Below are 576,716 nucleotides of genomic sequence, written 5' to 3' on the forward strand. Positions count from 1 at the left end.
ACTAGAAAGCTTTCTCTTAAGACAGGGTTTCTCAACCTCGGCACTCTTGGTATTTGGGGCTGAATGATTTTTTTATCTTGGGCTGTTTAGACAGAATAGTAGCCCCCACAAATTTGTCCCTGGAATCTGTGAATGTCACATCACATGGCGACAGAAATTCAAGTTTGCAGATGGAACTAAGGAGGCTAATCCTTAAAATAGGGAAGTTATCCTGGATTACCTGGGTTGGCCCAATGTAATCACAGTGGCTCTTAGACATGCAAGAAGGAGGCATAACAGATGGTCAGAGAAATGTGATCATGGAAGAGGCAGGAGAGATTTGAAGCATGAAAGGGACTGGACTCAGGATTGCTCGTTTTGAATATGGGGACGGGGGCCCCAAGGCAAGGAACACGGGCAGTCTCTAGAAGCTGGAAATGGCAAGGGAATGAATCCTCCCCTAGAGCCTCCAAAAAAAGGGAGTCCTGCTGACACCTTGATTTTAGCCTGGTGAGCCCCATGTCAGACTTCTGACCAATAGAAGTAGAAGATAACAAACCTGTTTTGTTCTAAGCCACTAAGTGTGTGGTAATTTGTTATGGCAGCAATCATTAAAGACATCCTTGTGTTTAAAAACGAATCGGGGCTCTCCTGTGCATTGTAGAGTGTTTAGAAGCATCCATAGACTCTACTTACTAGATGCCAGTAGCACCCTCCCCCTGGTTATGACAATCAAAAAAATGTCACAGACATTGCCAAGTGCCCCCTGGGAGGTGGGGTTTACAGGGGCAATCACCCCCAGAGAACCACTCCCTACGACTACCAGCCTTATTTATTTTCAGGATTATATTCTCTTCTAACCATTAGGACATAAATACATACTCAACCTCAAACTTTTGGGTCAAATCATTTTAATATTCAAATATAGTGCAAAAAAAGTTATTTACATTTTGAAAAATATTAAAGAATTAGTTAAACAGAAAAAATATTATATCATTCATGATTACACTAGAAAAAAATGAGCCTTGCTCTACAGGAAGGCAAGAGAGAAGGTGTGAAAGATACATGGTTAAGGTCAGCTCCAAGTAGGCAGTTGTCCCATTACCAATAATGATAAAAATAATAACTTTAATAAAAATAACTAAGGGCTTAATATCTATTACTTCATTTAATCTCCAAAACTATTAATATCCCCATTGTGAACCATAACTCAGGGGTGCTGAGACATTCTAGTCGTTTGCAAGTTACTATAGCCTTTACTTCAGAGGTGGAGATGGGGTGATCTTGCTATCTAGGGTCAGAAAAGATGGAGTGGTCATTCTAGGAAAGGAGGTCCACCTCGCCCCTGTGTGTACTGAATGTTCTATAAATATTTGGAGGTTGATGGGACAGTGATGAGACCCACACACACAAATGTCAGAAAGCAGCTGTTTGTCTCAGTCTATTCAAATACTAAGACTCTCCCTATTTAACTGGGGATTCTAACAAAAACATACACACAGAGAGACCTTGGGAAATTCTTTAAATGAGAATTAACTATGAAAACTCATGATGATTCCTTAAAGTCAAGGTTATTCCCTTCTCCCCCACTAAACCCATGTTATTGTTATCCCTGGATCAGCCCCAGGAGCTTTAAAAAATTGTGTCATGGCTGAGGGCAGTGGCTCACACCTGTAATCCCAACACTTCGGGAGGCCAAGGTGAGAGGATTGCTTGAGCCCAGCAGTTACCAGACCAGCCTGTACAGCATGGTAAGACCCCATCTCTACAAAAAAAAAAAAAAAATTTTAATTAGCCAGATGTGGTGGCAAATGCCTATAGTCCCAGCTACTCAGGATGCTGAGGCAGGAGGATCACTTGAACCCAGCAGGTCAGGGCTGCAGTGAGTCATGATCATGCCACTGCACTCTAGCCTGAGCAATAGAGCAAGACCCTGTGTCAAAAAAAAAAAAAATTAATGTGTCGCAGGGACATGCAAGCAAGATATCTAGAGGAAATCTCCATCATCATCTGTTCCCTGACACTGAACAGTCCTTAACTTCACAGACTACATGTTCCTTTGGTCTTCCATCATCACTCTCTTAATATTGAACAAATGGTTTACCACAGACCCAGCTTGGAACTTGTTCATGGTCCCACTTATGCCGAGAGCTTTCCAAATGACCCATCGGCCTTTCCCATCCCTAGACACCCTTTTGAATGGCCAAAGAGTCAAGCTCAGATATGGACCAGTTCTTTCTTCGGCTCTCTTGGAGCATGGCCCGTCTCTGTAGAGCCACCTCAATAAAGAATTATTCACTGGATGAACTGCAAATCCCAAGTCTTCCTGATGTTGCCTTATAGGAACAGCTGTTTTGATATGTGTTTCTTTCATTTGTGGGAGATTCAGAAAGGGACATGGATGACCTGGGGAAGGTGGAGAGAGAAAGCAACTGCAAGGACAGCCAGTAATCCTGTCTGCAGTGGACAGTAACTACATCACATCCACATTATCCATAAAGGACCATTCTGCTAACGCAGATTATTTTCTTTTCCAGCTTTGCAATATCTGGTTCACTTTAGTATCATATTAAATGTAAGAAATCAATGCTAGACCCTTTGCCTTTGCAGAGTCCAATGTCAGGAATATTTCTTGCTGCTTTACCTGAATTTCCCTTTCCTCTGCTTTTTAATTTTTTTTAAATCTTGCTCCAGGAGGTAATAAGCCCCAGGGTAAGGAGACAGAAAGGCAACACTGCATCAGAAAACATTTGGATTATATTTTATCGACATCATACTAACAGCACCCGCAAAATGAAAGGTAATTAATTAAATGGATTGTATGATGAAGCGGTTTATTGCCTTACACGGAGCTAAAGAATTGAATGCCAAACCATTTCTAACATCCAGTCAGTAATTAGGGAAAATAAAATGCAACTTCACATTGAGCAAAAGCACCTAAACTGCTGCTGGGATGACAGGCCCCACCGGAAACTCGTTTCAGTGGCTGGAAAGCCAGTCTGCCACCCAGTCTCGATGCGTTTTCAGCAGGACCAGCACTGATTGTTCAGCAGTAAGTTCTGCTATAGGCATCAAAATGACAGGAAGGAAATGCAGGGCAAGAGGGGCATAAGACCTCACTAAGAACTAGAACACTGCCAAATTGGGAGGTTCCATAGCCTTCACCTTTGGATCTTTTCAAGCTAAGCTAACAGGTCCTGGGTGGGCCCTGCAGGGGCCATTGCTATAGTTCACTGGGGCTAACGGGAAGAGAAAAGGAAAGAGCTAGAGGCAACCTTTCTGTCCCCATTTTACAGACAGAAACTCAAACCTATGCTAAAGATGGATTGTTGATTATTTTTATTCCTGGAAAAAGGAAAAAATTTAAAAGTAGGGTCAATTGTTTGGGGGAAGTTCATTCAACAAACATTTATTTAGTACTTCCCATGTGAAAATGAGGCCAAAAAATTGACAACAACGTGTAGAACATGATCCCTTTGTTGAAGTAAATAGATATTTACACAAGTAACTACAATACAACTCAGAATTAAATGCTTGCTACAAGAGAGGTACAACCAAGTGCTCCCATGCCACCCACAATGATTTAGGGATCAGGAAAGGTTTCTGGAAAGCCACAGAAATTGAGCTGAGCCTTTTAGTCTGACAAGGATTATAACTGAGAAAGAGGACATAGAAGGGCACCCCAAGCTGGGAGCACAGCTGGAAGCAAAGACTCAGCAATGCAGGTGGACACAGCACATCTGGGAAGCAGATAATGCTCCCTCTGGACTAGAAGGAAAAGTGAAAAAGGAAAATGATGCTCCCTGATGTATATTTCAAGCAAGCAACTAAAGCTATGCTGGCACATAGTGGGCACCCAATCAATAGTTTTTGAGCATATAGTGTGCACTCAATAGTGGGCAACACACCCAAGGTGACCTCCAATGAGTCACACCCCCGCAAAATTCTCTCTCCTTGTGTTTGAGTGGAACCTGTGACTTGTTTCTGATCCATAGAATATGCTACAGGTGACAGGATGTAACTCCCTTTATTAGGTTACATTATAAGTCTCAGGCTATTATGCCTATGATCATCCTATAACCCTATGCCTTAGGCTATTATGCCTATGATAGGCTATCATAGGCTATTATGCCTATGATCATCCTATATGCCTATGATCATCTGATGCCTATGATTATCAGACAGGAGACAGAGGTTCCTTTGCTGGCTTTGAAGAAGTAAGCTGCCATGTTATAAAAGGGCTGTAGCACAAGGAACTGCCTCCAGGCAACAGAAAAGAAGAAAAGAAGATGAATTCTGCCCACAACAAGAAAAGAAGATGAATTCTGCCCACAATCTTAAGTGGAGCACGTAAGCAGTTATTTCCCCAACAAAACCTTGGATGAGACCATGGCCCCAGCCAACACCTGTATTAACGTCTGGTGAGCCCCTAACACAAAACCCAGATAAGCCTTGCCTGCACTCCCAGCCCGCAGAAACTGTGACATAATAAAGGGGTGTTTTTTCAAGCCACTAAATTCGTGGTAATGTTTTATGCTGCATAGAAAACTAATACATTGGGTAAATAAACATTGAAGATTTTGACATTCAAAATCAGAGCAGAGAAGGCATTGGAATCATGCTAGAGAAATGGAATTCCTTCAAGGAAGAGTAGTTATAAAGTATGGCACAATACTCTGTTTTCTTTTTGACAACTACAGATGCCTTATTAAACAAGCTAACATCTGTAAAGTGCTCAGATGATGCCTGGAACATCATGAATGCCATAAGTATTAACTTATTATTGTTGTTACTGCTGTTATCATTATTTCTTGCCATGAAGACATTTCCTCAAGAGAAATAATTTGCTCTCCTTAGAAACACCACTCTCCTAGGATGTGGAGAAATAGGAATGCTTTTACACCGTTGGCGGGAGTGTAAATTAGTTCAACCATTGTGGAAGACAGAGTGGCGATTCCTCAAAGATCTAGAACTAGAAATACCATTTGACCCAGCAATCCCATTACTGGGTATATACCCAAAGGATTATAAATTATTCTACTAGAAAGACACATGCACACATATGTTTATTGCAGCACTGTTCACAACAGCAAAGACTTGGAACCAACCCAAATGCCCATCAATGATAGACTAAAGAAAATGTGGTACATATACACCATGGAATACTATGCAGTCATAAAAAAGGATAAGTTCATGTCCTTTGCAGGGACATGGATGAAGCTGGAAACCATCATTCTCAGCAAACTAACACAGGAACAGAAAACCAAACACTGCATGTTCTCATTCATAAGTGGGAGTTGAACAATGAGAACATATGGGCACAAGGAGGGGAACATCACACAACAGGGCCTGTCAGGGGCTGGGGGGCTGGGGGAGGGATAGCATTAGGAGAAATATCTAATGTAGATGATGGGTTGATGGGTGCAGCAACAATACACATAGTATACACATAGGCACATGTATACGTATGTAACAAACCTGTACATTCTGCACATGTATCCCAGAACTTAAAGTATAATAAATAAAAAAAAAGAAACACTGCTCTCCTTAGGTCTTAAGCTTTTGAGAACTTTGAGAATCCAAAGAAAATTACGTACTAACCACCATTGAGAAAAATGTGCAATTCAATGTGTGTGTGTAGATATATATATATAAGAGTGTGTGTGTGTGTGTGTGTGTACACAACATTTTGCCTACAGTTTCAAGGGGCCCTCAGATGAGAACAAATGTCCTAAAAGAATATGGAGAATGTGACACATTAAGGTAGGAGGGAGAACCCCCTGAAAACCTCAAGAGACAGTATGTTTCAGACCTCTGATTTTGCCCTCCTCTCTGATGCCAAAACGTTTTGACTGTCTTCCTTGGCCAGTACCAGTTTTAAGTTTAAATACCATGGAACACTGTCCAATCAGGTGTTGTTTCCAAGGTAGAGATTATCCTCACTTTCAGCTCTTTTAAGTAATGAATGATGGATGCCTCATGCCTCCAGACTCATCACTGATAAGACCTTCAACACACCTGGTCTTCCAAAGCCAACCACAGCAAATTCTCCCCAGGCTTCCTACATATCCTATGGGCCATCTACAGAGTCTAGCAAGGCCGTGTCAATAGACCCGTGAGTTCCACCCTTCTCATGAGGCACTGCTATGTCTCAGCTCTGGTGAAGATGGCAAAAGAAAACTAAGGAGTTAGCTCAATCTCATAAGAGTCCACAGCACACAGTTGTGGTCAAAGTCTCCCATGCTACAATGAATGTATTCATGTTAGTCCAGTTATAAATGCAAGTGTCAGAGGTCACCTGATTCAATTTATCTGTTTCAGTTGACAAAGTTGTATTCCTGGGATTGCAAGGCATTTCCAATTAAACTAGAATTTTAGCTTCCTGCCTGGGAAAGTTTTTTTAATGGACATGGAAATATGATGAACAATCATGTGGACCAATGAACAAAATATAAAGTGCATGGAATTAGTGAAAAGTGAAACTCATGCTTCCATTAACACATTCCATTCAGTCGTTCTGAAATACATATTATATATGTGTATATATGTATGTATGTATGTATGTTACATTCACACAGTGGCTTGAAATTAATAATCAAATTTGCACGTCATTTTTAATTAAATCCACATCTTTCCTGTCTCCCAGCTGTTGGCCCAGTGTTTATGTGGACCACATCTGGCAGCCCTCAGCATTCTCCACAGTCACCCGTCCTCTCTGTCCCCAGATACACCTGCTTTCTGCAGCTGGTCCACCAACAGGTGCAGCGGAAAGCCTGGTTGATGGGCATTATAAACACTCCTGCTGTTGAGCATATGCGAGGTTACAAAGGGCCCAATTCTAACTTCAGTGTTCCTTCCTCCAGGAGAAGTAAAAAACACCCTGTGTGATCTGAACATGCTGGAGTCTCCATCAGTCACTTTCCCACCCTGGGAAGAAATGCTTTGGGTCAACTTGGTATTAACAGCTAGCTGTGCCACCTTCCAGGTTATTAGCAAAGGAAGAGAGAGCTGGGCCTTGGTCATTCTTAGTTTGTCTGAGATTCTAGGCCCTCAGCCAGTGGCCTGGACACTCCATCTCCATTTGCCCTAATGAACAAGGTACAGTTCCCCTCATGGTCCCCCAGTTTGTGACCATTAACCACCTGGATTTGATTGGGGAGCCAGCCAACCAAAGTGTCCCACAGCACTGCCAAATGAAAAACATGTGGGAGCAACACATATTGTGAGAATTACTACTTTGCAATTCCTTGTTGATAGAGTGGTAGGTATTTCAAAGTAAGAAAAGTTCAGAATAATCTTCAGGGTCTTTTGGATTTGGTTTGGTTATTTCCTAGACCCTGAAGTTTGGAAAGGGGTTCAGATGATTTTTCCTGTGATTATCTGAAAAATATCTCACCCTATAAGGAAGCATCCATGCAATTAGTCCAGATATAAATACAGGCTCTAAAACTATGCTCCGTGGCACCCAGGTTAATGGACTAATGCAATAAAGCAATAGGTTACAATAAGAAATTCCAATACAATTAAAACCATAAAGCTAATGATGATCTGTTTCAAATGAAGCTCTAGGTAAAAATAAAGCACTAAAAGTCACTTATTCATTAAACAGTTTTGGTTCCACTCACAGAAGTTCACAGAGGGCATTAGTCATCTAAAGCGCAAGATGCACTGGAAGTTAAAAATACATAAAAATGGCCTCCATCCCGCTTTTTATTTCTACGTTCTCACCTTCATGCCAATGGACTACTCCCCACGTGCCTGTAAGGCAGAGTTCAAGCACCACTTCATTAGAATCTTCTTGTAGTTTTGTGTATCCGCATTCCAAGCCACTATACACAGCCCAGGAATTAAGTTCGTCACCTGAGATGCAGAGGCTAAGTCAAGATCCAGATTACTGTTAGCTGCAGTGATGCCCCCACTTGCTTGAAAACACTATTGCATCACACTGTGATCTTTAAAGGACCTTAGGCTTCATGCGGGGGCTCATGCCTGTAATCTCAGCACTTTGGAAGGCCGAGGCAGGCAGATTCCTTAAGACTAGGAGTTTAAGACCAGCCTGGGCAACATGGCAAAACCCCATCTGCATAAAAAATACAAAAACACTAGCCAGGAGTGGTGGTGTGCACCTGTGGTCCCAGCTACCCAGGAGGCTGAGGTGGGAGGATCACTGAGTTCAGGGAGGTTGAAGCTGCAGTGAGCCATGATCATACCACTGTACTCCAGCCTGGGCAACAGAGTGAGACCCCACCCCACCCCACCCCCCCAAAAAAGGACTTGAGTTTTCCCCCAAGTAGTTCTGATTACCCTGGGTGAATCTAGTCCCCGCATGAAATGACAATTCCATTTCAGCTTCTGTCATTTGTGTAAAAACCGTGAGTGAGTGGCTTTCTTCCACTCAGAACTTCTTTCTACTATTGCTGCAAATTGAAAGAGGTAGACTCTGGAGACGAAGGGACCTACTCATCATCAAAACACTTGAGAGTTATGTTCAAAGAGCAAGAGATAGAAGTTCAAGAATGAATCTATATTTCCAAAGGCAATATGCTCATGAAGGAGGAAAATGACGTTCTACGTTCTTAGTGTCTGTTGCCTGTGTCTCTGGGTATAAAAGACCAAAAAAAGACAACCACATCCAATTGGAGCTTTCAGCAGAACATATCCATTGGCAAGTGAAAACTCCATATGTGGTTTTCCTTTGATAAAGTGGTTTGTAATTCTTGTCTTTTATAGATATTATCCACCTAAAACCTTAATGCTTTGACAAGAAACTCATGGGGGGAAAAATGCTGCTTGCTCTCTTCTCCTTGTCTGTGTTGTGAGTCAAAAACAAAGATAAAGATGTTACCAGAAACTGGATTCATACATTTAGCCAATGTGTTGAGACTAGGAAGACCAGAAAGCAAGAGCTGCTTCCATGTTATTCTCGCTGTCATGGGTCCATTGCTGCTACGCTGGGTTTTGTCTCTTATGGCTCCAGATGCACTCGCCACCTTTCCCCTCCCTCCTCTGTGCCCCAAGAGCCTGACGTACATGGGCTACACTTGGGGTTCCCTGACCCACTAGCTTCCGATTGGCTTGGCTTGCCGAGACACTAACAGGAGGTGGAGAGGGAAAGCAAAGTGGTTATTCTCTTCCACTTCTTTCTGCCACGTGCCTCTGGATTGGCTGTGTGTTCTAATCAGGTACCCGTGATTTATTTTAATCAGGTGCGGTTAAGGCATGCAGGCACGGAAATAATTGTTGTGACAGAAGTGTTTATACTCACAGCTCCCTAGAAACCACAGATGTGGCAGGCCATAAAGGAGAGTTATATGAGAAAGCACCAGGGTCACTCAGGAGCCAGAGAGAGCTGGGGACACATGGGCAAGAGTTTTCATTGTGGTTTCCACTGGAAGGCTCAGGAGAGGCAAGGTGAGCAAGTTTAGAATGGGCTCATTTGAATAATTTCAGTGGGCTCTGGGGCATAGGAGCCATTCCTAGTTGTCTGGTATCTGGCCCTAGAGTAATCATGTGAGGGGGATGGTGGCCTGGAGTGTAAAAGCCCAGTAAATGGGGTGGTTGGAGTTTGGGCTCTGGATGGGTTGGTTTGCATAGAGAAGATGTACTCCCTGTTGAATTGCTTGCCAACTCCAGGAATTGCTAACCCTGGGAGAGGGAATCTCTCGAGGGTCAACAAGGCCTCATGCTGTCAATGCATCAGAATACAGAAAATAAATGCCTGCTTAATGCATTGCATTTCTTTACTAGGCTTCAGCTTATATGAGACAGCCCTCTCCAAGGGACATTACCCATCTCCCCACCCTGCTTTTACCCCTTACCTCGACCTCAGGGTGGCAGCCACCCCCACTGTTTCTTCCCTGTGGTTGGTTTCCTTTAACTCTGCCTGGCACCTTTGTAAATAGTGCCTTTATTAAACTCAACTCGAATTCCTAATTTAACTTTGCCATTTATTTTCTGCCAGCATCCTCATCAATACAATCAAAATCATACCTGACAACAAATTTCTAAGCCAGTAAAGCCTGGATTTAGGGAACCTAAAAAATATTTCTTACCTAACAACAAACAGTATAGAAACAGAATGTCAGAGTGTAGGTGTGCAAGCCATAGGAGTTCCTGCCTACTTTCTCATTCCTTCAACAATATTCAACAAGCTTCACGTGCCAGGTATTGCTCTTAGAGGAAGTAATGCTATTCTGGCTCTTAGGCAATATCTAGAAAGTACCCTCAGTGGCCTCCGTATTGCAAATGCTATATGTGGTCTTTGGTATGATTGTTCAATGTAAGACATAAGGTAATTCATTAAATTAACTTGTGCTGTGGAAGGCAGTAGAAAGAGAGGTTAGCAGATTTAACAGTAGCATCACATTATATATCTGTTGTTCTCATGTTTGGCTGTAAATCAGAATTGCCTGTGAGCTTCCTAAAACTACAGATAATCTGCCTCTACCATCAGAGAGTCTGTGTGCCCCGACTGAGAATGTTTTCTGTTTAAAAAAAAAAAAAGAAAAAATACCCTATAATGAATATCAGCTGGGAACTGCTTTCTCCTATACCTGAACAAGTCTTCTCAAACTTCAATGTGCACAGGAATCACCAGGGAGACTTGTTAAAATGCAGGTTCTTATTCATTATGTCTCGGATGGGGCAATGCGTCTGGTCTTTGAATCACACTCCAGGTAGCAAGGTATCTATACCATAGTGTACTCAACCAATTTCCTAATGTTGGATATTTAGGTTCTTTGCAATAGTTTGCTATTATAAATAACAATGCAATGAACATCTTTGGATATACCTATTTGTAGAGATTTTTGAATAATTTACAGTAGCCCCATAAAAGAAAAATTATTGAGTAAAAAAGGATGTGAACTCTTTTTAAGTTAATACATATTGCTAAATTGATTTTTATAATGCTGATGTGAATTTACATCCCAAACAGCGATGTCTGCAAATGTGTTTCACTGTATCCTTATCAACATTGAAGAATATCTTAATTTTTGCCAATTTGGTAGGTGGAAATTGTACTTCATTTCAATCTGCATGTCATTATTAGTGAAGCTGACCTTTTTATATTATATTAGCCATTTACATTTCTTCTTCTGCAATCTATGCCCTTTGTTGAACCAGTCTTAAATTATTTCCTTGTCAAATGTTTTCAACTCAGTCTATCATTGATTTTTTCCTCTCTTTATGAGGCTACATCTCCAATTTTATAATTGAAGTAGGAGGGAAAAATAAAAGCTCCCTTAAAGAATTTCAGTGTATTGCTAAGTTGTGAAAACATATTTCTATACTGACTTCAAGGAAGAGCTTTTTCTGGTCCTTCAGACAAAGAGATTTAACCATAAAATTGGAACCATATACTTTTCCTTTGCTATAACATTTTTGTGTTTCAACTTGTAACAGGAAAAGGCAAATTAATTTATCTCATTCATTGAGGGATGGTTGTTTGCTTGGCAGTTTCCAAATTTTTTTTAAAAAAAGGAATAAAGGAAAGAAAAAGAAATAGAGATAAAACTCTCATCCACAGTTCTCCACACAAGAATAAAATAGCCACACAAAACCAGAGATATCACAAACATTAATACCACTGTATATATGTATGAAATGCCACAGCCACAAAAAAACTAAATTTAAAATACAGTAAGGATTTTATACTATAAACGCAGAAGAGTGTATTTTCAACATTATAAAACAGATATTTAAACTTTCTGTAACAAATGTGAACTGTGAACACTGAATTCAATAAGGAACAATATTGAAAGTTAAATTAGCAAGAGCTTATTAAAAAATTACTATGTTCTCTTTTTATATATCTCATCTATTCCAAGAAATACATAACTTGATCTCACCATTGACTATCTTAAAATCATATTACCCAGCTCATGATTTTTAAGATTAACTTTTGAGGGCAATTTCATACATTGTCAGTGAGAATGTAAATTGAAATAATCTCTTGCTAAAGCAATTTTCAGTATATATCAAAAGCTTTAAATTACATATAGTTTAAAACCAATTATTTCACTTCTGAGATTTTTTAACCCTAAATAAAGAGGAGTTTTATGCACAAAGATGTCCGTGGCAGTAACACATACACAATGAAAGAATGCCAATTTATAAGCAGTCTGCAAGTTTATCCATTCTATATGATCACAACTATGCAAAGTAAAAAACCAAGCATAGGAAGAAAAAAAAAGTTGAAAGGAAATAAAGCAAAATATTAAGAATTATTTATGCCTTCAACTTTTATATATTTTTCCAAATTTCCCATAATGAACATTATAATAATAATAATGGAGTGAAGGCTTTGTTTTTAAAATGAATAAAGAGGTTTTCTTCCCAGTTTGAGCCTCCAGGAAAGGAGGCTCAATACAGGGCTCTGTATCTTCATTTGGCTCTGTGGCCCCCTCCACTTTATTTAATAGTTACTCTGCCCATGTGGATTTGTTGTAAGTGTTGTCTAAAGGAAAGTAGTTAGGTCCAAAAATTCAGAGAGCATTCATCAGGGGTACTGATGTTCTTGGGGGCACTTATCACAGTGTATCAAGAGTAATCCTCCACCACCTCCTCCCCCGCTGCCCTGGAATGGGAACTCTTTGCAAGCAAAAAAAAAAAAAGTTTCACTTATCTGTACATCCTCTATATCAGGGTTTCTCAGCCTCAGAACTATTGACTTTTAGGGCCAGATAATTGCTGGGGGCTGTCTTGAGCATTATAGGATGTTTAGCAGTATCCCTGGCACCTACCCATTAGATACTGGTAGTACCCACCCAGTTGTGACAAATACATCATTAGACATTTCCAACTGTCTCCTGGATAACTTACCCTCCAATTGAGAACCACTGTTCTATATCTGACTCCAATAATGTGTTAGATACTCAATAAAAACTTGTTGAATCCAGTGGGAAGAGAGGTTGAAGGAGAAGTTGACCAGGAAATGAATGGGCAAACAATAGAGTGAATCCAACTGTCGACAGAGAAGCTCAAATTCCAAGTCTCTGTCAATCAGATCCTAACTTGGTAGCCTTGAGCAAAACATTTCACCATTTGGGGCCTCAGTTTCCTCAGCTGTAAAATGAGAGGATTAAACTAGAATTGTAATGATCACCTCACAGTCTGACAACTCTAAGAGTTTTGCAAAAAGCCTGAAGCTAGTAGACGCTCAATAAGTATTTAATAATAGAGTTTGCTGGGTACCTATTATGAGCCTTGCTTTGGGCTATGTCTTTTATTTTTTGATTTTTAAAAATTTTTAATTTCTGTGGATACATAGTAAGTGTATATATTTATGGCTTACATGAGATATTTTGATACAGGCATGCAATGTGTAATAATCACATCAGGGTAAATGGGGCATTCATCCCCTCAAGCATTCATCCATTGTGTTATAAACAATCCAATTATGTACTCTTTTAGTTACTTTTAAATGTATAATTAAATTATTTTTGACTATACAATTATTTTGAAGATAAAATATAAACATTATTTGACTATAGTCACCCTGTTGTGCTAGCAAATACTAGGTCTTGTTCATTCTATTTTTTTGTACCCATTAACCATCCCCACATCCTCATCCCCACTACCCTGCCTATGAGCTAGGTTTTTTAAATACATTATTTCATTTAATAATCACAGCAACTCTCTGGGGGAGGCACTAAAATGTTTAAATCAATTTTACAGATGGTAATAACAAGGCCCACAGAGGTCATATAGTAACTGTCTGGTGTTGGGATTGGAACTAAGATAAAGTTAACTTCAAAGCCTGCATTCAAAGCCACCATCCATACCATAGCATGCATGACCTCAGAACAGGCTGGTAGAGGAAAGATCCTAGAGTAAATGAGAGCTTCCGTTCTGGAAGTATCGGTCAAGAAAATAAAAAATCTCAATTTTAGCAATAAAAATCCTGACTTTCTTGTCCAGTTCCCAGAGACAATTAGAATATCCTCTGTGACATTCCTAAAAAGTCTAGGAGTCATAAACTCAATGCCTACAGGGTCAAGAGAATGAATGGGACCAGGCAAGAACAGAGGAAAACCGAAGAAGGTTTTTCTCCCCGACAGGGCACGGACGCTTCTCACAGCTGACCAACGGGTACAGTGCAGAAAGGTGGTCTGAAGCCGTCAGACCTTCCCTCTTGCTCAACAGAAAAAAGAATCCCAGAATTCTTAAGCTAAGGTTTTGAAAGGCTGACAGTTTGTTGAATAATTAAGGAGGGGGGGAAATGTGAAAGTCAAAGAAAACGATTGATGAGCCAGATGTAGCTCACAGACCTCTAGTTGGTGGCCTCTAATCTGGTTCTTGTTTGAATGCCTCCTGTGACATAGAGCTCACCCCAGGAGTCAGCCCAATCATATTTGAACAATAGGGAAAAAGACCAAATCTGCCTTCCTACTCCTTCTTCCTTTGGGTTCTCACCAAAAATGAAATGCAGAGCCCCACATGCATCCTTCAGTATGCACTCCCTTGGTTAATATGTCTTCTTTAGCTATTGCTCCTATGAATGACATGAAGTCCCCAACCCTGGGGAAGGGTAACCCTACCAGAACAGCATCAGATCACATTGGCCTTTGGAGTTGAGTGGCTTTTCTTTGTTTCTGGCAATGACACCACACTCTGAGGAATGCTGCATTTGCACCTGATTCCTTCATTCCCCGCACACCAAATCAAACCTTCAATAAAGCTCAGTGCCCCTATCTCCCAAAACACTGAGTCCTTGGGTTCTTTCCAACTTCATTAATGTCATCCTACTCCAGGTCACCATCACTTCTTGCCTAAATTACTGGCACCCTTGCTTTTACTTTTTCCGCTTTAAACAGAATAATCTTATAAAAATTTACATTTGATCCTGTCACTCACCTGATTTATAGCCTCCAGTGACTTCACATTGCCTTAAAATAAAAGCCAAACTCCTTGCTACAGCTTGTAATGCCCCCATACTACTGGACCTGTCACTGTTCCTACCTTAGGACCTTTGTACTTGGTGTTTCCTGTGAGTGTAAGGCTCTCACCCCAGTTTTCTTAATGTGTGGCTCCTTGGTGACTCAGGTCTCGGCTGAAATGGCACCTTTAACAGTGAGACTTTCCCCAACCTCACAATATAAATGACTGTCCCTCCCCACAACCACTCTGTTGTATTTTTATCACTTCACTGCATACTAAATGAAAAGATCTTTTTTATTTATTTGGCTACTTTTTATGATTTATCTTCCTCCTGTTGGAATATATCACCCTAAAAGAATGGTGCCTGGCACATAATAGGTGCTCAGTAAATATTAGCTGAATGAATGAAAGAAGACAGAAACCTTGTCTGTTTTATTCAATTATGTGTACTCAGAGTCTAGAGGAGCACTGCTCAATAGAAATAGAATGTGAGTTACATATGCAATTTTAAATTTCCTAGTAGGCACATTAAAGAAAAAGAGAAACATTAAATATATTTCACTATTTTATTATAGCCAAAATATTCAAAATATTATTTCAACATGTAATTATTAAAAAATGATATATTCTATGTTCTCTTCATATCAAGCCTCAGAAATGCAATGTGTATTTTATACTTATAGCACCTACAATTTGAACTAGCCACATTTTAAATGTTCTATAGCATTTCAAATGTGTGACAGTGACTCCCTTATTGGAGAATGCACCTCTAGAATAGTGTCTGACACATAGGAAGTGGTGAATAAGTATTGGCTGAATGAATGAGTGAATTAAATCCTTTCCTTTCTAAATCCTTTCCAAAAGAAATTCTGTTAAGCCACTCCTCCACACTCCATGCTCATATCATTTGTTGATCGGTTGGTTGGCTGGTTGGTTGGTTGGCTTTGATAATGTAAATGTAGGACTTTCCCTTTATTACTATCAGTGTGATTTTTTTTTAACATTCAACTCCTGGATCCAGCCTGTTAAGAGCATTTGTCCCAGATTCTATCATCTTAAATATTTGCTAGTCTTTCCAGTTTTGTTTCATGCTTAAATATGGAATTCATACAAAAACATGGGAAGGTCTGGTCAAATTTCTGCAGTATGCCTCTGGAGGCTTCATTTATTGTATTGATCGATCTGCCATCTATCTTTCAGATTCTTCTACCTTCTATACATCTGCCTAGCTGAACAATCCCACACTTCCAATTTCTCCAGTTTTTTTCACAAGAATATCATTTACAGATTGGAAATCAGTTAATGCCTCAAAGAAGCTGTTGGCTCAGTGTAGTACCTAGTATTATTCTCATCTACTTGTTCTACTCTGTAATCATATTGTCATCTCTATACAACTCAATAGATCCATATTTTTTAAAAAAAGAAACTGGCAGAACATATAACTAAATAATGATACAAATATTTGGCATTTGTGGATTTAACAATCTTAGTTTCAACTATTCCTTATCAACCTATTTGTAATTCTCAAGGATGCTGTTCATGAAGGTGAATTTTGGGTATTAAAAGACCAGTAGTGAATAGAACTTATTTAGCTAATAAGGAAACCTAGCTGACACTTTAGCATGCCCATTTCAATTTATTTTATAGTTTCTAGTCTTCAACTACATAGTAACTCTATAACTTTAAATAAAGTTGTATATAGTAAAAAATGATCTCAAAAAGGAAACTAGAACATTGTGATAATGAAGAAAAAGTAAAAATGTATATGAATTGATATGATTTGGATCTGTGTCCCCACCAAATCTCATGTCAAATTGCAATCCCCAATATTGCAGGTGAGGCCTGGTGGGAGATGATTGGATCATGGGGTGGATCCTCAATGAATGGTTTAGTACTGTCCCCTTGATGCTGTTCTTGTGATAGCGTTTTCACAAGATCTGGTTGTTTAAAAGTGTGTAACACCTTCCCCTTGCTCTCTCTTGCTCCCGCTCCCCAATATGAAATGCCTTTCTCCTCCTTTGCCTTCCACCATGATTGTAAGTTTCTGGAGGGCTCCTCAGAAGCCAAGTAGATGCCAACATTATGTGTCCGGTACAGCCTGTGGAACTCTGAGCCAATTAAACCTTTCTTATACAGTACTCAGTCTTAGGTATTTCTTAATAGAAATGCAAGAATGGAATAATACAGAAAATTGGTACCAAGGAGTGGGGCATTGCCATAAACATACCTGAAAATGTGGAAGTGACTTTGGAAATGGGTAACAGGTGGAGGTTGGAAGAGTTTGGAGGACTCAGAAGAAGACAGGAAGATAAGGGAGAGTTTGGAATTTCCTACAGACTGGTTAAGTGATTGTGACAAAAATGCTGATAGTGATATGGACAGAAAAGGCCAGTCTGATGAGGTCACAGATGGAGATGAGAAACTTATTGGGAACTGAAGCAAAGGTCACTTTTGTTACGCCTTAGCAAAGAACTTGGCAGCATTGTGCCCCTGCTCTCTGGATTTGTGGAACTTTGAACTTGAGAGTGATGATTTAGGGTAGCTGGCAAAAGAAATTTCTAAGCAGCAAAGCATTCAAGACGTAGCCTGACTGCTTCTAACAACCTAGGCTCATATGCATGAGCAAGGAAATGACCTAAAGTTGGAACTTATATTTAAAGAGGAAGCAGAGCATAAAAGTTTGGAATATTTGCAGCCTGGCCATGTGGTAAAAAAGAAAAGGCCAATTTCAGGGGAGAAATTCAAGCAGACTGCAGAAATTTGCATAAGTAAAAAACAGCCAGGTGCTAATAGCCAAGACAGTGAGGAAAAGGCATTTCAGGGAAATTTTCAACAGCCCCTTTCACCACAGGCCCAGAAGCTTAGGAGGACTGACTGATTTCATGGGCCAGGCCCAAGGCCCTGCTGCCTTGCATAGCCTTGGGACACTGGTCCCTGCATCCCAGCTGCTCCAGCTCCAGCCATGGCTCAAAGGGACCCAAATACAGTTCAGGCTGCTGTTTCAGAGAGTCTAAGCCATAAGCCTTGGCAGCTTCCACATGATGTTACATCTGCAGGTGCACAGAGTATAAGAGTTGAGGCTTGGAAGCTTCCACCTCGATTTCAGAAGATGTATAGAAAAGCCTGGGTGTCTAGGCAGAAGCCTGTGGCAGGGGTGGAGCCCTCATGGAGGACATCTACTAGGGCAGTGTGCAGGGGTAATATGGGGTTGGAGCCCCCACACAGAGTCCCCACTGGGGCACAGCCTAGTAGAACTTGAGAAGAGGGTCACTGTCCTCCAGACCCTGGAATAATAGATCCATCACCAGCTTGTACCTTCAGCCTGGAAAAGCCACAGGCACTCAACACCAGCCCATGAGAGCAGCCATAGGGGCTGAACCCTGAAAAGCTCACAGGGACGGAGCTGCCCAAGGCTTTGGGAGCTCACTCCTTGCACCAGTGTGCCCTGGATGTAAGACATAGAGTCAAAAGAAACTATTTTGGACTGTGCACAGTGGCTTATACCTGTAATCCCTGCACTTTGGGAGGCCAAGGCAGGTGGATCACTTGAGGTCAGGAGTTTGAGACCAGCCTAGCCAACATGGAGAAACCCTGTCTCTACAAAAAAAAAAATAGAAAAATTAATCAGGCATGGTGGTGGGTGCCTGTAATCCCAGCTACTCAAGAGGCTGAGGCAAGAAAATCTCTTGAACCTGGGAGGTGGAGGTTGCAGTGACCCAAGATCACAACAATGCACTCCAGCCTGGGTGACAGAGCAAGACTCCATCTCAAAAAAAAAAAAAAGAAAAGAAAAGAAAAGAAACTATTTTGAAGCTTTAGATTTCATAATAGCCCTGCTGTGGGGTGGCCAGCCCCCCTTTTGTGGGGCCTGTCGCCCCTTTCTTTTGGCTAATTTCTCCCTTTTGGGAGGGGAATATTTATCCAATGTTTATGCCCCCATTATATCTTAGAACTAACTAACTTGGTTCTGATTTTACAGGCTCATAGGTGGAAGGAACTAACCTTGTCTCAGATGAGACTTAGACATTTAGGACTTTTGAGTTAATGCTCTAAATGAGTTATGACTTCAGGGGACTGTGGGGAAGGCATGACTATTTTGCAATGTGAGAAGGACAGGAAATTTGAGGGGCCAGGGGCAGAATGATACGGTTTGTATCTGTTTCCCCATCAAATCTCCTGTCAAATTGTAATCCTCAGTGTTGGAAGTGGGGCCTGATGGGAGATGACTGGATCATGGGGGCGGATCCTTCATGAATGGTTTAGTACTGTATTAGTATGTTCTCATGCTGCTATAAAGAACTGCCTGAGACTGGGTAATTTATAAAGGAAAGAGGTTTAATTGACTCACAGTTCCACATGGCTGGGGAGGCCTCAGGAAACTTACACTCATGGTAGAAGGGGAAGCAAACACATCCTTCTTCACATGGCAGCAAAAAAGAGAAGTGCATGGGAATCATCCCCATGATCTAATCACCTCCCACAGGGTCCTTCCCCCAACATGTAGGGATTACAATTTGGATTACAATTCAGGATGAAATTTTGGGTGGGGACACAGCAAAACCATATCAAGCACCACTCCCTTGGTGCTGTTTTCGTGATAGAGCCCTCTCAAGATCTGGTTGTTTAGAAGTGTGTAGCACCTCCTGCTTCTCTCTTGCTCCCCTTAGGTGGGACACTTCACTCCCCCTTTGTCTTCTGCCATGATTGGAAGCTTCCTGAGGCCTCCCCAGAAGCAGAAGCTGTTACAGTTCCTGTACAGCCTGCAGAAGTGTGAGTCAATTAAACCTCTTTTTTTATATAAATTACCCAGCCTCAGGTATTTCTTCACAGCAATGCAAGAACATACTACAACATGAATTAAACAATTTTCACCAAAACAAGCAAGTACAGAACACTTCAGAATCACATGAAGGGCATCTTTCAAATAAAAACTCCTAAGTCACACCTCTGATGATACAAATTAGGATATCTTGGAATCACACCTAGCAATACATTATTTTAACACAAATGTTCCTGTCTCTTAAGAAGCAGCAAGCAAGGCCCTGGTTAACTGGTGAACGCTCAGTAATCATTGGTGTAAGTACCCATCTGGCTCATGTAGTCAAACTTCTGCAAATTTTATTCTAATATCAGTAGGTCATAATTCTTGGTCGCACAATTTTACAGAAAAGAAAACAGGGAAATACAAAATGTAGAAACTTGCTCTTGAGATGCTTATTTACCTTTATGGAAGGAAATATTTACTCAACTCAGCAATCTGAAAAAGAAACAATATGCAGTTATAAGGAGACGAGTAAGTATAAATAATATAACTCTAAATAATCAGTAACTCTGGAGTTGTTCAGTTGATTCCCTGAATTCCAACTGAAGACTAAAGACCTTTTATAATGCAACACCTAAACCTTACACAGGTGTTGGCATTTTTGGAATTTGTATTCACAGTTTCCATTGATCAAACCCAAGATATTTTCTCTCATGCAAGAGCCATTCCTCTTAGAATTCCTAGTAAGATTCTGTTTATGAAGCCCCATGTGATCCAATTCAGTGGGTCATCCAAGTGATAACAAAGAAAATGTGTGAATTTGGCAGTGAGGAACTGATCAGCTGCCAACTGACTCATAAACTGGTCCACAAAATGTAATCACAGTGCTGGTTTTGAAGAGGTCAACAACCCAGCTGGCAGAAAGATATAAAGTGCCAAGAAGTCTGGAATAAATAATAATAATAATAATGCATAAACAACTAATTAAAACATTAAGAAAGGGATTTTATTCCACGATCATCAGTGGAACTGCATGTCACTCTGGAAATATCCCAGATATACCATAGTCTATCAGTATTTATTGAAGGCCTATTATGTAGTATCCTATGTAGAAAACCCAGACTCAAAGGCAAACCCAGGCAAAACAAGGCTGCATGAGGCCATGAGATAGCAGCAGGGATCAGGCAGGAATGGCTGCATCCAGCACCTAAATGCAGGGTCCTTAACATTGGCTGCTGGGAAAAAGTCAGTAGGATCAAGAGTAATAGGCCTTAAAAACCCAAAGTCTGAGTCTATCCAAACAAGCTCATCCTTTGTCGTACTCCTTATTTTAGCTTCAGGAGTATGGCTGCCATGAGATCCTCTACATACTGGGAGAGGAGACCCTCGTGCATTAGAAATGAGCCTGAGGGTATCAGTTCCCCAAACTGCAGAGTCAGGTCACCTAGGGAGGGTGGCAGATCTGAGCAGAAGTGGAGGATATGGTGAAGGCAATGTGGTAGAAAATATATGTGGTAGACAATGAGATACCATCTCATACCAGTTAGAATGGTGATCACTAAAAAGTCAGAAAATAACAGGTGCTGGAAAGGATGTGGAGAAATAGGAACACTTTTACACTGTTGGTGGGACTGTAAACTAGTTCAACCATTGTGGAAGACAGTGTGGCAATTCCTCAAGGATCTAGAACTAGAAATACCATTTGACCCAGCCATCCCATTACTGGGTATATACCCAAAGGATTATAAATCATGCTGCTATAAAGACACATGCACACATATGTTTATTGTGGCAACATTCACAATAGCAAAGACTTGGAACCAGCCCAAGTGTCCATCAATGATAGACTGGATTAAGAAAATGTGGCACATATACACCATGGAATACTATGCAGCCATAAAAAAGGATGAGTTTGCAGCCATAAAAAAGGATGAGTTCATGTCCTTCGTAGGGACATGGATGAAGCTGGAAACCACCATTCTCAGCAAACTATCACAAGGACAAAAAACCAAACACCGCATGTTCTCACTCATAGGTGGGAATTGAACAATGAGAACACTTGGACACAGGAAGGGGAACATCACACACCAGGGCCTGTCATGGGGTGGGGGGAGGAGGGAGGGATAGCATTAGGAGATATACCTAATATAAATGACGAGTTAATGGGTGCAGCACACCAACATGGCACATGTATACATATGTAACAAACCTGCACATTGTGCACATGTACCCTAGAACTTAAAGTATAATAATAATAAAAAAAGAGAAAATATATGTGGTAGAAATTCTCTCAACTGACTGTCATTTAACCAACTCAGTAGGTCAATAAATGCTCCCCATTCCCTCTCTGAAAACTACAGATGAATGCCAGGACACACTGAATGCCTATAGCTAGTAGGCTGCTCTTATCATTCCTGAGCACCTCCACTTCTACCAGTTTTACTCACAAAGGGCCCAAATTGTCTATGCCAAGTGTACCTGCTATTATAAGTATGCAATTTGCTTGATGCATAAAAATGATGAAATAGGAGAACCAAAACAGTGTTGTTTCTATGAAAACTAAATTGCATTGAGATGATACAGTCAAATGAGTTGCTTTAAGTAGTTTCTGTGGAATTAGGGGTAGGCTAAACTGTTAAAAATTAAAAATGTTGTAAAAGTCTTAAAAAAAGGATACTTAACATCCTCGTTCTACTTTAAAGGACCCAAAAGTAGAAAATGAAGAAAATGCTTGATGGGTTTGGTTTAAAAAAGAAAGATGATTCCCAACTCTGATGAGCAGACCCACACCCAGAGGAAAGGCCCAAAGTCTGCAAGAGCAAGAAATGAACTCAGTCAGCAAAAAGAAAATGAAAACCAACCGTGATCCCACTACCCAGGGCCAATCAATGTTAATATTTTCATGTATATCTTATTTTGAATTATATGTATATATTTTAATTAAAGCTACTTATTAAAACAAATATATAACAACTTAAAAACCCACATATAGACATATGCTTTACAATCGATTTTTCTTTCTTAATAAATCACATCCATCTTCTGATGTGGACAAATATTTATCTATGATGCCTTTTCAATAGCCTTGTAGCATTCCATGTTATAGACACAGCATAAATGATTCAAAGAATCTCCTTTTGTTGGACTTTTGATTCCAGTTTTTATCTGAAATAAGCAATACTGCCACCGTAGTGCACAGCCTCCACTATTTCCTTAGGACACATTGTGCTGGGTGTAATTTGATACACACATAGGAGGTCTCAGTTCTGTCAAATTCACAGAGACAGAAAATAGAATGGTGGTTTCCAGGGACTGGGGAAAGGAGAAATAGAGAATTATTATTTAATGGATGCAGAGTCTTAGGCAACATGAAAAGAGTTCTGGAGATGGATGGTGGTGATGGATACACAGCAAAGTAAATGTATGTAATGTCACTAAACTGCACACTTAAAAATGGTTAAGATGGTAAATTTTTGTTACATGTATTTTACCATAATAAACTATATATATGTATAGAATTATTAGTTCAGGAATCAAACAACACCAGGCCTCAGACCTGATTTAGCCTGCTGGCTGCAATTAGCCAACCCTGATCTAGTCCAGTGATCTCCAAATAGCGTTCCAGGAGACCTGGAAAGAAACTATATCTCTGCAGCTGCCAGGCAGCTCTTGGGAAAGGCCTGCAGGGAAGGCTCTGGGCCTTAGCCCTTCTTCAAACACTATAGCTCCACTCTGACCTGGAATTCTATAGGCTTGACTTGAAGAAAGGCCCCTGGTGCTTAAAAAGCTTTGGAAAACCACTGCCTAATCTACATTCCTCATGCTATAGAAGATTACACGAGGGACCAGAGATAGCAAGTGAGATGTGCAGCAGAGTTGGGACAAGAGCCCAAGTCCTTAGCCTGTGAGCTCAGTGCTTGTCCTACACCACTCAGCCTCCCTTCCCCAAGGAAGGCCATGCCCTCCTCATGCAGCAGACTGGGGCTTCTCCTCAACAGCTCCCCTTAGCCTAGGGGCTTAGATCCCAGTAAATGCAAGTAATTTATTCAGTACCTCTATGTGCCCAGAAAGTATCTATGAGAAAAACACAAGGCAGGATCCTGCTCTGTGGTGGGCAAAATAATGGTGCCCCAAAGATCTCCTTGTCTTAATCCCTGGAAGCTGTGAATATGTTATATTACATGACAAAAGAGACTTTACAGATGGGATTAAGGTTAAGGATGCTGAGATAGCGAGATTATCCTGGATTATTCAAGCGAGCCCAATCTAATCATCTGAATCTTTGAAAACTTTCCCAGCTGTAGTCCAGAGAGAGACAGGACTATTGAAAGAATGGTCAGAGAGACACAATGTTCCTGGCTCTGAAGATGGAGGTGGAGGCTATGAACCAAGGAATGTAGGCAGCCTCTAGAAGCCAGAAAAGGCAAAGAAATGGATCCTCTCCTACAGCCTCTGGAAAGAATCACAGCCTTACCAACATCTTGATTTTAGCTCCATAAAACCTATGCCAGACTTCTATCTTCCAGCACTGTAAGATAATATATTTGCCTTGTTTCAACCCACTAAGTGTGTGGTAATGTGTTATGGCAACCATAGAAAATTACTATATGCTCTCAAATAGAGGCGGAATGCCTTACTTGTCCTGCAGTTTGTGGTCAGTTAGGAGCATCTGCTCACTTGGCCCTTTTGTCTTCCCTACTCATCAGCATATTGACCTCTTGAGCATCCAGCCCTGCCCAGAAAGCCTGGAAATCAAAATGTGAGCCAATCTGGAAATTTCCCAGGGGCAAAAGATAACAATACAATAAAAAAAATTTAAACTACCTCTGTAAATAACAGTCATTAAGCTTGACAAGTGTTTTAAAAAAAAAAAATTCAGGACCTCTGTTTCTCCATCCTGGAGACTTGATGAGTGAAGCCAAAGGCTGGGTCACAATAATGTTAAAAACCTGGTCTGGTCTGTATGTGCAATTGGAGGAAGATGTGCATGGGGTGGTGGGGGGAATGGGACGTAGGGAGGGGATCAAACAGGTAGACACAGGATAGAGGAGTCAGTTCAGGCAGTTCTTTCTCTACATTGACCTAGCACTTTATTCCAGATTAAGAATCAGTAAACTACCACCCTCAGGCCAAATCTGGCCCACTGCCTGGTTTTCTAAATAAAGTTTTATTGAAACTCCAGCCCACTTTCCCATTATATATTATCTATGTCTGCCTTCTCATCATAGTGGCAGAGGTGAATAGTTGTGACATACACCCCATAGCATGAAAGGTCAAAAATATTTATCATCTGGCTCTTTACAGAAAGTTTGCTGACCCCTGAAGACTCATGGGGTAGCCCCATGTAAACCAGAAGAAAAGGATTTCTGAGCAAGAAGAATTCACAAGCTCACAGGAGCTTCTGTTGCCCCTCTGTGCTGCCATGAGATGAGAGGCCATGTTTGTCTTTCCTGCTGCAGTTGGTTTTGTGACTCACGTCTTCTGACCCTGCTCAGTGAGGCTGAGAAAGGCAACCACATAACCCAAGGATATCCAGCTGTGGCGATCCAGCTACATTTTCCTTTGACTCAGCCACCCCAACATGTAAGCAGCCTCATTTGATCCATTTCTTCTAATCCAGAAGTTCCCAACTCTTTCTACCATATTTTTGAAATTATTACACTAATGTATTTTTCATTACCCATAAATCATGTTGCCCTGCAGCTCTCTGCCCACTGAATCAATGGCCTTTGTTGTTTCAGGGAAAGAAGAGGCACAACCCTGAACCAAGAACTCTTTTTTTTTTTACCTTGTGTTTTATATTGGATTTCTCAAGTCAGAGAGAAACTATTGTCTTAGAAGTGAGTTTTGTTGAAAGAGAAAAATATGTTATTTCTATTCAAAAATTATCTTTGCACATATTAAGAACAAAGCCCAGGGGACTAAGCACAGAGTTTTACTATGAGTTACTGTGTAGAGAGGACAGAGGATGGGATGTGGGGGCAACTCCTGTTGAACAGAAGAAGGGGCAAGACTTTCTACCCATCTATCTCCTCACCTACCGGGGGATGGCCCTGGAAGAAAGAGAGCAAGAAGACAAAAATTCCAGATAGGTTGAGGAAGAATACAAAACTACTTAGGCTGGTGCTTTAATGTGTCCTACCCTCCTGTGCTCCACATGCACACACGCATGGCCCCTGGAGTTCAGGAGCCCTAGAACATCATTTGCAGAGAGAAATGCCAAGCAGATGGGCCAAAAATAACCTTCTCTTGTTCCCAGAGATATACCTGGCCTGGGGACATCTAGAAGCTCCCAAATAGCCCTGTGGTAGACATGGAAGAAGGGAGCTGAAAAGTAAGAGTATTTGCTAAGAAGTTGCCTGGTGTGTGGCAAGAGAATCCTATAGCAGAAGCTGGGAAGTAGGCCACATAAAGCCAGTTTCCAGTAGAAGTTCCTGGCTAAGCCCCAGAGGGTCTACGGCAGCAAGAGGCAAAGCAGAGGATGCTAAACCTAGGGGCAGCCACACCCAGCTGACAATCACAAGACACACCAACCAAAGACACCTTGGTAGCTGAAGCTAACTCCCAAAGAGGAGACAAAATCAGCTGCACCTCAAAAAGAAGTCAACAGAAGCCAGAAGAGAAGGACAACACAAGCAGAAAATATCCCGCAGGGTGCAGTGGCTCATGCCTGTAATCCCGGCACTTTGGGAGGGGATTATTTGAGGCAGGTGGATCATTTGAGGCCAGGGGTTCAAGACCAGACTGGCCAACATGCTGAAACCCTGTCTCTACTAAAAACACAAAACTTAGTCGGGCATGGTGGCACATGCCTGTAATCCCAGCTACTCTGGTGGCCGAGGCAGGAGATCCTTTGAACCGGGGAGGCGGAGGTTGCAGTGAGCTGAGATTGTGCCACCGCACTCCAGCCTGGGTGATAGAGTGAGACTCTGTCTCAAGATGAAAGAAAGAAAGAAAGAAAAAGAAAGAAAGAAAGAAAGAAAGAAAGAAAGAAAGAAAGAAAGAAAGAGAGAGAGAGAGAGAGAAAGAGAGAAAGAGAGAAAGAGAGAAAGGAAAGAAAGAAGGAAGGAAGGAAGGAAGGAAGGAAGGAAGGAAGGAAGGAAGGAAGGAAGGAAAGAAAGAAAATATCCTGCCCCAACCATGACAATGTTACGTAAGCCTTTTCCTGTGCCCAGATGTCACCCAGGGAGAAGGAGAAGAGGGGTTGAGAGAAGGAGAAAAGGCTTAAGCCTACAGAATCTGAGCTTGCCTGAAAAATATTGCTTCAAACCAGAATAGATCAATTTATTTAAACGGGCAAGTTTAACTTCTTTTGGGTTACTCTGTAAACAGCAACCCCACAGCAAGATCATGTCAATTACTAAATAAATAAATAAAGTCTCCATTTTGGAGACTATGGATTCCATATTTACAAATCCCCAAACAGGCACTCTTGAGGTCATTTGCAGATATAAGCAGAACAGCAAAAACTTTGAAGACTATTTGGGTACGATGGGTATGATTCCAGAGGTCCCACCCTTCCTTCCTCCCTCCCCTGCCCTACACATATGCTTAAATCCGTTTTTTAACACCCGGAAGGAAAGACCCTCTTTTCCACCACCCCTCCAACCCCAGGCTGAGAGGAGAAAGGGAACACTGATGAATTAAGGCCAGGGTGAAGAGTAAGCAGACCCCCCACTGCTTGGATCTGACTGTCCTAGAAGCAGGGAAGTGGGTCAAAGGCTCTGGGCAGCATTCCTGCCTGTGCTAGCCAGCAGCAAAGCAAGGGGGAGTGGGACGGTCCTATTTCCTCTCACTGAGGCTTGCTCCTACGGAGGGTTTTCCAAACCCAGTGGCCAATTCTGTGAGTCCCATGATTTCAGATCAAACCAACACTCCCTATCTCCACAGGACCCACTTTCAGGCCTCACTGCATAACCACGTCATGTGCAGTGCCCACCTGAGAAGCATAGATTGGGACGTTAAGCCCCCCTCCCTGAGAGACACACAGCGCAGAGGGCAGGACAGAGGCATGTGGCTGCAGAGTTACAGTATTTCCCTGAAACTGGAACTAATTATCACTACTTGCTCCTCTGTCCTTCTTAGATCTGCAAAGTGTGGGTCAGAGTGACTTTGTTTTTATTGGCCTACCACATATTGAAACCATTCCTGCATATTGATACTGAATATCTCGGCCAGATCCTTGTGAAAATGACTTACTGTGCAGCATAACAGCATGACTTTCTAAAGTTAAACGTCTTGGGATATTTTATCTTTTCAAGTACATACCAAATGCAATTAAGTTCAAACTATGGAATACAGTCTTTGCCAGTTTCCATTCTTGACACATATGTGTCTGGGTTTACAAGTTCAAAGACCTCTTAAAGGATCAAATCTCTAGCATTAATTTTCTCTTTGTGAGTGAAAAACAGTTCTGCATCCTTCTTTAAATCATCCACAAGTAACTCTGTGGCATGAGGCTTCCACCCAAGCCATCTCTAATGTGGTCAGCAAAGGCGGAACCAGAACCCATGGCTGTCCCTCCCTCTCCAGCAGTCCACAGCGGGTACCACAATTGGTTGAAAAGTAAAAAAACTCAGTCACAGAGCTCCAAGCAAAGGATAAGTACGGCGGCCCTATGCCAAAAAACCAATCTGACTTACTGAGCTTTCGCTACACTGACCCAAATCACAGTGTGGTTCTAGCATTCATGGTGGTCTCCTTCTTCCTGCTCCTTCTGCTCTCCCCTGTCCAAGCTTTTTGTACTCAGTTGTCCTGATTCCAGAGACTTCCTCCATTACTCTTATGCCCCCACTTCCTGGATTCCTAAGCCCTCACACAACTCCTTCAGTTTCTCCTTACTTCTCTGAAGGCCACACCTCCTCTCTTCCTCTTCTTCCCTCTCCAACAAAAAGGCCTTTATCAATAGGATTTGGACGCCTAGCTGAGTGATACAACCTGATTGTACTGGAGAAGCCCAGAAAACCTGTTGCAATTCTCCACCCCACCCCCAACCCGAGTTTATCTTTCAATACCGGTTTTCAAATTATAGTTGAGTCTCATGGATTCCATATTTACAAATCCACCAACTCACTAAACTTTATTTGTAATCCCCAAGTGGGCACTCTTGAGGTTACTTGCAGACATGGGCAGAACAGCAAAAAATTTAACCTGGCCCACGCACATATGCCCAGCTGAGGTTTGAACAAGACAGTGCTCTACCTTCTTATTTCAGCTCTCATATTGTAAACAAATGTGCTTTTTGCAGTCTATTTAGTACCACAGTTTGGTTTTTTTTTTTTTTTTTTTGCATTTTTGTGCTTTTCATTAGTGATTTTGCTCTTTACAATGCCCCTCAAGGGTAGGGCTGAAGTTCTGCCCAGTGTTCCTAAGTTCAGGACGGCTCTGAGGTGCCTTATAGAGAACAGAAGTGTGTCAGATAAGTTTCACTCAGGCATGAGTTATAGTTCTGTTGACCATCATTCAATGTTAATGAATCAACAATATATATTAAATGTTTTTAAACAGAAACACACATAAAGCAAGGTTACGTATTGATCAGTTGACAAAATTGTGACCAGAGGCTAGCAGAAACCTAACCCTATATTTTGCCTAGGAGCAATAGCTCAGTATTTGCTATTGCAGTGTTCTTCTGACTTTATAGAACAAAACTACCATGAATAACAAGAATTGACAGTAAATCTAATGGAGAAATCAAATCAATAATTTCAACATTATGTAATTCTGAGGGGAAAAGCACCCTCTTTCCTCTTCCACAGAAGTATAATTTTTGTAAATATAATTCAGAAATGTGTTTTCATCTATGGATGGAGTGGGTGCTTCTTCCCTCTCTGACGTCAGGAGCATCCCAACTCCAGACTATCTCAGGTGTTCCTTCTCCTCCCTCACACAGGCTCCGGGTTCTCCTGTCTGGGGAGCTTCCACACCTGCCTCAATTCCTACAAGAATTCTACCAACCTCCCTCAATTCTTTTGTTCTTACCCTTCTGAAAGCCCTGCTCTAGCCATGAGGTACAATAGAGCAGATGGTGTTTACACCCATTTATGTTTCTGCCACTGTTGTCTTGAGGTATATTTCATCGGCCCCATCCCCTCCTTGGTTCGTGAGTTTTCTATTTCCTTCATGAGGCTCACAATGCCTGCTAGAGTGCTTTGTAATTTTGTGACTGCAAAATAAATTATGTGGATTACCCGGAGACGCTCACTGACTTCAAACTGTCCTGCTCTTGGTGCAATGCCTTCTATTATTTCATCATGCTTTAGGCACACTAAAACATCATCACTTGTGTTCTCTCTGTCCCTCTGACAGACAGACTTGTAGATTTCAAGGGAAAAATATTATTCAAGCACAGCACACTAAAATGTAAATAATCAACATGTGTTTTGGGGTTACGCCATGATATGATCACTGTGATTGATGTATGATACTCCACAATTCTAACCAGGTTATATGTTTGTGACTAGCTAATTTGTGGGTATTAACAACCCTGACAACCTTCTTTTTCAGGGTATACTTCTGTACTGTCTCAATTGCTTTGAAATTGTCCTCCCTTCTCCTGCTTTCCACCCCTGGCATGACACTTCCTCTCAAATAGCAGTGGCACCTTCTTGAGTCAGACAGGCTTTTAAATCTCAGCTCTTCTGGCAAATCCATAAAGAAGAAACTATTGATGATGAAATCGCCATTGTGTAGCCTCTAGTAAATTAAGGGATCCAGGCATTGAGCATCAGTGGCTGCTACATCACCAAGAGAAAGAGAACCTCATAATGGAAGAAGATGGCACCACTTATGAAGTATCCTTGCAAAAAAATTCAACCTGAATCTGACCAAACCTGTCACTCCAACTCCAATTTATAGGAAATATAGAGGACAGACGAATATGTCAAACTACATCATGGGGATACAACCAGCAAAATCCAGACTGTAAGAAACTCTCCAGTCAAATAATTTGATTTCTTCCAAAGATTAATTATAAAAAAGAAAGAGGGAGAGAGAGAGAGAGAGACAGGAAGACATGGAGGAAGAATTTATAGATTGAGAATTAAAACATTATTAATCAATTGCAATGTGTGGAACTTACTTGGATCTTAATTCAAATAAACTGTAAAAAAAGATGATATTTATGAGATAATTTGAAAATTAAATACTACCTAAAAATTTAATATTAAAAAAGTGTTGTTAAATATTTTGGGTATAATGGTTGTCATTATCTTTAAAAGAAACAAGACCTTATCTTGTAGAGATTCATGCTGAAATAATTAGTGATGAAATGATACAATGGTGGGGAATTTGCTCCAAAATAATAACAGAGGGAAGGGAGGAGGGGGGTGACTAGAAGATTAGCAAAGAGCTGTTGTTGATTGGAACTAAGTACAGATACATGGGACACTCATCATGCCATTCTGTCTACTTCTGTGTATGTTCAAAATTCTCCATAATTAGATGGAAGTGAGCATATCCATTGCCAGCTTTGCCATCTACTAACTGTGTGACCATCCCCAGGTCCTCAACCTCTCTGAGCTTCATTTTCCTCAGTGAAAATGGCCTGACTGTCAGTGTCCTGATGAGGTTCCATGAATTAAGATGTAAGAAGCACAAAACTTATGTCAGGTTAGTTTTTTTAAAAAAAATTAAAAAACAAACAAAAACACTCTATCTCTTTTCCAGTATATTTCAAATCTATCTCTCTAATCCCAAACTGCTTATCTGCAACAAATGCTCTATTTCCAAATGCAAAGAAATTCTTTCCCACATCCAGCAAATTTCAGCAGAAGGAATGTTTGCCTACTCAAAAGCCATTTTCACTTTCTTCTCTGCTAATAGCCATAATTTTGTTTCCAGTGTTTCCTGCCTCCCCCTTTCTTTTGCCAGTGATAGGTTCAAGGGTGGGCCTCCAACCCAGTTCTGGCTACTGAGATATGAGAAGTCTGCTGGGGATTCTGGGATAGGATTCTTTGCTCATAAGAAAACAAAAAGATGCACAAGGAAGAAAGAGGCCTCTTTCTTCTGCTAGACATAGTCACCTCTGCCTGTGATGCCTGGAACTGCAGCAGCCGTCTTATAACCATGAGAGGAAATAGGCCGAGAGGAACATGCTAAGGATGGCAGATTGGAAAGGCATAAGGAATCTGGTTTCTCAGTGACATTACTGAGCAACTGAGATGGCCATCCATGAATTTCTTGTTATATATCATAATAAGTGCCATTATTGATTAAGCCATTTTGAGTAGGGTATTCTATTACTGAAAGCTGAAAGTAATATCCCCCTGGGGAAGGGGGATATCTGCACATCATGCTGCCCCACATTCTGCTATTTCTTCATTAAGGACATACTCCCTCCTCCATATTCTTACTCCTTTCCTATCCCCTTCTCATCCCCTGCCATCCTACTCCCAAAATTGAGTGTCAAGTCTCTTAAGAGTGTTGGCACAGAAAAAAAAGTGAGAATCACTGCAAATGAGCTGAAGGAGGTCACGGTAGTGATCTATTTATCTTCTTACCCTCAGTACCTGGCAAAGTTAATAAAGATTTGAGCACAAGGGAAAAAATGAATCTATAAATGAATGCCCTGCCACCTCTTAAAACATAGTTTCAAAATTGAACTCAACTTTCCCCATATACCTTCCCAAGTAACCCATTTATGCATTGTCTTTTGCCTGAATTCTAATAATCTCTTATTGGCCTCCTTGTCTCCAACCTCTTCCCATTGTAGTCCACCCTCTTCAGGGTCATCAGAGTTAATTCCTAAGACACAAGTTGGATCATTTACTACTGTCCTTAAAGATCTCTACTAACTCATAATCAGCAAGAAGATGAGGTCCAAATTCCTTTCATGGAATGAGGTCCTCTTTCATTTGACCACAATCTAACTCTGCTAACAAATCTCCCATTTCCCTCCTCCCTTCCTCTCTCACTTCAATCCACCCTAGGTTCCAGCCAGACAAGTCACCAGTAGGGTCCTGCACATCAGTCTCATTCATGCTTCTCCCATTATGTTTTTTCTTTGCCCCCGACCCCCATATATAGCCTAACAAACCCTTAATCAACCTTGTCAACTTGTCTCCACTTTTCCAGGCAGAGTTGGTTGTGCTTCCTTCCTTGGTTTTCTCCTAGTCCTTTGACTATAACTCCACAATAGTACCCATCATACCAAATTACAGTTATCTGTTTAAATGTCCATAGCTCCTCCTAAACTGAAAAGTGTTCCATAGACAGGTCTATATCCTTACTCCCTACAATATCTGGTACTGAATAAAAGGGTTTAAGTGATGGAAAAGAGGTAGGAAGTAAGGTATTGGCATTTTTCCAGTACCTAAGTCTAGAAACCTGGAAGTTATGAATTCCCAGTACAGAAAGGAATGTTACAGATCATCTTGAAAAACCTTTACTTTAAAGATAAGTAAATTGACTCTTCTTTCATCCCCTTGACTCAATTTGTCCATAAATCCACTTGTCACATCCTCCTTCAAAATGTCTACCACATTTCCTCCTGCCTCTCCATCCAGATGAACCCCACACCCAGTGCATGCTCACTTACTCATTCTGGGATTGCTGAAAGAACCTTTGAAGAAGGTTCTCCCCCTCCCACATTTTGAGCCATCTTGTGCACAACTGACAGAAGAATCTCTAAGCAAGTACTTTTAACAAGTCATCCCAACCGTCCCAAAGAAGTCTTTACAATTTCCTATTGGCTTCATTTCTTTAAAGCCAAGCTCCCATACTACCACTGTGGCCTTCTAGAGCTCAGTCATCTGGGCCATCCTCTTAGCCCAACTCTTCCCATACTCCCAGACACACGTACCATGCCCCAGGCACCTCCTGGTGTCAGAAAATATGGCGGTGCTTACTCCTTCCTCTGGCCTTCCGCTTACATTCCAAGACTCTACCTGGGTGTCCCCCAGCTTGCCTCTGCTCACTAAAAACCTAGTCCTTTTTCACAGCACCACCCACCACTACATCTTTCCTCTCTACCTGACACAGATCAACGTTTTCCTTTCCCTGAACTCCCATGGCTCTACTGTTCACTGTTCCATCTCCCACTTAGAACGTAAGTGATTTGAGAGCAGGGACCCCCCCAAATCTTAAGCAATTTGCATGCCCCAAAAACCTGCTTTCCCTAATCTTTGCCCATCACCACCCTCTTCAAGACTCAATACAAATATCACCCACCTGTGAACTAAATAAATGAAAACCCTAATGACTATGAACTCCTATAGCACTTTGTTGGTATCTTTCTTAGGGCATTTATCACATTCTTTCTGCTGATGTAACTGTTTGTCAGTGTGTTTTATTTTTCTTAATATAAGACAAACTCAGCCTGGTGCGGTGGCTCACACCTGTAATCCCAGCACTTTGGGAGGCCAAGCGGGTGTATCACGAGGTCAGGAGATCACTACCATCCTGGCTAACACAGTGAAACCCCGCCTCTACTAAAAATACAAAAAAAAAAAAAAATTAGCCGGGCGTGGTGGTGGTCATCTGTAATCCCAGCTACTCGGGAGGCTGAGGCAGGAGAATGGCTTGAACCCGGGAGGTGGAGCTTGCAGTGAGCCGAGATCACACCACTGCACTCCAGCCTGGGCAACAGAGTGAGACTCCGTCTCAAAAAAAAAAAAAAAAAAAAAAAAAAATATATATATATATATATATATATATATATATATGACAAACTCCTTGAGGGTAGGCTTAGTCTCTTAATCTCCTTATTACATCATCCCATGTGCCCTCAGAAGCCATTGGAGTGCCTTATACAGAGCAAGCCCTTATTGTAAGAATCTTTCTTGAGTCTCTGTTTTTCTGTGATTCCTAACATGGATGTTGAAGGCGGAGCCTGAGGCAAACAATCAAAGACAGAGAGAGAGAGAGGTGGGCATGTTTTTTGTGTGCAGACACATGCATGTACCTGCCTCCCACGGTGATATCCAGATGAAGTTATGTTTAAATGGGTCTCAGTGGCATTTTAGAAGGGGAAACAGGTATTAAAAGAAACAGAGAGGTGGGTCCATTCCCACAAAGTCACAGTCTTGATGACCCACAGAGCGATTATTGTTGCACTGACCTGTTTCTAGCACTGGAAGTTGTGCATCCTAGGAAACCCTCCACCCCCAATCCCATGCAAACCTGGATGGTTGATCACCCTAGCACCAGGGTTAATTTTAGCACTAAGGCCACCTCCTTGTCTCCCTTTCCTGGCTCCTTAAGTCACTGTACATTCACCAGCACAGTCACAGGGTAAACACATCAATTTATCATAGCCTAAGCCACAGCAAACTTGGATAATTCCTTAAATTTCTCAGTGTCAAATTGAGCTCTGCTTTGCAAAGTGGATGTTTTAGATCTCAGTAGAAATTATTTCAGCAGATTAGGAATACTTCTTAAAAAGATGTTTGCTTCAGCAAAACATAAGGCAGGTGGGTAACTACACCGAGATTCTGTAAATACCCTGAAAATATCATTGAATGGCAACTTATTTTCTCAATTCTTCCTTAAATCACATACAAACACAGTTGAGGTGAAGAACCTTCTAGAGTATTATCAATAGTTCACATCTGCCTTTAAGAGCCCCTCTTACTCATAAAATACTTAAACCTTTTCTGTCTTCTTGACTTCATCTCATTTTGATGGTTTCAGTATCCATATTCTGAACTGTGGCATTTCCAGGTCAAATTTTTCTGCAGACAAGTTAATCTAAAAAGGAGCCTCCATGATAATTCTTTGGATGTCTTTGTCATTGGTCTGGTGTTTACACCAAAATCTCCAATGTGGGAATATGTTCTCCTGAGTTTCCATTAGTTCCCACAAGGGAATGACAAAGCCCTTTTAATCCTTTTCAGGGCCCTCTTTGTAGCCTTCCACCATGTCTAATGCCTCAGAACCAACATCTGAAACAATCCTGTATGCACTGGTGTGATGTGATACCTGAGGACTTACGAAATGTGCTTAATTTGGTAAAACATTCAGTTAAGATTCAGGGAGTTTCTACATGGCTTGCAGCATGCAAATTGTTCTAAGTGGATACCACAGACTCAAATTTTTGTGGGATTAACTGGAGGTTCAGACATCTTCTAAATCTACCATTGCAACACTCAAAATATGTGACTAACACTACCCATAAAGTTGATAGAATCAATTATTTTTTAACAGGAAGAAAACCTTAAATTGTTCCTTCACATTGGCTGTGCCATCAGTTGAACATGCTACATAACTTTTCATAGAAATATGATTTGATATGAGAACATCTGTAACCGTCTGGAACATATTTTTCCCAGGACTTTACTTCAAGCTCTCTATAGATATCAGATGTTCTCCATGGAATCTGTGATATGTCTTAGGATTCTTGAATAAACATCAGCTATGCCTCTGTCTTGAATAGTGTCAATCTGAATTGAAAATCTGCCAACCTTTTTAATATCACCACCAGCAGACTTCTTAATCAATCTGCTGATACTGTGTATAGACTTATTTCAAAATCAGAATTGTATAAGCAGATCTTCCACTTATTTTAGAAACTCACTTTTGTTTCCAAAAATTCAAGATGCATTTCAGCAAGCAGCAATCTGAAAAACATACATTAGAGTCTTATCTCACTGCTTACATTTGCTGGAGTGTATTTGTCCCATGATAACTGACAAGGTCCTTTACCAATGGCCTTAAGTCCATTAATTATGTAAAATAAAAATACTTCAGCACAATTTGTTCTATCTTCGTGTACTTTTGATTATAAAATGGAAGACTGGCATCGTGATTAATAGTACTTATTAAAGGGGAAGTCTTCATCTCTTAAATGAGTCTCTCTGACACAAATGTTCTGCAAATTACATCTGAAGTACACATTACAGAAAAGAACCTACTTAATTTTAATGGAATTATTTCAAATATGCACAAAGATGTATGTGCATGGATATTCTTCTGAAAGTTGTTTAGAGATTCTAAAAATGTGGAAAGACTTGTACCATAGGGAATAGCTAAATGATTTATAATATGTCCATACAAGGAAATACCACACTGTTATTAAAATTAAGGTGGCAAACATAACTTTACTTACATGGAAAGACAGTCCGCCGTAGTGTTAATTGCGGTAAAAAGAAATTCAAAAAGCAGTATTGTGATATAATAGAATTTTGTTTCTATGTTGTTTTTCATTATGTATACCTACATTGCATGGAAATAAGTCTGAAAAGGTATACACTAAATAGTGAGAGCGGTTATCTCTGGATGACAGAATTACAGGTCATTCATTTTCTCTTCATGTCATCACCAGCAAGCTGTGACCTGTCAGTGCCCAAGACAGAAAGGGGCAACCTGAGGTATAAGCAAAGGATGGAGGGTGTTCACAGGTTAACTTGACTTCCATAGGCAAAAGGCTCTGGGGTGGGACCTAAGAATTTCCATTTCTAACTAGCTTCTAGGTAATGCTGCTGCTGTCAGTGCAGGAACCACACTTAGAGTAACACCGCCCTAGGGTTCTTCTTCACACTTCCCGTCTCAGCTGCCTCCTATTGGTAATTATTAGAGTGTGTTGTAAATGTGTGTCCTGATTCCTCCACTAGAGTACAGGATTGGCTCCTGGCCCCAAGCCTACAGCCTTCCACGTAGCAAGTATGAAGTTCATATTTTTTGAAGGCATTAATAGGGAGATTTCCAGGCATGGTGGGAGGGGTATTGAGAAAGATCTGCATAGTTCACTGCTTACTTCTCATGTGATACCGTGGCATGCTTCAACGGCTTCACCTATGTTTGGGCTAGTGTCTCTGGGGCTGGCCTAGCAATCTGCCAAGGCTGCTCTGCTGCTCACTAAAGTTTGAGAATCTGCCCAGGGAATCAGAGGAAAGGGAGGATTCCATGGCTTGGTTGGAGAAAGCTTTACATTGAGACAATAAAAGTCCCTGGAAAAATGTGAGGATATTTTTAGCGTATTGACATAGCATCACACTTTAACCTACTAACAGTTCAGTATGAATTAGTGCATCTGATTAGCGTAGAGAAGAAAGAATGGACATAAGATTAGCATGATTTGATCAAAGAGACTTGAAAGGTCCAAAGCAGAGCTTAGAATTCACCCGAGGACTGAATACCTTTTTCCAAGGGAATTGGGGAAGAAACGTATCACATGCTGCCCAGAGGCCTTCTTCCTTTCAAGCAGTACAATCCCAGAATAAAGACATTTTTTTAAGAGGTAAAGAAAAGAAGGGGGAACAAACAACTGTTTCTACTCCCCAAGAGACCTTTAAGCAATCTCCAAGTCAGAAACCAAGAGGGGGCTGGACTGCGAACGCTTGGGGGATCATCCCTTCCCACGTGCTACTGCTCCCAGCTGTATCTGCCAAGCCCTAGAGTGTCAGGATCCTATAAAAAGGCATTTTGAGAGGCCACAACACTTCCTTCTCTCACCCCAACATGAGGCCCTCAATTAAGCCAGAACTAATTCTTATGACAAGTTACAAACCACAGTCAAAAATAATGAAAACATTGACACCACTCACACTGGGGGAAGATTTCAGGGTGCTCCTATGACAAAGCCCCCATTATTCACCCATCTCTCCTGAGAGTTCCCAGGGATGGGCACAGCAGCCTCCCTAAGTTCTACAGAATGAAGCAAAAAGCAGAGTTTCCACTGTGGCACTGGTTCAAGCTTCTAGCAGATAATTCTGCATATCTGAGCAACTTTTTTATAGAACGTTTTTTCTTTAAATCAGGATAGGCAAAGGGAAGAACATTAGATTTGGAGTAAGAAGTCCTGGGTTCTATATCCAGTTTATGAAAAAAAAATGGGATGGCCTAGAATGTGTTAGTCATGTCTCTGAGTCTCAGACTGTGTGCATTTATGTGTGTGTGTGTGTGTGTGTGTGTGTGTGTGTGTGTATTATGTGTACATACAAGGGTAAACTAGTACCCTCAAAACTAAGGCTTGACACATCTGGTGTGGGGGTGACACCCATGCCTCCAGACATCTATTCGCAGGTGTCGATAGATGTTCCTTCGCTAGAAAAGTAGGAGTTGGCGAACATGGGTCTGACAGAAGGAACAGAAGAGTAGAAGGTTCCTTTAATCTCACTGGGAGCAGCCCCATCATCAGCCTGAATATGAGTGGAAAACTATTTGCCAGCACAATGTGACAGAATATGTGAGTCCTGGCTCCTGAGCCCAAGTGAGGCATCCCTGGGGGACCCCAGAAACAATAGAGGAATCCCAAAGAGCGCTCAAGAGGTCCCACAGTTAGGTGAAGAATGGGCTGAGTGCCTTCAGAATTGAGCCATTAGGTCATATTAAATATTTCCCCTACTTGACGGTGGCCAAGACCTGGGGACATTCAGTGGGAAAGGGAACTCCCCTGTCAACACCACAGGGTGAATATGAGATTCAAACTAAGTAATGTTCAAGAAAGTAATGTGTAAACTACAAAAAGGATCTAGAGATACATTTCTTTCTCAATATGAAGTCAGTGGCCAAGAGATCTTCAGAGCACAAATCCCACTGGTGGAGTGAGCCCTAATAGGGTACGGTGCAGCTGCATCTAAAAGCATCTTTATCATACAAACAAATGGAAAAACATTCCATGCTCATGGACAGGAAGAATCAATATCGTTAAAATGGCCATACTGCCCAAAGCAATTTATAGATTCAATGTTATTCCCATTAAACTGCCACTGACATTCTTCACATAACAAGATAAAACTATTTTTAAAGTTCACATGGAACCAAAACAGAGCCTAAATAGCCAAGGCAATCCTAAGCAAAAAGAACAAAGCTGCAGACATCACACTACCCGATTTCAAACTATACTACAGGTCTCCAGTAACCAAAACAGCATGGTACTGATAAAAGAACAGACATATAGACCAATGGAACAGAATAGAGAACCTGGAAATAAGACTGCCCACCTACAACTATCTGATCTTTGACAGCTTGACAAAAACAAGCAATGGGGAAAGGATTCCCTATTCAATAGATGGTGCTGGAATACTTACCTGGCTAGCCATATGCAGAAGATTAAAACTGGACCTCTTCCCTACACCATATACAAAAACTAACACAAGATGAGTTAAAGACTTAAATGTAAAACCCAAAACTATAAAAACCCTGGAAGACAACCTAGGCAATACCATTCAGGACACAGGCACAGGCAAAGATTTCATGACAAACACAACAAAAGCAATTGCAACAAAAGCAAAAATTGATCAATGGGATCTAATTAAACTAAAGAGCTTCTGCACAGCAAAAGAAACTATCAACAGAGTAAACAGACAACCTACAGAAAGGGAGAAAATTTTTGCAAACTATGCATCTGACAAAGGTCTAATATCCAGCATCTGTAAGGAACTTAAACAAATTTACAAGAAAAAAACAAACAACCCCTTTAAAAAGTGGACAAAGGACATGAACACTTTTCAAAAGAAGACATACATGCAGCCAACAATCATAAGAAAAAAAGCTCAACAGCAATTATCATTTGAGAAATGCAAATCAAAACCACAATGAGATCCCATCTAACACCAGTCAGAATAGCTATTATTAAAAAAAAAAAATTTAAAAACACAGACATTGGTGTGGTTGTGGAGAAAAAGGAATGTTTATGTCCCGTAGTAGTAGGGGTGTAAATTAGTTCAACTATTTGGGAGACAGCATGGCAAGTCCTCAAAGACCTAAAGACAGAAATGCCATTCAACCCAGCAATCCCATTACTGGGTATACACTCAAAGGAATATAAATCATTCTACCATAAAGACACATGCCCACATGTTCATCGCAGCACTATTCACAATCGCAAAGACATGGAATCAACCTAAATGCCCATCAGTGATAGACTGGATAAAGAAAATGTGGTAAACGCACACCACAGAATACTAGGCAGCCATTAAAAATGTGGTAAACACACACCACAGCATACTAGGCAGCCATTAAAAAGAATGAGATCATGTTTTTTTTGCAGGACATGGATGGAGCTGGAGGCGATTATCCTTAGCAAACTAACACAGGAACAGAAAACCAAATACCGCATGTTTTCACTTATAAGTGGGAACTAAATGATGAGAACACATGTACACATAGAGGGAAACAACACACACTGGGGCCTATCGGAGGGTGGAGGGGGGGAGAAGGAAGAGGATCAGGAGAAATAACTAATGGGTACTAGGCTTAATACCTGGGTGATAAAATAATCTGCACAACAAACCCCATGACACAGGTTTACCTATGTAACGAACCTGCACATGTACCCCAAACTTAAAAGTTTAAAAAAACAATAAAGTAAGAAAAAACATTTTTAAATAAAAATAAATTAAAAATCCTTAGGAGTGTGGAGGGAAGTTTTCTTACTTTCCAAGGAGTCCTCAAATTCTTTCTAAGGGACTGACATAAGCCTCTGCAATTGTGAATTCAGCAAATCTTTGATACCAGACCTCTCTTCTTGGCTTGGGCTCCCTCTATCTACATAGAAGACAGTGCCATTTGAATATGCTGCAGACAACTCAAATCAGCATTCAAAATTCATCTCCTTTTATTCAGAACTTTTAATTACCATAACATATATACATCTGTACTTCCCCCAGACTCTAAGCTTCTTGAGGACAGTGACCAGATCTTACATGTCTTTGTATTCCCAATGGAAAGATAGTAGATTCTCAGTAGGGGTTGGATGTATTGAATTAAAGTATTCAGTATTAGCTATGGTAATGTTTGCTGCTATAACAAATGTGACAACCTAAGAGGCTTAATATATTTTAATTTTGTGTGCCCTAAAGACTGCAATATGGATGTTTCTGACCAGCGGGCAGCCTTTCACATGGTCATTTGGGACCCGGAATCATTCTATCTTGTAGGTCTTCCCTCCATTAGGGTCCTGGAGACGTCTACATTCAGCCTACAGATGGAGATAGAGATGAGTGGAGGGGAAGGTGAGGAAGGTGGAGGCATACCTGTTTTTTCAGTTCCTTGGTTCCAAAGTCAAACATCTCACTTCCAAAACATTTCTTTGGCATGATCCAGTCTCATGGTACTACTTAGATGTAAAAGGACTAGAAGATGTTGTCCCTGGTGGGAAAACTGCTTCCCAGCACAACTCCATACTATGGAAGGGGAAGTATGAATCTTTGGTGGAGCTGGCCATCTTGGCCACATGCTCTTATGGGACCTAATATCTAACCTATAAAAGACACATATTTCTCATAAGTAGAATGACCATATGTCTAAGTTGCTTAGAAAAGTCCCATTTTTGCTTATTTCCTTGACATAATGATTAATAACTCCCCTTTTTACTCTCAAAAGTGTCCAAACTTGGAGGATAAATTATGTTGTTACCCTATAAGACAGATGGCCATAAACCATCTTATAGATAACCTATGAGCTCACCAAAAAGTTTTTCAAGGCTTACATGTTTCACCATGAGTAACTGAAGACCTATCAGGGCATAGATCTGTAACACAAAGAAGAAAACATCAAGAGTGGCATATTTCCATTTTACATGACCACCATATACTTTCCTATGTGTAAGTAAAATCTATTCATTGAACTTTAAAGTTCACTTCAGAGAAACATGTCATTCCAGAATATGCCTCCTCTGTGCTATAGCACAAGCAGTGCCCTAAACATAAAGGAGCAATGTCTGACACTGAAAAGCACAAGTTTTGCCTTATAGATATCTCTGACTTCGCTTTCCAGGGAAGAACTGATATCTTCAGAAGTGCCAGTTTTCCTTTCCAAAGCCACACCAACAAATCAAAAACACCTATCATTCAATCCAAAAATCCCTTAGTTATAACACTAAAAACATGATCGACTAGGCCAGACGCACTGGCTCACGCCTGTAATCCCAGCACTTTGGGAGGCTGAGGCAGGAGGATCACTTGAAGTCAGGAGTTTGATACCAGCCTGGCCAACATGGCAAAACCCCGTCTCTACCAAAAAATACAAAACTTAGACAGGCATGGTGGTGTGCGCCTATAGTCCCAGCTACTCAGGAGGCTAAGGTGGGAGAATTGCTTGAACCCAGGAGGCAGAGGCTGCAGTGAGCTGAGATCGCATGGCTGCACTCCAGCCTGGGCGGCAGAGTGAGACCCTGTCTCAAAAAAAAAAAAAAAAACTCATGATCAATTAGTCAACAAATTTCTTTCCAAGCATGAATTGTCACCCGACTTTAAATATAAAAGCCTATAATTCACAAATTACAATTATACAGACAGGGACTTCCTTTTGCTAATAGTCTTTCTTCATAATTTAGTAAACGAAAGTACAAGAGGAATGTTTAAAGGACTTGAGAGCAAAGAGTTTTCAAGAACCCAAGAGAATTTTGTAAGATATATATAGGTACAGATATAGATTCTAACTACTAGTGATAAAGGAGTTAAGAAGAAATTACTTAGGCAGATAGTCCAGAAGTCCTTGGTAACGTTTTTCTTTTAATGAAAAGCTGCCCCAAATCATTTTCTAACAAAGAGCAGCCTGTGAAGTTGAGCTGCAGACATAGACAAGCACGCTGGGAGCTTTCACTGTGAATGCCGGCAGGAAAGAACTACCTGGGACTAGACATGGCAGCTAGAAAATGGCGGCTCCATCTTCCCTTCTTTGCCAGCCACGTGTACATTAAGGAGCAGACAAAATGAAACCGCCAGCCAAGGGGAATGTTCATTTGCATAATAAGATTAGGGTGGGGTGACCAGCCTTACCCACATGCTTTGTAAACGTCACACCTGATTGAACCAATGTGTGAGCCCCACATAAATCAGACGACGCCTCCTCAAGCCGGACTATAAAATCTGGCTCATCTGCTGCCAGCTGGCCTTTTCCTCTCAGAAGTCTCCTCTCTCTCTCTAGAGAGCGAGCTGTTTTCCTTTCCTTTTCTTTCGCCTATTAAATCTCCGTTCCTAAACTCCTCATGTGGGTCCGTGTCCTAAATTTTCTTGGCATGAGATGACGAACCCCAGCTATTTACCCAGACAATGTAGCCTCTTCACTAGGAAGCTGGATGGAGATAACTTAAAAAGCTTTGTTAGTGTGCCCTTTTCTAAGTTTAGTTTGAGCAACTTGAAATCACACAGGAATCTCCTTGAAAAATAGTTTGCAATTCAATTTCACCAATTCAGACTGATTTTCCATTTCAATTAGTCCAGAGGAAAGAGGCTTTGCCCAAATGTAGAGGATTTCCCCCATCTAACACCTTCTCCGGTTGAACCTTGTAAAGATATTGCTAAGAGGAATGCTTGATCAAATGCTTAAGCATTAACCATGTGCAAGGAAAGCCACTAAATGAATGAACCTTCTGTGAATTAAATTGATTTTCTAGAAAATGAAAACAAAATTGAATCCAAGAATAAGCTATCTTAAAATCACATTGAGTAAAAACATAAAATATTTTTTCACCAGAGCTGTAAAAATTAAATTAGCTAAAAGAGGAAATAAATGCTTTTGTGTTCCAAGGAATTCCATTTATTAGGACAATAGGTACCTATGAAGGAACCAGAACTCTAAAAAGAACTGTAATTGTTTCTCAGGATGATGCTTTGTGATGTGAAAGCAAAGCCTGCTGGAAGAGGGGCATCATAGTTGGTGGCTGCTCACAACTGGACAGAAAGAAGGGGGAAGCTACCTAGATGTTCAGAGAGACTGCTGAATGGGAGCTGGCTCCTTGCTGGGACAGGGATGGACAGTGTGTTTCCCCTTCCTCTGTCATCCCTCCCAAAGTATCACCAATCTTTCCTTGGGTTCAGTTTGCTTCTATACATTTCTGCTTCTCATAGGGGCTGGTCCAATAAGCTGTTCTGGGCTCAGCAGCCTTTGTCTGTGGATTGAGCCATATCATGCCATGAAACCTGCAGAAAAAAATGTTGTGTCCAGATTCTTGTTGTATTAGCCAGGTAAATACACTCACTGCTATAACAAACAGGTTCAGATTTCAAAAGCTTGACACAATTTTAAAGTCTAGGTCCCTCTCTTCCAAGTGGTGACTCAGAGATTTGGGCTCGTTCTATCTTAAACTGCTACCATATCCAGCCAATTGAATGAAAGGGAGAGAAGGAGCTCATGGAAGGTTGTGCATTGAGTTTATGACAAGCCTGAAAAGTGGCACACATCATTTCTGCTCACATTCCAGAACTCAGTTATGTGGTTCATCTAGATGCATAGGGAGCTGGGAAACATAGCTTTGCTTTGTGCACAGGAAGGACCAAAGAACTGTATATTGGTGAATTGTAGCAATTTCTACCACCCTGGCTCTGCCCATCAATTCAGAAAACATTTGGTAATGTATTTTCTATGTCAGACACTCTGTCAAGGACTAGAGTAAATGGTGAGCAGTACATTGCCCTTGAGTAATCACAGTCTAACGAGAGAGAAGAATGGGTAAATTAATAATTATTATATACCATGATAAATGTTATATCAGAGACATTTGCAGAGTGCTGAAGGCACCCAGAAAAGAAGCAAGTTTAGGGAAGTTTCAGTTACATTTGAACTGAGTCTTGAAGAAGAGTGATCATAGCTGATGTTTTTTAATCACTTTCCACTCACCAGGCACTATTCTAAGCACTTTTCGTGTATTAACTCACTTAATCATCACAACAACTCTAACAGGAAGGTGTTATTATTATATCCACAGATGAGCAAACTGAGGCATAGTGAAGTTAAGTCCCTTGCTCAGGGTCTCATTCTTTGCTAATGACAGAGATGAGATTTGGACCTAGACAGTCTATCTCCTAAAACCACTCTTTCAACCAACAACACTATAGAGAGAAGCAATAGACGTTCACCAGAGAGGAAGGTGGGGGCCCTCTCTGCTCATGTAGGGCCTGTGTCAGCATGTCTAGAACAATGACATCAGAAAAGTACTTCCTGGTGTTGAGAAGCATGCCCTGGTAAGGTCTCACCACACCCTTACCGCCTGTGCCATGCAGCTATGGGTTTCACAAACAGAGTGAGGGATGACCCTTGCAAGGCAGGGAGGATGCCAGGACGTTAGGCAGATGGGCCAGACTGGAATAAGGAACCCGGATGTTAATAGTAGATAATCCTACTAAGGCATGGCCAGTGGCCAAGGAAGGTAACCAAAGAGGCTGATTTATTTTTACAAATGTATTAAGATATTATTAGGTTCAATATAAATTAATCCCATGCTGAATATTAATAACATCAGACTCTGGCCATTCCCGATTCCATGCTGACCATACACACTCGCTTCCTATGTGTGGTAAAGGCTTCTAGTGCTCACCTATACCCTTCTCTCCTCCTGTCACTCAGGAAGTCTCCACTCCCCAGGTCTCTTACAGTTAGGTATGACCATGTGACTAGTCATAGCCGGTGAAATGTATGCAGAAGTCATATGAGTTTCTCCTGGGCCACAGCATAAGGAAGTGACCTCTAGTCCTTTGCCTTGGCAACCCTGGAGGCCACCTGTTGAGATGGCAGCATAACAAGAAAGAGGGAGTGCTGCCCAGAGAATTGCCTAACCCATATAGGACTTTATGCAAGCAAGAAATAAGCCTTTGTTGCCTTCACCCCCTAAGATTTCTGAGTTTATTTATTAATGCAGCACTACCTGGTGAGTGTATTAATATATTATATTTCAAGCCTATGCCCATCACTGGTTTTGCTTTTACTTCTGCTTTGACACTGGAACTCATGCCAAACTCCTTTCATTATTCAGCCAAGATTGCATCTGTTAAATCTAATCCAGTAGTATGCAGATACAGTGACTTCTTAAGTTGTTTATTAATGTTCACATTTCTTTTTTTTTTCTTTCTTTTTTTGAGAAGAAGTCTCACTCCACTGCCCAGGCTGGAGTACAGTGGTGCGATCTCAGCTCACTTCAACCTCCACCTTCCAGGTTCAAGCAATTCTCCTGCCTCAGCCTCCCAAGTAGCTGGGATACAGGCATGTACCACCATGCCCAGCTAAATTGTTTTTGTTATTTTTAGTGGAAACAGGGTTTTACCATGTTGGCCAGGCTGGTCTCAAACTCCTGACCTCAAATGATCCAGCCACCTCGGCCTCCCAAAGTGCTGGGATTGCAGGTGTGAGCCACCGTGCCCAGCCAATGTTCACATTTTTCAATGAAGCTAGAAACAAAACTCCTTGACTACCACTTGGAATGTCACTGTCTGAGTTTGATGTCACAATGGCCACAGAGTCTGAACTATCTTCTAACACATCCCCTGCTCTAAGTGGAAATTTAACAAGATGAACTTTCCAGTAATGAGGCTTGACAGCGTTGCCACCACCAGAAGCGGAAGCAGTCAGGTCAGAAGGAAGGCTGCTAACTTCCTCACAGAAGTGTTGATTAGGCTTTGCGCTACTAGCCTGCTCGTGGAGGGAGCCTCATCAGTCCTCTTCTGAACACTGTGAATCCTTCCTTACCCTCCCTTCCCCCCAACCCCCACACACACACACAAATTCACACTTAAGATATTACCAAATTGCAACATCTAACATTTCTCAAAGAAGCTATTTCCAATGCAGGTGTGCCCCCACATTATGAGAAAAGTACATTCAAGAAGTGTCATATATAAATCCAGTCAGTGGAGAATGATATCATTTGGTAAATTCCCATTTGTTTTGTGTGTTTCCTTAAAGAGAGATGTACACACATCTATAATTCCAGCTTCAACTTAACGACTTTCAGACAAAACACAGGGGAAAATGTTAATTACAGGAAAGTGTCTTTTAATCTCTAGTACCAGTAGGGTAGTCAGACACCAGTCATAGGCATACAGAAAAATATGCTTCCTGTCATCATGGTTACTTTCAGAAACACACACTGAAGATTAGCACCAAAACAGGAACTCAGAGACAACCAGGCTCAAAAACAAACAAAATGCAGAAATTATGTAATTGCCTAAAAGCCATGAAGTCACTTAGCTAAATATTTTAAGGAATAGCATTACCTAAAATAATAATCATCCTCACTTGACTAATAACATTTCATTTTCAGGGCATAAACAAACCCCAGTTTCAAATGATTAGTAGTCCAAGTCAGATGCCTTGAAATCCACCCCAGCCCTCATTTCCACTCATACTGTTTCCACCCATTCCTTCACCCCACCCATTCCCAGAGCTTCCATCTTAGATTTTGATGATACTAGCTGGAGGTATAGATTCAGATTACCACATAATTATTATTGTACTATATTATCTTCTAGGTGATATTTTTATATTTGCTTTTATTTTAATAAAGAGAAATATAATTAAAGCATTTATATATAGTCTCTAATATTTATAATTATCTAGATATATAAATAAATATACATTAACTGGCTTCAGTGTTTACTCCCAACCTTTTTTATACTCTAGCTTTCCTATTTTAATCCTTCACTCTAGCATCTATCATCCTTGGTCACCTGGAATTTATCTTCAAGCATTTTTTCAACAGAGATTCATGTTAAATCTTGCCCAGGAAAATTGCCTATCATGTAATTTTTTTGAAACGTGGTCTACAGAGAATATATTTCTGTCACTTTCACACATAAAAGACAACCTGGCTGGGTATAAAATTCTTGAATCACAGCCTTTTATAAACAAAACTCTACAGATATTGCTTTTATATAACTATCACAGAGTGGTGTGATTACAGGAGGTTTTATCTTTCTTTTTGTTGGCATTTTGGCATTATTTTATTTGTTCCACACTGAACGCAGGTTGTTGTAATTTTTTAAATTAATAAAAACAAATAAAATCAAAAGATTTGTGCTGAGTAACTTACATTCCCACATTCTGCTGGATGTTGAGAGGCACACCAATAATCACTGTTGTCAAGGAGGCACTAACTCAACTGTAAGTCACATATTAATGATATAAATGAATGATGTGGCTACAGAAGTAATTTTACAATTTATAAAAATACAATATGGACACAATTTAATATTCTCTAGGGGAAAAAAACAGTAGTGCATTTGGAATACCTAATAAAATAAAAACATCAGAGTCCTCAAACTGAACCATGATCTTCCACAAGGCAAGATTCTGAAATCTGAAGTCCACAGGGTCTCACAACAGTTAAGCTGTAGTTCTGGCCTCCTTCAGGCTGCACAAACATATTACCTCTTTATTCAGAAATATTAGAACCCTCACTACCACCGGAAGAAAAAAGATACGTCAAAACTGAATACACTTTGAAGGAGGTCAGATAGAGGACTACAGCAGTTATTAGAAACATACTGTGTTCAGACAGCCTGGGTTTTAGTCTGGCTGTACCATGTTACTACCATCTGTTTATACTCACAACACTTCTGACGCCAAGTGTGTGGGTTTTTCCACACCAACAACTAATTTTCAACTCTCCAGACACCAACTACAATTTAATTCAATCCTACAATTTAATTCCATTTTCTAATGCTATCTATGTGGAGTTAGCATCAGATCCCACAAGGCCTCAGTCCCATAAGACAGCCCCCATATCAGATGCTAATCACAAGTCCCAAGCTTCCCATACTTCTGACCAACCAGCTATAAGCTGGGGGTTTTTTTGAACCCTTCTCAGGTTTGATAAATTGAAAGAACAGCTCATAGGATTCAGGAAAACAGTTTAGTGACTAATACTGGTTTTTTACAAAAGGATACAACTCAGGAGGAGCCAAATGGAAGAGATGCAGAGAGCAAGGTATATGGGAAGGGACACAAAGCTTCCATGTCTTCCCATGTCATCTCCTGAACTCTAGCCTTCTACCACCTCAATGTGTTCACCAATCCAGAAGCTCACCAAACCCTGTTGTTAAGGATTTTTATGTTGTTTAGGTTTCCTGTGTTCCATTACACAGGCATGGTTGATTAAATCATTGGCCATTGGTGATTGAATTCAATCTCCAACCCTCTCCCTCTCCAGAAGTCAGGGTGAGGGACCGAAAATTCCAATTCTCTAATCAAGTGATTGGTTCCTCTAGCAACCAGCCCCCATTCCGAGATTATCTTGAGGCTCACCAAGAGTTACCTTATTAGCATTATTAGCATTATATAACTCAGGTATGTTTGAAAATGGCTTATGATGAATAACAAAAGATGCTCCTTTCACCCCTATCACTCAGGAAAGCACAAGAGTTTCAGGAGCTCTCTTTCAGGAACTAGAGACAAAGACTAAAAATATATTTCTCATTGTATTACAATATCACACAATGTGCTATTTGTAAGTGACCCTGAGCAAATTGCTTCCTATGTGCCTTCATCTTCTCATCTGCAAAATCCAGATAAAAGTAATATCTCCTTGTGGGACTCTTGTAAGAATTAAATGAGTTAAAATAAAGCACAGTACCTGGCATCTAGAAAGTGTGGGTCAAGTATTTACAATGAGCAAAATGAGTCACACAATATACAAGTTGCATGTGGACCTTCATTATTTGACATGTTCTCCAGGAACGCCTATGATCAGCAAGGTGGGAGGGCAGGTGTTCTTCTTCCCATCCCAAGCCAGTGAAGCAAGCTGAGGGAAGGTGATGGGGGCTAGTTCAAGTCATGGGATGGATTGGTGTCACAGCCAGAGCCAGATTTTCCACACTACTGTGCTGTTTCCTACATCACCTTTCAAACTGCCCTGCCATCAAGTCTGGTCATTCAGCGATGGTGCCGCTGAGGACCTTGTTGCCCAAGTCCCAGGTGAACATGCCCATAATTTTCAAGGTAAGTAGAGAAACAGTCCTTAAAATATTCCCCTACAAAATGAGAAAACCCTACTGCAGTTTTGTTGGTTTTGTAAATGATTGTTTGTTTGTCAGAGTACAGGGGATATTTTGTTTGTTCATCTACCTAGGAATTGTAGATTTCTCAACTTACTTTCAAGAGGAAGTTGGTCCAAAGCCATGACTGAAAAGTCCCACGTGAAGATTCAACATTGCTATTTAAAGCAACTACAGTGAAGTCAAGGAGTTGTTCATTTCACCTAGCACATTTTAAGAGTTGGAGTCTCTCAGCCTCATGGTCTCACAATTAATTTGTTGGCACAGTTAATCTAAATGAAAGGGAGGATTTTATTCTCACATCCATTAACCTGTAGTAGGAAAATCCATGAGGCTCAACACCTTGGAACATCCCCTCCACCCCCACAGTAGTAGCAAAGAACCTCTAAAGGGGAGAACAGTAAGAATATGAGCTCTGGAGGCTCCTCCACCTTCCATCCAGCCAAGACTGCACACATGACTTAACCTCTCTGAGCAAAGTGTTTTCTGCATAATAGAGTTGTAATAGTACCTACTTCATAAGGTTGTTACGAGGATTAAATGGGAAAATATACCTAAGGCACTTAGCACTGTGCCTTGCATATTTATCATGGGCTCCGTTATCACTCCATGCTCAAGGATGGAATCGCTATAAATCCTGCCATACCAAGTGATGGACAAAGACACTGTGCCAACCGTACTGGCTTCCGTCTGTTTACCTGAAGAACTTTCTGTTTCATAATATATAATGGGTTATTTATGTATAACCTGTGTTCCCAGGACAAGCTCTTGTTTCATGGTTTTTGTACAGCCCCTAACAGTTTGTCATGGAAGTCCTGAATCTCACCCCTATGATGAAGCACTTTCTTATAAGTCTGGTTTCAGTTGACTTTTGACCTTTATTAGTCAAAGTTATGGAGCCCAAATTTGTTTGCTTCCATGTCTCCCTAGGGATTCATTGAAGAAACAGCTGGGGTGGTGGCTTACTGACTTTTAGGTTAAATTCAGATAGCACATGATTAGAAATCTCCATTTTGCCCCAGAGAGGTCAGGACCCCTCAGAATCCCAAAAGCAAGAGAGATACCAGATCACCCCTAGGACCAAAGGGGCACCCTCTAGCCTGGGGTGTAAGAAGCTCCCAAGAGCACCTAGAAAGGACACATCTTGGTTGGCACACCTGGCACTGGCTGGTTCTAATCTTCAGAGGGAGGGACAGCAGAGGAGATAGGCAAGCTTGTGTGCTGGGTCCAATCTGGCCATGAGCCTCGAATTGTCAGGATCTGGATGCATCTCAGAAACTCTGGAAATCCACCTCAGATGCAGGACAGTAAAAATGGCAGTGAGGGGTCCTTATCTACTCCTGCTTTTAGGGAGAAGCTGAAGCTTCCAGTGGGATCTGTTTGTTCTCCCATCTGACAACTCCTCCTACTCTCCTCCCAAAGTTGGGTTTATTCTCAGCAAAGGATTGATGACTGCAATGAAATTGAGCAAATGTTGTCATTAGATAATACCTGGAAAAGGGTGTTACCTGAGAGGTAGTTCACAGCTAGCCAAAAAATCAAGTTACAAGGCTTACACTTCAACTCCTGCTTCCCTATGACCTTGGCAAATTGGAGGAGAATCCTCTAGTCATCTCATTCTTCTCCCTTTCCTGTGTCTCTTCCCAACTGCTCCCTTGACTTTTACCCCCAGAGCTCCCTGTATATCCTTTCTTCTCTCCCTTTCTAAGTAAATCTTAAAAGCCTGAAAAAGTAAAGAGGGCCAAAAATGTGGATACAATGCTAATCACACAGTCACAGACATGTCATAATAATACTGCAAAATACTACTTTATATATGGTCTTCTTTGATGTGAGAAGTGTGCATGGTAAAGGGTCTAATTCAAAGACCTAGAACAAGCATAACATTGCAAAGTTCATACAGTTGCTTACAAGAACTAGACTGAAAAGGCCTTAGTCATTTGTTCTTCTGTTTGACTTTTGTCAGAAGAGCTTACAACCTGGAAACAGTCACAGGGTGAAATATCATCACATCAGGCTGATGGGAGCCTCTCTCTCTCTCTCTTTCTCTGTCCTTCCCCCTCTCCCCACACCTCTTTCTATTGTCAGTGAGATAAAGGGAGATACCATTGTCTCCCATTCAGGAGCCTGTTATGATCAATGGACCCATCATAAGCAGGAAATCTTCTTTTCCACAAACTTCATACTATCATATCACAGAACAAAGATGGGAGGCTCTATCCTTTCATTTTATTTGCTGGGACAAGGATTCTGCCCAATTCTTACCTGCTGTCTGATTTCTCACCAAAGGAGCATTTGCAAGATGAAAGATTTATATTCTGTGAAATATTTCACTTGTCATCAGGCAGGGGCTCCAGGCTCCCTGGCTGTGCCGGTCAGTTCCAGGAAGGTTCCCTGAGCCTCCCTCATAGGCAAGGCCACACTGCTCCCAAGTGGCTTCTGTGGAGAAGTAGGAAGCCAGACTTGGCTGGAGCTGGAATGCTCTCCAGACCCAGGGTCCTGTCTCGCTGCAGCCTCACTGCTAAAGAGCCCACCTGCAGACCTCGCCCCAGAGGCCCTTCCTAGCACCCACCACACTGGGGGAGCTCAACCGCTCACACCTCCAAGAAGACTTTTTGTTGTAACAAAGAAGGCAGCCCTTTTAAATAATTCTAAAAAGCTACAGGGCTAGTCTAACCAAAGAAAATTCAGAATTCAACTTGGACATCATCATAGTGACAGTCTGTTAAGACAGAAGTATAGGGAGCCCTCTTCACTCCCACCCTCTTTTTAAAAAGGCAAAAAGAAAAGACAAAAATAACCGGAGGCTAAAAACAACTATTAGTACCTATTGCATAGGCTTGTTTGTAGCTCAAGGCAGCTCCCAATTCTTGATGAATCTACTTACAGTCGTTTATAAAGGTAAAGCATTCTTAATAAGCAAAATCTCCTTCAAGCTCATCATTTTCTCAACAATTAAAAACACAACCTATCTTCATAATTGGTGTCCCTGTAACATTGTTATTTCACCCTGAGGAGGAGGGACTATTGTTTCTAGCATTATGATCAGTTGTGCTCAAGGTTTAGAGCAATCCCACCTTATTAACTCTAATTTAACAGAAAGCAGGGGCAGGTTGGTACACCTCCTTAGTAAGACAGCAACATTAAGAACTCCCCCGAAAAACTCTTCAGAGATACTACCCAGCCCTTCCATTTCAGAATCACCTGGGGAAATCTTAACACTCCCAAAACCCAGTCAGCACCCCCAGACCAATTAAATCAGAGCCTCTATGGTGGTCCCAGGCACAGGTGTTCTGAAGTTCTTTGGGACATTGCAATATGCAGACAAGTTTGAGAACTGCTCTCTGAGACAGGAGTTTTTAATTCTAGCCACACATAAGAATCAGCTGGGAAGTCACTAAACGCTACCCATCCCCACGCCCCCACCCCACCCCCAAGCCAACTCAATCAGAGTCTCTGGAGATGGTACCCAAGCGATTTGTTAAGCTCCCAAGAGATTATGGTGCACGGAATGTTGAGAATAAAATTATATTATTTGATTACATGGCTTCATTTTATTACAAAAATGTGTTCACAGGAAAAAAAAAACAGAGAGAAGAAGTTAAAAAAAATACATTTTAGCCATGCATGATCCCAAATCCTACCTTCCAGAAATAACCAGTTAATTACTTTCCTGGGGTTAAGATGAGAGGTATTCAGGGAACATGTAAATGAAGAAAGGTGGACTCACAGGTCTTTAATTCAAAATCTCCATCACCTTCCTAAACTCTGTCCAAGCAGCTGGGGGCTTGGACACACAGACACACACACACACACACACACACACACACTGCACTAGAGAAGGCCTGGGGAGACTCTGACGTTCTTTTCATCGCCAAGAAGCCCCTTTATAATTTCATTTTGTGGGTCCTTAAATTAGAAACATTTTGCTCGCCAAACTAGATTTATGAAGTAACACTTACCTCATTTGCCCATTTTTTAAATTAACCAAAGATTTATATAACTTCCAATCAGAGGTGCTGATCAGCACAAAACAAACCAGGCCTAGCAACAAGTTGCAACAATGCCATCCTAGAGCAAAGAAAAGTGATGCTTATTAGGCTATGCAATTTAGCTTAAGCAGACTTGGCTTCTGTTTTTTAGTCAAGAAATTTGAAATACTAAAATACAGAAAACAACTACTGTTGAGAGCCTAGGGATATTTGAGGAGGGAAAGGAAACAAGAAGAATAACTAATGTCCCTAGGGCAGTAGGTTAAAAGGGAGAGAGTTGGAGAATAAGGGCAGGGTTCCACTATAATGTTACAATTGTTAGAAATTTTATTCTGCTGATAATTACACATGAATCCTTGAGCAAATCAAGCTATCATCTCCGGACCACATTTTCCCACTTGTTAAATGAGAGTGGCTAAGCTAAGGCAGTGCTTCTCAACCTCAGTGCTATTGACATTTGCGGTAGAATGCTTCCTTGTTGTAGGGGTTATCCTATATGTTGTAGGATATTTAGCGGCATCCCTGGCCCCTACCCACTAGATGCCAGTAGCACACCCCTGGCTGGTGCAATCAAAAATGTCTCCAGACACTGCCAAATGTCCTTGAAGGGGCAAAATCACCCCTAGTTGAGAACCACTACTCAAGGGTTATTCTGAAGTTCTATTTGTGAAAATTCACAAATTATGCAGAAGAGGTTGGAGGGATGAGTTTGACGTATCAGAGAACAATGTATATAAAAAACCAAAGATGAGAGCATGTGAAATCACCCTGTAAAGCAGAAGTTCTCAATCTTGGCTGAGTTTTAGAATCACCTGAGGAGACTTTCAAAGTCCCATTCTCAAAGTGAACCCCCTGACCAATTGAATCAGAACCTTAGGGTTTGAGCAGAGTTCTCCAGGTGATTCCAGTATGCAGCAGTTTGCGGGCCACTGCAGGAGAGCTTAGTGTGAGAGAGAAGTAACAATAAGTCTGTTTATCTCTTATGATTCTGATAATACTTTAGCATTTCAATCAATAAGAAAACCAAAAGCCCAGACTGTGCTATGATTTTGCAAAGCATTGGGAAACACACCATGTTAAATCAGGCAAATCTCAAGCTTTAGGTTGAGGTGAAACCTAGATGCACTTCCCGGAGAATTATATGAGCATATGGACACCTAAACAAAATCGAAACGCTAAGTGTCTCCGGAGGAGGCACCACCGTTCCAAGAATCGTCTGTTCTCTGCAGTTATTGACCTGAGACCATGCCAGCCATGGTCTCCTAACCATGACTGTCAATTGCATTAATGCTTTCCAGCAAGAGATCATCTTGTTGGAGAGGATTATCAAGTAAATGACAGTTTATCAAGTAAATGACAATCACATCAAAAGAAAATGTGTGCACTCCTGGGAAGAGGAAGATACACTTTCCTGGACTCATTTCTGAGTAAAATCAGTCTATGTTCTGAGGCGTGGAAGAGGCTTATACATCTAACCAATGAAGCAAAGCCACTACCAACCGGACTTAACACAAAAATGGCATAAGCAGTTCAAAGGGGACAGTGTAAAGTAACTACAGAATCCTGGACTGTTTCCTAGGGATTCCGTGCTGATTAACTTGGGACTCTGTAAAGTGCTCACAGTTACCTAAGAAGAAAGTTGTGCAATGAAAGGATACACTCTTATTTACTATAATTTTTTATTCCTATTACAAACTAATAGCAGTGTCAGCCAAAGTTTACTGAGCACTTACTCTGTGTCAGGTCCTGCGCTAAGCATTTGATATAAATTATTTCATTTAGTCCTCACAACAGCCTGATTAGATTGTTGTTATTATCCTGATTTTACAGCTGAGGAAACTGAGGCTTAGAGAGGTTAAGTGACTTACCCAAGGCCATGCTTCCAGCAAGCACAGGAATGGGAAATAAAATGCGTGACAGCAGAGCCTAAATTCTTGAACATTATGTAAGATAGCCTCATGGGTCTTCTATTCATTTGTCAGATTGTGAAATGAATAAATTTGCATAACATTCTTTCAATCAAGAATTTTAAAATGCTTTTATTCTCACTCATATGTGGGAATTGAACAGTGAGAACACTTGGACACAAGAAGGGGAACATCACACACCGGGGCCTGTCGTGGGGTTGGGGGCGGGCGGAGGGATAGCATTAGGAGATACACCTAATGTAAATGACGAGTTAATGGGTGCAGCACACCAACATGGCACATGTATACATATGTAACAAACCTGCACTTTGCGTACATGTACCCTAGAACTTAAAGTATAATAATAATAAATAAATAAATTTTTTTAAAAAAAGAACTTTAAAATGCTTTTTAAAGTATATCATATACAGGCTTATGCCTAGCTGTGATTCAAATGAAGAAATTCCATGCCAGTGTTCTCAAAGTGTGTCTTCTGCCCTGCTAAATCAGAAACACTTGAGGGAAGCTTTTCTAAATGCAGGTTCCTGGGTCCCATCTCCTACCTACCATGTCAGAATTTGGGGTGTGAAGAAGCAGCCAGGGGGCTCATCTGAACTGTGAATAAGTTCCCTGGGTGATTTTTTTCCCCACCAAGGCTTGAGAACTACTTCCTTAGAATTGGCACACTTTTGTATCCACAAAGCATAGCCTTATGCCTGCAAAATTTGACAAGAGAAAATTTGCCACCCCAAATTACAACACAGAGAAACTACAAAGATCGACTTTAAGAGCCAGAAGTTTCCCAGGAAGATCCCTAAAAGATCCCTGGATATATAACATATTCAATTTTAGACATAAACTCACTTACCAGAATATGTCATACTTTGCCTTGAGAATTTGCCTTCCTCGGGAGACGGGAAATCTGCTTTATTAATGTCACTTAAGCTGTTACTCAAAGCCCTCAACACACATGCTCCTGCACACACACATCCCTACAAGAATTTGAGTAAACACTGTGTAACCAGAAAATGAAATTGCTCTCAAATAACCATTATGACTTTTCTTATATGCTCACATTACAGTAACATTTGGAGTGAGAGCTATCAGTGGAGACAGAAATTATAGACTACACATTCCTTGGCTAGATCTGAGCCTTTAAGGGCTGGGATGATATCTTTTTTCCTCTCTGCATCTCTAGTTTTGAACCTATTGTAGGTAATAAATCCAGTTTTGTGTTAAGAAAGAAGAAAATAGGAAAGGAAACTTTGAAGGAATTAGTGAGCAAATCATTTGCCCAAGGAGAAGGAGCTTCCCAGGTCATCTCTTCCCCCCACAGCCCTTGAACAGGATTGCTTTCCAAATATAAGAGAACAGAAAAGGCTTTTCTTTAACTGCCTAACTTCTCTCAGTAGCACTTCTTTAAATCTTGAAACCATGCCTATTTGCATCAAAAAATAATCACCTTAACATTTTCAGTACACACATACAACCCAAAGTGAACCTTCAAATGAAAACCAGAATAAAACACACTGAGGAAGAAAAAGAAAGAAATAAAAGACAGATTGTGGTTTTAAAAAAAAAACAATAACAGCATACAACACACCAGGGGTTGGAAAAATTTCAAATATTCATTTATAGCAAAGAGTGTGTTGAGTTTTGCTTCATTCTGCTATTCATGAGTTTCATATTCTTCCTTACATTAAAACCTATTTATGCTGCTGCTTCATTCTCTCCAGTCCCTGTGTAGCATGAATAAAAACTTAGACTATAGGCAACAAATGTGCATTCATGCACATGCCTGCATCACACCCAAAGATCAGCTTCTTGATCCCTGGGAACTCATGTGATGAGCTAATTTCCAAACTGCTGTAAAATGAATACTAGGGATGATACTAGTCAAACAGCATCAGGAGAACCTATGTGTGGGGTTGGTTTCCAGACACTGGAATAGCTGTGAGTCGATGTATTCAGAATGTCTTGCTCAGACTTCCACATAGTCACATCAAATTATAAACATTCAGCTCTTGAGGAGACCCTAGAATCATCTGCTTCCAAATTCCTCATTTAACAAACAGGGGAATCAAGCTCAAAGTGAAACTGCTTGCCTGTAATCAGATGATGAGTTGGTGCTTGAGTATTCAATCCAGTTTTCTCTCTACTATACCACAAGGAGACCAATAGTTTGCACTTAATAGATAGCAAGCTGGCAGTTCAACATGAAAATTCACCTAGAGTCATCTTGATAATGACTTCAAGATCTAAATTCAATTTCTATAAATAATTGCCAATTTTTGTTACAGTTCCTAAAGAATGCTGTGCTCCAATAATCAATATTATAATGAATGAGTTCTAGCTCTTTTTTGTTATCCTTTTTTAAAGTGCTAGTGGCTAACGGGAATAAAATATGAAAAAGAAAAGATGGCTTGAGGTTTAGAAAATCTACAAAGTGGATATTCCCACTGGCTACATGCTTTTACTTCATAACTCCAACCCCAGCCACAGTCAAAGTCTAACACAGTGCTTCTCAAACTTGATTATTATATGAATGTGACTGCATTAGTCTGTTCTCATGCTGCTATTAAGAAATGCCTGAGACTGGGTAATTTATAAAGAAAAGAGGTTTAATTGACTCACAGTTCCACACGGCTGCGGAGGCCTCAGGAAACTTACAATCATGGCAGAAAGCACCTCTTTCCAGTGCGGCAGGAGAGAGAATGAGTGCAAGTAGGGGAAATGCCAGACGCTTATAAAACCATCAGATCTCACGAGACTCACTCATTATCGCAAGAACAGCATGGAGGAAACCACCCCCATGATTCAATTACCTCCACCTGGTCTGGCTCTTGACCCATAGGGATTATGGGAATTACAGTTTAAGGTGAGATTTGGGTGGGGACAGAGCCAAATCATATCACTGACAAAATGCATGCAATCATTAAATAGGTCAGAGTGGAGCAGAGATTCTGCATTTCCAATTAGCTCCCAGGTGATTCTAATGCTGCTTGTCACAGGACCACACTTTGAGTAGAAAGACTCTAAAGGACCATTCACAGTGACCAAAATATCAAAGCCACGCAAACCAAAGCAGGTGGCTAGGAGTAAAAGCCCAGTCAACAGCCCCTAAAAGCAATGCTTATAATGAAAATAGCAGGGCAGAGCCAGCCAACAAAAATTAGTCACCAGCTAATTAAATAATGTCCTCTGAGACTTAAGTCTACCTTATCTAGATGTCAACGTCAGAAAAGCTCATGTCAACATGCAATGGCAGTATGTTGTACTTGTCCAGGAAACTCACCTCAGAGAAATAAATCTGGAAGCAGAAAGGCAACAGAAATTCTAATTCTCTGTATTAATATGCAGGAGCAAGGAATAAATGAAACCAGAGCACTTTCAGTTGCTTATAAATAACTTCAATGCCAAGTACAAGGAAATGAAAAGATCTTTAACGAAGCCAGCAGCATGCAGCACTGAGTCCAGCTTTATCCTTAGTTTACTAAACAAACCAAACCACCATGTCTAACAACTTTGCCTGGAAAATACATTTTGTGCCAGATGGACATTATTTCAGAAAATCAAATGGGCAACTTAATTTCAACCTTTCTGATTAAGTAGATTCTAGCCTCTCCATGAGCATGCATCCAATCTTTCCCCAAGGGAATTGAGTGGTAACATGGAGAGCGTGACCGTTTATTTGGCTTAAGGAACACATTAATTTATCTGGTTTATAGAATTTAAACATCTGACAAATGACAGTGGGGTTGATTTTATTCATCAGCTAATTGCTTTGCCACCTGGAGCTGAAGCTTTATATATGCAGCTTATAAAAGACCTGAAAAGGATCTCAATTATTCTTTAATTTGTTCCTTGAATATAAAGTAGGAAAATCTGGCTTAATCAAACATTGTCTCAATTCTGCTGGGATATGTCTAGTTACCTTATAACAAGGTAAGCTTTCATTTAATCATATGATATGATAATTCCCCACTTTCAAGCCAAGTATCCTCTTAGTTACAATCAATTTTCCACTGAAAAAATAAACATTGTCTCTTTACTGAAATCCCGGTAGAGAAAAATAGCCCTTTTTAATGAAACTTGCTGCTAATACAACCACACTAGGAATTTTTGTGCAGGAATCCATTAAACCCCGTAATTTGACATTGCTGGTAAATTGCAGAATAAAGCGAGTTCCATGAACAATTCTCTATGCACATGGCCATTCTTGGCACACGTGGAAGAAATGGATAATGAGGGCACACACACACACACACACACACACAGAGCATTACTGGAATCTATTAAATCTCACTTAATAAATGTTTTAATCAAGTTGAATTCTACAATTTATCTTGAGGGGAGAAAAAAAAGAGGAGAAACTAGCAGTCATGCAATTTCTTTAATTGCACCAAGTGAATCTGAAATGCCAGCATGTACTTGAAGGCTGCTGGAAATCCCAAGACATAAAAATGGTAACTGGCAGGCAACTGGGACACCTCCTGAAATGTAATCCTGCAACAAGCTGAAAGTTAGATTATAATACCATTATTTTCATGACCCAGGGTATTGTGGGTTTAAAGCCAAGTATTTGGTCCCCATCTTACCAAGTGTCTCTTTCTCATTTCTTACAAGCCTCAGGAAGGGGCAATACAGCTGCCAAGAAGGGCTCAGGCCAGGAGAAATGGGGGTCAGGCATTGCATAGGCTTCCTGGAGCAAAGCAGGTCACCAACTAGTACCCCATCTGAGAAAGTGGGGTTCTGGAGCCTAAGGCAAGTGAATGGTAGAGGCACAGGCACACAGGTGGCAACAGAGACCCTGGAACTAGGACTAGGGACTTGGGTGCAAGGGCAGGTCCCCTGTTCCTGGAAACTCTGCTGAAAGCAACACAGAACTCGAATCCCTTAGAAACCATCGTATAAGGTGAGACAAGGAAACAAAACAAAACTCAGGCAAGGGGAATGTCACACCCAAACACAGACCAGGATCCAAGCAGGTGATTTGATCATAAGCAATAATGCAAGAGACCAAGCAAAGGGCGAGTCCTTGAAAATTTAGAACAAAACCAGTCCTGCTTCATCATCTTCTGAAACACCTAAAACTGGGCCTTCCTTCCAAGTAGCATGTTCAATAAGCAAGAAAAATGTAGTCAAATAAAGCCTTGAATGTTAGAACTGAAAAAGATTCTAAGCAATATCTATTCCATTGTACACACAGATAACATGAAGCCCCCAGATGTTTGGAGTTAGTATAGCTTAGGAGATAAGACCTGAGACTCTGGAGTCAAAATCCTAACCCTATAATTCACTGGATGTGTTTCTTCAGACAGCTTTTGTGCTCCTGTGAAAGATAATAATAGTAACTATTTCACAGGTTGCTTTCAGAATTAAGTGAGAAAATTCATAGACAGCAATTATGATAGTGTCTGAGCTAAGTAAGAACTCAATAAATGAAGCCTTCTGTCATTATATTATTATTACTAGTTATTAGTTATTATTAGTTATCATTTTTATGTCTTGGGATTTCCAGCAGCCTTCTATTAACATTATTATTATTACTATCAACATTATGGACTGAATTGTGTCCCCCAAAATTCATATGTTAAAGTCCTAGCCCCGAGTATACCTCAGAATGTGACTGTATTTAGAGATAGGGCCTTTAAAGAGGTAACTGAGGTTAAGTGAAGTCCTAAGGGTAGAGCCCCAATCCAAAATGACTGGTGTCCTTGCAAGAAGAGGAGGAGACACCAGGGAAGCTGGTGCACAGAGAAAAGGCCATGTGAGGACACAGCAAAAAGACAAGCCAAGGAGAAATGCTTCAGGAGAAACCAAATCTGCCAACACCTTGATCTTGGACTTGCAGCCTCCAGAACTGTGAGAAAATAAATTTCTGCTGTTTAAGCCATCTGGAATTTTATTATGGAAGTTCTAGAAAAATAGTATAGTCACTATTGTTATTATCTGGCTCAAGTCACACTGCCAACTGTGACAATGCAGAATGGGGACACAGCTTCCATGCTTGTTCCATCAGCTCTTCCTCCCACATTATTCCCCCAGATTCCCTGTTTGCTCTATTATACGAAAACATTGTTTCCTTTCCTGTTAAGAGAGTCCAAGCTATTATTCAAGAAAACATAGAAAGTCAAGGAAGGCGGATCACATGAGGTTAGGAGTTTGAGACCAGCCTGGTCAATATGGCAAAATGCTGTCTCTACTAAAAATACAAAAATTAGCCAGGCGTGGTGGTGCACACCTGTAATGCCAGCTATTCGGGAGGCTGAGACACAAGAATAGCTTGAACCTGGGAGGCAGAGGTTGCAGTGAGCCGAAACTCCACCACTGCTCTCCAGCCTGGGTGACAGGGTGAGGCTCTGAAAAAGAAGAAAAGAAAAGAGAAAAGAGAAAAGAAAAGAAAAGAAAAGAAAAGGGGACGGGAGGGGAGGGGAGGGAAGGGGAGGGGAGGGGAGGGGAGGGAAGGGAAGGGAAGGGAAGGGAAGGGAAGGGGAAAAGGGGAAAGGGAAAAAGGGGAAGGGAAAGAAGGAAGGAAGGAGGGAGGGAAGAGAAAAGAAAGAAAACATAGAAAGTATAAAAAACATAAATATCTGGGAGAATATCAAGTGTCTCTATCTCAGAGAGATATACTTGTTCTGAAATTTATTCCCTCTGTTCTCTATTCAGAAGTTCAGGCTAGAATCCAATGTTTTGTAGCTATTTCTCTCTCTCTTAGAATTTCGAGGGTTGTTGAGTCTGAGCAAAGGGCCTGGCACATGAAAAGAGACAAGCTGAAACCCAGGGGCAATAGAACCAATAAGATGAAATGTTTTCAACTCGACTTACAGTCGGAAACATTTTGAGAGCACATGTTTTTCTAGTGACTTCCTTCCCTCCAAGGTGGTTTTCTTGGGTGCTGGATGCTAGGCATGCTGTTGGTTGGTTGTACAGATACCCCAACCCAATCAGCTTCTCCAAGATGAAATTATGCCATACACTGGGATTCCTAACTAAATGCATCCTTGCTCCCCATCAGTGAGTGTCCCCCGTGAGGAGAAATGGGTGGGTTGCATTTGTCTCTCTGAAGGCAACTGACATTCATACCACACATTTTAATGTTTTGCCCTTCTTTCCCAGCACACCCATGTGCACACCCATGTGCAGGCCTGCACACACATCAATCCATAACCCCATTACCGTATTCATCTATGCCCTTAATAGCTCTTACTCTAATTGCACTCCAGCAAATACGGTTCCACTAACCTCTCCTGAGGTTAGCATTGGTAGGTTGAGCAGAGAAATCATTTTGATGCTCCCTAGTCTAGATTCCTTGAAAATATTTTCATCTATCTGCAAGCACTTTTTAAGATCTGTTTCATAATTAGGGATGTTTCTTGAGCTGTGCCTACAGGCATAGTGTGGTGTCTGCAGAAGGAACACAATAAAGCAAAAAATGCCCCCCTGCCTCTCGGGACTAGTTCTCCACTAGGTGGAGACAGGCATAGGTACTTAGAACAATTCCACAACAACTCAAAGCTGTTCATAGTTAAGAGCCAACATGAGTGTGACCAGCTGGCAGTAGAGCACAGGGCATTCAGTACAGGAGAGAGGAACATGGGGACCTAGAAGCTCTTCACAAGCTGTTTTTACAGTGGACCTCAAGGGCCTGAGACCTGAGAGCAATGAGTTTGATACAAATGCTGGCACCAATAGCTAAGGCTAGGCAATAAGTCAAGTTTGTAGAAGCAGGTAGATAAGTAGGTGAACTTTAGGTACCACATGCTAATGTTTCTCAGATTTCCATCTCCACCCCCATTCTTGGGCTCTGACTCACCTATCCAACTGCTGAAAGACTTCAATGTCTTATAGGCCTGGGGAGAATGCTTGATCTGCCGTGGGTTTGGCTGCATGCAAAAGAAACCCAAAATTGTAGTGGCTTAGCCGAGATTTATTTCTTGCTCACATAAAAGTCTAAGCTTGTTTGAGAGCTCAGCTCTGTAAAGTCAAGGGTCCAGGCTCCTTCTATGTTGCTGCATCGTCATCCCTAAGGTGTCTTCCTTGTCCACCTGTTGCAGATGGCTCATTACCATGGAGCAGCATTCCAGCCACCAGGAAGGGACAGCCATGCCCTTATCCTTTAAAGGCATGATCAAACAAGAATTTAGTCACATGCTCGTACCTAGCTGTAAGGAAGTCAGAGAAATGCTGTACAGTCCTCATTACCAGGGATGCCATGTGCTTCCCAGGACAGCAGGTGCTGGGAGCCAAGCAAGAGTCTGTGCTCCTCACCAGCAGCCTCCTTCCATTGCTGCCAGCATCGCGTCACATTGGACTCAGCACCTCTGTCTACCCACAATCCAGCAGTGGGTCTGTCAGCTCTACCTTTAAATTAAATCTCAAATCTGTCTACTTCTTTCCATTTCTAGTGCTGAAATGCTAGTTCACAATGTCATCCTCTCTTGCCTGAACTTCACAAAGGTCTCTAACTTTTCTTCATGCTATCACTCCTGACATGGCAGCAGAGTATCTTTTAAAAATGCAATCCAGCCACGTTCCTACTCTGCTGAAACCGTCCAATGAATTCCCATTGTACTTAGAGTGAAATCCCAAATTCTTGCCATGGCTTACAAGGTCCTACATAGTCTGGTGTCTGCCTAACCAATGACTTAAATGTTTTCTACTTTTTTTAATTGAAGAATAACATACATTTTTAAAATGCACAAGTCTTAAGTATACGGCGTGCTGAATTTTTATCTATATGTATACACTCATATAACCACCACCCAGATCAAGATATAAAACACTTTTAGTATGCCAAAAGGCTCTCTGGTGTCCTTTCCCAGGTAATACCTCCCCACAGATACCATGATTCTTTCTATCACTATAGAGTATTTTACCTGTCCTTGGACTTCGTATAAATGAAATTACACAGTATGTACTCTTTTATGTCTGACTCTTTTTTCTTAGTATTATACCCGTGGGATTCATCCATATCACTGCATACAGCATGAGTTCAGTCTTTTTCAGTACTAGATAGTATCCATCGTATGAATGTACCACATTAATTTTTTCATTCCATTGTTAATGGACATTTGGGTAGTTTCCAGCTTGGGGGTATTATAAATAAAATGATGTGAACATTTTTGTACAGGTCTTTCCATGGGCATATTCACTCATCTCTCTTAGATAAATACCTAAGAGTAAAATTGCTAGGTTGTAGGGTAGACAGTATGAACAACTACAGTCTTTGAATTAATCGTATGTTATTATCCCCCTTGCTCACTGTTCTCCAGCACACTGACATTCTTTCTGTTCCTTGAACACACAAAGTTCATTCCTGCCTCAAGAGCTTTGTACACACTGTTCCCTCTTCCTAGAACACTCTTCCCCTGGTCTTTTACAGCCTGGCTTTTTCTCAAGACTCAAGTTTCACCTAGTACTGTAATTTCTAATTTGCTCTCCATTCATTATGCTCTCTTTCCCCAAAGTGTCTGACATTCATCTGAAGGAACTCAGATTTATCACAATGCACTCAAAAATACCCCCATCCCAACAACCACAGGTATACCTCCCAAATCCAATGTGTCTATTCTACTCTCTCCCTCTTCCCATAGAGTGAGCACCTTCTGAAACTAGCATCATGCCTGGGGCATTAACAGGTGACCTTTGTTCTCCTGTGGACAAAGAGTCAGTGACAGACCTGGAAATGTGCCTCTTCAAGAAAGAATTCAGTTCTCCCTTCAAGAAAGAACTCTGTCTGACCCTCCAGGTCAAGCTCACATTGGCAACCTTGTGCCTTTGGTCTTTCAAATTCCCTGTATATGCACAGTTCTCCCTAACATTCCTCATTAAGACACATTTTATTTTCCAGAATTCCATCATTTTTCCGAGATCACTTTTTGGTATCTGATATGGTTTGGCTGTGTCCACACCCAAATCTCATCTTGAATTGTAGCTCTCATTATTCCCAGGTGTAGTGGGAGGGACCCAGTGGGAGGTAATTGAATCATGGGGATGGAACTTTCCCATGCTGGTCTCGTGATAGTGAATAAGTCTCATGAAATCTGATGGTTTTATAAAGGGGAGTTCCCCTGCACATGCTCTCTTACCTGCAGCCATGTAAGACATGACTTTGCTCCTTGCTCACCTTCCGCCATGATTGTGAGGCCTCCCCAGTCATGTGGACTGTGAATCAATTAAACCTCTTTGCTTTATAAATTACAGTATCTTAAGGATAGATAGCAACTCTGCTTCCAAAAGGGCCAGGATGAAAAGGTTAGAGATCAAACTTTCGTCTTACAACTTTTGTTCCAAGCAGAGAGATGTCCCAGCCGCAGATGGAATGTGTGTTGCACAAAGAATGTACAACACTCACTCTTACTTGATTTTCAGATACTAAAAGTTTATATTTCCAGGAATGTTTGGAATTCCAAATTCACTTAACTGTAATTAAAAAGTAATTACTGAAGTGGAAAATATCTAAATAGCCAGAAAGAAAACAGAAAAAAAGTAACCTCCCAGACTATACTCATAATGAATGATTTCCCGACTTTCTGGTGGTTAATCATTACTAAATACTACATTCATTCAAAATTATCTGTCTTTCCTGAGCCTCCAAACTCAGTTATTACCTGAGTTTTGTGCCATGGGCATCTGCTCCTTAGCAGTAAACCAGATCATCGTGGTGCCATAAAACATCCCCTTGAATACCGAGTGCAGTTAAAGAGCCCTTCAACACTTCAAGTAATTCAGCCTCCCTTGCTCAGGCAGAAAAGATCGACGTGAAGAAACAAAGTAAGAAGATGCAAGAAGTCTCTTTGGCTTTTGTTATCTCTTTCCTTCCTCCCATCTCTCTAGCCCATTTCCTTGCTTCTCACCGTAAAATATAACTTCCCTGGAAAAAACAACAGTGATTTTTCTTTAAAATGCAAACAGAAAAAAAAACAGAAGACTACAAACGAAGATGCCATCTGTTAACAATGGATCATTCTGGGTACTAAGAATACGAATAGGCTTTAATTTTCTTCATTTTACTCTCCTGTATTTTTCAGTTTTTCAAAAAATAGTTTTTTAGATAAATAAAAATTTAAAACATGCCCTATGCCTTTCAAAGCTCTGTTCCCACCCACCCCAACCCCAAAACTATTTCAGTATAACATCCTGGCAATCCCTGGCCCCCAAATAAATGGGAAATGTGATTTTTCTTTGAAACCCTTCTGCTCCCTTCTCCTTTTTCAATATTATCTCCCCTACCTACCATGACAGCCTTACTCTCCACCCAAGAATCAGTACTTTCCCATCTAGGGCTTAGAAGTCACTCCTTCAAGGATTATTGGATTTTCTTATGATTTTTTATTTTGAGATAATTATAGATTCACAGGAAGTTGTAGAGAAATGTACAAGCAGGTCTTGGGCACCCTTCACCTAGCCCCCCATGCCTCCATTCCAATGTTAACATTTTGCTGAACTATTGTACTACAGTGCAATATCAAAACCAGGAAATTGACACAACACAAATCACAGAGCTCATTCAGATTTCACCAGTTATACCTGCATTGTATGTGTCTGTGTCTGTGTCTGTGTTTGTGTGTGTGTGTGTGTGTGTGTGTGTGTGTAGCTCTGTGCAATTTTATCACGTGGTAGCTTTATATAACCACCAATGCAATGAAGATACAGAATTATTGCATCACCACAAGACTCCTTTGTGCTACCCCTTTATATCCATGTCTACTGCACCCCCCTGACCCTACTATATCTCTAATTCTTGGCAACCACTCCATCTCTATAATTATGTTATTTCGCAAATGTTTTATAAATGGAATTATGCAGTATGTATCCTATTGCAAATGGCTTTTTTCCTTGAGCATAATTTCCCTGAGATTCATCCAAGTTGTTGCATGTGTCAATAGCTCTTTCCTTTTTAAGTTGAATTCTATGGTATAATGTACCACAGTTTGTTTTACCAACCACCCATTGAAGGACATTTGTGTGGTTTCCCATTTGGGGCTATTAATAAAGCTGCTATGAACATTACTATACAAGTTTCCGAGTGAATATAAGTTTCCTTCCTCTGGGATAAATGCCCAAGGAGAAGAATTGCTGAGTTGCATGGTAGTTGCATGTTTAATTTCTTAAGCCACTGCCAAACTATTTTCCAGAATGATTGTATAATCTTACATTCCCATTAACAATGTATGAATGATTGCATTTCTCCACAACTTGGCCAGCATTTGAAGTTATTACTATTTTTTATTTTAGACATCTGAGAGATGTATCTCACTGTGGTTTAAAATTGCATTTCTCTAATGCCTAATGATGATGAACATTTTTCATGTGCTTATCATCTGTACATCCTCTTCAAAAATGTCTGTTCATGTCTTTTTCCCATTTTCTAAATAGATTGTTGGTTTTTTAATGTTCAATTTTGAGAGTTCTTTGTATATTCTAGATACAAGTCCTTTGTCAGATACATGATTTGCAAAGGTTTTCCCAGTCTGTAATTTGCCTTTTTATCCTCTTAAAATGGTCTTTTGCAAAGCAAAAAGTTTTAAATTTCAATGAGGTTCAATTTATCAATATTTTATTTTATGGACTATGCCTTTGGTGTCAAGTCTATAAACCTTTTGTCTACTCTGAGTTCACAAGGATTTCCTCTTATTTTTTTCTAGAAATTGTATAGTTCAGGGTTTCACATTTAAATCCATGATCCATTTTGAGTCAATTTTGCACAAGGTGTGAGATTTTGGTTGACATCCCGTTTTTTGCCTGTGGATATCCAATTGCCCCAGCACCATTTACTGAAAAGGCTATTTCTCCTCGATTAAATTGCTTCGGCTCCTTTGTCAGCAATTAACTGGGTATATTTGTGTGGATTTGTTTGTGAGTTCCCTATTCTGTTCCACTGATTCATGTGTCTATCCTTCTGTAAATACCACACTGCCTTGATTATTATAACTATATAATAAACCTTAACATTAAAATAATAATTTCTCCCACTTTCTTCTTCTTTCGCAAATTTATTCTGGCTATTACAGTGCCTCTCCTTTTTCATGTGAATTTTAGCAGGCTTTAATAGTAAAAACATTATACCTATAGATCAATTTAGAGAGAATTGACATCTTTACTATGTTGAGTCTTCTAATCTGTGACATGTCTGCAAATATTTAGGTCTTTCATTTCTTTCATCGGCATTTTGTCATTTTCAGCGTACAGATCTTGCCCATATTTTGTGCCTAAGTGTTTCTCTTTTTGCAGCATTTGTAAATAGCTTTTTAAAATTTTAGTTCATTGTTAGTATATAGCAATGCAACTGAGTTTTGTGTGTTGATCTTGTATCCTTCAACGTTGTTAAACTCATTTATTTCTAGAAGTTTTTTCATAGATTTGGGGGGACTTTTCTATATACACAATTACGTTATCTGAAAATAGAAGAAATGTACAAGCAGGTCTTGGGCACCCTTCACCTAGCCCCCATGCCACCATTCCAATGTTAACATCTTGCTGAACTGTTTTACTACAGTGCAATATCAAAACCAGGAAATTGACACAACACAAATCATAGAGCTTATTCAGATTTTGCCACTTATACCTGCATTGTGTGTGTGTGTGTGTGTGTGTGTGTGTGTATACAGTTTTCTCTCTTCTTTTCCAATCTGAATGCCTTTTCTTTCTTTTTCTTGCCTTGTTCCAGTGGCTAGAAGTACTAATACTATGTTAATAAGACCAGTGAGTGCAGACATTCTTGCTTTGTTCCCAGTCTCAGAGGGAAAGCATTTAGTTCTTCACCATTAAATACAATGTTAGCTGCATTTTTTCTAGATGCTGTGTATGAGCTTGAGGAAGTTCTCATCTATTCATAATGTACTGAGAGTCTTTGTTATAAATAGGAATAAAATTGTGTTAAATTTGTTTTCTGCCCCAAGTGACATTATCAATGATGTTGAAATGGTAAATTATGTTGATTCATTTTTAAATATTGAATCAACCTTGTATACCTGGAATAAATCCCACTTGGTCATAGTCTATTACTGTTTTTAATCATTGCTGGATTTGATTTGCTAAAATTATGTTGAATATTTTGAATATTTTTGCATTTAAGTTTCTGAGAGATATTAGTCTATAGTTTTCTTTTTCTCTGTTGTGTTTGCCTGGTTTTGGAACAACAGTAATTAATACTCACCTCACAAAATGAGTTGAATGATGTTCCCTCCTCTTCTATTTTCTGTGGGAAACTGTATAAAATTGGTATTAATTCTTCCTTGAACATTTGATAAAAATCCTCTAGTAAAATCCTTCCATCTAGGCCTGGAAATTTTTTTCAGTAGCTATTTAATTACAAATTTAATTTTTAAATAGTTATACAACAATTTATGTTACCCATTTAATCTTGGCTGAGTTTCAGTAACTTGTGGTTTTTAAGGAATTGGTCTATTTCTTCTAAGTTTCTCATTTCTGAGCATAAATTTATTCATAATATTCCCCTATTATCCCTTCAACAGCTACAGGATCTGTTGTGATAGCCTCTGTTTCATGCCTGATATTGGTTATTTGTATATTTTCTCTTTTATAATCTTTGTCAATCTTGCTTGAGATTTATCAATTTTATTAATTTCTCTTGAATAACTAGTTTTTTGTTTCATTACTTTTTTGTATTGTTTTCCAGTTTTCAGTGTTACTGATTTCTGTTCTTTATTATTTCATTCCTTCGATTTGCTTTGGGCTTGTTTTGCTCTTCTTTTTCCAGTTTCTTGGAATGAGAACTTAGGTTATTGATTCAAAATCTTTTATCTTTTTTACATAAATAGTTGGTGTTATAAATTTCCTGTCAACACTGCATCTCACAAATATTGATTATGTTGTTGTTGTTTTTCCTTTTTATTTGGTTGTATTTTTTATTTCCTTTAAGGTTTCTTCTCTGATCTATGGATTCCCATTGTCTTTCCACTATCAATTTCTAGTTTGATTTCATTATGCTCCAGGAATATATTCTGTACAATTTCAATCCTTTAAAACATTTTAGCTGGTTTTATGATCCAGGATATAGTCTATCTTGGTGACTGTTTTGTGGGTACTTAAAAAGAATGCAAATTCTACTCTTGTTGGGTGAGCTATTTTATAAATGTCAATTCGATCCTATTGTTTGATGATATTTTTCAGTTCTTCTGTATCCTTGCTGATCTTCTGTCTACTAGTTCTATCAATTGCTGAAAGTAAAATGTTGAAGTCCCCAACTATTCAATATCCTCTCCCCCATCTATCATCCCAGTCCCACTCTCTACCCAAGGATCTAATACTTTGCCTTTTGGAAGCCAATCCCTTTAAAGGGCTTAAAGTAGGGGAGCCACTCCCTTGAGGATTACTGGCACTTTACACCAAGGTCCTGAGCACAGGCAAGATGTGGCAAAACCCAAGGCTGAGACTTGCTGAAGGTAGGTGCCAGAAGAGACACAGCCACACATCAAAGTCAGTCCAGGAGACAGCAGATGAGTCAATCAAGCAAAGCCAAAATTAATTCCAACCAGTAGGCTGGGAGAGGTCAAAAGCCAAATGGAATAGCCAATAGTCAGAGTCTCAATCAACAATGAAGTCAGAAACTAGCCAAGAAGCTCAAGAAGTGTCAGGATCCAGGACTTGGAAGGACATGTGAGGGTCTTATTTAATTTTATCTGATCCTTGATGGCCTAGCACTCCTATGATAGGGTCAAGGAACACCTTCTGGGCCATACTGTTATTCATCTTAAAGGTGTTCATAACTTCTAACATAACCTAAAGGATTGCTACTGGGATGATTTCTGTCATAGCAACAAAGCATTGAGAAAGATATTTCTGAGGTGTATTCTCTGGATTTTCTAAAATCATTCTAAATGAGTCTCATCTGACATCTCATTAGCGCTGGTCAGGGGCAGAAATGCCTGTTGAAGAGTCATTAGGCAAGGTGATGTCTAGGGGCAGTGATTTTAGGAAAACAGGTAAGACATTCTACAACTTCAACTGATAAGCAGGATGTCTAAGAACCCACAAACTACTTATCCCAGACTTCTAAGAGGCAGAAGGCACCATTTAGATGCACCTTCATGATTAACCTACCCCTCCCTTATGGTATTCAATTGGGAATATCTCTGAAATGAAGCTGACAATATTCTTTCTTAATTTTAATTTTTTATTTTAGATGCAGGGAATACATATGCAGGTTTGTTGCATGGGTATCTTGCATGATGCTGAGATTTGGGGTATGAATGATCCTGTCACCTAAGTAGTGAGCATAGTACCTGATAGGTAGTTTTTAACCCTTGCCCCTCCTCTCTCCCTCCCTCCTTTTGGAGTCCCCAGTGACTATTGTTCCCATCATCTGTAAATGATGCTGACAATATTCTTAACCACATTAGCAAACTGCTAATGACTCTTGTTCTTTGATACCAACATTCCAACCTGCATGACAACCCAGTTCAAGGCCCTGCCTGTGTCCTGCAAGCATGAGGTTTGTCCTTAAATCCACAAAGGCACTCTGCCTGCGGTCTGGCCTGGAGCAGTGCCCTCAAAGCGATGTGACAGACCTGGAAGCAGAGGCCCTCAGGAGGTGCCGAGAGCTGTACCTCTTTGCTCAGAAATGAGAGACAAGAGCTTCATGTACTTCACAATCAACCAAAGTCAATCCCTTGCAGACCTCCACAGAGCACCACCCATTGTCCTATCCCAGGCAACGAGAAAGTTGCTAGCCTCACAAGATCTTTGTCTCCAAGGTTTCAAAATTCCCCAAGATCAGGCATACTGGTGTGCTGCCATAAAAGAAGTTCCAGGGTACCTTCGTAATCCTTCACATGCCACTGGTGCCAGTCTAATACGTAACCAGAAAAAGATGAAACAGAACGCACCCCTAGGAGATTACCGATTTATTTTATCACGTATTTTAAATGAGGCGCAAAGCCTACACAAAAATAAAGTGGAACCAGGGCAACTGCAGAAAGTCCTGATCCCATGGCAAGTGGAAGTCTTAAGTACACTGAGCTGGAGCACTGCCTCGTCAGACCAAGACACTATGTAATGGCAATGTGCTGCTACAATTCAGTACTGGACCCCAGCAATAAAGCCGGGACTGTAATTACTATAATGACCTCCCACTGCTATTGTGTCTTTAATTAAGTCTTTATCAGTAGGCATTTGCCACTTAAACGTAACTCACTGTAACTACGGCAGCGTATCATCTACATTTTCACAAAGAATTACTGAATCATATTTCTGTCACAAAGATGAAAGGGAATATTTTAGTTCAAGTGCCATTTGCAGACAAGCTGCATAAAGAAAAATCAAGCTGTCCTTTCGCGGCACTTTCTGACAAGCGAAACTCAACGGAGAGATGCCCGGGGGTTTTGTGTATGTGTGTTTTGGCTGCACCGGGTTTCTTTTTACCACAACTCCACTTCCTTTCTACACAAACTACGGGGAAAGAATGACACCAAATGAATAACACACTTGATTACATAAAATTTCTTGCGGTAGAAAGGGGCTGAGACCCTCCTGTGAGGCCCAGAGATGCTGAGGGTGCTGTCCCCTCACACCAAGGGTAACAGGCCAGGCCAGGCCCACAGCTCACACCTTGCAGCTACTGGCTCTTCCCGCTCCATGGCAAGGCCACCTGGGCAGCTGAGAAAGCCTGTTTTACCCAACGACGCACACTAGAAGTAGCCTGGACCTGGAGAGACCACATTCCAAGTTCAAGTTTCCAGTCATAATCACTTCCTTACTTTAGCATGAAAGTCAGGGCTCAGATGGCTTTTTGGCAGAGCCCAGCTCAGCAAGCCAGACAGCCCTCTGTCAGGAAAAGCCGCCCCAATTCCAGGCCTCCTAAAGGATGTCAGCTGGGAGCCTCTCCCTGCAGCGCTTGCCCCTTGAGGAAGGAAGCGTGAGCATCCACTCCGGTCCTCACTCCTCTGAGGTGACTTGGTCCACCTAGGATCCAGGGAAAGCCCCCACCCCACGCCCAACCCCCAACCTCTGTGGCCAGTGAGTCTGAACCTCACCAGCCTGCACCCAGTGGCCAGGCTGTGGTGCCATCCTTTGGGCTCTTGCATATCACCAAAAAGCCCTTTTGGCTTTAAAACCTGCTCCTCCAAAAGGCATAAATCCCTCCAGAGCTGGGGAAGGGCCTGTGCATTGCATGGGTAAGTGCTGGGGGTGGGGGGGCTGTGAGGCCCCCTCAAGGAGAGGAAGGGGTGGGGGAGTCGGGAGGAGAGTCTGGATCTGCTCTGGGCTCAGCGCGGCACCGGGTATCCCCATTGTGGGACCCAGTGACCGAGAGGCCTGCAGCTCGGCTTTCCTCCAACTTTCTGCCTGCTTATTTCAGGGGTGCAGACTCCAGCAGGGAAAGCCTGATGCTGCCACCAATTTCCACCTTTTCTCAGTGTCATCTTTGGCCACAACTGCTCCCTGCTTCCTTTCGGTTCTAATTTCATTTTTAACAACATAAAGGTTTTGCCTGAACACAGAGGAACTGAAAATGAGAGCCAAACCAAGTGGAGGAGGAAGCATGCTTCCTGGGGGGCACCCCAGGGGAAATTTTATTCAATTTTCTCCCACATATTTGCACCCACTGGGGAGCATCTCAGGTTTTCCCATCTTGGCAGGGACACCTGCCAGGAAGGCGCAACCCAGCTTAGGTGTGGCTGCTGCTGCTGGCTTGTTTCTACAACTGCACTGCTGAAGTCAAGGAGTCAAGCCTGCAAAATCCAGCAAACAATTCCAAGTTCAGAGAAGAAATCGAAGCTGCCCTCATCCCTGAATTCAGCAATAATTTCAGGATGCTTAATGAATTTTTGTTTCCACCTATTGAACAAAAGTAGCTCTCCAGCCTAGAATCTACACACTTCCGATGACATAGGTGAGACCAGGAAGCTGGACTTGATGTTTGAATATTTTCAGGCATGGCATCTTGCTGGCCATTTGTCCTTGTTCTATGATGAGCTCTTCTCAGTAGAGATATGTGTCTTCATATCTTCAGTCCTCTTTGCTTTGCTTTTCCCTCCTTGGCTGGCCACTGTGCCAGTGTTGCCACTATCGGGCAGTTCTCTCTGGGGTCTGCACACAGCCAGGATGCATCTTGGCCAATGTCAGTGGGAAAATGGGGCTCTGAGCACGGTGGGCCTGTGTTTATGAGGATCACTGCCACTGCTGCAAGTGGACTTCTCATGACAGCCCACGCCTGGGCTCCCAGCCCTCCTCGATTGAGTCTGCTGCTCTCACAGAGAGCTTAGCCCGTCAATTGTTTCTGCTAATGCTCTCAGCTGCTACCTTTTCATCTGACGAAGGACCCAGCCAAGTGATGAAAGATATAAGCCAGAATCCACTCCATGCTTCATCAGACAAATACTTGGCTTTCCGGGGGCCAACACACCTTCTACTGACTGTCATGTTTCTAGGTTCTTTACCACGCCCTGCCACGGTACACATTAGGATGTTTCTCTGGGTAAATGCCAAGGTTCTCCCTGGAGGGGAAAAGAAACGTCAGAAACACAGCTCCTATTAAACAATCTGAAATTATCATACACCTAAAAAACATATTCTCTAGAAAGAATCTCTCCTAGACATGATTTTCACCAGAGAGGTAATTCCCACCCCCATAACATGGAGCTGAGCCCACAGCATGTCATAAATATTTGTTGAATATAAATGAATGATGCATGCATAAATGAATAAATGATTTTTCCCCTAGTGACATACCTGATTTCCTTCTCTGTTCCCTTGCTTGCTTTATTCTCAAGCATCTGGTTGCCATTGACTTATAAGAAGCCATGTTTCATTTTCTACATGGAAGATGATGGGAACAGTGCAGGAGATAAGAGAACTAATATACATTACTATGAAAGAAAAATAAGAACAGGAAAAATGAGAAAAAGGAGGGGAATATTTAGCTTAGAATACCTGTTCTCAACCTTGTCTGTGCATTAGAATCTCCTGAGGAGCTTTAAAAAGTACTGATGCCAGCCGGGCACAATGGCTCACACCTGTAATCCCAGCACCTTGGGAGGCCAAGATGGGCGGATCACCTGCAGTCAGGAGTTTGAGACCAGCCTGGCCAACATGGTGAAACCCTGTCTCTACTAAAAATACAAAAATTAGCCAAGTGGTGGCAGGTGCCTGTAATTCCAGCTACTTGGGAGGCTGAGGCAGAAGAATCATTTGAACCCAGGAGGCAGAGGTTGCAGTGAGCCGACATCACACCATTGCACTCCAGCCTGGACGACAAGAGCAAAACTCGGTCTAAAAAAAAAAAAAAAAAAAAAGGACTGACACCTAAGTCCTACCCATAGAGGTCCTGACTTAATTAATATGGGGTGTGATCTAGCCATTGGAATTTTTCCAAGTGTCCCAGGTGATTGAGCAATGCAGCCAAGTTTGGGAAACACTGGTTTATAAAATGTCTGCCCTAAAAGACTGGATGCTGGCTAGAGTAGAACAGGAAACTTGGTTCTGAGCCTCTTAGCAGCCAAAGTGAAAAGAAAAAAACAGAATCCATTGCACGATCCACAGTGTTCATGGGATAAAATCAAATCCCAGTTGTTTAGAAGTACAGTCAACCCTGAGACAGACTAGTAAAAGATTGGCTGGGGTTCCTCATGAAGAAGACATGGAATAAACCAAGCAACAGCATCTTCAACAGTGTCCCTATGGTATTCAATCAAGGAATATTTATTAAGCACCCACTATGAGGGCAACTCTGTTCCAGATAAACAGACAGACTTAAAACCTGTGGTGGTGCGTCCAACATAGCACATCTGGTAGGTGGTGGAGCTAAGATTCAAAACACAGGACTATCTGATTCAAGTCCATGCTTACTCCATGATCAAGTAGCATGGTACTATCTGGGAGTACATACAATAAGTTTTGGATGACTTGTTGCTACAATATGCTTTAATATGAGATAATAGCATCATTCCAGCCACCATTCTTAAAGCAAATTCTTCAAGAAGTTAGAACCACATGATTCCAGCTCTACTTAAATTACAGATGCATTTATCCTTTCTCCCAGCAGAGGTATTCCTACAGGCACACCAGTAAACATAGGACATGCAACCCAGGATGTTCACTGTAGCATTGTTTCTAATAGCAAAAGACTAGAATCCATGCAATAGGGTACTGGTTGAATAAACTATGATATATCCATGCTATAGCATAATATGCATATATGAAACATAAAGAAGACAGTCTGGGTAACATGGCAAGATCTTCTCTCTACAAAAAAAATTTTTTTTTAATTAGCCAGTCATGGTGGTGCTCCCCTGTGGTCCCAGCTACTCCAGAGGCTGAGGCAGGAGGATCATTTGAGCCCAGGAGGTGGAGGCTGCAGACAGCCATGTTCGTTCACTGTCATGGGTGACAGAATGAGACCCTATCTCAAAAAATAATAATAATTTTTAAATTTTTAAAAATAAAGAACATCTTTGTGTTCTGATATTATGAATAAAAAAAAACAAGACAATATTCAGGACAGTATACATAATAGGATGCCTTTTGGGTAAGGAAGGAAGAAAAATAATAATATATACAATAAATTTGCTTTTGTTTGCATAAAAAACACCAGAAGAAACAATGAGAATCTAAGGACAATGGTCAGGGTATAGGTGAGCATGATGGATAAGGACAGGACAGAATAGATTCCGAGCACACATATCCTTATATTGTTTAAGTCTTCAAACATGTCAAAGTATTCCCCATTCAAGAAGAGAAAATAAATAATGAAAAAGAGAACTGGATTAGGGCTGAAGTCCCTCAACTAGTAAGTGGTAGAGCTGGAATTTGAACCCAAGTCTGTCTGTTCCCAGGTCCATAGTCTTGACACCATAGTGGTCACCTCCGCCAAAACCTAGGGAAGAAACTCACCAGCTATTAGCCAGCCTGGGAGGCTAACTTGGCTGCAGAAGGCCCTGCTCCCACTCTCAGATCTCTCCCAAAGGACTTCAGGATCTAGGGGTTCCAAAGCACCATTGCAATCAGGTTTGTTTGTTTGTTTGTTTGTTTGTTTATCTCCATCAAAGAATAGGGCAGCAGTAACCAACCAGTCCTGGTGGAAAGCCATGTGCTCTGGGTTCACTCTAACAAAGACAAGTTGGGTACGTTTAAATTCACAGCCATTTGTAATCCAAGCACTTAGAGCTCATCTGTTTAGGGTGAGTTGTGGGCTACAAGCCCTCCTGGTAACAAATAACAATACATGCCAAACACATTATACCTGTCAATCTGGTTTATGGCTATGTCTTGGCTTATATTAAGGAAAGGGCTGCTTCTGTCAATACAGAGTAAAGATGCTGTTCTACACTGAAGAGAAATTTCAAACAAAATCTAGAACTTTACAGCCTGTCTGCTCTGATTTGGAATGGTATGTAATTTTTTACCCTCAGCTTCTTTTCTCAAGTTTGAAATCATCCCAAAGCTGCCTGAGAAGAGACTTAGAAGAATTATTTTTGACATTTCAGGCACAGATGGTGGAGCTGCCCCTAGATGACACAGCTGATCAGAAAGTGTTTATGCAAAATTCCCCCATTGCCCACCATGTTGGAGAAGCAGATTACAGAGACAAAGGGTGGCACCATTGACCTGGACAGTGTAGAAACTCTTCCTAAGTTTTTGGTCTCTGCCTGACAGGGGATCTTGCCTAAGCTGAACTGGTCTCCTTTTTCTCTTGGAGGGTCGGAAAAAAAAGATGGATCAATTTCCCTCCTTTCTCTTGAACCCAAGCCAGCCATGCTTGCTTTGCTTCCAAGAAAGTAATGTGAACTGCCTGAGGTTTGTGGTTTTTCCAGGTCTGGATGGGTAATAAAGAATTACTCTATAAAAGGGGCCCAGATTGACAATACATTGGATTTTGAATTCAAATATGTAGAGCCAGGGTCTGTTTGATATAAGATGATGAAATGAGAGACTATTGTCAGCGGTCTTAGAGTCCTCCCTTTCTGTCTTCATTCCCCTTTCTCTTCTCTTGGTAACCTAGTCATATCTACTTCAGTTTGACTAGCTTGGGCACCTACTGTGTGCTAAGTCGATGGTGCTAGAAATAAGACAGGAGGGGAAATTAGAGGAAAAAATTTCTAAAAAGATCACTCCAACAAAATATGGTGAATACTACAATAGAGGTGTTCAGGTTGTGCTTTGAGAGCATAGATAAGGGGCTCTGGGAAGATCAGGGAAGGCTTCCTAGAGGAGGTGATGTTTGAGCCCAATTTTTAAGGTTATATAGGAGTTAGCCAAACACTGCCTTCAAGTTCGAGGCTCTGCACTTCAAAATGCCACCAGAACCAGCAGCTTTAGACTATTCTCAGTCTCAAGCAAAATGTCCTATCGTGTAAATTTACCTGCCGTTTCATCAGAACCATTTCAGAAACAATTGCTGTTTTCAAAGAACTAACTTTGTTTTAGTATTCTTGCATTCAAATGATTCTAGGTAAAGTGTTTCCAACTGTTGGCAGCTACCATACAGCGCTTCATTTTCAACAAGCCCTTAATTCCCTTAACCCACTTGGGATGGAAGTACTTCTGCTAGGGGAACTTAACTAGCATACCTGCATCCCCATCCCATTATTTGGCCTATCTACCAAATAATATGGTGGAATACATTTAAACAGACCCATGGAAGCCATTAAATATCCCTTTAAAATGGGATTCTATAAAAGTCAACCTACTGATGTTTGTTTCCTCACCTCACCACGCACCCGCCGCACACCATTCCAAAGCTCATACACACACAAGTCTCCTTTTTAACTTCCCTTTTGATGTCTTTTTGTCCTAATCCATGCCTAAAGAAGAACCAAAGTATAATGCAGAAGGGGGCAGACCCTAATCTGCAAGCTGTGTCCTGCTGTCCCAGTTGAGAGCGGCTGGGACCCCTCACTCTTCACAGGTCTCTGGGCATCATCTGCAGTAGCCCCTGCCCATATAGTAACAAAAGCTGCTATTTTGTGACTGTCTTTGTCATGTCAAGTGCTGCATTAAGCACCTGTTCTGCATTAGGCCATTTCATTTTCGCAACAACTCTATAACCTCATTGGAGAAACCTAGTAGTAATTTGTTCAAGGGCAAATTAACAGCAGGTAGGTATATGCTATTTGAACACAAAGAGTCTGGCTCTTGGACCCACACAGCAGATACATCTTAACCACTTGTCATGATGAATAATAGAGTCTTCAGGGCCCCAGACCAGAGTGTGAATCTCAGCTCTGCCACTTACTTAGGTGAAATGACACTAGGCAAGTTACTCATTCTCTCCAAGCTTCAGTGTCCTCATCTGCAAAATGGGATGAGTAACAGAACCACTTCATATGGTTATGGGGGGATAAATGTTGCTGTCTTGCGTGTATAGAACTTGGCATGGGGCCTAGTATTTTGTAGGTGTTCAAACATGTTAGCTATTGCTATTATTACATGTTTACAAATCTGTCTATCCCTCCACACACCATCTCATTAACCATGTCATCGAGGCCAGGGGTCAAGCTTATCAATATCTTTCTCCCCAGGTACCCAACTGAGTGCCTTGGAAATGTTTGTTGAATGGATGGTTTAACAGCACTGGTTTTCTCTGCTATTTCAAATGATCAAGTATGGCCCTCCTCTATTTTGACACACAATATCCTCTTCTTGATAAATTCTATTCCTTAACATTCGGAAATGAATTATCAAATGTTTAAAGAGATCATTCTCAAATTCTTAAATTAGAAGAGTTGTATGGTATTTTTTTTCTTGTCTCTAGAAAATGAGTGCAAGTCGGCCTCCCTTCCCTCTCCCAAATCCTCTTGGACTCTCAGAAGGAGAGACCGGCATTTCAGGAAGGCCTCACTTTCGCAAGTAGACGGATGGAACTCCCAAAATAAACAATACCCAGGTTGGGACAGGGGTGGGTTTTCACTTTACAAGGAGATTTCTACTTTCTTGAAATTTCAGTGATCTCTTCAAACTTCACTTTCTCCTAGAGAAGTTCAAGAAAAATTTAGCTCCCCTGAAATACTCCGGGAGTGCATTCCTTTTGTAAAATGAGGCACAATCCTGTTGAACCCAGTTTGTTTCCCACAGCACTTTCTGGGCTCTCAGAAACCCCTGTAACACTGTCCACCACAAAACCTACACATCTTTGCCCCACCTGAAGAGCACATTCCTTCTGCTATCCACGCCAAGCACAGTCCCAGCCAACATCAGCTACCTGCCACCAAAATCTCCCTTCTACCCCTCCCTGTGTGGCTGGGCCCACTAGGCCATCCAGCAAGCATCCTGCTTAGTCAAGTGTGTTAATTTCCAAGGACTGCTGGAAGAAAGCACCACAAACTAGGTCAGGCACGGTGGCTCATTCCTGTAATCCCAGCACTTTGGGAGGCTGAATTGGGCAGATCATTTGCAGTCAGGAGTTTGAGACCAGCCTGGCCAACATGGTAAAAACCTGTCTCTACTAAAAATACAAAGAATTAGCTGGGCATGGTGGCAGGAGCCTGTAATCCCAGCTACTTGGGAGGCTGAGGCAGGAGAATCACTTGAACCTGAGAGGTGGAAGTTGCAGTGAGCCCAGACCACACCACTGCACCAAGCCTGGGCAACAGAGCAAGACTCTGTCTCAAAAAAAAAAAAAGGACCACAAACTAGGTGGCTTAAAACAGCAGAAGTTTATTCTCTCCAAATCCTGGAGGCTAGAAGTTCAAAATCAAGGTGTTACCTGGGCCATGCCTCCTCTGAAGACTCTAGGAGAGAATCCTCCCTTGCCTCTTCCAGCTTCTGGTGATTGCCAGCAAACTTTGTCATTCCTTGGCTTATAGATGCTTCACTCCTAGTTCTGCTGCTGTCTTCAAATAGCCTGACTCCCTGTGAGTCTATGTCTGTGGCCTAATACCCTTCTTCTTATAAGGATATCAGTCATATTGAAGTTAAGGTTCATGCTATTCCAATATGATCTCATCATAACTTGATTATATCTGCAGTAGCCCTGTTTCCAAATAAGGTCACATTTACAGGTTCCAGCATGAATTTGGGGAAAACACTATTTCAACCCAGTGCAAAAAGAGATCAGTATGAGTAGAGAGACTCAGCAGCGACCTATGGGGTAGGACATAGAGGGTTTCAGGATGAAAATCCTTCTTCCCCTCCATAAAGAAATATGCTATAGTGCCTAAATCCCACCATTAAAGAGACTTTCCTTTGGCTCTCAATGCCTTTTTAGTGCCAAATAAAATAAAAGCAAAACCAGTAATAATCCAAATGCTGTCTGGAGGAATGACATTCATAAATCACTATCATATCATGCTTCAGTGGTCGTCAGTCCCTTTTTGAGCATGACAGCTAGCAGAAGTGAGGTTCTGTTTGAATGGAGCCTGAAATCTGCGATTAGAATGAAGCAGGTGGCACGGGAAACCTAGGTAATAAGGTACCAAGGGTAGACATGCCTTAGTGCCTGCTTTGGTAACCTGCCATATCCCAGAGAGCCCAGAGCCAGACCAGGCCCTATGAGGGGGCAGGAGGGAGCAGAGTGCATGTGTACTCCAGTTCATATTTATTGAGCACCTACTGCATGCCAAGGACCATGCTTGGTGCTTCCACACACATTATCTCATTCAGTCTTTATAGCAACCTCGTGATGAAGAACATACCATCTCGCAATTCACAGATAAGAAAACTAAGCCTTAGGGGAGTTACGTGGCTTGGAAAAGGTTGAGAAATGAGCAGTAATTACCAAGCTCAAGTTCAGATACTGACATGTTTTCCCACTTCACAGAGAAGAGACAATAGAATCCGAGGTTTCCAGTCCCACTTCTGCTGGAAGCCAGTCCAGCCTGAAGCTCTCTTGCTGTACATTCGAGTTTGCTCTTCTTAACTTCTGGTTTTAAATTGGCAGCCATTTTCTACTGCGTTTCCAATGTGCCTGTGTGTGTATCTTGGAGAGAGGAAAAAAGAGAATATATGGGTCAATATAAGCAGACTCTTAAAAGCGTATACTTTATCATTGTAATAATCATAATATATTTTACTTTACAGCCACTCATAACTGAAGCCTCTGGGCACCCTAACAAAAATAGCTAAAAGAAAAAAAAGAAATTATATTAAACAAAGGAAATACGACTATAAAACCCCAATAGCCAGGGAACTAAATGAACAACATAAAACCTCCAAACAACAAAACTACAGTGAAACCAAGAGGGGGAAAAAACCTTTTCACGAGCTTTACCCTGAAGAATTCTATGCTGTGAGATCACATCTGTTTAAAGCACCATAATTTATCGATATGACATCAAACCAGGAACCAGCCATTGTAAACCTTTCCCGCAGAAACTCTCAGAAAACTAACCAGGTGGTCGGTGGGGGGGTCTGTAGCACATAGCTGGGGCAACAATGGCTTTAAAATTTTATGTTCGAATACATCTATGTGAAGTTCCAAATCTTGGTACTGAGATGCAAAAATTAGTTCATTCCATGGGTAAGCAGAATTTACAAACAGGGCTTTTATTAACAATATTCTTTTTTTCTGAGTCAGTCCATCCATGAGTACTCGCTGATGACTTCTCAAACTGCTGCTAAATGGACCATTTTCAAGAATGGGTCCCCTTTAGAACTAGCCACTGAGTCTCAAATACTGTGAAAGGCTTTGGGGAGGATAAAAGCTCCTTCATTTATAAAGCAGCTGAGTTACTCAGCCTATCCTCCCATTCTGATGTTGCAGCCATTTCACAAACAGAAATTCCTGTTGACCCACAATACCGCCATAAACCTTTGTTTAGGAACCACTGTGACTGCCATATTCATGTTTGTGAGGGCAATATTTCCCCCAAGCAATTGGTTCCCACATCCCTCCTACATGCTTTCCTGTTAAATATGGGAAGCAGACCCTGCTGGGGGAAAAATCTTTAGAAGATTTGTAAGGTTACAATAGCACAGGCGTTTAGAAAACTACCTGGTTAGAAAAATGAAATAAAATGTTAAAAATGCTGAAAGACACCCCCTGCCTGTGTAAAATGTTGTTCAAAATGTTCATCCTCAAGTACTTTCTAGGTCAGTATAGATCTGGCCCCAGGAATTAGGACACTTGTGGCTGAAATGTGGACCTCAAGCCCAATGTAGCTTCAAGAGTAAAGCAGGCAAGAAAACAGTGCAGAGAGGAGAAAGAAGGCAGCATGGCAAGGAAACCTGATGATATGGGAGGAGCCAGGCATGCAGGAGAGTCAGCCCAGCCTGGGCTCTCGCCCACGCTCTAATGCTTAGTAGCTAGAACACCTTGGATAAGTCACTTAACCTTCCTGGCCCCCTGTTTTATTGTCTATGAAATGAAGAGAAAGTGCTAAGCAAACTCTGCTCTTTTTATTTTATGGAAGCCCGTGCAGTTCTTCAGAGAAATGACCCGTCTCTCCATAGAACAATATGGCCAGCTCTCAGACACAGCATTCAGTTCAAACAGCAAGCCATGGAATGACACACACTGGGTAATACCATTCACATTTGGGAAAAAGAACCCACCCTGACAACTCTGGATGGTTCCTACAGGCCCCTGGCTGTATGTGTAAGAGTACACAAAACTGTAGACTGAGGCACACAGGCCAAGGTACAAGGGTGGACTCTTCTGGAAGCAGGTTTGAACTAGGTCAGGGCAAGTGAAGAGAATATATTTATATATTGCTTATGCAAGAGAGAAGAAAACTTTTATGTGGTCAGTAAAAATATCATCTAGCTTGTTTCAGGAATAAATTTAGTAATTCTAGAAAAGTCTCTGTCAGTCAATAAATGAGAGCTGGGGTTACGATGAGGCCAAAACTTGGAGAACCCCCGGGTTCAGGATGATGTAAGTATGCTACCTTACTAAGCTGGGCTCAAAACCTACTTGAGATGGACCTTGTAAAGCAAGATATGTAAAATGGAGTTGCAGCTGAGACTGGGGGAGCCCTGGGTGGGAGGAAAGCTTGGGGGGTCCCCTCTGCCCCAGCATGTCAACCAGAGAGCCTCTTGGCGAGCCATCCACTATGTATCTGCCAGGCATGGGATACACACTCTCATCAACACCCCAAACCAGTTACTGGGAGCACTAATATGAATGATGGTACCCCCCACCCCCCCGCCATATTGACCAAGGCACAGAACTTTTGGTTCTTCTCACTTGGAACTGCCTAGGTGGAGACATGTTGATCTGGAAGAGTTCAGAGCCAGGACCCAGACTTCCCATTGCCCTCATTCATTTTGATGAGCTCTTTAGCATTGCTCAATTTAAGCGAAAAGAGCTTCCATGGGCCTTCCGGGAAATACCCCGAAGACATTTCTTTTTTATACACCAGAGGTAAAGGTATCACTAGCACACAAGCACAAGAGAAAATGAAATGACCTCTGGCAGCCTGAGATTGTCTAGTGCTCAGAATGTCCCTCCTTACTTTAGATATAGACTGGGAGTCAAAGCAAAAGTGTATTTAAAAGTAGGTTACCTATGTCTTTAACTGACTATTTTATTTAGATGGGCCAATCACAGCAGGAAGACTACAGAAGATGACTGGGGGCATCACTTGGAATGTGTACCAAAATGATTGTGATGTTTTCTTCAATGAGCAACTTGAAAAATATACGTTCAACCACATAAATAAAGTAGACATTAATCCAGAATCCATGCTCCATTTCTAGCAAAGGCTATCAAGCTCTGAAATGCAAGAATATCAGGAGGAAAGGCAAATTTCCCCTCCTTTGTTCATTCCATTTTGCATAAGTCAAATCCCAGATAAAGCCTCCTGCTGGGAGGAGGTGCAAATGGATGGGCAGAGAGGCTGATGGCCTGAGTGGCTATGATCTTACCCGCTCCAGAAGTCAGACTCCACCCACAAAGCTTATTTTAAAAGAAAAAAAAGTAGGTTTTAACCAATTTAAGTATCAGTTATGTTGCAATTTTTTCCATTTTGCCTGTATAATAAAATAGTCCCTGTTCAATCTGGTGCACATCTTTTTTAAAAGTTTGAGTTCAATGTATGAGTATGTGGGTGGCGGGTAGTGGGGGTGTTAAATCAACTTCAGGTTTAGCAAATTAATGCAGGTTTGCCTGATTCTGGTGTATGGATCAGTTCCAGATCTGTTTTTAAGCACCAAGCTACTGAAGGATTATTATTTTTTGAATTTGTATTCCTTCTTAATCCCCTAATCCTTTCTGGAGAAATGTCCAGATTGTCAGGCCAACACATGAAAAAACTTCAATGAAGCAGCAAGAAAAAAATATAAAACAATAGATAAATAACCACGGGATATATTGTTCAGCTTTTGTTGAGCTTGAAATGTGCCAAGTTGGAAATAGGAGAGAGAGGTTTGTGATATTCCACTGGAACATATTTTCACTGTTATAACCAGCCCACGTTCACCGGAGCTGCCAATTATTCCCCAGCCACCATTTTTTTCCTTTAGATTGATCTCCTGCTTGAGGCTGTTTCACACCCATGACTCTGAAGCTTCCCTAGTGGCATGTTGGCTAATTAAGAGCAAAATCCATCTCTTGATGAAATAATGCTGCCACTGAAAAGGAATTCTACATTTTTTTAAATTCTTAATCAGGCTGGAAGGAGTAGTATTCTAACACTTGTATTAAGCATAGGAAAAAAGGTCTATAGCTAGCAATTAGCAATGATGAAAAGGACAGCGATTTAAAGCGTGTTGCGGTGACATTTTTATCAAATTAAATGAGTTTGCTAGGCCCACCAGCTGCATATGCTTATTGTCATTTACTGTTTGGACAGCAACACATCAGCCACTGAGTATCAGGAGGTGCCGAATTTAATAAGTCATTTTGACACTGGTGTGAAACGAACAGATCAGCATTCTGAGGAATGTGTTCACACTCTGAACAGACAGGCAGACATTCTAAGCATGTGAGGTGACACCAATCAACAGGAAGAAACGATGAAAGCCAGGCTAGGGAGCAGGCAATGGTGGTGGCGGCGACAGCGGCAGGCGCGGAAACACACCACTGAGAAAAGAAAATGATACGCACATGCACACACCGAACCTACCGTTTCCTGGCTTAGCTATATAGAGCATCTGAAGAGGCAAAGACTTTTCAGAAACACTGGGACATGTATCCATTCTAGATCCCGGATGTTTTCATGTATAATTTAAAAACCTACCCAGTTTTCTTAAAACCGCCACTAGGAGAAGCTGATAAATCTTCAGATTCTGTTGTTGTTTTTCTCCCTCATGTTTGAAATATGGCAAAAGAAACCAAAAAAACAAATCTCTGCATGCTAGGAAAACATTTTCATTTACCCTTTCTACCTAATATGTTTGCCCTAAACTGATTGCCTAGCTAGGATAAGAGGAGCTAGTATTACTTGGTTTTGATTTACAATGAGGGAGGGTTATATGTTGCTTTCAAAACTCTTGCTTGGAACATGAGATGTGGAATGACATTCTGATAATCCCAGAAGCTATTTATGTCAAGGGTGAGATCTGATACCAATGTCTTAACCATGTACCTGGCATCAAAGTTAAAACACACCAGATAGTCGATTGCCAATTACCTCTTAAACCTGCAGGTGTAATTTACAGCCTAACAAATGTGACTAGTAATTAGTTCATGGCTTCAGAAGTTTCTAATGCCATCTAGTGGAAACGGTAAATCTGATCACTTCTGCATCAAAGGAGAGCCTCAGATTCCAGATAATATGTCATTACGGTGCTTCATATTGAGAAAAACTTCGTGCCAGAGTCCAGTCTCAAATACATCTCAAAAAAATTGCTGCAGTGCTCTCATAAGACTAGAATACGTTGCCTTGGGAAATAAGACTTGCCCAGAATACTCTTGGATGCCTGCCCACTGCAAATGAAATCATTATTAGCACCAGCCCACCACTGCCATGCCCATAAGATCATTTTGCTCATCATCATCACTCTTCTCTTTCTTGTCTTCCAGACTCTAGAATCTAGAGATGGGTTTTTTTGTTTTGTTTTGTTTTGTTTTGTTTTGTTTTGTTTTTTGAGATGGAGTTTTGCTGTTGTTGCCCAGGATGGAGTGCAATAGCGCGATCTCGGCTCACCACAACCTCCACCTCCCAGGTTCAAGCAATTCTCCTGCCTCAGCCTCGCGAGTAGCTGGGATTACAGGCACGCACCATCACACCCCGCTAATTTTTTGTATTTTTAGTAGAGAAGGGGTTTCTCCATGTTGAGGCTGGTCTCGAACTCCTGACCTCGGGTGATTCGCCTGCCTCGGCCTCCCAAAGTGCTGGGATTACAGGCGTGAGCCACCGCGCCCAGCCTAGAGATGGGTTCTTTGATCAATTTTTAAAAATCATTTTGCAAGCCTAGTGGGTTCAGTAAAACCTGAAATATCTTTTGAAGTAAATTTTGCACTGATTTTAATCTAGAAAGTAGTTAAGAAAAACTAAATACATGTTGATAGTTTAATACTGGAAGCTACTTAACTTTCAGCAGAATGTTCATAGATTTTCCTCCAGTGAAATTCTACAGTGATGTTCTGAGCAAGGACAGCATTGGAGACTTTCTGCCTCCTTTCAAGATGCTCACCAAGCAGCTTTAGCCATGGAGCTATGACATGAGAATCAAATGGTGCTTCACATAATTGCAAACACAAAAACAGTCCACATTTTATTTTGCATAGGAAGATGGGCAGGTGAACAGTCTCTGTTCACCTTTGCATATGTCACTCTCCTCTGTATCCACACTCAAAGGCAGTCCTCACTAGGAGCATGGTTATGGGAAGAGAAATTGCTGTGCAGGGAATCTGGAACCCTGAGTTCCAGTGCAAATTAATGTGAAACTCAGAGCTACTCATTTCGCCTCTCCCCACTCAGTTTCCTTATCCATCAAATAAGGAAGTTAAATATGATATCAACTCAGAAGTCTTTTCTTCTCTAAAACCCTATGGTTTCGAATTTCAAGTCCAAAATTGAGATCTTCTGTTTTATTGTAATACTTGTACTTAAAAGTATTAACTTCATTGTAGTTATTTCACTTAAAATATAATGTTTATTAAAATTTGCTTTATTATATATTTTATTTATATTATATTATCTTTATTATAATTATTTGTATTAAAAATATGTATTAGTCCACTGTTTGGATTGTCACTGATTTTAAAAGCAACTTATTGGCAAGAGGAGAGGGCTACAGTTTTTTGTTTTTTTTAGACAGAGTTTTGCCCTTGTTGCCCAGGCTGGAGTGCAATGGCACGATCTCGGCTCACTGCAACCTCCGTCTCCAGGGTTCAAGCGATTCTCCTGCCTCAGCCTCCCTAGTAGCTGAGACTACAGGTGACCGCCACCACTCCCAGCTAATTTTTTGTATTTTTAGTAGAGATGGGGTTTCACTATGTTGGCCAGGCTGGTCTCAAACTCCTGACCTCAGGAGATCCACCTGCCTCAGCCTCCCAAAGTGCTGGGATTACAGGCATAAGCCACCGTGCCCAGCTGGAGAGGGCTACAATTTTAAAGAGTTAAAAATAGAAAGTATAGTATACCTTTCCTATATATGCCCATTTAGCATTGCTATGTTGAATAAAATATATTTTATTTTAGTATATTTGTAAAATAAAGCACTTTTTCAGTTGGAAAGAAATATATAGTCTTGCCACACATAAAGTCTTTAAAAAAAAAAAAGAAGATAAATCATTTGTAGCTCTAACATCCAAAGACTTCAGACTGTCCATTTAACACAACAGTGTACCCCTCAATCTTCTCCTCACGTGTAATATTCACATCATTTTATCATATGGCATGGGTAAAACAGTATATGCTGATTTTCATAACAGCATTCATTTTTGTGACAAGAAATATAGTTTATTAAAAATATACAAATACACAAAGAAAATTAAAATCACCCAGAATCTCATGACTCAGATATCCTCATTTACTATTTTATTTCTTTAAAGTTCTTTTTCTATGCATAATTTAACATGGTTAAGATTATATTACATATTCTGATTTTAAGTACAATTAACCCAAGAAGAGTCATTCACAATTCCTAGTTGGAAGACGTTATAAACGAGGTTTTAATCACAGATTATATCTGCCACTGGTAGGTTATTCATTTTTCATAATTACAAAAAAAACCTATATACTCAGGTCATTCAAAATGAGCATAAAATTATTACTCAAGTTCTTTGTCAATGCAATGTTTTTGTATTGCTGAATAAAAATCAGTTTCAATGGAGGGATTAAAAAAATACTTTCTGGGTTTAGCAATTCTGCAAACACAATGCCCTGTCATTTAAATATTGCAGGCCCTTTTTTGGACTAGAAAAGAAGTAGGTTGTATTGTTTTAAGTAGAAGGTGATTCCATCTGACCCATGAGGTAAAGAATATTACCCCAAAAAAAAGTATTTCCTGATTTTGAAAAAATAGCAAAAACCAACAATAACAACTAATGGAAAATAGCAAAAACTAACAATAATTAATGGAAGTGTTATAGACCCTAGCTTTGCCCGTGGGTTATAATCCATTTGAAAATATCTAATATAATTAGATTTTGTATTATGGAATCTAAACGGAATAAGAAGCTATTTGTAAATCTTACTACATCATGGTTTCCAAGTCCTTAATCCTTCAATTGGCTGGAGTAAAACTTCGAGTAATTTTTCCAGTTGTGCACAACTTGGCATATTGCAGAATTTTTAATATTGTCTTCACAAATTAAGGCAATTCTGGGTTGTGACATCCCCAATTCTTAACCTTCAAAACTCTGGAGGTGGGCATCAGCTTCTTTAGTTCTCTAGGGAGAACTCTGAGTCCAGCCTGATTTTTGTTCCTTTGTAGACTAATTTTGAACTCGGATGCTTAAAGAGCTTTCTTTAGCCTCATAATTCAAAAGACACAGGAAGAGTCTAAGGGTAGACCTCTTTTCTTGGACCGTATCAGGACCTCTGTGAGTCCTTTCCGTCTACATTCAAGTCTTTCTTTGCCTCAGGAAACTTTCTGCTTATTACATCTCCGATGGCCACTTTTGTGCAACATGGAGGGTGAGCTCTTCCTCAACGGCACCAATTGTCGTTTTCACTCTTCTCATTCCTCTGGCCTCCATCTCTACCCTACCCCACATCGTTTTAATCTTTGTCTTTTTTCCCTCCATATCCTGAGAAAAGTTTTATTTTGTACTATCTGTGCACCACCCTGCATAACTTCACTACAGATTTTAACCTCTAACTCATTTCTAACTTCCTTACACTCAATTATTTCATCTTTTTTAAATTCATTCTACATTGTTTTGTTTTTACATCAACACTACTGCCTGTTTTTAGGTGGTACAAATGTAAACATCCCTAATTTAAAATTTTTTCTTATTTCCCCCAATTTTTCCTTTATAAGAAGAAAAATTTGATCCAAGTATGGTGGCTCACACATGTAATCCCAGCATTTTGGGAGGTAGAGGCAGGAGGATCACTTGAGCTCAGGAGTTCAAAACCAGCCTGGGCAACATAGCAAGACCCTGTCTCTATAATATTTTTAAAAATCATCATAAAAAAGAAAAAAAATAGTATGTAGAAGAGTCTTTATCCACACATAACAGATGTTAATAGTTTATCATATTTGATTCTGATCTTTCTTAGACACATAACTATCACAGATTAAGTTCAAACCTCTATAATCCCCCAGTGTATTTGTCTGTTTTCATGCTGCTGATAAAGACATACCCAAGGCTGGGCAATTCACAAAAGAAAGAGGTTTATTGGACTTTCAGTTCCACATGGCTGGAGAGTCCTCACAATCATGGCAGAAGGTTAAAGGCACATCTCACATGGTGGCAGACAAGAGAAGGGAGCTTGTGCAGGGAAACTCCCCTTTATAAAACCATCAGATCTCATGAGACATATTCAATTTCACGAGAATAGTACAGGAAAGGCCCACCCCCATAATTCAATCACCTCCCGTCAGGTTCCTCCCACAACACGTGGAAACTGTGGTAGTTACAATCCAAGATGAGATTTGGGTGGTGGCGACATACCCAAGCCATATCACCCAGATATAATTATTTTGAGATTATTGTGTATCTAGTCATATTTTCATACTTTTACTACTTATACATGGATTTATAAATAAATAACAGTGGGCTGTTTATTAAATTTCTATATGCAGTATCATATTGAAAATGGTACCATTTTGCCATGTTTGTTTTCTCTCAATATTATGTTCCGTGGAGAGGCCACATTTTGATGTTCCAGTTGACAGCCCCAGCTGAGGCATCACCCTATAGCCAGAATCCACCACCAGATATACGAGTGCGTGAGTCTCTTACACAACCCCACCCCTAGTCCTTGAGCCACTCCAGCTGATGCCAAGTAGAGCAGAGACAAGCTGTATACATGGATTTCTGCCCAAATTGCAGATTTGCAGGCAAAGTAAGTGATGCCATAGTTTTAAGCCATTAAGTTTTGGGATAATTTGTTATGCAGCCACAGCAACATGAATGGCTTCTTCCTGTTCCCTGTCCTGGTTCCTCCACTTCCTTACCTGTTCTCCTGAGAGCACTGCCTTGATAAATTATTTGCATATGAATTCAAGAGACCCAGGCAGAGTTACGGGATAGTCCACACCAACAGAGAAATGCACAACTTCTCTTAAAAGCTCTGTTTTCATTAAAACCCTATTCTTCTGTGGTATCAGTCATTGGGCAAAATAAGCAATTGAACTAAAACTAAAAGGTGATAAGGAAGAAATATGCTCTCTGAATTCTCCTCTGAGTAAGCACATTAATGGGGGAGTTGGAGAACCAAGAAGCACCCAGAACCATTGTTGCTAAAAGAACTATTTTGTAGAGTCCCATCTTGTAAAGGCAGTGCTTAAAACTTTCACCTTAATAATCCTGAAAGAATCCCTAGGAGATTTTTCATCTCCCTCTCTCTGGTGGGAAAAAAAAGAGCAAATCCCATTGCCCTCCTAATGTTAGCTCTCTAGAGAAATTGTTGAGGTTCCTGTGAACAGGTGCCCTGCCAAACAGCTGGATACCAAGAGCATGGAGGAGAGTGAACAATAGTTCTGAGTCTCTAGTCCCACCCCTTGGAGGAAAAGCCTCTGCCAACAAATAGTTTATGGGGCAATAGAATTCCATTTGCTGAGGAGTGTTGCTCTTCATAGTGATCTGAGTATTTCTTAGAAAATGACCTTCTCTTTACCCCTGGTGCTCGACTATAGCCCAGTGACCTCAAGACAGCAACAAACAGCTGATATGCTGTATGGTAGGGATTTCACATACTAGGTCTTTGGAATAGATGCCTCCTTCTGATGTCTATTCTGTAGCCACTCCAGCATGGTACATATTTCCAAGTGTTTTTGAGCTTGGCTAGCTCCAATTTTAGAGTTCCTCTCAATGGCATCACTATCCAAGACTGCAAGTTCATAGACAAACCAACATCCTATGGCAATAGTCACATAGTTACAGGCTTCTTTTAGTCTTCTACCAGGTCCCTTGGAAATAATTCAAAAATATGAGCATACTTGGAGCACTGTGAAATAAGCCTTAGAGAATTTTCTAGGATGGGATGTATTTAAATTATTCTCCATCTTGGAGCCTTATTTGCATTACAAAATTTCTCCCACCTCCACCATGGAGGGCATTTTGTCTTTCCCTGGCCTTATGTTTCCCCAACCATCTGGAAAATGAAGCTAACCTAGGAGACACTGGAGCCCTTCACAAAAGGCTGCTCTATTTCCCTCCTAAACTCACCTTGGCTACTGTCTCATGCCCAGGAGAAAGCCTCACACTGACAGTCTGTCAAGAAGCTGAGCATCTCCTGGTGTTCTTCCAATAGCAGTGTAACAGCATCCATGGAAAACAAGGTCTCAGGTCATCCCATCACAGGGTTGCAAACTCCTGTGGCTCAGGAAAGCCACCTCTCCTCTGCCTTCAATGGCAAAGAAAGAGAAGAAAATATTTGTACCACATGCAGTTGTGAGGTGCTCTGAAGAAGATTCCAGAAAGCTTTATGGAAGGTCATTCCCAGAATGGAACCACTTCATTTGGCCCAGCCCCATAAGATACCTTTAAATTCTAGCAAACCTGAAGTCTTCAGAGCTTTGGCATTTGGCTCTTGTTTTTATTTTAACCTTTTTTAAATCTTTGCTCAAATATATGTTTCCCAGGATCTACAGTTAATTTAATCTGAAATAAACTGAAGTACCATAAAATTCATGGCAGAGTTCAGCCTTAGGGGTCAAGCAACCTAGATTTTAAGCCCCAGCTGGTTCTGTATCTTAATTTCTATTTTTGTGACCTTGGAAAAGTTATGTCAACTCTCCAAGCTTCCATTTTCTTGTCTCAAAAAAAAAAAAAATAGTGTAATGAATACACCTCTCTATAGAGTAATTGTGAACATTTCAGGAAATACTGCATGTAAAATACTAAGTTTAATACCTGAGACCCAGTATGGATTCAGCTAATGTTATCTATGTGAAGAGAAACCCCATGAAACTCCATTTCATCCACTCATGCTCTGTCTGGAATATCCAGGACCAGGACTGTTCTATAAAGAAGGGGGATAATATTGTAGCATGTGGTGAAACCCCATTTCAAAGGCACTAAAGTGGCTATTAGGCGCCCCCTCCCCAACTACACACACACACAAATAGAATAATCTGGATGATCTCTTGCAAGCACTAAACCTAAAAGAGAATAGGCTCCAGGCCAACACACATTTTCTGCAAAATTGAAGATCCACCCCACAATATGTGCTATGTTCTTTAGACCTGGAAGCTTCTTTATGCTAGGGACCTCATTTGGGGACTATTATGCAAATGGGATGCACAGGGTTTTGAACTGTATTATTAGTTGTTTGGGATTCTTTCTACGAAGTTGTCCAGAAATACAGAGATTTTTTTTATTATGAAAAACTTCAAAGATATGCAAAAGTAGACAAAATAGTATAATAAACCCCTATGTTCTCTTTATTCAGATTCTACAACTATCAATTCATGGACACTTTCGTTTCATCTAGATCCCCACCCACTTTCCCCAATCCTATTATTTCAAAGCCCATCCCCAAAATTATTTCATTTCACCCATCAATATTTTCTATGTGTCTCTAAAAGAACTCACATTTGTAAGATATAACCATATATCACTCTCACACTTAAAAGCTTAATATCAATTCTTTAATATCAAATGTCCAGCTAATGTTTAAATTTCTAATTTGTCTAATAAACGTCATACTACTTTAACCATGTATTTGTTTTAATAAGAAACCAAATAATGCCTATACATTTCAACTGATTTATTTCTTTTCTGTCTTTTTTCCATCTATAGATCTTCCTCAATATTTTCCCTTGAAATTTATTTGTTAAAGAAACCAAACTGTTCTGTGAGTGTCCCAGAGTCTGGATTTTCCAAAAAGCCTGCTAAAGCGTTCTTAACTTTTCACAACTAACCTCTAAACAAGAGGAGGGATAGAGAAGCTGAAGAAGCTATTAATCTGCTGGTGAGAACATTTTTATACTTTTACTAAAGGCTGCTGATGCAATCGACAAGATCACTGTCGTGTCAGTTGCAGGCTGGAGTGAGGAAGCCCAAGATTTGTTATGCCCTCAGGTCTTCCCCTATGTTCTTTCTAATGAAGACATCACAGGCACAAGCGCTCTGTGTACCTCATTATTACTCACTACGTTTTTCTTGAGAACCTGCTCCCTTCTCTCTCCCTCACATAGGCATGGGTCTGTGCAGTGGAACTAAGGGGATGAAGATATGGATTTAGCAGCAAAAGGCAACAGGTGGGAGAATGAAAGGGTGAGGAAATAGGTAGATGCAGCCAAAAGCAGGGGAGTCCGGGATTATGGATGGGTAGGATGAGCAGACAGAGTGTGATGGGGTGTCACAGAGAAGGTGGTGGCTCTGCCATGATCACTGAGTCTCATGCCTGGTGATAAGGAATTAGGCCACTTGGGCTGGGAATACATATGACCTTTTCCTCTGCTGTGAACACAACCTCTGCTACCTCAAACTAAAATCCTCTAAACAACTCAGCCGTTGTAGGAGATGCATTGTGACTTGAGTTGTTATGACAGATCAGATCTGGCTATGCGGTTATGGCAGTCCGTACTAGGAAAGCTGTTAGCCTGATGGCTGCTTTATTCTTCCCACACGGGAGCCCTGCCATGAGAACTGGTCCCCTTTTATACACAATAATAAGATTCTAGAGCCTTCCCCCATGCTTAGTATTTTACATTGCTATAAAAACAGCAATACCTTGTTGACAGAAAAATAATATAAAGCAGAGGTATATTTTCATAAAATAAAATGTTGATGCTATTAGTGGACATTGAAGGTATACAGTCAGCCCTCCATATTCATGAGTTCTGCATCTGTGCATTCAACCAATCAAGGCTCTAAAATATTCCAGAAAAATAATTGTTTAAAATACAAACTGTAAAGTAATATAGTATAGCAACTATTTACACATCATTTACATTATACTAGGTATTCTAAATAACCTAGAGATGATTTAAAGTAAACAGAAAGATGTTTGTACGTAGGCTACATGCAAATAGTATGCCATTTTATGTAGGGGAGTTGAGCATCCACAGATTTTGGTATCTGCAGGGGTCCTGGAACCAATCCCCCAAGGATACCGAGGAACAACCATCCTGTGTCTTCTCCTTTTGATTCTCTTTTGTTCTCATAATAAGCTTTGAAAATTAACAAATTTTTTTTCTCATGTAAAAACCCCGCATGAGAAAAAAAAAATTTCCCTCCATGACACTAAACCCCTTGAGATAAAAAAAAAAAAAAAATGATGATCTCCACTTCTGGCAATGGTGGCAGTACTTGTTAAAGGCTTACCTTCCCACTGAAAACAACTAGAACACCTGGACAAGATACTTTTTAAAATGTATTTATTGGCTTCAGAGAACTACCAAGCCGAGGAAGACTTGAGGAGCCACATTCCTGGAGAGAAAACTGCAGAGAATTGAGTCCAATATTCATCACTGCTTTTGCCCTCTCAGTGTTCACAGGTTTCAAAGCAATAGCTAAAAGTTGAAAGCCTGAGCAGAAAGTGGCAGCTGAAAGACTAGACAGAGCATTGACAGTCTCGGGTGGGGAGGGAAGCAAAAATTGGAGTTCTGAGATCACCAAAGAGAAGGTGCCCTGGTAACCACATTATGCTTTCAGTTGGGACTCCCACTGGCATAATGGTGAACAAAAATTAATCCGACCTCACAAAATCTGAAGCCTACCTTCAAATCATCGCAATCCCAGGTCTGATCAAGGTGATCTGTCCCTGGGTTAACTTCATGCCAGACACAAAACAGGTCCTCTGGAAAAATGTAACATCATACAGAACTTCAAATTAGCTCTACAGCTCTTACATGCATGTCTAAGCATGCTAGGAGATGAGACCAAATAACCAAAAACCAACAGAAAAGAACAGACAATAGAAACAGACTCACACAAAATCAAGACATTTGAGTTTCACATATTATAAAGTAGTTGAGATTAATTTGTTCAAGATTATATGATGAAACAGAAAATTTCAAACGTAAGCTTTTTTAAAAGGATCAAGTATCAATGCTAGAACAGAAAAATACAATTGGAATTAAAAATTCAAGAGTGGGGCTTAGCAGCAGCTAAAAAGATAATGGTTATCTGGAAGATAGGCCAGAAGAAAATAGCCAGGCTGTGGGAAATCCAAATCTTGATAAACACAGTAAAATTTTGAAGGTCAAAGAAAAAGAGAAAATCCTAAAAGCAGATGGGACAGGGGTAGAAGGACACATTACTTTTAATAGAGTGACAATAAGACTGACAGCTGAATTCCCAACAGAAATAACTGAAGCCTGCTGGACATGTCCCCAGATGACCTTGGTGACCAATTCTTACTTTCTTTTCTCACTTACAATTCTCAAGAATAACTATAGAATGTGCTGGGAATGCAATAGCTTGAGATAAGGAGGAACTGGCCACAACAGCTTGGGCTCTGTTCCAGTCCCTCCTAGAATAAGATCTCCTACAACACTTTAGCACAGTGAGTCCAGTTTCCTCTGAAACAAAACCCAAAGTGGAACACACTTTCAGGGACCCTCAGCTGTGGTGAAAAGTGGGATAAATGCATAGGAGACTTCATCCTCCCTGGGCAGCTTTCCTGAGCCTTAGGGAACAAGCTCATCATGAATCCTAGGCTTCTATTGTCCTCTGCTGCCTATCTATGAGTTAAAAAGTTGCTTCACTTAATTTCTTGTGTTACCAGACTCATGCAAGTGAATTGAAACTAGTGCAGTGTTTAGAGTCTTTCCTTGAGATTGAAACAAGTACATAGTGAACATGCTTCACAAAGCCAGGAGACAATGGAATGATGCTTGCAAACTGCTGAAAAAAAAAACAACTGGGCTTCCACTTCCAATATGGTAAAGTAGCTGCTACCATACCCAGATTTCCCACATAACACAACTGTAAACTCTGGACAAAATTAGAAAAAATAAAAACCTGATGACACTGGAAAGTAAACAAAGACAGGTAAATTGTGAAAGAAAGTAGACACTTGGAAAAAAGGAACAGCACAGGGTGAGTTGCCCATTTTTACAGCATTTTGCCTGAGTGTAGGCCAAAGTCAGTGCTGCACACTGTGGTTCTGATAGAACTTCAACAGAAAATCTCTACCTCACCAGCTTGAAAAAAGCAGAAGACAGAGTTCATGATAATCAGGCACTGGAAGGGAGAGGGAAATCTCAGAAAGGATACAGTCAGAAAGAATGACCACAATTTCTGTATTTAAACTGCCCAAATCTCTGGCTAACACCCAAAGCACACAACCACGGGGCAGATTCTAGCAAAGAATATGAGCTTTGAATACCTGTGGGATGATATCAAAATGTCCAACATACATAACTGGATCCCAGAAGAAGAAGAAGAAGAAAGAGACAATAGGACATAAACAATAAAGAAATAATTTCCAATTATTTTCCAAGTTTAGCGAAATACATAAATTTACAGACTCAAGAAACTCAATGATTCATGAGCAGGACATACACACACAAAATGATTAATATCATCAGACTCAAACTGCTGAATACCAAAGATAAGGAGAAAATCTTGATAACAACAAGAGAAAAGAACACAAAACACACGGCTAAACAATGATTCAAAATATCACGAACTTCTCACTTGAAACTGACAGAGACGTCGGTAAAACACTGAAAGTGCTGGAACAGAAAGCTATCAACCAAGAATTCCACATGCAGAGAAAATAAACTTCAAGAATGGAGGCAATATAATGGCATTTTCAGAGGAAAGGAAATAATTGCCAGCCTGGAAGTCTATACCAGTGAAAATATCCCTAAAGAAAGAGTGAAATAAAGGTGTTTTAAGACAAAGAAATGTTGAAATAATGTATTGCCAGTAGATCTGTACCAAAGGAAATTCTAAAGAGGGTTCTTGGAGAAGATGAAAAGGATCTCAAATGGAGCTTAGAAATGCAGAAAGAATTAAGAGCCACAGAAAAGGTATGTGGGTAAACATAAATGAATATATAATGTAAAAACTGTAATAATCATGTCATGACAGTTAAAATATACACAGAATAAATATAAATGACAATAGTAATAAAAATCAGAAGTCAAATGAAGTTAAAGTGTTCTAAGGTCCTTGAATTGCTTGGGTGGAGGTAAAAGTACTGTTTTACATGTAGTGTAATCTAACCTCTGCCAGTCAGACCTCCCCTTCAAGACTTAGGGACTTACTCCCTCAGCTGTCACCTCTCTTTAGGAGTTGCCATCAGCTGAAAAGGGCCACCTTGCCCAGTGACAAGCCCCCTTCCCAAGGCAGCCTACATCCAATAACTGCTCAATGTGTGGATATAAAAGCCTGGCCCCTCACCCAAACTCAAGACTATGCTGAAAAGCCATCCCCACTTCCAAAGTTCCCTGGAGAGAGCTTTAGTCTTTCATTCTAATTGCAGCACAACCCAACTTCTCTCTTTAACAAACCTGCTTCCTTTCCTTCCCTTCCACTGGTGTTAAGCCAAGAACATTTCCCCTAGTAAACTTTCTGAACAATAACTACATCTCAAAGTCTGTCTCCTGGGAGATCCAACCTGAAACAGTATATTAGACTTTCATAAGTCTAGGAGATATGTTTAAATTCTAGGATAACCTCTAAAAGAGTACAAAAACAAAATGTAAAATTAGCAAACTAAAAGAGGGGAAAAGTGGAATAATAAAAAATAATCCAGGCCGGGCATGGTGGCTCACGCCTGTAATCCCAGCACTTTGGGAGACTGAGGTGGGTGGATCACTTGAGGCCAGGAGTTTGAGACCAGCCTAGCCAACACGGCAAAATCCCGTCTCTACTAAAAATACAAAAATTAGCAAGGCATGGGTGGTATATGCCTGTAATTCCAGCTACTCGAGAGGCTGAGGCACAAGAATTGCTTGAACCTGAGGGGAGGAGGTTTCAGTGAGCTGAGATTGTTCCACTGCACTCCAGCCTGGGCAACAGAACAGAGACTGTCTCAAAAATAACAATAATAATAATAATAATAATAATAATAATAATAATTCAAAAGAAGGCAAGAAAGGAGACAAAAGGGAACATAGAACAGGTAGGAAAGAAACAAATTAACCAGATGACTGTTAAACTTGTGAAAAGACACTTAACCAGTAATAATCAAGAAAATGCAAATTAAAGCAATACCATTATTCATCCATCAGATTTGGAAAGATTTAAAGAATGATACCATCCAGCACCAGCAAGAATTCCAGATTATGGACTCTTTCATATATTGCTAGTGGGAATGCAAACTGTTACCACCATTTGTAAAAGCAACTTGGTAATATATATTTAAATTAAATATTCATTGACCCTTTGTAGCAGAAACTAACTATTCAAAAAATTGTTTCCTCTTGTTCTGGGCACACCTACACTACATTTTCCAGATTCCTCTGTAGCAGACAACTGAGTCCTAGCTCAGGTATGACACTACATTCACTTGTTGAAGGTGGCAAAGCCCCTGTGGCCTGAACCTGGAGTGATTATGTGTAGCAGAGACCTCTGAGTACCTGAAACTAATGTGGACTATTTTACTTTTATTATGTTTGAAATATGATATATTCTAGGGTCTATTTGTTATAGCAGTTAGCTTACTCTAACTTATATCCTTTGACCCAACAATACTACTTACAGGCATCTGTCTTTAGAGGTAAAAGTATGGAATACATAAGACCCTTTGTGTAAGGAAACATATGACCAGAGCAACCTGAATGTTCATTAGTAAGAGAAAAGGGTTGCATCAGTTATAATACATCCATACTAAGGAATATTATGCAGCTATTAGGAGTTATCTCTGTGCCTACTGACCTGGAGAGACTACCATAATGGTTAAGGGGGAAAAAACCAACCTGATATAAATGCTTAATATAATTTCTTTTGTAAGAAAAGGGAAACTGACCCCAAAAAAATGGCATATACATGTGTGCATATATTTGCATGAGGATGGAGAAAGGTATGCAAAAATGTGAATCAAGTTTTTAACATTAATTATCTCAGGGATGTAAGAATTAGCAAATACAGGCTATGGGAAAGAAAAAATGAATAACAGAATTGAAGCCTATCTCAGTGTAATATTGAATGAAAGTGTAGAATATAAAATTGAATCATTAAATATTAAATCACATATGTAAAAATTAAATATATATGTATGTAGAGAAGGTAATATCAACTTATATAAAATTCACTTTTGTCTTAAATGTTAATATTTTAATGTTACTTTTATAATTTAAGAAAACTGAAAAAAAAAAGGAACAGGCTTAACCCCTACCTGGACTGGGCTTTTGATGCCACATAGTGACCATTTTTTAAAACTGACCAGCCTGGATTTGAGACTATGTACTGGTGTTGGGGTTGCACGAGTGTCTTGTTGAGCCCAAAAGTCCACAATCACTATGAGGATGCAGTTTTCCCTGAAAAAAAAAAAAAAGTGCTCATAGTCAGTCATCCCAGCTAGAGTTGAAATCTGCAATAGGAAATGAAGGTGTGAGAGGCAAGCCTTAGACTAGAATAACTTCTTAAACTTTAATGTTCTTAGAAATTGCCTAGAAGCCTTATTAAAATACAGATTATATTTCAGTGGGTCTAGGGCAGGGCCTATGATTCTGCATTTCTCATAACTTCCCAGGTGATGCTGATGCTGCCAGTCCTTGGACCACACTTTGCACAGCCCAAGGACTAGTGTGAGGGAAATCTTTCTACTCTCTCTGGGGGAAGAAGCAGGGTACAGGGAGCAGGGGGCAAGGGGTTAGCTAAGTTGCCCCAGACAAAGCAATAGTAAGACTGGGAGCTAGGCTGCCAAGACACCCTGAAGATGGCCTGAGCCATGCATGCCTCAGCTGCGAGCTACTGTGCGTATGCACTTCCCCTCCATCAACCTCGAACCTTCTGGGAAGTCTTGTTAAAAGTTACATCCCAGGCTCTGCTGCATTGTCAGGAATTACAAGTGATAATTCCTGGAAAGACTCATCCCATGCTTATAATGAAGTGTCAACAGTAACAGCTGGGTCTGTTTCCCCTGAGGTCAATATAGTGGTTGCAAAGGTCTCCCCAGCAGGAGGAGCCCTGGTGACGTCTGTTCAGGTGGTATGAGGAGCAGAAGCTGCCAAATAGCACCCTTGATGGGAGAAGAACTGAGGCTATTTCTGAACAGGGAGCCACACTCTGGCATATCCACCAAATAAAAATGAACCAAGCTAAAATGGCTTAAGCAATAAAAGGGGGTTATTTTTTCAGGTAACAAAGAGTCTGGAAGTCAAGCAATTTCAGAGTTGGGTGGTTCTCAATCCAATGACACCATTAAAGACCCAGGGACTTTCTGTCTTTCTGCTCTCCTCTCCCAGGCATGTTGGCTTTTGTCTCAGGCTGTCCCTTCTGTGGCCAGATGACTGTGGATATTTTAGGCATCACAAGCTCACACAACACGTAAGACAGAACACCCCTTCCTTGTATCCCTGGCAAAGATAACTTTCCCAGAAGCACCCTGTTTCTCCAGTCCTCCTTGCAACTCATGAGCCAGAATTGTACTACTTGCCAAGTTCCTCTACCAACAGGGAAACAAGAGTCCCTTGCTTGGCTTACAGGAATAAGATGCTCTCTCTTTATGTGAGTGGGGTCTAAGCTTCCTGAACAATGCAGCTGCCTGATACCCAAACAAAACTGTGGTCTGTGAGCAGGAAAATACCTGGACTGGGGACATGTACTGGTGTTGGGGTTGGATGGGGGAATGAATTTGGGAAAAGCAGACAGTGGTGTCTTCCATTCCTGAAAAACACCCATAAATACATGGAAGGTTCTTTGAGGGGTGTTACTTTCCATCAATAAAGGCAGTAGGTGGTCAAGACACCATCCTGCAGTCATAAATCAACCCTGAAAGACAAAGGAGAAGAAAAATCAAGGAAGTGGATAGAGATCAAGTTTTACCAAGAATTATAAAGATCCAAACAAAGGGCCCCATGTGAACTATGCACATTCCTACTTCAGTGCTTTTACCTGTGCAGTCTGAACTGCCTCACCCCTACACACACACACACACACACACATACACACACACACCTACCTGGCACACTCTCTTGTCTTTTATCACAGACCTTCATTCCCTCCATTTCAAGTCTGTCACACCTCAGAAACTTCTCTAACTGGTCCAGCCTACAATAATTTATCCATTCTCTGTATTCCTTGAGTATTTGTAGTTTATAACACACATGCTGTCATTTAACTATAGTGTGCATATTCTGGAACTATTTCATTTCTGTGGTTCTCAACCCTGTCTATCCATCTGGAATTCCTGGGAAGCTTTAAAAATACTGATGTCTGGGCTTCATCCTCAAAGATTTTTTTTTCCAATCACCAAAGATTCTTATTTCACTGGTCTTGGCGGTAGCCTGGGCATCAATATTTTTTAAGAGCTGCCCGGGCAATTCTGATGGGCCGCCTGGGTTGAAAACCACTGTGATAATATTGAATTATAAACATTTTTGCAAACAAAAGATCCTGGAGTAGCCAGAAAAGTGATGGAACTTTCTCTAGATCTGACCCAGGGAATGGAGAGCTAACCCCACAGCCCAGGCTTAGAAGGAAAGGATGACAACATTTTACAACTGCATCTGCAGGAGTCCTCACTTTCAATCTAACAGTTATATAAATCCTACTTCTGCAAAATCAGAAGCCTCTTCTGGGCAAAGGCCATGACAGGATTCTATGGAGTCTGCACACTGCACCGCACTTGCTACACCCATGGCAAGAGCTTAGTATATGCTTGTTGTCCTGTTGTTAACCTCTGACCTCCGTGCTGGGATAAATCAAAGTGTCCTTTCTGATGCACTAAAGGCAAACTAAGGTGACTCCAAGAGAGCCTTAAACTATATCTTGGAACTAATGAAGAAGATTAAAAAATGCATAAGATATAGTTATTATTATGAAGTGGCTAGAAATCTTCCATCAACCTATGACCAAATTCCATGGCCCAGATTATGACTTCTATATTGAAATTGTCCCACATTTAAGCAAATTGTTGTCTCATTAACCTAAGGAAAGGTCTTCCAGAAGGCTAAAATCACCAACATTGCATTGCAGATTTAAGGAGTAGGCTTTGGTGTCTGGGAATGCTTGAAACCTACCCGGTTTAGTGAAGCTGATCCAGTTGATTAAGTCAGAACATACCCCTCCATCTCTGTCTCATTCCCACATCTCCTAACCTGAGGTAGAGGGCAGTCTCACTGTTCACACCATCACCACAACCACCATCCTCAGTCATGGGGAATCCTGCCCCACTAAAAAAGTCAAGGCACAATGACAGAATGCAGGAAAAAGCCAAGAACTTGCAAAACCACCAGCTGACCTCCAGGAACAGCTTTAGTCAGCCAACCCAAAAATGTCACATCCCAAAGTAGAGGCCTCCAGCATCAGGATTCCACCAGAGATGCTTCTCGAAATGTTCCTGATTCCCCCAAGCCCATGTTTATTGTACAACTCCATCAAACAGGCAGGGGCTGATTGCCTAATGCATCGTACGCCAAGACTCGACACTTGAGAAATCACCTTTTCCTGTGGGTGGATCCTGAAGCTTGGTATCAAGAGAGCCTCCTTTCCATAACCTACCAAGAAAAAGCAAATACTGTGAAGCACGTGCTAGTATGAGAATGGGCCTTCTCCATCACTACCTGTTGTCTTTTGTCTGATTCAAGGACATTTTTTTTAATCTAGAAATAAAATGCATTCCACCATGAGCCCGAACCCAGAGAGAAGTCTGCTTAAACCACATTTGATGAAAAGAGGTTTTCAATCCCAATATATTTTTCTAGACTTTTTCCAGCAGAGAGAAGCCCCCACATGAAAGATAAGTTCAACCAGAGATGAAGTCCCTTGTTCATTCAGACACGAAAAGCTTCACCCTGTTGCCCTCCCCTGCAACATTATGTTGCAGGAAGGTCAGTTACCTTCCAGAGGCATCCATTTAAAAAGTTCCCCCCGATACTGGCAGTGCTGTTTGCAACGTCCATATTTTACCCTTTAGAAGCCCCACTTGCCATGCGTTCTATCCTGGGTAGTTCCAACAGCACCAAGCCATGAGCCCCCATCTTCAGTTTTAATCAGGTATTAAACACTGGAACATTAGACAAGCGAAGCATTTGATGATGACGATAACGAGTGGCCCATTAAAGGTAATTTTTTTTAAGTTAATGAGTTCTCCCCAAAGAACAGAGCCACGTACTGTACTGAAAAATGTCCGTAGGACGTACTACGCTTTCTCGTTATTTATTTAACTTTATGTGGATGCCATAAAACTTCTTTATTTGCTTTCAGTTAGCCCATAGGTTTTGACAAGATAAATTTTTATTTAGGTCTTTGCCCAGCTACAATCAGAAACAGGAGACTCACTTTCCAAAGCCAGGCTGATAGATGGATTAATCAAAGTACTCCCCACCCTCCTTTCCTTCCAGCAACCACAGGGATCCACAGACGAAGTTTTTCCTTAATTAAAGAAACTCAGCAACAAGATGATTTATCGATGATGAATCTGGCAGGCCTTTTCATTGTGCGGTTAATTTTGGCCACTGTTTGAAATTTACCAACATAAATAAAGCCTCTCCATGACTAAACAAAGTTAAAGTAGCAATAAATTGAGCCTCCCATGTACTCTGGGCTAGATCTGAAGTCAACATAAATACCAGAATGCCTTGGCTGTGACACGCTTGATACGATGACATCATGCACTTCCAAACAGATACAGCCCAGCCCAAGCCAAAATGAAAACCTAATACAATTCCCCTAAATGAATCAAATTGCAGCGGTCTAGACTCGGCTGCACTAAGTATTCAACTTCCTTGTTCTCCGCTGTCAAGCAGTCGCATTAAAAAATAATCTATACGCTGTTCTAAATTTTGCTTTTTCTGCATGATTAAATTTTGGCAGGAGTAAATCTCTGTTATTCTCACTCCCCAGGAATGTTTGGAAAGTTACTAAAAATTCAGGATTTATCAGCTTAAGGTCCACCTGCTGTGATGGGATCCTGCAGCCGGCCTGCCGCTACCCTCAGCGGGAGACAGGACACTGAGTGTTCATACAGGAAGCTGGGTGAAACTCTGCTCACTTCACAGAATGGCTCAATGCTGGCTTCTCTCCCAAGGGACTTGCTCTGCCCACATCTAGCAACAGGCTGTCATGAAAGCCTTCATGAAACAAGAAAGTCAGCTAAACAGGGGCTCAACACCCCCCCGCCCTGTTACTACTAAGAGATGAAAGGGGGAAGAAACCTTTCAGAACGCACACACAGGACAGCGAATTAAAAATGGAGAAAATCTAATAACTAATTGGTGAAACCATAAAAGCTGCCATAAAAGACATTTTCCTTAAACTACTTTACACAGGGCTGTATAATTTTATGTCACTTTTTATTTATGTTGCCGTAATGAAAGCTGCTCTGGGAGCTGAGGAGCTTGGGAAGAAAGAAATTGAACTACTTTTAAAAAGGAGGGGAGAAGTCCAATTATAGGGCTTCGAACAAGATTCCTTTTGAAATATAGCTGGACTGGGGAGGAGAACCTATTTACTTCCAAAAGCCTCTAAGCAAAAATGTTTGCAATGAATAACTTTCTTCCACCACTATTCTCTCTACCCCGAAGGACTTAATTACTTAACATTCATAAAGTGGGTTTGATAGTATTTCACAAAACAAGGGCTGGGCACAGCGGCTCATGCCTGTAATCTCAGCACTTTGGGAGGCCAAGGCAGGCAGATCACTTGAGGTCAGGAATTTGAAACCAGCCTGGCCAACATGGCCAAACCCCATCTCCATTAAAAATACAAAAATTAGCTGAGCGTGGTGGTGCACACCTGTAGTCCCAGATACTCAGGAGGCTGAGGCAGAAGAATTGCTTAAACCCGGGAGGTGGAGCCTGCAGTGAGCCAAGATCACGCCACTCTACTCCAGCATGGGTGACAGAGTGAGACCTTGTCTCAAAAAAATAAAATAAATTAAATTAAATAAAGATAGTATTTCACAAAACTAGGATGTGAGCTAGATAGACCAATGCTATTTAGACTCATCTGTGAAACCAGGCTTTTCTTGTGTCTAATAGATAAAGAAGCAAGCTTTGAGCACCTAGAGGGATTCTTATAAAAATGAACTCCATTTTGGCAAGATATTGATGAATTTACAAAGCTCCATAGGACATTACAATGCCATATTGAAGGATTCTAGATAGGTACTGTTTATTATGACCCAGCAGATCAGACAAGTTCTTTTCCCTTATTTGTATATGATGATTCAGGGAATGTTACACCATTGAGAAAAACAGAATAAGGTGCAATACAGAAAACCTTGAATAAATTATAAATAAGAGAAATTTAAAATAGTATATGTTCCCATAGAGAGGCATGAGGGGGCTTTTGGGGTGCTGATGATGTTCTATTTCTTAATCTGGGGCCAGTTGCTACAATGTATTGAGTTCGTTAAAATTCACTGTATGCTTATTATATGTGCTGTCTTATCTATGTACATTATATTTTAATAAAAAGCTTTTTAAAGTGGCATATGTCCAGATGAATCCCTTTAAAAAGCTGCAGAGTGAGTAACATGCATACGAAAACACAGAAGTGCTCTATGATTTTCCCAGAGAAAACATAGATCACCCGTTAAAATGCAGGGGCCCTCTGAACTCTGGCTAACTTTCAAAGCAAGATGAGGTTGTTTTTAGAAACAATTTCCCATCTATTAACAATGAAATCCAATTCAGCTTCGAATATTAGAAAGTGAAACATATATACAACTCTGAGGGACTGTTGAAGTATCAAACAGATAGGGCATTATTTAGGGAGGCTCAACAGTCAAGGCCACTTTACACCATTATGGACCAGACTAAACAAACCTGACCCGCAGGGTGACCCTCCCAGGATCCCAAAAGATTGGAAACTCCGAAAAGGCAGCCCTGACCAGACTTTACAGCCTGATAATGGCATGCAAACAACACTCCATCTCTGTCACGCAGCCAAAGGTTGGTGTTGTATATGAGAGCAATTTCCTCAAGAATTCAGAGAAAAATGTGATACTTTCCCTTTTATGTACGGGGCTCATAACAGCAAGTGTATTTACTCATCGGGGACACCCAAACCTCCTGATGAATGCCCCATCAAATCATTCAACCCAATCAGTGGGTGGTGGCAGGGATGTCAGATGCAGGAGGAGGGGAGAGCCCACTCGTGCAGAACAGGAAAAGCCTCATTTGCAGGATGTTTTAAATGCTGAAACCATGTACAGGGAAACACCATTGAGATTCACAGTCTTCCCTGGGAGGCAGGTTTCTCTCTCTCTCTGTGTGTGTGTGTGTGTGTGTGTGTGTGTGTGTGTGTGTGTGTTTGTGTGTGTGTGTGTGTGTCCCCCTCGCTGTCCTCAACACAGGCAATTCTTGCTGGTGTGGCTCCGAGCACCGAGGTCCAGCCTGCATTTGTAATTCACTCTTGTTCACCTAGAAAATGTTGGCAGTGGGTGGCCCTGAGTCCAGCTTCATCAGGGGCCTGTTTTCACATGTTCCTCTGTCTTGTGGGGAGCTAGTTCCCCCACACAGCCCTCAACAAGCACTTGGCTGGGAAAAAAAAATGTGTTTGCGGGGGGGAGGCGGGGAGGCTGCAGAGGGGGTGGGTGGTGAGGTGGGGAGGGAAACAAGGCAGGGGAAGAAAAGGAAAATACAGAAAAAACAGAAGCTATGATCATATGCTCTGATGAGGAGGATAAACTTTGGGGACAACTTCAAATTCAAGGATCACCATGATTTATCCAGAAACTCACTTTCCTCACTTTTTTCTCCCACAGAACAGATCCGGAGCCTGGATCCTCATTGCATGTCTATAACTGCTCCTCAGAGCCCTCTCGAACCTGTAGGGAAGGGAGTGTATCCCAGTCTCCAGACTTCCAGAACATCTTCTCTGACCTATTCAAACGCAGATCCCTTTCAGGACCATCAATAACATATCCCAGGCCATCAGTCCTCTCAAGAGCAAACTGTGTCTGGGGATCACAAGAAAGGGACATCAACCCCATACTGGGTATTTAAAGGCCACTCGCAACCTCTTTTAGAAACCCTCTTTACCCCTCTATGATAGAACACAGCATTTGGCTTTGAGCCATCATATTTTTCAGATGACTGCTGGCCCCATGAAAGTTCAAACAAGACATTCCTTCCAGTGTGGACCACAGCACATTGCTGTCATTCCACAGGACAAGCCCTCATTTTCAGGTGGATCACAAGCTCCGTGCTGGAGGTGGCAAATGCATATCATGTGTGTTGGGAAGCATGAACATCTTGACTTTTTCCCTCCTTAAAACAATGATCCTGCTTTCAAAAGATAAAAAGAAAGTCAGTGTGGCTACCGGATGAAGTGTAGACCTAGCCTGGCAGTGAAGAGGAAGCAGCCATCAGAAACGCCTGCAGAACAGTGGTATCCTCCCTGCCCTGGACAGAGAGGAGAGCACTGGCTCAAAGTAGCCCAGGCATTAAACACACAACCTAGGCTCAAGATGACCAAGGCCTCCCATGGGGAAAAGCCCTCAGGGAGCTGGGAGCTTCATTCACCTCCCAAAATGGAGAGCAAGTTCCTTCTTCCTAAGCACCAACAGGCTTGAGCAGTTCCCTGCACCAGTTTCTGTATCCATCCCACCAGAAACCAGACACGAGGCAGGGAGGCCCAACCACTGGCCCAGGGGCCCTATATCCTGCCGCCGCAGCCATCTCCCCTTTCATCCCTGTGAGAGTCACCTCCCAGGTGACCCCTGGCCCCACTCAAGTTTAAACAAGGCGAGGTGTTGCTTTCAGCCCATACCCACAGCACATTTCAGTCCTCCCATTCAAGGGGCCTCAGCCTCCACCCCCACCTTCCTCTGCCCTTTAATCCCCTCCTGGGGAATTCAGTTATGCATATAGCTTGAAATGGGGACCACAGGCTGGGCCTCTACAAGCTGCTAATTGAAAACCTTGTCAGAAGTGGGAGGAAGAGGCAGAGGGGGAAAAACAACAACCCTTGACAGGACCCCACTCTCATATTATGAACAGCAGCATGCCCTCCCAGAAGGGCTGCCCTTGCTCCACCTCGGCTGCGTGGGAGGCCTTCCTCCCGGCCTTGAGGACTGAGTCTCTGGGAGACGCTGCCCACCACATCAGAAAGGATGCAGCCAAGGGGTCCTCCAGCCCCTGCCTGACCCTGGGGCTGCCTTGCTCTCTGAGCATGCTGTTCCTGCTGCTTCTGGGGACAGGCTGCCTGGGTCAAGGCCTGGCTCCACTACTCTCAGCTGTGTGATCTTGGGCAAGCGACTCAACCTTTCTGAGCCTCAGTTTCTTCCCCTGTGAAATGTGGATGAGAATTGTACCTATTTCAGAGGGTCATTGTGAGGATTAAATGTGATTATACATATAAACACTTCATACAGTGCCTGATACAGTATTCATAACTTTTAATATTTTGCTCTTGTTTATAACAATGAGAATTCTTGATCTTGCCAAATTGGAGAACAGCCGAGGATAGGGGAGAAGAAGCTGAGGTTGTCATTCTATTCCCATTTCATAAGTAAATCTGGTACCAGATTTACTTGGTACCATAACTAAATCTGGAAGCCTTTAAATGAAAACAGACAGGGATGCATGCTTGTGTGAAGGTGGGGAGAGGAGGGTGGTAAGACTTCAGTGGAGGGAAGATACAAAGAGAATAGGGAAGGAAAGCAATGAAGCCAAAGTTTTTCAATCACCTATTGTATAACAGGCACATTTTCGGTGCTCTCATGACATGTCTGCACAATGCTATAAGGTAGTTATGATCACTCCCATTTTCCACTAAAAATCTGAGGCTCAGAAAATGCTTGGCTCCTAAATGTGGCATTGAATTGGCTTTGAATCCCAAAACCCCTGTCCAGGCTCTGCCTCCCACATGCTCTGCAGTGGGGGCTCCTTCCTGCTTTTTAAAAAGGACAAGAAATCCTCAGATGGTGGTATTCATCCAGTTTTCAGGAATTAGACACGTTTTTCTAATACTACATTCATAGAAGCTTCAGATTGGAATATGGGCATCTCTCGTGTGAAAGGTCTTGATCACCTTTTTTTTTTTTTTTTTTTTTTTGGAGATAGGGTCTCCCTCTGTTGCTCAGGCTGGAGTGGGCTCACTGCAACCTCCACGTCCCGGGTTCAGGTGATTCTCCTGCCTCAGCCTCCCCAATAGCTGGGATTACAGGCATGCACCACCACAGCCCAGCTAAGTTTTGTATTTTTAGTAGAGATGGGGTTTCATCACATTGGTCAGGCTGGTTTCAAACTCCCCACCTTAGATGATCCACCCACCTTGGCCTCCCAAAGTGCTGGGATTACAGGCTTGAACCACTGTGCCCAGTCTTGATCGCCTTCTTTATTCAGAATAGAAATTTCTAGTCCAGACTTTCAGGCCAAGGGTAAGTGGGAATGTGTCTGAAGCAGTAAGTGGGAATACTTTAATACTTCCCTGGGAAGAGCTCTGGCTGAGGTGTTAACATCCAGGTTAAGAATATAAAAAGCAAGCTAAATGAAAACACCATGACTACAATGGCAGTGACTTTATCCAAGGACCTCCAAAATCACTAGCAATTATGTGCTATGAAGCAACTACATTAGGAAAACTGCAATGATTTTGTGTCTACTGATGAGGATAATGACTAATATATTCTGTCAACAGACATGACAGCTGTCTGTACATATTTGGAGGCATGTATTTTTAGAGGCTGTTACTGTACCTCCAACTATTTTAACTACTAAATTTTGTTGACACCATGCAATCCAGTAACAAGGAGGTTTACAGGGAAAGGTTAAAATTCCTATTTCCAGCTGTTTCTCTTCCTTACATCATTTTTGTTTCATTATTCAATAGGACCCATAAATCTGCCACTCAGATCCCAGACTAAGTGACACGCTACAGAGAAATTGCTAATGTCACTAGGAAACAAAATAAAACTGAGCACTGGGTTCACAGCATTCAGCCCTCAAAAGCGTCATTCCTGGCCTAAGATTCGTTCTAACACTCACACACTGACCAGAGAACTTCCATCCGATGAAGAACCTGGGCTTCATTTCCTCTGCCCCCACTCCCCATTTTCCTAATTGGGGGCTGGGAAGAGAAGGGAGGTGGAAAGATTTGCAAGATGGGCTCTAATTTTAAGACAAAAGCCATCCCATTAAATCTTAACAGATGTTTCCCAAGTTTAGAAGATTAAGGAAGATTTCAGCATCAAAAATCAAAGAAAATACTCCATGACCTTAAAAAAGGATAAAACACAAAGCTCTAACAAACCCAAAGTCCACTTTGACAGCTGTCTCTGACGGAATTGACGAGGTGCTATTGATGTTTGGATTAAACCATGCCTCTGTGATCAAGTACTCAAACATGGGATAAAAGACGAATATATTCTTTAATCCTACCCACTAATTTTGTCTGGGCCCTGAAAAGCAATGAGTACTGAACAAATGTTGAAAGTGGTTTCGCTTCTGTTTATTGACAAAGCTATTTTTATTTCATTAATTTGCCACGTATCTTATCAGCATTTAAACTAACACAAGGAAATCCATACGAGGTACTGAACTCTCCACAAACAGATAGCTGCAACTTCTAAAGCCACTAAAGGTAAAATCAATAGACAATGATTCTAGAAAGTGAGGACGTTGTTACAGGAAAATGTAATAGAAAAATTGTGTTCCGATTTATTTTTCATTTGTCTTTTAAAAAAACAACCAAACTATAAAATAGCATTGGGAATTCTAGTTTCCAGCCTGGTGAGTTTTAAAGGAAAAGAAGAAAAACTTTTTTTTTTTTTTTTAAGGGAAGGGTGAAGAGGCAATTAAGTCATTAATTACTGTCTTTGTCTAGCGATGTCCAACCCATCAAACTTGGCCTCTTCTGTCTTCATCAAAGGTGCAGCTCACTCTACTTTACAATAAGTACCTCTTAATAAGACAATCTCATGTTTCAAAAGCTGCGCTACAAGGAATTTAGATGAAGATAAATTAAAATAACACTTAGCAGCAGACCCCAGAGTTTGACAGCCACACAGCGCCCACTATCACCCAAGGTTATCAAATGAGTAGTGAGAGGTTCAGGATACCAAGACACCATAGGGAAACAGGATGCTGTACGCCAAGGTCAAGGGGGATTGGGGTTAGGTGGAAGAGAGATGAAACTGACACTAATTCTAAGAATTAAGGACTGTGATCTACACCTCACTCTAAAGGAGACCAGGAGGGACACAAGTTCTTTGTAGAAGGACCCAGCAAAAACACCAGAATATCCTAAGAAAGTAACTGAGGAGACGGGGGTCCCAGAAGAATTAGATCAGCCTTAAGACCTCTTCAGTGGGAACACTATGGGCTGGCAGGTGGTGGCCCTGCCCTCCTAACTCCTCTGGGCAGCCACCTGCCTACTCTCCCCTGCATGCTCTTGAGTTACCCAGGCCCTGCACTGGCTCCTGCCTTGGAGAATCAGGCACAGGCTGGCTTCCTACAAGAGCAACATCTGACACCAGCGCTGACACCTGGTGTCTGCTGTACTGCCTCCCTGTACCCAACCCCGATCCTGCTCCATCCCTTCAGCAGCCATGCTCTTCTCCCTTTGTCCTCACTTTGACCCTGACATCCTGGCATCCATCTGCTCTGCCCCCACCTGTGTTACTAGCACGGCAGGTGTTGAGAATGGGGTCCCTGGTCTGCACCACCACAGCTGGGAGGTTTTGCCTTGCTAAGGAGGAGGGGGAACGACATGCAATGTGCAAGAGAAAGATCTGACATGTATGCTCATGAACTTCAAAAGAGCACAACGTAATTACTTTTATGGTTTCTAAAATAAAAGTTAAATTTCAAAAAAGAAAAAGAAAAAGGCCTCTCCAGTGGGTGGGAACGACTTCAGGGAGACTTGCTCAGAGGGGCTCTCCACCTCTACCCCTCCAGCATACTTTCAGCCTCCTGAAGGCCCCCTCTCCTAGACATATCTTCCAGGCATTGAGTGGCACCTCCATGAAAGGGCCCCTCTATTGTATATATGATTAAGTACACTATTTTAGGGAGCTTAATGAGCTTCCTTGAAAGAAAAAATTCTTTTAAAAAATTGACTCAGTATGGCATGCCCACAGTTTGTTTTCTCATGTCAAGTTTCCTGTTGCTGATCTGGATGGAAGCATTCATTTCACAAGACCTTGAACCAATTCTCCCCCATGGCAAGGAAACAAAGCCACAACATATAAGGCAGATGCACGTACATGCAAAGGATGAGCAGGAGCATACATTTTACAGCTATTTCAGAAGACTGGACCACGCTTACAAAGGATTCTCCCCTTTCGTACCAATTTCCAAACATCCAACCACATTACATTCTAAGAAATGAGAAGATTCCACTAAGAACTTGTTGATTTCATCCCCAGGTACTCTTCCTACAAGATACTGGAATTACGTAAGTACTAGTATAGTCACAACAGCTTTATTTTTGTGTATTGCTATGGAATTTCAAAAACAAAGAAAACCACTGATCAGTAATTGTGACAAAACTTTTTAGCCACAGCATTGAGAATAAGGCCTAATTATTCTATAAACACCCTTTGTTTGCTCCAATGTCAAATTAACTTGAAATATGTAACAGCACACCCTGATTTGATACGGTGTGCAGTGCTGCTCAGACTGTGTTCCACGTACCTGGCGTAAATCTCTCTCTTTCTAAAGAGATTCACTTGTACAAGTGTCTCCATGGTGTATGCCACACACAAAACTTGGAACCAGAGGTGCATTTTATTGAAAAGAAAGTTGTTTCCAAGGTGGGGGGTGTGTGTTTGTGATCGGATGGGTGGCTCACTCTCATTTGTCTCTTTACACAGTAGAAACAGGGACATATTTTTAGGAGAATTAGCAGCTGGTGACTACAGAGATAGTTAAAGATATAATGTGAGCCAAGGAAAATTAAGAACTACGAAGAAACTTTTTAAATTGTTGGCAAAAATTACCACATGCTGAGTGAGACAGGGCTGAACCCAGAGTGAGGCCTACACCCGTCATTTATCAACAAGCATGGATTAAATGCTTATTCCATTATCATTCCTTTATTTAACTCCTACATAGAGCTTAGTTCTCTAAGCAGCTTATGAATATTAGCCCGTGTATTCTTCCTAATAATGCTATGTGGTAGGTACTATTAATATCCTCATTTTACAGAAGAGCAAATAGAGGCACAGAGAGGTTAGTAATTTGTCCAAAGTCACACAGCTAGTAAGTAGCAGAGTCTTGGATTCAAATCTCAGCCCTCTGTCTCTTTAGTCCATACTATGCTATACTGCTTCTGACAATCATATATTCTGACCCTAATCTGGGCTCTGGGGTTACAAAACACGCTCCTTCTCTCAGGAAGCTTCTAGCCTAGAAGACAGTTATAATACGGTATAGTAGAACTGTGAAAGCTGTAAGCATAGGGTGGTCCTGGGAGGAGGCCCCAGGAGAGACACCAAACCAGTCTTAGAATAGCATATGGATCTATGTGGTTATAGCATATGTAATATGTGTATGTATACATAGTGGGGAGTGGATGGGAGGGTTGGTAAAGACCGTTAAGATCTAGACCAGGGTTCCTCAAACTCTCACTCCTGACATTTGGGGCCAGATAATTCTTTGTTGTGGAGGGCTGTCCTGGGGGCTGAGGAACATCCAGCACCATCCCTGGCCTCTACCAGCTGTTAGTAGCATAACTCCCCTCCAGCATGATGACCAAAAATGTCTCTGGACATTGCCAAATGTCCCCTGGGAACAAAAATCATCCCTGGTTGAGAAACACTGGTTTAAAGGAAGTGGTATCCAATCCAGACCTGAAGTATGAGTAGTCATTACAAGAAAGAAGAATTGGAAGAAAGTTCCAGGCAGAGGATACAGCACATGCTAAAGGCCCCAAAGAGAGAGCTTGGCACTTCCTGAAAACTGATAGTAATGCAGTATGAATGGCTCTTAGAATTAGATACAGGGGATTAGAAAACCGAGTCTGGAGAGTCAAGCAGGATCATCATAAAAGCTCCATACCCTCCTTTTGGGAGTTGCTCCTAAATGCAACTGGGAGCTATTAAAGGGAGAATGGCTTAATCAGACTTGCATTTTTTTTCTTCCACACAGACAGGGAGTTAGAGAAGAACAAGACTAGAGACCAGCCAAGACACTGTTGTTTCTACTTTCTTTGCATGTTAATCACGTTTCCTTTTAACTATAAACTTATTTAAAATTAAATGTGTGTTCTTCATATATAAAAAGTTCCTATGTGTCAATAAGAAAAAGATGATCACACTAATAGCAAAAGAACAAACTCCATTATGGCAATTCACAAAGAAGAAGTACACGAGCCCAATACACTGTGAAAAACATGCTGCTTTTCTGATGATCAAAGAATTGCTGTTTAAATCATGAAATCTCATTTTCCACCTATCATACTGGCAGTCAATTCTTAAAAATTGTAATTGCTGAGAAGCTGCATTTTCCTAGACTGCTGGTGGGAGTTGACACTGGTGCTGCTTCCCTAAAAGCAATTGAGGAAAGATAGTAATAAAACTAAGTTTTGTGAAGGACTAAATGACAAACTATTGAAATGATCTAAACATCTGATGAGAGAGTGGTTGACCCCATTTTAGAATATTGTGTTTCCATTAGGAATACTTTTGTGGACGTCTGTTAGTTGAGATGGGAAAATATTTGATAAAAGGCAAAAGTAAAAACATGGACAACATCCAGTATTAGTAGAAGACTGCATAAATGGCAATGTAGTGTTGGCTACAGTGTAAGAAGGCTGGCTACAACCCTGGGGTAAGTTTTTATTTTCTCATCTGTACAACGGCCAGAATAATTATATCTAATCACAGAGTGGTGGTAAGGATTACATAAAAGAATGCAAAATGCTTAGCACAAAATCCAACACATAGAAAGGTCTCTATAAGTACTAACCAACATTATTATTATCAAAGACAAAAAAGCTGTATGAATAATCATCTTCATCATAATATATAATAAAAAAAGAAAGGGATTTCAGTTTCCAGCTGCAGGAATATAATTAATTAAACAATAACATAGCTATTAAATGACATAGTATGTAACATTTAACTTTAGTGATTGTGTTTACACGATGGAACTTTAACATACATATATATTCATGAAAAGTATATAATGACATGGAAAAATGCCTCCATGACCAACATGACCTGTTTTCGAAGCTTCAGGTATAAAACAAGATCACATCACTTCCAACAGGAAATTAAGATGATTCAAGCCTCCACCTCTCTGAGAACATCTATTTCTTCTCTCTCTGGGCTCTTCCCTCCTATAAAAGACCCTCCAATACCCAAGGGGTCAGCCTGGGTTGTTCTCATCCTGTGGTCAGATCAGAGCTCAGATAGAGGACTCTGAACCCACTCAAAGCTGAAGAACTCTATGCTGAATGTCCCAAAATAATAGCATCAGACACTAATATGATTTGGGAAAAAAACAAAAATTGAGTGAAAAATATGATCTGTATTTCCATCATCCAAAGACAAATATAATTAACAGTTAGGGTATTTCATTCCAGAGTTCCCTTCTATGTATAAGCTCTTTTTGCCAAGTTGTTATTGTACTGTATTTTTAAAACTGTATCCTCCAATACTGGAAATGAGAGAAAACCCCATCTTGGCAAGGTAGGATTTGCCCAACTGACCGTCCCATCCTGAGCCTCCATGGATTCTCATGAGTCCCAGAACACCTGCAGCAATCATTTTCCCCTCAGTCCTAACAGGCCTCATGTGGCAAAATGTGCTAAAAAAAAAAAAAAAAAAAAAAAAAAAAAAAAAAAAAAAAAATATTTGAAGAGTCTCCCCCGTGGTCTTGGATTGATAGTAGCGCCGCCATGGTTACTGTGTTTTTGCACACTGCCTAGTGATCCCGCCTCTCTGGAAAGAAAGGTGCTTGTCACATGGACATCCATTTCATCTGTGGCCCCACTGCATTTTTAAAACTAAATTTAGGAGGTATGATGAGAGTAAGCAAAGACATTATTAAAGGTGTGGAGCTCTTATTGTTGTTTGCTTAGAAGATACTTTATTAGCCTCCCTTGCAAAATTGAGAAGGCTGGTCCTTGAATATCATAAAAATGGAACTAAGGTAATCTAATGGGTCAAAGCCCACTCTAAAAGAGGGAACTCAGCTACTCCATAATCTTGTGATTGTACCTAAGCCAATTTGGTACATAATAACTGTTAGCAATTATTATGTTCTTCCTAGTAAACATGGATGGCATCCAAGAGTTAGAAGTGGTTGGAGTCTACAGATCCCTCCCCTCACCATTTGATAACAATGAAATTAAGTCTAGGCTGAATTCTGCCACATATACATTTATTCATTTAGCAAGCAGGCCCCCAAACAATCATATAATCTAGTCTGCAAGTTTGAAGAATTTCCAGCTTTCTGCCCTTGTAGGAAGTCTGAAGTTCACCAAAGGCAAACCTAACAATCATCTAGCAGCAGGTTTCAGCTGACCTTACAATTAGATTTATGAGACCAAAATTATCTGATCAATGACTGGGCATAAGGTCATTTCAGAATGTAGTCTCAGGCACCATACCTGAAAGGTATAGACTACTAGACCAGATTTCTATGGCCCATATATACAAGAGTAGAGGACCTCTGCAATATTTCTGGCCAATCAATAGATTTGAACACCACTTTTTTCACCTGTGAAAAATAACAAAGCCTCTGGTATTGGTTAGATATAAAGATAGCTAAAGTCTATCTCTGAAGTGTGAGTTTCTGATTAGAAGCTTTCAAAACACTAAATACCTACCCCAAAAGTGTATGTTCCCTTTTATGGCAATAGACTTTCCCTAGGATATAGAGCAAAATAAATCTACACACAAACATACACACATCACATGTCCCAACATGAGTTGCATTTGTACATGCACAGAATTGCATATGTGTGTGTATATATATGTGTGTGTGTGTGTATATATGCATATGATATATATGCATATAAATATATATATGGCAATCTGTGTCAAAGTATTTTAAAGTAAATTATAGGCAATACAATATTCTCATATTAAAAAAAAAAGGTTTTAAAATCCAGATAAAAGAAGGAGGTAGGTAGGAACAACTTAAAGATCTCATTTCATTTTTAGGGATGGGTTTTAAACTCAATTCATTTGAAATAAGTCTGAATACATTAGACACGTTGGGAAATAATCCCACTATTAGTATAATCACTTACATCTGTCAAATGTGCCCTGATGTATCATATGCTTTCTTTTACTCCAGAGGACCCCAAGGAAACAAAACTTTAGATGAAATTGCAAAGGAAAGAGAGAGAATATCATTACCCAGTGTTGAATCCTGTCACAAAAAGAAATGATACCCTGAAACCACTCATAGGCCAAACAATTATGATCCCATAGGATGGATGCAATTGAGGAGAGACAAAGACGTTCTAAAGAAGAATGAAGGAGGAGCTGCCATCACTGTGGGGAAAATTAGGAGAGAGAATCTTAAGGAGTCACATTTGAGCTTGGTCTTGCAGGAGGGACAGTTCGCCTGATTGAGACAGGGATGTCTGCTTGACTCCCTCGTCTGTCGAGTGGGAAAGATAGAGCACCTATCTCTCAGAGAAGGGAGAATTGAGAGAGTATGTATTTAAATCCTGGCGCATGGTATGTATGTGCAGGAACCCACCTTATAAAACCTGAAACAGGCTGCAAAAATCTCTGGACCAAGAGTCAGAAGCCTGAATCCCAACCTGAGCTCTGTCCCCAGCTACCTGCAGGACTCTACGTTCGTCTCTTCCCCTCCCTGTGCCATCACTCCCACGTGTCTAACACGATGTCAACAAAACTGTCCTGCCACCTCTCATGACAGGCAAATGAAATCAAAGATTGGGAAGCACATTGAAGAGTTAAGTCCTTGGCAATGCAAGGCGTTATTTTTGTCACAAATACAGTACACTTTCCTGAGTCCAAATATGATAGGAAATTCAGGAAGGTAGGGCAGGAAGAAAAGGAATCAAAAATCTGTTCTACTGCAGAGAGTAAAGAAGGCTTCCAAGGATGTCTGAGCCAAGCCTCCACCTTCAAGTCCTCTCCTCCCTGCCTCCATATGGGATGGTGCTTTAGGCTCTTTCAACTGGACCATGAACATGTCCCTTCGAATCTAATGCTGAATGGAAGGTTTCTCTCTGCTAAAGTTCTGGCATTAGGGTCACTCATCTCCCTTTCCCAGATAAAAGGGAAAAAAAAACAGTTCTGGGACTGGAGTGGCTTCCCCATTCTTCTCACAGAGTCAAGGGTCCTGATGAGGGCTCTCCAGGGTACAGAGGCAAAGGTGGTGCTCCATGCCTAACTTAGTCCCTTAATCCTCACTTTAAGCCAAATTTAAAAGTCTTCAAAGTGGATCTCTGATCAGAAGGAAAATGTTTAATTGAAAAAGCTGCTTTTCAGGCACAGTTAGTTGATGCATGCCCAAGGGGTGGCCATTTTAAAGCATTCCCAGACATGAGAGTCTCTTGGGCATCAGCATCACCAGTACTAGTTCCGGGCTCTGGCAGGTACCAAGGGCCTGACTGGCCATGCAGCTCACTTAGAAGTAAAAAGATGCTTGAAAAGAGGAAGTTAAACCAAGTCTCAACAAAGGATCTAACACAGGTTCCTCCTTAAGCTGGTCATTGATGGTGCAAGAGTAAGAGACCACTGTTATTCTGATTGTTCACATGGGCAAGAAGCATTTATTGAGCACCTTCTGTATGCTAGCAATAGAATAGTCATTGAGTCACCAAAGATCAATTACTGATTTTCACAACAGACATTTATTGAACACCTACTGTATGCTAGCACTAGTATAGTCACTGAGTCACCAAAGTCAGTTACTGATTGTTCACACTGGCAATAGGCATTTATTGAGCACCTACTGTATGCTAGCACTAGAATAGTCACTGAGTCACCAAAGATAAATAAAATATGATCACAGCCCTCAGAATTCAGGACCTAGTAAGGAAGACAGGGAAGTAAACAGAAGATAACAATGCCTTCCCCTGAAGGTTTCAAGAGAGTACATGGGGCTCAACTACCTGACCTTGTGGGTGGTGCAGAGGAATAGACCAGCCTGCCCACAGCAGGGCTTCTGGATCATCACCTAAATCCCCTGGAGTTCTTGTTAAATGCAGATTCCTGGCTCAGTAAGTCTGAGGTAGGCCTGGGATTCTGCACATCTAACAAGCTCCCAGGAGATGCTAAGATGCTGCTGATACACAGGCCTCCCTTCGAGTAGGAAAGGTCTTAAAGGACCTGATACCTGAGCTGACTCTTGAAGGATGGCTAGAAGTCAGGGTAAGAGGAAGTTGGGGGTTGGGGAGCAGCCTCCTGACCCAGGTTCAAAGGGGAGGGTGTAGAGAGTTCAGGGAAGCACGGGTGCTTCCATTTGGTTAGAGAGGGAAGTTGGGGGCAATGCTGGAGAGGAGGACAAGGACAAAGGCACACAGGGCCTTGTATGTCCTGCGATGGCATTTGGACTCATTCAAAAGACAGCAGGGACCATTAAAAGACTTTTGCGCTGGGAACTGATATATTATGTTCAGACAGCGTTTTTTAAAGATCTGTCAGTCAAAAGTATAGGAAATGGATGAGCAGCGATTAAGATAGGAGAGAAAGAGGCCAATAAGGAGGCTATTGTTGCAGTACAAACAGCTAAGTAAATGGAATCCGGAGGTATCAAGTAGACGCCATCAACAGGTGTCATTTCACCATAGCTTCAAATTCACCTTCCCAAAAGTTCACTCACTTTGGTTAAGGGCTCTTCAGTGCCCTCAATACAATTTTGAAACTTTTAAATCTGGTTTTCAAAACATGCTCCAACCAGTATTAGCCCATCTCTCTACTGGATCCCCACTGTAACCCAATGTGACCACCCGGCTGCTGCCCTCCTGCTGATGTTACCTTCCAGGCCAGGCTCCACCTCCATGCTTAACTCTCACTGTTCAAGTCACCCAAGTGTCCCCAGTGCCTCTCTACCTGCCCATGTTCCACTGTGCTGCTAGGCCCCGCAGTTGACAACCTCATTGGCAAAGCTTCCCCAGACCATCCCAGCCCCATTGATCTGTGTAATGTACTGTCTGCTTCACTCCATTTGCACTTGGTCCCAGAGGGCCCCACGCTTTTAAATGCCTTTTTTATTTCCTTTTGCTTTTCATAAAATACTTCAACTTTCAGAAGCGTACCTATGGCATATATGTATAAATTAGGTATGAATAATAAAAGGAAGCCAGGCGCAGTGGCTCACCCCTGTAATCCCAGCACTTTGGGAGGCCGAGGCAGGACCATCGCTTAAGCCTAGGAGTTTGACACCAGCCTGAGCAACTAGCAAAACCCCATCTCTACAAAAAATACAAAAAAAAAAAAAAAATTAGCTGGGTGTGGTGACACGCACCTATAATCCCAGCTACTCAGGAGGCTGAGGCAGGAGGATCACTTGAACCCAAGAAGTCAAGGCTGCAGTGAGCCAAGATCATACCACTGAATTCCAGCCTGGGTGACAGAGCGAGACCTTGTCTCAAAAAATAAAAATAAAGAATAAAAGGAAACCCGAGCACCCTCCTCTTGGGTTCAGAAACAGGCATTACAAAGATATTTGAGGCTCCTGTGTGCCCCTTCTTGGAGGCCTCTCCTAACAACATAACCTAAAATAAGACCTGAGAAACAAGAGCAGTCTTCTACATCTTTTATCTCTTCCGAAGCTCTTGTCACAACACTTTTTTTTTTTGGAAGAGACAGAGTCTCACTCTGTCACCCAGGCTGGAGTGCGGTGGCTTGATCTCGGCTCACTGCAACCTCCACCTCCCAGGTTCAAGCCATTCTCCTGCCTCAGCCCCCCGAGTAGCTGGGATTACAAGCATGAGCCATCACACCTAGCTCATTTTTGTTTTTTTCAGTAGAGACAGGGTTTCACCATGTTGACCAGGCTGGTCTCAAACTCCTGACATCATGTGATCTGCCTGCCTTGGCCTCCCAAAGTGCTGGGATTACAGGCATGAGGCACTGCACCTGGCCAACATTTTCCATACTAAAAATCTGGGCATGCAACCAGCCAGTATGAGTGTACTTGTGGGCAAGTGGGAGAGAGTATTTTAAATCAAGTCTGCCTAGAATAATCCAGAGCATGGAGTCACTATCACCCTCAGCATCTAGCAGACTATCCACCACCAGGCAGGCCCTCAGTGAATATTTAAATTGAATCCTGCTCTCACTTCATCTAGTAGATGTAATGCAGATTCTAGCCAAAGTCAGACATAAAACCACTGCCCTCAGCAAGTGCTTTCCAAAGTAATGCCCAACTCCCACTCGGGTGTGCATTTATATCCATTGGGGTGTAGGAAAAAATATTAGAACTTGTTTACACTTAATTTTCTCATTCTTTTAAATGTTCCAATTTTTTGTATAGATCTCATGGTGGTTGCAGCATTTGTATGTGTATATGTAATATATACTCCACAGTATAACATACTACATAGTGTAGGAAGTGTAGTGGTAGCAGCACGGCAGTGATGGTACCAAGGCATCATACTGATGGCTAACTAGAGTGGACAGCAAGAAAGCAAAAGGAAAGATCCAAAGTGGGGTCTTACCTGTGAGCTCCCAGAACTCATTCATTCCTACTTCATTTGTCCATTCATTGATCCATCCAAAAAAATATTTTATTAATCTCCTTGTGTACACCAGCCTCTGTTGCCCAAACTACATCAGACAGAGGTGGTGAAGAAAGCATCTTTCAGAGGCTTGCCATGCTTGTCCTGTCTCACTACCCACAGGACTCAGGCAGCCAGTGTATAACACTAGCTACTTCTCCCATGCCCAGAGTGAGCAACATACATCCAAATACACACCCCCTCCTAAGAGGATGAAGATGAAAGCGGTCAGCCAGACCCAGGCTGCTAAGCCTGGTCACAAATGTGTGTTTGTTCACTATGAGTTCAGAGCAACTACTTAACATGGTTCTTTTATTCACACCTGGCTTTTTCCACCAACAAAGAAGGGAACTGCCTTCCAGATGTGATGCATAGGAAAAATCTCCTGCCCCTGAAAGATGCCTCTCCACCTGCTCCTAGATGTTTGGAACTGCTCTCAGAAGGAGGAAGTCCTGAAGATAAGAGATGTGATTTTAAGTGTCCTTGCCATGGGGCAAGGGAACCTATTGAGGAATTTACACTACATAATAAATGACTCCTATCCAATACTCTCTGGAGGACCAGTTTTGATAGGGGAGAGAGATGGAAAAGAATAGCATACTAGAGAATCAGCCTATGATACCTACAGGTGAAGTTAGCGGGTCTCCTGGATATAGAAACAGCCTTGGAAAGGAGACACCAGGCCATGGGCCAGGGTGGGAATGTTGAACTTTGCAATTTTGTCAAGTACATCACTATTTCCAGCCCTGCACTTACTGGCCTCAAAAACTTAGTTACTGTAGAGAAAGTTAGTGCTATAGGAAACTCAGAGAGGTGCCTACACATTACAGGAAGACTCTAAGATTCCAGAACGTTACCATGACTCAGGCTGGGCTAGACCTGAGCCTTCCTGGTCACGTCCCACTCCAGAGATGAACCTGGAAACAATAAACTGTTGTTTGGTTGGGAAAAATAAGACAAAGGAAGAGACTTCACTTACTATGCAAGACTTGGGGTTAAATGTCCTATGACAATTTTGGGGAACGATAGAAAAGAACAACATCTAAAAAGGTGTCTTCCTACTTCCAAAGGATGAGAAATTGAAACAGCCATGTAATTGTGTTGAATCCAGACACGCATACTAAGTTCACTGGCAACTTACAGGGGGGTGATCAGTTCAATCATATGAGTCTCTTTAAAGATTTTATTTCATTTTCAACAATTCTACTTAAAAATTACTGATATTAGGCCAGGCACAGTGGCTCATGCCTGTAATCCCAACACTTTGGGAGGCCGAGGTGGGTGGATCACTTGAGGCCAAGAGTTTGAGACCAGCCTGGCCAATATGGTGATGCCCTAAAAATACAAAAAATTAGCCAGGTGCGGTAGCACGTGACTGTAGTCCCAGCTACTCATGAGGCTGAGGCACAAGAATCACTCGAACCCGGGAGGCAGAGGTTGAAGTGAGCCAAGATGGCACCACTGCACTCCAGCCTGGGTGACAGAATGAGACCCTGTCTCAAAAAAAAAAAAAAATTATTGATATTAAAATTGTTACAACCAAATCACAAGCTCTATTTCAAACATGCCAATATATCATTTTAACACATTGACTTTTGAAAACAATGTTGTATTTGTTATTTTGAAAACAATTTCACATCAAACAGTTCTGGAGGCTGGAAGTCCAAGGTGTCAGCAGGGTTGGTTCCTTCTGAGGCTTTGCTTTTGGGCTTGTAATTGTAGAGGGTTGCCTGGTCCATGGGTCTCCATATGGTCTTCCCTCTGTGTATGTCTGGGGCATCGTTTCCTTTTAGGACACCAGTCACACTGGATTAGGGCCCACCCTAATGACCTCATTTTACCACTTTTTTTTTTTTTCCCTGAGACGGAGTCTCGCCCTGTCGCCCAGGCTTGAGTGCAGTGGCGCGAACTCAGCTCACTGCAAGCTCCACCTCCCGGGTTCACACCATTCTCCTGTCTCAGCCTCCCAAGCAGCTGGGACTACAGGTGCCCGCCACCAAGCCCGGCTAATTTTTTTTTTTTTTTTTTAGTAGAGACGGGGTTTCACCATGTTAGCCAGGATGGTCTCGATCTCCTGACCTCGTGATCCACCCGCCTCGGCCTCCCAAAGTGCTGGGATTACAAGCATGAGCCACCACACCCAGCTAGCCACTTTTTTTTTATTTTTTATTTTTTTTTTGAGATGGAGTCTCGCTCTGTTGCCCAGGCTGGAGTGCAGCGGTGCAATCACAGCGTACCACAGCATCAACCTCTGGGCTCAAGCAATCCTCCCCCTCAGCCTCCCAAATAGCTGGGACTACAGGCATACCACCACACTGAGCTAATTTTTTTTAGAGAGATGGGGTCTTGCTATGTTACCCAGGCTGGTCTCAAACTCCAGGGCTCAAGCAATCCTCCCGCCTTGGCCTCCCAAAGTGCTGGGATGGCAGGGATAAGCCACTAATTTTTACCTCTTTAAAGAGGCTCTAATCCCAGCCTCACTTTTGCCCCTTTAAAGACCCTATATCCAATTACAGTCATATTCTGAGATACTGAGGGTTACGGCCTCAACCTATGAATCTTGGGGAGGCTTACAATTCAATCCATAACTATATGTGTATATAAAGGTAGGCCTGCATATAGTATACTGTGCACAGATAACTGAGCATCTTTGCCCTCATTGCCTCAAGGTTTTTTTTTTATAAAACCTTGGTGTGATACATGTGGCTGTGCTTCTAATCGAATTTTTACATATTCTTAATAGAAATGATGAGTGTGTGTAAATTATAATCTAGAATTCGTATAAAGAAGAACACACACATACACACACGGCATTAGAATAACTTCCCTCAAAGGAACAGCTCCTCCTTAATTCTGAATATTTTAAGACATCCAGAATCACTTTCCCTAAGCAATTATGATTTTACAAAATGCTGTCAAGACCATCACAAAGTTTTACTGCCCAGACGGAGCTAAATGCCTGAAGCTTTCAGCAGTGATTTACTATTTACTCTGGAGGTCAGTTGCTAAGCAAGATTTATTCAGTAAGAACAGAGCTACCCATAACAGTACAATACGAATTTTACTGTCGGGGGGGCGGATTTTTTTTAACCATTCCTCAAGAGAATTTGTTCTTTATAATCAGAAAAAAATACATCTACATGTAAGTTTTCATCCTTTTGTGAAATCAAGGGCGCTGTTATGCATTTGACAAACCAGTTTGGTTTCAAACATTCTTTTTTTTTTTTTTTTTTTTTTTTGAGATGCAGTCTTGCTCTTTCGCCAGGCTGGAGTGCAGTGGCACAATCTCAGCTCACTGCAAGCTCCGCCTCCCAGGTTCACGCCATTCTCCTGCCTCAGCCTCCCGAGTAGCTGGGACTACAGGCACCCACCACCACGCCCGGCTAATTTTTTGTATTTTTAGTAGAGACGGGGTTTCACCGTGTTAGCCAGGATGGTCTCGATCTCCTGACCTCATGATCCACCCGCCTCGGCCTCCCAAAGTGCTGGGATTACAGGCGTGAGCCACCGAACCCGGCTGGTTTCAAACATTCTTATTTGAATTTTAGATCTGAGAAATTTTCAGTAAATTATCATAATAAAAACAGTAGAACAATTTCAAAGTCCATTGATAGAATCTGTCGGGTATCTGCTTTACCTACACAGGGCTTTTATTTTCTTGGGATTGGCTTCTTTACACTACAGTAGCCTAACTCTCACACTCATACCATCTCAGAGAGACTTGGGATTCTTAAGAAAAATAAAACACTAATAATGCAGATTTGCCAACTTTGGTTTTCAGACCAAACAAGTACCAGAGACCGATTGCTGGCCTACTTCCGCCCCCTAGTGACGATAACGTATTTTTGCTTTTTGCAAAAGGGAGGCTGGGGAGCTCGGACCAGCGATTTAAAGTGACTGCCCCGTCCTGTCCCCACTTCAACGACCTGTTCCCCAAGATACCTCAGGCCCTCTAGCTACCCGTTCACCAGATACAAACAAGGGATATGATAAATTCATTCACATTTCGGTGGTTTCAACTTCAAGAACTTTGCTTCTCCCCAGACGGCGTGCATTTGCACAAAAACATTGAAGCAAGAAAGTAATGTTGTGTAACTCAAAAAAGTAAGTCACAGGCTGGGCGCGGTGGCTCACGCCTGTAATCCCAGCACTTTGGGAGGCCGAGGCGGGTGGATCACGAGGTCAAGAGATCGAGACCATCCTGGCCAACATGGTGAAACCCCGTCTCTACTAAAAATACAAAAAGTAGCTGGGCGTGGTGCCGCGCGCCTGTAGTCCCAGCTACTCAGGAGGCTGAGGCAGGATAATCGCTTGAATCCGGGAGGTGGAGGTTGCAGTGAGCCGAGATCGCGCCACTGCACTCCAGCCTGGCGACAGAGCAAGACTGCGTCTCAAAAAAAAAAAAAAGGTAAGTCACAAATGGTGGAAATTTAGGCTTAAAGAGAAGGTCTTTTCCCTGGATGTTTGAGTTTTTTGGCTTTTAGGTTTTTTTGGGGGGGCAGTTGGTTTTGCTTTGGGGAGAATTTTTGCTTGTTTTTTTGGAAAGATGTCCTTAGAAAGTCATACAATGCCTCCTTTTGGTAAATCACTGCCCCTGCTATAATTAGTCAGAGGGGTGGAAATCAGCAGAAGACCTAAGAAAATGGTTCATTTCCCAGACTTCTCGCCTTCAATCCCAACCACTCCTATCCCTGTATCCAGCTAGAAGGTGCAGCTCTGGGGTGGCCACCGCATCCAATGGGGCATTTCACCCGGCAGACACGGAGTGGGTGGAAACATGAGCGAGGAATGTTCTGGTCAGACTCCAACCCTCCCACAGCTGCTAACAGGACTCCCTGCTGCAGTTCCTCAGCAGGTCAGGGAGTTTTTCAGGCAGGTAGCCAACCTCCAAGATGGCTTTAGATCAGGGGAGGCAGGGTTGAGTAAAGGGAGGTAGACAAGGAGGCAGGATCTGGGGAGTTTTACAGAGGCTCCAGGCAATGTTTCTGAACTCTGGTTTGGGCTGGTCATTAATCAAGCCCCTCTCAATGTTTGAAATTAGCCACACAACCCCATCAGGAGTCATGCCAGAAGGACACCCCTCCTGCCAGTGCCGAAATCCAATCTAGACAGAACCATGAAGAAAATGGAAAGAATGCACAGAGAGTGAGGGCTCCTTCATATTGCCAGTTAAACTTGCTGAGAAACCACAGGAGCTCTTCAGCTTCCAATCCACCATCACCAACTCCCACGGACACCGCATCTCTGGGGCAGCTGGTGGAGCACGGCTAGGGGCTGGGAGTCAAAGGTCTCCCTGTCAGGGCATAGTTTCAACTGTCTGTAGTAGTGCAATACGGAGAGAGTCTGGTGTCAGGCAGACCTGAGTTTGAATCCCAGCTCTGCTGTGGGCTCGCCGTGCAAGCTTTGACAGCTTCTATTCCATTCTTCAATCACCAGCGCAGAGGCTTATGCCCTCAGGGATGCCATCTCTGTCTCCACAAACTGGATCAGATCCCCTGTTTACAAATTTTGTGATCCCTTAAAATTTTCATTCATTACATATATCACTGTTTGTAATTTTATATTTTATATATTTGATGATTTGTCTACTTTATTTTTTTTTTCCTTCCTGCATCCTAAGCTCAGAGAAAGCCGGGACCCATCTCTTTCATTCACTGTTTTATCCCAGGGACTAGCACACAGAATACACTTGATAGAGATTTGAGAAATGAATGAATTACACTGAGTTTTTACTGTCTATAAAATAGAATGTAGGTTTGTTGTGAAATTAATGAAAGACTACAAATGTTAAAAAAAAAATCCTCCCTGTGTCTGACACAGAGTAGTTGCTCAAAAGGGGGTGGTTCCTTTGCCACTGTCTCTTTGGGGACACTCCATAGGAGAATAGCTGTCCCTGACCTCTGGAGGTGCCACTGAGCAGTGAAATTAGCCAAAACAGAAAACCAGGGACCTGAATAATCCACAAATTCCATCACAAGTCCCTGAATAATCAAAACTAGTTGGCACATTACAATTAATCGCCTCTCCTCTATAGATGTCCCTTGATGGCAGGAAAAGTTATCTCCAGCTTCACTTTCTTTTCCATCCCAGATAGAGAGTAGCCAGAGGGACTGTAAATCCATTCCTAACATTTTCAGTTGTTTGAGTTATGTTCTACCAGAATTAAGAAGGTGACTTTAAAAACATGAAGGAGAAATAAAGGTTGCACTTCCCAGAGCAGAGTACAGGTGGAAAATGGAACTGAACTTTTAATATGAGGCTGCAGTGGAGGAGAGAGTACTAAGAATATTTTTATAGAATACTTGCATTATGGGTAATTTTTTTAAATCCAAGGTTCAACTTGCATGACACTGAGGCATAAGTCTACCACTTAATGACATTTATAACTCTGTAACAATACATTTTGTATAAATTACTGCTGAGGCTTAACATTTCTGATTATGATATATAGAATGAAGTGATGTCATAAAGGCGAAGTTTGTAAGTTACGATCTGTCCTGTTGCTTTAAATAAGAGGATTTCGGAGACAATTGCCTTGATGAATATAAACTCAAATGAACCTTGAGTCTCTTCAATTATTCTTATTTAGAATTCATTTTCCTTTGAACTTTCATTTAACTCAAAGCACAATGGTTCCATTATAAATCAAATGCAAGCTTGTCTTTCCTGCAATAACAAGTATGCTTTAAATAATGAAGCAACACCTATGATCATAAAAGATAATGTTTCAATGCACCAAAATACAGAAGGTAAAGAGATTTATTATCCTGGTTCAGTGACAAGAAGTTGAATATTTTTGTAGCAACAGACATCTCTATTCCAGACAACACTTTTTGTTTGACTTTTTTTGTGTATTTCCTTTCCCAGAAGACTGGGCTGCCTTATTACCAATGACAGAAATCCAGGATTCAACATGCAATGCTTATGGTGGCCAAGAAGCTTAAATCTCTCCTTGCTTAGTTTCCCCAAGAGGCTAATGGGGATGAAATCTCTCAACTTCCCTGGGCCTCTTTTCTACTATGAAAGGGCTGGGTTAAATCATCCTAAATTCATCCCAAGCTCTAAAGACTATGACTCTGTATGCCTTTCCTTTTGCATAGAATTATGGAGAGGAACAACCAAGTTAATGGAAGCAAACATACTTTAAAAGGCATAAAAGTGCTAACCATAGCACTTGATGGTTTTCACTCTGCATTTTGTAAATACCTTTACACATCCATTATGTGAACTATGCTATCCAAACTATGCTAGAAAAACCCTGGAACATCTCCAAGTCATTACAGATAAAGGAGTATTATAAACAAGATCTTCTAGAGTTCCCATAATAAATTCTCTTGAAGGAGATCTAAATCCCGCATAATAGGTCAAGTAGCCAAACCACCCCAAACAAGAGCCTGCTTCCCCGTGGAAAATCTCATCAGCAGACAGGACACAGAACTAAACAGGTAGCCTGCGCAGCTGGAAGGCTCTCTTCCTGTTATCTCTTTATGCATTCCATCTTCAAAGAATTTTGACCTGTCTTCAATACACCCTCGGGTATAGGATTTACATTTTTAATATTGGCATCTATGACGTGGTGCTTTCTCCTGGTTAATTGGTATCAGAGCAAAATGTTTGCCTCTCTCCTAAAATAAATCTCTTCAAGAGCTTCAATCACACATTCTTTTGTTCTATCCCTCATTTGAAACGGGTTCTATAAAGCCGCCAGACCATGCTACATAATCTTTCGCCTCTCACGTTTTTAAATCTGGGGGTTTATGCTTTAATGGCTTTGATGTGCTTACTATTCAGCCTGTTACTTAAACCACGTTCTTCCCCATCCAACACTCAGCTCTCCCTCAGCCTTGCAGCCTGTACCCTCTGAGGCTGAAAGGATTTATTTATCATCCAGAACGTTTCCATAATTTTGGAAACATATGTTTCGAAATTACATTCCAATATCTCATACTATGTTCTTTGTCTTGCATCTGTTCTATAAAAACAAACAAAACACATATAATTATATTCCAATGGCTGCAAAGTCTACATTTTCCACAAGAGTTGGTTCTTCCATAAACAGTAAGAGACACAAAAAAGGCACTTACATACCCCTTCAATGTCATCTGAAATCACATTCTTGTGTTAATTAGCGCTAACCACTGATAATAACAAACTTCTACATCATAACTGTGTGAAACTGTAATTGACTCCTTTCCAAACTCATTTCAATTTTACAGCATAATCTCTTCATTGAAAATTAGCTATTGTTGAAAACTCAAAATCTCAACATAATACTCAACTTTGCATGGACAATGACTCAGTAATCCTTTATTCTCCTAGGGTATGACTTGCATTAAATAAATATACTTTTAAAAATCCACTTCTCTCTCGGTAATATCCTAGTGGAAAGACAATAAGTCAATGCACAATTATAAAAAAGACCAGAAAACAAAGAAAAACCTGAATGAAACAATTGACCAAAAAATATATATACATATTTCATATAACTATCTTAAAATATGTTATATTTCGTGCAACATATACTATGTTCTTTGTCTTGCATCTGCTCAAAACTCTTACCCACCCACCACACAAACATCCTTCCTCCCTCCGTCTCCTCCCTCTCTCTCACACACACACACACACACACACTCACACACACATACCGTTTAAACATAACCCAATCATTTTACATCCACCATGTTTTCCTAGAATGTCTGATGTCAAAATAGGACAAAATGAGATCAATTGGCATTGAAAAAGCCTCTCAAAACTAAGAACTGCTATTTATCCTGTTAAAAATAAAATGTTACCACTAAAATAAGTTTCTTTTCCTAGTGATTCTGCTCTTGTTACCATGCTCCTTTTATTCTTAGGATTTTGGAACTGATAAGAGAGGTAAGCCTGATGTCTGTGGTGGTGCACTGGTAAATATTTAACAACCAGCTCCAAGTGAGGGAACAAAACTCTGATGTGTAGCATTTGTCAATTTCTATAATGTAAATACCTTTATCGTGGCCAATTTCAAGCTACCAAATGGATGTTGCTGAACAATGGAGTTGGGAATATCTATGCACAATTGGCTCCTCCAAGGTGGTACAAGCCAGTTCCACCACCACCACCAGATGCCTGGGACTCATCTCAGAGATTTTTAAATGTTCCCAGCACCTTTGACCTATGGCAGCGATTCTAGAGGCACTCTAGTTCATAGAGCTCTTCTAGTTTGCTCTCAGCCATCTGTTTCTAGAATGTTTTCAGACATGCCTGTCAATTTCCTGGGCTAAAAATCACTTTCTAGGATCACGGGTGGACAGGCCAATACTAGTTCCTGTGTTCAGTCAATACACAACATAATCCATATAAATCCTGGCCTCTGAGTGATCCACTCTCAAAGATGTGTTCAAAGAAAACATGTATAACATTTCAGAAGCTTTGAGAAACAGTATCAGTCTTGGGGTTTTCTTATAAAGTTTTATGCAAGTGTTTTACCCCAAAACCTTCCCAATCAACAACCCTCCTTAGACATTCTCATTCTGTCTCCAAAGTTTTATACTTACGTTAATAGCTAAACACACAGACAGTTTCTCTCACATTCCCTCTCTCACTGTCCCCCCACATTCATATACACACGCACACATGCACACACGCGCACACACACACACATCCTACATCACCATTCTGCTCCCTCATTCAATTCACACACCTTTATGTCAACACCACACTCTCTATCCATGACTGCCCTCATCATGCACAGTGCGCTAGGAAACATAGTTCTCCCAATCTGACTGTTTTTCTCCAGTTCTAGTGAGTGATCTTCTCTATTCCATTATAATAACAGAAGCTATTTGTGAATGTGACTTTGCAGCACCCCAATAATACTAGGGAATACTTACCTAGTTCCCATGCCATACCAGGCACTAAGCTAAGCACTTTAAGTAGAGACTCATTTAAATCGTGGAGCCAGGACTGAAACTAGGCAGAGTGGCACAAGAGCCCATTGTTCTCAACCACCATGGCCGGCTGTGTCTCAAGTCCATCAGAAAGAAAGCCACTGTGGGACCTTAACCACATCAAATGTTCTGTATCTCAGTTTCCTCATTTATAAAATAAGACTAACAATAATGCCTATCTTTCAGGGTTTGGAGGAGAATTAAACGAGTTAACATATGTAAAGTCCTTAGAACAGTAGCTGGCACATTAAAAAAAATTGATTATGTTAGCTAAGTGTCAGCTAGTGTTAACTAGTGCAAATCCACTCCTCACAGCCTATGGAATCCCATGACTTCTCATAGTGTCCTCTGATAGTGTCCCCTGGGCTTGCAATTTTTTTCGGTAAAGGGTCAGATAAATATTTTAGGCTTTGCAAGCCACATACAGGTAGGTCTCTGTCACATAATTTTCTTAGTTTTTATTTGTTATGTCTTTAAAAATATAAAAACCATTCTTAATCTGTGGGCTAAAACAGATCACAGACTGGATTTGGCCCACAGGCCATAGTTTACTAACCCCCATGCTAGATAGAGAAAGAGAGCCCCATTTTAAATGCCATATGTTTTTAAAGAGGCAGCAGGTGCCATGTCTGGACACAAAGGTGGCAAGAAGCAGCCCCTGAAACAGCACAAGGAACAGGCCAAGGAGATGGACAAGGAAGATGTGGCTTTCAAGCAGAAACAACCAGAAGCTGAAGGGGCCCTGGATACAGGTGGAGTTAAGAAATCTGGCAAAAAAAATTAGTACACCCACCGTGGAAAACAGTATGGAAGTTCCTCAAAAAATTAAAACTAGAACTACCATATGAACCAGCAATTCCACTACTGGGTATATATCCAAAGGAAATGAAATCAGTATGTTGGAGAGATACCTGCACTCTCATTTTTATTGCAGAACTTCTCACAATAGGCAACATATAAAATCAACCAAGTATCCATCAATGGATGAATGGACAAGGAAAATGTGGCAAATATACACAACGAAATATTATTCAACCATAGAAAAGAATGAAATCCTGTCATTTTCCACAGAATGTTGAAATGGAAGACATCATGTTAGGTGAAATAAGCCAGGCACAGAAAGGCAAACACTGTATGATCTCACTCATATGTGGGCTCTAAAAAAAAAAAAAAGTTAATGTCATAGAAACAGAGAACAGAACAATGGTTATGACTGGGAAGAGAAGGGGAGAAGGGAGGATGGGGAGAGGTTGGTCAATGGGTACAAAGTTACAATTAGAAAGGTGGAATAAATTCTGTTGTTCTATTGCACACTAGGGTGATCATGGTTAACAGTAAGGTATTACGTATTAGAAAATAGCTAGAAGGCTGGTCACAGCAGCTCACACCTATAATCCCAGCACTTTGCAGCCCAAGGCAGGAGATCACTTAAGCCCAAGAATTTGAGACCAGCCTGGGCAACATAGAGAGGCTCCATCTCTACAAAGAAAAAATTAAAAATTAGCCAGGCACGGTGGTGCACACCTGTGGTCCCAGCTGCTTGGGAGGTTAAGGTAGGAGGATCGCTTGAGCCCAAGGGGTCGAGGCTGCAGTGAGCCATGATTGTGCCACTACACTCCAGCCTGAGCCACAGAATGAGACCCTGTCTCAAACAAAAAAGAAAAAGAAAAAAAATAGCTAGAAGCAAGGATTTTAAATGTTCTCACCACAAAGAAATTACAAATGCAGCTAGGCGGGGTGGCTCATGCATGTAATCTCAGCACTTTGGGAGGTCGAGGCCGGTGGATCATCTGAGGTCAGGAGTTCAAGACCAGCCTGGCTAACTTGGTGAAACCCCATTTCTACTAAAAATATAAAAAATTAGTCAGGCGTGGTGGCACGCACCTGTAATCCCAGCTACTTGGGAGGCTGAGGCAGGAGGATCACTTGAACCTGGGAGGCAGAGGTTGCAGTGAGCCAAGATGACACCATTGCACTCCAGCTTGGGCAACAAAAGCAAAACTCTGTCTCAAAAAAAAAAAAGAAAGAAATTACAAATATATGAGGTGATGAATATGCCAAATGCCCTAGTTTAATCATTATACAACATACACATGTATGGAAACATCAAACTGTTCCCATAAATATGTACAATGTGCCAATTTTTTTAGAAGTATTATAATGGGAAAAAAAGAAATCTGGCAAATAAGCTGCTCCTTGTGCCTGAGATGATGATGACCCTCAATTCCATTCCTATTTAAACATCTGGATTCTCTACCATAATATCTTTTACCACATATAACTAGAATAAAGAGTTGTCTTGGAGCCTATTGCACATTTAAGAATAAACTTGGCTGGGCATGGTGGCTTACGCCTGTAATCCCAGCACTTTGGGAGGCTGAGGCGGGTGGATCATGAGGTCAGGAGATTGAGATCATCCTGGCTAACACAGTGAAACCCTGTCTGTACTAAAAATACAAAAAAATTAGCCGGGTGTGGTGGCACACACCTGTAGTCCCAGCTACTCGGGAGGCTGAGGCAGGAGAATTGCCTAAACCTGGGAGGCAGAGATTGCAGTGAGCTAAGATTGGTGCCACTGCACTCCAGCCTAGGCAACAGAGTGAGACTCTGTCTCAAAAAATAAAATAAAAAATAAACTTTTGTAAAAAATAAAAATGAATAAATAAGTGTCATATGTTTTTATGCAAGTGAATACGGGAACTCAGAAAAACAAACATGTAGCAATTCACACAATGCCTTCGCAAATTAAGTGCCAGGCACTATGCTGGTTGCTGAGGCGACAAAGATGGAGAAGGGTGTGGCTGGTCTCTAGGATACTCATAGCTGGCTGGCAAGAAAGTCGCAGCACAGGGTGTGGTGAATGCTTTAATAAAGGAGCGGGGGATCAGCTCTAGGTAGGGGAAGGTGATGGATGAGGAGAGAGTCCAAAGAGGAAAAGATGCTGGAGCTAAAGCTTGAGGGAGATGAGGAATTCACTCAGCAGACAGAGGCACAAGAGAGTGAGGAGGTATTCATAAAATGGCAGTGCCTGGGATCTGAGGAAGTCCAAGAGGTCAGCGAGAGCCAGATTGGGAGGAGGGGAGGGCCCGGAAGACCCTGCTGCAGCACTAGGACTTTGTCCTGTAGATCTGTGGTTCTCAAACTTTTCAACATAGAAATCTGTCCTCAGGGAAAATCTTTTTTTTTTTTTTTTTTTTTTTTTGAGACAGGGTCTTACTCTGTCGCCCAGGATGGAGTGCAGTGGTGCAATCATGGCTCACTGCACCCTTGACCTCCCAGCCTCAAGTGATCTTCCCACCCCAGCTTCCCAACTAGCTGGCACTATAGGCGCACACCACCATGCCTAATTTTTGTATTTTTTGTAGAGGTGAGGTTACACCATGTTGCCCAAGCTGGTCTTGAATTCCTTGGCTCAGGGATCCACCTGCCTCAGCCTCCCAAAGTGTTAGGATTACAGGCATGAGCTACCGTACCTGGCCAAGGAAAATCTTAATCTGGAGCCCTAGGTATAAAAGTAATCTGATTGAAGCTGGGAGGTGAGCCCACCCTCCCGCAAAGCCTCTTCACCATCGGCAGGTCACAGCTCCCTCAGAGCTTCCTGGTAGAAACAGATGAAATTTGTGGTTTCTGGCAGTGGGCAGCAAGCTGAGGGCCTGGGGAGTCCTTTGTACTTAAGCAAATTCTTCTGAAGTCAATACATTCCATCTACCTATTTTTATCTTGAACAGACATCCTGCTCTTCCCCAGTCCCTCTCCCTTTGCTGAGCTGCGTGCTGACTTGCGTCATCACAGAATTGTTTCTTGAGCATGTTTTCTCCCCATTTAGATGAATCATCCTGAGGATGGGAAGTACATCTTGCTTCTCTTGTATCTCTCTCAACAAGCAGTGCAGGGCAAGACAGGGCTGTTGAAGGGAAGGTCTCTTCCAACCTTAAGATCTCTTTTTTTTCTTTTTTAATTCTTAATGTTGCAAAACTGATGTCCCATTCCACCAACCTTAAGATCTTAAAACTCTCACAGGATAAAAGTATTTTCAGGCCAGACATGGTGGCTCATGCCTGTAATCCCAGCACTTTGAGAGGCCAAGGCAGGTAGATCACTTGAAATCAGAAGTTTGAGACCAGCCTGGCCATCATGGTGAAACCCCATCTCTACTAAAAATACAAAAAAAAATTAGCCAGGCATGGTGGCAGCCACCTGTAATCCCAGATACTTGGGAGGCTGAGGTAAGAGAATCACTTGAACCTGGGAGGTGGAGGTTGCAGTGAGCCAAGATCGTGTCACTGCACTCCAGCCTAAGTGACAGAGCGAGACTCCATCTCAATCAATAAATCAATCAATGGAAGTGGAGTATTTCATGGGAAAGTGTTTGTGTGTTTCAGGACTCAGGGTTGATTTGAACAAATTCTTCTGTTCATGAGACATTACTGTTTGAAGTCAACACACAACCCCACATGCCCTGCTTTTTACTAATTCTCTTTCATCTCCATTCTACAGCCCAGTTTCTCTCCCCACAATTGACAAGCATTGTATTGTGCTTATCTGTATATGTGCTTTGACTATTGTCTTGTATGCATATATTTTAATGTATAGAAAGGTTATGTTCTCATGTTTTAGATATCATCCGGTCTCTTCCTTTTTTCACCTAGCATGATGTTTTTGAGATCTATCCATATTGCCACGCATGCATCTAGTCATTTCTCCTAGATGCTGCATACTGTTCCATAATCTGTACCCACCAGATTTAACATATCCAGCCCCCCAAGGATGGACAACTAGAATGTTTCCAACTCCTCACTACCACAAACAATGCTGTGATTATCTTCCCATATATGTCACTTATGAATCTGTATGGGAGGCTATGATGGGAGCGGTATACTCACAGCTGTAATCCCAGCACTTTGGGAGGCCAGGGCAAGCGGATCACTTGAGCTGAGGAGATTGAGACCAGCCTGGACAAACCCCATCTCTACTAAAAATACCAAAAAATGAAACAAAAAAAAAAACTATATGGGAAATTCTCCAGCATGTATTCCCAGGATCAGGAAAGCTGCGTCATGTGGTGTGAGTATACTTGGCTTCACTGAGTACTGCCAGGCTGCTCCCATTCTCCCTCCCACCAACATAGCCTGAGGGTTTCGAAGGCTCACATCCCCACCAACGTCACACAATACTCAGTGTTATGGATTGAAATATGTCCCCCAAGAAAGATACGTTAAAGTCATAACTCCCAGTAGCTCAGAATGTGATCATGTTTGAAAATGCAGTCAAGTTGAGGTCATTAGGGAGGGTCCTAATCCAACATGACTGGTGTCCTTGTAGAAAGGAAAATATTTGGATGCAAAGACAGTCACGTATAGAGGGAAGACTATATGGACAGACACAGGAGAATATCATGTGAAGATGAAGGCAGAGACTGGGGTGAGGCATCTACAAGCCAAGGAAGGCCAAAGATTGTCAGCAAACCACCATAAGCTAGGAGAGAAGCCTGGAACAGATTCTCTCCCACACCTCTTAAAAGACCCCAACCCTGCTGACACCTCGATTTTGAATTTCTAGCCTCCAAAACTGTAAGAAAATAAGTTCCTGTACTTTTAGCCACCTAGTGTTTGGTACTTTGCTATGGCAACCCTAGGAAACTAACATCCTCTACTCTCCAAGTTCTGCCACTCTGCTAGGTGTAACATAAAATCTTGATATTCTTATTTTTGTTTTTCTACTCATTTGTGAGTTTGCATACTCTCTTCATATGCTTTTTAGTCATATGAGCTTCCTTGTAAACTGAAAGTTTTTAGTCTTTGATTGCTTTTTCATAGGGGCTGCTGTTTTTTTCTTGTTGATTTGCAACAGTTCCTTGTAAATTCCAAATATTAGACTGTTGATATTTACAACTATAGTCTCCCAAACAATTATCTTTCTGTTCATTTTATAAATTTCTCATTGGGCAAAATTGCTTACCTCCTATTTAATCAAAGTCATCCATTTTGGGCACATGATTTGTGTATTTGCGATTTTGCTTAAGAAATCCTTCCCCACTTCTATGTTACAAAGATAGTCTATTATATAATATTCCACAAACTGTATGTATTATCTTTAACATTTAGAGCCAATATATATATATGGTGTGACATAGAGGCCTGTTTAACACACCAGTATAACAAAACACTCCAAAATATAGTGGCTTAAAACAACAAAAACATTTATTTTGCTCATGTATCTGCAGCACTGGCAAGGATCAGCAAGGATGGTTCATCTTTTTACCATGGTATGTCAGCTGAGATGGCTCCACTGGGACTGAAAGATCCACTCTCAAGTTGGCTCACTCCTGTGGCTGGCAAGTTGGTGATGGCTGTCAGCTGAGAGTTCAGCTGGGACTGAGGGCAGGGGCACCTGAGTTCCTTTCCACTAGCGCCTCTTCACAGGCTGCTTCGGCTTCTTCACATTATGATGGCTGAGTTCCAAGATAAAGAAAAATTCAAAGGCTGTATGACTTTATAAAACCTTAATAACACTTGCTCAGGCTATATTAGCTTTATATATAGCTTCAGAAATCATTTAGCATGACTTCCACTGTCATCACAAACCTGCCCAGAATCAGGGCGAGGAAACATACATTTCACCTCTAACAGGAAGGGCTCAAAGTCACTTTGTAAAGAAGCACACGTGGGAGGGAGATAATGCTGCAATCCTCTTTGGGAATGGAATCTGCCACAGGATCCAATTCCCTTAGTAGGTCATCTTTATCATTTGTTAAATTCCTTACACACATGGGTCTGTCAACTGAGTGCTCTACTCTGTTACTCTGTTCTATTTGTATTTTGCCACAATAAGGCTATGTCTTAATATCTTGACACAATATGTCTTAACATCTGATAGGGCAAGTTTCCTCTGTGTTTTCCTTTCTCAAAGTTGTTATTCATGAACCTCTTAATCTTCCATACAACTTCTAAAACACATCATCAAGCTCCTTAAAAAAATCCTACTGGAATTTTGTTAAGATTGCCTTGACATTATAAGTTAATTTGGGGAGAACTGTGGCCAGGCGCGGTGGCTCACACCTGTAATCCCAGCACTTTGGGAGGCCAAGGCAGGCAGATCACTTGAGGTCAGAAGTTTGAGACCAGCTTGGCCAACATGGTGATACCCCATCTCTGCTAAAAATAGAAAAATTAGCCAGGCGTGGTAGTGCACATCTGTAATCCCAGCTACTCAGGAGGCTGAGGCACAAGAATCACTTGAACCCAGGAGGAGGAGGTTGCAGTGAGCCAAGATCACGCCACTGGACTCCAGCCTGGGCAATAGAGCAAGACTCTGTCTCAAAAAAAAAATTGAGGGAGAATTAACACAACTTTATATTGTCATCTGATTAAAATATGTAAAAATTACTCCATTTATTCATGCTTTTTATAGCTTTTAATTTTTAATATTTTACCTATAGAGATCTTGTTTATTTCCTAAATATTTAATAGTTTTTGTTGTTTCCATGAATATTATTTTTTAATTATATTTTCTAATCAGTTTTTGCTGGTATTGAGAAATTCTGTTGCAATACATAAGCTGATCTTGCATCTGGCAACCTTGCTTAACTCTGATAGTATGATCTGTTGTTTTTGCTATGTAGATTATCACATTATCTGCAAATAATGATAGTTTCATTCCTTCCCCTTTAATTCCTCTCTCTTTTTGTTCTTCATTTACAGTTGTCTAGAAAGTCCAGTGTTATGCTAACAATAGTGGGGGGTAATGGGTATCCTTGTCTTACTACTAGTCTTAAAATGTAATACATCTTTCTCCATTAAGTATTATTTGTGCTCTAGGTTTTTCAATATAAATAGGTATTTAACTTTATTAAATATTTTCTACATTTACTGAGATAATTATGTGATTTTTTCTTTTTGTGTATTAATGTGGTGAATTATGTTAAACCATCCTTTTACTTCTGAACAAACTTATCAAATGACAATAAATTAATACTTTTAATATTAACATTTAATAAGCTGCAACAATTTTTTTAGGGTTTTTGTATCTGGAATCATAAGCAAAAGTGGTCAGTAATTTTCTATTCTTATCCTTATCTAATTGTGGAACAAATGTTATGTTCAGCTCAAAAATGAGTGGTAGTTTTTGTTATTTCTCTATTTTCTAACTTGAGATTGCTAGAATTTTACTGTAAAACTGTCTGGGCCAGGTGCCTTTTTGGAGTGGAGGTCTTTGTTCTGGTGCCTATTGGTTTATTTAAGTTTTCTATTTCTTCTTTTACCAATATAGGCATTTAATCATGTTCTCTAAATATTTTCATTTCATATAAGGTTTCCAAATTTAGCAGGATGAAGTTATTCATAATTTAGTTATCTTACCAGCTGTATCATATAGCTGTTTCTCCCTTTTCCATCAGTATCTTGTTTATTAATCTTTGTGCTGATTAGTCTTTATTGATTCACATATTCATTAACTATGAATTATTAATAAGATAGTTCCTGCTGTTTATATTTCCAAAAAGTTGTGTTTGTCTAGTTTGTCTATTGCTTGTATTTATTTGTTCATTCTTCACTGATTCTTGTCCTTATATTTATTATTTCTTTCCTTCTTGTGTACTTTGATTTGTTCTGTTATTCTTTTCAAACCTTTTGGGTAGAATTCTTAACTTACTTGATATTAACTTTTTTATTCCCAGAAAAGTAGATTTAAAGCAATAAATTCTTCTCTGACAACTGTTTTAGCTATGTCCTGCTTATTTGGATAGGAAGGATTCTTACTGTCATTTAGTGTTAATTATTATTTATTTTTACTAATTTCTCTTATACTCATTAGGAATTTAACAAGTAAGCCTCCCTTTTAATTGAAGAGTTTCTCAGTAATATTATTTGATTTCCAGACATATGAGATTTTTCATTTTTTAATTTTATTCAGATGGGATTTTTCTAGGTAACTTTTAGTCTTCTAGTGCTATGTTCAAAGAACATAATCTGCATAATTATCATTCCTTGGAATTTATTGAGGCTTCCTTTGCAGCCTGGTATGTGGCCACTTTTTACAAATGTTTTTTGCATGCTCCAAAAGAAAATGTATTCTCTATTGCTGTGCATAGTGTTCTGCATAATTCTAATAGCATGAGCTTGTTATTATATTAGTCAAATTATCTATGCCTCTGCTTACTTTTGTTTGAGTTATCAGTTTCTAACCCTGGTGTCTTAAAATAACTATAATTGTTGATTTATAAATGTCTTTTAAAAAGAATATTTTGTAGAGTAACAACAGAGATAACAGAGAACAGTTTGTCAGATCCCCTCAAATCACAGGGATTTCATGCTAAGAAATGAATGAAAATTCAAGGCCTATACTCAGTCTTGGCTTGGACTGAGGGCTCCAAAGAGGCAATGTAAGTCTTGGCTACTTCATCTGCCCAAGGGAAACCTGTAAGTCTATGTGAAGGTAGGGCTAACCTTGATGTGCCCTTCAGGAGCTTCTGCCTCCAAGGTCTGAATCTAAATGAGGATGGGCACAAGCCCCATCTTTTTACCAGTGGCAGATCTTACCAATCAATCACTCACTCTTTAGGTAGCCTCCCAGAAGCCAGAATGAGCTTTTTTGGCAACCTTTGTATCAACAGCAAATAAATGCCACCCTGACTTTTTTTTTTTTTTTTTTTGAGATGGAGTCTCACTGTGTCACCCAGGCTGGAGGGCAATGGCGTAATCTCGGCTCACTGCAACCTCCGCCTCCCGGGTTCAAGCAGTTCTCCTGCCTCAGCCTCCTGAGTAGCTGGGATTACAGGCACACCCCACCACACCCATCTAATTTTTGTATTTTTAATAGAGACAGGGATTCACCATATTGGTCAGGCTCGTCTCGAACCCCTGACCTCATGATCTGCCCGCCTCAGCTTCCCAAAGTGCTGGGATTACAGGCATGAGCCACCACGCCTGGCCAACCCTGACTTTTGAGACTGAAGCCATATCTAAGAAACTGAGGACTGTCTCTGAATTCTAGGTAGCAAAGTCAACCCAATGGCTCAATATTGATTGCTGAGTGGCTCCAAAGCTCTGGACACAAGGATCACTCTACACCCAAACTCCTCCAGTAACATGAAAACCCCTAGCATGTGAATAAGGTACCCACCTATTTTGTGAGATTTCTCAAAGTATTTCTGTTCTCCTCAGTCTGAATGAGGTTAATTTTCCTGAGCAACAAGAACAAGTGTGAATGCCCACTCCTCAACTTGGAGTCTTCTACATAACTTGGATGTTGAGAACTTAAATACACTATGGTGAGCTGCAGACTCTTCTTGCAGATATAACAATGCTCTTGGTTTAAGCAGGTGTACCAGTCAGGGTTGTTGGCCACAAACAATAGAAATGGCTCTGCCTGAACTGAGCAAAAAAAGACTTTACTAAAGGCAGCTCACAGACTCCAGAATGCCTGGAGAAAGAGGTTCAGGGAATGGGCAGGCACAAAAGAAAGCCGGGTCCTGGAACCACAGCCCCAGATTCCCTACAGGCACATTTTGAAGAGTTCACCTGAGCCTGTGTCACCACTGCAAGTGCCTTCATTGGTGGCACAGCCCCTGGAAACCCGATGTCACTGCCACTGCTGCCGCTGCCACCACCCTAGCGGGACCATCCCATTTCTTGGCCTCACCAGCTCTCAATTCAGAGCCTCAGGTAGGGTCGTGCAATTGCCAGAGCACCAGCGCTAACCTGCATCCTAGACACCTGGGGGTGCTCAGGAGGGCAGGTATTGATTGGCCTTCTAGGCTTCTCTGCTGAAAGGCTAGCTCTGCTCACCCTAAGAATCACATGGCAGGAAGTTTCTCAAATGTAGGAAGGGGATTCCCATGCAGCACGGACCTAAAAACACAAAACCCACTAAGCTGGTTAGGGTGGAGTGCAGAATGGGCTCCTCAGCATCCTTCTAGGGGGGCATGGGTCCCATAATAATTTGAACCCAACTTGGACCTTATTTTCATCTTAAAGATAGAGGATAATATCAACCAACACATGTGTTTGTAATAAGGTTTAAATGAAATGAAGTATGTGTGGGTGATTTGTAAATTATACAATGTTATGTGGATGTTAGTGATTCCACTCACTCCTTTGTTCTTTCGGCAAACTTCTCAGGCTTCATCTGGTGCTGGTCCATCACATAAATTTCATCTTCAGCCTCTCAGCAGACAATCTTGCCTCTTACTCCAGAGAGTCAACAGAACCCACATGAAAGAAACTCTACCAGCTTCCCACCACCAAACTGACAGACCCACCTGCATCTACTTCATCCTCTCCGCCTTCACTGCTGTTTCCATGGAGATACCCCTACTCTCTATCCACAGCCAATCTTGCCTTAGATAAGTGGCTCCCACCCTTTCCTGCCTTCTCCAGAACCTGTCATTATCAGTTACCCTCTCTGTGTCCTGTATCTATTTCTTTGTCTCCACTAAATCCTTCCATCCTACTCTCTCCCACATTATCCTCCCTACCTGACCCCCCAGACCCACATTTCCCATTAGCTACCACCCACTCTTCTTTCCTTCGCAAACATCTGATGAGTTGCCTGCATTGACTCTCTCCTCTTCCTCATCTCCCGTCCGCTCCTCAGCCTGTTCCAGCCTGACTCTCACACTTATGTATCCACCAAGCCTGACTTTGCCAAGTCCAAGTTGCCTCTCACTGATCTGTCTATGGCTTTTGACACAGTGACCCACTGATCCCTCCTTCTAGAGACAACCCCTTCCTTGGCATCCAGGACACTGTCCTCTCTCTCTCTCTGAATGCTCCTTGCAATTATCTTAGCCAGCTCCTGATTCTCAAGACAGCCTTTAAAGATTGACTCCTCCTTCCCTTCATGCCTCCCACATACACATCATCCATCCCTAAATTCTATCCATTCCACCTCCCAAATATTTCTCTAATCTTTGCACTCCTACCCACAAGCACAGGACTATAAAATCCTCCTATCTGGTCTTTCCACATCCACTTTGGCCTTCTGAACCATTCTTCAACCAGCAACCAGAGTAAGCTTTTTAACATATAAAAACGACCAACTTGTTTCTTTGCTTAAAACCCTTCAATGACTTAAAATCCTTCAAATCCTTAACAGGGATTTCCATGTGCTACATGTCTCAACCCCGGCCCACCTCTTCCCACTCCTCATTCTCTTTTCCCCTGGCTTGCCTGCATTCAGCTGGTTGCACAGAGTTTTCCTCTAATAGCCCGAGCTCCTGCTCAACCCAGGGCCATTCCTCTTCCTGAAGCCAGAGCCTCCCTTGCACTGCACCGGCCATGCACTGCATGACTCCAAGGGACACCGTTTGCCTCACTGGCATCACAGATGCAGAGTTGCTACCATGATTCAGCAATGAACTAGCTTAAAGAGGTGCACTCTTCTAATTACCAAAGAGTCTTTGCACTAGCTGGCATCAGGGCTGTCTGAACACCCTTCCCCTGCTCATCTTTTGGATCTCTTAAGTGTCTTGTGGAGGGAGAATCCTTTCCTGACCCTCCAAACTAGGTCAGGTCTCCCTGCAAGTCATGACCCCTCCACACTTTGCCTTTATGTTACTTACCATAATTATACTTATATACATTTGGGTAACTATTCATAATGTATCTGTCTTCCTGATGGACTATAAGTTCCCAAGGAATTGTGACAGTTTCTGGGATGCTCTACCCTATGTCACCCTGAGTCCACCAAGGAGGGCATACTCAACTAACTGAGAAGTGACTTATGGATAAACGAATGAGTCAACCACATGGGCTTCTGTTCTGGCTAAACAGCTCTCCTCTGCTGTCTGAATATATCTAAGGCCCTGTTCAGCAACTGTCTAAGTTTCCATGCTCTGAAGCCACAGGATAGAGGTCCAGTTGGTCGGTTTTCCACACACAAGAAATGAAGTTCCCCAGGACCATAACACCATGTTGTTCTGTTATCATGGGGTTGCCATTTCTTAACTTATTTTTTTTTTAAGAGATGGGATCTCACTATGTTGCCCATGCTGGATTTGAACTCCTGGGGCTAAAGCTATCCTCCCACCTCAGCCTCCCAAGTAGCTGGGACTACAGGTGCACGGCACCATGCACCAGCTGGAGGCATATTTCAAACAAGCTAACCCACAGAACCATAAGCCTGCCCAAACTCTCCTCTGCTGGCTAGGAAACAAGAATAACCCTCAGCCCAGAGCATGTGGATGACCAGGACCTCACCCACCACCCCATCCTGGAGACCAGCTCTCAACCCTATACTCTTTCAGACCAGGAGCCTGAGCCTGTGTCCCTTTGGGCCACTGCTCGAGTGTGCCCTCTGAGAGGTACTGCTCCACAGGCTGCAAGAGTATTTGTCCCATTTTTCTTATCACTTCCCAAAAAGTAGCACCACTGAGTAACAATTACAGATTGCCTACTGTGTACCTGCCTTTGTACAAAGTAATACAAACCATAATATTTGCCCTAAACAACTTTAGTCTCCAGCTGTGGAGACAAGAGTGCACATGAACAGAGAAGGAACTCTGAGCTGGGATTTGGAACATCCCAGCCTCGGCCTCAGCACTAAGCCCGTCTGAAAGCTGAAAAGGAAAGTGGTTCAATGCAAGGGCAGTGCATTGGGAAGCCGAGGTGGGAGGATCTCTTGAGCCCAGGAGTGCAAGATCAGCGTGGGCAATATACTGAGACCTGTTATCCACAAAAAAAAAAATTAAAAGTTAGCTGGGCATGCTGGCACATGCTTATAGTCCCAGCTACTTGGGAGACTGAGGCAGGAGGATCGCTTGAGCCCAGGAGTTGAAGGCTGCAGTGAGCTATGATTGTGCCACTCCAGCCCAGGTGACAAAGTGAGACCCTGTCTCTAAAGAAAAAAAAATTTGTGAAAGCAGAGGTCCTAGCCAGAAACCTGGAACTCTACTCCCCTCTGCTGTTTTCTTGTAGACTAAATAAAGATCTGCCATTGCAACCAAAGAGGGAAACAGAAATACAGGGCAAATAAATAGGAGGGGAAGAACAGGACAGAAGGACAAAGAAGGGGGAACAAGTAAGCTGCAATAGTGAAATAAAAGCTATTAATACAGAGTGTGTCTGATTATGATAACTAATATTTGTGTAGTTTTTCACACAGCACTTACACAGGGACTAGCTCTCTGGATTCCCCCAGCAACCCTGAGAAGTACATCATCCCAGCTTTACAGATGTCGAGACTGCAGCCCCAAAGATTGTGAGGTACCCAGTCTTACATAGCTGGCAAGTGACGGAACTAGGACCTGAAACCCTGGCCCAAATCTGACTCCAACACAGTCCTCATTCCTCTAAACTCCTTTCGTCCAGAAACAGCAAGTTTATAGGACAGACAAAGGAGAAGTGGCTCCCAGTTATTCTTCCCACTTCTGCAAAGCCTCATCTCTCCTGCCACACTCACCTCCTCCCACCCCCGCCCCAACCCTCTGCACAGAAAACTGCAGGTCACCTTATTGGCTTCCTAAAGAACATGGTAGTGTTTATTTGCCAACAACCTTGGCAGGACCTCTGTGCTGCCAAACATCCTGTCCTGGGAGCCGAAGGGTCAGCATGGGGAGGAGATGAAGCTTATGCCATCCTCATCCTCCCCTGGGACAGCTTATTACCTGTAGGCACAGGTCTGGTAGATACTGGGAGGATGTCAAAGACCCTACGATGGGACATGATGATCTATCAAAATAATTATAATAATAACAGCAATGACAGCAGCTAACACTTCTTGAGTGCTTACTACCCACCGCCACGAGAAGAGCTTTCAATGGCTTTGAACTGTGCTTAAGCCTCATCACTACGTAATGAGGTATGCTCTAGTCTTCCATGAGAAACTGAGGCTCAGGGGATGAACTGTCATGTCAGGGCCACACATCAGCAAGGGTTAGAGCCAGGACTCAAGTCAGGTGAAGACTCCAAGGGCCAAACTCTTAACCACCATGTATATTGCCTCTTTGTTTTATGAATACCCTAGGTGGGGCAGCAGGGTAGTATAAACCCCAAAAAACAGGTACAATTAATGTCTACCAACATCTGGAGTGGCGAGAAAGGTTTCAAAGACAAAATAAGACTGATGTGGACCTGTACGAAGGAAGAAGACAGATGAGGGGCCCAGGGTCACATACAAGAGAAAGGTCAGAGCAAAGGTGAGATGGATTCTGGCACGGCTTACACAGGGAAAGAGGGGAGATCAGAAGCAGCCCGAATGGTACCGTGGAAGTCGCCTTGATGGCTCATTCTTCAGACTAACAGATTTGACACCAGAAAGAAGAACAGGGAGCAAAGGAGAACAGAGGAAAGGAAATCGTAGACACCATGTGAGTTTCAAAAGTACCTAGTAGGAATGTGAGAATTTTTCCCATAATCTGATTATTTGGTCCTTTGGGGTGTCTGGGACAAAGTTTCCACCCTCAGAGTAGCTTCTTCCAAATAGTCCCAGTCGCCACCCTAGGAACCAAGCAGGTGTGTGCTCTTGAAACTTAGGAAGCCCTTTAGCTGTAAATAAAGGGAAAAGGATCCGGGAAAAGTGAGCCAATGGCAGGGGCAGGGAAGGCATTTGCAGTCAATTTGGGATGTCCCCACTGCATTGGATCCTCTCTGTCGTGGAAACAATCCATGCCCCTGTGTCATACAATGTTCAGTCTTATCTAATTCCAGCCATATCTACACATCACAAAGTAGCACAGCGAGCTACCCACAATCTGTCCAATTTGCTTACTTTGAACCTCCAAACAAAGTAGCCAGGCTCCCAGAGGACAGGGGACTTCCTGTCAAGCCAGTTGGGTGCTCTGTCCATCAGTCTCAAGCCTAGGAATGGAAATGCACTTGAAAATCCTTGTCAACGCAACCAGTGCATTCAGACTCTCCATTGTAGCCACATAACCTGTGTCCTCTGTCCTCTGTATCACTGACTATCACTAGAACACAGCTTCCTAACCTTCCCTGGGCCCCTGCAACCACTGAGAAACAAACAAAACAAAACCAGAATCTGTCTCCCAAAAGTTAACATTATTACTGGTCAGGAGAAAGGTTGGACATTTGGTCAAATTCCTCTAAGGTTTTGCATTTCCCCATTATTAAGAAGTCCTGCTTCAGGAGCACAATGTTAACTGGTTCAAAGCTTTCATATATATATATGTATGTGTGTGTGTGTGTGTGTGTGTGTGTGTGTGTGTGTGTATAATGATTTTACCATTTAAGCTATAGAAGACAGCAACCACAAAATTGAAATTCTGTCTTTCAAAGGGTTTTATGTACTCTCTAACTGAAAACAGCTTCACAATAAAATGATCCAGTTTTACAAGTAAGCGCTACCCAAAATAGTAACTATGGCCTTAAGGGCTATTATCTCATTGCTATATGAAGGATTTAGGGCATATAAATGTCCATTAACACAACTAAGCATAATAATCTGATTTATAAAGTACCCCTTGCCAGGGCCTTTGTGGCACCCTACAATTACACTGCCCCAATTAAAACATCCTAGAAGCCTAATAGGCTTACCCCGAAAGAAACAGCCCTGTAAAAGCATGACCCACCCCACCAAAAAATCTTGATGGAGGGGGTTCTACAGCAAGGTGGTGGCAGCAAAGAGGGTTTTTGGATGGAAAGGAGAGCATTTTAAATGTCTGATTCCCATGCTCAAAGCCTGCCAAAGTAAACAGGAGCGATAGTAACCCCAAAGCAAAGAGGCATTACCAGTATGATTGTCTGGTTGTCCATCTAAGGCCTTCCTAGTAAATTTGGCATTTGCTTCTCACAAAAGAACACTTCTGGGTCCTAAGCTTGGGAAATCCAAATGACATTTGCAGCTGGAAAGCAAGAAGAACTCTTCTGTTCCAGAGACCTATTTGGAGCATGAAATTTGAACACCTTCTCTCAACCTTGGCCCAAGTCAACCCCAAGTTGCTCAGCTGAAATTTGCAGAGTCTCAGCCACTTGTGTGTATGTGTGTTGGGGCAGATGGGGGTGGGGGGGTCTCATCTGTCTTGACTACTCTTAGATAAGTCTATCACAACAGAATGGAAAAATGCCTCTCAAAATTTACCCTTCATTCCTAGATATCAGTGGACAAATGAAATTTCCAAAAGACATAAGAAGTTACTAAAGTAAATGTCTTCAAAGTTGGCTCAAAGCTAATCTTAGTGAAGAGTGAAAACTGCCCCCTGACTATTCTGTAGAGAAAAGCATGTAGCGAAGGAGAACATTTCTAAAAATCTATTCACAGATAGGCAGAGGCAGCCATCCAATGCTGTGTCCCACCCACCACTTAACTCATTCACACCAACTGAGCAAAGATACTATTAATACTAATACTCAAAATGCTGGTGAGACTTCAGCCAGACAGGTACTCTGACACTACCAGTAGGAGGGTCAATTATTTGAGCCTCTCTAAAAAGCCATCTCTCAATAGCTACCAAGAGCCTTTAAAATGCCTAGATCCTTTGATCCACTGGAAATGTATTCTAAGGAAATTGGCAAAACGTGTTCAAAGAGCAAAGCATACTAATGCTCCCTGTCACATCGTTTAATGTAGAAAGAGATGGGAACTGATTCAGCAATAAGGGAAGAATCATGTAAATTATGGTAAATCCATAGGCAAAGTATTGTAAAGCCTTTAAAAGTTATGCTTACTGAGAAACACAAAATAAGATATGAATAAAATGAAATAAAAACTGTATTCTTGGATAGGAAGTCTCAGTAGTGTAAAGATGTCAATTCTCTCCATCTTAGTCTATAAATTCAACATAATCCCAATCAAAATCTCAAAAACAGTTTTGTTTGTTTTGTTGGGAAAGTAGAAATTTAACAAAATGATTCCACGGTCATCTGGGAAAATAGGCCATGTGAAAATAGCCAAGAAATGTGTTTTAAAAGGAAGATTAACAAGTATAGTCTTGACCTCACTGTTATAAAAATATGTTAAAACTATAGTAATTTAAACAATAAGGTACAAATGTAGGACTAGAAAGAGTAGAAGGTTCAAAGGAAGCCAAGTCATATGTAAGAATTTAGTGTATGATAAAGGTAGCATTTCAGATCAGGAGAGAAAATATAGATTACTCAACAAATGGTGTAAGATAACTAGCTAAATGTTTGGGGAAAAGTTTATGCCAGTGCCCTATATTACATTTTTGTTTAATTTAAACATGAAAATAACATGCTCTTATAACATGAAAACAATAACATTTTTTAAACTGGTAAAGGAAAGACAGGGGAATGGTCTAAATTATCTTGGAATAAATTAGACTCTTCTTAACATGAAATAAAATAATTGAGAAAAAAACTAACAAGCTTGAATACATAAACATTTTTAACTGCTGTAAAAACACCATAACAGTCAGAGAAAGACAAAAAAAAAATTGTGGAACTACTTCTATCACATACAACAAATAATTTTCTTAATATCTAAAGACATAAAATGTATTAATTAGAAACTTATAAATAACATGATACAAAAATATACAAAGTATGTGAACTGCAGTTTATAGAATAAAAAATATGAGTGGCTAAATGTGTGAATAAATGCACAGACTCACTTATAATGAATGACATGTAAATTTAAAAACAGTGAGATTATTGTTTGTTTGGTTTTATGTGTGTGGTTTTTCATTTTTTGTCCCCATTATTGATAAGAGTATGGGAAACCAGAAAGATTATGCATAGCTGATGAGAATGTAAATGCATAAACATTTTTGGAGAGCAACTTGTCCATATCTTTTAATACTTTACATGTGAACCCTCCCTTTAGCCCAGAATTTCCATTTCGGGCATTAATCCTACATAAACACTTGTACACTAAAACATATGTGCAAAGATGCGCACAGAAATATATGCACAGAGATGCCTGATGCAGCATTGTTTATAAGAGGGAAAAAAAAAAAAAGGCCTGGGCATGTGGTTTATGCCTATAATCTCAACACATTGTGGGGCCAAGGAAGTATTGCTTGAGGCCAGGAGCTTGAAACCAGCCTGGGCAGAATAGTGAAGCCTTGTCTCTACAAATATATATAGATATATAGATTTTTTTTTTAATTAGCCAGGCGTGAGCCTATAGTCCCAGCTACTCAGGAGGCTGAGGTGGAAGGATCACTTGGGCCCAGGAAGTTGAGACTGCAGTGAGCTGTGAGTACACCATTGCTCTCCAGCCTGGGCAACAAAGTGAGACCCTGTCTCAAAAAATATATATAAAAAAGGGAAATCACTTAAATAGCTATCAATAGAAGTTTGGTTAAAGATGAGATTTTCCTAGAATGGAATACCTAGCAGTAGTTTAAAAGAATAAGGTGGATTTGTATGTAGTAACATAAAAGATGTCCAAGATATAATACGTGCAAAAATGTTGCAAAACTGTATGAATAATATGAACCCATGTTTTCTGTGCCTGTACATGCAAAACTAATGTCTGAATAGAAATATAAGAAATTGCTAAAAAGGAGTTACATCAACTGAGTGAAAAAAAGGAGAGAAGAGGAGAGAGGATATTTACTTTTCATATCTTCAACTTTTTTTTTTACAATGGCATGCATTACTGTTGAAATCACAAACTAATAAAAAATAGTTGAAGTTTTAAAATTAAAATTCAAGTATTTTAATATTTTCCAAGACTCTTTTAAAGATCCAGAGAAGTACTTATAATGTAGCATAAAAGGAAAATCCAGATCATGTAATTATAAAGTATGCTCTAAATTATTTTAAAATTTATATGTAAATATGTACATGTAATAAAATGCTGGCAGGAAACTTACCAAAATGTTCATGGTAATTAATTCTAGTACTAATGTTTTAACATCTTTTTTTATTTACTCATTTATATTTTTTCAAGTTTTCCAAAATTAATATATAATCAGAAAAATAATTTACTGAGCAATTCAGAATTTGCTTAGCAAATTATTATATGTCCTACACTAGACTAGGAATCAAGGGGAGAGAAAATGTGGGACATAATCCCTTTCCTCAAGCAATTTACAGTTTCACAGATGAACCTGTACCTATGGCTAAAACATTTGTACATATAGAATCCGTACATGTTGCGATCAACAAAGAACAACAATGAGCCAAGTGCTAAGCTGAATCTTATCAAAGGTCAAAATGTATGAAAGAGACAGTGTGATTAATGGGACAACAGAAAGGGAAAAAGAAACACATGTCCCAATTATTAGCACCTCCGTAACCAGACAACCAGGGAAACAGCCTTGGGAAATAATATGAGAACTGTCTTCCAATGACAGAGTCAGAACTATACACAAGCTTGATTCTGGGCATTAAGAGGCTCACTTCCTCAAAACAATGCCTTTGCCACACACTGATATCTAAAATTTTACTGTTAAAGATTTATCTCCTTTTTTCATACTCTCTATCACTCTTAAAAAGCAAATGGATCTCGAAGTGCCAACACTTGACACTGGATAGGACCCTTCCAGGCTTCTGGTGCCCATGACAGACATCACTAGTCAATCTCCGCACTTCCTTGTGAAAGAATCTCAGAATCATTCTCAGCGCAACACTGCAAGCAGCTACAACCCACTGAGCAAAGCTGGGATCTGAGTAGAACGCTATTTGCCAACCCTTATTAAAGTGATTGTAATAATAAACTCACATTTGAATAGGAGCTGAGAATTTACAAAGCTCTGTCACATCCATTATCTCATTTGAGCTGGTGTTGTTTTCTTTATGCCAAAATTGAGGATTTAAGAGTATCTGCAAATTGTTCAATGGCCGCTCTTAAGAGGTATGCCCCAGATTCTAATGGGAAACACAATCTTTGTTCCAAGTCCACTTCTCTTCCTTCTCTTCCTCTTAAACATCAGTCTAAAAGAGTTGAGCCTATGCTATTCTGAGAGCCAGCTCGGGGAGGGGAGAGCATGAGGATCTTAGGAAGCCCTGGGTCTCAGGAAAGAGCATCCCTGAAAAATGCAGGACACCAGAACCCAGAGACTATGGGCACAGGACATCATAATTTTGCAAAAAACCAGTTCTTTCCCCTGAAGAGAGCAGCAAATATATTCAGGTTCCCACCTACAACTGTTATCTCACTGGAATTCAACCAAGAACCCCATTAAGTTCAAGAACAATTCCAACCATATGAAAATCTGACAGGTACTAAGATGCACAGATAAGTTTCCGTGCCTTGGGCTCTGCGGCCTCATTCTTGCCAGTTTCCCCACAGCCTCCTGTCTGTTCTCTAGGTTGGGGAAGACCAGAGCCAGCCTGATGGTCCTCCCAAGGTCTCCCCCAAGTTCCAAACACCCAGTGGAAAATGCACAATCTACCAAGTCATTTTCTCCTTTGGTGCTTCAAACGTGACTCTCAGATTCCCCTGGGCAGCTCCATGATCGTCTGAAGCTCCTCTCATCCAGCTCCATTTGGAGGCACATGAAGGTTAACTTCCATAAGCAAGAGGTCTGCCTTGCACAGACCTTGTGTGCACGCACGTTTTTTTTTGTGTGTGTGTGTGTGTGTGTGTGTGTGTGTGTGTCCAGGGACACCCATGAACTCACCCTCCAATCCAATCCAATATTAAAAGTGCAACAGTCCTAAAGGGGTTTTTTAAACACCAGAATTAGATAGCGTGTTGAATTCGAGGTTAACATATGGATTTTTGACTTTAAAAGGCTGGATTTTCACAACAAACACACGTTGCTATAGAGACGGCATAAGCCTATGTAAACTTCAGGCATTCATATTCATAGAAACTCCTGAAGCAAGACGAAATGTTGGCCCCAACATTCCTGCTCTTGCCAACTTCCAAAGAGTGCACAAATTATGCCAAAAATAAATGGGTGTGACTAATACAAGCTTAGAACATTTTTCAAAAATTTACCTTAAGGGCAACATTTGTTGATCTAGGAGCTGGGTGTGTAAAGCATACTTCCCCCTTCCATAAATCCATCTGTTTTATTTACACTTCCTAAAAGACCTGCATGCACATTTTTTCCATAAATTGTACAACTGCTAGTAATCACATATCATCTCAATCTGCGCCCCAGTTCTATTTTAACACTATGTCTCTTCCTTTTTGTTTGTGTTCCATTAAGCACATACTAGAGGCAAAGCAGTCAAGACTTAACCCTTCCATTCCCAAATACACACTCCAGGGCTGCCGAATTGGCCACAAGCTTTTACATAGGCGACAATTCCCAGGTCTACAAGCCTGGGGTAAATCCTATTACAAAAGCTCAGAGATGTCAAATTGGTTTCTGCTACTGACCTTCTTTCTCGTGACCCCTGCCCCAACCCTCCAGGCCCCAATCCCAAATACCTCATTTCTCCCACACCAAGGTCAACCTGTATGACGACTGAGCTCTGCCCTGAATCTGCTCTATCCTGTGGTGGATACTTGCTGCTAATTACTGTAGTCACACTTCTTAATTCAACAAGCGCCAGGCGGCTGCCCGCCATCTCCCCAGTGGGATGGGTCGCTAGCTATCTAACGCAGGTCACTAAGTCGGCATTTATTTCCTGATAGGAGATGGCGTTACAAGGTAGCTGTTCCAACATGAATGGTAATCAACAATAATTAAAAGTGATACACCTATTCTGACTCATATGATAGTGTTAAAAAAAAAAATCCAAAAAGGGTGGTGGAAGGAGGGGGGAGAAAGAAAGAGAAAATAAACTACTTAGCCAAAGCCAATAGGTTTTTCATTTCAACTTAGAATTTCTGGAAAATGCTTGCTTCTGTTTCCTTTTAATTCACGCAGAAGGAGTACTTCCACACTGCAACCACAGTGAAAAGCAGTGAATTGGGCTTTTCCATAAGGGAAAGAAAAGCCAAATGAATCCCTTTACCTTGGCACTGGGGAGAACAGCAGAGCAGGGCTCAGGCCACACTCAAAATCTCCCTGTCCTTGGAGGCCATCGTGACTCTCATGGGTGATGCCAACTTCCAATCTTAGAAACCGAAAAGATCAACTACAACCAACTCTCGAGCATCCAGAAGTGGTTTAGCCTGAGCTGCATAAATGACTGTGGCCCACTCAGATTCTCAGCCCCCATCTTAGTCCTCCTCTGGAGAACACAGGCAGCCCAGGCCCATGCTATTACTCACCAGGCCCTACTGGGTAAATGGGCACTCCAGTCATCCCATGGGCCTCTATGCAGGGATCCTGTGCACACAGGGCAGCTTTACTTCAGCTGTGATTAGGATTATCTACGATCTACACTCTCATGCCATCCCCCCACCTTCTGCCACCCCCATCTTAAAATGGGTCCCCCAGAATCAGATCTGGAGACTACAATTCACTTGCCAGTTATATATCAATAAAGTGCTCCCAGGAGAAAACGGAAAGGGGATGAGGGGAACAGAACAGAAATGGGGAAAAAGCCAAGCACAGGTGAGATTCCGGCCCAGCCTCTGCCAGATTCCAAAGCATAAACGGGCCCACATTGAAGCAAGGCCACTGACCTTTGTCACTCCCATATTCAGTTCTCCGCTACTGGCCACCTCAGGGCAAATGTAAACCCCCAGGCACTTCTGGCTCTCTGTACCTTTCCCCAAGCAGCTCCAGGGGCCCAAGGGCATCCTCCAAAGAAGGCCACTGGGGCCAGTGTGGAGGCAAAGGGAAGTGAGGCTGGATGATGGGCACTCAGAAGGAATCCCAGGAACACCGACCTGTCTATTGCACCCCCAGGGAAGAGAACACTGTAGTATTTTAACATTAATTTCATAAAACAATTCTTAATATTAAAATCTTAAAGAAGCAGGCATGAATGGGGGAGAGAAAAATAACCCCATCACTGATTGTACCTACTATGCAGGAAAACACCAAAATGTAAAGTCTGCTTATCGACTGTCACACCTGGACCAGGAAATAAGAATGTGAGACCTAGACACCTGTGTATTCCAGTGTTCTGTCTTGAAGCACCTATGGAACTTCAAAGTGCCACTTGATCACCTCCCCTCATGTCCAGCATGCAAACATGACTATCCAGCTCCCACAGCATGGCAGAATTTTAAGGGACTGCCTCCCATACCCAAGATACCCTCCTGCCTTCTGACTCCTGTGTGGACTACATCTTGCCTACTTTGGCCAGCTCAGGGAAGATAGACAAATGGAGGGTAGGAATTGCACAAGAGCCCACATGCCCCCCATGAATGCCTCAGAACAAGAGCCTGCTCTGATTGATTGATCTATAGTGGCTCTGATGGAAAGAGTCGTCAGACTGAGGAGAGTGTGATGATCTAGTTTTGATGCCTAATGCAGGAGAAGGAAGTAAAGGCACATCCCTGTGGTATAGACGAGGCTAGAACCTCATCTACTCCTGAGGCTACATCCTCCCTTCCAATGTCTGCCCTCCTCATTTCATATAAATTATACTCATACACAAAAAAAAACAAATGGGGGCCATGTACAGTGGCTCCCGTCTGTAATCCCAGCGCTTTGGGAGGCCAAAGTCAGGCCGATCACTTGAGGGCAGGAGTTCAAGACCAGCCTGGCCAACATGGTGAAACCCCGTCTCTACTACAAATACAAGAATTAGCCAGGCATGGTGGCATGCACCTATAATCCCAGCTACTCAGGAGGCTGAGGCAGGAGAATCACTTGAACCCAGGAGGCGGAGGTTGCAGTGATCCAAGATCGTGCCACTGCACTCCAGCCTGGGCAACAGAGCAAAACTCCATCTCAAAAAAAAAGAAAAAGAAAAAGAAAGAAAGAAATAAAAGAAAAAAAGTAATGGGTTTTAAAATGCTTACAAAGGGCCGGGCATGGTGGTGCGCACCAGTAGTCCCAGCTACTTAGGAAGCTGAGTGAGTCAGGAGGATCACTTGAGCCCAGGAGGTCGAGGCTGCAGTAAATTCTGATTGCACCATTGCACTTCAGCCTGGGCAACAGAGCCAGACTCTTGTCTCGAAAAAAAGAGAAAAAGAAAGAAAGAAAACGTTTACAAAGTTTAGAATTTAAAAGTATATCAAAGGACTAGGCTGTATTGTTTGTCCTAAAGAAGTTAATAACCTCAAGAAGAACATAAGACATACAGACAGAGAGCAAGTCTTAAGACATACATCATAAACTGGCAAGATAAATAAATTCCCAAGTGCCAACATATATGTAATTTCAGGTAATCAGGTGCCTGCTCCTGTGATGAGCATAAACGGGGTTCTGGGCGCTCATGCAGTGAAGAGATGACTGTTCTAGAAACAAAGAAGGAGGTGGGATTTGAACAGTCCCTGGAGTTTGAGTTGGATTTAGACAGGAGAGCGAGAGAGGAAGGAACAACAGGAGAGAAGCCATATTCTGGGAATGTTTGGTGAAGCTCTTGAAGATCCCAGAGTACAGAAAATCGTTTCTCCTATACCCCACACAGAAACAAAGCCCTGTTTCCTGGCCACATCCCGTGGGCTGCTTTCAGAGAGGCCCTTCACACTCAGGGCTGCTCTCAGGGAACAGAAGGGCTCGATTTGCCAGCCGTTGGTGAGGGCAGAGGATGGAATTTCAACTCCCCAGCTCACGGGTCTTCCTGTGCCGCCCAACCCAGTCGCGGGAACCCGGGCCAATCCGTGGCCTCTAGTTAATACTTGAGCACGTTCAAGCCTCCCCCAAGAAAAAAATGAAAATAGCCAGCAAGGAGGGAAAGGCAGCCAGGGACGTCCCCCTTCCACTTCAAAAGAGCAGTAGAAACCGTCACCTCCCTATAGGACAACAAATCACCCCCATAAACACCCACCAGCCACCTCTCGCCCCTTCGTGATTTATTTTCCAGCAGTTGGCCCGCATTTAGCAAAATTTGAACGGCAGTGAGAATAATAATCAGACCCAGGACCTGACCACCTCAAACCCTCCCTCCTGCCTTCCTACCCACTCTCACCACCCCCAGGACTGGCTGACAATGCTGTGAGCCCCACGCGGAAGCAGGCCTAGGAAGAGAGGGTGCAAACTTGGACTTCAGCCTCCCATCTCCTCCCAGCTCCCAGACTTCCCCCAGCGTGCACCCCTCTCCTCTTCCTGCAAAAGCAAGCCCTTCTCCCCTCACTCAGCCAAGCCAAATACACACAGAACCAATTCAGTTTCCAGAAGTTAAAGATCAGCTCCAAGCCGAGACTTGTTCTAAAATAATGGAAGGGGGATGGGAGGGTAGAGAGGCGATGTGGGAACAGAGAGAAAAATTAAGGCTATTGGCTTTCTGTCATTTGGCAGTGAACCTGCCAAAACAAAGTTTGCAGTTTTTAGAGGCTTTACAGTAGGATGGGAGGTGGGGGGTCAGAGGGAACCTTTATCCATTCTGATTTTAAGAATAACTCTTCATCCTGTTCACTCACGGTATACACTGGGGGGGATGTGTTTTGTTTTGTTTTGTTTTGTTTTAAAGCAAGAAACCCATAAATGCCACCTCTTTCCAAATTGCCCCGTCTCCTTAGAGATGGGACTCTTTTCGAGAGGAGCACCTCCCCGACGGCTGTGGATTACCAACAATAACAACTCGCGCTTGCGAGGAGCTTTTAACTTTTCAAAGTCCTCCTCCATCCATCATCCCGCTTTATCCCCGTGACAGCCTGGTGATGCAGGTGGGGCAGGGATTCCAGGGCCAGCCTTCAATGTAAGCAGAGCAGATTATGTACCCAGCAGACCCAGGGGCCCAGGAAGGGACCGACTGCCTCAGAGAACCTCTCCCAACAAACTGCACCTGAAAATCCTCTTCACAAAAAACTACCCTTCCACTTCACACGACAGATGAGGCTCAAGAAACAAATACCCTCTGGAAAGAGAACCCATCAACCAGTGTGTAATGTGGGGCAAAGCCGGCAGGAAGGCTTTTCAGACGGCAGTGTTTAGTAGGGAAGGGAAATGGTCCACCACCAGGGAAGACACGGGGAATGGAGGAAACCTGGCTTGGCTCGCAGAGTTGCCTGAGGTCACCCCCAGGAATTGCTAACCCTATTTTAAAGGAAGTAAGACACAAAGAGGTCAAGTCACCCCCGTGTTTACTCATTCCTTGATTCAAACACTTTTTTAGTAGCTGCTATTGTGCCAGCCTAGCCCTGGTGTATAAGATGAAGACATAGAGCCTGCCTGCGAGAAGCCTGCAATGGAGTGCAAGAGGCAATGTGAGCGTCAGGATGGCATCAGATCCTCCTCTCCCCTCCACCCTCCTCATCCCCTTCCCTCTCCCCTCACTTTGGGCAACAGACCATTGCCTTCTAAGCAGGCCTACATAGTCCAGGATGAAAAATGTAATTGATTTCAGAATGTGTACTGTAGACACATAGCAGAGACTTTTTTGAGAGATAAATTTTGGAATTCTAAAATCTCAGTTTTTATATCAAAAGGCAACTTCTGGAAGCCTCAGAACATAGTGTCATAATTGGTAGAGCAGGCAAAAATTTTCAGCAGTGATGGTTTCCCTTACCATAGGAGGGGACCCACCCCACCAGCTCTTTTTTTTTTTTTTTTTGAGACAGAATTTCGCTCTTGTTGCCCAGGCTGGAGTGCAGTGGCGCCATCTCTGCTCACCACAACCTCTGTCTCCCGGATTCAAGTGATTCTCCTGCCTCAGCCTCCCGAGTAGCTGGGATTACAGGCATGCACCACCACACCCGACTAATTTTGTATTTTGAGTAGCCACAGAGTTTCTCCATGTTGGTCAGGCTGGTCTCAAACTCCCGACCTCAGGTGATCCGCCCACCTCAGCCTCCCAAAAGTGCTGGGATCACAGGCGTGAGCCACCATGCCTGGCCCCACCTCACCAGCTCTTATCCCACCAGCTGTGAACCTTGGTGAGTCCTTAGTGATCTGATCACATAAGGACACTGAGCCCTAGGGGTGTAGGAGGATTGAAGCCCTGATGCAATGCTTATCATTTTAGTCACCTATCACTCAGTCACAGTTCTGGTGGTTTAGCTATTTCTCTCCTCAAATGCACGGAAAACTGTGATTTGGTTCTCTACAAATGACAATTTCTGTTTTTGTGTTTGTTTTTCAAAATACCTTGGCATAACTCATACAATGAGATTAGAATTTGTTGGTGAACTATTTTTCAGCTCAGTAACCTATTTTTTTAATTGTGGTAAAAATAAAACCACATAACATAAAGTGTACCATCTTAACCATTTTTAAGTGTACAGTTCAGTAGTACTAAATATATTCACATTGCTGTGAGATACATCTCCAGAACTTTCTCATCTTGCAGAACTGAAACTCTATAACTATAAATAACTGTCTTTTGCCCCTTCCCCCAGCTCTTGGCAACCACCCTTCTACTTCCTATTATCTACGATTTGACTAATTTAGATATCTCATGTGAGTAGAATTATACAATGCTTTTCCTTTTGTGTCTGGCTTGTTTCACAGAGCATAATGTCTTCAAGGTTCATCCACGCTGCACCAAGTGTCAGAATTCCTCCCCCTTTTAAGGCTGAATAATATTCCATTGTATGTAAATGCCACATTTTGTTTATCCATTCATCCACTGATGAATATGTAGGTTGCTTCTACCTCTTGGCTCTTGCAAATAACCCTGCTATGAACATGAGTGTGCAAATACCTTTTCAAGACCCTGCTTTTAATTCTTTTGGATATAGGCCCAGAAGTGAGATTCTGGATCATAAGGTAGTCCTAGTTTCAATTTTTTTGAGGAACAATGATACTGTTTCCCATAGTAGTGGCACCATTCTACACCCTCCAGCAATTCCCAGGGTTCCAACTTCTCCACATCCCTTTCAACACTTACTGTCTGTTATTGTTGTTGTTTATAGTAGCCACTGTAACGGTTGGGTAATGCCTCAGTTGTGGTCTTGATTTGCATTTCTCTGGTAGTTAGTGATGTCGAGCATCTTTTCATATGCTTTTTGGCCATTTGTAACTCAGCAACCATTTTTAAAAGTGTTGATTTTTGAAGCTCTGAAATTGAGTTTTCCTGTTTTGGGGCAGGCCCCAACTGCCACTTTTCACATAGGAGGTCCCAGTGAAAAAGAGGCAGTTTCTGTTTTTGACTTTAACATATGACTAAAGTAAGGTTTCTCAGCCTCATCACAATTGACATTTTGGTTGAGGAATGCCCTGTGCATTGTAGGGAGTTTAGCAGCACCCCTGGCCTCTAGATGCCAGTAGCATTCCGGCTCCCCTGGTGACAGCCAAAAATATCTCCAGACATTACCAAATGTCTCCAGGGGAACAAAACTGCCCCTGGTTGAGAGCCACTGGATTAGAGTTTTCAAACTAGCATGTTTGAGTTGGCCAACGTGACAATTTTAAATTTTTGAGTCAACATTAAAAATTTTGTAGATATCACCTAAAAATTCAGATTTCCAGCTTCTCTTGAGGAAGCAGAGGATACAGGCTATCTTGGGCCTGCATTGCCCCATGGCAATATTTGGCTGGGCTGAGTAGCTACTGCCCCACCCAAGTTTGAGTTGGTTCCCTCAATGTAGCCCATAAAATAAAACCATTGTGAATGCCAGATACATCTGCCTCTAGTTTATCCAGTGAAATAATTCTGATTTGTCTGAGTTTTCCTACTAGTATGCATGATAATGTAAAATCCCAGACCACTGGACCAAAACTACTAGAATTATTTGATAGTCCAAAGTTTACTCTCTGTCTTTGTCTGTCTGTCCCTCTCTCTCTCTCTCTCTCACACACACACACACACGCACACACACAGAGAGAGAGAGAGAGAGAGAGAGAGAGAGAGAGACAGCAAGGTTCACAGAACACTGGACTAGAAGCTGGGAGAGCAAGGTTCTAATCCTGAGTCTGTGTCCTTGATTAATTCAATTTAACAAGTATTCATTGAATGCCTACTACATGAAAGATTTCAAGTTGAGGTCCAGAACTCATCTGGACCCTGGCTTCCTTAACTAATGCTCGTATTGAACAGGTGAGTTCCAAGAGCTGATTGAGCTCTAACCACCTACAATCCATACATAAACATAATATAGTAAAACCCTGCTGCTCTGGAAAAATTGAGGCTGGGAATAGAGAAAGAGAGAGTTTGGACTAGTGGCCAGAAGAGACTATAAAATCCTTTTAAATAAATGCAGTTATATATTTTTCACACTCATGTAGTTATGCACACTGGGCTGTGACAGACACGGTTGGCATGACATACATGGGGGTATACCACCCTGATCCCCCAGCAGGGCAGGACCTTCTGCCCAGCTATGGGGAATGTAGCCTTCCAAATCTGCCTCAGCTGCAGAGAGCTGCCTCTCCCAGCAGCCCACATCTGATGAGTCATCTCCTAGGTATAAAGTCCTGGTCATTTCGACCCAATGCAGGATACAAGCAGGCAATACTTGCCCCGGAACCCTCCAAAGCCAAGAAATGGCCCAGACTTTTTCAGGCCTACCTTGCAGTTCAACTCCTCCCACTACCCAACCCCGCTTTCTCTCCCTTCCCTTCAAAGGAATTGAACCCTAATAACATTTTGTACCCCAAACTTGGCATCAGCATCTGCCTGTGGAGTACACACACTTCAGCAGTTGGCTATTGGATAGGCATGCATGTATGTACATGTGTGTGAGATTTTGGACAGGGATCCACCTCTTGCCCACTTGACCCAGGAGTTGATTCATCTATAGCTCTAAGTAGTCAGTGTGAGCCCATTCACCTCCCTACGGACTGATTTAGGAAGCGATTGTGATCCAGTGCTGGCCAATGAGATGTGACAGAAGGTCAGTGAAGGGGTTTCTGAGAAATCTTTCCATAATAATAAAAAGCAACACACAGGGATAATTTTCTTCTGCTGGACAAGGTCATATCTGTTTTGATGTCAGAAATCTGGCTGCTATCTTGGCACAAGGAGAAAGCACAAAGCTCATTGAGAAGGGCAAAATGGAAAGAATGGGAGACACTTGTATATCTTGGGATGTTGATTTTGGAACCAACCTGCAACTTACCCTATGCAAGATAACAAATTATCCAGAATGGCCTAAACCATTCTGACCTGTGCTTTCTGTAACTTGCATTCAAAGGCATCCTACCCAATGTACAGGCAAATCAAGCACAGCTTAGTAGAGACTCTTGTGGAGTCTTTTTTAATGACTACATTAAAAATCGTAAATACCATGCCAATCTTTTGTATGTGAGGTAATTAAAAGTTTGTCATCACTGAGCAATTCTTGCCTTTGAAATCCCATTTTGTATGTAGTATGTTAGAAGGATTTGCCAAGGAGAAACAAATCTTATCCCAATTCTCACTAATTGTTGATTGTCAAAGTATTTCAAGTCCAAGGTAGCAGCCTCATAGTTAAGGTTTCCTCCTGCAATCCACTCAATACGGCTGACCCAGCCTGCGTGTACAAGTTATGCCCTGCACGTCTGGTAGAATCTTGTGGTAGCATCTAACTCTTCCAGACTTCCAGGGGACCATTTCTAGGTATAAACCCAGAACTCATTGAATGATTTCCTAACAGCTACATTTCCAAAGGAAAACACAACAAAACTTGTTCATGACAGCCATTAAACTTCTTGTGGGCTAATAGAAAGCAAAATTCTAATTGGAAAGAAATGCAAATTTCGACACAGAGAGCACATGTGTAGGTCAGAGGGGCAATTCACTTGTGATCTGGCTGGGCCAGCAGGGCTCCACTCCCCAGCTGGACCTAGGCAATCTGTCTTCTGTCTCCATCAGCTTGTGGCTTCCAGAACTTGGGCTCAGAGACGGTTCCCTATGCCAATTCCCCTTGGCAGGAAAGACACCTTCTGGCAACACCGTTGCTATTCCCAGTCCTTCACCCCTGCCAACCTCCTCATGTTTTATCTATTTTTATTTGAATTGGTGATCAAGGGATTAACCCAGTTTATACAAATTCCATCTTCCAAAAGCCATTATGGTGCAGTTGCAATTGTGATATTTCACTCTCCAAATGAATCGAATTGGATTTTAATGACAGTAGACTCCATTAAGCAACACCTGATTGGGTTATTTCCCGGAAATTTCATCTTCATTGTTTTCTCCATCACTGCTACCAAAAAAAAACACATAGCAGGAGAGCTATCAGGGGCTGCCGCCAAGCTACATTGGATCATCCTTGAAATCATGGTCATGTTTCCTTCTAACAAGTCGAATGTTTCAGTTTTACTCATTCATTCCATAGGACACCCTCAACCCAGTGTCAATTTCTACTAAAAAAAAGCAGGGGTAAGGTAAATTGTTTTTTGTAAGGGACTTGGTAGTTGTAGGGGACTATAATTCCTCACAAGAAACTCTCATGTGGGGTATATAATTTGTATGTAAAATTTTTTTTTTCTTTTGAGACGGAGTTTCACTCTTGTTTTCCAGGCTGGAATGCAATGGCACAATCTCGGCTCACCACAACCTCCGCCTCCCGGGTTCAAGCGATTCTGCTGCCTCAGCCTCCTGAGTAGCTGGGATTACAGGCATGTGCCACCAGGCCCGGCTAATTTTGTATTTTTAGTAGAGATAGGGTTTCTCCATATTGGTCAGGCTGGTCTCGAACTCCCAACCTCAGGTGATCCGCATGCCTCAGCCTCCCAAAGTTCTGGGATTACAGGCATGAGCCACCGCACCCGGCCATTTGTATGTAATTTTCTATATTTATTGAAATGCATTTTAAGTAATATGAAAGCATTTTTCTCCTTACAATGGAAAAACCAACTTGATTTTACATTTATTTATATAACCTGACTTAATTCTATGTAAGTCAAGTGAAAAAGGAAACAACTGCTCTGTGGAATCAACCTGAAGATGTCTAATTTTTCCTCTGATACCACCAGACTTAAAGCAGTTCACGATCCTCTCTACAAAGAAGTATATTTAGGATTTACCAGAGTGCAATAATACAAGTCCCTGAGGGCAAGGTCATGTTTGTCTTGCCCTCACTGTATTTCTAGGGCTGTGCAATGCCTGCCATGGAATCGGTGATCAATACATCCTTGCTGAAAGAATGAATAGATGAAGGCCTGGGAATAACTGAGACGTGTCCACACTATGGAAAAACTACCCTAATGTTGTCTCCAACCAGTCTGCTTTCTATTTCACCTTCGTAAACAGTGCCCATCATCAGAAGAGGAGAAAATGGTAAAAACCATCCTGCATAGATGATTTTATGTGCATAAGATTATCAGAATAGGAGAGGTGAGAAAAGCATTTTTAAAGATAGCAACTTTGTCTTTCACCCCTCTCTCAAATCTAAATACTCTGATTTTGTTTCTTCTCCAAATAAAATCTTTATAAAATGAAATTCAACAAATTGCCACTTTTGATTATCCAGAACTTTTTATTCTTTCCTAAGAACTAGTCAAACCACAACTGAACCAGGAGATAGCAAAGATTTATATGACCCCTATCACCCACCAAAAGCAACATTTGGGCTTCATTCCTGGGTAGCAGATTTGAACTAATCTAATGCCAATTTGTGCTTATAAGGAAAAGTATTTACTGAGTATCTATAGTGTGTAATATCCTTCAAGTGATATAGAAGGCAAGAAATACAGGATAAAGACTTAGACTATTCAAGGAGCTTACAATTTAGCTGGGGAGCTAAGACACATGTGGAAATAACCATAAAACACCACAGTGATTGATTCAACAAAGCAAAGCATAAACACAGACAAGTTAATGGGCAGAAAATAAGTGTTACACTTTAGAAGATTGCATAATAAATCTCCCTCTTACTAAAGAGAGCAAACCAAAATGCAAAATATTTTAAGGAGAATTCTAAATAATAAATTACATATTTTAATGGGCAGTTACAAAATTATGTTATTTATCAAAAATGCTACATTAAGAATATTGGCCATGAAAAGATAGATTCCCAAATTTACAGGAAAGGAATTTTTGACCCCATGCTATTAGCTTTTTAAGAAGGTAATTTGCTTTTTTATATCAAGTAGCTCTTCATGGATTACTTCTATAACTTAAATAATTTTTTTAATATTTAGGGACAAAGCCTAATTTAGTTTTCTGATCTCCTCCTGAAGCCTATTTGGTATCCTTTCTCAACAGTCTTCATGTTAATAGGGCATATTAAACTGAATTTGGACAAATGTTAAGAATGGAATATTTGAATTGAATAAGAATGGAATATAAGAATAACGTTCTTATGCTTTGATAAGTGCCCATTCACATACCATAAGGCAAAGCACAACGAGTTGGAAAATAAATGAATTCTGACACATCAAAAGCATTTTATTTCCTCTGATATTTTATCTGTTTGTGGATTTTGAAATACTGTAGAATATTATCGTGAATTCCAAGTATAATTATGTGTTTCTAGAAAAGAGACATCATTATTTGATAGCATAAATGGCTTTGGTATGATATCCGATGTCATTTCCCCCACTCTGTTCTCGTAAGTCATCCTAATTGAACACTTGGAGGAAACTCAGGCCCTGTCCACATAGGCAAAATCAGAAATGGCATTAAAGCTATGATAGAACATCCTACTAAAGAATTACTTCTACATGATAATTAAATCAAAAACCAGACTTAAAGGTGGGGGACAAGCACTAATCTCATACTCTTTTCTCATAAAGAAAATGACATCACCCCAAAACACAAGGGGTTTGTCTTTCATAAGATGCAGAACAAAAGAAGGATCATGCTCACATCCTAATCTTCTTGATTTCACTCCAGATGGAAAATAGAGGCAGGAAACTCTGAGTATGACATCATATCAGGATAATACCAATTCACTCCTTCAACTAGAAGATTAATACACTCACACTGGGCAAAATATGGCATATATCATTATCCCTGGGCACTGATTTTTGTTTAAACAACTATTCTACTTGGTTACTTACTAAACAGAGTTTGTAGAATTTTCTACATCTATTCACATCCATGCTGGCCTCCATGGCAGTGGGGAGCATACAAACGGCTAGAAAACAGGTGCCTCAGAAAGTTGTCATTTGCCTAGGCCTGTGACCAGTGAGCTAAAGGCTCAGGAATAATAAAAAGGGAAATTCTTCCATACCTGCTTCCTCCTTCCTGAACAGAAATGCCTCCTTCCTTAGGGAGAGTACCCAATGGCAGAGCTACCAGTAAAGGCCAAAGAGGGAGTTGAAATGTTTCCTCTCGGAGTTTGTGACGGTGCCACACTTAGTTCTCTGTCACAATTCATGAGGACTCCTGGACTGAAGGAGACTGCTAATGGAGATCCAGTTGCTTATGGATGCAAACAATCACTCCACAGTAGAATATATTCAGAGTACCTCCATCCACCTGGATTCTAAAGCATCCACATCCTTTTTGCAATTAAAACTCCACACTCTCTGGAAAGATTAGGATCCACACACAAAGAGAGGTAGGCAAGGCAGACCAAAATGGTATTCTACAAGCAATGACAGTGCCAAAATATGACATAAAACACTATGTGATGCATTCCACAAAACTAGATATCAGAAGGTCATACTCTGGCCACTCTTGCCTACCCACCTCAAGAACTAGAAGGGTTTCAGAAAAGATCTCTAGTACCCTCTGAGTCCCTTTAGACCTAGATGATTTGGGAGTTTACTGTTAAGAGACCTAGCCATTGAGATCAAGGCACTGCATGCACGGGTGCGCATGCATATATACACATCTATAGTGGCTGCCTTAGACAGCCCAACAGGAAAAGAATCTGAGGACCTATGCACAGCTTTGAGTCACAGAGTCTGTGGAAGAAACACAGCAGAGAATTTTGTATAGCACAAAATTTACTGCCCAGGCCCAAGAGGAGTCAAACAAAGAGCTTTCTCAAAAAGGGAAGCTATGAAGAGAGGAGAAGAGGGGATGACACTGGAAAAGCCCAACCGTCTAAGGTAAATTAAAATAGCCATAACTTCAAAGGAGGAGCCCCTTTCTACTTGGATTAAAGAGAAGAAAGCAGAGGGAATGGATCATTAGATCAAAGAAGCATGGTGACTTCTAGTGCCAGCCAAGATGGAGTAAACTGCATCATAGCCTATCCTTCCCACTAATTACAATTCAAAATTCTCATGGAGCACAAAAAGCAACTACCTGAGGACACTGAAAGGTAAACAATGGCAGACAGCTCAAAGAGGAAAGTCAAAACTTGTAGAGTTTTTGGTACAACAATGAGTTTCCTTCTTTATCTTCCTGCATTAACCCAAAGGGGACCAAATTATGGAACTGTGAAGCAGGCATAAACAGCAAAACTCCAAGAGAAATCCCCATTTTCTGACCAGATGACTGGGATACTCTCTGGGCCTGAGAGTATGGAGGAAATAACCATTTATTTATTTGTTTGTTTATTTATTTATGTATTTTTCTCTCCAGCCTGACCTAAGGCCAGTCCCAGTTTTTGAGCTGCACTGCCACCACTACACAGACATCTAAAACCCCAAGAGAAAAGCCTGTCTCTCTGGCCACAGGAAAAGGGGGTCCCTGTGCTCCAAAAAGTGTGGAGGGAATCCCTGTTATTTGTTCTCTCTCTTTTCTCTCACTACTTTGAACTTGAGGGCAGCCCCAGTTGTGCAGAATTATGTGAGAGAATGGGGGGAATGGGTTAACACTGAGAGATACCCATCTTTCTGGCCAGAAAAATAGGGAAGAGAAGGCTCTGGAAAGCTGAAGAGTCTGGGGACAATCATAGAGAACAGAGAGTTGGAGGAAGGGATCCCCTAATTCTATGTCTGCACCAATACCAGTCTGAGGTGCACATATGTGAAACAGACTCAAAGAAGTATGTCAAAGACTTTGAGAGCCAGCCAAGCACCAGACTAATCCCTAAGTGGCACATGTTCAGAGAAGACCCAACAGCATAACAAATCTGTGGAAAACTGAACTGATATTGGATTCACTGCCCACAGAATGTGGGCCAGAACTCCCAGTCTGAACCTAATGGGGTTGGTTATCTGCCCAAAAGCAAAGAAAAGTAATCAACATTCTCCAGAGGATTTCAACAGGACTCACAGTCATGAAACATAATACTCAAAATATCCAGGATACAATCCAAAATTGCTCAACATGATAAAAACAGGAAAATCTGATCAAATCTCAAGGAAAAAGACAATCAACAGATGCCATTCCCAAGATGACTCAGGTGTTGGAACTACAACATAATGACTTTAAAACAGCTACTATAACCATGCTACATAATCATACCGTAAAAGTAAATACTATTGGAATGAATAAAAAGACATTCTTAGCAGAGAAATATAAACTTTTTTAAAAAGAACCAAGTGGAAATTTTTGATCTGAAAAATACAATACAGAAAGTTTAAAAATTCACTGAACCTTCCCCTTCAAAAAACAAAAATAAAAAATAAATTCAATAAATAAATAAATAATTCACTGAATGAGCTCAATAGAGAATGGAAATGACATAGAAAAGAGTCAGTTGGCCAGGTCAGTTGGCCTGTAATCCCAACACTTTGGGAAGCTAAAGCAGGAGGATCTCTTGAGGACAGGAGTTCAAGACCAGCCTGGCCAACATGGCAAAAGCCCGTCTCTACTAAAATTATAAAAATTAGCCAGACATGGTGGTGTGCCCCTGTAGTCCCAACTACTGGGCTGGCTGAGGCATGAGAATTGCTTGAACCTGGGAGGCAGAGGTTGCAGTGAGCCAAGATGGTGCCGCTGCACTCCAGCCTGGGCAAGAGAGCATGACTCTGTGTCAAAAAAAGAAAACAAAACAAAACAAAACAAAAAAACAGAAAAGAGTCAGTAAACTTTTAGATAAATCAATGGAAATTATCCAGTCTAAAGAATAGAGAGGGCCAGGCACGGTAGCTCACGCCTGTAATCCCAACATTTTGGGAGGGCTGAGGCAGGCGGAGCACCTGAGGTCGGGAGTTTGAGACCAGCCTGACCAACATGGAGAAACCCCGTCTCTACTAAAAATACAAAATTAGTTGGACGTGGTGGTGCATGCCTGTGATCCCAGCTACTTAGGAGGCTGAGGCAATAGAATTGCTTGAACCCGGGAGGCGGAGGTTGCAGTGAGCCAAGATCGCGCCATTGTACTCCAGCCTGGGCAACAAGAGCAAAACTCCATCTCAAAAAAAAAAAAAGAAAACAAGATTGAAAAAAAAGAACAAAGTCTCAGGAACCTACAAGACAATATAAAGAAGCTTAATATTCACTACATTTGGGTCCCAGAAGAGGAGAAAAAGATTAATACAGAAAAAAACTGAATAAATAATGGCTGAAATTTTTCCAAATTTGGTAAAAGACATAAATTACAAATTTATGCTTGGATGAATCCCAAACAGGATTAACTCAAATAAAAACACCCAACACATGCTGATCAAAGTGCTCGAAAAAATAAAAATAAAAATAAAGAAAATGTCTTGAAAGCAGCCAGAGAAAAATAACAGATTATATCTAGGGAACAAACATCTGCAGATTTCTCCCCAAAAGAAGTGGAACTTTTTTAAAGTACTGAAAGAAAAGAACTGTCAACAGATAATTCTATAGTCAGCAATAATATCCTTCAAGAATGGAAGAAAATAAAGACATTTTTGGATTAAGGAAAACTAATATAATTCATTGCCAGCAGACTTGCTCTGAAAGAAATGCTAGAGAAACACAAAAAGCTGAAGAAAAGTGATACCAGATGATATTGCTTTGCAAGTACCTGAGACTTTGTTCTTTTTTGTCAATCTTGTTTTCTCTCCATTCTTCAGACTGGATCATTTCCACGGATTTATCTAAAAGTATACTGACTCCTTTCTATGTCATCTCCATTCTCTATTGAGTTCATGTAGTGAATATTTTAACTCCATATATTGTATTTTTCAGATCAAAAATTTCCACTTGGTTCTTTTTAATAAAAATTTATGTTATTATTGACTACACAAATAAAAGCAATAAAATAATAAATGTCTGAGTAAACATAAGGACTACTTTTTCCTCTTAAATTCATTGAAATATTTATGACTATTTACAAAAATTAGAACAGTGTTTAGTAGGGTTTTCAATATGCACAGATACAATACCTATGGCAACTGTAATGTTAAGGTGGTGAGGGTAAAAGGAACAAATAGCTAAGATAAACAGAAAAAGAAAAGGCTAAACACTTAGTCAATCACATAAAATATAAATGGTTTAAATATGCCAATTCAGAGATAAAGATTTTCAGATTAGATTTTTAAAAAAAAAACAGCATATGCTATCTACAAAATAATATTTAAATATAACTATATAAATGGGTTAAGGATAAAATTATGAAAAATATATGCCATGCAATGCAACTATTAATTTTAAAAAGTTGAGGCCGGATATAGTGCCTCTTTCCTATAATTCCAGCTTTGGGAGGCCAAAACATGGGGATTGCTTGAGGCCAAGAGTTTGAGACCAGGCTGGGAAACATAGTGAGACCCTATCTTTACATTAAAAAAAAAAAAAAAAATTAGCCAGGCATAGTGGCATATGCCAGTAGTTCCAGATACTCAGGAGATTACTGAGGTGGAAGGATTGCTTGAGCTCAGGAGTTCAAGGTTACAGTGAGCTATGATTATGATACTGCACTCCAGCCTGAGTGACAGAGTAAGACCCTGTATCAACAAACAAACAAATATATAAATAAATAAACAGCTGGAGTGGCTACACTAGTATCAGAAAAATTCAACTTCAAAACAGGAAATTCACAGAGATAAAGAGACATGATATAATGATAAGAGGGCCAATTCACTGAGAAGACATAACAATTCTAAATGTGTATATACCTAACAACAGTCTCAAAATACATGAAACAAAACCTGATAGAAAAGCAAATATATACCAAAGAAGATAACTGGATACCAAATAAGCACATGAAAACGTGCTCAACATCAGTCAATAGGAAAATGCAAATATTAAAACCACAGTGAGGAATTACACACCTATTAGAATTCTCCTCCCACCAAAATATGAGAGTGCCTAGTACTGGGAAGGATATGGAGCAACTGGAACTCTCATACATTGCTGGCAGGAATGCAAAATGGCACAGCCACTTTGGAAGAGAGTTTGGCATTTCCTTATAAAATCAAATATATACTTACTATATGACTCAACAGTCCCATTCATAGGTGTTTATCCTAGAAAAATGAAGGCTTGTGGTGACACAAAAATCTTTACATGAATGTTCATAGAAGCTTATAATAACTGAAAACTATAAACAACCCAAATATCCTTTAGCTGGTATATTCAACAAATTGTGATACATGCACATGATGGAATACTACTCAACAATAAAAAAGAACAGACTATTGATGAATCTAAAATCCATTAACCTAAGCTAAAGAAGCCAGACTGAGCCAGGCGCAGTGGCTCACGCCTATGATCCCAGCACTTTGGGAGGCTGAGGCGGGTGGATCACCTGAGGTCAGGAGTTCGAGACCAGCCTGACCAACAAGGTGAAACTCCGTCTCTGCCAAAAATATAAAAATTAGCCAGGCGTGGTGGCAGGGGCCTGTAGTCCCAGCTACTCAGGAGGCTGAGACAGGAGAATAGCTTGTATCTGGGAGGCAGAGGTTGCAGGGAGTTGAGATCGCGCCACTGCACTCCAGCCTAGGTGACAGAGCAAGACCCCATCTCAAAAAAAAAAAAAAAAAGCCAGACCCAAAAGGCAATATACTGTATGATGTCATTTAGATTTCAACATCCTGGAAAAGGCAAAAATCATAGTGTCAAAGAACAGATCAGAGGTTGCCTTGGGTAAAGAATGGGAGAGGAATTGACTTCAAAGGGACAGCATGAGGTTTCGGGGGTGATAGAACCATCACCAGCATTCCCATTGTTAGCTATGACCCTGAACCTCAGCTCCTGGCCCATGTCATGATTATGATCAGGGTTATATGACTCTATGCATTTGTCAAAAACTCATTGAATTGAATACCAAAGGAATTAACTCTTACTATATGGAAATTTTAGAATAAATTTTGTTTTTTTTTTTTAAAAAAAAAAGCAGTGTGGTCAGAGTCTATCAGGATCTAAAGCAGTGGTTTTAAAGTCTGAAATCACCTGGGAACCTCAGACAAATTAAATAAGAATCTCTGAGGGGGCCAGGCACAGTGGCTCACACCTGTAATCCCAGCACTTTGGGAGGCCGAATCAGGTGGAGCCCAGGAGTTTGAAACCAGCCTGGGCAACATGGCAAAACCCCATCTCTACCAAAACTACAAAAATTAGCCAGTTTCATAACCCAGTCTCTAATAAATAAATAGAAATTTTAAAAAAGAATCTCTGAGGGTAGGACTCAGGCATCAGTAGTTTAAAAAAAAACACACAGGCTATTAAAATACACAATAAATATGGAGAAACACAGTCAAAGTGTGGGCTTGGCACCATAGCATCGGCATCACATGAAAACATGTTAGAGATGCAGATTCTTAGACCCCAGCCCAGCCCTGTTGTATCTAAAACTCTGGGGATGGGCCCCTGGGATCTGTGTTTTAACAAGCCTTCCGGGTGGTTCTGACTCTTACTTAAGTTTGAGATCTACACCTATGTTGCCTTCAATGTTATGAAAATCCACCACTTGGGTGACCCTGGCTACTGGCCTCTTCCTTCCCACTGGGGTCCTTGGTCTGCCATCTAATAGGCCAGCCCTGTCTCAGTACCCTAGTCTAAGCTTAATCTTGGACACGAGAAACTGAAGAGGCCAACGTAGTGGACACTCACCAGCATTCCTGTTATAGCTATGACCTTGAACCTCAGCTCCTGGCCCATGTCTTGTTTGCTCTTTCTGAACCTCTATTGGTAATGTAAATTCTCTCTAGGATTAAAACCTTGCCTTGTTTTTCCAGCCCAAAGACTAGAATTCCATTTCTAAACCCAGCCCAGCAGCCGGAAGTCATGAAGCAGTCAACCTGCCTGGACATCCAGCTATGCTCTGCTGTGCCATTCTATCCACCCATCAAGACTCCCCTCCCTTCTACTGTATGTCACCATAAGTTTTCGTGCCTGTTCTGCATGCTTAATTGAACTTCCCTCTATCAGGTCACTCAAGCCATTCTCCTGTTCCCACTCTAACCTGCTTTGGAATCTATGGCTGCCTAATGACACTTACAAACAAGTACATTCAAGGTCAAACATCCTCAGATCAAATCCGTGGCAAGAGGGATAATCTTTTAAACCTACATTTTTGGGCCGGGTGAGGTGGATCACACCTGTAATCCCAGCACTTTGGGAGACTGAGGGGGCAGATCACCTGAGATCAGGAGTTTGAGACCAGCCTGGCCCACATGGCAAAATCCCATCTCTACTAAAAATGTTTAAAAAAAAAAAAAATAGCCGGGCTTGGTGGCACACACCTGTAGTCCCAACTACTCAAGAGGCTGAGGCCAGAGAATCGCTTGAACCTGGAAGGCAGAGGTTGCAGTGGACCGAGATCGCACCACTGCACTCCAGCCTGGGCAACAGAGCAAGACTCCATCTCAGGGAGGGAAAAAAAACTTACATTCCCTCCACCTCTCCCTCTCTTTGTTTTAATGAAGCATCAGTAACTTCAGCTGTTATGATAAATTGAAATGGCTGCAAATCAACAAAACTCATGTTTGATGGGTTATCTTCTATCAAAGAGTGAGAGATGCCTTGCCCTGATCATTCCTATTCCTAACATAAATTCCATTGAGTTCTTAGGCCTAAGAGGAAAGAAAGTAAAGAGAAGAAGAATGGACTGCACAATGAAGCTATCAGATCAGCCCACGTTGGGATGGGGTCAATAGATGCAAAATGAACACCATTCTTCACAGTAATCATCTAACAGCATGGTAAACATCTACTGACCCCTTAGCAATAACAACTGATTTAACACATTCCGATGGTTCTATTTGGCAGGGAGGAATGGGAGACATTTATCTCTTCGGGATGGATAATTGCACTTGGCTGTTCTTTCCTTTCCATTCTCATTGTCACTAACCTGATCCAGAACCTTAGCACTACCCACGTAAGGAATGTTGCAGCAGCCCAGGATGACTGCTGGCTATGTGATTTCCCATTCTAATGCACCCTACTCTATCCTAGGATAACCCTCCTAAAAGCCAACTGGGATTGAATTACTCCTCTGCCAAGAACCCTCTGCTGCACCTTATTCAAGGCCCACCATAAAATGATGCCAGCCCACCTCACCCAAAACCTCTTCCAGAAAGTCCCAGCTCCACCCTGGCTCTCTCCTCCACAGATGTCAGACCTGTATGTGGTCTGATGGCTCTCTCAGCCTCCTTCATTCTCTCCCCATTTCTGCCACATTTTCCCCAATAAATCTTGTGTGTGTCTAATTCCATTTTGGTGTCTGCATCTCAGATGATCTGAACTAACACAAATGGGAGTGAAAAACAAAAAAAAAAGTCTGGCCACATTTATAAATTCATCCCAGGCTGCAAAGAGTTAGACAGCACTTCCCCAAAGAAAACTGTCACGTAAAACATTCGAAGATTCTCAGTTTAGCCATCATCTAGCCAGTTCTTCCCACTGATCACATTTTCCCAATTTATAGATAGGAATACTGAGCCTCAAGAGGTTAAGTAAATCGCCTGAAGATTATACAGCTAGTAAATGATGAAATCAGGGCTCTTGACTCAAAGTCCCAGTGTCATCCAACTACACTTGAGTGGGCTTGAAACGAATCCTAAGAGTTTTGTAAATGGTATATCATTATCTAACATAAGGTACTATGAACCACTGCCATCATCATCCTCATTTCTCTCTGAGGATCTTTGCAGTAAAGTGAAGGTAGTAGATCTGTCATACTGAATGTTGAAGTCAGAATAATGGCTCCCCAAAGATGCCCAAACCCTAACCCCAAACCCTGTGATTATATAACCTTACATAGCAAAATGGACTTTGCAGATGTGATTAAGTTTAGGATTCTGAGATAGAGAGATGACCCTGGATTATTCCAGGGTCCCAGTGTAGTCACAAGTGTCCTTATGAGAGGAAAGCAGGAGCACCAGAGTCAAAAGAGATACAAGGCTAGAGGGTGAGAGGGAGCCCTGAAGATGCCACTCTGCTGCTTTGAAGATAGAAGGGGCTACAAGCCAAGGAACACTGGCAGCCTCTAAAAGCTGGAAAAGTTGCTGGGCGTGGTGGCTCACGCCTGTAATCCCAGCACTTTGGGAGGCCAAGGTGGGTGGATCACGAGGTCAGGAGATGGAGACCATCCTGGCTAACAAGGTGAAACCCCGTCTCTACTAAAAATACAAAAATTAGCCAGGCATGGTGGCAGGCACCTGTAGTCCCAGCTACTTGGGAGGCTGAGGCAGAAGAATGGCGTGAACCCAGGAGGCGGAGCTTGCAGTGAGCTGAGATCGTGCCACTACACTCCAGCCTGGGCAACAGAGTGAGACTCCGTCCCTTACAAAAAAAAAAAGCTGGAAAAGTCTAGGAAGCAGATTCTTCCATAGAGCCTCTGGAAAACATGCAGCCCCACTGACACCTTAATTTTAGGATTTTTAACCTCTAGAATTGTAAGAGAATAAACTTGTGGCTGGGGCAGTGACTCATGTCTGAAGTCCCAGCACTTTAGATGGCCAAGGGAGGAGGATCCCTTGAGGCCAGGAGTTTGACACTAGCCTGGGCAACATGGCCAGACTCCATCCTACAAAAAAAATTTTTGTAATTAGCTTGACGTAGTTGTTCACACCTGTAGTACTGTCTACTTAGGAGGCTGCGATGGGAGGATCCCTTGAGCCCAGGAGTTTGAGGCTGTAGTGAGCTATGACTGCACCACTGTACTTCAGCCTGTGTGACAGAACAAGACCTTGTCTCTAAAAAAAAATAAATTAAAACTTTAATAAATTTGTGTTGCTTTAAGCCACTATGTTTATGGTCATTTGTTACAGCAGCAACAGGAACCTAATACACTGAATACTCTAGACACATACCTCTCACTCACCCAAAAGACACATGCACTCACACGCGCGCACACACACACACACACACACATATGCAGATAGCTGGAGACTGTCCATCTCAGCTCCCCAAACCCTGAGTCTTACTTTAGCCTCTACATGGACATCAAGCCTCACAGTTCTTGCAAGTGTCCACCCCACCTGCTCCTCTCAGAGCTGCCTCAGATCCCCTTAAAGACTCTCTCCCAGTCTTCAGTTTTTGTGGCTCTCATTCACTTACCAGTGGAGCTATTCTTTTTATTAAGCAATTAACAGAAAAAGTCCAGATTTCCCTAAGCCAAGCCTGGGAGTGACTATGCAAGAGAGGGGTCTTTTATGTAAGATGTAAAATACATTATATCAAGACCTGGAAAAAGCAGAACTCCCTTAAAAATAAATATACAAATAAACAGGGACTTCCTCCAAGGAAGCTTGCAGGAAGCTTAATATAAAAGTAGACCACCCACAGTAACTTTCTGAGCCAGTTATTTGGAGAACCCCCAAAAGAAAAAAAGGATTCCTTCCCAGTGCGGTGGCTCACGCCTGTAATCCCAGCACTTTGGGAGGCCGAGGCGGGTGGATCACAAGGTCAGGAGATCGAGACCATCCTGGCTAACACGGTGAAACCCCATCTCTACTAAAAATACAAAAAATTAGCCAGGCGTGGTGGCGGGCGTCTGTAGTCCCAGCTACTTAATAGGCTGAGGCAGGAGAATGGCGTGAACCCGGGAGGCAGAGCTTGCAGTGAGCTGAGATGGCGACACTGCACTCCAGCCTGGGCAACAGAGCAAGACTCCGTCTCAAAATAAATAAATAAATAAATAAATAAATAAATAAATAAAGGATTCCTGGCCTCTTGGAATCCATCCCCTGCCTTTGGGAAGCTTCAGGGTTCAAGTACACCAGGACTATGTCTGATGGCTTCTCTTGGACTTAATGAGGAGGACAGAGGCACTGATACAGGATATTCTGGATTTAGTAAATATCCCTGAAACCTGTAGACATAACAGAAACTAAAGGACAGCCCACAAAATCCCAAGGACATTTCAAAAAGCCTGGCTTGAAGGCCCCAGTGACAATGCAGTAACTAATTTGGAGGGTCACTGGAGTTAACAGTGACAGATCTGTGAAAACACAATCTCAACGAAGTGTCGACTGCCCTCTTTCCACTGCCTGGTGCCCATTAATCTCTGTGTGGTTAGTGCTGATAATTGTTAGGAAAAGGAGAAAATAGATTGATGATAGCCCTTGCAACTCCCAGCCTGGGATCTGACCACGGAATTCTCCCCTGAGCAGCAATCATGGAATCTACTGTTTTACGCAGTTGAACAAATGAACTTATAGACTGTCTGAGCACAGGATCTTTAGTTAATACCTCATTGGAGAATTAACATTTAAACTTCTTATCACATCCTAAGTGGATTATCAACTTTAAATCAGAGATATGGAGAATTACGCAAGTAGTGTTTGTATGTTCAGTGCTAGCTTAAAAATTTCAAGGATTCTTTTACACAGCCAAAGGAAAATAAAAATGTTTCTGAAACAGAAATTATTTGGGCCAGGCACCCTGGCTCACGCCTGTAATCCCAACACTTTGGGAGGCCAAGGCGGGCAGATCACCTGAGGTCAGGAGTTCGAGACCAGCCTGGCCAACATGGTGAAACCTCGTCTCTACTAAAAATACAAAAAAAAAAAAAAAAAAAATTAGCTGGGCATGGTAGCATGCACCTGTAATCCCAGCTACTCAGGAGGCTGAGACAGGAGAATCGCTTGAACCTGGGAGGCAGAGGTTGCAGTGAGCTGAGATCATGCCACTGCACTCCTGGGTGACAGAGTGAGACTGTGTCTCACACACACACAAAAAAAAATCATTCAGTGAGCAAAGGTACAGAGTATTTAGAAAAAGCATATTGCCCCACACTTAGACTTTTGCAGAGATCTGATAGTCTCTTTAAAAAAATGAAAGACCCTGGCCGGGCGCAGCGGCTTACGACTGTAATCCCAGCACTTTAGGAGGCCAAGGAGAGTGGATCACAAGGTCAGGAGATTGAGACCATCCTGGCTAACACGGTGAAACCCCATCTCTACTAAAAATACAAAAAATTAGCCAGGCGTGGTGGTGGGTGCCTGTAGTCCCAGCTGCTAGGGAGGCTGAGGCAGGAGAATGGCATGAACCCAGGAGGCGGAGCTTGCCATGAGCCGAGATTGCACCACTGTACTCCAGTCTGAGCGACAGAGCAAGACTCTGTCTCAAAAAAAAAATGAAAGACCCTGCAGACAAAATATCAAAGATAAGAACCATGAACGATAAAATTAATAGGAATGATCATTAAAATTTTTTTAATTTTGTATGTCAAAGATACTGAATAATATTAAAATATAAACCACAAATGAGATAAATAACTGCAACATATTTGACAAAAATAGGTTGATGTCCCAACAAAGACCTCTTTACTCAATAGGAAAAAGGCACACCACTAAAAACGTAAGCAAATAAGACAAAAGGAGGAAAATATATGATAAATATATGAATATAAAGTAATATCCAACCTTATTTAACCAAAAGGTACACATTAAAACAATAAGTTTTTCCCACCAAATAAGACTTTTTAAATTAGTAGAAATTTGGCCAGGCACGGTGGCTCACGTCTGTAATCCCAACACTTTGGGAGGCCGAGGTGGGCGGATCACTTGAGGTCAGGAGTTCGAGACCAGCCTGGCCAACATAGCAAAACCCCGTCTCTACTAAAAATACAAAAATTAGCCAGGCATGGTGGCGCACACCTGTAATCCCAGCTACTGGGGAGGCTGAGACATGGGAAATGTTTAAACCCAGAGGCAGAGATTGCAGTGAGCCAAGATCATGCCACGCTCATGCGTGGGCGACAGAGCCAGACTATGTCTCAAAAAAAATGAAATAAAATAAAATTAGCAGAAATTCCCTTTAGTTGCAATCTCTGCTTTCTGTAAAAAAAAAAAAAAAAAAAAAAAAAAAAAAAAAAAAAAAAAAGGAGGAACTACAAAACCTGTTCTTTGTATTGTTTAAGGAGCCCTTCCATACTTGTTTGGTTTTTTTTTTTTTTGAGACGTAGTCTTGCTCTGTTGCCCAGGTTGGAGTGCAGTGGCGCGATCTCGGCTCACTGCAAGCTCCACCTCCCGGATTCACGCCATTCTCCTGCCTCAGCCACCCGAGTAGCTGGGACTACAGGCGCCCACCACCACGCCCAGCTAATTTTTTGTATTTTTAGTAGAGACGGGGTTTCACTGTGTTAGCCAGGATGGTCTCGATCTCCTGACCTCGTGATCCGCCCACCTCAGCCTCCCAAAGTGCTGGGATTACAGGCTTGAGCCACCGCGCCCAGCCTACTTGTTTGGTTTTTATCCTGGGATGTTTTCATCATCCATTTTCTACCTAACTATGTAGGTTCAAATAGAAAGGGGTGGTTTTTCAGAAAAAAATAAACAAATAAAGTTAAATCAGATCAAGATAAATAAAATAAAAATAAAATGGGCAGAAACCTTCTCACACACCACCAGTAAAAATGTAATTTAGGCCGGGTGCAGTGGCTCACGCCTGTAATTCCAGCACTTTGGGAAGCCGAGACAGGTAGATCACCTGAGGTCAAGAGTTTGAGACCAGCCTGGGTAACATGGTGAAACCCTGTTTCTACTAAAAATACAAAAATTAGCCGGGCGTGGTGGCACACACCTATAATCCCAGCTACTCGGGCGGACGAGATGGGAGAATCGCTTGAACCCAGGAGGCGGAGGTTGCAGTGAGCTGAGATCATGCCACTGCACTCTAGCACTCCAGCCTGGGTGACAGAGCGAGACTCTGTCTCAAAAAAAAAAAAAAAAAATACACACACACACACACACACATAATTTAACACAATGCTTCTGCCACAAAAAAAAATGGAAAATACATCTTGAAACCTTAAAATTCCTTTTTGCTGAAGATTTCAAAAGGAAAATAAAAAAAAAATTCCTTTGACTCACTAATCACTTCTAGAGCTGGGTGCAATAGCTTACACCTGTAGTTCTAGCTACTCAGCAAGCTGAGGCAGGAGGATCACTTGAGGCCAGGAGTTCAAGGCCACAGTGAACTATGATTATGCCACTGCAATGCAGTCTGCCCAACGGAGGGAAACCCTGTTTCTAAAATTTTAAAAATAATAAAAAATAAAAATCACTTCTAGCACTAGTCATCTCACTGCTATGTATATTCTAAGGAAATCATTGGGAATGTGGGCAAAGAGAAGAACAGCATTTATAATGGTGAAAAACTGGGAAGTTCCTACATATTCAAAACTAGAGATTATTTAACAAATTATGAGCCAGCCACGGTGGCTCACGCCTGTAATCCCAGCACTTTGGGAAGCCAAGATGGGTAGATCTCTTGAGGTCAGCAATTGGAGACCAGCCTGGTCAATATGGTGAAACCCCGTCTCTACTAAAAACATCCTTTCTCACGGAAACGAGTGGTGAGGATGTTCCAAAAACTCTCCTGGTTTCTCTCCATCGCTTTTAACTCACTCCACATCGGGGAGGAGAAACGGCTTACCTGGTGGTAAATGTGGGAAGAATAAACAAGGCATCCCGGGCTCACTCCCCACTCCTTACTCCTGGGAGCGATCTGGCTGCTGTCCCTGCTGTTCCCTGCTGTTCCTCCGGGTGAGGATCACACCCAGTACGGTGCCATCTGTGCCTAACTGGCTACATCTGTCTCATTCTGGGGTTCGGTCTGCAGCCCTGTGTTGCTCCCACACTAAGTAAGACCTCCAGCTTTTCCTTCTTCGGTAATAAAGAAGGTGTCCTGGTCTCCATTTGTACGCTTGGCCAGATTTCCCTGCTTTGGACACAGATGGGGAAGTAGGATCTAACTTACTGTGTCTCCTCAGAAATCCAACATGCATCAGTCAGGGTTCTGGGTGAAAAGCAATACAACCTTACTTGGCAAACTGAGGCAAAGAAGAAATTATTAAAAGAAGTAGCAAGGGTGAGAAGGCTGTTTTTAGATTAGACAGACGAGAGAACCAGGCTTAGGGAAGGTCATAAAGCAGGATGTTCAACAAGGGAGAACCAGCAGAGAGCCTGGGTCAGTGGCCTCCTCTTCAACGCGCCTTCTAACTGTTCCTGCCATTCTTGCATGGATTGCTTAAAATAAAGTTTGAAAACAAGCTGTACAAATGGCCAAAGGATAACCTACCCACCATCCCTCCCCCACTCCCTTCTTCCTACGAAACCCAGATTAATATGTATCCATTGCCCCTCCACTTATTATTTATAGAAAGTGGATCCCACCAGAGTGATAACTGACCTAAGCCCATTGGCCTATTCTGTTCCCCTCATGACAGCCATTGGCTCATGAATGAGCAGGCCATCTGGGCCGGGCCAATCAGATGATGACTTGAAATTCTGGGGGAAACGTCTCTCTATATCCGTCTCCCTGGACCTGGGCAGGTAAGCGTGTGACTCTGTGGGGGTTGTTCGCCAATTTAAAATGCAACTGACACCACAGAAGGCTAAACAGAGAGACAGAAAGAGAGTCACTCAGTCAAACCAACAAGAAGCCAGAATGGAGGCTGGGCAAACCCAGATGATAAATGTGCACCAATCATTAAAAGGCGAAAGAGTGGACCCGATTCAGAAAGCTTGGGTGTGCATCCTGGATCTACCCTTTTCAACTGGGTCATCTGGGTAAACTTAGCCTTTCTGAACCACACTTTTCTAACGTCGAAAATGGGGATAATAACAGTATTCCTCCTAGGGTTACTGGAGTCTGAAATGAGAAAATCCATGTGAAGCACTTGGTACTGGGTCTAGCTTATAGTAACTGCTGGACATGTTGCTATTTTTGTATACCAAAATGTAACCTCTTGCACATCACTTTTTTCTTTGTTAAGGCAGGGTCTCACTCTGTTGCCCAGGCTGGAGTGCAGTGGCACAAAATGGTTCACTGCAGCCTCAAATTCCTGGCTCAAGCAATCCTCCAGCCTTAGCCTCCTAAGCAGCTGGGACTACAGGCATGCCCCACAATGCTTGGCTAAATTTGTTTAATTTTCTGTAGAGACAGAGTCTCCCTATGTTGCCCAGGTTAGGTTTGATCTCCTAGGCTCAAGCGATCCTTCCACTTCAGCCTCCCAAAATGCTGGGATTACAGGCATGAACCACTGTACCCAGCTGTTTGTTTTTGAGACAAGGTCTCGTTCTGTCACCTTGGCTGGAATGTACTGGTGGGATCATGGCTCACTGCAGCCTCGACCTCCCAGGCTCAAGCGATCCTCCTGCCTCAGCCTCCCACACAACTGGGATTACAAGTATGATCTACCATGCCCACTGTGCACCACCTCTGAATCTCACCTGTCTCTTAGTCCACTGAGACCAGTTCCTACAGCACCAAACTCAGGCCCACAGTGGTCTCCCCAGTCTGTTTTCTCTGTGACACACTCACTCAATGTTCATGCATGCATGACCCAAAAATGCAGATGAGGTGACCTCCCACAGGCAAATCTTTGAACGGAGGAATGAAAGTGAGTAAGTGCTGGCCGGGTGCCATGGCTCACACCTGTAATCCCAGCACTTTGGGAGGCCGAGGTAGGTGGATCACCTGAGGTCAGGAGTTCAAGACCAGCCTGACCAATATGGTGAAACCCTGTCTCTACTAAAAATACAAAAATTAGCTGGGTGTGGTGGCACGCACCTGTAGTCCCAGCTACTCTGGAGGCTGAGACAGGAGAATCGCTTGAACCTGGAAGCCAGAGGTTGCAGTGAACCCAGATTGCACCATTGCACTCCAGCCTGGGTGACAGAGTAAGACTCCATCTCAAAAAAAAGAAAGTGGATAAGTGCTTTCCCATCTCTTCTCCTCATGAAAGTTCCCAATATGTCTTTCAAGTGGCACAGGGCTCTTGAGAGGTCAACGAGTTGCCTACAGCGTTGGTCAAATGCCAAATCAAATATGCATCCTTCTTCTGAAACTCCCCTGCCCTGCCCCTGTCCCTCACCCCAGCTTCCTCTCGGGTTCTGCTTTCTGGTAAACCCAGGCGGCTGAGCTCAGATTATCTGAGGTGGCACATTTTAATGGTCGGTTCTTATTGCTCTTCCTTTCCCTTTTCTCTATTTTCTAATTATTCTTACAATAAACACATCTTAATCTCACAATTTTAAAACCTTTTTTTCCCCCTCAAGCCTATAATCACATCTCCAAGGCTAGTTTACCTAAGTTATAAAAGTAACATGAAATTAGGATTAGGGGAAAGTGCAGGCATGTGACATTAAACATTGCTAGCAAAACACATACCCAACACAGGTATGGGGAGTGGGGAGCAGGAAGTCGGAGAGAGGGAGACAGTTATTCTTCCTGATTGTTTCTGGATGTTCTACAGCCAGCTCTGAGGCTGTTTCTCAGAAGAGGAAAGAATCCTGTGGAGAAAGAAAAGGAGGAAGGGAGGCAGGGATGGAGGGGGAGAAGGAGGATGGGCATCCTGTCTTCCTTTGTTCTCCAGCCTGGTTCCCTGAGACAGTGGGGAGGAGGGCTCCTTCTGCTCCAGGCCTTTTGTTCAGCAGAGGTGCTAACTGGTTGGCAGGCCCAGGAAAAAGGCAGACTCAGAGGGGAGCGGAGAAGGCTGGAGGAGCCACAAACCAGGTGTGAAAACCCCTGCAGAGCTGGAGCGAGCCATTTGCCGGTGGCTCAGACCAGCAATTGGAAGAATGCACCAAGATACTCTGCGCGAAGGGGCAGGAGCACGCCTTGGGGTATCTCATAATTAAAAAGCAGGAGGCTCCGCTGCAGAGTGTGGAAAAGGCCACCTCGACTGTTTCCACCACTAGGGAGAATTTGAGCCCCTTCTGTTTAGGAGTCTCCTGCTGCCCTAGGACCACAGCTCTGGATCTAGTGTGACCCAGGGTCTGGGCATCCACCCCTCCTCCTGGGTCAGTGTGGCTGAGTGACAGAGAGAAGCACACACCATGGTCAGGGCTGGGGCGGAGGTTCAAACAGCATGAGAGACTCAGTGGGGTGTCCTGGAATTGGATATCAAGGTCACCTCTGAAACAAGTAGGTGAAACCTTATAAATCAGCACAAAACAATGAGAGAAGCCACCTGAGCCCTGCCTCCTAAATCCAATCAAGTCTCCCAAGGTATAGCCTCCATGGGTGATTTATTTTATTTTGTTTGTTTGTTTGTTTATTTGAGACAAAGTCTCACTCTGTCGTCCAGGCTGGAGTGCAGTGGCACGATCTCGGCTCACTGCAACCCCTGCCTCCTGGGTTCAAGCAATTCTCGTGCCTCAGCCTCCCGAGTAGCTGGGATTACAGGAGCCTGCCAACACGCCCAGCTAATTTTTGTATTTTTAGTAGAGAGGAGGTTTCACCATGTTAGTCAGGCTGGTCTCAAACTCCTGACCTCATGTGATCCACCTGCCTCAGCCTCCCAAAGTGCTGGGATTACAGGTGTGAGCCACCGCACCCGGCCAATTTATTTTTTATTGATGTATTGATTTCAAGAACAGGGTCTTGCTATATTGCCCAGGCAGGTAGTGAACTACTGGGCTCAGGCTATCCTCCTGCCTCTGCCTCCCTAAGAGCTGGGATTTCAGGTGTGAGCCACCTTTCCCAGGGGGTAATTTTTTTTTAATTCTCACCAAATACCTTTTATTAATTATGGTTTTAAAAAACACAGGACATAAGATTTACCATCTTAGGCCAGGTGGGCATGGTGGCTCACACACTTTGGGAGACTGAGGCATGTGGATCACTTGAGCTCAGGTGTTTGAGACCACCAGCATGGCCAACATGATGAAACCCCATCTCTACAAAAAATGCAAAAATTAGGTAGGTGTGGTGATGTGCCCGTAGTCCCAGTTACCCAGGAGGCTGAGCTGAGAGGATTGCTTGAGCCCAGGAGGCGGAGGTTGCAGTGAGCCATGATGATACCACTGCACTCTAGCCTGGCTGACACAGTGAGAGCTTGTCTCAAAAACACACACACACACCTGTAATCCCAGCACTTTGGGAGGCTGAGGAGGGTGGATCACGAGTTCAGGAGTTCAAGATCAGCCTGGCCAAGATAGTGAAACCCCGTCTCTACTGAAAATACAAAAAATTAGCCAGGCATGATGGTGGGCGCCTGTAATCCCAGCTACTCAGGAGGCTGAGGCAGAGAATTGCTTGAACCCGGGAGGCAGAGGTTGCAGTGAGCCGAGATTGCGCCACTGCACTCCAGCTTGGGCGACAGAGCGAGACTCCGTCTCAAAAAAAAAAAAAAAAAAAAAAAGATTTACCATCTTAAATTTTTTTTTTTTTTTTTTGAGATGGAGTCTCGCTCTGTCGCCCAGGCTAGAGTGCAGTGGTGCAATTTCAGCTCACAGCAACCTCTGCCTCCCGGGTTCAAGTGGTTCTCCTACCCCAGCCTCCTGAGTAGCTAGGATTACAGGCGCGCACCACGCCCAGCTAATTTTTCTATTTTTTAGTAGAGACGGGGTTTCTCCATGTTGGCCAGGCTGGTCTCGAACTCCTGACCTCAAGCAATCTGCCTGTCTCAACCTCTGAAAGTGCTGGGATTACAGGCATGAGCCACCACACCTAGCCCATTTAACCACTTTTAAGTATGCAGTACATTAATGTTAATTATGTACATTGCTGTGCGGCAGATCTCTAGAACTTTTTTATCTCGCAAAACTGAAATTTTATACCCACTGAACAACATCTCTTCTTTTCCTCCTCCCTTCAGCCCCAGGCAACCACCACTCTACCTCTACTTTCTGTTTCTAAGAGTCTGACCGTTTTGGATACCTCATATAAGAGGACTTATGCAGCATTTGTCTTGCTGCAACTAGCTGGTTCCACTTAGCATAGTGTCCTCCACATTCACCCATCTCTACTAAAATTACAAAAATTAGCTGGGCATTGTGGCAGGCGCCTGTAATCCCAGCTACTCAGGAGGCTGAGGTAGGAGAATCGCTTGAACCTACATCCTTGTAGCCTATGACAGGATTTCCTTAAGGCTGAATAATATTCCATTGTGTATATGATGGATGATCTTGCTACATCATTTTACTGCTGAAAGGTGAATGGACTTGTGAAAATACCACTGTGTTGGCTGGGCACGGTGGTTCACACCTGCTATCCCAGCACTCTGGAAGGCCGAGGTGGGTGGATCACCTGAGGTCAGGAATTTGAGACCAGCCTGGCCAACATGGTGAAACCCCATCTCTTCTAAAAATACAAAAATTAGCTGGGCATGGTGGTGGATGCCTGTAATGCCAGCTACTTGGGAGGCTGAGGCAGGAGAATCTCTTGAACCCGGAAGGCAGAGGTTGCCATGAGCTGAGATCGCACCATCGCACTCCAAGAGCGAAACTCTGTCTAAAAAAAAAAGAAAGAAAGAAAGAAAAAGAAAATTCCACTGTGTTGATTCAGTTCCTGCCCACAGAGAAAGAGACATTGCCTCTGACCAACTCAAATATCTGAGTTATGAGTCATTCATTTGTCATTGATTTATTTACATATCAGGATCTACCAGTCCCAGTGTCCTGAATGCACGAGAGAAGATAGACTGAGTCCCTGCCTTCCCAGCATCTCCAGCCCAGTGGGGGCCAAACACACACCAACGAGCCCCAAAATGCCCAGCAAATGCCATAGTGAGAAGAGCCAGGGTGTGGAGAGATTACAAGGAGAAGGCAGCCCACTGGGCTTCTGAGAGAGGCTAGGGAGGGGCTCACCAGGCAATGAGAGAGGGGAGCAATGGCAGGTACAGAAATCCAGAAAAGCCAAGAGAACAAGCCTGTTGTGACGTAAAAGCAAGTACACAGTGCCTACAAAGCATCCCTGGCCAAAAAAGAACTTAGATCTAATCAAATCTCTAGGTCAGAGTCTCTCAACCTCAGCAATACAGACATTTTGGGCCAGATAATTCTATGTTGCAAAGGAAAGAGTGCTCTCTTATATACTATAGGGGATTTAGCAGCATCCTTGGTCTCTATCCATTGGGTGCCAGGAGCACCCATCCAGTTGTAGCAACCAAAAATGTCTCCAGATATTGCCAAATATCCCTTCAGGAGCTAAATTGCCCCCAGTGGGAACCACTGCTGTACTTGGGAAGTTTAATGTAGTGATGGGTTCAGGAGTGGCTGGATCAGGGCTCTGGCTCTGCATTTCTTTCATCAATTGCCTTCTCTCCTGTGTCAGCATCATCTCAAATCTAGCTTTGTTCAAGATACCAAGTGGTTGCTACAGCTCCAGACCTCACAGCTATGTATACTGACCAGACAAAGAGTTTCTTCTCCCACAGTCACTGAGCAAAGGCCTGACTTCGTACTAATTGTGCTAACCTAAACCTGTCCCCTTTCCTATCTCAATCACTGTTGTCAGGGGAAAGCTCCTTACTTCCTGGCTTGAGTTCACATTAAGTGTCTATCCCTGAATTAGTTCATTTATTTCTAACTCATATTAGTCCAGGCGTGGTGGCTCACGCCTATAATCCCAACACTTTGGGAGGCTGAGGTGGGTGGATCACCTGAGGTCAGGAGTTCGAGACCAGCTTGGCCAACATGGTAAAACCCCGTCTCTACTAAAATTACAAAAATTAGCTGGGCATTGTGGCAGGTGCCTGTAATCCCAGCTACTCGAGAGGCTAAGGTAGGAGAATCGCTTGAACCCAGGAGGCGGATGTTGCAGTGAGCCGAGATTGCACCACTGCACTCCAGCCTGGACAACAGAGTGAGACTCCATCTAAAAAAAAAAAAAAACAAAGACAAAAAATTGAATGCCTACTCTTATAGCCACCTATGTAACCTTACAGTAAATTCTCTTTTCTGTTTAACCTGCTTTAAGGAGGGCTCTGTTATTTTCAACCATTCAACTATTCAACCATTCAACTATTAAGACAGACCACATCTAGAGCATTTGGAGAGGGAACCCTGATGATGAGAGGAGCCCTGAAAGCAGTCCTAATGCAATCAGTACATTGAATAAGCAAGACAGTTGATTATAGTGACCAAAACAGCTCATTTGCTCTATCTCTCAACCCTTTCATTTTTACTTACAAAGATATCAGCCTGTTCCTCAGAGGAAAATGTCATCAGTTTTTTTGTTTTTTTGTTTTTTTTGTTTTTTTTTTGCCCACTTCTAGGTCAGAGACAATTCTTAGGTCACTGTAAATCCCAAACACAGTCTTGACTTCAAAATAAGGATGTCCTGTCAATATAATATTTGGCACACACTTTTGTTTGTTTGTTTTGTTTTGTTTTGTTTGAGACGAAGTCTGTCTCACTCTGTCGCCCAAGCTGGCTGCTCCATGTCTTTCCTGTGGAAACCACTTTTTGAAATTCCCCCAGCGGTCTCAAGCCTGGAGTTAGAATGAGCACTTCCCACTCCTCCCTGAAAAGGGAAGTTGGGGGCCCAAGAGCACAGCAACAACTCTCTCCAAAGAAACCTCTTCACCAAGGCTTGTTCTTTTTCTTTCTCTCGTCTCTGTTTTTAAGGATGTCCAAAAGTCAGGGAGCAGTTCCCCAGAGATTTCCCTTGAGAGTCTGCAAGTGAGGAATTGTTTTCCACACACTTTGCCAGGAAAAGTCCCATTCTAACACCTCTCACATTAGTATATAAAAAGACTTACTGCGGGAAAAAGTGTGCATCACAAATGAGCAAAGTCATGGAGTACCCGCAAGTCACGTGGGGAAGATGGACTCTCAGGGTTAAGAAAAGAATAGAAAGTTCAATACTCACTATGCACCATACACAGAAAATTTAATCCCAGTTATTTTAGGCCATAAAATATAAAAAAGAAGTAGTTTTAAAACTAGAAATGTTGTAAGTGTGTATTTCACTGGTTTTGTAATAATATAGAACTTTCTAAGCCTCAAGACAATGGGGAGAAAAGCACAGAAGAAAAGCTAATAGTTTAACATTTCTTTTTAACTAGAACACTTAGTAGACATTGAGAACCTGCTGCTATATTGAAACTCAGAAAATCCTCTCCTAGGATCAGAGGCATAAAGATGCCAAGAAGTCAACCAAAGTTATATGACAGACCAAGAAATGTCTGTTTCAGACATTTGGAATCCTATAAGATTCCATAAGTTACTTTCAATTGAACCAAATATAACATGTCCTAAACTTCACAGTGAGACTGCTGTTTCACATGACAGTCATATTCCAGATTAATGCAACCTGACAGCATGCTCTATTTTTCTTTTTCTTTTTCTTTTTTTTTTTCTGAGACAGAGTTTTTAGCTCTTGTTGCCCAGGCTGGAGTGCAATGGCACGATCTCGGCTCACTACAACCTCTGCCTCCCGGGTTCAAGCGATTGTCCTGCCTCAGCCTCCCAAGTAGCTGGGATTATGGGCGCCCACCACCACACCCAACTAATTTTTGTATTTTTAGTAGAGACGGCGTTTAACCACATTGGCCAGGCTGGTCTTGAACTCCTGACCTCAGGTGATCCTCCCGCCCCGGCCTCCCAAAGTGCTGGGATTACAGGCGTGAGCCACCGGGCGCCTGGCCCCATGCTCTATTTTTCATTCATTCATTTCACAAAAGCTATTATGAGCCCAGACTGTGCAGCACTGTTCCAGGCTCTTGGCATCCAAAAGCTAACCAGACCGTGCTCCCTCCCTCATGTATTTTACCTTCTTTGGAGGCAGAGGGACAATAAATAAGTGCAGAAGTTAACAAACTTTTTCATATTGTGAGAAATGGCAACATAATATGAGCTCATATTTTTACAATCCAGAGTTGCTTTCATTAAGAATCTGTGCTTCTCAACCTTGGGTACACTTTGGACTAATGTAGAAAGCCCTTTTAAATACTGATGACTGGGTCCCATTCCCAGAGGTTCTGGCATAATTGGCTAGGTAAAGCCTAGGCATTGGACTTTTTTTTTCTGAGACGGCGTCTCCCTCTGTCACCCAGGCTGGAGTGCAGTGGCGCGATCCTGGCTCACTGCAACCTCCGCCTCCCTGGTTCAAGTGATTCTCCTGCCTCAGCCTCCCGAGCAGCTGGGATTACAGGCGCACGCCCGGCTAATTTTCTTTTTGTTTTTTGTTTGTTTTTTTTTTAGTAGAGTTGGGGTTTCACTGTGTTGCCCAGGCTAGTCTCAATCTCCTGAGCTCAGGCAATCCATCCGCCTCGGCCTCCCAAAGTGCTAGGATTACAGGCTTGAGCCACCGCGCAAGGCCTTTTGTTTTTTGTTTTGTTTTGTTTTTCCCATCCCCTCAAGTGATTCTAATGTACGGCCAGAAGAGAACTGAAAAGGGTATATAAAAGAAACTACCACTAGATGTCACTGTCCCCAAAGGTTTGAAGAGAAACAGTCCTCAAGTAGTCAATGGCTAAGTTCCCGCTAGATAAACAGACTTGATTTTGCCATATTTTGGATCCAAGCAAATGTCCAATACAAATATATATATATGTTCCTCAATTTATCTTTGGCCTGAATGAAGCAAGTCATACAAAACCCAAATGTGGCCGGGCGTGGTGGCTCACGCCTGTAATCCCAGCACTTTGGGAGGCCGAGGCGGGCGGATCACGAGGTCAGAAGATCGAGACCATCCTGGCTAACACGGTGAAACCCCGTCTCTACTAAAAATACAAAAAATTAGCCGGGCGTGGTGGCGGACGCATGTAGTCCCAGCTACTCGGGAGGCTGAGGCAGGAGAATGGCGTGAACCCGGGAGGCGGAGCTTGCAGTGAGCCAAGATAGCGCCACTGCACTCCAGCCTGGGCGACAGAGCAAGACTCCATCTCAAAAAGAAAAAAAAGAAAAAAAAAAACCAAATGTATTAGTTTGCTGGGGCTGCCATAACAAACTTGGGGGCTTAACAGAAGCCCATAGTGTTTTGTTGGAGAGTTATTTTCTCTTGAGGCCTCTCTTCTTGGTTTGCAAATGGCCATCTTTTTCTTTTCTCTTTTTTTTTTTTTTTTTTTTTTTTTGAGACAGTGTCTTCTCTGTTGCCCAGACTGGAGTGCAGTGGCTGGATCTCAGCTCACTGCAACCTCCACCTCCTGGATTCAAGCAATTCTCCTACCTCAGCCTCCCGAGTAGCTGAGATTACAGGTGCACGCCACCATGCCTGGCTAATTTTTTGTATTGTTTTGTAGAGACAGGGTTTCGCCACATTGCACAGGCTGGTCTTGAACTCCTGGGCTCAAGCAATCCTCCCACCTCGGCCTCCCAAAGTGCTGGGATTTCAGGTGTAAGCCACCATGCCCGGTCTTGCAGATAGCCACCTTTCCACTGTGTCCTCACATGGCTGTCCTTCAGCCCGTGTTGGCTGGGTCCTAATCCCCACTTCTTATAAAGATACCAGTAATACTGAATTAGGGCCCACCCTAAAGACTGTTTTAACTTAATGACTTCTTTAAAGGCCCTATCTCCAAATACAATCTACAGTCACATTCTGAAGTTCTGGGCCATTAAGGGCTTCAACATATGAATTTGCGGGGCGGGGCTGGGGGGAGGGCAGATACATTTTTCAAGAAATCACCAAGAAATCGAAAGCAAAACCAATCTACTTGATGAGTGGCAAATGAGTAGTTTCCCAGCCATCCACAATTCTAAAGATCTCTCACATAATAACTATGGAGCAAATTGGTTGCTTTAAAAAAAAAAAAAAAAAGACTTTTAAAAATTATTTTTATTCTTTATTTCTTTAGTTTTTTTTAGCCAGGACATGTTCTTATATGAATTTTTTTTTTTTTTTTTTTTTTTTGCAAAAATCTTACTTCTTGGCCAGGCACGGTGCCTCACACCTGTAATCCTAGCACTTTGGGAGGCCAAGGCAGGCGGATCACCTAAGGTCAGGAGTTCGAGACCAGCCTGACCAACATGAAGAAACCTCGTCTCTATTAAAAATACAAAAATTAGCCGGGCGTGGTGGCGGGTGCCTGTAATCCTAGCTACTCAGGAGGCTGAGACAAGACAATCGCTTGAACCCAGGAGGCGGAGGTTGCAGTGAGCCAAGATCGCACCACTGCACACCAGCCTGGGTAAGAGAGTGAGACTCTGTCTCCAAAAAAAAAAAAGGCCTAATCCAAATAGGAAAAGAGGAAGAAAAACTCTCTCTCTTTGCAGACAATATGATTTTTTTCTTTTCTTTTCTTTTTTTAAGAGACAGAGTTTTACTTTTGTTGCCCAGGCTGTGCAATGGTGTGATCTCGGCTCACCGCAACCTCCGCCTCCCGGGTTCAAGCAATTCTCCTGCCTCGGCCTCCCAAGTAGCTGGGATTATAGGTGCGCACCGCCACGCCCAGCTAATATTTTTCTATTTTTAGTAGAGATGGAGTTTCACCATGTTGGCCAGGCTGGTCTTGAACTGCTAACCTTAGGTGATCCACCTGCCTCAGCCTTCCAAAGTGCTGGGATTACAGGCATGAGCCACTGCACCTGGCCCAGACAATTCGATTCTATACCTTGAAAACCCCATAGTCTCTGTCCAAAGGTTCATTGATCTGATAAACAATTTCAGCAAAGTTTCAGGATACAAAATTAATGTACAAAAATCAGTAGCACTTCTATACACCAATAGCATCCAAGCTGACAGCCAAATCAAGACTGCAATCCCATTCACAATAGCCACACACAAAAATAAGGTACCTAGGAATATAGCTAACCAGAGAGGTGAGAGATCTCTACAGGGAGAATTATAAAACACTGCTGAAAAAACTCAGAGATAACACAAACAAATGGAAAAACATTCCATGTTCATGAATAGGAAGAATCAATATTGTTAAAATAGACATACTGTCCAAAGCTATCTACAGATTCAATGATATTCCTATCAAACTACCAATGACATTTTTCACAGAATTAGAAAAAGAAACATTCTAAAATTCATTTGGAACCAAAAAAGGGCCTGAATAGCCAAAACAATCCTAAGCAAAATGAACATAGCTGGAGGCATCACACTACCCAACTTTAAACTATGCTATAAGGATACAGTAACCAAAACCACATGGTACTGATACAAAAACACACATAGACCAATGGAACAGTTAGAGAACACAGAAATAAAGCCACACATCTACAGCTATCTGATCTTTGACAAAACTGACAAAAACAAGGAACAGGAAAAGGTCTCTCTATTCGATAAATAGTGCTGGGATAACTGGCTAGCCATATGCAGAAGATTGAAACGGGACCCTTTCCTTACACCATGTACAAAAATCAACTCAAGATGGATTAAAGACTTAAATGTAAAACTTAAAACTATAAAAACCCAGGAAGAAAATCTAGGAAATAACATTCTGGACATTGACCCAGGCAAAGACTTCATTATGAAGCCTCCAAAAGCAGTAACAAAAAAAAAAAAAAAATTGACAAGTGGGACCTAATTAAACTAAACAGTCTCTGAAAAGCAAAAGAAACTATCAGCCGGGCGCAGTGGTTCACGCCTATAATCCCAGCACTTTGGGAAGCCGAGGTGGGCGGATCACAGGGTCAGGAGTTCAAGACCAGCCTGATCAACATTGTGAAACCCCATCTCTACTAAAAATACAAAAATTGGCCAGACATGGGGTGCCTGCCTGTAATCCCAGCTACTCAGGAAGCTGAGGCAAGAGAATTGCTCGAACCCGGGAGTCGAAGGTTGCAGTGAGCAGAGATCGCACCACTGCACTCCAGCCTGGGCAACAGAGCGAGACTCCGTCTCAACAGGAGACAGTGAAAGAGAGAGAGAGAGAAAAGAAAGGAAAAAAGAAAGAAAAGAAAAGAAAAGAGGGAGGGAAGGAAGGAAGGAAGGAAGGAAGGAAGGAAGGAAGGAAGGAAGGAAAGAAGGAAGGAAGGAAAGGAAGGAAGAAAGAAAAGAAAAGAAAAGAAGAAAGAAAGAGAAAGAAAGGAAGGAAGAAAGAAAGAGAAAGAAAGAAAGAGGAAAAGAAAAGAAAAGAATAGAATGAATCACTGGGCACAATGGTTCACGCCTGTAATCCCAGCACTTTGGGAGGCCGAGGAGGGTGGATCACCTGAGGTCAGGAGTTTGAGACCAGCCTGGCCAACATGGTGTAACCCTGTCTCTACTAAAAATACAAAAATTAGCCAGGCATGGTGGCAGGTGCCTGTAATCCCAGCTACTCAGGAGGCTGAGGCAGGAGAATCGCTTGAACCCGGGAGGTGGAGGTTGCAGTGAGCAGATATCGCACCATTTCACTCCAGCCTGGGTGAAAGAGCAAAACTCTGTCTCAAAAAAATAAACAAATAAACTGTCAACAGAGTAAACAGACAACCTACAGAATGGGAGAAATATTTGCAAACTATACATTTGACAAAGGTCTAATATCAAGAATCTATAAGGAACTCAAATAAACAGGCGAAAATCAACCCCATTAAAAAATGGACATGAACAGATACTTCTCATAAAAAGACACGCAGCCAACAAGCATATAAGAAAAAATGCTCAATATCACTAATCATGAGAGAAACGCAAATCAAAACCACAACGAGATACTATCTCACACCAGTTGAATGGCTATTAGTAAAAAGTCAAAAAATAACAGATGCTGGCAAGGTTGTAGAGAAAAAGGAATGCTTATACACTGCTGGTGGGAATGTAAATTAGTTCAGCCACTGTGAAAAGCAGTCTGGAGATTTCTCAAAGAACTTAAAATAGAACTATAATTTGATCCAGCAATCTCATTACTGGGTATATACCCAAAGGAATATAAATGGTTCTACCATAAAGACACAAGTATATGTATGTTCATTACAGCACTATTCACAACAGCAAAGACATGAAATCAACATAAATGCCCATCAATGGTAGGCTGGATTAAAAGAATGTGGTACATACACACCATGGAATGCTATACAGGTATTTTTTTTAAAATGAGATCATGGCCTTTGCAGCACATGGGTGGAGCTGCAGGCCATTATCCTAAGCAAATTAACACAGGAACAGAAAACCAAATGCCACATGTTCTCACATACAAGTGGGAGCTAAACATCAAGTACACATGGACACAAAGAAAGGAGCAATAAGGCCAGGCACAGTGGCTCATGCCTGTAATCCCAGCACTTTGGGAGGCCGAGGCAGGCAGATCACCTGAGGTCGGAAGTTCGAGACCAGCCTGACCAACATGGAGAAACCCCATCTCCACTAAAAATACAAAATTGGCCAGGTGTGGTGGCACATGCCTGTAATCCCAGCTACTCGGGAGGCTGAGGCAGGAGAATCACTTGAACCCGGGAGGCAGAGGTTGTGGTGAGCCAAGATCGCACTATTGCACCCTTCAGCCTGGGAAACAAGAGTGAAACTCCGTCTCAAAAAAAAAAAAAAAGGGAGCAATAGACACAGGGGCCTATTTGAGGGTGGAGGGTGGAAGGATGGTGAGGACTGAAGAAGTACCTATCAAGTACTATACTGATTACCTGGGTGATAAAATTATCTGTGACCACGTAACTTACCCATGTAACAAACCCATGCATGTAACCCTTGAGTCTAAAATAAAAGCTGGGAAAAAAAAGAGAGAGAGAGAAAAGGCCTATAATAATTTTATGTACTTATGTATTTTTTAAGATAAAAGTTACACAGGTACGCAATCAAAATTTTAAGCCATAGTGGAGGCTATAAATGAAAAGGAAAACCCTTCTTATCTCCATTCCCACTCCCAACCCCCAAACTCTTCATTCTAAGACAAAACATATTGCACTAGGACTATCCCAGAATTCTGTAGAATATTGGATGACTCCATAGGAGTTATCCCCATATCCTAGGAACATGTCACCATGTGAGAGCTGTGGGCTGAAGAATCGTGACCTGGGGGTTGCCAAAAGTCCCCATCTACAACCAAAAGAAAGAAAAAAATGCCCATCAGGGTGTCTGCAAATCCCACCCCCAAAGCCACTCTTTAAGAGCCTTCTGGAGTCTCCCTCTCTCTTTGAGACGGAGTCTCCTCTGTCGCCCAGGCTGGAGTGCAGTGGGGCGACCCTGGCTCACTGCAAGCTCCAACTCCCGGGTTCACACCATTCTCCTGCCTCAGCTTCCCGAGTAGCTGGGACTACAGGCACCCGCCACCACGCCCGGCTAACTTTTTTTTGTATTTTTACTAGAGATGGGGTTTCACCGTGTTAGCCAGGATGGTCTCGATCTCCTGACCTCGTGATCCGCCCACCTCGGCCTTCCAAAGTGCTGGGATTACAGGCGTGAGCCACCGCGCCCAGCCGAGGCTCCCTCTCTCTGTAGGGTTAAGTTATGATGTTGCCTGGGAAGCATGACTCACAGTCAACAGGCTATCACACATTCGTGCTCATGGAACCCCACCTACAAGGAGCCTCTAGAACTGAGCTCTCTAATAGCCAATAGACACATATGGCTATTCAAATCTAAATTAGTTAACATTTAAAATTCAGCTAAACCATGAAGTCTAGCACCCCCTTTCCTGCACCCCCCTCACTATTCCTGGGCAACCACCGACCCTATGTACATGGGGTTGACCCCAGCTGTCCAGAGGCACAGATGGAAAGAAACTGGAAGGTACCACAGTGCCTAGCTAGAGTCAACTCAGCCCCCAGGACTCTCCTTTAAAATCTTTCTGCCACGTCTCAACTGGCATTTTTGTTGAAGATGAACCACTTAGGACCTCACCAGGAGTCCAGAGTGGTGTGAGTACAACCAAGCAAGCCGAGCGAGAAAGGAGCCCCTGTGAGGAAGAGCTCCCACCCACCAATCCCAAACCCACTTCTCTTCCACGTCTTGATCCATATACGGCTTTCAGGACCCTGTGCCAAGACCCCGACAAGCTCAGGATCTTCTTCCGAAGTCAGAGCTAAGACAGTCTCAGCCCCAAACCACAGCCGGAATCACATGTCCAGACCAGCACTGAACACGCCCATCTGCCAGCGGAACAAAAGAACACCTTCCCCGGGGTGCCCAAATCCATCTGAGCAAGCAGCCCGCAGGGATTCCAGCTTTATCAGAAAAGTCACGCTGAGCCCTTTGGTAAGGATTTGCTGAGAAGAGAGGGCGCCGCACCCCAAAAACAAACCAAAACAGCCCCAGGACACCCTAAGCAAAAGAGAAATTTCCCAGAGCTTCTCCTGGCAGGACTGTATCTAAATTGCCACCCAAAAAAATCCCACAGTAACAGTAATTCCCCCACTGGTTCAAAAACACCAACAACACAGCAAGCTAACTTGAACTTCAAGCTGCCACATGCTATAATGAGTGTGTGGCTAAATACCTTTCACGAAATCTAAAATATAAGCCACACAATATCTCCTCTCAGCAACTCAAGCACACACATGCACACACTCAACTGAGTGTTTTCACGGCAAATGAAATATACCCTGTGAAAAGTTCCTCTGAAAATTTTCTTCTGAATTTTCATACCAGCCAAGTGAGTTTCACAGAAGCTGAGAAATACAGAAGCAAGTTTTTGCCCTTTTTTGCCCTTCTTTCCCACTCTTTTCCTCCTTCATGCCCTGTCTACTGCCCTCCCACTCCAGCCAAGTGAGCTCTGCCAGAGACAGCAGCATGGGCATCTTTCACAGCGCAGAGTTCACTAGCTGCACAAGCCCGTGGCCACCTGGACCAGTGAGGAAAGAGACTGAGTTTAATCACGCTGACCAGCATCCCAGGGGCCTCCCCTCAGGGTGCGTGGAAGGAAGGAGCGGTTCCAGCAGTTCAACCAGATCTGAGAGCAGGCCTTGGTCGCCTCCCTAGCAAGGCGGCAGATTGTGAGCCTGGGTCCCCAGAGATGAGGTCTGCCCTCGGCTACCGTCCAGGGGGAGGGAGAAAGCCTGGCAAGGTTCAGGCCCTTCTATGCCAATGAAGCACACAGTGGACCAAGTGCAGTGCCTGTGGACAGCAGCTCCAGCCTGGCGCAGGCCCAGCCCAGAAAGCTGCACCCTAGCCATAAACTTCTTTAGTGATTTCTGGGCTTCAGAACCCTTCATTATAAAGCAAACAGCCAAGAAAGGGAAAATCTTCGGGTTTATCAGTTACCAACATCCAGTTGCCATGAGGAAGTAGGAAACAGGCTACATGAGGTCCAGCAGGAACTCAAAGCAAAGGCCAAGAAAATGGAGAGGACGGGCCAGGCACCGGTGGCTCACACCTGTAACTCCAGCACTTTGGGAGGCCAAGGCAGTGGATCACTTAAGCCCAAGAGCGGCCTCAAGACCAGCCTGGGCAACAGGGTGAAATCCTGTCTCTACTAAAAAAAAGAAAGAAAAAAAAATAATAAGCTGGGCATGGTACTGCTCACCTGTAGTCCCAGCTACTGGGGAGGCTGAGGTGGGAAGATCACCTGAACCCAGGAAGTCGAGGCTGCAGTGAGCCATGATCGTGGCACTGCACTCCAGCCTGGGGGACCAGAGTGAGATCCTGCCTCAAAAGAAAAGGAAGAGGGTGGTGGAGCAGAGGTGTCATTTTGGCCAACTTCCAATCTAGTCCAAGTTCAGGGACCCCGTATCTGGTCCACACACTAGTTCCCAAGGGTTTAGCCAGAGCCCTGGCTCAGGTCACATGGGGAACAACAACTTTCTGCTGGGCAACCAGGGGAAACAAGACCCAAAAGCATCTGTCAATCCGTGAGTCTGTCTGTCTGTCGACAAGAAGACAGCTCTTGGCTCGAGCAGCCCTTGCCAAGGAGGCTAGATACAGAGGCCCTCCAGCAAATGGGACTCACAGATGTGTTCAGTTTGTCTGATACAGTATTGGCCCATGCAGAGTTTCTAAAGTTTGAAATCATTGCCAGCATTTAAAGATCAAGAGAAGAATTCCACCTTCAAAAAAAAAAAAATCCAGATCATTGCTTCTCTTGAGAAATCAGCTCTCTGGCTCCATTGTGTTTACTTTCTGGCCAGAGCCAAGTCATGGCTGTCCCTTTGCAGCTGGGCATGTGCCCTCCACAGTCCCCCACTCTCCCTCCACAGTCCCCTACTCTCCACTGTCTCCCAACGCTGGAGCCCCTTTTACAGGCTATTCATCGCAGCTGTGGCTATAGCCTTAATACGCGCTCCCAGCCGGCTTCCCTTGTGTGTGATGCCTCTGGTCCCATAAGCAATGGGCTGGGGCCTTACCCTAATGCATCTGAGCAGAGGCTGTACCCTGGGGGCATAAAGAGGCCATGGCAGTCCCAGTGCCCCCCAGCTGGAGGGCACAGGCTACTGGGGAGTTCAGGGGAGTGTATAGGAGAGCATTTTGCCTGAGGACCCTATGTTCCGCCGCCCAGAAAGAGGAGGCTGCAGGTTGGTCTATCAACACCAATACTGGCCTTGGTGGAGGCTGGCAGGCCTGTATCCTCACCAATCTGGTCAGGAAGAGCACATGCAAACCCAAGGGAGGCTGCCATGGCCAGCTCTGCTGCAGGTGCTGCCCAGAGAACCTCCAGACACACGCTCAGTGCACCGAGGTTGCAGGAGAAGCAGGACCCCAGAGAAGCAGGGCCTGATGTTGATGACACTGATGGCCAGGCTCAGTGGTATTGGGATCCCAGGGACAGCAGAGGGGTCTCCCTTATGGGACGGGGTGTTCTCATCCTGAAGCCCCCCACTTTCTCAGTCAGGGTCTCTGAAAAGAAGTGAATGGAACCATCAGAGGGTGTAAGTGGGGAGCGGGTAATGGGGACTGGTTACCCAGGTATTTAAACTGCTCTTAGAGACCAGTTAAACCCATGAATGTAGCTCTTACTGTGTCCTCCGGTTTGGAGTGCTATTTGTAACTTGTGAGTGTCAGGACATTAGGCAGCATTCCTTTAGGTGTCATCAGGGCTTAGAGCAGGATGGGCCTTCAGCAATCATCTGATGGGTGTCTCTTCCATCAACAGAGAAATGAAGCCCAAGAGGTCAAAAAACGCATATGGGGGGCCAGAGCTAGTGACCAGCAGAACCAGAAGTAGAACCCAGGAGCCCTGACTTCCGACTCAGCCCTTCCCACTGCCCCACACTGCTGCCATCACCTGGAAAGGAAACGGAGCAATGTTGTAGGCAACTAAATTCTTACTTGATTGAGCCCAGATTTCTATTTTTGTTTCTTTTTTTTTTTTTTTTTTTTTTAACTCACTCTGTCGCCCAGGCTGGTGTACAGTGGCCTGATCTCGGCTCACTGCAACCTCTGCCTCCCGGGTTCAAGTGATTCTTCTGCCTCAGCCTCCCTAGCAGCTGGGACTACAGGCACCCGCCACCATGCTGGCTAATTTTTTGTATTTTTAGTAGAGACGGGGTTTCACCATGTTAGCCAGAATGGTCTTGATCTCCTGACCTTGTGATCCGCCTGCCTCGGCCTCCCAAAGTGCTGGGATTACAGGTGTGAGCCACCACGCCAAGCCTAGACGACATAATTCTTACAGAATATCCTTTCCAGTAGCTTTCGGGAAATGACCCAGCTATAACACCACCTTAGGTGTGAGCAAGGTGCCAGCTTGAACTACCTGTTCCCATCTAGTTACTCAATCTGGGAAGGGCAGTCACAATATCCATGCCTGGGTCACTGCTGCAGAGTGAGCTGGGTGGCTCCCAAAGATAGGTGTCAGAGGTGGAAGTCATACTCATGACTGCCTGCTCCTTTTTGAACTTACTCCCCAGCCACCAGGCAAATGCGCAGGAGCTCTGCAGAGCATCCCAGTCTGGCCTATTGCCCACACCTTGCCCAGGCATTGGCTGCCACCTTGGCCCAGTTACACCAGCGGGAAGAGAGCTGTGTGGGGACCACAGAAGGTCACCACAGTAACCCAGATAATCCACTCATGCTGCAAAAATAGAAAGCAGCCTCCAGGCCGGAGGCATTCTAGGGTGGAGGGAGCCCTTTGAATTTTTTAGTGAACTTGGGTAAAAGCTCCTGGGTAGTCACTCTGCAAGGATTTTAAGGATTATCTAGAACGTTCAATAAATGTTTGTTGATTGATGCTTTTAATGTTCTTTGATCTTTTAAGTGGAAACTGTCATTTCAAGGGAAGTCCTTTTGTTTTCAGTTTCTTGGGATTACTGTGTAGGGACTAGTGATTGACAAATTCTTACACATTTTCCTCTAATTTCAAAAGTGTTTGCTCTTCACATTATATGTGATATGGTTTGGATTTGTGCCCCCACCCAAATCTCATGTAGAATTATGATCTCCAGTGTTGGAGGTGAGGTCTGGTGGGAGGTGATTGGATCACGGAGGCGGACTTCCCCCTTGCTGTTCTCATGATAGTGAGTGAGTTCTCAAGAGATCTGGTTGTTTAAAAGTGTGTGGTACCTTACTCCTCTCTCTCTTCCTTCTGCTCCAGCCATGTAAGACGTACCTGCTTTCCCTTCACCTTCCACCATGATTGTAAATTTCCTGAGTCCTCCCCAGCCATGCTTCCTGTACAGCCTGCAAAACCATGAGCCAATTAAACCTCTTTTATTTATAAATTACCCAGTCTCAGGTAGTTCTTTATAGCAATGTGAGAATGGACTAATACAACGTGTGTGTGTGTATGTGTATGTGTATTCTCTTAAATTGCTCAGGCATATATGTCCTGAAAAGGCCGTATTTTCCACCATGGCTAAGCTGGCTGTGGCCCAGCCCTGGTGCTGGTGGGACCTCAGGCTCCTGCTCCCTGAGAAGGGAAGACCTAAGTAGGCAGGAGGAGCCAAGACAGCAGCTGCCTGAAAGCAGCGGCCGTTTTAAAGAGTCTTCAAGGTCCCAAATCCACAACAGGGAGGCAGAGAGGGAGGAGAGAGCAATAAAAAAGAAAGTAATCAAGTATGAAGATTATCCTCCATGGCTTTAATTCTATTTCCCCACTTCCAAAACAAACAGATGTACCAGTTTGCTTCTTAGGGCTAAGTGTGGTTAATACAACATTCCACAGCTCTCCACCCTCACCCCTGCCCTGTCAGGCCCACAGGTGGCGAAACCATACAATTTATTGTCATATATATAGAAAGTATATATACAATATATATGCAATATATACAATTCATTCTATATACACTATATATACACACACCATGTATATATACACACAATATATACACACACACACACTACATAGTATGAATTGTTACTATATATATATATATACATATACATTTAAAGCTTAAATGTCTCCTGGGCCTTGAGCAGGGGAGACTGATAGGTCTTCCCTTGCATTGATCTGAAATCCATTCCCCTGTTCCATAACATATATCCCCAGGAACTGAACATAACAAAGCACCAAGTTTTCTCTCTTCCACGGGATGAAACCTTGAGATAACTAAAAACTGCACTGACGCCTTCCCTGAGCTTCTGTTTTCTAACCCAAATGTCCCTGGTTCCATTGCTCATACGCCTCATCACCATCCAGTACAGTCGCAGCCATCTTTTCAAATGCGGTGCTTAAGGACTCGACACACTGCTCAATCCGTGAGTACTGTAGTTCTATCAACTCCCATTTGCCAGATGCTATAGTTCTGTATATAAAACCTAAGATTCTACTAACAGTTTGGGTAGCCTCATGGCATTCTTTTTTCTTTTAATCCATTTTACCAACCCTACTCTCTAGTATATGGAAGATGCTCAATAAATGATTCTGAAACGGAGTCTCACTCTGTCACCCAGGCTGGAGTGCATGATCTCTGCTCACTGCAACCTCCCCACCCCCGGGGTTCAAGCAATTCTCCTGCCTCAGGCTGCCAAGTAGCTGGAATTACAGGTGCCTGCCACCATGCCTGGCTAATTTTTGTATTTTTAGTAAAGACGGGGTTTCATCATCTTGGCCAGGCTGGTCTTGAACTCCTGACCTTGTGATCCACCCACCTCTGCCTCCCACCACTCCTAGCCAATAAATGATTCTTCACTAAATGAATAGGTAGAATGAGTGTTTGGTACACACTGAGCTTTCTGTAGACTCACTTTTTTTTCTTTTTTTGAGACGGAGTCTCAATCTGTCACCAGGCTAGAGTGCAGTGGCGCGATCTCGGCTCATTGTAACCTCCACCTGGCCAGGTTCAAGCGATTCTCCTGCCTCAGCATCCTGCCTCAGCCAGGATGGTCCCGATCTCTTGACCTCGTGATCCGCCTGCCTCAGCCTCCCAAGGTGCTGGGATTACAGGCATGAGCCACCACGCCTGGCCTAGACTCACTTTTAAAATACGTGCATTTCAGAATAGATAGTGTTGATGTTGCACAACAATGTCATGTAATTAATGCCATTGAATTGTACATTTAAAAATGGGAAATGGGGCCAGGTGTAATTCCAGCACTTTGGGAGGCCAAGGTGGGTGGATCATTTGAGGTCAGGAGTTCAAGACCAGCCTGGCCAACATGGCAAAACCCCACCTCTACTAAAAATACAAAAATTACTCAGGTGTAGTAGTAGGTGCCTGTAATCCCAGCTACTTGAGAGGCTGAGGCAGGAGAATCGCTTGAACACGGGAAGTGGAGGCTGCAGTGAGCCAAGATCGTGCCATTGCACTCCAGCCTGGGTGACAGAGTGGGACTGTGTCTCAAAAAATAAAAATAAACGGCTGGGCGTGGTGGCTCACACCTGTAATCTCAGCACTTTGGGAGGCCGAGGTGGGCGGATCACGAGGTCAGCAGATCGAGACCATCCTGGCTAACACGGTGAAACCCCGTCTCTACTAAAAATACAAAAACTTAGCTGGGCATGGTGGAGGGCACCTGTAGTCCCAGCTATTTGGGAGGCTGAGGCAGGAGAATAGCGTGAACCCGGGAGGTGGAGCTTGCAGTGAGCCGAGATCATGCCACTGCACTCCAGCCTGGGCAACAGAGTGAGACTCCATCTCAAAATAAGTAAATAAATAAATAAATAAATAAATAAATAGATAAATAAATAAATAAATAATAATTTAAAAAATATAAATACGAAATCGTAAATTTTATGGTATGTTTATCTAATCACAATAAAAACCCAAAAACATGTTGCACAAATATTTCTCTTGACACATCTCTTTCATCCCTTCCTGATATAGCTAGGTATTAGCAGAACTATGTATAGGACCTAACACTTATCCCAGTAAAATTCCATCTTGCTATGTTGAGCCTATAAATTAAACTTTTGTTTATTCTGATTTCTGTCATCCAGCATATTTCTGTCCCTTCCTCCCTGATTGTGTCATTCATAACTTGATGACGATGCTTTCTATAGTCAAGATGCCAATAAATACGTTGACTGTGTTGCTGGCTTTCAAGTTGTCATGCAGCTAGTTAGCTAAAGAGGCAGGACTAGAATGGGCCCAGCAAACGCCACCCAGTGCTTTGCACCATTCCACACTATCTCTGAGATGCCTGAACCCCCCACCCCAAGCCAAGAGCCAGCATACATCCTGGCACAGCCACACAGCTACAAAGGCACTACAGAGGACTGACCATCCCTATATAGGATCAAAAGGAACCGTTCTTACTCAGAGGCCCAGGAAGCACTCACAACGTTAGGTTCATGATGTTCCAGTGAACAAGATGAGATTTATGAATGAAATTTATAAATGCTTAAATGCTTGTACTCAAAGGGGGTGGGGAGAGTATCATATATATAATGTGGCGCTTCTCAAACCTTAGCATGAGCTTTTTCAAACACATAGCCAAGCCCTATACCCAGTTTTCTGGTTCAGCAAGTGTCTTAGTCCATTTTGTGCTGCTTTAACTAAAATACCTGAAACTAAGTGATTTGCAAAGAACTGAAACTTACTTTCTCTTACTTTCATCCCAGTTCCGGAAGCTGAGAAGTCCAAGATTAAGGCACCAACAGGTTCAATTGCCAGATGACAGATGCTGTCTGTTTCCAAGATGGTGCCTTGTTGCTGCATCCTCCAGAGGGGAGGAATGTTACCTCCTCACACGGTGGAAGGCGGAAGGGCGAACCAGCATGAAGTCCTGTACGAGGGAGGGCCCTCATGGCCTAATCACCTCTTAAAGGCTCCACCTCTTAACACCATCACATTGTCCGTTAAGTTTCAACACCTGATTTTTGGAGAAGATCCATTCAAACCATAACACGAGGTCTGAGGTAGAGCCGAAGAATTTTTATTTCCAACAACTCCACCGGTGATGCTGATGTTGCTGATTCAAGGACTACATTTTTGAGAACAATTAGTATAAGGAATGTATATCAACCTGATTCAAGGGACTCCATTTGAGAACAATCAGTATAAGGAATTCCTATCAATCTGCAGGAAGATTCTGGGCTTCCTAGGTTTCCAAAACCCTTTTCCAGAGGGTTCACAGCACTACAGAAGTCGCCTCCAGATACCGCCAAGAGAATCTGCCTTTCTCACAAATTCTGAAATCACGCCAGACCTCTGGTTTGGGGTGGGTTACATAATACCTCCTGGAGGCACAGGTAGTAAGACAATGGTTCAGAGGGACAAGACAAAAGAAACAACCTTCCCCACCAGCAGTACCTAAAGCTCTGTGATTTACATGCAGATAACAAAGCCAACACTCCCTCTTTTCTCCTCCCCCCATAAAAAGTAAAAGAAAGTGTTAGGATTGCCCCTCTCCTTTTTGCTACCCACTCAGGCAGTATATTGTCCTTTTGTGATTTCAAGCTGAACCTGATGCTCATTTTAAAGCTAATTTCATCTGCATGAGAATGATGGAGAAAATTAGCTTTGCCTGCAGCTATTCCCTATAGACCTGACCTGGGTCTGTCTGTGAGCTCCCAACCTGAGATGATGAGCTCAGGAGGATGATAGAGAAGCTCACTGCCTTTGCTGTTCACTAGTCTCCAAACCCAGGGAGAAGGTCCAGATGGTGATGATGATGATGATGATAATGATGATGATGATGATGATGATGATGAGCATTGGTATCAAACACTTAAAATGTGCCAGGCACTGTTCTTACTTCATCCTTACAACACTGCAGTGGATTAAGGCTGCTATGATCACCAGTTAATAGCCAGGGCAGCTGGAGCTAAGAATGATTATGTATCTTGCCCAAGGACACCTGCCATGGGCTGAATTGTGCACCCCTCCCCCAAAATTCATATGTTGAAATCCTACCTCCAGCAGCTCAGAATGTACTGTTATTCAGAGAGATAGGGTCTTTACAGAGGTAATTAAGTTAAAATGAGGTCACTAGGGTGAGCCCGAATCTAATCTGACTGGTGTCCTTATAAAAGCGGGAAATTGGGAGACAGACATGTATTAATATAAAGGGGAAATGATATGAAAAGACATAGTAGGGCCCAGGCACAGTGGCTCATGTCTGTAATCCCAGCACTGTGGGAAGCCAAGGCTTGAGCCCAGGAGCTGGAGACTAGCCTGGGCAACATGGCAAAACTGCATCTCTATAAAAATTACAAAAATTAGCCTGGCATGGTGACAAGTGCCTGTAGTCCCACCTACTAGGGAGGCTGAAGAGGGAGGATCAACTGAGCCCAGGGAGGTTGAGGGTGCAGTGAACCGTGATTGCACCACTGCACTCCAGCCTGGGGGGCAGAGTGAGACTCTGTCTAGAAAAGAAGATAAAAGAGAAGAGGAGGAGAGGAAAGAAGCAGAGGGAAAAGGAGGGGAAGGGAGGAGAGAGGAGACATAGAGAGAAGAAGATGGCCATCTATGAGCCAAGAAGAGAGGCCTGGAACAGATCTGTCCCTCATGGTCCTCAAAAGGAACCGACCTGACAAGCACCTTGATTTGACTCCGAGCTCCAGAACTGTGAGACAACAAATTTCTCCTGCTGAAGCCCCTCGGTCTGTGGTACCTTGTTATTGGCAGCCCTAGCAAACGAAGGCAACACCCAACCCTTATTCAAACCAGATACAACTGCTTCCACCCATGGGCTCTGGGGTGACTGTCATGCCACCTGGCCGAGAGAGCTCAGCAGTTGCCAAAACTATAGGCATCAAAGATGGGAGCACTGAGGCCCATTACTTCATCCATAGTCCTCCCACACATCCTATCCACCCCATCCCACGTTTTCTCCTTCCTGCTGGCTGCCTCCCCCAGCTGGTTCCTTGGGCCACTGATAGCCACCCCACTTCCCCAAGGCCCTTTCCCCACCTGGAACACCCTGGAGACCTTGTTCCCGTGAAGACAACCCCCTCTGCTTCTCAGCCTTTCTGCTGAATGCACCATCCACCTCCTGCTTCCGCAAGGAGAGGCTGCTTATTGTCCCACATGCCCAGGACCCAAGGCAAGAAGACAGAGAAGATATGCTTCCTGCTCCCAGTTGCTTCCTGCTCCCAGTTGCTTCCAGGACGTTAGCTTCCACCCTTGGCTTTTTCTCTTCTGACATTCCTCTTTCCAGACTATGCTTTACCTCCATTGAGAACTTTGGCACCCACCATCATCTTAAAAGATTTTAATATCCGCGTGAAGAACTCATCCAACATCCCAGGCTCAACGATCCCCAACCACCATGACTTTCACCTCCACTCCATCCACCCATGTTCATGGCCTCTGCCACACCTACACCATCTTCCTGAATCACCCCACCGCTGACATCATAAATCATGGTTTTGCACACTTTGACCTCACTTCCACCATCCCTGCTCCCTGCCCTTCCCTCCAGTCCCAGCAAAAACCTGCATTTCCACCACCAAGCCAGGCCTCTTCTCTCCCCTCCCCTGGGTTCCTTCCCCACCCCCGGGAGTGAGCTGGCTACCAGTTCTCTCCCATCAGCCTTCCGTCTGTCTTCACCGTTTTCTCTATATAGCTCTTTTCCATCAGTATTTAAAGTCAGCCAAATCTCTCTCATCTTTAAAGAGAATTCCATATGTATAAAATTTTTTCTGGATGAATATATAAGAAATTGATCATAACTGTTACCTTTGGACAAGAGAGACGAGGGAGTCTGAAAAGTACAGAATTTTACTTTTCATTTTATACATTTGCTGTAGTGTTTGATTTTTTTTACCACGTACATTAATATTTTTATTAAAAATAGCAAATAAGACCTGGCATGGTGACTCACGCCTGTAATCCCAGCACTTTGGGGGGCCAAGGCAGGTGGGTCACTTAAGGTCAAGAGTTCAAGACCAGCCTGGCCAACATGGTGAAACCCTGTCTGTACTAAAACTACAAAAATTAGCTGGGCGTGGTGGTGCATGCTTTTAATCCCAGCTACTTGGGAGGCTGAGGAGGGAGGCAGAGGTTGCAGTGAGCTGAGATCACGCCACTACACTCCAGCCTGGGCAACAGAGCAAGACTCCGTCTCAAAAAAAAAAAGCGAATAAATAAATAAAAGGCAATGATGTAACCACCTCCTCTTCTCCCTTAGATGAAGCCCTCCCTTGGGTCAGCTTTGGCTCAAGTGGTTACTTCCTCATGCCAGACTTTCCGTCTCTCTAACTCCCTGTGCTGGGGTTTGAATCCTGCAGGTGCTTTCTGATCTTTAAAAAAAAAAAAAAAAAGCCCTCCCTCAACCCATCCTTCTGCTGCTCAGAGTCATGCCCTTTGCAGTCGACTGCACTCTCTGCCTCCACTTCCTGGCCTCACACTTGTTCCTTGCCCACTGAGACCCGGCTGTTTCATGCAACATCCCGCTGAAATGTACCAGCTGGCAAAAGGCACTCATCATCATCACTGTCACTAAATCCAGGGCTTGTACCTCCTGATTCTCCTTGATGGTCTTATGGCATCTGGTGCCACTGACCACGCCCTTCTTAGACCACTCTGCGGCAGGCTGGCTCTCCCACTTCTTGCTCTAGATGACACTGGTGTTTCCCAAGGGACCAACCTCATCCTTCCCCTCAAGCACCACGAGAGTTCATCTTCACCCAACCTGTGGTTGAGTAGGATATGATGAAGACTCCACACCCCAGCCTCCGGGCTTGACCTCTTCTTATCTAACACCCACTGGTCATTTTCTCAGTCAGCAGGTCCTCTCCCTCCACATGCCCCAAGCCTGCCCACTTTTGCCACCACTACCCACAATGACGAGTCACCCTTGACTCTTCCCCCACCTTCTCTTCCACACACTCCACCACTATCCCCATGCCTCTGAGTTTATGGCTAAGCATTTCCATGACCTGCCCTCTCCTCTGCCTTATTTCTACTGTCACTGCCTTAGGGTTCAGGCCTAGCACACCTCTCTCCTAGATGAATGCAACAGCCGACTGCCCTCGATGACTCCAGAACGGTCCCTCTCAGATCTGTCCTCCCCACCAGCTGCTAGAGTGGAAAGTAAAAAGGTATGGCTGTTTATTTGAAAATGCAAAATCAGCCAGGCGTGGTGGCTTACGTCTGTAATCCCAGCACTTTGGGAGGCCGAGGCGGGCAGATCACGAGGTCAGGAGTTCAAGACCAGCCTGGCTTAATATGGTGAAACCCCGACTCTACTAAAATTACAAAAATTAGCCAGCTGTGGTGGCACGCACCTGTAGTCCCAGCTACTCAGGAGGGTGAGGCAGAAGAATCACTTGAACCTGGGAGGCAGAAGTTGCAGTGAGCCAAAATCACACCACTGCACTCCAGCCTGGGTGACAGAGTGAGACTGCATCTCAAAAAAAAAAAAAATCTGGCTTAAGATTCCTCACTGCCAACCTACAACTAAGACCTGTCCATCCCACTCACCTCCAATAAAGGCTGAGTTCATCTCACAGTTCATAAGCCCTCCAGGACCTGGCCTTGTCTATGATCCAGCCTTATTTCCTACCACTCTCCACCTCAACTGCTAAGCTCCAGGTTCCTTGAAAATCTGAGTTGACAAAGCACCCACTGCCATTTCACACCTCGATGTGCAGACTCCTTGGTGACATTTGCAGGACCCCAGGGGCAAGAGTACAAATGAGGCCCACGTGTTGTACCATGTGTCTGAATACAATTTTTAAATCAAGTTAACAACCGGCTCAATAAAATATTTCCTTTCTAAAATTGAGACGTAATTTGCATACCATAAAATCCATCACTTTAAAGCATACAATTCAGTTGGTTTTTGGTATTTGGTGTCCACACGCAGGACCCTGGAGGCCTGCCCGGACTGTGGTTGGGTGAGCCAAGGCGCCCGTGCCTTGTCCCTGCCAGGAACATACACCTTAGCCGCGGCACCCCTTTGGGTAATTCTGTTCCTCCTCCCACCACGAGAAGGGAAAGACGGGGGGAAAGAGATCCCCAGGCCAGTTTGTTCCTTATGAATTGCCCTGGGAGAGAGGTTTACTCTGGGCCAACAAAAAAATGATGGGCTAAAATTTTTTTAATCTTCTGCGTATTCTAGTTATTCAATTTATACTCCCCCACCCAGTGACTTCCAATCCCTTTTGCAATACACAGCAAAATACAACTCTGTCTCAGACCATATTTTTCAGATCACATTTCCCGGGGGTTGTTTCAGTAAAATAGTATTCGCCGATATGCAGAGCCCCTTTTCTTCCCGCATGTTTTCTCCCTATTCTCCACAAGAGGGAGCCAGCAGGTCCTGTTTGGGCCACTGCTTCTCCGCTCCTCACATCCCTTCTCCAACCAGGGCAAAGAAGACGTGGGATCAGAACCTGCGGGCGGTAAACCAAGCCCACAGCTCTCACACTGTTTGGTGAGCAGGGCTGTGTAGAACAACAGGATTTTTCAACAACTTATTTCAAGGGAATAAGAGGTGAACACCTGTTTTTGTTGTTGTTGTTGTTGTTTGTTTGTTTTTTGTTGTTGTTTTGAGACAGAGTCTCGCTCTGTCGCCCAGGCTGGAGTGCAGTGGCGCGATCTCGGCTCACTGCAACCTCTGCCTCCCGGGTTCAAGTGATTCTCCTGCCTCAGCCTCCTGAGTAGCTGGGATTACAGACACATGCCACCACGCCCGGCTAATTTTCATTTTTTTAGTAGAGACGGGGTTTCACCATGTTGGCCAGGCTGGTTTCGAACTCCTGACCTCGTGATCCGCCCGCCTTGGCCTCCCAAAGTCCTGGGATTACAGGCGTGAGCCACCGTGCCTGGCGAACACCTGTTCTTTAAAAAAAAGAGAGAGGCTGGGCGCGGTGGCTCACACCTGTAATCCCAGCACTTTGGGAGGCCGAGGTGGGCAAATCATGAGGTCAGGAGATTAAGACCATCCTGGCTAACACAGTGAAACCTCGTCTCTACTAAAAATACAAAAAAAATTAGCCAGGCGTGGTGGCAGGAGCCTGTAGTCCCAGCTACTCTGGAGGCTGAGGCAGGAGAATGGCGTGAACCCGGGAGGCGGAGCTTGCAGTGAGCCGAGATGGCGCCACTGCACTCCAGCCTGGGCTACAGAGCCAGACCCCGTCTCAAAAAAAAAAAAAAAAAAAAAAAAAAAAAAAGAGAAAGAGTGATCTGGAAACAATGGAAAAAGCTTTCTGTTCATTGAAGTCCATAATAGCGTTGTATGTACATGTTTAGTGAGCACAAAATTATTCCACAAATATAAATTAACTGGTTTTAGAAAAAATACATGGAAGACATTTTTATTAAGTCTCAGTTGCTGTCCTATTTTTTTTTTTTTTTTTTTGAGACAGGGTCTCGCTATGTTGTCCAGGCTGGTCTCCAACTCCTGGCCTCAAGGGATCCTCCTGCCTCAGCCTCCTAAAGTGCTGGGATTACAGACACATGCTACCACACCTGACTTAATGTATTTTAATGGAACACAAAACTGATTTTTTTTTTTTTGAGACAGAGTCTCACTCTGCTGCCGGAGCTGGAGTTCAGTGGTGCAATCTTGGCTAACTGCAACATCTGCCTCCTGGGTTCAAGCAATTCCCTGCCTCAGCCTCCCTAGTAGCTGGGATTACAGGCATCCGCCACCATGCCCAGCTAATTTTTGTATTTTTAGAAGAAACGCGGTTTCGATATGTTGGCCAGGCTGGTCTCAAACTCCTGACCTCATGACACGCCTTGGCCTCCCAAAGCGCTGGGATTACAGGCGTGAGCCACCATGCCTGGCCACAAAACTGGTTTTTAAAAGTTGTTTTTTAAATATTAGATAATGTAAATGATAAGGTGACTTGTTTTGTGTTCAAGAGATAGTTCTTCATGCCACACTGTAAAGCAGGTGGGATATCAGGTTAAGGAGACTGGAAGCCCTAAATATTTTGACACCAAGGACTTGTGTGGGCCAGTAGGAAGATGTACTTGGTGGCAGTGGGAGGGATGCTCTGGATTCAGGCCTCAGGACCACGTGGGCAGCCCTGGTCCCCGTGAGTGGAGGAGTGATAAGGGCTAGCGTTGGGTGACAAAGGCTGAAGAAAGGACACATATGTGAGACTGTGAAGGAGTAACTGACAAGGCCTGGTTCCTGACTGAAGAGGTGGAAGTAGGAAGAAATCGGAAGCAAGCTAGGCGACTGATTTGACATTGGTTGTGGTTTGAGGCAAGAGTAGCAGAGGAATGACAATTCACTCTGAATTCCACACTTTTTAATCAATCCCTTTATTGTAATCACAGTAGTATTTATATATATTTGAAAAACAGTAGAACATAGAAGTGTGAAATATGCGTTTGAAAAATAGTAGAACATACATGCGTAAGGCAAGATATATTTGCTCTACAGGCAGGGCTTGTTGCACGGGTCACAGACCCCCTTGCAATAACTCTGCAGCATCTTCCACTCCACCCTGGGCTCTTTGGTGTAGACTATGAGGAATATAAATCTGTGATAGTAAAGAGATATATTATGCTAGAAGCCCATCAGCAAAGAAACTGTCCTGGCATTCTTGTTCCAATGAAGCAGAAATGGGGACATATCCATAAATGGGCTGGGGTGGAGTTACGGCAGGCCCAGGCAGCCTTCAAATTTTATGCTTTGAGTAGAGTTCGTACCTTCTGGCTTTTCCATCACCCTCCAGCCCAAATTTCCTTTTTTTTTTTTTTTTTTTTTTTGAGACAGAGTCTTGCTCTGTTGCCCAGGCTGGAGCACGATCTCGGCTCACTGCAAGCTCTGCCTCCCGGGTTCATGCCATTCTCCTGCCTCAGCCTCCCGAGTAGCTGGGAGTACAGGCGCCCACCGCCACGCCAGGCTAATTTTTTTTTTTTTTGTATTTTTTAGGGGGTTTCACCATGTTAGCCAGGATGGTCTCAATCTCCTGACCTCATGATCGGCCCGCCTCGGCCTCCCAAAGTGCTGGGATTACAGGCATGAGCCACCGCGCCTGGCCCCAAATTCTTCTATGAAACAAACCTTCACAGTCCACTGAGCTGGTGTGGTTCAAAGTGCCATCAAGGGTGGTAAGAATGATTGAACTCTGATGACCAGATGATTTTCCTGCTCCAAAGCTCCCTTGCCAGGACACCCTCAAGCAAGAATTGCCCTCCTGAGCAGGGCTTCCTGAGGCCAGATGTGGAGGCCTTTCTTCAGAAATCTCCTGGTCAGCCATGAATAATCACTACTGTGCAAGAGGATGAGCTCCGGCCTCTCTTAGTCACCTTTGAGTCCATCTCAGCTACTGAAATGTCTGTCCTATGGAGTGGGAGGCTACCCGGATGAGAAGAGGAACAGAAACAGCACAAGGACCACATGAACTCTCCCGTACTGAACCATAGTACAGGTCCTACAGGGAAGTTTGCCTTGTTTCCGACCCCACTCCTGAATGGATGACAGGCATTTGCTGAGAACAAAGGCTACCATTAGGCATCGCGGCTGATGCTGTGAGAGTCTAAAGGATACACTTTCTACCTGGGGGCTTTCCGCCTAGGAAAGGAGAGACATGAATCTAAATGCACTAGATGAGAGAGCTGTGTAGACGCGCGTCTTCCTCACTGGTCTCAGTCATTTTTTAACCTCCCGCTTACCCACAGTACTGCACCTGGCATGCAGATGATGCTCCCATAATGTTTGGTAAGCATTACATGCAAAATACAAAAGACAGTTCATAGGAGGAAGAGAATGTGTACATGTAATTGCGGTGCATTGGGGCCCATTTATAACAGGGTTTCTCAAGAGTGGCACTGTCAACATCTGGGGACAGCTAATTCTTTATTGTGGGGGCCGTCCTGGCTCTTGTAGGATCTTTAGCAGTATCCCTGGCCTCTCTGCACTGGATACCAGGAGCGCTCAGCCATGATAATCGAAAGTGTCTGCAGCCATTGCCAGATATTCCCAGAGATAACGTCACCCCCAGTGAGAATCACTAGGTTATAGCTTTTGTGTCATCCCACTGTCCAATCCTCCTGCCAGGGTCCTGTGTTCTGAGGTTTCTCTATTCCATTTCTAAGAAAATTATGCTTCCTAAAATCTGTGACCTCAGAACTTTATTCTCTGTTTTTCAAAATGTTGATCAAGTCATGCAATAGTGAATTCAAATGAAACTGGTTAACGGAAAAAGATACTAGTAGTTCCCTCACCCACATTCATCTCCAGAATCCATTTGTCACTGGAACATCTGAATAGGGCCACTTGGAAGCAGCCCCATGACATATTAACATCTTACGACATAAACACCCAGATGGCACAAGGGAGGCCCCCACACCAACACTTCACAAGAGCTGCCCCAACCAGCCACTGAGCACAGGAGCTTCGGCTTACAAAAGGCAGCTTACTCCCACCTACCAGGATCACAGAGCATGGCAGAGTGGTCTAGTCACCTTTGAAAGACTGCCTACTCTGTCCAAGACCTAAAAGCCATGGCTTAGAATGGTGACAGTTTTACGTTACATCCAAATCTGGATCTGAAACCACTTTCCAAGTGTCTGTGTGTCCCCACCTCCTGCTGCAAGGGCTGCCTCAAGATGGGATGCAGGGTACATGACCTAAACGCCCAAAACCCCAGTAAGCATTTCTCATTGAGATCCACCTGCTGGCCCTTCTTAAGGGACAGAGCAAGCGAGTGGAGAGAAAGCCCAGGGACTCGGGTCATCTGCAGAAATGACAATCAGGAAAGCCGTGAGCCGGTTCCCCCACTGGGGCATATTCTGCTTTCTCCTCTTGCCTGAGTTGACTGTGACACGAAGACATTCCTCAGACCCAGTCCCATTTACCAGAGGTGAGTCAGCTCAGCCCAACAACTCCAATTCAATGCTTATTCACAAATTGTAATTTTAGTACAATAGGGCACAGCTTTAAATAAGAGCTATGAGAAACCCACCCACCTATGACATGGCAGTGGGCTGCTCATCTCCCCACTCTGGGTGGACATTCTGTTAGTCATAGAGGAGCATCTGGGCCCAGCTCACTTGTCTCCCCACTTTCTTGTATCTCTAGACATTTTACCAAACAGACACTGAGTCAGAATAAGTAGGTTTAGCAATTAAAATCTGCGTGGAGGCTGCCTTCAGAAGCATTTGGAGGATTTGGAAATAAATATTCCTCCACTGCAAATCAAACACTCATTGTAAAAACCTGAATGTAATATGCATGAAGACAAACTCGAGCTGAAATCTCATGACATAATCTTTTTCTCCTTCAACGAGGAACATAAAGGACTTCCATTTGCTTGCAGGGCAGGCTGAGTAATTCAGAGTAGAAGCAGAATGGTCTCTAAGTACAAGAAGCAGTGAGATCCTGTCAAAGGAAGCATCTACCTGGTTCTGAACACAGAAATTTCCATTGGAAACACTGTGCAGACAAGGAATGCCCCCAGACGACACCCTATCACACTAAAGCCGGGGTGTTGAAATGAGGCAGAGTCAGGTAGTCTGAACACACCCGATTTCTGGTCAATGCTTCCTTCAGCCTCAGAGAGGAAGTCAAGAGCTAGATGTTTCTGTATTTTGGCCAACCCTACAAGGCCAGCTGGAGAAGGCCCCCTGCAGCATCTCATCCCAGATGGAAGGAAAGGCACCCGAGCCACCAAGCCTGACATCATGCCAGGAAGACGGTCCTTCAGGATGGGTCATCTTTGTCCTCTCCAGGTCTGTTGTGGGAGCTGTGAGCCTCCTGGACCTGCTGGCCCGCCCTAACAGGAGGTGGTTAGAGCCCCAGCTTAATATGGCCAAGGTTTGTCTTCCATTTACATGAGGATCACTGGATATCCCCCTTTTATAAAGTTCCTGGATTACACACTGCACCTCCCACCCCTGGTAGCTGGTGCAAACATCTGCCACCCAGGATCCATGCAGATCCAGTCTCACACACATGCATACACACACACGCACACACACACACAACCCAAAAGCATCATTCCCAGAGCCAGAGCCTGCCACAGCCTCCTACAGGCAGCCCAGCTCCTGTTCAAGGTGAGGTCTAAGAGTTCCCAGCAGAACAGGGCCTGTCCCAAGGACATGAGCTATAACAAAGCCAAATTGTTTCACACTCTAGTCTTGACTAAGGAGCTCTCATTTTTCCATCTGGATGTCCAAAGCCACACTGCAGGCTGGCAGTGGATCCAGGCTAGCATGGACTTCTACTCTGAACGTAAGACACTGTTTCCATCGTACATTATGAGATACAAAAGCTACATTCAAATGTCTCAGTCTGTAAAACTCCAGGCTAGTGGTTCTTAGCATTTTTAGGGTCACAGACTCCGCTGAGAAATTGATAAAAACCAAAGACTCTTTGCCCGGTCAAATGTACTTTCACATAAAATTGATGGCACAGTTTTAGGGCTTAAAAGAAGCCCTGAAAACTATCCATAAATGACTAAAAGCCTCTTCCCTGGTCACTGGATTGTAAAGCAAGAGGGCACTTCCTAACCACTTTGCACCTGCCCAACTTCAGGTAATCTCAGTTAAAACGTCTCTTGTGTTAGGGTAAAGCACCAGTATTTCCTGGACTGGTCAAGAGTTAAGCCTGCAAGTAGCAGAAACTTCCTGGCTCACTTCTATGTCCTGGCAATGGGCAACATCTCTCAGCAGCTATGATTTTTTTTTTTTTTTTTTTTTTTTTTTTTTTTTTTTTTGAGACGGAGTCTCCCTCTGTCGCCCAGGCTGGAGTGCAGTGGTGCCGTCTCAGCTCACTGCAAGCTCCGCCTCCCGGGTTCACGCCATTCTTCTGCCTCAGGAGCGAGTAGCTGGGACTACAGGCGCCCGCCACTACGCCCGGCTAATTTTTTGTATTTTTAGTAGAGACGGGGTTTCCCGTGTTAGCCAGGATGGTCTCGATTTCCTGACCTCGTGATCCGCCAGCCTTGGCCTCCCAAAGTGCTGGGATTACAGGCGTGAGCCACCGAACCCGGCCTGCAGCTATGATTTGTTGAGCGGTTACTACATGCCAGGCCCAAAGCAGGGCTCCCATGCATTTTTGTCCTTTAACCCTTAAAATTACCCTATAATTGCAGGATCAATGTTTCCATTTTACAGATGAGGGCATTAAGGCTCAGAGAGGTGAAGTGCCCTTCTCAAGAAGTCCTGCAAGCTGCAAGTATGCCTGCCAACGCACTAAGGGCCCATCAATTGCACCAGGCATGGTCAGCCCGAGCAAATGCCTTCCTCTAAATTAGTAGGACTGGGCTAAAATCCCAGAGTACTTGGTGAGAGAGTTGCTAAAAATTTTGACTGTTTGCAAACTGGGATTGTCTTCATTTTATTTGCCTTTGGACTTCCTGTTTAGAGATTAAAACAAGCACAGAATTTTCCGGAGGCCTACTCTTTCTGAATTTGTAATAGAACTACAAAAAGAACACTAATTTCAAGGAAGCCTCCATCTCCTCTTATAGATAAGATGTGTGTGTGATGAATGAAAACAAAAACTTAGCTCAGTGTGGAAGTTGATCGTCAATAATGACATCAACTCAGCTTTAGTCACATTTAAAAAAAACTAGGAGTCTAACAACTGCATTTTAAAATAACAGTGACTGAACAAGCTTGGTAAGTAAGATCATTAGACAGACATTTAGAGAGTGACTTAGCCCTATGCCTGGCACTGTTCTATGCCCTGGCAATGCAGAGGTGGTAAGGCAAGGTCCTCTCCACAGCAAACTCATCATTAGCAGGGGAGGTGGGGAAGACATGTGATTAACTGGAATAACAATGTGTTAACTGCTTTACCAGTGATTTGACTGAGGTGCCAAAGGCCAGAGAGCAGGAAGTGAGTAATGCTGGGGAAAGGAGAGGAAAGGCCTCAGAGGCTCAGTGAAGGTCTCAGGAGGTCAGGGAAGGAAGAAGAAGATCTCTCCAAGTCCAGAAGGGCACTGTGGATGGAGGACACAGCGTCAATGGGACCCAGAGGGAAACTCACTAGAGACGAGAGCTGGCTGAGGTGCAGGCTCCATGTGTGGCAGGAGGAGGTACAGGATGGGAGCCAGAATAGGAAGGCGGTAGCCACATGCTGAAGGCCTTGGTGGCTGGGCAGTGGCTCACACCTGTAATTCCAACACTTTAGGAGGCCGAGGCAAGAGGATTGCTCAAGCCCGGGAGTTCTAGGCTACGGTGCACCACGCCGATCAGGTATCTACAGTAGGTTTGTCATCAATATGGTGACCTCCCTGGAGCAGGGGACCACCAGGTTGCCTAGGCAGAGTGTACCAGGCCAGGTCAGAAACTAAGCAGGTCAAAACTCCCATGCTGATCAGTAGTGGGATCATGCCTGTGAATAGCCACTGCACTCCAGCCTGGGCAACATGGTGAAATCCCATCTCAAAAAAAAAAAAAAAAAAAAGAGGCCTTGGTCAACTATGAGGAGTCACCAAGAGGTTTTTTTTTTTTTTAATGGAGAAAGGACTCAGTGACATTTATATGGTAGAAAGATAGCTGTGGCAGACGCATGAAAGGTAGAATTTATCTGGGAGAAACCGTAAGCAAAAAAATGGAAGAGAAAGTCTCTGCAATTAATTTAAGCCAAGGACGAGGAAGGCTGGATTCCAGATATTCAAAAACAAACATTCCCACAGCAAACCAGCAGGGTCAGATGGTGACAGGGAAGGCACAAAGCAGAAAAAGAAATGCCTCCGAGGTTTCTAAGTGGAGCCGTCAGTCAACGATGATGCCGGTCAGAGAAAGGAAGCCCAGGAAGAAGAGCCAGTCCCGAGGTAAGGAAACATCAAGATGATGAGCTGTGTTTTGGACAGGTTGATTTTGAGGTGGCCAAAGAAGAGTAGGTAAATCGTCTGCAGATGACAGCTTTAGAAGATTATAAGCATAAAGCATGAAGAAAAAGAGACAAGAACTAAGGATAGAAGCTTAGGAATATTAATTTTAAAAGGGAATTGAAGGAGAGAAGAGCTAGCAAAAGATATTGAGTATGAACAGTTGAACCTGGGCTGTGGTCAAGACACCTTCCAAGAAGTCAAATACCAAAAGCCACAGAGAGGTAAGGGAGAATAAGACCCAAAAGGAAGGCCCTCAATCAGGCTGTTAGAAGTTCCTTACTGCGTTTTCAATTTCAGCAGAACCTTACGGGATTTGGGAATGGAAGCCGAAAGTTGATACTACTCTTTGAAGAATTTTAACCAAGGATGGAAGAAAAGAGATCATCCACCCTCGTGACAAAGCCTTCCTTTGTCATGGAGGGAGTGTGTGACCTATTACATGCCAGACCATGTAACCTCACCAGCCTCATCACGTCACGCCTGTGTTTGAGTGAGGCAGGTGAAGAGGGACATGCCTATACTGTGGCTAACGTCCAGAACTGGCTAATGATCCTCATTGCTAGTACTGCCAAGTATTCATAGTTCAGGACTTAAATTGTCCTAGAAAATGTAGGGTAAAGACTACTGCTCAACATTCCAGTGAGAGGTTGAGACTTCAGTGGCCCATCGGAAGAGGAGACCTATTTACTAAGAAAACACAAAACCAGGCCAGGTGCAGTGGCTCATGCCTGTAATCCCAGCACTTTGGGAGATCAAGGCAGGAGACTGTTTGAGCCCAGAAGTTCAAGACCAGCCTGGGCAACATAGTGAGACCCCAGTTTCTGCAAAAAAAAAAAATAATTTTTTAAATTAGCTGGGCATGGTGGCATGCACCTGTAGTCCCAGCTACTCAGGAGGCTGAGGCAGGAGGATCATTTGAGCCCAGGAGATCGAGGCTGTAGTGAGCTATGATTGTCCCACTGCACTTCAGCCTGAGTAACAGAGTGAGACTTCACCCAAACCAAAAAATAAAAATAAAAAGAAGAGAAAACATAAAACCAACAGTGCAAGTGGCAAATATACTGCTGTTGATAATTTTGGTAATACCAAGTTGAAGGTTCCAGGAAGCAAGCATTTTCAGACACCACCAGTGAGGATTTACAGTAGCACAACTTATCAACAAGTAACTCAAAAAAAAGGGGAAGAAAAACCTAAAAGATTGCAGACACTGTAGCCCAGCGATTCAACGTACACAAACTTATTCTATAAAAGTCACAAGGATATCTGCAAAGATTTATCTACAAGCATATTTATCATAACTTTGTTTATAAGAGTTTAAAACTGGAAACAATGTAAATTTCCAACAACAGGAAATTAGTTAAACACATTGTTATACATCTCCATAGGATACAATACTCGGCAACCATTTAAAATGTTAAGTAGGCTGAGCATGGTGGCTCATGCCTATAATCCCACCATTTTGGGAGGCCAAGGCGGGAGGATCACTTGAGCTCAAGAGCTTGAGACCAGCCTGGACAACATAGTGAAACCTCATCTCTGCAAAAGAATTTTTAAAAATTAGTCAGGCATTGTAATCTCAGCTACTTGGGAGACTGAAGCAGGAGAATCACTTGAACCTAGGAGGTGGAGGTTACAGTGAGCCAAGATCACGCCACTGCACTCCAGCCTGGGCGACAGAGTGAGACTGGGTCTCAAAAAAAAAAAATTAGTCAGGCGTGGTAGTGCACACCTATAGTCCCAGCTACTCAGGAGGCTGAGGTAGGAGGATCACTTGTGCCCAGGATGTTAATGAGCAGTGAACGCATCACTGCACTCCAGCCTGGGTGACAAAGTGAGACCCTGTCTCAAAATAAAATAAAATAAAATGTTAAACAGGCAACTATTTAGCAACCCAGAAAAACGGTCACATTATATTATTAAATTTTAAAAAATAGTTCACAAAAGATAATGAGTACATTAAATATGTATATATATATACACACATGCACTCATACACACTCAGACAAAAGACTAGAAGAATGGACACCAAAATAGTAACACATTCAAATGAAAGAGGAAGAATATGCACCAAAATAGTAACAGTATCTAAATTTCTGGATGGCACAATAATGGGTGGTTTTAATTTACTTTTTGCTTCTCCGTATTTTCCAAAATATTTATAATAAACACTGTATAGCTTTGGTAATTAAAAATAGTCTGTTATTTTTAATATAATAAAAATAGTTTCATATAATTAAATAGCTTAATATAATAAGATAGTCTTTTTAAATATAAAAGTAATAGAATCTGATCATTTAAAATCCAAAAAGTATTAAAGCATATTAAGAAAAAATTAAAAGTGTTCCATTCCCCTAATTCCTCCAAATCAGATTCCCCATAAAAAAAATCACAGAGGCCTTTTTTACATTATTGTGGATTTTTTCTATCTAAATATATGTATACATTAAAAGTAATTTAAAAGATTTTTTTTTTAATTTTAGATAGTAGAAGACTAAGATCAGGAATCAGCAAGCTTTTTCTTTTTTTTTTCTTTCTTTCTTTTTTCTTTTTTTTTTTTTTTGAGATGGAGTCTCACTCTGTAGCCCAGGCTGGAGTACATTGGCACAATCTCGGCTCACTGCAACCTCCACCTCCTGGGTTCAAGCGATTCTCCTGCCTCAGCCTCCTGTGTAGCTGGAATTACAGGCGCACACCACCATGCCCAGCTAATTTTTTGTATTTTTAGTAGAGACAAGGTTTCACCATGATGGCCAAGCTGGTTTTGAACTCCTGACCTCAAGTGATCCACCCGTCTCGGCCTCCCAAAGTGCTAGGATTACAGGTGTGAGCCACCGAGCCTGGCCACAAACTTTTTCTATAAAGGTCCAGATAATTAATATTTCCAGCTCTTTTGCAACTACGCCACTCTGCCATTGCATCACGAAAGCAGCCATAGATGATATGTAACAAATGAGCATGGCTATCTTCCAATAAAACTTTATTTACAAAAACAATCAATACAGCTGGGTGCAGTGGCTCACACCTATAATCCCAGCAGTTTGGGAGGCCAGGGTGGGAGGATTGCTTGAGCCCAGCAGTTCAAGACCAGCCTGGGCAATATAGTGAAACCCCTTCTCTACAAAAATTTTAAAAATTAGCCAGGTGCATGCCTGTGATCCTAACTATTCTGGAGGGTGAGGCAAGAGGGTAGCTTGAGCTCGGGCATTCAAGGCTACAGTGAGCTGTGATGGCGCCACTGCACGCCAGCCTGGGCAATAGACCCTATCTCTAAATTAATTAATTAAATAAATAAAATAAAATAAAGCAATGGTCTGGACTTGGCTCATGGGCCAGTTTTCAGACCCCTGGACTTAAGTGAACAAATAAAACAAAAAAATGCCAACTTAAGAAAAAATAAAAATGCCAACTTACTGAGCATGCTGGCTGAAGAATGCAGCTTGTTTGTTTTCTGTTTCATGTTAACATCAGTTTCAGTTCAAAATGTCCATGCTGGCCGGGCATGGTGGCTCATGCCTGTAATCCTAGCACTTTGGGAGGCCAAGGCAGGCAGATTGCCTGAGCTCAGGAGTTCAAGACCAGCCTGGGCAACACGGTGAAACCCCATCTCTACTAAAATACAAAAAAAAAAGGCTGGGTGTGGCGGTGTGCACCTGTAGTCCCAGCTACTAGGGAGGCTGAGGCAGGAGAATCACTTGAACCCGGGAGGCAGAGGTTGCAGTGAGCCAAGATCGTGCCACTGCACTCCAGCCTGGACAACAGAGCAAGACTCCATCTCCAAAAACACCCCAAACAAACAAAATGTCCATGCTTCTGAGTGGCCACGTGGTACTTCTTCATGTTTAACATCAGTAATAATGATGCCCTTTTATACATTGAGTTCCCCACCTTCAACCTGGGTTCCACATAGCAAGTGCCACCCCCACCCACTGCTCCACATCCAGGCTAGCTGGATAAGGGTCCCACACCAACCTGCTGGGATCTGCCACCTTGGAAACACTCACTCAGTACCTGCTGTGCAAGGCACTGTGCTGCCATCACAGCCTCACAGAAATTATGAGCTCATTGTGATCAAGGCCCATGTCTTTTTCGCTTTTGCATTTCTAGTGCCAGAACACATTGATCATGAAATTAGAGTTAAATGAGTGGATGAACGAGCTATATGCAAACTAAGGATCTTATTCTCAGGCATTGTGGCTTGGTAGTGAAAAAGGCACCGGCACATAGTGTGTACTCAATCAACATGAGTCTCTTTAACGCCTGTACATAATAAACTCCACAGCAGCAAATGCTAGTGCTGCAGTCACCAGTATTTTAGGTAAGTATTCCTCAGAGTTCTAGGTGGATGTGAATCATTTGGACTTCATATTAAAATGCAGATCTTAATTCAGGAGGTCTGAAGTTGGGCCCAGGACTCTGCATCTTTGACAAACTCCCAGGGATGCCAGTGCTACTGGTTTAAGTAGCAACTTGTAGCAGTATGAGGCAGAGGTAACGGCTGAGCAGTGAGGACTTGGAGAAGACACTTGCCCCCACAAAAGCCTAGATAACATGGCCACTGTTCCCTGTGAAGCTTTGTTATGCTGGCTAAGAGAAGAAGCCTATTTCAAGATGGGCCTCTCAGAGAACTCCACTAGTACAGTCCTTCTTGGTCCAGGTTTAGGTTCTCAGTTTTACAGATCTAGAAACTCAGTTTTATCAGTCTTCTGGCCTAACTAGAATGTCCTGATCACAAAGCACTGGGAAAGAAGAAATAGACTAAAACAGGGGCAAGAGCTGGGGAAATTAACCAGGACGGATAAGACTTGTCGCCACTCAAGAAAGAGTCCCCATTTCAAATGACCACATCACAAAGGGCAGAGAAAACTCTGTAAAATGCAGCATAGCATCGATACCCTAGGGTTCTATTCTGGAGAAGAAATGGGACGCAGTGTCCAAATCAAAAAGGCTTCTTTGATCAGATGGATGCATGACTCAGAGCTCAGGGAGGCCCTTGGAGTTGAGAGAGATGCCAGGTACAGGTTCCAAAAGAAAAGGAAAGCAGAGACCCAGGCACAAGGCTGGCCAGCGGACTGGCTGCACGTGGGAGGCTGTCCCTGACAGGGACGGGCTCCCACACCCTTAGGACACTCAGCACAGGCACGGAGACAATTTCCAGATCCACGCATTAGTGGGAAAAGAGCTAACACACTGCCCTCCCAGGGGATCCTGGATTCCAGCCTGGCCCCCGTCCAGCCTGCAGCAGGTAATTATTGCTGACAGCTGGGTGGAGCAATGACTGGCAGGGACTCATACAGAAGCCATCAGGTAATACCAAGCTGAATCCTTGTTAGCCCTATATCAAGATTACTACATAAAATAAGAAAGCCAGTTTATCATAAGAACTGCATGGCCAGTTACAACAGGCAAGTCTTCCACATACCCTCCTCCTGGTGGAGGAACCTGAAATATAATCCATAGGTTACTTACTACATGCACCAAGTCCTAGGGATCTGGATGGTCCTAGTCAAGTTCACCCCTAGATCTGCCAAGCCCCCAGAACTCGCACCTCAGCCAGGCAATGAGCCCCTAGGCCTTGGCTGGTGATCTAGGAAATCCTAATCTTCTGTCTCTTTCCTAGGCCTAAGCACAACTACATCCTCTATTTTCACTGCCATTAACAACCCAATTCTGGCCGGGCGCGGTGGCTCATGCCTGTAATCCCAGCACTTTGGGAGGCCGAGGCAGGTGGATCACTTGAGGTCAGGAGTTTGGGACCAGCCTGGCCAACATGGTGAAACCCCGTCTTTACTAAAAATACAAAAATTGGCCAGATGCGGTGGTACACATCTGTAATCTCAGCTACTCAGGAGGCTGAGGCAGAAGAATCGCTTGAACCTGGGAAGTGGAGGGTGCAGTGAGCCGAGATTGCACCACTGCACTCCAGCCTGAATGACAGAACAAGACTCCATCTCAAACAAAACAAAACAAAAACAACCCAATTCTTTATTTTCCATGTTTTCATACCACATTGTGCTTTCCCAACTTCTCAGATTATTTTTCTTCGGTTACATTTTAAGTTGAATGACTCATTACCTAGCTAGAAGTTGTCTTTAATTTTGCCAGTAAGCTGCACCAAAAGGAGATGAACACCCAGGTAGGTATTCTCATGTCAACCCCATTCTGCTATAATTTGTAGGCTCTTATCATCATGGCTTAGTCAATAAACATTTATCAAGTACTTACTTTTTTTTTTTTTTTTGAGACGGAGTCTCGCTCTATTGCCCAGGCTGGAGTGCAGTGGCACAATCTCCGCTCACTGCAAGCTCTGCCTCCCAGTTTCACGCCATTCTCCTGCCTCAGCCTCCCGAGTAGCTGGGACTACAGGCGCCCGCCACCACACCCGGCTAATTTTTTGTATTTTTAGTAAAGAAGGGGTTTCAGCATGTTAGCCAGGGTGGTCTTGATCTCCTGACTTCATGATCTGCCCTCCTCAGCCTCCCAAAGTGCTGGGATTACAGGCGTGAGCCACCACGCCTGGCTATCAAGTACTTACTTTATTCCTTACATGATACTAGGCACAGTGGAGACAAGTAGGAATAACATGTCCTTGCATGTCTCCTGAGTAGGGGTTCCTGGTCTAGGGAGAGAGACAATATGTAAACAAGTATAGATGAGGCTGATACAATGTGTGGGCTAATGAACAGGGTTCTGGCCAAAGTACCTTGGAGCTCAGAATGGTAAAATTGATGCCCCCCAGAGAACTGAGTAAGGGAGTGAGTCACGAGAGATGTAGCAACTTCAGGGCTGGAGCTGGAAAGATAAGTACTGAGTTCACCAGTTCTAAGGCACACAGTTTTCACATTTTAACATCACTAAATTAGTATATGTGTCGTAGAATCACTGTCGGCCCGGGTAGGGGGGTAAATACGCCCTGGTTGCCATCGCCTAACACCATTAGCCACAGTCAGGAAAGCGTCAGTATCCAACCTTGCAGATGGCTGTCAGGAGCTTGGGAGAAAATTCCAGAGACAATAGTGGAGCACTCTTCTAAGAAAGGCTGCATCACCAGTGCATCTGATGGCAAAGAGGATGATACTGTGTGGAAAATCAGAGTTCAAAAGTGATAAAAGATGAAAATGTTCTGCAAGTAGATAGTGGTGATGGTTGCACAATCTTGTGAATAAACCTAAAAACCACCGAATTGTACACTGGAAAAAGGGTGTGTTTTATGATATGTGAAATAATAACTCAATTTTTTTTTAAGTGGGAAAAACGTTTGACAAGATTAGAAAAGTTCTAGATATGAATGGTGGTAATGGTTGCACAACAATGTGAATGTATTTAATATCATTGAACTATAGATTTTATTTATTTATTTATTTATTTATTTATTTATTTATTTATTGAGACAGGGTCTTACTCTGTCACCCAGGCTGGAGTGCAGTGACACAATCATGGCTCACTGCAGCCTTGACCTCCCGGGCTCAATCAATCCTCTGACCTCAGCTCCCAAATAGCTGGGACTACAGATGCACACACCGTGCCAGACTAATTTTTGTTTGTTTTGTTTTGTTTTGTTTTTGGTAGAGATGGGTTTTCACCATGTTGCCCAGGCTGGTCTCAAACTCCTGGGCTCAAGCCATCAGCAGGCTTCGGCCTCTCAAAATCCTGGGATTACACACGTGAGCCACTGCACCTGGCCTGAAGTATATGCTTTAAAAATGGTTAAAATGGGCCAGGCGTGGTGGTTCACGCCTGTAATCCCAGCACTTTGGGAGGCCAAGGTGGGTGGATCACCAGGTCAGGAGATCAAGAACATCCTGGCTAACACGGTGAAACCCCATCTCTACTAAAAATACAAAAAATTAGCCAGGCGTGGTGGCGGGCATCTGTAGTCCCAGCTACTTAGCAGGCTGAGGCTGGAGAATGGCGTGAACCCGGGAGGCGGAGCTTGCAGTGAGCTGAGGTCGCGCCACTGCACTCCAGCCTGGGTGACAGAGCGAGACTCCGTCTCAAAAAAAAAAAAAAAAAAAAAGTTAAAATGGTATATTTTATGTTACCTATATTTTACCACAATAAAAGAAGTGGGGAAAGAGTACCACTACAAGGCTTTCTCCCATCCACTAACAAAATCGTGTGATGACTCAACCTTTGTTTCAATAGTTCTGTGGAAACCATCTATGTATGAAGATCCCTTGTGTATTGCAGCTGCAGGTGATTTAAGAGTGAAAGTGGGAAGTTGTAAAACTAATAAAATAGAAGCAAATCATTACTAACCTCCCAAGATAGCTACAGCAGAGGCTGGAGTGAATCACAACTACATACCTATTGGGGCAAAACCCTAAAATTCTGGTTGGCGGCAGTTGCATGGATCAATAGAACCCTCATCTTGACAGAGGGTCTCCCAGCTGGTGCCGAAGACAGAACTTCTGGCTCTCAGAAGATTCCTTTTATCTCCTCTCAAATGACCATAGCAGGGGTTGCACACCAGAGCCTAAAAGCCTGGAGGACTGGGCAGCAAAAAGAAGAGTGACAAAGAACAGGTTATCACCAGGCTGGTCCCAGGTTTTCCTTCCAGAAGATGAAGAGTCATCATTCCCTCTCCTGAGGGTTCACACAGCCAACCAATGGACTGTTCTTACAGCCAAGTGGAGATGTGACATCTCACTCCAGCATTAAAATAGCAGAGTTCCCTCTGTCCAGCCTGTACAACTCCTTACTGTGAGCTACCTACCAAACTAAGAGCTAAGGTGGGAAGGCCCTACACTCACCACAGAGACCAAATCACTTGCCTGCCCAAACATCTGAAGATAAAAACTTTTTTAACAAATAAGTTAACTAAGATCAGAGCTCTCTATTTGAAGTGATCTGTGGGCAATAAATCTTCTCCGGGGGGCTTTATTTAACTTCATTTATAAAACGTGCTAAACAATAGGAAGGAATGTTGCCAGCTCCTCCTGTCTGACCAGGTCCACAAACTGAGCGGGTAGCCTCCGCTTACAAGCCGTGAATAGTTAGCCTCACAAGCAGCAACCACGAGCTGAACTTCCAGCATCTCTCCAAAGAAAATCCTACCGGGGAAACCGCTCCAGAAAGTCCCTATCAGCAAAGTGGATGATCAAGTTTAAGGTCTCCCTAGTTCATCTGTGGCAATGAAATGTTTGTATTGAGTTTTGCATTTCACGTGTTACTAGGTGGCCGTTCATGATTTTCATTTCTCATGTTTGTTGATGCCTGACTCAGGGCTTCTGTGTGGACAATGAATAGAGAACGGTCTAGGACCTGGACTCTAGGTGACATGTGATAGAGATGGAAGTCAATGTGAAGACCTTTCCAAAGTCAATGCAGAAAGAAAGCACAGCCCATTAGAATTGCCAGGATGAGTGACCAATTCCATGTGGGAAGTGAGAGCTTAACAGTTAAGGGTAAGTGAAAGTTTCTAATGCGGGTTAGAACCAGGTGTGGCCTTTAGCCAAAAGAGCATCCTAACCAGAAGTCAGTGCTCTCCCTTCTGAGACTGGACTTGGTCACCTCTTGAGAGCCCACACTTACTTTGGGGGGCCTCCTGGCATCTATATAATGACCACATGGAATTGGGGCCACTGTCAAGGATCCTGGTCAACTCGTTGAAACTTTGTTTACACTCTAAAAATTGCCCAGGTGGAAGGAGGGGTATAAGCCCCTCATTTCTGACCCTGAAACGCAGCACTCTGAGCTTTGGGGAAATCTGTATGTAGGTACGACTCGGTCAAGTTGAAATTTGAGTCAAATATTTTCATGATCACTTGTTGCTTTTTTGCCGTTCAGCCCTAAAGATTATTTTGTGGTCAAATTTTCACCACTTCAGGATGAACACCATTGTCCTTCGAAGATCAAAACAGCACTCATGCTCACATACACTGACTCCAGAGGAAGGAATGGAAGAGGGAGAAGGCATGGCTACTTGCTCAACCACACATTTCATCCTTCAGGGCACTGAAGCTCCTCTCACTTCCAAAGCAAGCAATATTCAGTTTGGAAGCTTTGAGAGGGTTAGAGGCAGACGGCATAATATTTAAAAGCTTGGATTTTGTAGTCTAAGAGATCTAAGCCTCTGTTCTTCCATTATTAGCTGTGTGCCCTTGGGCCATCCATTTAACCTAAGCCTCAGTGTGTCTATAAAATGAGGATAGGAGTAATACCCACTTCACAAGAGTTCCTGTGAAGGTTAAATAAGATAATGCAAATAATGCATGTAAACTGCTTAGCACAGTGCATGGAACATCGTAAACACAAAATTATATTATCACTATGGATGACTTGAAAGTGAGTAGAGTTTGACAAGCTTCTCTATCTCTCCAACAGCAAGCACAGCCGGAAGGATATGGATTATGCAGTGCTTTTCAAACATATTGAGCACAATACCCATAAGAAATACTTACATATTGCAGCCCAGTTCACACACCCATAGATAAATGACTGAAACAAAATAAGTGCTACCAAATAATTATCTTTACTGTGGCAACACGTGACGTACCCCGAGACTTCTTTTTTTTTCGAGACGGAGTCTCGCTCTGTCGCCCAGGCTGGGGTGCAGTGGCGCGATCTTGGCTCGCTGCAACCTCTGCCTCCAGGGTTCAAGCGATTCTCCTGCCTCAGCCTCCCGAGTACCTGGGATTACAGGCACCCACCATAACACCTGGCTAATTTTTGTATTTTTAGTAGAGACAGGGTTTCACTATGTTGGCCAGGCTGGTCTCGAACTCCTGACTTAAAGTGATCCACCTGCCTCGGCCTCCCAAAGTGCTGGGATTACAGGTGTGAGCCACGGCGCCTGGCCTGGGACTTCTTTACTAGTCTATGTGTTTCATTTATTTATTTACTTTTGAAATTTTTCAAACTTACAGAAATGTTGAAAGAATGATACAAAAACACTTTTTACCCTAGAGCAGAGTTTCTCAACATCAGCACTATTGACATTCTGGGCTGGATAACTCTGCTGTGGGGGGGCCATCTGTGCATTGTAGGATATTTAGGGCTATGCCTGGTCTTTACCCACTAGATGCCATTAGTACCTCATACGCACACCCAGATATTACAACCAAAAATGCCATTGTTTTCTGAGGGGTAAAATCACCCACAGTCCATTGAGAACCACTGACCTAGGCCTACCAATAGTCAACAGTGTACCATATTACTCTACCTTCCTCTCAATACAGGCACACACACACACACACACATGCACACACACACACATGCACACACACACATGCACACACACAGAGACATTTTTTGGTTGAACTGTTTGAAAGTAGATGACAAACATCATGATATTCAACACCAAAATAGTTCATCGTGTATCTCCCGAGAATAATGACATTCTCTTACACAGCTGCATTGCCATTACTGTGCCTAAAAAATTAACATTAATATCTTTTCTTTCTCCTTGTTTTTCCATGTTGTGTGTAATCCACTACATTGGTTTTTGCCCCACTATGGGTCATGACCCATAGTCTGAAGATTCGAGAAGGAGGATTACAGAAGTGAACATAACTCTCTTCTCCTAAAGATCTCTGAAAAGCCAGAACAGAAGCCCATGGCTGCCAGCATTGAAGGCACAGAGCCAAGTGCACGTTTATAGGAGCCTCACCAACACGCCCTGCCGTTTCTCTCCCTGGCTGCTCCCACCTCACAGAGCACACCCCCATAGCAGCACTGAGGGCAGATGACCCAGCCAGCCCCACCCTGCAGGGGACCCAGGAGCTCTCCCAGGCGCCAGTGGGCACCAAGTGGTGTGTGCCCTGGCCCGGCGTCTGCCCAGGGCTGGTGGGGCACACTAGCCCGACCACATCACAGGCCCAGGCTCAGGTTCAGGTTCAGGCAGGCCGCCAACCCCTTCCCTGTTTGCTAAACTCCTTTCCTTTACCTGCACTGGCTCCAGGAAAGTGGTTACAAGTGGGTCCAGAAACTTGCCAACAGGCCAGGGCTGAGAAACATGAAAGTGTGTGAGTCATTGGCCGTCTTTGATTCTCCTGACCTTATAAATCTGGCCTTTGAATCTAACATCAGGATCCAAACAGCAGAGAAACCTGAAAACTAACACAACCCAAAATGGATAGGGAAATTGCTGCCAGAGCCCCCTGCATAAGCCTCCCCAGGGGTCTGGAAAGATCAGTGAGGGGCAAGAGGTAAAGGAGAGCTTCTTACCTAGGCCCCAGCCAGCACCTCTGTCATCCAGGCAGGGAGGCCCCTTTTGGACTTGCTCTTGCTTTGGTGTTCTTATAAAGGCTTGAACCTGTAAAAGCCAGACTTCCTTGAAAGTAAAGAGTCTCTCCAGCTTGCAGGCTAGAGGCAGGGGAGTTAGATCAGCTCTGGCATTTGAGGAGAAAGCATTGCCTACAGCCTGAAGAGCTGAGGAGAAACCTCCACTGAGGCTGACGGTTAAGTCTAGGAAGCAGTTGCTATGACAACAGCCCATCACCTCTAAGAAGAACCCAAAATACAGGTTCTGCATCCCAACTCCAAGAGTGTTGGAGCGATGTTCTGCCTGATAGGGGGCAAGATGTAGGGGAGGGATTTCAGCGATGGGGCTGCAAAAGGATAGAGTTGTCCCAGAAAACAAGAAGTGCCATCTCTGTGTCAATGCCCTATACTGTTCCTGTGATTCAGGACAAAGGTGAAGAAGACATTTCCAAAGCTGGCAACATAGCACGGACAGTGATCAGAAGCAGCTATGGGTGGGAGTGCTACAAATATTCACTGATTGTGAACTATTTTCACCTACTATTATGCCTACAGTATCTTCAAGGCTATTATCACAATCCAAAATTATCTCATTTCTTTAGTTTTCTGTCTTTCTTCCCCCACTGAACTGTAGGGACGTGAGAGCCTGGTCTATTTTGTTCATTGTATCCTCACTTCTGAGAACAATGCTCAGAACACAATAAACAGTGCTCAAAAGATAAGAGACCAATGAGTGAGTGAGTGAGGGAGGGACCACAATGTCTTGGTCTGCTAAGGGTGCCATAACAAATGCCATAGACTGGGTGGCTTCAACAACAGACATTGATTTCTCATAGTTCTGGAGTCTAGGGGAAAGTCCAAGATTAAGGGGCTGGCAGATTCTATTCCTGGGGAGGGGTCTTTTCCTGGCTTGCAGATGGCAGATTTCCCATTCCAGCCTCACAAAAAACACATGCACACGCACACACACACACACACACACACACACACACAGACAAAGAGATAGACAGAAAGAAAGCAAGAGCATGCTCTATGATGTCTCTTCCGGTGAGGGCACTAATCCCATCATGAGAGCCCCAACTTCATGACTTCATCTAAACCTAATTATATCCCAAAAGATATATCCCTAACTCTATCCCATCTCCAAACACCAGCACACTAGGGGTTAGGGCTTTAACATAGGAATTTGGGGTGTGGCAGGACATAAGTCAGTCCATAGCACATGATCTCCCCTCAACTACAAGTCAAGTACGATTTTCCCCACTTAACAGAGGAAGAAAGCAACACCCAGAGATGTCAGGTCCACTGAGCTAATCAGTGGTAAGCCTGGGCCTCAAAACCAGAACTCCTGGCTCCAATTCCCACAATGCCTAAAATTAGTGGAGAGACAAAAATTGTCTTTATCACTTCTGTCATCTCCTTGTGTCCTACAGTTTGGCAAGACTCATAGGACAATCCCAAGGATGATGGCTTTGCTTTCAACAACTTGAGTCTAAAAATGACAGGACAGTTTCTCAAACTGTGGGAAACTCCCTTTGTACCTTTCCCGTAAAGCAGGGATCCCCAACCCACTGTACCAGTCCATGGCCTGTCAGAAACTGGGCCACACAGCAGGAGGTGAGCAGCGGGCAAGAGAGCATTACCGCCTGAGCTCCGCCTCCTGTCACATCAGCAGTGGCATTAGATTCTCTTAGGAGAAAGAACCCTATTGTGAACTGTGCATGCAAGGGATCTAGGCTGCATGCTCCTTATTAGAATCTAATGCCTGATGATCTGAGGTGGAACAGTTTCATCCTGAAACCAGTCCCATTTTCCCATCCATAGAAAAAATTGGTTTCCACAAAACCAGTCCCTGATGCCAAAAAGGTTGGGTACTGCTGCCTTAAAGGCACCCACAGTGAGGCTGGGGCCTGCCTGAGAAGTGACTCAAGTTTGTCTTCAGCATCCCGTGCAACCTTTACCCACCCACAGTTCCCTAGGATGGCTGAAGATGCCCACTCCAGAAGCCAACTCTGTGGATAACAATCTTTTACATTTAGAATTGTGGATCTGGTTGGCTCTGGCAGAGATTCAATAAGTGACTAATTTTAAGAGGCCCAGAGAGACAAAGTGACTTAAATACAGTCATGAGCAAGTTTTCCAGATTTCTCCAAACTAGTCCCAGACACAGCACCATTTCAGAAGGAGCTACCTGGGTGTGTAGTTACAGGGAGCACAAAAAGAAAGAAAGAAAGACACAAGGATTCCAGAGAGAGGAAAAAAAAATAACTTGTGGCGTTTCAGTTATTTCAGATTAGTATGCAGGAGAAGAAACATTTAGGAACATTGAGGGGCATGGGGACCTTCCAGAGCCTCTCCACTGTTGGCACAGGTGGTCATTCTCCTGCCTCTCCCCATCCATCTGTGACTGGCCAATTGATCCCACTCCCTTCCTGTTAATAGCACCCAGTGCTGAGCTGATTTATCTTCACAGAACCCAAGTTTCTTTTTTTGTTTCTTCAGCTACAGAAAATGGACACAGAACCAAAGTTTTTTTTTTTTGTTTTTTTGTTTTTTGTTTTTTTTTTTGAGACCAAGTTTCACTCTTGTTGCCCAGGCTGGAGTGCAATGGTGTCATTTCGGCTCACCGTGTCCTCCTCCTCCCGGGTTCAAGCGATTCTCCTGCCTCAGCCTCTCGAGTAGCTGGGATTACAGGCATGCACCACCACGCCCAGCTAATTTTGCATTTTTAGTAGAGACAGGGTTTCTCCATGTTGGTCAGGCTGGTCTCGAACTCCTGACCTCAGGTGATCTGCCTGCCTCAGCATCCCAAAGTGCTGAGATTACAGGCGTGAGCCACCACGCCCAGCCCCAAGTTTTTGATATCACAGGGATGTTGTATAAGATCAAGCTAAAACAGCTCCTTCCCTTGAAATCCCTAAAATTAGGCAGTCTCTCTGTCTCTGTCACACACACACACACACACACACACACACACACACATTGTTCCTGCAACTCCATTTCTGCCACCACTACCAGAAACTCCCAAAACTCAGCCTAGAAAACCTATGGAGTCACCTTCAAATGGGGATTCCTAACAGTTTAGGACAACCTGGGCATCTATGGTTGATCCTTGCATTGCTCTGGGGCACACCTGCTGTACAGAAAGATAAAGGAGGGCATCATCTGTTAATGTCCTCCATCCCAGGCCCTGGCTGGTGCTTTACAAACAGTATCTAATTATCTCAACAGTCCTGCAAAAATCCCCTTTTAACTAAAAGATGAAGAAATCAAGGCTCAGAACGATAAAGTGCTATATCGCAAACACCGCTAAAAATCTGACACTAAAACACGTGCTCTTTCCATTAAACAAAACTATTTCCCCACTCATCATTCTAACATATTTCAAGCTGAAAATACATAGCTTTCTATTCTCCAAAATAAAAGACTATAATTAATTTAGACTAGAAAATGAAAAGCTTTTTAAAAAATTAATCACAAATAATATTAAAATTGCAAATTAGGGTAAAAAATCAAGGACAAATGCTAGGATTTTTGTCTCAAAGTAAAATGAACTCACCTAGAAAAAAGACTGAATACTTTAGCATACGCTCATAAAGAGCCAGAACATTATGCTTTGCCAAATCTAGCAAAATCCCTGGCTCTCAGCAGAGAGAGAGCAGACCAGGGTAGAAGGGGGTCCCCCACTTTACAACAGCAGCCTCCCCACACTGGAATGTGACCCCATCAAGGTTAAGCATGGCAGAAGGAATATGTTGCTTTGCAAAAGTTAACCTTTCTCATTACCACCTAGAGAGGATCCCAGGCTTTCTCTCCTGGATGGAAAGCCTCCTTATATTCTCATATGCTCTTTTCAGTGGAAGAAGAAAAAGGCACAGGGTAAGGGCAAGTGTCCTAGAGCTGAATATAACTCAGGGAATAGGCATGGGGTGAACTTGTCCATCTAATGTCACACTCATCAAACATAAAAAACTTCCAGCCATTAGTCCAAGGGAAAACTGGTAGACAAGGGCAGGAACCCATGGTGGATTTTTAATGTATTAAGTGGTCTCAGAGACTCCCTGAGGGGTTATCAGGGCTAAAAAATGGTCTCATTCTACAGAAAAGGACCCAAGCCTTAGGCAGACACCAGAATGCAAATGCATTATCGTACAAAGAGAAACATAACTCCACCTGGGCCCAAATCACCTGCAGCAAGATCTGCATTATTCACTCTTTATGCCAGCAACTTGGGAAGCCAAATCCTGACCTGCAGCGACTTTATTTATTTGCCATGAGCCATCCACATCACAAAGACCAGAAAGGCTCAAAGTCTCTATGATCAGCACTTTCATTGTAGGAGATCCAGGTGTGAAACCAAATTGCAGCAGAAGAGGGCTTGGTGAATGAGACATCAGAGCAAAGGTGATTCAGTGAATGAAAGTTTAATGGCCTCAGCCTGAGAAGAGCCTGCTGCACATTGCTCACACAGAGCTGTCTTGACAAACCCTTTCCTTTCCATTCCTGCAGGCTACTGAGGCCAGAAGTACTCTGAGAGCTCAGTGAGAGTATTCTTCCTGCAAAACAAGGATGGCACCACCACCATTTCTCTTGTTTTGCGGCCAACCAGTCCTGCTTCGAGGGCCACTCTGTCTTCAGATGCATCCATTTCCTTGAAGGCTACACTCAAATCCTTTTGGCTTGGGAGTCCTCTTGTGTCTCTCTTTCTAGTAGCTTGCTTATCCTGCTCTCATCCAGCACCTGTGACTCCCATAGAGATAGCTTAACTTCCTAAGTTCATGGTTCAGTTCAGCACCCCCACCCCAAGCACTGATAAGAGTACTCCTAGGCAGAAAGAGGAGCAGAAGCATTTGGAAAAATGCACTTTGGACTTGACCTGCCTAGATAAGCAAAGCAAAATGTGTGGAGATTACCAACTTTGCAAGGAGGTCTCTTTAATGAAATTCTCCAGGGCTGAAGAATGTAATAAAATTCTTCAGTGTCAGACACAGGCTTGGCTGCTCCAAAAGAGATCTAAAACAACTGTAGTTTAGACAAGAGAGAATGTAATTTCCCTTTTATGTAATAGTCTGGGTATATCTAGGGCTGACACAGTAGTGCCCAGGATTGAGACTCAGGTGCTTGCTATGTTGTTGATCTGCCATCCATGGGCATAGTCCTTATCTGCATGGTCTAGGATGTCTCATGCTGACATCCACACCTCTGTCACTGGCAGTAGGAGATAGAGGAAGTTCAGCAGAAGTGTCCTCCCCTTAAAGGCATGACCTAGAAGCTGCACACATCACTTCTGCCCATCCCATTGGCCAAAACTTGGTCCTAGCTACAAGGCAGATTGGTCTTCTTGTCATCTTAGCTGGGCAGCCCTATGCTCAGCTGAAAATTCTATTTCTATATAAAAATGAAAGAACGGATATTGTCTCTGCCCAGTTACCCTTATTTCTCCTTTCTCTATTTCCATTACTTTCCTTTTAAAGTCGGGCTGTTCCACAGCTCTTTAATGAGAACAATTATAAACTGGTGTATAAAATTAGATTAGAAATATGCTGAATGATTGAGAGTAAAGATGGATTCAAATGTCCTATTAATAAATCAATATGCAACATTCACACAATAGCATTCTAACGCTCAAGACTAGTATTTCTCCATGAATATGTGAGTGGAGGTGTGGGCAAGTTTGCTTGAGAAAAGGTTTTCTGAGTGGGGAGACTGGCAAATAGGATTGGGAAAGGAATTTGAAGTTCCACTAGGGAGGGGCCTACACAGACAGACTAGAGAAGATGCTCTTCCTTTCTTGAGGCTGGATTTTAATTTTTGTTTACACATTCAGTTTTATAGAAATTATTGTGTTTCTCTGTAAATAACTAGGGGGTACATAGCATTGGGTTTCTTAGACAAAATCTTTAGATGATATTTGTTCCTGAATGAGGGTCGCTCTATGCTCAGCTGTCATGGACCAAAGCATATATCCCAAGTGCACAGTAACAAGGTGACTCTGTTACCACACTTCCACCCTCCCTCTCCCAATCATCAATGAAACGCCCTATACTGTTTTTAGCTGAAAGAGAAATCTCTAAGCTCTTTAAAAATAAATGAAATGAAAATGAGATATAATTACGTACAGTTGCAACCATAACCATAGGGTTGGTTGGTATAAATGTTGCAATATTTTATTGGTCAGCTTCTGATCTACCACATGAAACGTTTTTTTTTTAATTTCAAACCCTTCTCCTCACCCCCACTCATTACATACTTATTCCAACCATTGTTCCCAAAGGACAACAGGGGGTTTCTCTGCAGCATCCGTATAGAAGGGAGGGGTTTAGTTCACATACCGTTGTCTTTTGTTGGGGTAGAAGGGGCATTTACAGTTGACGATTTTAATATTAGTTCTAGCTATTTCTTGCCTAGAATGTCTCACTTAAGAATGAGCTCAACTCTCTCTGTGGCTTCAAACATGAACATGCCATATTTCAAAGTGCATGAAACAGGAGCAGTAAAGTGTCGACTCAGTTTGAGGAAATTGAATTCCCAAATTTTATTCCCTTGGCCCGATTAGATTCCATTAGCTGGAGATGGTCTTTCAACAAAAAAGTATGTGTTCCTCCCCATTGTAAAATCCATCCAATAAAAATGTTTAACCAGAGAACAGAGGAAACTAGCTCCAGCAGGAAAGAAGAAGAAAGAAAATAGATGAGGTTCCCCATAAAATCCCAGATTGAAGACTCTCTGTGTTAGTGCAAAGGTCAGTCTCCCTCCCATAGAAGCTTCTGAAAATATACTCTTCTCTTGCAAATGGAAACTGTGCAGCCTTTCTTTCAAAAATATCCCTCCACGAAAGAACATATGTGCCTGGAGTTAGTCAACAAAAAATATCATTTCTGGGTTGGTCAGCCCATATTTGAAGACTGCAGACTGGAAAGACCCCGGAGGCCTGAGGGGGAAACTTCTGCCCCCAAGGAAAGACAGAATCCAAGCCAGGGATTCTTGGCCCTGTTTTAACAGCACGTAGAAACCTCAGAGTGTTGGGAGGAAAAAGAAAACAAACAGCTGAAAAATCAGCTTTTTCTTTCTCCCTCCTTAGACTTTTTTGAGTTAAGAAAGGGGTTAAAAAAAAAAAAAAAAAAAAAAAAACCTCCTCCAATGTTTTACAAGGTCTGTAGCCCTCTAAACATACCAATTAATAATTTAATAAGCAAATCAACTTGCTTGTCACACAAAAATATATTCTTAAGCTAATAATGACATTTTGGAGCTATAAAGGTAAATCATTGGGGTTTTGTTTTTTATGTTGCACACATTCAGATTTTTTTTCAAATTTTAACATCTAGCAATACCCCACATTGTCTATGCCAAATTCATTCAATAAAAAAAATTATTGAATTTCTGCTATGTGTTAGGCACCATGCTAAAGCCCAGGGATAAAACAGTAAGCAAATAAAGACATAGGCTCTGCCCTCAGAAAGCTTACAGTCAAACAGAAGAGATGGACTTTCAAGCAATAATTATATGAGCAATTCATTTTTTAAATGTTCCCATTGATCTTAAACCCGAAATAAATTTGAATCTACCTTAGCACAAGCATGTCACTACCATGTGATATTTTTATTATGGAAGTGGTGCCTCACATAGGTGTGCATTCAGGGAAAAGTCTAAACAAGATCTTGCAGAAGCTGTCCATGCCACACCCATTTCCCCTCTCTCTTACCATCTCAGGACAGCTGCCCAACTTCCAATTGCCAACCTGTCTCTCTTCACCTAAGGGCTTTCTCTGCCTATTGGACCCACTCTGCCGGATAATTACCCACCACACCACCATCTAGCTGCCCTCAACCAGTGACTGACCGGGCTGGTGTATAAATATCCCAGCTCCCTCACCTCTTGGGTAGCACATGTGGGTGTGTTTTCTACAACCCTCCAAAGTTCCCAAGTGAGATTAAGCTCCAGTTCCACATTTTGCTAACCTGCTTGATAAAGCACATTTCGTTGGCTGCCTTCCCTTTCCATCTCACTTCCTCCCTCTCCTACAGTTGTTTCCTAGAATCATTTCCTAAATAATTTACTTGCAGTCAAATCTTTCCTTCAGGGTCTGCCTCTAAGCAGAATCAAAGAGCTTCTCTGATGCATGCTGCTTCTTTATTAAATAAATCATTGTTTAACCGAAGTTTCTCAGCCCCTACTCTTTCATTTTTCTTACCTAATTTATTAATGTTCATCTTTTTAAAGAAAGAAAGGTGGGAATGGGCATGGTGGCTCATGTCTGTAATCTTGGCATTTTGGGAGGCCAAGACGGACGAATCCTTTTGAGCCCAAGAGTTCAAGACCAGCCTGGGCAACATGGCAAAACCGCATCTCTACAAAAAAATACAAAAATTAGCTGGGAGTGGTGGCACACGCCTGTAATCCCAGCTACTCAGGAGGCTGAGACTGGGAGGATAACTTAAGCCTGGGAGGTTGCATTAAGCCAAGATAGTGCCATTGCACTCCAGCCTGGGTGACAAAGTCAGATCCTGTCTTTAAAAAAGAAAAAAAAGTCAAGCTATGGACAAACAGAGATGCAGCTGGGCCTTGGGAATGACAGAAATCAGGGCCTTGGCCACCTTGGGATGGACTCTGCACCTTTTCCCTACCACTCTCCGAGAACTGAACTTACATTTCTCTTTCATTAAGAACTGGTTCTGGGCTGTAGGCAACAAAATCTATATGGCTTAAGGAGAAAAGGATTTTTGAAAGGACATTATTTGTCCTCGGACTGACAATCAGCTTGTGTACACCTGCACAGTCTTACTGGCTGTTTACAGCCACTTCCCTTCTGCCTGGTCACAGCACCCTGTCAGGTGCAGCAGGGCCCAGGCTGTGCCACTTGTGAAGTATTTTGAAAACTACCTTGGATTAGCTCACAGAATCATTGAAAGTGTGGAGAAACAGGTTTTAGGCTGGTCTTCCTAGAGCAACTCCCAGAACCCTGCTAAAGAACTGACCCAATAAGGGACCTAATACCAATCCACTAGACACTCACCCAAACTGCTTTCTCACGTATTTGCAAATCAAAATTCCACATAGGATTATCTGGTTAGGAGAACCTAGACCATGATTCTACTCTCTTGCTGCAATGGAAGCTGGGAATTGTAGGTTGGCTGGCTGGTTTATGGTTTTTGGAACCTACCTTGAGGTGACAAGATTCATGAAACATGGCACTACTGAAATGTGGAAATATTTACAAGATTTGGGCAGCCACACATGGCAGATTTCCATTATAACTCACAAAGCGGAAAGCAGTGGCCACAAACTGTACAGCTTATAGCTTCGACCACTGAAGAAAGATTGACCTGACTAGCTGTACTCTAGTCTAAAAATTGCAGGGGACAGATCGTTGCCCCCAAACCCTCAGGTGCCCATCTGAGACCAGGGTGGCAGGGCCATGGAAGCACATGGCTGTTCTTGAGGGACCCATGCATATAAAGGAGAGGGAAGTGAACAAGGAACAGCATCCAGAAAAATGGGGGTTTGGGGCATTCTAATGGAGAGGAAGAAAAGAAAAAGTGGAGGACACATGATGGCTCTTATAGCTTCTGCTTAGAAGAGGACATGTCACTTCTGCTCACAACTGATTGGCCCAAGCAAGTCACATGGCCAAGAGTGTCAAGGGGAAAGGATTTCTCATTATTCTGCAGGAGGGCCTGGTAGGGAGCGTACAGTAAGTATGGGCGGCTAATATTTTTTTAACACTGCAAGAAAGCAGGCACTATTATTTGGGTTGTCTATAGAATAACCACTCCTAGGACCATAACAACATATCAGGGGATATGTGCATCTCTCTTTACCATTTTAAAAGTACATTTTTTAAACTTTCTTTTTTTTTTTTTAATTGAGATGGAGTCTTGTTCTGTCACCCAGGCTGGAGTGTGGTAGCACAATCTCAGCTCACAGCAACCACTGCCTCCTGGGTTCAAGCAATTCTTCTGCCTCAGCCTCCCAAGTAGCTGGGATAACAAGTATGCACCACCACGCCTGGCTAATTTTTGTATTTTTAGTAGAGATGGGATTTCGCCATGTTGGCCAGACTGGTCTCAAACTCCTGACCTCAAGTGATCCACCCACCTCGGGCTCCCAAAGGGCTGGGATTACAGGTGTGAGCCACCATGCCCAGCCCATGTTTTAAACTTTCAATCATTCATTTAATCTTCACAAGGCCATGAAGTATTGTGAGACTCAGGTAAAACATATGACTTGGCTAAGATCTCCCAGCTAGCAAGTACTCGAGGTGGAATCTGGACCAATTTCATTTCATTCCAGATACAGGACCAAATTAAATTCCTATACTTTAAATCTCAGCTTTAAAGAAAAGGAAGAACAAAGGTAGATTATACTATCTGATTTCAAGACTTTTTATAAAGCGATAGTAGAAAAGGCAGTGATGGTATCAGAACAAAATAGAAAGTCAAGAAATAAACTTATATGTATATGGCAAATTGATTTTTACAAAGGTGCCAAGGCACTTCAATGAAGTAAAAACTAGACATTCAACAAATGGAGCTGGGAGAATTAAATAGGCATGGGCAAAAGAAAATCTCAATCTCTAACTCATAGTATATACAAAAAATTAAAATAAATTGGATCATAAACCTACACATAAGAGATAAAACTATAAAACAAACAGTAGAAAACATAGGAGAAAATCTTAGTAGCCTTGCATTGGGCAAAGATTTCTTAAAAATAGGGCACACAAAAAAATCGATGAATTGAACTTCATCAAAACTTAAAATTTTACTCTTGAAAAGATACAGTTCAGAAACAAAACTAATAAGAAAATACAGTTAAGGAATCAATAAGGAAAGCCAGAGACCAGGAGAAAATATTTGGAAAACAAATATCTGGTAAAAGATCTGTGTGCACAATACTTCAAAAACTCTTGCTGGGCTCGGTGGCTCATGCCTGTAACCCCAGCACTTTGGGAGGCCGAGGCGGGCAGATCACCTGAGGTCAGGAGTTCGAGACCAGCCTGACCAACATGGAGAAACTCTGTCTCTACTAAAAATACAAAATTAGCTGGGCGTGGTGATGCATGCCTGTAACCCCAGCTACTCGAGAGGCTGAGGCAGGAGAATCACTTGAACGTGTGAGGCAGAGGTTGCAGTGAGCCAAGATTGCACCATTGCACTCCAGCCTGGGCAACAAGAACAAAACTCGTTCTCAAAAAACAAAGCAAAACAAAACAAAAACAAAAAAAACTCTTGTAACTCTATAAGAAAAAAGGGCAAAAAAAGAATACATACTTTATAAAAGATATACAAATGAAAAATAAGCACATGCAAAGATGCTCAACATGATTATTCAATAGAGAAATGCAAATTAAAGCCACAGTGAAACACCACTGTGTATACACACATTGGAATGGTTAGAATTTAAAAGACTGACAATATCAAACATTGATGAGGATGTGGAGTAAGTGGAATTCTCATACTTTGCTGGTGGGAGTACAGACACTTTAAAAAATAATATGGCTGGGCAAGGTGGCTCATGCCTGTAATCCCAGCACTTTGGGAGTTTGAAGTGGAAGGATCCCGTGAGCCCAGGAGTTTGAGACCAGCCTGGGCAACATAGTAAGACCCTGTCTCTAAAAAAAATTTGTTTTAATTAGCTGGGCATGGTCGTGCATACCTGTAGTCCCAGTTACTTGGGAGGCTGAGATGGGAGGATTGCTTGAGCACAAAAGGTCAAGGCTGTAGTGAGCTATGATGGTGCCACTTCCATCCAGCCTGGGCAACAGAGGAAGATCCTGTCTCAATAAATAAATAAACAAACAAACAAACAAACAATATGGCTCTTTTTTTTTTTTTTGAGACAGAGTTTCACTCTTGTTACCCAGGCTGGAGTGCAATGGTGCAATCTCGGCTCACTGCAACCTCTGCCTCCCAGGTTCAAGCAATTCTCCTGCCTCAACCTCCCAAGTAGCTGGGATTACAGGCACCCACCACCACGCCTGGTTAATTTTTTGTATTTTTAGTAGAGACGGGGGTTTCACCATGTTGGTCAGGCTGGTCTTAAACTTCTGACCTCAGCTGGTGAAGTGATAAACAAATTGTGGTACATCCATACAACAGAATACTACTCAGCAATAAAAAGGAATGAACTACTGATATACACTGAAACATGGACAAATCTCAAATGCATTATGCCAAGTGAAAGAAGCCAGACTCAAAAGGCTGCAAACTGTATGATTCATTTCTGTGAAATTTTTTCTAAGAGGTAAAACTAGGGTGATGGAACCACATCAGTGGTTGTCAGGGTCCAAGAGGTGGGAGTACGAGATTGATTAAAATTAGGAAAGAAGAAATATTTGGGAGTGACAGACATGTTCTACATCTTGATTGTGATGGTGGTTCACAAATGTCTACATTTGTCAAAGCTCTTCAAATCGTGCACTTGATACTGGTGAGTTTTATGTTATATAAACGATACCTCAATAAAGCTCACAAAAGTAAAGGAAGAAAAACCTGCCCAACTGTTTTCTGCCCTTTCTGAAGCCCTCCTGTTCTTGCTTGTACATTGTATGCTGTATGGGTATCCTTGTTTGAAGTGTGGTTTTACCCTAATTGTTCATTGATGTGGTTTGGCTCTGTGTCCCCACCCAAATCTCATCTCAAACTGTAACCCCCATAACCTCCACATGTCGAGAGAGGAACTTGGTGAGAGGTGATTGGATCATGAGGGCAGTTTCCCCCATGCTGTGCTCATGATAATGAGTGAGTTCTCATGAGATCTGATGGTTTTATAAGGCAGTTTTCCCTGCTCTTGCTCGCTGTCTCTCCCGCTGCCTTGTGAAGAAGGTGCCTGCCTCCCTTTCAGCCATGATTATAAGTTTCCTGAGGCCTTTCCAGCCATGCAGGATTGTGAGTCAATTAAACCTCCTTTGTTTATCATTACCCAATCTTGGGTAGTATCTTCGAGTTATAAATTACCCAATCTTGGGTAGCCCATCTTCAGTGTGAAAATGACCTAATAGATTCATCTTTCTAGCTAAAATGCAAATTCTCTGAAGGGAAGGAGTTATTGCAAACAAACTTAAGCCAGTTTCAGTATATGCAATGTTGGTTCTCTTTGGTGGAAACAGTAGTCACTGAAGAAGATGTTGGAGGTGGGTGAGGTTCCAGGTGGGTGAGGTTCATCTGCTTCCCACACCCTCCCTCTCCCATGACATTGATGGGAAATCTCAAATCAAATTCTGCCACATATATGAACATTCACTAAAAAAGAACTTATTAGCTAGTAAATGAAAGACAGTTTATAAAGTCTGATCTTCAAGGGCCGTGAAACCCAAGCTCTCTACCCTTTGAAGTGCTTTGGCCACTGTCTTATATGAAAAGTTTATCTGAGACAGATATGACAACATTCTCATATGACAACATTCTCTTATGACAACATATGTGGGTAACACATATGTTACCCTCATACGTGGCATTGGGCAACCAGACATCCTCCTAACAAGTGGCTAGATGTAGGACCAGTTAGGGATCAAGTTTCTGATGCCTTCCCTGAGGGTGCAGGCAGCAGGCCTTCCCAGATTTCTCTACCCTATTTATGTGAGTGGTTCTGAACTATTTTAGCCCCATCCACGCATCTCAAATATCTTCAGTTTCACCCAGTTAAGAGCCCACATTCACTGTGCAGACTACTAGCTACTACTTGAATTAATAAAAACCCTTTCTGACATTCACTATGCTAAGCCAAACATAAGGTACTGATCAAGATATGGATATCATTGATGCTTACAGCAGCTGCCTTAACTTCCTAATTGGAATGCAGCTGACTATGCCCTGATTGTGTTCTTGGCAAGAGGTGCTGCCCCTGGAGTTAGAGCTTCTGCCAAATAGCACAAACTCAATATCTTCTGTCTATGCTGAACTTTGTGAAGGTAAATTATAGATATCTTACTGAGAACATAGCCTCTCTTAAACTCTTCCCAAAATGTTTGACTTCTAACAGATGCTTAGTATCTATTAAGGAGTATAAGCCAAGCACATTAAGAACAGAGGGGTTTTAAGCAGAAAGAAAGGAGGTAAGGAAAGGATGGAGGGAAGAAGGAAAGAAGGGAAAGAAAGAACAAGTGAGCATTGGCCTAAACTGCTTAAAATTGTTGACTGTGTGAATTTTAGCCCCCAGACCTTCCTTGCCTCTGAAGTTGCAGATACTTGACCCTGGGCTCTGCTTCCTGCCCAGCTTTTTGGAAGGCTTTGGGGACTGGAGGTTTTTTCAAACAGAACCAAATATAAGGAAATAACTCTGTGTGTGAAAAGGCTAAATCACTCTGTGTAAATAAAACTGGGGAATTTCTGGAGTGAAAAATAATTGCCAGAGGCTAATTAACAGCCTAAAATTAGTCCAATTAGACCACAGAAGCAAGGCTCCTCTAGGTCTCTGGGTCTGCCATTTCAAGGAAGCTCCACTCCTTCACCTCCCAGTCACCTTCCGGATCCTTTCTTAAAGAAAACCAGTTCTGGGGTCCTGGAGTTGGAGCCCCTCAGGGCTGAGCTAAAAGGCAGGAAAAAGAAGTGATGGTGCGAATAGACAGAGCACCAGGCAGTCCCTGGAACCTGAAGACCACCCTGACAACTACCATTCCCGTCATTTCCAGTTTGTCTTTTTTTTTTTTTTTTTTTTTTTTGAGATGGAGTCTCTCTCTGTTGCCCAGGCTGCAGTGCAGTGGTGAGATCTCAGCTCACTGCAACCTCCGCCTCCTGGGTTCATGCGATTCTCATGCCTCAGCCTCCCGAGTAGCTGGGATTACAGGCACCTGCCACCATGCCCGGCTAATTTTTGTAGTTTTAGTAGAGATGGGGTTTCACCCTGTTGGCCAGGCTGATCTCAAACTCCCAACCTCAGGTGATTGTCCTGCCTCAGCCTCCCAAAGTGCTGGGAGTATAGGTGTGAGCCACCGCACCTGGCCAAGTTTGTCTTTTTATGACAAGACAAAAGTTTTGGGATTCAAATCCCAGCCCTGCCATGCTCTAGATCTATAGTCCTGGGAAAATCACTTAGCATTTGTGAACCCTAGGCCCCTCATCTGTGAAAAAAAAAACAAAAAACAAGCAAACAAACAAAACACAGCGTCTGCCTGTAGTGGCCATCCAATATTTTTCCTTACCCAGTATCCATCCCCTCACCCTTTTTTGTTTTGTTTTGTTTTGTTGGGTTTTTTGAGGTTGTTTTTTTTTTTTAATGGAGTCTCACTCTGTCACCCTGGCTGGAGTGCAGTGGCATGATCTCAGCTCACTGCAACCTCCACCCCTCGGGTTCAAGCAATTCTCCTGCCTCAGCCTCCTGAGTAGCTAGGACTACAGATGCATGCCACCATGCCTGGCTAATTTTTTTGTATTTTTAGTAGAGACAGGATTTCATCATATTGGTCAGGCTGGTCTCGAACTCCTGACCTCAGGTGATCTACCCGCCTTGGTCTCCCAAAGTGCTGGGATTACAGGTGTGTGCCACTGTGCCCGGCCATCCTTTTACTTATAATAGCACCCAGTTTATATTTGGTGCAACAGCTCCTCACCCACTCTTGGCCTACATGGCTCTGGTGATACAAAATCAACACCATCCCCCAACCCATAGTTAGACAGGTTGTCACATGACCACGATCTGGCCAATTGGTATCTTCTATCCTGGCCCCAGGGTGAAATGTTCAGTTATGAGTCAGGCACCCCACTGGGATCACTGAGACTCAGTCCTGAGACTTATCGGCACAAGCTCCTCTCTCTCTTCTAAACTCGAAGCTGAAAATGATGTGGACCCAGTGTTGCTGCAGTCACCACACACAGAGAGGCTGCCTGAGAACGAGGCTGAGATGAGAGAGAAGAGTACCAAATACTGACGGCACACTGGGATAGCGCCAGGGACTGGTCCGTGATAGAAGGGAGTAAGTTCCACTTTTTACGTAAGCCAATTTGAGGTGGGTTTTTTATCATCTGAAAACCTTTCATTATGATTTCAGTGGACTCTGAAATCATGACGCCTGAGTTTAAATTGTGGCCCCATGCTTATTAACAGTGGGACTTTGAGTAGTTTACTTAATATCTCAATGACTCAGCTTCCTCATCTAATAAATGGATAATAATAGTGCCAACTTCATAAAGCTGTTGTGAGGATTAAATGAGTGAATATGCATAAAGCACTTACAATAATGCCTGGCACATAGAAAATGTAGAAAATGTGTATTGGTGTTAGTTTTTTTTTTTTGTTGTTTTTTTTTTTTGAGATCGAGTCTTGCTCTGTCACCCAGGCTGGAGTGCAATGGCGCCATCTCGGCTCACTGCAACCTCCACCGACCTCCCAGTTTCAAGTGCTTCTCCTGCCTCAGCCTCCCGAGTAGCTGGGATTACAGGCGCCCACCACCATGCCCAGCTAATTTCTGTATTTTCAGTAGAGATGGTTTCACCAGGTTGACCAGGCCGGTCTCGAACTCCTGACCTCAGGTGATCTACCCGCCTCAGCCTCCCAAAGTGCTGGGATTACAGGCATGAGCCACCGCACCCAGCCCGAAGCAGGATTTTAAGCAAGGAGGTGACATCTGACTTTTGTTTCTAAAGATCACTCCAGTTTTTGTGTTGGAAGTAGACTGTGGAGCAAGGGTAGAAACGGGAAGACAAGTCAGGAAGCCCTTGCAGTATCCAGGAGAAAGATAATGCATATCTCAGCATGTTGGCTTTATTCTCTCACACCATCTTTCTCCTGATAAAGGAACTATGTCTGCTGGTGGCTTCTAGGCTCACAACCTCACAGCTTATGACCAGAGGGCAACGGGCTTCTTCTGTTTAATTCAAATTTTGAAAATAAATAAGTAAAGTCCAGTGGAGGGTATGTACCCACTGTGCATTCCACTTGCCATACGCAGCTGGCACTCATTGAATGCATTTTGGAAAACAAATAAGTAGCACATAAACATGAAGACTTCTACCAGGTTAATTGCGTGAGATGGATTGTAGTGCATCGTTTACAGCCTCTTGCTCATTCTACTTTATGACCAATGGCTATATGTGCAAACTTGACTAGATAAATGTCATAGGGGTGGCCAATGACCATGACAGAAGCATACAGTCATACCCAGAGAATTGGGTTCCTACTTTCGAATATTTTATCAACATTTTTATCCAAAAGAATAAGGGCAGAATCATCAAGTAAGGCATAGAAGAGGACAGGGAGGACATAGAAAAAATAGGGAGTGTCAAAATCAGACTCTGAAAACCAGCAGCCCAATAACTGAACCTATAGACATGTACTGTTTGGCCAGCACAGTAGTGGCCCACTTGTTGATTTTAATTTTTTAAGTTATTGGCTGATATGTACAAATCAGGGTTTTTCATAGGAACTCAGATTTCTAATTTGTAGTTAAAATGTTGTAGGGTACTCCAGGTATCTGGCAATGCTGAGCCACCTTTTCCCAGTCCCTGATCAGCGGGATTCCCTGGAGAAGGAGCCTCTCATTCCCCACATACACTCTCCTTCTGAAATGTACAGTACCTCCTTAGTCCCCGTAAAAAAAAAAAAAAAAAAAAAAAAAAAAAAAAAAAAAAATTAAAACTTGAACCTCTAATTTTTAAGTGTATTTTCTGAGACACCATACAAAATCCAGAATAGTGTTCTAGAACTAACATGGTAAAAGAAATCTCAAACCATGGGAATGCAAAACTTATGAGTAAGAACAGAGACATTTTCAATTAGGTGCATTTATATCATAGAACAAGTATGAAACAGGCTAATGTGTTAATTTTGGCACGTCTATCATGAGTGAGACCTTTAGTCATGCCAAATCACAGAGATAAATTTAGAGTCATTCAAAGCCATTAGGATTTGAATGGAGCTAATGCTCCTACATAAGAAAAGCAGGATTAATAAACTCCAGCCTCAGTGGAAACCAGTTCTTTGGCCCATGTCTGTCTTTCTAAGCCATAACTACAAAATGTCTAGGGTGGATACATCAGAAACAGGAACTGGAGTTGACTCAAATTATGAACCAAAAATTCAAAGAGATCACACTCATTTCTGAAACCGAGTGCTGAACTGAAATACAACATTATGTTTTTCTAAATTGTGGACTTATCCAAAAGGATTTCCATGAAAACCAGTAAAATCCTACTGAACTAACATGAACTGAAGCTGAACCAATGTTTTCTAAAATGATTTAACCAGAACATTAGAATATTATCTGAACTAAACCAGTATTTTTTTGTTTGAATATCTTCTGATAAATATCTTTAAAGGCTTACATATTTCTGCTTTGATTATTGTGCATATCAAAACTGCAGGAAACAATATTTCAATCAATAATTAACTCTTAAATTCCAGCAGATACTGCTAGTTGCCTACTAAATACCCATTCCATCCTTTCTTTAACAAAACCCAGATTTATTCAAGGAGACAATGTATCCAACTTCCTTTTCCTAACCTCCCTTGGAACTACATGTGGCCACTTATCTAAGTTTCAAACTATGAGATTTAAGTGGAAGTTGGGTGGAACTTCCAGGAAAACCTTTTGCCATGGAGGCATTCTGCATTCTTCCATCTTGGAATTTAGTTGAGCTGTATGGCTATAGCTTCAGTATCATAAGATAAATTTAAGGATAGAAGCCATACACGAAGAATGGTAAAACAGAATCAGAAGAGATGAGAATATTGTTGACACCCTAAGTGTCCACATTTCTTTCACAGATAAATAAATCTTTATTGTATATGAGCTAATGTTTTGGGAATTTTCTGTTATATGTAGCCACACCATATCCTAACTGATAAAGATAGCACATGCTAATATTATAGAAAGCAACTCAGTACGTGTTTTTAATTCAACAAATATTCATTGAATACCTACTATGCACCAAGAATTGCATTAAGGATACTGACATATCTCTTGCTCTCATGGAACACAGAAGAAAGAAAATTTGGCTAGGCAACTAGACGCAGACTCAGCCCAACTATTAACTAATACAGTCTTTGTACTTAGAGAAGTCACCTGACTTTTCTAAGCCTTAGGTGCTTCTTGTGTAATATCCTGGAGTTTGACCACATTTTTCTAAGGTCACTTCCAGCTCTCTCATTCCATGATTCAGTTGGTTTTCATAGAAAGTCTGTCATTTCCTTGCTACCCATAGAGACTTACCCACCCTCAGTCCCCAAAGGCCAGTGAATATCACATCCCTGCATAATGGAGCAGGAAAGCGCGAAAGAGAAACAGAGATGCAAATCCTGAGCTGTCATCCCATCCTTACGGGGATTTTCATTTGGCCTTCGACATTCTTTTAAATTTGGATGAGTTGTCAAGATTTTTAAAAGAGGTAATTTTGGGCTGGGTGTGGTGGCTCACGCCTGTAATCCCAGCACTTTGGGAGGCTGAGGCGGGTGGATCACGAGGTCAGAAGACCAAGACCATCCTGGCCAACATGGTGAAACCCTGTCTCTACTAAAAATAAAAAAATTAGCTGGGCATGGTGGTGCGTACCTGTATGCCAGCTACTCAGGAGGCTGAGGCAAGAGGATGGCTTGAACCAGGGAGTCAGAAGTTGTGGTGAGCCAAGATGGCGCCACTGCACTCTAGCCTGGCGACAGAGCAAGACTCCGTCTCAAAAAAAAAAATAATAATAATAATAAAAGAAAGAAAAAAGAGGCAATTTTACATAAAGTTATGCATTTCCAGCTTCTCTGAAACTTTCCTAGAAGATCCGGCAACACCAGGCCTTCTTTCTTGCATGGTCACAGGAGATGAGAGCAGAGTTGTCTAAACAAGGTGAGTTATGTTTGTCCCCACCCCTTCCAGTTATCTTGCACCCATGTTTTCATTCATTTTCTCTCCCTAGAGAGCCCTTGTTGGTATATTAGTTTGAGGCCCTGTTCCAGACAAATGTGGCCTCATGAGAAAATGACAAGTGAGCCATGATTGTCTAATTTCAGGGTCCCCTGTGTAGTGTCAGCTCTGCTTTAATAACCTTGCTAGAATATTTATTAGATTCCACAACCAGCAGTGAGAAAAGCCAAGAAACAAAACAACTGACATCTAAAAACACCGAAAAGGTCCGGGAATAGTCAGTACCAGCTACTTCTGGAAGTGGAAGGTTAAGGTAGGGCTAGCAAAGGAATATTGACTGAAAACTCAATTAAAAAGCAGTTCAAAGAGACTTTCACTTTGGCTAAGATGGAATAGCAGAGACCAGATTTACTCTTCTTCCACCAAATGCAACTTATAAAATAGACAAATATATGAAACAGTTGTTCTGAAGACATTGGGTATAAGGCAATGAAGTATACCAATTCCTGAGAGACAGGAAATAAACAAAATGAGCTCTTTGAGTGCCCCGGCCTACTGGCTTGAGAAAGTTTCCAGGTCCACCCAAGATTGGCAGAATATACATTTTTTTTTTGGTACACAAAAAAAATTTACCAAAATCGTCCAATTCTGGGCCATAAAATGAATTTCAAAAATTTAAAAGGGTTCGAGTTATACAAAGTATGCTCTGTGACCAAAATGAAATCAATAAGAAAAATATATCTCAATAACTCTGTGCACTCTCCCCTCCTGTCCTCTTGCCTTTATCTTTCTGCACCGCCACAATGGTGCACATGAATGCCCTGGCTGATGCTCTCAAGAGCATCGACAATGCTGAAAAGAGAGGCCATGAACTCAGGTTCTTATTAGGCTGTGCTCTGAAGTCATCGTCCAGTTTTTCACTATGATGATGAAGCATGGTTACATTGGCAAAACTGAAATCATTGATGATCAAAGAGCTGCCTCACAGGCAGGCTAAACAAGTGTGGCGTGATCAGCCCCAGATTTGATGTGCAACTCAAAGATCTAGAAAAATGGCAGAGTAATCTTCTTCCATCCCACCAGTTTGGTTTTATTGTACTAACAACCTCAGCTAGCATCATAGACCATGAAGAAGCAAGACAAAAACACACAGGAGGGAAAATCCTGGCATTCTTTTTCTAGATGTGTAATACAGATTTACAAATAAAATGCCTCCTGGACAAAAAAAAAAAATCTCAAAAAAACCAAATGTTTGAAAACTAAATAACTCACTTCTTAATCCATAGGTCAAAGAAGAAATCAAAGATAAATTAGCATTGTGAACTGATGCAAAAGAAAACACAACACATCAAAATGGGTGGGATGCAGGGAATGCAGAACTTAGAGGGAAATCCATAGCACTCAACTAAAGTAGGAGGAAAAAAGTGCTCAAGTCAACAACCTCAGCTTCCTTCTTTCTTAAGAAACTACAGAAAGAAGAGAAAGTGAAACTCGGAGTAAGCAGAAGAAAAAAATAATAATACCAAAATTTTAAAGAAGTCATACTAATTCTACATGAACTCTTCCAGAAAGCTAAAGAAGAGGGAGGGAATCCTATGAGATCAGCATTCTATAAATCAAACCAAAGACATTGCAAGAAAAGAAAACTTATGAACATAGATGCAAATTTCTTAAAACAAAATTTTAGCAAATTGATTTCAATTATATACAAAAAGAATAATATATTTTAACCAAGAAAGCTTTATCCCAGAATTGCCAGATTAGTTTAACACTTGAAAACTTTCAGAGTGGGGCACAGTGGGGCTTTATCCCAGAATTGCCAGATTAGTTTAACGCTTGAAAACTTTCAGGGTGGGCTCACGCCTGTAATCCCAGCACTTTGGGAGGCCAAGGCAGGCAGATCACCACCCGCCTGACCTACAAGGTGAAACCCCATCTCTGCTAAAAATACAAAAAAATTAGCTGGGCGTGGTGGCATGCCGTAGTTCCAGCTACTCGGGAGGCTGAGGCAAGAGAATCACTTGAACCTGGGAGGTGAGGTTGCAGTGAGCCGAGATTGTGCCACTGCACTCCAGCCTGGGGGACAGAGACACGCTCCGTCTCAAAAAAAAAAAAAAAAAAAAATGAAAGAAAGAAAAAGAAAAGAAAAGAAAGAAAAATCTCGGCTGCACATGGTGGCTCATGCCTGTAATCCCAGCACTTTGGGAGGCCGAGGCGGGCGGATCACGAGGTCAGGAGATCGAGACCATCCTGGCTAACACGGTGAAACCCCGTCTCTACTAAAAATACAAAAAATTAGCCGGGCGTGGTAGCGGGCGCCTGTAGTCCCAGCTACTCGGGAGGCTGAGGCAGGAGAATGGCGTGAACCCGGGAGGCGGAGCTTGCAGTGAGCCGAGATCGCGCCACTGCACTCCAGCCTGGGCGACAGAGCGAGACTCCGTCTCAAAAAAAATAAAATAAAATAAAATAAAATAAAAAATAAAAAAATAAAAATAATAAAAATAATAAAAATAAAAAAATTTAAAAAATTAGCCAGGTATGGTGGCACATGCCCATAGTCCCAGCTACTTGGGGTGGGGTTAGGGGTGGAGGGAGGTTGCTGAAGCAGGAAGATCACTTGAGCCCAGGAGGTTGAGGCTGCAGTGAGCCGTGTTCGCACCACTGCTCCAGCCAGAGCGACAAAGTGAGACCCTGTCTCCCAGAAAAAAAAAAAAAGCATTTGAAAATCAATCAATTTAATTCACTATATTAACAAATTAAAGGTCAGGTGTGGTGGCTCACACCTGTAATCCCAGCAGTGTGGGAGGATCACTTGAGGTCAGGAGCTCGAGACCAGGCTGGCCAACATGGTGAAACTCCATCTCTACTAAAAATACAAAAAAATTAGCCGAGTGTGGTGGCAGGTGCCTGTAAACCCAGCTACTCGGGAGGCTGGGGCAGGAGAATCTCTTGAACCCCAGAAGTGGAGGTTACAGTGAACCAAGATCACGCCACTGCACTCCAGCCTGGGTGACACAGCGAGACTCCATTTCGAACAAACGGAAAAACAAACGAACAAAAATTTAAAAAGAAAAACCATGTGACCAGCTCAATACATACAAAATAGAGCATTTAACAAAATCTAATCTCCATTCCTGATGAAAATTTTCAACAAACTAGGAACAGATGGGAACTTCTACAACCTGATAATGGATAACTATGAAAACCCTACAGCTAGCATCATACTTAATGGTGAAAGACTGATTGCTTTCCCCAACATCAGAACAAGGAAAGAATGTCTGCTGTTACCACTTATATCCAACGCTGAACTTGGTAAGATGTAAATTTTCCCCAATTTGATCTATAGCTATAATAAATCCAAGTCAAAATCCCAGCAGGCTTTTTATATTACACATTAAATCATACATATATGTATACATTAACATTTACATTTTACATTATATTATTCATTTTTACATTAACAATGTGGTTTTTAAAATTGACAAGCTGATCATATAAGTCATTTAGGGAAAGGCACGATGGCTCACGCCTATAATCCCAGCACTTTGGGAGGCCGAGGTGGGCAGATCACTTGAGATCAGGAGTTCAAGACCAGCCTGGCCAAGATGGCGAAACCCCATCTCCACCAAAAATACAAAAATTAGCTGGGCGTGGTGGTGCATGCCTGTAGTCCCAGCTACTTGGGAGGCTGAGGCAGGAGAATGGCTTGAACCCGGGAGGTAGAGGATGCAGTGAGCTGAGACCGTGCCATTGCACTCCAGCCGGCATGACAGAACGAGACTCTGTCTCAAAAATAAAAAATAAAAATATAATTCATTTAGAAATGCAAAAGACTTGGAATAACCAATTCAACTTTGAAAAAGAAGAATAAATATGGAGAATTTACCCTATGTAACTTTAAGACTTAATATAAGCTACAATAATCAAGATGGTGTGTTATTGAATTCAAAATAGACAAATAGAAAAATAGGAGACTAAGAAATAGTAACTTGCGTTAAGTGCAAAGGCAATTTGATGGGGAAAATGGTCTTTTTTGACAAATAGTGTTGAAATAATTGGATATCCATATACAAAAAAGAAAAAAAAACCCAGAACTTTGACCCATCTCACGCTATACAGAAAACATTAACTGAAAATGGTTCAGGAACATGGCACTCCCCTGTAGTCCCAGCTACTCCAAAGGCTGAGATGGAAGGATCACTTCAGCCCTGGCTTCAAGGCTGCAGTGATCTGTGATCATACCACTGAATTCCAGCCTGGACATCAGAGTGAGATTCTGTCTCGTTGTTTTTTTTTTTGTTGTTGTTGTTGTTGTTGTTTTTTGGCGGGGGGGCGTCTCGCTCTATTGCCCAGGCTGGAGTGCCGTGGTGTGATCTCAGCTCACTGCAACCTCCGCCTCCCAGGTTCAAGCAATTCTCCTGCCTCAGCCTCCTGAGTAGCTGGGACTACAGACACATGCTGCCACGCTCGGCTAATTTTTTTATATTTTAGTAGAGACTGGGTTTCACCATGTTGCCCAGGCTGGTCACAAATTCCTGAGCTCAGGCAATCCGCCCACCTTGGCCTCCCAAACTGGCAGGATTACAGGAGTCAGCCACCATGCCTGGCCAAGACTCTGTCTCTTAAAAAAAAATTAATTCAAAATAATTTACTCAAAATGGATCACAGACCTAAACCTAAAACTATTAACATCTGGGGGGGGGAAAAAAAACAAGAGAAACTCTTTGTGACCTTGGGTTAAGCAAATATTTCTTAGAAACAGCACCAAAAGCAAAATCAATAAAAGAAAATCAATACATTGGACTTCATCAAAATTAAGAACACTTATGGAAGATTCTAAAATCTCTTATGGAGAAAAAAAGAAATAAAACTGAGAACATTTGCTCTTTGAAAGATATTGTTAGGAGAATGAAAAGGCAAGCTGCAAACTAGGAGCAAATATATGCAAGTTACACATTTGATAACAGATTTGTATCCAAAATATGTAAAGAAATCTCAAAACTCAATAAGAAAACAAAACAACCAAATTTTATAAATGGGCAAGAGATTTGAAATATTTACCAAAGAGGATATACAGATGGCAAATAAGCACACGCAAAGATGCTCAACATCATTAGTCATTAGGAAATGCAAATTAAAACCAGGAGATACCACTACATACTCACTAGAATATCTAAAATTTAAATGATTGACCAAATCACTTGTTGGCAAGGATGTTGAGCCACCTAGAACTTTCTGGTTCACTGCTGGTGGAAATATGAAATGGTACAACCACTTTGGAAAACAGTGTGGCAGTTTCACTAAAGGTTAAACATGTTGTTCAAAGTTCAACTAAAAAAAAAAAAGTGAAACATGCACCTGACATATGGCTCAGCCATTCCATTCCTAGGTGTTAACCCAAGAAAAATGAAAAAGCATGTCCACACAAAGACCTGCACATGAATGTTCATAGCAGTATTATTTGTAATAACTAAAAACTGGAAACAATCCATATGTCCATCAACAAGTAAATGAATAAACAAATTTTGGTGTATTAATCCAACGAGATACTACTTAACAATAAAAAGGAATAATCTATTGATACACTCAACGACCTGAATGAATCTCAGAGTAATGATGCTGAGTGAAAAAAAGCAGAATCCTTCCCCCCTAAAAAAAGCAAGTACTATATGATTACTTTTACATAAAATCTTAGAAAATACAAACCAATCTAGTGGCAGAAAGCAGATCAGCAGTTGCCTGAGTGGGCAACGGAAACTTAAGGGGCAACTAATATGCTCATTATCTTATTTTTACTTTTTTGGGGGGGAGGGGGACAGGGTCTCACTCTGTCACTCAGGCTGGAGGGCTGTGGTGTGATCACAGCTCACTGACTGCAGCCTCGACCTCCCGGGCTCAAGCAATCCTCCCACCTCAGTCATCTAAGTAGCTGAGACTACAGGCATGCACCACCACGCTCAGCTAATTTTTAACTTTTTTGTAGAGACGGGAGTCTCACTTTGTTGCCCAGGCTGGTCTCAAACTCCTAGGTTCAAGTCATCCTCCTGCCTTGGACTCCCAAAATGCTGGGATTACAGGCATGAGCCACCATGCCCAGGTGCTCATTATCTTGACTGTTGATAATTTCATGGGTGTATACACATGTCAAAACTTATCAAATTGTACATTTTAAATAAGTGATATTTATTTTATGTCAATTATATCTCAATAAAGCTGGTTTTTTTTAAAAAAAATAACAATTTGATCCTTAGCTTCCTTCCCCAACTCTGTGCAACTGGGCAACTGACCTCCCACAATCCTGCCACTAGACTTAAGGTTTATTCTCTGGAGGAAGTTAATGGAGCTTCTAAGGACTGACTGGAGGACAGCGGGCACCACTGATGGCAAGGAATTACAACAAAAAAAGGAAAGTCCACAGAAGGAATGCTGACTTTGGCCCCACTGCTCTTTGGCCCCACCTGGGTCCCAGGACCCTGGCAGCCCGGTCTATCTCCTTGGGCAGAAGACTGGAAGACTTACTGGCCCAAGAAGAAATGCTCAAACATCCTGACATTGGAGGGTAGCATAGCCGGATAACCCAATGGGGAAGACAGCAGTCAACAGGCTCCACTCACAAGATCAGAGCTGCTATTTGGCTTTTTAATACCCCACTCTTAAATATAAGCAGACAGCTAAAATTAGAATTTCACTGTTCTGAGAAAATGAAAGGTCAAGAAAGGCTTGTACTGGGGGCTAGAGAGCATTGTCAGAAAGATAAATTATATTCTTTAGAAATGCCCCTTTTAAAATGCCAAAAACAGAAAAACCATGAAGTAGTAATTTAAGCATATTAGGATGTGTGAGGATAAATATTACAAGAACCAACTGAAAGAATTGAAAGTGGTTGCCTCTTAGGAAAGGAAAATAGGGAGGAATGAGGAAATTACCGCAGCAACAAGTTTAGGAGAATTATGTGCCTCTTTAAATTATGTGCCCATGGGCCAAGCACGGTGGCTCATGCCTGTAATCCTAGCACTTTGGGAGGCCAAGGTGGGAGGATCACTTGAGGCCAGGAATTCCAGACCAGCCTGGGTAACATAGCAAGACTCTGTTTCTACAAAAGAAAAAAAATTATCCAGGCATGTGGCACACATCTATAGTCCTAGCTATTTGGGAAGCTGAGGTGGGAGGATCACTTGAAGTAAGGAGTTTGATGATACAGTGAGCTATGATCAAGCACTGCACTCCAACCTGGGTAACAGAGTGAGACCTTGTCTCTTAAAATTATATGAATTTAAAAATAAAAAAATTATGTGCCCATGTAACTTTGATTAAAACTGGTAAAAAAGTGAAAGAAAATTCATTACAGATGAATAAAGCTCTTGAAAAATCAATGGATAATCACGTCTCTTTGCCAGAACATTCCCAGTTTTCATCTATTAATAGCACTCCCTTTTACTCTCAAAACATGCCCATTTGGCTAATTTTATGATGTGTGAGGTTGACACCTCCTGAATCCACTGACCAACCGAAACATCACCTTAACATCAGACACAGTGTTCTGATATGATGCAGCAGGAAGTACACGGTTCCACCTATGAAATATCCTTGCCAAAAGCAAAACTTGAATTTCAAGTCTCCTGGTCAGGGTTTCTCAACCTCAGCACTACTGACATTTGGGGACACGTGGTTCTTTCCTGTGGGCAGCTGTCCTGTGCACTGCAGGATGTTTAGCAGCATCCCTGGCCTCTACCCACCAGATGCCTGCAGCACCCCCACCCCCAGGTGTGACAACCAAAAGTCTCCAGACATTGCCAAATGTCCCTGGGAGGTGAGGGAAGCAAAGTCTCCCCCAGCTGAGAATCACTGTTGTCTACATCTTCAGTACCAATGTACAGGAAACAGGATGGAAAAATAGGTTGAAGGACACCAGCAGAATACAACCAGCCACATTCAGAACGTGGGAAGTTCTGAAGGACAGATGACCCAACTATATCAACAAACAAATGGCATGGGGAAGGTATAGGGGAGGGACCATGACAGTATAAACCCCTTAAAAAATGTCAACAAATGCAATGTGTGGACCTTGTTTGGATCCTCATTTAAACAAACTGCAAAAAGACATTTTTGACACAACCGGAGAAAACTGTGTTCGAAGGTATTATGACACTAAGAAATAATGCTAATTTTGTGGATGTGATAATGGTAACTATGGTTACACTATTTTTTAAAGCTTTCTGTTAGAGACACATATTGCTGTACTCGTGGATAAAGTGTTACGACGTCTATCTGGTTGCAGTGAGGGAAAATGGGGACTAGATAAGACAACATCGAATCGGCGACCAGTATTGACATTGAGTGATGGGTACACAGATGTTCATTATACTCTTCTCTCAACTTTTTGTGTATGTTTGAAAGTTTTTGTAATAAAAACTGAAACGTAATAAATCAAATCCATGAAATTAACAAAGCATGGCTCAATGGGAAGCTTCCAGAGTTTGGGGCTGTATCCCTAGCTCCTAATAGTTCTGTTCATTTTAAGCAGGGAAGTCACTTCTCTGGCCTACAGAAAAAGGGATCTTGAATTAAGAGATGTTCATAGTTTCTTCCAGGTGAGATTTTTAATGACTCTGTGACATTTCTTGAATAAGTGAGCTGGGTAACAGCCCTGAGGACCCAGCAGTCTCAAAAGCTTGACTTTGTGGTGGAGATGCTGGTGGACTTGCTGGTGGTGGGTACTGGCCCAGGGCTCCCAGGTTAAGCAATGTGCCCCCTCCTCGGCCCCTTCACTAGTTTAGAAGTAGCAAGATCAACTGCCTCGGAACATTCTGAATTAGAAAGCGTCTGCTGAATAAGGCTTGCGTCAAACTTCTCTTTAAGCGGCTGTGGCTGCAGTTTGAGTAACTTGTCAGGAAAGTGTGAACTACAAGTCAGTATTACAAAACTGTTTATTTTCAGCCTTTCCAAAAAACAGTGAGAAAGAGGAAAGCATGCATAATAAAGCAGCCGGGCATCTGAGGCAAAAGTTGGCTTTTCCTTAATCCTCTCCTCCCATCCTCCTACCCTTTTTGACTACAGGTACCCCTTTTCTGTGAACTTGAATGCAGCCTCCCACAGGTTTGGACAAAAGAATGGCAGGAAGAGGACAGGTGGAACAGGATGGAGGAAAGAGGTAGCCCTCATAGGTACGGGTGCAGAGCTCAGAGTGGCAAAGGAACAGCAGAAGTCTTGTTCTCCCATGCCCCTGCCAAGTCCTGCTGCAACAAAATGATGAGCTTGGAACTGACTGCCAACTGGCCACAAAGGGAACCCTTATTACAGAGAGCTCCCTGAAACACCCGTGGAAACAGCATGCAAAAGATCTCTGCTCATGCTTTGAAGAATGCAGAAAACTTTCCTTGCCACCGTATGTGGAGCATTGCCCACAGAGAAGGGAAGGGGAAAACTCACACCCATCTCCTCCCCTCCACCCCAATCCTGGGCCCCAACTAAAACCTCAGCTTCTTTCCCTCAATCTATCACAAGGGCCTCCCACCAGTCTTCCATCCGTGAGGGTGGGCTTTTGCAAATGCAAGCCTGCCCGAGCTACTTACTCTACTCTTTAAGATATTTTCACAAGCCCTTATAGCTGGGGGGAATAAAATCCAGTGTACAGAAGTTCTAGTAGAGGCAGTGAATACTAGTGATTTAAAAGCATCCTCAGAAATCACAGGCAATGCAAGAACCCCTGGATAAACGTAAAATGAGTTTCTCTATAATACTCAGATGCCAGGCCTAGGGCCAGAGCCAAAGGAATCCCACCTAGACTCTGGGGCCCTTGGTTTTGGGCCTGTTCCCCAGCTTCTCCTATGCTGCAGCTCTTCCATCTCAGAAGAGAAGCGGTGGGGGTAAGGGGTGTCAGTTACCAAACGGCAAGTCCCTCCCTGAAGAAAGTGCTGTGGAAAGGGCAGCCCCAAACAGTGGGTTCCCCAGCCTGAGGGAGTAAAAAGGATGGAGCAGCCCCAGGAAGGCTAAAGTGTGCATTCCAAAAGTCTTGAACACCTAAGTTGTCAATCAAAGCAGTTCAGCTGGCAGCCCAGAGACCAGCAGCAGAGGCAAACAAGAGTCCTGAAGGGTAGAGAGAGTCAGAGTCAGCAGAAGGAGGATCAGGTCAACTCTGAAGATGAAGTACAAATGCCTAAGGCGTTTTGCCCTCCTTCGAAAAATGTGTAATTACACAAGTAATGCATGAATAAATTATACTGAGAAAATATATTACTTCAGGCTGGGCGTGGTGGCTCACACCTGTATTCCCAGCGCTTTGGGAGGCCGAGGTGGGCCGATCACCTGAGGTCAGGAGTTCGAGACCAGCCTGACCAACATGGAGAAACCACGTCTCTACTAAAAATACAAAATTAGCCAGGCGTGGTGGCACACACCTGTAATCCCAGCTACTCGGATGGCTGAGGCAGAAGAATCGCTTGAACCTGGGAGGCAGAGGTTGCGGTGAGCTGAGATAGTGCCATTGCACTCCAGCCTGGGCAACAAGAGTGAAACTCCGTCTCAAAATAAATAAATAAATAAATAAATAAATAAATAAATAAAATACATCACTGCAGATTAAACTGCTATATTGGTTAGGATGTGTTTTCTTGTAACAGAACACCTGGCTAACAGTGGTTTACGAAACAAAGGCTTTTCAATATCTTAGGTAACAAGAAGTTTGGAGAAGAACAGTTTCTGCTTTGGAAAAGCAAGAAGATATCAAGATGTTGGGGTGGGCCTCATTCCTCCCTATTTTCCTTTCTGCATGTGGCCAACATGCAGAAACCCCACCTCTACTAAAAAAAAATACAAAATTAGCCAGGCATGGCGGCGCATCCCTGTAATCCCAGCTACTCGGGAGGCTGAGGCAGGAGAATTGCTTGAACTGGGGAGGCAGAGGTTGTGGTGAGCTGAGATCATGCCATTGCACTCCAGCCTGGGCAACAAGAGCAAAACTCCATCTCAAAAAAACAAAACAAAACAAAAACAAAAAATTAAGATGCTAAGCTAATGTCTCTACATTTCTCCATTTCTGCTGGCCTTTTTTTTTTTTTTTTTTTTTTTTTGAGATGGAGTCTTGCTCTGTCGCCCAGGCTGGAGTGTAGTGGCGCGATCTCGGCTCACCACAACCTCTGCCTCCCGGGTTCAAGGGATTCTTCTGCCTCAGCCTCCCGAGTAGCTGGGACTACAGGTGCATGCCACCACACCCAGCTAATTTTTTCATTTTTAGTAGAGACAGAGTTTCACCATATTTGTCAGGCTAGTCTTGAACTCCTGACCTCGTGATCTGCCCACCTCGGCCTCAGCCTCCCAAAGTCCTGGGATTCCAGGTGTGAGCCACCGTGCCCAGCCTCTCCTGGCCTTTTCCCCTGGGTCACAAGATGGTTGCCGTAACTCCAAGCATCACATTTCCAACAACTCCATCCCAAGGCAAAAAGGAAAGGGAGAAGCAGAACTTTTCACCTTCATCTACTTACTTCATCTACTATACTCTGTCTGTTATTAGAACAACAACAACAAAAACACTTCTTAAAAGTCAACAGCAGGTTCCATGCTCTGGTTCTGCCATGTAATCCAATAAGGATGAAGCCGAGCTCTGTATCAGCATCGCCCTCAAGCCATCCAGTGCAACCAGCCCGACCAGGCGCTCCTCATCCTGGAGAAGGCACAGTGGCTGTACCCAATGCCGCGAGTGTGTGGCCTGATGGAGTCTCTCAACTAGGAACCACAAACTGCTGGTGACCAACCCCAACCCACAGACACAACCCATGCCACCCACAGGAAAGCAGGTGGGACCGATGCTCCCTAGGCCAGCGGTGAAGCTGGAGGAGGAGAGAGCACCAAAGGCTACACTGCAGAAGGAGTTGCAGCTGTGAAAAGGGTCAAGCAATGTAAGGATTATTATGAGATCCTGGGGGTGAGGAGAGGGGCCTCAGATGAGGACCTGAAGAAGGCCTACCACAAACTGGCCCTCAAATTCCACCCAGACAAGAACCATGCACCTGGCACCACTGGAGCTTTCAAAGCCATTGGCACAGCATATGCAGTACTCAGCAACCCGGAGAAGAGGAAGCAGTATGGCCCGGCACGGTGGCTCATGCCTATAATCCCAGCACTTTAGGAGGCCAAGGTGGGCGGATCATGAGGTCAAGAGTTCAAGACCAGCTGGTTTGAGACCAGCCTAGCCAACATGGTAAAACTCTGTCTGTACTAAAAATACAAAAATTAGCCGGCAGTGGCGGTGCATGTCTGTAAACCCAGCTACTCGGGAGGCCAAGGCAGGGGAATTGCTTGAACCAGGGAAGCAGAGGTTGCAGTGTACTAAGACCAAGCCACTGCACTTCAGCCTAGGCGACAGAGCAAGACTCTGTCTCAGGAAAAAAAAAAAAAAAGAAAGAAAGAAAGAAAGAAAGAAAAGAGGAAGCAGTATGACCACGTGGGCGATAACAGGAGCCAGGCAGTCAGGTCCAGCATCGTCATGGGGACTTCCACCATGGCTTTGAGGCTGACATCTCCCCTGAAGACCTCTTCAACATGTTCTTTGGCAATGGCTTCCCTTCTAGTAAAGTCTACGTCTGCAGCAATGGCTGCATGCGCTATACCTACCAGCAAAGGCAGGGCCGCAGGGAGAAGCGGAGTGACGGCAGCTTGCGGGTGTTTGTGCAGCTGATACCCATCCTCATCCTCATGTCAGCTCTCAGCCAGCTCATGGTCTCCAGTCCACCCTACAGTTTGAGCCCAAGACTGTTTGTGGGCCACATCACAGGCGAGTCACTGACCACCTGAGTGTCATCTACTATGTGGCAGGCATTTTCTCCGAGGAGTACACAGGCTCCAGCCTCCAAACAGTCAAACCGAATGTGAAAGATGATTATATCGCCAACCTCTGGAACAACTGCTGGACGGAGAAGCAGCAGACGAAAGGCTTGCTGTACCGAGGCCGCTACTTTGGTGACACAGATATGTACCACAAAGCAGAGAAGATGGGCAGCCCCCTGCTGCAGCCAGCTGTCACAGGATCAGGCCTCCCTGCATGGATAATCCCGGGCCAGCCATGCCACCAAGGTCCAAACTATGAAATTCCTGGAGAATTTTTGGTGACATGCACTAAGCCAAGGCGATGGACTATATATTTAAGGAAAGACATACAAAGAAACAAAATTAAAATGGAATTGGAAGCCAAAAAAAAAAAAGTCAACAGCAGACTAGGTCACATGCCTACCCCTAGACAAATCACAGGCAAAGGGGAGTGGTATAAGCATACTTGGCTTAGCTCAATCGTGATTTGACACCTGGACCTACCTTCCCTGAGCACAATGCTGCCCTTTGATACCTGAACAAGATTTGAGTTGTTAGCATTAAAGAACGGGGTGAGTGGGAAATGGCTGTTATTAAGCAGCCAGTACTATCTACCACAACTGAAGTCCCCTTTGACCACCCCCCAAATCTTGAGCTGCCTCCCACCTCTCCAGAGCAAACCACTCTTACCAGTTTGATGTATGTTATTCCAAACTTTGCATATGGACATATACGTATAACAAAATACCATAAAAGACATGGGGCATTTAATAGACTTTTTTTTTTTTTTTGAAGCAAAGTTTCGTTCTTGCCGCCTCAGCTGGAATGCAATGGCGTGATCTCGGGTCACTGCAACCTCCACCTCCCAGGTTCAAGCGATCCTCCTGCCTCAGCCTCCCAGAGTAGCTGAGATTACAGGCACATGCCATCATGCCCGGCTAATTTTTGTATTTTTAGTAGAAATGGGGTTTCACCATGTTGGCCAGGCTGGTCCGGAACTCCTGACCTCAGGTGATCTGCCTGCCTCGGCCTCCCAAAATGTTGGGATTACAGGCGTGAGCCACCGTGCTGCACCTTAATAGACTTATGATAGTGTATGTGGTGGTGGGGGGCGGGGGTGAGTATCGTAAACATGCCATCCTACTCTAGGCATTTTTCTGCAATTTGCTTCACCACTCAACAATAGGTCTCAGCAATCTCTCCATAGCAATAACTACTGATTTATTCTGTCTTTTCAACTTCTGCCTAGGATTTCCTAGTATGGACACATCACAGTTTATTTAGATATTTCCCTATGGATAGCATCGTGGGTTGTGTTCCCAGCAGTTTCTAAGTACACCTGTGGATAAAGGCAGAGGATGCTCTCTTTGCCCCTCATATCCATCCTTGTCTGCTCTGCATCCAGGCTGCTGATAACATGAGCTGACTACCTCACCTTTTGGCATCTGGTTGGATGAAACCAATGTGAGTGGCAGGAAATCAAAGGGTGAAAAAAAGAGAACTTGGAGTGTTTATCCACCGGCTCACTTCCTACCACGCTGCAGGCTGGCAGTGGCCGTGTTTCTCTTGCAAAGGTCACAGGTCCTGTTAGGGGCCTGTCCTAGAGCTAAAGCTCTCAGGGTGTTCCTGTATCTGCTCTTGTCCCCTTGGCCTTCAGGCCCAGGAGTAGCAGCACCTCCACCTACTGCTAGCCCGAGGTGCTTCACCAGCCCCTGTTGGTTTCTCTTACTTTCTCTAAATACCCCCTTTATTAACCTCTCTTTGACTTTACCTCTTCAGTGTACTGGCTGCTTCCTGATGGATTCTGACTGATGGAGCTAATTCTGTTCACTTAAAAGGGCAAGAACGATGAAGACCGCAATGTCAATTTGGCGGGGCTTTAGTTGACCTCCCAGTTTGTCTCACTGTTTCTCCCAGCATCTCCCCTTCCCAGCTCTGCTTTTATGTCCTCTCTGTCACTTGGTCCTTATAAGCAGCATCCCAGATGGCCCCTACTCCAGATCTATCTGGTCCCTGGGCCTCTACTCTATATACTACCCCATACGCACGCTACGCTCCCATCTAGACTGAACTCTCCTCACATGTGGAACCCACAGGAATCTTCAATTGACTGCTAAATCAGAGCCAGAAAATACTCTCAGTTCTCATGGAGCAGAAACAGGAAAATGCATGTGATCCCCAACTACAAAAATATCCCCCAGAAACATGATTCAGAGCCCAAAAGCTCCCTGTCACCCCTCGGAGGTCTCTAATACCTTACCTCATACCTCCTCTTAAGCTCAGCACTAAGTACTCCAGGCTGCGAGATTAGTTTAGCAACCAGTCAACAAGTTTCCAAAATTCCCAGCCTAGTCGTTAAGAATATGGGATTTTCAGCAATTTCTCATCTGGGTGTATACCCCAAGGAGATGAAATCACCACCTCATAAACACATCTGCACTCCCATGCTCATTGAAGCATTATTCACAATAGCCAAGATATGGAAACAACCTAAATGTCCATCTATGGACAAATGGATAAAATATGATGCGTACACACACACACACACACACACAGACACAGAGACACACACAGAGGAATATTATTCAGCCTTAAAAAAGGAGAGCCTGTCATTTGCGCCAGAACATGGATGAACCTAGAAGACATGTGCTAAGTGAATTAAGCCAGACACAGAAATAAAAATATTGCATGATCTCACCTATACATGGATTGAAAAAAAAAAAAAAGCTCAAATACACAGAGACAGAGAATAAAACAGAGGTTACCATGGCCAAGGGGGAGGGGGAGAGGAAATGGGGACATGTAGGTCAAAGGACATAAAATAGCAGATAACGCAGGATGAACACCTTTAGAAATCTAATGTACAACATTAGGGCTAAGTTAATAAAATTGCATTGCTTTAAAATTTGTGTTAAATAAGTAGATTTTAGCTGCTCTTGTCACAAAAAAAGTAACTGTGAGATGATAGATATGTTAATCAGCTTCACTATAGTAACCATTTTACTATCTATATCTGTATCCTATAACATCATGTTGTAAACCTCAAAGATACACAATAAAAATTATTTTTAAAGAAGAATATGGGCTGAAAAAATCAAGATTCAAATTTTGATCTCAACACTCAGCAGCTGAGAGGCCTCATGAAAGCTATTCCACTCTGTGCCTCAGTTTCCTCATTTGTAAAATTGAAATTATAAAATTACCTCATAAAGCCCAGGCATGGTGGTTCATGCCTGTAATCCCAGCACTTTCAGAGGCTGAGGCAGGTGGATCACCTGAGGTCAGGAGTTCAAGACCAGCCTGGCCAACATGGTAAAACCCTATCTCTATCAAAAATACAAAATATAAAAATTAGCTGGGCATGGTGGTGGGCACCTGTAATCCCAGCTACTCAGGAGGCTGAGGCAGGAGAATCGCTTGAGTCCGGGAGGCAGAGGTTGCGGTGAGCTGAGATAGCGCCATTGCACTCCAGCCTAGGCAACAAAGCGAGACTCTGTCTCAAATAAAATAAAATAAATAAATAAAATAAAATTACCTCATAGGATAGTTTCAAAGATTCCATAATATAATATATCTAAAAGATCTTGGCCGGGCACAGTAGCTCATGCCTGTAATCCCAGCACTTTGGGAGGCCAAGGCGGGCGGATCATGAGGTCCGGAGATCGAGACCATCCTGGCTAACACAGTGAAACCCCATCTATACTAGAAATACAAAAAATTAGCCAGGCGTGGTGGCACGCACCTGTAGTCCCAGCTACTTGGGTGGCTGAGGCAGGAGAATCGCTTGAACCTGGGAGGCGGAAGTTGTAGTGAGCCAAGATCACACCACTGCACTCCAGCCTGGGCGACAGAGTGAGACTCCATCTCAAAAAAAAAAAAAAAAAGATCTTAACAAGGTGCCTAGTCCACAGAGAGCCCTCTATAAATGGTAACAGATATGGTTTTTCTGAACTCCGTATAAGTTGGTGTGGGAGGAAAAAGAAAACATGGGCCCTACCCCCAAGAAGCCTGCAATCTACTTTGGAAGATGAGATGAACATTCTTATAATAATGAACAGCACAGATGACCCTATATTTTTAAGTGGTAAATTATCTGATTTGAGCTACAGTGAAACAGTATTGGAACTATCTTTTCCACATACCTGTCCATTCCTTTTTTTTTTTTTTTCGGCAGGGTCTTGCTCTGTCACCTAGGCTGGAGTACAGTGGCATAATCACAGCTCACTGCAGCCTCAACCTCCTGGGCTCAAGTGATTCTCCTGCCTCAGCCTGCCAGGTAGCTGGGACTACAGATGTGCACCACCATGCCTTACTAATGTTTTTTAATTTTTGTAGAGATGGGGACTCACTGTGTTGCCCAGGCTGGTCTTGATCTCCTGGGCTCAGGTGATCCTCCTGCCTCGGTCTCCCAAAGTGCTGGGATTACAGGCATGAGACACCACACCCAGCATTTCTTTTTATATTGTCTGTAAGTTTCTTTATTTTATTTTATTTTATTTTTGAGACGGAGTCTCGCTCTGTCACCCAGGCTGGAGTGCAGTGGTGCAATCTTGGCTCACTGCAACCTCCGCCTCCCAGATTCAAGCGATTCTCCTGCCTCAGCCTTCCGAGTAGCTGAGACTACAGGCGCGCCACCACACTCAGCTAATTTTTTGTATTTTCAGTAGAGATGGGGTTTCACCATGTTAGCCAGGATGGTCTCGATCTCCTGACCTTGTGATCCGCCCACCTCAGCCTCCCAAAGTGCTGGGATTACAGGCGTGAGCCACCGCACCTGGTCTGTCTGTAAGTTTCTTGAGGGTAAGCACCAAGCATTATTTTGTATAATAATAATGTTATCATTTGTGTAATATATCCATTTTGTACACCCATTACTTTCTGTGTAGCCATCGCTCCACACACAGCAGGCATGCAAATGCAATTTGTCCGTATAGCCAGAAAGTATTTGCACAGCACGTTAGAACAAGCACTTAGTTCTTTACAAAGCGCTTTGAAAGGGAAGATCATTTATTTTCATAACAACCATGTGAGATAGTTACTATTATTATTAGAATCTGGATTTTCCAAACGAGGAAACTGTGGCTCAAAACAACTAAGCATCTTCTTCAAGTCACACAATCAGTTTATGATGCGGTTGGTCTGCGATCCAAGACATTTGACCAGAATAAATGTGGAGCCTCTTCCTATAAGGGCCACAGAAGTCCACAAGCTGAAGAAGTGTATCCTCTGCCAAATGTCTTTTTCCAGGCTCAAGTATGTTCTCTTTTCTCTAACCTTTCTCTTTGCTCTCTCCAACTGAGACAGCTGGCTCCAGTTTTTTCTTTTAGCCAAAGGGAATCCAATGCATTAGCATTTCTTTTGAGGGAGGCAGAGACTCTCCTGTTTATCCAAGCCCCTATCAGACTTATAAATGTATAATATAGTCATTAAACTCTGAAATACATGACACAGTCATAACCACACACAAGCTATTAAAAAGTTCCTAACCTCCAGTGGGAGTTATTCACTATGCTTACTGTTCTCTCCTCTTGGCAGGGCCAAGAGAGAACATGGGCTCTGTTTGGGAGAAATCTTTTCTTTTCACCAGGAATCCTTCTAAAAGCAGTTATATTGCTGATAAAAACCTTATTTATTTGTATGCTTCTGAATGCATTGGAAGGCAATCACAAAAAGCACGGTATGCTCTTTGCAGGGAAAAAAATCAAACAATACTGAAATGTGTAAAGTAAAAACAGAAAGTTCTCAAGAGAATGAGAAGAAGTCACAAAGTGGGAGAAATTATTTTAAAAAGATATATCTGATAAAGGACTGTTATCCAAAATATACAAAGAACTCAACAATAAGAAAATGAACAATCCAATTTTTTAAAATAACCAAATGACCTAAACAGACACCTCAACAAAGAAGATATCAGATGGAAAACATACACATGAAAAGATGCTCAACATCATGTGCATCAGGGGATTTCAAATTAAAACACAATAAGATGCTACTACCCACCTATCAGAATAGTTAAAAACCAAAACAGTAACACCACCAAATGCTGGCAAGGATGAACAGCAAGAGGAACTTTCATTCATTGCATGTGGAAATGCAAAATGGTACCGCCACTTTGAAAGACAGTTTGGCAGTTTCTTACAAAACTAAACATACTCTTACCATATGATCCAGCAATCGTGCTCCTCGGTATTTACCCAAATGAGTTGAAAACATGTCCGCACAAAAACCTGCACATGAATGTTTATAACAACTTTATTCATAATTGCCAAAACTCGGAAGCAACCAAGATGACTTTCAGTTGGTGAACAGATGAACTGTGGTACATCCAGACAATGGAGTATTATTCAATGCTAAAAAGAAATGGGCTATCAAGCCATGAAAAGACATGGAGCAATCTTAAATGCATATTACTGAATGAACAAAGCCCATCTGAAAAGTCTACATACTGTATGATTCCAACTATATGACATTCTAGAAAAGGCAGAACTACGGAGACAGTAAAGATCAATGGTTGCCAGGAGCTGGGGCGGTGGGGGGGGGGTTGCCTGGATGAATAGGCAGAGCACACAGGATTTTTAGGGCAGTGAGGCTACTCTGTATGATTCTGTAATGGTGGATGCATGTCATTACACATTTGTTCCAATGCACAGAATGTACAGCACAAAGAGTGAACCCTAGGGTAAACTATGGACTTTGGGTGATAATAATGTACAATGTAGTTTGACCAATTGTAACAAATGTATACTTTGGTGCAGATTTTGATAGTGGGGGAGACTGGGCATATGTGCGGACAGGAGGTATATGGAAAATCTCTGTACCTTCTTACTCTAGTTTGCTGTGAGCCTAAAACTTCTCTTAAAAATTTGTCTATTTTTTCAACTAAAGTTTTTTTTCTCATATCTCCCATGCCCAATCTATTTCCCTTGTGTAACTGTTGTTTAATGTTTAGCGTATTTTCTTTCCATCTTTTCTTTCTCACACACCCATGATGTCTATGTATATGTAAGAATTTTTATTTTTTTATTATTTTTTTTTAACATGGAGTTTCACTCTTGCCGCCCAGGCTGGAGTGCAATGGTGTGATCTCCGCTCGCTGCAACCTCTGCCTCCTGGGTTCAAGCAATTCTCCTGCCTCATCCTCCCGAGTAGCTGGGAGCCCACCACGATGCCTGGCTAATTTTTGTATTTTTGGTAGAGACAAGTTTCACCATGTTGGCCAGGATGGTCTCAAACTCCTGATATCAGGTGATCCGCCCGCCTCCTCAGCCTCCCAAAGTGCTGGGATTATAGGCGTGAGCCACCGCACCCACCCTATATGTAAGACTTTCTTAAAGATCAGTGGCTGTTATGTATACATACATGAGTAGAGCAGGGTCTTCTTATAATAATGGAAATACTTAAAAATACCTAGCTGTTCCAAGCAAGGAATAGTTAAGCAAACTATTATTTATTGCTAACTGAGCACTGTGTAAAGGAAACAACTTTGGGCTCTAAGGTAGTTAGAGTAGAGTGGTAGTAGGAATAGCAGTGGTAGAGTCAGACAGAACTGGGTTTAAAATCCCCCATCACTATTTAAACAAGTAGTGAGTCTTCTCTAACCCTCATTTTTCATCTGTACCATAAAAATATTAGTGCTCACTCAAAGGATTGCTGTACGGATTAAATTAAAAGTGAGAATGTATACAAGGTCCTCAGCAAAGGGCTTGGCACCTAATAGATGCTCCATTAGCTCCAACCCCTTCTTGGCCATAGACCCTTGTCCTGGTGATCATTATTACCCAACAGCTTGCCTCAGTGCTTGGCACAAAATAAGCAGTAAAATAAATGTTGGCTGAGTTGAACTGCAGTGGAACAATATAGCTTTTAAAAATCAATATTTGGAGACATGGGATATGGTTTAGTATTTCAAGCAAGATGAGACTGAATAGAGAGAATCCAAGGTGGACTCAAGGTTGGAAGGTCAGGGTTGGTGGAGGTCAGGGAAGTCCCAGCCACCCTGCACAGTGGAAAGGGCAGAGAAGGAAGGAAACCATCTCAGGTGAGCTCAGCCATTCTCAGCACCAAAGAGGTGGTGCCCAAGGGGCTGGAAAAGCTTCTGGTAAACTTCGCATCTGCCCCGGTAACGAGGTTTTCTCTGCGTTGCTGCCATGACTCTCTGCTGACACATTAAGAAAGAGAGCCCAATCCTATGCAAAAAATGCAGAAAAGTGAGTTCTCATAAGAGAAAAGGAAGGAGGACGCTCATGGCACAACCTATAGAATACTGCAGGAGCATTTCTTTTTTTTTTTTTTTTTTTTTTTTGAGACGGAGTCTCACTCTGTTGCCCAGGCTGGAGTGCAGTGGTGCGATCTCAGCTGCTCACTGCAACCTCTGCCTTCCGGGTTCAAGCAATACTCCTGTCTCAGCCTCCTAAGTAGCTGGAACTACAGGCACCTGCCACCATGCCCAGGTAATTTTTGTATTTTTAGTAGAGAGGGGGTTTCACCTTGATGGCCAGGCTGGTCTCCAACTCCTGACCTCAGGTGATACACCTGCCTCGGCCTCCCAAAGTGCTGGGATTGCAGGCATGAGCCACTGCACCTGGCCTGCAGGAGCATTTCTTTTTTTTTTTTTTTTTGAGACAGAGTTTTACTCTTGTTGCTCAGGCTGGAGTGCAGTGGCGTGATCTCGGCTCACCATAACCTCTGCATCCCGGGTTCAAGTGATTCTCCTGCCTCAGCCTTCGGACTAGCTGGGATTACAGGCCTGCACTATCATGCCTGGCTAATTTTGTATTTTTAGTAGAGATGGGGTTTCTCCATGTTGGTTAGGCTGGTCTTGAACTCCTGACCTCAGGTTATCTGCCCGCCTTGGCCTCCCAAAGTTCTGGAATTACAGGTATGAGCCACCGCGTCTGGCCAGGAGCATTTCTTAAAACAAAAATAACTTTGGTTTTATATTACAAAAATATATCCCCCAACCGTAAGAGGAAAAAAATCATCCATTATCTAACCAGAGAAAACTCTTGTTAAGACCTTGCTCTTATGCCCTTGTAGATTTTTTCCTATGCCTGCATACATATATCTTGCACATATCATAAGTGCAAAATATTATATGTGTTTTCCATACAGGATATCCTCCTATCATGTCAATAAACAATCATCTACGACATCATTTTTAGTGGCTGAATAAAATTCCAACGTCTGACTAACCCATACCTTATCTAACCAATCATCTATTGTCAGACACTTGGGTCATTTCCAAAATCTTGCTACTATAAACAGAGCTGCCAGGAACTTCCTTAGAGCCATGCCCTGAACTTCTGATCCTCTTTCACAGAAGGGTGAAAGAGAACAATGAGCTATTTGCTAAAGTCGACTTCAACCCCAACCCACTACCCCCTTGTCCCCACCCATGGTGATACTCAGAAGTCCTCTGGAGACCAGCTCGGGTAATCCACGGTCAGGACCTCGGATGCCCGAGGATTTGCCCCCGCTCGTAGAAGGAGCGTCTGAGTCTCTTTGAATCCACATAATAATCATTATTATTTTTTTGAGACAGGCTCTTGCTCTGTCACCCAGGCAGGAATGCAGTGGCATTATCAGGGCTCACTGCAGCCTCGACCTCCTGGGTTCAAGCAATCCTCCCACCTCAGCCTCCTGAGGAGCTGTGACTACAGGCATGCATCAGCACATCCAGCTAATTTTTGTAATTTTTTGTAGAGACAGGGTTTCACCATGCTGTCCAGGCTGGTCTCAAACTCCTGAGCTCAAGCGACCCACCCGCCTCAGCCTCCCAGAGTTCTGAGATTACAGGCGGGAGCCACCATGGAATCCACATAATTAGATGTGGGGGCCCAGAAACCAGGCCAGCTCTAGCCACAATTGGGAGACAGATTCAGGAGGTCCTGGGTCACCATCTTGAGTGTTTCCCTTCCCCAATACTGTCATGTCCTCCCAAGAGGAAACTACCTAGTCTCCAAACCCCTGAGCCCTGCTCTCAGATTGACAACCTCATTTCTACAGCTGTGACAGCAGTCAGGCTAGAAAGAGCCATACCTTCCAGTAACATCTTTTTATGAAGCTCCGTTTAACATCTTGAGTCAGCCATGTTTGGAACTAAACACTGCAGAGAGGCATAAGGTGAATAAAGCATCATCCCTGCCCTCAGGTGGCTTCTACTCTGGATTACTCTCCCAGAGCTGTCAAACTGGGTGACTTCAAACAACAGAAATGTGTTTTCTCACAGTTCTAGAGGCTACAAGTCAGAAAGCAAGCTGTTGGCAAGCCCACACTCCCTCTGAAGGGCCTAGGGAAGAATCTTTCCTTGCTTCTTCCTAGATTCTAAGGGTGGCTGGCAAACCTTGGCACTGCTTGGCTTGCAGCTACACCACTCCAATCTCTGCCTCCACCTTCACATGGCCTCTTTCCCTGTGTTTCTGTGTCTCTGTGTCCAAACTTCCCTCTTCTTATCAGACACTAACCATACTGGATTTAGGGCCTCCCTAATCCAGCGTGATTTCATCTTGACTAATTATTAGGTTGGTGCAAAAGTAATTGCGGTTTTTGCAATTACTTTCAATGGCAAAAACTGCAATTACTTTTGCACCCACCTAACAAATTTGCAAGACCTTATCTCCAAATAAGATCACTTTCTGGGGTTCTGTGTGGACATGAATTTTGGGGAGACACTACTCAACCCAGTACACTCACGGATAGAGGCAAAGATAAATGTAAAACATCAGGCCTGGCGCAGTGCTACACACCTGTAATCCCAACACTTTGGGAGGCCAAGGTGGGAGAATCACTTCAGGCCAGGAGTTCAAGAGCAGCCTAGGCAACAAAATGAGACTCTGTCTCTGAGAAACAAAACGTAAATAAAAATAAATAAAAATCAAAACTGCAGGTATGAAATTACCTAAAACTAAAAGCTAAAATAAGCTTTAAATGAACCAGGAGGGAAAAGATGTAGGTGTGAGTATGAGGTGTGAAGAATTGTGAGCCTGGGGGTTTCTTACAAGCACCTTTAAGTCACTTTGTCTTGTACTTCCTGGTCTGGCTATGTCTAGAAGTCACACTTGCTATGAGACCCCCATGGGCCCCCTAAATCTCCCTGTGGAATAAGGAATACTTCTTGACTTCATCTTTTTTTTTTTTTTTTTGCCACTACTATTTCAGTATAACTTCTTGATTTCTCTCCAGCTTTACTCACAAGCCCATTTCCTTTCAACCATAAGTTCTGGAGACAATCATGGCAGGAAAAAGGCAAACCTTAATGAGGAACATACAAAGGCAAAACTGCAACAGCTTTTCCCCCAATTTGCTGTGCTTTCTGCACATTTTTTCCCCTTGCCTCTGCTATTTCCAGTTTTGAAAAGTGGGGAAGGTGCGGGAAGCAGCATTATCCTTTTTGAATCTGTGAGGTTGCTCTTTCCTGCCCCAGCTGTGCACTGCTGCTCACACAGCAGGGTCGTAAAATCCCAGTGAGATAATGAGGGTGGGGCCCTCCCCTTGAGCGAGTGCAGGCAACAGTCTCTGCACTTTCAGAGCTGACCCTCGGTGCTGAAAGGGCTTGGTGGGCGCTGAGATTTCAGAGATGCCACTTGACAATCAAGTCGTTAAAGAGGCAGCAGGGTTTTCTTCAGAAGCATATGCTCCCATACCTAAACCTTCCCCTTGAACAACCTCAGAAAGGTTACAATTTTTCTCCACCAACTCTTATGGATAACAGCAGAACGCAGAACAAGGGCTGTCACAGTCGATGCCCCATCCAGAGATTCCCCCCAGCACAGGGTCCAGTGGGACCATGACCCTGACCCCAGGCTTTCTTCTGCAAGCATCTTTGACTCATGGCCTAAGAACTGTCTTTGGCTGCCTGGGGAGACTGTCCTGAAAGCACAGGGGAGGAAACCCTTTGGGAGCAACCCTCAAGCAATGAGTAACAGGAGGTGATGAAAAAGACCCCAACTTTCTTGCCCTTGGCAAGAGGAGAGACAACTCTGAGGTTTCTCTCTGCAGTCTCCCAGAGGTCCCCAGCAGGAATGAACCTGAGGGCCCACAGTGGGAACCTGCTCATTAACGTATCCTGTACTGTCTCACTTCCCCTCTTTCTTACCTGTGCCTCCTGGGGTCGCCTCTCAAATACACGATTTGCACTCAAATCTGTATCATCAGGTCAGTTTCTGAGGGCACCCAACTTAAAACACATAGTTGCATTAATGTGTATTTTCCTGTTGGATGGTGAGCTCCCCACAGACAGCCAAAAACCACATTTCTCTGAGAACTCACACTGCCAAATGCTTTCTGTGAATTACCTCATCTTATCTGCATGACAACCCTAAGAGGCCACCACTATTATTATTATCCCCATTTTACAAATGAGAAAAATGAAGCTCAGAGAGCTTAAGTCACTTGCCCAAGGTCACACAGAAGAGCTGGGATTTGAACCAAGGTGGTCTCTCTCTGAAGTTCACACTCTTAATGACTGCATGTCAGATAGGGTATTCAATCATGGTGTGAAAGGAAGGAAGACGGTAGCAAGCAAACTTGACCAGCACTGGTACAGTGTTCATTATTGGATGCTAGAGATCAGCCAATTTCTTAAACATGTTTAAGACCCAGTGGAGACAGGGGCCATCAGAGTGTCCTTCCCCAGATTGTCATGTACCTTTTTTCTGTTCATTTATTGATTCCTCTTATGTCTAAGACACTGAATTAGGACCTGTGGAGGTCACAAATTAAAGCAAATTCGAGGAGCTTACAATCTACTAGAGGGTGGGGGAGAGGGACAAAGATAAGGTAGAAGTGCCTGGAAAGATAAATGACAAGACCAGAGCTTCCATCAGGCTCAACTGATTCATGGCCAAGTGCGTTGAGCAGAGAAGTGCCATGTTTTCAGAGAAGGTGGCCCCTGGGAACTGGAGTGGACAGCTGCCCTGGAAAAGTAAGGCTTAGAGAATGAGGGGAGTTTGCTGGCTAGGAGCAGAGCTGGGGAGGGAAAACGAAAGGGGAGAGGCACATGAGCAAAGCCATAAAGCCAGGACATACCAGGTGATTCTCTTCATCACTCTGCCTCCCCCACCTTTCCTCAGGTCAGAACAACTGGGGAGTCAAAGGGGGTGATTGAAAAAGATTTTTACCAGGAGGGAAACCATGGTTCAAGAGACAATGGCTGAGGATTGTAGATACATGGTAATTCACGACTACTTTTCAAGCCAAGACATGGATAAAGTATACAAACCACATACTGAACAAGTCACCTTTCTTGCAGGTCTAAGAGGGCTGATTGAGTAAGATGACGCATGTGACCGCTGTGGCTCCCCAGTCTGAAAACTTGGCACCAGAAGACACTGTGTAACTGCCAGTCTTACTGTTGTGCTTGGATCACACCACTTGGAACTCGGGAGTTTCACATACTTAGGGGGCTGAAGACATTTCCCTGAAGCCTTGGCAATTGAGACCTCATTTACAGCTCCTGTGCTGGGACAGGATTTCTTCTTTGCTTACCTTCACCCTTCACCCCAGTGAGGGCGTGGGCAGGAGAGATTGGCACACTGGATAAGAAAGAGAGAGCCCAGCCAAATACTCGGCACCATTTTGTAAGGAGCAATCAGGCGTGGAAAGCCTTGAAGATTCTGGGCTACCTCAGGCAGAATGTGCTCAAGAAGAACCTTACCCTTTTTGTTTTTAATTTATTTTCTCAAAAATTGAGATGGGCCAGACATGATGGCTCATGCCTATAATCCTGGCACTTTGGGAGGCTAAGATGGGAGGATGGCTTGAGCCCAGGAGTTCGAGACCAGACTGGGCAACATAGTGAGATGCTATCTCTACAAAAAAAATATACAAAAATTAGATAGGTGTGGTGGCACATGCCTGTAGTCCCAGCTACTTGGGAGGCTCAGGTGGGAGGATTGCTTGAGCCCAGGAGGTTGGAGCTGTGGTGAGCCAAGATCGCATGACCACATTCCAGCCTGGGCAACACAGTGAGACCCCATCTCAAAAAAAGAAGTGAAAAAAAATAGAGATGGAGTCTGTGTTGCCCAAGCTGATCTCGAACTCCTAGGCTGAAGTAGTCCATCCACCTCAGCCTCCCAAAGTGCTGGGATTAGAGGCATGAGCCACCGTGCCCACAGGTCTTGCTCTTGGTGGCTGTGTTCACAGCTAACAACCCCTCATATTCCTTCAGCATGCCCTAAATACACATACAATCTAAGTAAACACAATGTCTGTTCTTCACAGCCTACGCCAAGTCCCAAACAGATGGCTGCCCCAAGGCTCCTTTCAAATAGAAATTCCACAACCACCATTCTTACCAGCCTTACATTGGGCCACCTAGAGTTTTATAGCCAGGGCTATACGAAGGCAAGTCCCAGGATGCAAGTCCCAAGAGGTTAAAAATAGTTTGCCATTTCTTCAGCAAGATACCAGGCATTGTTGAAGTGACATTATGTAACCAACAAGCTTATGTAAGGATCATGCCCCTGGCTTTCCCCACACCCTGCCCTAGACAAGGCAAATACAGGTGTATTGATGCCTATGGGGCAATCTTTGACCATGGGGGCCTGGGAGCGAAGGATAAATGCTTCCCCATTTCCTCTCCCCCAACCCTAGGATGTTCCTGAGATGCATTTCATAAATCTTCTCAGAAGGTTCTGCGTAGGGGTGGCCAACGCAATAACTCATCATTTTATTGTGATGGGGTTCAGAACACACTACCCCAAAATATGGCACCTTGGCATTTGAGAAAACAGCAGAAGCAGGAAGGTCTCTCTGACCTTTTCTTGACCTTCTCCCCTGAAACAGACCAGAAAAGGATGTTCTTACATTCCCCTAAAGTAGGTCATAAGGACCAGGTGCAGTGGCTCATGCCTGTAATCCCAGCATTTTGGGAGGCCAAGACAGGAGGACTGCTTGAGGCCGTGAATTCAAGACCAGCCTGGGCAACATAGTGAGACCCTGACTCTGCAAAAAAATCAAAAAATTAGCCAAGCACGGTGGTGCACATCTATGGTCCCAGCTACTCCGGAGGCTAAGGTTGGAGGATTGTTTGAGCCCATACGGTCAAGGCTGCACATTGCAGCTTTGATGGTGCCACTCCACTCCAGCCTAGGCACCAAAGCAAAATCTCGTCTTAAAAAAAAAGTAGCTGATAGGTCATAAAACCCTCATTCAGGCCAGACGAGGCAGCTCGCACTATGGGAGGTCGAGGTGGGAGGATCACTTGAGCCCAGGAGTTCAAGACCAACCTGGGTAACATCGTGAGACCTCATCTCTATAAAAATGTTAAACAATTAGCTGAGCATGGTGGCAAGGTGGGAGGATCACTTGAGCCAGGAAGGCAGAGTTGCAGTGAGCACTGTACTCCAGCCTGGGCAACAGAGTGAGACTCTGTCACAAAATAAATAAATAAATACCCTAATTTCAGAGGTGCCCTCCCTATGCCTGAAGGAAAGAAATGTCCTTATCCCTGAAGACACAGAGACACAGAGAAGAATTTGAACAAACGAATCTTGCTAAATTCCCCCCAGTTGATTACTATTAGGTCATATCACCTTTGTCCAATCATACATCTCAGTGACTGTCCGCTCTTCATCAAACCTAAACATAAAAAAACACAAGCTTGACTGGGTGCAGTGGCTCACACTTGTAATCCCAGCACTTTGTAGGCCAAGGCGGGCAGATCTCCTGAGATCAGGAGTTCAAGGCCAGCCTGGCCAACATGGTGAAACCTCGTCTCTACTAAAAATACAAAAATTAGCCAGGCGTGGTGGCGCTCGCCTGTAGCCCCAGCTACTCGGGAGGTTGAGCCAGGAGAATCGCTTGAACCTGGGAGGTGGAGGTTGCAGTGAGCTGAGATCGCGCCACTGCACTCCACCTGAGTGACAGAGCAACACTCCATCTCAAAAAAAAAAAAACCACACAAGCTTCCCTCTTTCGTGGTTCTTCATTTTTTTGTTTGTTTGTTTGTTTTGAGATGGAGTCTTGCTGTATTGCCCAGGCTGGAGTGAAGTGGTGTGATCTCGGTTCACTGCAACCTCCACCTCCCGAGTTCAAACAATTCTCCTGCCTCAGCCTCCCAAGTAGCTGGGACAACAGGCAAGTGCCACCACGCCCAGCTAATGTTGTATTTTTAGTAGAGTCGGGGTTTCACCATGTTGGCCAGGCTGGTCTCAAACTCCTGACGTCAGGTGATCTGCCTGCCTCAGCCTCCCAAAGTGCTAGGATTATAGGCATGAGCCACCACGCTCAGCTGGTTCTTCATTTCTGAAGGCCGCATGCTACATCAAATATATTAAATAAGTTAATATGCTTATTTTTATTTGTTTATTTATTTGTTTGAGATGGAGTCTCGCTCTGTCGCCCAGGCTGTAGTGCAGTGGTGTGATCTCGGCTCACTGCAACCTCTGTCTCCAGGGTTCAAGTGATTCTCTTGCCTCAGCCTCCCAAGTAGCTGGGGCTACAGATGCTCACCACCATGCCCAGCTAATTTTTTTTGTATTTTTAGTAGAGATGGGGTTTCACTATGTTGGCCAGGGTGGTCTTGAACTCCTGACCTCAGGTGATCCACATGCTTCAGCCTCCCAAAGTGCTGGGATTACAGGCGTGAGCCACTGCACCTGGCCTGAATATGCTTCTTTCTTGTTAACTTGTCTTTTATTATAGGTGCCTCAGCTAAGATACTTAGGAATCTCAAAAGATATCACTTGGCTTCTGAAAGTGACCCAGTAGGGCACAGTGGTGTGGGTCTCCTTAGATCCCGTCTTCTGTTGGTGCTGCACATGAACCTTTTCTCTTGTAACCAGTCAGACATTGACTCTGAGAAGTCCTCATGCAACCCATAGAAGGAGAAGATGATCCCTCTATCTACAGTGGATAGGCATAACAGGTGAATTCTTTTCACTAAATCCCGTTTCACTTTGTTGATTCACTAGAACTCATCTTGTGGGAGGACCACTGACTCACCATGCAAAAATGGGAAGATCAGTTTCATTAGAAGTGGGATGTTTCACACGCTTCTTACATACACATATCAGGACTCAAAGTGGGGTGACGTGGTTTGGCTGATGTCTAAGTGCCCTCAACCCAACATCGAGATTTTAACCAAATATAGCAAGGAGTCTTCAATTTGAGAATCCAGCTCCCTCTTCCAAAGCAGATGATAGGTGAGAATAAGGGAGGGGGTTGGGAAAGTGGGAGAAAGATGGGATTTGAGTTAAAATAAACCCGAGAGGAAAGAGCAGAATTCTAAAGAGAAGGAAAGAACTCATCTACATCTTCTTCTGTTTGAGTACCAAGGTCTGACCATAATCGTTTTCAAAGCGACAGAAAACATCCAGAAAGATATGTGTCATGCATGGTGAAGGTTGAGTTTTATCTGGAGTGGGAAAACTAAGACTGCAAATAGTTAAAAAAACAAAAACAAAAAAAGTAGTGTTTCAGTTTTCAGCACTCATCACAGATCAAAATTCACATTTTAAGCTCAAAACTAACTGTTTTATAAGTTATAAACTTATCATTTTGATATATTAAAAATGTGAACGCTGGAACAAAAAGTTATTTCTGAATTTTTCGAAAGTGTGTGGGGAAAAAAAAAAACCTCCTTTTCTCCATGTCCTTCTCTGGCAGCAGGGAGCTGTTGACATCTACCAAAGTCCTGAGTATCTAGTTAGTTATACAACATCCTGAAGGCTAGCTAGAAGCATGAGCTGTGCAATCCCACTCCTAGGTACTTACTCAAGAGAAATGAAAAGTTACATTCACATGAAAATCTGCACAAATGTTTATCCACCTTTATTCAGCCCGCGCTGGGCACAACCCACATGTCCTTCACCTGAAGAATGGATAAACAAAGAGTGGTACATCCATACAACGCAATATTTCTCTGCAACAAAAAGGAACAAAAGATGGATGTATGCAGATTTTGCTAAATGAAAGAAAATAGTCTCAAAGGGCTGTATGATTCCATTTGTATAACATTCTAGAAAAAGTAAACAGAAAACTGATCGCTGGGTATACAGGGGGCAGGGGCAAATAGAAGGAAGGGATCGAGGCTGGGTGCAGTGGCTCACACCTGTAATCCCAGCGCTTTGGGCAGTCGAGGCAGGAGGATCACGTGAGGTCAGGAGTTTGAGACCAGCCTGGCCAACATGGTGAAACCCTGTCTCTACCAAAAATACAAAAATTAGCCAGGTGTAGTGGTGCATGCCTGCAGTTCCACCTACTTGGGAGGCTGAGGCAGGAGAATCGCTTGAACCTGGGGAGACGGAGGTTGCAGTCAGTGAGCCGAGATCGCGCCACTGCATTCCAGCCTGGGTGACAGAGGGAGACTCCGTTTCCAAAAAAAAAAAAAAATTAGAAGGAAGGGATTGATTACAAAAGGACGCAAGGGAATTTTTGAGGGTGATGGAGCTGTTCTGTATCTTTATTATGGTGGTATTTCATTTGTCAATCCTCATAGAATTGTACACTGCCAAAACAAAGTGAATTTTACTTTATGTAGATTATACCTCAATTTAAATTATTTCTTTATTTTTAAAGACAGAGGTCTCCTTATGTTGCCCAATCATGCCTCAGCCTCTAGAGTAGCTGGGACTATTGGCGCACGCCACTGCTCCCAGGTTATATACATCAAAAAAAAAAAAAAAAAAGACATGGGCCTTGGGGTCACTAGCCTGTTACAGAACCTCAGCCCCACCATTTTCTTAGCTGTGTGACCTTGGACAAGTTCCTTAAGCTTTCTGGGCCTTGGTATCCTCATCTGTACATGGTGATGTAATAGTTCCTGGTTCACAGGTTTCTTAGGAGGATGTAGTGAATGTGTATATATAATGCAGTGTCCAACACCCATTCTGCATTAGATCTCACTATGACTAGCCAGCCAACAGTCACAGCATGAAGTCACTTCTCAGGTGGGCTTAAAAATCTGTCTGCCCTGTGCTCTATCCCCCACCTCCTACCAAGTGGCCCTCTGCCCAGCCTGGATTCCTGGGAGGTACCACCCCAGGGCAGCTAACTTCTTGGCATTTTATCAGACTACACTAAACATTGTTTGATTATAGGTTCTAATACTCTTTTTTCTTTAGTTTTAGGGGGCAAGTGTGTGTGTCATATTGCCTAGCTAACACTTTCTCTTGAAAACTTTCTGTCCAACTTAACTGTTTTAAAGATCCCAAGCAGACTTTTTCATAGTTAGGAAGTTATGTGAAATGTCCCATTCATTATATTAAGTAACAAGATGAACACTTCCTGATATATTTTCGTTGGTTAGGATGAAGTTCGGGGCACTAACCACATGTGCACTGTGGGCAGGATTTGACAGGGACAATCATGCTGTTAGAGTTTATGGAGCACCCTGTCTGTGCCAGGAGTGCTGGACCTCTAGGCAGTCACATAGCTCCTTTCCAGCTTCTGAACCTGAGTATACATGCTGTCAATATGCAGATACCCCACCTGTTGGGGTCTCTGTTTCTCCACTGTGGTTTTTTTTTAGATGGACTCTTGCTCTGTTGCCAGACTGGAGGAAGTGGTGCGATCTTGGCTCACCGCAACCTCTGCCTCCCAGGTTCAAGCAATTCTCCTGCTTCAGCCTCCCGAGTAGCTGGGATTACAGGCGCCCACCACCATGCCTGGCTCATTTTTGTACTTTTAGTAGAGACAGGGTTTCGCCACGTTGGCCAGGATGGTCTCAACTCGGCCTCCCAAAGTGCTTGAATTATAGGTGTGAGCCACCGAGCCTGGCTTACTTTTGTTTTTTTGGAATTTTTATATTTTTAGTAGAGACAAGGTTTCACCATGTTGGCCAGGCTATTCTCAAACTACTGACCTCAAGTGATCCACCCACCTCGGCTTCCCAAAGTGCTGGGATTACAGGCATGAGCCACCGCACCCGGCCTCTCCACTGTGATTTTAAAGGCCCATTCTGGACCCGTTCCAGGGGTCTATGACTTGGAAATTGCATTGTAATCGGTGGTGGCTAGAGGATAGTTCTATGGGAACTGATAATGGTGGCGACAGTGGTGGTGAAGATGAGGATGCTTCCAACCTGGAGAAGAGGAAGAAGTTAAAGGGGGGCAGGCATGATGGCTCATGCCACAATCCCAGCACTTTGGGAGGCCGAGGTGGAAGAATCACTTGAGCCCAGGAGTTAAAGACCAGCCTGGGCAACAGAGCAAGGCCCGTTTCTATAATTGTTATTAATTGAAAAAAAAAAAAGAAGTTAAAGGAGTGTTTTTAATGGAAGTAGCTAATTTACAAGTTTCCATTCCTTTTGCTGCTTTGAGACTACTTGTGAAGGACTAGAAAGATACACGGCCCCTCGAATGCGGTAGGAGAATGGGGAGAGAGCACAGGAGGGCTTCAACTGATATTTTTAAGGTTTTATTCCTTAAAACATTTGTAAGTCAATTCAATAAAGCCAAAAGTTAAATAGGGGTGTTCGGAGTCCACACCTATGAGTTATAATGCACTCTGCACTTTTTCACATTTGAAATATTTCTCAATCATTTTTTTAAGAGACACCATCCCTTCTTAAGTAGTCATGAAAACTGTGGTACAGGGCATTTTTCATCACAGAAAGGGTATTTCTGTGTCTAGCTGAGCAATCAATTATTCCTTGGAAATAACACCCCGCTGATTCGTTCTCCCTCTCCCCTCCGAATGTTGCACAGGATCCTGCCTATACCGATGATTGGATGAACGAGTGAACTGGCGGGTACTTAAGTTCCTTTATTCTCTTACTTTTTGATTTTTTTAATTTTTGAGAAGGATTCTTGCTCTGTTGCCCAGGCTGCAGTGCAGTGGCACAATCTCGGCTCACTGCAACCTCTGCCTTCCGGGTTCAAGCAATTCTCCTGCCTCAGCCTCCCTAGTAGATGGGATTACAGGCATGGACCATCACACCCAGCTAATTTTTGTATTTTTAGTAGAGACAAGGTTTTGCCATGTTGGCCAGACTGGTCTCAAACTCCTGACCTCCGGTGATCAGCCTGCCTCGGCCTCCCAAAGTGCTGGGATTACAGGCGTGAGCCACCACATGCGGCCTTAAGTTCCTTTAAATCCTTCATACTAGCAGGTCAGCTCCTCCTCCATACTCCTCGCTGGACCCCAGGCCGACATCCTGCTGATGGAGCAGCTTTGAGCAAGCTTTGCTCAAGGGCAGCTCCCGAGAGAACTCGGGTGCCCTAGCTGGGCCAGGGAATAAAAAGGACTGTGCGTTTCAAAGGAAGGGGCGAGGGGAGGGGTGAATCAGCCTCGCCTCAAAGGCTAAAAATAATCTGGCTTTGTAGACTCTTCCTCCAACTACTCAGGGCCCGGAAAACGGGAGGGGGGAGAAAAGGGTGGGATCTTTGCATCAGTCCTAACTATTAAGCGTGTGTTTGTCAGAAAAGAGTTAAAAGGGAACCTTCATCCTTGTCTGTCTTCCAAGTCTACTTCTTATAACTTGAACTCATCACTCATCTCGTTTGTAATAAACGCAATTAGAAGGAGCCAGGTGGGTTCCCGCTGTTGCCTTGTCCCACTGTTGTCTCTTGTCTCACAGTTTAGAGAAAAGCCCAGAAAGGCACCGAATGCAAGTCAGCCTCCCTGGAGCCTGTATCCCCACATGTACCTGAGCCTGGACATGTGGCCTATATGGGTACAGAATCCTATCTCTTTTCAGGTTGTTTGGGCTGATCCCCTACATACATTCATAACAAAGGAGACAATGAGCAGGAGATGCTTGTACCCTCCTTGAGCAAATCCAAGTGGCGTTCCAGCCTTCCTGTTGTCAGATGCAAGCTTCCTGTGTGTGCCAGGGATGGAGTTTTCTCTTTACTCCTGGTCTGCAAATTCTCTCAGCAAGACAAGGACTCCTTGCTGCCCAGCATGCTTCTCTACCCTGCCTGAACCTGGGTGTTTGTAAACCTGTCAGAAATTCCAGAGGGCTGACTTCCTTTATAAACCAGGTTAGAGACAGTCCAGGAAACCTACTTACTGGCCAGCACCTGGGGATGTCGGAGCTACAGCCTCCTAATGGGCTCCTGGACTGGGCAATTTTCCCTGAGGCAGTAAGCAACATGGGCGGTTCTGCTCCTTTTCACCTGCTGAGTAAAACCTTTTCCCTGCAAACTAGGTCTTCTTAAGTGCAATGACTTGTGTGTGGAACTGCACACCATGACTGGCTCCAGCCTAGCCACCCTCCAACACAGAAGTCTCACACAGTGGGACACAAGGCTGCCACATAGACACTTCCCTTTTCTTGGTGACTATGCCACCTCCGTTGGTTGGAAAGGTATATCAAGGAGTCCAGCTTCCTTAACCCAGGTGTTATTGCTACATATTTGCCAGGATTTTATGTGCTGCAGAAACACTTCAAGTTTTCCATAGGATCGTTCCGAGTCAGGATGGTTCTGAGCATCTTCCAAATGAGGTGAGAAGGCAGTAAACTCCCTGGATGTGGACTTGAAAAACCATCAGATTCCACCCCCTTAAATCCCAAAATACACTTCTTTGTTCTTTGAATTACTTACAAAAAAGAATATGAACAGCTGACATCTCCTCAAGACTTGCTTTCTACCAGGCTCTACCTGTGCTAAGCTTTTAAGTAGATCACCTCCTTCAGTCCCCACATTTACAGGAGTTTGGGGTTGGGGGTGGGGGGCTGAGGTTTTAACAGAGTCATGAAAGGTTCCACTGTCATGCAACCCATAAAAGGGATTCAAACTCAGGTCTGTCTAGCTCTACATCCAGAGCTGGTAACCATGATGTCCAGAAGTGCTCTGTTGAGATGCAAGTGGTCTAGTGTGGAAAGTGTACAAGGACAAACCTTGGAAAACTTGTGTTTGAATCTCTAGATCAGATTCTAATTTTCTTTCTTTTCCTTTTTTTTTTTTTTTTTTTTTAGAGATGGATTCTTGCTCTGTCACCCAGGCTGGAATGCAGTGGCTCCATCATAGTTCACTGCATCCTTAAGTTCCTGGCCTCAACTCATCCTCCTGCCTCAGCCTTCCAAGTGCTGGGATTACAGGTATGAGCCTACATCCTAATTTTCTATGTGACTGTGAGGACTAGCACCATCTCTCTGGATGTCAGATCCGAGGAAAATAAATAATGGTATTAGGTCAGCCTGTTTCTCAAAAGTGCTTGCTTGTGTTTTACCGCTAATCTCTAAAGGAAATGGAAAGGAGATAAGCAAACAACATACAAGAGGAAGCGACCAGGATTCTTCAGCCTTGCCAGTCTTCTTAGAAAGGATCACAGGAGGGTGGGGCCCTCTTTCTAGATGGTTTCTGGAGACCAATCCCCTCCCACCTGCCTTCTCCGGGTGGTCTAAAACCTTCCCACTATCATTAGACAAAGGAGTCCTAAAAAACAACCACCTCGAAATGGGCCAATTTAGGTGTCCAGGTCTCAAGGGCTTCATTTACATCTCGAGGGAAATAAGCTGACCCCCTTTCCAGTTACTGAAGCCATTAAACTCAGAAAGGGCTCTCCCCAAAAGCAAGCAAGAGAGATGTCTGAGGCAGAGCCTGAAAAGGCCCCATAACGGGCATCAAAATTATTTGAAGTTCGATCTATATCTTTTAAAATATAGACAAAGGGCTGGGCGCGGTGGCTCACGCCTGTAATCCCAGCACTTTGGGAGGCCGAGGTGGGCAGATCACGAGGTCAAGAGATGGAGACCATCCTGGCCAACATGGTGAAACCCCATCTCTACTAAAAATACAAAAATTAGCCAGGCATTGTGGCAGGCACCTGTAGTCCCAGCTACTCGGGAGGCTGAAGCAGGAGAATCTCTTGAACCTGGGAGGTGGAGGTTGCAGTGAGCCAAGATCTCAATGAGAGGTGAAGCCAGATGGACTTCCTGGGTCAAGTGGGGACTTGAAGAACTTTTCTGTCTTAGCAAGGGGATTGTAAAATGCACCAGTCAGCGCTCTGTAAAATGCACCCATCAGCAGGATCCTAAAAGTAGCCAATTGCAGGGAGGATTGAAAAAAAGGACACTCTAGTAGGACAGAAAGGGAATACCGGAAGGGCCAATAAGAGAATAAAAGCTGGCCACTCCAGCCAGCATCGGCAACCCGCTGTGTTCCTTGTCTACGCTGTGGAAGCTTTGTTCTTTCGCTCTTCACAATAAATCTTGCTGCTGCTCACTCTTTGGGTCCGTGCCACCTTTAAGAGCTATAACACGGCCGGGCGCCGTGGCTCACGCCTGTAATCCCAGCACTTTGGGAGGCCGAGGCAGGCGGATCATGAGGTCAGGAGCTTGAGACCATCCTGGCTAACACGGTGAAACCCCGTCTCTACTAAAAACACATAAAAAAATTAGCTGGGCTTGGTGGCGGGCGCCTATAGTCCCAGCTACTCGGGAGGCTGAGGCAGGAGAATGGCGTGAACCCAGGAGGCGGAGCTTGCAGTGAGCCGAGATGGCGCCACTGCACTCCAGCCTGGGCGACAGAGCGAGACTCTGTCTCAAAAAAAAAAAAAAAAAAAAAAAAAAAAAGAGCTATAACACTCACCGTGAAGGTCCGTGGCTTCATTCTTGAAGTCAGCAAGACCACAAACCCAACGGCAGGAACAAACTCCAGACACAGCACCACTGCACTCCAACCTGGTGACAGAGCGAGATGCCATACTGTTATTCCTCCCACCTCATAGATAGGGAAACTATTCTCCACTTCATTGCTGCCTTTCCTTTAATGACACCCAGGGATGTACTACAATTGGCCTGTGGCTTCTCCCACCTCGGACATTATGGATGTGTGCCTTCCCTTCACGAAGACTGTATGAGAATCTTTATTATTATCATTTTCAAACTATAAAGTATATAATAAACATTATGGTAAGCATAATTCCCTCCAAGCTTCACCCTTCTGCAAGGCTGAGAAGCCCCTTCTACTCCTCTGAGAATCCCTGAAACATGAAGTTGCTTTGGGTGTTGCATTATTTCAGGTAAAGACCCCGTTTAATGTGGTGATAAGCAGCTTGAACTCAAAGCATGGGCTCAGGAGTTACAAATTCCCACTCAGCACCTCCCCCTTGTGTGATTTTCGGCTACTCATATATCCTCTTAGCCTCAGTTACTTACCTGTAAAACGGGGGTAATAATAGGACTTATCCATAGGGATGTTGGGAAGATTAAATGAGCTAATGCATATATAATGCCTGTCACAGAGTAAGTGATCAAAAAATGTCAGCTGCTTTTCTTATTAAAGAGACTTTGGATGGAGGTTGATTTAAGCAAGACCTTTTAGGTAACAATGGCTAAAACCATACTTCCAAGGATGGGAAAATTATTGCCATTGATTTCAAATTATCTTCAGATGTCAGACCAGGCATATTGACGTTTGGCTGAAAATGTGATATCTAAAACAATGTCTTAGATTCTGAGCATGGGAGGGGGTATGGGGTAAAGCCTACTGACTCATGTAACCCAACTGAGTGCCTTTATGAACCTGACATCCATTTACAGGGAAGAGTGAATCCAAGAGATGCTATAGGGTGATCCCTCTGAGACCACAGCAGAACTGAGCCCTGTGGGCTGCAGATGTAATGAGATCACAGTTGCCCTGCCCCAGGGGACAGCCCTACTCACTCTCAACCCCCACTGAGCTCACAGTACCAGCTCTCACCCTGCTACCACCTCCCCTCCAGCTCACATGTTCTCATCTCTTTGTTGCACTGAGAACTCATAGAGACTGGGCCATGAGGCCTCATTCATGTCTGTACACCCACACCTGGAACACACAGTACATGTTCTGTAAACCCTTACAGAACTCATTCACGGGAAGCTATTAAATGCTCTCCTCTCTTCTCCAGGGTTGATCTATGTAATCAGTGCTAGTACTATGGCCTATGTGTTTGGGTCAAAACGAATGCCGGCCAGCCTTTAAATTCTTGCTTTCCCAGATTTGATCTGACAAAGATGCTTTGTTTGACCAAACTTTAGTCAGGCTCCTGAATCTTCTCCTACGTTTATCTGTACACTTCCTTGTAAAGACAAGTTTAGCAAGAACCCGACTAAATTGGTTTAGCCAGAATCCCCCACCCTCCATATCTGATCCCTCTCCATATCTGATTGGGTTCCTCATCCTCCACCATCCCCAGGTGATGTGTGATCACCCTGCCCTGTCTTCAGCAAAAATCCTGTTAAGCTAGAGTCTCCCTTATCCCACCCGCCAACCCCCACCCTGCTCCTGGCTATAAATTCCCACTTGCCCACACTGTATTCAGAAGTGAATCCAGTTCTACACTGTGATCTCTTTTCCCCTAGTGAGATAGTCATAAACAGAAACCTGTTTTTACCACTTCAATTACTGTCTAGCTCTGGTTTTACCTTGTCAGTACATATGGCTGCCCTTCATTTAAGAGTCACCTCAAAAAGACCACTCAGTCACAGGCTTTAAATTCTTTATATTTTAATTGTGTAAGTACCTTGCCTCTCTGGTATCTTGTTCCCAAACATTTCTTCAGCTGGACCTCTTAAGCCAATGAAAGAGCTAATCTATTTAACATTGATTCCATTAGCTTTGGTTTCCTGAACTCCTTTCCAAATTGGGGAGATGATGGGAAAAGGAGCACCTCTCCATAGCCTTCTCGGACCTGCCACAGGAGAGGCAGGGGAGCTGTGGTTGTTCTCCCACACTCTCATTTGAGTGTGACCTTGTCTCCCCACCCCAATCCTACACATGAAGATAGCAGAGAAGTAACATACCTGTATAAACTTAATAAGAGCGTCTCTCAATGGACCTAGTGGAGCCTGTATCCCCTACCCATAAATAGATTAGTCTTGCATCCTGGCAAGAACCCTGGATTTATAATCATGGGCCCTGCCTCCTGTTGTGACATTTCAGATAATCACTTAGCCTCCTTAGACCTCAATTCTTCATTTTTAAAAGCAGGATTAGCCTAAAATATTTTAATGTTCTCTGTAACACTAAAGACTGGAAAGCACTATACAAACATGAAGAATGACTGGTCTCCCTGGAAAATGCCTTCCTTTCCCCACAGCACAAGCTGGTAGAAAGTTTCTGAGAGCAAAAGTCCCTAGGGAAACAGAAAAGGCCAGCAGATCACAGATCACATTCAAAACAGAAGAGGCTGCAAACCTCCCCAGTCATGTCTTATTTGTGCAGAGTATCTCCTGGAACCTTGGTGGAGACATGAGAATCTCCTGAAGTTACCTTCTCAATGGAAGAATCTAAGCATCAATTGTCCTTAAGTCATATCAATGAAAATCTTAGGCCTGAACTGGAAGCTCCTAATATAGTAACCGATGTAGTAACTGGCCCTTTTAGAGGGCAGAATATGTCAAGAATTGACTACAGAACTAATAGTGCAACCTCTGCTCTATCGTCCAAAGCTATTTTGGGTCTTAAGCCATAAGTGCAATTAAAAAAAATCAATGCTTTCAACAACTGAAAGTCAATTGAGTTACTTAAGCTTTCCCCCAACATATATGGCCATTGACTCTCCAGGAGTCTGACTACAGCGTTTGGGCCTTGTGCAGACACCAAACTACTTAGCTAGCAGATAAAGATATAGGGAGCTCTAATCATCCAATCAAGAAACTATTAAAGTATGGGTCATAAATCTTCACTTCTGTCACAGTTCACCAAGGACAAAGTCTGATAACCTTTCGTCCTCACTGAGAGGCAGCTTTATGGAGCTGGAATGACTGAGGGTCCTGTTTTGCCTTGTCTTAGCTGTAGCCTAAGGTGTGGTGCATAAGCATCATCAGAGAACTTTTATTTCCATAACTGAAAGGGAGTCTGCTTTCCCCAAAGGTACCCAGGAGGTTTTTGCCAGTGTAGCCCCTCAGCCTTAATCCTGAGTGTCTTCCACCTCCAGGAACACTGCCTGTGACCATGAGCAGGCTCCCGAGGACTCCTTGAGTCCTGCCCCTCACTCACAGAGCTGTGAGTGTCAGAGGATGGAGGAGCAGTGTCTACCCCTGGATCTGAGCTCACTGAGGGTCTGTCCTGTGGCCAGAGTACCCTGGGGGTAAACTGACAGGGGCAGGGTGCTCCAGGCACCTTGGGCCCCATCCCAGCACCACTAGCACTGAGATCGATAGCTCAGCATACATTCATTACGCATTCCAACATACCAGTTGGGAAGCTCTGCTGGAGACCCTCTGCCCTCTAAGCCACGGTCATGGTTTCCTCAACTGCAAAATGGGAGAATAATACCAACACCACTGGGTGATTGACTCCATGAGATAATTATGGCAGCCAAGTGCCCAATACAGTGCCTGACACACAGCAGGTACTCACCTATGGTGGTGCATTTCCCTAGCCTCTCCCTCCACTCTAAAGTCCAACTGCTGAAGCCCCTAGGAAACACCTGATATTCCAGTTCCAGAGTGCTATGACCTATCAATATCCAACCCTTGAAAGAGAACTGTAATGAATAGTTCAGTTCAGCTTTTCCTTTGTTAAGGAAAACCATCCAAGTTGAAAGTAAAGCAAAAAGATTACTGCATGCCTTTCCAATGTCATACAAGAGCATTTTCTAACAAGCCCACCTACAGGTTATCTGACATTCTGTAACACAGGTTCTCAAAGTATGGTGCCTGGACCAGAAGCATCAACACTGTTATAAACACAAATTCTTAAGCACCACTCCAGACCTATTAAATCAGAAACTCTGGGATTTCTGTAATTAACAAGCTGTCCAGAATTGGTGCACTGGTCTAAGGAAACATGACTTTCCTCTGCTCTAAGTAAACATAATTTTGTGCTTACAAAAGTGCCTGACACAAAGTAAATGCTACATAAGTACTGGCTGTCATAAATTAGCCTATGTAAATGTAAAATCGTGATGGTATATACATTGGAGCAAAAGGCATGGGCAGAGGACTAAAGATCTCTGAGTGGAAGCCTCAGGGCTGACCCAAAACTGTCACAAACAAGCAGGCAAAAATCAGAGAGGCACAGACTAATGTGGTTGTCTGTAGTTAATGAGCAAGGGGAAATCAGAGGCAGGGTATGGATGAGACAGACACAGCTGGAACGAAGTCTTTTTTTTTTTTAGACAGGGTGTCACTCTATCACCCAGGCTGGAGTGCAATGGTACAACCCTAGTTCACTGGAACCTTCACCTGCTGGGCTGAAGTGATCCTCCTGCCTCAGCATCCCCAGTAGCTGAAACTATAGGCATGCACACATCTGGCTAATTTAATTTTTTGTAGAGATGGGGTCTTGCTATGTTGCCCAGGCTGGTCTTGAACTTCTGGCCTCAAGCAGTCCTCCTGCCTCGGCCTCCCAAAGTGTTAAGATTACTGGCATGAACCACCGTGCCCAGCCAGATGAAGTCTTAAGATCATACCTGGGAAGTCTTCAAGCTGTCTGGAGCAAGTTTGACCTTTTAGCTGAGAAGATGTTGGTCTCTGCTGGCTGACACTTCCAAGTCTGAAAGGTGTCAGGCCTACGTGTCTGTGCTTGTCTCCCCTGTTGCTGGCTGTGTTCCATTTCTCACAGCTCTCCAATAGCCTCGGGATGGTGCCACTGTTATCTCTGGGGGCATGAAGCAGGCAGCGTAGAGCAGATGAAGTTTAATCCTGGAGCCCACTTGTATTAGTTTGTTTGGACAGCCATAGGAAAATAACATGGACCAGGTGGCTTATAAACACCTGAAATTTATTTCTCACAGTTCTGGAGGCCAGGAAGTCCAAGATCAAGGTACCAGAAGATTCTGGTGAGGGTCCATTTCCTGTTCTCTCTGCATCCTCACATGGTAGAAGGGGTAAACCTAGCCCTCTGGGGTCTCTTTAAAAGGGCACTAATCCCATTCATGAGGATTCCACTCTCATGACCTGATCATCTCCCAGAGGCCTCACCTCCTAACCATTAACATGGGGATTAGGATTTCAACATATAAATGTTGGGGTTGGGGGACAAAGACATTCAGGCCATGGAACCACCCACCATCCTGCTCAGGTAACTTCCTGGCTCTCACAGCTTCACAGGGTTGAGGTCAGTTCCTTCTAAGGTCTGGGGCCAGAGCCCTAAGAGCTAAGTTTTCAGTGGGGGCACTGTTAACTGATGTAAGAGATGGCTGGTTATAATGATCATCCTGGACAATACAAACATGAGGCTCATGGTCATACATACACCACGTACTAGCAAAAATCTGGTTCCTTCACAAGTGGGTTGATCCACTTACAAATGGCTGCATAAACAACAAAAACTGGATTCGGGTTTTTTTTTCTTTTTTAGTTATTATTATTTTTTTTTTTTTAGAGACAGGGTCTCACTATGTAGCCCAGGCTGGTCTCGAGGTCCTGACCTCAAGCAATCCTCCTGCCTTGGCCTCCCAAAGTGCTCAGATTATAGGCATGAGCCATTGTGCCCAGTCCTGGCTTTGGTTATAAAATTAATTTTATAAATACTGGAATTCCAGCCAAGCACGGTGGCTCACACCTATAATCCCAGCACTATGGGAGGCTGAGGCGGGTGGATCACTTGAGGCCAGGAGCTCAAGACCAGCTGGCCAACATAGCAAAACCCCATCTCTACTAAAAATACAAAAATTAGCCAGTCGTGGTGACACACACCTGTAATCCTAGCTACTCAATAGTCTGAGGCACGAGGATTGCTTGAACATGGGAGGCGGAAGTTGCAATGAGCCGAGATTGCATCACTACACTCTGGCCAGGGTGACAGAGTGAGACTTGGTCTCAAATAATAAATAAATTTATTTGAGACTTGGTCTCAAATAAATAAATAAATAAAGACTGGAATTCCATTTGAAACATAAGTTTGAAGAGAAATCATGTTGATAAGAGAGTCCCTTTCTTAAATGCTTGAAAGTTCTGTATTCCTTATATTTCAAATCATTGCCAATTAATGCAGTAATGACAGTGGGGTTGTTTTAAAGTGATTTAACTGTTTTGTAATCACTGAAAATAATTTTTAAGTTTAAATTTTTTTTTTCAAAGCATGGACTATTCCAAGCTGTTGAGAAAGGGGAGGAAGGAAGGGCAGAGGGGAGTACATCAGCAAATTGAGACTTGCCCGCCACTATTGCTGGGTATATTCTGCTACATACAGCTGCCATAAGGGGCAACTAAGGAATAATTGCAAAGCTTGGTGGGTTGAGGAATGTCTGTACAAAGCATGCATTATAAGGCAGAGCATGGTGGCTCATGCCTGTAATCCCAGCACTTTGGGAGGCCGAGGCAGGCGGATCACTTGAGGTCATGAGTTTGAGATCAGCCTGGCCAACATGGTGAAACCCCATCTCTACTAAAAATACAAAAAATTAGCCAGATGTGGTGGTGCATACCTGTATTCACAGCTGCTTGGGAGGCTGACGCAGGAGAATCACTTGAACCCGGGAAGCAGAGGTTGCACTGAGCCGAGATCGAGCCATTGCACCCCAGCCTGGGCAACAGAGCAAGACTTCATCTAAAAAAAAACCCAACCAAACAAGCAAACCCAAACAAAAAAACATGCATGAGAGAGAGAGAGAGCGAGGGGGCGGAGGGAGGAAATGGTAGAGATACTAATTATAGGTAGTCCTGCTTGGCTTAGAGATATAGGTATATGTAAACATGTGTAGTAATATTTCACAGTATTTCACAGTTTTCCAAATGCTTTTGCATAACATTCAAGGGATACTTAGTGAGCTTTTACTATATGTAAGGTATTAGGTCTACAAGGAGGACTTAGAGGCCCCTGCCCTCAAGCAGTGCACTTTCTAGTTGCACTAGAAACATCCAAATGAATTTTTTGCTGTGGTCAGTATGATAACCTGTTGTAGATATATGTATACCGAAGTTAAGATTGGAATCTCAGTGTATTTATTCATTTATTTTTTTACAGTTCCGCATTGATCAGCCTAATGAAATTTCAGTTTAATTTACCCTTTATAAAGAGGATAATTAGGGAAGTAACTGGGAACACCAAGTCTGGAATCAAACTGCCTAGATCCAAATTTCAGCTATATTGCTTACTAGTTGTGTGATCCTGAACAAATAATTTAACTTCTCTGTGCCTCTGTCTGTAAAACAGGGATAGTAATGGTACCCATCTCAGGGGGGCAATTGTAAGGATTAAATGAGTTAAGAATGTATGTAAGGCACTTTGAAGAGATCTTGGCACAGAGTAAGCACTACATGGATTTCCTATTCTATTTTTATTTATTTAGAGATCTACTTGAAAGGATATTTCATTCATCCCTAGTGGATGGAAAAACAACATTGCAAGAAAATGGAAACAGGGAGGAAGCAGGTTTGTACGGTTATTTGGTCAATTTGTTGCCCTAGAAAAATACACTGGCATCCTAATGGATGCTAGGGTGTGATTTCTAGATAAGTCAACAGAAATTTCTCTTAGCTAGCACTATTCCTGAGCTGATGCTCTGGCATAGTGCCCACACCTTTACCCCTCTGTGATCTGATGCCCCAGGGAGCAGAAGATGAATGCCATTATCCAAGCCAACCAAGCCAGTTAGGATTCATACTAGTGGGGGATAGAACACACACAAAAAAACAACCTGATGGGAGAGGCCTGCAAATAGAACTTTTAACCCTGACAGACATCCACGATAAGTGAGTTCCATGGCTGGAAGCCATCACTCCATCTGTCTGACAAGTCATTCAAAAAAGTTCACCATCTTCAGGTCTTTAAAGATGAATGCTTATCAGGCCAAATGGCCGGAGCCGTGTGTTGAAGCCCAGAGTCCCTGACTTCCCTTCTCCACTCCGATGCCCCTTCTAAAAAGTCATCTAAGGAAGTCACTTAACCACTCAGTTTCCATATCCAGACAAAGAAGAAAGCATTCGGTGCCCTTTGTTCCTCCTTATCACCCTAGAGAGTTTACAGTGGCTGTGTAACTAGTGCTCTGAAGATGCAAAGAATCCTAACTAAAGTGTCCAATATTGCAGAGACCACCAAAATGCCTGGTTAATTTACTTTGGAATCATTGATGTTTCAGGAATTTGAATAAATGGGTGATGTGGAGGTAGGTGTTAGGTCTGGTCTCTGGGAATCTGGCAGTGTAAGGAGAGAAAATCCTGAATACATCCTTCCTAAAAGACACTTTCTCAAGTATTAATGCTATCTTCTTGTTCATGGGCCTATACATAGCATATTCTGGCTCACTCATGTATTAAAGTAATTTCTTTCATTTACTCTGCCCATTGTGCACAGTAAATATGAAGTGATGCTGTTGCTGAAAGTAGTGCTTTTTGGAAACTGCCTCAGTATAAAACAAGTCTTCCAAGTTTTGAAGCCACAGGGTGTAGTAAGGGGCACACAACCAGGCCTTCTTTACCACTCCAAGTAGAGGGTCTGAGCAAGAATGGGAGGATTGGAAGTAATAGTAGAAAGTTAAAGCAAAAAAAAAAAAAAATTGAAGGCTGGGCACAGTGGCTCACACCTATAATCCTAACATTTTGGGAAGCCAAGGCGAAAGGATCACTTGAGCCCAGGAGTTCAATACCACCCTGAGAAATATAGTGGGAATCCATCTCTACAAAAAAATAAATAAATAAAATTAAAAAATTATCCAGGCATGGTGGCATGCACCTGTAGTCCCAACTACTCAGAAGGCCGAGGTGGAAGGATCACTTGAGCCTAGGAAGTCGAGGCTGTAGAGCAATGGCACAACCACAGTTCACTGTGCCACTGCACTATAGCATGGGCCACAGAGCAAGAACTTGTCTTAAAAAAAGAGAATTGAGGCCGGGCGCAGTGGCTTACGCCTGTAATCTCAGCACTTTGGGAGGCCGAGGTGGGCGGATCACGAGGTCAGGAGATCGAGACCATCCTGGCTAACATGGTGAAACCCTGTCTCTCCTAAAAATACAAAAAATTAGCCGGGCGTGGTGGTGGGCACCTGTAGTCCCAGCTACTCAGGAGGCTGAGGCAGGAGAATGGCATGAACCCGGGAGGCAGAACTTGCAGTGAGCCGAGATCGTGCCACTGCACTCCAGCCTGGATGACAGAGCAAGACTGTCTCAAAGGAAGGAAGGAAGGAAGGAAGGAAGGAAGGAAGGAAGGAAGGAAGGAAGGAAGGAAGGAAGGAAGGAGAGAGAGAGACAGAAGGAAAGAAAGAAAGAGAGAAAGGAAGGAAGGAAGGAAGGAAGGAAGGAAGGAAAGAGAGAGAGAGACAGAAGGAAAGAAAGAAAGAGAGAAAGAAAGGAAGGAAGGAAGGAAGGAAGAAAATTGAAATGGGATCATCTTAGTGGTCTACTTTTGGGGTTTATCTATGTACTTCCTGTTTGATCAAACAATGCTGAGGTTGACAGTGCTTCTGATATTATCGTGCAGCAGAGTAATACAGATTTCTGGGCCCACCCTAGTAATTTTCGGTGTATATATGTGCAGGCATCCTGAGGATACAAGATGTACATCTGAATTGTTTGTCCTGCCACAAACAATTCAGTGGTTTCCCACAGCTCTTAGAATACGGACTAAATAAGTCCAGGCTAATGATTCTTAACCCTGGATGCTTTACCTCAGGAACTTCAAAAAACTACCCATATCTGGCCTGGCACAGTGGCTCAAACCTGTAATCCCAGCACTTTGGGAGGCTGAGGCAGGCAGATCACCTGAGGTCAGGAGTTCAAGACCAGCCTGACCAACATGGAGAAACCCCATCTCTACTAAAAATATAAAATTAACTGGGCGTGGTGGCACATGCCTGTAATCCCAGCTACTTGGGAGGCTGAGGCAGGAGAATCGCTTGAACCCGGGAGGTGGAGGTTGCGGAGAGGTGGCAGTGAGCCGAGATCACACCACTGCACTCTAGCCTGGGAGATAGAGTGAGACTCTGTCTCAAAACAAAACAAAACAAAAAAACTACCCATATCTCTCCCCCTCTCTCCCAGTTGAATCGGAATCTTTGTGGGTGGGGCCTAGGGGCTAAATGTTGCAAACGCCTCATGGTCTGGCACGTCTTGCCTCTCCAGTCTCAGCTCCACCGCCCACCCCTCCCTTGCTCTGCTCGCCCTAACTGGCTAAGTCCTGGTACCAGACACAGTCCAGGGCTTTTGCACAGGCTGTTCTCCTCATTGGCTTACACATCCACACCCTGACCTCTCAGACTATATCAAATTGCACACTCTCCTAGCACCAGACACTTGCCTCCTTAGCACATTTTGTAGTTGCATTGTGTGATCCTTGGATTAATGTCAGCCTCCTCACTGGGCTGTGAAATTTTTTGCAATTAGAGGCTGGTTGGTTTCTGCGCACTGTTGTGTCTTCCCCAGCGCCAATGCAGGGCCTGACAAATAAGAAGTGCTCATTACTTATAACAAATATGGGAAACAAATGGCAGGACGGAAAATCCCAATATTCTCTGTCACAGATTTTAAGAGATAAAAAAAAAATCTATTTTTTAAAAGTCATGTAAATCTAAGCAAGTATTGTCACAAAACATTGGACCCCATTTAATCTTAGCTACAGTTCCCTAGCCAAGCTTCAAAGACAAGCATCATTTGGAAAATAAAATTACAGAACTAATATAACAAGCCATATCCTGCTGAAAGTTACTTTGGGAGGTGCCTACAAAAGGAGGGTTGTACGCTGCTTTTTCAATGCCTAGATGGGGATCTGCAATTTGAGGCCTCTCCTCCGGAGAGAATATTTTCTGAAAGAAGAGTTAGACCAACTGATAACTGCACAGCAGAGCCTGGATCTGCTCCCATACTGCTTCCAATGGGGCCTCTCTGTCAGATAGTCAGTTAGTTCATAACTACCATCTGTTGTTAATCCAGAAATGCAAATCGACATGACTTCGGTTCACATATTTGTAGGCTGAAACATCAGAGAGCTTACACCTGCCAGAACCACCTCTTCTTTAGACCTCTGAAAAAAGCCGAAGCTGGCAATCCTAAGCAGAGGTTTCCAGACAAAGCTGAAATGCACAGCAGATAAAGTTAATTCACAAAACGAAGAACGGTCTGTGTAGGGGGTGGTGGGCTGTAGATTCCAGATTCAAGACGCATAGAAATTGATGCATTTGGGATATATGTATTTGAAAGACTGGAGGCAAGCAGGAAAGGTAATACAAGATTTTAAAGTTATAAATTAGCTCTAGTTCTCTCTTCTCTGTCCTCGACTATTAAAATGCCCCTGCTTAGGAGGTGGAGGATTCAGGAGGCCTGTGGCACTAAATTGCAGTTACAGAACATATTGCTACATACCCATCTTCCACCCTACCACAAAAGTCCATGAGAGGTAGGGAGACACTGGCCTGCAGCAATTATTTTCACTAAATAAAACCAGCTGTTTCCTAGACCTGGAACTGCACAAAACTATGACGTTTGGCCTTAGCATCCTGCCACTCCCCTCCAGAAGCCTCTGTGTCTTCCCAGCCAGCCACAAGTGTCAGAGGGCCTCAAGCAGCCATCGAGAATGCCCAGGGACCAGATTTGGGCTCCAACCTCTGAGACACCCATTTCTTTCTAACATAAAAGGAAGGTAATTAATTCTTACCCTGCAGGGCCATTTGGGAGGGTTCTATAAAACAACAATTGTCAAATCCCAGTTGGCACCCAGTGAATGTTAATTTCGTGTGTGAAATACATTCTCCTCAATATCAAAACTTCTAGTGTCTTGGTAATCTACTCTCAAGTGGATATGAAATCATCTGAGAATCTAATTTACACGGCAGTGTGAATGACTGAAAATGGATTTCCCTATCAACTTCTCGGTGTAGACGGCTGAACAAAAAAAAAAGACATTTAGAGAAGTAAATTCCCAGTGTAGGGTCTAAATACCAGGGACAGTGCAGTGTAGTAAACACCAGCCTAGACCTGGGAGCCAGGCTTCCCAGGTTCCAATCCTGCTTCCATCCCTAGCTGCCAGTGAGAGACCTTAGGCCAACTACTTAACCTTTCTGTATCTAGTTTTCCTTATCTCTAAAAAAGGTTTGATATTAATAGTGCCACATCTCATAGGATGGTTGGCAGACTCAATGAAGTAATATATGTGATATACTTCAAACAGTGCTGACACCATAATAAGTGCTCAATAAATATTAGTCATTATCATTGACAATGGCATTTCAAGCATAAGGTAGGATGCCTGAGTGGCTGCTTCATTCTCCAAGCTCAAGCCAAATGCCCCCTCACCAGATGGCCCCTGCTTATAGGAAAGGAAAGCAATCTACTTTGTTTAGAGTGACAGGAACACAGCTCCAAATTGAATAAGACTCCCTGCCTTGTAACAAAGAGAAAGTAGGTGCCAGAAGAAATGCACTTTCACTTGTATTATTGCCACCAGAAGAAAGGAAGGAGTGGGGATTATACAACCTATAAGTGCCTTTATATTTTAGTCAAGGAAAATTTAAAAGGAAACTAGGAAGCCATTCCCCAAAGCTCATCCATAACATAGATTCCTTGGGTTTCCACCCCACTCTATACAGAACACAGCTGTTCTACAACCCTTTACCTTTTCTTGTTTGGTTCACTCTGTCACCAGCTCCCATCCCCAAGCCCAGCAGAAGGCCACCTTGCTCTGCCCCATCTAATGGCTAAGGACCAAATAGCACAGGCAGGGAGGACAAGAAACAGGAAAAAGAAGCTTGCTGAGAGTTTTCAAAACTACATCAACAGAGGTCTTGTATATTTTTGGTATATCAGTTTGCTAGGACTGCCATAACAAAGTACCACAGGCTGGGTGGCTTAAACAATACAAATTTATTTTCTCACAGTTCTGGAGGCTGGAAGTCCAAGGTCAAGGTGTTGGCAGGGTTGGTTTCTTCTGAGACCTCTCTCCTTGGTGTAAATGACTTTCTCCTCCCTGATTCTTCACATGGTCTTCTGTGTGTGTGCTTGTGTACCTAGTCACTTCTTCTTATAAGGACACCAGTCATATCGGAGTAGGGCTCACCCTAATGACCCCACATTAACTTAATTGCCTCTGTAAAAACTCTACCACCAAATATAGTCACATTCTGAGGTATTGGGGTTAGGAGTTCAACCTATGAAATTTGGAGGACCAGGACCATAATTCAGCTATAACACTTGGTTAGGCTAATTCCTACATACTTTATGGGTTTTGATGACCGTTTTTGAATGTTCTCATATTTTTTAATAATCTTTCTTTCTTTTCTTTCTTTCATTCCTTCCTTTCTTTCTCTTTCTCTTTCTCCCTCTCCGTCTCTTTTCTTTTCTTTCTTTCTTTTTCTTTCTTTCTCTCTCTCTCTCTTTCTTTTTTTCTCTTTCTCTCTCTTTTTTTTAATAGAGACAGGGTCTCATCATGTTGCCCGGGCTAGCCTTGAACTACTAAGCTCAAGCAATCCTTCTACATTGGCCTCCCAACGTGCTGGGATTATAGGTCTAAGCCATCACATCCAGCCTCTCATATTTTTAATTACATTATTAGGTGGTTATTGCTTATATAGATAAATGCTATTAATTTTTATATGTTGACCAGCAACCTTCCTGAACTCATGTATTAGATCTAATTCTTTGTTGGTTGTTTCCTTCACCATCAAACAATAATACATTTGTCTCATCTGACAACTTCTTTCTCAACTAGCTTTATTTCCCAAGAACTGCCATTTCTCATAGGAGTCCTCTTCCTTTTTCTGTTAGATTCCCATAGACAACTCTGTATGGCCAAATCCAGAGGGAGATACAAGATCAAGCATGGTATTCTTAATTTTTATTTATTTATTTTTTATAGAGGGGGGTCTCACTCTGTCACTCCAGGCTGGAGTGATCATGGCTCACTGCAGCCTCAAACTCCTGGGCTCAAGCAATCCTCCCACCTCAGCCTCCCAAGTAGCTGAGATTACAGGCATGAGCTACCATGCCCGGCTAGGTTTTTTTGGGTTTGTTTTGTTTTGTTTCAGAGGGAAGAGGCTTAAATGGACAAAAAAATAAGCACGTGGTGAGAAAGAGATTGAAGAGAGAAGAGAGAATGGGAGTCACTTGGTATATTGAAAATCTGGAATGATATTTTAACAGAGATGTCAGGATTAGCCTTGGACAGGAAAATGGAAGAAAGCAAAGGTAGATGGAGACATGGACAAGATGGCAGATGGGGCATGCACAGATAGGCTGCAGTGCCTCCTGTCTAATAGTCTCAGCAGCAAAGTCATCTGCAATAAGACATAGCAGTGTTGGGTGGCATGAGGAAGCCTGGATGCGGATGGAGGGCTGAAGAAGAACTGTAAAGGTTTGTTGTAGTCACACTGTTTTTTCTTCATCCTACCATGATTTGTTACACAGGTTTAACTTAGAGAATAAACCACTCCCTGCTCTTATCTCCAGGAAAACTGAGAACAAGAGCTCTTGGCCAAGAATTTAGTCAAGACCCTTCCAGAAAGTTCAGGAAGTAAGAGAACATCCACTAAGAGGTGATCACTCCCTTCTTATTCCTAGTAGCTTATAATGCCTGTAAGAAATCGTGTTTGTCTTTGGGAAGGGAATGTGAAGTGCATGCATATATCTGTCTAGCAAGTTCAAAAATCGCCTATTGAAATTGTTAGGAGAATGACTATTCATGCTGCAGCTATGTGATGAGGGAAACCTAAAAGTCAACTCAGCTTAGAGAGACCATGTCCACACCCCTACACCCGCACCCTTCACTTTGGGCCCCAGAATGAGATACAGGGAAAAGATTGCATGTCACTGGTCCAAGGAGGGTGAGGGACATAAGAAACACAACTGGATCCAAACTGGAGCTTGAAGCCCAAAGCCAAGAGCTAGCCTAGCTCAGTCCAAGTTGTAGCCCAACCTGTAGACCTTTGAGCATGAAAACAAATGATTGTTGTTTTGAGTAACTGAGCTTCAGAATAATTTGTTAGAATAACTGTGGTAATAACGGACAGAGACACCACCTTATGTCAGAGGAAATCAACTCTAGAAAAGGGAGTGAAGAGGCTGGGTGCAGTGGCTCACGCCTGTAATCCCAGCACTTTGGGAGGCTGAGACGGGTGGATCACGAGGTCAAGAGATCGAGACCATCCTGGCCAACATGGTGAAACCCTGTCTCTAATGAAAATACAAAAATTAGCTGGGTGTGGTGGCACACGCCTGTAGTCCCATCTACTCGGGAGGCTGAGTCAGGAAAATCACTTGAACCCAGGAGGCGGAGGTTGCAGTGAGCCGAGATCGCACCACTGCACTCCAGACGGCTGTACTCCAGCCTGGTGACAGAGTGAGACTCCATCTCAAAAAAAAAAAAAAAAGAGAAAAGGGAGTGAAGAGTAGAGGCTCACATTTTTGAGTTACATAAAAGTGGTAACTTACCTAGTAAGATGTATTTATTCACTTGTTCATTCATTCAAAAGTTGTCTAATGAGCTGTGTTTCAGATACTGGGAACAAAACATTGAATGAAACAGAGGAAATCCCTGCTCCCACAAAGTTTGTATTCCCATATGCAAGAGGCATTTGCTACAGGCTTACGTTGAGCAGGGGAAATAGTTTTAAAATGTCTTAACCTTGATGTAGTAAGCTCACTTACATTTGTTGAGCTACACAAGTTCTCAGCCATTTATATAACCCAACTGAGTTCCCTTCTCTGCTTCTCTTTCCAGAGGAGCAACTTGCCCTGAGTGCCTACTACTTGACAAGCACGAAAACTACATCATTCTTCATCCTTACAAAATCTTTAGACTGGGTAACAGCATTCCCATTATATGAAGAAACTGAGGTGAGAAAGTGAAATAATTTGTCCATGGTCACATAGCTGGGAAAAACCTGACATTTGAACCCAATTGTATATAGCTACAAAGCCCTGTTTCTGGGAACCATATTGCCTCTTCCAAACTTGGTATTGCCCTGGAAATTTCTGGGTTAAAAGAAGATATTCTTGATCCTTAATTGGATTTGAGGGTGGCAGGGGGAGTGTTCAAAGACATTTTCGGGACAACTACAAAAGTCTGGACTATATTTTAGGTAGTAGTATTATTGCACTAATGTTAATTCATGTAAGTGTGATAATCATATCACAGTATGTAGGAAAAATAATGGCCTTATTCTTAGGAAATGCATGATAGAGTGTTTAAGATGATATGTCAAGTTCTCTGCAATTTACTTTCAAAGGGTTTGTCACATTGTGTGTGTTGTGTGTGTGCTTACAGAAATGGATGGATACATGCATACATAGACAGGCAGACAGCTATCTCGAAACAGAAAGAGAGAAAAAAAAGGCAGACAGAGAAAGCAAATGTTAACAACTGCTGAATCTAGGTGAAGAATATATTAATTTTGTGGGGGTTTTCTTTCAGCTTAACTGTAGGTTTGAAATATTTTCAGAATAAAAATTGGGGGGAAGAAAAAAATGAAGGTTTTGGAAAAGATGGTGTCTCTGCCTCTTACCTTGCTGTCATTTGAAAAATGCCACAACCAGCTGGGCGCGGTGGCTCATGCCTGTAATCCCAGCACTTTGGGAGGCCGAGGTGAGTGGATCACGAGGTCAGGAGATCGAGACCATCCTGGCTAACACAGTGAAGCCCAGTATCTACTAAAAATACAAAAAATTAGCCGGGCGTGGTGGCACACGCCTGTAGTCCCAGCTACTCGGGAGGCTGGGGCAGGAGAATCCCTTGAACCTGAGAGGCGGAGGTTGCAGTGAGCCAATATCGCGCCACTGCACTCCAGCCTGGGCAACAAAGCAAGACTCTGTCTACAAAAAAAAAAAAAAAAAAAAAAAAAAAGAAGAGAAAACTGCCACAACCTGAAATAGATCATCCTTGCAGGAGGCAGCCCTGTCCGAAGCCTGGGTCAAGTTAACAATCCTCCCTGCAAACCCACGCTGAGTGTCCATTCAGCATACTCAGGAGCTGACCAAAGAGGGTGCTGGCTCCCCTGCTCCTTCCTCCAGTCTGGTGCACCATGATGACTGTTTGGAAGTTGACTTTGATAGACAAGAGGATGTTTGTGCACTGCTGGAAGAGACTGTGAAGGGTGAGTCAGAAAAAGGCTGGGAAACAGATGAGGGGGCAGAGAGATGGGAAGTTTGTAGCCAGGAGACAACTTAGGGAATGTCTGGGAAATGAGGAGGAGGGGAGGCTGGGAAAGGATCAACGAGCAGTGGCTTATCTGAAAATCCTTTAGTATAAAAACAACAGAGGAAGACTTATTTGGTGTTGTTTATTTACCTACTACAGGTTGACACTGAGGGGTAGGTGAGCAGCCCCTATCTCTGTTTTCTCATCTTCTAAGGGAGCATAAATTTCCTTCCTGACTCTTTCAGACAAGCCCTTCTTTCCTTGGCAAATCACTGGTCTTCTTCACCTCAATGTGCCCAAAGCAGGAACACAGACATTTGGAGCTGGAATGTGCATGAAGAAATTCTAAGAGGGCATGGGTGGAAACAGGAGGACCAGCCTGAAGGTCTCTGCAATCTAGTGACCAATGAGAGTGGTCTAGACAGGGGGTTACAGAGGAGGTGGTGAGAGGTGGTTGGATTCCAGATGCATTTGAAGGCGGAAATCAGCTTTCCACAGATGCCTTGCCTAGAAACATCACTGACCTTTTAGATTTCCCTTCAGTATTCCCCTCTCTGTGGTTTGTATTCTTGAACTGGAGGGCTCAGTTTCTTATAGCAACAAGGTGAGTTGGGGTATGGACAGATGAAGACAGATCCATCTCTGATCCTGGGGACACCATTCGAAGGGCACATCTTCCTAATGAAGATCAGCCAGCAACATCAAAGGAAGTTAAGTCCAGCTCAACACTCCACTTTTCCAGGAAGCCTCACTCTCCACAGTGTGATGGCTTCCTTCTATGAGCTCAACGGCAGTCTCATCTATAGTAATAACATCCTACCTGACATGAGTATAGTACTTTACAATTCTTTCATACCATTTGGGGAGGTTCTTCCTAACCCCTCGATTAAGGTGGGCCCTCTGTTGTATGTTCCCATAGCACCTTATTCTTCTCCTATTCCAATTTTCACTATATGTTATTGTAGATGCTTGTTTAATTACTTGTCTTTCCCGCTAGATTGAAAAGCTTTATGAGGAAAAGACAACGTTATAGCCTTAGTACCTACCACAGTGCCTGGCTCATAAGAAGCATTCAGCATATCCCTACAATTGAATGGATAAATGATCATTAACTCTTTTAATCTTCAAAACAATTATTCCAAAGTGGGTGGTACTGACTCCACTTCATTGATGAGGTGAAGGAGCTGCTGAGAGACTATGGTCACATAGCAAGTTAGCAGAGGAACTGGGAATAGTACCAGGGTCTAGGCTTTTTCCACTACACTCTACCTGGAACAAAAAAAAAAAAAAAATCCATTCATTTAATCAATCAATATATACTTACTGATTATTCTCTATGTCAGGCTCTATTGTATGCTGATAGAAGGACAAACAAAAAAAAAGGTAAGATTTGCATTTGGATGCTATTAAAAGAAACCAAATGCAGGGAAACGGACATACAAACACATAATTGTATTAGAGTGTAATAAATACCACAGAAGCTCTAGGAGGACTGTCTAACTCTGCTCATAGGAGGAATGTCCAACTCTACCTTTAATAGGTTCCATTTGATCTGGGTTTAAAAAAAAAAATAGGCCGGGCACGGTGGCTCATGCCTACAATCCCAGCACTTTGGGAGGCCAAGGCAGGCGGATCATGAGGTCAGGAGATTGAGATCATCCTGGCTAACACCGTGAAACCCCGTCTCTACTAAAAATACAAAAAATTAGCCAGGCATGGTGGTGAGCACCTGTAGTCCCAGCTACTCGGGAGGCTGAGGCAGGAGAATCGCTTGAACTCAGGAGGTGGAGCTTGCAGTGAGCTGAGATCGCTCCACTGCACTCCAGCCTAGGCGACAGAGTGAGACTCCATCTCAAAAAATAAATAAATAAATAAAAAGTATATTGTTAGAACAGGATGGGGAAGGTTATTAAGGGAAAAGGTGAATGGCTGGTGCCTCCAAAGCTGGGTACCCTTGTTTCCTGCTCTGTGGCTAAAGATTCTTAATCACATATTCCACTCAAACCCCAGCAGCTTGCCTCAGGAAATGGAGGAATCAGTCCCGGGAGCCCAGGATTGCTTAACTCAAAAGTAGCCAAGACAGGAGACTCATAATGTGGGGCCAGGTTGCATTATAAACATCCCTGGAGCTTGCCTACCTGGGCTACTACGAACTGATTAAAATGTCATCATATGAATGGCGTTTGTTATTGCTTCTCAGCCTTTTGGTTAAGATCAAGTGTAGTATGAATGGTGTTTGCTGGATTCAGGCAGTGTTCAACCCTCACTTATCACACAGAGTGGCCCGAACACTTCATTTTGATCAATGTATAAAATTTATTTTTGTGACAAGTAAAAGAACACTGCAGGTCTTTTGACACGGAATAAAGTGAGGTACAAATTGCTGTGGGTAAGAGACAGTTGGGGCCAAAGGAAGATCACTGGTTTATGGAGACTTGGGAGAATCTGCCTCCTAAGAATAAAATAAATCAGCCAGAGGCAGTCAACAGTCCTTCCTTCATCAAGAAATGGCACAGAAGGGCAGCCAAGAGGTTATCCTATGAGCATTGTTATGTCACAGTAGGAATTGGAGTCGGGGGGGAGGGGACGGGGTGGAGGGGGAATTACCATTAGCAGTTGAAGTGGCAGGAAATTTTTACATAGGAGAGTATGGTGATCATATTTGCATTTTAGAAAATAATGGATAGCAGTTTGTTAGGGGAACAAAGGACAGAGACAGGGAGACTATTTAAAACATTAATAAAAAATACCCGTGACAGATGATGAGGCATCTACCTGATGGGAATGGAGAAGAGGAGATGGATTCAGAAACTACTTAGGAGGTACAGTCATCAAGATCTAGATGACTAATTGCATGTAGGGGGTAAAAAAGTAGGAAGAAGAGAGGATGATGACTCCTGCGTTTCTGGCTTGGGAAAGTGGTTAGATTGTGGGCTGGATGTGTGCGTGATTATGTGTGTGTAGCTGAAAAGGCAATTTAGCTTTGCAACTGTTGAAGTGAATATGGACCATAGACATAGATATCCACTAGGTAGCTGAATATGTAGCCTGCAAATCAGGAGAAAATTCTAGGTGAAGATGGTAATTGCGAATCATCAGAGTCTATATGGTAAGTGGGAGTGGATGAGGCAGCCCATGTAGACAGACCACAGAGGGAGGAGAAGGCCGAGGACCAAACTTGCAGAACACCAACATGTGAGGGGCAACCAAAAGCAGCTGCCTGTGAAGAAGATTGAGGAGTCAAGCCACACAAACACAAAACTGTAAACATCACTGGGAGCCTTAGACAGTCTAGCTCAGTTGGAGTTGGATTTGACTATATGTAACAGAAACCCAACTACAGTGTACTAACAGACTTCTTATTCAGAGGCAGGCAGTCCAAGGCTGATGCCCAAAGAAGCCATCAAGACCCGTGCTACTTCCAGCTCCTTCTGTCCTCATAATCATAGATGATTGCTCCACATCCAGGTATTAAGCTCTTATTCCAAGCAGGAAGGGGAAGGACAAAGGGCAAAAGGCATTTGCCAAGTCTCTCCCTTTTTATGAGGAAAAACAATCATTTTCTGATAAGCCCTATTCACTAGACTAAAACCTACAACCCATTGGCCAAGATTGGGTATATGAATATCTCACTGCATGAGTATCAGGGCAAAATGAGTATTTTTTTAAACTTTTTGCTTTGGAATAATTTCAAATGGACAAAATTTGCAAAAGTAGTACAAAGAATTCTTGTATTTTTTCACCCAAAATTTCCCAATACTAACATTTACCACAATTACTTTATCATTTTCTTTCTCTCTCTCTCATGCATGCGTGATGCTCATTTACTTCTAGTTTGGTATGTGCTTCCTAAAAATAAAGACTTTCTCTTACATAACCACAGTACAATGATCAAAATCAGAATATTAACACTGATACAATGCTATTATTTAATCTACAGCTTTTGTCAATTGTCCCACTAATGTCCTTTATAACAGAGAAGAAGCTTTTTTTCTGGTCCAGGAACCAATCCAGGACCAAACATTGCATTTCGTTGTCATGTTGGTTTAGTCTACTTTAACATGAAATAGTTCCTCAATCTGTCTTTGCCTTTCATGTTGTTGGTATTTTTGAAAGCTGAAGTCCAGTTACTTTGCAGAACATCCCTTATTTGGGTTTGTCTGACAGTTCCTCATGATTCAGGTTAGGTATTTTTGGCTAGAATACCACAGAAGTGATGCTGCATCCTTCTTGATGCATCATAGCAGAAGCTACCCTATTTTGACTTGTTCTGTTACTAATGATATTAGCTTTGATAACTTGGTTAAGGTGGTAAGGTAGTATCTGTCAGATTTCTCTACTATAAAGTCCCTATTTTACCCTTTGAAATTAATAAGAATCTGTGAGGAGAGGCTTTGAGATGATATAAATATCATGTTTCTCATCAAAACTTCACCCACTAGTTTTAGCATCCATTGATAATCCTTGCCTGAAACAATAAGATGGTAATTTTCTAATTCTGTCTTTCCATGTATGAGTTTGCCTTGCACCATATGGAAAGCTTTCCTTTCTCCACTTATTCATTTATTTCCGTACGGACTCAAAGATTTTTATTCTACTTGATAAGTTACAACCCATTACTATCAGAGTTTATTTTAACATGGAATTGTCCCAGATTGGCCATTAGGAACCCCTTTAAGCTGGCTCTTTGTCCTATTGACATGTCCCCATCATTCTTTGGGGACTTTTCTTATTGAGATTATTATTTTTAACAGGGTACATTGCTACCTTGATAAAATCAGCCTTCTGTTAATAAGGAACAAAAGGAGAAACAAAAATTGTGTGGGCAACCAGAAGTGTCTACCACACCTAGCTCCTCACCAGCCAAGAGGTGGTGGCTTGAATCCAGGCTGACAGCCTTGCTTTTTTCTAACAAAACAACTTTGTGACTACATTCCAAAAAGAGCCTTGAGGCCATTTAATTCCATCCATTCTTCTCCTCACTGTAATCCTTTATCACTATCCAAACTGAGTGCTCCTAGAGCCAGGTCATCTGTGTTGCACAACTCCTGGAGGTGCCATTCATATTGCAGACTATGAATGATGTGCTAGAACAGGAGCCAGCAAATTTTCTTTCTTTCTTTCTTTCTTTTTTTTTTTTTTTTTTTTTTTTTTGAGACAGGGTGGAATGCAATGGTATGAACACAAGGCTCACTACAACCTCTACCTCCTGGGCTCAAGCGATCCTCTCACCACAGCCTCCTGAGTAGCTAGGACTACAGGTGCACACTGACATGCCTGGCTAATTTTTTTCTTTTTTTTTTTTTTTTTAAGAGATGGGGTTTTGCCATGTTACCCAGGTTGATCCTGAACTTCTCAGCTCAAGCAATCTGCCCATCTCAGCCTCCCAAAGTGCTGGGATTACAGTGGCATGAGCCACTGTGCCTGGGCAATAAACTTCTATAAAGGGCCAGATAGGGCCAATAGTCTCCACTGTGTGGGCCACACAATCTCTGTTGCAACTACTCATTTCTGCTGTTGTAGTGGGAATGCAGCCATAGACAATGTTTAAATGAGCGGGCATGGCTATGATCCAAAAAAACTTTATTTATGGACACTGACATTGAACTTCATATCATTTTCATGTATCATGAAATATTATCATATTCATTTTTAAAAACCCATTTAAAATGTAAAAATTATTCTTAGTTTGCGAGCTATACAAAAATAAGCAGCTGGCTAGATCCGGCCATAGTTCACCACCTCCTGCTCTGTTCAGTCTGAGCCATCTTGTGCGGTGCTCCTGCCTCCGGAGGTCTCTTCTCCCTTACCCTAATCTCCAATCTGCTATCCTGCTCTGGGCTTCCTCTCCACCTTCTACCTTCTTCCTTCCCAGATCTTTCTTCTGTGCCCTGCTTTCATTCAATTGTATATAAACTTCTTTCCACTTCTAACCTCCTGGCTCATTCCTTGCCTTAACTGAAAAGTAACTGTAATCCCTAAGGAACATGATTCCATTGCTGAATTCTAGAAAGGATGCTACTCATTTTCCCATGCCCCACAACCCATGGGTATGGAAAGTGGTATTGGCGCTCTCCACATTCCTCAATCCTACTTCTAAACCTTTAGCTCTTCCAACCTCCAGCAAAACTCCCTCCTCCTTTGATGCTCTACCATCTGAGTCTTTGAGCAATAGCTAACATATGCTGAGCAATATCCTGAGCAAAACCAGGAGACAGGTACAATTGTTATCCTCTACTTTGCAGAGGCAACGAGGGGTTAAAGTCACACAGCCAATAGTAAATGGCAGAGCCAGGATCTAATCCCAGCAGTCCACACTTACTCCCAAGATGTTACACCGCCTTTTCTCTATGACCACATGGATCACCATCCTCCATTCAAGCCTCCGAATTCCATTATCTCCTGGATCAGTTAGGTACCTGGGCGGAAACAGGTGCACATTCAGCCTGAGTCATTTGAAAAGGATCTAGTCAAGGAAATATTTACAAAGGTGTAGAGCAGTGTTGCTCAACCTTTTGTCATTATCTCCTTATTTCATCCTAAGAGAAAAATTTAAATTTCCCTTGACAAAATTTTGGTGAGTGGGGTTGAGCTTTGGAGGCCAACAAACCATTTCATATCTAAGATTGTTTTGCTCCCCCAAACTAATTTTCACCCCTTTAGAGGCAATATTACCCCCATTTAGAATGTAAGAATGCATGGAGAGGGAAACCATAGTGATACCACAGCCCTCCAGGCTAGTGACTGAGATACCATCTCAAGGCCAGAAGTGGTGAGGGAGGGAGGTATTACTGGAAGTCGGAGACATCTGAGAGCTGTGACATTCTGTCAAGAGATTGGTTTGGCCCCAGGACTGATCCATTCTTCACACTACAGTGAAAGTCATCTTTCTTTCTTTCTTTCTTTCTTTTTTTTTTAGAGATGGAGTCTTGCTCTGTCACCCAGGCTGGAGTGCAGTGGCGTGATCTCGGCTCACTGCAACCTTTGCCTCCCGGGTTCGAGTGATTCTCCTGCCTCAGCCTCCCGAGTAGCTGGGATTACAGGCATGCGCCACCATGCCTGGCTAATTTTCTGTATTTTTAGTAGAGACAGGGTTTCTCCAAGTTGGTCAGGCTGGTCTCAAACTCCCGACCTCAGATGATCACCCGCCTTGGCCTCCCAAAGTGCTAGGATTACAGGTGTGAGCCACTGCGCCTGGCCGAAAGTCATCTTTCTAACGGGAAACAGTGGGCGCCTTTGGAAGACAGAACTGGATAGTGGAAACAAGCAGGAAGAAGACCTTTTCAGCTTTTGAAGGCTGTACAATATGCATGTATCATCTAATTTTAAAATAAAATGTAATTTTAAAAATTGACCTAAAATGCAAATATGGTCATTCTTTCCCATGCTCAAAACACTTCAGTAGCCCATCTGCCACCAAGTTAAAATCCAAATTCATCCACATGTCACACAAGGCCCCCGGCATATTTCTTTAGCCCATCTCTGCCACTCTCCACCTCAAAACCTGTGTCCAGACATGTGAATTGCTGAAAATTGAGTGCATTCCCTAAGCAATGTTTTTCCTTTATTGCCAATTTGCTCATAATACCATGTTGTATCAGACATCTGTTTCTTATACCTGCAGTTTCCACATGCTAGAATGCAAAGCCTCTCCCTCTCCTCTACTTTTCTTCCTGGTGAATTCTTCATTCTTCAAGATCCAGTTAAAATTACCTCTCCTGGCTCCCACTCCCACTTCCCAGAGAACAGTTAACAACCTTCTCTGTGTCACCACTGTACAGTACAGTGATTAAGAATATAAGTTCTAATGCCAAACTATGTGGGTTTTGATCCTGGATTTGCCAATTCAGTTGGTCACATTGGGCATGCTACTTAACCTCTGTGTTTTGGTTGTCTTATTTATAAAATGGGGATTCAAATAGTTTCTATCTTAGAAGGAGAGCCTTCATTCATTAAATATTAACTAAGCATTTGTTTTTCTATATTGAAACCAACCAAAATTCCTGCCCTGGTGGAACTTAGACAGATTCTAGTGCAGGGGTTGGCAATCTACAGCTCCTGACCAAACTTAGTCACTTGTTTTATAAAGTTTTATTGGTACATGGCCACACCCTTTAGATTATGTATTATCTATGGCCACGTGCATGCTACAAAGGTTGGGTTCAGTGGTTGCAACACAGACCATATGGCCTGTACAGCTGAAAATATTTACTATCTGGCCCTTAAAGAAAAGGTTTGCTGTCCCTTGTTCTAGTGAGATTAAAGTAGTTCACACATGTAAACATGTAAAGTGTTTAAATTTTTGAATCATTGACTAGCACTTGGTAAGACACTCAATTAATACCAGCTTTATTAATATGATTGCATTCCTTTACTGTAGCACCTAACACCAGTACTCAGTTAAATTTTTTGCTGAATAAATCAATGAATGGAGAGGTAAAGAGGAACCAGAAGTTGGGGTTACAGAAGTCACTGATGGAAGAGTTTCAAGATAGTAGAAGTGGTCAGCCCTGTTAAGTGACAAGCCAAGGACTGAAGAAAGACTGGCAGATTTGGCAATCAGATGAAGTGACCTGACCAAAGAGCAGCTTGTGTGAAGTAGTGAGGACAGGCGCTGGTCTGCGACTGGTTTAGGAGGAAATGGAAATGAGGAAGAAGAGATAGGAAAGTGGAGATTATATGATGACAAGTATCAAGATAAAAATGAACACATTTGGCCTGCTACCTGAATTTTTTAAATCGGCTCACCAAAAAATATCAGGCTTATTGAAATATTGGAATATCTGATGAAGTTTCCTCTTATCTTTGAGCTGTTTGGGTTTGGGTAAAACTTCAATGCTTAAAATTCACGTCTACAACTAGCAGGCAGAAACTTAAAGTCCAGAACCATTAAGGGGTTTAATAATGGTGAGGCATATGATGATGCTGATGATGATAATGTTTCTTTCTTTCTTTTGTGATCTTAATCACTGTGTGATCTTAACTAGTTTGAAATGAGAATTTCAATGGAGACAGTAGTGTAAATTTACCAACAGAACAATTACAGTTGTGACAAATCAAAAACTATACAAGCATATTTTTGTTCATTCTATAAATTTGTACTGAGTACTTTATATACACTAGGCATTCTGACAGATATAATTATGTGGGTATAAAATTTAGTTTATTTGATAGTTGCTTCCCCACCGCCTCCAGAAATTCTTGATTTAGTTGGTAAAGAAAATCAGTTAGGCAAATAAGTTCACTATTTGTAGAAGTGTAGATGGGTTATGGTGGGGGCACAAAATAATAAAATAATGTATTTAAAACTATTTTCACATCTGTGAAAAGCTCTATACATCTGTGGCATTAAGACTAAAGAGAATGGTATCAAGTCATAGCTGCTTTCTAGAAAACATGCATGAGACATTTAGGACCTCTGCATATTACCACTGAGTTGTTTTTCTTTTAAGGGGCTACAAAGGAGTATGTTCAGCATGATCTTATTTTTATTAAAATTATACTTTCTATACAGAAAAAGACTATAAAAATACACACTTAAAACATTAGCAGTGACCCACAGCTAGTATCATACTGAATGGGGAATAACTAAAAGCCTTTTCTCCATGATCTAGAACACAACAAAAATGCCCATTTTTACCACTATTATTCAACTTAGTACTGGAAGTTCTAGCTAGGGCAATCAGACATGAGAATGAAATAAAATGCATCCAAATTTGAAAGGAAGAAGTGAAATTATCCTTGTTTGCAGATGATATGATCTTATATTTGGAAAAATCTAACAACTGCACACACACAAAAATATCTATTAGAACTGATCACTGGGCATGGTGGCTAACGCCTGTAATCCCAGCACTTTGGGAGGCCCAGGTGGGTGGATCACGAGGTCAAGAGGTGGAGACCATCCTGGCCAACATGGTGAAACCCTGTCTCTACTAAAAATACAAAAATTAGCTGGGGGTGGTGGAGCGTGCCTGTAGTCCCAGCTACTCAGGAGGCTGAGGCAGGAGAATCGCTTGAACCTAGGAGGCAGACGTTGCAATGAGCCAAGATCGCACCACTGCACTCCAGCCTGGCGACAGAGCAAGACTCCATCTCAAAAAAAAAAAAAAAAAAAAACAAGAACTGATCAACAAATTTAGTAAAGTTGCAGGATACAAAATCTACACAGAACCAGAAGTGGTGGCTCATGCCTGTAATCCCAGCACTTTGGGAGGCCAAGGTGGGTAGATCACTTGGGCTCAGGAATTCAAGACCAGTCTGAGCAACATGACGAAACACCATCTCTACAAAAAGTGCAAAAAATTAGCCAGGCATTGTGGCACACACCTGTGTTCCCAGCTACTAGGGAGGCTGGCAGGTGGCAGGATGCCTTGAGCCCAGGAAGCAGAGGTTCCAGTGAGTCAAGATCACACTGCTTTCTAGCCTGGGCAACAGAGCCAGGCCTGTCTCAAAAAAAAAAAAAAAACTCAACACACAAAAATCAGTAGCATTTCTATATGCCAACAGTGAGCAATCTGAAAAAGAAATTTTACAAAGTAATCCCATTTACAATAGCCACACATAAAATTAAATACCTAGGAATTAACCAAAGAAGTGAAAGATATCTATAATGAAAATAACAAAACACTGATAAAAGAAATTGAAGAGGACACACAAAAAAGGAAATATATTCCATGTCCATGGATTGAAAGAATCAATATTATTAAAATGCCCATACTGCACAAAGCAATCTGCAGATTCAATGCAATTCCTATCAAAATACCAATGGCATTCTTCACAGAAATAGAAAAAAAAATCCTAAAACTTATATGGAACCACAAAAGACCCAGAATAGCCAAAGCTATCCCAAGCAAAAAGAACAAAACTGGAGGAATCACATTACTGACTTCAAATTACACTACAGAGCTATAGTAACCAAAACAGCATGGTACTGGCATAAAAACAGATACATAGACATATGGAACAGAATAGAGAACCCAGAAACAAATCCACACACCTACTGTGAACTCATTTTTAACAAAGGTGCCAAGAACATCCACTGGGGAAAAGACAGTCTCTTCAATAAATGGTGCTGGAAAAACTGGATATCCATATGCAGAAGAATAAAACTAGACCCCTATCTCTCACTACATAGAATAATCATATCAAAATGGATTAAAGACTTAAATCTAAGACCTCAAACTATGAAACTTCTACAAGAAAACATTAGGGGAAAGTCTCCAGGACATTGGTCTGGGCAAACATTTCTTGAGTAATACCCTTCAAGCACAGGCAACCAAAGCAAAAATGGACAAATGGGATCCCATCAAGTTAAAAAGCTTCCACATGACAAAGAAAGCAATCAACAAAGTGAAGAGACAACCCACAGAATGGAAGAAAATATCTGCAAACTACCCATCAGACAGGGGATTAATAACCAGAATATATAAGGAACTCAAACAATGCTATAGGGAAAAATCTAATAATACAATTTAAAAATGGGCAAAAGATTTGAATAAACATTTCTCAGAAGAAGAGATACAAATGGCAAACAGGCATATGAAAAGGTGCTCAGCTGGGCACCGTGGCTCATGCCTCTAATTCCAGCACTTTGGGAGGCTGAGGCGGGTGGATCACCTGAGGTCAGGAGTTCGAGATCAGCCTGGCCAACGTGGTGAAACCCCGCCTCTACTAAAAATACAAAAATTAGCCAGGTGTGGTGGTGTGTACCTGTAATCCCAGCTACTCAGGAGGCTGAGGCAGGAGAATCGCTTGAACCCGGGAGATGGAGGTTGCAGTGAGTCAAGATCATGCCACTGCACTCCAGCCTAGGCAACAAGAGTGAAACTCTGTCTCAAACAAAAAAAAAAAAAAGAAAAGAAAAGAAAAGGTGCTCAACATCACTGATCATCAGAGAAATGCAAATCAAAACTACAATGAGATATCATCTTACCCCCAGCTAAAACAGCTCGTAACCAAAAGACAGGCAATAACAAATGTTGGCAAGTATGTGAAGAAAAGGGAACCCCTGTACACTGTTGATGAGAATGTAGATTAGTACAGCCACTATAGGGACAGTTTGAAGGTTCCTCAAGAAACTAAAAATATGACTACCAAATGACCCAGCAATCCCACTGCTAGATGTGTACCCAAAAGAAAGGAAATCAGTATATTAAAGCGATATCTGCACTCCTATATTTGTTGCAGCACTGTTCACAATAGTCAAGATTTGGAAGCAACCTACATGTCCATTAACAGATGAATAGATAAAGAAAATATGGGACAAGGCCGGGCGCAGTGGCTCACATCTGTAATCTCAGCACTTTGGGAGGCCAAGGCAGGCAGATCACGAAGTCAGGAGTTCGATACCAGCCTGGCCAACATGGTGAAACCCCTCTCTACCAAAAATACAAAAATTAGCCGGGCATGGTGGTGCATACCTATAATCCCAACTACTCGGGAGGCTGAGGCATGAGAATCACTTGAACCTGGGAGGCGGAGGTTGCAGTGAGCTGAGATCGCGCCATTGCACTCCAGCCTGGGCAATAGAGGGAGACCCTGTCTCCAAAAAAAAGAAAAAAAAAAAAAAGAAAAGAAAAGAAAAGAAAAAAGAAAGAAAGAAAATATGGTACATATACACAATGGAGTGCTACTCAGCCATAGAAGAAAATGAGCTCCTGTTATTTGCAACAACATGGATGGAACTGGAAATCATTAACTGAAATAAGCCAGGCACAAAAAGACAAACATAGCATGTCTTCACTTATGTGTGGGATCCCAAACATCAAAACAATTGAACTCATGGAGATAGAGAGCAAAAGAATGGTTACCAGAGGCTGGGAAGGGTAGTCGGGGGTGGCAGTGGGGAGATGGAGACAGTTAATGGGTACAAAAAAATAGAAAGAATGAATAAGACCTATTATTTGATAACATAACAGGGCGACTATAGTCAATAATAATTTAATTGTACATTTTTTTAAAAATTAGTCGGTGGTGGCGGGCGCCTGTAGTCCCAGCTACTCGGGAGGCTGAGGCAGGAGAATGGCGTGAACCCGGGAGGCGGAGCTTGCAGTGAGCCGAGATCGCGCCACTGCACTCCAGCCTGGGGGACAGAGCGACACTCCGTCTCAAAAAAAAAAAAAGTAAAAATAAAGAACTTAGAGTATAACCGGATTGTTTATAACACAAAAGATACATGCTTGAGGGGATGGATACCCCACTTTCCATGTGATTATTATGCATTGCATGTCTGTACCAAAATATCTCAGGTACACCATAAATATATGCACCTACTATGTACCCACAAAAATTAAAAATTAGAATTTTTTTTTTCTTTTTTTTGAGAGGGAGTTTCCCTCTTGTTGCCCAGGCTGGAGAGCAAGGGTGTGATTTTAGCTCACTGCAACCTCTGCCTCCGGGTTCAAGCGATTCTTGTGCCTCAGCGTCCCGACTAGCTGGGATTACAGGCATGCATCACCATGCCTGGCTAACTTTGTATTTTTAGTAGAGGTGGGGTTTCACCATGTTGGTCTGGCTGGTCTTGAACTCCTGACCTCAGGTTATCTACCTGTCTCGGCCTCCCAAAGTGCCGAGATTACAGGTGTGAGCCCAGACCCCCAATTTTTTTTTTTTTTTTTTTTTTTTATGTAAAAACATGGCCAGTCATGGTGGCTCACATCTGTAATCTCAGCACTTTGGGAGTTCAAGGCGGGTAGAGCACTTGAGCCCAGGAGTTAAATACCAGCCTGGGCAACATGGCAAAAACCCATCTCTTCAAAATATACAAAAATTAGCTGGGCATGGTGGCATACAACTGTAGTTCCAGCTACTTGAAAGGCTGAGGCAAGAGGATAGCTTGATCCCGGAAGGCGGAAGCTACAGTGAGCCAAGATCATGCCATGGCACTCCAACCTGGGAGACAAAGCGAGACCCTGCCTCAAAAAAGAAAAACCCGGTGGGGTGCGGTGGCTCATGCCTATAATCCTAGCACTTTGGGAGGCTGAGGTGGGCAGATCACGAGGTCAAAAGATCGAGACTATCCTGGCCAACATGGTGAAACCCTGTCTCTACTAAAATACAAAAATTAGCTGGGCGTGGTGGCATGTGCCAGGTACTCGGGAGGCTGAGGCAGGAGAATCGCTTGAACCCTGGAGGTGGAGGTTGCCATGAGCCAAGATCACGCCACTGCACTCCAGCCTGGCGACAGAGCAAAACTTCTTTAAAAAAAAAAAGAAAGAAAGAAAAGAAAGAAAGAAAGAAAGAAAGAAAGAAAGAAAGAAAGAAAGAAAGAAAGAAAGAGAGGAAAAATCAACCATTAATAGCGGGGGTTATATCTGAGTGGTGAGATTACTGGGACATTATTCTTTTCTCAATACTTTTTTGCACTTTAACTGTTTATACAGTGAACAAGGCTTACATTTCTTTTTACTTTTCTTTTTTTAAAATTGAGACAGGGTCTCGTCATGTTGCCCAGCTAGTCTCGAACTCCTGAGCTCAAGCAATCTTCCTGCCTCAGCTTTCTGAGTGGGTAGGACTATAAATGTGTGTCACTGCACTTGGCTATTTTTTTTTTTTTTTTTTTTTTTTTTGAGACGGAGTCTCACTCTGTCGCCCAGGCTGGAGTGCAGTGGTGCCATCTCGGCTCACTGCAAGCTCCGCCTCCCAGGTTCACGCCATTCTCCTGCCTCAGCCTCCTGAATAGCTGGGACTACAGGCGCCCACCACCATGCCCGGCTAATTTTTTATATTTTTAGTAGAGATGGGGTTCCACTGTGTTAGCCAGGATGGTCTCGATCACCTGACCTCGTGATCTGCCCGCCTCGGCCTCCCAAAGTGCTGGGATTACAGGTGTGAGCCACCGCGCCCGGCCAAGTTTTTTTTTTTTTTTTTTTAATTAAGGCTTGTGTTATTTCATAAGCACAAATAACAATGGAAAAAAACCATGGAGTTTTATACAGCAACAATAAGTTACAAGCATATAACGCATGCTTGTAAGCATACATAGGCTAGAGGTTTTTACATTTTTGTAGATTGCCCAATGTTAAGTTGTTACACAAAAAGCACCAAAAATTTCTCAGCCTACAAATATCAGCAGATGACATCTCAAAGAGATATGTCTAAAAACTGCTGCTTAGTCCTCTTCTGCAAGGTGGCAAACCAAGCCCAGGCACCCGCTGCTGGAAGACTGAGATTTACTTACAACCCTGCAGAGCAGGGAATGCACACAATGAAGCCATGCTGTGTGAATCACTTAGTTTGGCCGAAAGTAACAAGACACAGAATAAAGGTGGCTTAAATAATAGACGCTTACTACTTCACATAATGTGAAGTCCAGATATAGGTAGTTTCCAAGACTGGTTATGTCAGTTATCTTGACGATTTCAGGATTCTAGGTCAGCTTTCCTTTGACTTCCATGGCTTTCCCCTCCTGGTAGCTCCTGGCATCACTGCTTCACACAAGAACTTCTAAAGGCAGGAAGGGGTGGGTGGTGGCATTTCTGCTCACTCATCTTTCTTTTTCTCAGGGATTCAAATCTTTCCCAAAATGTCTGTTCCTAGCAGACATTTTCCTACATTTTATTGGCCACACTGACAGTTCGGTGTAAGGAAAAGCACAGGGAAAAAAACTATGCTCAGTTAAAAGAAGAAACACAGCCATCCCTAAATCAAGAACTGGCCCAGAGAAGGGGATTACCATGATCATCATTATTGCCCTAGACCAGCAGTGTCCAATAGAATTTAATGTGAGCCACAAATGCAAGCCATATAAATATCCCTGAGTCAGTCTTTGGAAACCTAAAAGCAAGTCTTCATTTTCTCTTATGTGAATGAATTACAACAATGATAAGCAACACTGCCTCCCACCAGCATAATTAGCAGTGGGTGCCAAAGGTGTATCCAGCATTATTCCAACAAAGTCACATTGATTATAAAATTTGGACTCTGAGTTCCCCGAGTTATGGTTTGGTGTGACTCTGACTATCTGTGTGACATAATTGAGTTACTTTGCTTATCTGGGCCCCAGTTTCCTCATCTTAAAACAGGTAGTTCCTTAATGTCCTTTAGAACTCTAGTACTACATGGTTTTATGCTATAAAATCAGCTGGAGCACCTTCCCAGCCACCTGACACCAGCAAGCCCAGGGCCTTAGGCAAGGACACTTGAGAAGCCATTCAGGATACTTTCTCTGATGCTGTGGAGTAAAATGCACTTTTAGAGGGAAACAAGAAAGCAAGTTGTGCTGGCTTGTCATTCATTTACTCAGTAAGCATCACAGGGCATGCACTATGTGCCATAGTGGCTCAAGATTGAATAAGAGAGAATAAGATGTGGTCCCTGCCCTCAGTAAGCTTACAATCTAGTGGGAAGGAAATGTAGAAGAGCAATTACCGAAAGGTAGGAGAGGACTGGGACAGAGGAGAGGGTATACATGCCTTGCACCTCGCCCAGTTGAGGTGAGATGAGAGAAGGCTTCCTGGAGGAAGTTTTATCCAAATGAGGCCTGAAGGAAGAGTACTTGGTTGCCTCTCCTGGCATTGTCGGGAACTGTCTGGCCTAGCAGGCATGTCATCATATACTCTACCTGCTTTTCTTCTTTTCTTTGACTTGCTGTTTTTCTATTCCTTTTTTTTTTTTTTTTTTTTTTAATAGAGTCTCGCTCAGTTTCCAGGCTGGAGTGTAATGGCGTGATCTTGGCTCACTGCAACCTCTGCCTCCCAGCTTCAAGTGATTCCCCTGCTTTAGCCTCCCAAGCAGCTGGGACTACAGGCATGCACCAGCATGGCCGGCTAATTTTTTTTTATATTTTAGTACAGATGGGGTTTAACCATGTTGGCCAGGATGATCTTGATCTCCTGACCTCGTGATCTGCCCACCTCAGCCTCCCAAAGTGCTAGGATTACAGGCGTGAGCCACCTTGCCCGGCCTTCTATTCCTTTTTCTAATGCATTTGCCCCAGCTATCTGTATAGCCTGCAATCTGGTAGATGGACCACAGGGAAACCACTGCAGCAAACTAAAAGTGTCTATCTCAGATCCTTCCACCACCATCATTTCCAAAATCACCGTCACTATCTCCACCACCATGACCTTTACCACCATCACCACTATCATCCTCATCCTTCCCATCACCATCTCCACTGCTATCTCTCAACACCATCATCATCACCACCACCACCATCATCACCATGAGCACCACCTCTGTCATCATCAAAAAAGCACACAGGTGAGCCTTGCTTTAACTAATCCCAAAACTATATTTAAGATATGAGTTCTATGAACAAATTCAGGAATGATTATTTGCTTTTCCAAATTATCTAATCTAAAGTAACCCTAAATAGTTAAGCTTCCCTAGTGTTTTTAAAATGTGCTTTGGTTTACAAACATTTTAATTGCCCAGATCTCTTCAGTAGCATGCCTATTTTAAGATGTAAGCATAACAGAAATAGGATTTTCAAGCTGACAGAGAAGGGCAAGTATAAAAAGTTTTTAAGGACTCTTTCTTGATTCATTAAATTAATTGAGAAGAGTTTTATAGCATGCACAAATCTACTAAACATTAAGCAGTTTTAGTTGGCCATAAATCAGGGACTGTAAAGGGAAAAGTGAATTTCATCAATAGTACTGCTATATAGAAATAGTATATCTATATAAAAATATACTTATGTAAATACATGATACATGTACTTATATATGTATCATGTTTATATTTTATATTTGTATATGTAAGTATACAATATATCATATATGAGATAAATGTATATTATTATTACAAATACCCTGGCTGGGCACGGTGGCTCACACCTGTATCCCAACACTTTGGGAGGCCAAGGCAGGAGTATCATTTGATCTCAGGAGTTCAAGACCAGCCTGGACAACATAGCAAGACCTCATCTGTACTAAAAATTAAAAAAAATTAACTAGGCATGATGGTGACCACCTGTAGCCCCAGTCACTAGGGATGCTGAGGTGGGAAGATCGCTTGAGCCTGGGTTGAGGTTGCAGTGAGCCAAGATTGCACCACTGCACTCCAGCCTGAGTGACACAGCGAGACTCTGTCTCAAAAAAAAAAAAGCCCAAAAACAGGCCAGGCATGGTGACTCACACCTGTAATCCCAGCACTTTGGGAGGCCAAGGCAGGTGAGTCACTTGAGATCGGGAGTTCGAGACCAGCCTGGCCAACATAGTGAAACCCCATCTCTACTAAAAATACAAAAAAAATTAGCTGGGCATGGTGGTGCATGTCTGTAATCCCAGCTACTCAGGAGGCTAAGGCAGGAGAATTGCATGAACCCAGGAGGTGGAGGTTGCAGTGAGCTGAGATCACACCACTGCACTCCAGCCTGGGTGACAAAGCAAGACTCCATCTCAAAAAAAAAAAAAAAAGAAAGAAAGAAAAAGAAAAAGAAAAAAACCACCAAAACAAAAACAAAAAACAAATATCTTTTTCTACGTTGTAAAATTTGGGTTGGGGTTGAGGTAGATTATTAAGATGGCTACAGATTCCTCTCATCTTGTATGCACATCCCTTGTGATATGACTTTGCCATTCTTCTCATCAACAAGGAGAGTCTATTTCACTACTCCTTGACTCTGACTCTGGGTTGACTGTGTGACTTCTTATTTTCTTTCTTTGTTTTTTTTTTTTTGAGACGGAGTTTCGTTCTTGTCGCCCAGGCTGGAGTGCAATGGCATGATCTCAGCTCACTGCAACCTTCGCCTCCTGGGTTCCATTGGTTTTCCTGCCTCAGCCTCCCGAGTAGCTGGGATTACAGGTGCCTGCCACCACGCCCAGCTAATTTTTTATATTTTTAGTAGAGACAGGGTTTCACCCTGTTGGCCAGGCTGGTCTTGAACTCCTGACCTCAGGTGATCCACCAGTCTCGGCCTCCCAAAGTGCTGGGATTACAGGTGTGAGCCACCGCGCCTGTCCAACTGTGTGACTTCTTTTGCTAATGGGATAGTAACAAATGTGATGCACGCAGAGGCTTAACAAGTACATGCACATTGGGGTTTGTTCTCTCTTGCTGATCTGGGAACCCTGCCACCACCACCAGGTGATGCAGTTCAGGCTGGCCTGTTGGAGGATAACAGATCATGTGGAGCAGAGACGAGCTGGCCCACCTCAGGCCCTACCAGAGCAATCAGCTTGCCAAACACGACATACATCAGCGAGGCCATCCTAGACCATCCAGCCCTAGCTGAGCCAGCCCAGACCAGAGACTCATGAGAGACAGTAAAATGTTCATCATTTTAAGCCACTAGATTTTGTGGTGGTTTGTTATACACCAAAAGCTAACTGATACAGGGACCATATCATATTGTATTTTGTTTTCTTCCTTTCTCCATTCCAAAAAGGTTGGGTAAGATGTCTGGTTTACTGAAGTCAGAGTTGCCACAACATACGATCCTTCATTTTCTTCCAATTCTAAAAGCTCTGATTCTCTTATATCATTAAGCTTCCTTTCCCAGCTTTGGTCTTTACAGAAGGGACGGGAAATAAATGTAGTAAAAATGAGGCATGTTTTTAGGAGTGAGAAGGGAGGTGAACATGTGAATTAAGGTGATGATGGTAGGATGCTGAGACTAAAAACAGAGGACAGCACAACCCATAAAGTGTTGACTAACTTCCTGGGAGAAGTTTGTTCTAGTAAATCAGAGTCTGTATGAAACTCCCTGGCAAAGACCCCAGATGTCCCTGTGTTAAATTGCAAACACACATTCTAAAATTCCCCTTATGTTCCATTCCTTAGTTCCTCTCAATCTTTTTCACTATGCAAAGTATGGTTTTCTACTTTGTTAGCTAGAATTTTGGGGGCTCCAAGTGACAAAAGCCCAACTCAACCTAGCTCAAGCAAAAAACAATATATTGGCTTTTACATCTTAAAAGTCCAGATCATCCTCACGCTTCAGGCAAGATTGAATCCAGTTGCTCAAAAGATGTATTCAGGGAACTGTCTCCCCATCTCCACCTCCAGGATCTGCTGCACTCAGTCTTGTCCTATGTATATCCCTCAGTCTCTGACCTATTGTGTGGGTCCCAGACTTGTGTGGCAGCAACTGCTCATCGTGCCTCTCCATCTTGAGTGATCCCAGCCTTCTTCCTACTCCCCACTTATTACCCTAATCATGTTAAGAGACCAGAAAACACCCAATTTCCCAAGGAAAAGGGAAAGAAACTTGGAATTTATCCTAGACCTCTCAATGAGCCCCCATATCTAACAGATCATAAAGCCAAGTCATTTCTACCCCATTTGTGTCTTTGGAATTGGTTACTTCTTTCCATGGCCCTTGTCACTGTGCTTTATCATGCATTGTTAATCCTGTCATGGAAGAGGAAAATTTCTCCCAAACCAGTCTTTGCTCTGCTCCCAACAAACCATCCTTCAAGCCTAGAATAACCTATTAAAGTATAAAACCTGAGCCTAGCATTCCCTGCTTAAACTATTTGGTTATGTAACTTGTAAAACTTGTTCCACAAATTTGGTGATTTTCTCAGCTGATCACTTGAGCCCCTCCAGCTCCCCTGGTGGGAGAGAGCCTACTTCTCTTAGGTTGGGTTCCCTAGAAACAGAGCCCAAGCTGGGATCAATGTTCATTGTTATTTTAGGAGCCTCACTGCTCCCTGCCTGTGGGCTGCCTGCCTAGGTAGAATACAGTGTCTTTGGTAAGGAGATTGGGGATTGGCCTCCCAAGAGGCCCAGCGCTCCTCATGCAAATTGCTTTTACCCAGTGACAAGCTCTACCAGCCTGGGGTCTCAGAGTGGGGCCTTCACCCAGTCACAAAACATCCTGTTATGCCAGGGGTCAAAAGCTCAAATGCCTCCAGGAGCCAGAAGCCTGACAGACAGGGCAGCCTCCACTCAGCAACCATCGACTGTTACCCCGTAGAAATCTGGCACTCACAGTTGCTAAGTCTTTAATTTTTTTCAGGAGGAACCAAAAATATTGAGTTTTATGTGAAATATTCTGGTTTTAAGCTGTTAGCTTGATTAAAAAACAACAACAACAACAACAACAAAACAGGCAAAACAAAACTTGTCTGGGGCCTTATCTGGCCTAGGAGCTGTCAGTTTGTGAATTTGGTTTGATGCCCTAATCCCAGAACAATGGATGCCCACTTGCCCCACATTTGCATAACTTTGGGAGCCACTGCAGTGATCTGGGACTAGACAAAGATCAGCTGTGAATCGACTACAAAAGGTTCCATGATTTCAAAATAAAGGGTAACCTTCTTCAGCAAGGCCTGTGTGACCTCCCAGACCTGGCTTCTACCCTTCTCCACCCTTTCCCGCACCTCCTTCCCCCTCCTCCCAAAGTTATTTCGCACCTAGGGCCTTTGTGGTAACCCGGCTCTTTATCCCCGAGATCCCTCCCCTTCCAGTTATCTAAGGGCACTCCCAGCATCTTTCAAGGATCCTTTCCCTGACCCCTGCTTTCTCTTCTGCTTACTCCATTTTTCAGAGCTGTTACCTCGCGGCCTCATGTGTTTTTTACATGCCTGTTGCCCCAGCTGACCGAATCCCTGGAGGGAAGGAGCCTGGATTTCTTCACTCCTGTATCCCCACTGCCTCATAGAGCCCTGGTGCTTTCAAGGCAGACTGGAGCAATGGGTATCCAATGAAAAAAATCATGACCTTGACCATTGCCCTTCACATGTCAGAAATGCATTTGTGAAGAACTGGCCATTTTTATGTTAAGAAATTAAGTTGAAATCTGGTATTCATGAGAAGACGAAAACTTGCTTCATCCTTTAATTTTTAAAATGACTACCTATTGTTGAAAAACTGTTGGAAAAAAAATACGTTTTAAAACTTACTCAGCTTTGGACCTCGCTGAGGCTTCCAAGGGGTTCTGGAACTAGAGAATGGCTACAGTGACCAGCATTCGCTTTTCTCGAGACCCTCAAGGGTTCTCAGGGCTCATCTTAAAGTGGGGGATGAGAGGGGAGAGGGGATGTGTGCTGCCTCCCTGGGAGGGCAGAAACCAGCTCCTCTGAATGAAACAGCACTTTCCACAGAGACAGCGGCCTAGGGTGTGAGGGCGAGCAAGCCGCAGTCGAAAGCCCCTTTGCATAATCCATTCTTAAATTGACTGAGGCTTGTACAGTTGTAAACTGAAACTCCAGAGGCAAACCCTGAGCGGTTACATTTTCTCGAAAAGAATGTTTCCCAGCCTGTCAATTATTTCCTGCTCTCCGTCCCTCCCCAACGCGCGCACACACCCAACTTTTAGTAGCCAGCTGCCTTGACATTGAGTCTCTCTCCTACCTGAAGTGGAGCACCTCAGGAAGCAGCGAGGCTGCCGTTTCATTCATAATACATGAACTCAGGGGAGGAGGGAGGCGGGGGCAGGGGCCTTTCATCTCTGCTATTTAAAATCCCGGCATTGCAGCTGAAAGGGAAAACGACCTGGGAGTGAACGGCACCGGGGATGAAGCATTGCACGATAACGGCACAACCGAGCGCGTCAGCGGCCCGCCCGCCGGCTATTTATACCGCGCGGATTATGCAATCGGGCTCCAGCCATTCATGCCCCTACTGGGCCGCCGCACGCCCGGGGCGGGGGGGCCTCATTCCCGGGCGCCGGGTCAGTTTCTAAGTTTGCATCATCCCCTGCATTACGAGAGAGTTTGGGTTTCCATTCCTGCCAGCGGGGCTTGGGGGAGACAGCTGGGCTACAAACTCACTTGGCACACACGACTGCTTACTTAAACATCATAATAAAGGCACCAGATCGCCCGAGGCGCGGCCCGGCCGCGCGCAGGGTTGAGCTCGGGGAGACCGGAAGGAACTGATAACCGAGCGCTAATGACACCCCCTCCCTCCGCGTCGGAAGTGTCCTCGGAGCGCCGGTCATTGAGAAATACCGAAGGGGCAGAGTGGGGGTGAAGCGAGGACAGGCCCGGGCGCAGCTGCGCGCGCCTCGCGGGGCGGGGAGCGGGGGCGCCGCGGCAGCGGGGGGCTTCTGCAGGCTGGGCCGCGGCGGGGCGGTGCGAACCTTTGGGCCCCGTGGAGTCCTCCCTAAATCACCCCCTCCCCGCCCCTGGGAAGGGGGAGGGCGAGTGATTGCTCAGATCCCACCCCCGCCCCTGGGGAAATCTACACTGCCGGCCCTACCGGACGAGAGGGGGGAGAAGGACACGAACGAGAGAGCGGATTGCAGAGGAGGCTAAAATGTCCGCTTCTCCTGGCGCCCGAGCCAGGCGGGAGGGGTGGGGGCCGCGGACGGCTTCCCAGTGAAACAGGACCTGCGGGGCTACTGAGCATGCCCGTCCCCGGCCGCGGAGGGTCGCTCCGGCTCCGCGCTCCGGGCTTTCCGGGCAGCCCGCGGGAAGGGCCGGGGTGGGGGTGCTCCCTCGCCCAGGACTCGGAACTGAGAAGCCTGTAGGTGGGGGACCTGCTGGGGGCCCCGCTGGGTTTGCGTGAAGTTGTGAGCAGATCGATATTACTTTTGAAGCTTTACGATCCTACTCTGACTGAGCACTATTGATTTGATCGTGTTCAGAGATTCCCGCAGCCCCCTGTTCTGCCGGTTGTGGGGAGAGACAGGGATGTGGGTCCTTAGCTCTTTCAGCAGTGACATCAATTAAAGCCCTAAATCTGTGATATCCCCTATTCCAGCAACAATCCAATGGACTTTGATAACACCTTGATGTTCAGATCAACAGACATATCTGAGTTATTCGCCCAATGTCCTCATTTATTCTATGGAGCTGCAGGAGTCAGACTTGCCTCAACCACAGTAATTGATGGGGAGGACCAAGAAGTGACCTGCTAGTAATGTTTCCATCAAAAGGCCCCTTTTGGGTGTTGAACAAGACAGAAGAGAACTGGCAGGCTTCATTTAAAGGAACATGAAGGACAGAGTGGAGGGGGGCATTTGGTAAACCAGCTGGCCAGAGAGAGGAAAGGGCTATCAGGAATCTGTATAGCCCATTTAAGATTCCCAGCAACCCTATGTTGTGGGTACTATTCCGACCCAACAGACACTGAACCCAAGGCTCAGTGGACCTAAGGGCCTGCCTGAGATAGCCCAGCTGGAGTATGGTACCAGGTGATCCCAGTGGGGACTTGGGGACTTCTGGACCTCAGAATATTTATCATTGTTCCCCTGGCAACCTGGTCCATAGGCTGGGCCAGTCGTTCACTGCTATTAAGCAGAGAGCTGGCTGAGTGAGTGGTGATGACACCAATTTAACCTGCTCATAGAGCTGGCCTACCTGCAGAAATTAATCACCTCACCTGCCACCTTGCCATTTGTGTACCTTGAAACTGGAGGGTGGAGCCCAAGAGATGCCCACAGGGTGGATAATTTTGACATGGGTAAGTGCCTGTGTTCTGGGAAGTTCAGGAATAACAGGGTGGGATCTCTTTCAGCACTCCAAGGTAGAAGAGCAACCATGGCCAAAGGTGAGACTTGGGTAGATTCCTTAGCCATCTGGGGATTTGGAAGACAATGAGATCTTGCCTTTGCTTAGTACTTTCTCAGGAACTCTCAATGGCCTCAAAAACTGATAAAGACAAGCTTGGCCTTGTTATTCCTGTTTTATAAAGAAACTCACTCGGGGTCTCAGGACTGCTAGGAGAAAACCAGAACCAAGCTGTTCCATCCCCTGGTTCATGCCCTCCCCACCACCACACATCACCAGCGTGAACCCCACTCCATGTCTACAGAGATCATGGCTGTGATAAGCACAAAGCCTGGAGTAAACCACCAGTTTATCCCTGACTCAAGGTGAAACTTTTTGGAGCATTTGTGGCTCTTATATGCATGTAAATTTTAGGAATACTAAATTTGAGGCATTTATTTATTTATTTAGAGACAAAGTTTTGCTCTTGTTGCCCAGGCTGGAGTGCAATGGTGCAATCTCGGCACACTGCAGCCTCCTCCTCCTGGGTTCAAACAATTCTCCTGCCTCGGCCTTCTGAGTAGCTGGGATTATGGGCGCCCACTACCACACCCAACTAATTTTTATATTTTTAGTAGAGACAGGGTTTTGCCATGTTGGCCAGGCTGGTCTCAAACGCCTGACCTCAGGTGATCTGCCCACCTCAGCCTCCCAAAGTGCTGGGATTACAGGCATGAGCCACTGCGCCCAGCCTGAGGCAAATATTTAATCTCTTAACCTGTTCAGTGGTTGCTATTTAGTTAACATCGTATCTGGATTGTCCCATGGACATTCAAGAGGATGGAAAAGTCTACTGTGTTTGGAGAGCAGCAAGGGATAGGGACTATGTCTCTTGTTTCTTTTTCTTTCTTTCTTTCTTCTTCTTCTTTTTTTTTTTTTTTTTTTTTTTTTTTTTGAGATGGAGTTTTGCTCTTGTTGCCCAGGCTGGGGTGCAGTGGCACAATCTTGGCTCACCGCCACCTTCACCTCCTGGGTTCAAGCGATTCACCTGCCTCAGCTCCCGAGTAGCTGAGATTACAGGCACGCGCCACCACGCCCGGCTAATTCTGTATTTTTAGTACAGACGATGTTTCACCATGTTGGTCAGGCTGGTCTCGAACTCCCGACCTCAGGTGATCTGCCCGCCTCGGCCTTCCAAAGTGCTGGGATTACAGGCGTGTGCCACCGCGCCCGGCCGGGGCTGCTTCTTAACGCGAGAAATTCCATAATTTCTACGGAAATGCAAACGTTTCTGGGCTGTGCTGGGTTGACCTTTTTCTTTGCATGAGTAATGATTCTTAAAAACATCCGTTCCTTGGCCGGGCGCGGTGGCCCATGCCTATAATCCCAGCACTTTGGGATGCCGAGGCAGGCGGATCACGAGGTCAAGAAATCGAGACCATCCTGGCCAACATGGTGAAACCCCCTCCCTACTAAAAATACAAAAATTAGCTGGGCGTGGTGGCGCGCGCCTGTAGTCCCAGCTACTCGGGAGGCTGAGGCAGGAGAATCACTTGAACCCAGGAGGTGGAGGTTGCAGTGAGCCTAGATCGCGCCACTGCACTCCAGCCTGAGGACAGAGCGAGACTCCATCTCAAAACAAAACAAAACAAAAATCCATTCCTCTATTGAGACAAAAAAGAAAAAAAATCACAAGATTCACGTGAAACGGAAAAGCCTCTGCCTTTCAGAACCTTGGCAAAGTCGAACCCCCTCCCCTCTCTGGTTGGGTTGGGCTGGAGAAGCCAGCCCCTGGCACCTGCGCCGCCCCTACCTTCCCACCCCGCGGTGGGTGTAGTTGTGCCTCTGAGCCTGAGCACCTCTTCAGCTGTTTTACTCCCTCCCCTCCCTTGAGTTTCCCATCTCCGCCCCCGCCCAACCCCCCGATTTTTAATCTCGGTGTTTGGAAGGAGGGAGGGGGCAAAAACGGGAGCCAGATGTGTACGAGTCCTCCGCTCCCGCCTCCTCCCTCCTCTCGGGCTTCCTAAAACCCGGAGCCCTAATCAAGGAGGATTCGGAGCCAGACGGTCGCGGCGCAAGCAAACAACTCGGCTCCGCGGCTCCCCCGGGAGTGGAAGCCAGGAGGGAGGGGGAGAGGAAGCGGGGCGTGCTCAGTAGGCGGGACAAAGTTTTTTTTTTTCTTCTCCCTTTTTTTTCGGTCGCAAGTAGGAAGCTTTTTGCACTCCACCACCTCTGGCCGCTGGGAAGACGTCATCGCTTCCGCCCTACTTCCTCCTCCTGTTGGCGGCGGTGAGAATCCAATATGGAGTAAATCGGTGGAGTCGAGAGATGGGGCTCGGACGGGGCGCCCTGCACCGCCTCCCAGGCGCACCTCCCCCGGCCGCCGACCGCTCCCCGGAACCGTGATTGGCCCGGCCCCCCGGGGGCGACCCCGGACTGAGCCCCCCCACCCGCGGCCGGCGCTCTCCTCCTCCTCGCAGCAGTCCCTGCCGCTCCGAGGCGCGCTTGTTTTTCTCCTGCTCTCCCACACCGCCGTCCCCTTCCCAAATCTCGCCCCCTCTGCCCGCTCCCGAGCCCCCGGAGCCTCCGCCCGCCTCTCCCCACGGCGCTGCGGCGTTCACTCCCCGCGCAGCCTGCCTTTGCACCCCTTCCCCCAAACCTTATCCCGCGCCCTGCTTCCCCTTCTGCTGCGGCGCCCCCTTCATCTCTAGCCGCCCCCCCTCCCCAAATCAGGCGATCTCCGGAGATGTGAAGAAGGGGGGCGAGCGGACAGGAACATGAAGGGAGCAAAGCTGCCCGCCGCGGGACAGGCGTCTAGGTGAACAAGAAAATGACCGAAGAAACACACCCAGACGAGTAAGTTTGGTCGCGGGGTGGGACGAGGGTGCCCCGCAGGGGCAGCGTGGGGGCCGGGGCTGAGGATGCGGGCGGGGACGCTTATTGGGTGAACTTGGCGTGGGGTGCAGCGACTCGCTGACCTGTCGGGGTTGGGACGCGAGGCTTCCCTGCTTGTTGAAGTGAGGAGAGGGCAAAAACTGCTGCGGGCTGGCGGGCGCACGCCTAGGGTCGGCGGGCTGGTGGCAGCTCCGGGGGCCAAGGGCGTGCGGGTGACCTCCGGGCGGTCTCCGCTCCCTCTCGGAGGACTTACAGCTCCCCCGCCCCCGAAATCCTCGGCGGCTAGAGCGGAAGACCTGACACCCCCACTCCGGCTTCCCGGGGCTGGTGGGTTTTTGCACAGTGACTTTGTGACTCCCGCCGCCCCGCGAGCCCTGCAGTCCGCTCCGGAGCCCACTGGGGCCTAGGCTCCGCCATTTCGTTTTCTTGAATCGCTCTCATTTGCATACCACATTTTCATTCATAAAAAACACGGCGGAGCGAGAGGAGGACAGGCGCGGGCTGCGCGGGGGTCTGGTGCGCCAGGGTCCCCGCGCGGGCCGGCGTGCTGGAGCCGCCCGAGGGGCCCCGCGGCGCGTGAGTGCCTGTGCACGCGCTTGTGGCCGGCACACGCGTCCTGCGGAGTCGGGCGGCTCGGGGCGGACCGAGGCGTGTGCGGCGGGGGCGTGCGGGGCATCGCGCTGGGGGCGCGTGTGTGTGTATGTGAGTGTCCTCACGGGTGCGCGTGCACGGGCTTGTGCCTGGCCCGCGGGCCCGAGGGGAACAATGCTCGGGGGGCTCCGCCGGAGGGATCCTGGGCCGCCCCGCGTGGGACCCGTGACTGTCGCCAGCCCGGGGCGGAGGTGCAGCTGCCTCCTGCCTCGCGGTCCAGGGGTCCAGTTTGGCATTTTCCCTCCCTGGTCTGAGGCGTTTTCAGTCTCGGGTGCGACGGGGGCGGGGCCGCGGGGCCCGACGCCTCAAGTCTTATGCCTGGGGTTTGAGCGGTCACCGCGCGGCGGCCGCCGCTGCTGCTCAGTGGCTGTGCCCGCCACCAGCCACTTTTTTTTTTTTTTTTTTTTTTTTTGTGAATAAGACGCGCTCCTTTATTGTCACATGATATCCCTCCCCTCCTCCCCTGCACATTCATAAATCCGGAGCCTGCATCGGTTCCTTTCATTCAGTGCTGCCATTAGCCAAGGTAGCGGCGGCGCGGGCTTGGGCGCAAAGAGCTGGTTGGCAGCCGCGGGGACGCGCCCTGGAGGGAGGCCCCGCGCGCGTCTTTGCAGGGGAGTGTGGGCTTCGGAAGGCGTGCTCCGGAGGCCCCAGGTCTTTTGCCCCCCGCAGGCATTGAGCCTCAAGAGTGCTGGGAGGGGAAGTGACTCAGGGCTGGGCGACTGGGAGGCTTGTCTCTTGCAGCAGGTGACAGTGCTGTGCCCTACTCTAGGAAATCTACTCACTTTATTAAATATACCCCCTTTATCCTTTGGCGTCTGCTGTTGCCAGTCCGGGCGGGAGTGGGGCTGGTGTTTGGGAAAGGGAATTTCAGTTTCCTTCCTGTGAGTCCCCAGGGAACTTTGACTGCAGTAACCCCTGATCTTCCAGACAGCCGTCACAGGAGAGGATTCCTGCTGCTGTGCCTGTCGCAGACGTCCCACCGCATCTGCTGGTGTTTCTATTTCAGACGTTTTGCTTTGTCTTCGCATATAGCATCTTAAAATGGTAAAATGGAAAAAAGTTGCGCTTTTAGGGCTGAAATACAGAGAAGGAATATGCTGCTGGGCCTTGCTGCCTTTTGAACGTGACCAATAAATCAATATTTTTGTGGGCCCTCGATTGTACCTGCACACAGAGTAGCAGTAGTAGCAGTGAGGCTGGTTGCTGTGCTCTGGCCTTGCAGATTCTTGGAGAGGTCTGACCACTCTACCTTGGCCCCACCCCTTGGGAATACAGGCCTGACCTGGCTCTTTTTGTGGCAGCTTGTCAGCCTTGCATCTTTCTCCATCTGCTATCCAAAGCAGAAGGATTTCGAGTGGGATCACCAGCGAGGAAAGAATAACTCCATTTCAGGCTCTCAGAGCAAGTTCAGCATGAAGCCGTAGCCTCCACTGCTGTCACAAGTCCAGTTGAGAGGATAGATATTTGAGGAGTTCTAGTTTCACTTAGAGACTGAGAAAGCCTTGGCACCTTAGCCACTGAAGAAATGGGCTTATAGGGGTTATTTTTAATGTGATGACCTTGGCACAAAACTTAAAATGCCTGAGAAGAAAGCGACTTCGTGGGCTGTAAACTGCCATGGTAGCCACTGTCTATTATTTTGTTCAACGTACCTGTGTAATGACGCATCTGAAAAATTCCTTTTAAATGTTAGTGACAGTAAGGTTTTTCTCTCTGAATTACAGAGCTTGCTGTGATTGCTTTTTTGTTGTTTTATTGTTGTTTGCTGCCACTGTCTTTAAGTCTAGAGCTAAAATTATTGTTTGATTAAGGTAGCCATATTTGGTTAGATTTTTGCTAGATTCCTACTTTGGGTGAATTTGATCTGTTTTTTTCTTGTAATGATTTTATGTTTGAGGTCTCTCAGATACCTTTGGAACCAGACAGGGTTTGCTACTTAAGAGAACTGGTGGCATCAAACTGGAGACCTAGGAAAGATATATTTGTACTTTAGGTAAAATAGACTTGATAGTCTACATGTAGTAAAGGTTTTGTTGAATGGTCCAGATAATATCTGTTTCATTTAGCATCAGAATGCAGTAAATCAGAATCTTGCAAATGGTAAAATTGTGCTTAATTTAAAAAAATAATGTTTTGTTTTCTAATGTTGTTTTCCATGTCAATTTAAAATTCTTCTAATATATGGTAATTCAGGAAAGTTTCTTTGCTCTTGTTGATAATGGTCCCAAAAGATATCTTCCATATAGAAAATACACTGACCATTCTCTTTCGTCCCCCCTCCACATAAAAATGCATGTTAAAATTTACAATTATACAGACTTTTAAAAATATAATTTAAGAAGCGAAGAGCATCAGCAAACTATTGTAAGTCGTCCTCTGTGCATAGGGTTGGAAAAATTTTTTAAATCCATACCTATTTTGTCACTATCTTTAAAGCGTTTGATCATGGCTATGAATGGCTTGGAAATTTGCAGACAAGATAAACCTTACTGAACCAAGCTCTAACCCTGGAGACATCGAGCTGCCATTCAGCTTTCTCTTTTGTTCCTTTCATGAACTCTTCTCTGTAACCCACTTGTTGCTGGGAATGGATTTGCAGCTTCCCTTTCAGTCATATTTTTCCTAACGTTGAAATGTTTCCCATTAATAAAACAGGTGTAAGTATTTTTGCTGAACCATTTCAAAGACATTGCAGACATTGGGACTGTTGTACCTAAATATTTGAGCTTGCTTCTCGAGATAAAAATACTGTTCTGTGAAACCACAATACTATTATCACATTTTACAAAATTAATAATTCCCTGGTGTCTTTAACACTCTGCCTGAATTGTCTGCAAAAATGTCTTTTATAACTGGTTATTCAGCCAGAGACCAATCGAAGACCCCGAGTTAAATGCGTTTGTAACATGTATTTAAGGCTTAAGGCTTAGCCATTTGCTCACTTTATGATCTAAGGCAGTTTACTTTCATATGTCATGTCAGTTTTATATGGAGTGGACAAAATGGGAATAGACACTACCTATTTTGTGGAGCTGCTGTGAGAATTAAATGAGACAGCCTATGTAAAGCTTATAGTACAGGGCTAGGCATAAAACAGGTGCCCTGTGTGGCTCTTTGCAGGGCACTGAGATAGATTTCTTTCAGGCTGAGCTTCATTTTCAGATAACCCTGTGAAGAAGGTATTACCCCCATTTAACTGATGAGAAGGCCAAGGTCAAGTTAGTTGCCCGAGACAGCAAACATTTTTTTAAAGCACTTTATTCATTTAGTCTTCTTAAAAATCCTGCGAGGTAGTTGGTATTATTATCCCTATTATAATAGGGAGAAGTGAGGCACAGAGAGGTGAAGTCCTTTCCTCAAGGTCATCCTATGAGTAACTGAAGGAGCTGGGAATTGAGCACTCCAGTAGCCTGGTTCAGGAAGGTCTCTGTGCTCTTAACTAACCACTATGAACCAGTGGGGTGGTCCAGCCTCAGTCATTCTGACTCAGAGCTCGCAGCCTTTCTGCCAATCATGCCTGTTCATTATTCTTCTGAACTGGTGACAATCTGTCATTGCCATCATTTTTCTCACTTCACTTATCTTCCCAGAAAATGCTGTGAAGCATGAGGGGCATACTGAATTAAAATGGATTTAAATAAATTTGGGCTTGAGAATTCTGTGATACACCTCAAAGATAATGGGAGTAGTGCAAATTCAGAGTTGGTTATTATTGGAATGTTAGATCTATGTTAACTGAAATAACAGTTGTGGAAATTAAACCGATACAGTGAGTATTGATCCATTTTCTTTGTGTTTGCCTTAAAAAGGGAGGTATGTTTCTACCAGGGGGTATGGTTCTACTATACATGAGTAGAACCCTTAAATGTTAAAAATATGGAGTTGACTGTGCAGAATTAGAATCTTGATTTATTCCTCAGAAAATCCCCACACTACTGGAGACCCAGGCCTGGAGGATGATGGCTTGAGGCCAGGAAAACCAGCCTGGGCAACACAGTGAGACCCTGTCTCTACCAAAAAAATAAAAAGTAAAAATTAGCCGCATGTGGTAGCGCACACCTGTAGTCCCAGCTACTCAGGAGGCTGAGGGGAGAGGATGGCTTCAGGCCAGGAGGTCGAGGCTGCAATGAGCTGTGATTGTGCCACTGCACTCTAGCCTGGGCGACAGAGTGACACCCTGTCTCCATAAAAAAAAAATCTTAAAAGTAAGAAAAAACAAAAAAAACCTGAAAAGACCTTAAGGAGCTTGTAAGCTAGGACCTGTCATAGTATAAACTTAAGTGCCTAGTGCAAGGCTGAACAGCTAGTGAGGTGGTAGACCTGGAGTGGACTAAGCTCCATCAGCTGGTTGTGGTCTGGGTTTGTTTCCATGGGAATATTAGCAAATGCAACCTCCTTTCTAACTAAAGCTGGTCCCCTCTGCTTTCCTGTCCTTTTATCCAGTACAATATATACAAAGTGGATCAGTAGCAATACCCAAAACTATTTTGCCTTAGCAATTTGCTTACTCTTGCTTTTATTCTGAAATTCTCTTCTTTCTTCCTTCACTTCTCCAGTAGGTGACATTCTGCTCATGCCCCCAGCCATCTCTGAGCCATTGCGTTTGGGTGGTCCTTTTTGACTTTCCCACCATAACCCCCTCCTCCCAGTCAAAATCAAGTCAAAGTCAAAATGCAAGTCAAAATCAATGTCTGTGTGTATTATTTTTTTCCCTACATTATATGGCAATTATTATTTCAAGTTGGGCTTATACCCAGCTAGATTCTGCATCTGAATTTGAGTTTTTTGGATTCAAGGTTACTTCTCAAATGCCTAGTTTTCTAGTTGTTGGCCCAACACCACTGGGCACATTGTGGTTGCTTAATGTCTATTGAATAAAATAATGGATTTAATTATTTTAAAGTGCTGTTTCATCTCTACTGACTAATGCAATAATTACAATTGTTGTATTTGGTTAACTTAGGGTATATATATATAAGCCTCCTGAGAAACTCAACCATGTTCACATTGAGCCTCTGGTATTTTGTGGAAATTCCATGCAGAACTATCTGGTGGTAGTGATCTGTCATTGGTAACTCAAAACCCATTTTGATTCCATTCATTGTTGCGAGAACTGACAAGTAAAAAATCTTGACCACAATAAGACAGGGCCTGTTTCTATGCCTCTGTAGGAGAATCTCTGCAGAAATCACAGTATTAACAATTTGCAATAGCTGCAGGGTTCTGCTGGAGTCTTAACACTTGAGGGTGGATACAGCTGTGCCGATGAACTCCAATATTGGCATCATTCCTGTATTGCCAGCTGAACACAAATACAGTCTAACAGCAAAATTTTCAGAAATTGAACAAGTGATAATAGAGGCAGACCAGAAAGTTTTGGTGTATGTGATTATTTGTTTGGGCTTGTTTTTACTAAGGTAAATTAGGCCGAGTTTTTTAAAAAGACCCCGTCGTCTCAATAAACTTGATAACTTATTTTTAGAAATATTTAAAAATTACTATTTAAATCTAGAACATTGTGATGGTGCTTTTAAGGCATTTTCTAGGGCTCTTAGTGACTTTGAAGTAGAAGAAATATTTTGTATTGATGCTCCAGTGCCCCTGTGGAACAAAATATATTTTTTATATGCTTTCCCTGGATAGACATGAAGGATTGTTACATCTTGACATATGTCCCATGTCATGGAAGGAAAGTCAGGCCAGGATCATGGGAGTTTGCTAAATTAAGTAACAATTGTTTCATAACTACCCATTTCCCTTTCTCATGTAACCTTTATCAACATTATGTTCACATGTGGCATATTGCACACGTATTATCAAATTGTGCTTATGTTCTTCCTGCTACTCTCAAAGGGTAGTTGAATATTTATTTAAAAACAAACTTTCTGTGTTTACTTGCACTTAGAGGGTAAAGGTAAAGAAACAGATTTTGACTTCACCCTTAGCATTTAACACTTGTGATTGAAGAGATTAGAACAAATATTGGGAGCTTCTAAAATGTATGGTTTTGGCTCCTCTGTGTCCTGAAATAACGATTTTTCAGATCTGGTTGTTTTTATTCTTCGATATATTTCCTGTGGTCCATTTATAAATGCTTAAAACTTAATTATCAGTTAAGTTTTTAATTGACTTTCATGTGTTCATCTGGTAATGACATCTTTGTCTTTTCATTTTCATTATTTATTCCTCTTGTTTCTTTTTCTTACTGCTTTGCTTTGGCTCTGGCCTCCAGTACTGACTTTTCAGATACGCACTGTTTATTTTGTATTTGCATCCATACTAACTGAGAATGCACAGAGAAGCTTGGCCCATCTGTCTTTCTAGGTGTGGAAATAGGTTTGTTTGTTTGTTTGTTTTTGAAACAGACTCTTGATCTGTTGTCCAGGCTGGAGTATTCAAAGTGATCCTTCTGCCTTGGCCTCCTGAGTAGCTGGGATTGTAGGTGTGCGCCACCACACCTGGCTAATTTTTAAATTTTTAGTAGAGGTGAGGTCTTCTTACGTTGCCCAGGATGGCCTTCAGCTCCTAGCCTTAAGCAGTCCTCCTGTCTCGACCTTCCAGAGTGCTGGGATTATAGGCATGAGCCACCTGCACCTGGCATGGGAATAGCTTTATCTTTTATTTTTATTACTTTTGTTTTTAGAGATGGGGTCTTGCTCTGTTGCCCAGGCTGGAGTGCAGGGGTGCAATCATGGCTTACTGGAGCCTTGAACTCCTGGGCTCAAGCAGTGCTTCCATCTCAGCCTCCCAAGTAGCTGGGACCACAGGTGTACACCACCATGCCCTTTGAGAATAATTTATTAACCCTCATACCCATGGCCTGGCAGAACACTGAGCACATAGTAGGCTTTCTGTAAACAGTTATCAATTGGTTGAAGTAAATATTCATTAACTGAAAAAATAATTGTACCGTGTATAAAAATTTAACAATTTTTCACAATTTAACAATTATCTTTTTTGGATACCTATATCCAAAAAAGACTTTGAGTTGCTTTTTCAAAACTACTAAAGGAGAGGCTGCCATGATGGTAGTGGAAGAATCATGGGCTTTGGAGTGAAACCGTACCTCTTCCCCTGCCACTAAGGGGCCCTGCTAAGTATCCCAAGCCACCAGCCCTGGGTTAATGTAAATGAGGTTCATTCTGCTGTATACCTAATAGGCTGTTAAAAAGTAGAAATGGACCGGGCATGGTGGTTCATGCCTGTAATCCCATCACTTTGGGAGTCCGAGGTGGGCCGACCACCTGAGGTCAGGAGTTCGAGACCAGCCCAACCAAGATGGAGAAACCCCATCTCTACTAAATATACAAAATTAGCTGGGCATGCTAGCACATGCCTGTAATCCCAGCTACTCGGGAGGCTGGGGCAGGAGAATCGCTTGAACCTGGGAGGCGGAGGTTGTGCCAAGCAGAGATCGTGCTAAGCAGAGATCGCACCATTGCACTCCAGCCTGGTCAACAAGAGCAGAACTCCATCTCAAAAAAAAAAAAAGTCATAAGTGAGGTAGCCTTGGTAAAATATTTTAGCACAGCACCTGAGAAATTGAGATTCAGTAGCATCCATCTACCCCAGGTCTGTCCCCCATCATGTAATAAGGTGTTCTTTCTTTTCAGAATTTACAAGGCAGAGGAGATCCATGAACTTTACAAGGCAGGAAATGAGATTTTCACTTTGTACCTTAGAGAGCTGAAATGACTTGCTCAAGGCTCCTCAGGGAGCTTGTGGGAGGATAATTAGGATTTAGAAGTCATGTTCTAAGACTGACTGTTTCTTTTGGCTTTCTAATGGTGTCCTGGTAGTTTTTGTACTGTGATAATCAATAATGCCCAGCTGACCATTGGCCCCTTTACTCAGTGATCCCAGTTGGCTGTGCTTTTTGAGATTCTGAGTTTTATAGCTTGTCTGTTCTCTTAGGGTAAGAGTACCTACCTGTAATAGCATCCTTGGCTCCCCTGCCATCCCTACGCCATTCCTGATATGTGGTCTAGATACCTTATTACCAGCAGCATTCAAATTGTCTCTAAAACGAAAGTCAGTGGGCTTGGTGGGGATGGGTGGGACTGACCATCCTCTTAGGAGTCACTTGGCTTATGACATGTTTTGTCTACTTGAATGCCATGTTTGGCATTTCATTTTATTTTTCCAGCCAAGGAATAAAGTGGACGATGGAGTGGGAATACAGACATAGTGCTAGACTAGAGGTTTAATTTATCAACATCCCAGTAATTTTACTCATTTTTATAGATCTTTTAAAGCAGTGTAAGTGTGACTATAGTCTTAATATAGTTATTACATTTCTCCCTTTTGCTTAAAGGTTAAGTCAAGTTTGATTTTTTTCTCAGGCTCAGACTCGCAAAACAAATCTGCCTTGCTAGAATGATGTGCCTGGGCTCAACAGCTCACCTCTGGCCCTGAAGGCCTAATAATTGGTTGCCTTCTCATTGATCTGTGTGTGAGCACACTTCAGAACAGTACTCTGCTGTTTGTTAAAATAAAAAACAACAACAAAAAACCTTTGAAGACCTTACCGTCCATTCTAAGATGTCTTTTGTACTAAGGAAAATTGGGGATACTAGATTATAGGTGTTGATTTGGAGTGTGATATACTGTGAATCGGAATAACTTGAATTTAGAATGTACTTAGGCCCCAGTTGCAAAATTATGTGTAAATTATTGTATTGGATAAAATAAATGAGTGGAAGTACAGCCAGAGGAGAGGGAGCCACTAGCCATTGAATGCCTACCATGTGCCATTCACTTACTGCAAATATAGAGCACCTAGCCTGCCATACAATACCAGAGCTGTGGCTCAGAAAGTCCCTGCTCTCGGGGCACTTACATTCTAGGATGCTAGACAGTTTCATCTGCTTTAAGGTGTGAGGACAGCCCTCTTGATGACTGACTAACTGATTACTAACTAGAGTTGTTTTCCTTTTTCTTCCCCTCCTTCCTGCTGGGTTCCTCCTGGAGCTGCAAACTAGAAATGTGACGTGTTGGGGTTCTCATATTTGGGGTAGGGGAACTCTTCATGCACAGCATTGAAGGACCTACAGGCCCTTGCCAGAATCTTCAAACAAGCAAGCTTTTCAAGTCGTTTTTAGGTATGAGAGAAAGAATGAGTGAGGGTGAGAGAGAGAGAGTGTGTGTGTGTGTGTGTTGTACATACAAGCACGTACACATTCACACATGGATGGAATATGTCCAACCGTCAAGTGTCCACATACCACAGGTGAGGAAAAGATTCTGAGAGGGCACTGTCTTGCCTGAGGTCTCACACACACAGCAGGATTTGTTATTTTTAACCCAGGTCCTTTGACTTCAAATCTTAACATCTGTAGAACAACAGCCTGTGTTACAACCTCACAGGGCCTCAGTTTTCTCGTATAAAAAATTGTGTTATCTGAATAGCTTGGTTTATATTACTGTTGAGCAAATGAAATTAGAACTTATTTAGAATCCTGTAAACACCTCAGAACTATGTAGTGACATTTCTTCCTTGCATTCCTGTTCAGCTCTGTGGAATAGGGAGCCAGTGCCAATCCAGGTGGCCTTTTCTGTACTGAGATATAAACAGCAACTCTACAAATACTTGTTTTGGAAAGAGTAAGCCAACTTACCCCTGATGGAAAGCTTGTGAGAGCAATGTGGCTAACACAGCATTGTGTTCACCTGGACCTGTATTGTAGCCTTGCTGTTTTGTGGGGAGGATCCTGTAGCCGTGCTTCTCAAACCTGAGCTTACATAGGGATTCCCTGGGGAAATCTGGTAAAATGAGGATTCTGATCCTGAGATTCTGCATTCTTAACAAACTCCCCAGGAATGATGCCACTGAGGGTTCATGGGCTTATCTATGGCTGTGATGGTTTTATCTTCATTGTCCAGACCCTAATAAAAAGATGACTTCACATCTTTGGCATTTTGAATGTTTGCTGAAGAGGCTCATTTGATAAGAAGGTGGTGATCATACACTGAGAGGTATCATCAGGTGCCTGTCCTTCCCCATTCTTAGCAGGACTTCCAGCTTTGAGGTACAGCTTGATTTTAAATGGAAATGTACTAGAAGAATTTTTTCTTTTTTTATGGCTGAAAGAAAGTTCTTGGTGAATGCTAGGAGGCCCATGAGATCCATCACTTAAAAAGAAATGTGAAGTCCCAAACTGTATGTGTAATGTCTGACTGTCAGACAAATCAGTCATGTATGCACGGAAAGGCTGCCGCCCTGGGAAGCTTGGGCGCTCAGCCCTAGAAGAAATCACCGGAAGTAATTAAACAGAGAAGGTCAGAGAAAGAGGAAGTGGTTGTGTTGTTTCTGATGCAAAGAGCATTGTTGTTACTGGGAATCAAGATGATGATGTTTAAATCTCTTGGAATGTGACTGCTTGGGGATTTGATTGTATTGTGGTCCTTTTAGTTTATTCTTTTAGACAGCAATGTAGTTAGGAAATGAATTGCTTTTAGGTCTTATCAGGAATCCCCACGTGCCTAAGCAGAAGTCTTAAGCGGGAGTTGGTTGTAGCTTGGCAAATTGCACTTAAATGAAATGAATGTCAAGACTATTAGAGGTTAATTTTAGGTGTCTGGAGTTCTCCCTAATTCTCCTGATTAAACACTTTAACATAATAGTTTCCTTAATTGGAATAATGATGGAATATTAGCATGCATATTAAACCGTTTACCCAAATTTGAATAGGGTTAAAATGCAAATTATCCATCACTTGTCAGTGCTTACTCTTTAGAGATAATTCTGGTGAGAAATCGGGAAGAGACTGGAATATGAATTGGAATAGGGCTTTCTACTTGAGGCAGCTTTGCTGGGAAAGTCAAGAATAAACTAGAGGACTGAAACAAGTGAGAGGCCCCTTTGTTTCCCCCCAAAAGGGGTACTAAAAATACGAAGGCCTGTGCTGTCAATAACTCCAACACGGAGGTGGGTACAATGGGAAATCTGAAATAAACTATAGACCCTCCAGTTGTATCTTCATTAGGTTGTCATATTTTTCCTTTTTTTTTTTTTTTTTTTTTTTGAGACAGAGTCTTGCTCTATTGCCCAGGCTGGAATGCAGTGGTGCAGTCTTGGCTCACTGCAACTGCCGCCTCCTGGGTTCAAGCGATCCTCCCACCTCTGCCTCCCAAGTAGCTGGGTCTACAGGCAAGCGCCACCACGCCCAGCTAATTTTTGTATTTTTAGTAGAGGAGGGGTTTCACCATGTTGTCCTGGCTGGTCTCGAACTCCTGACCTCAAGTGATCTGCCCACCTCAGCCTCCCAAAGTGCTGGGATTACAGGTGTGAGCCACCGTGCCTGGCCTGGCTGTCACATTTTTCTTTCAGAAGAAGGTGACTAAAACTTAAGGTCTCTCCCCAGCATTTAGATATCTCATCTGCAAGTCTTGAACTGATGCTACTAGCCAGTGGTTCCCAAACTAGTGTCTGGGAAACCATATGCACTCCATGCATTGTTTGTGAACCAAATACGTAATGTCTCCCAAGTATATGTATTACTGTCTTTCAGAGTATGTAGCTACATTTGTAGAATAATAAAATACAACCTTATTACAATACTACTGAATTCACAGTGGATGTTTGGCATATATTTTTCTTGGCTCACAGTCAATAAACACACACACACACACACACACACACACAAACAACTATAATCCCTGTGAAGGGAAGTGCTCCCTGAATTTTTTTCCCTTTGAGTCCTTGTGCTTGGAAAGTTGGGAATTATTGTTATGAACCGCATTCTGGATATAAGAACGTAAGTGTGGGCACTCTTTGGGGGTGAGGGATGAATACACAGAGGGTGCCTTGGTACTCTGGAGTGGATTTAGTGGAAGGTCTGAAGGAAAGCAAAGGACATGTTTAGTTGGAGTTGGATGGGGGGAGTTACAAGTGAGTCTAACCTACAGACTATGTATAAAGTTTGGGTCGTCTGATTAAAGGAGGAAGAGTTAGGGGAGTGAATCTTCTGTCTGCCAGCTCTGTCCCCTTTCTGCTCTTGGAGTTAGCACCTTGTCTGTGTGGTACACAAGTGGAAAAGAGGATACACTCAACACTAAAAGTTCTTGAATGTGGATACCAAGTCTAAAGCAGATAGGTACCTGCTTGCCAAGTGTGGTAAGTTCTGGGATGGGAGTCAGAAAACTTAGGTCTGCCACTGACCTGCTGTGTGGCCTTGAGCAAGATTGTCAGCATCCCTAGACTCAGTTTTCTCATCTCTAGAATAAAGGGATTGAATAATAAAGTAATATTTAAGGATTCTTTTCATTCTAAATATTGCAAGCAGAATTTATATTTTTTAAAAAAAGACTTTTATTCTTACTTATAAGCATAATATTCTTGTTTTAAATTTTAAAAAATGATAAGAAATTAAAGGCCAGGTGCGGTGGCTTATACCTGTAATCCCAGCACTTTGGGAGGCCGAGGTGGGCAGATCACTTCAGGTCAGGAGTTTGAGACCAGCCTGGCCAATATGGTGAAATCCCATCTCTACTAAAAATACAAAAACTTAGCTGGGCGTGGTGGCGTGCATGTGTAGTCCCAGCTACTTGGGAGGCTGAGACATGAGAATCACTTGAACCCAGGAGACGGAGGTTGCAGTGAGCCAAGGTCGTGCCAGTATGCTCCAGCCTGGGCAACAAAGTGAGACCCTGTCAAAAAAAAAGAAAAAAGAAAGAAAGAAAAAGGAAAGAAAGAAAGAAATATTTATCATTGCACCAGCCAGGGGAGAGTTCACTTCCGACAAGGTGAGTCTTGAGTCTTTGAGGACTCAGAAAAGGATGCTGGTAGTATTTAGGGGAGGAGACAGGTCAGCAAGGTGGAGAGGAGACATCTCATGTCCAAAGGTTTCTTCCACAGATAGGGACACTCCATGTCTGAGTTTATGCTGGGGGAGCTCAGAGAAAGCCAGTCAAGTCAGGTGAGGCTGAATTTGGGAGGATATTGAGTACCAGCCAGGCTGACAAAACGTGTATTTGGACTTTTGTTCTTTGAGTAGAACAGAGTTGGTTGAGGCTTTGAAACAAAGAGACGATGAAGTGATATGTTGGTAGAATCAAACAGATTAGTTAGAGAGTGCAGGCTAGGCTGGAGTCAGGGAGACCACTAATAATTCTGTCTGACAGATCTCAGCTGGATTTTTCTCTCTGACTTTAGTTAAATGCAGTGAGCCTGGATATAGAAACATATATTGTGAAGAGATGGTTGTTGGGGAAGATGGTCAAGGGGGCTGTGAAATTCAGAACAAAATTAGCCAACTTATTTTGTAAATCAGACATACAGCCTAGAATTACCCAAGTGAAGTTTTGTTTTTGTTTGGTTTCAGTATTGTTACTTCTCACAGCACTCGTCAGTGAAGTGGTGAATGCTTTGCCCTTTCTCGCTGAAGTAAAATGGTTTCCATCTGACCATAACCTTTTAGAACTAGAGAGGATCTTAGGAAAATACGAACTCAGCTCCCTCTTTTTTACACATAATTTGCAATCTGGAGAGGCTGAGTGACTAACTCAGGGTCACAAAGCTAGTTAGTTTGGGCTAGATCAGTGAGATATCATCTGGTTCCAGGCCTGTTTTGGGTACTGTGTTAAACATTCATGACAACTGCTTTGAGTTACTGAACCATCAGGAGATAGGAAAAAGATGGTGGAAATTAATTGAGATAAAGGTGGCCCGGGTAGATGTTGAACCACCAGCACTGAACAGATGGCTAGCCTTGGTCACACCCCGCATGAGGTGGAGGCAGATGAGCTTCCCAGATGCTCTTCTTGTGTAGCTCTCCTGAACATGGTAGGTAGGGGTCTTAAGCTTTGGTTTCCACATGTCTGTGTTCCAGGTACAGGAGCACTGGGAGTGGAGGCAGGGAAGGGCCTTCAGCTCACTATCCTGGGAGAGAGAAGGTGGGTCCTTAGATGATCAGTTGAAATACATGTGAAGTTCCAAGGTTTTTGCACCTGGGCACCAGAAAAATGTTTATGAAACATTACCTATGCTTGTTCTTCCCCCCCTGCTCCAGCGCCTTCTGTTCTCCCCATGTGTTTGCTTTTGATGTTAACTGCCAAGGTGGTGTGGTCATAGACAGCAGGAAGTAATATCTGATATGCAGGTCTCCTGGGGTGGGGGGAGGTGGGTGCCAGGATGGGAAGGGTGGCGGTTTTGGCACATTGTTGTGAGAACTCTGTGCACTTAGAAGCCAACAGATGCTGTTATAGCAAAGAGAGAGAAGAAGGAGGAGTTGACCGTCTGGTCATACATATAACCAGCATTTTTTATGGTAGCTTTTTACTCTTAAGTTTTTCTAAGGCCACTGCACCATAGGTTAACTCCGAATAAAGTGGGGCTTGTCCTCTGTACTGAATCACACAGCTAGTAAGTATCATGGCCAAGGGCATCTACAAACCTAGGCTTGAGACAGAATGAAAATAGTCCCCAAACCAAGACACAGTATCCGGAGAGCCCAAGGTCCCACAGACGCCTAGGAGGTCCCACCCAGCTTTGCCATGGTAAGGCTTGATCCATTTCCCCATCCTACTTTGAAACTAGATTTTACCATCAGGACTCCCGTTGGGATAACAAAATTCATACTGCTTGTGTAGGACAGGAAACTTGTATTTTTAAAAAAATTTCCTTCTCTTGGGCTTCCAGCGACCCCCTCCCCTCTGCTTTTCTTGTTAATCCCCATCAGCTGGGCATTCTTCTTAGCATAAAGGATCCCTTGTGAGGCTAAACAGTGAGGGTAGTTTGGTCATAATGGCTTACCTGTAGACCCACTCTTCCGCACTCTCTTGTTCAGGATGGAGCAGTACAACAGTGACCAGGAGAACTAGATGTGTGTGGTTCATTTCCCATCCCGTCCCTGGGCAGTGTGTTGGTTGGCATGCAGCCTGAAATACACACCCCCCCAACTGTCTCAACAAGGACAATTTAGCAACAAAACCAGAGGCCCCAAGGAAGAGCATATCTGAGGTTGCTTGGGGATGTCACCAAGGAGAAACAACACTCTTCATCTCTCCCATCTTAACCTTTCTCATCCGTAGACCGATTGAATCTGAATGTCACCCCCATCCTCCCATCCTCCCGAGTTGGTATTTTAATAATCCAAGAGATTCTAACATGCTTTAGCTAATCCGGGATTTAGAAGGGGCAACACCCAAATCAAACCTAGAAGGTTGCAACCAACCTGGGCAGTATTGACCAGGGGGCATTTAGTCTTTTTAAAGATCCTCCTCTCTCTCTTCTGCCCATTAATTCATTCCGATTAATCTGTCATACTGGGTGGTATTTAAAAGGTGACACACATTTGTATTAGTGAGCTGAGGAGAGGAATGTTGCTCCTTTTCTTTCGCCCTTTGTTCTTTTCATTTCAAATTAGATGACCAATAACCTCCCAGGGAGGCATATACCAAATGGATGTTACATGTGAAGCGAATTGTAAGAGCCAATAAAAAATAAATTCTAATTGTTGATCCAAAGAGTCGCTTTGAATAAAAAAAATTAAAAAATAAAAAAAAATCACCTACAGCGGTCCAAAATTATAACTGGTTTTTATTTTTATTTTAAAAGGTTCGGCTGAAACTTTAAAAGGTCTATTAATGTTTTCAGAAATTTTCCTTGGTGATGTAACACAGATGTCTTTAGGATATGAATTTAGCTATTTTAATGGTTAAAGCAGTAAATATAGAGGTGTTTTAAAATGTTGCCCCTTTTTGGTGGAGTGGGGGCCAGTTACTTTGCAGGGAACAGGAATAATTCCTTGTATTTGAATTTTTTTTTTTTAACAAAACTTTGTTAACATAGGATTGGTATTTGCTTGAATTTAAAGGAAAGCAGAGCTATAAAATCATATGCTTTTACCTAGAAATGAAAATACATTGACTTAAAACAGATGTCTCTAACAAAGACTGATGCCAGGTTTTAAGATTGTATCTTGTCACCCACAAGTGTGGCACTGCATGCAAATGTGGGGAAGGCCCAAAAGTTGTTTTAATGTCTTAGGAGAAAATGTGAAGGGCATACATAAAAATGGGACAGAGTCTTACACAACAGCGTGAATGTACTTAATGCCACTGAATTGTATAAAAATGGTTAAAGTGGTAAGTTTTATGTTATGTATATTTTAGTATGATTAAAACATTTTGTTTAGGCTAGTTGTGATGGCTTACGCCTGTAATCCCAATAGTTTGGGAAGCTAAGACAGGAGAACAGGAATTCAAGACCAGCCTGGGCAACATAGCAAGACTCTGTGTCTACCAAAACAAAAAAAAATTTTTTTTTAACGGGATAGAGTCAACTAATGACTCAGAGAAACACTTCCCTCCTGAAAAATGGAATCCTGGACACAGCTATCTGGCTTTTACATCCTTATTTATAGATTTCTAGCTCCCAATCAATTCCTGCCTAGTCCCCTCTGCAACTCTGTTCTCCCTGTCCCGCCCCAAAAGCTCCCTTCACAGAAATTTAAAGAAGATCAACTTTGAGATTACTCCAGTAATGGCCAAAGTCTTGCATCTCCTTAAGGTTCCTGCAGTTCACCAAGCATATACATTACTTTCTATAGTACTAATGCATCTTGACAAGGGGTTGGAACCTCTGAGAACGCTGTAGAAGTCTGAATGACCTGGCAGTAGAGCAAACAGCAGAGCTGGGTCTTAGTTGTGGGTGGTGGGAATGATGGCCCCTTCCCAGACATTCAGGGGACCAAGGTTGAAGAAAGACTCCTCCATGACAACTGATAGGCCCTTGGGCAAGTACTTCACATTCACAGCCTCCGTGGCAGCAGGAATATTAGCTTCGGAGGTTATACTGATGATAGGCGATGATAATGTGAAAAATGTAGTACTCACACACGTGTAAAAAACAAGCAAGGCAGCCCTTCCTCCTTTCCCCTATTTGGAGAAGGGACAATTCAGCATTTAGCAGATGAAATTAAGAATCACTTAATTCAAACAAACATGTTTGAGAATGAGTATGTGCTGTCATGCATGCCTGTGAAAAAACAAATTGTTCTTTGAAAATGCTCAGCCCCCCACCTTTTTAATTTTTTTAAGACTTAATGTTTCTCTCTTTAAGTAGTTTTACTAGTAGCATGTTGGTGTAAATTGGATTGTTAGCATTTTCTGGGACGGTATATCCTTAGAGTGGGAATGTTAACAACTTAGAGTTTTTTGTGACTTTTTCAATAAAACTACACACACTAACTCTTACCAACAAGTACTCATTCTTGATTGTTGAAAATTTATACTCATTCATAAACTGTTTATAGATTTGACGCTTTCTGGCCTTGGGAATACTTAAGTCACCACATTTGGCAGTCTGTATGTTCAGTAGAAAAAACAAATGTCGTGATGAACCACTCTGATAAGCTTTGGAGTTAGGGCTATTTGTGATGGAAGCACTCAGACCCCCCAGGGACTGAAACACAGGATCAGAAAATATGCCAATCAAGGGAGCCGAGAAGGATGCCCTGTCTTACCACACTGGCTGGCCCTGCAGCTTATGCTTAGATGTGTGCTTGATGTGGAATGCCTGGGTCCCACTTGCACGGTGACTTGGGTATGCAGCTCTAATCATCAGCGAGTTCTTCTGTGGAACCACTGCCCTCTGCAGCAGTGATAACCAATTCTCTGTTGTTTTGACCGCCCTGCAGACAACACAACACAGAGGGTTTCCTCTCTTCTCTTCTGTTGGCCAAACATTATCCTGGTCTCCTGATCAGTGGACAGATACAACCACATCTCTTCATAACATGGGAACCCAGAAATGAGATGCTTTTCCAGAGGCCTCAGCCTCTTAGGCACTGTGGGTATTGGCTGGCCTCCCTGTGCAGTCTAGGGTGGCTTTGAGGCCACCGTCAGGGTAAAGGCTCCAGGCTGTTGGCATGGAAAAAATGCATGCTGTCCTTAATGGAGCCTGCACCACTGGTTTTCTCTTGAAAGTATGTTGGTCACCATCAGCACCTGGGCCTTAGAGGAGAGACATCTCTCCCCTTGAGAGGGGTAGGCAAAAAAGAAGGTCCTCTTGGTGTCAGTATGGTCACTTGCTGGACAATTTATTGGTTCCGAGGCAAGGATGGGGAAAGGAGTTCCCCACTGTTCCAAGGATCAGCCCACTTGTAGGTGAAGGACTCTGGTCTTTGAATTCCTGGGTGGTATTCTTTGGTAGGGAAGAAGGTGAATGATCTGCTTATAGTGCCAAAATTGTAACCATAATAGGTCAGTTGCTGATGTGCACGCAAGTCAATGCAATGAGACACAGGGTTGCAGCAGAGAAAAGTTTAACTGTAGGACTGCCAAATGAGGACATGGGAGGAAACTTCAAATCCATCTTCCTGTGGAGTTTGAGACTAGGATTTTTAAGGGTTTTGGAGTGGGCCAAAATGTGAAGATCATTGATTGATTAAAGAGTGCAGCATAAAGTCTCAGGGCAAGGAGATGAAGAAGCTGTATTCTCATACTGATCTCATTCCTCTTGGGGTGGGGGGTCTTCAAACTGGTTGCTGAAAAGCAAAGGATCATTAAACAAAAGCCTCTGACTAATGTCAGAGATCCAGTCTATAGGAACAACAGGGATGCAAATCCACTCTTAAACAGTCATATCACCCTGTTGCCAGAAATCTACCTCTAGGAACAATGGGATTGCAAATAGTCAATATCTAGTGCTGGGTGACTTTTAGCAACAAGGAAATGGGCCAGAGTGCAGCCCAATTAGTCCTTAATTACAACTGTATTTCTGTCCAGAATCTGGTGTGCAATTCTTGTCAGCCCTGTAGGGATGGTTTCAAAATCATTTTTTCTTGAAGGTGGTCCTAGGCCACCTACTCAGAGTCAGTACTCCAGTGGGCTTGTTAAAATACAGGTGTCTGCTGCCCACCCAGGCCTCCTGAATCTGCCTCCATGAGTATGGGGTCTAGGGAATCTGCGTTTTTGAAATTATCTCCAGGTGATTCCTCTGCCTACATCCACAGTTTGAGATTCACCTCCTAAATTGTCATTGCATCCTTGCTGTTCATTTTCTTTTTCTTTCTTTTTTTTTTTTTTTTTTTTTTTTGAGACAGTCTCACTATGTCGCCCAGGCTGGAGTGCAGTGGTGCATGTCGGCTCACTGCAAGCTCTGCCTCCTGGGTTCATGCCATTCTCCTGCCTCAGCCTCCTGAGTAGCTGGGACTACAGGCGCCTGCCACCACACCCGGCTAATTTTTTTGTATCTTTAGTAGAGATGAAGTTTCACCGTGTTGGCCAGGATGGTCTCCGTCTATTGACCTTGTGATCCGCCCGCCTCAGCCCCCCAAAGTGCTGGGATTACAGGCGTGAGCCACCGCGCCTGGTCTTGCTGTTCATTTTCTTAAATGTTAAACTACGGAGTACTCAATCCTAAAGGCCACCTCTGTGCCTTACTCCAGCCACCCAGTGCTTTTTAATAGTTCCTGAGTATGTGTTTACACAATCTGAATTTTATGAAGTCCATAAAGACATATTTACCCAACAAGTCACCAGCGTTCCAAAGGTCAGCTTTCCTTGATTTGTATGAAAGCCACTTAACTCAAAGTCAATTAACACTAAGATAGAAGCCAATTAAAGCAAGGAAGTGAGCTGTTCAGGCCAACATTCCATCCCTCACTTTTGTCCCCTGTTGTAGCTTAATTTCACAAGTCCCTTCAAGCCATTTACTTCACACAACCTATGCATGTGTGGCCCGTTTCAGCATATAGGAATAAGTACCATTTGTCGTGTCATCATGTGGGAGTGCTGTTTAAAAGCATGTAATTTAAGTAACTATTAAACGATGCCATATTAGCACTTTTGCAACCAATTCAATCGCCCTCCCACCGCAAGCAGCAGGGATATCACAGCAATGTTAGGAAAGAAGGAAAGAGAGGCTCGGTGTCCCTCACTGTTGCTATCAGAGCCTGCTGTTGAATCTGAGTCTTGCCTGGGTCCAGAAAGTACACAAAGTAATTCCTCAAAAGATTGCTGGAGGATTAAATGAGATAATGTGGGCCAAGTGCTCAGCGCAGCCCCTGGTACGTGGAAAGCAAACTTTTTTTCTTTTAAAGGTAGCTGCTGCAGCAGATGATGATTATAATATAAAAATGGAAAACCCTGAAAGAGAACTAAACCTTAGAGTTAGCAATTGCAGTAGGTCAAGCGCATCCTCTGATAGGTTTTCCACAGTGAAGGCACCTCGAACAAACAGTCTGAGGTCCTTCTGTGCAGACCGTGACCCCTGTCCCATTGGCAGTTGGTTGCCCAGCAATGAGAACCACTCTCCAAAGGAAAAGTCTACAAGTACAATAGGCTCCTTCCCGTCTCACGATAGACCCTCTGCATTACATCTTTCAAGCTAACTGATTATCTATAAAAGCCTCATCCTTTAGGTTCTTTTTTGATTGAGAACCAATTTTTTTTTTTTGATACAGAGTCTCGCTCTGTCACCCGGGATGAAGTGCAGTGGCGCCATCTCGGCTCACTGCAAGCTCCGCCTCGCGGGTTCACGCCATTCTCCTGCCTCAGCCTCCGGAGTAGCTGGGACTACAGGCGCCCACCACCACGCCCGGCTAATTTTTTGTATTTTTAGTAAAGACGGGGTCTCACCATGTTAGCCAGGATGGTCTCGATCTCCTGACCTCGTGATCCGCCCGCCTCGGCCTCCCAAAGTGCTGGGATTACAGGCCTGAGTCACCATGCCGGGCCAGTTGGGAACCATTTTTACCTAGTGAGTGGAAGAACTGGGATGACGAGTATAAATAGGGATTTTAAAAGGAGATTCTGCCTGAGAGGTATAATCAGATGCCATGAACGATGCTAAAGAACCCAGCATGGGCAGGAGAGAGACAGAGAGAGAGCGAGAGAGACACCCCTGTGTAGGCTGCTTGCAGATCATTTGACACCTGCACATGAAGGATTTTTGTTTGTTTGTTTTCTTTTCAGTTAAGAGACAAGGTCTCACTGCATCATCCAGGCTGCAGTGCAGTGGCATGATCAAAGCTCACTGCAGCCTCGAACTCCTGGGCTCAAGTGATCCTCCTGCCTCAGCCTCCCAAAGCATAGGTATTACAGGCGTGAGCCATTACGCCTGGCCTTGCACAAGATGTTATACTTTTTTTTTGCATTTAAAATTATTCTTTTTTTTTTTTTTTTCCGAGGCAGAGTCTCACTCTGTTACCAAGTTGGAGTACAGTGGTGCAATCTTGGCTCACTGCAACCTCCACCTCCCTGGTTCAAGCGATTCTCCTGCCTCAGCCTCCCAAGTAGCTGGGACTACAGGCATGCGCCACCACACCTGGATAATTTTTGTATTTTTAGTAGAGGGTTTCACCATATTGGCCAGGATGGTCTTGATCTCCTGACCTCGTGATCTGCCCGCCTTGGCCTCCCAAAGTGCTAGGATTACAGGCGTGAGCCACCATGCCCAGCCTAAAATTTCTCTTGAAAGTCTTCGTCAGAAAACAAAATCCTTTTTTTTTTTTTTTTTTTTTTTTTTGCAGGAAACTGGAGTTTTATTAGCACTCAAATCAGTCTTGCCAGGAAACAAAATTCTTGTTACTAGAAGTGAGGATGTCAAGGTGGCTTTATTCATTTTTAAATAGTGCATGAGATGTAAATTGCTAAAAGCTGTATTATTATAGGGAGGCAGTAGAACTTGGTAAAATCATAGGATTTAGACTAGTGCTGTCCAATAGAAATACAACATAGGCCACATATGTAATTTTAAATGTTCTGATAGGGGTGTTAAAAAAAGTAAATAGAAACAGGTGAAATTAATTTTAGTCTATTATTTAGTGTATCTAAAAATTCTCATTTCAACAGTTAATGTTTTAAATTGCTAATGAAGTATTTCACATTCTTTTTTTGTACTACACCTGCAAAATGCCGCTTGTATGTTATAATTGGAGCACATCTCCATTTTCATGTGCTCAGTGCCACTTGTGGCTGCTGGCTGCTACTGTGTTAGACAGTACCTCTAGACTAGGACAGACCTGGGTGTGAATTTCCCTTTGCTGCTTATTAGCTGTGTGACCAGTGTTAAATTACCTGAAACTTTCAAAAACTTCAGTGTCCTTGAATATAGAAAAAGGGCTCATAATACTTCCTTTTCTGGGCTGTTGTATTAAGTCAGTTGATTTATGTGCATAAAGGTCTGGGGTCGATGAAGAGGTGATCTGTAAATGACATCTGTGACTTTTGAGATATCTACAGGTAATTGTGGTCTCACACAGGCTAAGGACTATAGGATATAAGGGTTATGATGAAAGGCAGAATTAGGGCAATATTTATGGGCTATTAAGAACTTTAGGGCCAGGTGCAGTGGCTCACGCTTGTAATCCCAGCACTTTGGGAGGCCAAGGCGGGCGGATCACAAAGTCAGGAGTTCAAGACCAGCCTGGCCAGTATAGTGGAACCCCATCTCTACTAAAAATACAAAAATTAGCTGGGCGTGGTGGCACGTGACTATTGTCCCAGCTACTCAGGAGGCTGAGGCAGAAGAATTGCTTGATCTCAGAAGGCAGAGGTTGCAGATCGCGCCACTGCACTCCAGCCTAGGTGACAGAGTGAGACTCCGCCTCAAAAAAAAAAAAAAAAAGAACTTCAAAAGTCCCCTTATGTAACTGACTAATTCCTGTGGCTGGCGACTGGGATTGTACATACAGACATTGGAAGGGGGCTCTGGTTCTGGTCTGAGCAATTTGCGTGGAGCTCTATGATCAATTCAGAGAAGAAGGGATACAAGGAATTCCTACAGGAATCTGTGGCATCATAAAAACAGCTTCTGCCTCAAAGTCAGGGGAGCTGATTTTGAATTCTGACTCTACCTTATACTGCATATTTATCTTCCCAAACTTTAGCTTTCTTGTCTGTCAAATAGGACTCATAGTATGAGGCTTGTGAGGATTAAATTACATGTAGCACATGAAAGTGTCCGCAGCAGTGTCTGACATGTTTGAGGTGCCTAATACATGCCGGGTGATCATTACTGGTGTCTGGAAAGAAGTTTCAGCCTAAAGCTTTGTTGAAAGGACCCAAGGTCTGGGCAGAAGGGAAGGATCTTGCTCCTCTGATAAGATCTTAAGAAGATGGAACCAGCAGGCAAGGAGAGAAGCTCAAGAGACTGGTTTTATGAGGAGCTGAAATCAGACTGATAAAAGGAAGATAGCCTGGGTTGGTGGCCTATTAGGGAATGCCTCTCTACACAGGGACCATGTCTTAATCGTTTTGATAACATTCTTTCTTCCTGCCCCTTTAGACCTCTGGCTCCCTTGCCCAGCTTTTGATATTTTGTTGTTGTTTGTTCTGAGAAGTAAAAATATAGCTAGAGCTTTGCACTCGGTCATGTTAGTATTTTAAGACACTCCCAAGAGTGGAAGAGAGAACTGTCCTCCAGTTGGAGTTATGGGGAGGTTCCCTGTGCTCCACCTTTCCCACCCTTTTCTGTCTACCTGTGTGCACGGAGGCATGAGTGGATACCGCGTCTCCACGGGTGAAAGGACAAGTGATCCAGCTGAGGAGAGTTGATCTTTTGGTTTAACCAAACCAGACACCCAAACCTAGATTTCCAAGGCATGTGAACAGGGGTGTGCATGACAGTCATTGACATGAAGACTCAGAATGAGATAAGCTTTAAGTTGGCAGCACCTCCCACCCCCTGCAGAGAGGAAGTTTGCATGCCATGCACCTACCTTCTTGATTGCAGCTCTCATGGCTACACAGCAATAGATTAGAACCCCCTCGTGCTGAATCTTGACTTCAAGAAGACAATCAAAATGCCCCCCAAAATGCCCCCCAATACACAACACACGCACACACACACACCTGCAGCCACCTCAGTTTCCTGTTAAGTTATTGTGGTTTGGGAGTCTTCATTGTCAGTTCACATTAGCTGTGAAGTCAGAATCCTTCTGTCATGGGACTTTTAGCCAAAAAAAAAAAAAAAAAAAAAAGGAGCCAGCGCCCCATTTGAGAAAGAGACTATGGCTCACGCCTGTAATTCCAGCACTTTGGGAGGCCGAGGCAGGCAGATCATGGGGTCAGGAGATCGAGACCATCCTGGCTAACATGGTGAAACCCCATCTCTACTAAAAATACAAAAAATTAGCCGGGCATGGTGGTGGGCGCCTGTAGTCCCAGCTACTCAGGAGCTGAGGCAGGAGAATGGCGTGAACCCAGGAGGTGGAGCTTGCAGTGAGCCGAGATGGCACCACTGCACTCCAGCCTGGGCGACAGAGCGAGACTCCGTCTCAAAAAAAAAAAAAGAGAGAGACTAAACTTTCCACTGTCCAGTAACTTGGACCAGAGCCCTGCCTGAGCCTCCAGGGCAGGCAGCTTGATGGAGGGCCCTGCCTCACTCTCAAGGCTGAGCTCTCAGGAAAGGTGGATTTTATCTCTAAGGAAGTGCGGCTGCCTTTATCAGGCCATTCTGGTGGAACAGGTTAGCTCCCTGCAAGGGTGGAAAGGAAAACGATGTTACTATTTTTAGCCTGCCTCTTGTGTACAGCAAGGTGGGCTGATGTGCTAAGCAGAAGGAAAGTGAAGTGTGAGTTGCTTTCTGCCCCCAACCTTCCATTTCCACCCCTACTTCCCAAAACCTCCCCCAGAGGTGGAATGTCAGGACATCTCACATGTGGTGCACAAAGAGTATAATGACCAACTTTATTTCTACAACTAGTGAGGCTCCTTGTCACTGCCTTTCTAAAAGCTTGCAGTCTTACAAACAAACTTGTGTGCACAGACATGAGTGGATAAAATATTGGGTCCTGCCTAGCAAAACCAGGATCTTTGATTTGGGGGGAAGGGTTGGTGTTGCTCTCTGTTAACATTTCCATTTATTCTTGACCTCTATAAAGAGTGAATTATAAGAAAGGGGTGGGAGGATTGGAAAGTTGGTGGATGGTAAGTTTGGGTGTCAAGTATTAAGAAATCCTGGCTTCTCAGCATTTTCTTTGCAGGGCACATTTAGCAGAATTTTCTGCCTCCAGCAGGGTCTTTGTGGCTCTGAAGGACCTGCCACCGTGGGGTGGTTCGCTTTTATAATCTCATGGTAGCACTCTCAGCCCAAAGAAGTGTCATCACCAACATAGAGGCCAGGAGCACCATTTAACAGATGAGGACTCTGAGGCCTGGGGAGTTAAACCCAGGTCACACAGTTGGATAGTGGGAGAGTCTGGTTGCCTGGTTGTTTTTCTACAGGGCTCCTCCAAATGAGTGCCAGGAAGAAAGTGTGGGGGTGTTCTGCCCATTGCAAGAGGGTCAGCTTGGAGAAATAGGTTTGAATTATGGAGTGCCTGACAGAAAGTGGGAACAGTCACTTAGCAAAGAAGTCCGGGTCTTCTCAAATAGGAGTGCTCTGGGTGGGAGGAGAAGGGCGGGTAAGCCTGAGGACTTGTGGAGGAGCTCAGATGTAGCTGCTTAAATTAGTTGAAAGTGAGAAATGTAATTACTATACTTGCTCAAACCAAATGTCTGAACATTGTTATAAAATGAGGTGTAATCACAGAAAAGAGGATTGCAGTGCCGTATCACTCCCACAAAATAGCCTTTGTGTTCTCAGGAGCCCCATGGTGCTGATTAATCTTCTGGGGGCGTTGAAGCCCCAGTAAGTTCAGGTGTGTGTATTGGACTTAATTGGGGGAGTTTTGTCCTGCTCGTTTGGACAGTCATTCACAGTTATTTGCATTTGTAATGAGTGCGTGATGAGAGGGGGAAAAGACTCAGCCTTAAACATGTTAGCTAGGAATATTTGGGATCAGAATAAAATAAGATCCAAGCAAGAGGGAAAATCGAGGATGATTTGTGGCAATTTGTCCTTGTTAACTGCTATTTGAATGATAAAAGGAAGGTTGAAAAGGACATTTCAGTAACTCCCTGGATAACGACTTCCTCTATCACTATCACTATATATCACCTCAATGACTATGTCATCTCCATGCTCTTCTCCACCAAGGTGGAAAGTACCATAAGAAGGTCATTAAGTCCTGATTCTGCCATTTGTTGGTCATGAGACGTAGGGTAGTGACATAAACGCTAAGCCTTAATTTTCTCTCCTGGAAAATGGGCTGATGTATATACATTTAGATGAGCTAATGCTTGGCACATAAGAAAAGCACACGGTAAATATTAGCAAATTGTCATTATTGTCATAATTATTGTTTATAGTATCTCTACAACGTGTTTATAACGTGTGACAGAAGAAAAACACCTTGCCAGATGTAGTCACAAGGCAGGAGGGAAAGTGAGGAATTAAAGGCCTGTTAGGGAGCAGGTGCCTGGAGCTAAGTGAGGTTAGATCATAAAAGGGCCCAGGGGTGTGCTGTTGTTGGGGGAGGTGTTTGTTTGGCAGAAGGGAAAGGTGGTCTGTTCATGCTGGGGAGGTAGTACATGGATAACTGGGCTGTGCCCTCATTTGTAAGAAACAGGCACGTGTTTTTTATAGACCTACAGCCAGTCCTGTTTGCTCGCTAGGTGGCTTCTCTTTGATCTTGTGTCCCAAAGTTGGGGGTCTGTTGACACTCCAGCTCCTGGGGACCCCAGGTCCCCTCTCTCTGCACAGGAGGCAGGGTGTCTGCCTGTTTTATTCATTGCTGTCTTCAGTGCCTGGCGTAATAGAGGCTCAAGAAGTATCTGCTGAATGAATGAATAGGGTATAGTATGAATGAATATCTGCATTAAATTATGTGCTCCTAGAGAAAACTCCCTGAGAAACTCATTACTGAGACTGTTTAGCCATCCAATAAAGAGATGAGAGGAGATTTTGAAACAACTTGGTTTGGCATAGACAAGTAGTATATACTTGCGCTTATACCTAGTTTCCATGCAGTTCACTAATACATGTAATATATATGGTTAACTTTGTGAGTATATTTGATTACAGACTTTCCCTTTATTTAACATGGTTGCCTGCCTACACATAATTCTTAAAACAATTAAGGAGAACATTACTAGCACAAATGTTTCTTCTTTTTCTTTCTTTCTTTTTTTTTTTTTTGAGACGGAGTCTCACTCTGTTGCCCAGGCTGGAGTGCAGTGGCGTGATCTCGGCTTACTGCAATCTCCGTCTCCTGGGCGTTCAAGAGTTCTCCTGCCTCAGCCTCCTGAGTAGCTGGGACTACAGGCATCCGCCACCATGCCCAGCTAGTTTTTGTATTTTTAGTAGAGACGGGGTTTCACCATGTTAGCCAGGCTGGTCTCTAACTCCTGACCTAAGGTGATCCACCTGCCTCGGCCTCCCAAAGTACTGGGATTACAGGAGTGAGCCACCACGCCTGGCCACAAATGTTCCTTTTTAGGAAACTGATTCTCCTGCTGCTTCTGGAGTAGAGTGTTGTATATGAAATTTTGAGCATGATATTCACCTAATTATGGCTCAGAACAGGCAGTACCAAGCACCTGAGGTCTAGGCCTTTCAGACCAGTGCTTTGATATGCATGTGAGTCACGTGGGGTCTTCCTGCTAAGTTGCAAGTTCCCATTCAGCAGGCCTGGGGTGGGGCCTGAGATGGTGCTTTTTTCTTCAGCTTTTGGGTGCTGCCCATGATGCTACTCCTTGGACTACATTTCCACTAATGCGATTTCAATTAGTCTTTAGTATTTTGAGGATTTCTTTGTGTCGTAAAAATGTCTATCCCAGATGGGCGTAGTGGCTCACGCATGTAATCCCAGCATTTTAGGAGGCCAAGGTCGGGGGATTGCTTGAGCCCAGGAGTTCAAGACCAGCCTGGGAAACTCCACTTCTACACAAAGTTTTAAAAAAATTATCCAGGTGCAGTGGCACACGCCTGTAGTCCCAGCTACTCAGGAGGCCGAGGCAGGAGGATCACTTGAGCTCAAGAGTTCGAGGCTGCAGTGAGCTTTGATGCATGCACCACTGCACTCCAGCCTGGGCAACAGAGTGAGACCCTGTCTTTTAAAGGAAATGGATGTCTATCTGATCTTATTCTAAATGTTGACTCTACTATCCGTAACCCCTTCTGGAAATATTTAATAGTTGTCTCCTTAGGAGGCTGTTGTTTGGTTTGCACATGGTTAATGTAGTACTGCCGAGTTTATAGCCGGTCCTGAGCTTGGACATTTCAGCATTCACTGTGGACCTTTAGTGAAGTCTGAAGCTTTGTATTTGGCTGGCTTTTGGGAATGTATTTTGGCTTTTGGATGTAAATCAAATGTTATTAGTTCAGTGTTGGCTGAAAGATTGTGCCGATAAATTCTTTGGCAGAAGTGTAAAATGCCCCAAACATAGATTCATTTATATTTCTCAATTCAACCAAATGTGCTCATCATTGTGTAACCCTTTTTTGGTTAATAATGAAGCAAATCTTCTGTAGTCTTGCAACATTAAAACCCTAATTATGATTCTCTGCATGTCTGTACCATGCCTATTGATTTTAAAAATTTCTGAATTATCAGAGGATTTCTTCAGACACAGCTCTTTATGGAATTATATTAATCCAATTCAAGCAATTACATAGGTGTGAGTTTAACTTCTAGTTTGTTTTGAGATGCTGTGATTCCATATGAGCTCTGATAGGAATTCCTATGCCTTCACTATGCCTGCTTTAGGCTCTAGAGCACCCCAGGGGCTCAATCCTACCCCCTTCTCCTTTCCCTCTGCAGGCCTGCCTGGATGGAATCTAGTCCTATGACTTCACATCCCATCTGTGTGCAGATGACTCTCAGATTGATTTCTCCAGCCTGGCCATTCTCAGAACTCCAGAGTTATATCAGTATCTCCATATGGTTGTCTAACAGGCATCTAAACTTAAATATCCAAAAGAGAACTTCTCATCCCCTACAGTGGGCAGCCCGCTTACCCGGCCTTTCCTGACTTGACAGATGGCACCACCCTTCACTCAGTGATCCAGATCCCCAATAGCATGATTTTGTTTTTGGTTTTTTTTTTTTTTCTGAGACAGAGTCTCACTCTGTCTCCCAGGCTGGAGTGCAGTGGCCGGATCTCAGCTCAGTGAAACCTTCGCCTCCCGGGCTCAAGTGATTCTCGTGCCTCAGGCTCCCGAGTAGCTGTGATTACAGGTGCATGCCACCACGCCCAGCTAATTTTTTGTATTTTTAGTAGAGATGGGGTTTTGCCATGTTGCCCAGGCTGCTTTCAAACTCCTGGCCTCCCTGCACAGACAAGCCTGTATGAAATACCTGATCCTCCTGGTGATGAAACCTGTGTTCCTTTAGAATTACCTAAGACAAATTAACAGGTGTGTGTGTGTGTGTGTGTGTGTGCGTGCGTGCTAATATTCTGATCGTTTTACAATTTATAATCTGAGTAGTGTAGATGTTAGCATGTAGTTAACTAAAATATTGACCAACTGTAAGTAGTAAATACTTCCTTTTTTATTTATTTATTTATTTATTTTTTTGAGACAGAGTCTGGCTCTGTTGCCCAGGCTGGAGTGCAGTGGTGCGATCTCGGCTCACTGCAAGCTCCACCTCCTGGGTTCATGCCATTCTCCTGCCTCAGCCTCCCGAGTAGCTGGGACTACAGGCGCGCCCGCCACCATGCCCGGCTAATTTTTTTGTATTTTTTTAGTAGAGACAGGGTTTCACCGTGTTAGCCAGGATGGTCTCAATCTCCTGGCCTCATGATCTGCCCGCCTCAGCCTCCCAAAGTGCTGGGATTACAGGCGTGAGCCACCGCGCCTGGCCAATACCTTCTTGAGCTCTCACTACTTACAAGTCTTTGTACTTGATGCTACCAGGAAAAAAAAAATGGTATGAGACATGGCAACTAACTGTAATTCTGTTTGTAAACATTTGATATGCATGTGAGTCACCTGGGGGGGTCTTCTTGCTAAGCTGCAAGTTCCCATTCAGCAGGCTTCTGGTAAACTGAACAAGTGTATATATCTCTGCTTCCTCCCAAAACTGTAAAATGGAAATAAGGGGCTGGGCGCAGTGGCTCACACCTGTAATCCCAGTACTTTGGGAGGCTGAGGCGGGTGGATCACTTGAGGTCAGGAGTTCAAGACCAGCCTGGCCAACGTGGTGAAACCACGTCTCTACTAAGAAATAAAAAAAAAAAAAATTGCCAGGCGTGGTGTGGTACATCTGTAGTTCCAGCTATTCAGGAGGTAGAGGCAGGAGAATCACTTGAACCTGGGAGGCAGAGGTTGCAGTGAACCAAGATCACACCACTGCATACCAGCCTAGGCGACAGAGTGAGACTCTGTCTCAAAAAAACTAATAAAAATTTTAAAATGACGATAAGGAATAAAAACAGTATAAGCCCAGAAACTTCCCAGAGAAATACCAACCAAATCTTGTAAGATGGAAGGCCAGCGTGTGAATTTAGCAGAGCAGAGAACGCTAGAACTGAACTGCCTTCCAGGGTGGGTGGTGCAAAGCTGAAGGTGGGATAGCTGGAGTTTTTGCTGCAGAATCCTGAATTCTGGATTCCAGATTCAGGACTGAACCAGAAACAGGACGTGAAAGGACCTTCCATCAGAGCAAGAAAGAAAAAGGAGAGAGAGAACACCAAAGAATCTAGGAAATAGGGACGAACACAGAACAGAAAGGAAGGGAAGAACCCCCCATACCCCAGCCCACACACTGAGGCCCTGAGCACAGTCGGCCTAGATGGAACATGGGGCCACCACTAAAGACCTTACTCATGTAACCAAATGCCACCTGTACCCCAATAACCTATGGGGATAAAAAAGATGGGGGATGAGGGCCAATGGTCCCAGAAGGGATGGCATCAAGCAAAAATGCTTTTGATCCTATTGAGAGAATAGTTTTTCAGTTTCTCTGACAACTTGTTTTTTTCTGGCCCTATTTGTGGATGAAACAATAATTCACACATAGAAAACTAAGCAAAAGTAAACAGGGAGGCAATATTTAATATAGGAATAAAGCAGAAAGTTACAAGAAAGAAAATATAACCATGGACTATTCCAGGGTTGGCCCTGAATATTTATATAATCATAAGTTTTATCACCAAATCTTGACTTAGTTAAAAGTGTCATATAACTATTTAAGAAGGATTGGGGGGGAGGATTGTGGAGGGACCAGAATAATATAAGAGCTAAACCTCAGAAAGCTAATAGGTAATCACTGAATTTGATGTCAGAAGGATTGAGTATCAGTAACTTCATTGGAGAAGAGTTTATACCTGTGTATACCCTGCAGTGCTGAGACTAGCTCAGGTACTTTGTTGGGGGTTTTTGTTTTTTGTTTTTTAATTTTTATATTTCAATAGGTTTTGGGGGAGCAGGTGGTGTTTGGTTACATGAATAAGTTCTTTAGTGGTATTTTCTGAGATTTTGGTACACCCATCACCTGAGCAATATACAGTGTACCCAATGTGTAATCTTTTATCCTTTGCCATCCCCACTCTTTCCCCCAAGTCCCCAAAGTCCAATGTATGATTCTTATGCCTTTGTGTCCTCATAGCTTAGCTCCCACATATGAGTGAGAATATATGATATTTGGTTTTCCATTCCTGAGTTACTTCACTTAGAATAATAGTTTACAGTTAAGGCCAGGCGCAGTGGCTCACGCCTGTAATCCCAGCACTTTGGGAGGCCGAGGCAGGCAGATCACAAAGTCAGGAGTTCGAGACCAGCCTCGCCAACATGGTGAAACCCCGTCTCTACTAAAAATACAAAAATTAGCCAGGCGTGGTGGCGTGCACCTGTAGTTCCAGCTACTTGGGAGGCTGAGGCAGAAGAATCACTTGAACCCAGGAGGCAGAAGTTGCAGTGAGCTGAGATCGCACCACTGCACTCCAGCCTGGGCGACAGAGAGATTCCCTCTCAAAAAAAAAAAAAAAAAAAAAAGAATAATAGTTTCCAGTTCTATCCAGGTTGCTGCAAATGCCATTATTTTGTTCGTTTTTATGGCTGAGTAGTAGTATTCCATGGTGTATATGTATATATATATATATACATATACACCTTTTTTTTTTTTTTTTTGAGACAGATTTGCGCTCTTGTTGACCAGGCTGGAGTACAATGGCGTGATCTCGGCTCACCGCAACCTCTGCCTCCAGGTTCAAGCGATTCTCCTACCTCAGCCTCCCGAGTAGCTGGGACTACAGGCGCCCGCCACCACACCCGGCTTATTTTTTAAGAGAGACAGGGTTTCACCGTGTTAGCCAGGATGGTCTCGATCTCCTGACCTCGTGATCCGCCCACCTTGGCCTCCCAAAGTGCTGGGATTACAGGCATGAGCCACCGCGCCCAGCTATACCACATTTTCTCTATCCACTTGTTGGTTGACAGGCATTTGGGGTGGTTCCATATTTTTGCAGTTGCGCATTGTGCTTCTATAAACATGAATGTGAAAGTATCTTCTTCATATAATGACTTCTTTTCCCAGTAGTGGGATTGCTGGACCAAATGGCAGTTCTGCTTTTAGTTATTTAAGGAATCTCCACACTGTTTTCCATAGTGGTTGTATTAGTTTACATTCCCACCAACAGTGTAAAAGTGTTCCCTTTTCAGCACATCCACACCAACATCTATTAGTTTTGGATCTTTTGATTATGGCCATTCTTGCAGGAGTGAGGTGGTATCTCATTGTGGTTTTGATTTGCATTGCCCTGATAATTAGTGATGTTGAGTATTTTTCCATATGCTTGTTGGCCATTTGTATATCTTCTTTTGAGAATTGTTCATTCACGTTCTTAGCCCACTTTTTGATGGGATTTTTTTTTTTTTTCTCGCTGAGTTCTTATAGATTCTGGATATTAGTCCTCTGTTGGATGTATAGATTGTGAAGATTTTCTCCCACTCTGCGGGTTGTCTGCTAACGGTGCTGATTGTTTCTTTTGCTGTGCAGAAGCTTTTTAAGTTTAAGTCCCATATATCTTTGTTTTTGTTGCATTTGCTTTGGGGTTCTTGGTCATGAAGTCTTTGCCTAAGCCAATGTCTAGAAGGGTTTTTCCAATGTTATCTTCTAAAATCTCTTTGGTTTCAAGCCTTAGATTTAAGTCTTTGGTCCATCTTGAGTTGATTTTTGTATAAGATGAGAGATGAGGATCTAGTTTCCTTCTCTACATGTGGCTTGCCAATTATCCCAGTACCATTTGTTGAATAGGGTGTTCTTTTTCTGCTTTAAGTTTTTGTTTGCTTTGTCAAAGATCAGTTGTCTGCAAGTATTTGGTTTTATTTCTTGGTTCTCTATTCTGTTCCATTGGTCTATGTGCCTATTTTTATACCACTACCATGCTGTTTGGGTGACTATGGCCTTACAGTATAGTTTGGAATCAGGTAATAGGTTGCCTCCAGATTTGTTCTTTTTGCTTAGTCTTGCTTAGGCTATGCAGGCTCTTTTTTGATTGCATGTGAATTTTAGGATTTTTTTTCTAGTTCTGTGAAGAATAATGGTGGTATTTTGATGGGAATTGCATTGAATTTGTAGATTGCTTTTGGCAGTATGGTCATTTTCACAATATCGATTCTACTCATCCATGTAGCTCAGGTACTTTGGAGTGGGGGATATGTCTAAAGGAGTCTAGCTAAGATGAGGCTCCTGTCTTCAGGAAGTGGGCAATCTATTTAGAAAGGCCTGGGTCTGTGGATTATACATATGTTACCTTGTATTGTGAGTAAAGGGCAAAAAAAAAAAAAAAAAAAAAGTGATGCTAGAAACAGATTGTAGAAATTTGAAGGGTCAGGTTGGGACATTCTGCCCACAGCTGGGCAGGGTTGGACCTAGTGATGGACCAAGAAATTATCTTGGTTTAGGTAGTTGTGAAAAGCTTGACAGAAGAGAAAGGAATTGAGCTTTGCTTTGAGTGATTAGTAGGGTTTAGGTAAAAAGGAAAAAGAGAGACATGTCATAAGCTACAACCCATTCTGGTTGCCAGTGAGAAAAGTTAACCCTGCTCATTTGTTCAGGATGGGGGCGGTGAGGGCTGGGTTTATTACTTGGCGCTGTCGGTGGCTAACTTCTGACAGGCCTGAGTCATTTTCAGGGTACTCAGGAGTAAATACTGTGATAGGGGTCTCAGAGGCCAGGCCATGCAGATACATAAGCCTGGTGCCAAGATGTAGTGTGTATCTGTTTCTCTATCAAAATTTTTCTACTTTGGTATTTCATTCAAAACAAGGAGAGAAAAGTCAAATCTTTTTCCTTTTCCCTTTTCTGATGGCTATGACTGAATTTTTTTTTTCATGAACGATTCTTGTGTTCTTATTTAAAAGAAGAATTTGGCATATGGCAGACCTCCTCAAGCTATCTTTAGTTGGTTGTGGGGTGTAAGTGATTAAGAATGCAGCTGTACTTGCTACCAGCACATGCTTTTAAGGAGATTGCTAAGCAGACAGGCCTGGTTAGAAGTTTAGAATAGCCTCTTGGAAACAAAGATCTAATTTTTCAAGTGCATGGTATACAAGAGTCCCTCCCTTCAGGACTGAAGCACTGAGGGCTGTTTGCATCAGAGCAGGGTGACTTATTTGTTTAAAATGGCAGCCACCCTTGGCTCTGGGGAGGCGGCCATGCTTCACTTGGAGGAGACAGGGGAAGCTGGCTTCACTTCACTTTGTATAGTTTGGCTTCACTGCTCCTTTGGAATAAAAAAATTCTTTACTTCTCTAGTATGTCCCAGGACAAACCCATCTCTGTCCTGTTGCTCAGTTATACTACAGTGCTGGTTCCATAGTCTTCAAAGCTTGGAACTCCCTCTTGCCTTTGCTCCAAAAATTTGTTCTTTCACTCAGCAAATATTTACCAAGTTTCTGCTATATGCAGGACCGTGTGGAGAACTCAAAGATGAATCAGACATGGGGCCTGTCCACAAATGTTGTCAGTCAAGTGTAGGACATAGGGCAAGCACACGGGAGCTTTTGCTGTTGTGTCCAAGAATAGCATGATGCGCCGTAGGTATTTGGTGGGGGAAGGAAATTAGTGGGTGGGTTTCAAGTAAACCCACGTGGAGAAGGTGACATTTGAGTTGAGCCTTGAAGGACAGGTTTATCTGTGCAGAGAGGGAAGTTTTAGGCAGAGATATAGCACAAAAGTTAGAAAACAAAACCAAAACGGGTGGAAAAGAGGAAGTGATCAACCTTTAACTGCATTGCCATGCCCTTGACTGAGGCCTCACCCACATTATCCCATCTAATCCTCCTCATAAGAAAACTTTTTTCCTCGCAAGAAAACTAAGGCCTGCAGCATTAAAATAACTTGCCCGAGAAAGGCTCATAAGTGGTTAGAGTGGAGATTTGAACCCAAGACAGTTCAATTCCAGATTTGAACTGAGCAGGCTTTAGCCAAAGCAAAAGATATTTGAAGAAAAAAAGGAGTAATTTGAAGAGATAAAGTTTAGGGAAAAAAAGTGACTTGAGGCAGATGGAAAAAAGGACCCTGAGTCCTGAGCTAATTACTCTGTAAGCAGCAGGGAGCAATTGAAGGTTTTTAATGGAGTGTGACGTGGCCACAGCAGGACTTCCAGCAGTAACTGCAAAAATATTTGATATTTGAGTTCATTACTGTATGCTGGACACTATCCCAGGTGCCCGATACCCCTAACCTGTTTTAATTCTCATAACTGCCCTATGAGATAGGTGCTGTTGATGCCCACTTCTACCCATGAGGAAACCGAGTACACATTTAGAGACCTTAAATGACTTTTTAGAAGTGGATCGTATATGATGTGCAAGATGAATTGAGGTCAGAGGCAGAGGTAAGTCAAGACACTACAGGAAGCCATGAGAGACAGGTGATGCGGGGTGTGGTAGAAAGGAATGGATGAGTGTGAGGGAGTTGGGGTTCAGCTGAATGGATGAGTGTGAGGGAGCTGGGGTTCAGTTGGGGCAGAGGCTTCTAACTTCCACTGCGTAGGGTACTGCAGTGGTAAGAACCCTGGAGAGAAGGGGAAGGGGGGAAGTCCTCTTCTTTTTCAACCCCACACACAGACTTGAAGGTCAGGTTGGGACACTCTGCCCATTCAGCTGGGGCTGAAGACAGGTATCAGGGCTGGACCTAGTGATAGACAAAATCCGTGGAGGGTTAACGTTGGTAAGGGAAGAGTGTGTGGAGGCCAGGAGCTGGGGCCACGGAGCGAGAAGTGCTGGAGATCGTGGAACACTTAGATCCGAGGCCCAGTGGAATGACAGGGGTCAGGCAGGGACACGGGGATGAACAATCAGTGGGCTGGATACCTCGGGAGGAGTTACCTTGGGTGATGGAGAAGTACACCCAAGGTTACTGGGGATGGCAAATCCTGGCCACCGGACATCTCTTGTACCCTTGCTACTAGAATCAACCCCAACCCACAGCAGTCTTCTATTTTCCTCGGTCAGAAAATAGATAAAAATCACTACAATTAGCATACATTTGCCTAAGAAAAAGACAGAAGTAGCATAATGTGAAAATGCAGTTGTTGTTGTTTTATTTTCTCTTCATATAAAAATGAAAAAGCCTTTTAGCCAGCACTTGAATATCTAGTCCTTTGCATTCAACCCTCCCTGCGCCTCACTGTGATCGGAAGCGGACTTCAGTGTCCCGGGAAATAGAAATAGTAAGCAAAACCCCTCGTGGCTCCTAGCAATCTTAGTACCGTAGCAGAAAAGCAAGGAGGCCTGGGACTGAGGTGCACACACAGGGGACAAAGCCCTGTCCTGATGGGTGTTTGTAAGCACCAGGGAGGGGGCAGGGCACGTGTTTGTTCTTCTCTAAGTTCCAGTGGGTCCGATGAATGTTGGATCTAGCGTCTGTGAAACCTGTTGTCATAAAGTATGTGTTCCTCACTTAGATTTGACCCAGAGGCCTTTCTCATTCTCAGTTTTTGTGTTCATTGAGGCTGCTTTTAAATGGAAGGTCCATTAAGCCCTTGTTCCTGTCCATTCACAGCTGCCTCTATCCGAGTGGTCTGTGCAGGGCGCCAGCAGCCACCCTGATGGAGGGCAGGTCTCTAAAAGCAGCATCCTTTGCCAGGCACCTGAGAATTTTAAAAGTGAGGATGCATCTGTGGCATCATCTTCCTAAACCAAATGATGTATAATTGCATAGTTGTTGAACTGTGTGGTTGGTCTATTTCTAGCAGATTAGCTACCTGAGAGGAAATGAGAATTTAAATTGTTTGCTGGACTTTTAAAAATTTACATATGAGGGAGACATCTCATCCAGAGATGCATTGGGCACAGGGAAAGCTTTTTTTTTCAAGTAGCAGCTGCTATTCATTGACATGTTACAATTTTCCTGCCTTAGTATTTCACACGTCCTTATACTCCTCATAACATTTTTTGCTTGTGTAGTTTTAGCCCCATTTCAGAAATGAGGAACCCAGGTTCAGAAGGTTTAGAAGCTTGCTCAAGACCCCCCAGCTATTAGGTGCCAGAGCTGCAACTGGAATGCAGCTTTGACTCCATTGTGGGTTTCTGTTCCATTATCAAGAGTAGCCTGACAGTTGGCAATAACAATGACTGAATGAATGAATAAATGAATTCTCCAAAGAAAATAGTTCATGTTTCCCTAGTATGAGGGAATACTTGAGATAGTTGTTTTGAGAAGGGGGCCACAGACCAGGAGACACCAATAAGTCTTTCTCATTTCTGGTAAATCGCTTTATAATGACCGTTATTATAAAGTGTAAAAACAACAACAACAAAAAATAATAGGCGCAGTGGTTCACACCTATAATCCTAGCACTTTGGGAGGCAGAGGCGGGTGGATCATTTGAGGTCAGGAGTTCGAGACCAGCCTGGCCAACATGATGAAACCCTGTCTCTACTAAAAACACAAAAATTAGCCGGGCGGTAGTGGCACGTGTCTGTGTAGTCACAGCTACTCGGGAGGCTGAGGCAGGAGAATCACTTGAACCCGGGAGGTGAAGGTTGCAGTGAGCCGAGATTGTGCCACTGCACTCCAGCCTGGGAGACAGAGCCAGACTCCATCTCAAAAAAAAGAAAAAAAAAAAAAAAGCCTTAATGATTAATCACTAAACAGGTATTGCATAAAATAGCAATTTTCAGCTCTGGATTTTGGGGAAGGGAGTAGAGGTTGGAAATGTAGGTGGAGGGTCAGCCTGGGGAGAGATGCCACATTCGCAACATTGGGTTTTTTACAATAGTACTGCATCTATCTCTGTGCAGGAGTCTAAAAGTGGTTGGAAGCTACATTTAGGATTATTTAAAATAACATACTGCCTTATTTTTATCTCTGTAGCAACAACTTTTTATAAGAAAAATAGCTAGTTCCATGATCTTTTGCCTTTTGAAAAGGAGAGATCTATTTTAAACTCTTTGCAGGCTCCTCGAAGTTCCTTTTCTTGCTGTTGAGTAGCAGGTAGAATCTCTAGTTCATGGAGGTCTGACGGATCCATGGTCCCGTGCTGGTCCATGTGCTGCCCTCTGCTTCCATCCCTCATCCTTGCCACTCTCAACAGTCTTCCCCGACAACCCTTAGGAAGACAAGGGCTTGGAGGAGGGGGAGGACTGAGTGTCCCTGGCATGTTCTGATTAATCCTATTCATTGTCAAGTACAGCTTTTTAATGAGCTGATTCATTACTGAGAGTAGGTCTCATGCAAATCCCTAGTTTGTATCCTGCGGATTTAATTTCTAACAATTTCCTCATTTCAACACAACTCCATTGTACCATGGGCTTTGTGATTTTGTTCTAATATAGAGCTTGACCTCACATTTTAAGACTATAAGATGAATACTAAAAAAACGAAATCCTTAAAATAAAAAATAAACTAGAAGAACATGTAGGTGGATATTCAACTCCTCTCTAAAGGAAGAAGGGTTGTCCACACATAAAAGTTTTGGAAGAGACTGGGTTTAGTGGCTCACGCCTGTAATCTTAGCACTTTGGGAGGCTGAGGTAGGAGGATCACTTGAGCCCAAGAGTTCGAGACCAGCCTGGGCAACATAATGATACCCTGTCTCTACAAAAATTAAAATTAGCCAGGCATGGTAGTGCACACCTGTTGTCACCTGTGGTTGGGAGGCTGAGTGGGAGGATCGCTTGAGCCCAGAAGGTTGAGGCTTCAGGGAGCCATGATTGCACCACTGCACTCCAGTGTAGGTGACAGAGCAAGACCCTGTCTCCAAAAAAAAAAAAAAAAAAAAGAAATTCTGGAAGAAATGACAGAGGAAATCACTGATAAATTTCGAAACATAAGTTTGTGCAATATCAGAGACAAATTTAACAAATATATAAAATTTGCCTCCATTAAGAGTTAATATAAAACTATGAAGAGTTCAGGAGATTATAAAAAGAGACAGACAACCAGGAGAAAACAGATAACTTAATACTTTTTAAAAAACACCAGGCTAACAAAAAAGAAATATATAGTTGACTAAATAAATATAGTACAATATATTTAACCCTACAAATTTAAACTAATGCAATGAAAACATAATAGCAGCTTTTCAACTGTTATTATTACCAAAAAGAAAAATATTTTAAAATGCTATTGTGGTTTTGGTGAGGGAACATTTTTCATGCACTGTTGTTTGAGAGTAGAATTTAGTGCACCCTTTCTGGAAAGCAGTTTGGTAACCTGTAATACTTCTTTTAAAAAAAAAATTCATCCTCTTGTCTAAAAATTTCTCCTCTAGAAACTTAAAGATAATAGTCAAGTGAAAACACATTTATGGGCAGTGTTTAAAGTTTTGTGAGTGAAACTGTTGATAAGAACCTATTAAAATGGTTAAGCCACCTGGAACATTCTATTGATATATTATGCAGCCTTGGAAAATAGTACTTTTAAGGAATGTTAATAAGATGGGCAATACAAAACTGAATGAAAATCCAATACAGAATTCTGCCTACATAACATGATCCAAATTTTGCCTAAAGTTTGCCTAAAACGTGCATAGCAAAAGAATTTCGGGAACTACACCAGAATGTTAGCATGGGTCCATCATTTCTGAGCTGTGGTGTTACTGGCATGACTCTTGTTTTTCTTGTTTATTCTTTTATGTTATATTAAGGTGACCACCTGTTCCCGTTGGCCTGGTACTGCCCTGGTTTTAGCACTGGAAGTCCTACTCTGGACAATTAATGATTCGTGTGTGTGTGTGTACACATTAAGGTGAGGTTGTGCCCATTTGAAAGGAAGGGCCAAAGATAAAGTGACAAGCTCATGGGGCCTGTGTGGTAGTCAGGCAGTAGATTTTTTTTTTTTTTTTTGAGATGGAGTCTCGCTCTGTCACCCAGGCTGGAGTGCAGTGGCATGAACCTGGCTCACTGCAGCCTCTGCCTCCCAGGCTCAAGCGATTCTCCCACCTCACCCGCCCAAGTAGCTGGGACTACAGGCATGCACCCCCACACCCAGCTAATTTTATTTTGCATTTTTTATAGAGACGGGGTTTTACATGTTGCCTAGGCTGGTCTCAAACTCCTGAGCTCAAGTGATCCACTGCCTCGGCCTCCCAAAGTGCTGGGATTACAGGCATGAGCCACTGTGCTTGGCCCAGGGAGTAGATTTTCTGATGATAAAATTAATGTGACTTGTTCTAGAAAATACAGGAAAAGAGTAAATGTGCAAAGACTTAAATAGCATTTACATGTAGCCCACAGTGCTCTAAATGCTTTTGGTGGTTCACACTTTAATCATCATAACCCTATGAAGTAGATACTGTTGTTGCATCCCCATTTACAGAGGCATAGAGAGATGGAGTAATTCACCCATAGCCACACAGCCCTTGACAGAATCTGGATTTGAACTCAGGCAGTTCGGATCCAGAGTCTGGGCCATTGACCACCTCCTGCATCTCTGTAGATCCCCGACTCCAGCCTCTCCTCTTGCTGCCTCTCTCAACAGTAACGATGCTGTTACTCCCCACGCCAAACCTCTGGGCTGGCCAGGCTCACTCCAGCCCCACAGTCATTGCCAGGACTGCCTTTGACCTTACACAGAGGAAACATCTTCCACCTGTCGGGAGGGAGCCGGGGCGGGGATTTCCATGGCAGAGTTACTGTTCTCTGGTGATAGAGTTCTTTCAGTTTTGCTACATGGTCTTGTGGCAAAGGACTGGGTGCAGGTGCAGCCTTGGTTATTTCTGGAAACACTTCTCCTTTTCTTTTATTTTGCCAGGTCTGGCTCATCAGTCACCTTCCTCTCAGAAAGGTGATTTTGGCTCCTCTGCCCAGACCATCAAACATTTCTGTAGGTGTCACAAGCTTCCGTGAGGGTTCTGGTCTCTGCGAATTGCAGGAAGAATCCAAACATAGGAAAGGGGTGATGTGTATCAGGGTGTCCATCCTCAGCTTTGCTCCACAAAGACCCTCACACTTGCACATTGTTTTGTTAACAGTATTATCTCCGAGTAGTGGGTTTATTGTTTTTGCTTACCTGTTTTAAACACTTCTTCAACAAACTTGCTTTACTTTCCATTTTTTAAAAATGTATTTCAATTTTTTATTAATAATGCCATTTTACTCCTGCAAAATTTCTCACTCCTTCAAAGTCTGTGTATGGCAAAGATCTTCCTAACCATCATTCAAGTTAGAGCAACTCCATTTCTGTATCAAAAAGAAATACCTTTAGTTATTGTCTGAACTTGTCAGAATTTCTGAGAACGATGCCAGAAATTCTGGTTAATTGTTTGTTTTGTCACATTAATTGAACAATGAGAGGGCACCAGCGTTCCTCACTCATGAGGTAGAAGCACCACATCTACATTTCTTTTTAGCTATGGGTGATGTTTTTGCTTTTAAATCTTAGATATCTGTTAATAAACAAATAACACAACAAAGTTTGGGGTACTTCCTTGTGGGGACTGGGATGCTTAAGCTAAAACAAAGTTTAAATTTGGACTGTGTGTCTTATGTTTCGCAGAATCTATATGTTTCTCAAAAGTGGGTGTCACCCTCCTTCCTCCCCCAACACACCCTTCAGGGGTAAGAGAAGTAATGTAGAAAAATTAACTGTTTCTCCACTGTAAAAGTAGGGTGTCTTTAGAATGTTTCGTGTTCAAAGGAAAGATTGTGCTTCTCCCAAGGCAAGGTGTTCCCTTAAAAAAAAAAAAAAAAAAAAAAAAAAAAAAAAAAAAAAGGTTGAGCATGTCTTTGTATTGCTGTCTCTGGAAGAGGAAATGAGGCATCTCTTGGGGTGAGAACAAGGGAGAATTGAACTCTCTGGCCTGGCCAGATGGATTCCTCACACTGGCACAGAGCTGTGAAGGGAAGGGCCTTTCATCCTCCAGAGGAAAGAGGGCTGGGGTCTCAGAGGCCAGAGCATAGGGACAGGCAGGAGTCCTGCAGCCCTGATGCCTGCCCCTCCCAATACAGAATCTCTGCCCTGACCCCCACCTGTTGAACCTTTCAAATCCCAGTGACTCGCCAGCTTTCTCTGTGGATATTGGCTGAATTGGTGGCTTGTGTGGCTGCCTGGGAGAGCAATTTACCCCTGAGCCAAGGAGGGGGTGGGCTACAGTGAGATGGAGAAAGACCATTTTAATTAAAGAATAGGGCCTTTATAATATGAAACCACATGCTCAGGGTTTGGGTTTTGCTTTGGGTACCTAGGAAACATCCGTGAACACAACAGTAGTGTTTTTAGTTGGGGGGTGTGTGTGTGTGTGTGTGTGTGCCTGTTTTGGGGAAAAATTGCTTTTCACCACCCCCCTCCTGCTTTTGGTCCTTTGTCTGCCCTGGAAGAATCACTGGAGGGGACTGAGGGACTTCCTGCCCAATTGATAACAGCCCCTAAGAGCACATGGTGAACCCTGCAGTAGGAGACCAGGACATCTCCCAGCCACCCTCACTGTACTCACTATACTCTTATGGGCTCAAGAAGTCACTGAAAATGGAGCCGTAAGCCCATGGGCCTTGGCTAATTTTTCAAGGCCCAGGATCAAGTAGGAGCAGGTACTTTAGCTGGGAGCCAGGCACTGGGCAGGCAGGGCGGCCCTGCCCACATGCCGCCTAGGGCTGGCATGACCTCACCGTCATTTGTTGGGCACTGATAATGTCTTTGGCCCGGCCCCTAATAGGAGACACGCGATCTTTACCTTGAGGGCTTATATTCAGAGTTTCATAAGCACTGGATTCACTCAGGTTGAACTTTCTTTTCCCCATACACGCTTTATTAAAATAAGTGAACACAGCGTGTGGGTGAGGCGCTGGCCCAGCTCTGTGCGGCTGTGTGATGTGCTGAAGCTGAAGACGCGAGCTGCATGGCTGCATCGTGGTGGCTTTTAGAAATTCGTTCTCCGCTGGGCGTGGTGGCTCATGCCTGTAATCCCAGCACTTTGGGAGGCCGAGGCAGATCACTTGAGGTCAGGAGTTCGAGACCAACCTGGCCAACATGGTGAAACCCTGTCTCTACTGAAAATACAAAAATTAGCCGGACATGGTGGTGCACATCTGTAATCCCAGCTACTTGGGAGGCTGAGGCAGGAGAATCGCTTGAATGTGGGAGGCGGAGATTGCAGTGAACTGAGATCATGCCACTGCACTCCAGCCTGGGCAACAGAGCCAAACTCTCAAAAAAAAAAAGAAAAAGAAAAGAATTTGCTTTCCCTAGGTTTTCAGTGTGTATACATTTCCTTTCATATACATGTATATATATTATATGTTTATGGTAAATCGGCATTTTTAGTTTCATAGTCTTTAGATCTAAATTGGAAATGCATTTATATATTTAAATTTTTAAATTTGTTTTAACCAAACTCTATAGTATCTTCACTCTGGAGTTAGTATGCACACAAATACCTAACCTTTCCAATGTAGGCCCTAGTTACTTCCAAAATAATTTAGAAGTGTTTACAGATATGTTTTGATGATTTTGCTATGATTTTTCATTTATTGGTATCAGAATTGAATATATTTAGCTGTTGCTCTCTGCTAAGTAAACTGAGACCTAGGTGTGCTTACCATTGTTTTCTGTGAAAACCAGCTGATCTGTGTTACAAATGACTGTTTTAGCTATGGAAACAAGACACCTCTGTGAATAGGATTCCTTGTGTGGTGGGCATCACTAGAGAGCAATGACTGTATTCCTTAAAGAGAAAGTGTGAGAGCGGCAGTACAGACCAAGGCAGAGGTGGCTGAGGAGATTGTTCCGGTCAGCAATGTAGAATTCCTGCCCCTGTGTTCTGTGACCCCAACAGAGGGAGCCAGCACCCACTGTGCACCTCCCACACAGCCCACACCGCACAAGGCATTTAGACAGTGCCTTAAATTCACTCCATCAATACTGTGAGAGCCCCACCGGCTTCCCCTTTGGAGTTTTAGACGTTTATGGTATTCACTGAATACTTTACGTTGAAGTGTTTTTCTGTAACATTACAAACAGGTTCAACTTAAAAAAAAAAAGCTCTTAGCCATATGTAGAAAACTGTTCGTCCGTGTGAGTTCTGGGTGAAGTGTGGTGGGAAAGCTGGGTCTCTAAAGTAGACATTCTTATTTTTTGTTTTGTTGTTTTTTTAAATTATACTTTAAGTTTTAGGGTACATGTGCACAACGTGCAGGTTTGTTACAAAAGTAGACGTTATTTTTAAAAGATGCTTTTATGCCCAAGACTTCTGAAACACAGAGTGCTCTGAATATACAGAATGACAGCTGAAGAGCCCAAACCTGAAATTTCCTTCCTTATATAGATAGTCCGAGCTTTACTTGATCTCTCTTCCCCTATAAAAATGGAAGCCATACTGTAAGGATGAAGATGATGTATATTTGTCAAATTCATGATTGCATTATGAGCTTACTAAGTTTGCAGCACTGTTCTGGGTCTTGCATAATCAGAAGTGATCTTACATTCTTAAGGGGGAGATACACAATATGCATAGAAGCATGTAAACAAAAAGAGTACAGATGGTACCAATGCCATGAGAGGTACGATAGAGAGGACGTGACCTGGCCCTTACCTAGTGAATACTTGTCTCCATAATTGTTAGGTGCTGCTACTACTATTGTGGTTGCTGAATGCCCTGCTGGGGTAAGAAGTTCCCTTGATTAAATCTGGTGAAGACCTTCTGATACCAGTGCCTTTTTTTTTTTTTTTTTTTTTTTTTGAGACAGAGTCTCACTCTTGTCGCCCAGGCTGGAGTGCAATGGCACAATCTCGGCTCACTGCAACCTCCATCTCCCGGGTTCAAGCAATTCTCCTGCCTCAGCCTCCCGAGTAGCTAGGATTATAGGCACCCGCTACCACGCCCGGCTAATTTTTGTATTTTTAGTAGAGATGAGGTTTCACCCTGTTGGCCAGGCTGGTCTCAAACTCCTGACCTCAGGCGATCCTCCCACCCCCGCTTCCCAAAGTGCTGGGATTACAGGCGTGAGCCACCGCACCCGGCCAGTCCTGTGCTTTCTGATACAATATCATCACCCTTCTTTGCCTCACCATCTCCCATGGGCATGATCAGTTAACAATTGCTGGAAAAATCAACTTTACCTGAACATTTAGGAAGCTATTTGGGATGTCCAGTGTTTTTCTTCCTCTTGAAAAACACTAACGCAGGTCTGCATTTATTAGGGGGAGTGGTGATCATCATATGTCTCTTCTGCTGCTTTGCTCTAAAGGAACTCAAGAGCCCATAAGCATTTTCCCTGAAAAGGTCATCGTTTCCAAAGAAATGAGAGCTCATTTAAAGTTTCTAGGTACGAAAATCCTAGGTTCTTGCCCTTCTCCTTCCACTTCTTGGTGGCAGTGGGTAGGGAATCAAACATCAGATGACCTTCTTCCTCTCTGGTTTCTCCCCACCACTGTATCAGACCAGGAAGGTGAAAGAGGGTCATGCTGACTCTCCTAACTCCCATCCCTCTGCCACGCCTCCCCTCCACTGCTGCACTGGCATGGTTACCTGTGAAGCAACTGCCAAAGACAACATGGGCAGCCTTTGTGTCTGGGTAGCCCAGTTCACAATGGCGGTTAATGGAAGTTCCTGTTCAGACGCCCTCCAACTCCCCAGAGGGCGTGGGCATCTCCTCTTATGTAAAGGGGAAATCTTAGGAAATTTTTAATTTTTCCTTTAATCAGTCAGCAAGGTCATAAGAGGCTTTATAAGTATTCATTAGAAGTGGAAAGCAGGCTGGGCGTGGTGGCTCACACCTGCAATGCCAGCATTTTGGGAAGCCAAAGCAGGTGGATCACCTGAGGTCAGGAGTTTGAGACCAGCCTGGCAAACATGGTGAAACCCCATCTCTACTAAAAATACAAAAATTAGCCAGGTGTGGTGGTGCGCCTGTAGTCCCAGCTACTCAGGGAGGCTGAGACAGGAGAATTGCTTGAACCTGGGAGGCAGAGGTTGCAGTGAGCCGAGATGGTGCCACTGCACTCCAGCCTGGGTGACAGAGCAAGAGTCCGTCTCAAAAAAAAAAAAAAAAAAAAAAAAAAAAGAAGTGGAAAGCAAAATTTCTAGTGAACATGCCATAGAAATTTATAGCAGATCTACTGTGTGTCAAGTTTTGTTCTGAACAGGTGGAGAGGAGGGCACAGAAATGAACAGGCAATGAACAAGGAGCCTGGAACTCTTGGTGAATCGAGGTGTGCATGAGAGACAGGCAAATGAATAAGCATACTGTAAATCAAGGCCAGAGAGTGCCTCTGAATGGGGACGGGACAGGGTGGAAACCGATCTTCTTGTCTTGAAGTCTTCCTTGAGGGAAAGGATGAGTTTCACTGGAGTGAGGAAGAGGTAAGGAGGGCTTTTCTCCGTGGGGGTAGCATCTGCCTTCTGGCGTTGGTCTAAGGGAGGTGTGGGGAAGGGGCTGGCCTCACGGGCCTGCACCCTATGCTACCACACCAGCTTGCTCTCAAAAGGGCCCCACACTTGGTTTAATGCTCTGCTGTTGCTGCCTTGAAATTCTTACTAAGTTTTGAACTAATTATTATTTAGTTAATAAATAACAAATTATTTTCATTTTGTACCAGGCCCTGCAAATCATGCAGCTGGTCCTGCCTATGGAGATGGGACTGTAAAAGTAGATTTGGCTGGATTGTGAAGAGCTTTGCCCGTCAAGCTTGGGAACATCTGACTTTATTCCATAAGCAGTAGGGAGCCATGGAAAGTATGCTGACAGGGTTGGGAGAAAGGAGCACTGGAGGCTGTGAGACCAGGGAGGCCAGCAGTCCACCGAGGGAGGCTGATAACACCACGCTGGGACAGACACCGAGAGCTGCAGTTCCCACACCTGGTGGAGATAGGCCGGCTCTGGGCACTGGGAAGGAGGCCGAGAGGGGCCGTTGCAGGTGGCTGAGGCTTCTAGCTGAGCTGCAGATCCCGCACATCAAGAATGCAGGAGAAAGAAGTCCCTCAGCCAGTGGCAGCGAGGCAGATGTTTTGCAGGAGTGGGGCAAGGCTCTTTCCAGAAAGACCCGGAAATCTCTGGTGGGACAGCTTGTAGAAACATGCACTGCAGCTGCTCAGCTACAGCAAATGACCTGCAGATCAAGGTTTTTGTCAGTATCGAGAGCTTCACTAGAACAAATATTCATCCAAAAATAAACTTCCCATTCTTCCTGTTTTTATAACTTGCCTATTTCCTCTGAGTTTGAGGCTGGGCTCCAGTTCCATGGGTTATTAATCTTCAGAGGATCAAGACCTCTATAGAAGTATTTCCTGTACATGTTTATCTACCCAGCCCTAAATTATATTCTCCAAATGATAAGAGAACTTTTCCATACTGGTGTGTCAGACTCCTCCTTAGGGAGATTTCGATTAGGCACCACAGCCAGTAAGGCTAAACCAGAAAGCCTTATCTCAGAACATAGGGAACCCACGTAACGGTGGGGAGCGGCCTTTGGTGGGTTTTGATGGGCACTCAGCCTCCCTCCTCCATGTGAAAGGTAGCTTCTTTCTGGCCAGAGTTCTAAGGACATAAAGTAATAGTTGAAGAGGGCCCTATTTGAGGATATTTTAAATTCCCTGTTGAATACCACAGGGGATATTAGCTAAAGAAATTCTGCTCCTTTGAAGAGCTCAAAATACCCCTCATTGGACCATCACTTGTTCTTACAGCATCTTCCAACTAGAAACAGGGCCCCGGCCTCACAGACAAGGGAACTAGAGTGAACTTGGTGCTCATGACAGCACAGAGCAAGAGGGAAAAGCTCTGTTGAAGCTTGGGCCGAGTTCAGACCTGATAGACAAGTATGGTTAAGCAGGCGTGGGCGCTTTACTCATCGGCCCGGTCCACCTGCCTCTGGAGCCCTTCCTTGCTCTCCTACTTTTTGTGCTTACAAACGCCAAGCTAGCATGCCGGTGGTATTTTTAAAACGTAAGCCTTCTTGTATGACTCTTGCAGAGAGGCGGTGGTGACCGGGCTGCGTGGGTGGCGGCTTGTGCCGCAGCGGAACTTGGAGAAAGGCCAGCTGCCTTTTACTGAGGCCTTCCGAGGTGGGGCTGGGATGCCACATTTTTCAAACACACCACCGCAAGGCAGCACCCCTCCCCCTTAGAGATCCAGGTGACTCCACTGAGAATTACTGCGCCACACCGTGGCTTCTAGACCCACACTGTCAAGTATGTAGTCCTCGCTACCTGGGCTGTTGAACCTGGAAATGAGGCTTGTACGAACTGACTAAAAGTGCAAAATACACATTGGATTTTGAAGCCTTATTACAAAAAAAAAAAAAAAGAATGTGAAGTATCTCATTAAAGATTATTTTATTTTGGTTACTGTGGAAACAAATATTTTAGATATCTTGGTTTCTGTCAACTATGTTATAATTAATGACACCTGCTTTTTAATTACTCTTTAAATGTGACTACTAGAAAATTTTAAACTGTGTATGTGGCTCAGTTTCCATTTCTATGGGACAGTACCGCTAGTCTGTGCTGTGAGTTCAGCTGCCAGTTGTGGCTTTGAAACCAGTACATTCCCAGAGGCTCCTCTCCTTAGTGGTCTGGCTGAGGGGGGGTTACCCAGCCCTAACCCTAGACTGCCTAGGGTAGTGGGTGGGACAGCCTGCTTCCAGGCAAAAAGTTAATAATTTAATAAGCAGCAGCAAGAATTTCTAAAAATCCTTTCCAAAGCACCCCCCCTGGCTTTTTTTTCTTCTTCTTCTTCTTAGCCTTCTTCCTGGACCAGCCTTCTTCCTGGAAATCTTTTTTTAAATGCAGAACGCTTCCCTTCTGTCCCACATGGGACCTGTGGAGGTGATGGTGTCCAGAGGGGCTATTGTTTTATTTTATTTTCTTGTTTAAATTGTTCTTTTGCCCACAGGTCAGGCTGCTCCAGTAGCTGCCTTTTAACCCTTCCTCTGCAGGACCATCTCAGAAACCACCCAGCAAAGACTGGGAAGCCACTCTTTTAGACCAGTTCCCCCTCCCTTCTCCCTTTGGAGTGGTTACTCAAGTGCAGACATATATTGGGAAAACACAAGGTGGATGTGAAACCAAGGAAACTCCTGCTTTGAGAAGTACAGAAGTGCAGACCCACAACCAACCTCCTAATGTCAAGCTGGCATTTTAGGAAAAAGGTGTGTGTGGTGGGGGGAATTCCACTGGTGTCTGAAAGCCCCCAAGTAATTCCCTGTTGCAAGGAGGAGTCTCATGTTGACTTCAGAGGTCCAGGCAGAACCTGTTGAATTGCACAGTTCCCATTTGCTAGAGGATATTACACAGTGAGATCTCTCTGCTCAGGGACCGGGGCTGAGGGCTTCTGTCATCAGCCAGTGGAACGGCCCTGCACCGAAGCACCTCCCTGCTTTTGCCACATTTTGCCCACCCTGCTGTCCGTCATGTACTGAACCTTTGCTGGAATAATTGCCATAGGTGTCAACATGTATTAAGGGCTTGCTGTATGAAGGTAATATGCAAAGTGCCTTTTGCTATGTGCAGCTAACTAGCATAACAAACCCCAAGATGCCCCAGAGGAGATACTCTTGTTTCCCTGTTTTGCAGATAGAGAAACTGCAGGTTAGAGAGATGAAATAAGTTGACCAAGCTAGAAATTGGTGGGCAGGGAACACAACTTGGGCCATGCTGCTTTAGAGCTGCCGAGTGTTTAACTGTTAAGGTGTCATTCTGCACTGCCTAGACCAGCCCATGTATGTTACCGTTCCATTCTGCATGAGCATTTGTCTATTATCAAGACATCTGCTGGTGCAGGCTGGGACACAACACCAAGGGAGGGTTAAATTCTGGGTTGCCAAACCAGCTGAGCTACGAGTTGAGGAGCACTGAGCGCCTCTGAGCTTTGCTGGGCTAACTTGGTGAGGTTTGGAAATGAGCAAAGGGGTAAGAAAGAGCCACGTGTCTGGAGTCAGGCTGCCTATTTGGTTTGACCTCTCAATGGCTTCATAGGTTGGGCTACTCCTTCTCTGGGCAGCAGTTTCCCCAGTTCTAAAATGGGGATCCTAAGAGCGCCTTCCTCAGAGAACTGCAATGAGAATTAAAGAGGACACATAAAGGCAAAGTGTACTTGGCATGTCAATGTCATTAATATCATTAATGCCATTTAATGCTCTTTGATGGAGCATAATCTATATAACATGTAATAGAAGATATAATCATGTGGCTTGAATTTTTTGTTGTTTTAAGGCAAACACTTCAGAGCATGTACCTTTGCATCTGAACACATACGTCTGTATTTGAATGTTGTATCTTTCAAAGCCATGACCTCACCTCAGGAGACTCCTCTCTCAACTTGATCTCACAGCCATTTGCTGGAAACATTTTCAGAAGCCTTTGTGGAACTCTTTTCAGAAGAAAAAAAGAGAGAAAGTGGGGGCCATACTTGGCACTAGTAAGTATTTATCTTGTAAAGGTAGATTTTTAAGTTTATTAGAGCTAAGTTTGGTAAATAAGTCCAGAACAAGCTTTGAGCCACTGAAATTTTAAAAATGGTGTTTAACTAACAGTAAGGATGGAATTTTTTTAATGGCTGACTCATTCATGATTGACTAGCCTCGAAGGCAGTTCCAGAAGAAAGGTTCCAGGCAGCTTTTGACTTCTGACAGCGTCTCTGGAACGCCAGTAGAGTCTCCTGGGGCAAAAGCTTTAATGACAGGGGTTTGGGGATGAGTACGCAGCCTTGACTAAGATCTATAAGGTTGAGTCTAGAGAGTAAAAATTAGTCTTATTTACACCTACGGTATTAAGTGATACTGGCACCTGAGTCGACCTTGTCTTTGGGGCTTGCATAGCTACGAATGGGACCAGTAACAGAGAAGGTTCTCTGCATCCAAGGAGTAGAGTCCAAAACCTGACTTTTGACTTAGGTTGACTTGCACACCAGGTTTCTCTATACCTTATGATATACAGAATTCAAACCTGAATATGTGAGTGCAGGTCAAGGGAAGGACCCTCAGGTTGGTATCCTCAGCAAGGACTTTAGAGTTGGGTGTGTAAGAAGCACTCAACCTCCTTGTATAGTGCCACGGACAGAGCAGCCAGGGCAGCTGGAAAGCAACACCCAGCTGGGGTGGGTGGAGGAAGAATGCATGTCCCCATGGAACACGATAAAGCAAAGTTCAAGGCTCATGATGACTAATAGGTTCATCTAGGAGGATGGGTGACCAAGCAACCTTTGTATTATTTCCTACAGGTGGAAATGAGAGGTGCCGTGTTCATTCTATCCTAAAGTATCTCTTAGAGGACATTGCTGTGGAGAAAGTGTAGTGCCTTGGAGTTTGGCTGGGTCAGATTCCAGCCCTGCTCTCTATTGCAGTGTCGACTCAAGCATAGTAACTAAGGTTTCATGAGCCTCATTACGCTCATCTGTAAAATGGAAACATGATTACACTTCAGGGTTGTCATAGGAGGGAAGGTCATAGGAGTTACACAGATGAGGGGACTCAACAGAGCAAGTGTTCCACCTCTCCCAGGCTCTGAGAATGACACCAGAATCTATCTTTTTGCCACAAGAAAGTAGGCAGAGGCTCATCGTTGCTCGTCAGAGTATGCCACCTGCCACAGGAAAATGGCCCCAGTCTCTTTGTGAGGAGAGGCTTGCCCTCCTAAGAGAATTCTACTTCCTCTTTGCTTGAATAAGACCAGCTGTTAGGGCCCCAGTACTCAGCAGCTATGACAAATTTCACTGCTTAAGACCCCTCAGCCTCTTAAAACAGGAGTTTTTCTGTAGCTAACATAAGCTGCTCTCAGCAAGATGCACATTAGCACTTAATGCTCAGGTGGGTGAGGGGGAACAGTCAATGGAACACTTGGTGTATCCACTGCAATCCTGATATTGGTAAAAAGTCACTTCTCATCTGGCTTTAAAGTAGGTCCAGCTTCTCATTTTAACCTGTTTGCCAAGTCCCTAGTTTTTACTATAGCTCTCGTGTCATCTTTGATTGCACCGGTAATGTAGGGATGCTCAGCCTGGACCCCAGACTTGGAGGCCCTAGAGAGACAGATAATCAGGCCAAGGGGGTCCCAGGAAAGGCTTGAGCAGAGAGCATCCAACTGCCCCTGTCCTTTCTCACTCGCTTACCCTTGATATCTTCCTGAACTGGTATGTTAGGTTCTCAGAGTACTAACTCTCAAACTTCACTGTACATTAGAATTACTGGGGAACTTTTTAAAATCCAGAAATTCAGGCTGTACCCCAAACAATTAAATTAGGCATGAATTAAAACAACAAAAGTAACCCCCCCAGGTGATTCCAGTGTGCAGCCACATGTGAGAACCAATGTGTTAGTTGATGGAATGAAAAATCGAGTGCAGTTACTTACTGGGTTGACTTTTGTGCGGTCACCAACTCTTATCATCTGAGGATCACACAGGACACAATGTCACCCCTATGGGGCCACACTGCCTGTTCTGGTCACTACTGAGGTCTCAGTGGCATATAGCCATTATAACAGCTCTTTTTCCTTTTTACCGTGAAACATTGACAGAGATAGAGTAGTATATGCCCCCACCCCATGTACTCATCACCCAGCTGTCATTCATGTCTCCTCCGCCCCACACACACACTTTTTCTTGTATGGAGGGGGTGGACTGCAGTATTTTAAAGCAAATCCCTGACATATAATTTCATCTATAAATACTTCAGTATGTATTTCTGAGAGATAAGGACTTTAAAACAAGAACCGCAATACCATGATCACACCTAAGAAAATTAACAGTAGTTCTTTAATCTCATCTAATACCAAATCCATGTTCTATTTTCTCCAATTTGTCTGAAAAATACCTTTATACATTTGGTTTATTCCAATTAAAGCCCAAACAAGTGTTACTCACTTTTAGTAGTTTGACTTTAACCCCAGGGTAATTAAACTGTCATTGTGTACACAGGTAACGATGCATATGCACTTCTGAAAAGAGGTGTCAATGGAATTTGGCTCAGCTGATGTTTACTGGATGGGCTCTCTCCTCCTTCCTTCCTTAGCCCTTCTGGTGGGATCTTGACATGTTACAGAGGAAATGCTAATTGAAGCCCCAGCCACAACCACTTCTGTGCTCTGCTTCTGCCTGAAGGCATGTTCCCTTTGGTAAACTTAGAATAGAACCTTCAGGATGCATGTGGAAAGAGAGTATGAGTCAGCTCCGTGGACAGCTTAGAATTTCCTGCCCCTTTGCTGGAGGCTGTGTCTGAGAAGTGCTGGGACTGCCCCCCGGGCTCCTCTTTGGTCTCTGCTAGGACTGCCGCTTTGACAGTTACCTAGGGAGTTGCCCAGGACTTGTGTTCTGATGGAAGGACCAGCCAACACCCACACAGCCTTCCTTTCCTTGGTGTGCAGATGGCTCTATGCAGCCGTATCTCCAGCTGGGCATCTGGGTTCAGGTCAGACGATGACCAGGAAAGGAGGGGGTGAGTTTCTGCCCTCTGAGGTAACACCTACCACCTCATCAGTCATTGCTTTGCCACAGTGTTCCCCCTCTATGAGACCGAACACTGTTAGAATTTCTTAGAGTCAGACGCTGCAGCTTTAATGGGTGATGAGGCTTTGGGGGGTCGGCAAGAGGAGGATAAGGATGGAGAATGGGCAGCCTAAATAATCAAACTGTATCACTCCTTTCACAAATACCAATCCAGTGCTACCACGTATGCATCATTCATTATCCTGACCCAACAAATCTAAATTTGGTTTTATTTTTCTGTAGCTTTTTTCTTCTTTAGAAGGGCTTTGTCTTGATTTCAGATGGGTTTACAGTTGCAAGATTTTCTTCTGTCTTTGTATCATGGTTAGATGGTTACAGAGCAGTAAACAAGCGTCTTAATATGTAAAGGCAACTCTAATGTATAAGGTTATTTATCACAGGATTATTTTTAACAGCAAAAAGTTTGGAAAACACTAAATGTTCATTAATAAGAAACTAGTTAAATAAATCATGGTACATCCTTATAGTGGAATATTGTGCAGATATAAAAGGAAATGAATTAGTTGTGTTTCAATATGGAAAGATTGTGGCCAGGCATGGTGGCTCACGCCTGTAATCTCAGCACTTTGGGAGGCCGAGGCGGGCGGATCATGAGGTCAGGAGATTGAGACCATCCTGGCTAACACGGTGAAACCCCGTCTCTACTAAAAATACAAAAAATTAGCCGGGCATGGTGGCGGGTGTCTGTAGTCCCAGCTACTCAGGAGGCTGAGGCAGGAGAATGGCGTAAACCCGGGAGGCAGAGCTTGCAGTGAGCCGAGATTGCGCCACTGCACTCCAGACTGGGCAACAAAGTGAGACTCCATCTCAAAAAAAAAATATGGAAAGACTGTGAAGAGATAAACAGCAAGGTCTAGAACATGTGAATAACGTGCTTGCTACCTTTTTTGTGAGATGAGTTTGGGAGAGAATACATATTAATATTTGCATAAACCCTAGAAGGATACACAAAGCAACCTTTAAGAAATGGGTACCACTGGCATGTTGGGTAGGAGAAGGAATGGGGCAGATGGGATGGTGGGAGTACGCCTTTGTATTTTGATTTATGAATCAAATCAATATGATACCTATACAGAACAATTAATAAAATTAAAAAGAAAAATGCATCTATCTTTACATTGTACAGATAAATTAATGGCTTCATTATGCCCCAGTTAATCTGTTTTGTAAGCTTCTGGCCACTGCTTATCCACATTTAAACAGTCCAGAATCTGCTCTGAAACGGACCCATGGAATGCCGTGCCCTGTTCTTCCCATGATGCTTTCCTCAACAACAGATAATAAATTCATGGTTGGCTCCTGGAGCCCATGGGCGTTTCCCCTTCTTCACCCTGAAATATAAACTGAGCTGACAGCCTCTAAAAGTTTAACTGTAGGGAACAGGGAAGGCAGGTGCCTATGTCCCACAGCATAGTGGGCTGCTGTCTTCTTTCTTCAGAGGAGGTGTGGTGGGAGGATAGGGAGCACAAGAGCATGGCCTCCTCTCCCACCCCAGTCTCTCTTGCTTACCTGTTGGCATTCTGTGCACCATATTGTCTGTATGTTTGTGTTTATTTCCAGCTTGTCCTGAGTGGTAGCAAAATCTCTCTGAGCTGAACTGGTCCCACCCTGGTAGCTTTGGAATGTTCAAATGTTAAGACTTGCTCTTCACACTCCACACATTCTTAGCATCGGGGGCTCATGGGAAACAAACAAATGAAATCCGTGGAACTCCTTTCTCCATCTTGAGTGGAGAAAGAGGCAGAGAAGATCTTTGGGGAGACTTGAAACAAAGAACCGTGAGAATGAACCTTGTTTAAAAGTTTAAAAGTGTTCTGAAAAATGAAATTCAGGGACACTTGGGATCTATTCTCGGCTCTGCCACAAATGTACCTTTTCTATTTTATTCCGGTTTGTGCATTACTATTAGGTTTCTACCTACAACATAGGTAGAGCCCACATTGACTGTCCATTCCCCCTACTGTTTCGTCTTAGCCAGCTGATACTTACTTTAATGAAACTTGAGAGCTGTCCTTTTAATGCCAGCTAAATGAAGAGAGTGGGTAAGCCCTCCTCCTTTGGCCCTTTTCTTCCTTGAATGAGGACTACGTGAGTACTATTCTGAGGATGAGTGCTGGTCAGTTGAGATTTGATCAGGGACTTGTCATCTCTCCTACGGATCTCTGTCCCTTTTGAATAGGGCTATACACACAGTGGAAATCACATGTGGTCACAGCTGCCTGAGACCGGCATACAAGCCTTCGCCTCTTCCTCCAGTGCTGGGAAGAGTTAATGTTCCTGTGATGGAGTGCCACTTGAAGTCATTGACTGGCATTTAAGAGCCATGTTGACACATGAGTATGTGCTGCAACTTTAAATGCTCGAGGCACATCAGGGGTGGCAAGGCACGTGGACAGGGGCCCCCAAATCTCAGCCAACTCCAGGGTATGTGTTCTTCAGAGGAAGGGCCTCTGCTCTCTAAACGTTCTCAGGCTCTTGCTGAGTGTGCGTTGTTCAATTGGAAAGGGTAACTGTGCACCTATGAGACTCCCCTGTAAAACACTCATCTGCCAGACACAGCAAGCTTCTTTTCTTGGTGAGGTGCTTTGGATACCCGCTTCTCTCCCCTCTCCCAGCAAGCTGTATTAGGCTCACTCTTGGGGATACCTGAGAGGAGGAGATACTCGAAACAAGTTGGGTGCTCTCCACACATGCCTCCCCTATGCAGAATGCAGGTAAGCCATGGGCAGAAGTTGGGCCCCAAGTCAGTCGTCTGTAAGCTTTATCTGATAGTTTCCCATCTATTAACCAGTGAGCCCTGACTCACCTTCACTGGCCTATTTTTAAAATTTCTGTTAGAGCTGAAATGTTTGTGGCAGAGCCAGGAAGAATTTTCAAGTTTTTAGTAACTTTGGCTGCCCTGCTGGTGATTTATTTAACCTGCCACCTGAGAATTCTCATCCAGGTAAATATCCTAGATGTGATCATCTACTTTTCTTATTCTGGAATCATGAGAAACCAGAAAGTTAACTGTGACAGAATTTTGGGATTGGTTTTAGTTAGGTAGCTAATTCTTAGTAAGGAACAATGAGTTTAGAATCTGAATTTAGAATCTTAGTAATGAACAATGAATTTAGAATCAGGCCCAGTTCTGGCTCCTGCAATTAAATTTGTACAAGGAACTTGATCAACAGCTGTAATTTTCTCTTCCATCAAGTGTGCTTGGTCTGGACCTAGGTATTTCTGAAGTCCAGTTTAGAATTCCAGGCAGCTCTTCTAGTTCTGTAGTTAATGTCTAAGGTTCATAAGGTGTGAACCCCATAAATTATTTATTTGCCCCTCTGGGAAGCTGAACGAAAGCAGAAGAAAATAAAATCTTGCTAAGCCCTGTGCACAATCTCTTTTGTTTTTATCAGGAATGAATAAATAGAAAAACGGGAATGTTATTTTCCAGTAATTTTTTAAATGGATCTCAGTGGCGAAAAGTACGTTAAGTTAGCAAACGTGCCTCACATACTGTGGATGCCTGTAAGACTCTTACATTCCTCTGCCTAGATGTATTTCAGGTGAATGTTTTTCTTTGCATTTGCTAAATTTTCTGTAGTGAATTTATCACTTTTTGTAATGAAGAGAAAAATACACATCACAGAAGTTTGCTATTGTCATTTCCTCCCCTCATGTAATCCTTATCTCTACCCCCTGTAGAAGCCAATAAAAGATAATCTGTGTTTGTTGAATGAATGAAGAAACCCAGTCTACCGTGGGTTTACCATGTGCCAAATGCGGAGCTACAAAAGGACAAATGAAAAAGACCTAGAGAATCTCAAGTCCAGTGGCAAAGATGACATGCAAATCATAGCAAAATGCTGTAATTGTGGCACCAATTGCCATGAAGACAGAAGAGGTTGTGCTATAGACTCTGTCTCCCCATCTTGGGTCTTTGTTTGGGATAAAAGTCCAGTGTAATTCTAAAACTCAGTGTTTGCATATTATATAACCATAGCTAATATTGACATTAGCTGCTGCTGTTGACTAATGTTTGTTTGTAAGGAAAAGTGAGTTCTAGCTTTGGGGTAAGATCCACATCCTTTTGGACTGGTGTGTGAGTTTGGTGTGGTCTCTTAGATCCAGCATCAGGGACATAGCTTTCCTCCCAATCCATTGGTCTTGATCCACCAACAGTGCCCAGCTTTCTTTCCACTCCCCTCTTCTTTATGGGATACTTTTATTGTTAGGCAGTTTTCTCATTTTGCTGTGTTGGAGCTTCAGGTACTAAACTAGTTTAAACCCTGCATTTTCTAGACAAGGAATTTGAAGCACAAAGAAGTTAAGTGACTCTACCTCAGATTGTATAACTAGTGGCAAAGCCAGGCCAAAGCTACTGCCTCTCAATAGAATAAATTTGCAAGATTTCTAACTCCATTAATTATGGGCTGTTTACCTAGGAGAATGATTAAAAAGTATTGTTGAAAGTTCTTAGAAGACATTTCCATGTCCACAGCTGTATAGGCATCTGACAAACAGATAGCTTCCATGTGAAAGGTTTACTTAGCTAGGAAGCTGTCTTGGATAAGTTTTTTGTGGCCAGCATCAAGGTGAGTAATAGATTTCTCTGCTTAAGACTATTCTTAGAATTATACAGAGCAGCTTCAGGTCTAATTCTGGCTTAGAGGTAGGGAAACAGCAGAATGGGTTGAGTTGGCCTGAGTGGCAGATTTGGGTCTAGCATGCTTAGTCCGGTTAATGATCCTCTTGGTGCAAGTGCTCCTTAAGGAATAGGTCATTCAACTTTAAGCTGATTTCAAGCTCAGACCTCATTGTTCAGCCTGTCAGGTGCTAAATACATTAAATGGTCACTCCTTAACTCCCTTTATCTCATTTCCAGGACTTGAGTTAACCCAATCCCTTGAACTTCAAATTCCACTTCTAGATCTAGACTTGGTCTGTTTGCAACCAGGTCTGAAGCCAGGCCTTGTCCTGGTTGGTCCTCAACACTCTTTTGCCAGGCTTTAAGGGGAAACTGGTCTCCTCTCATAGACACCTGGCCTCCCATCAGCCACATAATCAGCACCCTGAATGCCGCAACCATTCCCTTTTCATTGCTAATCAAGCCCCCGGCTCTTCCCAGACTTTCCCAGAGTGACTTTCCCATATTTCTAATGTATTTTGGATTCTTCCTCTCTCATCAGGCCTGCTGCATTTGTGTAACATACTGTGCAGGAGAAACTCAGACTATCTAGACAAAGCCTGCCGACTAATCCAGCCCTTATTTTCCCTCCACACAGTCCAGGAACAGAATTTACGGGTGTGATAATAGAACCCTATGGAGCACCCCACACAGAGTGGGCTTTGGGAGAATGTGAGTTCCCTTTGCCTTTCCCTAAAGAAACCTGGGCTGAAACCACAGTCCTAGCTCTGAAAGATGCTTACATTATAGAGCCTTTTTTTTTTCTTTCTTTCTTTTTTGAGACAGCCTCGCTCTGTCTTCCAGGCAGGAGTGCAGTGGTGCGATCTCTGTTCACTGCAACCTCTGCTTCCCGGGCTCAAACGATTCTCCTGCCTCAGCCTCCCAAGTAGCTGGGATTACAGGCATCCACCACACCCGGATAATTTTTGTATTTTTAGTAGAGACGGGCTTTCACCATGTTAGCCAAGCTCATTTCAAACTCCTGAACTCAAATCATCTGCCTGCCCCGGCCTCCCAAAGTGCTGGGATTAGAGGCATGAGCCACCGCACCCGGTTGAGCCTCTTACTTTTTTTTTTCAATCTACTTGGCATAATAGCCCATATGCATTTCATCTGCGAGAGCCAGGTCTTCTGGCTCTGGCCAAGCTGAACATCCCCAAATTAACCCTGAGCTTTGGAGAGAGCTTTATTTTACCCCCTCTGCCAGCCCGTTACACTTTAAGAAACATAGCTGAAAACTGACTTAGCTTCAAGTAAGATTTGTCACTGTGTGTACTGAAGGCCCGGCTCTACTAGGTAACAATAGAAATCATCTGCCTCCGCTGCCTCCTTGACCAGCCCTCATCATTCTCGTCAGTATTTAACATAGGCATTTCTCTATTGGATTGATTTCTCAAAGATGTTGATATTTTCCAGTAAGGCAGCAAGTGACCACCAGAAAGACACCGTGTATATCTAAGTACACCCCAGTTTAATCTGTTCAAACAGCTGGCTGAGGCTTCTTTTTTCAAGAGAACATAACTGAAGGCAGTTAGAATGGTTTCTTTTGTGCAAATTTCCCCTCCCAGAGACCAGTCCCAGGAGTTCCTTCAACTGCATTATCCATTAATGCTGTGGATTCATTTCCCCCAAATAAACAAGTTTTCCTGCCAAAAAAAATATTCAGTATGATTGGATGCGGGGATATGTCTTGGGACCTGATTTTGAGGCATGTTCTTCATTTTTCTGGGTTGGCCCTCATTCTCCTTACTGAGCTCTTACGGGCAGCGACAGTGTGGCTGTAGCCCTCATTTCTGAAGGCCCTCACTGCCTTGTTAATCCTGTGTGTGGCTATTCAGCCCCCTTGAAAGCATCCTTCATTTCTGTTTGCTTAGTTTCCTGCATGCCTCTTCCAGATCATCTTTCACCTCTTGCTTCAACCTCTGGGGACATGTGTGGTTTCTACATAATGCACAAATGTGACTTGGGGGGAGGGGAGGATGGCTGTGGACTCATACACTTCAGCTGGAGTCACTGGACTCTGAAATAGGGGAGGTCCTTTCTGAATGGGCTGGTCAGGGAGATGGAAAGACCAACAGGCAACCTCAGGCACTGTAGATTTCCCCTCCCACCGCAAGACAGAAAGCTGTGTATGTGTTTTGCATTATAAGGAAAGTGTGAACTACAGCTCCTGTGGACCAAATCACCATAAATAACACTCTTGTATCTGATTCTAAATTGGGACATTGAGGAGAATAAGGGACCAACAACCAACATCTCTATAGGAAAAAGATCTGGTTCTTTATTCACCCAAATGTTGATCACCGGGGGTCAACGAACTTTCTCTATGAAAGTTACATGGTAAATATTTTCAGCTTTGGGGACCGTATGGTTTCTGTCACAGCTGCTCAGGCCTGCCTTTGTAGCTCTCAAGCAGCCATAGACAGCATATAAACACTCGAATGTGTGGCTGGCCATAATTTGCCCACCTCTGAGAGAGTCTAAATTCATAAAATTTACTAATATCATTGTCATTGTTGTTCACATAAATTGATGAGTGTTCTGTGTGTGGCCAGGCTCTATGCTAAGTACTTGTTGCGAATGGTCGCATTTATACCATTCAAAACAATTCTGTAAGATTATTAATAGTATTGTACCCATTTTACAGGTAAGGAAGCAGAAGCTTAGAGAAGTTAAATAACATTAAGTGTGGGCAAGGTTGAATTTTGAACAAGAAAATTTCACTCCAAACTCATGCTTTATACCACTACACAATACAGTCAGCCTACAGTACCTGCATCATTGATATCCGCATTTGCTTTTAGATCCTGACATAAGCCAGTATTTGGACTTAAGTTATATACATATATAGCTAAAGTTTTGCTGTATAGTTACAGCTAATTTTGCTTCTTACCTGCCGAGGATCAGTGCTAGGAAATGAATACATGAAGTCCTGGAGAGCTCAGAGGCAGAAGACATATATGTCCAGGCTGCTTTCCAGGTTCTAAGACCCTGTGCTCTGAAAATAGTGAGGTGGAGCCAGGCCTTCAGCAAGCTATACTACTCCTTGGAATGGCCTCACCCAGGCCCAGCACTGGCATGAGCTGCCAAGCCATTGCACACAGGTGCAGGCTCCTCAGCTGCTGGTGGCACAGACCACACTAGTATGGTCAGGGGAGACTAGAAATTGCATAATTAAGTTGTTTTCTAAATAGTGGTATCATTAGCATGCAAGTCGACCAAACAGAAATGTCTGTTAAAGACGGCAGGAACCATGTTTTGATGCCTTTGTTGTTACAACGAGTAAAATGTGTTCGAAGAAAACTTAGAGTAAAAGTAAAAGATCAGGGGAAAAGTATCGTATATGCTATCACCACCAAAGTTCTTTCTTCAGGCTCATTGGGATGGTAGTGGGGGTTGGGGGTGGGGATTCTGTGGTCAAATAAATTCGGAAAATGCAAGCCTAGAAAAACTTGAACAATATTCTCAAGGATATAGTATGATGTTTTCCCAAAATGTGTGTGTGTGTGTGTGTGTGTGTGTGTATGTATGTGTCTTCCCTTATAAAAATGTTTATAAGGAATATCCTTTGAGAAACCTAAACCCAGAGGCATTTCCCAGTGTTAACACTTTGGTAAATTTCTTTATGGTCCAAGATTTTTCAAATGGGTGGGCATATCAGCAACAGTAACTGTGGTGATTATTAAATACTTAAAAAATCCTTTTTTTTTGAGACATGGTCTTTTGCTCCATCACCCAGGCTGGAGTGCAGTGGTGCAAACATAGCTTACTGCAGCTTCAGCCTCCCAGGTTCAGGCTATCCTCCTGCCTCAGCTTTCTGTGTAGCTGGGACCACAGGCATGCACCACCATGCCCAGCTACTTTTTGTATTTTTTGTAGAGACAGGGTCTCACTTTGTTGCCCAGGCTGGTCTCTAGCCTCAAGCAATCCTCCCACCTCAGCCTCCCAAAGTGTTGGGATTACAGGCATGAGCCACTGCACCCAATAATCTCTTTTTTAATTTTTTTAGGAATAGGGGTTATATATATTCATTCCTGTGTGTTTGTGAATGTTTAAGTTTATTTTGAAACAGTTCATAATTACAGAAATGTTGCAAGAACAGTATGAAGGACTCCCCTATTCTCATTTCCCCATTTGTTACCATTTTACTATCTTTGCCTTATTCTCACTGTTTGTGCATGTATGCACACATTATTATTGCTATTATTTTTGTATTTTTCATTACTGAAATCTGAATTATAAAATTCTTCAATGAACTGTGAACTTATTTCTCCAAAATACTATAGAAACTCAAATTAGACTACAAGTTTATTAATTTCCCCCATTTCTACCTGTTGCATTAAGGTAAATTATGCTTTTCAAGTGTGTGAAAAGTTATAAAATTTCAAGGAAACATTTTGATAAGGCTGCAGCCTGCAGTCCTCATGAGGAGGAAAGAATTGTCAAAGCCAAGGAAGTCTTCAGTTGAGGCCCATGCACAATCCTAATCAGTCTGGATTAGTGAGGTTGTAATTTGATGTTGGATGGGACTGTCCCAACCTTTTGGAGCCAGTTTGAAGTCCTATTAGACAGGGTCCTTTAAGAATTAGAGTCAGCTGTTTGCTGAGGTGTGAACCTCAGCCTGAAACATGCTTCCATTTTTAAGTTTCAGGACTAAGGGGGCCATGCAGGAGCTCTGGGCTTTAGTGACCCCTCTATTTTGTTTCCTGTGGTGACTTGTCATGTTTTCACAGCGCATCAATATGGATAGTTTTTAAAGTGACAGCCAGTTTCAACAGTGGTTTTATTTCACATACATTGGAGCTTCCGTATCTGGATTTTTTTTTTTTTTTTTTTTGTCAGCCACTAAATCAAAGCTCTTCCTCCTCCAGATGGTTTAAGACACCCAATTTGAACATTAAGTGAGTCAAGCAAACCCTGTGCCACATTACCAAAGGGCCTGCTGGTTTAAGAGACTATGGATGTGACTTACATAACCTCTCATGGAGCATTTCCAAAACCTTGTAAGGAAGCTGGGTATAGTCACCTCTCCTTCATAACGTTAACACTGAGCCATGAAGCCAGGGCTTGTGTCCTCAGAGAATGCATAAGGAAACGATCACCAGATCGCCCTGGGAGGAGAAGGCACTAGGCATTTGTTCAGGAGGTTGATGCAACACTCACAACAGCCGCAGGATACATGTATCATACCTCCCAGCTGGAAGGCAGAAACAACTTCAAGTTCAGCTCCCACACTCACATGTGTGGTAGCTCTATACCTAACTAGAAAAGTGCCTTGTTTAGGTATAAATTAGATTGCAGGGACTGAAAAAAAAAATTTTTTTTAATTTTTAAAAACATTTTATTATGAAAATTTTCAGATACTTCAAAAAAGAGAAATACAGTCAGCCTGCATATGCGCACTACACAGATGCAACCATTTATCAAGATTTTGCCACATTTCTTTACCCCGTCCCTTATTTATTTATTTTTTGCTAAAATATTCACAACAAACCCCAGATATCGTATCATTTTACCCCTAACATACTTCAACATGCCTCTCTAAAAAAGTAGACATTTTATAAACACAATGCCACTATCCCACCTATAAAATTAATCCAGGACCAAAATTTTGATGTGTACTTTTTACGTAGCTTCTGCAGCTGGGTAACCTCACAGCACAAGAATCAACAAGTCCATGCCTACACGAATTCAGCTGATAACTTTAAAGAGAGGGATCCTTGCTCTCAACTTTGGACGAAATTCTTTGGTTTGGGGCTGGGGGCAGGTGAAGAATTTGCACTTGTGGTTCTCCAGAATGTAATCTCAGGTATTGAACTGTGCCATTTGCTTCCTGGGCATTTCATCCTTTCATCAATGATTGGTAATCATAACTTACAGGAATTTTTTAAACAATATTTTAATTGGAAAACGCATCTGTCAGCTGTCAGGCTTCCAGTTTCCACTTTTGAGAAGCAGGATGTTGAATGTGAGTAATGACACAACAGGCCTATAAAATGCGGACTAACCCTCGGATGACTCATCCGGTACAATGCAGTATATTTGTCAAGGAGACTGAATCATATATGGGGGAAACCACTTCTCAGGCAGCCAGCTGGTTCTCAGGTCAGCAAGAGACGATCCATTTTTATCGGAAGCTTTATAGTAGCAATAATGCTAATACCCAGCACTCGGGCTCCACAATGTAGAGGAAATGGCATCGCCTGGCAGGTACGTGCTTACTGTTTACATGAACTTTATTTTTTCATTGTTCTCTTATTCTTAACCTTTCTGGTGCCTGCTTTTAGCATTTTTTTAAAGGAGAACATTTATCCTAGTTGTAGAGGACCACAGTGTGTATGTGTTTGTATTTGTGTGTGCCCACGTGCAAGGACAGATAGGTAACCTCTGGTCTGTTGATAGACACAGAGCTCTTAGCCTCTCATGCCTCTTTCTGAAAACAAATTTCTCCTTAGATATTCTGATAGAAATGTTTTGTCGTTGTTGTTGTTGTTGTTGTTTATTATTAAGTCCTGAATCTAAAAGATGCTGCCTAGGAAACAGCTTGCAGAGATGGTATACCTCTTGGGTGGGTAGTGTAGAGCTTTAAAAAAAATGAATAAGCAGAGGTGAGCTGAAGGAGGTGGTCTAACAATTACTATTGTGTTACGTTGGATTTCTTTCAGTACTGTGCTTTTTTCCTACCCCCATGATGCGTGACTTAATGCAAGAAAGCTTTATTCCCCTACAGAGTGAATAGGGTGGGTTTTGTTTGTTTGTTTGTTTTTATAAATCACAATTTGCTCATACTGAATTCATGCATTAACTTTTTCTAGGTGGGAGAAAGGGTAGTGGGGATTTGGTAGCAACATTTAATTATAGCGTTCACATGATCTGAAGGATCATTCTGCATAATTGGGAGGCTGTGTCTGCCTGTCTGACCCTCTCTCTTTCTTCACCCACTAAATTTAAACAATGTCTGACTAGTTAAAGCACATATCTTATTTATTTGAGTGTATTAAACATTCCTATGTGTGTTGACAGTCTATTCAGTGTCTCCTCATATTTTAAAAAAATACTTTGTGAGTCTTGCTTGTTAGGGACAGATGCTATAGTTAGTTTATAGCAGTACTATTTATGCTTTCCTGGTCTGTCTGTCCAGAATGGCTAGGTCAGGACCTATAACACAACTGCCCACAAATTTGCCTAAGATTTAGCATTTGTGGAGCAGCCCAGTGTATAGCAGTAAATCCTGTTATCACTCAGAGAGCATTAAACAGATCTGGGGTTACCAAGCTGGAAAAATCGGCAATCTTTGTTTCTCTTCCCCTTTCTTATAAAATCCATAATAATGACTTGTTTTCCTTGAAGTGTATGAATTTTAAGCTGTCAGTAAATGCGTTCAGTTTACTTAACTACATTCAGAAATTCCTATAATTTGGAAAACCAGCATGAAGGGAGTTTGTTTCTGTTTGTTTTGTAGATTAAGGGGTGTACTTTTTATAGAATGGCCAATTTGTTTTTGGAGAAAAGACCATCTCTAAATTTCATTAATTTTGCATTCTATAAATGAAAGCCACCTGTTATGCTGTAACGTGCTAATTATGGTAGAGGACAATAATGAGGAAGAACAGTATTTGAAATATGTGGGGGGTTTGCTAAGAATTTTCGTGCCCACATCTGTAGTGCTTATTTTTATGTGTGTATACATGCATATATAGTACACATTTAATAATAGCACTTGGTGACATTAAAAAATACTTCAGATTCAAAGTGAGGGCCATTTTTTATTAACAACATTTTTTTAAGTTGTGAAAGAAAGGCTACTTTAAAAGTGTTAGCTTGAACTAAGACCCATATTTTGCCATCTTATAGTAAACGGGGTTTTTTCTTATAGTTTTGGTGAATGCCACACTCAACTTAGGGTTCACTTTATCAAATTCATTAGAAAAATATACATTAATTTTGTTTTATTTTAAAGACAGAATAACTAATTTCCTGTGCTTTCACGGAAACATTAGGTTTCATGGTAGCATTTTTTTTTTCCCTTGAGGCCTATGGTAAATGATTATAGTCAGGGATAAAAAAACATTTATTTTAAAGTTCTTGATTTAGTGACACTTTCTGTGTCTTGTTTTTCTGTGATTTGTATAGTTGGGACTCGCTCAGGTCCTGTCCACATTCTTTCCAGAGCACCATATTCTGTTAGCTTTGGTTACAGTACACAGAGGGTGTACTGACCATTGAAATTGGACAATGATAATCACTCCTAGGGTTGTGGCTGCCACGCCTCAGAGGCCCCTTTGCTGTTAAGCACTGTGAGCCATCAGTCCAAAGGAACCACGTGGTTTTTAGATGCCTTCTTTCCCTTTTGAAGGAAAAGGAATACAGAGCCATGGCCAGTTCCAAAGGTCTCATATCATTCAACTTGGAAGCAATCAATAGATATTGAGTGAGACGCTGCCTATGTTCAGAGCAATGTGCTGGGGAGTGTTACATTTAAAAGTGTTTCAAATCTGAGCCCAGTCCAGTTCTTCTCTTAATTCCTGCCCTAGTGGGGATTCATTGTTATTGGAGATAAATTCCTCCCTGGGTTTTCTTTTATTCATAGATTTACTGGAGTCTACAATCCAGAGCCACTCATTGCTATTGTGTATAAGCAGCTTTGAGCTATTCCTTTTTGGTTCTTCAAAACCTAACTCTGCTTGGATGGAAATCAAGAAAGAACTGCTCTACTCAAAAATCCATTTGATAGTTTTCGTGGCCATGTCTTCTGAGCCAAGTAGAGTGACATAACCTTGGAAAAAAGATTTTTGCTTTTCCTTTTTCTTGGGGAGAGTGAGAGTCAGGGAGAGCATTTGAATCCTGAAAGGTTAAGAATGTCCAAGATATTTTAGTGGAACAATTTTTCCCAATCTTTGCTGGCTTGCAGATTTTTAGCACTTACTAAAATTATATTCTAAAGACTCAAAGCTATTACGAATTCAATAAACATTTTATAAAAACAGGTTTATGTAAAATTAGTATAGATCACCTACCAACATTTAAACATCCTTATTTGTATTTGGAGGGAGACCTGTTTGTTACAGAGTCTGCAGTCTGTCCTTGCTGTCCGGATGTGTGGTTTATGGATGTGTGGTCATGATGATCACTGCCTCAGGAGGCTTGGCCTGTCTATCGCTTGCTGTCCATTGCTCACTGTGTGCTGTGATATTGTCCTCCCCACATCTGGAGTTTATGGTCATTCTGCCATACTGGGTGGGATTAATAACACTTGTAGGTAAATCTTATATCATTATCTAGAAATAGCAACATTCCTGTGTAGCTCAGAAAAGCCAGAGACAAGCGTGGATCAGCCTTCTAACGACATAACTCCTAAATGTACAAATGGGATGAATGATCACCCTCTTATCAAACCAGCATGGACTTCTGTGAACCCTGAACATTCTTCCGGGTACATGTTTGCTGACAGCTTGTTGCGTCAACTGCACCTGGATTGTCTTGAGCTATATGTGGCATAGTTGTGGAAACCGTGCGCATTCCCAGTTGGAATTTTTTTTTTTTTTTTTTTGAGACGGAGTTTTGCTCTTATTGCCCAGGGTGGAGTGCAATGGCACAATCTCGGCTCACTGCAACCTACGCCTCTCAAGTTCAAGTGATTCTCCTGCCTCAGCCTCCGAGTAGCTGGGATTACAGGCATGTGCCACCACACCCAGCTAATTTTATATTTTTAGTAGAGACAGGTTTTCTCCACTTTGGTCAGACTGGTCTCAAACCTTTCAAAAAAAAAAAAAAATGATGACCATAGAGAAAGCAAGTGCTGCAGAAGCAGGCTGGCCTGCTCGCCCGCCTCGGCCTCCCAAAGTGCTGGGTTTACAGGCATGAGCCACCGTGCCCAGCCGTTTTTTTTTTTTCTTTTCTTTTCTTTTTTTTTTTTTTGAAATGGAGTTTCACTCTTGTTGCCCAGGCTGGAGTGCAATGGCACGATCTTGGCTCACTGCAACCTCCACCTCCCTGGTTCAAGCGATTCTCCTGCCTCAGCCTCCCAAGTAGCTAGGATTACAGACATGCACCACCACGCCTGGCTAATCTTGTATTTTTGGTAGAGATGGAGTTTCACCATGATGGCCAGGCTGGTCTTGAACCCCTGCCCTCAGGTTATCCACCCACCTTGGCCTCCCAACCCAGTTGGATTCTTATTTGCCAAGGTTTCTTCATAACAGGTGACGGCCGGGCGCGGTGGCTTACGCCTGTAATCCCAACACTTTGGGAGGCCGAGGTGGGCGGATCACCAGGTCAGGAGATCGAGACCATCCTGGCTAACACAGTGAAATCCCATCTCTACTAAAAATACAAAACAATTAGCTGGGCGTGGTGTCGGGCGCCTGTAGTTGCAGCTACTGGGGAGGCTGAGGCAGAAGAATGGCGTGAACCCGGGAGGCGGAGCTTGCAGTGAGCCCAGATCGCGCCACTGCACTCCAGCCTGGGCGACAGAGTGAGACTCCATCTCAAAAAAAACAAAAACAAAAAAAAAAAACAGATGATGACCATAGAGAAAGCAAGTGCTGCAGAAGCAGGCTGGCACTTCAGCCCTCTTAGAAAGAGCTTTTGGCTTGGGATGAGAGTGATACCTTCTTTGCTGCACATCTGAGAGCAGCAGCTCAGACAGTTAGCTGCATCATCTTCATAGAGTTCAGTGTATAAGAACTGCAGCAAGATTACTATCTCTTTCTTGATTTCAATCGAAGAGATGACTTCATTCATTCATTTGTAAAGATTCTTCAGATTGGAGATGTCCAAGCTAGATTTGGCTTTTTTTGTTGTTGTTTTCTTTTAAACACATGTTCCCTGTACCCATCCAGTGGAGGAGATGGGTTGCCTGTTGTTGCCCTGGCCCTGTGGGGCTCTGCTGTTTGACTGGGCCTCTTGAATTCCATTAAATGAAGCACAGACAGCATGTGTCATAAAGGCTGCTTGGGAGGGGTGAAGAGCAAAATTAGTGTCTGTGGGTGGGCATGTGTTCTCATCACGTCGCCAGCGAACTGCAATGTGCAAAATCTGGCTGGAACCTGTTCCAAAGAAAAATAAAACAGCCCCTTTTTCCCTGCTTTGAGTGATATTAAAAAACATCGCTTAACCCCCATGTAGAAGAAATGGAACTGTCAGGAAATTCTTGTGATTATGTGTGTGTGTTTAATAATCTGTGTGTTTAATCTTTACAACTGAGGTTAGAATACAAGAGATGAAAAGGGACTAATCATGAAAAATATTTTGGTGTATTCTGTTGCTGGTGTTGTAGACATTGTAAGTGTTCTTTCTATTAAAGTAGAACTGCCTAAGGATTAGAGGAATTTGTCAGAGCTAACAATTCAGGGAAAATCTATTTTGTTTAACTTTCTTCTGTTCTTCTTTGAAATGATTTTGTAAGAAAAGCCATTTTTGTCTCAGTAAAACCAGTACCAAAGGAAATGTTTGTGTTTTTCTTATATATGATTCACCTGGTACCCCAAGGAACAAAGCAAAGCCAACATTTACACTTATATTTGAAGCATAAGATCTTCCTTTTATAGTTTTCTTGAGAAGGTCTTGCATATTTATTAATTGCTCCTCATAGTATAGAAGAATGCTTTTTAAGGGAGGGTTGTGATGTATGTAGTTTGCATAATGGGGACATATGTTACTTTTGTAATTAGGGGAAAGTTAACTTTTTAAATAGTGTTAATGTTTACTCCTTTTTTCTTTTAAAAGAATTTTTTAATAAAAATAAAGATGAGGTCCCACATTGTTGCACAGGCTGGTCTCAAACTCCTGGGCTTAAGCAGTCCTCCTGCTTTGGCCTCCCAAAGTGAATGTTTACTTCTTAAGGACTGCAGAAATGCTCCTAAGCTAAACCCAACATTTCTAAATTTGGGGTTCTTTACCTATTTCAAGTAGCCTCTCTTTGTTTCACAGATTATCTTTTTTTATTGTGGTAAAAAACACATAACATAGCGTATATCATCTTAACCATTTGTAAGTGAACAGTACAGTAGTGTTAACTATATCCAAGTTTGTATAATAGATCTCTAGAACGTTTTCATCATCCAAAACTGAAACTCTTTCCCAATTAAACAACTCACTCCCCTCCCCAGCCCCCCGCCTCTGGCAACCACTGTTCTCCTTTTTGTTTCTAGGACTTTGACTAGTCACATTTAGATAGCTGGTGTAAGCGGAACAAATCATGCAGTATTTCTTTTTGTGACTGACGTTTCACTTAGTACAATATCCTCAAGATTCATCCATGTTATAGCATATGACAATGTTTCCTTCTTTGTTAAGGCGGAATAATTCCATTGTATGTATGGACCACAGGTGTTAAGGTTAATTCGCTATATGCGAACACACAAGAAAAAGTTAACACAAGAGCTTCCATATATGCCAGCAACTCACTGCTGGGTGTGCAGCAGTTTTCAGGGGATGGCATATCCAGGATGCTTTCAGTGACTGTGACTTTCCAGGAGAATGAAACTCTGTGAAGTTAGTCCTGGGAAGTGGCTGAAGCACACCAGTGAGTGAAATGAGCGGAGAGTTGTTCCTTTTGACCGACATTAAGTCGAGGGCCCTTCCACCTGTCAGTAAAGCTCTCTGGTGGAAGAAGTTGGCAGTAGCCACTTGGTTGTCCTGTCTTGAGCAGTGGTCTTTTGGTCTTTTTTTTTTTTTTTTTTTTTTTTTTTTTTTTTTGAGACGGAGTCTCGCTCTGTTGCCCAGGCTGGAGTGCAGTGACGCGACCTTGGCTCACTGCAACCTCCGCCTCCGGGGTTCTAGCGATTCTCCTGCCCCAGGCTCCCGAGTAGCTGGGACTACAGGCACACAGCACCACACCAGGCTGATTTTTGTACTTTTAGTAGAGACGGGGTTTCACCATGTTTGCCAGGCTGGTCTTAAACTCCTGACCTCAGGTAATCCACCCTCCTCGGCCTCCCAAAGTGCTGGGATTACAGGCATGAGCCACCGCACCCGGCCCAATTTTTTGCATTTTTGGTAGAGACGGGGCTTCACCGTGTTAGGCAGGATGGTCTGGCTCTCCTGACCTCATGATCCACCCGCCTCAGCCTCCCCACAGTGCTGGGATTACAAGCGTGAGTCACCGCGCCCAGCCAGCAGTGGTCTTTAACCACCACAGACTGCATGACTTAAAGCTTGGTTGGGCTCCCTGCTGCAAACATGTTGGTGATGGCCAGGAAAGCCCAGCTTCAGCAGCTTAGCCACGCAGGGTTTCAGTTATCTGTGAAAATCATGAGTCTTGAAATAAAATGCCTTCTAGTACCTCCACAAGCTAGTTGGCTTTGGGAGGTGGAGATAGCTCTAGTATTTCCTGGAGTTTCTTTCTGAATCAAGTACTTCAAACTACACTACTCCCTTATAAATGAAAAAATATTTTAAGACTAACGTGTTAAAACTGTGAGGAAGCTTGGTAGCTAGTTGGCCTTTACATTATCCTTGCTGCCTAGTTCTTTTATGTCAGGAAAGTAACATGGGAAATATGTGTACTGAGTGGATGGCTCTGTCTTGGTATAACTCGGAATGAAATTGCGCTTGTAGGACAAATCCTGTCCCTCTGTGTAGTCAACTAGTCAAGAATCCACTGCATCATGATTATATCGTATGAGCCTGACACTTGACTTAATTGTTCACCAACAGTCATTGTGACCCTAAAAGGAAAGAATTTCCCCAGTAACACTTAAGTTGGGATTTGTAAAATCACATCAGTACGGATCCTTTTAGAGCCATTCAAGATTCAGTGGTGCCACATTCTGAGGATCACCAAAATGAAGCCTAAATCAGAAGTTTAAGAAGAATTCCTCCTCCTTACCTTTTCTCCCTCACCCCACCCCCAGATAGGAAAGCCCTTGGCCAAAACCCAGCAAGAGTTGAGAGGAACTGGCCTTTCCTGCTGGCAGTGGGGAAAGAGGCTTCTTGTCAAGGAGACTGTCAGTAAGCAGTTGAAACATTTGGGAATGTTTTTCCACGTTGATTAGGCTTTCGTGGGCTGGATTGGGAACCCAGTTGCCCACCATTTTATGTTTTTTCTGTAGGGAAGATACATTCCAATTTCAAACAACTGACTTATGTTTGGACCAGAAATTATTTGTCACATTGAAGCAACTTAAACCTAAGTTGCAACTTGATGTGCACTGAGCCGCTTTAGCAGAGGTCTGTAAGAAATGTCTTTCCCTATTTTAAGCTAAATAATTGCTTTGTTACCTTTTCCTAACATTTTTTCCTTTTCACTCTGAATGTAGTAAAGATTGGGGCTGGGGAGTTCATGTTGAGTCAACTGATAAGGCAGATAGAATCAACTGTTTGGGAGAAAAAGGGCAGATCTCTCTTCTCTTCTTGGCCTGCATTTGTTCCATAAATATGTCATGGGGTTTTTCTTCCATGTGGCTAAAGAGAATCTCACATTTGTGGATGCGTAAACCCAGCTAGATGACCAGGTTGTACCTTTTATTTTCCCCCAGAGGATCTTATTAAACTTATTAAAACTCAACTTTCATCATTTTCTTGCTTTTTCAAAATACTTGGATAAACCAGTTTCACTCCTGGAAACTTCATAATTGTGTCATAACACTGGCACTGAGAGAACATATCTGTTAGTCTGTCATGGTTTCAGGTCTTTGTGGTTTCAAGTTTTTTCTCTACTCAAAATATACTCTCAGTTGCATTTTACTGCTGAAAGTTTTCTGATCTGCTTTTGTAGGGTATTTTAGTGGCTTAAGTTTGCTAAGCCCTCTGCCACAACTACAGGACTTTAAGGCCATTTTTTAAAAACACAAAGCATGAAAAGGGACCAAAGTTGAAAGGGTCTCAAAGGTCATTTGTGGTCTCTACCCCTCATTTTACACATAAGGAAACTGAAGCTCAGTAATAAGAGTTTGGGGTGCCTCACCCAGTTGTGAGAAGATGTGTAATGGAGGTTAGGTCAGATTAGGTCACGTGTCCTGACTTACGGCACTCATTACAACAGATCCAAAAAGGAATTACCTCTATTGGTGTGAAACTTTAGCAGGATGAGTAGGATCACCCTCTAGCTCTGTGATTTTTTCATGTAGCTGTGTTGCCAGTGTTACCTCTTCATTTCTCCTTAGAATTCCTTTCACAATCAGTTGCCTATCCAGTAAATTTCAAGGGACCAAGATAAGGAATAACTTATCCTCCAGAGCACCTAACTTGAATATGCGCACTTCTGCCACCACACGAGGTCCTTTCAAAAGTGTGATCGGGGGTTGTCACAGAGACTGATCTTAGTCCTTTATCTGTCCCTAATGTCAGTGACCTTAAACAAGTCCCTTCTGCAGTCTGGATTTTAATTTTTCCACGTGAGAGAGGAGTCTAGCATAGATGGTTTCCACAGTTCTTTGTATGAATAGCTTAAGAGGTGGAACTAATGTGAAGACCTGAACTCTGCCTTCGGGCTGACCTCTATTCCACTCTCCAGGAGGCAAGTGAAGCCGTCCAGCATGCTTCAGGGAGAACAGGTGCCTTGACTGTGTGTTGTTTGTTTATCTGTGTGTTTAGCTTTCCATCTCTAATGAGGGAGGTGGCAGAATCCTAGAAAAAAAGGAACTAAATGCATTAGTAATTCTTGCCGTCTGAGAGGGCATCCATTTCCAGTGGACCTGTGGGAATATAAACAGGCTCTTAAAAATCCTGTCAGCTTATTGCTAGCATGATCTGCTGATTTTCCTCCCTCCTCTATAGGTTAAATTATCACCTTCTTTTGTTTGAGAGCAGGTTTTTTGTTTTGTTTTGTTTTTTGAGACAGAGACTCATTCTGTTGCCCAGGCTGGAGTGCAGTAGCGTGATCTTAGCTCACTTCTAACTCTGCCTCTCGGGTTCAAGCGATTCTCCTGCCTCAGCCTCCCAAGTAGCTGGGATTACGGGTGCCCGCCATCACACCCAGCTAATTTTTGTATTTTTTTAGTAGAGACGGGGTTTCACCATGTTGGCCAGGTTGGTCTGGAACTCCTGACCTCAGGTGATCTGCCCACCTCAACCTCCCGAAATGCTGGGATAACAGGCATGAGCCACCGCGCCCGGCCAGAGAACAGGTCTTATTAAGGGCTGGCTTGTAAAGGATTTTGTAGGTTTAGAATTTGGTATTAACATAGTTTGGTAGAGTCATTTCCTGACCTTCTTATTAGGTTTTCTTTGGGGTGGAGGGCAGGTGGTAGATAGCAGGTACACACACACACACACAAAAAAAAAAAAAAAAAAAAAAAGAAGAGGGAACTGCACTCTAAATAGCAGAAAGAAAAGTAATCAGATTCTGTTTAGTACCATTATCAGCATCTTACAGATTTAGTGTTGATTTCCATTTAGAAATCAACCATAACACTACAAATCTCTCACTCTCCCAATATTTATGATTTTCAAGTGTTCAGAAAAGTTGAAAGAAGTGTATGCTCAACATCCATATGCCTACCACCTCAAGTCTGCAATTAGCATTTTGCTATTATTGTTTTATCATACACATATCTATCCATCTATCTCCATCCATGATTCCATGTTTTTTTAAATGCATTTCAAAGTAGGCTGCAAATATCATGGCATTTCTTCCTAGACATTTCAACGGGTGGGTTATTACATACTCCCTTCCTTTGTTTTCTCCAATAATGTGAAAGAAAGCAAAAATATTCTGAGAAAGTCAGGCATAGGAGTTCAAGGGCTGCAATTTAAAGCCCTAAATTGGAGATTATTAACTTTAAACAACTCCTCTTTGCCATTTGTTTTTTGAAGTACCAATTTTTCTATTACATGTACACTTTAATGTGGTGAGAGTTAATTTTGTTTAGTAATCTGACATTTCCATTAGCTGGCCTTTGGGGTTTAAATGTGGATCACAAATACCATTTTTGGAAGGGTGTGTAAAACAGAGGGAAAGTCAGAAAATTACTGCTTCTGGAATAAAAAGTAGAAGAAACAGTTCTTCAGGGGTGGGTTATTTTGTTTGCTTTAAGATGGTAATCTTTTGATCTTGATTAATTATGAACTCCAGAAGTTCAGGCTCAACTTAGTAAAGCAGACAGACAATAAAAGCAAAATCACAACCTAGATTCAGACTTTGGCCTCTCACCTCCCAGTACTCCCTCAGCCCCACTTCATGCCATGTAATCACCCTGAAATTCAGACCTTTAGGACAGACGATTTCATTCATTCTTTTTTGGTTGCAGTGAAGTACTTTTTTTTTTTTTTTTTTTTTGAGACGGAGTTTCACTCTTTTGCCCAGGCTGGAGTGAAGTGGCGTGATCTTGGCTCACTGCAACCTCTGCCCCCTAGGTTCAAGCGATTCTTGAACCTCAGCCTCCTGAGTAGCTGGATTTACAGGTGTCCACCACCATGCCCGGCTACTTTTTTGTATTTTTGATGGAGACGAGCTTTCTCCATGTTAGCCAGGCTAGTCTCAAACTCCTGACCTTGGGTGATCCACCCGCCTCGTCCCCCGAAAGTGCTAGGATTACAAACATGAGCAACCACACTTGGCCATAAATTTTATTTTTTAAAGTAGTTTACTCATGTCAGAGCCATTCGTGTTTTCGTGGTTTTTGAAAAAAACTCAGAACTACCTCTGACACATGCTTTGAATGTCAACAATCTTTCACAGTAAAATCTTCCCATAATTTCCTAAATTAATTGTAGAGCCTTCTTTAAGGTGATTTATCTGCTGCACAGATACGTGACTGATACAGAGGCCCCTAACTGGTTGACTAGGAAACCCACCAAGGATTTAAGAGGCATATGCCCAGGAGTCTCCAGTTCCCTGGTCCCCCAGGATGAGAAAATTAGGATTTCTGCTATTAGTAAGGATTAGAGCAAAGAGTTTTCAAACTTCAAGAAAAAGTTGTTCCATTCTTCGCTGATTATAATCTAATTACTAAACTACCATGCCTGTCCTGCCAGTCCCCCCAGGCCTGACCTCAGCCCTCTGCTGGGCTTTCCTTCTCCTGGGCCAGGTGCATTACTCACCTCAAGAGGTACTTGCACAAGAAGAACATATTGACAAGAGAAAATTGCCCAGGAGCCATTTTTAAAAAATCTGTCTTAGACATTACTTCTAAAATTGGCTGCCTGTGTGCTGAAGCTAAGATTTACTTCAGCGAACACTTCGTTGCCCATGTTTAAAACTGCCCCATGTTAGGGTTTTAGGTTCAACAACCTTAACCTTTATTGTGTCCCAATTACACGTGGTCTGTCATCTTGTATATATTTAGTATTCTTGCGGTTTATAAATTTGAGTACTGAATTAAAATGCTGAAAAGATTTTAAAAAAAAACCAACAAATATAGTGGTATCCTTAAGACATTTTTGATAGATTAAATAAATATTGATAAAATCAAAAAGTTTCTATTAAGATTTTTTTTTTTCATGAGAGCACTGTAGATAGAATCCAGCCAAATGACTCTTTTCCTGTGCAGGATTTATACGTGTTCAAGCTACAGGAGATAAACACTTAGAGGTGAAATTTAAAATTGTGTTTAAACACAGTACAATGGAGTGAGTCTAATGTAACTTTGTCAACCTTGCTGAAATGGAAACCAGAAAACCAGCATTTTATGAGGTAACTTCCAGTGTGCCTGGGCATTGCTAATGCCGTGGGTATCACCACCTTCTATTTACAGTCCATATAGATTTGCCGCTAAAATTGGGGCTTTCTCTGAGAAGATGATGGGGGCACTAGAAGCTCCAACTTCCATCTGCCACAGTAGGTTTTTCAAGCTTACCAGAACTGTCACTCAGGGCTCCCAGGCTCGGGGGATGTCAGAGGATCCCTGATTGCCTGCCGGTATTTTCCCAACTACTTCCTCAAAGGCTCCTAAGCCTCTGTAAAGCTTACGTGTTTAACTTCCAGCCCTGATCTTTGTTCCTTTGTGTCTTTGCTTCATTTCCTTTTTTTTGGCCCTTGTGGGTCACAGGACACAGCAGGAAAGAAAGGAGGCCAGACTGGTGCATGGCACACTGCCTTGTACCCTTGACTAGGGACAGCTGGGCAGAGCATCCATTCCACTCCTAAGGCTGTCTGCAAGGCAGGTGCAAGATAATGTGCCAGAATGTGCAGTATACATGCTGCTCTGGCTCTGGTGACCTGGAGGTGTAAGGTAGCACTCAGTGATGGAGAAATATTTATATTTAAATTAGGATTTAACATCAGTGATAAGTTAAATCTATATTATCTAAATATTAAATCTATAATATTTTCCTTTAAACTGAGGTTTAAAGGAAAGTATAGAGGCACATAGAATGCTAAATCAGCACTGTATGTTAAACAAGGTATGGGCATATATTTTGAACCAAAATTGCTCACTTATAAAAATAGGGATTCACAGCTTATTTTTAAAGGAGTATTTCTGTATTAAAATTTCAATAGGAAAACTAAAATACTAGAGGTCCAAGTCTAGCAAACTTTGACTTGTTAATACTGGTTCTGAAGAATGATTGATAAATTATTAAGTTTAATAATCATTTATATGCTGACCAGTGTCTTCCATGATAATGGAGGAAACGGCCTCTTTTAACATGTGCACTGGAAAATAGTGTGTGGGTGAGAGGGTTATTTATATGCTTCAGTGTAGCTAGGTAGCATGAACAACAAAGATGCTCGGCTTATCCAAGGCATGAGGAGGGACATGCCCCTTACCTCCCTCTTTGGGAGAGGGTAGAACTTGGACACAGAGGGCGCTAGCGACCTTGCAGGACAGCAGTACTTACTGGCTTTACTCATAGATTCTGAGCCCAACAGAGTGAAGGAAAACCTATTTATACCCGCTCTGAGGCTCCTGCACATAAGCAGGACCCCTGGCTTTTAGCTTGATTGGTTCCTGGATGAAGGTCATATCCCCAGTCATTGTAAAGCAAAGACTACCACCGCCACCTCCTACACACACCTTTTAGGTACCGTGTTTTGTATAAGGGTTCCATTCCTAAAACTCATTCCATACCATTTAAAAAATACATAAATTGATAATGAAGATAACATATTTTTAAAAATCAAAGCTGGCTGGGTCTGGTGGCTCACGCCTGTAATCCCAGCACTTTGGGATGCTGAGGCAGGTGGATCATTTGAGGCCAGGAGTTTGAGACCAGCCTGGTCAACATGCTGAAACCCTGTCTCAACTAAAAATACAAAAATTAGCTGGGCGTGTTGGAGCACGCCTGTAATCCCAGCTACTCGAGAGGCTGAGGCAGGAGAATCACTCAAATCTGGGAGGCAGAGGTTGCAGTGAGCTGAGATCGCGCCACTGCACTCCAGCCTGGACGACAAGGGTGAAACTCCATCTCAAAAACAAAACAACAGAAAACCAAAGCTATGTTGTAGTCCTCTAAGGGTAGGGGTTACTCTGCACGAGCAAGATTAGCTACAGCACCTCAGAAAAGCAGGGACACAGTGAAGACTGGACGGAAGAGCCTGTTTTCTCCTCTTGATAAACATAGTCAGAGCATAGTGCCCTGGCACTGTGAGCTCACAGGAAAGTGTTAGTCCCTGTTTAAGTACACGGGTTCTTTTACTAGTACTCTCTATTGAGTGTATTTGTTGGCTGATTTCACTGATGTTAAATAACTGTGGAGAAGCCTTTTGTTAAGTGATCTTAGCCCACTTTTCACCTTCCGTACATCTTACATCATGCAAACTGGTTCTCTTTATGAAACAAACGTTTAATGATCAGAAAATCTCTTCTCTGCCTCACAGTGCCTGCTCATCCATGTTTGAGAGAAGAGCTGATGGCCTTTGCCAGAATTGGCTACTGCCAGATCTGGCATCTTTGCGATCAAGTCTTTCTACTGTGGGCATTTATGAGCTTTCGTTAACACTGTTTTCTGTAATGGCCTAACCTAACCACACAAACAGTACATATTTTGGTGGTTAACACAAAGGCCTTATTTTCTGGGACATTATAGCATGTAGAGCAAGTGTTCTACCTTCGGGGGTTTGTACAGAGCAGAAAATCATGTTACCACCATACATAAAATTACGTTATGTTAACTTTCCTTGCCCATAAAGTTCAGAATATATAAACTTCCAAAACCAGGGCAGTCCGCTTTTAAAAAATTCTTGAGTAGTTGATACGTAAGACGAACACCCACAAAACCACCACCCGACTTAACAAATAGAAAGTATGACCGGTACCCTCAGCTTCTCAACACATTTGATTCTACTGAAGCATTTTGTTGATTCTTTTTCAAAAGATCACTAGTCATATGTATTTTATATTCACATATACTTCATACACACATATATAATATTTTAAACATATAATTCGATGAAATCAAAGAGCCTTTATAAATCTATAAGCACAAGGAAGACCGGGGGCGGGGGATGTGATTAAAATAAAGTGAGTGTGCCTGGCTCCCTGCAAGAAGTTGGTGTTATATTTGGCTCAGCTGGCGTCTGGGAGTTGGGCTGGAGAGGCTGGGATCTTGGCTAATCCCTCTCAAGGTCTGGTGAAGTGGAGAAGAGGCTGGGAGGAAGTGAATCTAATGTTGAGCATAATGGAGAGATAAAGGAGCCGTGTAATCAGATAAGGGCTGGCTGTGGGAAGTATTTATGGGGGAGGTAAAAGTCCCAGTCTCCATCCCTGAAAGAAATGGGGAGGGGCAGGAGCAGAGGGCCAGTTCACAGATGGCGGACGGCATTATTTTCCTCTACAGGTATGCCTGCAGTGGACAACTAAACCTGGTCTTTATAAACCTAACTTCTCTTGACAATTGCTGGAGGTCCATGTCAAATTTCCTCCTACTGTCAAGAGCCTGACAGCTTCCCTGCCCCTCCACTCTCTGATAGCTGGAAAGGGCAGGCGGTCGAAACCCACTCCTCAGTGGCCAGGGAAGCTGGTGTTTCAAGGACCTGTTTTTGTCACTGAGGTAGCCTTTCAGCAAAAATGATGATGGTTACAACTTACCAAACTTCTGGATCTGACACGACCTGTAATACTACTTTCAGCCTGCGGGGTAGATCCCCTATTCATTTTGCAAAGGAGGAAACTGAAGCTTAAAAAGAGGTTTCTTCAGCTCCTGAGAGGGCTGGGGACTTCGGGGCCGCCTGGCCCTAGAGCACACATTCTTTGTGAGACCCAGTGCTGCCTCGCTGTCATCTCCTACACTTCCTTGGTTTACGTCTGTAACGTGGCCCAGACAGGGCCTGCTTTGAAACTGGAGAAGACTTAGAACATAAAGGCTGAGGTCTAAAACTTTCCTGTGGAGATGCTAATCCAGTTTTGAAAGATTTTTTTCTCTGCCTTCCTATCCTGACTTACAATGTCACCTGCCTCTTTTGCATATTGAGTGATCCCGGGACAGGAAGCCCTGTTTTTACAAAAAGTCCACATGTTGGGAACACAAGGCTTTTTCCTTAAAGAAGCCACATTTAAATGGAAGATCCTCAGTCCAGCCAGTTTTGCTCATAACACACCTAAAGAATATGGTATTGAGGGCTGGTCGTCCAACACCATTTGTAATAACATTGTTGGGGCTGTTCAGCTCAAGTTCAGACACTCGGGCTCCATTCAGTTGGGGTTTGGACCCTTGGTTGGAGCTTCACTAGATCCACACTATTACAGCAGTTGTTAATTTCAGAAGCATTCTTTTAAAATGTTGTTATTTTTGACAAAGATAGCATGTTTTGACATTTTTTTCTAAGGCATACCAGCAGCAGTTTCTTTGTGCAAATTTTTAAAACTAATCTGCCCTTGCCCTTCCTGCCCCATCCCCCCACCACTAACAAACCCTGCATCTGTTTTAAACAGATGTTGTTTAATTCTTTCCAGAAAGAGGGGGAGGGAAGGTGGGAAGAAGAGTTTTCCTCCTTTATACCTTTTTGGTAGTGGAGTTCATTGTCATTTCTGTGCTGGGTGGGGTGAAGTGCCTGAGTAACGTAAATACACCATGGATAGGAAGCAGTTGGCACGCAGCCATGCAGCTGGATTATCCAGACATCCTTTGCAGCTTTTAGTCCAGCACTTTATCCCCCTGCCTTGTTTTAAATAGCCAGATGCCTCAGTTAATGCTGGCTGTCGGGGCTGTTGCCGGAGGAGACAAAGGGGGCTTCTGCCCCTGAGCCTCCCCTTCCCCCAGTCCCATCACAGAGAAGTCTATACCCTGGAGAAGGCACTTGATAGGAGGCATCGAGGCAGGAAGGAGGAGGCCTCAGAGTGCAAGCAAAGGCCAGAGTTAACAGCCTTGTAGTCTGGACACAGAAGGGTATGGTATTTTTTAATTCTCTGATAAATGGGTACTTTTTGGAAATAAGTTTATGGCACTAACATAAGTAATGCAAACTTCTCTTTTTCATATTTACTTAATCCCCTCAAAGAAACAGAACAGCACATAGCTGCAACACAAAAAACGTAAAAGCATGTTTTAACAAGAGGTGCACAGAGTTTCAGTTCTTCACCTTAGCCATCTCCTGTTGAGATGAACCCATAGTATACTTATAGAAGATTTGAGAAAGCTGTGTTGCACACTAGAGAATTAAAAGTCGTAGGACCCTTAGGTTTTTTTGTTTGTTTGTTTGTTTTTAAATAAATGGGGTTGGAGTGGGGGAAAGGATATTCTCCAAAGTTGTATGCAGTTAATCTAAATAAATGTTACAGAAGATTCTTTTTTTTTTTTTTTTTTTTTTTTTTTGAGACGGAGTCTTGCTCTGTCGCCAGGCTGATCTCTGCTCACTGCATTCTCTGCTCACTGCAACCTCCGCCTCCTGGGTTCAAGCAATTCTCCTGCCTCAGCCTCCTGAGTAGCTGGGATTACAGGCGAAAGCACCGCCACGCCCAGCTAATTTTTGTACTTTTAGTAGAGACGGGGTTTCACCATGTTGGCCAGAATGGCCTTAATTTCTTGACCTCATGATCCGCCCACCCCAGCCTCCCGAAGTGCTGGGATTACAGGCATGAGCCATTGCGCCCAGCCCAGAAGGTTCTTAATCTAAGGGAATATGCATGTTGAATCCTGAAATAGTTGGATTAGTCATATATGTACATGTATGTCCTATGACTTTTATATGTACTTCTACATGATTTTTCAATTTTTAGGAATAGAAAGTACTGTGATCCCAATTTAGTAATTGTGGTTCATAAGTAAATAAGTATTGAACACTATATGTTTTTATAGGAATTCTGTTAGCCATAGATTTTTTTTTTTTTTAGACGGAGTTTTGCTCTTGTTGCCCAGGGTTGGTGTGCAGTGGCGCGATCTCAGCTCTGCCTCTGGGGTTCAAGCTATTCTCCTGCCTCATCCTCCGAGTAACTGGGATTACAGGCACCCACCATCAAGCCCAGCTAATTTTTTGTACTTTTAATGGAGACGGGGTTTCACCATGTTGGCCAGGCTGGTCTTGAACTCCTGACCTCAGGTTATCCGCCCACTTCAGCCTCCCAAAGTGCTGGGATTACAGGCATGAGCCACCGCTTCCAGCCTGCTATAGATAATTTTTTTTAAACCTGTTTATATTGTGAATTTAACCCCATTCATTCCGCAACCTATTACATATAAGACACCATTCTAGGCTCTAGGGATATAGCAGTGAACAAAAAAGGCAAAGTTTCTGCTCCTGTGGAATTCATATTCTGGTAGGCAAGCAGATATTTTATTGAGCAAGCATTGATTTAGTAGCATATAGAAAGCCAAAGCAGAGGGGAGAAGATTTAAGAGGGGTGGAGGGTGCTATGCTGCTTTATATAGAGTGAGCAGGGAAGTCCTCTCTGAAATAACCTTGGACAGAGACTTAAGTGAAATAAGAGAATGAACTCAGTTGGTATGTGAGGAGTAGGATTTGAACAGAAGAAATAGCAAGTGCAAAGGCCCTGAGGTAGAAGGATGCTTAATATGGAGGCCAGTGGGACCAAAGTAGAATGAGCAAGGAGAGTAATAGGATAAGGTCCAGATTTTGACTTCTGCTTGGCAATACCACTGGAGGGTTTGTTTGAGTAGAGTGATCTGACTTACCTTTCTATTTTCTGGGTTAAGTTGGGCAAACGTGGAAGCAAGGATGCCAGTTAGAAGGCTACTGCAGCAATCTCAATGGAAGGTGATGGCAGCTGGATCAGGTCAGTGTCAGTAGAAGTGGAAAAAGTGGATCCTGGATATATTTTGAAGAGAGAACTAGAAGGATGAGGAGGTGTCAGGAACCAGGAGTTCAACCTGAAACATGTTGATTGTGATACGTATTAGATGCCTATGTAGAGACCTCACATAGGCCCTTGGTTCTACTGGCCTGAATCTCACAGAAGAGACCTGGATGGAAATGTGAATTTGGGCACTGTTGGTATGTAGAAGGTGTTTAAGTGGAGGAAGTTGGCCCTAGCTTGAATCATGGATGGCTTAACCACAGTTACAGGAGGAAGGGCAGAGAGAGTGCTGGTACAAAGTGTAGGCATGGTGGTGGGCACAGGCGAAAGGTCTCCTGTGATTTTGTCTATTTTCTCAGTGAAACTGAAGCAACTTCATCCATCATCTGAGAGTGAGGGGGTAGGAGGCCATGTGAAGTTGTCTTTGGGGGACAGATCAGGGAAATGTAGCAGGATGCCAGGTGGCACTTAAGGATTCACTTGAGAGTAGTGTTTATGGCTTTAAAACTAGTCCTATGAGCATAGTAGAGTGGGGTTTTTCCCTCTCACTATGTTCAGCAGCCTGGGTGGGGTTACAGAGTAGGTAGATGGTAGGATTTAACTCCACTGGGGTCATGCCAGGCAATGGCAACAAGCAAGGGGAGGAGTAGAGAATCAGTTGAGGACATGGGGTTTGGGGGAGGGCAAAAGTGGTCAGAACAATAGATTGTTGGCCCCAACAGGGTAAAGAATTATTGGAGTCTGGAGGGAGAGAGCTGCAAATTTACGAGGTGGTCGGAGAGCAGGATGCTTACAATTGAGTTATGGAGGTGGTGCAGATATTGGTAATGACAAGATTCACGGTTGACCTGGGCATGAATGGCTAAAGTTGGTTGTAAGACAAGGGCATTAGAAGGAAAGAGGCCCAGACACTGAGAGGCCAGGGAATTGGAGGGATCCTCCATGTCAATAATGAAATTATCAAGAATCGGGTCAGGGATCATGGTGGAGAGATGGAGAGTCAGTGAGCCTGGTTGCGGAAGTCTTCAAGGAATGAAGGGAAGTGAGTTCTGTAGAAGACTGAAGAAGGGTTGTGAAGGGGTCAGGGTGTGAGCTTCAGAAGCACTGGAGGGAGGCTGAATAGTCTGCAGCAGTGGCAAGCACCATACCCACATCTAGGCCCAGCAGGGTGCAGTGGGGAGACAGAAAGCGGCCCTGGGAGAATGGGCCACAGAGGCCCAGCCAAGAGTGCATTTTAATTTAGGTTAGGAAAGGGAAAGGAACTTATATGAAGTACCTAGAGTATCAGATTCATAGAGACAAGACAGTAGAATGGTGGGTGCCAGGGGCTGAGGGGTCGAGGAAGTGGAGAAGGGGAAGTTAGTGTTTTTCGTGGGTACAGAGTTTCAGTTTGGGATGACGAAAAGTTCTAGAGGTAGAAAGGGGTGATGGTTGCCCAACAGTGTGGGTGTAATTAATGCCACTGAACTTGTATACTTAAAAATCGTTAAAACGGGAAATTTTATGCCATTCATATTTTACCACAATGAAAAAAAAAAATGAAAGGAATGATCAGAGGAGGGGATGAGGAAGTAAAGGGAATGGTAGACCTTGGGTTTGGGGTGCCAAGGGAGATCAGTTGGGTGGCAGTGGAGGGTGAGCTGTAGGGGGTCATAGAAAATCTGGTGGCTTTGCCTTTAGCGGTGAGTGAGGTGAGCAGGGCTATGGGGCACAGGGACTGCCTCCACGTCTCTGGCCAATTGTGGGGGCCAGGTTCTGAGTGCCCAGGGTGAGGGCATCTTCCTTGAGGCCCAGGGAATGATGGAGGTTCTTTGTTACTCTGCAACTTTGTTTCCTGAGAATCTGTTATAACGCCTGGCATATACAACACGCAAATATATGTTTGAATGAGTAAAAATGAATTCTATCCAAAGAAAGAAAACAGCAAGTGAGAAGGTAATGGGCTTGCCAAAAATCCAAATAAATTTCCCCCAAAAGTGATGAAGAATGAAAAGAAGCTAGAATTGGTCTCTGGGGGAGAAAAAGGATTTTTGGCAAATGTGCAGAAGAACTTATTGTGAAATTGAGGTTTTAGACTGGAAGAAATAAAATCATAAACAGAAGGCTACAAATATATAAAGGGTTATTGGAATTGAAATATTTTCCTACCTAGATACGTGATTTCATGGTGAATTTATGATTTGCAAGTAGATTATCCTATTTTATGCTAAATGAGATTCTTGGCTTTATAAAATGTTAAAACTTGGTCATTCATTTTCAACTAATTTTAAAGAGTTGAAACCGTAATACCCTCTTAATAGGTTTGTAGTCTGGGTGTGGTGGCTCCCGCCTGTAATCCCAGCGCTTTGGGATGCCAACATGGGTAGATCACCTGATGTCAGGAGTTCCAGACCAGCGTGCCAACATGGTGAAACCCCATCTCTACTAAAAATACAAAAAACTAGCCAGGCATGGTGGCAGGTGCCTGTAATCCCAGCTACTTGGGAGGCTGAATCAGGAGAATCGCTTGAACCCAGGTGGCGGAGGTTGCAGTGAGCCGACATCGCGCCATTACACTCCAGCCTGGGCAACAAGAGCGAAACTCCGTCTGAAAAAAAAAAAAAAAAAAAAAACAACTAAAAACCAAAATAGGTGTGTGTCTTTCCAACCTAAAGATACTAAATTACAGAAATCAATTCATTTATCAGTACTTACACCTAGAAACTGGAGAATATTGTGCCTGTATACATCTTTCGATCACAAGTAATTTTTAATTACTTAGGTATCTTTTTTAAAATGTACTTTTATATTGAGTTTAAGTGTTTTGTTTTTTCCCTAAAAGTTGAGATGGACCACTTTTTAAGGTTGCCGCCAAGCATAGATTTCTTTCGATAAATCCAAAGAAGTGCTGGCTGGTGGTCATCTTGCATTTTGAAACGTGTTCTGCAACTACCAGACCATTGTCATGCCCTGTTCTTCTTCTTGTTGTTGTTTTAGTGACAGCTATATTGTGCGTGTCAAGGCTGTGGTTATGACCAGAGATGACTCCAGCGGGGGATGGTTCCCACAGGAAGGAGGCGGGATCAGTCGCGTCGGGGTCTGTAAGGTCATGCACCCCGAAGGCAATGGACGAAGCGGCTTTCTCATCCATGGTGAACGACAGAAAGACAAACTGGTAATGGCAGACATACAACTCGTGGGTTAAATTAGTGACAACTGCTTTCTTTACGTTAAATCATAGTCCTCTTTCCTTAACGTATTTTTTTCTTTCTTTCTCTGACTTCAAACTCTTGCAAAAACTTCAAAAGTTAGAACCCCGGAGCTGATGCCAAATTGTAAAACGTGACTGTCCTTTCCAGCAAAGTCTCTTTTGACCACACGCTTTATCCGAGATGCTTAGAAGTATATTTGGCTGTTTTATTTGCATCTTTGATTAAGATGTCTATCATTGTAAAAAGGTATTCAAAACAAAAGTGTACTCTTTTATTATTATGAATCACATTGTACTGAGCTGTGAAGTCAGTGTTTTAAAAATGTAGAGTTTATTCATGGAGCATGCCATTGAGGTTTGGATGGTGGCAGGTAAAATAGAAAGGCAAGATGTCATCTGACATTAGGCTACTTATAAATAAATGTTTATCTGCTTTTATTTCATGCCCTAATGAATAAAACATGCTTGGAAAAAGAAAGTAGCAAGAAGTAGTGGTATCATACTTTGTGGGTTTTTTGGGGTTTTTTTTGGTTTTTTTTTTTTTTTGAGACGGAGTCTCGCTCTGTCACCTAGGCTGGAGTGCAGTGGCGTGATATTGGCTCCCTGCAACCTCCACCTCCCAGGTTCAAGCAATTCTCCTGCTGAGTAGCTGGGACTACAGGTGCACGCCACTACACCCAGCTAGTTTTTGTATCTTTAGTAGAGACAGAGTTTCACCATATTGGCTAGGTTGGTCTCGAACTCCTGACCTCAGGTGATCCACCCACCTCGGCCTCCCAAAATGCTGGGATTACAGGCATGAGCCACCATGCCTGGCCCATACTTCTATAAATTATTATCCATGCTTATAGATAAATACTTTGGAGAGTAATCATCACCTCCCAAGGGTGGGGGATTGACACTTCATAATATATGGTCTTATGGAGGAACTCAAATGTTCAGTTCTATGTTATGAAGGAATCTATGATAGGAAGGAAAATTGAATGTCCAAAATCTGTTTTAAATTCATGGCCCTAAACATGGAAGAACACTACTTCTATCTGTATTTGATCATGGAGTGTATACTCAGAAGCCAACAGATGATTCAGAATGTGCAGGATTGTGCAGGATCCCACAGAGAAAATGCAAAGACACCACAAGAATATGTCAGTGTTACATTTGAGACCCTTTACAGCAGCATCTGTTGGGTTTTATGTGTTAAGTGTACAAATTTAACCTTCTTTTGCAAGCACTTCTTATAGTTTAAAAAAATTTAGAAAATAGATAAGACAGAACAATTTGTAAATGTTACATGTGGGTTAACAGAAATGTTATTTTCACATTTGATTTCATTTCTGAAAATTTAAAGGGAGAAGACAGCTAATTTTAAGAAGTATTTGTTCAGGAAATACCCTATATAACAGTCAAATAATGAAAACATTCTTGTTTATAACATTTTTGCAATAAAAAGCAATGTAACTATATTACCAATGAAAAGTAAAATGACTACCATTTATCTAGCATTTACCATGTACTAAGTATAATCCAGCCCTTCGGTTAGATCTCTCATTGTATCCTTACAGCAGCCTGTATAATTGTAATTGAAGAAATTATGATTCAGAAAGATTCCTTGTTCTTAGTGGCCTGTTTTGGGGGCCTGGAACCAGTATTTGATTCTCTTGTCACTCTGACCCCAAAACTGAACAACCACCCTTAGCCCTTTGATGTAATTTTCCCACTTTGTACTTTTTTTAAAAAAGGCAGGATCTCACTTTGTTGCCCAAGCTGGCCTCCAACTCCTGGGCTTCAAATGGTCCTCCCACCTCATCCTCCAGAGTAGCTGGGACTACAGACACATGCCACTGTGCCCAGCCATATTTTTAAACAGTTGTGTATCTCATTTATTTTGCCTTAAACATTCTCTTTCAAGACTATCATGAAACAACATTGCCCTAACATTCTCATATGAAATTTTCCATGTTGCTGATATCAGTTTGATGTTTCATTATTTGACCACCTCCTTAGTGTCAAATATTAAGGTTCTTCCCCTCACCTCAGTGTTAGGAATACACCTATGTGAATTTTCCACGTTTATTATAGTTTTGGAATAATTTAGGAGGTCATATTTTTATGACTTTTGATACATGTGCAAGGAGCTGCTACCAGTATTAGAATTTCCTTTAACACATTGAGGGATATAAAATATACATACATATATAATATACGTATACAAAATATACATACATATATAATATATATATACAAAATATACATACATATAATATACGTATACAAAATATACATACATATATACATATACAAAATATACATATAATATACGTATACAAAATATACATACATATGTATACAAAATATACATACATATAATATACGTATACAAAATATACATACATAATATACGTATACAAAATATACATACATAATATACGTATACAAAATATACATACATAATATATGTATATAAAATATACATATAAAATCTTATTGCTTGCTAATGAGATAAAATGTTTTTCTGTTTGTTAAACACTGTGAATTAATTATCTGTTGATGTCCTTTGTATATTTACTTATCAGGGCCTTATTTTTCTCCTTGATGTGTATGCCCTCTTGCATAATAAAGATATGAATCTCCATCTGTCATATTTGCTGCAAGTATATTTTTATAATCTGTTGCTTGCCCTTTTAGTTCTTATTTTTATATATATAGAAATTTTTTTCCACTTCTTTGGTCTTTTTGTTTTTAGAGTTATTCTGTGTTTTACCAGATTATCTTGTCTGAAGGCTTATGTTTTTAGAGCTACTTTTTCCTGGTATTTCTATGGTTTGTCATAGAATACTTCAACCTAAAGTGGCCCTTTAGCTTGTCTAATCTAGTCACTGGTAAGACATTACTAGTGCATAGTAAACTTTTACCATTTGTTCCAGGTCCTTTAAGTAAATAACCTCAGTTAAATTCCTGCAACATTTTGAAGGAGGAAGACACTACTATTTCCACATTGTAGTGGGGAAACTCAATGCTCTAAGAAGTGAGCCACGTCCTTGGCATGGGGTGGGCAGTGTCACCAGCAGAGCCTGCGTTTGAGCTCATTTCTTTGCAAAATCAAAGCCTGTCCCTTCACACTAACTTGGCATAATATTAGGGCAGTCCAGTCCTCTGTCCGCCCCCGCTGAGTCGTGGACCAACTGCTGTTGTTTGTTGCTAGTGTACACAGATTGCACTATCCTAAAAGTGTGCCTCATCCCCTCCCCCATCATGTTTCTCCATTTCCCCACCCCTTTTCCTGTCCCCTTTACATTCCTTGACTCCACACTTGTGGGCTTTTATATTCACTAGTACCTAAGTCACACACCCATATGTCCTGCTGTACTTCTCTGTCTCTCCATCCCTCACCTTGCCTGTTTCACACTCCAGGAAATTCTGGATTTCTGTACTGAGTGGTACTTAACCCCTCCCCTCACACCCATACCCAGCACACTCATGCACATGCACACACACACACACACACACGCCCGTACCCAGTCTCCCTTCCTCTCTCTCTCACTGCCCTCCCCCCCCACCCCCCCCCCACCCCCCGCCCCTTTCTCTCTCCTTAGAGATATGATAACTCTTCCTTTGGCCTCTCAAGCTTCTCTAATGCAATGCTAGTGCCCACTGGAGACCATGCGCCCACATGGGAGCTCTGCAAATGTGGTGAGTTATTGAGGAACCCCCCTCTAAAAGGTGGAATGGCAAAGAGAAGATGAAGATTGAGAGGACGTGGAGCCGCGCGCCCGCCTGGTGGACCCCAGGGACTGCTCCCACGTGCTCCGGCCCCACGCGCGGGCCGCCGACCGGAAGCGGGTGCTGCGGCCGCGTAGACGCCGCGGCCACGCGCGCCCGCCAGCCCGGACATGGGCCCGCGGGCGCTCCTGGCCGCCGCCCGACTTCGGGGCCAGCCGGGGGCAGAGCGCGCGGGAGCCCGAGCGTCCCTGCATGAACACCGCCCCGCCGCGGCCCCCCGGCCGTGACGTACCCCGCGCCGACCGTCCCCACGCCCACCCAAGACCGCCCTTACGGGAGGCGGCGGCTGCACACTACCCACCCAGAAGAAGTCCGTCCATGTCAAAGATGAGGAAGAGCCCGATGCCCTTGGTTTGACTCTACTAAGAGCCCCTCAGTTGCTGAACCTGCACACAGTCATCTCAGTAAGTTAAGATCTTCCTGAGGACAATGGCGCAAGATCGTCTTCAGCTGTTCATAGCTCTACGGGAGAGATTGACATTCCCTAGATCCAGCTAGAAGGGCTCTGAAAAAAATGACAGATGCAGTAGCTAATTAAAAATATGCAGCAGCTCTCCCTCTCCCCTCTCCCCTCTTTGCACGGTCTCCCTCTGATGCCGAGCCAAAGCTGGACTGTACTGCTGCCATCTCGGCTCACTGCAACCTCCCTGCCTGATTCTCCTGCCTCAGCCTGCTGAGTGCCTGCGATTGCAGGCACGCGCCGCCACGCCTGACTGGTTTTCATATTTTTTTGGTGGAGACGGGGTTTCGCTGTGTTGGCCGGGCTGGTCTCCAGCTCCTAGCAGCGAGTGATCCGCCAGCCTCGGCCTCCCGAGGTGCCGGGATTGCAGACGGAGTCTGGTTCACTCAGTGCTTAATGGTGCCCAGGCTGGAGCGCAGTGGCGTGATCTCAGCTGGCTACAACCTCCACCTCCCACCCGCCTGCCTTGAACTCCCGGGGTGCCGAGATTGCAGCCTCTGCCCGGCCGCCACCCCGTTTGGGAAGTGAGGAGCGTCTCTGCCTGGCCGCCCATCGTCTGGGACGTGAGGAGCCCCTCTGTCTGGCTGCCCGGTCTGGAAAGTGAGGAGCATCTCTGCCCCGCCGCCATCCCATCTGGGAAGTGAGGAGCGCCTCTTCCCGGCCGCCATCCCATCTAGGAAGTGAGGAGCGTCTCTGCCCGGCCGCCATCCCATCTAGGAAGTGAGGAGCGTCTCTGCCCGGCCGCCCATCGTCTGAGATGTGGGGAGCGCCTTTGCCCCGCCGCCCCGTCTGGGATGTGAGGAGCGCCTCGGCCCGGCCGCGACCCCGTCTGGGAGGTGAGGAGCGTCTCTGCCCCGCTGCCCCGTCTGAAAAGCGAGGAGCCCCTCCACCCGGCAGCCGCCCCGTCTGAGAAGTGAGGAGCCCCTCCGCCCGGCAGCCACCCCGTCTGGGAAGTGAGGAGCGTCTCCGCCCGGCAGCCACCCCGTCCGGGAGGGAGGTGGGGGTCAGCCCCCGCCCGTCCAGCCGCCCCGTCCGGGAGGGAGGTGGGGGGGGTCAGCCCCCCGCCCGGCCAGCCGCCTCGTCCGGGAGGTGAGGGGCGCCTCTGCCCGGCCGCCCCTACTGGGAAGTGAGGAGCCCCTCTGCCCGGCCACCACCCCGTGTGGGAGGTGTACCCAACAGCTCATTGAGAACGGGCCATGATGACAATGGCGGTTTTGTGGAATAGAAAGAGGGGAAAGGCGGGGAAAAGATTGAGAAATCGGATGGTTGCCGTGTCTGTGTAGAAAGAGGTAGACATGGGAGACTTTTCATTTTGTTCTGTACTAAGAAAAATTCTTCTGCCTTGGGATCCTGTTGATCTGTGACCTTACCCCCAACCCTGTGCCCTCTGAAACATGTGCTGTGTCCACTCAGGGTTAAATGGATTAAGGGCGGTGCAAGATGTGCTTTGTTAAACAGATGCTTGAAGGCAGCATGCTCGTTAAGAGTCATCACCACTCCCTAATCTCAAGTACCCAGGGACACAAACACTGCGGAAGGCCGCAGGGTCCTCTGCCTAGGAAAACCAGAGACCTTTGTTCACTTGTTTGTCTGCTGGCCTTCCCTCCACTATTGTCCTATGACCCTGCCAAATACCCCTCTGCGAGAAACACCCAAGAATGATCAATAAAAAAAAAAAAAGAAAACCATATAGCCCTCAAATTCGACCTTTCTGATCCAGCTCTGCAAAGTCAAATGTGAAATAAATGATGTTGTATTATGCTATCATGTCATTTTGTAGGAAAAATACGTCTAAAATATACACACTTGACTGAGAATTAAAAATAAATAAATAAATAAATAAATAAAAAAGATGAAGATTATTTTTAGGATATGTTGGATGGATTGTATCAGAGTTCCCAGTATTCCAACTAGGGCATGAAGTGCTCTTTCAGCTAGAAACAGTGTTGTCAGTTTTTACAATGTAGTGCACGTCTAGAATTCAGCACATTGTGGGAGTTTGTTTCGTTACATATTGAGGGCTGTTAACTACCATTGTTTCTGTGGGAAAAGTCTCTGTTCCAGACAACCATTCACAAGTAGTCAGGTAATTTTTTGGTAAGCTGGGGACAGTCAAGCCTGAGAAATTATATTTAAATTAAAATTTTCTGAGTTGAATCTCATTTTTAGATGGATTAGAGGAGTTTACTCCTGAAACAAATCTTATGAGAAACCTCTTTATGGAGACTAATCACAAAATCTAAGAGTTTGATCATTCCAGTCATTGCCCATGTGTAGGTCAAAGAGCATTCTCACATAACATTTGGTGGGAATTTGAGCTGGCAAAGCTCTTTGAAAAGCAATTTGGCAGGATTTTAATTTTAAATGTGCATATCTTTTTACCTAGCAGTTCACATCTAGAACACTATCCTTTAGAAAAAGACTTAAACACACAGAGATTTATGGACAGTAACAGTTCTTAAACTTTTTTGGTCTCAGGATCCCTTTACACTCCAAAATTTTATTCAGGACCTCAGAGAACTTTTGGTTTGGTGAGTTACAGCTATTTATAACTTACCATATTAGAAATTAAAATGGAAAAAATTTAAAACTTTTAATTAAACAGTATTGTTAATATAAATGACATTTTATGGCAAATAACTGTATAACTTTTCCAGAACAAAAGTAATTATGAGAAGAGTGGCATGGCTTTATGTTTTTGAAGATCTCATTAATATCTGGCTTACCAGAAAATAGCTGGATTCTGGTATCTGCTCCTGCTTTTAATCTGTAATATATTATTTTGGTTGAAGTATATAAAGAAAATACAGCTACTCACAGAGAAGGGGAGTTAGTAAGGGGAGAAATATTTTAATAGCCTTTTCAGACAATTGTAGGTATTCTTCTTTGATACTACACTAAAACTCAACCATGTGGAATCTGAAATCTATCAATGGACCTTTCATACTCTGTTACATTACCACCCACTGGTTTATCTTTCACTTTCAATAGATCTCTTACTCATCCCTGATTTTGTAACATCATGCACTGGTCACCTGAAAAATAATGCTCCACTGAGTTAAGCAGATCTTCCAAATGTTGATACATTTTATTCTATAATATCAAAAAACTACATTTCTTAGTATTGCCACTAACTCATTAATATAAAAAAACTACATTTCTTAATATCGCCACTGACTCATTAATATCAAAAAAAACTACATTTTTTAATATTGCCACTGACTCATTAGAAAAGTCTTTAAGTACCAGGAAGCTGTCTAGAATTCTAATTTGTACTTCAAATATAGATAAGGATGTAAATTGCAGCATTGCCTTCAAGGTGACCAATTCTTACTGACATAAATGCCGTTAGTATGGAGAATGGTTGAATAAATCTAATACATCCATACAGATGAATTAAACAATTATTTTACCTTCCTGTATCTCTATGACATATTTTTAAGGAAAATAAAAAGCAAGTTAAAAACAACTTATAGGTGTGGCTACATTTAAACACAGTTGCCCTTACACAGAAACTTACCTGTGTATATGTAAAGAAGCCACAAAATGGAAACTGGGATTGTGCCCGCTCTACTGACAGTGGGGAACTCGACAGAGAGGGATGTTGACGGTGGAGGGGAGAGATGAGTAGGAATGGAGTCCTCATGTCTTCAGCTAATACTTAAATCTCCCACAACATGTATTTCTTGTGTAGTTTTTTTTTTAAGTCTCGAACAAGAACATAATCACTTTTTTTCTCCGTATGCATCTTATTTAAACGGGTATTTTTTAAAGCCTTTCTCAAGTTTTAAGTTAGTGTCTAATTGTGTGTGTGCCAAAACTTCACCAAAGAGTTTATATCTGTTGGGAAGATTAAAGCATCTAAAACCTTTTCATTTTTGTCTTTAAACTTAGATACATATGATACTATTTTGCTTTAGAGGACATAAAGAGATGGTATCTGATTTCCCCCCTCACCTAATTTAGGTGGCTGAACTTATTTTACTCAAACTTTATTTTTTTTTTTTGAGACAGAGTCTTGCTCTTTCGCCCAGGCTGGACTGCAGTGGCACGATCTCGGCCCACTGCAAGCTCCGCCTCCCGGGTTCACGCCATTCTCCTGCCTCAGCCTCCCTAGTAGCTGGGACTACAGGTGCCCGCCACCACGCCCGGCTAATTTTTTGTATTTTTAGTAGAGATGAGGTTTCACCGTGTTAGCCACGATGGTCTCGATCTCCTGACCTCATGATCCGCCCGCCTCGGCCTCCCAAAGGGCTGGTATTACAGGCGTGAGCCACCGCGCCCGGCCATTTTACTTAAACTTTTCTAAGAAAATGTACCTTTGGAATAATTTCAAAGTTGGAAAATATCAACCAAAGACTAATTTTTTCACCCCCCAAATATGGAGAAACTAGGAATCTTTGTTTTTAGAATACAAAAAGTTTATTTTGAGACTTTGAATTGAGACTATTAAATTCTAAAATAGATAACATTTGTTAAATTCTTGATTATTTGGATTTCCCCAATGTGGAATGGGGCTGGGCTGACATTTAATCATTGTGCTATTCTTAGGGGGAAATGGCTATAATAAGCAATTTAATCATAAATAGAATTATGGGAGGGAACTGTTGTCCGATCTCAATACAATGTAATAAAGTTAACTGCTTGGGACTACTATTTGATATACCAATTTGAATATTATTCTCTTTTTTTATTAAGTTAGGGAACATTCATTAGACAACCCTTAATTTATTTCTCGTTTGTTTTTTCCTTTTGTTGAGACAGTCTCACTCTGTCACCTGGGCTGGAGTGTAGTGGTGCACCTTCTCAGCTCACTGCAGCCTCAGCCTCCCAGGCTCAAGCGTTCCTCCCACCTCAATCTCCTGAGTAGCTGGGACTACAGATGTGCGCCACCACACCCAGCTAATTTTTGTATTTTAGTTAGAGATAGGGTCCTGCCATGTTGCCCAGGCTGGTCTCAAACTCCTGGGCTCAAGTGATCCTCTTGCCTCAGCCCCCAAAAGTGCTGGGATTACAGGCATGAGCCACTGTACTGGCCTCCTTCTTTTTGCTTTGATCTATTCTTAGAATTTATACTTATTTAAAGATATTCTCTAATTTACCTGTATACTAATTTAGGCAGGTCTTTACTCTTGTCCTTCATTTAGTCTAAATTAATAAGATCACATTGCGGTAAATGCAGATCTTTGCCAGAACAAGATTGGGCTATTAAAACTTAGCAAAATCATTATGGTGTTTGTAATGAAGCCATAGGAATAAATATTGTAAGTAGTCTGAGTTTTTTAATGAATAAAGAATGAAGTTTACATTCAAATTATTGCAATGTTTCTTTTCTATAATATTAAATAAATTCTAGTATCTCTATCAACTGTGCTAGACAGGGGGTTATTTTATAATCTTGACTTTTTGTAGTCTAGTTAGGGGAACAAGACTAATATACATGAAACTGTTAAAGAATAGTTTGAAATCAGGTACTAAATTGTGAGGATGACAAGAAGGAGAATTGGAGTACATATAAAACTTGACAGGGAAGATATACTGGACAATGAATGTGAATTAGGTTTCTCATTTATTCAGTGTTTTCAGAGCATGTTCTTGTTCTCATTGATAACATTGGTGTTCTTTCCATCTTAGAGATAAAAAGATCAATCTACTCATTACAACTCAGTAAAAGCCAGTTCTGAGATTAAATTGCTAGAAACTTGAAGATTGTTCTATTAATCCAAACATAAAGTTAATAGAGACCCAGATCAGGGTGGCAGCAACTGAAATGGGGTTGATATAAAAGCTGTTGAAGGAAAAATGAAATGGACCTGGTGATTAATAATACAGGAGATAGGCAGAGGAGGCAAAGATGACCACAGAGATGATGAGCCAGAGAAAAACAGTGGAGAGGGATTGGTATTGCCAGAAGTTGGGAGAGGAGAAATTTTAGAGTAAAGTTAATTTTTCAACTTTTGGAATTTGGAGCCTCGGGGGAGGGAAGCTAGATGACCATCAATATAAAAACCCCAACATGAAAGCAGTAATCTGAAATACAGCCAAGACCCAAGACCTGGGCATCAGCTTAGTGCCCTGCAGCCAGGAGGAAGAGGAATAACCGTGATGAAGAGAGTGTAGTGAAGGGGTACAACCGGGACAGTGGGGAGCAGCAAAGATCGGATGGTCAGCAGCCAAGCAAAGCCTCCTTTCCCATTGGAGAGACTCACAGATATGTGAAGGCAGGGGTTAGAGGGGTTTTGGTAGTTGCCACCAGTGACGGTTCCTAATTAGACTTCTGTAACCAGACATCATCGTGGCTGTTCCACTAGTAACCAGCCTGTGTGTTTCCATTCTTCAGGTGGTATTGGAATGCTATGTAAGAAAGGACTTGGTCTACACCAAAGCCAATCCAACGTTTCATCATTGGAAGGTCGATAATAGGAAGTTTGGACTTACTTTCCAAAGCCCTGCTGATGCCCGAGCCTTTGACAGGGGAGTAAGGAAAGCAATCGAAGACCTTATAGAAGGTATTGAACTTGTCGCTGCATTCTTAGTGGGACTATGGAAATGTTCCAAATTATTTTTAATTCCAATAGTCTGCCATCATTTATTTGTGGTTTATTTGCGGGAGGGTTTGGGACCAGGTCAGCAGATGCCAAAACTTTTGGAATTTCCAAGGAGAGTAATTAAAGTGACAATTCAGGGAAAAGGAGACGGGTTTCAGAGTAAGGAGTAATCCCAATTGATTTTTAGACTCTGCTGTGAAAAAACAGGCAGGTTCTGGATTTCCATGTGCATGTATTTTTGACTGCTTTCACCTTGTCCTGACTATTGAAACGGCTTTGGTCTGGTCTGTCTTGGCTCAGAAGTAGAGAATGGATTCTGGCGGGCCCAGAAGGCTCCTGGCCTACCCACTGTCCTCCTGTAATCAGAGGCCCAGGGTGTACAGCTGCCACTGAAAAGGAAAGGGATCTGTGACCTCTGGAGCCCTGGTTCGGTTTAGGCCTTGGTCTATGGGTAAGTGAGTAGTAGGCATTGTGTTACATCTGATCGTGGCCTGGAGGGCCCTTGGGCAGTCAGTTCTCATGGTGGGCTTGACTAGAGTCCACAGATGCAAACACAAAAATTCTCCACTGCAGCACATCCAGGTATCAAATCAGAGGGTTAAAGAAGCCATAGACAGGGCCCTGTGAAGAAAGAAATATCAAGCAAGGCATGTTAATACCAAATTCAGATCTTGGGGAAATTAATCACAAAAGGATGTATGTTTCATTTGCTTAAGAAATAAAAGTGTTCTGAAGTCATTTTCTTCATTGTGGATTTGGGGGAAGAGGAAAAAAAGCAAGTCTTAAAAGACATTACTTATTATAATCAGTAGTAAGACAAGACTAGCTAGAACATGAATCCATAAACAAGTATGAGATAGCCAAAAAGAGATAATAAAAACCAGTGTTCAAATCATAGGTCTGACATAAGTGGCAAATATTTAAAATGTTATTAAACACAGCTTTTTCATGTTTAGAGAAAAAACAGCTCCTATATTATTGATAGACGTTCGCATTGTGTCCATGTACTTAATTGCACGACATTTCATTCTCCTACTTGTAATTTTTTTCTCTATATACATACTATCTAGCTTTTTTTTCCACCAGTTTTCCTAGAACATTGGTTGATTGGAGTAATTCAGAGTAGAGACAGCTCCTGAAAGACCAGTAGGAATTGCACAGAACATACTATGGGACTGTTGTTTTTTCTCCTGCAGTCTCTTGTTGGAAATTTAAGTATCTCTCATCCTTTCTGAGCAATTCTTTTCAATTTCATGTAATAGCAAAACATTTTTTTTCTTTTTCTTTTTTTTTTTTTTTTTTTTTTTTTTTTTTTTTTTTTGAGATGGAGTCTCCAGCCCAGGCTGGAGTGCAGTAGTGCCATCTCGGCTCACTGCAACCTCCGTCTCCCAGGTTCAAGCGATTCTCATGCCTCAGCCTCCCCAGTAGCTAGGATTACAGGCGCCCGCCATCACACCCAGCTAATTTTTGTATTTTTAGTAGAGACAGGGTTTCACTATGTTGGCCAGGCTGGTCTTGAACTCCTGACCTCGTGATCTGCCGGCCTCAGCCTCCCAAAGTGCTCGGATTGCAGGCGTGAGCCACTGCGTCCGGCCAGCAAAATATTTTCTAAATGCATATTTTAAAAGATCTAACCAAGAAAAGGAAAAGATAGAGAATAAATTTCCCTTTTGGTATATCTGTCACTGATGCAATTTTAAATATGTCTTTCTTTTGGCCAATTAAGTTGATCCATGCATTACTGTCTGCTATTCAGGGTGGTGGGGGGAAGTAGGGCAGTTGTACCTGATTCGCATACCAGAATGAAGAAAAAGGTGAACAAGTAATTACATTGAACTCTAAAATCCAATTGGTTCCATGATGGAATAAGGAGGGTTTTCTAACAAGAGCTGTAATTTTGACTTGGAAAAACAAAGCAAACTCACTGATGCCTTGGTATTGCAAGAGGAAACCCCCTTGCACAGGTGTCCCCTTAGAAGGGAGCCCACAATTTGGGATTTAGAAATACAACATCTGAATTCAGAACTGGACACAACCATACAAGCTATTGAGCTAAAATGCCTTCATTGGTAGATGAAAAGACCAGAGGAGCTAAGTCCAGTTTACACAGTCAGATTGTGGCAGGTCTCACTTAGGGGTTCCCCGTCCAGTGCTTTTCCCACTACACGGCTGGGACCTCAAGGTCACTACAGAGGCTGGGCTCGATGCATGTCCCTCAGAGGAGCGGGCAGCCTCTCCCCTCACCTCCTCCACAGTGCCTTTCTGTGTGCTTATTCTCTAGCAGCGAGTGCAGAAGTTTGAGAGATTAATTGGGAACAACAGCAGGCAAAGTTAATTTAGGGAGCATCCTGGCAAGAATCAATTAAAGAAGAGTAAATTAAAAGCACTCAATTCCCAGGTAACTTGTTTCTGTTGGTAATTCACACGCAAAAAGAATGGAATGTGGTTTTATTAAAATATACTTTTTTAAACGGTTGGATTTGATGTATCCTCTTGGGAAACACTTTTTATTACATTTTTGTCTTTTTAGGTTCAACAACGTCATCTTCCACCATCCATAATGAAGCTGAGCTTGGCGATGATGACGTTTTTACAGTAAGTTTCCTTTGTCCTTTGCTTTCCAGATTAGTTGTTGAATAATCAGAGAAAGGTTTTGTTTAAGGGCATGAGGCACACTTTGCAATGCAGCGTTTGCTGTTGCTGTTTGGATGGCATCAGAGCGATCTCTGTCTTACTACAATTTTTCTCAGGCTGGGTTTGTCCCTGTTGCTCACGCTGCAGTGGTGTCATCTGCCACACAGCACAGCAGTGTCAGCTCTCCCAGGTCTGTCCAAGGTTGTCTTAAAGTCTTTGCTCAGATTTAGGATGACCAGCTGCCCTGGTTTGCCCAAGTCTGTCCTGGTTTTAGCACAAAATGTCCCTAGTCCTGGGAAACACCTCAATCCCAGGCAAACCAGGACAATCGCTTGCCCTATTTGGAGTCTTCTGTGAACACGCTTCCCTCCCTGGCATCAAGGGGGAAAGCCAGCAGTATCTTTCCTGATGAGTAATTAAACATCTGATAAGAAAGGCCTGCAGGCTGACTTAAGGTTAGGCCCAAGTGTGCTAACGCAGGAAAGGGTTTTTAGCTGTTTTGACACAGCTTGAGTTAATGGGATGTAACTGGAAACAAAATGATTTCTCAGCTTGCTGCTTCAGTTAAATCCTGTGCTTCTAGAAGTTAATTAACAAATAGTTCATTGCCTGCGTGCTGTGTGCTTAGAGCAGCAAGTTACGCGGGACAGCATTTTCTTTCTTTCCTTTTTATTTATTTATTTATTTATTTATTTATTTATTTATTTATTTTCAAAGATGGGGTTTCGCTGTATTGCCTAGGCTGGTTTTGAACTCCTGGGCTCAAGCAGTCCTCCAACTTCAGCTTCTCAAAGTGCTGGGATTATAGGTTTATAGGCTTTAGCCACCACGCCCAGCCTGGACAGCATTTTCAAATTCTGGGCCTTGACCCACAATAAGAAATATATGTATGTTGTGACCCAGGACACATATGTCAATAGAAACCTAAACCAAATCATATTTCATCCTCTGCATTCTGATTTTTTTTTCTGTTTCATTTTCTTCCATTTTTTATTATAAAACTTTTCAAGCACACAGAAAAATGTAAAGAATAGTACAGTGAATGCCTGCATACCCTACACCTAACATTCAGCTGTTGTAACATTTGGGCACATTTGCTTGATCTGTGCGAGCGCGTGTGCTTATACACACACAAATATTTTTGTTGTTGATCCATTTGAAAGTAAGTCACCTCTCATACTTTAGCATGTATCCCCTGAAGTTCACAAAGGAATTTAAGGGCAGTGACACTACTCTGTATGTCACTGTAATGGCAGATGCATGTCATTATACATTTGTCCAAACCTGTAGCATGTACAACACCTGAATCCTAATGTAACCCGTAGCCTTTGGGTGATAGTGATGTGTCAGTGTACTTCATCGATTGTCACAAATGTACCACCGTGGTGGGGATGTTGATAATGGGGGACTTTGCATGTGTGGGGACAGGGGAAATCTCTACTTTCCACTCAGTTTTGCTGTGAAACTAAAACTGCTCCAAAAAAAAAGTCTAATAAAAATAATTTTTAAAAGAAATAAGGCATTTTCCTGTGTAAACACACCACCATTACGATCCCTTAGAAAATTAATAAGAATTTCATAATGTCATCTAATATCCACTTCATAGTTCCCCAGTTGTCCCAGGAGTGTCTTTTGTAAGCTGGTTTTTATTTTATATTTTAATATATTGGGTGCAACCCATTAAACTTGTCTCCCATTGTACTCATGGTTTGCAACTGGTGATTTGAAAAACCATTACCTTGGGAATACAAAGGTATGTGAGCCATGGCTCCAACCCTCAAAGAGATCACAAGATGGTTTGCAGAAATGAGACTGACCCATGAGAGGCTTACAGACTGTGAAAAGTAGTCTGGTTGAGAGATGAGGGAGGGGCATGGGATCAAAAAAGTCCTCGCTGGGGGTGAGGCTGGACTGTACCTCTCAGTTGCATTTGAACGGGGTTCAGGAAGGGGCTTTGAGAACTGGGAGCCACAGGGGCAAAGGTGGAAGCAGGGGTTTGCGTGGTGCATAGCCTGATCATTGCCGACCCAACCTGACTTGAACTGAGTGTGCAGAGGGGGTTTCAGGAAATGAACTCAGTTGTCCTTCCTTGGATTGGCTGGTGTGATATAGCTCCCAACAGGCTTCCTATAGTGCTCCGAGCAGATCCTCTCAACAGTTGGCATGTTGCTTACATCTGTTCCTTTGTCACGTTTTGAGAGACAAACAACAGCAGGCGGGTTAAAAGGTGGCTTCCTGTGCTCCAGAGCAAACCTGTCATTCGCAGCTGCTTCCCAGCTACCTGCCAGAAGTGATTTATAGAATCAGAAGAGGGTGAGAGGGAAAGGGATGATGGAAGCCAGAATCCCTCCTGGTTTTGTCCTTTAATCCACGGGGGATCCATGTGCTACTCTAGGCTAACACCAAATGCCTGGAAGAAAGTTTAGAAGCAGCCCTGCTGCTTCCAGGCACTTGCAGACTCACTGCAGAAAGAGCACCACTTAATTTCTTGTGTTCTGTATAGACCCTGGTGTCTGTGATCAATTGCCTTCATTCCATTTGTTTACAAACAAGCACCTATCAACAATAGTACCTCCTTTCCCTAGAAAAGCCCAGTAATTAGGCCATTGACTCTTAGGAACACACTCCATCAGGGCTTACAAACCAGGTCCCCCTTCATTTATGAGCTCCCTGTCATTAGATTTTCTGTCCTGAGATAATGAAATGTCTGGAACCTAGAGCCAGGGACATGAGAACTGCTTTAGCTCACATGTGGTCTACAGCTTCCCAGAGTGTGGTTGTGTTCTAAAACTTACTGGTAAGACAGATATTTAGAACTTGGAACTCAGCGCAGTTGTGTCTAATGACATCCCAGCCCCCTCCCATCAACCTCAGGTGTTGTCTAAGGCATGGATAGAACACATAGTTAAAACCAAAGCGCCAAGACAATGTTGGTTTTGTCCTAGATGGGCTTTTGGGTATTTGCAAGTTGAGTTTCTTTTCATTCTTAAGTGGAAAAATGAATTTGTTGAATTTTGTACTTATCAAGGTTTCATTTACAGAAGTAAAAGGGCACAGAATACAACATCTTCCTTTTCTTGAAGAGTTTTTTTCTACCTACTCTATCCCCAGCAAACATTAAAGCTGAGGGCAGATCTACCAGTGTTGTAATGAATGGAGTTCATTGACTGGCTTTCTAAGTGTTTTCTTAAAGGTGAGGTGGCATGTGATCCCTGTGTTTGGAGTCTGAAGAGAGGCCTCCATTCTAAACTGGATTCTGCTTTTAGTTAGCTGTGCTTTGGACTCAAAACCTTCTTGGGATGAACATATTTCCTTTGAGTCTCCATTCACTGGCCCAAGGGGAGGGGAAGGAAAGGGACAGTGATGTGGAACCATTACTGTCCCTGGCATTTTGCACTGGACTCCTGCATACGTGACTGCATTTGGTCCTCACAGCTACCCTGTGAGTACAGATCGACACTTCCATTTTTGCACATAAAGCCACCACAGCTCAGCGAGATGAAGTGACTTGTCCTCAGTTCCACACTCTCCTGTCCCAGAATGCAAGCCCGTAAACTGCTTGCTCCCTTTCAGAGAAGCTTAAGAAAAGGAAATCGTTATCCAACTAAGTTTCAGTACATTTTACATGGTCAGTATATCAGATTCCTTTTATTGCAGAAAAGCTGCCTAAACGATGTGCATTTAAACTGGTACATTGGCTTAAGACCTCAGCCATCTCTTTGCTGGAGGTCTGAGGTTCCCCTGTCCCTACTTGAAAGCCCCAGTCTCATTTTAGAAGATCAGTTGATCAAAAATATTTTCTGGTGTCATTATCTTTAGCATTAAGGGATTGGGGCAGAGGAGGGAAGGGGTGACAAGTAAAAGAGAAAATAGTTTGAAAATATAAATTACTTCTACAAAGTTTAGTGAAACTGATCTATGGTGGGTAAGAAAAGCAAAAATGGGCCGGGCACAGCGGTTCATGCCTGTAATCCCAGCACTTTGGGAGGCCAAGGTGGGCGGATCACGAGGTCAGCAATTCAAGACCAGAGTGGCCAACATGGTGAAACCCCATCTCTACTAAAAATACAAAAATTAGCCAGGCATGATGGCGGGCCCCTGTAATCCCAGCTACTCCGGAGGCTGAGGCAGGAGAATCGCTTGAACCTGGAAGGCGGAGGTTGCAGTGAGCCGAGACCGCGCCATTGCACTCCAGCCTGGGCGACAGAGCGAGATTCCGTCTCAAAAAAAAAAAAAAAGAAAGAAAGAAAGAAAGAAAAGAAAAGCAAAGATGTTTTGGGAGGGCAGCCCTCCACGTTTTGGTTGACCCCAGGGAGCAGTGCATCCCATAACTACTGCTGATTGAGACCCAACACAGGGTGGGGTGTCAGAAGAAGGTCTCAGAAGATGGGAGGGGACTCCTTTATCTTCTAAATGACAATAACTCTCAAGCTCACATTACGCTGTAAGAGGAGGATCTTTTTATCAACATGTAATACCTATAGTGGCTAAATTAATTAAATGTCTAAGGATCTAAATAAAAGCTTTGGAATGCTCTCAGTTTCAGGAAGCCCCAAGGCATTTTGCAACCCCTGCCACTTGTGTCTTGCTTTATTTACATATATATCATCTCATCTTTTTAAGCTGTGGACAGTGAGAAACTTTTATTTCCATTTTGTTAATTCATACAGAGTATTTATTCAAGGTTACTTGAAACCCAGCCTTCCTGCTCCCATCCCCTCAGTCCCTCCAGTGAAGCTAAACTGTGGGTTTATCAGAGTCCTTTTCTTTCATATCAACATATCATCTAACTTTAAAATTTAGATGCCGTGCATGGTGGCTCACAACTGTAATCCCAGCACTTTGGGAGGCCAAGCGAGGCAGGAGGATTGCTTGAGGCCAGGAGTTTGAGACCAGCCTGGGCAACATACAGAGACCCTGTCCTGTCTCTACATAAAATTTTTTCAAAAAAATTAGCCAGGCATGGTGATGTGCTCCTGTGGTCCCAGCTACTTAGGAGGCTGAGGTGGGAGGATCTCTTGAGCCTGAGAGGTCAAGGCTGCAGTGAGCTGTGATTGTACCACGTACTCCAGCCTGGGCAATAGAGCAAGACCCTAACTCAAAAAAAAATTGTTTTTTTAAGAAACAAAAATTTTTTACAAAATTGTTTTTGTTGACCTGGACTGGTGGCTCACGCCTTTAATCCCAACACTTTGGGAGGCCGAGGCGGGAAGATCACTTGAGCCCAGGAGTTTGAGACCAGCCAGAGCTATAGTGAGACCCTATTTCTTTTTCTTGGTTGGTTGGTTGGTTGGTTGGTTTTTGTTGTTGTTAATTTCACAATGAAAGAATCCTCTAGGTCCTAGAGAGAGGATAATGTCCTAGAGTCTAGGACAGAGTCAGAGTCATCTCTCCCACAAAGCCCCACCAGCAGCTGCCTCAAACTGCCTGCTAGCTGGGATTGTGAAAGAATACAGGTCTGGCCTACTTCCTGATCTGCTGCCTCTTTGAAAGAGGACACCTGGAACCAACGTAGGCCCTCAGGACAGATGAGCCGGAGCTACCTGTTCCCAAAGACCTGTTGACAAAATGGCAGACGACTTCCTGTTTGCCAAAGGAGAAAGGACTGATCATAGGTTTCTCAGCCTTAGTAGACATTGTGGGGAAAATCTTGCAACTCATCCAGTCTGAGCCAGTAGCCTTCTGAGACACTCTCAGGCTGAGGTTAAGAAAGGAACGAATATTATATACGGGGTGGGGGGAGTTGTAAATACTTATATATAAAATGAGAATCCCTTGCAAAAGGAAGAATATTGCCTTAGTTACATCAGCTATTGAGATATATTTTGGTGGTAGATTGCAGCAAAAATAATGCAAATGTAGTCCATAACTACTAGTTAGCTACCTTTAAAAATTCAAAATAGCAGCAGCATCTGCAGACAAGGCAGAAATTCTACTTAATCAATCAAAATTAATCCTGTAACTTTTTTTTTTTTTTTTTTTTGAGACAGTCTTGCTCTGTCACCTAGGCTGGAGTGCAGTGGCACAATATCAGCTCAATGTAACCTCTGCCTCCCGGGTTCAAGTGATTCTCCTGCCTCAGCCTCCTGAGTAGCTGGGATTACAGGCACCTGCCACCACACCCAGATAATTTTTGTATTTTTACAAAGATATTTTCTATTTTGTATACAAAATACTTTGTATTTTACAAAGATGGGGTTTCACCATGTTGACCAGGCTGGTCTCCAACTCCTGACCTCAGGTGATCCATCCCCCTTGGCCTCCCAAAGTGCTGGGATTACAGGCATGAGCCACTGCACCTGTCCTAATCCTGTGGTTCTTGAATCAACTAAGCAACGGGCTTAGTCAAACTCCTCTAACCTGTAATGTTCTTAGGAGCAGGTGAGAAGCATTGCACATGAAATTGTTAGGGCTCAAACAGACCTTGGAAATCATCTAGTTCAACTCCCTCATTTTACACATGAGAAAACTGAGGCCCCCAAAAGTTAAACAACTTGTCCAAGATATCTGGCCTGGCCTGAAATTGAGGTTTTCGAATCTCCCTGTATAGTGCTATTTTTGCTTAGCAGTGCTACATGATTCCTGAATGATGTGGTCTAGCTCCTTAAGCAGTTTCTTTAACATTGTTTTCTATGGCCCTATTCAAAACACGTAGGCCCATTGATCTCCCAAACAGGCTGGTCAGAGAGGGCTTGGCTCTTTGCACATTGTGATTTCTGCAGTCAGCCCTTGTGTTCCTGGGAACATGAGGATGATGAAGTGGCTGTACTTGTTTCCTTGCCTCTCGAGAGGAGGGGTTTGTCCCTTTTATCTCCCTCCCTAAGAAGAAGGAAGAAATTACACATTGCCAGCCCTCTAATAGTCTCACCCATGTACTGGATGGGAGCATCCTACTTGAGAAGGCTGTGAACCAGGTGCCCCTTGATAATAATTCCAAGTGTCCTTGAGAAAACAGCCCAGGCACACCTTTTCTTTCCCATAGCACTTTTTGCCAACTGTTGCCTCCTTGTCCTCTGCCCCTACCCTCTTTTAGAAAGCAAAGGTTTAGCAGGAAAACCTAGAGGACTTGAAGGGATGCGCATAGTACTGAAAAGACCTGCGAAATGTGAACGTTGAAATCTGTCTGGCTCGTCCTGAAGACACAGAAAGTGCCCCCAAAAAGTCCTGGGTCAGCAGCCAGGATTCCATCCCAGAATGGACAATTTAAGCAACCTGTCTCCTCAGCTCGTCTGGCCTGGTGGTTCCTTCCCTCCCTCCTTGAGCTTCCCTTGGTCAGAGAGGTGGCCTTCTACATGAAGAAGGTTCATTCTTGGACCCAGGGCATGTGAGCTGCTGCACTTGCTTCTTTATGAATTTCCCAGTAAACTCAAGTTCCCTCCATAAGAGAGGGAAGAGTAGCCAAGCTTCCAAGAACAAGAGATCATATTGTACAAAAAAGGCTCATACAGCAGGAGGGAGCTGGCTCAGGTTTAACCTGAGGTGTTGCCCTGTTAGTCTCGTTTCTCCATTCAGGCTGATTCCCACCCAAACCAGACAGCATTGACCTTGGGGAAACTGCCAGTCCATTAGCCCAGGCAGCTTCAGCCCAGTGTCTTTTGCACTCAGATTTTGATTGATTGTCAAGCCATCATAACATTAAGGTCCATTATTATTTTTTAAAATTCTGTCTCAAGTTTTGAAGCTCCATGGAGTTGCTCTCATTTGTCATCAAACTCTAGAGGGTTATGGGAAATATCTGAATTCTCAAAATAAGTACAGCCTGTGTCTATAGAATCTGGCAACTGGAAGCCTGCTCTTTTTTGGAGATGTTGATCAGATGTTCACTGATAAACTTGAGCCCCCTTTTCTTCCTCTGGTCTACCCATCTAGAATGCTATGACCCATCTCAGACACACCCCTCTGGGAAGCTGCCTGACTCTGACCAGTGCTCTGAGGCCCATGCCCATTGGTGCTTGAGGACTGCTCACCTGGCCTTGCCTCTGCCCGTGCCACGTGGCATCTCCCCCAACAACATGGTCACTTTCTGTGTCTGAGCCCACATCCCGCAAAGCACCCAACCCAAACCCAAAAACCCTTCTGGGAAGGGATGGATTTTTTTGAGACGGAGTCTCGCTCTGTCGCCCAGGCTGGAGTGCAGTGGCGCGATCTCGGCTCACTGCAACCTCTTCCTCCCACGTTCACGCCATTCTCCTGCCTCAGCCTCCCGAGTAGCTGGGACTACAGGTTCCTGCCACCACGCCCAGCTAATTTTTTGTATTTTTAGTAGAGACGGGGTCTCACCGTGTTAGCCAGAATGGTCTCGATCTCCTGACCTCGTGATCTGCCCGCCTCAGCCTCCCAAAGTGCTGAGATTACAGGCGTGAGTCACCGCGCCTGGCCAGGGATGGATTTTTTTTTTTTTTTTTTTACTACCATAGAGGATTTGGACAGGCCAGCCCTGTCCCTGTTTCTTGTTTTTTTAAATGTTGGCAGTGCCCACTTTCATTTCTGTACCCTCTGACACCTGCTTTCACCCCCTTCCCTTCTCTTTTCTTACTCTCTCCTTTCTGGGTTCTTCCTCATCAAAGGCTTGTCTCAGCTCACTGCCCTGTTAGAGGGCTTTAGAAACCAGGTCACACAGATCTTGTTATTTGCTACTCAAAGTATGTGGTTTTTTATAGTAACCATAGAAAAATTTGACATTGGGCCAGGTGCAGTGGCTCATGCCTGTAATCCCAGCACTTTGGGAGGCTGAGGTGGGCAGATCACCTGAGGTCAGGAGTTGGAGACCAGCCTGGCCAACATGGCGAAACCCTGTCTCTACTAAAAATATAAAAAATTAGCCAGGTGTGGTGGCACGTGCCTGTGGTCCAGCTACTCAGGAGGCTGAGGCACAAGAATCGCTTGAACCCAGGAGGCGGAGGTTGCGGTGAGCCAAAATGGCGCCACTGCACTCCAGCCTGGGCGACAGAGCGAGACTCTGTCTCAAAAAATAAATAAATAAATCACATCACATGTTAGTAAGGCATATTTAGTGAAAGACCGGTAGAATGTATCTGAGGAATGCAAAGAAGGTTTATGTTGGAAAAGCTGTTTAATTCACATATTAATAAAATAAAGGTGAAAGATTGTGTAATCATCTCAGTGGACAGAAAAATCATCTAATAACATCTAATATCTGGTGAAAATCCTTAGCAATCTAGAATAGAAGGAAACTTTTGGAACTTTATAATCACTCCAATTACCTAGAAATATTATATCTAATAGAAATTCATTAGAAGTAATTCTATCAAAGTCAGGTTCAAGACAAGCAGGACACTGTCCCCTCTGTTTTTCCATGTCATGTTGGAAGCCCTGGCAAAAGATGCAATGAGGTAAGAAGAAGATGGTATAAATATTGGAAAGGAGGCCGGGCACGGTGGCTCACGCCTGTAATCCCAGCACTTTGGGAGGCCGAGGCAGGTGGATAACGAGGTCAGGAGATTGAGACCATCCTGGCTAACAAGGTGAAACCCCGTCTCTACTAAAAATACGAAGTATTAGCCGGGTGTGGTGGCAAGTGCCTATAGTCCCAGCTACTTGGGAGGCTGAGGCAGGAGAACGGCGTGAACCTAGGAGGCAGAGTTTACAGTGAGCCGAGATCGTGCCACTGCACTCCAGCCTGGGCAACGGAGCAAGACTCCGTCTCAAAAAAAAAAAAAATATATATATATATATATGTACATATATGTGTATATATATATATGTACATATATGTGTATATATATATATGTACATATATGTATATATATGTACATATATGTATATATATGTACATATATGTGTATATATATATGTACATATATGTATATATATATAAAGAGGAAAGGAGACCAAACTATCTTTTGTGAGCAAAATGATTTACTTAGAAAAATCTAGTTTCATAAGGGAGCTAAGCAAAACAACCAGATACAGGATCAACATACAGAATCAGTAACTTTCATATACCAGCAGTCACAGTTTAAAATAGAAATTTTTAGGCCAGGTGTGGTAGCTCATCCCTGTAATCCTGGCACTTTAGGAGGACAAGGCGGGCAGATTGCCTGAGCTCAGGAGTTGGAGACCAGCCTGGGCAACCTGGTGAAACCCCATCTCTACTAAAAAAATCAAAAAATTAGCCAAACGTGTTGGCACGTGCTTGTAATCCCAGCCACTCGGGAGGCTGAGGCATGAGAATCTCTTGAACCCAGGAGGCGGAGGTTGCAGTGAGCTGAGATTGCGCCGCTGCACTCCAGCCTGGGTGACAGATCAAGGCTCTGTCTCAAAAAAATGTATAGCAAAATAGAAATTTTAAATCCCATTTTATTTTTGCCATAACCCCAAGGAAGATTTTGGCCCAGTTTTACAGATGTAAAAACTGGAGTTAGAGATTAACTTGACCAAAATCATCTTATAATTAGCAGAGAATGATTCAAATCTAATCTGCCTGAGCTGAGACCCTGTTGTTTTTAGCATTGTAATACTCCCCTCGTTTCTGTTTTTCAGTGCCTCATATTAGGTTGCACACTTCTTAATTGGACATCTTTTTTTTTTTTTTTTTTTTTTTTTTTTTAGACAGGGTCTTGATTTGTTGCCCAGGCTGGTCTCGAACTCTTGACTTCAAGCGATCCTCCTACCTCAGCCTCCCAAAGCGCTGGGATTACAGGCATGAGCAGCTGCACCCAGCTGGACATCTTTTTAGTAACAGGCATTGACATTGAGTCAGAGTCAAACCCAGAGGCAAGAGTGTTTTTAGAGGGTACATTTGCAGGTGGCAAGGGCTGTGCTCCCTGCATCATAGTGCACAAGACCTCCCAGTGTCAGCTGGGGCCAGATGGCAATGCCAGCCTCAGTGTCCACAGCAGGAGACATTAAACGCCCACTCTGACCTGCTCTCTCAGGATGCTGCAGTCATGCCTTCTAGGAGCCTGAAGTCCCCGAGCACAGAGTAGTCACAGGGGACCTCTGCTTTTGTTCTTCAAAGCCCTAACAGTTCTTAGACCCCCACTGGAGAGCAAGGGGAGTGTAGATAGAGTTGGGAGCATGTGATTGCCAACTCTTTCATTGAAGGTGACAGCTTTCAGATTGGTAGGTTGGTAGGTGTCAGTAGCTTGTGCACAGAAATAACAGAGAGATGTTTAAGAATCTTGCTTGTGTATTAGGTATGTGCATACCTCAGGTGGGCTGCTTTTCTGCAGCCCACGGAAACCAGGGCAGAGTTATAGGAGAGCCAGTTCAGAGGTGCATAAGGGTAAAAGGAGATTTTTTTTCCCCTTTGCCTTTCTTGGAGATGCCCTGGTAGTACATTCCTTTTGTTTGTAGGTCACACTAGCTGCTTTGTAAGAATCATCTGTTAGTATCCATCTGAAATAGCCTTGGCTTCCAATGGAATCTTCTGGGAGTTCACACAACCCTGAACAGCTGGGCCTGGAAGACTGCAGGCTCGGCTAGGACGCAACCTCAGCTCTGCCCTCAGGAGGCAGTAGACTGTGGACGTGCCTCTCGAGGTCTTCTGGCCTTCTTGCTTCACTGTAGAAATTCGTCATCGGATAAGGCCTTTCTCAGTCTCACATCCTCTGACAAATGTCTGGGGAGCTTTGCACTGGACTGTGCAGGGAGAGAGGGTTGGGGAGGTGGGATGGGAATATCGGAAGGTAGCATTTCTGATCGACTAATGAGTCCTAGGAAAAGCCGGATGTGCCTCATTTCTCAGAAGGACTTTCTACACATTGTTAACCCAAACGTGGGTCACAGAAAATAGGCTGAGTTAGGGTGAACAGATGACTAACACAGTGGTGACCGTGGTGTGTTAAATGGGCTTCTGAGAACTAAGTACTGAGAGCTTATTACAATGTTCAACACAAGGGTAACGTCTAACCTAATAGATGACTGTAACGTGGCTGTTGGATAAGAATTTAACTCTTGAGATTTGAATCACACTGAAAGGCCCTGATTACTCATTTGAGAGGTATTTATTGAGATCTGTAGTAACCTTTGTACTGTGAGACATCATCTCATCTCCTGGGTTTGTATACAGCAGGGTGTACCTTGTGACTTGGAGAAGTTGTGTTTTGTGTTAATCTCAACAAAATACCTCTTAGCATAGGAGTTGGAAGTGGACTTACCTGGGTGTGAGAGGCAGCAATGTGTGGGGCCTATTAGAAATCTCCCTGGGCTTTGTGGTCAGGGAGGCTGCATTTCAGTCCCAGCTCTGCCAGTGACTCTGTGCTGCCATGGCCTGGATTCACCATCTCTCAGAGTCCCTTAGTGCCAGTGTGTGACATGGAGATAGTGTTTTACCTGTGACCTGCTGGCCATGCTGAGGAACCGTGTCCACAAGTAGCTCAGGGCCTGGCACACCATAAGCACTCACACATATGACACCAAGAAGAGTTGTTTGTGAGGAAGAGGAGGGAACCTGGGGAGGAGTAAGGGGTAGAGAGAAGCCAGGAGTGTGGTGCCTGTGGGACTGCTTTGGAAGGAATCCAAAGTGAAGGGAAAGTGCACCCAAGTGACAAACCCAGTGTATTCTGGCTTAAGTTACAAAAGAGAATTGGTGTCATCATTGGGACATCCTCGAGTGGATCAGGATTCAGGCTTGGCTGGATCCAGCAGCTCAAAGGGACTAAGGGTGGCTTCTCTTGCTCCCATCCTCAGACAAGTCCTTTCCCCACACCCGTGCCAGGATTCAAGGCTTATAGGACCCTTAGATCTTGATTACAGAAATGGAGACAGCTGCTTTTCTGACCGCTCTGTCAAAAGTCTCTCTATATTGCTTCGGAGAGCACCGTGTGTTCATATTGAAATTAGTCACCATGGCTTGGGGGATCAGAAGCAGGCATCAGCCATGCATGGCATAGACCAAACCCAAGTAGAGAAACATCCAGGAGGGTTGGGTCTCCAGAGGGATGCTGCACATGTGGACCAAGGTGTAAAAACTAACAATGCTTATGTTGCATAACGGAAATATGGGTGTGTTTTTCCTAAATTCTTGTAGTGCTGTTTTTCTAAGTATGTACTACTTTATAAATGAGAGGAGGATAAAAAGAACTTTTGTAAGTCTATTTGTTTTGCCCTTGTCCCTAAAATGATTTATGATAGCTAACAAAAACATGTAAAGTGATAGATAAGTCAGGGTATGGTGGCTCATGGCAGTAATCCCAGCATATTGGGAGGCCAAAGCAGGAGGATCACTTGAGCCCAGGAGTTCAAGACCAGCCTGGGCAACTTGGCAAGACCCCCGTCTCTACAAAAAATACAAAAATTAGCCAGGGGAGGTGGTGCACACCTATTGTCCCGGCTACTCAGGAGGCTGAAGCAGGGGGATCACTTGAGCTGTGTTCATGCCACGGCACTCCAGCTTGGGTGACAAAGCAAAATCCTGTCCCAAATACATAAATAAATACATTTAAATATATATATATAAGCAAATGAGATGAGGGGAATATACAAGTAAGAAACAGTAGCCAAAGGAAAGTTCCTGTAGATTTGCAAGAAAGAGAGCATCTAGAGATCAGAAAAAGCCTTTTCTTTTCATCTGTTTAGTTGGGGAATGGTAGAGGGTGGAGAGATATGTCACTCTAAGCAAGCAGAAGGAAGGGTAGGGATTCTGGGGGTCCTGGTTTTAAAGATGGTTGCCAGCTGCATCTAACAAGGCCCCTGGATAGCCCCTGGGCCCAGAGGGTTGTGGAGTATGACCACCACCTGGGGTCGCCTGGCCTGCTCCGTTGTGTCTCAGGTGGGAGTATTAGTCTATTTTCTCGCTGCTGATAAAGACATACCGGAGACCGGGCAATTTTCAAAAGAAAGAGATTTAATTGGACTTACAGTTCCGCATGGCTGGGGAGGCCTCACAATCATGGCGGAAGGCAAGAAGGAGCAAGTCACATCTTACGCGGATGGTGGCAGGCAAAAAAAGAGCTTGTGCAGGGGAACACCTCTTTTTAAAACCATCAGATCTGAGACTTATTCACTATCCCGAGGACAGCACGGGAAAGACTTGCCCCAATGATTCACTTACCTCCCAGCAGGTCCCTCCCACAAATTCATGATGAGTTTTGGTTGGGGACACAGCCAAACCATATCAGGTGGCATACTGGGTGCCTGTGGGATCTGCTTGTACAGTGCGCACTGATAGCTAGTCATCTTCCAAAGACATGGTTACGGAGACTCCAGTCTTAACTTGACATCTCTACTGGGCAAAACAGCTCTGTACTCACCCTTCACAGAGGTGGCCTCTGTTTTTCTATGCAGTCATCCATCTCACTTCCAGTTTAAAGTGACCTCCAAGTCTTGCTCCCAACCCCAAAGATACAAAATTTATTCTTGGAAATCCAGTACTCAAGATACCCCAGCCAGCGGTATCCTTACCTCTGAGACTCTCCCAGGTGGAGATTTCCCCCCTCCATATAAACACGTGGGTTTCATTTTTGCCTGTGTGCGTCTTCCCTGCTTGCCATAACACCTCACAACCAGGGCCACAGATGGGATAACCATTCTTTTATTTATGTTTTGTTTTTGTTGTTGTTGTTGTTGTTGTTGTTGTTGTTGTTGTTGTTGTTGTTTGAGATGGAGTCTTGCTCTGTCACCCAGGCTGGAGTACAGTGGCTCAGTCTTGGCTCACTGCAGCCTCCGCTTCCCGGGTTCAAACAATTCTCCTGCCTCAGCCTCCCGAGTAGCTGGGATTATAGGCACCTGCCACCATGCCTGCCTAACTTTTGTATTTTTAGTAGAGACAGGGTTTTGCCATATTGGCCAGGCTGCTCTTGAACTCCTTACCTCAGGTGATCCGCCCGCCTTGGCCTCCCAAAGTGCTGGGATTACAGGCATGAGCCCCCGCGCCTGGCCAGGGTAACCATTCTTGATCAAACTAGAACACAAACCTTTGGGGAGCCTGGTATATCCAGCCTTTCCCCCCGCACCCAGTCACTATTCCCGCATTTAAGAAAAACCTACCTTTCCAAGGTCTGGTGACTGGGCTTCTCTGCCTGTTGAACCAGCCACATTGTGTTTAGACAATCTGGCCATTCAGGGGTCCTCCTGTTGTAGCCAAGACAAACTCAAGATTTTGGGAAGAGCAGCAAATTGCCACAACCAGGGAATAGCTAGTATTTGAATAGTGCATGTCAGGGTTTGCTGCGTGGGGTTTTTGTTGTTGTTTTTAAATTGACTCTTGGTTACCTCCCTCTACATAGACAGCTACAGACAGTTCTTCTAATTCCTCTCAGAAGAGAGAGCAACCTACTCGGACAATCTCCTCTCCCACATCCTGTGAGCACCGGAGGATTTATACCCTGGGCCACCTCCACGACTCATACCCCACGGACCACTATCACCTCGATCAGGTGAGCAGCAGCCCTGTTCCTCTGAGGGCATCAGGGTGGTGCCTCTGATTCTGGAATGGCCTCTTTCCCCTCCTATTCAGCCAAATTCCATGACCACAGGCCTCTCCTGCTCCTGCCTTTACCCCCACTTCATATTGAAAGTGGCATTGGTGGTGGCACCTCAGCCTCATCCAGTGTTTTCTGTGTGCCAGACACCTTGCCAGACCCTTTATATGCTTTATGTGGTTTAATCCTCAGAAACTGCCCCACAAGGCAAGTCTTCAGCCTCCCCAGGTTATAGATGAGGAAGCTGAGGCTTAGAGAGGTGGAGTATCTGATGGAACGAGATTCAAATCCAAGCCTGTTCTCACCCAGGGGGCTACACTGCGTCCTGCATTCCTCTGTCCAAAGGGCCTCCCGGCTTTGTGTGGAAGCCCAGAGCCACAATCAGGACTAAGGAATGCTGCACACTTGGCTCGAGCCCCCAGCCTTACAGGCTACAGGCCCAGTCTTGCTCAGGCGGATGTAGCTGGAGCTCAGAATTCGGTAGTTCGACAAATATTTACCAAGTGGCTGCTTTGCAGAGCAAGTTCCCAAATCATGGGGCATGGACTGGTGCCTGTGTGGGGTGCTGTGGCCACTAGGCTGCTTTGAAATGAGAAAAAAGGGCAGTGAGTTGTTTTGTTTTGTTTTTAAACATAAAACTAGATTTATTTGACTCTTTTTAAAAAAATTATTTTAGATTGTGCTTCCTAATATTTTGGGATTAAAATGTCCTATTTAAAAATCACATTATTGGCCAGGTGCAGTGGCTCATGCCTGTAATCCCAGCCCTTTGGGAGGCCGAGGCAGGTGGATCACAAGGTCAGGAGATCGAGACCATCCTGGTTAACACGGTGAAACCCCGTGTCTACTAAAAATACAAAAAATTAGCTGGGTGTGGTGGCGGGCGCCTGTAGTCCCAGCTACTCGGGAGGCTGAAGCAGGACAATGGCGTGAACCCAGGAGGTGGAGCTTGCAGTGAGCCAAGATTGCGCCATTGCGTCATCGCAACAGAGCGAGACGCTCTGTTGCGTCTCAAAATTGTTGCGTCCATCTCAAAAAATAAATAAATAAATAAATATCACATTATGCTAGCAGTAGATGGAAATTAACTTTTTTACTTTCCTTACTGTCCAAAATAAAGAATTAGTAAAGCCCGTGTCAGTTTCCGAGATTTGTTTTGAAATCCTTCTGAAATCATGATTTTCAAAAATCTAGGCAACTCTGATACCAAGAATTTGACAGGAATTAAGGTAAAATGTGTGGGACATGGCCCTGCCCTCTGGTAGGAAGTGATGGGTAAATCTAATAAGCGCATGATCAAGTCTGTAACAATATGATAATGACTGTGATGGCGAGAGGTATCAAGTGCATCCTGTGAGCAAGGCTGTGAGCTGACACCCTCTGTAGATTGTTTCTCTTCATTCTCAAAACAGTCCTATGCAGTTCGACAGAAAGGGAACCTGAGTCTTAGGTACTAGCTAGAAAATGTCAGCATTTGACTGCAGTGAGTCACTCCAGAGCCACGTTCCTCAACCCCTGAAAAACCTTCATGCCCAAAGGACTTCAAAAGCAAGAAGTCTCAGTTCTTTGCCTCCACTGAGAGGCCCTGGGTGAGCCAGGGTTATATGCATGTAATTAATAAATATTTATTCAATGTCTGCTGCTCTGGACAAGGCAGGGTTGCAGCCTGTAGCAGGACTAACTGCAGAGAAAAGCCTCTTCCACCCTGAGGGAGAATGCAGCTTAGATTTGCAGGTTTCTAGAGGGTGTGGCTCTTGGTCTGGCCACTCACTATTTGTGAGATCCTGGCAGGAGTGAAACTTCAGTTTCCGGAGCCTTCACTCTATCCTTCTCCTGTCCGCATCTCACCAGATGACATGGTGAGCTACTGTTTCCTAGCGTCCCCTGTCTCTTGAAGGAGACACCCACAGGGAGAAATGCATCTCCTATTGTGATCCTTTGTGGACATATTGTGCACATATGGATAATGAAGTTTCATAAAACAGGACTTACCTTCTCACATGTATTGCACTCCAGTGTCCTTATTCTATTTCAATTTTTTAAAAGCCAGCCTTACAAAAGAGAACATACCATACAAAAACAGGCAAAACTAATGCAGGCCTTTAGAAGTGAGTGTAGCCCTCACGCTGGGGCTAGGAGGTCCCTGAGGGAGGCGGAAGATACTCTGGGGCACAGGTCCTGTTCTGCCTCTTGATCTGAGTGTGCCATGCTCCTGAGAACGCATCACACTGTGCCCTTGCCATGTGCACACTCCCCTGCCTGTATGGCAGTGCGTCACCAGAAAGGGAAAATACTGCTGGTCTCAACCCATGAAATTGATTTCCTGGCCCATTAATGGATTGAGACTCTATTTGAAATACATCTCTGACTGGGCGACAGGATATTCAGTAATTTCAGGAGGGGTCTGTTTCTTCACGGAGCATCGTGATGGAGTTATCGAGAAAGGTGCATTTTGGACGGCTAGGGAGGGAGAAGGTGGGGTGTTTTTTTGTTTGTTTGTTTTTTGGCCGCTGCTGTAAAATAATGTCTCCTCTCCTACGGGACAGCCGATGCCAAGGCCCTACCGCCAGGTGAGCTTCCCGGACGACGACGAGGAGATCGTGCGCATCAACCCCCGGGAGAAGATCTGGATGACGGGGTACGAGGATTACCGGCACGCACCCGTCAGGGGCAAGTACCCGGACCCCTCGGAGGACGCGGACTCCTCCTACGTGCGCTTCGCCAAGGGCGAGGTCCCCAAGCATGACTACAACTACCCCTACGTGGACTCCTCAGACTTTGGCCTAGGCGAGGACCCCAAAGGCCGCGGGGGCAGCGTGATCAAGACACAGCCCTCCCGGGGCAAGTCGCGGCGGCGGAAGGAGGACGGAGAGCGCTCGCGGTGCGTGTACTGCAGGGACATGTTCAACCACGAGGAGAACCGCAGGGGCCACTGCCAGGACGCGCCCGACTCCGTGAGAACTTGCATCCGCCGGGTGAGCTGCATGTGGTGCGCGGACAGCATGCTCTATCACTGTATGTCGGACCCCGAGGGAGACTATACAGACCCTTGCTCGTGCGATACTAGCGACGAGAAGTTTTGCCTCCGGTGGATGGCTCTTATTGCCTTGTCTTTCCTGGCCCCCTGTATGTGCTGTTACCTGCCCCTTCGGGCCTGCTACCACTGCGGAGTGATGTGCAGGTGCTGTGGCGGGAAGCACAAAGCGGCCGCGTGACTCAGTTTCCCTCCCTTCTCCCTCCATCCGCAGCCACAGGGGAACTCGTCTCTTACATACTCTCATCTTCTCCCCCGCTCCCTTCCACTCCAAGGAGCGAGGAGGGCAAGCGGCCTCCCAGCTCCCTGGTACCTTGAGGCACCATTCCAGCCAGGGACGCTGCCGGGTAGACTCTCCACTCCCCCTGCCGCCCACACTGCAGCAGCCACATCCATACACACACGCTCGCACAGTGTTCTGAGGAAGGAACCTTCGCCACAGACTCCTGTACTATTAACAATCTGTAACCAAGCTAACTGTCTCATCCATGTGTTGATTTCCTGTTTCCTCCTCCCCCGCCTCTTCCAGTTCAAAGGAGTCTGCAATTGGAACTGCTGATTTTCGGTGGGTTTTGTAGTTGATTTTTCCAAGAGCGTCGAAGACTCTCTTTCTCTTGGTTCACCTTGCCTGTCGCTAGCAAGCATCTGGTTCAGCGGAAATGGGATGTGAGAATGATGAAACCCGACAGAAGTATCTCAGCCTGCAGTCAGTTATTATGTATAGGAGGTGAGCTAGTTAACAAACTTGTACCACAAAACAATATCGCTTTAACTTTTCTAAAGCCAAATTTCCCATGTAAGCTGCAGTTTCTATCTTTAGCCCATCATCATTTTCTGCCCCCCCAAAATCTGTTGAAATGATTCACTGATGCAAAACATTCACCCGTAATAGACTGAGAATTGAGCCTTAACTTCAGATTAACTTGTGAGAATCAGGAAAATTCCTTCAACTGCATTGCATCCTCTTGGACCAGGGCTAGAATGGGGATTTCAGGTTTCTGTGAGCCTCCCCATTACCCCTAAAGTAGAACATTTTTTAAATTGTGTTGCCACCACTTCTAAAAATTTAGCAATATTAGAATAGGATACTAGTGAAGTAAGAAATTTTGCTTGTTGTTTTGCAAACCAAATAGTTTCCTCAAACACAAATCAGTGTTTCCACGAACAAGTTCCAATTGAGAAACACTAAGGTTATGGTGAATAAAACCATAGGGAGCTTCTTCCCCCCAACCCCTGGCTATTTTATATTAATGGGGAGAGGGGATTTTTAAATGTCATAAATTTGAAGAGTGGTGGGTTGCATTTTCTTCATTGGTTTATGTTTTCGTTTCATTTTGGACTCAATTTCACATCACCAAATTCCTCATTTATACTTGGGGAAAAAACAAGGCCATATGTAAAAACCCTTCCAATGCCTAAGTGTCTTTCTCCTGCAACTCCAAACCCAGACTCGCCACTTTGGGTGCACAGGTGGTTAGGTCAGCCAACTGGTTCTGCCTGTCGCCTTGCCACGGAGGAGGCTTCTAATTAGCTGGAAAAGAGTATTTTTCTAATACGTTGCAAGGATTAGCCAAATCTTCTTATTGAAAAAAGAAGAAAAGTGAAGAGTGGTTACCTATACCTAGCATAGTACAATCAGAACCTCGTGGAGACCACCGGGGACAGGCTTGTGGACGCCGGCTGTTCTTCCCGCCACGATCTTTCTGTGGTAGCGGCCAGCAGAAGACATGGCCTGCTCCCCACTCCCTTTCCCCACTCCTTCTTTATTGCACACAGGACACCAGTCTTCAAGGAAAGGGACTTTTTTCCAGTCTGCCAATCATATTGGGAAAGTGCTAGCTGTGCTCACCTTCATGGGGCTGTTTCCAGCTCGTCCACAAGCTCATCGCGTTTCTTTAGTAGATTACCGGTGTAAATACCCAGTGTGCTTATGAGTCAGTTAGTAGACGTCTTCATTCATTGGAGTAACTGGTTTAGGCTTTCCAGTTTGGAAAAGGAGCAGAGAGCTGTCCATCTGGATTGATGGAAGAAAAGAGAACCTCATCCATGCCTGGAGAACATCTAGAAAACCTTCAGCCAGCCTCCAGTGCTGTCGAGAGACCACCTTCCCCCGACCCGGAGGCACTTCCTTGGGGTCTTTCTCTAGGGTCTCTTCTCTACAAAGCACAACACTAATGTTCGTTTCCTTAGACCTCAGTTCAAGTGCCCCTATTTATTTCAATAAGAACGCACATATCCCTGCTGTTTTTTGTTTGTCACCTCTATTTAGTTGTTACCTGTTTCTCTCTTCTTTCACCCCTTGTCCTTTTCCACCCTTTTAAGAGTTATGCTAGCAGATCTTACTCCACGTATACTTTTTGGTTTGTGAAGGCATCGGTTAAGGGCACAAAGACAGCCATGGGGACATTTATGTAAATACGTCTCTAATTGCCACACTGCAGCTGAACAGTGTGTAGTATTTTCCCAGTCAGCTTTGCCATACTGACGTCAATCATTTGAGAGAAATTATTCAGATTTTATTTTTGTATCTGTGGTAACAAAACATTAACCAAAAGATTTTCTGTCCAGAAGCCTCCCCGACCCCCCAAGCTATTTGCTCACATTAACAAATTAAAGTGCCTGAAGCATAATTCATTCTTTACCTGTATACTAAAAACCCTGTTGTATTGATTTTTTTATAATAAGCCTTTTTACCTCTGTGTAAAAAATATATATACAAGTGTATGATGTACATTTTAGTTCTTAACTTTTTTTTATGGTTTCTAATATGTATGACCAATGTAGCTATTGCTTTAAAATGTACCGTGTAAATATAAACACATCCTATCAGATCGCTGGCTTTGGGGTATTTGTCTGGCAGGAGACGAGGTGATGCTAGAGCATTGGCAGATCTTGGAGTTCCCGCATACAGGATGGGACAGGGCTTCCTGTGCCGAAGGACATGTGGACACCGGTCTGTTTTTTCAAGGCCCTTTCCTCCTATGGTTATGTCATATTCCCAAGGGGAGACTGCAGCTCCTTGGGCTCGGATGCCTCAGTGAAAGGAAGGCTGCAGGCCACCGCCCAGGAACACCCCCTCTTCCTAGGCCTGGCTTCCCCAACGAGCGCTCCTCAGAGGGAACAGCTGTACTTCCTCTAAGTTGTTTTCCACTGATCCCTGCTGAACCTCAGGGATATATGTGTGTGTGTGTGTGTGTGTGTGTAGTTTGGAGGACAATTTCTCGCAGAAAACAATTGTTAACACTGCAAGATGCTTGGTCTTCTCCGAGCAGCTCTCTTTGGCCCACTTTCCTTTCCAAATGGACACTTTGGATGCTCCAGAGCTACAGTGACAATCCCCAGGAGGAAATAAAGTATGAGGTCTTCTCAGGGTCACAGAGAAAAGTTTCTCTAGAGAAAGGAGTAGGGCCCTTAAAAGGAGATATATAGGAGGGGCCTTGCGTCTTAGTGTTAACGTTTCAGTTTTAACTCTTCCTAAAGGGGGTGATTTTCGCAAGCCACTGGCAAAGGTGAGAAGCGTGGAGAGATGTTGGAAGTTAGGAAGGGAGGGGAGGACTTGGAGGAGTGGGGAGAGAGTCCTACGAGCTCACTTGCCCTCATGCTCCCTGCAAGACAGGGCCCTCCTGTCATCCCTGTGTCACAGTTGAGCAACTGAAGCTTAGAAAGGGTGAGTAACAGGTAAACTGCGGTCCCAGGAGGCAAGGACTGAACCAGGCTGAGCTGGGCTAGCCAACTGCAGAGCCCAGGTCCTTACCAGGCCTCACTCTGATGCCTCTGTTCCTTCCTTCCCTGCTGGTGGCCTTGACAAGTGGGCAACAGTCAAGAGCCTTATCCTGTCCGTCTGGTTCTCTGGGGCGCCCTCAGGCTGCCTCAGGTATAGTTTGTCTTTGGTGTCCTATGTGCTAGGCCGGAACTGGGCATACCACCAACGTCATGTTTAACTTTCTGCGGAATGCAGGATTATTTTCCACCTTACAAGTGAGGAAGCACACATGTAAAGAAACAACAGTAACCCTCAGTATCCTTGGGGGTTGGTTCCAGGACCCCCTGCAGATAGAAAATCCACAGATGCTCAAGTCCCTGATATATTTGCATATAACCTATACACATCCCACATCCTCCCTCTTGTATCCTTTTTTTTTTTTTTTTTTTTTGAGACAGGGTCTCACTCTTTTGCCCAGGCTGGAGTAGTGGTGTGACACTGCTCACTGCAGCCTCGCCCTCCCACTTCCTGTATACTTTAAATCATACTTATAATACCTAATACAATGTGAATAGTTGTTATACTGTATTGTTTAGGGAATAATGACAACAAAAAGTCTGTACATGTTCAACCATCCCTTTTTTTTTTTTTTTTTGAGACAGGGTCTCACTCTGTCACCCTTGCTAGAATGCAGTGGCACAATCATGGCTCACCGTAGCCTTGACCTCCTGGACTCAAGTGATTCTCCCACCTCATCCCCTCGAGTAGCTAGGACTACAGGTGCACATCACCATGCCCAGCTAACTGTTTTTAAAATTTTCATAGAGATGGAGGTCTCACTGTTGCCCAGGCTGGTCCTGACCTCCTGGGCTCAAGAGATCCTCCCACCTCAGCCTCCCAAAGTGCTAGGATTACAGTCATGAACCACCATGCCTGGCCCTTTCTTTGTTTTGTTTTTTCTTAACCTCTATTAAAACACTTTAATGATTTTTTTTTTTTTTTTTGAGACTGAGTTTCGCTCTTGTTGCCCAGGCTGGAGTGCAGTGTTATGATCTTGGCTCACTGCACCCTTCGCCTCCCGGGTTCTAGTGATTCTCCTGCCCCAGCCTCCCGAGTAGCTGTAATTACAGGCACCCACCACCACACCCGGCTAATTTTGTATTTTTAGTAGAGACAGGGTTTCACCATGTTGGTCAGGCTGGTCTCAAACTCCTGACCTCAGCTGATCCACCCACCTTGGCCTCCCAAAGTGTTGGGATTACAGGTGTGAACCACCATGCCCAGCCTAAATGAATATATTTTCGATGTGAGGTTGGTTGAATCCACAGATGCAGAAAACATGGATACAGAGGACCGACTACACCTAACTCCATAAAGGTCACTGGACAGCCTTTCTGCCATTACTAGCCATTAGTTCTTGGGCAAGTGACTTCACCTTTCTGAGTTTTCTCAGATTTAACAAGTGGGATAATACCTACCCTCAGCTGGCGTGAAGGTTAAATGATATGCTTTAGTTACAGTGGGATACGCGGCAGGTGCCCCAAAAATGCTAGTTCCTTTCTCAGTCCCTTTTTTATTCTGAGGCCCTGAGGAAACATCAGGAACTCGAGAGAACAACCTCTTTCAAGGCACAGAAGGCTGAAGCGCATTATCAATATTTTGTGAGTATTCAGATCTACATCCTGTGTGTTGAGATTTCTATTTCTTAACTTCTATTTGATCTGAATTTGATTTCAGTTTCTTGCTGACCCCTCCAGGTATGTTCACGGCTCCAAGGACGGCTGCAGAAGTGCACTAGGCTGGCTGGGTTTCTGGGAGCCAATGCATCCAACTGGTAAAAAGTCGGTGGCCTCTGTGGGAGCGGTTTTGCCGAGAGGGCAGGGTCCTGCTCAGTGGCACTTGCCCTGGGTCAGAGCACTGTCTCCAGAGTACTGCCTGCCTGAACCTCCCACCCCGCTTCTCTGGCCTTTGGGGTCGCCTCCTGCAAGTCACGCCTCTGCCCTTCCTCCCTGCTGCTGCCCTGATGCTGGTCCACTACCCACTTCCCTGAATGGTGGACACCCCCCAGAAAATCAGGACACTTCCCAGGGGAAAAAGTATTGTTAGAGGAGCTCTATTTTACAGGACTCACAGGCTGGGTTTTGTTGGTTATGTATGGTGGCATTGGAGCAGGCAATCACAGGGCCATCTGTGTGAATGGCGGGGGGCGGCGGGTGTGGGGAGGAGGCTTGTGAAAGTGCCCGCCAATGCGGGCGTCCTCACTGGAAGCCCGTTGGTCTTTCCGATTCGTGGGGTGAGATGGTTAGAAAAACCGCTCTTCCTTTGTTTAGAACTGAACTAGGTGCATGGAATGAAGGGCGATGACCCTGTTAACATCTTGTAGAACCAGATACCAGTTGTAACTGTGCAAATCAGGGCCTGCCCCATCTCCTCAGCTGGAGCAGCCACTGGTGCTATTGGTGCCGTGGTGGCAAGCTGAGCTCCTAAAGGGCACTGTTGGGGTCAGGGAAAGCATATATATTTATAAAGGAGGAAAAAGACAGTTATTATGTGATAATCATACCTGGTACCCTTTCCCCCCTCATTATGTCTTTTTTTTTTTTTTTTTGAGAAGGGGTTGTGATTATAGAAGTAACATATGTAGTTATTAAAATGTCATACAGGCCAGGTGCAGTGGCTCACACCTGTAATCCCAACACTTTGGGAGGCCGAAGAGGGTGGATCACTTGAGGTCAGGAGTTCAAGACCAGCCTGGCCAACATGGTGAAACCCCATCTCTACTAAAAATACAAAAATTAGCCAGGCGTGGTGGCGCATGCCTGTAATCGCAACTACTCAGGAAGCTGAGGCACAAGAAATGCTTGAACCTGGGAGGCAAAGGCTGCAGTGAGCTGAGATCAAGCCACTGCACTCCAGCCTGGGCAACAGCGCAAGACTCTGTCTCTAAATAAATAAAATAAATAAACAAAATGTCATACAATATAAAAATACCAGTCTCCTTGTTGTTTTGCCGGGGCTGCCATAACAAAATACCACAAACTGGGTGGCTTAAACAATAGAAATTTGTGGTCCCGCAGTCTGGAGGCTGGAAGTCCAAAGTAGGGTGTTGCAGGGCTACCAGGGCAGGATGTGCTCCAGGCCTCTCTCCTTGGGTTGCACATCTTCTCCATCTTTTCCAGGCCTGTTCTCATAGTCTTCCCTCTGTGCATGTCTCTGTGTCCAAATGTCCCCTTCTTAGAAGGATAGCAGTCATACTGGATTAGGGCCCACTCTGATGACCTGATTTTAACTTGATTATCTCCAAATAGATATGTTATCTCCAAATAGTCACATTATGAGGTTTTGGAGGTTAGAATTCCAACATTTGAATTTTATTGGGGAGTAGAGAGGGGGACACAATTCAACTCCTGACATTCCTCTGTCACACAAAAGGTAACCACTCTGTGTCCTTCCGGACTTTTTTCTATGCATTTATACACAGATGTATGTGTGTGTATATTTGTGTGTGTGTAGACATGTGTGTTTTCCCTTTGGAGGGGAACTAAAATAGGGTCATGTATTCTACCTATATTTATTGCTCTGAAACCTGTTTCTTTTGTTTTAATTAAAAATATATCCTGGACATCTTTGCATGTGAATACATACAGATTTACCTTATCCTTCTTAACAGTTTCATGTGAAAAAACTTTTTTATCCAGTTAGAAAAAGGTAAGATAACAGTCCAACCATTCGGTTAAATGGATATATGTCTCATCCATTTCCTTGAGTTCTCCAATGAATTCAGAGTAAATTCCTTGAGTGTTCTCTCCTCTTAAGGGTGTAAGGCATTCCCATTAATGTCCAAAGTCAGCAGTGAACTCAGCATTTTTAATCTTCTCAATGAATATGAGTTGACTGGAAGGGCAAGAGGATTTTGTACCCAGGAAGAATACAAAAGTGATTTTTATTTTCTGAGTTTTGCATAACCCAGAATGTCTTCTTGTTGCATGCACACACACCCAGTGACTTGGTGGAGTACAGAATCCTTGGCCAACATTTCCCTCTGAACGTCCTATGTAGATGACCTTTGTTTCTTGGCATTTACTGTTGTGAAAAAGACCTGTGTGAGTGTTGACCAATTTTTGTTCATCAGTAATGGTTTTTTAAACCTGGATCTTGTCATTAAACCCTTTGGCTTGTGTATGGCATTAATTTTCCCTGAAGCTCAGTGAGCCCTTTCATATACAGAATCAGATTTTTAACTCAGAATTTTTTTCTTGTATGTCTTTGATGACTTCTTCTTTTTTTAATGTTTTTAAAAATTATTTTTGTAGAGACAGGGTTGCACTATGTTGCCCAGGCTGGTCTCAAACTCCTCGGCTCAAGCGATCCTCCTACCTTGGCCTCTCAAAGTGCTGGGATTACAGACGTGAGCCACCATGCCTGGCCTTCAATGATTGCTCCTGCTCCTTACAGTTTAAGTTTCTTCCTTTGGGTTACGTAATTCATAGATTGACTCTCCAGTCTTCCATATCTATTGTATTTGCTCATCATTTGCATCTTGCCCTTTTATTAAATTACACTCTTAACTTTGTCCTCTTTAAAATGATTTTTTTCCTTTTTTTTCTTTTTTTTTTTTTTTTGCTATAGTACTCTTTTTCAAAGAGTGGTCTGCAGAGAGACACCTGAGAATCCCTGAGGTTAAAATCATCTTAATAAGACGGTGTTTGATTTTTCCACTGTGTTGACATTTACACTGATGATGCAGAAACAATGAAGGGTAAAACTTAGTGCTAGTCAAAGCGGACTACCAAATTGTGCTAGTCTAATCATTGCATGTTCTTAGAAAAAAATGCCAGTTTCACTTAAGAATGTACTCGATGAAGCAGGCCCGGGGCAGTGGCTCACACCTGTAATCCCCACACTTTGGGAGGCCGAGGCGGGCGAATAGCCTGAGGTTGGGAGTTCGAGACCAGCCTGACCAACGTGGAGAAACCCCATCTCTACTAAAAATACAAAATTAGCTGGGCATGGTGGTGCACGCCTGTAATCCCAGCTACTCCGGAGGCTGAGGCAGGAGAATTGCTTGAACCTGGGAGGTGGAGGTTGCAGTGAGCTGAGATTGCGCCACTGCACTCCAGCCTGGGCAACAAGAGCAAAACTCTGTCTCAAAAAAAAAAAAAGAATGTACTTGATGAAGCAATAAATATGATTACTTTTAATACATATTGACCCTTGAGTTCACATCTTCTTAATATTTTGTGTGACTAAATGGAATATATATGTAAAGCACTTCTGTTGCACAGTTAAGTATTGTTGTCTTGAAGTAAAGCTTTTGTGCAACTGTTTTGAGTTGCAAGCTGAAGTAGCTGCTTTTGTCATGGGACACCACTTTTACTTGAAAGAGTGACAGACTGTCATTATGGTTATGTTGTATGGTTATTCAGGAAGGGGTATTTGGCATACATTTTCTCAAAAAAAATGAGCAAAATGAGCCTATTACTTCAAAGAGACAACAGACAGTTTTGTTGTCAGTGACAAAATCTGAGCTTTCAAGCAAAAACTGGAATTTTGTGAAATATGTATCTGCTACTGTTGGCTTGACAATTTCCCAATAGACTTTTTTTTTTTTTTCCGTGAAATTGGTGGTGATATTAAGAAATGCAATTTTGGCCAGGCACAGTGCCTCACGCCTATAATCCCAGCACTTTGGGAGGCCAAGGTGGGCGGATCACGAAGTCAGGAGTTCGAGACCAGCCTGGCCAACATGGCAAAACCCCGTCTCTACTAAAAGTACAAAAGTTAGTCAGGTGTGGTGGCGGGTGCCTGTAATCCCAGGTACTCGGGAGGCTGAGGCAGGAGAATCGCTTGAACCCAGGAGGCGGAGGTTACAGTGAGCCAAGATCATGCCATTGCACTCCAGCCTAGGAGACAAGAGCAAAGGATTTGTGATTTTAAAATATATATTGTATAATGAAAATGATATGTGTCAACTTTCAGATCTGCAGTAGAGTCAATATCTTCCAAATGACCAATGTATTGCTGTTAAAAAATCACGCATGGGTAAAAGATCCATTCAGAGTGAAAGGCCCATAATGAACGTTGGGTTTTTGTTTTAGTATTTTTTGTTTGTTTTGTTTTGTTTCGCTTTGTTTTGTTTTTTTGAGATAGTGTCACTCTGCCGCCCAGGCTGTGGAATGCAGTGGTGTGATCTTGGGTCACTGCAGCCTCTGACTCCCGGGTTCAAGCGACTCTCGTGCCTGAGCATCCCAAGTAGCTGGGACTATAGGCACACACCACCATGCCTGGCTAATCTTTGTATTTTTAGTAGAAACAGGGTTTCCCCCATGTTGCCCAGGCTGGTCTCGAACTCCTGACCTGAAGTGATCCTTCTGCCTTGGCCTCCCAAAGTGCTGGGATTACAGGCATGAGCCACTGCGCCCAGCCCCCATAATGAATTTTGATGTAACCAAGTGATGTGGTTTTAGATTCCACAACTAACCTTTCTTTTTCCTGGAGACGGAGTTTCGCTCTTGTCACCCAGGCTGGAGTGCAGTGGTGCGATCTCAGCTCACTGCAGCTTCCACCTTCTGGATTCAAGCGATTCTCATGCCTCAGGCTCCCGAGTAGCTGGGATTACAGGCACCTGCCACCACGCCCAGCTAATTTTTGTATTTTTAGTAGACAAGGGGTTTTGCCATGTTGGCCAGGCTGGTCTTGAACTTCCGACCCTAGGTTATCTGCTTGCCTCGGCCTCCCAAAGTGCTGGGATTACAGGCATGAGCCACTGCACCCAACCTCCCACGACTAACCTTTAAGAAACTATCACCTATGAGTTTTGGCAGAGTATCAAAGAAGACTACTTACAAGGATCTCTCAAAAGACTATTAAACTCTCTTCCCTTTTCCAACAACATATCTGTCTAAGGTCAGGTTTTCTTCATATACTTCAATCAAAACAACACATTACAACAGATTGAACTCAGAAGCAGATATGAGAATCCAGCTGTCTTCTATTAATTAAAGGTTTTCAAAATATAAGCCAGTATTTCTGTTCTCTAAAATATTTTTTATTTGGAAAATGTAGTTATTTCTTTCTCTTTTTTTGAAGCAAGGTCTCCCTCTGTCTCCCCAACTGGAGTGTAGTGGTGCAATTGTAGCACACTAACCTCAAACTCCTGGGCTCAAGCAACTCTCCCACCTTGGCCTCCCAAAGTACTGGGATTATAGGCGTGAGCCACTGTGCCCGGCCTCCTTAGTAATTTTTAAGAGTGTACAGAGATCCTGAGAACAAAGTGTGTGGCCTCTTCCTCTCTTTGGTTAACAGGCTGTTTTGTAGTCAATTCTGCTCCCATTCTCTTCAACTGCAGCTTTGACTCTGGTCTTCTATTTTTGGTTACTTTGTATTGCCTTCTTATTTTAGACAGCTCCCTTTGTATCTCTTGTCTTAGACTGTTTTGTCATTCCCCTTCCTTCTTAGGCCAGTTCCGTTGAAGCCATATCTTCTTGTGTCATTCAGAGGACCCTAAATTGCAGTCATCTAAGATGAGCCTCTGTTTCTTGTAGAGTAGTAATGTTCAGAGAGACCTGCTACCTCTGGCCCTTGAGGGCAGTTTTCTCCCCTTCAGGCTCTACTCTCTTTTCTCGGGCCCCTTGTTGGTATTTTTTCCATTGCATGGAGAGCCCTCTATCCAGGCTTGGCCTTGGCCATCAGACAAGGCAAATGCCTTGTCCTAAGCCTCCCAGTTGGGTGCTGGCAGCTTCCGCTTGTGGATCTATGCCCGTCTAGCTCAGATGTTCATGCCTGGTGAGCATTATCTGGGGTATTTCTGAGCCAGCCTACAGTTGGATCTTCTGCTCAGCTCTTAAAATCTCTGATTAAACCAGAGAATCAAATGTAGTTTACATAGCTTCTTTGAGCGGCCACTCTTAGCACCCTCCCCTTTCTACCACGGTTGAAGATACTTCCTCTAGCAATTAAACACCTGAAAAAGATGATGTGTGTCTTCAGCTAGTGCTCGCTCTCTCTCTCTCTCTCTCTCTCTCTCTCTCTCTCTCTCTCCCTCTCTTTGTTGTATGCTGGAAATTGCAGTCTTTGTTGCTTTGGAGAGAGGAGGATAGAGAAGATGAAACTGGGTTCTGTCTGACCTAGACGATAATTCCTGCCCAAGTGGAAGACTATCCACTGACAGAGATTGAGTGATACAAAACTATTTCCTTCCTTCCTTCCTGGGGCTGTCTGCCCCATTCTGGCTCAGAGGGGGCAACATGAATGGTGTGAAATCCAAGAATGTTCTAAATGCATCCCCAGGACAATGTGATTAGTGAACATTCTGACTGGTTCATGGTCTCATCTTGGTCAGGGAGCTGATGCCAGGTTTCATGTCTCTGTGAGACTTCCCGGGAATCTGAAGGGGATGCCGCGAGGGGTGTCAGGTGTGCCTGCTCTGCTTCTACACTCATCCTCGGGTCCTTGGAATTAATATTTGGGGCTTGTTGCAAAATCCATCCCACGTTTTTCCTCTTTTGTCGAGCCCGGGTAATAGCTGCCCCTGTCTCATGCTTGCCATGCTCCATCAGTAACTATGGTTGCCTTTTGAGTGTCTTCCAAAAAAGCCTTTTCCCTGCCAAAGGAGAGAAAATCAATCCTGTCTGCCTATCCCTAAAAGCTGACATTGTCGGCTGTCACAGAACCATCCTGTGCAACGTGCAGCGAAGGAGAAAGGTTGAAACACAGGCCTCAGGGCTGTGGTCCCTTTCGAGTCTACCCTCTGGGGCCAGGAAGTTGTGGTGTGGCTCCTGCGTGATGTTTTTGAATGAATGCCTTTGCTTCCTCGCTGGCTTGATGCGACTAACAGAAAAGCCACTTTCAGAATGCCTCGCCTCACCCGGGGCCCAGATATTTACATAGTGGCCTTTCATTCTGCGAACAGTGTGTGCCTCTGCAAATATTTTAGGCCTCCCTGCATGCTTGCGGGCCCCTACGTCCCATTCACCAGCTTTTAAGTTTGTTTTGCAGGCAGGGAGCCACTGAGAGGGAGGCCTGACTCAGAGCACAGGGGGCCCTGCTGTCTGCTGCCGCCGCCTCCTGCCACTGCAGACTTGGCGGGGAAGGAAGCAGTGGGTTTTACAGCTGGTGTTTTTGGTTTAGCAAAAAAAAAAAAAAACAGGAGTGAAAGAGAAAAGAATTTTTTAAAAAAATACCTCGCACATGTAAAATGACACTAAATGTAAGTATATGTGCAGTATTTTGGGATGATAGAAATTGCGTGTTTTGCATGATTCATCCTCTTGATGACAGCAAAGGAGGTTTGCACTCAGCCTCTGGTATTTTGGGAGTTTGTTCCAAATGCTCTGAAAAGAGAGAGTGAGAAGGCCCAAGCTCCTCATCCCTTCCTCAGAAGGAGGGTTGTGTCTGGGCTAAATTAGGGCAGCGTGGCATTTGCTTCCTCTCCTCTCATCTGACTGGTAAAGATTTTCATTTTTCTACCAAAAACTGGGTCAGCTGCTCCATGGGTGCAGGGGGAGCAGGATGTGGAGCCAGGAGAGGGCCATGCTTTCCCAAGTCTGACTTGAGCCTAGAAATATGTGCTGGCAGAGCTGGCTGGAAGGCCCGGCCCGGTGCTGACTCCCAGCAGGTGCATCGGGCTTCCGGGACGGGGGCAAGCATCACCAAGGCCAGCGTCCAGCGGCCAGGAACACGCAGTCTTTCTAGGATTCAGCCTCTGCAAGTTACCAAAACATTGTGTGCTGCCTTGAGGCTGACACATACCTTGGCAGGGGCGATGAGGCTTCTGCCCAGAGCTGGGAGTCCCCGAGGGTCAGGCTGACCTCCAGGCTGCAGCTTGGCCTGGAGGAGGGGCCACACGGTGGGTGTGGTGGCCTCTCGGGGCCAATTCAATGTTCTCTTGAAGCACCAGGGCCTAAGAAGCAGGATGATCCAGAAACCAAGTCCACAGTTAGGGAAAATGGGGAGAGGCTCTCAGCTGCTTCCCAGGCCACTGGCTGGCCGGCCCCAGGAACCCCACCTTCCAACCTAACATTTACTGTGAGAGGGGAGGGCTTCCTCACTCCTTGGTCACAGGCAGATTGCAAGTTCGCTGTCGAGGTTAGACAGCCCTCTGTTTAAAAGTGGAATATTATACCTCTGAAATTCAAAACTTCACTTTTCCAAAGCTATGTTAGAAATGCTATGGCAAAATACAGCACTGAGTCCAAACACTAAAACGATTAATTCCTTCTTGCCTTCGGAGGCATTTATTTACTCAGCTTAAACTCTACATTTGTTTTGTGAGGTTTTCTGTGTATGTGTGTTTTATTCTACAGTAAGATGGTTAGGAAAAATAAGTGACCCCTGCAGATGAATTAGCAATTGGGTAGCACCTAAAAGCTAATATTGGTCCCCAAATCTACTGTTAACAACCTCCCCACAGACCTGTGGTCATTCCCCTGCTTAAAGCAGCCCATATTTGCCAGCCCCACCAGCCTAGGAGCTTGGCAGAGACACATACTGCTCAAGACTATCCAGGAGACCCCTCCCTGCCATTCCAAGTCCCTTGCAGTTAGGCGTGGCCACGTGAATAATTCTGGCCAGTGGGCTGTAAGTGACCTGGGTGAGACACTTGAGGGTCAGTGTGTGATCTGCCTGCATCCTCCATACCCTGTCCCAGCGATGTGCCCCTCCCCCGGGGCAGTTCTAGAGGCCATACATTGAGGTGGCAAGCCACAAGATGAAAGCAGATTGGGTCACTGAGTCACCATAGGGAGGACAGCTGACAGGGTAGTTCCCTGAGTCGGGGGTGAATGAGTAAGTGAAAAATAAATTTTGGTAATAAGCCAGTACAATTTCAGGTTTGTTTGTTACCACCATATACTATCCTGACTAATAAAAAAAATAGTGGGAATTTATAAAATAGTGACGAGGCCGGTTACAGTGGCTCACGCCTGTAATCCCAGCACTTTGGGAGGCCAAGGCAGGCAGACCATTTGAGGTTAGGAGTTTGAGACCAGCCTGGCCAACATGGTGAAACCCCATCTCTACTAAAAATACAAAAATTAGCCGGGCATGGTGGCAGACGCCTGTAATCCCAGCTACTCAAGAAGCTGAGGCAGGAGAATCGCTTGAACCCAAGAGGTGGAGGTGGCGGTGAGCTGAGATCATGCCACTGCACTCCAGCTTGGGCGACAGACAAAAACTCCTTCTCAAAAAAAGAAAAAGAAGCTGGGCGCGGTGGCTCACGCCTGTAATCCCAGCACTTTGGGAGGCCAAGGCGGGCGGATCACGAGGTCAGGAGATTGAGACCACAGTGAAACCTCGTCTCTAATAAAAATACAAAAAAAAAAAAAAAAAAATTAGCCGGGCGCGGTGGCAGGCGCCTGTAGTCCCAGCTACTCAGGAGGCTGAGGCAGGAGAATGGGGTGAACCCGGGAAGCGGAGCTTGCAGTGAGCTGAGATTGCGCCACTGCACTCCAGCCTGGGCGACAGAGTGAGACTCCGTCTTAAAAAAAAAAAAAAGAAAGAAAAAGAAAAAGAAATAGTGACAAGGACACTAACCACTGCCTGCTACCGGCAGGGGAGGCATCACTCATTGGTACTGTACCCACTCCCCTGGGCCTAGAGAGGGCATCAAGATCTTCTTGAGCCTTAGTAACAACCAGAGACGAGACAAACCTCTGTTGAGCAGGCCTGCTAGAGCCAAGGTCCTCCCCACCTTCTGTGTGACCTTGGGCAAGCTACTTCAACTCTCTGGACTTTGGTCCATGCCTCCTTTGGTGATCTAGGCATGAAGGTCCCCATCTGCCCAGGCAGCAGTCTTCACAGACAACCTTTACAGTTCCTGGCTGCCCTAAGGGTGCTGTGATGAAATGGCGGCTGGAAAGAGGAACCTCTGCTATCCATATTCTTGTTTACATTCAGAAATGTCCCTGGGGTGCCCAGGTCTGTATCTGTCAAACCTGGAGGGTCGTTCGTATGGAATATCCCAAAGCCGAGGGCCTGCATGGCCTTCTTGGTGCCACCCTCAATGCCTTTGCAATGCTACAAGTGCAATCTCTGAGCTAGTGACCTGGCCAGTGAACCCGCCTGTCCTGGGATATCATCTTGCTCTTGTTATTAAAAGCACAGCGTTGCTCACACACGTGTGCAGGGGCATTTCCCTGAAGATGTGCATTGCGGCATTATTGCTGATGGCAAAAATGTAGACATCCTAAATGTCCCTAAGGAGCAGACTGGTTAAGTGCCTCTATATCTATACGACGAACCATTATTCAGCCATATTAAAATCAGGCAGCTGTCTTTGTTAGGTTTTGCTAAAGTCTTCCAAGAAATGTTAAGTGCCAAAAGCAATGTGCAGACAGTGTGGATAGTGCACACCCATTTTATATATATACACGTAGACACAATCGTGTACACATCTGTGTGTGTATTCTCTGTAGTCGGAAGGTAAACAAGGAAGCAGTAACGGTAGTTGCCTCTGGACTTGGGTCTGGTGGGACAGAGAGTTAATTTTTATTGTAAGCTCTTGTACTTTTCTTTTTAACCGTATATGGATGTAGTCTGTTTTCCTTTAGGTTATTTATTTATTTATTTACTTATTTATTTGAGATGGAGTTTCTTTCTTGTTGTCCAGACTGGAGTGCAATGGCATGGTCTCAGCTCACTTCAAACTCCACCTCCTGGGTTCAAGCAATCCTCCTGCCTCAGCCTCCCAAGTAGCTGGGATTATAGGCACCCGCCACCATGGCCAGCTAATTTTTTTGTATTTTTAGTAGAGACAGGGTTTCACCATGTTGGCCAGGCTGGTCTTGATCTCCTGACCACAGGTGATCCGCCTGCCTCCGCATCCCAAAGTGTTGGGGTTACAGGCAAAGTGTTGGGGTTACCGCGCCAGGCCACCTTTACGTTTTTTAATCAGGGAAGTAAAGAAGGAAAGCATTGGCTTTGGAATCCCAGTCTTAGATTTCAAGCCAAGCTTTGCCACATCAGAACTGTGTGGTCTTGGGCAAGCCTCAGTTTTTGCACATGTGAAATGGGGATAACAACAGCTCCTCCCTCTTGGGTTGTTGTGAAGATGAAAGGAGACAACGTGTAAGCGTTTAGCACAGGACCTGGCACCCAGTAAGCTATTTTTTGATGAGGCCCAAAAAGCTCACTGTCCATTCGACCACAGGACCCAGATATCTGACAGAACCATTAAGACCATTCCTTGAAGCGCGAGTGTTGGTAATGGCTTTAATATTTTATCACCTGGCAGCGTCCTGTGGAAAACACTCATTCGTAGCCTCTTCCTGTGCTTTGCCCAGCCTGCTATTAACAGTCCCCAAAGCCTTCGTAAAAAGTATGCTTCTCCATATGATTTCCCAAAACTCGTAGTCAATAGACAGGATTGATGTATAGCTGGGTGAACATCCTTTTCTCCTTGAGCTTTTACGGAGGATGTGAGGGAAAGGGCTCTTCTTATCAAATGAGGGAGAAAAGACTCTCGAAGCCATTATGTGTCTGACACCAATTCAATTACCCCACCCGTGCCCTTTTCAGCTAAGCACTTCCTAAACTTCATTAGTGCTGCAGCGATGCTGCCAGCTGACACCGTACCCTTTACTGAAAAATGTTGGACACAGAAGAGGACAAATCTCCACTGCGGCAGGTCATTGCGGCATTCCTGCTTCCTGACTAAGGTGACCTGGGTCTTCCTCCCAGGTGGAGTGGAGGGTCCAGGTGAGGTTGCAGGGCTCAGTCGGAACCTGCCCCTGCCTGATTCCCATCACCCAGAGTTTCAAGTTATCTTTCTAAAAAAATCTTAAGGCCGGGTACGGTGGCTGACACCTGTAATCCCAGCACTTTGGGAGGCTAAGGAAGGTGAATCACTTGAGGTCAGGGGTTCGAGACCAGCCTGAGCAATATGGTGAAACCCCGTGTCTACCAAAAATACAAAAAAAATTAGCCAGGTATGGTAGCACATGTCTGTAGTCCCAGCTACTTGAGAGGCTGAGGCAGGAGGATCGCTTGAGCCTGGGAAACGGAAGTTGCAGTAAGCTGAGATGACAGAGTGAGATTCCGTCTCAAAAAATAAAAAATAGGACCGGGCGCAGTGGCTCACGCCTGTAATCCCAGCATTTTGGGAGGCTGAGGTGGGTGGATCACAAGATCAGGAGATCAAGACCATCCTGGCTAACACAGTGAAACCCCATCAGTACTAAAAATACAAAAACAAAATTAGCTGGGCGTGGTGGCGGGCGCCTGTAGTCCCAGCTACTTGGGAGGCTGAGTCAGGAGAATGGCGTAAACCCGGGAGGCGGAGCTTGCAGTGAGCCGAGATCGCGCCACTGCACTCCAGCCTGGGAACAGAGCGAGACTCTGTCTCAAAAAATAAAATAAAATAAAAATAATAATAATAATAATAAATAATAACTAAATAAAAAATAACACTTAAGACATGGAGTTGTGTATCCTACTTTGGCTTATTTCTCATAGGGAAAACAGCACTATGTTCTATCCCACTGCCCCAGCAGAGCCCAGCCTCCCCAACCATAAACGCTGGTGTACTTGTCTGTTGGACCACAGATTATAAGAGTCTTGAGGAAAGGTGACGGTGCCTTACTCATGCATGCAGCATCCACCAATGCCTGACTGCCAGTGGGTGGTGAGTAGATACCAGGAGACTGAGTTCTTAGAGCTATGGTCCTGGACCCAAGGGAAGGATCTTGGAAGCCCTGTTGGTTATGGAGGATAGAGCTGCTTGCCTTTGAAAAGACCAATGGACTTGGACCATGAGCATAAATTTGCATTATCCATGATGGACTGGAGACCAGAGACCCTTCCCTTCCCAGGCACCTGTAAGTTGCTGGACTCACGTGTAGCCATGGGTGAAAAGAAGACCTGCCTCTTGAAATATGACTGAGATCAAATTCCTTGCCACCATGGCAGGTGGGAGCTTGGAGTACTGAGTAAGTGTCTGTACAACGATGGATGACCAGTACCAAGGCCTTGCAAGATCTTCAACCATCAAATGAAAATTCAACTACTTTTCATAAGTTCCAAGGCAGAGGGTAGGCTCTCCCTATTTAGAAAACTGTTTATCCCTATTAGAAAGCAGAAATTCTTCCTTGTACCTCACATTATGCCCCTCCTCAACCCCTCCACTGGCTTCTCATCTCTGAATAAATATCCGAAGTTCTTATCTTGGCCTTCCAGTCCTAGGAGATCTGGCCCCCACTCACTCTCTGACCTCATCTCCTAACATGCTCCCCCTCTTTTATTCCCTTGAGCCACAATGTTCCCCTCATGTTCCTCCTTGTTCCTGCCTCAGAACGTTTGCCCTTGCTGTTTCTTCTGCCTGAACGCTCGGCCCTGGGATCTCCGCATGGCTTTATCCCTCACTTCCTGCTAGTCTCTGCTCACAAGTCACCTCTTTAGAAAAGCCTTCCCGGATCACTTTATCTAACAGAGTATCCCTCTCTCAGCCTTGCCACCCCACACTTTTTGTTTACCATACTTTATTTCTCTCCAAAGTCCTTAGCTGACATATACATGATATAGTTATTACATTTGTCTGTAGTCTGTTTCCCCCAGATTTTATTTTACTGACTTTGGAATCCCCAATGCCTAGAACAGTATCTGGCACATAGTAAGGATTCAAGAAATATTTGTTGAATTAAGTAAGTGAATTTATCCAGCAAATACGACTGCCCCAGGCCACCACACTCCATGGATATTCCCCTGAAGTGAGATTTGATTGGGCATGAGCTGCAGAAACAGGATAGAGTGCTGGAGCTGGAAGAGACCTTGGGATCACCGACTTCTGCCCTTTCACAGGGCTGCCGGGGCACACAGGGTGTAAACCTGCGGTGAGGCCTGGGGCTTTCCTGTGATCTTAAGGAGGCTGCCTTGTTGAGGGAGATGCCCAGCCCAGTGGCTCTGCGGTGTCTTCTCCAACATCACTGGGCGGGAGCACAAGGGAAATTCCTTAGGCAGTGAGAGCTACCCGAGAAAATAAACTTGGGAAACCCAGGTTCTGCGGATCTCTTACTTCTCAGGGCTGCAGGTAAGTTTCTGTGTGTTGCGATTCTCTGAGATGAAATGACTGTACATCTCATTTCTCAAACTTTTTTTTAAGCCTTTTTTCTGGTGAATCCTTTTATGGGATTTGTCTTTCCAGGGACACATTTGGGAAAATGCTGCTTTTTTGCCTTTTTACTGGCTGAAGCACCTTCTGAACAGGCATGGGGAAGCTGCAGGGGTCAGTGGCTTTTGTTAGCTAAAGAACCCAGAGATGGGACTTTTCCTTTCCTTAAGGCCAGGGCTTGCCAGCTCCTCCCATCTTTTAGAGGAACCCCAAAGCATACCCTTTTCTACATTCTGCTACCCCCTGGACCCCCCAGACCTGAAATGGCTCCCTTCAGTCTCTCTTTTCTTCAGCCCCCCAACACTTGTCTCACCAGGCCCAGCTTTTCCTTCTGGATGTCGCTTGCCGCCCGCCTATCCTCCCACCTGCCTCCTGAGGCCTGGTTTGGAGGTTTTCCTCCTTCCAGGAGCCCAGCGCTGCCTCTAGGAGAGAGAATTATCCTGGAAACTCCCCCTTCTCCCTGCCTGACAGCAGCCCCTGCTGAACTCCACAGCCGCAGCTGGGAGCCATTTAAATAGCTGATGCAGGGTGGGCTGGTGGCTACTGCCTGTAATCCCACACTTTGGGAGGCTGAGGTGGGAGCATTGCTTCAGCCTAGGAGTTCAAAACCAGCCTGGGCACTATAGCAAGGACCCTGTCTCTAAAAAAGAAAAAAAATAGCTGATCTGCATCTGAAAGGAGATAAGCAGTTTCCTGAGCGGTATACTGTGCAGTATCCAGCTTCGTAAACTAAGGGCATACGCACTGTAGACATGTTCATGCATATCTGCACAAGGAAAGAAAACGCATGGAGGTGAGGGTGTTGGTGACTAACTCTGGGTGGTGGGATTTGGGGTGATTTTTTTCTCCTGCGTTGCTTAGCTGTGCTTTTAAATTTTATTTTTTCACATATGTTTTATATTTTCACAACGAAAACTCATGTTAAGTGTCAATAAATCGGCAGCTGTCGTTTGGTTCCTCATTAGCTGTGTAACCTCTAACAAAGTACTTAAGCTCTCAGGCTCCTCATCTCAAATACATCCCACCTCCCTCCTCCTCTGAGATGCCGCGGGATTCATCTCTTTCCCACAGCCAGATTGCAAGCAGCTAGAGAGCAGGCAGGTGAGTGTCTTCCCCCCTACAGACTCCCGTTTCCCCCACATGCCCATGTGGTGCCTGGCGCGCTGCAGCATTGTGATTTTTTTATTATTGCGGGTGCTAAATAAATCCTCAGTGACTGAGCCCGGAGCCAAACACATTTATCCTTGTCATCCATCCAATTCTGTGCAGCTGGGATGGAGCCCAAGGCGCTGAGGACGACATAAATCTGCTCTTTGGGCCCCACCCATTTCTTCTCCAAGCAGATGTGGTAGCCGGGAGCCAAGTCTTGGGGGCTCAGCGCTGGGCTGAGAAGGGGATGAGCTCCAGGCCCGGTGAGTTGGAAGTCTCGGAGAAAGGCTGACTGGCTTCACCTCGCCTCCGCCGCCCAGGGGCTGTGTGAGCAGGCTTTGGCAGCGATTTCTCCAGAAGGAAGGGATGAAGCCCTGACCAGGTTCAGAGGCAGCGGGTCAGGACCGTGCCTGGGCTCAGTCCCGCCCTGGCTCCTTCGCTTCTCGCCGCTGTGAGCCTGGGCAGTGGCTTCGCTGCTCTGGGCCCCACTTTCCTCAAGCGTTAGCAGGGCACTGGCACTGTATTTTGGAATCTCATGAGAATAAAATGAGATGATGCATGGACAACCTGCACATACCAAGTGCTAATAATTACCATCTCTTAAGCTGGTTTGAAGGTCCAAAGCCAGTCCCTAATTGAGTAGCCCCCGGTAGCTCAAAGTACGTGGCTGGCTTAAGGCCTGGGATCCTTTCCCAGTGCTAACCGAGCTGCCATAAATGTAACTCATGGAAAGCAAGCTCCAGGTCTGACATGGGCGGGGCCCATCCTGCTGAGATACAGTACAGCCTCAAGTGGATTTATTAACCCAAAGAAACTAGCAGCACAACTTGTGTGCTGACACCTGCTAGTCACTTCATACCTCACGATCCCCTTTTCACGGAACAGGACATCCATCTAGGCACAGAGAGGATAAGGTTCTGCCCAAAGCCACACAGCACGATAAATGGCGGAACCTGGGTCTAAATACTGCATCAGAAGACAGTATCTCTGCTCACCCCTATTTTGTTTTGCAACCTCTGGAATTTTCCATTCCATTTGTTTAACGCCACTTATAATGAAGGCCTCCTCATGCATCTTGAGAAGGCATGTGTTCAGTGGTACAGTATACAAACTCACTTCTCCCACATGCTGGCCGCACTAAGTGCCACACCTTGAAATAATTCTGAGACATTCTTCTCAGGATATTTGTGGCATAAGGAGGAAGCCCTTGGTGCCTTCGTGCAGCTGTGTTCCTCTAGGATAGCAATTGTGATAAAGATCCAGGGCCGGCTGGTGACTGAAACGGGAGTGGTTTCTACCAAATCCTGTGAGCAATTTAGACTCTCTTGGGTATTCCCTAAACAGTCATCATCAGACTGGGAGGAGAGAGCAAATATTACCTGAAATGAGGCCGCTTGGTGGAAGACATTGGAGAAACACAGCTGGAAAGATGGACGCTCTGCGGTTCAGAAACACTGGAGTTTCACATTTGACCTCTAGCTTTCATGTGAGATGAAAGGACAGAACACTTTTCCAAAGTTATTTTCTCTTTACATGAGTTCAAGGGCTGTGGTGAAAGTGAGGAATCCAAAGTCTACCCAGACTACTTCCTCTTATTTTGATTTATGCCAGTGGTTTATAACTTTTTATAATAAATATTTTGTAAACTCCCTTTAACATCCCAGATGAAATTCATGGATTACATAACCTCTCTAAACACATTTTTTTTTTTGAGACGGAGTTTCAATCTTGCTGCCCAGACTGGAGTGCAGTGGGGCGATCTCGGCTCACCGGAACCTCCGCCTCCTGGGTTCAAGCAATTCTATTGCCTCAGCCTCCTGAGTAGCTGGGATTACAGGCATGCGCCACCATGCCCAGCTAATTTTGTATTTTTAGTAGAGATGGGGTTTCTCCATGTTGGTCAGGCTGGTCTCAAACTCCCAACCTCACGTGATCCGCCTGCCTCGGCCTCCCAAAGTGCTGGGATTACAGGGGTGAGCCACTGTGCCGGGCCACACATTTTTAAAATTAGGTGTAATACCCTAACTCTAACACAGGGTTTCTCAACCTCAACACTATTGACATTTTGGGCCACTTTACTCTTGTGAGGGGGCTGTCCTGTGCATTGTGGGATGTTCAGCAGCATCCCAGGCCTCTCCCCACTAGATGTAAGAAGCACCTCACCCCCAGTTCTGGCAACGAAAAGTGAATGTCCCAGGGCAAGGTGGGACAAAATACCCCCAGCTGAGAATCACTTCTTTAACACAAAGGATAGATTTTTAAAAATGTGTAATAAAATAACATGTACTTTAAAATATAAATGCTCAGGTGTGGCTGCACAGCAGGACACACTGAAGCCACCAGATGCCTGCACCTACTGATAATGAATGGGTTTGGATTTAAGGGAAATAAGAAGATCAGAAGCTATTTTCATAAGAAGAACAAAAAAATAAAAGAACATGCCGGGCGTGGTGGCTCACGCCTGTAATCCCAGCACTTTGGGAGGCTTGAATCCGGGAGGCAGAGGTTGCAGTGAGCCAAGATCACGCCACTACACTCCAGCCTGGGCAACAGAGTGAGACTCTTGTCTCAAAAAAAAAAAAAAAAAAAAAAAAGCAGAGGTATGAATGGACATTAGAATAAAAAATAAAAATTAATGTTAGGTTAAGTAATAATAGAGAACACTTATCTGTATATAAAAGAAAGAATAAAATAACCTCATTTAAAATAGAGATACAGGTTGAGCATCCCTAGTCTGAAAATCCAAAACCCAAAATGCTCCAAAATCTGAATCTTTTTGAGTGCTGACATGATGCCACCATGGGAAATTCCACACCTGACCTCATGTGATGGGTCACAGTCAAAACACAGTCAAAATATTGTTTTTCATGGACAAAATTATGTAAAATGTTATATAAAATTACCTTCAGCCTATCTGTATAAGGTGTATGTGAAACATAAATGCATTTCTTGTTTAGACTTGGGTCACATTCCCCAAAATATCTTATTATATACATGCTAATATCCCAAAATTCAGAAACTCTGAAACATTTCTCATCCCAGGCATTTCAGAAAAGGGATACTCAATCTGTAATATACTAAAACAAGCTACAGACTCAAAGTCATGAATGATCTGGGGCTTATTTACAAAATACAGCATCACTGTGGTTCCTCGATTTTATGACCTGGGATAAGGGTATGTTTTGGAGAGAGTCTCTAGCACTTAAAATGAACTTGGGGGCTGCATCCTGTGAGAAACAAAGGACAATGAGGATGGATTTGAAAGAGGCCACATCATAGTCAATAGTAATTCTTTTTTCTTTTTTTTTTTTTTGAGACAGAGTCTCGCTCTGTTGCCCAGGCTAGAGTGCAGTGATGCAATCTCGGCTCACTGCAACCTCTGCCTCCTGGACTCAAGCGTTCAAGTGATTCTCCTGCCTCAGCCTCCCTAGTAGCTGCGACTACAAGCGTCCACCACCACACCCAGGTGATTTTTTGTATTTTTAGTAGAGACAGGGTTTTACCGTGTTGGCCAGGCTGGTCTTGAACTCCTGACCTCAAGTGATCCACCCACCTCGGCCTCCCAAAATGCTGGGATTATAGGCGTGAGCCACCGTACCCAGCCCACAGTCAATAATAAATTAATTGTACATTTTAAAATAAAGAGTGTAACTGGATTGTTTGTAACTCAAAGGGTGAATGCTTGAAGGGATGGATACCCCATTCTCTATGATGTGCTTATTTCACATTGCACGCCTGTGTCAAAACATCTCAGGCCAGGCGCCGTGGTTCACACCTGCAATCCAAGCACTTTGGGAGAGGCCAAGGTGGGCGCATCACCACAGCTCTGGAGTTTGAGACCAGCCTGGCTAACATGGCAAAGCCCCATTTCCACCAAAAAAAAATACAAAAAAAAAAAAAAATTAACCGGGCACAGTGGCATGAACCTGTTAATCCCAGCTACTCAGGAGACTGAGGCAGGAGAATTGCTTGAGCCCAGGAGGTGGAGGTTGCAGTGAGCCGAGATCGTGCCACTGCACTCCAGCCACTGCCCTCGGCGACAGAGTGAAACCTTGCCTCAAAAAAAACAAAAAACAAAAACAAAAAAAAAACCTATGACATCCTTGCATTTCATGAGTCTGCTCTTTTATATTTGGCTCAAGATTTGTTTAAATAAATCTCAAATCTGTTTCTTATTTTCAGTTGGTTTCATTGTACAGTAAACTCCCTACTGTATTGAAACTCTTTTCAGTAAAATTTGTAATTAGAAATGCTCAATACATAGAGCAAGCAACCAGCACAGTATGAGTAAATTAATCATTTCGAGACAAGATGTTTCTTCCATTTAAGTTTCTCTCTATAGGCCGGGCGCAGCGGCCCGTGCCTGTAATCCCAGCTCTTTGGGAGGCTGAAGGGGGTGGATCACTTGAGGTCAGGAGTTCGAGACCAGCCTGGCCAACATGGTGAAACCTCGTCTCTACTAAAAATATAAAATTAGCTGGGTGTGGTGGTGCAGGCCTGTATGTAATCCCAGCTACTAGGGAGGCTGAGGCAGGAGAATCGTTTGAACCTGGGAGGCAGACGTTGAAATGAGCTGGGATCACGCCACTGCACTCCAGCCTGGGCGACAGAATGAGAGTCCATCTCAAAAAAAAAAAAGTTTCTCTCTATGGAATGGTCTTCTAAATTACTGGGCTTTTCAAGTAACTTCTTTCAAGTTATTTTCAGGATCATTGTGTTCTAATTATTGCTGATTTACATTTGTAGTGAGTTTAGGCTAGGGGAACATTTGAAAGTCATGTGGGGCATGAGACAGTTCTTTGTTGTCTGGGACTCTCCGACACATTGCAGGACATCTAGCTTCCTCCCCATCCCCAAATGCCAATGGCAGAGTCAACAAAAAAAGCACATCTGCCAATTTTCAAAACACCCCCTTTGGGCCACCACAGCTCTTGCTAAGTGCTTCAAGCTTACATGACCACACCCCAGATGTGGAGGCTGCCCCCCAAGACCACATTGCCAAGGCGCTCACTTTGGGTGGACACAGACACTTTGAGCGGATGCAGACTCGTTCCCTCCCAAGGGATGGCAAATGGGGCACAATATAGGTATTTCTATTATCTCCTCTACTATTATTTCTACTACTTCTAACTTCTATGCAATTTTGATTTGCCATAAATCACTTAATGAAGTCCTCAATGTATGGTATTAGCAAGCAAAATAGGTAAGGTTTGTTGAGTTCCCTGTGTGTCAGACCCTGGGTGTTGGGTCTATTATTTCATTCAAATCTCACAATAACCCTATGAGGTAGATACTATTATTAGCCCCCATTTTATAGATGAGAAGACTGAGGCGAGAAGACAGAGAGGAGAATTTAGGGAAGTTGTCCAAAATGGGCCAAATAGTGAGCGGCAGAATCAGGATTTGAATCCACGCTCCTACTCTACTTGCCATATTGCTTCCCCAGAACTGGCTTCTTTGTATTAAATTTAAGGAAAAGATGTAAATGGTAGCAAAACATATTTTATAAAAATTTTATTTATACCCAAAGTTTATCTGAACTCAGTATACATTCAGCACAGCCCCCATACCACCTGTCCTACAGCCCGGTGTATTTGGAGAGGATGGAGTGGAGGAAGGGTTGTTTGGAATCTTGCCTTTGAGGCCCTGAAAGATACCCCATTATGAAAGAAATACTGAGCTAAATTTACCAAACCCAAAATGGCAAATCGGTTTCATTTCCAGTGTCAGCTTTGACTGATTGGTCATGGCTGCCTAGAGGTGAGATGGATTTTTATGGCAAGTTAGAGGTCAGTGTCTTCATCAATTAGTAATGTCTGCCCTGTCAAGGGAAGAGAGCATGTGGTGGCCCCCATGTTATGAATTTATTGTCCCTGCTTCCCTAGACAGGAGGTTGGAATTTTACACATTAGGAAAGATTTCAAAAATAGAAATAAAAATGAAAAGGAATTTTTGGTGGCAAATTAGTAAGTACTAAATTCATCAGAAAACTTAGCTCCTCCGAATATCCTTCTCATGTAGTCATAGAAACTTTAAGGTAGGAAGGACCTTCAAGATTATTTAAACTTTTTCACTTTAGAAGAGTTTTCAACAATAGGAATAGAAACAAAAAGTAATTTCTGGTGGTGAATTCTAAGTTCATCAGAAAACTCAGTTCCTCAGAATATTACATTCATGGATTCATAGAAACTTAAATCTAGCAAGGTTATTTAAGATTATTTAGGTCTGTGGTTCTCACATTTGGTTAAGATCAGAATCCTCTGGGGGAATTTTTGAAAAATTCTGATATCTGCGTTCTGATTCAAGTGGTCTGGGGATGGGTCCAGGAATTAGAATGTTTCAAAAAATTTCCCTAATGATTCTAATGCACAGCCCAGATGGAGAACTACAGATCTGGTCAAAACCCCTCATTTTACAGATGAGAAAATGGAGACTTAGAGAAGATTGGTGGTTTTCCCAGGGACACACAGTGAATCGGCAGCAAGGCAGATTCTGCCTCACATCCCTTGCTTTTGGTCAGGGGATGGGGTGAAGCCCTGAGACCTTCATTTTGCAGAGAGCTCTAGGGCACGGGCAGTCTCATAGTCTGTGTCTCCTTGGCTATTTTCCTCACAGCTGACTCTCAAGCTGCGCATGAAGACGCCTTTCAAGATGACGCTTTTGTTGCTGCCTCCAGCCCCTGCTCCTGCCATTTCCAAAGAGGCCCTCTGTTGCATATCTTGTTTCTCATGCCTCTTGCCATAGGTCACATTGTATGATTCGCTTATCTTTGATGTCCCTTCATGGCACTAGAAACAATAGTAAGAGATCAACAAACCACTGTCCTCAATTTTGGAGTTTAAAGTAACTTTAAAAGTACAAAGTTGGGGTGCAGTGGTGCTACCTGAGTCCCAACAACTTGAGAGGCTGAGGCAGGAGGATTGCCTGAGGCCAGGAATTCAGGGCTGCAGTGAGCTATGATGGCACCTGTGACTAGCCACTGCACTCCAGCCTGGGCAATATAGCAAGACCCCATCTCTATTTTTAAAAAGCACAAAGTTAAAGTAACTTTAAAAAGCAGAGGAGAAGGCCCAGATCGGTGGCTCACACCTGTAATCCCAGCACTTTGGGAGGCCAAGGCAGGTGTATCGCTTGAGGTTAGAGACCAGCCTGGCCAACATGGTGAAATTCCATCTCTACTAAAAATACCAAAATTAGCCAGGCATGGTGACAGGTGCCTGTAACCCCAGCTACTCAGGAGAATCGCTTAAACTGAGGAGGCAGAAGTTGCAGTGAGCCGAGATCACGCCACTGCACTCCAGCCTGGGCAACAGAGTGAGACTCCATCTCAAAAAAAAAAAAAAAAAAAAAAAAGCAAAGGAGAATGAGAAGCACACTCACATTGTAGAATGTCTCCTGTGAGTCAAGTATCTTACATGTTTACTTATATTTCCAACACTGGGAGGAAATATTATTATTATCCCATTTCACAGAAAAGGAACGGTGGCTCTGAGAAGTTAGAGCATTCGTCCAGGTCGCACAGCTAGAGAATGGCTGAGTGAGGACTGTTTGAGCTGGTTCTCACTACAGTCCTCTGTAGCCTCCATTAATATGGTATGTCCCATTCCCTTAAAAGACAAGAGTATATGGCTGGGCACGGTGGCTCACACCTGTAATCCCATCGCTTTGGGAGGCCAAGGCAGGTGGATTGCCTGAGGTCAGGAGTTTGAGACCAGCCTGGCCAACATGGTGAAACTCCGTCTCTACTAAAAATACAAAAATTAGCTGGACGTGGTTGTGCACACCTGTAATCTCAGCTATTTAGGAGGCTGAGGCAGGAGAATCGCTTGAACCAGGGAGGCAGAAGTTGCAGGGAGCTGAGATGGTGCCACTACACTCCAGCCTGAGTGACAGGGCGAGACTCCATCTCAAAAAACATACAAACAAACAAACAAAAAAACAAGAGTTTATCACCCCACAGCTTGCTTATGAATTGCAAGGACGAAAATATGGTAACTCGGCAATGAAGAAACGTGACCACACATTCACCAGGTGACTAAAATGAACATTAACAGATGGACATTGCTCAACATCACCATCCAGTTTTGTGGCCAGAGCTCCCTAACCTGAGCCTAATCACAAGAAAACATCAGAGGAACCCAAATTGTGCTATGAAATAGTTGGCATCTCTTCTTCAAACATTTCACTGTCATAAAAGACAAAGAAAGGCTGAGGAACTGTTCCAGAGTGACAAAAACAAAAGGAATATACCTAAATGTATGTGATGCCGGATTTGATTCTGTAAAGGATAGGGAAACTGCTTTGAGGCCCTAATGGGACGATTGACAAAAGTGGAATATGGAGTGTAGAACATAAAAAAATTGCATCCATGTTAAATTTGCCGAATTTGGTAACTGGTTATGTAAGTGAATATCCTTGTTCTTAGGAAATATACACTGAGGTATTAAAAGGTAACAGGGCATGATGTCTCAAGCTACTCTCAAATGGTTCAGAAAAAACTAAATATTGCTTCAATATTTTTTTTTTTTTTTGAGACGGAGTCTCGCTCTGTTGCCCAGGCTGGAGTGCAGTGGCGCGATCTCGGCTCACTGCAACCTCCGCCTCGTGGGTTCACGCCATTCTCCTGCCTCAGCCTCCTGAGTAGCTGGGACTACAGGTGCCCGCCACCACGCCCAGCTAATTTTTGTATTTTTAGTAGAGATGGGGTTTCACCGTGTTAGCCAGGATGGTCTCGATCTCCTGACCTTGTGATCAGCCTGCCTCGACCTCCCAAAGTGCTGGGATTACAGGCGTGAGCCACTGCGCCTGGCTGCTTCAATATTTTTTACAGCAACCCTCAAATAGCTAAGCCCATATCAGGTAATGGATTTAAAATATTTGTTGATTATTTAATTTTTAATTAATTTTTTTTTTTACTCAGTCTCTGTCACTCTGGCTGGAGTGCAGTGTCGTGATCTCGGCTCACTGCAGCCTCCACCTCCCAGGTTCAAGTGATTCTCATGCCTCAGCCTCCCTAGTAGCTGGGATTACAGATGCACACCACACCCAGCTAATTTTTGTATTTTCAGTATAGATGGGGTTTCACCATGTTGTCCAGGCTGGTCTCAAACTCCTGGACTCAAGTGACCCACCTGCTTCGGCCTCCCAAAATGCTGGGATTACAGGTTTGAGCCACGGCGCCCGCCTATTTAATTATTTTTTAATTTTTTTGGGCTTTTCCCTGCAATATACTTTTTCATTTTTCTGGCACCTTGATCTTGGACTTGTTGATTTATTAAATAATTCCACAGTCTCCTGAGATCAAGGAAAATACTTTTCAGAGTGGCTTTCTTGGTGTCTAACATTTCTGCTTTATTGCAGCGAAGACACAAATAAAATCCTGATCCTTTACCAGCCCCCTCCTCACCCCACCCTCAGCTCCTCTAAGAAAGGGGAAAACCCTAGTGTGAATTTACTTTACATCATTACCATTTATCAATTCTTTCATCTTTCCTGGAAGTTTATTTGGGATTTCATTAATCTTACCATATTCATGGGGTGCAAAAGCAAACTCGGCAGGATATAGCTGAGCACACTGTCTGCTCTTTTCACCTTCTGCTCCCATGGAAATCTTAAGTCAGAATCTCATTCCACTGGATGAAGGGACTGAACAAATAGATGGCACCTCTCTTTTGAGAAAGCTGACTTTAATTTGATAAATATTGAGCTCCTGCTACATATGGCACATAGAGCTCTTACCTTGGACATGTGAGAGAAGAAACACACTCTATATTGCTGAACTAAATGTTTTGGAACTATCCAATGTCTTTCATTGCCAAGCACTGGCTTCCTTAAGACAGAATTGCATCCCAGCCAGATATTGTCAGGATTTACCTATATTAGTCAGGGTCTTAGCTGCAAGCAACAAACCCTACCCTGCCCTGGATGATTTAAGCAGAAATAAACTAGTAAAGAATATGTAGGAGTTCACAGAATCTCCAGGTTGCCGCAGAGTCCAGCTGGAGGACACCCAGTCATGACCAAGGCCCAACCATGCTGTGGGCCTTCAGCAGTGACTCCTACCACCTCCCCTCCTGGACATCGTCTCTGCCACTCACACCCCTGACACTGGGCACTGAATACCAAGTGCCTTGCCCAGCTCTGCTTCAAAACCCCAGGCCTGTGGTGACCCCTGGCTAGGAAACAATTCCTCTGGGTAGCTGCTTCTGGAGTGGGAGTGTCTAACGGGCAGATCTTTGCTACAAGAAAAGCTAGAAGGGTGAGTTGCGGACTTCTGCCTCAGGGAAGCAAGATTTGTAATGTAGAAAAATCCCTAATCATGGGAAGAGAATTCAAACCATGGCTGGTGGCCACAAGTCATGACCAATGTCCACTAATAACCTCCCAGTTTCTAGGTTTTCTTTGCATTCATTAGTCTAATGTATTTGTCAGTTATAGTTTTAGTCTTCTCTCTCCTCCTATCTGCTGTTGTTTGGCGTTCTACAGCTTATTCTTATATTAAAAACATCGATAATCCTTGAATCTTAGTTCTAAAGCGAACCCTTGAGGAAGGGAGTGTGAGTGATGACAATTCCTAGCACCTGGAAACCTGCTGTTGACAAAGGAGGAAACAGGCAGGGCCCAGAAATGTGAAATTTCACCATAGCTACTACAGCTGTCCTACTGGCTAGGACCCAGATTTCCCAGAATGTCCTTTGCATAGTGCTAATAGGCGTTGGGCCACAGAGGGAGGGTGTGAGGAAGAGGGGAAGAGAGAGAGGAGGGGGAGGGGAGGTAAAAAAGTGGAGAGGGAGGGAGAAAGAGTGGGGGAAGAAAGAGAAAGGAAAAGGGAAAGAGGGACAGAGAGGGAGAGGGAGAGGGAGGGAGAAAGAGTGGGGGAAGAAAGAGAAAGGAAAAGGGAAAGAGGGAGAGAGAGGGAGAGGGAGGGATATGGACGGAGTGAAGGAGGGGGAGAGAGAGAGAAAGGAAAGACACACACACAGAGACAGAGAAAGGGGGAGAGAGAGAGACAGAAACAGAAAGAGATCCCTTGCTGAATAAAGTCGGCTGGGTTTTCTCCCTGCAGGACATCTCTGAGACTTTAGTATGCTGCAGGGAAGGTTTCTGCAGCATTTCCCTAACTCTTTAAACCACAAAGCACACTTGGGATATAGGGCATTTAGCTGGGACTCACAGAATACTCTTGGGGAAATATCATAGTACTCTGTGTTCTTACACATGTTAGAACTCTGAAGAACACTTCAGATTTGAAACTCAGTGATTTTCATGCAAATACAAGTAATTTTTTTTTTTTTTTCCGAGACAGAGTTTTGCTCTTGTTGCCCAGGCTGGAGTGCAGTGGTGCAACCTCAGCTCACTACAACCTCCACCTCCTGGGTTCAAGTGATTCCCCTTCCTCAGCCTCCCAAGTAGCTGGGACTACAGGCGTGCACCACCACACCCGGCTAACTTTTTGTATTTTTAGTAGAGACAGGGTTTCATCATGTTGGCCAGGCTGGTCTCGAACTCCTGACCTCAGGTGATCCGCCCATCTCGGCCTCCCAAAGTGCTGGGATTACAGGCATGAGACACCACACCTGGCCGGCCAAATACTAGTAATTTTAAATGTCACTTTTGAGGGCTACTTTATTATTTTTTTGAAACAGAATCTGGCTCTGATGCCTGGACTGGACTGCAGTGGCAGAATCTCGGCTCACTGCAACCTCCACCCCCAGGACTCGAGCCATTCTCCCACCACAGCGTCCCAAGTAGCTCAGAGTACAGGCGCACAGTACAATGCCTGCTGAATTTTTGTATTTTTTGTAAAGATGGGGTTTCGCAGTCTCGCCCAGGCTGGTCTCGAACTCCTGAGCTCAAAAGATCCACCCAACTCAGCATCCCAAAGTGCTGGGATTACAGGCATGAGCCACGGGCATGAGTCGAGGGCTGCTTTTTAAATTTATTTTATTTTATTTATTTTATTTTGAGACGGACTTTCGCTCGTTGCCCAGGCTGGAGTGCAATGGTGCAAATCTCGGCTCACTGCAACCTCCGCCTCCTGGGTTCAAGCAATTCTCCTGCTGTTATGCCCAGACCGTTTGTTCCCCAAAGAAGACCACCAGAGTCCAGAGTCAAAGCCAAGCGGCAAGGATCTTTACTACAAGTTCGAACCTGGTCCCTCCATTCCACCGCATACAAGAGGGCCCCGAACAATGCGAGTGTTTGCTTTTTTATAGCCTGAAAGTTACAGGGGAACAAAGGAATTCTTTTGGTTCCCGCTCTTTCAGTAAAACTTTGAACGGCTGTCCCCTCATCTGTCCCCTTATCGGAGACTTTCCTGGTGGTGTTTGTACTGGGCTTGTTTGTTTTGAGCCCGGGGGAAGTTTAAGAGATATATGGTGATATGTGGTGGGATGGGAGGATGGGATGTGTTTGTACTGGGCTTGTTTGTTTTGAGCCCGGGGCTGAGGAATGTGCCTGGCTCTTTTCATTCCCCCCTTTTCTTTTCAGGTATTTTTTTAGAGCCAATCTTGGGTCTTATAAGTCTGATTCTGTTTCAGCGTTTACAGGTTGGTATTGGGCTCTGAGGACCATGAGTTGTACAGTGTTAAACCTTTCTTTAACGAACCGCAAAATTCTGTTAACAACACAAGGTCCTACGGTAAGCAGAAATAGTAGACTCAGCAGGGGTCCAAGGAAGGGGGCTAACAGAGAAAACATAGATGAGTTCCACCATTGGTCTGCAGCTGAAGCAAACTGCCGTGTTCTTACTTCTGTGCTTAACTTGCGTAACTGTTGGACTCGGTCTTCCACGAGTCCTGATTCATTTATGTAGAAACAACAGTCTTCCTTTAGAAACATACACGTTCCCCCTTTTTCAGCAGTGAGTAGGTCTAAGGCCCTCCGGTTCTGCAAGGTTACCTGTGCTAGGGACGTGAGCTGCCGCTGGAGGGAGGCAAGGGACTCAGCTGACTCCTCTATAGCAACGGCAAATTGTTGGTACAGCTTGTTACTTTCTATAAGGGTGTGACCTAGGGCTCCCCCAGCCAGTCCGGCCGCCATGAAGGATGCGGTGAGGGAGATTCCTGCAATGAGGGGGAGAAATATGGCTCGTGCAGGTCTCGGTCTAGGGTCTGGGTGAATAACAGCACTAGTCCAGTTACCGGTATACCCTAGGAACTCGCCGGCAGTAAGTAGAGTTAACCAGGGAACTAATGTGACAGGAAGACACAGTAGGTTGGTAACAGAGGGGCTTGATAGGTTTTTAGATAATGTTCCATTACACCAGAAGAATATGCCTGACGGAGCCCTTAAGGTGATATTAGGGGGCGTTGCAGTGATGTTGCAGAGGCTGGAATTAGTTCCTGAGAAACAGTAGGGAAACTTCTCTTGACTGGGGTTTAGGTATAGTGGCATGTTAGGGATAGGGGCATATGAGAGGTTTTGGTGGTTGTTAGCTTGGGCAGAGGTGGAGGATCCCCATGGCAGGGGGACAGCGGTTAGTGGTGGATGCCCTAGAGTGGCACACAGAAAGCAGCCAGACAGGCTGTGAAGTCCTGTAAGGTTGGCAAGTTCTAATCCTTCTTGCAATAATTTTAACCAGGAAAAAGGACGTAAATCTTGTGTCAGGCGGTTTTCTTGTCGCTGGATATTTCCATGGACCAGGGGCCGTACCTGCACTAGACCCCGCCACAGATAGAGGTGACTGCTAGGCCATGTGGAGGCGGAGGAGTAGTATACAGCCCTGTGTTGAGGCGTGGTCCAGCGGGAGTTCCAGGGGTCTCTAACTATCCATGTATATGAAAGGTCTCTATCTCGTCTGCGATGGAAGGGCCATCTGGGATCTATCTGTTCTTTTCCACCCCACCATTGGTATTTATGGATGTTACAATAGTTATAAGGGCAGCCGGCACTTTGGTGCCACCAATAGTGCTACAATTGTATTCAGTCTGATCATACTCGAAGCATATTATTGGTGCCACTGGTTTGGCTACTGGGAAATCGGTAAAATTTAGTAAAATTGGGCTATTGCACCCTGAGGAGGGGCAATCTGCACTGGCCACTAGTTTCCCGGGCTTATGAGGTTGCCCAGGGTGGGTTTGGTTTTCATAAAGCCAGAATCTCTAGACAAAGGGATTAGGAGCTGGCTTTATGTTTTCCCCAGCGGCCACTAGGGCGACCAATGTTAGAGTTAGACTACCTAACTGCATGTTTGCAGTGAGCTATGCTGCCGGCGCAGGGTGAGTTTTAAGGGGTTGTTCTTAGCTCTGTCCACAGTCTACGTGTCCGGTGCTTCAGCCGCCGCCGTGATTGGCCCCAGAAGGTCGGAGGTTGGGTCCACTGGCTTGACGTGGTTGTAGTGGATCCACGACGCAATGCCTTCTACCTTCAGGGCGGTGGGTGTGGTCAGGAGTACTTGGAGTGGTCCTTTCCACCTGGGCTTTAGGGTCTCTTGTCGGTGTCGCTTAACCAGGACCCAGTCTCCCGGCTGGTACGGATTGGGTGTCGGTGGGGGACTGGTCTCATATAGCTCTTTCAGCTTGGGCCAGATTTCTTGGTGAATTTTCTGTAAGGCTTGTAAGGAAAATAAGAATTCAGAGACATTTTCTGTTTCAGACTTAAGCAGGTCATCTTTTAAGCTAGGAACCAGGGGTGGAGGTCTGCCATACATGATTTCGTAAGGGGTAAGGCCCAGTTTGTAAGGGGTATTACGGGCCCTGAACAGAGCATAGGGGAGAAGGACTACCCAATTAGCGCCAGTCTCTATAGTCAATTTAGTTAAGGTCTCTTTTAAGGTCCGATTCATCCTTTCTACCTGTCCTGAACTCTGGGGCCTGTAAGCGCAATGTAGTTTCCAATTTGCCCCAAGGATGGAAGCCAAGTCCTGACTTACCTTAGCGACGAAAGCGGGCCCATTATCTGACCCTATCTGGATGGGGAAGCCATACCTGGGAAGGATATCTTCCAGAATTTTCTTTGCTACGACCTGAGCAGTTTCTCTTTTGGTTGGGAATGCTTCAGTCCACCCTGAAAAAGTATCTACAAAGACAAGTAAGTACCGGTACCCGTACTTTCCTGGCTTTATTTCAGTAAAATCTACTTCCCAGTAGATACCGGGCCTGGTTCCCCTGAGCCTTGTTCCTGCTGCAGCTTGAGATTGGGGGTATGCGTTGTTAAGCTGGCAGACTTTGCAACTTGTCACGATACTGCTGGCCGTCTCAGCTATATGTCTGATTTTGAGCTTGGAGTGTCTGATCAGGTCTATCATCCGCCGGGCCCCCAGGTGGGTGGTTCGGTGGATGTGTTCTAACACCTGTTGTCCTAATTTTTCTGGTAGGATGGTTTGGTCATTAGTATCAGTCCACCACCCATTCTGGATTTGTTTCAGGGGAAGTTTGTCAATCCACTGGAGATCTTGTTCTGAATATTCAGGTAAATATGGCAAGTCCCGGGGGCCCGGGTCAGGGAGCTGGAGTGCAAGGAGTTGGCTGGGAGCCTTCGCCACATTTCTTGCAGTTTGGTCTGCCAGAAAGTTGCCTTGAGCAGTTGGAGTAGTTAGTTTCTGATGCCCTGGGCAATGTACAATGGCTAATTTTTCTGGCCTCTATAGGGCTGTTAGCAGGGCTAGGATCTCTTGCTTGTTTTTTATCTCTTTTCCTTCAGCCGTCAGTAACCCTCGCTCCCTGTAAATGGCCCCATGTATATGCGCCGTTGCAAAAGCATATCGGCTGTCTGTATATACTGTCAGCTTTTTCCCCGCCCCTAAGGTAAGAGCTTGGGTGAGCGCTATCAGTTCGGCCTTCTGGGCCAATGTCCCTGGGGGCAGGGGTTCCGCCCAGATTACCTTAGTCTCTGAAGTTTCTGCCGCCCCAGCGTACCTCTGGCCTTGATGCATGAAGCTGCTCCCATCAGTGAACCAGACGAGGTCGGCGTCAGGAAGTGGGCGGTCCTGCAGGTCTTCTCGAACTCCGTGCACCTGAGCTAGTATCTTGGTGCAGTCATGGAGTGGGGCGTCCAGGTCCGGGTTGGGCAGCAGCGAGGCAGGGTTTAAGGTCATTGGGGGCAGGAAAATTATCCTGAGAGGATTTAGTAGTAGTCCTTTGTAGTGGGTGAGCCGGGCGTTACTCATCCATCGATTAGGTGGCTGTTTGAGTACACCTTCGATGGCATGTGGAGTAACGACCCGCAATTCTTGCCCCATGACAAGTTTATGAGCATCTTGCACCATCAGAGCTGTGGCCGCAATCATTTGGAGACAAGGGGGCCACCCGGCAGCTACTGGGTCTAACTTCTTTGACAGGTAGGCAACTGGCCTCCTCCAGGGGCCTAAGTTCTGAGTTATTACCGCCTTGGCAACACCCTTATTCCCATCCACGTATAAGTGGAAGGGCTTGGTAACATCAGGTAGTCCTAGTGCAGGCGCGGAGAGTAGGGCGGTTTTAATCTGTTGGAAGGCCAACTCGGCTTCGTCTGTCCAATTAAATGGCTGTTGCCCCCGTGTTGCCTGATACAAGGGTTTAGCCAGTTCTGCGAACCCAGGTATCCATAGTCTGCAAAATCCCACCGACCCCAGGAATTCTCTCACTTGTCGGGTGGATTGTGGCCTGGGGATCTGCAGAACAGTTTGTTTCCGGGCGTCTGTTAGCCAGCGCTGCCCTCCCTTTAGCAGGTACCCTAGATATGTTACCTCTGGCTGTAGATGCTCTTTCTGTACCACTGCTGCCAGGACCTTGGTCATTTTTTTTTTAGTGGCCTTAAATTGCTTTTCCTCTGGAGTATCTCTGTTATTGTAAACCCGCTGGGCTATTTGAAGGAGGTCCTGAATCCGCTTTCCCTCCAAGTCTTCTAATTTCTGGAGTTTTCTCTTAATATCTGGGGCTGCCTGATTTACGAAAGACATTACAACAGCTGCCTGACTTCCTGGAGCCTCTGGATCTATGGGGGTGTACTGTCTAAAAGCTTCCATTAATCTTTCTAAGTAGGTAGCTGGGCTCTCTGTCTTTCCCTGCAGAATAGAATATACTTTAGCCAAATTAGTGGGCTTGCGAGCAGCTGCCCGGAGACCTGCCATTAGAGTCTGGCGATAAAGGTGTAGCCGTCCCCTACCTTCTGCCGTGTTGTAGTCCCACGCCGGCCTGGTCAGAGGAAAGGTTGCGTTTATGAGGTCGGGGTTGGCAGTCGGTTGACCGTCGTCCCCCGGGACCAGCTTTCTAGCTTCTATCTGTATTCTCTCTCGCTCTTCCGTGGTGAACAAAATTCGGAGGAGCTGCTGACAATCATCCCAAGTGGGCTGGTGGGTGAACATGACACTATCTAGTAAAGCCAGTAAATCTTTGGGGTTGTCTGAAAACCGAGCACTCTGAGTTTTCCAGTTATACAGATCACTGGTGGAGAATGGCCACTACTGGAGCCTGGGGATTCCTGTGTCATCTAGGGGTCCTATTTCCCGAAGGGGTAAAGCCACCATGGAGTCAGGCGGCTGAGGGGGGCTGGTCCGCGAAGTGCGCCCTCGCGTCCTCCCCGCCGGCCCTTCAAAGTTACTTTCCCTTTCAGCGGGCCCGTGTGTGCCGGCCGCCTCCCGTCCGCCTGCTCCCTCCCGCAGCTCAGCCAGGGGGGCTGGGGCCTGGGGCCCGGAGGGGTACGGAGGGGGTTCTGTGAACAGTGGGTCCCCGCTGTCAGGTAGAACAGGATGGGGGGGCAGTTGGTTGCTTGGATTTTAGTGGTCGAGCAACCAGTGCCTTACAGGGTTCAGAGGCCAATTGGAAAGGGGACAGCCAAGGAGGCGGGTTCTCAACAAGGTCCTGCCATATGAGGATATATGGGATTTGATCTAAGTGGCCCGCACGCCCAGTTAGGAAAATCTTGGACTTTACCCTAGTGATGACAGCAAGTCGGAAGGTCCCTTCGGGCGGCCACCCCACATCAAAGGCAGGCCATTCGGAGCGACACAGAGTAATTAGCTTTCCTTTCCTGATTTCTATACCAAGATCATGGCCCCTTGCTCTAACTTCTTTGAAATTACTCGTAAGGAGAGATAGAGGAGTGCTCTGGGTATTACCCATCCTGTAATAATTTGTAGTCTCTTCCTGTAAAGGAATGTGGGTTTGAATCCCTGTAAAGGAAATCTGATCTGACTTATTAATGATATCTAATCGCAGGCGCACTTTGGCAGCCCTGGTCAGAGGCAGCTGCTGCCCGCCAAACCGGGGCAGCTCAGATCAGGCCAAACCGGGGCAGCTCAGATCAGAGACAGATGCTGCCCGCCAAACCGGGGCAGCTCAGATCAGAGACAGATGCTGCCCGATCAACCAGGCAGCTCAGATACGGCTGCTGCCCGCCAAACTGGGGCAGCTCAGATCAGAGACAGCTGCTGCCCACCAAACCGGGGCAGCTCAGATCAGAGACAGCTGCTGCCCGCCAAACCGGGGCAGCTTAGATCAGAGACAGCTGCTGCCCGCCCAACCAGGCAGCTCAGATACGGCTGCTGCCCGCCAAACAGGGGCATCTCAGATCAGAGACAGATGCTGCCCGATCAACCGGGCAGCTCAGATACGGCTGCTGCCCGCCAAACCGGGGCAGCTCAGATCAGAGACAGCTGCTGCCCGCCCAACCGGGCAGCTCAGATACGGCTGCTGCCCGCCAAACCGGGGCAGCTCAGATCAGAGACAGATGCTGCCCGCCCAACCGGGCAGCTCAGATACGGCTGCTGCCCGCCAAACCGGGGCAGCTCAGATCAGAGACAGATGCTGCCCGATCAACCGGGCAGCTCAGATACGGCTGCTGCCCGCCAAACCGGGGCAGCTCAGATCGCAATATAGATCAGATGAGAGCCAGGGGACGTCTCCCACTGGTCTCCGCTGGCTGTCCTATAGCGCGTCCGCCAGGACTGTGCCAGCTCCAGTTTCAGACCTCGCGAGTCACAGATTCGGATTCAGAACAGACACAGACAGACAAACGGAGACGAGCCAGCTCACCTATCAGTAGATCGATCCTAGCAGATCCGTTGACCAGGGGTCTGGTGGGCTTGGGGAATCCCGGACGGGCCCCCAGATGTTATGCCCAGACCGTTTGTTCCCCAAAGAAGACCACCAGAGTCCAGAGTCAAAGCCAAGCGGCAAGGATCTTTACTACAAGTTCGAACCTGGTCCCTCCATTCCACTGCATACAAGAGGGCCCCGAACAATGCGAGTGTTTGCTTTTTTATAGCCTGAAAGTTACAGGGGAACAAAGGAATTCTTTTGGTTCCCGCTCTTTCAGTAAAACTTTGAACGGCTGTCCCCTCATCTGTCCCCTTATCGGAGACTTTCCTGGTGGTGTTTGTACTGGGCTTGTTTGTTTTGAGCCCGGGGGAAGTTTAAGAGATATATGGTGATATGTGGTGGGATGGGAGGATGGGATGTGTTTGTACTGGGCTTGTTTGTTTTGAGCCCGGGGCTGAGGAATGTGCCTGGCTCTTTTCACTGCCTCAGCCTCCCGAGTAGCTGGGATTACAGGCATCTGCCACCAAGCCCGGCTAACTTTGTATTTTTAGTAGAGATGGGGTTTCTCCATGTTGGTCAGGCTGGTCTCAAACTCCGGACCTCAGGTGATCTGCCCGCCTCGGCCTCCCAAAGTGCTGGGATTACAGGTGTGAGCCACTGCACCCAGTCGAGGGCTACTTTAAAAAGGGAAGGAGGGAACCGTACTCCAGTGCCTTTCCAGTTCTCTAACTTGAGAACGGAACGCCTTGGGAAGTTGCTTTACCCCATCACCGTTTGACTTAGGAAGTGCAACTTGAAATCTTTAAACAACAGAGCCCCCTTACAGGTAAGCTTTATGGTCAAATGGTTGTAACTAACACAAGATAAAATAATGTTATCCAGTGAGGAAAAAAGATTTGTCTCCTACGAAGTCAATTTAATACATACGAAATTACAAATGTGCTTATTTTGCGCAAACTGTAACATTGTCATGAACTGATTTTTTTTTTTTTTTTTTTTTTTTTTGAGACGGAGTCTCGCTCTGTCACCCAGGCTGGAGTGCAGTGGCGCAATCCCGGCTCACTGCAAGCTCTACCTCTCGGGTTCACGCCATTCTCCTGCCTCAGCCTCCTGAGTAGCTAGGACTACAGGCGCCCGCCACTATGCCCGGCTATTTTTGTGTATCTTTTAATAGAGACGGGGTTTCACTGTGTTAGTCAGGATGGTCTCGATCTCCTGACCTCGTGATCAGCCCGCCTCGGCCTCCCAAAGTGCTGGGATTACAGGTGTGAGACACCGCGCCCGGCCATGAACTGATTTTTTAAAAAATCATCACCAAGTTAAACCTGACAGATCTTCTCCAAACTAATTTAACACATATACATGACAAAACCTGCAAAAAAAAAATCCTTGGCTCCCACAGGAGCTGGCCCCCAAGCCCTTCACAAGAACAGCTGCACGAGGCTAACACTTCCAACTACGGCATACAATTTGGCTTAGTAATCCTTGGTGCATTTGATATTGAGATATTTAGCAGCCTACTAAAATGCCCGCCACTCCTACTTTTTAAAGGTATTTGTTTGGTTCCATCTAAATGACCATTAAGATACTGAGAAAACCCATCTTTGAGGTTTGGTAAGCCCTGACAAATCTTTTTTATTTTAAAAACATTGAATTGTGCCAGGTGCGGTGGCTTATGCCTGTAATCCTAGCACTTTGGGAGGCTGAGGCAGGCAGATTACTGAGGTCAGGAGTTCAACACGAGCCTGGCCAACATGGTTGAAACCCCGTCTCTACTAAAAATACAAAAAAAAAGTTAGCAAAAATACAAAAAAAAAAGGCGCAGTGGTGCGCGCCTGTAATCCCAGCTACTCGGGAGGCTGAGGCAGGAGAATCGCTTGAACCCAGGAGGCGGAGGTTGCAGTGAGCTGAGATCACGTCACTGCACTCCAGCCTGGGCTACAGACCGAGACTTTGTCTCAAAATACAAACGAACGAACGAACAAAAAACTCATTGAATTGTGAAGGTTGCCATGCAGCAACCAGTCCAGTTACTCTAAAATACTGCCTTACTCAAGAGAGGCTTTCATAGTTATCAGTATATTCACTTCTTTTAAACCACATTTTCTTAAAAAGTGAATTATTTTCCACGAGATTATCAAACTATTGAATCTTGTCATGGGAAACTAAAGGCAAATTAGCAATGATCTTATGGTAAAACTTGCTAGATATATTTTTCCTTTTTTTTTTTTTTTTTTTGCATGTGAGACTGAGAAGAACAGATACTATTTTAAAACAATTTATATGTCGGCCTTGATGTGTCTAAACATCCAGAAACAATAAGAGGACTCTGTTTCCAGGACTCTTTAAAACCAAGCCAGTCGCCCCACTCTTCAGTTGCTTTGTTCTTGGTATTCCCATTCCATGTGAAGACATTTAATCCAGGTCCTAACCCTCAACTATCCCATGAGTATGTGAATTACAGATTCTTGCGCATCTGAAGTACTTTCTTGCGGCTTTTTGGGGTTTTGCTTTGTTTTGTTTATCCTACACAACTTCCTTCCTTCCTTCCTACACTCAGCTCCCCAGGGCTTTTAGAGATAGGCTAACCACTAATCATGTCCTCTTGCTGCAGTGAGACAGGAGACCCAGATCCAGGCTCCTCCCTCTGCTCCTGGCTCGAGGAGGATGTAAGCAATAATGGCCATCTCAAACAACACTGCTATTCACAGCATGGAGATCTGGGAAACATCCTTGAATTCAGATAGTGAAATTAGCTGCTTTTAAAGTAACACACAGCTGTTCTGCATGGAAGCGTTGTTACCGTCTCCCAGGCGGTAACTTGCGTGTTTTAGCCTCTACGGTCGGCCTCCCATTAGGTGGTCCCCTCTGAAGACAGCTGGTCTGAGAGCTAGCTCATGTAGTCGCCATTCTCAGAACGTTCCCAAAACACAGGACAAGTTCTTAGCAGATGTAGGTGATTCAAATGCTTCCCCTCCCCAAGTGTTCTTCTCAAGGGCCACTTGGATTCCAGGGGCCACTGCTAACCTTAGTAACTGTCATTCTTTCCATTTCTTGCCTTCCTCTTGCAAGTGGAGAGTTTATAAACTCCACTGACTCATTTATGAAGCTCTGAGCCAAATCCGGGGCCTTGGACCACAGTGTACACCTGCTGGTCAAAAATTACACCTACCAAGGGGAAAAAAGCCTCAACTGATCACTCCTAAAAGTGGGACAAGCTCCTCTGGATCCAAATGCCTGTGGCCAACACTCCTTTCACTCGTTCACTCCCAGAGCTTCTACTTAAGTTTCTTCATGGAAATGGTTTGCTATCAACAGAAGAGCAAGCCCTTGTGGGCACTTCATATCAAAGCACTTTTCAAATGGCACTTGGGACGCCAACCACTCCAGGCTTGGGGCACTTGACTCACTGAGTTAAATTAAGGCACACAAAGGACAAGTGCTTTTCCCAAGGCCTGTGATGAGGGGCAGGGTCAACACAGCCTCCTAAACTGATCAAGGCTTTGAAATAGGGCAGGGCTCAATGACCACCACACAGAGCTATCAATGGGTGTTGGAAAAGCAACGGTTGTATAGTCAGGAAGATGCTTGAGCCCCACTCTGGCTCTACAACTTCTTAGCTCTGAGTCTTTGTTCTTGTTACTTTACCTCTTAAGTCTCAGTCTCCTCATCTACAAAGTGGCGATAATTCCTACTTGCATTAAGTGAGAATGCTGGCAAATTCTTAAGGTACAGTGCCTGGCACTTCACAGACACTCATAAATGGTGACCATTACAGCTTTGTCGTGTCCTCGCTGTTGTTCTCATTGCTTCCTTTTTAGCTCTCTTAATTAACGTAGGGTCTGAAGACCATGGTTGGCTCTGCCCGCAGAAAGTCAAGGAACTTTAAAAGTTCAATAAACACGTTTGAGATGCATTCTTTTTCTCCAAAAGGCAGTAAACCAAGGCAGAAAAATGCACCCCTTTTCCAAAAGGGATTTGAAACAAAGCCCTTTGGAAGCAGATGAGACTGGTAGCATGTTCCTTTGTGAGCAAGATTAGGCACAAGAATGAAGCAAGCCAGCAGTTTTCTCAAGGTATACAGTGGCACCCTGGAGAGTAAGCCCGAAGAGTCTCAAGAGTCCCCAGGCGGAAAAGCCTTTGCCTTCATTCTCTTAGGAAACTCCTAATTAAGTGAAACCTTCTGTACAAACATACCAAGATTTTTTATTAATATCATTTAGTCTGTAGCTTAATTCTTACAAAATTTCCCTGGTTTCTGATTCACGTTTTTCTAAGTGCAAAAGACCCCTTCCTAAGAGTGTCACTTCAATTTCTGGAAGTGGAGCCAGGTATCTGCATTGTCACTAGCTCAAGAGAGTCTCAGGCACCCCAAAGTTTGAGAATCACTGGCCCGAGTGTTGCTAGAAATGCTCGGAGAAGGGGCGAAGGTGGGAAAAAATGGAGCACCTACGGTGACTCGGAATTCACAGTCTAAATGGAAATCGTTTACACTGATATTGTCACAAATCCAAGCTATCTGGGGTGAATGGTTTCCTGATTTTTTCTCCATAAATCAATGTGGATATTCTTGGCAAGCTCTGCTCCTCTGCAGGGTGGGCAGCTGTGAGTCAAGCTGCCTCCTCTTCTCTTGACCTTGTCTTCCTGCCTTTTGCAGATGCAATTCTTTCCCTGTCTGCCTCACAGCTAATTATTTCAGCAGACAAGCTCAGAGCCTGAAGAAAACAGGGTGTATTCTTGAAAGTAGTAACTGTACTGAAATTTAGTGGGAAAAGTTTCTCCTTTAGCCCTATCTTCTGAGTAAAATCAGCTAGTGGTGTGAGCTGCCATTTGGTTTAGGTTGCCAGTTAGCAAATCATGCCTTCTGAGTTTAAGGTACTCTTTAGTATTCTATTTTATCCTAACAGTTCAGGGAACTTGGGAGCAGCAAAGGTTTTTGCGATCTGGGCCAAAGTCACAAGTTTTCTAGTTTCAATGGTGGGGATGGGGGTGGAAGAACCATAAATCCAATCCTCTTTAGACTCTTAAAACATGGAATTTCATTACATAAATCATTCTCTTCACGTATTTGTTCAAAAGTGCAACAAAACAAAGCTTTCATTTAGGATATTCAAGGAAGCCTGTCTTACTGTTATTAAAGCACCTGAGGGAGGATTTGTGTTGGCTCACACCACAAATCTTAGCTTCTTTTGAATGGTATGAACAGAAAAAAATGTTTAAGGCATAAAAGAGTTGCTATGAAATGGAAATGATGAAGATCATTTTCATGCAACGCTAAGACTGGTCGGATTAACCAAAAGAAATCAACATAAAGTTGTCATACCATTTAAAAAATAGTAGCTTAAAGTCAGAAGATAGTTTTCCTCACACCACCTATACCTTGTGTTTCAAAAACACAAATGGTGAACACTGGCACTCCCCAAATCCACATTATGAACTGCATTCTGTATTAGGGAACCATGTCAGTTTTGATATCATAAGAAACATAATTATAGCAGTCATTAATGTGTGGACTGTTGGTCACCATAAACAATTCAATACTTCCACTTTCGAACAAGTTGCATCCAAAAGTTCATTTGTCAGTTGCATAGAACTTGAAATACATACATGCTCTCTAAAAGTAAAGCTACATCTGGTAGGTCGGTTTCTTGGCCTGATTATAAATCACTTTCATGTATCAAGCAGCTAAACTTGTAGCATTAGCTGTACTAGCTTGAGTTCAGGAAGCTGGAACACTGCAAGTCGGAAGTGAGGAGAAAGGAATGTTGAAATGAGCAGTTTGCTTTGGTTATTTTACCACTTCCAGCACTCAACTCTCATCTACCAAGGTGAGCTTGCCCTAAAAAGTGAGCTTGCTCTAAAAACTGAATTTCCTCAGGAACCTACCAATTTTCTCCAATGCACTCCTTAGGCCAAAGTTACAGACCTTCCTTTCACTTACATCACAAAGAGCTGCTAATCTCCCCTAGGCGTCAGTGTGAGTCTCTGGATTTCCTTTTAATACAAATGGATGTGTAAATGACTGATGGTGCTTTAACCATTCCAGAACTGGCCTTTTTAATGAAAAGGTGTTTATCATCCATTTGAACTGAAGATCCATTTGGGGGAGGTGGAGCAGAGGTCAGCACACTGGCAAAAGATGGTCTCTAAGTGGTTCCGGCTTCCCAGGGCTGCTTCCTGTGTCACTTCTGAACCCATCTGCTAAAAGCCCTAGTTTTCCCCAGGAAGAGGAGGAAAGAAGGGCATTGCAGGTGTGGGCCCAGGAGAGTGGTTCATACTTTGAAGCCTGACTGTCCTCTTAGCACCTAAAACAGGAGTATGAGAGTTGTGGGGGAAGAGTTGGAAAACAAGCAAACCCTCAGGCTCCATTCGGTGGTCCAGAGTGGGGCTCAAGGGAGCCTGCTTTTTTTTTTTTTTTTTTTTTTTTTTTTTGAGATGGATTCTCGCTCTGTCACCCAGGCTGCAGTGCAGTGGCTGATCCCAGCTCACTGTAACCTCCACCTCCTGGGTTCAAGCCATTCTTCTGCCTCAGCCTCCTGAGTAGGAGTAGTTGGAATTACAGGCGACCGCCACCATGCCCGGTTTGTACTTTTAGTAGAGACAGGGTTTTGTCGTGTTGATCAGGCTGGTCTCGAACTCCTGACCTCAGGTGATGCCCCCCTGCCTTGGCCTCCCAAAGTGCTGGGATTACAGGCGTGAGCCACCGCGCCCCACCTAAGAGCCTGCATTTTTAACAAAAGGAACATGTGATTCTGACCCCATACTGAAAAAGACATTTGAAGGACAAGTAATTTGTTTTAAAAATACAGATAATCATACTTTAGCTACATCACTTCCTGTGGGATGTTTTCATTTTAGAGACTCCTTTAGAATTCCAAGTTGTGTAAGCAGGGAACTTAGAGGTTGAATATTATCTGCTTGAATTCCACCTAAACTACTAAGTAAAAGCAAAACAAAGAGGACAGCCTCCTTAATTGATTCTTTGAATCAAGGTCCTTTAAATTGTCACCATAGTTTAGGTTCCACTCCTTCCTAATAGCTCTTAAAAAAACACATCTGGAGGTAAATTGTAGGTTTCCAATAAAGGGGTCAAATGTGTATTATCAATTTAACAATTGAGCCTCAGTTAAGGCCCAAATTTCTTACTCTTCAAACACTAAGTTGTCACAAAATATAAAAATATAAGAATATATATATGTAAACATAAGAAAATATGAAAATATAAGAATTAACAACTCACTCAGAAAACCCTTAGATTTTTATATATTATTGAGATGGAGTCTCGCTCTGTTGCCCAGGCTGGAGTGCAGTGGCATGATGTTGGCTCACTGCAGCCTCTGTCTCCTGGGTTTAAGCAATTCTCCTGCCTCAGCCTCCTGAGTAGCTGGGATTACAGGTATGCGCCACCACACCTAATTTTTTGTATTTTTAGTGGAGACAGGTTTTGCTATGTTGGCCAGGCTGGTCTCAAACTCCTGACCTCAAGTGATCCGCCTGCCTCGACCTCCCAAATTGTTGGGATTACACACTATGCCCAGCAAGATTTGGTTTTCTAAAGTAAAATAGATTGCTTAATTTTCTTGTGCACAGACACCTCGAAAAAAATCTCAACCCCTACAGAACATCAAGGCACTCACATAAACATACTCATTTAAAATGATCCAATTAATATTGTGGCAGACTTTTAGAATTTCCCTAATTTCTTAAAACCTCCTTTGATATTAATGCATTTGCATTCACATTTTTATGATTACATTTTCTGTTTTTTGAGATGGAGTTTCACTCTTGTTGCCCAGGCTGGAGTGCAATGGCACAATTTCGGCTCACCACAACCTCTGCCTCCCGGGTTCAAGTGATTCTCCTGCCTCAGCTTCCCAAGTAGCTGGGATTACGGACTTGTGCCACCACACCTGGCTAATCTTGTATTTTTTAATAGAGACGGGGTTTCTGCATGTCGGTCAGGCTGGTCTCAAACTCCGACCTCAGGTTATTGGCCCCCCTCAGCCTCCCAAAGTGGTGAGATTACAGGCCTGAGCCACCGTGCCCGGTCGTAATTACACTTTTATGCACAATAAGTATAATTTTAAAAATCCTTATCCTTGAGAGTTGAGGCCCTTTTTCAAACCCATATTTAAGGAAGAACAAATATTTTACTCACTGGAGTTTTCTTTTTACCAATTTTTTAAAGCATTCATCAGGCAAAAGCTCCACTTGCTGTGAATGGCAAAGGGTACAGTTCTTAAAGGCTACCCTGGGCATAAGAATCACTTTGTAATACCTTTGTGATTGCTTTCTGCACTTGCCAACCCCAAACCTTTCAACTGGTCCATGAAAATCTACTCAACATTCTCTAATTCTTCTATTCCTACGTCAAATGTTTCATGGAAAATTATATGCCAAGTCTTTTCCAGTCTTTCCTTTTTTCCTCTGGTGGGTGGGAGGAGTTGAGGGGGTAGATATGAAAGAGACAGGAACTCCATTCTGCCAAAAAGAAGAGATAAATCATTTGAATTCCCCCTACTCAGATATTTTACATCTGCACATAACGCAAACTAAGACACTTATAATAGGCAACAAGACTTTTTGTCACTGCCAGTCTAGGTAATTTAAACAAAAGTAACTATGGTTCAATAGCTTCTTTCTTCCTAATTTCAGATGTTAAACAATACAAAGAAAGATGCTTTAGAATGTTTTTAAAATGTTATATTAATGTGAACATCACTTGAAATTTTTGTAATAGCTGCCTTATTTTCACCTCCTCTAAATCAAGTTTATTTCTATTCTATGACTAAAAGTTCCTTTCAATATAATGGTTAAAGTCACGAATTTTAGCCTTTTAGTTATTCACACATGCAAACATGCTTTCCCAGGTACGTCCCCTTACCTCCTCCACTTACCTCTGATGTAGCATTTTTCAATCTTCAAAGAGGTCAGAGATTTTTGAGCCAGAGGAAAAAAGTATCCCAGTATTGTGTGTAGTTGGCCAATTAGTCCAAGGTTAGACAGCATGTTAAATATTGAGCTTAGCCGGGCGCGGTGGCTCACGCCTGTAATCCTAGCACTTTGGGAGGCCGAGGCGGGTGGATCATCTGAGGTCGGGAGTTCGAGACCAGCCTGACCAACATGGAGAAACCCTCTCTACTAAAAATACAAAATTAGCCGGGCGTGGTGGCGCATGCCTGTAATCCCAGTTACTTGGGAGGCTGAGGCAGGAGAATCGCTTGAACCCGGGAGGTGGAGGCTGCGGTGAGCCAAGATCGCTCCATTGCACTCCAGCTGGGCAACAAGAGTGAAACCCCGTCTCAAAAGAAAGAAAAAATCGAGTTTAGATTAATCCTCGAGTTTCTGGTTCACTTTAGTTGGCTACCCTCTTTGATGGTTCTAAAATTAATACAGTTAATAAACTCACTCAATTGTATAATGGTCAAAGTTTGTGGGTGGAGGAAAAAAATGAAGCATTCATTCCATCAAGGGCACTATGCAGTGCCTGGTATTTTCTTCCTCCATTACATATGGAGATAGCTGTTATCACATTTTTCTTCCGCAACTCAGAAGAAACTAGATAAAACACCAGAGACAACCCTTACGTTCGTTGTCTGGGACTCCAGCCCTGAAGCGGGCAATGAGGTTTGCACATACAAGTCCACGAAGAAGGAAAGGCAAAAATACTCTCTCTACTCTCCAGCCCTCATCCTCAAGGCTAGTATAAAACAAGAAAAGGTCAGTTAAATGTATTTTCATCCTTCTTTTATTTGTTAAAAATAATATGCCTAAAAGTCTGCAGATGAGCTAATATGTCCTTGAAAGGGGGCATGTTACATACAGGTCTCTTTAGCATTCCTAATTCTGTGAAAGCCACCTTAAATCTTTTGGGAGACAAAACAGTTTGTTGGAAGAAAACAGCCTCTGATGTAGCTATAAATTGCTATTCTATTTTGTTATGTATTTATAAAATCATACCAGAAATAATGAGTTGTTTTGTCAATAATAGAACACTGACATGAACTTGACCTAACAACTAGCATAAAGCTGTCAATTCATCTTGCATTAACAAGAAAATGAAACAAGAAATAACTATTAGAAAGAAATGACAAAATTCAAATTGACTTTGAAAAAATCTAATTTTATTTTCTCAATCAAAATGAAGTATTTCATGTTAATTTAGACTGTTTAGCTTTCCACTGGTATCTCAAGATACTTTCCAGATATTAACAGTACTCAGAACTGTGTAAAAGTTAACCACCAAAACCATGTTTTAAAGAAAAAAGTTTAAATGTAAGACTAATGTCTTGGGGACTTTACTAAATGTATTTCTAAAAAAACCCTTCTCAAATGTAGAAGTATTGGCAATTCTAATTTAAAAATTTTTAATTTTTAATTATTGGAAATTTAAGTAGCAATAGTTTCAAGAGCTAAGAATCAGATTGCTTTTTAAAACAGAATTTTTTTTTTTCCTGAGGGACTCATACTTGACAACTCCAGTTAAACATAATACTCCACCCAAATCCCAAATTTAAATGCATTATGTCACCTTGGAATAGTAAAATTATAAAATGGTATTTCTAAATTATAATATATATACATAATACACCATTTTAACCGTCACATTTACCAGCAGAATTATGAAATCAAAAACAAATTCTACATTCAAGGGACAAACGATAAATGCTCTTTCATTGTTTTAAGAGTCCATTCCATTCTTTGTTGTTTTCTACTCCCATATTTTAAAATTATGACCAAAGGAGCCTGAAGGCCAAGTCAATCCCATTTCCCTGAACCCAACTGCCAGTAGGTACTGGCCCTACATACGCGTCCTTTAACAAGCCCCGTTCTCAAAAGGCTGGGGATATTTATATAAGAACTTATTCCAAAGTGACTCTAAGATCCATGTTCCCAAGATCTAGTACGGGCTATTCATGGTTCTGAGGCATGTCCAGCATGCAGGCAAACTTATCTGTTCAAATTGAGGTAAAACAGACAAAAAACACTTAATATTAACAGAAGCTACATAATTAAAACTAACCTTCTGCTGCTTATTTAAGCTAATGATGCATTCTTACCAAACAGAGACCCTCAAGTCAATCATTTCTTTTGATTTTAGTTACCACCCCCAAATTAAGCCTCTTCTTTCAAAGCCATTATTAGTTAAAAAAAAGTTTTAAAATGAAGAAAAATATTTTTTCCAGAACTTGTATTTTGTAATTAGTGTGATGCAATTTCTTTTTATTTTTCAAACTTAGAAATAACTCATGTATGGTACTATTTGGTATTTTTTTCAGATACCAAGGAATACCGACAGGATTCATCAATAGGATTTTCTGACCCTGGCAGGAAAGTCTGCTAACGTTTACAAAATACCAAAGACTCTTCTTTCAAGCTTCAAAGATGGCTGAGAATTAACAGTTATGATTAGTTTTTCAGTACAAATAAAAAAATTAAATCTTGATTTTTTTGGCCAACATTTTAAACAGTCAAATTTTACTGTATTTCCAGGTTTCAAATCAAAACAAACAAACAAAACAACTAATGAAAATTACCCAATTGGCAACAAGTCCTGTATTCCAATGTTATTTTTAAACCACCAATTATAACCTACTGCCAGTAATTATTTGTAAGTACCTGCTTGTTTTATTAAGCACTGGTCAGTTATATAAAAGAATAATTTGCAAGAATGATACTTGGCAATGGGTTACCTTAATGCTTCTGAAATAAACAGAAGCATTAACAAAACACCAGATCTTAAGCACTTTTAAATCTGTAATTTGAATTACCCAAAGGATTTTTAAATGTTACTTTTCCATTGAAGGACTGTAGGGAGTCTAATCCCAGCTAACATGGTTGATTTTAAAAAACAAACAAATCCCTAAGCCACATAGTAATGGAATACTACACTTGCTTTTTATATCATATGGAAACAGCTCCAGGCAGAGCACAAGTAGAAGAAAACCTGCCAAATCAAAGTACTGTAAATAAAGTTCCTCTACGTACTCCAGTTGAAAAAACCTCAAAAATAAAAATCAGAAGACCACCCATTGTTACCCTCCCCCCCGCAACAAAACCCACGCAAAACACTTTAGTTCTGAACCTAACATTTCCCTAAGAAGTTCACAGGAGAAGCTTTAAGGTACTTAAAGCTGCAGCAGTACAGTTGAAAGCGCCACATTACAGAGGAAATGCCCTAAAGGGTTCAGCAGCTGCCCACCCATCCCGAACCACCCCCCATCCCAGTAATATGTAAAAGCTCCTGTTAAAGTTTTGTTTTATGCTAATAAAGGCATACCACCTAGTGTGCTAAAGACTACGACTAGCAGCATTAGAGCAGTAAAGTGAAAATAGGAAGCCTACAGGAATGATCTAAATGCCTACTTAGAAGAAACAAAGCAGCAGACAGAATCCTTAGCCCTCTAGTCTATGTAGGGAAGCAGTTGAATTAAACTCAGATTTACCCACATTAACAAAAATTTAACAAAGCTTCCCCAAGACACCAGAATAAAACTTGACCTTTCCAGTCAAAGGGCAGAGAGAGGCCTCTTCCATGTCCTGGAGTTGAATGAGTTCAAAGATTGGCAATAAAGGAAAAAAGAAAGCATTACGGGTATGATGGGAACAAGCTTTGGAGTTTATCGAACAGTCACACCAAGTTTCTCTAGCACACGGACACCCTTTTCTTGGTACTCTTGTCGGGTCATCCAAAAGTTGTCTTTGTCTTTCATGATATCCGCTAGAACTGCACCACCCAGGAATACCATGTGCTTTCTGCGGGGTGGGTCTTCAATGCGGATCTTAAATTTCTAAAGGAGAAAGAAAGGATAATGAAACGGTACATGTGCACAGTGCTTTCTGCTTTATGAAAATGGCTTTTTAAATATATGCTCTCCCTCAAACTTGCAACAGTCCTGTAATATAAGTAGAACGGGAGGATTTGGTACCTGAGGTACAGAAACATTTAGTAATTTGCCCAAAGCTCATATTTAGGAGACCACACATCCATCCCAGCATGCTTGGAACAGTCCTGATTTACACGTGGTGTCCCATCATTATTAATACCACCCTTTCCATTCTTGAGTGTCCTAATTTGATCAGTAAATTACATGACTTAACACCCTACTGAGAGACCAAACATCCAAGACATAATTAGAGCAAATTTCCCATCCAATGGCAGATGACCACTTGGGAAAGTCACTTTGCTGTCAAGCAAAGTCTGGATAAGAGGACTTGCATGGCCGGGTGTGGTGGCTCAAGTGTAATCCCAGCACTTTGGGAGGCTGAGGCGGGCGGATCACGAGGTCAGGAGATCGAGACCATCCTGGCTAACACAGTGAAACCCCGTCTCTACTAAAAATACAAAAAAATTAGCCGGGCATGGTAGTGGGTGCCTGTAGTCCCAGCTACTCGGGAGGCTGAGGCAGGAGAATGGCGTAAACCTGGGAGGTGGAGCTTGCAGTGAGCCCAGAGACTCAATCTCAAAAAAAAAAAAAAAAAAAAAAGAGGACTTGCATGACTTCTTCAAGGTCTCATACTGTTATGATTCTAGTCCAGGGCAATAGAGTAAAACTGAAGTTCTTTTCTTTTAAGCAAAGCTTACTTTCTATTGTCTCAAAATCAAATGAAATGTTCTTAAAATAAACAAGGCCAAATATGGTCAAAACAAATCATCAGGATGTTATGAGAAAATGAACACAGTAACCAAAATTAAAGGCAATTGGGAAAAGTTTTATACTCTGTAGCTACTATTAAGTGTCTAGGAAGGACACATCCTTATCTTTATGGTTGGTCAACACCTGAAAGAGAAACCTTAAAATGACATAGCAAGTTTTTCATTTACAGTATCACGATCTGCAAAAAAGACCCAATGTAACTATGTCATTCTAAATCATTTGTATATTTATGTCACATAAATGAACTGTAAGGGTTCTAACAATCCAAGATAAATAACAATCAGTTTATTTACCAATTCTGAGACTGTTTTAATTGTTCCTTTTACTTTCTTGCTCTTACATAGGGGTCAGCAAACTTTTTTTGTGAAGGGCCAGATACTTGAGGCTTTGCAGGCGTGACAAGTACCCAACCCCACATGTAGCTAGAAGGTGCCCACAGACAATATGTGACAACAGGTAACATTACGTAAACAAATGGGCTTGGCTGTGTTCCAATAAAACTTAAAAAAAAAACACAAACCAGTTTTGGCAAAAGGGCTATAGATGCCCACCTCTACTCTAAGGGAAACTTAGCTAGCCCCTGAAGACACTGCTTCTGTAAATACCTCAACTGCTTTACTGTTTCTCTCTCACACACTACCTTAACCCTGGAGGTTTGGTAATATGAGTTCTTGCTCTTCATTGCTGCTTCTATCTCGCTCATCCCTAAAACTCCATAGCCCCACTGAAACTCATTCTATCAGATCATTCCATCTACCACTCCCTCCTTGCTGAACTCATCTACAGATTCCTACAGACAAATTGCACCTGCTGTCAAGCAGCTGAACAAGATAGGAAAGAAACAAAACATCTTGCTATAATGTATCACTAACCTCAACTGAGCCCTTCCTGCTGCATGGCAATCCTATTACATTTCTCTATTCTCGCTTCCATTCTCCAAAACAACCATTTCAACCTCCTCCTCTATTCTAAAACTCTACCGTCCCTCCCCTCCTCTCAGTGCCTCCTAACTGGTCTCTCTATGCCCACCTTTGTTCCCTCTTCCCCCAAGAGTCTATTCACCACACCAGACTTAATGATCCTTTAAAAATATACATCAGATCCTATCATTTCTCTGCTTAAACCGCCCCCACACCCAAGACTTTCCATTTCACCAGGAGTCAAGCCAAACCCTTTACCATGGCTGAACAAGACCTGCCCTCCTGCTACCCTTCTGACCTCATATCCCACCTGCCCCCCTCCCTTGCTCACTCTGCTCCAGCCACACTGGCACACTCCCACCAACCTGGGGCTTTTGCATTTTTCCTGCCTGGAAGATTCTTCCCCCAGACAGTCACAAGGCTCACTCCTCTCACGCTCAACTTAGGTCTCTGATCAAAAGTCACTTCATCCAAAAAGCCTTTCCTGATCACAGTTTATGAAGGAGCACACTACCTCCCCAACCACTAACATTTTCCAGCTCTTCACCTTACTTTTCTTCATATCACTTATTACCACTAATACATTATTTAGACTAAAAGCAGGGATTCTGTTTTCATTGTTTTGTTTGTCCCCAGCACCTAGACCTATGTCTGGCACCCAGGAGTTCAAGAAATGTTTGCTGAATAAATGATCACCTGAGATTAATTATAAATTATATGTAAAACTCAATAAAATCAGAAAAATAAGTGAAGTACTTAGACAGTATGGCTCCTTTCCAGTCTGTTAATCTGTTTAATGTATGTGAGCCCATACTCAATTTAATTTCAACAATGAGTCATATATGAAAGATGTAACATACAGTACTCTGTAATACATAATCTCATTATCTAAAACAGTTGATCAAAGTCAGTGAGACAAAGCTCAGAGATTAACTCAGGATTAGATAACTCTTGGTTAAGTATACAGCACATACTGTATACTTCACATAGTCCAGAGTCTGGTGGAAAAAACACAAAAACCTATGCCAAAGAAACATCAACTATTTCTAGTTTAAAAATTTCTTTCTACTGTACATACCAACAACAACCAATTAAAGTCTGTTTCAAGAGTTATGACAGTTACTGGAATGCAAAAAATTTTGAGACATGATGTTTTTCAATCTGACTGAGAAGACAACATATGCAACAAATAAAGTCAGAAATATGAGATAGCCCAAGAGAAGTGCTGAAGGCTGATTGCATATCCAAAAAATAAGTTTAAAAAAAGAACAAAACTCAAGTGGGGCATTTATTTCCCTATAGTACAGCAGGTTCTTCTCATGCATATACAGGTGCCTCAGAGTCCGTGCTGGTTGTTACAGATGAACCAGAACTTTTGGCCCTGACCTCACCGCCTCCATCCACCAACTCTATAGAGGTGACCAGAGCTTATCTTGAACTATTTCCTTCTTCCTATCATTTCCAGGATGCACTTGACTGCAGTAGGAATTTGTTTTGGAAGACGTCTTGCTCCCTCTGGTGGTTGTCAAGATTCACAAACTACTGTATAGCCTTTTAAAAGAATGTTAGTAATAGTTGATTTACTAATACTTACAGAAAGTTTTTCCACATCACCCTTCAAAACTCGTTCTAAGTAAAGCTGTTTAAGTTCTCGTTCCAACCGTGATGGCAGGCCAGGATACATAGTAGACCCTCCAGAAAGCACAATGTGTTTGTAGAATTCAGATCTAGAAAGGCACAATGGTTATTCATTTGGAGTTTTAGGTTAGGAAAATGGTATCTCAGGGTTACTGTTACTTATGTCAGCCTCGGGGTTGCTGGGAGAATTAAATAAAATTCCACACGTAAATCACAGGGCTGAATATTTGCTGTTATTACTACTGTGAAGTAACGACCCCTCTTTACATATAAAATCTTTTCATAATTTTGATGAAAATAAAATACTTCTAAAAGTATATAATACACTTTTTTGTGAATATAACTGAGACTTCTAATAATGACCAAGATTTACATTACAAACTATTTTATCACATGCTTCCCTAAAGCCACTAAGATGTGGTTGTTTACTATAATTAGCCCTATTCTACTTTAATCCAGAATTCCTGCTTTTTAATTTTTCATTTATCTTTTGTAGTTTTCTCTTTTTTGTTCCTTTGCTTAGAGGCTGTCTGCTGTTATTTTTGGCTAGACTGATGTGTATGCTTCTTATAGCAGTACCCTCTTTTCTGATACAGTACCCTGCTATCTACTGACAGCAGTACCCTCTATTCTGATATCTATGAGATCAGAAAATCCAATCTAAAAAGACTGCATATGTAGTAAAAGTAACAGAATCTGAGCGAGGGTCTGAGGAATAATTCTCACAGTAAAGTTTGGGAGCTGATTTGCACCCATTTTGGCCTTTTTCAACCTGGCTTCCAGGTTCTCAATGGCTAAAGCTACTGCAACTCTAACAAAGCACTGCTTTTGTATTTAATTGCCAAAGCAAGCCCAGTGAATGTCGCATAAACTAAGCAGTTGAAATACAGATTCATGTGATAAGTACTCACAAGCATTTACATGTACATTTTCAACATGCAGAACACACAAAACAAAATTTGAGTTGTTCCACTTTGCAATGCAAACTCTGTGGAGAAGGTACTGAATCTGACTCCGCACTTTAGGTACGTCGAAGCTCTAATCAGCAACAGGCATGTACTTTTCTTTTTTTTTTTTTAATACAGAGTCTCACTCTGTCACCCAGGCTGGAGAGCAGTGGTGTGATCTCGGCTCACTGCAACCTCCGCCTCCCGGGTTCACGCCATTCTCCTGCCTCAGCCTCCCGAGTAGGTGGGATTACAGGCACCCGTCACCACACCCAGCTAATTTTTTGTATTTTTAGTAGAGACGGGGTTTCACCATTTTGGCCAGACTGGTCTTGAACTCCTGACCTCGTGATTCGCCGGCCTCGTGATTCACCAGCCTCAGCCTCCCAAAGTGCTGGGATTACAGGCGTGAGCCACCGCGCCCAACTGGCATGTACTTTTAAATACAATTTTGCTGTGAATGAACATCAAAGAACAAAATCATCTCCCTAATCCCTATCATGAGAATTTACCATAATTATGAAGGCTAGATTCGATTTCTGATCATCTTCCACCAGGTTTATAGCTTGTTATGAGTCAATTGCTATTTTTATTAATTTCTATTACTATCCTGGCTCCAAAGCCATCCCATCAAAATTAATTAGGTGGCTATTTAACTCAGGGTTACACAAATAAATGCTTGCTGTACAAAATGCTTCTGGGTGAATTCCTCTATAACCTGAGTGTAGAGAAGGGATTTCTAACTATGACTCAAGCTCTAGATGTAATAAGACTATAAATCTTTTTATATGACTAAATAAAAACAAACTTTTGCATGGCCAAAACACTAAGAGCAATAGACAAATGGCAAACAGAGAGAGTATCTGTGAAAGATATCAGAAAGCTAAAAGAAAACTTTTCAAAACTGAAAAAAAAAAAACCCAAAACTCCAAAATCTACAAAAAGCCATTAACAATTTGCCAAAAAAAAAAATTTTTAATGTCCCTTAAGGCCGGGCGTGGTGGCTAACGTCTGCAATTCCAGCTACTTGGGAGGCTGAGGCAGGAGAATCACTCCACCCAGGTTGCAGTGAGCCGAGACTGCACCACTGCACTCCAGCCTGGCGACAGAGCGAGACTCTATCTCAAACAAACAAGTCCCTTAAACATATAAAAATATGTTTTTTATACATATATATATATATATATGTATATATGTTTTTTTTTAGGAACTTTCTTTTGTGGTGGTGGGGAGAGACAGGGTCTCACTCTGTCACCCAGGCTGGAGTGCAGTGACACAATCATGGCTCACTGCAGCCTCTACCTCTCAAGCTCAAGCAATCCTCCCACTTCAGCCTTCTGAGTAGCTAAGACTACAGGAGTACACCACCACCATACCTGGCTAATCTTTTTGAAAAAAATTTATGTAAAGACAGGATCTCCATATGTTGCCCAGGCTGGTCTTAAACTCCTAGGCTTAAGCAAACCTCCCACCTCAGCCTCCAAAGTGCTGCGATTACAGCCAGAAGCCACCACCCCTGGTTTGACTTCACTCTTAATGACAGAAATAAAAAGTAAAATTACACTGAAATAATTTCTCACTCATCAGATTGGTGGAAAAGGATAAACGATACAATTGCCAGAGAGGGAAATTTGGCAATATCTAACAAAAATACATGCATTTACATCAAACTAAGAAGTTTCTCTCAGCACTTTGGTAGGCTGAGGTGGGGTGGATCACTTGAGGCCAGGAGTTCGAGACCAGCCTGGTCAATACGGCAAAACCCCATCTCTACTAAAAAATACAAAAAAAAAAAAAAAAATTCTGGGCATGGTGGTACATGCCTGTAATCTCAGCTACTTGGGAGGCTGAGGCAGGAGAATCGCTTGAAAACGGGAGGCAGAGGTTGCAGTGAGCCAAGATTGCACCACTGCACTTCAGCCTGGGTGAGAGAGTGACATTCCGTCTCAAAAAACAAACAACAACAAAAGAAGTTTCTGCACAGCAAAGGAATTAATCAACAAAGTGAAGATATAACCTATAGAATGCGAGAATATATTTGCAAATCAGACATCTGATAAGTGGTTAATATCCAAAATATGTAAGGAACTCAAATCTCAAATGACTCAATAGCAAGAAAGCAAATAACCCAATTAATAAATGGGCAAAGGACCTGAATAGACATTTCTCAAAAGACATACAAATGGAAAAAATGCTAAGCATCCCTAATCATCAGGGAAATAAATGCAAATTAAACCACAATGAGATATCACTTCACATCTGTTGGAATGGCTATTATCAAAAAGAGGAAAGGTAACGAATACTGGCGAGGATGTGGAGAAAAGGAAACCCTTGTACACTGCTGGTGGGAGTGTGAATTAGTACAGCTATTACGGAAAACAGTATGGAGGTTCCTCGGAAAGTTAAAAATAGAACTACCATATGATCCAGCAATTCCACTACTGGGTGTATCTCCAAAGGATCTGAAATCAGCATGACTATGTAAGAGAGTATCTTTATCCTTAGGAAACACCAACTAGTAGAGAATTGATGCATTTAATCTACCCTCAAACGGTTCAGAAAAAACAGAATGAAAAAGCAAACATGAAGAACATTAGAATTAGTAAAATGGTAAATCCAGATAAAGGATATAGATAAGTTTTCTGCATTTTTCTTGCAACCTTTCCGTAAGTCTGAAATTATTTCAAGTAAGTTTATAAACTTAGTCATTCTATTTAATTCCATCTATTTCTGATAAATAACTTTAAAACTATTTTTATGATTTTTCTGATAAATAACTTTGAAATCACCATTTCTAATGTACCTGGTATCAATGTCAGCCGCCTGAATTGTGTTAAAAAGCAATTCAGCAACACCAACTCCTTCAACATTGATCAAGTGAGGCTGAAATAAAGCTTCTGGTGCTTCAAATCTCTCTCCCCCAACTTTGATGATACGTCCATCTGGGAGCTAGAAACCAAGAATAATCAGGTACTAATCAGCAAACGATTAAAATTTCCCAGTGTTCTCCGGAACACTAGTACTTATAAATACATCTGTTCTGTAACCAAAATCATTACCAACAACAATTTTTCCTAAAATATATTTGGGGAAGAAAAGGTAAATTAAATAGATTTAGGTAACTGCTCTTATCACATTCTGTTTTGCTTTTAAAAATGTTATGCCAGGCCGGGCGTGGTGGCTCACGCCTGTAATCCCAGCACTTTGGGAGGCTGAGCTGGGCGGATCACAAGGTCAGGAGATTGAGACCATCCTGACTAACACAATGAAACCCTGTCTCTACTAAAAATACAAAAAATTAGCCCGGCGTGGTGGCGGGCGCCTATAGTCCCAGCTACTCAGGGAGGCTGAGGCAGGAGAATGGCGTGAACCCGGGAGGCAGAGCTTGCAGTGAGCCAAGATCGCGCCACTGCACTCCAGCAGGGGCAATAGAGCGAGACTCCATCTCAGAAAAAAAAAAAAAGGTATGCCACGCCCCCAAATATCAGGAATTTCTTGGAGAAATCACTGATGCATGAGTGCATGATGTTTGCAGCAAAGCAGAAACAAGCATCACTGACCAACCATTGTATTTTGATTATTGCTGGTATGTGTTACTACGGTTTTATAATTTTAACATATTTGTGATTTTATGGATATTTCTGCTATGTAGAACAGACATGTTAAACACTGATTGACTGATTGATTGAGACAGAGTTTCTCTTGTCGCCCAGGCTGGAGTGCAATGGCACGATCTCGGCTCACTGCAACCTCTGTCTCCTAGGTTCAAGCAATTCTCCTGCCTCAGCCTCCTGAGTAGCTGGGATTACAGGCACGTGCCACCACGCCAGCATATTTTTGTATTTTTAGTAAAGACGGGGTTTCATCATGTTGACCAGGCTGGTCTTGAACTCCTGGCCTCAGGTGATCTGCCCGCCTCAACCTCCCAAAGTGTTGGGATTACAAGCATGAACCACTGCGCCTAGCCACATTAAACATTTTAAATAATTTTATGTCATCAAATAATTACTCTGTGAAACTATTATTTTGCCAAAATACTTTATAACATGTGTACCACTTCTATCAAATCATTTAATCCAAAAAATGTCTTATGATCAAAGAAGTTTACAGAACACTGGTCTAGACTATTTTTATTAGGCAATTCTGTTGTATCCTACTAGGTCCTAATACATTTTAAGTAACTGATAAATATAATTTCAATTTAAGCAAATAAGATTTAAACAAATCAGGTATCATATTATGACTTTGTACAAAAAAATCTTGTCAGTCACACATCATGTTCATATTTAATTAAATGAGAAGTGTTAAGTAGAAACTTCCTCTCATAACACCTCACAATTCACTGGATTGTCCTAAGTAATAAGCACGCCCATGTATGCTAGCATTTGACACATTTCCATGAGATACCAGAATTAATTTTACATTAACAGGTCTAACAGTACATTTATAATATAATTTTTTTTTGAGACAGAGTCTCGCTCTGTTGCCCAGGCTGGAGTGTAGTGGCTTGATCTTGGCTCAGTGCAACCTCTGCCTACTGGGTTCAAATGATTCTCATACCTCAGCCCCCCAAGTAGCTGAGATTACAGGCATGTGCCACCACGCCTGGCTAATTTTTGTATTTTTAGTAGAGACAGAGTTTCTGCATGTTGGCCAGGCTGGTCTCGAGCTCTTGGCCTCAAGTGATCTGCCTGGCTTGGCCTCCCAAAAGTGCTGGGATTACAGGCATGAGCCACCATGCCTGGCCCTACAATACATATATATATTTTTTGAGATAGGGTCTTCATCTGTTGTCCAGGCTAGAGGGCAGTGGTGTGATCATGGCTCACTGCAGCCTCAATCTCCCGGATTCAAGTGATTCTCCCACCTCAGCCTCCCAAGTAGCTGGCACTACAGATGCACACTACTATGTCTGGCTAATTTTATTTTTTGTAGAGACGGGGGTCTTGCTTTGTTACTCAGACTGGTCTTGAACTCCTGGGCTCAAATGATCCTCCCATCTTGGCCTCCCAAATTGCTGGGATTACGGGGAAGAGCCACCGCGCCTGGCCAATTACAATGATTGTTTAGATTCCAGCTTTGGTCCCAGCTACCTAGGAGGCTGAGGTGGGAGGATCACCTAACCCTGGGAGACTGAGACTGAAGTGAGCCGAGATCATGCCACTGCACTGCAGCCTGAGCAACACAGTGAGGAAACCCTGTCTCAAAACAGCAAGAAAAAAAAAAAAAAGGTTACCAAAACTTATACTCTTAAAAAAACCACCTCCACCTTCAGGTGGGTTCACATGAAATCACCCAAAATATCTGGAAAAACTTCACACAGCAGATCTTATTAGCAAAACCTCCTTCCTTAAGCACTTGAAGCCTGATAGTGTGGCTTCTCTCCATTCTCTGGCTGCTGGCCAGCATGGGGTCAAGTTTTCTAACCACCTTAATGAACTGTTAAAACTGCAGGCATCCCATTTCTTTGCACCAAATCTTATCCTGTTCTGTATTTGTCCACCCATGTCCCTCTTCACTTATTCATCAGCTTATTACTTTATACTTAGTATATGTGTGTGTGTGTATATATATATCAAATATATATATGGATTTTGTTTTGTTTTTGAGACAGGGTCTCGCTCCTTCACCGAGGCTGGAGTGCAGTGGTGCAATCCTAGCTCTCTGCCTCAAAACTTGAGCCTTGAACTCCTGGGCTCAAGCAATCTTCCCACCTCAACCTCTCAACTAGCTAGGACTACAGGCACGTGCCACTACGCCTGGCAAATTTTTGTATTTTTTTTGGAGAGACAGGGTCTCATTATATTGCCCAGGCTGGCCATGAACTCCTGGCCTCAAGTGATCCTCGTATCTCAGCCTCCCAAAGTGCTGGGATTACAGGTGTGAGCCACTACACCCAGCCTATTTGTATATATTTTTGTAGCCTACCTCAAATTCTTTGAGAAAAGAGAGAAGGAAGAAATAAAACATGTTTTACATTCCTAGTTTGCTTATCTTTTGCCCTGTGCCAGCCACTTTCTTCCAAAATAGGTAGATGGAAAATCAGACAACTAGAGAAACTGTCAAGAAGACTTCAGGAAGGAATCTCCAGAGCAAATCTGGAGATGATTAAGTTACAAAATGGGTTTACTCCTAGAAGAAAACCTAGCCAATACCATTCAGGACATAGGCATGGGCAAAGACTTCATGACTAAAACACCAAAAGCAATTGCAACAAAAGCCAAAATTGACAAATGGGTTCTAATTAAACTAAAGAGCTTCTTGCACAGCAAAAGAAACTATCATCAGAGTGAACAGGCAACCTACAGAATGGGAAAAAATTTTTGCAATCTATCCATCTGACAAAGGCTTAATAACCAGAATCTACAAGGAACTTAAACAAATTTACCAGAAAAAGACAAATAACCCCATGAAAAAGTGGGCAAAGGATACGAACAGACACTTTTCAAAAGAAGACATTTATGTGGCCAATAAACCTAAGAAAAAAAGCTCATCATCGCTGGTCATTAGAGAAATACAAATCAAAACCACAAAATCTCATGCCAGTTAGAATGGCGATCCTTAAAAAGTCAGGAAACAATAGATGCTGGAGAGGATATGGAGAAATAGGAACGCTTTTACACTGTTGGTGGGAGTGTAAATTAGTTCAACCATTGTGGAAGACAATGTGGTGATTCCTCAAGGATCTAGAACTAGAAATACCATTTGACCCAGCGATCCCATTACTGGGTATATACCCAAAGGATTATAAATCATGCTACTATAAAGACACATGCACACATATGTTTACTGCAGCACTATTCACAATAGCAAAGACTTGGAACCAACCCAAATGCCCATCAACGTTAGACTGGATAAAGAAAATGTGGCACATATACACCATGGAATACTATGCAGCCATAAAAAAATGAATGAGTTCATGTCCTTTACAGGGGCATGGGTGAAGCTGGAAACCATCATTCTCAGCAAATTAACACAGGAACAGAAAACCAAACACCAAATGTTCTCATTCATAAGTGGGAGCTGACAATGAAAACATATGGGCACAGGGAGGGGAACAACACACATGGGGCCTGTTGGGTGGGGGGCGGCAAGGGGAGGGAGGTATAGCATTAGGAGAAATATCTAATGCAGATGACAGGTTGATGGGTGCAGCAAACCACCATGGCACATGTGTACCTATGTAACAAACCTGCATTTTCTGCACATGTATCCCAGAACTTAAAGTATAATAAAAAATAAATTTAAAAAATTTTTAAATGGGGGTTTACTGAATATTTGGATCACTATCTTAACTTTTTTTTTTTTTTTCCCCCGACATGGAGTCTTGCTCTGTCACCCAGGCTGGAGTGCAGTGGCACGATCTCAGCTCACTGCAACCTCTGCCTCCTGGGTTGAAGCAATTCTCCTGCCTCAGCCTCCTGAGTAGCTGGGACTACAGGTGCCCACCACCTTGCCCAGCTAATTTTTTGTATTTTCAGTAAAGATGGTGAAACTTCACCATGTTGGCCAGGCTGTTCTCCAACTCCTGACTTCAGGTGATCCGCCTGCCTCGGCCTCCCAAAGTGCTGGGATTACAGGCGTGAGCCACCGCGCCCGGCCAACAACAAATTTTTTATAATTACTTTAAAAATGACTATTTTGCATATATTTGTGAATATGTAGAGCTAGTATGCATCATATGGTTTTAAAATACTTGCCTTCATTGCCTATTACTGTTTCATTTTAGTAATAACTAGATCAAAGATGAGACCTGGAAGTACTTTATACTCAGATGAATTTAATAGGCTTAAGATGGTAATTCATTAAAAATTCAAGTAGGATCAACTCCTCTGGTGTTATAAACTATAACCAGGTACTAAATCTCATTAGTTACAATTTCAAGTTAACATTTAACACCTCATTAAAGAATATTAAGTCAGGAAAGGCTGCCACCTACTGAATTAGTAAAGCAATGCTCTAGAATGACCATTTCCAAAGTACGTTTCTTAGACCACTAATCCCATGAAATTCTGAAAAGTCCTAGAGCATAAGTCTGAAAAACACGCATACTATATTAATTGTGCACATATTAGCATACCAAAGGCTCTGAGTTCTACAGTGAAGTGAAATCAACTCTTTCCCAAACTCATCTGACAATGTAATCCTTTTTAATTTTTGTGAAATGCTTATTAGCATCTCAGGGAAATAAAGTTCTGTAAAACATACGTTGAGAAATGCTATGCCAAATACTAGAATCTCAAAATAACATCTCGCATCTAATTATATCCTAGTATAGAGAGTAATTTATGATTCTTGCCTTAATTTGCATTATATGGTGCCCTAAAATAATTAAATAGAAACTTAATGTAGAAAGAGACATTAAAAGTCACACATATACATATGACAACAACCCAAGACAAAAATACTGATTCTAAGAAAACCTCCTTAAGCTGACACCAATAATCATGGCTGTCCACTTTAAAACACATATATATTATACACTGGAAACACTTACTGTATAAGATTCAACTAATACTGTGGTTTCTAAGGCCAGTTTCTGCTCTTGCTCAATATTATATCCCACGTAACACAGTTTTTCTTTAATCATGCGAACCGTTTCAAAATCAGCAGAGTGGTTGAAGGCGTATCCTCGCAACAGAAGTAGCTGGTACAAAACAATAGCAATAAGTTCATAATACATCTGAATGAGTTGTACTCTGCAAAAGCTAGTAATGCTCATTAAATATGTCACATCAATAACAAACAGAATGGGCAGTGGATCCTCAGCTCCTACTATTTCAGAAGCAGGATTTTATCTGCCATAAAAGGATTTATATTTCAGTTTCAGAGAGGGTAAAAGAATTAACAATTCATAAGTAAGTCAGTAAAATGACTAGAAAAGTCAGTTTTTGAAAAGCACTGCATGAGTACTAATGTTTTGATAGTTTTGATAAACAATCAAAAGTATATTAATGAATAAATATTATTTTAGTACTGGACTCCTGTAGCCTGCAGGTTGCTCACACAATTAATGCCATATTTATGAAATGCCCCCAAGTCTTTACAAGTTTTATCTTTAGCTTCTAGTACTGTGTCTGGCACATATTAGAAGGACAATAGCATTTGTTTAACGAATGATAAGGGAATTATTGGGATACTCAAACGTATAATCTCCATTGTTACATTTCTTAAATGCTAGAAAATACTACTATTTTTTTAAAAACCCACTGAGAGAAAAAAAAATTACTAGACTTTACAAATAAAAAAAAAAATCCTCTAATATTTGAGTCTGTGTTCTAAAGACAACCCCAGAAATTCTGTTGGTTACGCTTTGAATTTTGGCCTAAAATGAGAGTATTATAATTCTCATTAATTTAATCTCCCCTCATGAGGAGGATTACTTTAAATGAGACTGAAGGAACCCAATGTCAAGGTAAAGACAGTGCAACCCAATTTAATGCAGAGACAGGGTTTCTTAATAGCAGCACCACTGACAGACTATACATTGTTTGTTGTGCAGCCAGCCCTATTAATTATAGAATGTTCAGTAGCATTCCTGCCCAGCTCAGACAACCAAAAATGTGTCCAGAAATTGCTAATATCCCCCAGAGGACAGCACTGTCCCCTGGTGAGAACCACTGTCCTGGAGAGGATAGACTGATTATAGAATTGTGGTATAAACAATTTTCTAAATTTTATTTTAATATTAAAAATGATATATGTTAGCAAGTAGACACCTTATGTACTTTCTCCAGTAATGTTTTAAAGAAAATTATAACTAGTTATATTCAGAAATAAACTAAAATAGTAAATATTAAAAACTGCATCTATTCCATGAAAACTACTAAATATTAAAGTCTGGCGTATTTGGGCTGTTTTCCTCAAATATCATTAATTTGCTATCACTGTATTTTGTAGGAAAGGACAAGAGCAGACAACCCAACCAAGATCATGGCTTAAAACATACCTGCTCAAAGAAAGGTTTTATGGCAGAAAAGGCTGCCTGAGCTGTCCAAGAAAGTTTCAAATTAGGGGTCTCTTCTATCCTTGAAATATCTGTCTACTCACTCCTCAGGAATAACAAATATAATTATGTAATGATATAATGTACTCTCATTAGTATACAGAGATCATGTGTGTACACTTTTTTCCTTGTTTTTAATGTATCTTTTTTTTCTTCATGTGTATAAATCTTATATGAATTTTTATATAAATAAGGGAGGTAATTGGATAATTTCTCTAGTGGTACAGATTTGCTGGAATCCTAAAACGATAGATTCAATTCTGTGTTAAGGTGGTAAACAAATTACAAAATTTAATTTCCATGATATTTTCCTTTCACTTACCTTGATAAGATATCTAGTTATATCCCTCCCAGCAATATCCAGTCTCCTGGTAAGATGAGGGAGAGAAAAGCCTTCATATACTGGGCAAATGTGAGTCACACCATCTCCAGAGTCTACCACTACACCAGTCAATAAACCTGCATAAAAGCCAGGGGGATTTAAATAAAAAGTCAAATCAGGAAAACCAAAGCCAGCGAGTTCCAAATACAGTAGGGAAGCCAAAACAGAAACGTAACCAACTAGAAGCCAGAATTTATTATTTAGTTATTTTGCAGTTTGTTTCCAATGCATAAGTATTAAAGCGAGTGTTCTCTTTTAAGACTTTTAGTCTACTATTACGTGCTGTCCAAGGAGATGAGAAGAAACAGACCCTGAGACCGAGGACTGAAAAACAGGACTTTTTTTTCCTTTTTTTTTTTTGAGACAGGGTCTGGCTCTGTCACCCAGGCTGGAGGAGTACAGTGGCTCAATCTAGGCTCACTGCAATCTTCACTTCCTGGGTTCAAGTCATACCTCCCACCTTAGCCTCCTGAGCAGCTGGGACTACAGGCATGCACCACCATGCCTGGCTAATTTTTGTAATTTTTTTGTAGAGACAGAGTTTCGCCATGTTGCCCAAGCTGGTCTCAAACTCCTGGCCTCAAGTGATCTGTCTGCCTTGGCCTCTCAAACTGCTGGGGTTACAGGCGTGAGCCACCACACCCAGCAGAACACGTTCTTAAAGCTCTGTACAATTCTTTATTTTTTTCAACTTAGATAGTTTTGAATATACTACAAATAACATATACTGTGTGTTCTGGAAAAATGCCTATTGATACTAGACAGCTAGAAATCTAAGAAAAATTAAACATGGCTAGCCAAAGCATCACTTTGATTATTCACTGGAACTTATAATAAAAGGCAATGTCAGTTAAACCTCATAATAAAAGAACAGCAAAGAAGCTGCTTTGTTTCCCATGTTTCCTCAACCTCCTGGGCTCAAGTGATCATCTCACCTCAGCCTCTCAAGTGGCTGGGATTATAGGCGTGTGCAACCACACCCAGCTAATTTTACTTTTTATAGAGATAAGGATCTCACTATGTTGCCTAGGCTGGTCTCAAACTCTGGAGATACAGCAATTTGACCACCTTGGCTTCTCAAAGTGCTGGGATTACAGCCATGAGCCACCATACCTGGTCAAAAAAACTTTTTTTATTTATTTTTATTTATATATTTTTTTGAGACAGAGTCTCACTCTGTCGCCCAGGCTGGAGTGCAATGGCACAATCTCAGCTCACTGCAACCTCTGCCTCCTGGGTTCAAGCGATTCTCCCGCCTCAGCCTCCCAAGTAGCTGGGATTACAAGCACATGCCACCATGCCCAGCTAATTTTTTGTATTTTTTTTTTTTAGTAGAGACGGGGTTTCACTGTGTTAGTCAGGATGGTCTCCATCTCCTGACCTCGTGATCCACCCACCTCGGCCTCCCAAAGTGCTGGGATTACAGGCGTGAGCCACTGCACCCGGCCTAAAACTACCTCCTTTTTAAGTGGATATAATTCCTTGATGCAATAAGCCTCATAAAACTCATATACAGCCCTTGAATGTTGTACTCTTTTAAAAAGAAGAGGATTTCCATTGCAAAAAAGAAAAAAAAAAGCAGGAATTCACACCATCATCAATTCAAAAATACTCCCAGGAACACTGACTAATCCAAGAATTTACATTTTATTTCCCAATGAGCCCTCCCTACCCACCTCACCTTATTTTCTACCACTTCCATCAGGTCACACACATACTGGCCTTTCTCCAAACACACTTGACCCATTTCCAGTGCCACACTCTTTTCCCACTGGATTATCCCCTGAAGTGCCTAAAAGACTCCTTGGCACATATCTGACAGGCCCAGACATTCTCAGTAAGTTCCTGTTGAATTTATAAGACCATAAAAAAAAAAAGAGCTCTCCCAACGTGGCCAATATTTTATTTCCAATAAAGAGGGAGGCAGTTGCTAATGGCAATATCAAGAGAATATATAAGTAGTCCCCTCCATTAAACCCACCTCAAAAGTTAGAAATGCACTCCCAAATGTTTACCTTCTCCTTTTTAATCTACTATATATTTGACAGGCATGATTTTATGCTACCTTTTTGAATCTCTGCGTATTTTTTTTAACTCAAGCCAATTCTGGGGACAAATTCCATGCATAAAAAATTAAAATAGCTATGCCAGGCACGGTGACTCATGCCCGTAATCCCAGCACTTCAGGAGGCTGAGGCGGGCGGACTACCTGAGGTCAGGAGTTTGAGACCAGCCTGACCAATATGGAGAAACCCCATCTCTACTAAAAATACAAAATTAGCCAGGTGTGGTGGCACATGCCTGTAATCCCAACTACTTGGGAGGCTGAGGCAGGAAAATCACTTGAACCCAGGAGGTGGAGGTTGTGGTAAGCCAAGATTGCACTATTGCACTCCGGCCTGGGCAACAAAAGCGAAAATCTGTCTCAAAAAAAAAAAAAAAAAAAAAAAAATTAAAATAGCTTAAAAGAGAGAATATTCTATTTTTTAAAAAATAAGTCTTTAAGCCTTTTTTTACCTTAAATACATATTTAGCAAATAAAAATGTATATAAAATCTTATTTCACAAATTTTAAAAACTGAAAATATTTCAAAGTGTGGTATATAAATAATGTAGTTTTCTGGGGCTTATAACTTATTGAGAAACCAAATTCTCAGACATAAAACATACATAATAAATGTTTGATGAAGTGATTTTTCTAACAGTTAAGCTTAACCTACCTTGAGCGTACAAAGTCAGAACTGCCTGGATGGCTACATATACACCGGAAAACTGGTAAGTTTCAAACATTACCTGTAAATGCAGACAGAAAGAAAAAAACTGGTATTTAGAAAATTACATAATAAATAAATGTTTTCTTCATGGTCACAGAGTGAATTAATCGCCCAAAATAGAATCAAATGGACCTGAAATAGTCTTCCATTTTCATCAGCTCCTCTTATTTCTTATTAAAGTCCTGCTGCCACAGAGCTCCAAATCTGAAGACAGATTTCTAAGTCCCCAAGCATTTCGTAAGCGTGACAAAGCAAAGATTTCTTAGTGTATTAGTTAATGACTAATTAGTGTGAAAGAAAGCTCTCTGTATTGAACAAGACTTTCTTAATTGATGTCCCTTAAGGGAAATTCTTTTTTTTTTTTTTTTTTGAGATGAAGTCTCTGTTGCCCAAGCTGGAGTGCAGTGGCGCAATCTTGGCTCACTGCAACCTCCACCTCCAGGGTTCAACTGATTCTCCTGCCTCAGCCTCCTGAGTAGCTGGGACTACAGGCATGCACCACCATGACTGGCTAATTTTTGTATTTTTAGTACAGACAGGGTTTCACTATGTTGGCCAGGCTAGTCTCGAACTCCTGACCTCATGATCCACCCACCTCGGCCTCCCAAAGTGCTGGGATTACAGGTGTCAGCCACCACATCCAGCCAGGGAAATATCTTTTTTTTTTCTTTTTTTGAGACGGAGTCTTGCTCTGTCGCCCAGGCTGGAGTGCAGTGGTGCCATCTCGGCTCACTGCAACCTCCACCTCCCTGGTTCACGCCATTCTCCTGCCTCAGCCTCCCGAGTAGCTGGGACTACAGGCGTACACCACCACACCCAGCTAATTTTTAGTATTTTTAGTAGAGACAGGGTTTCACCGTGTTAGCCAGGATGGTCTCCATCTCCTGACCTCATGATCTGCCTGCCTCGGCCTCCCAAAGTGCTGGGATTACAGGCGTGAGCCACCGCACCCGGCCGGGAAATATCTTTTAATTCGAAGACAAAATATAGAAATTGCTTTACAGAGCCTCGTACCCCCTCCCTCAATCTGGGCCAAGAGTGTAGCTCTGTCTACCCTGAGCAGCTTAAAAATTAAAAGAAAGAAAGAAAGAAAAAAATAAAAAACCCAGTAAAATGCCACGGCAAAGACAAAAATCAATGGTTAATTCCTGATTGCTGGAAGATACAGAAATGGCTTAGCTGCTGAGCCCAGTCCCTACTTGAATCAAGACTGTAATTACAACCTCCAAATGAACTACCCTGGAAGGAGGAGTTCTTTCCCTTTTGCCCTCACTGGTCACACACATGTTCATTCTCTGTAGCCCAGGTCAGCTGGGAACATCCTGCATGATTTTTTTTTGGTGATCTAGACTGAGCACTCCTTGACAGGTAGGGTTGCCTATCACTCTGAATATCTAAATATTTAGAAATTTTACAATTGACCACAATGAAAATTACACAGAATTTAAATTCTACAACTCTGAAACACATACTCATCAATTAAGCAATTAGATAGTCTGAATAATATTTTATTCCATCATCCTTTATTCCACCTCCACAGGGATGAAAATGGAAGAATGATCATATATATGCACATACCAACGTGAAAGCATGTTAATGAGATTAAGGTAGGACACTATCAGTCATAGACATATTTGTAGTCATAAACAAATAAGAATATTAAAATATAAGCCATAAGAAATCATATGGATTCTTTAAAACCATGATCTTAGATTTTCAAAACACTCAATACAAAAACTGAGTTTTAATACAGCCTTTAAAAATACTAACAACATTTTCTTCTAAACCCTTTCAAATATTTCCATCAACATTTAAACATATTCGTAAACAAAATATGTACATTAAACAGTAACTGGAAAGCTACAGAAGTTATTAAATTTCTACTTCATATATACAAAAATAAAAGACCTTGAAAAATTACTTATTTAAACTATGAGGATCATAGCTCTCTTGCTCTCTCTTTCCTCTGTAACTGCTTATTTCATTATTTCATTAACTTTCTTTTTCTTTTTCTTTTTTCTTTTTTTTTTTTGAGACAGAGTCTCGCTCTGTTGCTCAGGTTGGAGTGCAGTGGGGTGATCTCAGCTCACTGCAACCTCCACCTCCTGGGTTCAAGCAATTCTCCTGCCTCAGCCTCCTGCATAGCTGGGATTATAGGCGTGCACCACTATGCCCAGCTAATTTTGTGTTTTTAGTAGAGACGGAGTTTTGCCATGTTGGCCAGGCTGGTCTCGAATTCCTAGTCTCAAGTGATCCACCCGCCTTGACCTCCCAAAGTGCTGGGAGCCACCTAGCCCGGCCTCAATAACGTTTTCAATCTCCTTCTGCTGGCTCCTCCTATCTCTCTGGTCCTTGCCCTTTTCACCACTGTCCACTCTCTCCTTTGTTGAACTCTATCATTTATAGCCCTACCTTTAAAACAGACCTATAATCTGGTAATTTCTCACTATCTCTACTACTACTACTTCAATCCTAACCATCATTATCTTTTGCTTAAATGACTGAAAAAGTCTCCAACTCTTCTATCTTTGCCTCCTTGTGGGATACTCACAACACAAGAGAAATCTAAATCTGAGCATCTCCCTTTCCTGTAACAGCCCCATATTTCACCCACAGTAAAAGCCCAATTCCCTTTTTTTCTTTTTGAGACTGAGTCTCACCCTGTCGCCCAGGCTGGAATGCAGTGGTGTAATCTCGGCTCACTGCAGCATCTGCCTCCTGGGTTCAAGCGATTCTCCTGCCCCAGCCTCCCAAGTAGCTGGGATTACAGGCACGCACCACTATGCCCAGTTAATTTTTGTATTTTTAGTAGAGATGGCGTTTCACTATGTTGGTCAGGCTGGTCTCGAACTCTTGACCTCGTGATCCGCCCACCTCGGCCTCCCAGAAGTGCTGGGATTACAGGCCTGAACCACCACTTCCAGCCGCCCAATTCCTAATTAGAGCCTACAAGGCACCAATATTACTTATTCGACCTCATCTTCTGTTGCTCTCTCCTCAACCACACTCGCTTCCTTGCTTATTCTTTAATATACCAAGCTTGTTCCTAACTTAAGACCTTTACACTGGCTACTGCCTTTATCTGGAATACCATTCTCCTATATATCCTGGCTAACTCACTTACCCTGTCTGTTTAAACATCACCTTCTCACAACCTATGTACAATTACAACCTCCCACTCCCCGTTAACCTGATTTATTTTGCCTTTAGCATCTACAGCTGATCCATGAATAACAACAAGTTTGAACCACACAGGTCCACTTATACACGATTTTTGTCAATAAATCTTTCCTGCCTCCCCTTGCACCTCTTTTGTCTCTGCCACCCGAGACAGCAAGACCAACCCCTCCTCTTCTTCGTCAGTGTGAAGACAATGACGATGAAGATCTTTATGATGATACACATCCACTTAAGGTATAGTAAATGTATTTTCTCTTATGATTTTTTTTTTTTTTTTGAGACGGAGTCTCGCTCTGTTGCCCAGGCTGGAGTGCAGTGGCGCGATCTCCACTCACTGCAAGCTCCGCCTCAAGGGTTCACGTCATTCTCCTGCCTCAGCCTCCTGAGTAGCTGGGACTACAGGCACCCGCCACCACACCCGGCTAATTTTTTGTATTTTTAGTAGAGACGGAGTTTCACCGTGTTAGCCAGGATGGTCTCGATCTCCTGACCTTGTGATCTGCCCGCCTCCGCCTCCCAAAGTGCTGAGATTACAGGCGTGAGCCGCCGCGCTCGGCCATGATTTTCTTAACAGTATTTCCTCTAGCTTACTTTATTGTTAAGAATATAGTATATAATACATATTATGTTATCAGTAAGGCTTCTGGTCAACAGTAGGCTATTAGAAGTTAAGTATTTTGGGTGGTAGTTAAGTTTGCACGTGAGTAGGGAGGGTTGGTGCCCCTAACCCCTGCATTGCTCATGGGTCAACTGGATCACTCACCTTCTAACAAACCATTTAATTAACTCTGTAACTGCTTATTGTATTAGCCTTTTCAGTCTCCTTCTGCTGGGTCCTCCATAAAAACTTAATTAACTTAATTAACTCACTAAATTAAAAACTTAATTTTTTTGGTCTGTTTTTCCCTGTTAGAATATATACACTCCATGGCAGTAGGATTTTTTGTTTACTGATCTATCCTACTTTCCTACTTAGAATAATGACTAGCATATAGTAGATACTTAATAAGATCTGAAGGCAAACAATTATTTTTATTCTCTTTATCCATAGCAACAGTAAGAAAATTTTTGATTTAACGTAATATCACAGAAATACACATATGCATATCCTGCATAAAAACTCACCTCTACAATCTTCTCTCTGTTTTTGGTTGGGTTCATAGGAGGTTCTGTGAGTAAGATTTTACAGTTTCTGGTATCTATATTAAGTTTCTCTGGTCCAAATGTGTAGTCCCACAGGTGTTTCATGTCATCCCAATTTCGTACTATGCCATTTTCCATAGGGTAGTTAACTTCTAACATTGATCGTAATTCACTTGCCTCATCACCAACCATAAGATCCTAGAAAATTATGTCAAAGCTGTAGATCAAAGTTTTGCATAATATTTAAGAAAACTTGGAATAATTAATTTTAATATTTCTGACACTTGCAAAATAAATCTTTTTATTCCACAAGTTAGAAAATCTTTTCTATCAAGAACAATGTCTTAGAAAGTTTAATCATGGTAATACATTTTTACATACAATGTGGTTTAAATCAATAAATTGACCTTACCTTTAACACAAATGTTTCCAAAAGAAGAGCATTAGCACAAATAAACCCCACATTTTCATATTTTGGAGGGTTTTGTATGAGGTTTCATCTGTTTCTTTTGCTCAATTGTTCAAAAAATAAGGCCTGTGATATGTGAAATAGCACATCAGGGGGAAAAAAACTTGTAGAAAAATGCTCAATGCATGCAGCACATTTCTTTGCACTAAATATCAAAATGATAAATGTAAGTACTATAAAGCATAATGAAAGAAGCAAAAAATAAAATGATTCTTTATTACTCTATAATAATGCATACATACACCAACTAACTTATAAATAGCACAAACTTCTATCTACATATGCCTGAATAAGAATTTAAACTGTTTCTACATATGCCTCACCAAGGTGAATGAGAATTTGTAGAGTTATAAAAAATTAAGATATAGGCAAATAACCCATCCTTTAAAATTGTCTCCTGAGCAACATTTTCAATCTTAAAGTATACTGGAAAACTACACCATCACACATGAAGCATAATACTCACAAGTCTTGTCTCCAATGAGAGCATACTTAAGATGACCCACATTTGAAAGTCATATTTTCTATATATAGTAAGTAAGGATGTCCTAGCATTTAGACTTATTTTTAGAAAACAGCTAGTCAAGATGTTAAATAATACTAATTTCTACATATGTTGATAAATTCAATTAAAAAAACTAGTATCAGAAGTAGATATTTGCTACAATACGTTAAGTTTTAATTATGGAGAGACAAAAAAAAGCAGCAGCAAAATTAACACGAGATTATTTTTTTGAGACTGAGTCTCGCTCTACTGCCCAGGCTAGAGTGCAGTGGCGTGATCTCAGCTCACTACAACCTCCGCCTCCCAGGTTCAAGCGATTCTTCTGCCTCAGCCTCCTGAGTAGCTGGGATTACAGGCACCTGCCACCACGCCTGGCTAATTTTTGTATTTTTAGTAGAGATGGGGTTTCACCATGTTGGCCAAGCTGGTCTCAAACTCCTGACCTCAAGTAATTCACCCATCTCGGCCTCCCAAAGTGTTGGGATTACAGGCATGAGCCACCGCACCTGGCCAACATGAGATGTTTTAAAACAAAGGCTTAAAAATATATGAGTTTTAAATTTTAAAAAAAGAAAAAGAAAATATCAGAGATGAAACCAAGGTGAGGACTCTAACAAAAAACCAAACAGATCTCTGGAAAATCCACTAAAAGCATCAAAAAGTATAACAAAGTTAAAAACAGATGCTAGAAATGTTTAGTAAAAATTTCTGTTGCAATTTCTTATGAAGTTCATTTACCATAACTTACTAACTTATTACTCAAATATCTGAAATATTAAATGTTTACACTCTTTTTTTTTTTTTTTTTGAGATGGGGTCTCACTCTGTCACCCAAGCTGGAGTGCAGTGGTGCCATTATTGCTTACCACAGCCTCAACCTCCCCAGGCTCAGGTGATCCTCCCACCTTAGCCTCCCAAGTAGCTGGGACTACAGGCTACATGCCCAGCTAATTCTTGTATTTTTAGTAGAGACAGGGTTTCACCATGTTGCCCAGGCTGGTCTTGAACTCCTGGGCTCAAGGGATCCGCCCACCTCAGCCTCCCAAAGTGCTAGGATTATAGGCATGAATCACCACACCCAACCGTTTAGATTCTTCTATGAGGAATATGCAAAACTAAAAATCTGTATTTGTGAATTCTAGTTAATAACATGCACATGTTGAAGTATTCAGGGAGAAGTATACTGGTATCTGCAACTTACTTTGAAATCCATCAAAAAACAAGATGCACTGATGAATGAACAGATGAACAGATATGTAATAAATCAGTATGATATATATTAATGTCAGAATCCAGGTGATGGATATACAAGTTTCATTGTAAAATCATTTCAATATTGCTACATTTTCTTAATACTGCTTAATAAAATGTTAGGGGGGAAATCTATACCTGTAATTATATATACCATTTTTGTTACTAACTTTACGTCTTTTTTTTGTGTTGTACAAGATAACAGATTAGATAATTAGATAATATAATCAGTATTATTTCAACCAATTTGAAATAAGTCTGATCTGATTTCAACAGAAATTTACTTTTTATTTAATGTACGAATAGGGGCTTACATTTACATGACCCAATGCCAACTCTAAATAAATGCCTCATGTATCTACTTCTAGGACCACACATACTATAAAGGATTAACTGAAAGAAATGTTTGGAATTGAGTATCCTTACCTTCCTCAGAACAAACAGGACATTTAAAATGGAGTATTAACTTATTTAGGAAGTACAAAGTTTGACTATTCAAGCTATCCAATTAAAAAATTATCATATCGAAAATTTTAATCAAAAAATCCTACTAAGTGTTATATAACTTGCCTTCATCACTCAGAACCAAGTTATAAGTGATCAGATCAGACCTTAGGTTTTAACCACCTGCCCCACCACTGAACATCACCTATCTGAAACAATGAAAAAAATCACAGTAACTGAGATGCTGTTTCAAAGGTATTTATACTTCATGAAAAGTGGGTAGTAGGGATTATATTTGCCAAGAATCATTTTGAACAATGTCACCTCAAATTAGAATACAGAGTAAACTCAAGTTCAAAAGCACAATTAAATCCCTAGAAGAAAATTCCACTGAAAACATTTGTTTTGTTTGTTCAATCAACTAATAGAGGCAGGGTTTTGCTCTGTCACCCAAGCTGGAGTGCAGTGGCCCTGTCATCACCCACTGCAGCCTCAAACTTCTGGGCTCAAGCAATACTCCTGCCTTAACCTCCCAAGTTGCTTGGGAGGCACATATCACTATGCCTGGTTACTTTTTAAAAAACTTTCTATAGAGACAGGGTCTTGCCATGTTGCCCAGGCTGGTCTTGAACTCCTGGGCTCAAGCTATCCTCCCACCTCGTCCTGCCAAAGTGCTGGAATTACAGGCATGAACCACCTCACTCGGTCAAAAACTTCTGTTAAAATAAGCCTACACTGTTCTCTACAAGCGCACTCTTTCCTTTTCTTTTCTTTTTTTTGAGATGGAGTCTCACTCTTGCCCAGGCTGGAATCCAGTGGCGTGATCTCGGCTCACTGCAACCTCTGCCTCCCGGGTTCAAGCGATTCTCCTGCCTCAGCTTCCTGAGTAGCTGGAATTACAGGCACACACCACCACACCTGGCTGATTCTTCTATTTTTAGTAGAGACGGGGCTTCACCATGTTCGTCAGGCTGGTCTTGAACTCGTGACCTCGTGATCCACCCGCCTGGGCCTCCCAAAGTGCTGGGAGTACAGGCACGAGCCACCGTGCCCAGCAAGCACACCCTTTTCTTAATCTCATTAGAATATAAACACAAATGTTATGATCTTTTATTTAGGATAAATTTCCTCTTTTAAATGTTTTTGTTTATTCAAAAGAAAACTTCACAAAGTTACTATTACTAGTTAAAATATATATTAGAAGTGCCTGATTTTTGTCAGAGATTCTTACAAACAATATTAAAAACAAACTTGAAAAGTATCTACTACAGAAGCACTTAGACTATCACAGAAAAATACAATGAAAGAGTTAAATGTCTGAGATAAGACCAGCAAGCTTATAGTTATAAAGAGAAACACACTGTACAATGTTTGGGGGGGAAATCTGTTGTTTATAGAAAAGCTTTACCTTTTTCTTATTTATCCTCAGATAACGTTGTGAAATCTGCTCATCAGTAAGGATGAATTCTCTTTTTCTATCTATGGTTTATTTACATATTAAAATTTTACTCAGTTTATTAAGTACACATATGATACCATACTAGATGCAAATATATATACAGGCTATGACAGTCAATGTTCAATTTAATACTGGTCAATAAAGTGAATTTATTCAAATGTAACAACTTCACTTGAATTTTTTGGATCACACATATCCTATATAAAGCCACTTGGTTTCTAATATTATGCACAACACATTCCATTTTAATTATAACATTCATCTACAAGAAAAACAAGGAAAACAATTCAAAACTATGTTAGTAATTAGTTCTTGTTTGGTCCATTGTACGCAATCAGGAAAGTATAGGACTTAATTAGTTGCTATCAAATTGAAGCAATGAAAAAGGTTAAAAATCAAAGTACTTAAAATAAAAATATGGAAATAACCCCCCCCTCCCCAATACTAAAGGGACACAAAACAACAACTACTGTCCCATCAAGCAAAAGTGGAAAACAAACAGAGCATGTGTGTAACCTCACTTACCATCTTTTTGTTATTCTACTTCAACGGGTCAAGAAAGGTGAAGAGAGAGAAGGTAGAAGTAAGAGTCAGAAAAGGCCTAAATAAAATCCTCACTGAAATGTTTAAACATACAAGCAATAGAGACAATTAGGTTGAGGTCAGATGCAGTACTACTATATTTAATGGAGTTAATAATTAGGGCCAAATTAACATGGACAGTTATTCCTGAATGCAAATTAACTCATTAAACGATTTAAATTTCCATTTTTCAGTCTACCACATTTTAGCTAACAAGACACAAAAAGTATAAGTCAAAATACTAAGCACAGGAATTCCAAAAAGTAAGCTTCTTTAATTCATTACTGAACTTAAGAACTTTAATTAAGAAAAATAAATGATAACAGCAAAGGTCTAGCTGAGTAGGCAGAGTGTTAGATAGCTCAGGGTTGTTTTTCCAAGCTCTAGTGTTCAAGTTAAATTTATTTGACACAGGTATCTTTTGCTGTTTTCTACTCGAAGAACAATTTAACTTGATAGGCTTACAAGATTGCACAGAGTGAACAGAATTGAGCCAATAGAATACAGAATGACAAACCATACAAGCAAATGCTGCTAGGGAATTCCTTGGCAAAAATGTTTTATTAGCATACTGACAAATTTGATTTCTATCACTTGGCCTTAAAAACGAAGAAAGTGGGCATGAAGAGATGTGTAGTTATTTGTGCCTATGTTGGAAAATAAATTTATGGCTATACATGACATTTCTTCATACCTCAAAAATTTTATTGTCCAGTATATAAAAAAGCCATTCTTTAAAAACCTGACACTGAATAAAAAGTATAGCCTTCAACTTCATTAAACAGTTTATCCTTATCACTATTATTAGCTAATTTCCAGTCAAAGTTCATTTAAGATAGAATTCATTCAGAATGAAAGGAGTTCACAATAAGCAAGTAAGGAATCCCACAAATATTCCAAAAGCTCCTTAAAAAGGAAAAACTTACACTGAGTGTCCCATTTTATTTTTTTTGTTAACAGGAGAGGCCAGAAAAATTCGCTACTTTAACTCTGAAAAAAAAAAAAACTAACACAGAACCCAAGTTTCAGCTTGTATTTTTATTCATTGTGTAACTCAACTCTCTATCCCAAAAGCAGAAGGCTACATAGCAAATCTCTACCACCTATTACCACCTTCCTACATAAAACAAATGTCCCAAAGAGATACGCCCTAACGCATATTTCAAATGACTCATAACCTTACACTGAAGGCTTGCTAAAGACTATCCAGATAGGACAAACAATGCTAGCGTGTTCACAAATAATTCACTAAAAAAGACCCTAAATTCTACAGCATTCTGTATAACTTGATCCCTCAGTCACCTGAAGAACTTAAAGCCAACTGGTGACTACTGTCCTCTCACTGTTCTCTTTCTTGTCAAATATTGTAACTCCTACTTGATTTCTGATCCCTTTAATATGGGAGAAAAATCGATCGTCTTTTCATGTAGTCTTTCATCTTAAATACAGCGAGTAGGCAATGAAAACTTTCCTTCCTCTTTATGGTAAGATACATAATGCAAGGCCAAATAAAGGCTTGAATGGCTTCCTTCTGCACATTATGGAAATAAGTTATATTAATGAAAAGAGGAATCAATGAGATTTACACCCTGTGTTTTCCTAAATGGCTATGTAAAAAAGTAGAGGGATCAGGCCATAAAAACATGAAAAGAAAAAGTCTAAGGTGCCAAAGAGACACTCACATACAATGACAAATATATGGAATTGAAAGACATAAAAATACCAGGCCGATTTCTTTTAAAAATTATATTATGTAATAGGACTTAAGTCACTAACACAGCGTTTCACATTAATGTAATAAACTTAAGTATTTTACTCCAAAGAGTAATGGCATCAAGCCATACATAAACAAAATCAGATGAAATTAACTTCAATTTTTGTGCCCCTGTTCAGGTGTTGATATAAATTAAAAATATGAGAACTTCTGCCCTCCCCTTTGCTTTTCATGGCAACATATTTTAAAACTACTTAAAAGAACTGTTAAACTACTTTTATAAGAACACCTCACATGTCTTGATTATCATTTATCAATAAATAAAATATTACCTTGATTTCAATGTTTCCCACTTTGGTGGTTGATCTGATAATAGGTCTTCCAACCAAAGCTGGGAAGATGTGTTCTGGAAAGTTAGAGCCTGCATATCCACACTTCACAAACTGGAATGAAACAGTAAAATAAAAGTGGGTTAGCATCAGGATATTTACTATATTTTAAGACAGCATCTGAAAAATATCACTTTGCATTTATATAACATTTTAAACTTTTGGTGCTTTCAGTCCACCCGAAGTAGCCACTCAATCTATCGCAACATCTCCTTTTTACTTCTTTCATGGCATTGTCTACTTCCAGGGTTCATGTTTATTTACTGCTAAATTAGTGCCTAAGTTCCCTCACTAGAGCAAAAGCCTCATAAGAGCAGGGAGCTAAGCTGAGCAGTTCGTGCTGGAATCCAATACCTAACAGAGCTCCTGGCACACAGTGCTCACTCCAGAAGTATCTGTGGGATGGACAAATTCGCTGAACAAATGCTAAGGTTTTTTTTGTTTTTGTTTTGAGACGGAGTTTCACTCTTTTTGCCCAGGCAGAAGTGCAGTGGCACAATCTCGGCTCACTGCAACCTCCGCCTCCTGGGTTCAAGTGATTCTCCTGCCTCAGCCTCCCAAGTAGCTGGGATTACAGGCATGCGCCACTAAGCCCAGCTAATTTTGTATTTTTAGTAGAGACGGGGTTTCTCCATGTTGGTCAGGCTGGTCTCAAACTCCCGACCTCAGGTGATCCGCCTGCCTCAGCGTCCCAAAGTGCTGGGATTACAGGCGTGAGCCACCATGCCCGGCAAAATGCTAAGTATTTTTAGAAAGAGAAATGTGAGAAAATGAACAGAACTAAAGCTTCAATTCTAAAGCAGACTTTCATTCATTTTGGGCAAATCGCTTAGAGAATGTCATTTTCCAAAATGGGAAAACCAAGTGTCATTTAAACTAATATCACCGTATTATGAAAAGAAACATTTATTAGGCATTTTGGGCTATTTATTTCTTTGAGACAGAGTTTCACTCTTGTCGCCCAGGCTGGAGTGCAGTGGCGTGATCTCAGCTCACTGCAACCTCTGCCTCCCAGGTCCAAGCAATTCTCCTGCCTTAGCCTCCCAAGTAGCTGGGATTACAGGCACCCACCACCATGCCCAGCTAATTTTTGCATTTTTAGTAGAGACAGGGTTTCACCATGTTGGCCATGCTGGTTTCGAACTCCTGACCTCAGCTGATCTGCCCACCTCGGCCTCCCAAAGTGCTGGGATTGCAGGCGTTGAGTCACCGCGCCTGGCTAGCTATTTACTTTTTTTTTTTTTTTTTTTTTAGACAGAGTCTCGCTCTGTCGCCCAGGGTGGAGTGCAGTTGCGCCATCCCGGCTCACTGCAAGCTCCACCTCCCAGGTTCACGCCATTCTCCTGCCTCAGCATCCCGAGTAGCTGAGACTACAGGCGCCCACCACCATACCCAGCTAATTTTTTGTATTTTTAGTAGAGACGGGGTTTCACCGTGTTAGCCAGGATGGTCTCGATCTCCTGACCTCGTGATCTGCCCGCCTCAGCCTCCCAAAGTGCTGGGATTACAGGCGTGAGCCACCGCGCCTGGCCCTATTTACATTTTTACATTTAGATAAATATATTTAGTAATACCAGGTAACATAATTTCATTCTCTGTGTACTGCTCTGAGAACATATCATTGTGATAAAACTTCCATTTTATACATAAGAAGCTGATATTCTACAGGATTTAACTACAGTAAAACTTGAGAGAATCAAGAGCTTTTAATACTTTTTTAATTTAAAAAATATTTAAAATTTAGAGTTGGGGTCTTGTATGTTGCCTAGGCTGGAGTGCAGTGGCACAACTGCAGCTCACTGTGGCCTCTAACTGCTGGGCTCAAGTGATGCTCCCACCTCAGCCTCCCAAGTAGCTGGGACTACAGGTATGTGCCACCAGGCCCAAATAAGTTTTTATTTTCATTATTATTTTTTGAGACAGAGTCTCACTCTGTCGCCCAGGCTGGAGTGCAGTGGCTCCATCTCAGATCATTGCAAGCTTGGCCTCCACCGCCCCCGCCCACGGGTTCAAGTGATTCTCGTGCCTCAGCCTTCTGAGTAGCTGGGACTACAGGTGTACCGCACCACGCCCAGGTAATTCTTTTTATTTTTAGTAGAGACAGGGTTTCACCATGTTGTCCTCAAACTCCTGACCTCAAGTGGTCCACCTGCCTCGGCCTCCCAAAGTGCTGGGATTACAGGAGTGAGCCACCACGCCTAGCGTAAGTTTTAAAATTTTTTGTAGAGATGGGGTCTCACTATGTTGCACGGGCTGGTCTGGAACTCCTGGCCTCCAGTGATCCTCCTGTCTCAGCCTCCTGAGTTGCTGGGATTACAGACATGAGCCACTGTGCCCAGCAGTTACAAATTCTTGTATAGTCTGTTTACGCTGGGCCCAGTGGCTCACACCTGTAATTCCAGCACTTTGGGAGGCTTAGGCAGGTAGATCACTTGAGCCCAGAAGCTCGAGACCAGTATGGGCAACATGGCAAGATTCCTCCCCAGAAAAAAATTACAAAAAATTTAAAAATTGGCCAGGCATTGTGGCATGTGCTATAGTCCCAGCTATTCCGGAGACTGAGGTGGGAGGATCACTTGAGCCTGGGAGGTTAAGGCTGCCGTGATCATGTGAGACCCTGTCTCAAAAAACATACAAAAAATAAATAATACATAGTCTAGTAAGAGCAGACATTGCAAGGAAAGGGCAATTAAAAATTTCAGGGTGGGAGGAGGAAGCTATATAAGAAAGGAAATGTAATCATAGTCTGCACCCTCTTTAACAAGCATTTATTTAATGTTAGCTACACCGTGTTTACTGATGAATTCCAACTGCCTAGAACAGCGTCTGGCACATAATAGGTACACAGTAAATGATCAATAAATATTAAAAGTTTTGCTGTTGACTTAACAGTATGATACCATGATTGTTTTAAAATATATTTAATATTCAGAAAAAGTCTGTTTTTCTATGGCTCCAGGCACCACACATTCTTAGAATTAAGGATGAAAAATAGTACCTGAATGTGATACATGACAGTAATAAAACAAAGGTAGACAGAAAAGAGCAATGTACCTCTTGATAGAAAGCTACTATGCACACCACTTGAATCACATGAGGCCAGAAGTTTGAGATCAGCCTGACCAACATGATGGAAATCCATCTCTACTAAAACTAACAAAAATTAGCCAGGTATGGTGGTGCATGCCTGTAATCCCAGTTACTTGGGAGGCTGAGGTATGAGAATCACTTGAACCTGGGAGGCGGAGGTTGCAGTGAGCTGAGATCACGCCACTGCACTCCAGCCTGGGCAACAGAATGAGACCTGTCTCAAAACAAACAAACAAACAAAAAAACCCCAAAAAAACAAAAAACCAACAACAAAAGAAAGCTACTATCTACAAGAAACTCTTTTGTTTAATGCGGTAAAACTTAGCAAGATCTTATGTAGCTCTCCAAAACATAAAAATTTGCTATTTTCAAAGATCTCTACAGCAGCCCTGTTGGAGATGACGCTGATGAACCACATTTAATTATAAATAGCCTAGGACATTCTGCCATCCAGAATTTCACTTGTCTTTTTTTTTTTTTTTTTTTTTGAGATGGAGTCTCGCTCTGTCACCCAGGCTGGAGTGCAGTGACGTCATCTCGCAGCTCACTGCAACCTCTGCCTCCTAGGTTCCAGCAATTCTGCCTCAGCCTCCCAAGTAGCTGGGACTACAGGCGCCTGCCACCACGCCCAGCTAATTTTTGTATTTTTAGTAGAGACGGGGTTTCACCATGTTGGCCAGGCTGGTCTCTAACTCCTGACCTCATGTAATCCACCAGCCTGGGGTTTACAGGCATAAGCCACCGCACCCGGCCCCACTTAGTCTTTTAAAAACAGAGTTTTTTCAAATATGTTAGAGTCATGACAATCAGATTAAAGCTTTTATGAAAAATTTGTCTGAAATGAGGAAAGTTCACACTCCCAATGCCACCTCAATTCCTATCCTTTCACCTCATGTTTACATTTTATTAATAGAAACTACATAAAACATATTATTCAGATGTCTTCTTACAAGCCCACAAAACCTAGTCTTAGTTTATATTGAGCCACCAAGGTAAGGGCATTTTTCAGGTACAGCTATCCATTTCTAAAAGTATAATACAATTCTTTTGGATTATTTTATTTTATTTTATTTTATTGAGACTGAGTCTCACTCGGTCGTCCAGGCTGGAGTGCAGTGGCGTGATCTCGGCTCATTGCAACCTCTGCCTCCTGGGTTCAAGCAATTCTCCTGCCTCAGCCTCCTGAGTAGCTGGGATTACAGGCGCTCGCCACTGCACCTGGCTAATTTTTGTATTTTTAGTAGAGAAGGGGTTTCACCAAGTTGGTCAGGATGGTCTCAATCTCCTGACCTCGTGATCTGCTCGCCTCAGCCTCCCAAAGTGCTGGGATTACAGGCGTGAGCCACGGCACCCAGCCTGGATTACTTTTTAAGGCAGAAGTTAGCATGATATGATAGCATATGCAATAGATAACCCACTTGCTCACAGCTATTTCCCCTTGGCAGTGGTTGATAGTGATGAACTGGAATACACTTCCCACCCTTAAAATGAACAGAATTCAGGAGTAGTAGTTCATTTTTTCTCAATGTCTTCTTAAATAATGTGACCTAAGACATGGAGGAAAAATTACCTGAGAGGAAAAGAATAACATCTAGTAGTTTTTAGTATTTTCAAACTAAAACATACACACACACACGTGCACACACACACACACACCTCTCACACACTCTTCTCTCCCAAATCACAAACTCTCTTTTAAGTCAAAATCCAGTTTACTTGATACAAACTTAAATGATATGGAAGAGAATCTGTTCTCATCATTATCCCTATTGTTCCCACATTTCTGTATAACATCTGTCATGATCACCAGCCTAATGTCAGTCATAATTTACACAAATATCTCAAATATGGGAATTAAATACTATTTTGATATTAAATTATTATGCCTACCTCCAAGTAATAAACAGATATAGTCAAAAGTATCCATTTATCAGGATGAAAATGCTCACTTATATGCATATAAATTATCTCAAAAAAATTATAGAATGAATGAATGAAAAGAGAATCTACCAGTTTGTAAGGTTCATTTTTGGCATGCTGAACGCAAATAAATAAGTTTACTAAGTGAGAAATCGTAAGAGAAGCTGGAGGTGGCAGGAGGAGCCTGGGATGGAGCATAGGTCTAATCCTAGTGCAGGGAAGAGGCTGCTAAGGTTGACACGTCTCCCCTCTCCTTCAGAGCTACACACACCGGACATACAACATGGCAAAGTGGCAAATAATCACATCACTCAAAGTCTTCCAATTATAATCGTTCAGATGGGTAGTTCGTATCTTAACATTCTTATATTTTAAGCAACAAACATTTCCCAAGTTAGAAGACAAAAACTGAAATCCCTGAAACTATAAAAACTGTAAACCTACTATTACTGCCTAACAAAAAAAAAGACTTTTCATTCAAATTAAAGATTATCAATCACTTATTAATAAAACTATTCTGCTTGAGCAGTAGTTTATTGGAAGCAGATGTTGCCATAGAACTCAGCACCAGTTTTCATACAGGGTATATATTCATCCATCAAGATAGCAAAAATTGCACTATTTCACATTACTTCAAAAGTGAAAACATTAACAGTTATAATAACAAGAACTAAAATAATTGGCTGGGAATGGTGGCTCACACCTGTAATCTTGGCACTGTAGGAAGCCAAAGTGGGTGGATTGCTTGGGCCCAGGAGTTCGAGACCAGCCTGAAGCTACAGAGCAAAACCCCATTTCTACAAAAAATACAAAAATTAGCCAGGCGTGGTGACACACACCTGTAGCCCCAGAAACTCGGGAGGCTGAGGTAGGAGGATCACCTGAGCCCAGGGAGGTTGAGGCTACGTTGAGCCTTGAGCCATGATTGTACCACTGCACTCCAGCCTAGGCGACAGAGTGAGACCCTGTCAGGAAAAAAAAAGGCTGAGTGTGGGGACTCACACCTGTAATCCCAGCACTTTAGGAGGCCAAGGCAGGGGGATCATTTGAGGTCAGGAGTTCGAAACCAGCCTGGCCAATATGGTGAAACCCCATCTCTACTAAAACTACAAAATTGGCTGGGCGTGGTGGTGCATGCCTGTACTCCCAGCTACTTGAGAGGCTGGGGCAGAAGAATCACTTGAACCTGGGAGGCGGAGGTTGCAGTGAGCCGAGATTACATGAATACACTCCAGCCTGGGAGACAGAGTGAGACTCTGTCTCAAAAACAATAATAAAATAAAATAATTTTTTAAAAAAATTATACTGGCTACTCTGGGCACACTGCCTATGGGGTAGTCCTGCTCTGCAAGAAGCAGTAAAGAAAAAATAAAAATTATAATTTTTAAATTATATTATTTTTTGTAGAGACCGGGGTCTCACTGTTGCTCAGGATGGTCTTGAACTCCCAGCCTCAAGCAATCCTCCCACCTTTACCTCCCAAAGTGCTGGGATTATAGGCATCAGCCACTGTGCCTGGCCCCAATTTTTCAATAATATAAAACTGACAATCTGATTACTTCTGCAAATAGTAATAATAATCGGTATTAAAAAAAAATCTAGACTGGGCGCAGTGCTCACGCCTATAATCCCAGCACTTTGGGAGGCTGAGGCAGGCAGATCACCTGACGTCAGGAGTTGGAGACCAGCCTGACGAACATGGAGAAACCACATCTCTACTAAAAATACAAAAATTAGCCTGGCATGGTGGTGCACACCTGTGATCCCAGCTACTGGGGAGGTTGAGGCAGAAGAATTGCTTGAACCCGGGAGATGGAGGCTGCAGTAAGCCAAAATCATGCCACTGCACTCTGGCCTGGGCAACGGAGCAAGACTCTGTCTAAAAAAAAAAAAAAAAAAAAAAAAAAACTAAACCATGATGTGATAAAATACAAAGAAAACATTCCTTTCTAAACTATCATTTGGTATCATTGGTATCATCTTAATCCTTGAAATTCCTCCCCCATGTCAATCATTTTAAGACTTGGTGACTTCGTTCTTTCATTGTGTGCAGTAAGGCTGTGTTTAAGAAATAGATTTTACCATATATAGTTTCCTCTTCACAGCAGTGTGGTTTAAACTAGTTCCCTTACTTCCCACTGAGTCATCAAATGGTAAGAATATGAACGGTATAATGTTCTTTCAAGCAAAAATGAAAAATTCTATCTACATCTGCTCTAAAAGTACATTTTTTTTCTCTTCAAAAAAATAATAACCTGGGATTTATAAAGCCCCATTTGGGCTTATTTAATATTTATTTTCCCCTTACTAATTTTATCTCATGGTACTGATGTTATTTAGTAAGTTAACTGCACAGTGACTCTTCTGATCTTAGGCCACCAAAATATTTATTCTACTTATACCAAAGCATTTTGCAAGATGAAACCAAATTTGGTTTTGGTTTGTTTCTGTTTCAAACACTCCTAAATTCAACATATAAAGTAGCATAAGCGCGATAAAGCAGGCCACAATCAACTACAAATGTCAATTACATAAATGCAAATGCAATTATTCTAGCACTATAAGCTTCTCTGTACGACTGGACCTTATTAAGCACTGTGCCAGCAACATAGCACGCACTGGAGAAACCTTCATTTTGTTGGTGATCTAACTCAATGCTGATGAAATCACCCTAGTCTGGTAACACGACACATAACACCAGGGGCCTGGGCCTAGCTCGTGAAGAGGACCTAAACCTAGAGTTTCACAGACCTCCAGATTTTCACCTATCTGGGCCACTTTAAGTGGCTTGATTTCAGAAGGAGGTTTGAATGGTTAAAATCCACATAAATTATTGGATCAAATGAGTTTTCCTCCTCTGGGCAACCCTACTGAGACACTGGTCAAGCTGGGAGATAGAAAATCAAGCGGGACCAACATTGGGCATCTGATCGTAAGAACAAACTTGTTTCCAGGCAAGCTTGTCCAACCCATGGCCCACGGGCTGCATGAGGCCCAACACAAATTCATAAACTTTCTTAAAACATTACGAAATTTTTTTGGTGATTTTTTTAGTTCATCAGCTATCGTTAGTGTATTTCATGTGTGGCCCAAGACAATTCCTCTTCCAATGTGGCCCAGGGAAGCCAAAAGACTGGACACTCCTGTCCTAGAATATTTAATTTGGGTCTGCCAGAGAGGTTAAAAGAATCGTAACTTTTAAAAAAGCCTGTAATTTTATTTTTATTTTTACTAGATATGGGGTCTTGTTATACTAACCCAGGCTAGTCTCAAACTCTTGGCCTCAAGAAATCCTCTCACCTCGGCCTCGCAAAATGCTGGAAATACAGGCATGAGGAACCACACCCAGCCAGCCTACAATTTTAAAACCTAAGGCATGTAAGGAGCAAATGAAAACACCTTAGGATAACAACTATTTCCATAAATTTGCAAAATTACATCTGAATATCTTCTTTAATATTTAATTATAAAGGAATCATTATAACTTCAGGTATCTAAATAAAATCAAGATGATTATTCATGTCTACAAATGGTAAGAAACAGAATACACAATCTAAGCGGTTCCTAGTCCTCTACATACTCAGAACTATTACAGCATTCCTGTTATATGATTCATGTATTTTAACAGCACTGTTTCTTCATCTGAAACCAATCATGTCCATAGAAAATCTGCATAAAATTTTAAAATAACTAGAAGCATAAGAACAGATAAATTTTATTTCAATTAATTACACTCACTTTTTTCATTTATGACAGGAATTGATCACTTGTCTTAAGGAAAAGAATCTTAAAAATATGGATTAGACACAAGACTAATCAATAACATACTACAATCAGCTTTTTTTTTTTTTTTGGTGACAGTCTCACTCTGTCGCCCAGGCTGGAGTGCAGTGGTGTGATCTTGGCTCACTGCAACCTCTGCCTCCCAGGTACAAGCAATTCTCCTGCCTCAGCCTCCCAAGTAGCTGGGATTTCAGGCATCAGCCACCACGCCCAGCTAATTTTTGTATTTTTAGTAGACACGGGGTTTCACCATGATGGCCATGCTGGTCTCAAACTCCTGACCTCAGGTGAACCTCCTACCTCGGCCTCCCAAAGTGCTGGGATTGTGAGCCACAACGCGCGGCCTAAAATCAGCTTTCTAATGTTAGCTAACTAATGGAATAGTAACATAACATTAGCTTCTGACAGCAGGGTGCAGTGGCTCAAGCCTGTAATCCTAGCACTTTAGGAGGCCGCAGTGGGCAGATCTTTTAACCCCAGGAGTTCAAGACCAGCCTGGGTAACATAGGGAGACCCAGTCTCTACAAAAATAAAAAAATTAACTGGGTGTGGTGGCACAAGCCTGTAGTCCCAGCTACTCGGGAGGCTGAAGCAGGAGAACCGCTTGAGCCCAGGAGGCAGAGGTTGCAGAGAGCCGAGATCACGCCATTGCTCTCCAGCCTGGGCAACAGAGCTAGATCCTGTGTCCAAAAAAAAAATCAGCTTCGGTTAACATTCCCATTCTAATTTAATATTTAAAAACTCATCTATACTACAAATACAGGGCTCATTACCTTGAACCCCTAAAAGAATTCATTAAAATATAACTGGCTTGACTTTCTAAAAAGAGTATCTGACACAATCACAAAACAAAAAATTTTAAATTCAATTTTTAAAGTTTTTTATTTATTTAGAGGCCAATTTGAAACTATAGTGGAAATCAGGCTAATACTTTTTTAAAAAGCACATTTAACTGAATTTTAGCCGCACATGTAACATGCGTTTATGGTTAATTTAGTTTAAATATAGTTTAATAATACTTGCTTTGTTCAAATAAAGAACATTTTTCCAATAATTCAGAAAGGTCATGAAGTCCTCTCCATCTTCCCTCACTCCCTTATCCTCTGTCTCATAGGTAACCATTATGAACATTTCTTATGTATCCCTCCAAAACTTTCATATGCAGATACAAGTTTGTGGACATACATCTTTAATAAGGAACACACACTTAAACTGAATCATTCTAAAACCTTTTTCAACTTAAAATCTTAGACGTTTCCATAGCAGTGGGTCTGCCTTTTAAAAAATATTACATTCTTAAAAACCGTCACATTAATATGTTTTGTTTTTCTTTCTTTTTTTTTTTTTTTTGAGACGGAGTCTTGCTCTGTCGCCCAGGCTGGAGTGGTGCGATCTCGGCTCACTGCAACCTCCGCCTACCGGGTTCAAGCGATTCTCCTGCCTCAGCCTACCGAGTAGCTGGGATTACAGACGCCCACCACCATGCCCGGCTAATTTTTGTATTTTTAGTAGAGACGGGGTTTCACTATGTTGGCCAGCCTGGTCTCGAACTCCTGACTTCAGGTGATCTGCCCGCCTAGACCTCCCAAAGTGCTGGGATTACAGGCATGAGCCACCGCGCCTGGCCTCATTGTACGTTAACACTCTTTTTACTCTAGTCCATTTTTAACACAGTTCAGATGAAGCTACCATAATTATTGCTTGTAAAATTGTGTAACAAATCTAATCAAGGGCAGTATTATGGCAGTAAATACCAGCTCTTTTCCCCCTCAACAATTCAGATTCCAAAGTGTTTTGTTCAAGTAAAATGTACTTTAATTCATACATCATATTTATGGGAGGGAGGGGAGAAAAGTCACAAAATGTTGCAACATCAAAATGGTTAGAAATCACTATAGAAGTCATCCAGAATAAATAATATTTCCATCTTCTAATTTGCTGACTTTGCTACCCAAAATACATTTTTTTTTAATCTGGCAAGAGGGAGGTCTGAATGAAACAATTTTTTTTTTTTATAATTGAGACGGAGTTTCACTCTTGTCGCCCAGGCTGGAGTGCAGTGGCGCAATCTTGGCTCACTGCAACCTCCGCTTCCTGGCTTCAAGCGATTCTCCTGCCTCAGCCTCCCAAGTAGCTGGGATTACAGGCAAGCACCACCACGGCAGGCTAATTTTTGTATTTTTAGTAGAGACCGGGGTTTCACCACGTTGGCTGGGCTGGTCTCGAACTCCTAACCTCTGGTGATCTGCCCGCCTGGGCCTCCCAAAGTGCTGGGATTACAGAAACAATTTTCAAATAGTTTCTAAATCAGTGCTTTAGTCAGATTTTACAATTTTTGAATCTTAAAAGCTAACATTACCTGTATACTGAAACGAAGGGGAAAAAAGGGGTTGGGGGTGGGATAATCAACACTAACTTCCCCTAAGGCTAGTGGAATTAACACTTGAGTCTTGCGGCATCCTAGGTCACCCAAAACCACTCAATGGAACATGCTGGTCTCCGTGGGCCTGCTCCTGGGCCAAATACTAGTATGTAAAACAAAAAGTGAACGATGCGCTGCCGATCTGGACCCCTTCCCTCGAAAAAACTAATAAAAAGCCCAACAAACACAGCGAAAGGGCTGAGGTCCACACTCCATGACAGCACTTCCCTTTTTTTTTTTTTTTTTTTTTTAAAGTAAACCTGCTTCCTGCTTCTCGTTTGGTGTATCTTCAACTATACAGGAAGAGGAAGGCCTCTAGGTCTTTCTCCTTTTTACAAACCGGTGGCCCTGGGGAAAAGAGCCCTTCTCGGAACACACAAACCGAGCCTTTTACCCCTCCGTCCGCTTTAGCCCAATTGCCCCCGCATAAGCGCGGAGCAGTTCCCTGCCGGGCGGTCAGTAGGCTCCGTGTCCAGTGCCGGTCTCGCCCGCCGCCCCGACCCGGAAGGGTGAGGGGGTGGCAGGCTAAATGTGTGGCAGGCTCAAGGGAGACCAGAGAACGGCCGGCTCGCTCCCACGCCCGCGGAGGTGGGAGGCACCGCCCCGCGCCCCTTCGCCCCGAGGGCCCGGAGGTGCAGCCCTGGGGGCCGAGGGCCCGTGCGCCAGCTGCTCGTCCCCGCCGGCGTCTGTGGCCGCCAAGGCCTCCTCGCGCGGCCCTTACCCCGGTGCCGTTGTCGCACACCACCACCTTCCTGCCCTGGCTGTCCATCGTCCGCCCAGGGAAGAGCCGCTGCAGCCGCACAACCTACAGCCACCGCCGCCCGGACGTTTTCTTTTCTTCCTCCTGCGTCTTCCCGGCCCCTCCTTCGGCCCAACTTTTTTCCCCCGACCGGAAGCTGCCGCCAGGCTCCGCCCGTCATTTAGCTGAATGCCTGCACGAAAAGGGTGGGACGGGCAGGCAGCGCGACTGGCAGCGGTGAGCTCCAATAAAAGATGGAGGAGCGTCGAGGCCCCTCCCGCAGCTCCGCTTCCGGCTCGGCTGTCACGGTCGCTGCCCACCCGGGTTCTTCGCCGCTTCTAGTTCCGGGCGCTTTGCCGGGCCTTAATGGCGGCCAACATCGCCGGTGCTGCGGCTTTCTCCCTAAAGTGTCACAGGAGCTAAGGGCGCCGCTTAACGAACTGCAGAAGACGCAGGCAGGTGAAGGACACCGGTTCTGCTGCGGCAGTGGAATGTGGCGGAGAAGCTGGCGGGTAGGGCGGGGAGCAAGCCTGGAGGTCCTGGCGGACCCCACCATTCGACAGGGCTTGGTGTGTTATTGCTTCTAGGCCTTTTCAGCGGACAGAACTGGGATGGATACACACATGCTTATTTGAAATCATGCGTTTGTTCCATACTCCAATGTCAGCCCACCCGTTCTTTGCCCAAGTTGCTCTATGGTCAAGTGAGCGAGAGCAGGTGCCTGCATTTCCAGCCTCGTGGCTCACCGCCTCCTTCTTCCAGTAGTCCCATGTTGCTTCACACCTCTTAAGTACATGTACTTCTGTGAACCCAGAGCCTTGGCTTTGAAATCAGACAACCCCAGTTTCAAACGTGGCGCTGCCACTCACGAGTTTTGTGATTTTGGCATACCCCTGTCTGCATGGGGATAATAACTTCTATCTCCATAGGTGTGGTGAGGATAAAAGTCTATGCATAGAGGAAATGTTCATTCAGTGGTAGCTATTTCTAATTCTGTTCTTCTGGACCTATGATTCTATCTACGATGCCTCATTTTTTTTCCTTTTTAATCAATTGGCAAACTTGTGCTCTGAGACCCAGCTTGTTACATCTCTGATGACAGCTGATATCCTCAGGATATTCCGTACTTCCTTTCTCCCTATTACTTTACTATGAATATATGAATAACATTGTGCTTATTGCATGCAACAAATATTTATTAGATGAATGACATTAAAATTCACCTTTAAAATGCCATTCTTTATGAGAGGTGAGAAATAGAACTTTTCCTTCGACATGGCTGTACATGTTCAACAACTAGAATAAAACAGTCATCATGAACCCTCAATCCAGTATTCTTTTTATAATATAGCTGCCTGTCAGTTTTCACTGTTCTTTTATTAGACCAGTGATTTTCAAACCTTTTTAAAGGCATACAGTGCTTTATTCAAATTTAATCTTATATGGAACCCTCAACACATAAATATTAAGATAAAAATAAAGCTGCCATTGTTGCAATTAGAAGTTTGAGGGGTTAGAATAGGTAGGAAGTCTCGGAGGAACATTTCTTCGTTTTACCTGCTTTAACAGTCAGAGAAGTACCTCAGCCAGCAGAAAAACTTATTTGTTCATGAATTCCTTGAGTATAGAGTCCGTATCTTATTTTTGTGGCCTCCAATGCTAGTGCTGTGCAGTTTTCTTGAAAGTGCATTTTATTGGTCTCAGCAAATTGAACTCAAGCATTTCTGTGTTCTTTTACTTTTCCTCTTTGTGGAATTAAGGGGATTGCTAATTTGTATTTTTAAAGAAAGAGCATTATTCCGGGCGCGGTGGCTCACGCCTGTAATCCCAGCACTTGGGGAGGCCAAGGAGGGCAAATCATCTGAGATCAGGAGTTCAAGACAAGGCTGGCCAACATGGCAAAACCCCGTCTCTACTAAAAATACAAAAATTAGCTGGGCGTGTTGGCACGCGCCTGTAATCCCAGCCGCTCAGGAAGCTGAGGCAGGAGAATCGCTTGAACCCGGGAAGCAGAGGTTGCAGTGACAGAGATCGTGCCACTGCACTCCAGCCTGGTGAGAGCAAGACTCCATCTCAAAAAAAAAAAAAAAAAAATTGGCAAGTTTGGCCCTAAAATTTATATGAAATGAAAAGGAACCAGAATAAAAGGATTTTGAAACAGAAAAAGATGGAGAACTTCCACTACCTGAATTCAAAACTTATTATAAAGCTACAGTAATGAAGACTGTAATACTGGCATAGAGGCAGATATATCGATCAATGGAATCAAATAGTCCACAAACCTTTACATTATGGTCAATTGATTTTCAACAATGGTGCTAAAACAATCCATGGGGAAAGGGTAATCTTTTCAATGAATGATGTGGGAGGGAAAAAAAAGAACTTTGATTCTTACCTCACATCACACATAAAAATTGATTTAAGTGGATCATAGACCTAAATATAAAAGCTAAAACTATAAATTTCAGAAGAAAAAGAGGAAAATCTTTTGATATTAAGTTAAGCAAAGTTTGCTTAGATATGACGCTAAAATCGTGATCTATAAAAGAAAAAATTGATAGTTGACATAATAGAAATTTAAAGCTTTTAGTTCATGTATTGAAACAAAAAATCTAGACTGGGACAATGGCTCACATCTGTAATCCCAGCACTTTGGGAGACCAAGGTGGGTGGATCGCTTGAGCTCAGGAGTTCAAGACCAGCCTAGGCCAGATGGTGAAACCCCATCTCTATAAAAAATACAAAAATTAGCTGTGCATATAGTCCCAGCTACTTGGGAGGCAGAGGTGGGAAGATGGTTTGAGCCCAGGAGGCAGAATTTGCAGTGAGCTGAGATTGCGCTACTACGCTACAGCCTGGGTGACAGAGCCAGACCCTATCTAAAAAAAAAAAAAGAAGAAGAAGAAAAAAAAAACAAAAACAAAAAATCTTGGTCTGTCTTAGGCAACAAGCAATTTAAAAAAAAAGTAGAAAATAAAGCAAAAGGGCCAGGCGCAGTGGCTCACGCCTATAATTCCAGCACTTTGGGAGACTGAGGTGAGTGGATCACCTGAGGTCAGGAGTTTGAGACCAGCCTCACCAACATGGTGAAACCCCATCTCTACTAAATACAAAAATTAGCTGGGCGTGGTGGCGGGCACCTGCAATCCCAGCTACTTGGGAGGCTGAGGCAGGGGAATTGCTTAAATCCAGGAGGCAAAGGTTGCAGTGAGCCGAAATCATGCCACTGCACTCCAGCCTGGGCAACAGAGCATAACTCCATCTCAAAAAAAAGAAAAAGAAAAGCCATGAACTAGAAGAAAATATTTGAATAGATATTTTACCAAAGAAGATTTATGAATGGCAAATAAGTACATAAAAAGATATTCATCATCATTAATCATTGGAGAAATGCACATTGAAAGCATAATAAGATAACACTTAATATCCACTAGAATGGCTATAATCAGAAAAATAGAAAACAAGTTTTGGCGGGGCTAGGTGGCTCACACCTGTAATCCCAACACTTTGGGAAGCCAAGGCGAGTGGCTCACTTCAGGTCAGGAGTTTGAGACCAGCCTGACCAACATGGTGAAACCCCGTCTCTACTAAAAAATACAAAAATTAGCCGGGCGTGGTGGCAGGTGCCTGTAATCCCTGCTACTGGGGAGGCTCAGGCAGGAGAATCGCTTAAACCTGGGAGGCAGAGATTGCAGTGAGCGGAGATCGTGCCACTGCACTCCAGCCTGGGTGACAGCGAGACTCCATCTCAAAAACAAACAAAACAAAATAAAACAAAAACAAAAAAATAGAAAACAAGTTTGGCAAGAATGTGGAGAAACAAACACTCCTACATTCCTGGTGAGAATGTAAAATGGTACAGGCACTTTGGAAAGCAGTTTGACAGTTTTTTAAAAAATTAAGCATAAATTGCCATATAACCCAGCAATTTCATGCCTAGGTATATACCTAAAAGAAATGAAAACATATGTTCATGGACTCATACCTACATGTCCATTGCAGAATTACTCATAATAGGCAAAAAGTGGAAACTATTCAAATGTCTATCAGTTTGTGAATGAGTAAACAATATGTAGTACAGCCATACAATAGAATATTTGGTGATAAAAATAAACCAATACATGCTGTAACATGGATGAAAGTAAAAAAACACTATAGCAGATAAAAAGACTGTGATTTCATAGGAAAATCACAAATATAGAAAAAGCAAGATTATAGATACAGAAAGCAGGTTAGTGATTGCTGGGGCTGAAACTGGAAGCCAGGTTTGGCTGCAGATGGGCATGGGACAACTTTATGGATTGATGGAATACTAAAACTAGATTTTGGTAATGGTTACACAACCATAAAAATTTACTAAAAATAAACCGCACACTTGTAATAGGTAAATTTTGAGATGTGTAAATTACATGTTATAACTCCAATAAGGCTTTAAAAAATTTAAGTTACCTGCCCAAATGTACCTATCATGTAGCAGCAGCAGGATTAGACACAGGTGTGCCTGTCCTCAAAGCCTGAGCTCTGTTTACCCAGAGTTTTGGAAACTCCAGATCTATCATGAAAACCTAAGTCATTCTTAACCCGAGTCATCCTACTCAGGAATGACTTTTTTATTATAATTTTATTGTTTTTTATTTTATTGTATTTAAAAGAAATAGAGATTGTGGCTGGGCACGGTGGCTCATGCCTGTAATGCCAGCACTTGGGGAGGCCAAGGCAGGTGGATCAGTGAGGCCAGAAATTCAATACCAGTCTAGCCAACATGGTGAAACCCCATCTCTATTAAAAATACAAAAATTAGCTGATTGGCCTGGGAGGCAGAGGCTGTAGTGAGCCGAAATCACCCCACAGCACTCCAGCCTGGGTGACAGAGTGAGACTCTGTCTCAAAAAAAAACAAAAAAAAGTAAAGAAAGAAAAAGAAAGAAAGAGGGAGAGCAAGAAAGAAAGAGAGAGAGAGAAAGAAAGAAAAGAAAAAGGAAAGAGGGAGGGAGGGGGAGAGAGAGAGAGAGAGATGGGGTCTCGCTATGTTAACCAGGCTGGTCCCCAACTCCTGGCCTCAAGTGATCCTCATCTCATTGGGATCCTCCCTCCCAATCCCAACGTGTTAGGATTACAGGTGTAAGCCACTGCACCTGGCCAGGAAGGACTTTTTGGGAGGGATTCTATCATCTCACTTGGATCTGGGATTACAGGTATGAGCCACCACGCCCAGCCTGAGAACAATACAATTATTCTTTTCTAGCTATTTTGAAATATATGATAAAATATTGTCAACTATAATTTCCCTATTGTATTTTCAAATACTAGAACTTCTATCTAACTGTATTTTTTTGACAATTAACTAATTTCTCTTTGTCTTCGCCCTCCCCAGTTTCCCTTCCCAGACTCTGATAACGACCATTCTATTCTCTATCTCCATGGTATCTACTATTTTACCTCCCATATATAAGTGAGAATATGTAATATTTGTCTTTCTGTCCCTGGATCATTTCACTTAGCATAATGTCCTCCAGCTCCATCTATGTTGTTGCACATGACAGGATCTCATTCTTCTTTATGGCTGAATAGTACTCGATTGTGTATGTGTACTGCATTTTCTTTATCCATTCATCCATTGATGGACACTTAGGTTGATTCCTTATCTTGGCTATTGTGAATAGTGCTGCAGTAAACATGAGAGTGCAGATATCTCTCCAATATACTGATTCCTTTCTAGGGATGTATACCTCGCAGTGGGGATTGCTGGATCATATGGTAGTTCTACTGATAAACACACTTAAAACAATTTCAATACCTGCCAGGTGCGATGGCTCATGCCTGTAATCCCAGCACTTTGGGAGGCCAAGGCAGGTGGGTCACCTGAGGTCAGGAGTACGAGACCAGCCTGGTCAACATGGTGAAACTCCATCTCTGCTAAAAATACAAAAATTAGCTTGGTGTGGTGGCACGTGCCTGTAATCCTAGCTACTCCAGAGGCTGAGGCAGGAGAATCGCTTGAACCAGGAGACAGACGTTGTAGTGAGCTGAGATGGTGCCACTGCACTCCAGTCTGGGTGACAGAGTGAGACTCTGTCTCCAAAAAAAAAAAAAAAGAGAGATAATAAAACAATTACAATGCCTTTATTATAACTAACAAAATTTACAGTAATTTCTTATTGGCTAATACTCAGCCCATATCCAGTTTTTCCTAATTGTCTCAAAAATGTTCTAAACAATGTCCAAAATTTACATTTGTTTGATATGTCTATTTTATTTTATCTTATTTTATTTTATTTTTGAGATAGAGTCTTGCTCTGTCACCCAGGCTGGAGTGCAGTGGCGCTATCTCGGCTCACTACAATCTCCACCTCGCAGGTTCAAGCAATTCTGCTGTGTCAGCCTCCTCAATAGCTGAGAGTACAGGCGCATGCCACCACACTCAGCTAATTTCTGTAGTTTTAGTAGAAATGGGTTTTCACCACATTGGCCAGGCTCTTGACCTCAGGTGATCCACCCGCCTTGGCCTCCCAAAGTGCTGGGATTATAGGCATGAGCCACTGCTCCCAGCCGATATGTCTATTTTAGTTTACAAAATGGTGCGGCCACTTTGGAAAGCAGTCTTGCAGTTCCCCAAAAGGTTTAATATAGAGTTACCATATGACTCAGTAATTTTACTCCTAGGTATACACCCAAGATAAATGAAAAAAGTTTTTTTTAAATCATATTCTAAACAAGATTCACAAATTGCATTTGCTTGATATTTCTATTTTAGTTTATAACACTTTCTTCTCTCTCTCTCTCTGTCTCTTCCTGAGACAGGGTCTCTCTCTGTTGCTTAGGCAGGAGTGCAGTGGCATGATCATAACTCACTGTAACCTTGAACTAGACTCAAGCAATCCTCCCGCCTCAGCCTCCTGAATACTAGGACTACCGGCATGTACCACCATACCCAGCTAATTTTTAAAAATTATTTTGGAGAGATGGGGTCTTGCTGTGTTGCCCAGGCTGGTCTTAACTCCTGGCCTCAAGTGATCTCCCCACTCAGCCTCCCAAAATGTTGGGATTACAAGCGTGAGCCACCACACCTTGCCCCTCTCTTTTTGTATGCTATTTTTTTTGGCTGAAGCCTGGGTCATTTGGCCTGTAGGATTTCTCATGTTCTGGATTTGGCTGACTGTTCCCATAGTGTATTGTTCTTGTTCCTCTAACCTCCATATTTTTTATAAACTAGTAGTTAGATCTAGAAACTTGATTAGGTTTAGGTTCAGTTATTTTGGCAAGATTATTCATAGGCAGCAGCATGTACTTCTCATTGCATCTCATTTGGAGGAATGTGATGTCTGGGTGTCCCACATTTAGTGATGTTAAAATTATTCAGTGGGTTCTGGTGTTATCACATGATCTATCACAGAGTTCCCACTGAACCTGTCACCTAATAGTTTTAGCAGCCATTAATAATTGTTGCCTTATTGGACCAGGTAACATGACTAAGTGCAGTTTGCCTAACTCATAACTTTTTATTTCCAAAAACTTATAGGTTTTGACCTTATTAGCCATTCCAGTTGCTTTCAAATAGAAGAATTATAGTTTTGAAGCTAGTTAATGATTTTTTAAAATAAAAAAAACTCTTAGGCACTTCATGTGTACAATATAAACTATAATTTTAGTAGACATTTTAGTTGTGATATTCCTTATTCTTTTTCTTATTCTTTTTTTTTTTTTTGAGATGGAGTCTTGCCCTGTTACCCAGGCTGGAGTGCAGTGGCATCATCTCGGCTCACTGCAATCTCCACCTCCTGGGTTCAAGCGATTCTCCTGCCTCAGCCTCCTGAGTAGCTAGGATTACAGGCATGTGCTACCATGCCCAGCTAATTTTTTGTATTTTTAGTAGAGATGGGTTTCACCATGTTAGGCTGGTCTCGATCTCCTGACCTCGTGATCCACCCGCCTCAGTCTCCCAAAGTGCTGGGATTACAGGCATGAGCCACTACGCCCGGCCTTGTTTGTTTTTTTGTTTGTTTGTTAATGAAAGTCTCGCTCTGTCAGCCAGGCTGAAGTGCAGCAGCCTGATCTCAGCTGACTACAACCTCCACCTACCAGGCTCAAGCAGTTTTCCTGCCTCAGCCTTCCAAGTAGCTGGGACTACAGGTGTGTGCCACCACATACAGCTAATTTTTGTATTTTTAGTAGAGATGGGGTTTCACCATGTTGGCCAGGCTGGTCTCAAACTCCTGGTCTCAAGGGATCCTCCTGCCTCAGCTTCCCAAAGTGCTAGGATTATAAGTGTGAGCCCTGCGCCTGGCCCCTCATTCTTTTATCTCTCTCTCACCTCACATCATCTACAGAAACTAACTCAAAATGGATCAAAGACCTAAATATAAGAGCTAAAATCATAAACATAGAAGGGATAGGTATAAATGTTTATGACTTCAGATTAGGCAATAGATTTTTAGATATAACATCAAGGGTACAACAACAAAAGAAAAAATAGATAAATTGGACTTCATCAAAATTTAAAATGTGTGCACTACAAATGACTCCATCAAGACAGTGAAAAGACAACTCACAGAAAGATAGAAAATATCAGCAAATCATATATCCTATAAGGGACGTGTATGTAGAATATACAAAGAACTTTTACAACTCAGTGAACAAAACAACCAAAAAACAAAACAAAATAGCCAGGCACAGTGGCTGGTATCTATAATCCCAGCTACTCGGGAGGCTAAGTTGGGAGCATCACTTGAGCCCAGGAGTTTGAGGCTGCAATGAGCCATTATCACACCACTGCTGTACTCCAGTCTGGGTGACAGAGTGACATCCCAACTCTAAAAATAAAAATAAAAAAAAAGAAACAACCAAAATTTTAAAATTGGCCAAACCATTTGAGCAGACATTTGGCCAAAGAAGATATAAAAATGGCCGATAAGTACACGAATCATTAGCCATCAGGTAAATGCAAATCAAAATAGCAAGATTACATTTCATACCCACTAGGTTGGCTATCATCAAAAGGATAGTAAATGGTTTTTGTGGTTTTTTTGTTTTTTTTTTTTTTTGAGACGGAGTCTCGCTCTGTCGCCCAGGCTGGAGCGCAGTGGCGCGATCTCGGCTCACTGCAAGCTCCGCCTCCCGGATTCACGCCATCCTCCTGCCTCAGCCTCCCAAGTAGCTGGGACTACAGGCGCCCGCCACCACGCCTGGCTTCTTTTTTTGTATTTTTGGTAGAGACGGAGTTTCACCATGTTAGCCAGTATGGTCTCGATCTCCTGGCCTCGTGATCCGCCCGCCTCGGCCTCCCAAAGTGCTGGGATTACAGGCGTGAGCCACCGTGCCCAGCCAAAGGACAGTAAATGTTAATGAGGGTGTGGAGAAACTGGAACCCTCATGCATTGCTGGTGGAAATGCAAAATGGTGCAGCCACTTTGGAAAGCAGTCTGGCAGTTCCCCAAAAGGTTTAACATAGATTTACCATATGACTCAATAATTTTACTCCTAGGTATATACCCAAGGGAAATGAAAACATGTGTCCATACGAAAACTTGCACACAAAGATTCATAGCAACATTAATCATAATACCCAAAAAGTGGAAACAACCCAAATGTCCATTACCTGGTGAGGGGATAAAATGTGGTGCTCATATATCCATATAATAGACTATCTTCGGCCATAAAAGGGAATGAAATACTGATACATGCCACAGCATGGATGAACCTCCAAAACAACATGTGCTGAGGGAAAGAAGCTGGTCGCAAGAGGCCACATATTGTATGATTCAATTTTATATTAAGTTTCCAGAATAGGCAAATCTATAAAGACAGAAAATAGACTAGTGGTTGCTTGAACTGGGTGGGAGGTGGGGGAGCAGGTGGCAGAGAAATGGGGAGTGACTGCTAACAGGTATGAAATTTCATTTTGCGATAATGAAAATGTTCTAAAATTGATTGTGGTGATGGTTGCACAAATTTACCATTGAATTATACACTTCAAATGAGTGAATTATATGATATGTTGATTGTATCTCAATAAAGCTATTAATGTTATTTCAGGAAAAGAAATTTGGGGATGAAAGTTAAAGCACTTCATTCAGGGATACGCTGCTCCGCTGTTAGGACTAGAACTTGATTCATTGATTTTGTCAGTACTTTTTCCAATCCAAAAGTTATCTTTCATATCAAATACTCTGATTTTGTGACTGAACTAACTCCAAATCCTAAATGCTGAGTCTTGCTTCACCAAATAAAGCTGAGATTTTTAGAGAGAAAAAAATATTCTCTTTAAGCCAGTTGAAGTGATGATCCAACTCTGACAAGGACAGTCACAGAGGCCTTTTTAGTGGTGGCACAATATAGAGGCTAAGAGCTAAGAATCCAGCATCATATTGAAGACTTGAATTTAAAACCTGGACCCCCTACTTCTTAGCTGTCTCCTTGAGGAAATTGCTTAATCTCTTACATGGATTGTCTCATTTGATACTCCCATTGGTCCTGAAATGCAGATATTACTATTCCCCTCCGGTTTTTTTATTTGTTCGTTTGTGTTTTTTAATTTTTTTTTTAAACAAATGAGAAAACTAAAGCTCAGCAAATTTAAGTAACTGGTCAAGTTCACACTTCCATAAACAGTAAAACTGCTGTTCATAGCTTTGTCTACTTACCTCCAAAACTATGCATCCTAATCAATTATAAACCATAATCATCCCAATTTATCAATTTAGAATGGAAGACATTCCATTTATTTATTTATTTATTTATTTATTTATTTCAGACAGAGTCTGGCTCTGTCACCCAGGCTGGAGTGCAGTGGTGCAATCTCGGCTCACTGCAACCTCTGCCTCCTAGGCTGAGACAATCCTTCCACTTCAGCCAGTAGCTGGGACTACAGGCAGGCACCACCAAGGCCCAGCTAATTTTTGTTTGTTTTTTTGTTTTGTTTTTTGTTGTTGTAGATACAGGGTTTCACCATGTTGGCCAGGCTGGTCTTGAACTCCTAAGTTCAAGCAATCCTCCGTCCTCGGCCTCCCAAAGTGCTGGGATTACAGATGTGAGCCACCACGCCTGGCCCATACCTTTTATTAACCAACAGATGTGAGCCATCTCTTCAGAAGCCTCATTTTCTGGTTTTAAAACACTTGAAAGTTGAATTCGTAATCAGAAAATTGATAGGCAAGTGTGGTATCTGAACAGAGAGGCTGGAACTATTCCATGCAGATAGAGCTTAGAGAATCTCCCTCCCTTCCTAACACCAGTAGGGTTCTGACCCAACCAGATGTTATTAGTCAACAAATATGTACAGAACACCCACGGTATGCCAGGCTCCATTCTAGGACCTGGGCATGGTTTTTGCCTTTATGAAGCTTACATTCATGTTGGGAGAGACATATTGAACAAGCAAACTTAAAAAATGTGATAAATTCAGATAATGAGAAGTGCTATAAGGAAAAATAATTAAAAGTGACTTAGAATGGGGAACACCGCTCTAAGGAGGTAGCACACAACCTGAACCTTTTGTCATTGTTAGATTCAGCTGTGAGCGACAGAAGACCCTGGTAACAGTGTCTTAGAACATCAGTGTTTATTTCTCTGCCACCTAAATGAAGTTGGTAGGTAAACATTCTAGGGCCGAATGACACTCCACAGCAACAGGGATCTGGCCTCCTGTCCTTATGGCTTTGCCATCTTCATCATACAGCTTCTGCTTCATAGTATATAATGGTTGTTTTTGCTACCCTTATCATTTTTACATCTCAGCCAGTAAGAAAGAGGAAGGGGTGGGGTTTGGGACATGGAGATGATGAAGTGCAAGCTTCTTCCTTTTAGGGACTGTTTCTGGAAGCTCCATATTTTATAGTGTTTCTAGTTCCATCTCACTAGCTAGAACTTCGCTAGTCCTATTTACCTGTCAGAGAGGCTGGAAAATGTAGTCTTTGTTCTGGATAGCCATGTGCCGAGATAATAATTAGGAGTTTTATTTCCAAGAAAGAGGGAAGGATGGATATTGGGGGACAACTAGTGATCTTTGCTTTGAAGAAAAGAAAGACAGAGTGAAATAAAAAAAATTAGTTTAGTGTGTTCATTCAAGGAATAGAAGAAGGCCCGTGGGACTAGAGTATACTAAGTAAAGGGAAGAGTGGTAGATGGAGGGCTTTGTAAACCATAATAACATTAGCTTCTAGTCCAGTAAGAGTGGCACACCTTTGGCAGGTTTTGTTTTAAAACTAGACTTTGAGAAATAATGACATCTGGTCAAGCATGACACATTTTCTCCACTCTTTCCTTGATTCCAACAAAGTGACAGCTAAGGTTTTGGGTTTTTTAAAAAAACAAAACCCACAAGAAGACAAAAAGACATGGAAAAGAGAGAAAAGAAGATGATCAGCAAATATAAACTGGAGAGCAGATGAAGGAATGACAATTAACTAAGAAAACTTTAGAAGGCTGAAAACTTAATGCCTGAGGTGAAAATGGAGGGAAAAAAAGCAAGCCTGTTCATGAAGCAGAATCCCGAAAAGGACCTGGTTGAAAATATGTCCAAATCAGTTGGACTCTTAAATAACCTCCTTCAGCCCTTGCAGCCAATGACCCACTCCTCTGTAATGGAGTAGAGCAGTTTTACTCTCAGGTTAGTTGAAGAAAAAGGCAGTCTGTTCTCAGGAACAAGCATATCTGAGGATGAGAGCCTTATTAAAAACAGGGAGGTAATGAGAAGTCTACATCCAAAGGGTGAGAAACCTAATCTCTTTCCTAATAAGCCAGTAGTCAATTTTCCACTTCCACCCTACCTCATTCATCTTTCTCTTTTGGTGAAGAAAAATGCAGTCTGTTCTCAGGAACAAGCATATCTGAGGATGAGAGCCTTATTAAAAACAGGGAGGTAATGAGAAGTCTATATCCAAAGGGTGAGAAACCTAATCTCCTTCCTAATAAGCCAGTAGTCAATTTTCCACTTCCACCCTACCTCATTCATCTTTCTCTTTTGGTGAAGAAAAAAAAAAAAAAACACCTATTCAGAGACAATATCAGCAGATACTGACAGCTGGTGGTCCCCTAACAAAAGTAGTCAAACCCCTGCTGACAGTGAAACCCACTAGTCAGCAAGACTCAGCATTCAACACACAGCTTCCAATCAGTGGGGCTTTTTTGGTTTTGTTTTATTTTTAGTGTTTTATTTATTTATTTATTTTCTTTCTTTCTTTTCTTTCTTTCCTTCTTTAGAGACAGAGTCTTGATCTGTCAGCCAGGCTGGAGTGCAGTGGCTCAATCAGAGCTCACTGCAGTTTTGAACTCCTGGCCTCAAGTAATCCTGCCACCTCGGTCTACCATTGTGCTGGGATTACGGGCATGACAGCCTAAACTCATCAGACCAATATCAGAATATTATTTCTAGAAAGAAAGAGCAGAAAGCAGAGGTAAAAAATTATTTGAGAAAAATAAAATATTATTTTCAAGAGTCTAGAAACAATTTTCTAGATATGCTGCCTTCCTCAGATAGTTACTGAAGGGAAGTGGGGGAGTTACTCAAGAAATATGAAATCAGAGGAACTAGGAGGCCAGGGATCCAATACAGGAGGGAGACAAGAATTCCATGAATGCTGATGGAACAAAAATCCCAAGGAAGGAAATCAACCTCTCTCTTTCTCTCTCTCTCTCTCTCACTCACACACACAATAGATTTTCTGATGTATTTTAAAACTTCGAGAAATATATACTTGTAGTTTGGTGATGAATTAGTGATAGCAAGAACAAAGAAGAACTAAGGGCCAGGCACAGTGGCTCATGCCTATAATCCCAGCACTTTGGGAGGCCGAGGCAGGCAGATCACCTGACATCAGGAGTTCAAGACCAGCCTGGCAAACATGGTGAAACCTTGTTTCTACTAAAAAAGAAAATACAAAAAATTAGCTGAGCATGGTGATGCACGCCTATAATCCCAGCTACTCGGGAGGCTGAGGCAGGAGAATCTCTTGAACCTGGGAGGCGGAGGTTGCAGTGAGCTGAGATTGCGCCACTGCACTCAAGCTCAGGCAACAAGAGTGAAACTCCATCTCAAAAAAAAGAAAAGAAAAAAAGAAAAACTAAGGGAAAAATGATTAAGTCTATGAAATGATTAAGTCTAGGAAAAAATTTTAAAACTATAGGCCGTGCGTATGGCTCACACCTGTAATCCCAGCACATTGGGAGGCCGAGGCAGGCAGATCACTGGAGGTCAGGAGTTCGAGACGAGCCAAAACGGTGAAACCCTGTCTCTACTAAAAATACAAAAATTAGCCGGGCATGGTGGCACGCACCTGTAATCCCAGCTACTCAGGAGGCTGAGGCAACAGAAGCGCTTGAACCCGGGAAGCAGAGTTTGCAGTGAGCCGAGATCCCACCACTACATTCCAGTCTGGGTGACAGAGTGAGATTCCGTGTCAAAAATAAATAAATAAATAAATACAATTGTAATACCAAGGAAATGTCATCTTATGGACTATATGACTCAGTATGAATGTAAATATTGAATACTGGTCTAATCCGATATGATATATTGGTGTTCGGATGATAAGGGGAAAGGAAATGTGTGTTGGGGAGGTATCCTAAGATAATTAAATGATCTCCCACAGTAGATGGTTAATAGAAGATGTCTACACTGAAAAAGATCAAGAAATAGTCAAATAAGGATGTTTAGAAATAGAGAGTTAAATATCAGAAGAAACAACTAAAGGAGTTAAAGTTGTTGCCTTATGGGAGCAGAAATTAGGAGTAGAGAGAATAAGAAATTAGGAGTAGAGAGAATAAGGCAGGGGTCTGATGCTCATCTTTCTAAATCTTGTTAAACCATTTAACTTTCTAACACGTGCGTGTGTGTATGTGTGTGTGTGTGCGCGCGCACGCGTATGCGTACGTATTTGTAGGTAGGTAGGTTGTGGATGGAATACTCAGTACTAAATAAACAGTGGTAGATTTTTTGCTTTTTGTTTCTCCTTTTGTCAAGGCTCTATTACCTTACACACTATAAATTGCAAGATGATAGTGTATCCTGTTTAGTTAAATGTTAAGCCTAGAGCTCCCTTGGGCTTCTGGATAAAATATGGAAGACACTCTACTATAAATTCATCAACAGCACTTTTACAAACCTTTGCAACATTTTAATACATGTTGCTACCAAAACTCAGGCACTTACTGTTGATTCTTTTAGGCTTTTGCTTCCAAGTTTAATTTTTTTGTCCTTGAGGCCTGCTGACCCAATGTGCTGTCCAACAAGTGAACAATGAAGCTCCTGTTGTTTAAGTTTTATTGTAAGTTGTATAATAGGTCTACACTGTAATTAAATGTCTATCACTTCTATAAATATAAACATATATGCAATAAAACACATAGATGATAAAACTTATGCCTATAGGATCTATTACACAATGATGTATCATTTTTATTGCTCTCAGAATTTGACTTCTAGTAGCTGACTTTTCAATAAATGTCCAGTGCCCCTAGTTTTAAAAATAAATAAATTTGAGTTTCTCTTTTCATGTGATTTTAAGGAAAAAAAAAAGCTTGACAACAGTATTCAATATCAAAATGTGAACTTCTGACCTCCACATCATCTGTCATCACCAAAAGAAAAGTAAATGATCACAGCAATTGCAAATGTTTAAACTTAAGAATCATTTGGACTATCTAGATAAGATGTATAAAATGTGATTAAATTCAGAATTTATAAATCTTTAACCTAAATAAGATATGCTATAGTCTCAATTTTGTGATTAAAATCTGATATAATAATTTGCAATTGAAAAGAGAACAGTCTGGGTGTGGTGGCTCATACCTGTAATCCCAGCTCTTAGGGAGGCAGAGGTGGGAGGATAGCTTAAGCCCAGGAGTTCGAGACCTGCCTGGGCAATATATCAAGACACCGTTTAAGAAAAAAAAAAAAAAAAATGAAAAGAGAACAGACCAGGAATGGTGGCTCACACCTGTAATCCCAGTATTTTAGGAGGTCGAGGTGGGCAGATCACCTGAGCCCAGGAGCTTGAGACCATCCTGGCCAACATGGCAAAATGCTGTCTCTATTAAGAATACAAAGATTAGCTAGGCATAATGGTGCACACCTGTGGTCTCAGCTACTTAGGTGGCTGAGGCGCGAGAATCGCTTGAGCCTGGGAGGTGGAGGTTGCAGTGAGCCCAGCTCACACCACTGCACTCCATCCTGGGCGACACAGTGAGACTCTAGCTCAAAAACAAAAAAAAAAGAAAGAAAGAGAACAAACAGAAGACTTGTGTGTTCAGTGATAAATTTACATCTCTAATGAAAAATTAAAAAGGAATATATTCCATGGCCAAGTTCCCCAAAGGCAGTGTACCTGGAACAGAATGAGCTTTTTCTCACAAGCTGTTTCAGGCCTTGAAGCTTAACAAACAAGTCTAAAATTAAAAAATGTGTATTTATGGAAATAAAAATAGAGCCTAGTAAAACTAAGCTCAGATCCTGCCTCTTTCATTGGCCTGGAAGCCTAAGGTCTATGTTGTCAACCTCCCTGGGGGATTACTTCTTTTTCTTTAATTGATACATAATAATTGTACATATTCATGGATACAATGATATTTTGATGCATACATGCAATACATAATGATGACATCAGGGTAATTGGGATATCCATCACCTCAAACATTTATCAGTTCTGTTTTTTGTTTTTTGTTTTTTTTGGAGATGGAGTTTTGCTTTTGTTGCCCAGGCTGGAGTGCAATGGCTTGATCTCAGCTCACTGCAACTTCTGCCTCCTGGGTTCAAGATATTCTCCTGTCTCAACCTCCCGAGTAGCTGGGATTACAGGCATCCACCACCACGCCCGGCTAATTTTTGTATTCTTAGTAGAGACAGGGTTTCACCACGTTGTGCAAGCTGGTCTCAAACTCCTGACCTCAGGTGATCTGCCCGCCTCGGCCTCCCAAAGTGCTGGGATTGCAGGCCTGAGCAACCACGCCCGGCCAAGTTTGTTCTCTTTTTAACATATAGAGCATTTTAGATGTACCATGAGTCCCTTTTTCTTCCCAGTATCACTCCCAGTTTCCTCTCACTTTCCCAAGAAGTAGTATTGCCTTAAGTCATGATGAGTTCTTAGAGACCATTTAAAAAAACACTCATTAGATGCACATGAAAAGAGGTTCAACACCATGAGCCATTATGAAAATGCAAATTAAAACCACAATGAGGCCGGGCATGGTGGCTCACACCTTTAATCCCGGCACTTCAGGAGGCCAAGGCAGAAAAATCATTTGCGCCCAGGAGTTGGAGACCAGCCCAGGCAACGTAGTGAGGACCCCATCTCTACAAAAAATAAAAAATTAGCCGGGAATGGTGGCTCACACCTGTGATCCCAGCTACTTGGGGGGCTGAGGTGGGAGGATCATTTGAGCCCAGGAGTTTGAAACCAACATGGGCAACATAGTGAGACCTCATCTCTACAAAAAAATTAAATATTAGTTGGACGTGGTGGTATGCACCTGTAGTCCCAGCTTCTCGGGAGGCTGAGGTGGGAGGATCACTTGAGCACAGGAGATTGAGGCTGCAGTAAGCTGTAAGGTGCACTCCAGCCTGGATAATGGAGCAAGACTCTGTCTCCAAAACAAACAAAAAAATGAACAAAACCACAACGATATACCATTGCATACCTATTAAAATATTAGAATAACTAAAATTTTTAAAAATAATGCCAAATGCTATTGAAATACCAAATACAGAAACTGTATTTCTCATATATTTCTGGTCAGCCTATGAAACGATACACTCAGGGTGGAAAATACCATCTCTTATAAAACTAAACACACACTTACCATACAACTCAGCAACTGTACAACTGATGTGCACTTACCATACAACCCAGCAACTGTACAATTGGGCATTTACCCCAGAGAAATGAAAACATTTATTCACATGGAAATGTATGCATGAATGTTCATAACAGTTCTATTTGCAATAACCAAAAACTGGAAACAACCAGTTTTTGTCCTTCAATGAATGAATGGTTAAACAAAATGTGATACACTCATCCCATGGAGTACTATACAGCAATAAAAAGAAAGAAATTATTGATACACACAACTTGAATAGATCCCAAAGTAATTATGCTAAGTTTTTAAAAACTCATTCTTAAAAAGTTACATACTGACATACTGTATACTTCCATTTCTATAACATTCTTGAAGTGACACAATTATAGAGATGGAGAACAAATTAGTGGTTGCCAGGCATTAGGATGTGGGAGGCAGGGAGTGGGATGGATATGACTATAAACAGGTAGCATGAGGGATCTTTGCAATGATGAAGCAGTTCTGTATCTTGACTGTGGTGGTGGTTACATATGTGATAAAATTGCATAGAAGTACACACACAAATGAGTGCATATAAAACATGAAATTTGAGGTTGTGGATTATATCAATGTCAATTTAATAGTTTTGATATTGAACTGTGCATATGTAATATATTATCACTGGGGGAAACTGAATGAAGGGGACATGGGACCTCCCTGTACTATTTTTTGCAATTTCTGTTTATTTATAATTATTAAAAAGTTAAAAAGCCAAATTGAAAAGTATCCACTAAATGCATATATGTTCCTATATAAAATTCATACTATTGATTGCTGTATGTGTCTTTTCTATAGGTAGTATCATCCCGAAAGTGTCATTCTGCAAACTTGCCTGCTCACTCAACATTCCAATTTTGAGATCCATCCAAACTAATACATAGAGAACTAGTTCCTCTAATACTGCATAGGATTCTATTATATTAATATGTCACATTTTATTTATCCCTTCCCCAACTTACGAACATTTCGATTTTTTTTTACTGTTATAAAGCTTGCTGCAATGAATATCCTTGTATGTGACTTGTGCACATACAAGTTTTTCTAGTGTAGTATTTCTTAGACCTAGAAGTAATAAAAATACTAGCTGTCAATATTTCCTGAGCACTGACTGTAATATTACTATGATTGGTGAGAAAACTGAGAAGTTAGCTTACTTGCCAAAGGTCACATAGCTAGTCAAACCTATCATGTCCAGCTCCAGCATCTGCATTATTATCCACTGCAGCACATGGTTGCCTCCAGCAGTCGGATAAAAAACTGTTTCATTGGCCTGATGTAGAGGCTCACGCCTGTAATCCCAGCACTTTGGGAGGCTGAGGTGGGCAGATCACTTGAGGTTGGTAGTTCCAGACCAGCCTGGCCAACATGACGAAACCACGTCTCTACTAAAAGTACAAAAAGAAAAGAAAAAAAAAAAGCTGGACATGGTGGCAAGTGCTTGTAATTCCAGCCACTCAGGAAACTGAGGCAGGAGAATCGTTTGATCCCGGGAGGCAGAGGTTGCAGTGAGCGAGGCCACACCACTGGGCGATAGAGCAAGACGCAAGACTCTCCAAAAAACAAAAACAAAAACCTGTTTCACCACCTGCAAAGGATATACTAGAAAACTGCAGTGAAGCATTACCTTTAAGCAATTATATCATACAGTTTTCTTTTCTTTTTCTTTTTTTTTTTTTTTTGAGACGGAGTCTCACTCTGTTGCCCAGGCTGGAGTGCAGTGGTGCATTCTCGGCTCACTGCAAGCTCTGCCTCCCGGGTTCACGCCATTCTCCTGCCTCAGCCTCCTGAGTAGCTGGGACTACAGGCGCCCGCCACCAAGCCCAGCTAATTTTTGTATTTTTAGTAGAGGTGGGGTTTCACCTTGTTAGTCAGGATGGTCTCGATCTCCTGACCTCGTGATCCGCCTGCCTCAGCCTCCCAAAGTGCTGGGATTACAGGCATGAGCCACCGCACCTGGCTCATACAGTTTTCTTATTTTGAACTCATGTTCAGTTAAAATTTTCTGGTCTCTTTCCCGAATGCTTATCCAGGTGTCTTCAATTTTACTTTGCGATTTAATGTTTAAACCTAAAACAGAGTCTTTTAAAATCTTATTCTGGTTAATTTAGTCTTCTTGATTTGAGACTAATTCCGGCATGTTGAGATAAATATTTATTTTAAACACAAGAGTTTTCAGAGCATTACCTATAAAGTATTCCTGCCAAAAATGTTGAACCAGAATAAATTGGATTTTTAGAGCTAACTTCCATTTAGAGGAAATAAAAAGGGTAGAGGAATAAGTTAAATGATACCACAGGGAAGCAAATACACACATCCATAATGCATAATATTCTGTACAACGGTTAACACAGTTTTTGCAACAAATCGTTGACAGGATTAATGTTGTGTGTGCGTTGCATGTGTGTGTGTGCACTCAGGTACGCATGTGTGTGTCGGCGGGGAGGGGGAATCTTCTCTAAATGAAAAGAAATCTAAGAAACAAAACAACCAATTGTAATAATATAGACCTTCTTTGTACCTGAATTTGAATAAACCAACTAAAAAAAAGATATTTAGAGACAATTTTGAAAGTAGGATTATGTGGATTAGATGGTATTAGAAGATGCCAAGGGATTATTGTTAATTTAGGTAAGTACTATAAAGGCTTTGTGGTAATGACAGAAAATATCCATTAAAAAAAAAAAGATTCTTACCAAGTACTTGTAGGTGAAATGATATGATGTCCGGAATTTGCTTTAAAATACTTCAGGAAAAAAAGGATAGATTCAGCAAATGGGGCAAAATCTCGATGATGATTGAATCTGGGATATAAATATATAGGAGTGCATCCTACTCTTCTCTAGGTATATTTTTAATATGTTTAATAAGTTTTATAATAAAATGTAAGGTGTTTTATTATAAAAGTAACAGAAAACATGTCATGGGGAGAGTTTAGAAGCTCAGAAAAGTAAGAGAAAAAAATAGAGTTTATAACCCCCTACCTACTACCGACTGTTAAAGTTTAGATACATTTTCTTCTAATATTTTTCTTTTTCTTCTTCGTTTTTTTTTTTTTTTTTTTTTTTTTTTTTTTTTGACACAGGGTCTTGCTGTGTTGCCTAGGCTGGGGTGTAGTGGCACGATCTCAGCTTACTTCAACTTCCGCCTCCCAAGTTCAAGCGATTCTCCTGCCTCAACCTCCCGAGTAGCTGGTATTACAGGTGCGCACGACCACACCCGGCTAATTTTTGTATTTTTAGTACAGACAGGGTTTTGCCACGTTGGCCAGGCTGGTTTCGAACTCCTGACCTCAAGTGATCTGCCTGCCTTGGCCTCTCAAAGTGCTGGGATTATAGGCATGAGCCACCGCACCCGGCAACATTTTCTTCTAGTATTTTTCTATGTCTCTTCTGATTTGATTTTCATAATTGAGATGAAATTATATAATTTCGTGTCTCATTTTTCCATTTACATATATAAGCATTTTAAAATATTATCATGAATTTTCTTAAGCATCATACTTAATGATGAACATAGTACTGAAAAGTACCCAAGTTAAAATAATTTTTTCTTTTACCTTAAAAATATGTTATTGAGGAATAATTTGCAAAGACTATACTGCATCTATTTAAAGTATGCAATTTTATTAATTTTGACAATGGTGATCTTATCTTTTTTTTAAAGACAGGGTCTCCCTCTGTTGCCCAGGCTGCAGTGCAGTGGCACAGTTATAGCTCACTGCAGCCTCAAGCTCCTAGGCTCAAGTGATCCTCCCATCTCGGCCTCCCAAGTAGCTGGGACTACAGGTGTGTGCCACCATGCCTGGCTATTTTTAATTTTTTTTTATTTTTGTAGAGATTGAGTCTCACTATGTTACCCAGGCTGGTCTTGATCCTCCCGCCTCGGCCTCCCAAAGTGCTGGGATTACAAGTGTGAGTGACCACACCCAGCTGGTATTCCTGTCTTGAGGTTTATTTTATCTTATGTTAATATAAAAACTTTAGCTTTCTTAGACTTTTTGTTTACATGGTTTATTTTTTCTTCCATTTACAATCAACCTCTCTATGCCATTTATTTATTTATAATTGACAAATAATAATTGTATATATTTATGGTGTACAACCTGATGTTTTGAAATATGTATACACTGTGGAATAGCTCAATCAAGCTAATTAGTGTATGTATTACCTCACATATTTATCATTTATTTGTGGTGACAGCACTTAAAATTTACTCTGTTAGCAATCGTCAAGCATACAATACATTTTATTAACCATGGTCACCATATGGTGCAATAGATCTCTTGAACTTATTCCTCTTGCCTAACTGATACTTTGCAACCTTTGACCAACCTCTCTTAATTTGCCTCTCATTCCCCCAGCCTCTGGTAACCACTATTCTACTCTGCTTCTGAGTTAAATTTTTTGAGATTTCACATATAAGTGAGATCATATGGTATTTGTTTGTAAAAGGAGTCTAACAAGCTATTGGCTTAATGAAATTACATTAAACTGGCTTAATCAAAATACAGAATTTGTTGACATATGGCTGAAAGGTTTAGGAGTAGACCTCAAGCATGGTGTGACCAGGGACTCAAATAATGCTATTAAGACGCAGTCTCTCTTCTCCATCTCATGGCTACGTTTCCACTGTGTTGGTTTTATTTCAGGCAGGATTTACTTTGAGGTGGTAAGACGATGTCAGCAATTCTCCATCCTATATCATTCTAGGTTCTAAGTTACTTGAAGAGAAGTATTTTCCCATGACTCATTATGATTAGATAAGGCTCTAATCCATTTTGATTTGATTTTTGTATATGGTGAGAGATAGGTATCTAGTTTCATTCTTCTGCATATGTTCTTGGCACCTTTGTTGAAAATGAGTTAACTGTAGATGTATGGATTTATCTCCGGGTTCGCTATTCTGTTTCATTTGTCAACATGTCTGTTTTTATGCCTTGCTGTTCTGATTACTACTGTTCTGTAATATAATTTTTAAAAAATTTTTTTGAGACAGGGTGTCGCTATGTTGCCCAGGCTGGTTTCAAACTCCTGGGCTTACGCAATCCTCCTGCCTCGGCCTCCCAAAGTGTTGGGATTACAGGCATGAGCCACCATGCCTAGCTCTGTAATATAATTTTAAGTCAGGTAGAACAGAGGGGACAAGAGTGCAGGGGTTCACATGCAGAGTCAGAAAGGGAAAGAAGAAGCAAGAAATTCAGACTCCATGTGTTTGAGAGATCAAGAAAGACTAAAAGCCAGTCTGCAGCAAGCACTTTGGAGAGTGAATCTGAGTGGAGAGTAACGTGGAGTGTCAAGAGATGTGCAGAAAATCCAAAGAAGTCTGAGGACATTGTGTGCATCAAGAAAAGAAGAACCAGAAGTCACTGGGACAGTGATGATACTTAACGTAGAAATCTAAGTGGGAAAAATATAATAAAATTAGTTTTGTGATTAAAAAAATTTTAAGTCAGGTAATGTGATTCCTCCAGTTTTGTTCTTTCTGCTCAGGGTGGCTTTGGCTATTCTGGGTCTTTTGTGGTTCCATATACATTTTAGGTTTTTCTTTTTTGTTTTTTTTTTTTTTCAATTTCCATGAAGAATGTCATTAGTATTTTGATAGGGATTGCATTGAATCTATAGATTGCTTTGGGCAGTATGGACATTTTAACAATATTGATTATTCCAATCCATGGACATGAAATATCTTTCAATTTTTTGTGTCCTCTTAAATATCTTTCCTTTTCTTTTTTTTTTGGAGACAGAATCTTGCTCTATCACCCAGGCTGGAGTGCAATGGCATGATCATAGATTACTGCAGCCTTATACTTGAACTCCTGGGCTCAACTGATCCTGCCACCCCAGCCTCCCAAGTAACTAGGACTACAGCTGTACACCACCATGTCCAGCTAAATTTTAAAATCTTTTGTAGAGACAGTGTCTCACTATTTTGCCCAGGCTGGGAATTTATTTCACCAATGTTTTATAGTTTTCACTGTAGATATCTTTCACTTCTTTGGTTAAGTTTATTCCTAGTCATTTTATTTTGTTTGTAGCTATTGTAAATGGGATTCCTTTTTAAATTTTTTTTCAGATTGTTCACTGTTGGCATATAGAAATGCTACTGATTTTTGTATGTTTGATTTTGTATCCTGCAACTTTACTGAATTTATCAATTCTAATAATTTTTGATGGAGTCATTAGGTTTTTCCAAATATATGACTATATCACTTGCAAACAAGGATAATTCGACTTTTTTCTTTCCAATTTGGATGTTCTTTATTTCTTTCTCTATCTCATTGCTCTAGCTAGGACTTCCAGTACTATGTTAAATAACAGTGGTAAAAGTGGGCATCCTTGTCATGTTCCAGATCTCACAGGAAAGGCTTTCAGTTTTTCCTCATTCAGTATGATGCTAGCTGTGGGTCTATCATATATGGCTTTTATTGTGTCGATATATGGTCCTTCTATACCAAGTTTTTTGAGAGTTTTATCATGAAGAGATGTTGGATTTTATTGAATGCTTTTTCAGCATTAATTGAAATGATCATATGGCTTTTGTCTTTCATTCTGTTGGTAGATCACATTGATTGATTTGCATATGTTGAACCATCATTGCATCCCTTGGATAAATCCCACTTGGTCATGATGAATGATCTTTTTGTTACGTTGTTGAATTTGGTTTGCTAGTATTTTGTTGAGGATTTTTGCATCAATGTTTATCAGGAATATGGGCCAGTGGCTTTATTTTTTTGAGGCACCTTTGTCTGATTTTGGTATCAGGGTAATACTAACCTTGTAGAATGAGTTCAGAAGTATTCCCTCCTCCTCTATAATCTGAATAAGATTGAATCTGGAATAATCTGAATAAGATTGGTACTAGTTCTTCTTTACATATTTAGTAAAATTCAGCAGTGAAGCCATCGGGTCCTGCGCTTTTCTTTGCTGGGAGACTTTTTTTTATGGCTTTAATCTCATTACATGTTATTCATCTGTTCAGATTTTTTATTTCTTCATGGTTCAATCTTGCTAGGTTGTATGTGTCCAGGAATTTACCAATTTCTTCTAAATTTTCCAATTTATTGACATATAGATGCTCATAGTAACCGCTAATGATCCTTTGAAATTCTGTGGTATCAGTCTTAATGTCTCCTTTTTTATCTCAGATTTTATTTATTTGGGTCTTCTCTCTTTCTTAGTCACATTAACTGTCTGTCAGTTTTGTTTTTCTTTTCAAAAAATCAATGTCTTATTTCATTGATCTTTTGTATTTTTTTCATTTCAATTTGATTTATTTCTGCTCTGATGTTAACTATTTCTTTTCATCTACTAATTTTGGGTTTTGTTTGCTCTTGCATTTCTACTTCTTTAAGATGCATTGTTAGGTTATTTGAAGTTTTTCTACTTTTTTGATGTAGGCACTTATTGCTGTAGGCTTTCCTTTTAGTACTGCTTTTGCTGTATCACATAGATTTTGGGTTTTGTTTGCTCTTGCATTTCTACTTCTTTAAGATGCATTGTTAGGTTATTTGAAGTTTTTCTACTTTTTTGATGTAGGCACTTATTGCTGTAGGCTTTCCTTTTAGTACTGCTTTTGCTGTATCCCATAGATTTTGGTATCTTGTGTTTCTATTTTCATTTGTTTTAATAACTTTTTAAATTTCTTTATTAATTTCTTCATTGACTCACTGGTCATTCAGGAGCATATTATTTAATTTCCATGTGTTTGTATAGTTTCCAAAATTCCTCTTGTTATTGATTTCCAGTTTTATTCCATTGTTGTCAGAGAAGATACTTGATATTATTTTCAATTTTTTTAATGCTTTAAGACTTGTTTTGTAGCCTAACATACAGTCTATCCTTGAGAATGATCCATATGCTGAGCAGAAGAATATGTAATCTGTAGCTGTTGGATGAAATGTTCTATGCCTATCTATTGGGTCCATTTGGTCGATAGTGCAGATTATATCCAATATTTTTTGTTGATTTTCTGTCTGGATAATCTGTCCAGTGCTGAAAGTGGAGTGTTGAAGTCTCCAGCTATTAATGTATTGGGGTATATCTTTCTCTTTAGCTCTTGTAATTGTTGCTTTATAAACCTGGGTGCTCCAGTGTTGGGTGCATATATATATATACAATTGTTATATCCTCTTGCTGAACTGACTCCTTTATTATTACATAGTGACCTTCTTTGTCTCTTTTTATAGTTTTTGTCTTGAAATCTACTTTGTATAATACAAGTATAGCTACTCCTACTCTTTTTTGGTTTAACCTTTTCAAGCTCACTAATTTGTTCTACTTGATTTATCCTGCTGTTGAGAGACTCTGATGCATCCTTCATTAGGTCAATTGCATTTTTCAACACCACAATTTCTGCTTGATTCTTTTAAGTTATTTCTATCTTTTGTTTAATTTATCTGATAGGATTCTGAATTCCTTCTCTGTGTTATCTTGTATTTTGTTGAGCTTCCTCAAAACAGCCATTTTGAATTCTCTGTCTGAAAGGTCACATATCTCTATCTCTCTGGAATTGGTCACTGGTGCCTTAGTAAGTTCATTTGGTGAGGTCTTGTTTTCCTGGATCGTTGTGATGCTTGTGGATATTTGTCAGTGTCTAGGCATTGAAGTTAGGTATTTATTGTAAGCAGTCTGGGCTTATTTGTACCCACCCTTTTTGGGAAGGCTTTTCAGGTATTCAAAAAGACTTGGATGTTGTGATCTATGTCTTTGGTCACTGTAGCCATATCTTCTTTAGGGGACACCCAAGCCCAGTAACATTGTGAATCCTGTAGACCTATAGAAGGTACCTCCTTAATGATCTAGGTAAGATCCAGGAGAATTCTCTGGATTACCAGGTAGAGACTCTTGCTCCCTTCCCTTATTTTCCCCTAAACAGAGTCTCTCTCTCTCTCTCTGTGCTGAGCTGCCTGGAGCTGGGGGAAGGGTGACATAAGCACCCCTGTGGCCACCACCACTGGGACTGTGCTGGGTTAAACCCGAAGTCAGCACAGTACTGAGTCATTCCCAAGGCCTGCAGTGACCACTGCCTGGCTACTGCCTATGTTCACTCAAGGACCAAAGGCTCTACAATCAGCAGCTGGCAAATCCAGCCAGGCTTGTCCTTTCCTTCAGGGCAGCAAGCTCCCCCCAACCCCAGGTGGGTCCAGAGATGCCATCCAGGAGCCAAAGCCTAGAGTTGGGAACCTGAGGAATCTATCTGGTACTGTATTCTACTGTGGCTGCGTTGGCACCAAAGCCACAAGACAAAGTCCTTCCCATTCTTTTTTCCCTTTCCTGAAGCAGGGGAGTCTCTCCCTATGGCCAATACTGCCTCAAACCCACAGTAAATACTGCCTGGCTACCCCTGATGTTCATTCAAGTCCCAAGGCGTCTTCAATAAGCTTTTGATGAATGCTGCCAGGCCCGAGTCTCTCCCATCAGGGCAGTGGGTTCCCCTCTGGCCCAGGGCAGGTCCATAAATGCTGTCCAGGGGCCAACACCTGGAACTGGGGACCCCAAGAGCCCACTTGTTGCTCTACCCCACCACGGCTGAGCTGGTGCCCAAGCTGCACGACAAAGTCCCCTTTACTGTTTTCTTTCCTTTCCTCAAGCAGAAGGGGACTCTCCCTGTAGCCACCACAGCTAGGAATGTGTTGGGTCACACCTGAAGCTAGCATGGCTCTGAGTTTCACCCATGGCTCATGATAAGTACTGTCTGGCTACCACTGCTAATTATTCAGGGCCCAAGGACCGTTTAGTCAGCAAGTGATTAATTCTACCAGGGATGGGCCCTTCTCTTCAAGGTAGTGGGTTCCCTTCTGGCCAAGGGTGTGTCTACAAATGTTGTCTAGGAAATAGGGCCTGGAATGGGGACCTCAGGACTCCACCTGGTGCCCTGTCCTGCTATGTCTGAGCTGGTACCCAAGTTGCAAGACAAAGTCCTCTTTATTCTCACCTCTCCTCAAGCAGAGGGAAGGAGTGTCTCCTGGAGCTGCCAGCTGTGCTCCCTGAGGTTGGGGGAAAGGCGATGCAAGCACTTTATTGGCTGTCCCAGCTGGTGTCTCACTATGTCACATGCATCCCAAGTCCACTGGCTCTAAGCCCAGCACAGCACCAAGACTTGCCCAGGAATTGCAGTCCTTGTGGCCTAGATTTCCTTTCAATTATATTTAGAACCCCAGAGCACTTTAGCCGATGGTGGTGGGCCTTGCCAGAACTCAGGTTCTGACTGCTGGGTTGGACTATTTTCCTCTGGCTAGGACTGGCCTAAATGCTTCCTCTATGGGTGGCTGCTAGGTTCTGCCCCATGTAGCTTTCTACTGTGACAGGACAGCACTGAGTTCCAACAAAGTCTCACAATCACTGCAATCTCCCTCCCCCAAGGGCACAGAGTCTCCCTCTGCACTATATGGCTGCTGCTGGGGGATGAGAGATGGGTGTTATAGGTGATTCAAGACTGTCTTTCTTACTTTCTTCGTTATATCTTTTCTTAATTTAATATTAAAGCCAGGTACTGTGATTGCTCACCTGATTTTTGGTTCTTATGATGGTGCTTTTTTGTGTGGATAATTGTTCAATTTGGTGTTCCTGTGAGGGGACAATTGCTGAAGGTGTCTCTTTGGCCATCTTGCTCTATCTCCTCCTAGTCCTCACTCTTATTGTCCAGATTTGGGCCACATGCTCATCATTGGACCAATCTGTAGCCAAGGGGTTGAGAGTTGCTTATTGATTTAGGGAGCATCCCGAGCCTCAAACCACAAGGATTGAGAAGAGAAGAGGGGTGGCTCTCTGAGGGCATTCTGGCATGCTGTTTTCCCAGAAAAATGGTGAATGGATGCTGAGAAGTAAAACCAACAGCTGTCCACTACATACTAATTCTTTATAAACAGTGTTATGCATGTTTATCCTGC

The 576,716-nt window shown here is 43.0% G+C and overlaps 2 protein-coding genes, 3 long non-coding RNA genes and 2 pseudogenes across 17 annotated transcripts; 5 read left to right on the top strand and 2 right to left on the bottom strand.

Moving 5' to 3' along the window:
* Positions 1–74,187: 74,187 nt before the first annotated feature.
* Positions 74,188–331,573, bottom strand: LOC104004996 (uncharacterized). Of its 6 annotated transcripts, none has more exons than XR_008546266.1 (9): positions 331,460–331,573; positions 297,732–297,829; positions 295,773–295,960; positions 290,963–291,054; positions 140,498–140,687; positions 82,868–83,045; positions 78,023–78,234; positions 75,863–75,999; positions 74,188–75,627 (listed from the first exon to the last, which is right to left on the bottom strand). It is a non-coding gene; the product is annotated as an uncharacterized LOC104004996 (long non-coding RNA). The 6 variants fall into 6 exon arrangements; XR_008546264.1 differs by lacking the exons at positions 295,773–295,960; positions 297,732–297,829 and adding exons at positions 314,685–314,781; positions 330,611–330,734; XR_008546265.2 differs by lacking the exons at positions 295,773–295,960; positions 297,732–297,829; positions 331,460–331,573 and adding exons at positions 314,685–314,781; positions 330,611–331,435 and having other exon boundaries at positions 75,863–75,945.
* On the top strand, positions 254,486–254,864 carry LOC107973495 (small ribosomal subunit protein uS8-like; annotated as a pseudogene).
* Positions 265,238–266,726, top strand: LOC470511 (dnaJ homolog subfamily B member 12-like; annotated as a pseudogene).
* Positions 310,937–317,142, top strand: LOC107973496 (uncharacterized). Its single transcript, XR_001715837.2, has 3 exons — positions 310,937–311,184; positions 311,730–311,830; positions 316,743–317,142. It is a non-coding gene; the product is annotated as an uncharacterized LOC107973496 (long non-coding RNA).
* Positions 324,999–327,601, top strand: LOC134807892 (uncharacterized). Its single transcript, XR_010149418.1, has 2 exons — positions 324,999–325,567; positions 327,398–327,601. It is a non-coding gene; the product is annotated as an uncharacterized LOC134807892 (long non-coding RNA).
* A 1,146-nt stretch (positions 331,574–332,719) lies between the features above and the next one.
* SPRED2 (sprouty related EVH1 domain containing 2) lies at positions 332,720–457,506 on the top strand. 7 transcript variants are annotated; one of them, XM_024354394.3, is made up of 8 exons: positions 334,732–335,547; positions 382,533–385,550; positions 386,614–386,818; positions 422,620–422,797; positions 433,414–433,582; positions 436,152–436,216; positions 451,447–451,596; positions 454,188–457,506. In XM_024354394.3, exons 4-8 carry the CDS (start codon positions 422,654–422,656, stop codon positions 454,854–454,856), a joined length of 1,197 nt encoding a protein of 398 aa, XP_024210162.1. In that variant the 5' UTR covers positions 334,732–335,547; positions 382,533–385,550; positions 386,614–386,818; positions 422,620–422,653; the 3' UTR covers positions 454,857–457,506. The 7 variants fall into 7 exon arrangements, with proteins under 7 accessions (XP_063645836.1, XP_024210162.1, XP_024210161.1 ...); XM_024354393.3 differs by having other exon boundaries at positions 382,533–382,764; positions 383,001–386,818; XM_063789766.1 differs by lacking the exons at positions 382,533–385,550; positions 386,614–386,818 and adding an exon at positions 332,720–332,752 and having other exon boundaries at positions 334,900–335,547.
* A 47,184-nt stretch (positions 457,507–504,690) lies between these two features.
* ACTR2 (actin related protein 2) lies at positions 504,691–549,322 on the bottom strand. 2 transcript variants are annotated; one of them, XM_016948643.4, is made up of 10 exons: positions 547,986–549,322; positions 535,993–536,103; positions 533,890–533,904; positions 529,219–529,434; positions 524,860–524,932; positions 522,080–522,216; positions 520,249–520,398; positions 514,555–514,700; positions 510,761–510,893; positions 504,691–507,379 (listed from the first exon to the last, which is right to left on the bottom strand). In XM_016948643.4, exons 1-10 carry the CDS (start codon positions 548,031–548,033, stop codon positions 507,209–507,211), a joined length of 1,200 nt encoding a protein of 399 aa, XP_016804132.1. In that variant the 5' UTR covers positions 548,034–549,322; the 3' UTR covers positions 504,691–507,208. The 2 variants fall into 2 exon arrangements, with proteins under 2 accessions (XP_016804132.1, XP_016804133.1); XM_016948644.4 differs by lacking the exon at positions 533,890–533,904.
* Positions 549,323–576,716: the final 27,394 nt, after the last annotated feature.

Source organism: Pan troglodytes, chromosome 12, assembly GCF_028858775.2.
Source record: "Pan troglodytes isolate AG18354 chromosome 12, NHGRI_mPanTro3-v2.0_pri, whole genome shotgun sequence".
Lineage (NCBI taxonomy): Eukaryota > Metazoa > Chordata > Mammalia > Primates > Hominidae > Pan > Pan troglodytes.

Bases quoted from the DNA above. Each gene is read 5' to 3' on its own strand.
- ACTR2 (XM_016948643.4), bottom strand. From the start codon at position 548,033: ATGGACAGCCAGGGCAGGAAGGTGGTGGTGTGCGACAACGGCACCGGG. The intron at 536,104-547,985 runs GTAAGGGCCGCG...GTTTCATTCCAG, and splicing joins TGTGCGACAACGGCACCGGG to TTTGTGAAGTGTGGATATGC. The intron at 524,933-529,218 runs GTGAGTTTTTAT...CTGCATTTACAG, and splicing joins ACAGAGAGAAGATTGTAGAG to GTAATGTTTGAAACTTACCA.
- SPRED2 (XM_063789766.1), top strand. From the start codon at position 335,522: ATGACCGAAGAAACACACCCAGACGA. The intron at 433,583-436,151 runs GTATTGAACTTG...TTGTCTTTTTAG, and splicing joins AATCGAAGACCTTATAGAAG to GTTCAACAACGTCATCTTCC. The intron at 451,597-454,187 runs GTGAGCAGCAGC...CCTACGGGACAG, and splicing joins ACCACTATCACCTCGATCAG to CCGATGCCAAGGCCCTACCG.